The 576,716-nt window shown below is 41.7% G+C and overlaps 6 protein-coding genes and 2 long non-coding RNA genes across 22 annotated transcripts; 5 read left to right on the top strand and 3 right to left on the bottom strand.

The window, feature by feature from the left end:
- Nucleotides 1-239,406: 239,406 nt before the first annotated feature.
- Nucleotides 239,407-285,246, bottom strand: LRRIQ3 (leucine rich repeats and IQ motif containing 3). 9 transcript variants are annotated; one of them, XR_008331009.1, is made up of 10 exons: nt 277,102-277,400; nt 272,437-272,737; nt 270,449-270,772; nt 268,749-268,882; nt 261,382-261,535; nt 255,938-256,073; nt 248,961-249,681; nt 243,801-244,003; nt 243,610-243,714; nt 239,407-240,327 (listed from the first exon to the last, which is right to left on the bottom strand). XR_008331009.1 is itself a non-coding variant. In XM_053392057.1 (10 exons), the coding sequence occupies exons 3-9, from the start codon at nt 272,698-272,700 to the stop codon at nt 243,805-243,807; spliced, it is 1,932 nt and encodes a 643-aa protein (XP_053248032.1). In that variant the 5' UTR covers nt 272,701-272,737; nt 281,733-281,843; nt 285,120-285,246; the 3' UTR covers nt 239,407-240,327; nt 243,801-243,804. The 9 variants fall into 9 exon arrangements, 8 of the variants coding, with proteins under 8 accessions (XP_053248032.1, XP_053248027.1, XP_053248029.1 ...); XM_053392057.1 differs by lacking the exons at nt 243,610-243,714; nt 277,102-277,400 and adding exons at nt 281,733-281,843; nt 285,120-285,246; XM_053392052.1 differs by lacking the exons at nt 243,610-243,714; nt 277,102-277,400 and adding exons at nt 281,733-281,843; nt 282,597-282,710.
- On the top strand, nt 278,588-287,441 carry FPGT (fucose-1-phosphate guanylyltransferase). 3 transcript variants are annotated; one of them, XM_053392059.1, is made up of 4 exons: nt 278,588-278,860; nt 281,656-281,823; nt 283,585-283,677; nt 285,447-287,441. In XM_053392059.1, exons 1-4 carry the CDS (start codon nt 278,659-278,661, stop codon nt 286,895-286,897), a joined length of 1,914 nt encoding a protein of 637 aa, XP_053248034.1. In that variant the 5' UTR covers nt 278,588-278,658; the 3' UTR covers nt 286,898-287,441. The 3 variants fall into 3 exon arrangements, with proteins under 3 accessions (XP_053248034.1, XP_053248035.1, XP_053248036.1); XM_053392060.1 differs by lacking the exon at nt 281,656-281,823; XM_053392061.1 differs by lacking the exons at nt 281,656-281,823; nt 283,585-283,677.
- Nucleotides 287,442-302,993: 15,552 nt separating this feature from the next.
- On the top strand, nt 302,994-446,010 carry TNNI3K (TNNI3 interacting kinase). Its single transcript, XM_053392049.1, has 25 exons — nt 302,994-303,128; nt 303,649-303,757; nt 309,029-309,114; nt 309,835-309,932; nt 311,118-311,228; nt 333,513-333,611; nt 335,633-335,771; nt 343,986-344,130; nt 344,230-344,334; nt 347,788-347,882; nt 348,689-348,838; nt 350,138-350,224; nt 352,139-352,195; nt 354,115-354,207; nt 354,301-354,358; nt 354,469-354,663; nt 356,816-356,920; nt 398,853-398,905; nt 401,190-401,242; nt 402,612-402,744; nt 407,358-407,467; nt 429,185-429,244; nt 431,973-432,142; nt 442,226-442,305; nt 445,087-446,010. The coding sequence occupies exons 1-25, from the start codon at nt 303,089-303,091 to the stop codon at nt 445,161-445,163; spliced, it is 2,508 nt and encodes an 835-aa protein (XP_053248024.1). The 5' UTR covers nt 302,994-303,088; the 3' UTR covers nt 445,164-446,010.
- An 8,883-nt stretch (nt 446,011-454,893) lies between these two features.
- ERICH3 (glutamate rich 3) lies at nt 454,894-517,051 on the bottom strand. 4 transcript variants are annotated; one of them, XM_053392044.1, is made up of 15 exons: nt 516,802-517,051; nt 505,397-505,490; nt 499,655-499,780; nt 496,288-496,359; nt 495,484-495,606; nt 493,956-494,111; nt 491,863-492,048; nt 490,746-490,926; nt 487,768-487,954; nt 484,408-484,697; nt 480,240-480,479; nt 467,314-467,730; nt 463,774-463,923; nt 457,557-461,897; nt 454,894-455,391 (listed from the first exon to the last, which is right to left on the bottom strand). In XM_053392044.1, the coding sequence occupies exons 1-14, from the start codon at nt 516,819-516,821 to the stop codon at nt 457,579-457,581; spliced, it is 6,561 nt and encodes a 2,186-aa protein (XP_053248019.1). In that variant the 5' UTR covers nt 516,822-517,051; the 3' UTR covers nt 454,894-455,391; nt 457,557-457,578. The 4 variants fall into 4 exon arrangements, with proteins under 4 accessions (XP_053248019.1, XP_053248021.1, XP_053248023.1 ...); XM_053392046.1 differs by having other exon boundaries at nt 484,447-484,697; XM_053392048.1 differs by lacking the exons at nt 499,655-499,780; nt 505,397-505,490; nt 516,802-517,051 and adding an exon at nt 498,217-498,440.
- On the top strand, nt 497,901-499,383 carry LOC128415604 (uncharacterized). Its single transcript, XR_008331007.1, has 2 exons — nt 497,901-498,043; nt 499,128-499,383. It is a non-coding gene; the product is annotated as an uncharacterized LOC128415604 (long non-coding RNA).
- Nucleotides 504,185-515,886, top strand: LOC128415605 (uncharacterized). The gene is made up of 2 exons (XR_008331008.1): nt 504,185-504,520; nt 515,587-515,886. It is a non-coding gene; the product is annotated as an uncharacterized LOC128415605 (long non-coding RNA).
- A 6,117-nt stretch (nt 517,052-523,168) lies between the features above and the next one.
- CRYZ (crystallin zeta) lies at nt 523,169-534,947 on the bottom strand. The gene is made up of 9 exons (XM_053392041.1): nt 534,833-534,947; nt 530,822-530,938; nt 530,214-530,366; nt 529,144-529,307; nt 527,108-527,159; nt 526,187-526,336; nt 525,012-525,113; nt 524,830-524,925; nt 523,169-523,744 (listed from the first exon to the last, which is right to left on the bottom strand). Exons 2-9 carry the CDS (start codon nt 530,930-530,932, stop codon nt 523,580-523,582), a joined length of 993 nt encoding a protein of 330 aa, XP_053248016.1. The 5' UTR covers nt 530,933-530,938; nt 534,833-534,947; the 3' UTR covers nt 523,169-523,579.
- A 1,196-nt stretch (nt 534,948-536,143) lies between these two features.
- Nucleotides 536,144-545,667, top strand: TYW3 (tRNA-yW synthesizing protein 3 homolog). 2 transcript variants are annotated; one of them, XM_053392042.1, is made up of 6 exons: nt 536,145-536,412; nt 538,704-538,784; nt 542,345-542,443; nt 543,770-543,841; nt 544,620-544,753; nt 544,971-545,667. In XM_053392042.1, exons 1-6 carry the CDS (start codon nt 536,224-536,226, stop codon nt 545,182-545,184), a joined length of 789 nt encoding a protein of 262 aa, XP_053248017.1. In that variant the 5' UTR covers nt 536,145-536,223; the 3' UTR covers nt 545,185-545,667. The 2 variants fall into 2 exon arrangements, with proteins under 2 accessions (XP_053248018.1, XP_053248017.1); XM_053392043.1 differs by lacking the exon at nt 542,345-542,443 and having other exon boundaries at nt 536,144-536,412.
- Nucleotides 545,668-576,716: the final 31,049 nt, after the last annotated feature.

Below are 576,716 nucleotides of genomic sequence, written 5' to 3'. Positions count from 1 at the left end.
AACAGGTAGAAATGTAACTGAGGATATGAAAGTATCAGAAAGAGGCAAGCACCAAGGGCAGGTGGGGTTAACATGAGACTACTTACCTCACAAGGGCTGCCCCACAACAAAGGATTAATCCATCAATTAATGATCAGGCTTGAACCAAGCAATCAAGCTTTAAGGAAGGGAAGTTTTATTCTGCTTCCGAAAGTCCTAATTTTAGGTCTTCGTTTGTCTCTGTGGATGAGTTCAAAAATTTTGTGTCCTTTCTCTGCATTTGCACATGTGAGAAAGCAGGTGATCTCCCTTTAAAATGTGGCTTGGGAACCTCAAGCAATACACAAATTCTTCAGAGGGGTGCAGTACTGACCCTTGAGGGGTACAGTTTTATACAGATGAGTTTTGTTATATCTTATAAATTTCTGATCATATTTCACTTTTTATTTTATACTTTGAAGGGTTGTTTCATTTTTTTAAGTCATTCATACATTAGAATGGTTTTTTTTATGTAAACAGGTAGTCCCACCCCCACCCCCCGTTTACGTGGGGGTGACGTTCTGAGGCACTGCACACTCAGTGAAATCGCATATAATTGAAACCCATTGAGAAAGCCTACAGACACCCCTTTCCGCCCCTGCCCCACCCCCATTCCACCACCCAACCCTGTTCCATCCTTTTAGTGATGTTTCAGTGATGCCTTTATGATGCTTCTGGGTCACTTCCCATGGTCATGCATGTATTGAACATGCGTGAACAGGGGGTTGCCTGTATATGAAACAGATAGGTCCCAGTTGATTGGACGCTATGTTATACATATACACACACAAGTGAGAATGTGCTTAATTTTAAATCTTACAGAAACATCTTAATCTTTGTTTAGAAATCATATTCATTTTTCTAGTGAGCTATGGTTGATTAAAAAATTACCATCTGCAACTCAGAAGTGCAAACGTAAGGCAGAAAAAGCTAAGCAGCAAGCAAAGCAAGAGAGGGCCCCCCCCAATATCTTTGTACACAGAAAGCAAATGAAGAACAAGAATATGACTAGGCTCTTCTTGAAACTAGCACCGAGGGACCGGAATGTGGTGCTCCTCCTACAAATGTTATAAACTCCAAGCAGAAGATTCAACACGTTGTAGATAGTTCTGGGAAACACACAGAGGAACCAAAATAAAATATAATGAAATTGCTAACTTCACTTTTCAAAAACAGATGCCATGTAGTAAAATCACAATACTCGAAACTGCTAAATTTATTTTAAATTGCAAGAGGAAGTAATGCAACAAATCTTTGATTATCTTTCTCCAAAGCGAAAGAAAATGTTTTAGCACAAAAATCATTTAGAATAATCTCATGAATTACGGTGTTAAAATTTAAGTCTCGTAAAAGTTGCAATTTCAAGCACATCAAAACTTTGTTTTGTGTGTCTTTTCCTTTGCAGATTGTGTCACCAGTTCCTTCAGCAAAATGCTGGTGCTTGGGTGTGTTCAGTTGATATAGTTGCCAGGCCAACTAGTCTCTTTTTCAACATAGTTGAGCAAATGTATGTTGTTGTTTTTTATAAGTTTGAGCTTAGAGAAACTGTGTTCATCACTTGCCACTTAAACTGGAATAATAATAATAATAATAATAATAATAATAATAATAATAATATTTCCCCAGCCACTCTGGGGGGCTCCTAACATAATTTTAAAAAACACAATAAAACATCAAACATTACAAATGCTGCCTTCAGGTGTCATCTAAAAGTCTGATAGTTGTTTATTTCCTTGACATCGGATGGGAGAGCATTCCACAGGGTGGGTGTGACTACCGAAAAGGCCCTCTACCTGGTTCCCTGTAATCTCACTTCTCGCAGTGAGGGGACAGCCAGAAGGCCCTTGGAGCTGGACCTCAGTGTCTGAGCAGTGTCAGAGTGGAAGCGTGAGAAAGATCCTTAGAACAACAGAAACATCAGACACATTAACCAGGACAGCTGCACATGCAAATTGTTTCCCAATGTGCTTTGAGAGCACTTTGATAAGCTGGAAGAGAAGTCATATCAAGGTGTTTTTTTCAGGAAGCATTGGAGAAAATATCCCCTGATAAAGAGAATATCTTTAAATGCATTGGGAACCAATTAATGAGCATCTGTCTTTCCCTTTTTTATCCAAGCCAGGCTTGCCCTGGCTTAAGACAAGGGCGATTGAAAGTTCGCTCCTGCATTATTACAGCTTCCCCCCCAGTCACAGTAACCATTGTAGATCTCCTTTTTGTTTAATGCTAAGGATAAAGCCCTAAACAACTCAACAAGTGTCTAGTCTTTCTATTCCAGGTACAAACATTATAATGCATGTGTTGCTGGTTTCCTTCTTTAGAAATTTATAGCCTGCTTTCCCAGGCAGAAGGCCTCCACAAACGTGCCTTACAATCAATCCAATTAGTATAAAGACCACTTAACTTTTTAGGGAAGCAGCAGATGCAGGAGCCTGTCAGCCTTGGGACCAGTCCACTCTATTTTTAGCCTCAGCCAGCCCAAGGGGGACAAAAGGATAGCCCATCAAAATCTTAAATCCAAACTGGCCAATCATGGCCTTTGGAGGAGGAGCATTCAACTGCTGACCAGGTGAACTCAGTCTTCACTCCAGTCCGCCACTGCCGCATTTAAGCTGGCTGTGCTTTGAGCCAAGGTGCAGTTGGCAATAGATCTTTCCTCCCTCCCTCCCTGTACGTTTGGCTCTATTTGTGTACAGTGGTACCTCAGGTTAAGTACTTAATTCGTTCCGGAGGTCCGTACTTAACCTGAAACTGTTCTTAACCTGAAGCACCACTTTAGCTAATGGGGCCTCCTGCTGCTGCCGCCCGATTTCTGTTCTCATCCTGAAGCATAGTGCTTAACCTGAAGCACTATTTCTGGGTTAGCAGAGTCTGTAACCTGAAGCGTATGTAACCTGAAGCGTATGTAACCGAGGTACCACTGTATGTCCTTTCTGTGGAGTTCAATCAGTCGCTGTATCTGGGGCCAGGGAGAAATTTGCCTGCAGACAAATTGGGCCCATTTGGGAGTTTTGCTTTCCTCATAGCAATTGTCACAATTTTGGTGGGAAAATGGCCTTGGTCAACCCGAGGAGCGAGAGGGAGCCTCACCTCTTATACAGGTCAAAATCCCAGGGTGTCCCAATAAAAGGCTTCTATCTGAAGGTCCAGATGGTGGCTGGCAGGTCATAGGACTTCTATTTGGTGGTCTGCGGGGGGAGGGGGTTTACCTTAGTTGACCTGCATCTTGAGAGGATCCTTAACCCAGGACAGACCCATGTGTCAGGCTGGATGATGCAGGATACATACCCAGTGAGTATGCCAAAGCCTACTGTCATCTGTAATCAATGAAGTTGTGGCCAATTTAATTCCAAGATCTTGTCATGTCGTTTTATTGCTCCTAAGTTACTACCTCTTCCTGGCTCTTGGGGCAGACTGTGCAAATATAATTTAAGACATGCCAGCATGATAAAGGCAGTTTAAAATGCAAGCATGTATGATCTGCATTTAACTAAGACAGAAGCATAAAAGCATCCCAATCTAGATCAGCAGAAATTAAACACAGAACAATAAGAATTTTAAAACTCCAAACCAACACCAGCAATTAAAAGCAGAATAAAATGAAAAGGTCCTTAAGGCCCATTTAAAAACAACAAGTAGAGAGCAATGTCTATCCTGTGGGAGGGAGTTCCACAGTCGGCATTTTCATCTCACCAGGACAGTGTTTCTTCCAGGGTAATGCTACTTAACAATCTACAGAGTAATGTGCCAAATTTTATTTTGTACTTGAGCACAAATTTATAAACCAAGCTAGATTTTATCAAGATGCCATTTTTATATATAGACCTGATAACTAGCTTTGTGCAAAACCCGTCTGGAAAAAATGTCCTTGTACTGATCAGTTTTTGCTTTGAGACTGTCAGGGAACTGCCATCGGAGCCAGAGGGAGAGGGAGGGCTCCAGAGGGATTCCGGAGAGCGTCCCGGGAGGGAGAGAAGCAGCCCATCTTCTGGGGAAGGAAATCAGCGTAGCACCAGTGGAGAAGGGGGGCAGATGGGAGAATCGGCGAGGTGGCTCCATGACTCCTCGCCGGAGACCAGCGGGGAGAGCACGGGTCCTCCGCTGCCCACACCCTCCCTGCGCAGAAGGCTTCCGCGCAGGGAGAGTAGGCGGAGACTAGGCGTCAAAGAACTTCTTTGCTGGAAGAAGTTCAAGAAACGCCCACTGACGGATTCTGCCAGCGATTGAGACAGCCACGGGTGAGTGGCTGTCCGGACAGAAAGGGTTCACCCAGGTAACCCAGCCAAGTGTGGCGCCGATTTACGCACGAGCAACCCCTAGAACCATTACAGAGACTTCCAAGTGAGTCAATTTAGTATTTCTAAACAAAACATAGGGAATACAAATTATTTTACTCCTGAGAAGGAAAGGCGATGGATTTTATATATTCCCCTCTTACGGCTTTTATGCTGTGTAAAAATATCACCCATGGATTGGCACTGATGTCTTTCCTTCCTTGTGTTAAATGACATCGGGTTGTTGGGTGTGTTTTTTTAACCCTCTTTTAAGAAGGAAATGATTATGTACTAGCAGAAATGCACCAGATGTGCACAGTAGTTTATATACATGGTATATGTCGTTTTTCCTATTCCAGGTAGTATCCACTCACCTGATTCAAAATATTAGTCTAGTTTTTTTTAAAAAACGAAAACAAAACCTGAGTCCTCACTCTGGTGCAGGATAATAGATGATGATCAATAGTAGATAATCTTGTCAAGATTAAGGAATGAGATGGGTGTAAGAAAAACTTTGTGCTGACATGCAGGTATTCAGAAAATTCCATCCCTATCCCTAGCCCAGTTATCCTTGCTGAATGCGAGGGTCCTGGGGGTGGAACCAGGCAAGACATGTGGTATCCGGTCAGTGTGAAGCCAGAAATAACACCCAGATGCCCCTTTCAACATCTGGAGCACCTTCAAGTGCATGTGTGAAAGGGATTAAAAAACCACGGGAGAAATTCATGGAGAAGTGGAACCTCAATATAGGAGAAGTTTACTTCTGGTTAATACCAGATAGGCTTGTTGGTACGTTACACGGAATGCAGGTACAAGCTGTCTCTACACATGCATAAGTGTTCTTGAGAGAGAATGTACACATATACTCAACTGTATATGTCACTATAAAGTTTTCAGCAAATGCTGAAGACACACCTCTTTACCCTGACCTTTGCCACCTGAGATGTGTGTTTTCAGGAATCACCTTATTTTTGTGACTCCAATTTGTTTTAATCATTGTTAATTCTAAATTCTAAATTGTTGTAGCCCACCCTAGGACCTGCTGGTGAAAGGTGGATTAATAATAATAATAATAATAATAATAATAATTCACAGGTACACAGACTGTATACTCATTGAAGTTTAAGTGTTCATAATTAGGATTGTACACCTCAACTATTTATATACACAGGTATTTAGATTGTGCACTCACTGAATGTGAACACTGCTAAAGTTATTTAGATTGATATGGAGTGCTGGTTTTGGTACAAGGGGGCAACTGATTTATTGTGCTAACAGTAGGAAGTATAATCTGTATTACATGCAACAAATCACATAAGAAATAATAGGATACAATGAAATGGAGCCTAATATTGGAATCCTATTTTTTTTTTAGAGCAACAGCTTTTGAGATGATTACTGTTTGAGGTGATTGCATGTCTTACCTTAGACATACACAGATGCTTCGCCATCTTCATTTTGTTTTTTAAAGTGCCATCCACAAGGATGGTGCTGTATAGTAAAAAGTTATAATAATTGTATTATCTACCCTGTGCACTGAAGCCGTGGTTAATGAAAAAGGCACCTGAAGTGGTTTTAATTGGGAGGTTCTTGATTAACCCTGTAGTGGTAATGAATGCAAATTCCAGTGGTGTCTAAAAATTATGCCCTTCCTTTGTAGGTCTGCATCCTATAATCAACAGCTCATGAAGTGCTGATTTATGAAAAGTTAGAATAATTTAATTGGCAATTCAATCCAACCTCAATCTATTCCTTTCCAAAAGTTCATTTGGGGTTAAAAATGTGTATCACATACAAGATACTTGCCTAGTTCTCAAAAGGCAATTTCTGCAACACTGACAATTGCATATCAACAATAGAACATTTAACTGCTGCACAGAGAAGAAAGAAAGCAAGAATAAATTTTAGAATCAGTTCCTGACTCCTTAATCTCAAATTGCATTGATTTGAATCAATTGAAACTAAAATTTCTCATTAACCTTTTCTTTACCATTCCTTGTGGTCTCACCAAATGATCCACCATACGTTTGAAAATATGGCTACACCTGGTTGGTATGGTTGTGTAATACATTGAAAAGACACTGGAGTACCCAAATTATACATCACAGTCCTGCCACCTCAACCTGAGGATATGATAAGGGAGGAAGCAGTTTTCTGTGTGTTCCTACTTGACTGGCCAAGGAACCCTGCACCCAGACGGATGTTGCATGTGTCTGATTCCACCTCTTATTTACTTGCTGTGGCTGTGTATGCAGTAGCCTTTTAGTATATCAGTGATGCCTGTCAGTCAGTTATCCAAGAGGCAGAGCAGGGTGGTGATGGTGAACAGGCAATGGTCACACAAGTTTTTTTTCTTCAAACAGAGCAATTACTTTATTGCTGTCACATAAGAAAAATGAGAGGAAGGGCTGAACTGGATGTGACATCAACTGCATGAATACAATGTACATAACATATTTTTTTACATTTTTTTAAAACTGTACATGACAGCTCCTGGGGACTGGTTTTCATCAGTAAGATGGGGCAGGCAGGTTCAACTCTTCATCCCCATCCCCATATGCTGCTAGAACATGTGCAGAGGAGGGCAACCAAGATGATCAAGGATCTGGAAACCAAGCCTTATTGGGAATGGTTGAGGGAGTTGGGTATGCTTAGCCTGGAGAAGAAAAGACTGAGGGCTTGTAGTCATCCTCAAATATCTAAAGGGCTGTCACATGGAAGATGGAGCAAGCTTCTCCAGAGAGCAGGACCCAAACCAGTGGATTCAAATTACAAGAAAGGCGAGTCCGACTAAACATTAGGAAGAGCTTTCTGGTGGTATGAGCTGTTTAACAGTGGGATGGACTCAGCGGTGGAGCATATGCCTGCGCTGCCCGGGGTGGGCGCGCTCCCAAGGGGGGCCTGGCACAGAGGGTGCCCTCCCGGGTGCAGGATAGCCACTCTGGTGCCCGGAGAGGCATGTGCGCCCTGCAGGCAGGGGGTGGAGAAAGCCGCCCATGGGAGTAGAGCAAGCCGTCCATGGCGGACATTCGGCGTGCCGCCCACCCACAACTCCCAAGCCTCCCCCAAGCTGTCAAAATGAAGAGTTAAGGGGTGAATGCCACAGCTCCCCCCTTACCCCAACGGCTCAGGGTAGGCTTGGGAGTAGCGGGTGGGCGGTGCGCCAAATGCCACCCCCCCTGTGAGGGGACCCGGGGCAGTCCACCCCCACCGCCCCCTTCCTACACCCCTGGATGGACTACTTCAGAAGGTGGTGGACTCTCCTTCCTTGGAGGTTTTTAAACAGAAGTTGGATGGGAATCTGCCAGGGATTCTTTAGCTGTGATACCTACGCTGCAGGAGATTGGACCAGATGATCCTTTGGGTTTCTTTGAACTCTATAATTCTATGATTCTATTCAATTTTTAGAGGGACGCGGGTGGCGCTGTGGGTAAAACCTCAGTGCCTAGGACTTGCCGATTGCATGGTCGGCGGTTCGAATGCCCGTGGAGGGGTGCACTCCCGTCGTTCGGTCCCAGCGCCTGCCAACCTAGCAGTTCGAAAGCACCTCTGGGTGCAAGTAGATAAATAGGGACTGCTTAGCAGCGGGAAGGTAAATGGTGTTTCCGTGTGCTGCGCTGGCTCGTCAGATGCAGCTTGTCACTCTGGCCACGTGACCTGGAAGTGTCTGCGGACAGCGCTGGCTCCCGGCCTCTAGAGTGAGATGAGCGCACAACCCTAGAGTCGGACACGACTGGCCCGTACGGGCAGGGGTACCTTTACCTTTACCTTTATTCAATTTTTATTTTAAACAATTGCACATTGATTGCTGAAATGTTTTAATAGCTGCTTTTATTCTTTGTTGTTGTTCTGCTGTTTTCATTTTTTCTTCTGTCAAATTAGAATGGTTAACTCCTCAAGTTCCATTGAGGAAAGGCAGGATATATACATATTTTTCAAATAAATAAATGTTCTCTGCACTCCCCAGACCTGGCAGGATCAACACCACTTGTGGCAGTAGACAGGTCTAGAGTGGACAAGAGCGATCTCTGTAGGCAACCTGAGCCATAGAAATTTCAGCTGTGCTATGCCAGCTTTTCAAAGAGAACTTGGAACAATTGTGTGTGTGGAAGTTCTGAAACATTTACAACATAGCAACTTCCTTGTGCAAATAAAGGCAAGCTGTAGTTCTCCTGATCTGACCTTTAAACATTAATGTTTCCATAATGGTTATAATGGGGAAAGTTAAGCTGGCCTACCAGGCAAATAAAGGAAACTGTCAGACTCGGTGGGGTTTGTGCCTGAGTTTGCCAGAAGGCAGACAATGATGCAAAAATCTCAGTACTGAGACTCATTTATATACAACACAGAGCCCATCTCTTTAAGTGTAAGTCTGACCTGGAGTTTCAGAGCTTTGCATTCAAATGCTGTGCTGTCAGGACTTTGCAAAACCTTCCTGCTGCAGGGAGTGTGTGAGGATAATTCACCATGCAGGGAGTTCTTTGATATGCTTGTGCGGATGCCAGTTGAAAGAGCTTTTTTTTCTCCTCTGGTTTTCAGGCTTCCATTTAGCCTGAGTGCACCACTTTTCAGCCCTCGGAATCAACTTCCTGCCTCTGCCTTGTTTGAACCAAAGATGCAAGGGATTAGTTAAATAATGAATAAGTCAAACTCAGGCAGCAAGATTCCTAAAATAATAAATAAATTAAATACAAGACTTTGAGGCTGCCAACTGTCTATCAGGTAAGGAAATATCCAAACATCACTGGGGGGAAAGCAGCCAGGCATCTGAACATTATATTCCTTTGAGACCTGACACTAGAAGCTGGTTATTTATTTATTTTATTTCTTAGATTTATATCCTGCCCATCATTTTCTTGATCCCAGAACAAATAACTGTTGAAAAAGCATGATAAAATTAAAACAATTTACATGACCTGAAACCGCACGCACCAACAATAATCAATAATTATCAATGCAGCAACAGTTTTGGCTTGTGTTCTCACAGGTTTCAATTATATATATTTTTTACATTAAGGTATCACTATTCACTATTTCACTGGCCCTACTATGAGGCACTGTGATTTTTAAAGTTCAAATTACGTGAAGAATTCTAATGAAGAATTCTGTTTAATTTTGGGTGATGGTTTGGGGAGATGCGGGCAAATGTTGTTCCCTTCTTCAAAAAGGGAAAAAGAAGATGATTCAGATAACCACTGACTGGTGAGCTTGACATCCTTATCAGGAAAGGTCGAATAAAAAATAAGTAAACAGTCAGTCTGTGAGCACTTGAGAAAGGATGCTGGAATAACTAAGACCCAGCATGGGTTTGTCAAAAACAAATCATGCCAGATGAATCTCATTTGGGTTTTTTGATAGTTACAAGCTTGGTGGATCAGGGGAATTTTGTGGACGTAGTATATCTTAATTTCAGGAAGTCTTTTGAAAAATTCCCACATGATGTTCTTGTGAAGAAGCTGGTAAATGTGGGCTGGAAGAAGTAACCCTTAGGTGGATTTGTAGTTGGTTGACTGACTGAACCCAAAGGGTGTTCACTAATGGGATTCAATACGCATCAACAGAAGTATAGTGTATAGATCAGGGGTCAGCAACCTTTTTCAGCTGTGGGCTAGTCCACCGTCCCTCCGACCATGTGGTGGGTTGGACTATATTTGGGGACGGGGGGAATGAATGAATTCCTATACCCTACAAATAACCCAGAGATGCATTTTAAATAAAAGGACACATTCTACTCATGTAAAAACACGCTGATTCCGGGACCGTCGGCGGGCCGGATTGAGAAGGCAATTGGGCCGCATCCGGCCCACAGGCCTTAGGTTGCCTACCCCTGGTATAGATCAAGGGAAGTAATAGTACTGTTCTGTTCTGTCTTGGTCAGACCACACCTGGAATATTGTGCCCATTTCTGGGTGCCACAATTTAAGAAGGATATTGATAAGCTGGAACATGTGCAGAGGAGGGCGACCAAGATGATCAAGAGTCAGGAAATCAAGCCTTATGATGAATGATTGAGAGAGTTGGGTATGTTTAGCCTGCAAAAGAGGAGACCGAAAGGAGATATGATAGCCATCTTCAAATTTCTGAAAGGCTGTCACATGGAAGATGGAACGAGTTTCTTTTCCTCCTGCTCTGAAGGGTAGGACTCAAGCCAATGGATTCAAGTTACTTTCTTGTAAGTAGATTCTGACTAAACATAAGGAAGAACTTCCTGGCAGTGGAACGGACTCCCTCAAGAGGTTGTGGATTCTCCTTCATTGGAGGTTTTTTAAGCAGAGGATGAATGGCCATCTGTCATGGATGTTTTGGTTGAGATTCCTGCATTACAGTGGATTGGACTAGATTACCCTTCTGACTCTACAATTCTGTGATTCTATGATGTGGGGTTTTCATGCTTCCCTCCTTCCTCTGCAATCCCCTGCCCCTCATGTCCCCAAAACCTGCCCATGGGAGTTGCGGATGAAAAGGGAATTGGTAGGAATCATGTCCTCACCTGCACCTTACCTGAACAGAGAAACAACTTAGGATAAAATCCTGCACGTCTTTCCCCATTTCAAAAGCTAAATGTGAACACACTACAAACTGAAAGTGTGTGGAAAGGTTATAAACATTAACTGCAGAGTTAGAGATATTTTTCACTGTCACACTGTAAACCTGCCCACAGAGGTGATGGCAACTGAAAAAGTGACAAGTTGTATTGATGTCATTAAAAAGAGATATCTCCATTGATGTTTGTCTAAGTAAGATGCATTCACAAAACTTAAAAGTAGAGACATTATTTATTTAGTTATTTATTGCTTTCATATTAAAAGAAGAAGCAGGTCATGGCTTGATGAAAATAAAGAGTTCTCAAAGTTATTTTAACTATACCCAAAGGGGGGAGGGCTCTGCTCACCAGACTTCCCTCCACCTGCAATGCTACTGCATACTGAGTTAGACAGAGGGAGGGGTGAGTTGCTGGTGAGGTCAATGCAGTGCAAATGCTATTGGACACACCAAATTGATAACATCAAATTTAATCATTCCCCCCCTCCCTTCAGTGACATGGTGTGTGTGTATGGAAAACTATTGGACAATTGAGGACTGTTATTCTGCTCTAGTTGAAGTGCTACCTATTTCCTCCCCAATTGCCACAGAGATATTTCTCAGGCTATTATGTCAGCTTTAACGTTTGCCCTTTTTACATACTCCATATTGAAATAGCACTTGGCAGCACAAAGCACATTGTGAAATGAAAAAGTAGCCTTCAACTTTCTCTTGATCAATACTTAATACTGGAATAAATAAAAAAAATCTTTAAAGCATGCAATCAATTTAAAGAGTTAAATTCAGTCTCCTTTAATTTGATGGGAGAGACAAATTCTTTTCCTGCATTGCAAGTATTCATTCTCTCAGTTCCAATAAAAATAAATCAATCCCCGAGTTCCACTAACAACATATATGCTTTCCTTTTGAAACAAGAATACATTCAACATTTGAGTCTTGCTCTTTAGAAAGCTTTGGTGTGGGTGTGCTTTAATCCAAACTTTTGAGAGTGGGATATTAAGAGTCTTCAATTTGAATTCTTTAATATGGGGGGCCCCCTAAATTTAATGAGGACAGCATCATATAACTGCTTGGTTATCAGAGAAATGCTAGGAAATTTAAAGCTTAAAACCTAGGTAATGGAAATCCCCCATCATGCATGATTTATTTATGAATCAACATAAACATCTTAGGGATTTTATAGGCTTCATCAATTATTTGTACCTCATGTTAGATACACAAGAGTATTTATTAAAGATTTGCAATGAAACACATGGGGGGAATCTTGACTTCCGCCCAATACACTTGGGGCCCAATCCAGCTGCCCTTCTGCCTCACTGTCGCTGTCCTATCTATCAAAATAGCAACAGCTCCATTGAAGTGATAAATGATATACAAATTAGAAAGCACTCAGCACCTTGGTAGCAAGTCAGAGTTTTGATCCATTTAGCTCAGCATTGGTTACAGTGATGGGCAGGAGTGCTCCAGAGTTTTCAGCCCTACCTGGAGATTCCATAGATTGTTTATCATGGACTGGTTAAATGGAATTGTGCATTGTATTCACATGGGGAAAGTTGTGATGGGGTCTGTATGAGTGTGTTTAGGGAAGTGTGCATAGGTATCCACAGGACATTTCATTAGGATGTGTATCCAATGATTGTTTGTTTCAACAAAGGAAGGATGGGAATAACAAGACAAACAGTTAAAAATGAGGTATAGAGGTATAGGGCAAAAACGTAACAAAGCAACCACAATGATTGTGGTTCAGAAACCAAAACAGGAGATTTTTCATGCATAGAAAAAGACCCATACCATGCTGACCAGAAACAGGGCTGATCTGGAAGGCTGAGGGTGGGATGGTTCCTCCTCCCACAGACCACAAAAGGTGACAAGCGAATCTCAGGCGGAAAGCCAGCCATGAGACAGAAACAGATGCAGGCAGAAGAAAAAGGCTGAAATGGATCTGCAGCTTCTACATGCCCCTTTCCTTACTGCCACAGCCTGGAGCCAATCACCCACTTCTTGATTCTGCCTGAATCTCTATGTCTGCTTCCTTCAATCCCTGTTCTTCAAGGGGGGAAAAAAAGAGTATGCCTGGGCACACACACACACCCCAACACCTATGGTTGTGTATGTGTGAAAGGGAGATTTAACTCTGTGTAATGCGCTGCTCTGGTTTCGCTGGCCACATGACCCGTAAAAACTGTCTGCTGACAAACGTCAGATCCCTCAGCCAGTAAAGCGAGATGAGCACCACAACCCCAGAGTTGTTCGTGACTGGACTTAACTGTCGGGGTCCTTTACCTTTTTTAAATACTGCAATCAATGGGTGATATCCAACAACTGCCTCCTGCTAGATCAACAATTTCCATTTGTGCAATGAGACTCTCCCCACTCATCCCCTCATGCTCCAGAGGATTAGGGGAACCCCTAGGATGGATCTAGGAGGTGCATGGGAGATGGAGGACATTGGAGGACATTGGAGATGGAGGCCATTCAATAAGAAAGACTTGCAAGGAGGGACCAATCATGTAGCACTATCTGGGATACAAGCCAATATGTACCAACTTCTGCCTCGTAGTGCGGTCTTGGGCAACCTACTTGCGTCCAGCTGGTTGATGATGGCTCTGCTGAATTACTGCTGTCAAATTCCCAGCTCTAAGGTTTTTGGATATTCTGTGTCAGCTTCCAAATGTCACTAATGGCAATTCCAAGCACCAAACGTGTACACAAACACACAAAGGAAATGCACAGGTGTTTTTGGAGCTCTGCCCTCTATGAATCACAAGGTATGCTTCAGTGGTGATGATATGTTATGCATATGAATTATAATAAGTCCCGGAAGAATTTATTGGTCTTCCTCACCAAGTGAACATTTCTGGATACATGCCCCTTGGTGCCTCACAAAAATCCCCTTTTTTGTACCCTTGTGCCATCTAAAGCTCAGAAATAAATGCACAAGTACAGGTAGATTACAGACCCCACGATAGAACTAAAGAGCCCCGTGTGGCATCCCTATTAAAAGACACATTAAGAATTGCCTGCATCCAAGCCACTTCTCCTTATGTGAATTTGAGTCTTCTCATTACTTCAGCCTGTTTGTGTCCTATACGGAGTGATAAAACAGATTACCTCAGTAAGAATTCTTGCCAAGAAAAGGAAGTGAAAAAGCACTTTGGCTCCTGGCCTCTGGCAGCTGTTCTGGTTTCTTTTGCATGCACAGCTGGGGGATCCAGCCCTACCTGTTGAGCTTAATAAAAGAGCCCCAGGACACAATGGGACACATGCAGCTGTGAGAATGAAAGATCAGAATACAGCTAAATGTGTCAAAACAAGGAATTCTCCAAGCTGATGTCGACACTCATTTACATGCTTTCTCCTGACTCAATATTTGCATATGGGTTTTGCTAAAAAAAAAATAATTATTATTAAGTGATAGGCAAACTCTTCTCAGCACAATTTGGAATTGAGCTCAGCAAGTGAAGCTCTCCTCCCACCAGATTAGAAAAAAATACATTGCATCTGCAAGTTCAGCTCTTCATTTTGCTTCCACCACACTCCTTGTGATGTCATCAGGAGCAGAATGATGGCAAAACATCTCTCAAACAAAAGAGGAGATATTTGAACTAAAGAACTTTCAACGAACACACACATATAAGAACTGGTGTGGAAAATGGGGGGAAACTGGACTATTTTAAAGCAACAAACATTCAAAAATTATTCAAACCATAAATACAAGCCCAGCTTATTTATTATTTTATTATTTTAGAATCAGTGCACAAATATATTTCTAAACATCTTACTGGCATACATATATAACAACAACAATAAAGCCATCATTATGCCTTAGAACCTTAAAATGAAATGCTAAGATTTCAATATACCAATCTGAGAGTGAATATTTTATGAGGTGTTTTGTTGGCATACATACATAACACTCATAAAAGGAGCCAATGCAGTGCTCTAAGATATTGAATTGAGACATAGAGATGCTGAATTACGTCACCCTTTTGAGTCTAAGTCACAGAAGAAGACTTTTGTGGTCAGAAGGCATCTGGAAACTTGATGGTCTTCAACTAAGTTTTACTCCAGGTAGACCCACCAAGATTAATTAAATTAGTAAATTATGCCCATTAATTTCAATAGATCTACTCTGAGTAAAACTTAGTTGAAAATGACTTCTAGTTTGCAATTTCAGTATTCAATACAATTGCAACAGAGAGGCCTAAGATACATTGGGCACTGATGCTTCTTTTAAAGTAATTATAATTATTTGTTGAATACAATTTGTATGCTTTTAGCATTAAATTCATTTTCAACAATTTCAACCATTTATTTCCTCTCCTTTTTTCACTGATTGTTGCTTAGGTAAAATATGGTGTGGCATTTGCCCTCCTAGGTTTGTGACATGATACTGGGTTCATAAGGAAAGGGTTAACCAATTGTAAAATGACTAACCAATGCGAACCCAAGGGGAGGAGTTAGAGTTAGAGTGGTTGAGAAGATAGTCTGGAGTTAGAAGAGACAGAAAGGATAAGTCTGTGGGTTGGGCTAGTCTGATGTGAGAGAGTGAGAGAATTTGTTAAGAGGAGTCAGTCAAACAGTTGAGATAATCAGTCAGAAGGTATTAGGAAGGTATAGGCCGGTAAAGAAACTAAAGATACTGACAGGAATATTACCTGAGAAACCATAAACTTGTTAATGCTTATAAAATAAACTTGTTTATTTGGTTCACTTTTAACAACTGTCTGGACTCAGTGTTTTACCCAAGAGTAACGGGTTGGTGGCAGCGGGAAAGCGAGCACAGTGGTGGCACAGGGATCAACAGACCATTAAATGTCCGGGGACCCTGTGTGATCGCCACAGATGGGGCCTCCAGAATGCCTCTGGGAATAAAGTTATATGGTGATGTACCATCATTCCCAGAAGTCAACTGTACTGCTGCAAACAGCTGAACTACTATGTGAAGTTACAGCAAGGCCATGGAAGGAAGAGCTCGCAAAAGGATGGTGAATAAAATGCTGGGTGGATTTAGAGCCAAGTAGACTGTGTCTTTTGATAACTGATAGAGTATGGGGTGTGCTGAGAGGGAAATGACATGAGGGAGATATAAAGTTTGGTCCTCTTACTGCTGCCTTTGTGTTAGTAAATTTTCTATGTTACAAGTCTGGCTTGCCTGCAGTTCCTGGTGTGGATTGTCGTGGTGGAAAAAGGGAGTCAGGAGGAGGAGACTAGGTAGCCAGAGACAAGGAGAAAGGAGGCAGGGGAAGAGCTGTGGGAGGTTACAAAGTCTGGAGAGCCTGCAATGCTGCCAGAGTCAGTATTTTTGGATTCCCCTGGGCCCCCCCTTCATCCTCTCTCACTTAAGGGGGGACTTGAAGTGACAGAACAGTTAGAACTGCCATTGAGAAGTCATCTGGTGTTTGAACGCCAGACAAGGGGGTTTACAGGGCTACACTGTTTCTCCAGCTTTCTGAGATGGAGCAAAGCTCTGCAGTCATAGTTTCCCAGCCAGCAAGTTAGCAGAGAGTGTTGTTGTATATCACTTGCATTGGTGCTGAACCTGATCCCAAGCAAAAACTGCCATGGTTGATAAATGTTCCTGTCCTCATGTTGGACACTACGTACGTAGAAATAGCACACTTCAGGCTGACAGCAATCACAGGTGAGCTGGGGGTGCATGTGTTCGGTATACATAGATACTGAATGCCTGGATTGGGCTTTGAAGTTCTAGACATCTGGCATGCCTAGTGTGGACTTGGCCACTAGGGAGAACTATATTTCCAAGGCTGCCTGGAAGACTCAAATTACAGAAGCATCAAGCAAAGAGAAAGAACCACTGTGGTGCCTTTGAGGGCACTAAGAGATGAAATGAAACAGGATGGCTGACACATCTAATACAATAGACAGTTCTATGTTTTCGATATAGTATCTTCGGCATCTAGGATGCTGCCTATTGTAAGATCACATTCCACTGTTCAGCATGAACAGCAAACGGTCTCCCCAAACACACACAAAAGTGATGTTACAGAGGAGGTCAAGCCTCACTAACAAGCTAATACTTATGATGTCGTCTAGCTTAGCGCAGGAAAGGAGTCTCTGTCAGGCAAGCAACTTTCCATGACCAAAAGCAAGACAATTCCATCAGGGCAAGAGGTCAAGATAAAAGATGTTCCAGATTTGATTCTGCAGCACACTTATGATGTCTCTTGCTTGGAATGCTTGGGTGTAAAGTGTAATTGCAATAGTGGTGATATGTTCTCCCTGTGTCCTACTCTTGGTTAGGTTTTGGAGTGACATTTTAAACTTGAGAAACCTTATTGAGCCTTAAACTTATCATTACTAGATAGATAGATGATAGATAGATAGATAGATGATAGATAGATGATAGATAGATAGATATAGATACGTATTAGGAGCTCATTTAAGAAGAGATAACATCTCAGTGATTTAATTGCAAAATAATTGACTGAGACATTCACATATTGTCTGCCCCTTATGTCCTTCAGTTTCCACTTCAAAGAAGGAAAGACAGCATTCATGCTACTTATCTGAGGGAAAACAGGTTCAAGAGGTATGAGAGTCAGATAAGAGCAACATAATAATATTTTGTGTGTGTGCATGTCCTTGACCAGAGACCCATGCACTCACGCCTCTTTTGCCTGTTCAAGGGATTCCCATTCATAGGGCCAATCCATGCATGTAAATAAATGTGCATGCCAGGGAGCTTGCACTGTTCCAAAATCTTTCCTTACCAATCCTACACAAGTTGTTACCCACCAGACAGAGCGACTGTCACTTACTGCCTGTTTTTACTGCCTGTCTGAAACCATAAAAAAACAAAGATGTTGTTAAGTACTCAAGCTACGTTCAAGTTGGTGGTTGGCAAGTTGTACAGGCCTGCCCTATACCCAGGATCTGATGGGAGCCCAATTATGAACCAGAAAAATACATCACACACTCAATAGACTCTCCGTTTGTAGCACATCACACATGCAAGTGACTGGTGGTAATGCAAGTTACGAACAGGTCACACAGCATTTGTTTGTGGCCAGTGAGCCAATGGCATGATTTGATAGGTTTCCTGCTGAGCTAAATTCCACAGCTATCAGTTTGAAAAGTTCAGGTTGTCAATTAAGGTGTATATAGGTGGTGTATGAGTAATGAACCACCTGCTGGGGCCAGATTAGTTGTGCAGACATGGCTGAGTTGTGCATAAATATGTAAGTGGTTTCTCAGAGCAGATAAGACATTTATGGAGGTGAAAGACAACCTGAGGTAGTTCGGCACTATGCTGTGGCTTGACAACTCTCCTGCAGAAACAGACCCATGAAAAACAGTAATTAAATGGACAGGAACTGGCAAAAGGGAATGTGTAAATAGTAGAAATCAGCAACACTGACAGAAATTTTAAACTGTAAGAGGAAAAATTAATTCATCCTTGTAAACTATTTATCTACAAAGTCCTTACAATTTTCCTTCTAGTCTCACAATAGCCCAAGCCACTATTATTCCCATTTCACAGGTACACACTTAAGACTGATATATTTTGTCTAAGGCTATACAGTAATGTTCTTTCTGGCAGTGTGAACACCATCAATGAATATTTTTTGGTTACTGTTATTGGTTGTGCATAGCCATCATGACTCTATGTCCTCAGAAATGATGGCAAGCTTTTTTGAAGGCAAACTTTCAAAGTAAATTTGACATTTCCTGCTGAGGCCAAACATCTGGGAAATTTTAAAGGAAGCAAAAAGAATATGTGTAAGACTAGTGAAGATACTAACCACTCCTAGGTAATTTTCTACATTTCTCTCTCCACCCTGCCCAATATACTAGTCATGAGAAAGCTATATCTTTACATTTTTAATGTCTGCGTTTCATAGAAGTTAACTCTTCTCAGAAGTGAAACCTCAAAAGGATATGTAGATAATCGGCTACGTCTGGAAAAGCATCACATTCCCTATATATCGCATATACATAGCTGAATGATCTGAATGGAGAGAACTTTGTGTTGTTTTGACAGAAGGGTTTCTCAAACAGCTGTAACACCAAAAAGCCAGATGCACATTTTTTTCCCATGTAGCAATCTAAATTTCTGTTATGTTACAGTAAAATGGCCTTGGGTACCATCTAATTTAGTTGCAATCTATTTCACATGCTTTCAGAGTAATAAGTGGCTCACAGCAAGCCATCCCTTTTTATTGGATACGTCTGGCATGGTCAAGGACCTGCTGTAACATTCCTGGAATTCTTCCCTTTTATAATGCACACATTAACAATCACTTACGTGGAGCTTTTTCATTCATTCAGGCAACCAGGTGGTTGGAGAGAGAGATGCTTAATATGCAATCAGCAAAATCAAAAGCAATAATGAAGGCTAAGATTTTGTATTACATTGCCTGATGTTTGGGGAAAAGGCACCAAAAAATGCCTCTTTGGTGGTTAAATATCCAACATTCCTGGAAGCTGAATGACTTTGCTGATTCTGCATCTTTCTTTCTTTCTTTCTTTCTTTCTTTCTTTCTTTCTTCATTTGCCTCAGAGATTCTGTTTCTTGGTCCTCTCTACAGGAAACAGAGAGAGAGGGAGAGATCAGTTTGGGCCATGGGTAGGCAAACTAAGGCCCGGGGGCCGGATCTGGCCCAATCGCCTTCTAAACCCGGCCCAAGGACGGTCCGGGAATCAGCATGTTTTTACATGAATAGAATGTGTCCTTTTATTTAAAATGCATCTCTGGGTTATTTGTGGGGCATAGGAATTCGTTCATTCCCCCCCAAAAAAATATAGTCCAGCCCCCTACAAGGTCTGAGTGGACTGGCCCCCTGCTGAAAAAGTTTGCTGACCCCTGTCTTGGGTAACAGTTGGTAGGGAGAGATATTGTGGCAATATCTATTCAGAAACTGTGTAGCTATTTGGTTACAATAAGTGGCAAAAGTGGGCAACATAAAAATCTCCAGTGTCCCCCGTCTATCAGAACCAGCTCACTGGATAGGGTGGAGCTACTATAGTATCTTTCTAGGCCACTGTTGCTTACCAGGGGAAAGAGGGGCTAGCCAGCAGGGAAGTTGGTGTACTGCAACTATATAACTTTGAAAATTTGTGCCTGCATTTGTTTGTTTGTTCCTTCTCTCCCCGTTCTTCTTCCTCTAGTGTTGTACAGTGGCACCTCGGGTTACAGACGCTTCAGGTTACAGACGCTTCAGGTTACAGACTCCACTAACCCAGAAATAGTACCTCGGGTTAAGAACTTTGCTTCAGGATGAGAACAGAAATTGCGTGGCGGCGGTACAGAGGCAGCGGGAGGCCCCATTAGCTAAAGTGGTACCTCAGGTTAAGGACAGTTTCAGGTTAAGAATGGACTTCCAGAAGGAATTAAGTTCTTAACCAGAGGTACCACTGTATCTATTAAATTGCAAGCCTGTCAGGGATTGTATTTTTTATTATTATACAGTGCTTTAGAAAATTTTAGCTGCATTATAAATGAATATTAGCAATAATAATGATCATGCAATTTCTGCTCCTGGGGGCATTCACTGCAGTGAAATATAATCAGGATGGCAAATGCTTTGGAAGAACTGTTACATTTGGTCACCTTTGAATTCTTTGTGCTGGAGATCAGCCCACATGCTGGTGGGAAGCCCTGACAATTAAAAAAAAAAATCACAACATTTATAAGACATGTTTCAGAAGCATCATAAGATATTTTTTTATATATCTAAATGTCATCTCTATGTTTCCAAAAATGTCAGAAGTGTTTGTCTTATATGTGGGATTACAATGCACACTTTCTTTGTTTTCCATTGCTAATAGGTGTATTTAACTATAATATGAATTTCCAGCTATGAAATGTGGGCCTTCTCAGTGGCCATTATTTTCTTTTCTTTTAATGCTAGGAATTTGAATTGACACAAAATTATTATAGATCCAGAGGTTGTGCTTTTTTAAAAAAAGGATTTGAAGATTTACTGGTAAATAAAAGCAGTGTTTTATTGTTCTATTCTCTGCAGCTATTGAGCAGCTGTGGTCTGAAAAAGGAAAAGGAGGTTAACCTAATCTGGAGGTTCCAGATTTAGTTTAGGTTTCACCCAGCCACTGTGATTTATGCCCAGCCGGCACAATATGAAATCAAATAACAAAGCTGCCTCTTGGCCATGCCATAAAAAGAGTGGGAATTCTCGTTTCCCTGGGTCTTACAGCCCCCGCAAAGGGCAGCTCTTCTGTCCATGCTAGATCACAGCTATGCTCCACAAACATGCATTGGATTGGGAAGGTATAGTAAAAAATGAATAGGATAGATATCCTGGAGGAAGGAAAACATACCTAAGAAACATGTCTGGGGAACCTTTTTCAGCCTAAGGGCCACACTGCCTTCTGGACAACCCTTTGGGGGCCACATACCATTAAACTGCTTGTGGAATGGATTCCTCAACCACCCCCTCTGGAGCCCTCCTTACACCCCTCAGATCTGCTGCAGAAGCTTAGAGGATCTCTGGAGCAAATTGGAGGGAAGAGTACATGTGTGTGATGACTTCAGAGGAGAGGAAGTCTACTCATAGAATCACAGAGTTGGAAGGTGCCACGAGGGTCATCTAGTCCAACCCCCTGCAATGCAAGAATCTTTCACCCAGCATGGGACTCGAACCCATGACCCTGCAATTAAGTGTCTCATGTTCTCATGTGACAATGGATCTCGCTCTATATGCACAGGCCCTGCGAATGAGGTGCCCCATTTTTATCCCATTCCAGAGCACAACCATTAAATGAGATTTATGAAATCTCAGAATAAAAATTAATGAATCAATAATTTCATTATAAATAATAATAGTAATAATAATGGTAATAATAGTAATAATAATAAATTAAATTTGTTTACCACCCTTCATCCATAGAGCTCAGGGTGGTTCACAACATAAAATTACAGTATAATTGAAAAATATGGGAATTATTAATCCCTTGAAGATGATACAGCTTGTGCTTCCTGAAAATGTAGGTACAAGTAAACCACTCAAAAGTACAGGTTACCTGGTATTGAAAAGAGAAGGATGTCAGGGCTTAAAATGTAGGACTGTTGACCTCGAAATTCTTCCCTCAATCATCAGTAGTAAGCATTAGTACAATTGCTAGCAGCAACATTGTCCACAGCTAACAAGGTAATCATGCTCTGGTAATCCATTCATATAATAAATTTGTGAATTAATTCTTTCATCTTTCCCTCAATTTAGCACTGTTAATGTCAGTGTTCTGATCTCTACTAAATGAGCTAGACCAAAGAATATGTAAGAAACTCAATTCAGTTTATGGGGGGGGGGGATAACCTGCCTAGACATATTATGCTGACATCAAAAAAATAATCAAAGATGACTCAATCTAAGTAAATATTTCATGCTGGGTATTTAAAGAGATTTTAGTACTAGACATTTAATATGAGAAGTGGAATTTTGAAATAAAGTTTGCAGCAAAATAATGTTTCGATGAAAACAATGGCATGGAAACAATTTTATGTCAGATTTTTTAAGATATAAAATAATTCCCCTGGGGCAATACTGTCCCACTGCAGTTAAGAACAAATATGGGGGGGGGGGACGACCCAAAATGATTGGGCTGTTGGCCTTCTTCAGTAAGGCAGAAAAGCCAGGAAGGGAAAAGGGAAAAAGAAAAACATGAGTCATTGAATTGGTTGGGGGAAGACTGCCTCAGGCTTCTTTTAGTGTGCACATCTGTGTGTGAGAGAGAATGCAAGGGTTATATGAAGGGTACAAAGGGTACTATTAGTGCAATAATAGGTCCTAATATGCTGATGGAGGTGTGAGCGAGCGTGTGATTTGGTTGGTAGGGAATGTGAGCAGAAAAGGTGGGGGGGGGTCTCTCTGTGTGTGGGTTTGTTTGTGTGTGTGTGTGTGTGTGTGTGTGTGAGAGAGAGAGAGAGAGAGAGAGAGAGAGAGAGAGAGAGAAATATCAATATATACCATTATCCACACACACATACACACCATGATAGATAGATAGAAATATGATAGATGATAGATAGATAATGATGATGATAGATGATAGATGATAGATAGATAGATAGATAGATAGACAGACACATAGACACGTACACACATACCACCTACATGCACACACACTAGGGACTGCTGCCCCTGCTCACTCTGCCACCCCTGCCACCCTACCAACTCATTTGTCAACCTCCCTTCCTCCACACCTAGCCAACCTTCCTCCCTTTACACCTGTCCATACTCCCCTCTGTTTGCACCTCAGTTTCTCCCCTCCTAGCTCACCCCACCCCACTCCTTTCCCACTTCCCACCTTCCTGTCTAATCACAGCTTACCCCAAGCCTCTCACCTTCACAGACCATCGGTCCTTGTAGCTCAGGGGCAGCCCATGTGGGGGCCCTCGCTGTTGCAGGAATCCGTTCCCATCAACCCCAGCCAGCATAACCAAAGGACAGGGGTGATGAACGCAGCAGTCCAACAACTCCAACCAACATTTTAGCTATCCCTGCGCTACTTCAGTATTAACTGCACTGATGAGCAGCTTCTCTCCTTGGTTTTAGACAGGAATTTTTCCCTTTCTACCTACAGATGTCATTGATTTAACCTGGGACCTTTTTGTATGTGAAACATTTGCTCTATTGCTGAACTGTGGCCTTTCTCTAAGAAAAAGCCATTTATACCATCACAGAACGTTAAATTCTCGATTTTTGAGAAACAAGCAGAGGTTTATTGACAAAATAATTAGAGCTAAAAGAAGGCTTTATCTTTTGGCATGTCACAAAAAAGGACCCTGCACTGTGCTGTTAACTTGGTGCAGGGGGCTGGGGGAAGAGTCATGCTCCTTTCAACTAAAAAAATAATTCACACAAATGCCACCAATCAAAAGAAAATATTGATAGAGCAACAAGAATGCATAATTTAGTCTGATGCCTTCCACTCTGAATTCCTGGAGAGAGAGAAAACCCTTGTTGAATATAATCTGCCCAACCATCCCTTTCAGAAAAGAACACCTCCAAGATAGTGGGTGTCAACTGGTAGGGATCATTGTATAAATTCTTAAGCATACACACACACACACATATCCTGCAGCCTAGAAAAATATATCTGACCAACACAATCTCTAACTCACAGCTCATAAATTCTTAACTGCAGCAGACAGAGGGAAGTGTTCAGAGGCCTTGCCTATAATGACTGTTGCCTGAAAGAACAAAAGAAAGCAAAAGAGAATGGCTGTCATCACTCTCTTAGAAAGAAATGTCAGAAAGTTTCCTTTGTATTTTCACAGAGAAGAGAATTGTGTTTGGACAACAGCATTCAGAGCTCTGTTTAGGCTTTTTGGTTTAATACCTCACAAAAATAAGTTGGGAGGACAAGTACATCAAGAAATTCCACAGCAGTCCCATCTGAATACAGATCCACACTTGGCCGGTGCCGAGACTCCGCTAGGACACAGTGTGGCTTGGGATAAAATGAGGTCTAGTAGTCATGACGCCATTTCAGAATCCATTATTTCCCTTCAGAACATTGTACTCATTGTCCTTGCTAATAGCCACTAAGGCTTGAACACAAACATGTAGAAACTGGGTTAAGTGTCTCTACTATTTAAAACCTTCATTAGTAAACAGAAAATGTCTGAAAGGACATACTAGTTTCAGAGTATTGAGTGACACCCTTGCATATACACTCATCCACACAAGTTGAGGTGTTGACATAAAGAAAGACACATTTTCAGCACATACTGTATCTTCCTACATTTCATTATACAAAGAGGTATTGCTAATCTTCTTCTCCAAAACATCCATCCTGGAGAAGTGTTTTGGAGAGCTCAGAATCTTGCACTCATTTGTGTGACATTATGGTTGGTTGGTCCTAGTAAAGGTTTTCCCCAACTGTTGAGCTTTTCTTATAGACCAAAGCAGATTATTTTGCTTTCTTCTTTATCCTCTTCTAAGCTTCAGACATTTGGCTATTTTAGAGAGCAGTGTGGAATTTCTAAGAGGTCAAAAACACACATTTTGGAACAAAACTAATCACAATCTCTGTAGGTTCATATATGAGCTTATTACATAGCATATATGAACCCCTTCCACACAAATCATGTTTGACTATTAACTATTTGACTATTAACTATTAACTTCCTATGTACATGATCAGGAAAAAAAAGACAGAGCAGGCTTCACCATGAGCCCACCTGAGACAGGGCACTTCAGCAGGAGGTGGCAGATCTGTGTCCTAGCATTTACCTTCTTCCTCTCATCCTGACTGATGTACAAGGCACACAATGTCAGGCAGAGCTTGGAAGGAACAGCACCTGAGGAAAGGGAAGTAGTGGAAGGGAGAGAGTAGAGGGGGCACCCTGTTAAACCGAGAAGAGCATTACTAAGTAGGATTGGGGGTGAATCTTAGAGGAAAACTGAGAAGAGGTTAAAGTAAAGAGGAACACATAAAGGAGCAATATGGTTTTAAACAATGAGTAGAAAATATGAAATGGGCAGTAGCATTTAAGACAATATGGAGAGGCTTAAGAGAAGATGCCAGGTAAGGGTGGAGTGGTACCATGACTGTCGCATGCGAACTGACCCTGTACATATGACAAAGAAGGTGTACTGAATCACAGGAAAATGTTAATCTTTTTAGACAAGGTTTAGTAGAATGTTGACCAAAGAAAACAGAACGTAAAAATCAGAGGGAACCTGTTCCTGCACTTACGAAAATAATTATATTCAGTGCTTTTTCTTCTAGAAAAAAAAGGTGCTGGTACTGCATATCCTTCAGTATCCCCAGTAAAAGCACTGATTATATTCCCAGTCATCTTCAGCCAGACAGGTATGGCTATGGAGGTCATGAACACTGGATTTCTTTCTAAAGATGCACATCAGAGCTCTCAAAAATATATGAGCTCTCTCCACATGCTGTTTTTAAATCTAGGGTTTAGTTATAGCTATTCAGGAAGCCCAAATGCCTATTGGTCATGCTGGTGATGGTTTGATCACCCCTGACACTCCTCAAGGAAGAAATAAATAAAGCCCAAACACTTGGGGAACTATTATTGATTGAATAAATACCAATCTATCTTATTTTGTATTTTTCATTCTGTTTCACCAAAATGATAGTAACCTCTGTCAAACTTTGTAGAAAAGTGCTTCTCTTATTTTGTTAGCAACTGATGTACACTCATCATGGAAAGCAATAGTATTCAGTCACATCTCCCAAAGAGTGATATGACTGTGACACACCATGTGTTGGCTATCAACTCACATTTTACTAATTTTAGTGTGATATATAGTTTAAAGGAAGGGGTTATGGGATCACACTGTGTTGTGTAACAGGGGCAGCATCATTCAGATCATGCCAGTTTTCCTTGATGCAATTGATGCTTTGGTACAAGGAACTACTTTAGTGGAAACACTAGAAAAGAGCAACAACATTGTCATACATATGAGGAAGTGAAATTAAAAACAGCAGAGAAACAAGCAGAATTATTGCAGGTATCCACATCAAAGGATCTTGCTAACCTCAAAAGAATTCCTGTTCACACTTCAGCCAATTGTTCTGATAATAATTTTCCATAAGAGGGAAGGAGGTTCATGAACAAATTTGTTAGAAATCCAGCATCTCTGCTTCAAAGTTCAATGTGTGCTCTGATTTGCTTGCGTAACTTCCATAGAAGCAGGCTTTGTCATTGATTTTGATGTCAGAAATAGTTCTGCTATACAATAGGAAGGGACGTGGGTGGTGCTGTGGTCTAAAGCACTGAACCTCTTGGGCTTGCCCATCACAAGGTCGGTGGTTCGAACTCCCACGACGGAGTGAGCTCCCGTCACTCAGTCCCAGCTCCTGCCAACCTAGCAGTTCGAAAGCACGCCAGAAAGTGCAAGTAGATAAATAGGTACTGCTCTGGCGGGAAGGTAAACGGTGTTTCCATGCACTGCTCTGGTTTTGGTGTTCCATTGCGCCAGAAGCGGCTTAGTCATGCTGGCCACATCACCCGGAAAAACTGTCTACGAACAAACGCCCACTCCCTCAGCCTATAGAGCGAGATGAGCGCCGCAACCCCAGAGTCGTTCGCGACTGGAGTTCATTGTCAGGGGTCCTTTACCTTTACCTTTTTAATACAATAGGAAAGTGTACCTAGAGGCTGCACTTGAACACAGTTAGTGCAGGATTCCAGCATACAAAGAGGTGTCACATTTGCTTCAGAGGTCCCCTGAATTCTTCAGGTGTTACTCTTCTGAAATGGCCAACACAGAGATACTAAGGGATCAGGGTCATACTCCTGGTCCAATCATGTCTGGCACACTGCCTACCCTTGGCTTGAGACACTCACCTGTTAGCACTGACTGCAAAGAAAAAGACTGCATACAAAAATCAGGGCATCCAATCCGGCTGGTGTCCTAGTCACATACTGTAGCAGCCTATTTTGCTACCCACAGGGATGTTTTTCTTTGCAGATGATCATGCTAATATGCAGACATCTAGAAATGGGGCCCGGCAGCCTTCCCAACATGGGTAGGAGTGGTCCCTTCACACGATTAGTGTGTGGAGAGGGCTATGGAGTCTCTGGACTAAACGACAAACAGCAGTCCAATTTCTTTGATGTTGGTTCTTCAAATCCATCTGAGAAGAATGGAATGTAGGCAGGAGCAATGTCTGGTATACTTCATTCACTCGCCACAGTTCAGTAGGTAGTTGTACCTTGATTTCAATCATCCATAGACCACCTCAGTGTGTTTTGGACTGGGGCCACAAGGTGCAGTTGCTTTGGTTTTGGCATGCATGCAATGTCTGAGAGATATAAAGGCAAAATACAGAAGCACTTTGTTACAAATGTTTCCCAAGAACTACTTTTTCACCATACATACTTTCTAAATATGCTCCAGTTCTTTCGAGGTTTTGATGGATCTCTTTCAGGATGAGTCTATCAGACCCTAGATATTCTACTCCACCAGGAGAAAATGCAATGCTTTCCTCAGTATTTCAAATTCCCTGGCCTTACACTCTTTTCCCATTTGTTTCCAAACTTGTCACCCTCTCTCCCTGGGAGGACATCATCACTATCACAGCATTTCTCTTCTCTTTTCTCATTTCTAAGTCCTGCATTAAGGATGATTTGCTGTTTCTGTTAAGTCACCTAAACAATATGGTATGTATTATTCCTGAGGTAGATCATTCATTTCATCGGGGTGTGTGATTTAGTGTCTCCAGTCAAATAACTTTGCCATTATACCTTCACAATCCCTTTTTTTTTTTTAAGCAATTGGACTGCAGCTCCTTCTCTTGAAACATTGCAATGTTATTTTGGACTGTAATGATGAGCTCGTTTTTCTCTCCAAATGACAATATTTATTCTATCTATCAATGCCTTCCCTCCTCTGTTTTGCCATTTCCTACCAAAAGGGAATAATTTATCATTCAAAGGTCTCCTGGGTTCCTCTCAACCTGGTGCTCCATCCCCTCCTGTACATTCGACAAACTTATACCTGCTGTAAATGCAGTCAATATTTACAGTTCTGAAGACACACAAAAAAAGAACTTTTGCTGCAATTACAGAGGTTCAAAAGGGCTGTGTGTGTGTGTGTGTTGTTATATGTAGATATTTCTAACCACTATTAGCTAATGGTTAATTCATTTTTTTGCAGGTTTGTTCACCCTTTAAATGTCATGATGTCATTCCTGTGCTTGAAGACTGATGTCCACAACCTCTAAAGGAGAATAGAAAGTATGTTGTAGGGCCAGTACTGGGAGCCTTGCTCCTCACTCTAATATGTCTTTTTATAATACACACATCTAAAATTAGGATACATGCACCCAAAATGGATATAATTTATGGGAGAGGGCACAAATATAGAATAAAGATTTAAGCCAACAATGACTGTGCACCTGCAAACTGCAATGGCAGTGATGGAGAAAAATAAAAAGGGGGAAATGTGCTGATCATCAATTCTAGTAGCTTTACATTTAAATTTAAAATGAAACTGACAACATAGTTGTGTAGGGCAGCATTCCTATACATAGAGCTCATTGGTTTGCCTTGCTATTTTGCTCTTATTTGTTTATAAATTCCTTATGCTTTATTATAAATGCATATCAGGAGGAAATGCCCTGTTCAACTGTTTATATATGTGAATGCAGTACTGCACATATGTATAGGAAAGAAAGCCTCGCTGTGTTTAATAAGGCTTACTCCTAGCAAAGTGTGCAAGGGATTGCAGCCTCAGAGCACAAACAACAAGAGATTTCTGAGCAGACTTCATTGATTTCATCATCTGGAAGCATCATAAGAAGGCCCTCCTCTTGAGACAGACTTTGGGCAGTCAGGAATGAGTGGGTATGATTCGGTGATATTAGGATTAACATGATATTGCTACAAATTGATGATGATGCGTAACATCTCTTGGCACTCAAAATAAATATTATTATTTTTATTTATAAAATCTGTATAGCAGTCTTCATCCCAAGATCTCAGGGCTATTCAAATAAAAAACAAAAAATACATAACGAAAACAAAACTGACCCATAGCACATACACACACATTTAGAAGTACATAGAATGTCAATTAGCTAAAGGCCTGGTTGAAAAGAAACTTTTTGGCCAGGCACGTAAGATGTATAATGAAGGTGCCAGGAGAGCCTCCCTAGGGACAATATTTACAAAGGAGAAGCCACTGCAGAAAAGGCCCATTCTCGTGTTGCCACCCTCTAGACTTCTCCCCATTCATTTAATTGGAAAGGAAACACAACACAAATGGGAGAAAATTTAACCAATTACGTATCATTTGCAGACTGAAAGCAACAGCACCATCAAACACTGATCATATTTGCTGGATTGATTTCCATTCCAGACATTGGATGAATAAATAGACACCTGCCATTTAAACTCCCATTTCTGTTTTCGTTAGAATTGCATGACATTTCTACCTGTGACAAACTGCTGGTCCTTCCCCTCACTGACCGCACAAATGGGGGTGGAGGGCTTGAAGCGGAGAGCATGCTCTACAGTTAGAGGCTGTCCATGCAATTTAATGAAGAGCAACTGACTATGACTTACCACAGGGTTGTTCTTCTTATTGGACTCCCATCATCCCAAGCCATTGGCCATGTGGCTGGATCAACGATGGGAGTTGGAGTGCAATGAAAACTGGAAGGACACAGGTTATACATCCCTAGCTTATAAGAAACTGAAAACAAGAAGAAAGTGGAAACCAGTGAAGAGAACAGTACAATGGGGGGGGGGAATATGACACGGACAATGAGCAGAAATATCAAATGATTGCCAATATTTAAGACAAGATGAGCAGGCTTTAGAAGCATCCATTTGCATTGTTTATATTAATGTATACCATGAACTAGCAATAATAATACAGTTTGCTTGGAAATCTTATTGCCTGTTCTGAGCCATTAGATCACTAGATAGAATAAACAAAAAGAGAACGAGGCAAACAACTACCGCCCTGGGTTATTTTTTTCTTGCAATGCAAATTTTATTCCCAAATCATATCTGTACTACACGCTTTCCCACTCTGTGCTGAGGCAGATTTTTTTCTTTCCCAGTCGCTTCTTCGTATTTGGATAATTCAATCAGAGCTCCAAAATTTTGCCAGTTCAGTGCAACATTTATTACTTTGCTGTGTTATGAGCAGTGCATTAAACATCACACCGAAACATGGTTTGCAAGTAGGGCAAGCCTAACGCATACTCATCACCAATTTTCACAGATGTGTCCCGACAGCATTCAGGCAGAATCCCATGATTAAATGTGCATTGATAGAAAACAGGTTGCCTTCATTTAAATTCTTAATAGCTAATCAGCTGGTCCAAAATGCAATTTTGCTTTAAATGGTTCGAGCAATTGGAAAATCCTGAATTAGTAGCAAGATCCTCCTATTTCATAGAATTATAGAGTTGGAAGGGATCCTGAGGGTCATCTAGTCCAACTCCCTACAATGCAGGAATTTCTTCCTCTCAGTTCCAGAATTTGCTGGACACCCATTAGTTTTTTTAAATTATGTTCATAATTTATATTCCATTCTTTATTTGGGCAGCTGTCAGGTGTCCTCCAACCTGACACTTATCAAGCCCTGAAATGCTTAATGTTTTAGCAACGCCTTCAGAAACAGTCTTACAAGCCAGCATACTTTTCTCATAAATGAGGATGACATTTAGGGGCAAGTAGTGAAGTCGCCACCACATCTGCAGTCTAGTTACTCACAGATGCTGCAGAGAAAAGGGGGTGGCGACAGCTCTATGTTAGCACAATGATCTGGTCCAGACTGAGCTTGATGCCATCACACCATGACCATCAGACTGCCTTAGGATCCAATTGATATAAACAAGCCGAAATCACTAACTTATCCTGGAACGAGTTCCCATCAATAATAAATCATATTCAAGAAGTGAGCTGATTGAAAAGGTGGTGGAGAGTTTTATGTTGGGGAGGTGATATTTAACAGAAACGAACCAAGAATATATCTTACTATCTCACATCACAACTTTTTGGGAAGGTGTCGAATACATCATCTCAATACTCTAAAAGCCGGTCTATAATTTAGTATCAATAATTCATTTAATTCAGTATCATTATCTCCATATTACAGGTGCAGGCAAACATAAAGATGTAAGCCTTCTATCCACTTACATGGTAAACATGCCTGAACATCAACATCAGAATGCAATTGAGACTCACATATCAGTGGTGCGCCTCTATGCACGTCTATGCACAAGATTCCTTCCACAGATATAATGTTCCACAGAAACTATATATTAGGAACAAAGCTTCTAGCTGAGCGCTTAGCCCTGGCTAGGGTAGTCATGTGTCTTAGTTTGCAGAGGACAACAAAGGACACCATCTTCCTCCCTATAGTGAGATGTATTGTTTTTAAGTTATAGCGATTATTTCTCTGTATAAACAGTATGTGCAAATTTTATGGAAATCTATGCCCTCCTTGTATCTCCCCCTTTTTGTTTCCTGTGTGTAGGAAACAGTCTGATAGGTGCATTCCATGAAATAAGTCAATGCTTGCAGTGTTGCAACTGAAATGCAGGTTTCACAGCTTGGTGAGAACTAAGCCAGAGTCACCTAATTAGTTCATGGCTGAGCCACTGTTTCAATAAGCAACTGTCCAGCTCATAGCTAACCCTTTTATGTATTTCTATGCACCAGATTCTAAGGTAACAAGGAGGCAATTAAAGGTGCTACTAACAGAACCTGCATCCCTTGCTTGTCACACAGCCTAATTCCTGGACAGTTCTTCCCTTTTTTACATCTCTTGCTTCTGTGTTATACAATCCTTGCTAATGTTTATTCAGCAATGTTGCTCTCACCAACACATACAGAAGAATGTGTTAGCCTTACATACCTGATCCGAATTAAGCTGTGGGCTCTGCTGGGATTTCCTGGAAAGAAAATTGGCAAAACATGCAATGTGTCTTCCTATTTAATTAGGGTAGTTTTGCTTAAACGTGGCACAGTAAATGCCACTGAAAGATACACAAACATATATAAATGGCTGGGTTTCCATTTAGATATTTAGTCCTATCCAATGGCCATGTTTACAGAAGATAAACGAGCTCATCTTTGCTCACATCTTCAAATTAAAATTAGCTTTGTTATTTTACTGGTGATACCCAATTGCTCTGCTATTAAAACTAAGGGCTAGACAGCATTTCCATTTACCATCCCTGTTTTTAGGGTTTATTATCTTTTCGGTTCTGAATTTCATTAGGCTGCAAATTAGCTGTCAGCATGAATATGAATTATGACCCAAATTGCTATTTTCTGTGGAGAAAAACTGTAAAAAATATATATTAAAAACCTGCAAGAAGCAGCACTTGGGTACAGGAGCCCTTTCCTTAATTATTTTCTTTTGCCCTGAATTCTTCAATGGGTGGCAAAATTTGCCTTCCTTCGGGAAAAATAAATGGGCCTGATCTCAAAAGCTAAGAGATTCCTAAATAATTGCTGAAGGGACATGATATTTCAGCCTTGTGCAAGGGGAAAAAACCTTCACTACTAGGAAAAGAATGGGGGTAGCAGAGAATGGAAGGCTGTAGAAGAAACCCAGTGGGCTGCTTGTCCAGCAGCAAAGGATGTTCTGTATGTTTCCCCCCACTTGGGCTTGGGCTGCCATTGCAGTGCTTCTCACTCCTTCCAAAAGGCGTATAGAGTGTCATTTCCTGCTGGAGAACCTAGTCCCAAAAATGTGTGGCAGGAAAAAGGCATCCTGCTGGACAGCCTACATATCCAGCATTCCTGTCCTCAATGGAGCTCTCCATCTGTTAGCCCTCACCATTCTCATAGATGAGACCTTCTTAGGAGATGGGGAAGGAGGTAGCAGAGGGTGAGGGCCCAATCTGTGAGGGCTTCCTTGAGATAGCTGCACCCCCTCCCTGAGGGGGCGGTGTTTCAGGCAGGCCACAGGCTCTCCCTGTGTACAGCGGGGGGGGGCGGGGGTTGGCAGTGCCACCCACATCACAGGGAGTCCCAGCTGCATCACACCCCATGGCCGACCAATCCGGTCGGCCGGGGGGCGTGACTTGCGCTACTTAAGCAGCCATGCGGCCAGAGGGTGCTCCCTTCTCACCTTTGTCTTCATCAGATCTCCTGCCCTCCCGTCCTGTTTTCATGCATTCACCATTTTGGTTTTGCTATGGACAACAGTTGTTTGCCTGTTGAGGGGCCAGGTAGGAATTTTCCCACTTGGCAAATTGGCACCAGCCATGTGGTTTTTACCTGCCTCGTAAGGGTATTCTTTAAGGGTATTCCGTTAAAGGGGGGGCGGTGGATCTCGTCCAAAGCCCAGGTATGGGCTAGGGCCATGCCACAACCCCATCAGGGACGCTGGGGGAGCTCTCACTTGATGTACATCAACAGGGCTCCCCCTACTGGTGGTTGACCCTTATGGGACTACCTGCATGGTGGGCAGGAGTCAGATATAGTCAGTTCAATTCCTGTGCCTAAGCCAATACCACTTACATTCTGTAACCCAAAAAGTTGTGGCCTTAATTAGCCCATTAACCCAAAATACTGGTGTCTGTGTGTTCTATTATTCAACAAATAGGGCAGGGGGCTCGGGGCCTTGACATGCAAAGGACATCCTTGATCACTAATGCTTGGTAAAGGGCACTCACATGGTTAAGTACCCACTTCCAATTCTAATTCCATGCTTAATCCCAAAACACTGGAAGAGCAAGTTTTCCAGAGGTGTGCTTTCTTTAATAGTGTCATTCCTTTCTCAGATTCTTTTTGTGCTTGACTCCAGACCAGTTAGAGAACCAGCATTCTTCAGTGACTCAAGCTCTTCCTGTGCCCAGCTGCCTTGGTCTTTTTCTTTTTTTGACCTTGGCTGCTAGTAGGGTTGCCAGCAGGGTTTGCAGTAGGAGCTACTGATGACGGAGACATCACTGAAGTGTGTGTGAGGGAGGGAGATTTCCCACCCCCTCCTAGTTAAGAAAGAAATGAGCAAAGAGAAAGGAGGAAGTGGGGAAATTGGCTAGAGAGAAGGCACAGCACATTTCTTAAATGCATAAGCCACAAGCTTAGCTTTCTTGAAAATGAAGTCCGTATTGGGCATGCCGAAATGCTTACAGAGGCATTAGCATAATCGGTCTCCTGCTTGCATTACTTTATCTCCTTAGCATGGCCACCCTCTTTTCAGCATTACATTGATTCAATAATGCAGCTGCTTCCATAATAATCACACAATGCAGGACCCATATCTATACAGGCGGTGACAGTGTCAGGCTTGAGAAGTTTGCGATTTTGGTAGGTGACACAGGAGCAGGGCATTTCTCCTCCAGCTGCAAATGTGCAATTGCACTGGAATTGAAGGTGCAAGTGTCTGGAGAACAGCACTTTATATTAAGGCAGCACAAAGCAAGGAGGATTATTTAAATATATGTATATATCAGGTGTCTCAGCTGCCCCCCCCTTCGTTTCTTAGCACAGCATGCAGATTAGCAGTATATAACAAATATCTGATGTCTATCTCTCTCTCACACACATACACACATAGGTGGCCCTCGAATGGCACACAGTGAAGCACGTTGCTTTGGCAGTGGACCTGGACCCCCTGGGAGGGGCAGCAAGTCCACCCACTGCCTTCTCTGCCATTGCTCCTCCTCCATCCACTAGCTCTCCTCCTGCACTGCACACACCCTTTGCTCATTGCCTTCTCCCTGCACTTTGCTCAGGGGAGAGAGATGGCTGATGGCTCAAACCCCTCAGCTGCCACCACTGCACACCTGCTGCCCTGTCACTTTGTCTTGTATGTAAAAAGGTAAAGGTAAAGGACCCCTGATACTTAAGTCCAGTCGCAAATGACTCTGGGGTTGCGGCACTCATCTTGCTTTACTGGCCAAGGGAGCCAACGTTTGTCCGCAGACAGTTTTTCCGGGTCATGTGGCCAGCATGACTAAGCTGCTTCTGGTGAAACCAGAGCAGTGCATGGAAACGCCGTTTACCTTCCCACCGGAGCAGTACCTATTTATCTACCTGCACTTTGATGTGCTTTCGAACTGCTGGTTGGCAGGAGCTGGGACTGAGCAACGGGAGCTCACCCCGTCACGGGGATTCGAACCACCAACCTTCCAATTGGCAAGCCCTAGGCTCAGTGGTTTGTATGTACAGCAGCCCAAAAAGCAGCAAAGTAGTGGCATTGTAAATGACCAAGCCTTCCATGTGTTGGTGTGGGTGTTGGGACAAGCTTAAGAATATCCTCCTTCTTTTTTCCCTTTTTCCTCCTCCCCATGCCTCAGAGAAAACTAAAAGTAGTGGAGACATCATAGCCCCTGTTGTTGTTGTTTGGAAACAGGGGTGGACTAGCCTGGTATTTAAGGCTGTTGCCCTCCTCTCCCTCTGTTTTCCTTTTGCAGTGCCCTGCCTTCTCTATAGTACAGTGGTACCTCTGGTTAAGAACTTAATTCGTTCTGGAGGTCCATTCTTAACCTGAAACTGTTCTTAACCTGAGGTACCACTTTAGCTAATGGGGCCTCCCGCTGCCGCCGCGCCACTGCTGTGCAATTTCTGTTCTCATCCTGAAGCAAAGTTCTTAACCTGAGGTACTACTTCTGGGTTAGCGGAGTCTGTAACCTGAAGCATTTGTAATCCAAGGTACCACTGTATTTATCTTCTGCTTGCTGCCTTTTATAGGGCTGACTAGGAATTTACAGTGAGCCCCTGATTGGCACTTGAGGGACTCTGTTTTTACCTACTTCACACTGTAGAGCATCTCATGTTGATTTTGCATTACACTGAGTTGTTGCAAATCTTCTTTCTGGGTTTGGAGGCAAACGCATGGTGCAAGTAAAGTCTTCATAACCTGATCTGAGATCAGAATTATGCATTTTCATAAAAAAACAAGAAAAGCAATCTACATACACATCAAATACAAACTTCACATTTAATCGTTTAAAATCTTATTTGTTCTTATTTCTTGGGCTTGTACAGAAAAATTCTCCAGCGTTGACAAAGAAAGAATTATTTGTCAACATCCATATTGTTTTCCCTCTCATCATCTGGATGTCAAAGTTGTTCCCCAAGGATTTAACCATTTTTCTATTATATTAGTGCGCCAAAGAAAGGGCATAGCCATAAATAAGGGTCAAGGTCTTGTACAATTTTTCATATTTCTGCCTAATAAGATGTATGTTGCCAATCCAGTTTTATCAGACTACATCCTAATCATTCAAAAGCACAATTTGCAACAGAGAAATACTTGTGCTGCATGAGAATCAGGAGTATTGATGTTAACTCTCTTGGTTGTGGCAACGCCAATGTTGTAATGTTGGAAATGGAAAACAGAATGAACGCCAATGTTGTGCTGTTGGAAATGGAAAACAGGATGTACTAAGAAAGATTAGTGGTTACAGTTTGGGATACCATCAAAACAGGCAAAAATATCAGCATGGAAGAATTTATTTAATGATAAATGGCACTTTGTAGGGGTATACGGGGGATATAGAATGTAGAATAGGAGGGAGGCATGTGAGTCACAAAATGCAGACACACAGGAATCATTCGTGGATGCATTCTATCCAAAGGTTGAATGCAAATAATATTGAAATATTATCAAAATCAAAAATATACACCTGGGGTATCTGATTTTTACATCACAATGTTAGCTACTTTGAGAATATTTTGATTGAAAGTGATCTACACCATGTATGGGACAATGTCAGGGCCAGAACAGAGCTGTGCGCAATTTTATCCAGTTCTTCACTATTGATATGTAGGTCGAAGTCAGAAGGTGGAACCGAAACTGTAGAATGGTAGCAGGATGACACATTTCTCTGTTCACCAGGCAAGCAAAATAAACTAGGATCATGGTATACGCAGCCTGGCTGATCCAGGTATTCACTCACAATTTTTCCTTCTGAAGCCAGAGCCTGGAGACCCTGTTTTATGTGGCTCACAGACTAGATTCCTAGTTCATACTGTGGAATTCCAGACCCACAATACTTTCAATCTTTGCAGCTAGTCTTTCCACATGCGACACAAAAACTGGGAGGAGACCTACTTCTTCTATATAAAAATGTCCTGTGAAAATTCCACCACATTGATTTATTACCTGATGAACAGATCTTTGCAAACCAGTTCCATAATGAAACATTAAAGGTCCAAATGGAAGCAAAACAATCCTATCCGTAATGTTCCAAAAAGGGGGCGAAGGGGGAGGGGGAGAGAAAAAAATCAATTTCCTTACTTAAATCTCAAATCTAGGGGATACTTGGACATCCATCTTTCACAACAGAGCACCCATACTTCACCCTTTTTATAACTAAATATTGCAGTCTGATCCATATCTTGAAAGATTAGTGATCAATGGCAAAAAATGGTGAGAGTTTTTCCATAAGAGGATGAGTTTAGGGATGGCAGCCTCGAATTCCATTGATTTTCTGGTCTTAAATCATCCTCTTTACATTATTTTAATATACTTTAGAATTTAATTATCTAAAAGTAGAACCACATATTCTCATTCCAGGAGCTCTTTACTATAAATATTCATATAAGTACTGTATGTTTTCAAATTAGACTACTCTCCGCTAATCATGTTTTCATAATGAAATTTATTTAAGTCTAATATAGACGTAATGTAGAGTAATGTATCTTCTGCACCTCAAAATGAATGTTAAAGAGTGTAAATTCATTATATTTTAGCAGCAGATCTCCTTTTAATCTCTGCTCTATAGACATTAGAGTAATTTTTTCTTCAACATAGTGATGAGGAATCAAAACTAATTTTCAGGTGGTTTTTTTTTTTTTAAGAGCAGTCTTTATGAGTATACTCATCCTATTCTGTTATGCATTTAATGTCTTCCAGTGCTCTTTATTTTAAACCCAGCATTAATACATAGGTAGAATGTTATGGTCCTCCCTTATTAGTGATCAAAGTTATTTCAGTGATGCAGTAAATAGAGTTTCTACTCTTATGTCAACAGAGAAGCAAATCTCATTGAGTTCAGTGAGGATTTATGTAAGATAAGTAGCTGGGGAATGCACTTTTAGGCATGAGCCTGAACCAACAGCATTGCACAACCTATTTTCATGAATTTGGGTGGGGGGGGCAATCTGGATGATACTCTGTGCCCTTTCCAAACTTGTGGTCCTGTGTGTGTGTATTGGGGGTGTGTGTGTTAAAATGTATAAGAACAAGCTTTCTCAAACCAGTTTCTTTTCTAAGAAATGGCCTAGGCTGTCTAGTTAAGCACCACGATTAGCATAACCAAAGGAGTTGCTCATTCTTGTTTCTTCCTTATTGTGATGTGTTGTATTGTTTTTGTTTAAAATGGTGTTTTTTACTTTTTCTTTCTGTAACCTTTAAAACTTTAATAAATATTATTTTTAAAAAAACAAAACAAAGGAGCTGCTCTGTGCCCAACCTAGCTGCTAGGTAGGAGAACCAAAACCAGTGTCGTGTTGGAGACAGCTGTAACAAAAACCAGTTTGGAGATAGGGAGATTTTTATTTTTGTTACAGCTCTGTGCTGTCTTTGCTGAAATTTGGGACTTCCCCTGGCAACCAAATGGGGAAGTGAGCTCTACTGTGAGCCCCTCCATCCTATGGTCAGGTTGTAGATATGTGTAAATAAAACCATAGTCTCTGCTGACTTTCTTTCTAAGGAAACCAAACCTCAGAAGAATGCTTGGGACCCCCGAAGTTCAGGGATTCAGAGATTAAGGTGGCATGTAACACTATATTAGAATGCTCTATAAAGTCAATAGGATTCTTGGATAAATTATTTTGCTTTATATGATTAGGCAAATGCTTAAAATGATGTTCAAAAGTAGTGTGAGCGACAGGGAAATGCTTCTCTAGGCTGCTACCCCAACTTCAAGCAATGTTCCTGTTTATACTTGACATTTTCTCACCTTAGAAGTAGAGTTTCTGGAATTAGAGAGGGTTTCAAATTGATTAAGAACCTTAGGCAATGGTATCCAAAGGGTATGGTCATGTCTAGCAGTGAAAATTATGGAATTTAAGAGGTTTTAATCACTGCACAGTTTCTTTCCTATATATTTTTAAGTGAGAAATTTTGGCATTGCAAATTCTGCATCAACTGTACGATGCATACAAATGGTGTCACATCACCTCATTCCAGTTTGCTTGTACTTGCTAGACCTGAAATACAATAAAGTGGTGATGTAAAGTAAAGCAGAAGGCTAAGTGTGAATGGAATCTTTGAGTGATTGGTTTTTTTCCTCCTCAGCAGTTTTGAAACAAACAGGAAATGCCAAACTTTGAAAACATTGGTAATAATATTACTATTAATAATAATAATAATAATAATAATAATAATAATAATTTCTAAATCACTAGATCTCATGGTCCATGGCTCAGACCTCCCATGTAAGAGGGCTGTGTTTAATGCTACAGGGAATGAAAAATATTGAGAAAGAGCCACCTGAGAAAAAGCTTCTTAATCAGACACTGCCTCAAAAGTTGACACTGAAGGGACATCCTAGATGCAAGCAATACCTCTCAATGCTGTTCTGCCCCTCCTCTATCTTAACCCCCAGAACCAGCTTTAGCTCTGGAGGGTATCATCTGCAGTCACACATGTCCAAGGACATCAGGAGGGTTTCTAGCCTGACCAGAGAACAGCAGAACAGCCTCCTTAAGATCAAAGGGTTCCCCCCTTTGAATGTTTGACATCCCATACGGTTGCAGTTGGCTGCAGACTATTATTAGAGCAAAAATCCATGGCCTGTATTTGGGCTACATCCAGCTTGACAATATAAACCAGTTGCCACAGGACACTGTCCATGGTACTGACCTGTGGATGCCTGGCAGCATTAGAAATGGGAGGTTTTTGAATGCCTCTCATATCCCCATCCAGCAAAGGCACAACTAACAGTACATATAGGATGCCAATATGAGTAACATATTGGGATGATGTCTGCATAGATGTGGGAAGAAGGAATCGGAGTCTTTCTTAATGAATAGTATGAGAATCTTTCATTTGCAGGTTCTTTGCCTGAAATATACATGGATCATTCTCTAAGCACCCAAATGGAGTAACCCAAATGTGCTAAATGCTGTATTTTACATCAGCAAAGTTATGGATATGCCCCATTGGCAGTGCCCTCAACATCCTCAGAAAAGCTGGGTTTGACAGGCTCAGCAGATTTCATAGTGGCTCATATTCATGAACTATTGAAGAGCAATTTAACACTGTTTAAAAGGAATCTTCCTAATTTTCTGATAGTTGGTCTTACGGAGAAAATTCTACTGCAGTTGTGAAATGGATCGATATCATTGTATTCTTCTCTTTGTATTTCTAGCACAACCTTTTTCTTTTATATTGCTCTGTTGACAAATAAAAAACCCCACTGAAGTCAAATACACTAGAAGTTTTAGAAGCTATTATCATAAGATTGATTAACTTATGCTATTTTCTTTTAACAATAGCCTTTGGTGATAAGGAAAAAATGCATTTTCTCACTCCCAATCCATGAAACAGTTATTAGACACATATTACATTGTCTGTATGGTATAATCAATGCAAGTTTCTCTTAGATGTGTTCAGTTTATGTATGACTTTCAGGAAGTCAAATTCAGTCTGAAGATACTTAACAGAGTGTGTTTTTATCAAATCTAATAAAATGTGTATACTATACAATTTCTTAGAGGTATATTTAACTTTCTGCAAAGTTATTCCCAATGAATATCATCAGAAACCAAGTCCTGGTCTCAATAACTTTTGTATTAGAGAAGGGATATGAAAGTATCATCACATAATGATGAAGTTAATTCAACTGCAGCTGGAAGTGGAAGGCAGTTAACTAGGCACCTAATTTTAGATCCCTATCATTATTAATACAGGGACTCTCTTATTATGTACTCTTGCTGTCCTAGTATTTATTTCCCTTGTGGGATTCTATATAATGTCAACTATACAACTATGTTGTTTTTTATTTTTTTAAAAATAAGCATCAGTAATAAAATGCACTATGCTGGCAATTAGGATTGTAGCCTCAGGTAGAATTGTAGCCACCAGACCCAACAGAATTTGCTTGTTCATGTTGCTACCTTCCCATTACCAGCTATTGTGTGTTGAACCAATGAAAACAAGTGGGTGTGGTTTCATTTCATGGCATTCATGATTCTTCTCATCCACATTTTCCTCACAACCCTAAGACATAGGCTGACAGTGAAAAGTTCAAGGTCACCCTGGGAGCTTCATAAATGAGTAGCAATTTTCACCCTGGTCTCCTACACCCGAGGCCAAATTTTGGAAAGAAGGCATGAAAGTGAATAAGTTGAAGTATGGGGATAATTTTTTTTGGGGGGGGCATTGTTAACAGTTATGTGGGGCAGATTCAAGACTCCAATTTATGCTCCAGTCCTATCTGGGATTCTTCCCCATGGAATTTAGTGAGGCCTACTTCTGAGTAGCATATGCTTATTATGGCATTAACCCACACTAGAAATTGTGACAGTAGGAACGCCTTTTAAATCAAGGTTAGAGATGTTTCAGTTTAGTTAGGCACTAAATTAAACTGCCAGTGTGGTGTAGTGGTTAAGAGCGGTAGACTCGTAATCTGGTGAACCAGGTTTGCTTCCCCGCTCCTCCACATGCAGCTGCTAGGTGACCTTGGGCTAGTCACACTTCTCTGAAGTCTCTCAGTCTCATAGAGTGTTTGTTGTGGGGGAGGAAAGGAAAGGAAAGGAGAATGTTAGCCACTTTGAGACTCCTTAAAGGTAAAGGGACCCCTGACCATTAGGTCCATTCGTGACCGACTCTGGGGTTGCGGCGCTCATCTCGCTTTATTGGCCGAGGGAGCTGGTGTACAGCTTCCGGGTCATGTGGCCAGAATGACTAAGCGGCTTCTGGCAAACCAGAGCAGCACACGGAAACGCCATTTACCTTCCCGCCGGAGCAGTACCTATTTATCTACTTGCACTCTGATGTGCTTTCGAACTGCTAGGTTGGCAGGACTCCTTAGGGTAGTGATAAAGCGGGATATCAAAATCCAAACTCCTCTTCTTCTTCTTTGCAACTTTGCAAAGGAGGAGAATGGGAAGAAAACAATAACAACCTGGCACCACCACTCAGTGCTTATGCAGGCAGGGTTCACAATTTACTTCAATGGGAACAAGCAGAAGTTTCCAAGATGGAAGTTGCCTCAACTTTCATATCCATTCATAAAACTGGTTGCTTCCTGGGGTTTCATCTGAGGTTTCCAAAATTTCGCTTTACCAATGCTCTACTTGTGTAACTGCCGGCTGACCATCACTTTGGAATATTTTGCAGTCCATAAATTCCCACTGCAGATGAGCCAGTGCTGATTCACTATATTCAGGAACCACAGCTCAATTGTTGTTTTTGTTGTCAAAATTTGCATACTGCCATTCATCCAAAAGTTACAAGGTAGTTTGCCACATAAAAATACAAAATGAAAACACAAAATGCATAATAAAATAAAAAGAAAGATAAACCAGTAACTCCACCCCCAGCACATATAAGAGGTCATGGAATGGTTAATCAGTCCAAGGCTTGCTTATAGAGAAATGTTTTCACCTGGCACCTAACTATATGTAATGAAGGTGCCAGGTGAGCCTCCCTGAGGAGAACATCCCAGATACAGGAAGCTACCACAGAAAAGGCCCACCCCTCATGTTGCCACCTCTGGACCTCACGTGGAGGGTGCACACAAGAAGGGGCCTCAGATGATGATCACAGTGTCTGGGTCAGTTCATACAGGAAGAGGTGGTCCTTGAGGTATTGCAGTCCCAAGCCATTTAAGGCTTTATATAGGTCAAAATCAGCACTATTTGGTCCCAGGAACTAATTGGTAGCCAGTACAGTTGGGCCAAGGGACGCGGGTGGCGCTGTGGGTTAAACACCAGAGCGTAGGACTAGCCGATCAGAAGGCCGGTGGTTTGAATCCCCGTGATGGGGTGAGCTCCCATTGCTCGGTCCCTGCTCCTGCCAACCTAGCAGTTCGAAAGCAAGTCAAAATGCAAGTAGATAAATAGCTACCACTCCGGCGGGAAGGTAAACGGCGTTTCCGTGCGCTGCTCTGGTTCGCCAGAAGCGGCTTAGTCATGCTGACCACATGAGCCGGAAGCTGTACGCCAGCTTCCTTGGCCAATAAAGCAAGATGAGTGCTGCAACCCCAAAGTCGGTCACGACTGGACCTAATGATCAGGGGTTCCTTTACTTTTACCTTTACAGTTGGGCCAGGATTGGTGTAATATGCTCAAAGCCTCTTGCCCCAGTGAACAACTTGGCTACCAGATTCTGTGGAGCCAGCTGAAGTTTCCAAACCACCTTCAGAGGCAAGCCAATGTATAGTAAGGCAAACGCTCAGCATGCAGAAGATACCAGGTTTAATCCCAAGGACTTCCAGTTAAAATGGGTCATTGGCCATACCCCCTCCCTTTGCTTGAGACCAAAGGAGGCTATGCTGGGCATTGTGGACAATGGCCATACTCTCCTGGTATGAGGCAGCTTCTCCTTCTCCCCCCCAATAATGAAGCAAAATGTCTGATGTAAACATGCACATTCACCACCTTTGAGAAGTGAGAGTTGGGGGGGCATGGATAAACCCTGGTACTTTTGGAGGGGATCATTTCATTCCAAAAGGCACACACATGCAACCACTCATTTAAAAATATTCTTACATTCTCCCCTCCCCCTTGTGCTCTGAATTTGCAGCAGAACTCTTACCAACACATCAATAAAGAAGCTGCCGAATCTTCATATTTTATTCTAAAAACCTCTGCCTCTTATTAAGTCACCAGAGATAGCTCCCACATTGTTTCTAACAGAAGGTAATTTAGGCTTTCTCCGCCCCCTCCCCTGCTACCCCACACACTTTTTTATGTTTTGAAAATGTTGCCCACCATGCTGGGTAGAAGAGCCTTGTTAATTGCTTTGTTAAGGGGGGAAAAAATCAAAACCCCAACAAATTTATGTCTGTTTTAATGGGTTCAATTTTCTTTTAAGATTTCCTTATAAAAATGTTGCAGCGCTCCAAAATCAAATAAATTAGCCAAAGAGCTGATTCAATGCTCTGTTCCAGCAGCAGTAAAAGAAAAAAGAGGAAAAAGCTAAATCCCTCCAGACTTTGCCTCGGCAAGATGAAGTGTATAGAAAATATGTGTACATAAGAGAGAGTGCGAGGTGGCATTTAAATAAAAAGAAAAGAGGGAAAGACATTATTACCTGTATCTCAAAGCCATCCTCCTCCAACCGTCTCGTCTGATTCTACAGGTTTAGAATATCAAAGTACTGAAATTTTAAATCGGGAGAATAAAGCTTGAAACATTGGTAAAGACAGCTGAGATTATGCTGTAATCGCCTTCTGCTTTCTATCACTATCTTTAAAGGACCCATAATATTAGGTATGGGATTTGAATGTTTTAAAAACACATAAAGTCTTTCAGAAGCCTACAGTAATGGCTCTTTCTTCTCATTTTCTTTCGTTACCATGAAGCAGGGTACGGCAATTATTAAAAATATTGGCAGCTCCTAGCTGCAAAAAGCAGATAATAAGTATGGTATTCCCGACACAAAGGTACACACAGAAATATTGCTAAAATACAGTTATAGAAGCATGAAGTTAGAACAATATGCTTTCTCTCAGGCATAAAATTCTGCTTCCGAGTGCTTTCCTCCTTGCAGACGAAAGTGAAGGTGTTAGGTTTTTTTTAGTAACGATGAAGCCACGAGCCAAATGGTCTGTGGATCTGAGCATGCACACACTGTCCAGCTCCGTGGTAGGAAAAAGGGAAGGCACACATTGAAAAGCTCTTAAAGATAATGAAATGTCCCTTCTCATAGTCCCGCCCTTCTGTCAACAACTCTGGACCAAAACTGTAATGCTGCTCTCCTTCAGATTTTTATCATTTCACATTCTTTTCACATTCTTAATCCAGAAAGCTTGAGAGAAGGAAGCAACTCTTCACATGTTATGTTGAACACACGTAGAGGGAAAAGTGGAACATGTTCTAGTCCTAGACTTTCTTGTGTTTGGCATAACCTGAGAAAGCACTGCAGTGTCTACAACTGTGCACATAACAAGGGACTATGCTTTTTCAAGGGTCCACAGTGCTTGTAGGTCCTTTCAGAGGTTATGCAAAATGCAAAGTTCGGATCAGAAGGCCCTATCAAAATCTCTTTCCTACATATAAGTGGTCTCAAAATGTGAAGTGAAATGGCCTGGCTTAGGCAGAAGAATAAAGGGTGTTTACAGATCGTCACTAGGCAAATACGTTAAACAAGGGGACATAACCATGTTTTAAAATTTTATTTGGAAGCATTTCTAAACCCCTTAGTATTTATAAATATCTAAGTAGTAGACAAAGATGGCAAATAATAATAAACAGCATCATAAACACTGTAAAAAAGCATTATACAAACAAGAAGAGATAAAAAGAATTTCTGAAAGAACAGTATCCAATTGTATGGCTCAAAGAAAGGCTGGGCTAAAAGATATGTCTACAGAAGTTATCTGAAGCAACTAATAGATGGTTTTTTTATATGGCAGAGTGAAGGACATTCCACAGTCCATGAGCAATGGCAGAAATGGTCATTTTCAGGTCACTACCCTGCAGAGTGCAGTGCTACATGGGGGTAGGGGGAGTCCCCAGATGATCTAAGTGGTCTGTAGAGGGACAGAAGGTCTTTCAGGTAAGCTGGGTTGAAGTCATCCAGGGTTTTATCTATTAGTAAGTAACAAGACCTTGAACATGGCCTGGAATGAGACAATGGTTTCCCACAGATCAAGAGACTCATTATATTGGGCAAAACAGACAAGGATCCTGAATAACCTCCTTATAACATTCCGGGAAATGCATCCTCCTGCCTCCCCGCCTGGAGGTGTGGCATAAGTGACTGGTACAAACAGTAGTGTTTCATCTGCTAACAGGACAGACACAATGCAATGAATCTGTGTTACTATTCTTCCTCCAATGAAGTAGAAATATCAATTGTCAGCCCAGATAAAGGGAAACAAGCTGACTTCTGGCATGGAGGCATCAATCTGTCTCTTCCCAACATACCAATATTGTGACCAATGAAATTTGTTGTTGTTCCCAATAACATGCAACCTCTGTAAGATGACATTTCTCAGAACACTGTTGGCAGTGACAGCTAATTAGTGTTTTACGATTCAGCGACAATGTCATTTCTGAATGTATTGCTGTCCAAATTAATGAGTTAACATAGCGGCTCCTAGAGGAGGAATCTAAGCAATGACAGTTAGGTAGCCAAACAAGTATCAGATTGATGACACGCTTGTTGACATTGTATTTCGAAATACCTAGCATTTCTTATCAGCCCAGCTCATTCTTGGCACACCAAATAAACAAGGTTTCAAAAGCTCTGAAATTTGTCTGCCATGGTCATTGTAGGTATCGCACTAAGATCTGTCCCAGAGTAGTATCTGGGGGAGTAGGGTAATGACCAGGTTTGAAAAAGTTTCTTATATAGAAATTATTATAATTAGGAATTTAACATAGGCTAAGCTGATTGCCCTGTTAGTGCAAGCATTTCTGATGCATATATTCCAACATTTCTGCAATGAAAATAGGGACGTCCCATTCCATAATGATAATTTTACTATTTAGACACCCCCACCTTACTGGGTTGCCCCAGCCACTCTGAACAGCTTACAACATATAAAAGAACATAATAAAACATGAAACATTTTTAAAAAACCTTCCCTATACAGGATTGCCTTCAGACGGCTCAGGGTTGGATAACTCCATACCCTCCAGTATTTCTCCAATGAATATAGGGACATCCTAAGGAAAAGTGGGACATTCTGGGGTGGCTTCTCTAAATCAGGAACATCCTTGGAAAATAGGGACATGGAGGATCTGCTGATGGAACCATCAGCCTTCTCACCTCCCTTGTGCTGCTCTGGGGTTTCTCCTGACATGCAACCCCAGAACCAATTTGAGGTGTGTGAGGAAAAGGGAAAGCCCCACCATGCTAGCAGCAATCCTTGCATGGGATTCTGCTGTCAGGGTCCATTTCTTGAATCCCACCTATTATTATGATTATTACTGCTACTGTTTAAATGATTATATACCATAATTATTATTTCCTTTTTATTTATGCACCACCTTTCACATGTGATTTACAATTAACCATTTAGAAAGAGGACTTCATAATTAGTATACCGCTCACTGTTCTAGAGCATCATTATACAAAGACATGCTTTGAGGGATTCTACTCTTGATGGAACTCCTTTTCATCGCTGTCATTGAACCAGAATACCTTACCAAGCACATATTTGTTTGGTAAGTTCCTCCTTTCTTTAGTTCAATCAATTCTCTTGACGGTTTCTTGCAAATATTTTACATAGTTTTTTTATCCCTCATCCTGGTCTTTTTGTAAAAGTGTGCATGTGTTCCCAGTGTTTCCGTTTGAATGGATAGCTGAATTTCCCAATTGATCTTTATAACGGCTGGTACTGTGGGGAGAATGAAATGGAAGTGAAAGCAAAATACAATTCTCAGGGGGTTGGCAGTGTAGTAATCTGCATAAATATTGTACCATTAGCTCCGACATTATGAACTGGGATACAATTCTATTTAAAAAACAGAGCAGCATTCTTCAAATGCTCTACCAAGAAAGTTTACAAGGACCAAGCTGGTTCCAAAACAAACCCATCATCAGTGGTTCTGTTCCCCACCCCCACAATTTCTCAAAATAATTTCTCAGTTAAAAGTGTCTGCTTTAATTTATAAAGCTTTACATGGTTTAGGACCCTATTATCTTAGACAACACTTCCTCCCATAAAAGCCTATCTGGAACCTGGGATCATCTTCAATGGCTCTCCTCCAAGTACCACTTGCAACAGAAGCTCAGAGGATGGTGAGAAGAAAGAATGGTGACCTCCCTTGCATTGTAGGATGCTCTCCCCAAAGACATACTCCTGGTGTCCACACTAACATATTTTTAGCTCCAGGGGAAAACAATTCCCCAGGCTGTTAACATCCTATTGCCATTCCTGGGAATTATTTTTTAGCTAATGCATTCCAATATGATTCCTGCTTATGTAGTAGGGGGAGGCGAAGGCATGGGATTCTTGATTACTTTATTGACTCATTATATCATCACTTGCAATGTTTTAGAAGTTCATTGTGTTTTAATTTTACACAGACACACACACATACACACACATATAGTATGGGCATTGTATCTCACTTTTTTTTGTAAGTTGCCCTGTGGCTTTTTGTACATGGCACTGAACAAATAAAATAAAATAAAATAAAATAATAAAATAAAATAAATATATTGATCATAATGAATGCTTACTATGAACTTGCATTTTGCATCTCCTATATTGCATTAGTTTTCCGGCATTAAGGTTCTAATACTGTTTTTTCTATCTAGTGATATTTGCTAATGCTTTAAAATGGAGAGCTTGCTCTTTCTTTCCATTTTTTTTAAAATAAAAAATCTTGGTACCATCTCAATTAGCATCCATCCTGGTTAAAATTGCATAACTGTAGCAGCAGAGAAAATGTTTGTTGCACCTAGTTGGTACATCTAATACACCTTGTTTACACCTCATTAACAAGGTGTAACAAAGGTAAATTGATCAGGATTAGAATACATTAACCCTAAATTGCTGAGTTCACACTTCAACTGAAGCTGAGTTTAGTGAACAATTCTTTAGAATATGTCTGCGCCTTCCCTTCTAATGCTACAAGTACTTATAGAGAATTCACAGCATAATATTTTTAACAGGGAAATGTGACTGTAAGGTGAAAAGCTGCAGTAATTTCATAATTTCTCATTGCTTCCACATTATAGTTCTGTCAAAACTACCAGTTGCCTAAGGTAGTGGCTCTTTGGATTTCTGATGGGCAATGAAGACCATCAAAGTTGCTCTTTAACAAGCTGTATTTACAGGATGAGGAAAACACAGAACAAAGCAAAGGGAAACTGGCAACATCTTAAGGCCCCATCTGCTACCAGAGAATCCCTGGTAACACATTGAACGCCTCACAGGCAATGGGTGCAGCACCAGTGTAGACAGCAATTTCTGCTCTGAGATTCCCACTGGCTCTTAAGCTTTATATACTGTATGGGAGTGCTGATGACATTTGTTCAGCTTCCCATGACCTTGCCTAGGTTCATGTCTGGCAAGGTCAGGAGAGTAGTTCTAACAAATGACAAGCTACAAAGGCCCACGCTACTCTACTCAACACTTAAAGTGCTGAGGCAGTGTCTTATGAGTCACACTGGGACCCAAATAGCCCTATCTCTAAGTGACACATGGCTCTACCTCTTCCACTCCTTCAGTGAGGTGCCCTTTTATGTGGAAAGGGAAAAGGCCTACCTAAATAGTAGTTGTAACTTCCTGGGAGAAACCCAAGCCCTCTTTCCTACCTGACCCCTTCGCCTGCAGCATCACTGCATCTGCTCAGTAGCTATGGGATTTGGAGGCAGCTTTACATGCAGAAGGCAGATTAGACCCAATCTAACTCCTCACATTTATGGATTGGGCAGAGAAAAGTGACCTTGGGCCCCCACAGCTTTGTTAACTGCCAGTACTGCCTCAGAGTACTTTAAGTGTAAAGGCCAATTGTGTTGCTGAGTCAATCCTCGGAGCTAGCTTCAGGACACTTCTACAATGTGGATAACAAGAGAGGGTGTCTTCTAGCTATCTGTTGAGTAGCATGTACAGTGGTACCTCGGGTTACATACTCTTCAGGTTACATACGCTTCAGGTTACAGACTCCGCTAACCCAGAAATAGTACCTTGGGTTGAGAACTTTGGTTCAAGATGAGAACAGAATTCATGCTCCAGCGGCACGGCAGCAGCAGGAAGCCCCATTAGCTAAAGTGGTGCTTCAGGTTAAGAACAGTTTCAGGTTAAGCACGGACCTCCGGAACGAATTAAGTACTTAACCTGAGGTACCGCTATATGCCCCCAAGCTCTAAGGGCTTACATTGCAAAAGACACTAGCTTAAGACAATAGCTGAGAGCCAGTCAACAAAGGAATCCGTGACCAAGGAAAAGAGACGGTGGAAGAAGATTGGAAGAAATACAAAGTTTATCTTAAGAACTGTTGTAAAATTAATGAGTGCTAAAATGTCATGGGTAATGTAAAACAGAATTGCAGTGGTAAATGATTGGGTAAGAGAAGAAGGATTAAAGAAAGTGAATTATAAGTTAATCGAAATCAGGGGTTGCTGGAAAATTTTAAAACAGGGATGCAGAAAAGGGAGGCATGGGGAAGTCGGTGAAATAAGACTTAAGAAAAAGTGGTTATGAAATTATACGTGTTTATATGTTTTGTTTGTCTATGTATTGTGAGTTGTAATGTGTTTAATTCATGTTGGAAAACCAATAAAAAATTTATATATATATAAAAAATACATTGCGAAAGACACTAGCTTAAGACAATAGCTGAGAGCCAGTCAACAAAGGCTTGAACCCCCATTAAACCCATTTCTTGTGCCGCACATCTTTATTCTGAGGTTTGGAGAGCAAAGGGGCTTCCTGACTCTCATCTCTGCCGCCATTGGGTTGATTTGTTTTACAAGACAGCATGTACCTACAAACTTGCAATTGATATTCCACTGCTGGGAGTATTCTAGACATGGGTTCCGGATGCTGGGAGTACATGAATGACATCTGGGCAGCAGTGTGGCCCTATTCTGAAAACAGTTTTAATGCTAAGTCACACTCATATTCCTGGTTATTCATCTTTGAGAAAATGTGGACATGCATTCTCATTTTTCATGCTATGCATTAATGTAGTAATAGCAGCAGGGCTATGAGCCAGCCTGAGCTTTGGGGACCCTCGTGGTGCTCACAAGTTTTACTCATTGCTAAATTATGCATTGCTAGGATTTATTATCTTTGCAGCAATGGAAGCAAGCAGTATGCCTCTGAATGCCAGTTGCAGGAATCACAAATGTGGGGAGTCCTGGTGTATTCAGGTCCTGCTAGCAAGCTTCCTTGGGCATCTGCTTGACCACTTCAAGGATTGGATGCTGGTCTAGATGGGACTTTGCCCCGATCCACCAAGCCTATTCTTATGTTCTTATCGATCTCAAATGAATCACACTACACTACCTGTAAGTGAGTAAAACATTATCTTTTTCTTTTTTTTAATTTGAAAATTTTGATTGCTCCCACCAATCAATTATTTGTCATTGTGGAGGGAAAGAAAAGAAAAAGAACACGGCAAAACCATTATGTCAATCAATAGACTCTTCTTTCACTGACAGGTGTGCTGCACATTGCAGTGATGTCTCCTTTGAAAGCAATGCTAAATCCTTGTCAGAAGATGTGGAATTTATTCATCTCTTCCTTTGTGGACTAATAACTTTTTTTGTTGATTTGAAACATGTGCAGTTTCCACTTCTTCCTCAGTGTTTGAAATAAGTCGTGCCTAACCCAAGAGTCTGTGTTGCTTCATTTTTTCCTGATTTTTTATTTTATTTTTGCCCTCATCCTCCTACTTTCAAGATTTCAATTCTTCTGGCTCTGGCAAAGAAATCATTGCAGAAAAAAGTTCTTTCTTGAACTGATGACAGAAGCAAATTCTTATTCCTTTGTAGAAAACAGGAACATTTTGAAGACAGACTTCTTTGTTCTTTGTTGAAGGAAGTTGGAATTCTCTACTTCTTAAACCATTAATCCACCCCCATTTTTACCTCTCTGAAGATGACTATTTCAGATAATGAGGCAGTGTACTTTGAAATTCTTTTAAACAATACCTTTTTCTCTGGCACTACATCCTAGTCATGTGATCATTTGCAGGATAGCTTGGCAATTTGTGGGTTTTTCTTTGTGACTATTTAGTCTCAATAAAAAAATTCAATATAAATAAACCTCATAAATCTTGTCATAAAACCCATTCCCCCCAGTGTGTACAGATACTCTACATACATATATGCACAATGTGCCATTCATTTTTATTTGTACAGACGCATATCACTATAAAGAAGGAAGAATATGGCTTAGCCTCCTCCTGTGCCATTAACATCCTCTTGATTTGTAGATATCAGCAGGTCCTGACCTGCACAGAACAGTGGACCAAGCTGCTCTTCAAGGCAATTTTAAACTGTGGATTTATTGGGCAGTATCTGGCTAAGGAGACCCACATGCAGAAACCAATGAAAGGACTTCCATGAGAGCAATGGGGTTTCCCCCCACTCTCCACCCCCCGAGTACCCCACACGCCTCCCCAAACTGGGTCTTGGGACTGGAAGAGCCCCTGGAACAGCACATGGCACCATCAGGCAAGCAGACTTTTTTTTTAAAGAGATCTGTAAAGCACTACAGTACAATGAATTCCTTGGTGGGGAGCATTATTTAGATGGTAACATATACTTCATTTACTATGAAATGTGACAAGCCAACCTCTGTTGCCTTCGGAGGCCTTGCTGCTCATTTTCCTGAGAGATCCCAACTGTCTGCCCCAAAGTCTTGCACTGTTGCACCACTGTCTAAAGGCACATGAGTAGAAGGCCCTAATCACAATCCACCCTACACAATCCACCCTACAGAATTTCTTAAAGGCATTTCAGAAGTTGCAGTCCCGGTTGCAGGGGCCCCCACAGAAACACAACGTAGCTTAATTCAGATCTTGTGTAAACTAGTGGGCATGGGGGCAAAAATGAAATACCTTAAAGGCTGTGGTTTTACACTCATGGACATGGCCCTATTAAACTGAATGGGGTGGTTGCTGGGTATGAGAGGTCTGGGGAGAGAGTTAGTATAAAATGGCAGAGGTGTATAAATTATGACTGGTGGGAAGGAAGGCTGTACTAGGAGCTGGGGGTGTTCAATTAAGATGAATGTTCGGAACAACAAACGTCCCTCAAAGAGTACATATTTATGTAATTCACTGCCACACGATGTAGTGATGGCTCCCACTTTGGAAGGCTTTATAGGGGGATTAGACAAGTCCATGGGGCATAACGGAATAGCCGTGAAAACTGTGTTCATCCAGCATTGGAGGCAGAATGCTTCTGATTGTCAAGTTGTTGGGAAAGATGGGTGGAAACATGGTGTATGCTCGGGTCCTGTTGTGTGGGGGGGCATGCTATAGGCATTGATGGGTGTGTAAGTCGCTTTGGGTCACTCTGTGAGTAAAGCAGCTAACAAATATAAATCATCATCATTATCACCATAATCTGGTTGGCCACAACTAAAACAGAATGCTAGACTAGACTGGCCTTTGATCTGATCCAGTGGAACTCTTATGCTCTTACACAATTTTCATCATTAGTAGCTCTGCATCTTGATGAATTTGAACAAATCAAAGTTCTGTAATATAAGCCCAAAGGCATTATACAGACTTCCAGAGATGGCAACAGAGGTTCCTTCCATGTACTTTAAGACAATGCACATGCACTAAGTGCTTCAGGGTAAATCACATTCCCATAAAATAGACATTTGCTACACTATATTGATTACTAGAATTCCATTCAAATGAAATCTATTGAAATTTTATCTGGTAATCAGTCCACACAATCTACTTTGTACAAAAAAAGATTTTTGTTCCAGTTCAGACAGATTACTAAATCTATGCCTGACTGGATTTTTTGTTCCCTTTCAGCAGACACCAGAGACAGATGAAAACTGAAAACCTACATCAGTGTAAGCAATTCCAGATAGAAAGGCAAAGGCGTTTATAGCAGTTATAAGGAAACGTTGTCAGCTAATTACAAATAATAACAACCCAGCAAAGCTTGTAGACACTTTTGCTTTCCATACTGCTTTGCTTATAATTAATGTGGATATAATAAAATAGCAAAGTCCACTTTAAAATAATCACAACTTTTCCTGCCCAAGCCTATATGTTTCACATTATTGCCCAAAGAACTTTAACAGTCAACAGACTGTGACACATGAGGAAGTGTGAACTTGCAGACCATTCCAGACTGTGAATTTCCCCACTTTATCGGCTACAGAAATATCTCTATTTACTGTGTGCTGTGAAAATCCAGCGCTCAATAATCTTGCAGTTTCCTAGCTTTTAAATAGTGTGGCATGGTCTCAACGATGATTGCTCTCTGCTGCCAGGAGCATGCAGGTTCAGCGTATCACAAGGATGTCAAGTAAGAGCAAGAGGCAGGATGAAATTTGGGAGCGTGGATGAAGTTATGCCACAACACCTGTTTTCAATGCCTAGGTTCAGTCCTATGACAAAAGAAGAGGCAAAAGTCTTCCTGAGCAGATGCGGAGTGCATTTCCCTATAGAAGCCGAGACCTCCCATATGTGATGTCAGAAATAAAGCATCCACCGTATGACTTCCAGGCTCTAGTCTCTTTAGCATGATAGACATGCATTTCTGGATCAGTTTGAAGCCCTAGACATTTGACTGCCTGAAGCAAAGGTCAAAAGGTACAAAAGGCAAGAGGCACATCTATTGATCTGCTCACTTCAGCCATCACTGATATGTGCCCCCATCCCATAAAGTTTCCCATGATGCAGCATGGTAAACAAAAAAAGGTTCCTGACACTCCTGCACTAGAAGAGAGTGCAATGATTTTACCCTTCTGACAAATTGTTTGTATTGAAACAAGTTAGTTAAGAATGCCAAGGTATAACCTTATTCTGTTGACTAAGGTAACCACTGTATACTGTTGACAACCAGAGCTATTATCAGAAGAATTAAAAATGTTTGTGGGTCACATAGCTAAAATGAGTTTCTACTTCTTTATCTCTTCAGCTGCTACAATAGATTTCAGAAGATCATATCACATCTGCGCCAGCTGAGATTATGTACGTCTGTATGTATATGGATGTTTGCAAGCATTTTTTTATTTCAGAAAAGCACATTTGGGCATCTGTATTTATGCAGTCATTTCATCTTGGAGAAAGCTTGAATGTCTGTCAATCTGCATTTGCAAGTGTAATCTCTGGGCTGGATCAGTGCTATAACAGCGGGTGATCCAACTGTTTTTAAGTTGAATTTACATTTCTGGGACCATCTGATGGTGCAGACCAAGACTGTTTCCAATTACTTTTAAAACAGAAGCAGAAAAACAAGGTCCCAATATCCAGTTAATGGATTGTAAGTTTTTTAAAAATGAAGCCTGGAGCCTTCTGGAGAGTGTCAGCCACACTGCTATGTTCATAAACAAAGATGCCTTGCTTGCTTTTTAAAAAAATCACACATTTCTTGACTCATGGTAAAGACAGAACAGCAGAGAAGTCCACAGAAAGGCAAGCAACCACTGGTTGAGATAGCCTGAGATGATAATTTTAGAATAGCAGATGTCAGTCTAGCTGCAACATTCTGAGAGCTTTGGATATATACTTATCTGCTTTAAAAGGCCTGTGGTTCTAAACCCTTGGAAGTTCTCCTCACAGCTCATACAAACAAGTTGGGACTAATTTCTGTCCCAAGTAGGTAAGAAACAGCTCTTCCGGTCTTCAACCCACCAACCAATGAGCATGCTGTGAAACCCAAAAGTGGATTTTTACAACATGGGCATATTATTAGCTGTAGCAATATTAGGATCACTTGCCTGGATAAAAGCTTGATACAAAAGCACCTGTCAATCTGGCCACAAGTCAATCAATTTCCCATTGAGGAAGTTTGTTGCTGGACTCCACACAGAGGCGCCATCTTCCAAAGAACATTGACGGGGCCCAGCGTGACTTCCTGATGTCACATGCGTGATGTCGTGTGGTGTTCTGACTTCGTTCCATGTCCAGCTCTGCATTTAGCATCAACAATTGGGGACCTCAAAAAAGGAAGAAGATTGTGGGGCCCCAAAGAGCCTTGACCCCCTGGAGCCAGCACTTATGGTTCCACAGGTCCATCACAGGTGAGTCACAGAGTAGTGGTTTTTATACATTTATACTTTACAGCCCACATTTTCAGGCATGAATATGGAATCAACTCAAGCATCCTCCTCCCTGACGTTGTTTGCTTTATTCACTGCCTCTCAGCAAGAACCCTTTGGTGACATTAAGAAGGGACAAAGACAAAAGCCACACCCAAACTCAAATAGCATACACTATCTCCATTACTAAAAAGATGCAGTGCCACATTATTCATCCACTTAATTACGGGAAATAGTTTTACCCCTAGTGGACAGCAAGATGTATTTTCCCACACTTGGTTCCAGCAGTCGGCTCTCTTATGCCTTCAAGATCAGGTTGATGTGCAGAAGTCAGCCGATGAATCTTCTCAGAGCAAAGAGCTTAACATTATTGCCTGTTAGTGTCTGTGCTAAGCTGCTCTTAAAGGCACAGCAGCAGTGGCAACCTGAAAGCATGGCAAACCTGGACAAATAAAGGGTCCACATCTTGCCTTATTCTATTGATATCTTCAAAATAGTGCAGGGCTTGTCAGTCCATAAAGAAATACAGAACTGTACGTTCTCATTTCAACTCTTATCATCCCTGACTGTTGGCCAGGCTGGTTGGGACTGATAGGAGCTGTAGTCAAATGACACAGGTTTCCCACTCCCTGCTCTAAGGGATAATGCTGAAGTGAAATTATGAAAAAGGCAGTTCACAAGTTTCATTAGCCTCGTTCCTCCCCCTTCAGAGAAAACCCCTCCTGTTCATATGCATTTATTATTTACAAACTAATATAGTCAGAATTCTCTGAAAAGCTGGTGTTTTTGAGCTGCTTGCTTGAATCATTTGGAGCTGTTTCCTGTACTGGCATCTTTTTGCAGACCATCTGCTCTCGGACGGCGGCACTCTGCAATCTGAGCCATGTGGACTGATCTATGAAGTACTACAGAGTCAATGAGGGAATGGCTAGGCTAGGCAGCTTTTTTACTCCTTCTACCACCACAACAGCAGAGTATAGTGGCTAAAGCTCCATGCAGACAATCGTTCTGGGGATATCAATACCTGAACCGAGAGTGAGATCTTGCCTGCCGATTCCCTTCCTCAGCTTCTGTGTACTTTAGTGGGATCTTCTGCACAGAACCAGCACACCTACACTTTGTATGTGTGTGTCTTTATCTCTGTGCCATCTGCATCCTGCATTTTTTGGGAAGGTTCAGATGGCACTGGCAGATTCCCTCCATGCATACAGTCTGTACACATGCAGGCTCTTTGCAGAAAAGCTCACTCACACAGGGATGTCATCTAGCATCCAGCAGAGTCAGAAGACATGTTTTCACAGTGATAAATGTCACACGGAAGGGACTCCAACACTGAGTTTTGAACCCAGTCTCTTGGGTTTTTTCTTTTTCTTTGATTGATTTGTACATGCTATTGGCTTTTTACAGTTGTGTTCTCAAAAATCAACAAAGGTGGCAGCTCAATCTCTCTTGGCAGAGTACAGACATCCCCCACTTATACACGATCGACTTGCACGCGACCACATATACGTGCAATGCCAGGAAGTAATTAAATAACCCAGTTCAAACCTGGCAATGGCAGGAGAAAGCTAAAGAGTCCTTGTGGCTGATGAGGAGACCCTCGAGTCCAAAGAGGCCATCAGTGAGGGTGGAGGAAGCCCAGAAGAGAGTGAAGGCACAGCCACCATATTGCAGCCTCAGCTCACAGTCACTCAGTTGCACACCATTTGTGGAACGGACAATGATGTTGTAAAAGCTAATAGCAATAATAATTGACAAGACCCAAAGTGGTCAAAAGGGCATCTGTTTGTGCTGTGAAAACGTTTTCAGGGGTGCAGATTGTTAGAGTTGTTCAGTGGAATCCCTGATCTGGACCTTTGGTAGAAATAAATTCTCTCCACCACAGCAACGTGCTTCAAAGCTATGCTGCAGAACAGTCTTAAATACTAGTTACAATAAGAGAAGCATTGCAAAATAATGAAGTAACTCATAGCAAACAGTCAATGAAGTCCAGTCCCTTATGCAGTTCAGTAAACTGTCCTCTCTCTGTGGTCCCACATGCAGATCCCAAGCTTGTTCATCATTGCAGAACTTCTCTGCAACCAGTGCTGCTGCTGCTAGCCATCTCCAACAAGTGCACACACAGGCTTCTCAAGTTGGCAGTGAGAACTCTGTAGCTTGTGCTTCTAGAGGTAGCTTATCTCACTCTAATGGAAAAATACTAGCCTTTGCCAGAGTGGAACCTTTTTGCCTAAGGTAAACTTCCCATTACAGCATTTTAAGTGCAATGGAGGAACATTCAGTCATGTAACTCCAGCCTTGTCCGAAGTACTATAGCTCAGACACTGGTTTGCCACCTTGGTGAAAACTGGGCTATAACGGGGTCTATACCTGGCCTCATGAGTGTAATCCTCTGTACAGGCTACATTGGCAGCAATGACAAACAAAGAGTCAAGTATGCATAGGGTGCCAGTGAATGGATACATAATTTTTACTTAACCGACTCATAAAAAGTTAAAGCAATCTAATGCATGGTTGCGGCAGCTTTCCTCACAGAACAGCCCGTGGATCACCTTTTACTCCTTCTGACATTTGAGAAGGAGCAAGCTAAAACACTGCTTTCTGGATCATTTATTATTTACTACTGAACAAAGCTAGAAGCTAAATTATGTAGAAGTATTTTTAACGCAAACTTTAGGTATTATATTTTTAGCATCTTCTGTTCTTCAAAAAGAGGACTTGATGCAATCAAGTGCACTTCTCTTGGAAGGACCGCCAAGACAGGTTGGGTCGCATGCAGACAGGATGTGTGCAGTTGCATCGATTGTGAGACCGTTTCAGCGCTGTCTGAGTCTGTTGAAAGCTAAGGATCACCTAGCAATTCCATTAAAAAATGCAGGGTATTTAAAGTGAGGACTAGGCATTATAATTTGCCTGGGCGCAGCATGGCGAACCAAAATTGATTTTATCATCTCATCAATTTGGATATAAGATATATGTCTGCTAATGTGACATCTGTGAAAAGTATTGTTATTAAGCAGGGTGGAAGGTGGAACAACTCCTAAACCAACCAGGTGTTTTATTCAGAGTGTTGACACAATATACCAAGCTGAACTCCAGAAACTAGTAAAGTGTGCGGTGCCAAATGAAATTGCATGTCACTCAATAGAAAGAGGAAAGTGCTGCTCATATTATATCTATAAAACAGGTGCTGCACCATGACTGAAGTAGTACTGACAGCTGGAAGAATTTCTGTAAATAACATTTTTAAAAAATGAATATTGAGGGCCCGGTGGAGAGCAGATTTTCAGACATGGAGTTACTAATTACTATATTTTTTATTTCCAGAGTTTGCCTAAGTCTGCATTTAAACTGACAATATAGAATGTCAGTATTGAAATGAATTCATTCAGAGAGCTGAGGAAATGTGGCACATACTTACGGCAAGAACAATGAGATACTTCAACATTTCTGCTGTGGCAATGCGGCCTTTTCAGATATTGGATATGCATGATGCCAACCCATATGAAAATATCTTCCAGGAAATAGTTTGCAAAAGTTTTAAAAACCATTACTGACAAGTGTAGGGTACGGGTATAAGGAAATGAGACTCTTAATGTCAGGGTTGTGGGTTCGAGTTCCATGCCAGACAAAAAAAAATCCCTGCATTGGAGGTTGGACCAGATGTTCCTCATGGTTGCTTCCCACTCTACTGTTTCTAACATTAGCTTGCCACTTATTAATGCCTTTCCCATTTTGGCAAAGTTATTGAGAAAACCTATGTTAACCCCTTTGGAAAGTTAGGTGCTTAGACCCTGCAAGCTGATACAATTTTTCTTGCAACCCCAGTTAGATCTCTGAACTGAAACAACCACCCCGCTAAATACACGCAAGAGCCTTCTGCTTTCAAATCTAGTAGATGATGGCAGCCACAAATGTTTTATTTATATATTCTTTAAGAGGACATTCAGCCCCAGTAAAACTGGGAGCAACTAATCACCATCTAATCTAATTCACCAAGCAATTCCTCCTGTGGTTCAGGGTAAGGAAAGTATTCTCCAAAAGGACCCAAGAGCATACTGTAACTGTGTATTTTATCCTGGGATGACCACAGAGGTATTGCCTGCACTGTCAGTTCAGCAGTGCCAGTTAGCCATTTTGAGCCTAATGTTTCCAATCCACAACGTTATTTGCCTACAATGGGAAATGACAAGTCAATAAATAAAACCTTGTCGCTGGCAGAACATAAACATATTCAAATGAACAAAGGAAATGTTGAGAGCTACTTGTCAACGCAAGTGTCACAGCTCACAGGACAGCCTTCCAAAAAGCAATTGCCTCAGATACTGGCAGTGGTTTTCCAGATCAAACTGTACTTTGCCACTCTTGGCATCCACAAATGTTGAAGAGCGGCCAGCATGCTATCAAAGCTACAAACAAACCAAATCAATATGTCCCTTTCCCTTGCCCCACCTTCCTGAATTTATGTTATTACCAACAATAGGCCATACTTGTAAGACTACTGCCAATTCACGCATGTTCCATAGACTGGCTTGAGCATTCAGCAGCATGAGCTTTCCTCCTCCAAAGGGGAATGGTAGAGCTAAAAGGCTTCCTGGCAGGGTCTTGTGGAATCTGCATACATTTCATTTACTCAGTAATTCAAATCTTTAGAAACTGTGGGATGAAATTCAGCAAATCCCAGCCAAAATTACAATAAGAATGGTCAGCGTGATTTTTCTTCCCCAAAGGCCAAGCAGGAGAAGCCTGCAATGAATACAGAGCATGCCTAAATGGAGGATAGGGCCCTGTGGCTACTGCTAGAGATCTATTGTAATATATCTTTGGAACATGCCATTCTCACTTATGACTCAGAATCCATTTATGCCTTGATTGATTTAGAGTTATTCTGCATTATCCCAGCTGGTGGAGGTGGCCAAGAAAAATTGTGACGTTAAGTAGTAACCTCAGGCAGGGTTCAGATGTTTACCAAAGCTTAAGCTTCTATTTGCATAGTGGAAGAGTGAATGAAAACAACCAGCTTCCCCAAACCCATCACATGGCATGTGGCATGAATACTCCAGATGCTCATTTGCACAACGGCCTTGACACTATGGTTCTTCCACCACAAGAAGTATGGAAAAAACCTGCAATATGTTTTCTGGCTTTTTTTAGATGCTCATATTTAACATCTATATCATGGGAGCGAGTTTAAAGTGTCCATTCCTCTACCATCAAGACAGAATTTTTGACCCTACGAAGCATCTGAATTAGACCCATTAGACTATTTTCCTAGAAAAAGACGTGCCAGAATTCACCATGAATGCCTCCCTTGTTTTCTCATCATGGCAATGGTGCCTACCTGGAAGGTGCTGGAACTGAGTTCTGGTGAGTTCTGGCTGGGGGGGGGAGCCCAGATTAGACCACAGTTATCTAAATTAGTCGAGAATCTGAGACGGGCATCAGAAGTACAAGGTACTTTATTGTGGGTCCTTCCTGAACATATCCTAGTCCTCTTTGGTGACTATGGAATGACTACTATGGGTTGTGATTTTGTGTCAGTGGAAACAGAGCGTGCAATTTTGCCCACCTCTCAAACCTACTATGTCCCCAATGGCTGCTGCTGTGACACTGGGGACCCCCTGTAACACTATGTGGCATGATATGGAGGGATTCAATAGCTAGGGAAATCAGCCAAAATTGAGTGCAATGCCATGTAGTACCAGATACATTCTCCAATTCTGCAAAGCCACCATTGGATGCAACTCTATAAAAATAGGGACAAATGCTGATAACTAAACCTACAAGGTAGAGGAGGGAAACCGTGGCCTTCCAAACGTTGCTGGAGATTATTCCAATAGACCATAACACCCTTTTACAACCTGGAGCTTTCTAGGGGTTGCTGTTGTCCAAAATATTTGAAGGACACCAGGTTGAGGAAATCTGTTTTATACGGTAGGTTTAGCAGCAACACAATTAACCATTAGAGGTAGTAATGACCACATGAATAAAAGTGTATAATGGTAAACATTCTATAATCCATCACAGATTGTCTCCAAATGGGATAGGAAGAAAGTAATATATGCTTTTGATGGCATGACAGCACAATCCAACTGGCTGAATCAGGCAGTGGTATTTTTTCTATAAATCTACTGTCATGGATGAGAAAATGGATTTGAACATGTAAATCTTTCTATGGGTTTTCTCAGTGCTACATGGACTCATTGTGGATAGATGCAGTAGAAGCAGGTCACTTGGAAGAGCAGCTAAATAATTGCTCTGAGTACCAGAGATAAATATTAAAAGGATCCCAAAGAAAGCAAGAGATTTAGTTGCGGATGCTTTTACTTTATAGTAAGTAGCACACCGTAGGGTATCTGCTGTGGAAAAAATACATTTGTAGATGGAAAGTCTTCAGTGGCCATGTTATATTTTTCTAAACTGACATCAAGCTGCTTTAAAAGATTTTTTTCCCAGTGAATAGCAATGCAAAATGTATGCATTGCAAACCTTTGAAAGGTTTTGTCAGGTCTAATCATTTGTCTGCTGAAGACAATCTCATGCAAGGGAGGAGCCTTGTAATTAAGCAGGGATAAATAAGCAGCAGTCTGGGAAGCAGGGAATCATCATGGAGCAACACTGCCTGCCGTAATAATTGGAATACTCTGCTAATTGGAAAAGTCTGCTATTTATCTCCAACAGTAATAAAGTGTGTCCTCATGGCCCCAGTGCCATCTGGAAAGGCGCACTGCAGATCAGCAAACAGAGCATCTGCAGGTTAATGGGGGAAGTGTTGATTGTGCCATGACACGATCAACAGATGTCAATCCAGGGTTGTTAAGACTAGGGCTTCCTACTGTTTCCTTTACTCTTATATACCCTGTTGGAAACAAAATTAAGTAAATGAAAGCTCTCTTTCTGGCTGTGGACTTTTGGCTTGCTCCCCCTTCTCTTTCTTTTGTGGCTATTCCTCTATGATCTTGCTTAGCTACACACCACTCCCAGACGCCACTGAAACTGAATGTGTTATCACCTTTCTCTCAGTTCCCATGATCTTACCTGGAAATCAGTGATAGAGATATGGACTTCGAAACCCTGAAGGGCTGTTGATTTAAGTGGATTGGCAATAAAGCAAAAGAGCCACAACTAAAAGGGAGGCCTGCCTGATAAATCTGATAGGCAAATTGCATATGTGCCATCTTGCCTGCACACTGAGATCTTGGCCAGAAGCCCTTTTGGTGTGTTGGGCTTCTAGGTCTGTGAGGTGGGCCATCACAAGAGAGAGGGCCTTTTATGTGGTGGCGCCACACCTTTAGAACTGTTTCCCTGTAGAGCTACATTGGGGAACTACACGTTTCAGAAGGACTTAGGACTCATCTACACAGCTGCACATAAAACGCTTCAAATGTGTTGTTAAGTGCAATATACAAATGTGACACTAGATAGCAACAGTGAGCTATTCAAAATTCAATGTATTCTTCAAAACTTTTTAAAAGCATTCTCACAGCGTTTTTTATATGTCTGCAGATTCCACTTTAGAGACTCGTTTGATTTGACTATCCTGCCATTTTGTACCACTCACTGGATGAAGACTGGAATAGTATGATGTTATTGGAGGTGTGAGTCTGGCGAGTTTTGGGAAGAAGATTCTATTTTATTCTTGGCTTAGTCTTGTTTTTCATCTCTCTCTCTCTCTCTCTCTCTCTCTCTCTCACACACACACACACACACACGTTTACACTTTTTGTTGTAAGCCACTTTGGACAGCTTTGCACGCCCAAAAAATTGGCCTATACATATTTTAAAATAAAAATAAATACCCTTCTACTTTAGGTTGGAATCTTACACTTGAGATCTGCTGGTTCAGGAGCCATGGGATTAAAAAGATGTCCTGCTACAGTGGCAAAATAAAAAATATAGTGGCTCCATGTTATGGTTGGAAGGCAGACATGGCTGCCAACTTCTTGAAGCTAAACAGGATTGGGTCTGGTCAGTGTCTAGAAGGCAAACTACCAGGGAACCATATGTATACCACCTTGGTTTAAATGACAGAAGAATGGGTGGAATAAAATGTAAGAAAATAGATGACAACTAATATCGACTCAAAGCACCCTGTTCTGTGAGAAGCTATATCTTGCTTAGAGACTGCAGCAATGGTACATTCTGAGGGTCTGATGTGGGATTATATGAAAGAGTCAAACATGCTTTTTAACTGTCCACATTGTGTTAATATACTATGATATGTATGTGTATGCACATACTCATATTACCTCAGAGGCCATCAATACTGTGCCTTTGGTCAGCCTGCCTTTTCTAATCAGAATGGCTGATATAGTTTAAGCCCTTTGCTTGGCTCCACTCTGCTTAATCTCCTCTCAGTGTCTGTCCTATCTATAAATCCTCTCTCTTGACTGGAACACTTCTCCACAGGCCTCCTGTGTGTGATACATATTCTGGCTTGGATGCACTCGGTCTGTGCCACTCACCAACTCTCTTGGAACAAAGGCCTGCTCTGCATAACTGGCTTAATGAAATTGCCATCCTCGCTTACAGGTCTCTGTGCCAAACCATGTGCATGATCCCATTTGAAACAGCAGCCCTTATCTACTTGCATGCCATCATTTAGGCATTTACTTGACATTTACTGGGATGCTTGCAAGTCTGCCTTTTCACTGGACTGGCACCTTCCTCTGATTCCCCCACAAGGCAGCCTGTATGTACTCCGCAAAAGTTAAAGCAATGTTACTCACCTTTCATCAGGTACCTACTTACTGTAATTACAAAGACAACAAACTAGCTATCTGGCCATCAACTGAGAGTCCTTGGAACAGTCTGTTTTTCAGTGTTCAAGAGCAAAAGGAGAGAAGCCAAGGACTGCAGATCCTCCAGCAGTTCACAAACAGGACACAGTTGCATATTTTAAACGTGTATTTCTATACTAAAAGCTACTACCAGATCTCCTTCCTCCATCACAGATTGCTGAAGACCCTTCCACTCCCTGCAGGATGTGCACTGTATTACTTTATCGTGGGATAGCCAGCCACGTGCCAGCTTAAAAAAAAGAGTTGTTAGAATCATAGGCTACATTTGCACTATACATTTAAAGCACTATCGTACCATTTTTAATAGCCTTGGCTTCCCCAAATAATCCTGTGAGGTGTAGTTTGTTAAGGGACCTAAGAGTTGCTAGGAGACCCCTATTCCTCTTACAGAATTGCATTACCCAGAGTTCCACAGGAAAAGGGATTTGTTGTCAAACCATTTGGCATGAATCAGAATTTTAAGGAGTTTGTGCGCACCATTTGTAGCATCATGACAGAATGCAAAGTGTATTGGACCAATCCTACATGTCCAAAATGTTCTAAAGGCATCTCCTCCATCACACCCAACTGCAAAATAGGGACAAAGATACTGGTGGTGTTTTACAGGGGCCTATACCAGAAAACAAAATGAGAGTTGGAAATGTGTGGGATTTTGCCCATTCCATTGATGAAGCAACCCTTGTACCCCTGCCAGGCCTTTTTTTATCCTTGAAGCCTCGTCTCCTTTGGTTCCCATGACAACTGCCTGGAGAACAGAGAGAGGCAATTTCTTCACTGCCCACATCACTTGTATGAATACACAGTTGCCAGTCCCTTAAAAATCTGAGAGAATCAAAGAGATTGGGTGGATGAGGCCTTCTAGGGGCATGATAGCAACATACCACTCCCAGGGTAACACCTAAGGAAGTTGTCCCTTTGAAGAGATCTCCTTTGGTGGCACCATGGGTACTCTTCTGCAGTGCATGTTTTCTAGAAAAAAGGTGTCAGTACTCAGTGGAGGCTCCTGTGCCCACCCTGCCCATTGTGAGTGCTGCTAGTGAGGCAACCAGGGCGTACACGGACAGCAGCAGAGCACAGTGCACATGAGGAGAAGTACATCACATGCCACATTGCTCACTTTCGCTCCTCAAATATTTTATTGGGTGAGGCCAAAGGGACCTTGGTCCCTAGGAGTTGGCTCCTGTGCAGGCAGCCATCAACCTAGATGTTTGCCGCTTCTCATCAGCCTACCCATCAGCATGCAGCTGAATTAGCATATTCTACTCCACAGTCATAAGGACGTGGGTGGCGCTATGGGTTAAACCACAGAGCCTAGGACTTGCCGATCAGAAGGTCGGCGGTTTGAATCCCTGTGACAGGGTGAGCTCCCGTTGCTCGGTCCCTGCTCCTGCCAACCTAGCAGTTCGAAAGCACGTCAAAGTGCAAGTAGATAAATAGGTACCGCTCCGGCGGGTAGGTAAACGGCATTTCCATGTGCTGCTCTGGTTCGCCAGAAGTGGCTTAGTCATGCTGGCCACATGACCCAGAAACTGTACGCCGGCTCCCTCGGCCAATAAAGCGAGATGAGCACCGCAACCCCAGAGTCGGTCACGACTGGACCTAATGGTCAGGGGTCCCTTTACCTTTACCTTTTACTCTACAGTCACATTTTGAGAAGAGGTGCTTTTAAAGTTTGTGCATGCAATGCATGCATCAACTAACAGAAGTGACTCCATACAATTACATTAATGTGTACCTCTTATAGTATTTTAGCATCCGTCTTACCCCCATCAGATGCTTATTTTCACTAATTATGTACTTGATCTGTTTTCATCTTATTTGTTTATTTACTTGTTACAGGTGTATGTTCACCTGTTCTTCAAACTATCCTTCAGCAGAAGTAGAATTCCACATTTCATTCCCTGCATTATAATCAAGGAGGATTTCAAATTTTGTTCAGCCTTCTTCTGCGAATCTGTCAAAACATTGTTAGAAAGTGTACTTAAATTTTTTGAACTAACCATTTGATTTTCCCCCTTCCTTGCTCATTCGTGCATTAATATTCTTTTGAGGCATCCCTGCTCCTTCATTCCAAAAATTCATTTTCTATTAGAGGGGCTAAAAACTCCCAATAATTTGTTATGAGGTAAAAAACAGCTCTTTCACTCAAAACAGAACACCCATATACTTGGGGCAGTTGCACTGTGTGTCAAATGCCACACAGTTCATGTGCTACTCATCCTATGGCCTACTCTTTCCTCCTTGAAGCCATACCCAACTCCAAGTGTACCAAGAGCAACAAGAGTACACATGGCATACACCATTGTGTCTGGAGTGAGTGCATGTTTCTGCTTCACCACTTGTACATTCATCAGGGTGTGATGGCCACTTACAGTTCACCAAAACAGACACAGGTAGCTACTTCAGATACAACGGTGTATAACACATGCATTTATAATTCACGTATACATTTTCCCCAGCCAACAAAGAACATCACAACAAAAGCAGTTGATGTGGATGGAAAACTTGATGCTCCTGTGGTCCCATTGGCCTCGATTGATGATTGTGTCAGCACCAGACAATGTAGTGGATCAGAGGTATTTACCTCATCTCCCACCAGGTGAGCTGCAAATGCACCAGCAAAGTCAATCTGGCACTCCTGCTGGTGCAATTGCACCATGCTGCTCTTCCCATTGCCATGTCCCTCCTTATCTCCCTTCTGGTAAGCAGCAGCAAACAGCTAACAGTAAGACAGGTGAGCACCTCTGCCCCACCACCCCACCATCCCCTTTCTTTTGCACTGGGTTGCACTGCTGATGGAATGCATATATTCTCATTCAGCTCATCACATGCTTCAAAGCCTATCCAGAGATGAATCAAGGCATTGGTGTATATTTTAAGTCCACAGAATTTTTACCTTTTTTGGCAGGCAGTACACATTTACAGGGGGGAATGTGTAGGTTCCTATTTGATATGCACAAGTACCATTTAGTCCTCATCTGAAAGGAAGGGAGAGGTAGTTCAGAGTTAGGGTCTGCTTTGTGCAGATTGTTGCTGCTAGCAAGATGACAGTTTGCTGGTGTGTTTATTCATTGCACTAGGGTTATACTGTCCTAAGTACTTGTGTGCCACTGAATCAAGCCTTAACATTATGATTCGGTGGCAGAAGAGAGTTACCATGGGAATGATTAGCTTTTACTATATACGTTACTGAATGATAATAGGTTCCAGAAAAGAATCTGTGGTTTGTATCCTTGTGGCCCAAAAGTATGAGAAATGGAAGGAAGTACACAGCAGGTTTAGACAGATGTACTTTTAAGCTCAACATCAAAAAAACGAAGATCATGGCCACTGGTCCCATCACCTCCTGGCAAATAGAAGGGGAAGAAATGGAGGCAGTGAGAGATTTTACTTTCTTGGCTCCATGATCACTGCAGATGGTGACAGCAGCCACGAAATTAAAAGACGCCTGCTCCTTGGGAGGAAGGCGATGGCAAACCTAGACAGTGTCTTAAAAAGCAGAGACATCACCTTGCCAACAAAGGTCTGTATAGTAAAAGCTATGGTTTTCCCAGTAGTGATGTATGGAAGTGAAAGCTGGACCATAAAGAAGGCTGATCGCCGAAGAATTGATGCTTTTGAATTATGGTGCTGGAGGAGACTCTTGAGAGTCCCCTGGACTGCAAGAAGATCAAACCTATCCATTCTGAAGGAAATCAGCCCTGAGTGCTCACTGGAAGGACAAATCCTGAAGCTGAGACTCCAATACTTTGGCCACCTCATGAGAAGAGAAGACTCCCTGGAAAAGACCCTGATGTTGGGAAAGATGGAGGGCACAAGGAGAAGGGGACGACAGAGGACGAGATGGTTGGGTAGTGTGCTCGAAGCTACCAGCATGAGTTTGACTAAACTGCGGGAGGCAGTGGAGGACAGAAGTGCCTGGCGTGCTCTGGTCCATGGGGTCACGAAGAGTCGGACACGACTGAACGACTAAACAACAACAACAACAACAACAACAACTTTTAAAGGGGTGGCATTTGATGTTATGAGTACTAATTTGATGCAGAACTAGCACAGGAGCAGAACAGCAGCAGCAACAGGTAAAAATTATTTGTGTTTACTTTTGTATAAAATCTAAATTCCCCCTCATATACAGATGTTGCTGATGTTAGATAAGATTTCATTTTGACCCACTGTTAAGGGACAAATATTTCTCGATTAATGTCTAATTATATGAATGCTTGCTTAGTCTCCTCACCTTGCATATCTGATTTGCCCAGATCTAAATTTCAGAGATTTTTTTTTAAAAAAGAAGTATTCCACAATGTGCAAAGAACTGCAACATTACTGAATGCAAGATATAGTATTGGGCACAAATTTTAGGATTCTCGCAATTTCTGCTTTCATTTTCTTTTTCTTTTTCTTTCATTTTCATTTTCTTTTGTCTAGCAGCATCCTGTCGCCGTTAAATAAATGCTATGTTTAGTAGGTAAGAAGAGAAGATGTCAATCCCAAATTACCATCTGTATGAAGTTGCCACAGTTATGGACTTGCCTCACAGTTCATCCGAAGCTCTTCTTTGAGTTTCCTTAACTTCCAAGTACAGCAATCACTTGCAGAGAGAGGGCCTTTTCTTTGTGTCTTGAGTAGGGCTTTGAGTATTTCATTTGTAGTATTATTGCCTTGGGAGGGTGGTAACTGTCTGCCTACACCAGGGGTCAGCAAACTTTTTCAGCAGAGGGCCGGTCCACCGTCCCTCAGACCATGTGGTGGGCTGGACTATATTTATTGGGGGGGGGAGTGAACGAATTCCTATGCCCCACAAATAACCCAGAGATGCATTTTAAATAAAAGCACACAGTCTACTCATGTAAAAACACACTGATTCCCAGACCATCTGCGGGCCGGATTTAGAAAGTGATTGGGCTGGATCCGGCCCCTGGGCCTTAGTTTGTCTACCCATGGCCTACACTGATATACTGACTACCAAAACTACTTTAATTAGTGTTTTAAACTGCTTTTTTATCATATACTGCTACACACCACTATCTTCTGGTATTTTACAATAATGTTTTTGATGTTTTTCTGACTTTATTTTTGGGCAGTTTTGGATGCCAGTTTCCAATCTGAACAAGATTGCCCAGCATTTCATATTTTTGAAATGCAGGTAATATCTTTGTCTGATGACATGTTGTTTTTTAAAAGAAATATAAGATGTAAATAAGCATACCTGTCAGCTGCCCTGTTTTAAGCAGGACATCCTGGAATCACAGAAACCAATACAACACACACACACGGATATGGGTTGACTATAAATCGTCAATGGTGGGGGGGGAATAAGTAACTGACCCTTGGCCTGTGGTATAAATCTTTATGGAACATTGCTGTCCTGGAGAATTCAACTCATCAATTAAAGCCGATGTAAGGACAACAAACTCCAGACTCGTTTTATATGGTTTGGTGTTTATTAGTCAAACATCTATAACAAACTTTAAAAGGCATCCATCTGTGTGTTACCAACAAATCTGGGAGAACATTTGATTTGCCTAATTGCGTATCTTGTTTATGGCATCTGTCTTTATCCTCCTAATTTATGTTTTGATGTATGAATTGTAATTCCCTGGATAGGTAGACAGAGACTTTCTTTGGAACTTAAAAAGGAGAACATGGAAATCTTTGTTATGGCATATTCCTCAGATATATGTTCAGTTTCGACTAGTTTTATTCCCAGGCATATTATTGCTATTGATCTGGAGTTCCAATATGCATGCCGGTTTGTGTAAGAACTCTGCATTCATTCCCAGTTTCTGCCATCTTTTCAGTGCCACCCTCACATACATCAACACTGTGTGCAAAGAGATTTCCTCCTTTGTGCATTGATTGAAGTGAATGGGATAATCCTTGATCACAAAGAGCCTTGTTTCACAGCCTTTGAGGCTGAAGACAGCTGATAGTTTGAGTTGAATCATGCCATGATGGCAGCATCATTGCCCAAGATGTGAACTCTAATTTCCCTATTACCTCAGGGTTTGAAGGATTTTCCAGTGCTTTGAAAACTTGTTACAAATTTGTTTTGCTTTGGTTTCTTTGCAGAGGCAGGCAGACAAAAGTATTGAGTGTTCACACCACATCACACAGTAGGTCTGATTTATACCTTCTTGAAAAATAAAATCCATCTCCAGCCTGTAGGAATATGTGAAAATTGTTGGGTAAGGGCACACACAGAACCAGGAGTGGCATCAGCATCCTCAGGTGGCTACCAAGGCTCTATCACCATTGTGTGGTCTCCACGGACCAGCCCTGGGTCTTCCATGTGAAGTGGCAGTCTCTGTGAACTGCCTGCCATTTTACTTTCCTGCAGGGTCCATGATGTAGCATCACTCTTTGTGGGAAATTAAAATGGCGGTCTGCTCATTGCCACCAATCACAGATTAGATTTGGCTCTACCTTGTAGGATGAGGAATGACCCTGTGCTCTGAAGAGATGAAGCTATATGCAAGGATGATGCCAACTACATTTCTGACATGCACATCAAGAGGAACATAAACACAAAACTTTAAATGTGATTTACTCTCAAAGTTAACATCTCACATTCAAACAGCATTAGGAATTATTAGCTGTTTTGGGGTGAATAAATCCAGTGTTTTCCAAAACGAATAAAAGGAAACATTGTGGTGCATATACATATTGTATGACGTCTTTAGTATTCCAGAGTGAGTTAGCAACAAACATCTAGTATGCCATATGCCCTTTAAATCTGAAAGGCCACCTGCCAACTCATTCCCACTTTCCCCTCTTTGGGTTATCAGATGCATATAAATTAGTGTATTCCTGGGATAAGCCAGAAATAGGCATGCTATCTGCAGTGAAAAAATATACTTCTATTGTGAGGAGTCTCAGTGCAACTCCTGTATTTTGATATTGTTATTCAAATCTGAAAGGTCAGTCCTCAAAACTGCAATGTTATATAGACAGAAGTAAGAGAGAGTGTGTGTGTATGTGTGTGTGTACACACACACACACACACACAAATGGAAACTTGTTCGTGGTTGAGCATATATTTTTAGATGGCACGTAAATATATGTTTGACCATCTATTGATTTGATCAATAGCTAATTGCTGAGCTTAGTTCTAGTGACCTGCAAAAAAAGGTAGTAGTGAGAGCAAATTAATCAATGGTATGTCTATCTATCACATTTTAGCAAAGAGTAACTGCAACCTACCTCTAATGCAACTAAGACTGTGTTATACATGCGTACAGGGTTGACACACATGTTGATTGCTTTCATATAGCCAGAAAAGCTATCTAACAGTATAGTAGATGGATGGAGAAAGGGAGAGTTTATGGTTTATGTATCCCCCACCCACAGGTGGTTACGCCTTGGGCCTATTAATATAAATGAAATAATCCTGTCTGGTCCCTTGTGAAATTGTATTGTGGGGAAGGATGGGGTATTTATTGCTTCAGCACTTTAATAGAAAGTGCATAGGGTACAGTTGGAGTTATCCCATATACAATGGACTATTTAATTCCTTATTCTAACACTTCAGGTGATGTTTAATTGCATTGCATTTCCTGATCATTTACTTACGATCTTTCACCCCCCTTTTTTGTTCAGAGAATTGAACAATGTTTTCCATTCCTGTGCCAAATACGAAGCATAACATACTCAATTTGCAGTTTTATTAAGAGTATGTTCCTTTGTGTTTGTATCAGCTTTCTTCTTGAGCACTGGGTTTCATGAAGGTAAATACGTTGAGCTGAGTTATATAAGGGTCTATTATTGACCAAAATTCAACATCTGATATATGCCTCGCCATGAATTCGGTTCGTCCAGTTCTAACTAACTGCTCTAGCAGCAGCACATTCTTAGTCTAAACAATAATCCATTCTTACTGGTCCTTATGCCTGGAACAATCTCAAAGAACACTGGATTCTTCTTATTTAGGATCCTGGAGAATGATGTTTTGTTGACATTTTTCAGTGAACCAAACTGATTCACCCTTACCAAACTAACAGATAGATGAGAAGGCACTTACCCTTTGGGTTGTGCTCTTCTTTGATTCCCCCCCCCCCAGTACAGCTCATGGCTCAAAAAATGCTTGGCTATCTGCCTAAATCAGTGTAACGGAAAAATCCTAGATGTGCTTAATGTGACAGGAGAGTCCACCTTTACATTTTCTTAATCTTTTCAAAGGTTGCTTTGTCAACAGTAACATATAGAAGCATAGTTCTATGAATTTAGTGGTGCTGTCCTACTTGTCTTTCATTGATATGTCATAAAGTTCCCTGTAATTCCGCAGTCATTTCATCCAGTATTTTAGACTGTTTGACAAACATTAATAAATCAATAACAAAGTCCAGTCTCTCCTCAAAGATAGCAATTATCTCTGTAGTCCACAAACCAGTTGAACTTCGATGCTTCGATTCTGAATGTCTAAAGCCCATTAATTAAGCCTACTTCAAGTCCCAACTACTTAACTGGTTTGTGGCTGGCACAGAAATCTTAAATGACTTCATTTTATACAAGTTCTTAAATTGGTTGCAGAAGTGGAGGAGCAATCTCACAATGCAGCTGCATAGGCAACTTTCTAGTCAAAGTGTTATAGGCATGTTCCATAGCAAAACCTTTGTTTTCATTTGTGCTACAGCTACAATAATCAAAGAAAAACATACTGGAAAATGGCACCAACCACAAAACATTTGATGGATAATAAAACCTCTTTGATCCTAGGGAGGTACTCATTCACACAATTCAAATTTAGGACCTCTTTATGTTAGCATTTTTATGATTCAGTACTAATATGGGGTCAGATATGTGCATTGCAGAATGTATAGCCTTCCACAGTAATACATACCAATTTGTGCATTTTCCTTTCTTCTCAAAGTGTATGTCAAATGTCTGTCATATTTACAATGGTCATGCAATCTCTGGAATCCATACTAGGAAAGTGTTCTAACTGAACACCTGGCAGACTGACAACACAGCAGTTTGAACCAGCATCTATAATAATAGCTTCACAATTATTCATCCAAATGATCGCTTGTAACATTTTCATAACCGCATGGCTGTTTCACATATTTCTTGGAGCAAGCATTGAGCACCATCACATAATTCACTGAACTCTCAGGCCACCTAGTGTGAAACAATAAAGTGATGGCAACTGGTAAACGCCTACTTAAATATAATTCATCACCATGTAATAAGAAAAGTGCAATTGACTAGCAGAGATGTTCTGAAATGTACTAAAATAACTCTTGCATGCCAAAGCTCTGAATTGTTAGATTTCTAAAATGTCATGGCTCATGATCAACCTTTGTATTCAGAAAAGGCCATTGATGCTGCAGTGCTGTGGACACTTACCTGAGATAAACCTCATTGGCCTCAGTGGGATTCATTTCTGAGCAGACATTTGCAGGATTGTGCAATGAACAAGTCTTAGCCATGAAAGTGAAAAGCCAGTGATTTGAGCATTGGCTTTTGAAAGGGAAAACCAAGGTTCAAATCTCTGCTCAGGGATCCTCCGTCTTATCCACACTGTTGTGAAGATGAAAGTGAGGAACACCGGGCCGGGGTGGGGGGGAGCTAACCCATAAAGGACACACACCCTGCAGCTCCAAGCAGATCAGCTGAGGTTATTGCTCCTTCTCATTCATCAAGTGATTGAGCTGATAATAAAGGAAGGGTAGTTTGCAACCTCACCCAACCACTAAACTTCTCTGACACTCTCCACCAATATGGTCTGTGTCTATTTCAATTGTTTCCTTTCTGCTGCCATCTTGGGATGGCCAGACACTGGGGGCAAGCATCCCTGATTAGGGATGGCGTAGAAAATTGATTTAGTTTATGTTTAAAGCCAAATCTACATAATTCTCACTTTCTGAAACAATACAGGAGCTGAAACACAGCCATCCTTTGAAATTCACACTTTTCTGAATGTTGTGATGCAGTTATATTGGTGAAACTGCTTGCACAAATATGTACATTAGCCAAAACTGCACACAATAAAAGTGTTTATTAGGAGAAATTCACACTAGAATGCTTATGCATTTTAATGAAGATTAAAACAACAATGACAATTTGCTGCAGAAATGTGAAGAACTGAATTTAAGACTGGAAAAGTTAGGAATTGAGAGAACCAAATTTGAGGGTTCTCAACCCTTGATGTCCACTAATGCCTTGAGCTTCCTGAAGGAAGGGTGAGGATTATTGTTATATTTGGAGCTCTTCAAATATAACAATATCCTTACCCTACAATGATCAGTATCACGGTACTTTCAGATCGAAAAAGTCATAGTTTTTCACTCCTATGAGTTTAAAACACACAAAAATGCTTAGAACCCATAAATTGCTCAAACATCATCATTTTCTTCTTGAGAAAAAAAATCAGAAGGCAATAGTAGCAATCTGTATATTTTGGAAAACCTAATCCATTGGAGATGGTTGTAATTGCTACAAAATTGCATCTGAAACTAATTCGTACATGCTCAGATAAATGAAAGAGAATTACATTTCCCATTTCTCTTTTGTACAAAGGAGAGAGATGACATCCGCCTCCTTTAAATATTTGGTTTTTTTCCTTAGGTTTTGATCCTCCTTTGAAATTCGCTAATCAAGGGCCTTGTTAAAAGTAGCAGACTTCATGCTTGAAATCCTATGGAGCTTTAGTCGAGACATTAATTTTAAACAGACCCTCAGAGTACTCCTTTGCTTCGCCTGTTACAATATTGTCTGTAGAGAGGACCAGCAATCACACCTAAACTCTTTTTTTGAAAAATAAAAATGTTCAGCAGATAAGCTCCCAGAGCTGGTTAAAAGTACCATCCTTCTTTCACTCATGCAGGCAACACAGGTCACTGGCTTGGAACAATTAGCTATTAAAACAATTGAATGAACCATACCTGATCAGCCTCTTGTCAACGAAGAGTGTTGACACATGCTGTGCTCTAAGAATAACCAAAGGCTTTGTTCATCCTATTAGTTCCCACTCTGACTTTGGTGTGCTGATGCATTCATACTCAGCCATAGATTCTTAAGACTGTTTACCTCTACTGACTCAAGAGAGTCCTTCAAAATATCAATGGAAGAAAGGATTATTAGCTTTCTGTTCCTCTGTTATATTTTATTGCTTGCATAGCTTTGGAGTCTTGTGGGGATGGGGAAAGGGAAGAGACTAACAGAAGATTCATCTAATACACTTCTGCTTACTACAGTGGAGGTGGAGGAGACCTCTAGCAATTTCTTTTTGAAGTCATGTTGGCAAATATTCTTACATTGTTATGTAGTGACTATATAGCACCTTCATTCTTGCTGCGTTGCATTCCATTCTTATGCTAACTACACATGGACAAGCTCATTTATGTCATGCAGCACAAGTAGACCTTGCAGTCTATTGCAAATAATATCACATTTTCCCAGTATAAGCAACTGTCTGCAGCACAAGTGTGCAGACATTGTACTGATTAATGTTCTGCCTTTTAATAGAGATGGAGCTATGGAGCAGGAGTCTTTGTTTGTGAACTCTTCCGCGTACTGAGGGTCATGGTCCCTTTGATCCACTATCCACCTGCATTCATGATGTTCAACATGCATGGGTCTATAGTGGCCAGCAATCTGTGACTCATGTTGCCCTCCTTCTACATATGAAGAAGAGGCTTTCCTTGGACAGCAGAAAAGAATCTTTATGTCTTAAAAATATGCTGGAATACACATACACCCAAGGAGTGTTTTCCCAGTATAAACAACTGTCTGCTGTAAGTCCCCCAAATGGGACACCAAATCCAAAACTGCACTGTTTCCTAGTGAGGTGGCCACAAACCTGAGTAATGGAGCAGCAAAAAAGAACTAACTGGCTCCTCCATTTTTCCACTTGGGCCAGCAGAAGCTTACAGGGCTAAGATGCAATGCAGAATCCGCCAGTCCACTTTCTGCCCCAGTTAGGATTGCCCTTCCATTTGTGAAAGTTGATGGGCAGGCATTATTGTTGAGTTTGTAGAAGTAACATTTCTTCAATGTGCTAAGAGATTCTAACGGGTAGGGTTAACATTTTTTGCCATTATTAACATCATAGCTCATGTCATTCTCATCGTTTTACTGCTGTTGGCAGCTTTTGCAAGATTGATCAACAATGAGAAGGAGTTGTAGGCTGTGATTCACGATATTTAATTGTGTCACTCTTTCTTTCCACGCTAGGGGAAGCCCTTAATAATGAATGCATTTTCAAGGCCTTGTGGCCTACTTTTCTTTGTTCTAGTGTCAGTTGAGACACGCTTATCGTCAATGTATTGCTGATATGGCATGATGAAATCTTCAAAGCTCCCAAATAATCACTTAATTGTACTAGCTTTAATAACAAGAGATAACCTTATTTCTCCTATATTGATGCTGTTTTCATAGACTTCATTGAGATTACGAATACCACATTAATCTGCCAGGTGAGATTTCCAATCTGGATATTATAGACAATCATCCTGAATCTTGCTCATGAACAATTCTATCTGATTTACTTTTCATCAGGAAAAACATAATCAGCATCTGGATGAACATACTCTTGGAAAAGCTAGGTAAGTGGAAGGGAAAAAACAGAGATTCACAGTGCATAGGAATTCACATTTGATTGTGGATTAATTTAGTGTTGCATCATTCTCAATGAGATAGAGGCACATCCTTCTTCAGAAGCAGCCAAACCAGCGTTTTTTTTTCAGTTGGAACTTGCCAGAACTCACTTCCGGCACCTCTCAGGTGGGCGCCATTGCCGTTATAAGAGAACAAGGGAGGAATTCATGGTCAGTTCCAGCACCTATTTTTCTAGAAAAATAGCACTGAGCACAACTAACCATGTGTATATGTGGAACATAAGTAAGCAAAGCAACTATTGGTTGTGTTGGGGTAACAGGCAAGGAAACATAAAAAAGAAAGAAAAATCTTTAAAGAATTTTTTGCTGTACGTTCAGGTTTCCCCAGACATTCCAGCGATTTCTGAGGGCCGAATCCCAGCTATGTACAGGAAATTACAGACATATGGAAGCCCTAGCAAGGATCAAGCAGGCAGTTAAAACACAACAGTCCTTTATTGTTACAAATCTGGCTGAACTCCACTACAACCCACTGCAGCAAACAGCTACAGGAATTTGACCAAAGTCCCCAAAGTACTAACAATGAACCACAGCACCTCCTGGCATTTCCAGAATGTGCCCATGTGCTTTCAGATTGTTCTTCTTGCCTTCTCAAACTGTGCATAGGATAGTTGATCCAGATAAGGCAACAAAATAGAATGAAAATTGTGTAACAGCCAACAACATTGTGCAGGCCTTTGTACACCTGAAAGGTTGCTAAGCTTGTGCAGCCTGCCACTAGAATGTGATCAGTTCCACAACTACCTTTTATTTTTGGTGGTGGTTGAAAATTATTATTATTTATTAAATTTGCATACTGCCCTTCATCTGAAGATCACAGCAAAGTTCACAAAATAAAAAAAATGAAGAAGAGGAAGAAAAACAAAAACAAACATATAACCCCCACATAACAAGAATGGATTGAAGGGTTTATTTTATTTTTTTCTGAAAAGTAAAGTTATCCTGAAATATTCAGACTTCCTATCATTATCTGGAATAATGGACAAATTTAGACATCTCTTGACACTATAACTTAAATGCAGGAATGCATGGTAAATTTTTCTTTTGAAAGGTTGACAATAGAAAGCTACCATAAAATCATGGTCCATTCAGCCAAATTGATGGTTGCTATGTTTAAGCCATCCATGGTGGATATCTAAGTTGGGGGTTCATTTTGTCCAGCAACATTTGAAGATGAAGATCCTTCTTCCAGGTACCTAATCCTTAACAAGTCAGTCAGCAGGCCAGATAGTTCAAATTCTAGTCTGCCCCTTCCTATTGTTAGATGCAAATACAAGTACCTTGCTGAACTGCTGAGGAAGGACCACTGCTCAGTGATAGCCATACCTTTTCATGCAAATGAGCCCAGATTCAATCCAAGGCATCCCTAAGAGGTCTGGGGAAGACCTTTGCCAACTAAGATAGGTGGGGCAATAGTCTGATTCCCTATAAGGCACCTTCCTATTTTCCTTTAATTTCTAGAATGGACTTCAGTTTATTCCCATAGCAGCAAACATCTCTCTCTTACAGAAGATAGTTAGATCTCTTGGTCTTCATTGTTCCCTTTCTTCCCAATTGTTTGGGGATTTTTCTATCACATATAAAGACAGGATGTGTATTATGTGTGTATATACAGAGAGATGGAGAGGAACAGAGAGAGAAAGCAAGCGAAGAGTTTTTTGTGTAAAACATGTTGGATCTTGAATAGCATTCCCCACCCTACCCCAGAAATTTCAGAAACAATAGATGTAGCAAAATGGGAGAGAGAGAAATACATCTTTTCTCTAGCATAAACTGTATAGTTGTTTAATTATATTTACCAATGTAAAAAAGAAAGAAAAAAGATGTAATGAAAAGACAGAGAGGGTTCCAATGCCCATATTTAATAGATCTCTTCAGAAAAACAAGGTATAGTCTTGTATCCATGACAACCAAGTTCCTAAGAGCCATGAGTAAGTGAGGAAGTACTATTTAAAACTGACATGGAGTTGTAAGTGAAAAATTTATGAATGTATAAGCATCTTTTGTATTACTTCTACAATTGTTGCATTGGGCTTAAGTCCAACACTCATTGGGCTAATGTATTCTTCACTCTGTGTTGGATTGTTACCTAATTAAATACTAGTCATTTAGATCCAACATGTTTCAGATCTGCTAACAGTCAATCCATTTTTTAATTTTATTTATTTGGATTCCAAACATCACCTGACACTATCATATGTGCATAGAGTGATTTCTTAAGCATCAGACTGGGAAGGTCCAGCAGTCATCTTGCTCAGCCAATTGTATAACTGCAGGACAAGTCATATGTTCCAGTAACTGATGATCATAGAGTTGAAACCTGTAGTCTGACAGGCCATAACTCTGAGGGGAAAACACATGTTTGGCATGCATAACATCCCATTCAGTCTTTGGAATACACAGCTGAAGTGTGTTACCAAATGAGTTTTATGTCATAATCTTTTAAATACCAGTACTTGGGGGTGGGGGAGAAAGAGAAATCAATAAATAGATGTTTAAATCAAAAAACTAAGTGACACAGCAATATGCATAAAATAAAAAGGGCAGCTTAAACACACTTCAAAACTGAGCATTTTTCCTCTGGCCAAAGTAGCAGCTCAGTTCAAACATTTGGGTTTGAAGAAGGATCTTGTCTGTCAAGTGTCAAATCAGAGGGAGCTTTTATGGAAGAACTAATGTAATTATGTAATGCTGAAAAAATAGTTTGTAATGGAATTGCTGGCACGACCTTAACTGTAAGGGTGTGAACAAGAAGCTCTTATGTATTTCTTGAAATGAATGAAAGAATGCAAGATCCTTTTTAATACTTCAGGCTGTCAGACCCACTCAAGATTAGGACGGTTAATACCAGCGATCCATCAAAGCCATAGATAGCTCTGCTGGGTGTTCTTATCACTCTAGCAGCCTCGGAGCTCATAGGTAGTTTAAACGAGACTGCTATATGCATTGTGTCGTCAATAAGGGAGGCTAAACCTAGTGGTCCCTTTCTCAGAGGCAGAATATGATGCCGACTGAAATTCGCCCTCATCTTACTAGGCGCTGGCAGAAATTAAGGGAATTTCACTTGGTGCTTTTCCTTCAGCAAAGGAGGACAGCATTTGAAAGGAAACATGGTTTTCTTATACAAAGCCTTTGTCTGGCTTTCGCTGCTCTCAGTTCCTGCATCTCTCTTTAAAGGCTGTTACTTCCTCAAGCCTATAAGCAACTCTAAACAATACCTTCCACCACCACCCCATCCTTTTTATTCATGCTTTTTCTCTCTCTCTCTCTCTCTCTCTCTCTCTCCTGCCTAAATAGTGTTTTCCTCAGTAGTGATGTCTGCATTTTTAAAAAGCACTATTTCTTCACGTTCTGATTTGCAAATCTTTCTACAGTACCGTAGGAAAGAGGAAATATGCCCATTTCATGTCTTCATCAAGACATGTCCCATCCAACTATGACTGTTGGACATAACATTGACAACAATGTTGTCCTATTGACAACAATGGCACATGGAAGGTGACATTGTGAAGCACAACAAATAGCTACTTTGGTGTGATTTTTAGAGGGCTAGACTAGGGATAGGAGAACTAGGTCACTTTCAGGTACAGATGGGTGAATCTGTCAACTTTATTTCCTCTCAGTTTCTCATTTTTCCAGTCTGAAGTTTGCAGTCTTGATTTTTCCATTAATACATATTTTTCAAAGTGATTTTGGGTCCTTGCCAAAACACTTTCTTAGAAATTCTCACTCCAATAAGCATCCTGCAGAGAGTAGCTCCAGGGATTAAATGGGGTAACTCTCATGTGTGCTACCCCTTATTGAAGAAGCAACATATTTGGTCAAAAAAATTGGAACGTCTAATGATAAATATACTTTTCCTGGTTGATTTCTGGAGCACTCTTAAGTGGAACAAAGTAACATTGAGCCGAGATAAGACTGGAAGCTTCTGTGAATACATAACTGTTTAAAAACATGCACTTCTCCTCTCCCAATATAAGGCCCAAAGCTTAAGAAAGATATAGAAATTGCAACCTTCCACTATTGGATGTGTATGGGTCCTTTTAGAAGCCTTTGCCTAAAACTGGATGAAAAATCTCTTGGGGGGAAAAACCCGTTTGGTTGAAAACTGATTCCGGAATATAAATGCTGTAGGAAATGACTGTGCATTCTTGTCAATAGGAAGTATTGACTTCAGTGAGTCTCCTTTCATTGAAGTGATCCGTACAATAAGAAATGGATGGCCTGGCTCTTATCCAACGATACCACATAGATGAGATTACCGACAGATTCTTAGCCACTGACATTCAAAATAATTTACAGTTGCAACAACCTGAAAATCTATCTATCACGATGCTTCAGACTCAGACTCATCTGATTCTCTGCTGTTTCCGAAACCATCAATATTCTAGTCTTTAAAACCTATCTCAGGTGCAAGGAGTAAGGTAAATCAACTGGTTCATGGGTTGCTTCACTGCTGGGTCTAATGCTCCCTTTTGTTTTGTATCAAGCGAAGCTGAAAATTTGCAGAGGGGCATAAATTAATTTGATATGTAGCCTGCAGTAGCAAAGTGCATTATGGAGATGATTATACAATTCACACTTCCTGAACTAAAGCGTATGCACCTTAATAAAAACTGAGCCAAACGGCATAAGGGGGGGAGAGAGAGAACATTGCAGATTTATCTACTTCCCCCCCAATGTTCTTCTAGAGCTTTGCCTACCTTTTGTTCCCTTTCTCTACCCTTTTTTTGCTTTTATGTTTGGAAATGATAAATTTTCTCATGTTTTACATTTTATATTTAGTTTATCTCTTTATTTTGTATTCATTTCCCACTGAAAATGGAATGAGTCTTTAGAATAATACAGTAGATATTGAGTTTTTAAATTGCTATTGGGTATATACTGCATAAGAAGGTTATCTGATCTCTAACTTAATCATGTGAAAATATTGCTACAGGAAAGCAGGCTTGGTAACAATGAGACACCTTTGCTTTCATAAAATTTATTTAACTATACACCCATTATGAAGCATTAATACAGAATTCCCCCCACTTTCTGTCACATTTAGGAGAGATTTATTGTACACAGCAATTGAATTCACAGGCAACCCCCATATGTAAATACAAAAGGCTTTATACTGGGTGCTATTTAAGCTTATCAAGAAATATCACTGAATTAAGCATTTCCTAGATGTTGAAACAGATGAAATGAGCCAAGTTTGTGTTTACAGTTGAAAAGTTAGAAGAAAGAGGAAAATAATGGTTATCTAAAAACGTTTTAAACCACAGTCAATTTCTACCTTAAAACTTTACTATTGGAAAAGACTGCAGAATTTAAAATGGTGGCAATCATATCTTTCCAACGTCTGCCTGACCTGCAAAAACAGACACATTGTTTTTTCATGATAACTAGATATTGGCAGCACACAATTTGTATTGCCTTGTATAAATATTTGTCTGAAGTTGCTCAATGGAATCACCATAATGTAATGCTGGCTTAATATAGTGTTTTGCACTCTTGCTGCTGCTACTTAGCTAAACAAGAGGCAATACTGCTGATGAAAGTCCTCAGTTTAGTAACAGTCTGCATAGCAAAGTTGTCCCTCAGGAACAGCAGAAAAAGGTAAACTCACCCCTCAGCAAATTCCCATCTCCTAGCGACCTTCATTCTCACTACTCTTTACCCAACTATTCTAACTGATGAATTAATAGTGTAATCCTATACATGTCTTCTCAGGAATAATTGAGTTTGATAGGACTAACTTTCAGGTAAGTGAGTTGCAGTATACAGTGGTACCTCGGGTTATATACGCTTCAGGTTACATACGCTTCAGGTTACAGACTCCGCTAACGCAGAAATATGCTTCAGGTTAAGAACTTTGCTTCAGGATGAGAACAGAAATCATGCTCCGGCGGCGTGGCAGCAGCAGGAGGCCCCATTAGCTAAAGTGGTGCTTCAGGTTGAGAACAGTTTCAGGTTAAGTATGGACCTCCAGAACGAATTAAGTACTTAACCCGAGGTACCACTGTTAAGTCTTTAATGCCAGACACTGTTTATCCATGCAGATTATGGGGAGCTGAAATTATTTTCAGATTTATACCAAGGAAGTGAAAATGAAAGATACTCAAACTACAAATGTTTAACCATCAAGCATCACAACTTCAGAGAAGTATCATTTGATCCTTATCCATATAAAAACAAATTATTTTTTAGTGTTCCAGTGGTTTGGGATTCATGAAAGTTTAATTCTAACACATTCTATATCTTTGGATACACCATTTCTATACACATTTTGAGATACATATGCACTGTCAGGGACTGGCAAGCTGCCGATGAGTATGTGCCAGGGGCAGGGGGAAGGGAGAGGGGAGCAAAGTTTTGTGGGGACATATACGAGCCAGGAGAAAAGAATCAAGAGGCAGGGGGAGCTTCAGAGCTGGAGGGTGAAGCACAGTATGAGCCAGTATGGACCAGTGAAATGTGGGGAACAAGTTTCAAATATTTATGAATATTAGTTTCAGTTCTAGTTGTGATTAATGTAGATTCTATGGATTAAAGTAACATTAAAGTATTTGTCTTAAGAAAGAAAGCCCTTTCTTAGTACGAGGACTTCAAGGAATGGAGATTGTTCCACATTCCCAAGCATGTTCCAGTGGTTAAGTTTCTACATTGTAAAGGAGAAAGGCATTATTTTAGTAATAGTTGTGTTACAATGATTTACCTTTACAGAAAAGCTAGCCCATTTTTCAACCTTGAAAAGTCTTCAGGCAAGCTCCTCTGTGAGTACAAATTGAAATCAATGGAGCTGCACCTTTGAGACTTTTTGAAAATCTGACCCTTGAGGTGATAAGGTCTCCGTTTATAGCTCATAACGAAGGCCAGTATCTCTCCAAGTCTTTAGAGAGTAACCACAGCATAGCAGCAAAGGGAATGCAATGAGTATCAGGATGTTCCCATTTCAAATGTTGCCTCTCTGATCAACACACAAGATTCCCACATACAAGGCACAGTCTCTCAGCCTCAGTTCACCCCACCACCTTTGCAATAAGATTGTGAGGCGTGGTCAAGATTACAGCAAAAGTATGTACATTGAACATTCTACATCATGGTACCCAATGTGGTGCTTTCCAGATGCTGGACCCAAATTCATATCCTCCCTGTCTATAGTCTAAGCTGGCTGGGGTTGATGGGAGTTGTAGTAATGCTATCACATTGATTGAAACTGCCGTCAGATAGATTATGGTACCAGCTTGTCCACTCTCATCTGTCATAGTAGGTGACTTCATCATTTGCGTAAGTCAAAATTTGTGAAATGCTGAGTATGGGACCACACATTTTTCTTCTTCTGACAACTCCCTCAGTCCATCATTGATCCTGTAGAGCAAAGCTAGACCATGAAAGACATGGTGGGATGGCAAGAGAGGAATTGTTTCTAGAAAAGGTGTGTTTGTAATGTGACCTGCTTTGCTGTTAACTCAGTATCCGGGGTGTGGCTTCTGAGCATTCCTCAATCCTCCTCACGTTTTTGTTGAATGCATGGCAGGTCCATATGACTAGTTCTCAGTATGGATATCCATGTACAAAAGTAAAACAGGATTCTAGCAAATATTTTCCATTCACAAGTGGAACAGGTTTCCCCTAACACAGCAGGGCTTCACTGTCCTTTCCTTCCTGCCTGCAAACCTCTGTGTGCCCTCAAAATCTGCTCCAGAGCATCAGAAGATCCTCTGGAATAGGAGGTGCACTGCAGGACAGTTGGATTGAATGAGATTCGATGACTGAGATTGGATGATTGACTGATTGGATGATGATGGCCTTCTCAATGGCTGCTGCAAGACTTTGGAAATCCCTCTCTAGAGAAGCTAGACCGACTTCATCCTTGTTGCTTTTCTGCCAGCAGGTGAATACTTTCTTCTTCCAAAAAGCTTTAGGGTACAGACTGCTTTTATGAAAGGGCTTGTACCTTGCTTTTTTATTGTAATTATTTGTATGGATATAACAGATTTTATACATGTGTGTAAATTTTAATTTTATCAAAATTTAATTGTTTTTAATGATTTTTTTTAGCAGTTCTTATCTTTATTTGTAAGCCACTTTGGGTCCCGTCAGGCAAAAGGGAGGGGTATTATTATTACTTATTAAATTTGTATGTCACCATTCATCCAAAGGTCACAGGGCAGTTTACAGCATAAAAATACAACAACAACAACAACAACAACAACAACAACAGGTTGTGAAGTCCTGTCACCTGAGTAGAAGTTCATTCAGATAGTGCTGGGGTTTGCCTATAATATTAGCACTGCTAGACATATCGAAGACTGTTTATGCACAATGCCACAGTGCTTAGAAAATTGAAGAAGGGTTATCCTGGGTTTGTTGTATTATATGGAGACTATAAATACATTTTTTGAAGAAAATGTAGAGAGAGCCACAGAGTTAATATATGAAGTGTTCATCACTGTCTGTGTGCTGAAATGGTCAGTTTCAATCATAATTATCAGTCATTTCTAACCTGCAAAATAGTTTCCCTCACGATATCGTGTTGATTAGCTGATTCTCTTGCTCCAGGCTTTGGGATGTCAGTGTGTTATCTATTATTACATGCCTGAGACAAATGATAATACAATTCCTTTTACGACTTCTCTTCCATCTGTGTTTTGGTTTCAGGAAGAAATTTGCATATGGCCCTACTTGCTGTAGGAAAGAGCAAGAGAAAGAAAGATAGAAAGAAAACCAGACACCCTAAGTATGAACTCCAGAATCATATAAAGGTAAAGGTAAAGGTACCCCTGCCCGTACGGGCCAGTCTTGCCAGACTCTGGGGTTGTGCGCCCATCTCACTCAAGAGGCCGGGAGCCAGCGCTGTCTACAGACACTTCCGGGTCACATGGCCAGCGTGACATCGCTGCTCTGGCAAGCCAGAGCCTCACACGGAAACGCCGTTTACCTTCCCGCTAGAAAGCGGTCCCTATTTATCTACTTGCACCGGGGGGTGCTTTCGAACTGCTAGGTTGGCAGGCGCTGGGACCGAGCAACGGGAGCGCACCCCGCCGCGGGGATTCGAACCGCCGACCTTTCGATCGGCAAGCCCTAGGAGGCTTTTACCCACAGCGCCACCGCAATGACTTTCAAAACTCTATCTTTAAAAGTGAAGCAGGTATGCAGGTTAATATAGGAGCCTAGCATTAAAGTACAAATGAGAACACAAAATACATAATAAGAACAAGAACAAAAGCAAACCAATAACCACGCTACCAAAAACACAGTTAGAATGACATAGTATGTCAAAGAGGAATGGTTTTTCCTGGCTCCTAAAAATTAAGGCACCAGGGACTCAGTTAGATTGGTAAAGAAAAAGTGTTTTATATGTGTTGTATATGCAACATAACACTATGACACCAGATGGTGCTGTGGAGTCCTGTCTTTTCCTACTGGATTTTGCGGTATGCGTTTACAATGCGTTTAGCTGAATCGCTTCTTTGCCTTGCCTAGATCCAGCCCAGGTGAGCCTCCCTGGGAAAAGCATTCCAGAAATGGGGAGTCACCGTGGAAAAGGCCTGTTCTTGTGTTTCCACCTTCCAGACCTCTCATGGAGGAGACATACAAAGAAGGGCCTCAAATGTTGATTGCAAGGTCCAGGTTGGTTCATATAGAGAGACGCAGTGCTTGAGCCATTGTGGTTCTGAGCTGTTTAAGGCTTTATAGATCAAATCCAGTTCTGAGCCACCCCAGAGCCAGTTGCCTAAGTATGGGTGTTAGTCCCCCAAAATCAGCAATCTGGGAATCTTCAGCACTGCTTCTGAGATCAACTCTGTCAGCGCAGACAGGGAGGCAGATGAGCAGATGGTAAACCAACAGAATCCCTTAATCTATCCTGATTTCCCAGTGCCAGGAACACACACTCTAGATCCCTCTAGATCCCTCTCCCCATAACTGGACAGAGAGCTTGGAGAGAGAGGTACATTCTTTATAGACCACAGCAACTCTCCTTCCCTGATTCTCAAGTCAACCTTGATGTTGCACTGAGTACCCAGGTGGGCACAGCTCAGTGAAACCAACTCCATCTTGCTCATCCACCCAGGACTCAGTGATGCAGGCTAAATCAGCCTCCTCGTCCATAATCAGAGCATGGATGAAGGAAGTCTTACTCAGAGCCAACCTGGAATTCAGCAAGAGCAGCCACAGATGTAAGGGCTGGCTGCAATACCTCAGGTTGGATGGGGGGCTAGCACACCACACAGTCACTAACTGCCCACGTCATGTGTCCCTTACCCAGCCTGCCCAACCCCACATCCACACCTCCTCTTGCCCAAAACTACTATGACTGCTCTCCCCAGCTCCTCTCTTCCCAGGCACATCCTACTTCCAATTTAAAAAAAACAAACCAAAATTTTAAAACACACAAGTTAAATAAAATCATAAGGACAAAATACCCTTTAGAACTGCAAGAATGATGATGATCAATCATGTATGAATCCAAGTTGTTGAGGTTTTTGGGGTTGTTGTTTTTTTAAAAAAATAGTATGCAGTTAATTTTTCTCACTGTCTTTGATAGCCTTCTAATATGAGCTATAAAATTCTTTATGAGAACTCTGGGGAGAAAACCCATCAGACACAATTCCTCTTGATGAGGACTATCTGGACAATCTAGCAGAAGGATAATTAGGGCTGCACTCTGGCAAATTCCTGCAAAACACTTGCCATTCAGCGGCCACTCTGCCCTTGATAGTGACTGATTGCTCACCTCTGGTTACTTACACCCCTGTGAGGTCACTAGATAGTGACCTCAACCTTGCATTTTATACTCACAGTCCATCCCTTCTCCCCCCAGCTTCCTCAGAGTCACCTTAGGGAACAATCCCAGTCACTGATCAGCAGCAATACACCACTTCATTAGCTGTATTTGGCTCCCTCGACTGTGAATGTTTCTTGCTTCTTCTGCCAGTGCCAGTGATTTTCTGAAAGGCTGTGATAAAAAGACCATGGGGATCACATAGCAGTGAACACACAGTAGCTCGTGAAGACCAGTCACTGGCTACCACTGCAGGTTGAGAGAAGGGGACATGGAGGAATTGTGGATAGACAGAGCGGGGAGATCACAAATAAGGGAATGATCTGCAGTGATAAGAAAGTTCTTCCAGTGTTCTCTCTTTGGACTGGTAAAAAAAAGTGGCACAAAGAATTGCATTTTCTTTCACACTGTGCTGTTGTCATTGAATTAGAGATGGGTTTTAATCTCGTTCTTTTCTTCTACTTGTTCTTCTGTCTTCTTCTTGTAAAATTCATATTGCTATTCAGGAGGGGTGGGAGAAACACAATCCAAAATACTGCAGATTGGATGGAAGATAGGTAGGTAGGTAGGTAGGTAGTAATTTATACAGGAGCAAAGATGCTTTAGCAGGTTTGTACACAAGCTGTTCCTTGCCGGCATCTGCACCTTGATCTCTCCCTATCAGTTCAGTTGACAGCTTTGAATCAGAAAGCAAGAGCTGTCTGGTTCTCTTCGAGAGCTGCTAAGCTGAACAGAACACTGTCACGATAGGAGGAGCAGAGAGGAGCTCTCACATGGGTTCCTCCTTGTTCCTAGGGAAACCAGATTCTCTCCTCTCCTCTGCAGCTACCTTTGCTTCTGTAATGTGAAAAGCTTTAGCCTGAGGATTACTTCTGGCTTCAATAATCTTAACAGGCAACTATGATTATTGTGGGATATCTTTCCCCCATCCCCTTTCTTCGTTTTAACCTGTGTGTTTTGCAATCAGATTTAGAGGCGATAGGAAAGGGAATTTGCATCAGAATAAGCAAAGTGGCATTATTTCATGCACAAGCAACTTGCCCACCGACTTCCACTGGAAGCTCACTGAGGAACAATCCTTGGTCAGGAAAATGTTGCAGGCAACCATCTGTGTCACTACACAATATTGTGTTCTTTCCAAGGGGCATGAGGGGAGGACTGACCACAGCAAGCCCAAGCATGGATTTCGTATCTGCCTGGTGTGAATCTGTACCCTGTTTCCCCAGTGAGACTTTGCTTGCTTGGCTTGCACCACGGCAAGGTTCAACACAGGCCAACTCCTGTCGTACAGCTTTGGAGCAATCCAAACCCAGCGGAAATAATATGTGCTAGCATATTGGGTTTGCTTTGTGGTGTTTTGACCCATGATGCAACTGCATGTGCCCAACAAAAGAACCTGATGCGCTCATACACATAATCACAATAGAATGTCCTGTTTTTCTTTTCTTTTCATGCTTCTGCAAAACTTGTGAATGTTCATAGGTACAGCATATCTGAAATCGGGAATTCTCAATTCCAGCATGCTACTGATGAAGCCATTCTCCCAGCATATTAACAGTGCAATCCTATATCTGTCTACTCAGAAGTAAATCCCACTGAGTCAGTGGGGCATATTCTCAGGTAAACAGGATTGCAGCCTTAGTACCTCATTCTTCTAAATAAGAGTTAACAGCTTGAGAAGCAAACTCTGTGTGATTCATTTTTATGAGATATGCCTCTTCCATGCTTGATGACATTAGGGAAAGGGGGTGCACTCTGTCAAGCTTTCATTCTCTCCATACCTTATGGGATGACTATAATTACGGAGATTAAGGAATAAAGACTCAGATAGTGTTCTTTTAAAACTTCATGAGAGGATAGTGCCAGAAGCCCTGCCTTTAATATGTTTCCTGCAATTTATTTCATTTATCCATGCTTGTTATATCTCTGTTGTTACTTTTTAATCATCACTCCCACTAGGCATTGTTTTTTTTCTATTGAGGCAGTAACTAAATGAGCCGAGAATTAAATCTGCATTACATCAGCAGTGGGCATTGCAGATATTACTGACACATTAAAAACAAGATTCAAATAAAGCAAATAGGGAGCATGTTCTTTTCCCCTTTCTTTCTCTGGAATTGATCCCAATTCAACTGTTTAGTGACAGAACAGCATTCAGAAGACCAACAAGGCTTTCCACAAACAAGCCATTAATGTGTGATCATGGAAGAAAATAAGATTATCCACCACCCTGAAATTTTGCTTTTCTTTGTTCTTTGAAGATTGATTGCATGCGAAGAGGATTGATCTGACCACTGTCATAACAATGAAAGCATTTTTAGGCTTCCTCTTTCAGATTTAGAATACTTTACACTCAGGATAACTATCCAGCACATAAAAGAATTAGCATTTCTTACCTAGGTCAAGACAGTGGAGGTCCGGATGATTAAAGGCAGCTAATACCCTTTGCCATCCTTGGGGACCTCCTTGGGAAACTCACCATGCCAAACTTGCTGTGGACTGGAACTGCGTGTGTCCTGATGAAGTGTTGATTCAGACACACCTGTGAGAAGCCTAAGGAATTAAGACCTTGCTGCCTGTCAATAAACCATAGAGTGAGAGACTAGGGTGATGTCAAAAGGATCCATGATCCCTCCTTTCTTTGAAGATTTTTTAGAGTAGGTGGGGGCAATCTATTTATTTTCTTTGTTTTTGTTTGGGCCCTGGATGGCAGCCAAGAGACTGAGAGCTGTTGAGTGGAGAATTATGTGTCAGAAGAAGGAATTTTGATTATGTATTTATGTATTTATTATTAATTTGTATTAATGCTTTTATTTTGCATTTTTGTGTAGCATTTGTTGTTTAGGCTTGCTTTACACTGCTTAGAGACAAGTAGTATTAAAATCACCAAAATAAATAAGACATAAATGCTAATAAAGAACCCTTGTCCTGGGTGCTAGCTGCAACTGGGATTGCAATAGCCAAACAGTGGAAAACTTTGAAAAATCTACATTTGTCTTTGTGGTATATGAACTTCCAGGCTTTCGCTACTGCGGGAAAAATAACACATATAATGTGGGTCTACAGAGGGATGGAGGACCCAGAATTCTTCTACATCAGCTGGTAGGAATTTATTTCTTATATTTCAGATGTAGATGCCAAACATTCAACACCTATGCCAGCTTGCGAAATATGGTGTCTTGATTTATATTGATATGTTACTATTTTTTTTTCTTTTTAGTGTGGTACTGTATTTTGGGGTTTTCAGAAATAAATTTAAAAAGTATTTAAAAAACCAAAACACTAGGGGTGTTGGAAGAGTTCTATTGACCCTGGCACAGACCCAGATTCTAAAATACCCCTCAACCTAACTAATCTAACTGGCTCAGATTAATATCCAGACTGGAGAAGAGCCCCCATCCACAAAACACCCTTCCCTTTTATTGTTTTCAAAGTCAGTAAAGCACAGAATTAGATTGGCAGATTCATTTTTAATTAGGAACGTGAACATAGAAAAGTATATATCAGGTTCCCCAAAGAAGCAGTACAAATTTAAGTAAATAAGTATTGAAGCCTTTTGATTACATCTTACACATTAGTACACATAATTGCAGAATATTAATATGCATTATAAGTAATCAAGGTGTATATTCTCACACTTCTTCAGTAGGGATGTGAGAGAATCCTGCCAGAAATGGGAAGAGGAGTGCAAATTCCCACTGTTCCCATTAGAGCATAGCTGTCAAGTGTCCCTTATTTGAAGGGACAGTCCCTTATTCCAGCGCCATGTCCCGCTGCTGTCCCTTATTGATAAAAAGGTAAAGGTACCCCTGCCCATACGGGCCAGTCTTGCCAGACTCTGGGGTTGTGCGCCCATCTCACTCAAGAGGCCGGGGGCCAGCGCTGTCTGGAGACACTTCCGGGTCACGTGGCCAGCGTGACATCGCTGCTCTGGGGAGCCAGAGCCGCACACGGAAACGCCGTTTACCTTCCCGCTGGTAAGCGGTCCTTATTTATCTACTTGCACCCGGGGGTGCTTTCGAACTGCTAGGTTGGCAGGCGCTGGGACCGAACAACGGGAGCGCACCCCGCCGTGGGGATTCGAACCGCCGACCTTTCGATCGGCAAGCCCTAGGCGCTGAGGCTTTTACCCACAGCGCCACCCTTATTGATAGATGTCCCTTAAATGTCCCTTAAATTTCAAAGGAAGCAGCTCCTCTCCCTCCCTCCCTGCCGGCCAGGGAGGAAGGAGGCTCCAACTGTGTTGCTTGGCTGTGTTGCTCACCCAATAAGAAGTCTAAGAATGACTGGGGGGTGGAGCTTGCATGCCTTGTGTGTGGCTAATTAATGCAAGCTGAGGAGGGTTTTGAATGCTGGATGCCATTTTGTTGCACGTGCTGCTGCAAACTTTGCAGTGCAAAGCCAGCCTGGGGAGCCATCTTAAGTTGAGGCTGCATAGGCCTTGTGGTGCATGTGATTCAGATTCTATTCAGTTGAACCTCTGGTTACAAAGTTGGTTGGACAGTGTTCTCGAAGCTACCAGCATGAGTTTGACCAGACTGCAGGAGGACAGGAAGACTGGAGTGCCTGGAACAGGTGAGGCTGCAGGTCCCTTATTTTGGCTGCAGGTCCCTTATTTTCAAGGCTGCTGGTCCCTTATTTTCAAATCTGTAAGTTGACAGCTATGCATCAGAGGTCATTGAACACAAACAATATTCATGATTGTTATTTACTACATTGTTTTTTATGTTTTTCCTCCATTGAAATGCACTGAAATTAATTGTGTATTTAAATAGGTAAGCTTGGTCGCAGCGGACAGAGAGATGTGGAACTTAGGTATGAGTGGAAGCTGAACTGTAGCAGATCAGAAACAGTACCAATTGCAATGAACCCAGGATGGGAACCCTGTCTGTTAACTTTATTTGCAAATTCTGGGCATATAACTTTGAAGGGATATCTAGCAGGCTGATGGGATGGTAGTTTTGTAGCAGAGATCTGTCCCCTTTCTTGAAGATTGGAACAATGGTATTTGCCTTGCAGCCATTAGGAATTTGGGCTATGTTGTTTATATGTGTAAAAAGCCTGGCCAAAATAGGTAACCACAATTCTGAATGGTTTTTGATGTGCTCTGGAGGCATAATTTCTTCTCCTGGGGCTTTGTTGGGCTTTAAACTTTCAATGAGATGTTTTATTTCATTGGGGGACACCTCTCACCACTTGGGTAAAATTGATGGGTTGATGTTCATACCCGCCTTATTTGGGGGCCTTAAATAATCGCTAAAAAACTTGCTGTAATATTTGACCCATTTCCAGGCTGGGATTACGGTATCATGTGTTGATCTCACATCTTTCATTCCTCTGGACACCAATTCCCAAAATTTGTCCTCCCTTTGGTCAACCTCCATTTGAGCTAAGTGTTGCCACTGCTGCCTTTTGAAAACTTTGTTTGTTTGTTTGTTTGTTTCGCTTTTTAGCAGGTTCTTGTATGCTGTCCTCTCTTAACTGAGTGTCCCAAGACCTGGAAAGCCGGGGTAGAATGGGAAGGAAATCACTGCTTCCCTTCATCCCTACTCTTCATGCATTATGGGGCCACATGACTCCTATTGGTTCCCTGTGTGATTAAAATGAACTTCTGTGGTGGAAATATCCCATGTGAGATACCTTGATACTGAATTATGGGAGGAGCTTCAAGGAGTCATGCAACCTCAGGGGCGAGGCTAAACACATATCTCTTGGCACTGCTGTCACTTCACTGTAAGGTAAAGGTAAAGGTAAAGGTAGCCCTGCCCGTACGGGCCAGTCTTGACAGACTCTAGGGTTGTGCGCTCATCTCACTCTATAGGCCGGGAGCCAGCGCTGTCCGCAGACACTTCCGGGTCATGTGGCCAGCATGACAAGCTGCATCTGGCAAGCCAGCACAGCACACGGAGCACCGTTTACCTTCCCGCTGGTAAGCAGTCCCTATTTATCTACTTGCACCCGGGGGTGCTTTCGAACTGCTAGGTTGGCAGGCGCTGGGACCGAGCAACAGGAGCGCACCCCGCCGCGGGGATTCGAACTGCTGACCTGACGATCGGCAAGTCCTAGGCGCTGAGGTTTTACCCACAGCGCCACCTGTGTCCCGTCACTTCACTGTACTGATTGTTAAAGTGTGTAAATGGAATTGGTGCTTCTAGGGAGGAGGGATGGTGGGGTGGTGATTAGTCAATTTCTCTTCCATTTTTTTTCCATAGGGAAATTAACTCATTTGTTTGTCAACTGAAGTGTGGGAGACAGAAGAGATTCATACATACCTGTACAATGCCCAACCCGCAAAATGAAGTTTTGGGTGATATAAGCAAAACATATCCAGGAAGAAACTGAGAGTGATGGTAATAGAAGTTGCAAAGCTCAATATCTTATTTTAAAATGATGCATCATTTCATAAGCTTCAGAGAAGAGGAAACATCTCTCTAGCCTACTTAGAGTCCAGTCTCTTGTAATTCAGTCCTGATAAGATATTTCTTCTGAGAGGGAGTAGAACGCATTGTCATTATATTTTACAAGCATCTCTTCATATCTCTCAAATATCTTTCAATGCTAGGGGCAACTGAGATATATTACTTTTCTTTTTAAAAGACACCCTGCCTTCCATTATTCTCACTCTCAGTGTTTGGAGAGCAGATAGGGACTTTGCTAAATACAAGGATGTAAATTGCAATTAGTGTTACTAAAGAAGTAGTTCTTTTCTTCAACTACTGGAATTAGAACTCTACATTTTAAGACACAAAAATTATTGGTATAAAAAGCTAAGGACCAAAGTTGGCTCCAATCTTTTATTCCAGTTCTTCAGGGTAAAATATTTTTTTAAAAAAAATCATAATGAAACAGATTCTATTGGTGTTGTAGTGGTAGAGCAGCCTTTCTCAACTTTGGGTCCCAAATCTTGTTGGACTACAATTCCCATCATCCCTGGCCACCTTTGTATTGCTAGCCAGTGATGATGGGAGTTGTAGTCCAACAACATCTGGGACCCAAGGTTGAGAAAGGCTGAGTTAGAGTATTGAACAAGGAACTGCAAGGCCAGGGTTCACATCCCCACTTTGCCATGATGCTCCTTGGCTTACCTTGAGACAGTCATTGCATCTTAGCATAACCTACCTCACAGGAGAGAAAGAACCATGTAGCCACCTTGAGCTCCTTGGAGAAAAAGGTGGGATATAAATTCAACCACCCAATCAATTGACAAGGGTTTTTAAAAGGCATATTTCAAACCTGAAGTACCATCGTTTAGCTATAGCTTCCTGATTTGCATCTTAGCTGTTGTTGAACTGCAAGTCCCGTATTCTGTGGCTACTGACCATGCTGGCTATAGCTGGTGGAGTCTAACAACAACAGCAGATTGTAATAATAATAATAATAATAATAATAATAATAATAATAATACCCCACCCTTTTGTGCTTGCTTGTAACCACTGATCTCCTCTTCCTGCTGCTGCACCATTATTCTTTATTTGAAAAAAAATTCTTTGTTGTATGATCCCAATCCATCAGGGATCACCTAGTGAACATGATGATGTCACAGCACCAAATTACCAGCCAGCCGTGAGTATGTAAAGATTAAAAGGCAAACAGTTTGCCCAACTTTGCTTGTTTGCACAACTTCCAGAATTCAATTGGACCCACATGCTCAGCTCTAGTGGCCATTTTAAATACCTTGTTTACCTTCCCCCATCACACTCTTCTCGGTACCAAACAGGGAGGAGTCTGTTGGGGAATGACTGAAATGCCTAAAATTAAGGTAGCAACCAAGTAGCCCTGGGCAAGAATTTACATAAGAATGACATTGTTTGGCCTCAAGTGGGCAGGCACTTTGACATCTTTGCACAGGGCTTTCTTAGCAGGTCAAAAGAGTAAGCAGCAGCAGTAGGCTGTAAGGTTTTTTAAAAGACAACAATGAAAATAATATTGGGCAGATTATTATTTTTTTAAAAAGAAAACGAAAGGAAAAACATAAGGAAAGCAATGGTTGTCTTCAGGTGTCAACTAGTGATTGCAGGCAAGGCAATTATTAGTGTTTAATTATGTACTAAACAAGTGTTAATGGAAGTCTAGTTTCCTTTTAAAATGTTGATTTCTTCTGTTACTCCTTTCCCCCAGGTTTTTATTTTTTGTTTGTTTAGCAGTTCAGGTATTGTGAGCTCCCAGATAAAAGCAATGTAATTCAAAGATAAGCCTGGCACTCCATCTTTATCTGAGAAAGAATGCAGAAACAGTGCTAAGCTTAAGGAACCAATTGCCAGAATTTCATTCCATCCCCACCCCCAGCCAGCTTCTATCACAACATTTACATGAGTTTTGCATCTGGATGTTCAGAGTCTTCAGGGGTGGGAAGGCAGCAGGAACCAGCAGAAACTTGAAGGGATGGTGCCCAGCATGTCATAATCCTTGCCTAGAACTTGATGTTGAATTTACATGATCTGAGACTCTCCCACAGGCCAACATCTTGAACGGGTAGATACAAAGCTTCCCGTAAAAGATGTGCATATAATTCATGCAGCATTTTGTAGCCTGTCTGCTGTTTCCATATAAATTTATGATAAAGGCCATTGTTTGTGTGAAAACGGATCAGACCCAGACACAACTGAGAAGTCATCTTCTTCTCTTCCTCCCTGCAGCCCTTTGCCCACTCACCAAGTGCTCTTGAGGGTTACGGGGCAATCCAGAGCAGTTTTAGGAGGCCCTCTGGAGGCTATAGGGTGGAAAGGAGAAACCACTGCACAATCTGATTTATTTTGTGACAGTGGGCAAACATTATTGAACGTCACCCAGTATATATATATAATCCACTTGAAATTTAATCTAAGGGATAACAGATTCATAATTGATTCTTGAATTATACCTGTACCTTCTACAATTTTCACCTCCATATATATCACTTGTTTATTAGCAGCTAGTTAAACTATAAAGAAGTGTTATATGCTGTGGGTTTTTTTCTGGGGGGATGCAAGGGTACGCTTACGCTTAAACATTTTATGAATCTAAGTTTGGCCTCATTGAGGGTCAGTATTTCAATATACTGTGGGTGGCGCTGTGGGTAAAACCTCAGTGCCTAGGACTTGCCGATCGCATGGTCGGCGGTTCGAATCCCCGCCGCGGGGTGCGCTCCCGTCGTTTGGTCCCAGCGCCTGCCAACCTAGCAGTTCGAAAGCACCCCCGGGTGCAAGTAGATAAATAGGGACCGCTTACCAGTGGGAAGGTAAACGGCGTTTCCGTGTGCGGCTCTGGCTCGCCAGATGCAGCTTGTCACGCTGGCCACGTGACCCGGAAGTGTCTGCAGACAGCGCTGGCTCCCGGCCTCTAGAGTGAGATGAGCGCACAACCCTAGAGTCTGGCAAGACTGGCCCGTACGGGCAGGGGTACCTTTACCTTTACCTATTTCAATATGAGTAGGAAAATGAGAGTACCCCTAAACATTTTTTTAAGGAAAAAAAGCACTGGTTATATGCAACTTATGTGATATAGGAATATCAATTGTAATAATTACTAATTCATGCTTGTTTAATTTACTTTGTTGGGCTATTATCCTGAGAAGGTATAATAATAATAATAATAATAATAATAATAATAATAATAATAGTAATAATAAATTATTTATACCCCGCCCTTCTGGCTGGGCTTCCCCAGCCACTCTGGGTGGCTTCCAACAAAATATTAAAATGCAGTAATCCATGAAACATTAAAAGCTTCCCTAAACAGGGCTGCCTTCAGATGTCTTCTAAAAGTCTGGTAGTTGTTGTTCTCTTTGACATCTGGTGGGAGGGTGTTCCACAGGGTGTGTGCCACCACCAAGAAGCGCCTCTGCCTGGTTTCCTGTAATTTGGCTTCTCGCAGTGAGGGAACCGCCAGAAGGCCCTCTGCACTGGACCTCAGTGTCTGGGTAGAACGATGGGGTGAAGACACTCCTTCAGGTATACTGAGCCAAAGCCGTTTAGGGCTTTAAAGGTCAGCACCAACACTTTGAATTGTGCTCGGAAACATACTGGGAGCCAATGTAGGTCTTTCAGGACCCGTGTTATATGGTCTAGGCAGCCACTCCCAGTCACCAGTCTAGCTGCTGCATTCTGGATTAGTTGTAGTTGCCCGGTCACCTTCAAAGGTAGCCCCATGTAGAGTGTATTGCAGTAGTAATCTCCAAGTAAGAGATAACCAGAGCATGCACCACTCTAGTGAGACAGTCTGCGGGCAGATAGGGTCTCAGCCTGCGTACCAGGTGGAGCTGGTAGACAGCTGCCTTGGACACAAAATTGACCTGCACCTCCATGGACAGCTGTGAGTCCAAAATCACTCCCAGGGGCACAGTTACCCCATTCAGGACCAGGAAGTCCTCCACACCTGCCTGCTTCCTGTCCCCCAAAAACAGTACTTCCGTTTTGTCAGGATTCAACCCCAGTCTGTTAGCCACCATCCATCCTCCAACCGCTTCCAGACACTCACACAGATTGATTGTCCATTGATATGATTATGCAGTTGGCATTATAGAGCGTTATTTTAGTTTGATTCATTTGCTTTATTTCCTGTAATTTGAGGTACATCTCATACTGCAACGGTTAATTGTTCAATTGTTATTGCGAACGAAGAGAGAGAGAGTGGACAGCTCTCCACATGAGGCTTTTGGGGAGGCCTGCTATGACGTGTTGACATTCTGCTTTAACTCAGGAGGTGAAGAACCCAAAATCAATCTGATTTGCCTAATTATTGATTCTCACACATAGCCAATATATGCCTCTTGCACATACCAATGTTATTTTGAGGATATGATCAAAACCTTCTTTTATCATCATACATTTTTATCCCTTGTTGGAGTACTGACCTTGGAATTCCCACAATTTGTTCGTTATGATTATGATTGACAACATTATGTCTTATTGTGGACAGATGAATAACAGGCCTGCCCCTTTGCCAATCTACTCAAGAACTCAATGTCCCTTTGTAAGAGATGAATTTCCTGCAGGCATATGATGTCTGCCTAATGTCTCTTCAGACAGTTAGAGATCTTGTTATGGTTTACTATATGATTTAAGTCATTCACACCGTAGAAGGCACATTCAATCCTATCTACGTCTTCTGCTTTATTCTGCTTTTATTTATATATTTACTTATTATTCAATGCATTTATATGCCACCTTTCTAGCAAGGAATCCAAGGTGGTTTGCAATTCTGAAGTAAATGATATTACATGCAAAATAAGAAACTTGACATATTAGTTTCGGTATTTGATGTATTAGTGTGCTGCAAATGTATGGTTGTAATTCTTACCTTATTTTTATTGGGTTTATTCTTTTTTATTTTTAATTATTTAATCTTCAATTGTTTTCATTTTTTTTAAAAAAACAACAACATAAAATTGACAGGGATGAAGGGCAGGTAGTTCAAGTAGAATAGGCCCTGATGTTGTCTGTTCCTTCCTCCTGCCTTTTCCTCCTCATGGGGAGAAAGACTAGATAAATTCATGGAGGATAAGGTATTGATGGTTTAAACCTGCCCTGGGACCTTAGGGTGAAGGGCAGGCAATTAATTAAATTCTCAAATTCACAACTGCAAAATGTGGTGGTAATAATAATAGTAATTTATTTGTACCCCGCCCATCTGGATGGGTTTCCCCTGCCACTCTGGGTGGCTTCTAACAGATTAAAAATATATCAAAATGTAGTAGCCTCCACGAACCAAAAGGGGCTTACATTTGGTTTTTTTGTTCTGGTCTGTGTTGTTAATAAAACTTTTTCCTATTTTTATTAGTGTTTACTTAGATTTTATTAATTGTCTTTTCTGTGTTTTTAGCTTGTTCTGTTTTATCTTTGTAAGCCACATTGAGTCCTGGACTGGGAAAAAGGCAGATATAACAAAAGATAAAGATAATACAGAAATGCATGGTGGATAAGGCTAGCAATGTCTGCCATTGTCTGTATATCATCTTCAGGATCAGAGGCAATGTACTAGTTGTTGGGGAACACAAGCAAGAAAAGTCCTACTGCCCTCAGGTCCTGCTAACTGGCTTCCCATAGGCAGTGACTGTGAGAACAGAATGGTGGAGTAAGCTGAGCTTTTCTTCTGTTCTCTTTGTGAGGAGCTAAATATTTCCCTCACAAATGCATAAGAAGCACACGCCACTCAATAACCAAGTGCTTAATTGACAATTCCTTTTGTTCAACTTTCAGTTGTTAACCACCAATAATGTGTAACCTCAGAAGGAGTCTATAAGATCGTATGTTAATCCCAATCAAATTTGGGAACAACGCTGAGCATTTTTAAGTGCTTAATTTATAAGCAATTAATTCCTGCTCCTTTTTCTCTGCACTAAAACCTGTCAGCTTTGTGTGACATCTCAAATCATTTGTTACCTGGAAAATGTCTACCCTGTAATTACATTTCACATGGAGAGGCATTTGTTTGAACTCACCCTCATGTGAAAATTGCCCAGAGAGACTGTCAGAGAGACATAATAAATTGCTGAAGAGGAGCAGTTTTCATCTGGAAGAAATTTCAAAGGGAGACCTCCCTCTACGAAACCTAAGGTGTAACAGTCTGCATACGGGAGGACTGAACCACCTTATTAAGCACATTTGAATTGTCCAGGCAGCTTTCATTTCTGATCCCACCAGATGGGCAGTGAAGGCCATTCAATCCATGCCACTGGTTTTGAATGCTCAAACCTGGGGCGGGGAGGGGTGGGGTAGTATCTGCAATTCCCAAGGACATTTCCCTCTTTTTTCATTGTGCATTATATTACGGAACCAGCAGTACAGAAAACTAACACTTTGATGAATCCTCAAAAGCCAAGGTGTTGTGTAGTGCTTTGATATTTCTACTGGCTGCCTTTTTCAGTCAGCTGCAAAGTATATAGAACCTCAATAGTCTTCATAGCTCTCTTCAGTAGTCTTCATGGTTCTCTGGATATGCAGAAAAGGTAAAGTTACAGATTGAAATCTAAATAAATGCCCTGGTATGATTTGCTTTTTGACTGCAATTAGGTGCCTTACGTCCTACTGAAGCCTGGTTAGGAGGCCTGGCTCACTGGTCACTATAAATCAAGGATGACAAACCGCTCTCCAGATGTTGTTGGATTCCATCAGCTCTAGCCAGCATGGCCAATGGTCAGGGATGAATGGTAATGTTTATTGTGGGGACAGAGAACCTGCTTTATTCCAGTTGTTGATGGACTACAACTCCAATCTTAGAGCTTGCTCCTTTCTTAGAGTTCAGTGCTGTTAAGACTCATTGAAATCAATGGGCTTAAGTGTGCCATGTTGGATGTTGGATTATGGCCAATGTTATCTGAGTGTTTTGAATGACTTATTAAAATTTTATCTGCAGATTTTAATTTTCATAAAAAAAAGTTTTAATAACAACAATAGGGTCAGTCTATCTGTGACGCAAAACAGATGTTGCATTATTCACTATTTAATGCTTCTATACATTAATCAACATCTTCGTTTAATAAGAAATACATTATAATGACACTTTGTGGGTTTTGTCTCCTAGCAACAGGACTTTTTCCTCACTGACTCTTCATCTAAGGGATGTCACTAGGAGTATTTTAAAATATCTTTAATCTACTGAATTTTTTCCTCCTGACTTAATCAATCTTTTCCTTTATGTAAGCATAAGTCCTAATGAAAAAGATTTTATTAATTCCCCCCCCCTTATATGATTAATAAAAGGAAGAATAAATCCAATCTAACCCTGATCACAAATGAACTTCGTCTGCCACTCACAGAAAGAGCAAGATTTTAAAATAGCTCCTGATTGGCAGAGTTAGCAGGTTTTTAAGAGACCAGCCTGGAAAACCTTTCAAGGACTATTTTGCAATGCTTAATGCTTTCTGAAAAATCAGATATCCACAAGATGTCAGAAACATGACCTTTAATGTTTTTGTTTACTAATCTACTTCTACACAGTGGCTCTGTAATATATAGGATGCCTCAGTTTCAGCTCTGAGCTTACTTCCTGGTGAAGAATCTATGGGAGCAGACAAGCCACCACCAATCAGAGTTCATGAAACTAGGTTGTTATTGCTGTTTGTTATTGTAACATTGTGATTATTTGGATTCCTTGCCCAAATAGAATACACTTTAAAAATAGAATATTAAAATCAGTTTAAACAATCTACCTTGTTAGATAGATAGTGGTCTATATTTAGTATAGGACAAATATTTACTAGTCATAATTTGTAGTTATTCAGTTATTTTTTTTAAAAAAATGCATTAATTGGTTTATACTTATAACATTTCAAAGCCATATGCAAGAATCTGAAGCATATAATAAAACAGCATGAAGTTTAGTTCTTCAATTCACATGAATTACCTGTACAGTGGTACCTTCAGGTTACATACGCTTCAGGTTACAGACACCCCTAACCCAGAAATAGTACCTCGGGTTAAGAACTTTGCTTCAGGATGAGAACAGAAATTGAACGGCGGCGGTGCAGCAGCAGCAGGAGGCCCCATTAGCTTCAGGTTAAGTGGTGCTTCAGGTTAAGAACAGTTTCAGGTTAAGAACGGACCTCCGGAACGAATTAAGTATGTAACCAGAGGTACGACTGTACATGGAATTTGCAACTTTGGGGTGAGAAGCACTAAAATGGATTGACTTCCCAGGTAAAATAATTCCCTTGAATACAAGCTTGACCTGTTAGTCAGATTGAAGTTCTTATTTCATCACCTCCTTACTTTGTTGCTATTGTTAAAATTTATGTTCTCCAAAGGAGCCCAGGGTGACACAGAAATAGAAACATTTCACCTTACTTTTAGCAGCCATTTGTTTGCAGCATTTTATCTTTTTACAGCTGGATTGCTGAGGCACCACAAAGTACTTCAGGGTGTCCCCTCTTCCAACTCCTGCCCAAATCCTGGGTCACCTTCAACAAGTCCAAAATTGTTCCAATGCACCGGGGTTTGGTTCGGGATTCATTTGAATCCAATGTAAAACCCTGGTTGACAGTTCTTCTCCTCGTGAGCATAGGTCGTAGGTTGCAAGATGTTTCATCGAGAAATAAGTATTTGAAAATGTTAAATTATGCATTGCAACCCCTGTAGTTGGTGCCCAATTTGCATTTGTCACAACACGTAGCGGAGAGTTTTCAGCTTCCACTCTCAAGAAAACAGTTCATTATACTGTCATGGTAGCAACGCTTGGCTGGTTATGGTTGAGAAACTTCAAAGTTTGTAGTCATCATTTAAAATTTCTACCATCTGTGTAGAAATTTCTCATTCTGTTTCTTCAGCCTAAAGGTAATCTTTCGTTCTTTAATTAGCCAGTAAAATGCATTCTGACCATTTCTGAAAAGTTCTTGGGTGGCAGCAGCTGGAAATAGTTAGGAAAGTGTAAGCTTGCATTCCCCGCCCCCCTTAATATCTATACCTATATCTATAGTAATGCAGATGTATACAGAAATAGAATTTTGTTGTGTTGCCTTAGCACAGTCTAGAATAAGAACTTTAAGGAAAATGTTGTTTCTAAATAAATTATGCAACAACTTAACCTGCTTTCCCCCTTATCCAGAGCATCATTTAACAAGATATGATTGTTTTGTTTCATGTACTCATGAGAACATAAACAATCCAATATGGTCAAATAGTGTTCTGGGTGAGGGGAAACTCATCTAAGTTTCCTGGTACATTTTGTTGTAGCCTAGTTTTGAAACCACTGTTTCAGAAGCCTGTTTCTGAAACCACTCCAGTTCCTCTCATCCCGGACTATGGGATGAGGCTGGCTGGGGCTGATGGGAGTTTGAAAACATCTGGAGGGTCACCCTGCTATCTCAGCCCAATACTTCAAGAAGATACTTCAAGAAATTGAATTGGAGGTCAAGGTAAATCTCCTTTTCCCTATAAGTCAAAGTTCTGCAGTAGTTCACAAGATTATTCTTTGGATAAGAACATGCATCCCAAGGAAACTAAAATAAAAGCATGAAGGAATACAGAATGACAGCATAAAAGTAATGTTCTTTTTGACTGCATTCACCAGCTCTATTCAGTTTAATATATATTGGTTTCCAGAAAGTAGCCATTTCCCTCAACTGCATCATACATGATCAGGCAAATTTGCCTTACAGAGATTTGTCAGTCTCAGAGAAAAGAAAAGGTATTGAACAAATAAAAGACAAGTTACCCACCCACCAAAAAGGCATGTGGGGTGAGAGGGAAAAAAATGTCAAGCGCACATCACACTCTTTAGAAACTGAAATGACAAGGTATCACCCAAACTTTATATAGCAGTAATCAGCTTTTGAGCGTTCTGGGCTTTTCTACTTTTAATTCAACTAAAAGTCAGATTGTCAAAGGCTTCCAAACCTGTATAAAATTATCCATTTACAATCAATATTTTTAAAAAAGGAAAGTGACGACATATGTTTTGATTAAGAATGAGGGAGTGAATCCTTTTTATTTTATATTTTAAGTAAAGCATATCAAAATTTGGAATAATACTCTAGTTTAATACTCTGGTTTAACATGAACAAGATGTGTGTTAGTTCATGCTACTCAAAAGACTGCACTTTGCTCCTTCGCGGCTCTTTCCTTCAGCATGCTGGGGAGAAAAGGAACCAGAGACTGACTTACCATTCCAAGCTAGCCTGTGGTTGTGGTTTGTTTCTCTCCTAACAAACCATGATGGTAAGTGGTTTGTCATGGTGGTTTGCCAGGAGAAAAACAAACCAAAAGTGCTGATCTGCACTTGTAATGGCAAGCTATGGATCATTCAACTGTTATGATAAGAACAAGAAGAATTTTACATCATTGAGAAAGATGTGGCATTATAATATAAATTGATGATAGCTGTCAGATCAGGGGAGACTTATGAATCATCCACATAATTTCCAAACTGTATAGTGAAAACAATTGTAATGCCCGTTAAGCTTTTTACATGCTGTCATGTAACAGAAAGGTTAACACAGAAATTTGGGGTTCAAATTGAAATCAGATTGCATTGCTCCCACGTGCTGGTAAAATAGAAATAAACTATAGGAACACAATTTTCAATTTTGAAATAAACAACATGTTTATTTTTCACTGAGAGGTGAGTAATTCACTAATGGTAACTTTACCATGCTAATGGAATGCCCCAGCTTAAAAACAATACAACATCACCTGTAGGATTGTTCTGAATCCATTTAGAATAAAGATAATGTGTCCTGGCTCCACTCTAAGGGAAATAAAAGAATTTAAAATTGTGGTTCCCTAGTCACTCGAGTGCCAAGTGTTTGTACCATCAACATTTATTCAGCCCGTTTCTGTGTACTCAGGGTGGAAGGAGGGTCATTTTACCAGAAAGTCTTCTCCATATCTTTCTGTAACGCTCCTAAATACATGCAGAACCGGACTCTATTTACTACTCCTGATTTACCAAGTCTGCTGAAGGGTTTTACTCCCACTGTACTTATATTCCAAATATTTCTAATCACTGTCACCATATACCTGTATTATACTATTTGCCAAAGCTGTAATCTCATAACTCAGTAGCTGCAGTACAAAATGAGCCAGGCTTTTAAAGTATACATAAGAAGCAAAATGCTTTTTTTATTTATGATTATCTATAAAGATGCAATGAGGGAAACGCTTAAACCACTTTAAGAGGTTAGTGTTTCTTTACGACTTAATGCTTGCTCTTATAAGGTTACTGTTACTTTAAATGTCCATTAATTGAAAATACAGAAGCTGACACAGGACAGGCTTGTACAGCTTAGTTCTTCTTGTCAGACATATGCAAGTTGCCGTGAGTCAGTCAGTCACATCATCACTGGGTAGGTATAGAGGTATTCTGCTGGTTTTCTATGAGCCAGGCTTGCAGGAAGTTCTTTTTCTTGTCAGCTCCAGAGAATACTTTCTGAGCTCTTCTTAACTTTAATGGTATCTCTGCCAATCTTTGGCTTAAGCAAGTAATTCAGCTCTTCTATGTTTTGGGCATTTCCTTGCCTCTTCAATAGCTTTCTCCTCCTCCTCCTTCTATACCTGCTTAGCAGTCTCTCCAGTCTTCCTAATCTAAGACAGTGATGGAACTGCTCAATTTATGTTACAGCCAGTCAACCCTTCAACCAACCAGATTTGAATGGCATGGAACTCTTCCTGCTCAGATGCCCTCTTTCCCTGTCCATTGAGTGGTCGAGGATTTCTATGCAACTAACCAATCAGAAGCGAAATTTTACAGTCCTCTAGCAAAGCACAAAAGGAACCCAGCTTCTCAAGTTAGTCTGATGCAACTAAGTAATTGCCAGCCACCAATGGATACTTAGTATTTCAAAGGTAACCCTATATATAACCCCACAGATACAGTAACTGTTATACCGTTATACACGGCATGTAAAATTAACCCCATCTCAGGAAGCACAATTTAAAAGGTAATCTCTCCAAATGGACATATTAGCAGGATGCCCACCAAATATGTGTGTATGGAAATGTGTATTGAAATATGCCCTAGAAGTGGATGAGTCCTTGCACAACACAGTCTGCTGTGAGATTTTTATTTGCCCCAAATGTTGGAGAATGTGTGCTGTGCTGGCTGTCACTCAGCTTTGCAGATGCCAGTATTTATTTTGGACCATTTTTAGCCTGTAAGCATAGCAGTCTTTGCCCCTTCGTTTGTTTCCCAGGTCCGTTTGTTGTTAAGAATGCAAACAGAGTTGAGATGAGAATGGGATAAAAGTGTCATAGTGCTCTTTCCCCAATGCAGCGAGGAAGGAGAGCAATTGTGGGTGAGGAGGTCTCTCCCCTTAGTGAAAGACTGCTGATTGGCTATTATTTCCCTTGCAGCTTTCAGACAATGCTCCTTCCATCTGCTAAGAAGATTATGACGACAGACAGACCAGCAGAAGTGTGTGACCTTGCAGATTTAGAAGATCTGAAGATCACCTGGGTAGATTTCTGGAACAGGTATTTCTTGCAAAACTTCTCAGTGTGATTTCACACTTTCCCTTTTTCTTGAACATTTATGCCTGATCAAAAATGTTCACAGACTATATATTGGCATATATTTAAAATGATAATTGAAAAATGCCAGTCTGAAGACTTATAAACATACAAAGGTGTTTAATATGCTATTTATTGCTATGTAAGTCTGGCAATATTTCTTTCCTTTTAAAAAGCATGTTAGCTTATCCAGCAGGAATCAAATGTGAAGCGGGGCACTGTCCGGCATGCATTAGTAATTTACATGACAATGACAAGAGCAAGATTTTTCTTTGAGACTAAATTTGAAACAAAGGCTTAAACAGCGAAGAAACATTAGGAATAATTTATGATGGCAGATGGTGATGAAGCTGTACAATACTGTCTGACGGGAATGCAGAATTGATCCTACCATTTCCTGGACAGAGTAATGAAGCCATTCATCTCTGAGCAGTCTTAGGGAGAAGCTTCCTGTAAAGATATGAATGAAATCCAGACAAGGCCAGTATGCAAAATTCAGCTTGACCTGTAGGAATATGAGCATTTTCGAATGCTTTCAAGGCAATTTCATGTCCATGTTTGAATACAAGACACATAAACCTGAGTCTCCTTTTTGGTATCAGAAGACAGAAGAGAGACATAGCCCTACCCCTGCATAGAGATGTAAAATTTCTGGAAATTTTGAAGCCGTGAGAAAAAAATGTTTTTCCTCCAGGGGTTTTTCCGAGAAAAATTGAAATTTGGGGAAAATTGAAAAAAAGTTCAGCGTGGAGTAGTTTTGCAAATTGCATGTAACACAGTGTATATAAAAGTATGCTTGCAGCAAAACAGGTAACCACCCCCCTTTCCCTCAAAAGCAACAAAAAAAGCAAGAAACCATCAACATAAAAAATAATCAGATTTGCCCCTTAGCACCAACATCAAATAAAGTTCAGGGCCACCTCAATATTTAAGCTCCATAGAAGGTCTACCCTTTGAGTAGCGCTTAAAAACAACAACAGAAGACACAACATATACATGCAGCTTATTCTATCTCATTTTCTAAACTACTGATATCATTTTCCATTTCTTCTTCCTCTTTCTCTTTGTCATTTTTCTCATGGACTGCTAAAAAACGGCTTTGGGGAAAAATCTGTTTCCCCCCCCAATTTTTCCATTTTTTTTTCCAGGCCTTCCCATCTCTACTTGAGGACAACCGGGGCAAAGCGTAAGGCAAATATCTTGCATGCCAGGTCCAGAAGGAACCAACATCCAGTTACTGAATAGTATGTTGCACTAAGGCTCAAACTCTGTCTGAAAGGAATTTGTTATTATATATTATAAACCGCATAATGGGATGGTAAGAGAGCTTCTAAACAGTTTACAAAAATATACCACAGAACATTAAAATGATTGATAAAACACAGTTAAAAGCAGGTATTCAAAAGATGATTAAAGTAAGCAGTAGTTAAAAGAAAGTAAATCACATGCAACTTCTACGTGTTCAGATGGGCTGGCCCTAACAAAAATGTTTTGAGCAGTTGCCAGAAAGAGTACAGTGAGAGCACCTGCCTGGTGTCAGTCGGCAAGGAGCTTTAAAGTGTGGGTGCTGGAAGGCCTGGCGGGGAAATGGAAAAATTGGGGGTGGGGGACAGGTTTTTTCTGGTTTTTCCCCAAAGCCATTTTTTCAGGGAAAAGGTGTGTGTGTGTGTGTGTGTGTGTGTGTGTGTGTGTGTGTGTAGAATATTCAAACTATATCAAACTATTTTTTTCAATTTCCCCAGGGGGAAACGGCTTTGGGGGGGAAAGGAAAAAAACCTGATTCTTTTCCTATTTTTCCATTTTTTCCCCAGGCCTTCCCATCTCTTCCCCTGCAATCCCATCAGCGGCTAAGGGGTCTAAGGACCCCTTTCTCATTGCCTCACTTTTTTGTTATCTGCTTGGAATTCAAGATTTGTTGATCCTGAGGATAAGCAGACAGTATTCCAATGTTTGGATGAAAACAAAGCCCCCTTGTTTAATTGGATATCTAGAAAGGGATGAACGCATAGGTTAACATATCTGCAGTGAACTGCAAAGTTGAGAATCAAAATAGCACTTTCCTGAAGTAGGACCTATTAGCCAAAGAAACATTTTAGCAATTACAGATCAATGTGGGGAAAAGTCCTTTTGCTTGATCATATGGCCTTTGATGCTGCCACTTCTGATATCCTAAAATGCTCTTTGTACTCCACAGTAATAGGACAACTGTTTTCACAGTCAAAGATGAAGGAGAAAATTTGTAATGCCTCAAGAAACTACTTGTATGAAAGGCCATCAAACAGAACTATTTCCTCTGTGGATCTATAGCTTTGAAAATAAACCTTACTAAGAAAAAGAAATGGTTTTGAAACAAGATTATTGTATCACATTACTACTATGCATTAATCCTATTTTGTATCTGTTCCTTTAGTTTCTAATTTACATAATATTCTAGTAGGTATGAATAAAATGGCCTATGTAATTTTGCCCTTTGTTTTTATCATTCGCTGAGACAGAATGGGTTAGCAGCGATGTTTTAATTTATTTTATAGAAGCAAACTAGTATCGGCTTATATTTGGACACAAACATTCATTTGCCAGGGTCATCAACATTTGGTTCAGGACTTAACTGGAGCTGAAGAAAATGTGCAGAAAAATAAGAGGCTATAAAATGTGCTCACAGAGTCCTCAAAGGTCTGACTGACACTACATTTGCAGAACCTAGACATTTAAAAAAAGGGGGGGCAACAACAGAACTAGCACTATCATAGGCTATGTAAGTCAAATTCCTTTAGTTGTGATTGTGTTATTTGAGTAAAGCAGGATTTTTATGAACTGCTTCTGTAACAGCTTAAACTGAGTCTTCAAAGCGCTAGGCATAAAACAGCTTTTTATATATAGCTTTAATCATAAAGGCTAGTACCTATAAACAGAGAAATATATTCTTCTTCCCTTATATCTGAAAGGTCAGATATCCATCACATCTCCCCAACTGCCTCTGAGGCAGCATGAGATCACGCTACTCTAACTTCCCGCAATGCACTCTTGATTTATCACGCCTCTAGCTCTTGGCAGTACAACGTTTATGATACGCTGTTCACATAAGCTATGATATATATATGCAGAAAGATAAATTTTAAAGGTCCTGTTGTATCTCCTACAGTAAGCCAGGAGTTCTGAAATATTTGAGAAATGTTTCCATCACTCTGAAATGCAGTCAGGTGCTGTGAACGGCTTGCGCTCATTGGGTAAAGCATCAAGGTTGGCCTTCAGCGTTTAGGCTTCCTACTCCTGATACAACAGGTTACCTCCTCTTTATGATCAATGAGAGGTGGCCGGACATGGCTTGTTCTGCACACGCTCCCACACATTACATTGCCAGAGTTTTCCCCATAGAAAAGTGTTTATTCCCTGTTCCAAATGAAGTTCCCTCACCTAAATAGATGAACGTGAGTCCTCTCAAGTTGTCTTCAATTGTGATTTATTAATTTAAGCAGATGGAGAGAGGGAGAAAAAGAAAGAGATAACTATATACATATGTACATTACTGGGTACATGTTCACAAACATACCTTTGTTTTGCCTTGCACTTTTCATAATTATTTATATTTCTTTACTTCAGGGTATCTGGAAATTTGGGTACTCAGTGGAATCCAATGTCCTCCATCCCTCCAGAGCAAATATTTGGGGGGGGGCAGGCTGCAAGGGTAGGGGGGCGCGTCCTATTGTACAAGCAGAAATCTGTTCCACGTTTACACAGATAACTCAGATAAAACCCCATTGTTCTAAATCACATCCTGCACAAAAGCAATTATGTTATTTCCTTAGAATGTAACAAAATGTTTCTAAAATTAAGAGGTGTTTTTTCATTGGAAATATTTGAAGGGATGCCTTTGCTGGTGTGGTTGCTACATTCTAGAATCTTCTTGCTGGTTACATTATGACCACAAATAAAGGATAAAAACAAAACTATCCAGCATAGTACTAAGTGGTCCTCATGTCTTTCACAGTTCCTCTGCATCAGTGGTAGCCAGTCTCAAAGTTTACAGTTCTGCCATTCATTATTTCAGAAGGATCTTCAATGTGAAACCTCAAGTTCATGGGTCTGAATAGTCTTCCTCCCTTTCAAATTTTATCTGGGCCTTATTTATCCCTTGTTCTTTTTCATTCACACAACTTACCAGGCAACCAACATTTGCCGTATTTAACTTGTCCTGCATGCCTTTGACATTGGATTGCTGGTATTTATCAACCCAAACCTCACAATAAATCCTAAACTCATAGACACCTACTGGAATTTGATAGCCTTTGTAGAATCATAGAATCATAGAGTTGGAATAGACCACAAGGGCCATCGAGTCCAACCCCCTGCCAAGCAGGAAACACCATCAGAGCACTCCTGACATATGGTTGTCAAGCCTCTGCTTAAAGACCTCCAAAGAAGGAGACTCCACCACACTCCTTGGCAGCAAATTCCACTGTCGAACAGCTCTTACTGTCAGGAAGTTCTTTCTAATGTTTAGGACTTCCGGGTTGGCGCCATCGCCGAATGGCGGACTCCCTCCGAGCTCCGGAGGGAGCCTGCTCGGCAGGGGCTGGGTCCTACCGCATCGGCGACGCGGGGACCCTTAAAAACCACGGCCACGGAGGCCGTGGACATGGAGACTCGGCTGGCACTGCTAGCGCCCTCCCGACTCGTGAAGGAGCCTTTTTAAAGGCTACGGATCGGGTGCCGGGGAGAAGCGTGGTGCTTTGAGTCCTCTGCTATCCCTGCCGAGCGAAGCCGCATGCCATCCGGCGGAGAGCGCTGACTTCTTCCATTGAGAATTCGGATTTGTAACAACAACCCGTGAGTAATTTGGAAACCGGGTTTAAAAGGAGAAAAAAAGAATTTTTTTTTTTCGGATTTGATACGAGCGGGGGGGGGATCCAAAAAGGAAGTCAGTCCCCCTCCCTACTGTAAACCTTCCAAAACAAGGACTGGGAAACCAAGGTCCAAAAAGAATTGAATTGCTGATAAGAACTAAGAATTCCACGATGGGAAACTACAAGAACTGTGCTGGAGGAAGAATTGAGGGAGAAGGAAAACGTAACCCCCCCCCTGGGAACCGGGGTGATTGAGGAGAGAGCCTGGCGAAAAGCGAAGGAGATTTTGACAGCTGTCAAAGTAGCTGTCAAAGTCCGAAATTTAAAGAGGACTTGATTATGAGGACTTTGCTGGTTAATTTTGCTACAATTTGTTACAATTTGTCAAAACTTGGATATAAAATGGCGAAAACATGGATAACAATCGGACTTTTGGACTAGAGAAAACAAAGTTACAACAATCCCCCTAGAGGAGTTTCGGGACATTACAAAGAAGGTCGTAAGTGGAAAAATACTATTGGAATTCTACAGGACTGGTTATCTTCTGGGAAAGCTGCGAAACGGAAACAATATTGTGTCTACAGGGTGTTTAGCTAAACAATAGAATTTTCTATTGAAGAAAGGAAGGGACTGAACGTATGTTTTTGTTCCTGAATAACAATAATCCCTGCAGACCTACTAAACTTCTGAATTAGAACGTTTTGGCAGCGGAACAAGAGGAAACTGGACTACAACTTGGAAAGAACAATGGGGGGAGCTTTATTAAAGATTGGAAATTAAATGGTTTAAAAATAACTTTAAAAATAATTATAAAAAGAAAAAAGCCAGCAAGGAATCGGGGGGAAAATGTGATTTATGGACTTTAAGAATTCCAGGCAGATAATATGGATTAGTGGTCAGGGGGAAATTAAACCGGGGACGGGGGGGGGGGAGAACTAGAATCCAAAGGCTTGTCAACTATTTTTTGAATTGGCTTTTTTTCATTTACTATACTTTTTATTTCTTGTTTCTTATTTCTTTATTGTGTGAGGTGTCTTTATCACTAAAAAAAAGGGGAAATTGTGGAATGGAAAGGGGGTGGGCCCTGGGGAGAGAACTCTTGTCTTTTATTAAGGGTACTGGTGAGGACTGAATAATTTTAAATTTAAATTTGAATAATGGTTTAAACAAATTAAGTTTTAATTAGAACTGAGAACTTGTGGAGCCAACAATATGATAGGGGAATATGGTAGGGGTGGGGGAAGGAGGGAGTCCCGGAAAGAGGGTGTTTGAAAAGAAGGCTTTGAATGTATTCTATTCTTTTTCTTTCTGTATCTCTGAAAATCTTAATAAATATTATTTAAAAAAAAAAAGGAAGTTCTTTCTAATGTTTAGGGGGAATCTTCTTTCTTGTAGTTTGGATCCATTGCTCCGTGTCCGCTTCTCTGGAGCAGCAGAAAACAACCTTTCTCCCTCCTCTATATGACATCCTTTTATATATTTGAACATGGCTATCATATCACCCCTTAACCTCCTCTTCTCCAGGCTAAACATGCCCAGTTCCCTTAGCCGTTCCTCATAAGGCATCGTTTCCAGGCCTTTGACCATTTTGGTTGCCCTCCTCTGGACACGTTCCAGTTTGTCAGTGTCCTTCTTGAACTGTGGTGCCCAGAACTGGACACAGTACTCCAGGTGAGGTCTGACCAGAGCAGAATACAGTGGCACTATTACTTCTCTTGATCTAGATGCTATACTCCTATTGATGCAGCCCAGAATTGCATTGGCTTTTTGTAGTGTTTATCCCTTCAAAATCCACTTGGATTTTTCATTTCCTTTGTAAACTTCCCATGTAAATTTTATCTTAATTATTCAAAATTATTCCTATGATGGAAGCCATTACACTACGATCAGTCTTGAATTTAAGAAATAAGTAGATTTCTAAATCCAACAGTAATCACAAGAATGCTATTAAGGTGACACACTTAATTACTCTGGCCTTTGACACTCAGGAAATGTGCATTTTAGAGTACCCTATTTTTGTGATTGTAACCTGTTTTAACTGTTTTTAATTTTAGATTTGTAAATTTTCTAGCCTTCCCTGGGACCTGCTGGTGAAGGGTGAGTTAAAAAAAACTACTCATCATTGTAATCTTCATCTCACAAACTTTATTTTTTCTGCAATTAATGTTGCTGGCTACGTAGCTTCAAACTAAAGTAATACAGTACACAGGTTCATACCACATCAATGTAAATAAATATAGTAACATAGTAAGTCTGTGTTTAAGAATAACGTTTTTCTTACCAACCAGAGTAGTCTTCAACCTGATTTTCAAAGCATCAACTTGTTTGTACGAACCACAAGTCACTACATCAAAAAGAATCAAACCATTGTAGAATACAGCTCAATAATTAAACAGGAAAGACAATGTAAAAAAAAGAGAAAAACCACAGGGAAGTTATTTCAGTATCAGAATATCAATGTGGAAGCTTCCGTACAAAAAAATACACCCTTTAAAGTCTTACACCAGGATGCTGAATTCATATAGAAGAAACTCAAACTTTCTCCTTGAACTTTCTCATCACAAGGAAGAAGTTTTTTAAATTTTTAATGAAACTTCTAATACAAATTATTGTAATGAACTAGTTTTAGTTAGGACAATATTTTATTCCAGAGTAAATACATCCACTAGATCACGGCGGCCCAACTTTTCATACCAAGTGGGCCACAAGGGTATTTCAACACAGAACTCGTGGGTTACACGCTGCCTTGTCAGGTGCAAGGGAGGGAGCAAGGTTGAAATTTGACACACACTCCAGCCTTCATGCTGCCTTCCCAAAGCAGGCCAAGTGAGGTGATGGACTTTGGGAAGGAGGTGTGAGACTCTGGCAGGGTCCTAGAGCTCTCCCACCTTTTACAATTCTAAGCTGCTTAGAAAAGTGAAAAGGTGTAGTGCCTACTACATGGGATGAAAATGCTTTTGAAAATGCCCCAGTAAAAAGATTGTGAGCTGTCCCATCTGGTTGTAACTGTATGAGGGAGAAATGACTGCCTCCATCAGTGCATGGGGAGGGGGAGTATCTTTTTCTACATATAATTATCCAGAAAATGATGGCACACTACATCATGCAGCCACTTCCTGGATAATTTTCAAAAGCGTTTTTACCCAGCATAACAGGCTATACAATTTGTAACTGCTCCTAGTAGATTTAAATCTTTGTGGGGTGTTGTTGTTGTTTTAAAAGGATGGTTGTATTCTCTTGAAAGACTGCAATCATCAAAATGTAAATAAATGATTCAATTGCAGATCTATATTCCATTCCGTGACACAGGTGGTGCTGCGGATTAAACCACAGAGGCCAGGTCTTGCCAATCAGAAGGTCGGCAGTTCAAATCCCCGTGACAGGGTGAGCTCCTGTTGCTCGGTCCCTGCTCCTGCCAACCTAGCAGTTTGAAAGCACGTCAAAGTGCAAGTAGATAATTAGGTACCGCTACGGCGGGAAGGTAAACGGCGTTTCCGTGTGCTGCTCTGGTTTGCCAGAAGTGGCTTAGTCATGCTGGCCACATGACCCAGAAGCTGTATGTCGGCTCCCTTGGCCAATAAAGCGAGATGAGCGCCGCAACCCCAGAGTCAGTCACAACTGGACCTAATGGTCAGGGGTCCCTTTACCTTATATTCCATTCCACTTGTATGAAAGGTGAGAATGAGGAGCATTCGCTCTAAATGCAGAGCAAACTAAAGGATTCATCTACCTATGCATGGAGACCCTATATGAGAAAACCTTAACAAACTCTGATTCTTGGGAGGAAGCCATTTTCTGATTCACCTTAGGTGAGAAAATGCCCTGCACCCATGCCCTGCTTACAAGTAGAGTACAACCAAGCTACAGTAAGTTCTAGTGAAAACAAAGTAACTCTAGCCTGCCATGCCAGCCCTGACTGCAAACGTTTCCCACATTTGTGCCACCATACCCTGACCATGCAAAGTCATAGAATCATAGAATTGTGAAGTCGGAAGGTACCCTGAGGGCCATCTAATCCAACCCCCTGCAATACAGGAATCTCAGCTAATGCAACCATGACAGATGGCTATCCAACTGTGCTTAAAAACCTCCCGACACAAAAATATTTGTCGATCCAGAACTTCCGGTTAGCGCCAGCGCTTAATGGCGGATTTCTCCCGGAGCTCCGGGAGAGATCTGCTTCGTGGGTTCGGGTCCTGCAGCCACGGCGGAGCGAGGACCCCCAAAAATCACAGGCGCGTAGCCTGTGAACTGGAGACTCGGCGGGCACCTTTGCGCCCCCCCCCCGACGTTGTGAAATAGCCTTTTTAAAGGCTACGGATCAGCGGAGGGTGTATGGAGCGGTGCTGAGAGTCGCTTTCACCCAGCCTGCGAAGCGAAGCCGCGTCGCCATTAGCGGAGAGCGCTGACTTCTTCCGGTGAATTTGGACTAAAAAGAGCAACTTTCCGTGAGTAGGATTGAGCTTTAAAACATAATTGGACGTTAAAACTAAAGAAATTGGGCACCGAGACGGATAAGCATCAAAAAGGAAGTCTGCTTTCCGTTCTGTAGCAAGATCAAAGCGAAAGGCATTTAAGCTGTAACTTTTTGACAGGAGAGTTTTGCGAACTAAGAAATCCATCACCAAGCAAAGAACTCCCTCCCCCGAAGGCAGGAGGGGGGGGGGAGAAGACTTTAAAGTGATTTCCTGCCTGTTTTAAAAGAAATTGAACTGTTTACCGCTGCTCCTTTACCTGGGGGTCGGACTGCCGGAGAAAAGGAACCGGCTAAGGACTGTCGCTACAATAAGGTTAAAAAGTAACTGTAATATCGACTTTGGCTACTCTCAACTTGAAACATCTTATTTTGTTGCACAGTAAGTTATCTGCAGGATACTATTGATTTGGATCTTTTACAAAGAAAGGGACTAGGAGGGCTTTTGTTTTTTGGAAGGTATGGGAACAATTTGAAGTTAAAGAACTGACTTTACGCCCTCTAGAGGACTTGTGAATAGTTTCAGCAACAAGTGGAGCTTAAAACCTGAGAATTTGTTTTTTCTGACAGCTTAAGAGTGTGGGAATGACCTTGAGTGAAAGACTTTGTTATGGCAGATGGTAAACAGAAAGAGGACTCACAAGAAACAACTTTGAGATCCGGTAGACAATACAAAGTCGATCTTTCTATGCAAAGAAGGGCCTCTATATCAGGGGCTTCCGGAACTGCAGCTGTCACAAAGGCAAAAGTGAAAATAATGTCTTCAGAAGAAGCATTTGCAAAGGCATTGGGGAAAATAAATGACTCTTTGGAGGAACTAAAGAAGCAAGGCGCTGAAACAAATAAGAAAATTGAAGAAATCTCTGGGAAAATTGACTTAAATACTAAAAGTATAACTGACCTCGGGAATAAAGTGAACTCCAATGCAGAAGCAATTGGGAAATTACTGGAAGATTCATCCACAACACGAAAGATAGCTGAGGAAGCTAAGGAAATTGCAACTGCTGCCGAGGAAAAATTTCCACCGGTGTACAGGAAATTAGATGAGTATGAGCTGGCACTCTCTATGCAGGATATGCAACGCAAGGAGAAAAATTTAAGGATCAGACTTGTGCCGGAAAAGGAAGGAGACAACTTGGTGGATTACTTGACAAAAGAATTTTCTGACTTTTGGAAGCAGGAGCTGAATAAGGAAGAATTTAAGATAGAGAGTGCATTTAGGTTGGGAACAAGGCAGAGGAAGAATAGACCCAGAGATTGCTTGATAACTTTGAGATCAAAGGAGGAGAGAGACAAAATATTGAACCTGCACTATCAAACAACCCTTCGAATTGAAGATTTCCACATTGAGATTTTTAAAGATATTCCCAAAAGTATTTTGGATGCAAGAGGTCCTTACAAGGACTTGGTGACACTGCTGAAAAGGAACTACATACTATTCAGGTGGGAGTTTCCCCAAGGCTTGTCTTTTAAATACAAGGGGAAGAAAAGAAGAATAAAGACAGTGAGTGATAAAGACAAGTTCTTGGGAGAACACGAAGAAGACCTACAGAAAGAGACGTTTCCAGGACAAGGACACCCTTCAAGCAAGGGACCACTAGATACGGACACAGAACCACCGACAAAAGACGAACAACAACTGGGAGTTGCAAGGCCATCATGGCCTTGCAACTTCTAACCTGGAATTGTAACGGTTTAAATAATCCCAGAAAAAGAAAAAATATATTTCACGCTTTAAAGAAAGACCAATTGGACTTGATTTGCTTACAAGAGACTCATGTGACAAGAGCACATAGAAAATTATTAATAAATAAGAGATTGGGACAAGAATTTATATCTTCAGACAGAGTAAAAAAGAGAGGAGTGGTGATCTATGCAAAGGAAAATTTGCAACCGAAACAAATCTTTAAAGATGACCAAGGAAGATATTTGGCAATTGAAATTCAATTTCAAGGAGAAAAATTTTTGATAGTGGGAATATATGCACCAAATGAAGGGAAAGCAGAATTCTTTAAGAAGTTGCATGAGACGTTGATGGACTATATGGATTACAATTTAATCATGATGGGAGACATGAATGGAGTAGTTTCAACAAATATGGACAAAGCACAAAGACAGGTAGTCACAAAAGACGGAAGACTACCAAAAACTTTTTTTGAAATGACTGACAATATTGACTTGATTGACATTTGGAGAACAAAACACCCATTAGAAAGAGAGGGAACCTTCTTTTCTGAAGCCAAAATGACATGGACACGGATTGACCAAATTTGGGTGACTAGCAGTATGGCGTCGAACATAAAGAAAGTGGAAATCTGCCCAAAAACCTTCTCCGACCATAACGCAGTTAAGATGGTGATGAAGCAAACAACAACTGGTTCCTTCAGATGGAGAATGAATGACACCTTATTTAGAGACGAGGAGATTTGCAAGAAGGCCCAAAAAACTTTGAAAGATTATTTTGAAATCAACTTAAGGACTAAAGTAGAAAAAAGAATAGTATGGGACGCAAGTAAAGCCGTGATGAGAGGGTTTTTGATACAACAAAATTCATTAAAGAAAAGAAAGCAAAATGAGAGGAAAGAGAAAATCTTGGAAAAGATAAAAGAAGGGGAAAGGAAACTAAGACTGAAGCCAAAATCGCAAGAGATTTTAAGAGAAATTAAATTGTATCAAACACAATACATGGAACTGATGAATCAAGAAATAGAATGGAAAATTAAACAAATGAGACAAAAGACTTTTGAATCTGCAGATAAATGTGGCAAGTTATTGGCTTGGCAAATAAAGAAGAGACAAAAACTCAACACGGTAACAAACTTAGAAGTGGAAGGAAAGAACATATGTAACCCAGTGGAAATTAGGAACTGTTTTCAGAGCTACTTTAGACAACTGTATACACAAGGGCCGCAGAAAGAAATGGACATACAACAATTCCTCGAGAAAAATGGGCTGAAAAAGATTTCGCAGGAAAGTAAGACAATTTTGAACCAGGAGATATCAGCACAGGAAATAGAAGATGCCATTCAAAGCATGACATTGGGCAAATCACCTGGACCTGATGGACTGACTTCCAAATATTACAAGGTTTTGAAGGAAGGGTTGATACAACCTTTGAAGGAAGTCTGCAACGAGATCATGGAGGGGAGGAAGGCACCCGATACGTGGAGGGAGGCCTATATTACACTTATACCAAAGACAGAGACTGAAAAGACCCAACTTAAGAACTACCGACCCATCTCGTTACTAAATGTGGATTACAAAATCTTTGCTGATATTTTAGCAAAGAGATTGAAAAGAGTTTTGATGGAGGAGATTCATGGGGACCAAGCGGGCTTTCTCCCGAAAAGGCATTTGTCGGACAATGTAAGGAATATAATTGACATTTTGGAGAAGCTGGAAGTGAATATAAATACCAAGGCTGTTTTGATATTTGTGGACGCTGAGAAAGCCTTTGACAATATATCTTGGAGTTTCATGTTGAAGAACCTCCGGGGGATGGGGGTAGGCCAAGGGTTTGAAAATGGTATAGGTGCAATATACTCTGAACAGAAAGCAAAATTAATTGTAAATAATGTGGTTACAGAAGAGTTCAAGATTGAAAAAGGGACACGTCAGGGGTGTCCTATCTCCCCACTACTTTTTATATCGGTCCTGGAGGTTTTGCTTAATATGATCAGGAGGGACCAGCTGGTTAAAGGGATTCAGGTCGGAGCTAAACAATACAAATTGAGAGCATTTGCAGATGACCTAGTACTTACATTACAAGAGCCAGAAGCTAGTACGAAAAGAGTTTTGGAAATAATTCAAGAGTTTGGTCAAATGGCAGGATTTAAATTGAATAAGTTAAAGACTAAGGTATTGGAGAAAAATTTAACACAGATTGAAAAAGAAAGGTTTCAGAATGAGACGGGGTTGACCGTGGTTAAAAAAGTGAAATACCTGGGTATAAATATGACAGCTAAGAATGTGAACCTATTTAAAGACAATTATGAAAAAACCTGGACAGAAGTGAAAAAAGATTTGGAGATTTGGTCAAATTTGAAGCTTTCCTTGTTAGGTCGAATTGCAGTTATAAAAATGAATGTATTGCCAAGAATGTTGTTCTTGTTCCAAGCATTACAAATAATGGACAAAATGGATTGTTTCAAGAAGTGGCAGAAAGATATATCTAAATTTATCTGGCAGGGCAAGAAGCCCAGAATAAAATTTAAGATATTAACGGATTCAAAGGAAAGAGGGGGGTTTGCCCTGCCAGACTTTAAACTGTACTATGAAGCGGCAGCTTTCTGCTGGCTAAAAGATTGGCTGCTCCTTGAAAACACAGACATTTTGGATTTGGAAGGTTTTAACAATATTTTTGGGTGGCATGCATATTTGTGGTATGACAAGGTTAAAGCACATAAAAGTTTTAAAAACCATATTGTCAGAAAAGCACTATTAAATGTCTGGGTCAGATATAAAGATTTGCTGGAAAACAAAACCCCAAGGTGGTTGTCGCCAATGGAAGCTAAGGCAGTTAAAAAGTTAAATATGGAGTCGAAGTGGCCAAGATATTGGGAAATTCTAGAAAAGGAAGGGGATAAACTGAGATTGCAGAGTTTTGAGAAATTAAAAGAGAAGGTGAGAGATTGGTTGCACTATCATCAAATAAATGAAGTGTTTAAATTGGACAGTAAAATTGGCTTCCAGGTGGAAAAATCAAAATTGGAGACTGAATTGTTAGAATCCAGTACTAAGAATTTGTCAAAAATGTATAATTTGCTGCTGAAATGGAATACACAAGATGAAATGGTTAAGTCAACTATGATTAAATGGGCTCAGGACATTGGTCATAATATTTTGTTTGCTGACTGGGAAAAGTTGTGGACTACCGGGATGAAATTTACGGCATGTAATGCCTTAAGAGAAAATATTATGAAAATGATTTATAGGTGGTACATAACCCCAGTCAAGCTTGCAAAGATTTACCATTTGCCTGATAATAAATGTTGGAAATGTAAAGAAAAGGAAGGTACATTTTTTCACCTTTGGTGGACGTGCCTGAAGATTAAGGCATTCTGGGAAATGATCTATAATGAACTTAAAAAGGTATTTAAATATACCTTCACTAAGAAACCAGAGGCCTTTCTCTTGGGCATTGTCGGCCAAGGGGTGTTAAAGACGGATATAACTTTCTTTATGTACGCTACAACAGCAGCTAGAATACTCATTGCAAAGTACTGGAAGACACAGGATCTACCCACACTGGAAGAATGGCAGATGAAGGTGATGGACTACATGGGCCTGGCAGAAATGACGAGCAGAATCCGAAACCAGGGAAGAGAAGCGGCGGAAGAAGAATGGAAAAAGTTTAAGGACTATCTAAAGAAATATTATAAAATTAATGAAAGTTAGAATGATGTTGGACTGGAAAGTAAATGGTTATTATTAGCAATGGTTAAGACAAGGAGAATAAGGAGTTTAACTTAAATTCAAAGTAAAATAAGGGAAGATTTGCTGAGTAATTGATTAGAATTTGGAATACAGAAAAGGGAGGCATGAGGAAGTCGAGGAAGAAAGGTTTAAGAAATTAGGATATGAAATGGTACTTGTTTTTTGTTTTGTTTTGTTTTTGTTATTGTTTGTTTATGTATTTGTTGTTGTTATGTATTGTTTGTGTGATTATAAAAACTGTTTAATAAAAATATTATATATATATATAAAAAAAAAGAAACAAACCAAAAATAGCTAAAAGAAAAAAAAAAAATTTGTCGATCCAAAACTGAGGAAGAAAACTACTGCAGTGGGGTTAACACCTAGTCACTACCAGAAAGAGAGTACAATGTTATTGCCTTTCAAATTTTCTACAAGTATAGTGGATTCACAGAACTGCTTGTTTCAAGTTATTATAGCATCTAATGTATGGCATTTTGACCACTTATAATCCAAGTCAGATGTGACCTATCATGGATAGGGACTTTTCATAATTAGCAAGTCGTTCCCATCATGGAGAGGAAAAAAGTCACAAGACATTAATGACTCATTAAAGGGTAACAATTTGAACTCACTCTGTGTGTTTCATAGACTTGGAGAAAAGTTAAAACAGAGGATATCTGTGTGAAAATAAATGTGTGTGTGTGTGTGTGTGTGTTTAATGTGAATATCCAAATTCTAACCAAACATCTGTATCTAATAAAACAACAAGAAGTACACTCTTACTGCAAAAAACATTGAAGAAAAGAACAACGTATGTTAGCTGTCAAATCAAACATAGTATTCAAATATTTATACAAGAAATGCTAGAAAAAGGATAATGGCTTCTTAACATTTTGAAGTAAGGTTCTAGACTGGAGAATTGACAAAAATAAGTACGTGGTGACCAATTCACCATGTAACTATTCAATTCCTCCTGTTTTCTCCCCTACATAGTTAGACAATTTAGACTGCAAACCTATACATGCTTAGCCATTCATAAGATGGCACTCTTAGCCATTATGGCTATTACAGCCACCCACAGTGGCTGGGGCAACCCAGTCAGATGGGTGGGATAGAAATAAAATAATCATCATCACCACCCTTTGAGTGATTCTAAGGACAGATTTGGTGTTGTGAATTTGGGAAGAAAACATAAACCCTGCCAAGAAAAATGAGCTGAAGTGTGATCCGGCAATTTTATGTTGATTTAGGAGCAGAATGACATCAGTACAATTTCAATGACCTATGACAAAGCAACACAAGAATATTGTGGCCCCTTAAAAGACTAAGAAATAAATTCTGGCATAAGCTTTCATGAGCTCAAACTAGTGATGCTTGGGGAATTTTCAGATACTGAAGTGTGGTCCACAATTGCCAAATTAATGTGCAGGTTGTTATTTATCACCGATTTTCTAAACTTGCATCTATACATATAAATCAGTGTGTGTGTGTGTGTGTGTGTGTGTGTGTGTGTGTGTATGCAAATGTGTCTTTTGTCTTCTTTTTGAGTGATGCATTTCCTTTGGGGGAAGGATATGTAATGTGGCCATCCTAACTATATATGCCACTATTTCTTTGAAAATAGGTTACAACTCTCAAGGGCCTACTGGTCCAGGTAGCTAGTGCATGAAGTTTTATACAGGATAGACCTATCGAAATGAATTAAGTTAACGTGATCATGTTCATTAATTTTAATGGATCTACTCTGAGTAAAGCTTAGTTGAATACTGCGCCTGTATTATTCATCCAGTTGAGCTTTATTTTATATAGATATCTTACAATATAACGATAAGCTTTGCAGAGCAATTTATTAAATGCTCAAGTGTTCATCTTTGTAATAATTGATGGTCAGCTCATACAGGATGCAACTTGTTTAATAATTCTAGCTAAGGACCCTGCATGACACCAATAATGGGCAGCAATTATAAGCATTTTAAAAACTGACTTTGTGAAATGTGTGAAGATTTTCCAGATGAAATAATGTCATTTACAACAATCCATTCATTCTTCCCCAATTAACTGCATATTATGCGAACAAATTTCTTTGCCTCCTTAAACCTCAGTTCTCAATAAAAATGCAAATATGAGGTTCGTTCCCACCAGCTCCAGTGGAGGCCAGTTGAGCAAGCCAGGTATGGCAGTTCACACCTGTTTGCCAAACACTCATCTTCAGAAGCCTTTTCCAGATGAGTGTGGCTCCTGATGCTATTCAGGGGTGAGAAAAAAGGTGGCGGCATGATTTCTGTTATTATTGCACTTATTCCAGACCTGACACTTGGGGAGGTAAAGGGGTGGAATGGTTCTTGTCTAAGGCCTGATAACCCCTGACTAAAATTAAACCCTGTACTGAGACACTGTTCATTTTGCATTCCGCCACAAATGTAAAATATTAATCTTGCAAATGCTGAAGGTTAAATGTAAGCAAATAAAACAGTAGCAATAGCCATAGCAGCAACAGAAACCATAGACATAGGAATGGTGGCAAAAGCAGAAGTAGGAACTGAAGCAGTAGTTTTCAGGGTGAAGTTACGACAAGATAAAATCCACTGTGGTACGTACTTCTAAATAAATGTGCATGCGATTGTGCTGCACGCATATTCTAATTTGCTAAAATCTGCTCATTTTCTTTAAATATTTTTCCTAGATTTGCTTACATGGCAGTATTTTGTAAAGTGATGCCAAAATGGCTGGCCACACTGTGTATGTCAAAAAGTTCAGTTACTGTTCCAAACAGTCTCATCTCTTCTGGTTGAGTATCATTTGCGACCTCAATCTGAGTAGATGTCAAAACTTAATGTGATAGGGATAAATTTGCAGAAAATTGTCTTCTGTTTTTCATTTGTGTGGGCAGAATTTGCAGGTGCCATAGCTATATGCAAAAAAACCATGAATAAATCCTTTGATCGGAATGCTGCAAACTGTACTCAATCTACTCTTGCTTAGCTGCTTGAAAGGGGATTTTACTTAGGACATTTTTTCTCTCCCCGAATTAAAATGCACATTGAACAACAGCAACAACAAAATCCATGGGTCACATAATCAATTTTGGTTGCCAAGTGTCACTTCAGCAGAGGATAATATCATCTCGTATGATTTGACAATCACTTCTTTGAAACATGCTCAGGTACTGTAGGTGAAAGAAAGAACAATTCAAAAGAAGAAGATGAAGGTCATATATAATGAAAAGCAAACCCTGGTGTTTTATAGCTTATCTGATAAAACAAGGCTGATAATCCATATAGGATCATTCATAAGCCAAATGTCCATTTTCAATTTGACCCTTCGGGAAATAAATAAATAAGCACACATGGAGGCATAAGCTGCAAGGTTAAATTCAAGACTATGAAAGCAGGCTTTTCATAGGTCTGCAGATTTTTTGACTGGCTCCCAGGATTTGATTTTTGGAATCTGTAGTTTCTCAGATTATATTTTCCTCTAAGACACCCTCACATGCAATTCTCCCTTCCCACCTCTGCCATAAAATGCCAATGACATACATCCAAAATGAGCAATTGACTCTTCTACTAAACAAACAAGCACACAAACATGAAATGTATTCTTTTCCAGCATGTCTCTGCTCACCCTTCACTTTTTCCTCATGCTGCAAATGAATACCCTCAGCAAACAATGTAGATCTCTGAAAGCATCCAACAGGAGTGGGGAATCTCTGGCATGGGGCCTCTAGGCATTTAGACACTGCTGAGACCTCACATCCTTCCTAGGGCACCTCTTTCCTCTAGTCACACCTCTCATTGATCCTGTTCTAGACCCTCACTGAGCTGAATTGTGTCACTGAAGTGTGATAATGCTTCTCACTTGCCCACAGTAGATGAACATACCTTCCAACATTCCTCAGATGAAAATAGAGACATTTTTCACTCCCCACCATCTGACCGTCCTCGACCCCGCATGTTTTTGTCCCCTGCTGCCTTGCCAAGCATTTCCTGTCATAAGAAGGGCAAGTGCCATCACCGCTACACCAACGGGACTCAGCACACACACCCTCCACCATCCTGAGAAAAGCCTTTAGTCCCAATTTTATTTTATTCTTTGGTAGATATACAAGAAGAAAAACACACACCAATACATAAATTTTAGAAAATGGCAGAAATGCAGAGAGCAAAACCAACCCCTGTGTATGGTGTTGTAAATATCTAAATATCTTTGCAGAAGCTTGCGAAAAGCTTGGCCTATCACTCAACATCCAAAAAAACCAAAGTGCTGCACCAACAAGCACCAAACAACCCCTCTGCAGCACCACAAATCCAACACAATGGTGTAACACTGGAAAGTGTTGCTCACTTCTCCTACCTGGGAAGTTATCTATCCACAAGGGCCGACATTGATGCCGAAATCCAGCATCGTCTGAGTTGTGAGAGTGCAGCTTTCTCCCGATTGAAGTGCAGAGGGTTTGAGGACCAGAACATTCACAGGGAAACCAAAATGCTTGTTTACATAGCTACTACCAACTTTACTGTATGCCTGTGAAACACGGACCACTTATAAACGCCATCTCCAACTCCTTGAAAGATTCAATCAACAGTGTATCTGAAATTTTTTACATATCACTTGGGAAGACAGATGAACTAATGCCAGTGTACTGGAAGGAGCAAAGATCACCAGTGTCAAAGCAACAGTTCTTCAATGTCAACCTTGTTGGACTGGTCACATTGTTCGGATGCCTGATTATCACCTTCCAAAGCAACTACTCTGTTTCAAACTTATAAATGGAGAGCATAATGCTGGTGGTCAACAAAAGAGCTTTAAAGACTCTCTCAAGGCAAATCTAAAAAAATGTAGTATAAACACTGACAACTGGGAAACACTGGTCTGCGAGCGCTTCAGTTGGAGAACAGCCTTTACCAAAGGTGTCATGGGCTTTGAAGACACTTGAACTCAGGACACAAGGGAGAAACGTGCTAAGAGGAAGGCATGCTTGGCAAACCCTCACCACGATCAACTCTCGCCTGGAAACCTATGTCCCCACTGTGGAAGGACGTGTGGATCCAGAATTGGCCTCCACAGTAACTTACGGACTTACTGTTAAAACCGTGTTCATAGAAGACAATCTTACTAGGCTGCAAGTGATTGCCAAAGAAGATGAAGATTTGCAGAAGTCAGAGCAATTGTGTCTTTTTGATAACTTGCCTCCCTTGGTATTGCAGCAGGTAGTGTAGACTACTACAGCAGTGAGGCACTTTGACTGCGTTTCATAGGTCATCTTAAGGTAGAAGCAGCATTTGGGTAATGTCGTGTAGAAGCAGTGGAATGGCAAGAGTATCTTTAAAATAAAAATTTAAAAATGAGCACACCGGTCAGTAAATCACACAGTTCAAAGTTGAAATTATCTCTTTATTAGAGAAGCATGATTTTCACAGACTTGGCTGAGCTTCAGGCTGAATGAGCACAGCAGCTCATACCCTTTAGCTCCTGCTCCATGAAAACAGTTGCTGAGACTAAAAGTTCCAGCCTCTCCACAGTTGTCTATGTCACTTCCTCTCCAGAGCTTCTTGTAAGCAATAGGAGATTGTGCCCGCCACTGTTGCTTCTGGCTCTGCCCACCTCTGACATGTGACCTCTAGATGGTTGCACATGGGGGAATACAGCCCTCAGGCTGAAAAGAATCCCCCACCCATGTAATGAATCTATTATCTTTGTGGAGACTATAGTACAGAAGTTTTAACCTGACCCTAGAATTTACTGAAAGATTGCTTGACTGTGCCGTATCAGACATCAGTTGGGCATTCACCTGTATGAATCCACTTCCCTACCAAAGCCTTTCCTCCATGTAGAAGAGGTTCTGGCCTACTCTTCTCACTTGCTTGCTACTCTTCTGTGTACAGGGCTTTTTCTTTTTTCAGTCTCAAGGAACATTCCATCATGTGAGTGCCACCTGCAGCCTGAAGTGGTACAGACGAGGCACAGGTTTACGACTTCATTGAGAATTAGGCCATATGTCTGTCTTTCTCAGGTACTAGAGACAAAGACTTCAACTAGATATTATGATGCACACAGATGCCACCACTGCGGCATAAAGATAGAACAACTCCCTGAAGTTGATAGAATGAAATGTTAGTGGTTTTATGTGTACTGTGTCTCTAACTCTTGCAGCCCTCTTAAAAAGAGATTAAATTGACTGAAGTTCATTACAAACTCTTAATTACCCATTTCCCCAAAATAGATGTTTGTGTGCATGCTTTGGAATACGTGCCATTCATTATGATGGAGTCATAGCGCTGCACAGCTTTAAATAAACAATAGGGACTCCCTACTCTTTTCCCCCTTCCTTTTTTTTTTTTTACAAGTTTGCATAATTAGTATTGCAGGCACAATATTTTCAAACTTTAGTTGCTTGTTCTCCAGCTGCACTGTTTTTGTCAGTGGCATTTTAGATGTAGACAAACACAGAATATAGAAATGTAAAGGACTGTGTCCTCTCGCTGCCTTTCCCCCTTTAATCTAATCCTAAACATATTAAAAAATCCTCAAAATTGTGTTATGGTGCTTTGGCTTTTTACGCACATCTGTGTGGAGTAAAGAAGAAAAAGACAATTCAGTAAAATTCTACTGGAGTCATGAGTAAATTCTGTCACTCGCTGTGGGTTCCTAGACAATCCTCAATTTTTGTTGTTTGCAGAGTTTTCCAGTTCTTGAACCTGATGAGACTGACAGCACAAACCTAGGCAAGTCTGTTTGGGACAGGGCCAGATTTAGATGAAGAGAGGCCCTAGGCTACTCCACTTGTGAGGCCCCTCCCCATCCCCCAACCTCACAACTAGAAGAAAATGGAAGAGTGTTATAAACAAAATGGAGTGCAGCCAAGGATGATGATGGGTATTTAAAATTCTGCAATTCACAATTTCTCCTCTAAAGGACATAAGATATTATTGTTAAATACCGTGGTGATTTTTAAAAATGCATAAAATTAACACTGAAAAACTTTCCCAATAACAGAACTTTGTAAACCTTTTGTGGAATAAGCTTTATTTTTTAGGAAAATGAAGTTGTAATGTTATTCTTAAAAAAACCCGTGGGTGAAGGACTGGCCAGGGATAGGTTGTAAAAAATGTCAGAAACACAATGCAAGGTTTTAAGTTCCTTAGTTGAAGAAACCTTTGCAATCAATAAAAGACACTTCTACTATTCCAAAATATGAATGCAATAATTATTCTGTATTAAAGATATTTAAAGAGTGTATGTGTATTGTTTCTCTAAGCAATATAATATTTTGATTTATTTCCTAACTACCTTGTAAGACCTCTATGGCCCCTTGTCACTAGTAGATTTTGGAAGGAGTCATATATCCTATTCATTCATATTTTATATTTATATTTTATATTTATTTTACTTCCTCAAAATGTCAAGATTTAATATGGCTTCAACCTGAGTTCAACTGTTTCAGTTATAGCTGCTTACTGAAATCATAGCACATTCTGACAGCTAATACGTAATTTTTGGCCCGCTAACTGTTTCAGTCTGAAGATATAAAGAACTTCTATTGCATTGATAAGGGCATTCATCAATACTTTATTGTCTCCAGCAATTGAAAATAATTTCTCATGCTGAAAGCAGAGACACCATTCTGAGCATTGTGAACACAGTTATATTTTTTTAACAGATGCAATTTCATTTCAGTGGCACTTAGCTAAGTACTTTTCAGAACAATGAACAAACTTTAAATTGTAAATGATAAAACATCATTGCAAATAGCCTTTCAGTTAATGTGTAGAACGTTTCCCCCCCTAAGTTTCTGACATTGTGAATATAGCTCTCACCTTTATTTGTAGCTGGTTAACTTGTAGAGACAAAGTTCTTAAATGGTGTATTTAATTGTACATGCCATATTGCAGTGACAGAAAGAGAAGACTGAAAGGTGTAGGGATTAAATATAATATACTTCCAATGCAAATGGAAAATTCAAGTTTCAAATGTCTTGTTCTATTGAAGTGAGGGGTTCAACTTCCTTTCAGACTTATCCATATCATTTGTATAGTTACTGATTTGTTCAAACATTTGTTCTACAGCCATATCCCAGGGGCTTAGGTTGGATAACAGCGGCTGTACATCAACATAAATCTGTGTTCTTGAATCTAAAGTCTGGAAGGGGAGAGATTACTCCTCACTCAGCACAAATGGAATCAGGAACATCTTCCAGGCTCTGACAAAGCTTCATTAAAAACATGCACTGCTTTGAAGTAAAAAGGTTACCTTCCTGCCAGAGTGGTACCTATTTATCTACTTGCACTTTTACATGCTTTTGAACTGCTAGGTTGGCAGGAGCAGGGGCCAAGCAACGGGAGCTCACCCCGTCGTGGGGATTCGAAGTATGTTGTTGTAATCAAGAAAATTTTGTGCTGTTAAATCTATTGTTTTCTTGAACTATACCATATACAGTATATAAAGATAAATGCATAAGTGGAGTCATAGAATTGTGGGGGTAGAAGGGACCACTAGGATCACCTAGTCCAGGGTTTCCCAAACTTGAGTCTCCAGCTGTTTTTGGACTACAACTCCCATCATTCCTAGCTAGCAGGACCAGTGGTCAGGGATGATGCGAATTCTAGTCCAAAAACAGCTGGACACCCAAGTTTGGGAAACCTTGATCTAGTCCAACCCCCTGCAATGCAGGAATCTTTTGCTCAGTGTGGGGCTCGAAAACACAACCTTGAGATTAAGAGTCTCATGCGCTACCAACCGAGTAATATGAGAAGAAATTCTGGTAAAGGATACCAAAGTTTGATACCCTAAACAATTCAATTACAAAACATATTTGTCTTAAGACTTGAAACCCTTGTTTTCAGATTTTTCATTACAGGACCAGAGGTGGATTTAAGGGAACATGACCTGTTCAGTCGCACTGGCTGTAGAGCCTTAAGTGTGCCACAACTATGATACAGAATGGAAGGTGGGGGCACCACTGAAATATGTGACCCCAAGGTCTGCCACTGCCTCTGTTGACCTTAAATTTCCATAGTCCAGTAAATTAGGCACGTGGCTGCTCCTTAATGGGCTGAAAGCAGTGATTCGTTTAGAGACACCTGGTTTGCATGTGATTACATATGTGTGTATACCTGGTGGAGCGTCTCCACCCCCATCATTCTGCCCGGACACTGAGGTCCAGTGCCGAGGGCCTTCTGGCGGTTCCCTCACTGTGAGAAGCCAAGTTACAGGGAACCAGGCAGAGGGCCTTCTCGGTAGTGGCACCCGCCCTGTGGAATGCCCTCCCACCAGATGTCAAAGAGGAAGACAACTACCAGACTTTTAGAAGACATCTGAAGGCAGCCCTGTTTAGGGAAGCTTTTAATGTTTAATAGACTATTGTATTTTAATATTCTGTTGGAAGCCGCCCGGAGTGGCTGGGGTATAAATAATAAATTATTTTTATTATTATATTCTGTGTGGTTTCTAGTATGGAGATTGCAGTCACTGCATTCCTCCCCTGTTGCTGCCATGCTACCTGGGGTTAAGCCATGATTTGGTTTAGTGTGTCATTCAAACCTAGAGTCACAGTTTGTCTCACTCAGATAATCCACAAGCTGTAACCTAGGTTTGTTCTTGGTTTACAGTCAGATAAACTGAATCCCAGAAGCTGTAATGATCCAGTCAAATGCTCCCAGGCCTGCAAATGTACTTCTATTATTTGCTAGAAGATAATCAGCATTATAAAAATAATGAGGATTTTTAGATGAATTTTATAAATAGCAGGATATCAGATATTGATTAAAGAATATTAATATCTGATTTCAGTTTATAAATTGGTGATGGGTCATTTATATTGGTTTATCTATTTTTGAAAGTGCCTCATACTGTATAAAACAATACTAGAAAGAAGAGAAGCGGCTTGAGTGACAGAGTACCAGATGTGATGGCAAGATACGGAAGATAACATTCAGAATCCATTAGTTATTGGCGCCCAAGTGTCATTTAACTGCAGACATTGAGAACAATTCAATGGTAATTAAAATGGCAAGCAAATGGAAAGATCAAAACAAACAAATTGCCGTTAATATTCTGTCATTTGAGAAAAAATTCTTTAAAGGGATGACATGGTGATTATACACTGTAGACAGGCAATTGGATAAGTATTAAGCAATCTCTAGTTTAATATTTAATAGCCTACCTTTCACTATTATGAAAAACACTGCCAAAGTCTGAATGTGTTTTAACTTTTAACTTGTTAGCAATGTAGGAATGCATGCCTTGCTCTTCAGCTGGGTTCAGCTGGTCTTCTGTTCCCAAAACATAGAGAGGGTAGCAGATGGGTGATGGCTGAATCCCTGGGAATCTTTCAGCTTGGCACTATTTAAATCATGGTTCAGTGGAATGCCGCGATTCCAGCAGTGTTCTACACACCAAATGTTTGCTACATGTATTTTTGGACTGCATAGACAAGACCATTTATATTTAGAGTCACTCCCCTCTGGTCATCTTCTCTCCATGCTATATCCTCCTGGACCAGCTTTGTCAGTAGGGAGCAGGCTCCTCCAATCTCTCCCAAAATCAGGGGATGGAGAAGACCAAGCACAGAGTTGGGCGTGGCATGTCTCCAGTGGCCTGTGGAGGGGAAGGTGGGTGGAAGCAGCCTCCTGCCAGATATGTGGGCAGAAAGGAGGAGGAAGAACTGTTGGTCATTGAAGTCATGTTGTCGCCCCATTCGATTCCTCCCCAGCTCCTGTCGACATCCTGACGTCATGTGTGTGACATTGCCCCCCCATGCCCTCGCAAACTGGCACTTCTGTATGTAGGTAAAACAGCATTAGTGCCCGAATGCTGAAAAGAACTGGAAATTGTGGCTCTTCCTCATCTGAAAAAATAGCCACGTTTATTTTGGTCTCTAACTTTACTTTCAGTCCCAAATAAACTTCCCAAGATTGATCCCATTTGTAGGAAATAGTTTTTTAGCAATGTTCAAAGTTCAGCTAGGAAAAGTTGTTATCTTAATCTTACCAAACCGAATCAATCTGTAACAAGAAGTGCTCTGTCTTGATACAGAGCTGTCTGGTTTATTTGCTATCCTTCAGGTGAGTGGTATTAATTATGCTTGAAATCAATACAGTAACTAGACAGAATGCAGGGTACCATTTGTTCTGGAGCTGCCAATAGACACCAAAAGTGCTAGCATAGATCATCCAATTCCAAGCACTAAGAGTAGGTGTACACATAATAGCCATTACAGGTTATGGCTGAGGAACCAGCTACCTCTGTTATTACCAACAAAGCGAATCAATTTCAGCAATGTTCTTAATTGTTTTCCATGCTAAATGTCACACTTCTGCAGTACTTCACTATGTTCTGCTGGGCTCTCCATAGAAAATAAATTCACTGGGGAACTCTAGAGCAAGATTCTTTTTTCAGGTTTACTGACCAAAATCTGTACAGATTTGTTTTGAGTTCAATTAAATTGACGACTTTAAAAAAACAAAAAACAAAAAAACAAACATGCAGTGCGTTTGTGCAATTGAGTTCTGAACTCACCTGCTTTGGAAACTATAGGTGATACCATTTAAGTGTAAGTACTGAAGTTATGTACAGACGATGCAAGGCAAATAGATCAAGTTTTATTCCAGTTCCCCTCAGCCTGGCTTTCCCTGTGGAAAACCTCTTCTTCATTGGATTTTAACATAATCATTTGTTATACACCCCATATTTCCACTTACAGTGAGAGATTGCAGGAGAAGGCTACCCCAGTCTGGCTGTCTTTGGAGGTGAGAGAGAGACTGTGTTTCTGTGATACTTGGTTCATAGGTGGAAGCAAGCAGTATGTACATTTCTACAAGGCAGCAGATTCACTGCCTCAATGATCTGCAGGGAAAACCACAATGCACATCAAGATGCTCCCTGGCTTCATCACACAGGTCTCTGTGCTTCTGTACCTCTGTTCAAAAAGTGCATGTTTTTGTTCTTTTGCATAAACTGTATATTAAACCCCACTCCTTAGCTGGAGTTGGGCAAGGAACGGATGTGTCACCTTCAAGCACTATAGCAAAACATTGAGAGTGTTTTTCGTATAAAGAAGCCAGCTTTTAACACCTAGCTCCTTTAAAGTGACATCCACTCTGGGGTAATAGTCATCCTGGACCATTAACCAACAATCTACCTGGAACCAAAGGAATAAAACATTTATTTGGGAAGGCTGTATCTGAAAGCATGTTTCTACTTTCAGCTTAGGTGTCAAACAAGATTGTCTGGACATTTTAAGGCTTGGGTTGCACAGAATCATTGGGGTCCTTGAACCCTTCGACATCTCTCAAGGGATTTTATCCATCACATAAGGTTGTATTTCAAAGTGCCTCTCTGTTATTTCCACCTGGATGCTTCAACATTGTTCCCAGCTCAATGTGTTCATGACCAAACTTCTCCGCTTGCTTGCCAAACCCACTTCTCATACACTCACCCATTGAGGCCACAGGCAAACAGCTTTGGTTTTCTTTTTGACACTTCTTCCTTTTTGCCTCCCATATTCTGATTGGTACAAAATCATGTCACTCCAAATCAATACTTCCTTGCCCATGACCTTCATTCATGTATTTCCAGTGTCTAAAGATCTTCCACCCACTGAATTTTCCTCTTCCTTTTCTCCCTTGTTTTCCCTTATTCCTAGCACTAGCTCCCATAAGGCCATAGTTCTTCTTCAAAGCCCGACTGTAGTAAAGTTAGTGTTTGTTTAAAAGCTGTTCCTTGGTCAAGCAACGAAAGTGAGGCCTTGTGGGTGTGAAGGGTTTATTATGGGAAAGGAAACCCCTGATTTAATGAAAACTTTGACACCTGGGTCTGAAGTTATGTGCATTCCCTTAGTGATGTTATCTGGCCTTGATTGCCTGGGAATGTGCATCTGCATAAACTCCATGGAAGGGAGGAACCCCTTTGATTTAGGCTCTGGGTTCTTAATGGGTCCAGCTGCCAGAAGTTAGATTGATTAGTCCGCAAGCCAGTCATTGGAGAATTTAAAAATAATCAGGAGTTATGATTGGTTTCGGGGTTCCGACGCCACGTGCAAATCAGGGATAAAAGATCTTGGAAATGGCTGAGAAAGTGAGCTCTGCAATCCGCAAATCGCCCGGCTGCTGATGTTCCATCTAAGTAGCCGTCCTTTGTGATGGAGAATTGCGAAAGCCTCTGAATGCGGATCATTGAAAGGACTCTAACTATTCTATCTGTGTCTTAGTCGTGAGTATGTAAGTTAGTTAGACTTTACAATGTTCTTGTTTTTCTTGCTTGTAACTTACTAAAAGAAGTGCCTGCTATTTTAGCATGTTTTCTTATGTTCTTTTAAAATAAATTTTAAAGAAGAAACTGTTTGGTTTGTGTGCCTTTCTGGGGGAAAAGCTAATTCCTAGCCTTACGCTTGGTTGTGCTCTACCGTAGAATTTCTGTCTGCAAGGCTGTAGATACAACTTGTGGAGTGGGGATAACCAGCAATAACGGAGCACAGCCTTCTCCCTGGGTTGTGGCTCTGGGTTCCCCGGAACAGAGGGAGTGGTGGCAGCCTTACCGGTTTTATTTTGTCCTGTTTCTGTAAAACGTAAACGCGCCTGCCAGCCCTGCTCAAGAAACCTGATCTGGCCGGAGAGCAAAGACAGGTGAGGGAGGGGCGGCGGCTGGGGGCAACTTTACCACACCGACTCTTCTCTGAAGGCTTTTGCACAACACCTCACCCCCACCACCTCCAGTATTCTACTGTAACTATATCTAGATTCATGTAACTGAAATGATCACATAGGGTTGTAGTCAATGTAGCACTACGGTTAAGGTTCTATCAGTTAAAAAAATTATCCTTGCATGCTTGAATGTTTTTCCCCTCTCCTCATTCCGTGCACCCTGTAAATCTGTTCTGAGGGTTCTCCCAGCTCTCCAGAGCAGATTTTGGGTTGATTCAGGGGGCTCATGGGGGAAGAAAAGAAGGAAGTCTCATTGTACTCACAGCAGTTCTTCTGTGCATGCAACTATTTCATTTCCCTTTCCTGCATCTTCCTTTCCATGCCTCTTCACCCAACAATATGCATTAATAAAAGAGTTTCATTTAAAATTACCTGACCCAAATTCCTGAGGAAAAGCTGCTGAAGAGTTTCTATTTCTCCTTCCTCCACACCAGAATATTTGGTAAACCATTTTGGCACCTACAAATCACATGGAGAATTTAGGAGGGCATTTTTGTTATACCTTTCGATTGGTAGAATGCTGAGGGGGTCAAACTCTTCCTACAGAGCTTAGCAATCCAGATTTCCATTCCACTCTGCAAGGGCAAACCCTCAGCCTTCAAGCTGTTTTGTCCCTGTCCCATCTCTCCAAAATACAGTGTTGAAAACTGAAAAAGGTAAGTTGTGACTGGAAGCAGCTGATATCAGATCTACAAACAGGGGTTTCCAGCCCACATGGAGACAGACAGTGGAAGCAGACTGCTGTTTGTTTGTGTTGTGTGACTTTGGCCTTCACGAAACCTAATGAACCAATGCTCGGAGCCCAAGGTAGAATGATGACAAAAAAGGCTAGCACTGACCTGTAGAGTCAGCCCAGAAAAATCCCCTCCAGCTATCTAACTGTCCTTAGCAAATGTAACCTCACTGCAAACCAGTGCTGATTATCCAGGTTTTCTATATGTTAACACTTTCCTGGCTACTGAGAGCTGTGTGAGGCAGAAGGAAGCCCAGCCCTTCAGTTTTAATGAGTCTCTGCTGTCCAGTTTAGGTACAGTACCCTGAGGGTTCAGAGTGGGCTACACATCACCTTCTTTCAGTCAAGGTTGAGGAACAAAGGCCAGATTTACCAGGGACCGACTCCCTACAAGCTATTCCTGCCAAATTCTTAGTTAACATGCTTGAAGAAGGGCTGCAGCTCAGTGGTAGAGCACATGTTCTGCATGCTCAAAGTCTCAGGTTCAGTCATTGGCATCTCCAGGTGGAGCTCCTGCCTGAAAACATAGAGAACTGCTGCCTGTCACTATAGAAAATACTGAGTGAGATAGATCAGTGGTCTGACTTGGTATAAGGTGGTTTCCTATGTGCCTCAAGAGTGTTTCCTGAGGAAAACTGATAGAATTCTAATTGGTCTCTAGCCATGGGATCATGAAGACGGCTCTGGTTTCCCATGTTGGAAATTTTAGATTTAAACAAAACAAAACAAAAGTAGAAGAACCAGGATCTAGGGCACATTTTTTGAGGGGGTATGACCAGGTACCCCCACAACAGGCTCCTTAATCAGAGTCTGGTTCTGGCATGTGAGGGAGCTGTGGAGGCAACTTGCTTGTGTGACAGCCCAACGCTGCCAGCCAGTCACAGCTCCACTCCCAGGTCAGGCCTGGCCCTGGGGCAGAAAGGAGGAGAGTTGGCACCAGATTCACTGCTCCTCACCTCAACTGGGCTGCAGTGTGTGAGCCCCCTATGCCACTTTGCCAGGTGAGCCACAGCGGGCTCCCTCCACACCCTATCCCCCTTAGAGGCACACCTGGGCAGTGGTAGCATTGCTCCTCCACTATCCTGGTTTCCAATATCTCCTGCTCCCACCACCTCCCCAGCTGGTATCAAAGAAGACAACAAAAGCCACCTGTTATGAAACATCTGGAGTTCCAGGTACTGAATACACGGGCCAGTTACAGAAAGGTAGCCGTGTTGGTCTGCCATAGTCAAAACAAAACAAAATTGTTACTGGAAGGAAAAAAATTTTTTTTTTGTTTTGAATACACGGGGTTGAATTCAACATAATGAACCTTTGGTCTGCACAAGTATTTTCGCTTGCCCGATGGAATGATCCCATGGGCACTGTTCTGAGGGTTCTCCCAGTCCGCCAGAGTCTATTTCAGTGAGTACGAGGGCAGACAAGAGGGGGCAAAGGCCAGTTGTAGAAGCAGAAGTCCTTGCACAGCGCTTCTACTGGCAGGGCTCTTTAGGTTTATCCTGCCCTAGGTTCTTAATCCTTCATATTATTCTTTCCCCCCACATGAGACCTGATAGGAAAAGGATTTGTATGCAGATCATCCTTCTTGGATTAGGGTGAGTGATTTCTCTCCTTGTATAAGCCTTAGAGGAACTTTTAATCAGGGCAATAGCAAGCTCTTTATTTTAGCTATCTGTTTCTTTTATTTGTTTAGTTTGCCTAGAGGTGTAATGCTCCATTAGATGTTGCTACTGTATTTCAACAATGTATCAAATGATTTTTTTCTCTCCCTACCAGACTGCTAGATCATTTCTCACCAGTCTTACATTTTTAAATGGAAGAGCGGTGGATTCATTTTTGATGCCCCTTCTTATAATCAGTAGTGACAAACAGGTCATTAAAAAATTGCTTGCTGGACTGAATATCCTGTCATTTAGCACCATGCTTTGAAAAGAGAATATGAGGGTTCACAGAGATCATTAAAAGAACTACCACATATTTCACACCTCAGTAAGAAACCAGGGGGAATAAGAATCAAGACTCTTCAGTTTCATAAATGCATAAGAGGCTTAGAAGGAAAGGAAGGTATGAATAATGAAGAGTAGGGAAGGGGTTTTCAATAAAAAAAATCAAAAAAATCCTTCCATATTATACAATATAATTATTTTAATCCTCTATAAAAGGTTTAAGGATTCATGGGACTAATAAATACACCAGGAATAGGATTTGAAGCAAACTCCCCCATGTGATCCAAAATCCTTTCAACCACCATTAACTTCAATAGCCTGTGTGATTCAGATCCCCAGAAGCACACAGCATATCTGTGCATGTTAACATGAGTCAGTGTAGTCACTTGAGTAAAATTAAAGTTAAACACAGTTGCCACAATGAGCAAGAACAGCTGCAGCAATATGCCCACAGCCCATTCAAAATAACTAATATCCTGCCAATCAGCTGTGGAAGGAGGAGCAGGAAAGGCGAGGAATTCGAACCCACCTCTTGAGCCCAGCTGATCAGAGGCATTTGTTCCATTTTGAAAGAGCTCTGCATGTGTACCCCAAATTATCGATTGGGGGTGAGCTGTTTGTTTGACCACACAGAGGGCTCTTGTAGTTCCCCACCCAGCTAGAGATACACACACTGAATCCTGTTTTTGTGCATATAGTTGGGGTGGACAAAATATTGTTACAAAAGTTGGGCATCATCCCCACTCTCTGCCGAACATTTGCAAGATTCCACGGGGGTTCAAGACACTCCCTCAAGGTCTATATTCCCTTGAGAATCAAGATATGGCGGAGGCTGTCATAGCTTTAAGAAATATTGTTTATTAACATATTTACACCTGAGTTTGCATGGAGCAAGTCCAGCTCTTATAACATGCTCATCTCAAGAGGGGCTTGTTCCCCACAGCAGTGCATTACTGAAGTCTAAGGCACATCTCCCAGGCTGCCTTCAGCCAGTCTGCCCAAGATGGATCTGAGATTTCTGGTTTTTGTTCTGTTCTCCAAGTACACCTTCCTAAAGGCACTGTTTTCCTGTCACCTCACACCCAGTTACCCTGGCAACCTTCCAAATCCTCAGGATCTGTCCAGGGCAGGGAGAGGACAGTTCAGTTGCATTGCCAATGGCCCTCAATGGCCTTGTCTTGTTTCTTAATGCCCCAAGCTTGGCCAGGTCTTCTTGCATAGGCTAGCTCTGCAGCTTGTGTATTCCCTTCATATCCCAAATAATCAAAATATTACCATTTATTAATTTCTAGGAGCCCCTGCCCCCCCAACAAACAATTTTCAGCCTGTGATGCATTCCATGAAATATATGCTTTTTGTTGTGTTTCTATCCAGCTTTTTTGCTACCCGGTTTTATCCAGTGCATTGGATGAAAGCATGAAGTCTTTTATTGTTCAGCACATCTATTTTTCACAGGTTTCTGTTTAAGGCCACCTCTTAATTGCACACACAAGAGCACTATTGCATCTTAAAGCAGACTAAATCAAAGAAGGTCACCAAAACAAAAGAAGCATTTAAAATCCATATCTCCTGAAATACTTAAAAGTGAGTGAGTGAGAGAGAAAGAGAATACAAAGCAACAAAATTATTGTGGGCCATTGTCTATGAAACAAACTAATTGCCTTAGTTCACGAATAGCAGAATAGCAATCTGTGCAATGAATTGTTTTAAAATGACTGCTAGCTTTGCATGCCTGCTTTGCCAGAAAAATAACCTCCCATCCACCAACAGGCGAATACATCCATCGGAGGTTCGCTATACAATCTTTAAAGTAATGATGCTGGACCCTAGGCAGCCCATAGGGCTGGTAGAGTGAAAAGCATAAGGCATAAGTCTGTGGCAACAGACTTGACAGGTAAGTCCTGGCTCTTGCCCAGGCTAGGGAAGGGGATGAAAGATGAATCGGGTCACATTTAAAGGTGGACTTACTTGATTTGCACTGTCTGAAATAATATGTGAACCCAATCAACAATATCTCTGAATTTTGCACTACAGTTTCTATGCAATAATGTGTACAAAGGACAAAATGTTCATATAAATACAAATATTAGTGAAAATCACTTGTAAAAATGTGTCATATTAGGGGAAATTGTTTTGCAGGCAGTATTGGGTACAAAAATGTGTCCATTAGAAGAAATTCACCCAAAAATGCTCATGAAGACTCTTAAAAAGAAACCACAGTCTGATGTGGAAATGTGGATAACTGTTTGCCAATTTATTGTTTAGTAAGAGTTATCTGAATCAATCAAAAGAGCCCACATTCACAACCACCTCCTGAATTGGAGCTGTAACCTGCATTTTAGGCAACACCCCTACCTGTGATGAGAAGTAAATACAGTCATGAGAGATTCCTGTTCAGAGCTCCATGTGCACTGAGCTTTAACATGTGAATTTAGACACTTTGCCCTTGACCTGCAGCTACAAAATGGGGTGGAGGAGGATTCATTCACAGTGCTACCAAGCTTAGTAGTACTTACTCCAAACTAGGTGTATATGTTATACACATGGTATAGGACTGACCCCTACTACAACACAGGCAGGTAATTTATTTCATCTAGGATAAATTCAAAATAGTCCTCCTACATTTATTCTTCTTTCAGATATGTTTTGCACCACATATTTTCTGAAGTGTGGTTACCAGAACTACCGGTATATCCAACATCCAGTCTTGGACACTTGAAAACTAAGGTGTTAATATATGATAAACCAAAGCCTTCTCAGAAAATTTGGCTTGATAAGAAGTATTACGCAAACAGTTGTTGGAAAAAGCATATTTAGATGCTTAGGTCGATTTTAAAAGTTATGTCTAGGTTTAATTCATCATCTATTGTAACATAATATTTTTTTAACTCATATTGACTGGCCATGTAAATTATTAATTCATCACCATGGAACATAGCAGAAATGGAAATAGTTCATATTCAACCATATTTTCTGCAAAAAATTCTAATAGATATAATTAACACAATGTGTATATACCAATGACTTGAAAAGTTGTAAAAATGCAATTGTATGTCAACCCCTGTATGTTGAACCCCTACATTTCCCGCCCGGACCTGGCCACAGTGATCCATGCGACGGTCACCTCCAGGCTTGACTACTGTAATTTGCTCTACATGGGGCTGCCCTTGAAGCTGTCCCAGAAACTCCAGCGGGTGCAGAATGCAGCAGCAAGGCTCCTCACGGGGTCTCTGCCATGGGAGCATATTCACCCAGTGCTTTTCCAGCTGCACTGACTCCCAGTGGAGTACAGGGTCAGATTTAAGGTGCTGGTTTTGACCTTTAAAGCCCTTCACGGCCTAGGACCCTCGTACCTACGGCACAGCCTCTCCCGGTATGCCCCATGGAGAGCCTCAAGGTCCATAAATAGCAACACCCTAGTGCTCCCGGGCCCTAAGGAAGTTAGATCAGCTTCAACCAGAGCCAGGGCCTTTTCAACTCTGGCTCCAGCCTGGTGGAATGCTTTGCCTCATGAGACCAGGGCCCTGCAGGATCTGATTTCTTTCTACAGGGCCTGTAAGACAGAGTTGTTCCACCTGGCCTTTGGCTTGGAGCCAATTTGATTCCCTCCCCCTCTTTCTTTTTTCTTTTTCCTTTCTCCTCCTGTGATAAGGCTGCATTTTAATATTTTAATGTTTCAATATTTTAATTGTTGTATTTTAATCTTGTTTTTAAGTTGTATTCATTCAACTTGTTTTTATTATTGCTTGTTAGCCACCCTGAGCCCGGCCTTGGCTGGGGAGGGCGGGGTATAAATAAAAATTATTATTACTCCCCTGCAATTATTGTTTCCTATGATCAGAGTTCTATTTAAGTCAATGCACTATTATTCAAGAAAATGGGGTTATCTACTGGAACTGGCCTCTACAATTCTCGGATAAGAAAAAGAATATGGAGTGAACAATTGTAGACAAGCTTAACTGTAGACTTTTTGTTCTGCTAAAGATGCTTTTCTAGCTTTGATTGCTCCTAAACAAACAATTTAATTTAATGAATAAAAATGTGTGCAAAAGGAATAGTTTCTAAAGGGGGATGCTTCACATTCCTTTTAGATGATGTATGCTCTAGTATTCCCTAAGAGTGAATGGAATAATGAGCTTATACTCTGTTTAGACAGAATGCAGAAAGAACCTATTCCAGCCCATCCAGGTTCCAGAGTGGATTTCTGAAATCCAGTCAGGATGCTGGAATCTCCTCCAAGCATAACATGTTGCTTTGTCAACCATTCAGTGCATTGGAGGATCCAGAGCAGATGTGGGGATGTCTAGCCTATCACAGCTCCTCTGTGCCAAATTAGGCATACTGTATTCTCCACCCATGCCCCTAAAACACCAGGGGCTTCCAAACATGGGAAGTATGCAGTGAAGCCAAGCTGGTGCCCTCCAAATGTAATTGGACTCCAACTCCCATCAGCCCCAGTCAGCATGGCCAATGGTCAGGGATGGTGATGATTAACTGATTTACATGCCAGAATGGTCTCTAAGTGAGCTATTAGGAGTAATTGTACAATAAGCTATAGAGGGAGGACACAACACTGGCTACTGGTTGGGACATGGCTCAGAATGGCCTTGGTTGTTCTGTCCTCTGGCTAGGATGGCCCTGAAAAGATATTGGTGGTTTTCCCAATCCCCAGGGAAAGTAGCCTCATCCTTCTGAGAGTTTTCTTCCATGCATTCTGAGTTCTGAGTCATGACACCAAGCATCCATATCTCATACCAAACACAAAAACTATACTTTCCGACATACTTTGCTTGCTTCCCAGGGCTTCTGTTGACAGGGCTCATGAGGTGAATTCCACCCAGTGTGGTGTAGTGGTTAAGAGCGGTGGACTCATAATCTGGTGAACCAGGTTTGATTCCCCGCTCCTCCACATGCAGCTGCTCGGTGACCTTGGGCCAGTCACACTTCTCTGAAGTGTCTCAGTCTCACTCACCTGACAGAGTGTTTGTTGTGGAGGAAGAAGGGAAAAGGAGATTGTTAGTCGCTTTGAGACTCCTTCGGGTAGTGATAAAGTGGGTTATCAAATCCATACTCCTCCCCCTCCTCTTCTTCTCCTTCTCTGGGAAATAAAGTTCTGCCAGGGTTTCCTGATCGCGTGAATTCTCCTGATCGCATAACAGGTTGTGGCAGCGGTACTGGAGGGCTCCTCAGATGAACACTGGATAGGCTCCATTAAAATTGCCCACAATGTCCCACTGGAGGAGCACTGGAGAAGGGAGCCCAGGGCAGAACCATCAGCAGCGATGAGCCCCTCATTAGCTCCCTGGGGATGTCATTTGCCGATGTTGTGCCTGAACAGGAGGAAATTTATTCCAGAAGAAGGAAGATGCACCGGATGTTAATTCTACATGCTTCAAGAAAGAGAATATGCTGGATTCAGTACACTTTATATGCTGTTCCAGCTCTTACCCTTTCCCACTTCTTTGTCCCACATCCCCTGCTTTCTCTTAAATCAGTTTCAAGTACATATTCAGCAAGGTGTGGGCTGATCAGGAAGTCTGTTGATTTTGCTCCTTCAGAGTCAATCCATGCTGTCAGGCTGTCTCAGGATATAGGGTTTCTCAAAAGTAAAATCAATCTAATGGGTCTTTTAGGGTGAATCATAGAGTGGATGTCTTGAGCTTTCAGATTTTGAAAGAGCAGACTGTTGTTGAAAAGAAAAAGGGAACAAAAAATGCTGGCAATCTTTTTTATATTGCGTGGCCTGCTCAATCTGTATTCAGAGAGCTGTGAAATAAAGTGACTGCCAGCCCTAGCAGTCATTCCAACATAACCTGGCCTAGCCTAGCTCTTCAGGATGGTGCATTTAACCTAATCTAAGATTGCACTTGAGAGCAGTGCATTGCATAATGTAGAGCCAGACAGTCGACAGCAGATGTAGTCAAATCTAAGGCCTATCCAGGACTCTTCTATTTCCACAGCCCACTCACACTGGAGATGCAATCTTGTTCCCTCTATTCCTCTCCTGTTGTAAAGATAAGTGACAGGATCGAGATACAGGCATGTGTCTGTGTGGAAACAAGGAGGGAAGATTTATGTCTTCTCTATCAAATCTATCTCAACCAGAAAAAAAAACTTTCAGGTCTGTAATGCTAACCTCGATTTTGCAATGAGGATTATGAACCTCTAAATTCACCATTCAGGTTCAGGAAGTATTAATGTTGAGACCATCACTAATTCCAATGGGAGAACCTTTCTGGATTGAACCTGAAGGCCTTGCATTAGCTATGCTAGATCTATAATGTAACTTCTCAAGTGGAATTCCTTTTATGCAGTGGATGTTTCATGGCTGTATGAAAGTATCTGTCTGGAGATCTAAGATGTATATCCTAAATGTTCCCACTTCTGCTAGAATTTAAAGACACTTATAAATCTGGAAAATGTGTTAGGCCTCTTTTAATATTTATGTCTTCTGGTGGCTTATAAAATAAAAACCTCAGCTGCTAAAAGGGGTGGGGTGGGAGATATCCACACAACTCCTCTGGCAAGAAGTAGGGGCGGGGGGGGGGAGAGAGATAATGAGGTGGAGAAGATGATAACTTCTCTCACTGCTGATGTTCTATTATTGATTAAGGGAATGTTCTTTGAAGGCCACAGATAAAAGATATTGGCAAAAATATTGTGAATTTGCTACATTGCATTCTGTCAGTCTGCCGACTAGGACACACTGTTACTAGGTGACATTAGTAACAAGCCATCTCCAATTATATTGAAATCCCAGCCAGAGGGCTTAAAGATGGATGGTCTACCACCACAAACCAAGGTATTGTTCCTTTGCGAGGAGTCCCACTGAAAACACTGTGTTCTTGCACCTCCTTAAGAAACACAGTGTTCCGTAAATAAACATCTGGTCTGGGAGATAATAGAATGAAACAGAAATTCAGTGATTTTAACTGTCTTTTTGCCAGACCACCAGCAGATATTTGCAGCCTCAAACAACATTAGACAAATGTTTGAAGGGGGAGGGGTCATTCCCTTTTCTTAGATAATGACTATACGGTCATGTATGATCTTTATTTGGCTTTTGATTTGGAGGTTAGGCTTTGTCACTATCCAGTCAAGTTTGAAAGAGCTGAGTTGTTCGCCGTTTTCATCTGCATGATTTCTGGCATGGCAAATCTAAAGGAAACGTCAAAGCTTTCATTCTAACCCACGCAGACACAATTCAATGGCTACCTGATGAATCTGGAGACATGAATACGTATGCATGCCCCTTCTTTACAGCCTTGATACAGTCCCCCTTGAAATGAAAAGTCTCCTACTGATTTCAGTGGCCTTTGGAATCAAGTCCAAATATTAAGCTGGTATTATTATGCATAATGCTGTTGAGGGCTCAATTATGTCCCTTGTGTGGCGAGGCAATGCTGGCAGGGAATGGAGGAACCTCCCGAGGCCTTCTATTAAGAAGTATTGTGTCTTTTCAAAAGATAATTCCTCCATATTTGGAAAGTTAGCAAGATCACTGGAGTGAAATGCAAAGCCACCCCCCCAAAAAAAAACCCTTCTACCAAAAGAAGTACAACTATTATCACTGCAGAGTCTTGTTCAAGGGAAGTTGCAGGAGGGAGAGCATTACTACCCAGCTTCCAGATGCTTTAACAAAGCTGATAGCAAGTTCCCCTCCTCTGAAAAGAAAAGTTATGCACTGAGACTAGGCTGTGTGTGCAGGGCCAACCCAAGGCTGTCTGAGTCAAATAATAAGACTGTGTTTCCTTTCCCTCGCACCCATTCCATGTACCAAAGCCAACTGGCCTGGTAATTTACTTTTACTTCAGCTCAAGTAATGGGATAGCAGCCTCCACACCCAAGCACAGCAAGTTAGCTCAGGGACTTCAGGGCAAGCTGTACAGCATCCACAGCTCTGTTCTCCACCACTTTGTCACTGCTGCTGTTCTCTGCCACTACCCCCAGCATCTACTGCCTGAAGCAGCTACTTCACTCTGCCTAATGGTAGGGCCAGTCCTGTATCCATGTTAGGAATTCATTTCTATAGTGTGTGCATCTGAGTGCAAATATTTTCTATGATGCTTGTTCTCTCTGGCTATGAACTCCATACCCAACAGGACTTTCATATAGGTCATAATGATTATGCTGATGTCTCAGCCCCTGCAAACAAAATTGGGACCAGCATTTGGTCTTCCTTTTGGAGATTAACGCTTCTTTCCCATGCACATGTATTTGGTAGTATGCCCAGGTGAACACAGTGTGACTTGCTTCCAAATAATCATGCATAGGATCAGCCTCTAATCAGTCTATATGACTGCAATCCTGAGCACTCTTACTTGGATGTAAGCATCCCAATAGACTTGGATCTGAGATCAGATGACATAAGACCAAGCAATCAGACAGTGAAGGAAAAGTAGTTCTGAATAATGTTTATTCTCTCCTTTGCCAACACTGGTTACTAATAATTCTTCATTCTAAAATGTATTTTTGTGACCCCAAGGTAAGTCTGAATATAAAAGTTAGTGATTTGAATGTGAAAAATTTTGTTTATTTCCACTGATATTTGTTCATCAGTGGCTTGACTGTATTGATTATGATTTTGTATTCTAATGAAATGCTCACATATATTGAACACAAGAGTTGCTTTCCTGATGTATATATGATTTTTCACCCATTTCCACTCAACCTCCAAAAATAGTGTGTACCAGAGTTCCAGATCATATCTTATAGAGCGCATCTGTTGGTGGGGTATCTCTCTTCACATGTTATAATGAACACGTGTAGCTTAGGGAAGGATCCTGGTGCTGATATTTTCTCCTTTGCTTACATCCGTTTATTTTTACCTGGGTCAGCATCTAAAAAAGAAAAGAAAAAAGATTTATGGTATGTGTTGTCGTAAATGTGTGAGTATAGCATCTCAGGAGCATCAACGTCACTTTCTGAAAGTCCTTCTGGTTGATAGATAGCTTGGTCAGTAATGCCAGGAAAGAAAGCTGGCTTGTGTATGCTGGAAATATGAATCTCACTTCCCTTGACGATTTGAGAAGCTTGGGGCAACTCTTTAGGATATACGTCTCTCCTTGGCTAATGTGAAGAATAAATCTTGCAGTCAGTCCTTCCCCAACAAACAGACCTTGGAGACACTGTTAATTCAAACCTGGCCTTGTGACTACAGAGACAAAATAAAGCACCCCATGCTCCTTAAAGTCTGCTTTATGGAAAAGCTGAAAGGGGCCAGCAATTATTTTAAATTGCTCTTTTTTATTCTCCCTGTCTTGGAATCTTGCATTATTCTGATGCAGTATATCTGAGTTCTAAAGGCTAGTGGGATTTTAGTTTGATTTTAATTTTTTGCAGCTCATGAAGAGGAATCTATTTGCAAAGCCTGGTTTGTTCTGCTCTGGGGACACACAGCAGCTAGACTGCCTCAGTACTGTATCTGGTTCCTTAGAGCAGGGAAAGAAGACAGGTTGAGTAACCAGAGCTCTGCAGATTTTGCTCCCCATTGCAGGGCTGCTTCACCTGTCCTGTGGCTTGTTAGCAGTGCCTGGTACTCCTTTGCACTCAGAAATGAGCACCAGCAGCTCTGCTGATACCTCATTAGAACAAAAGAATTGAACGTATGCACCACCTCCTTTAGAAATCTACTCTTAGGGTGAAGACAGGCCCGGAACCTAAAGACCAGTCACAAAAGTGCTACTGTGCTCATCTGTTGCTTGTAGGCATCCCGTAGGCAGCTGGTTGGCCACTGTGGTAAACAGAATGATGGGTTAACTTGGCCTTTACTCTGAATCAGAACAGGCTCTTCATATGTTTATATGTTCTCCAAAGAGTCTTTATTTGTGGTGTAAGGCAGTTTTGCAATTTTGTTCTCCTGTTCTCCTTCTAGTGTTGTATCCATAGAACTGTTGCCTCTCTTCTCCAAACCTTTTTACGTAGAGTAAAAATGAATCTACCTTATCCTATATGAGCCTGTCAACATGGTCCTCAGGGAAGGCCTTCCACACATCCATTGTCATTTCATATGTGTGGCGTGGGAAGAATGGGGGCCTTCATGGTAGTGGCCCCCAAGCTGAGGAATTCTGTGTAATTCAAGCTGTCCCAGAATATTTCACTTTTCTCCCTGCTATTCAGTAACAGGTAAAAACTATGCTTTTCAAGTGTGTATTAGCTTAGGCTATTAATCTCAGTGACCTAAGCATTTGGTCTCGGTAGACTCTAAATTTATACTGTGTTGAGGGAGGTTGTTTCATCTGCTTGGTTTTAAATGTGTTTTATAGCATCTTTGAAGGTCTGTTTGGAGATGGAAATGTGAAGTATAATGATCTTAATACAGAAAGAAAACTTACATGCATGCACACCAGCAAGCTGAATTTCCAATAAGCCTTCAATTTTGTTTCATCCCTTCTGCATTTTTGGGTGGTTTGCCTCTTTTTCTCCCAGATTGGCACAAATAGACATACTCACAAAATCCACAAACCTTTTAGAAATAGATTCTAAAACTATTCCAGGGATTGAGGGGGCCGGAATAGGTGTGTTGTTGTCATGAGAAGCTAGACGGCATATACTTCAGCCAATAATTTCTCCCATCCAAGCTGCACCCACAGAGCCATTCTTATTTTTATTTTGCTAGTGCTTGCCTCAGAGTAGAACAATATAGGTGCTATCAAAAATAGAGGTGCTCCAATGGTGGTGCTATCAAACTGTCTCTGCCATTCTTTAAAATGTTATGTCTTCTTTTGCCCTTAAAGATACTGTAGCTCTTGATTGATTGAGAAATGGCAAACCTACTGACCCCTGGGAAGTCAAACATATCTCTAGTATCCTCACTTTAAAGAATCCCTACTTGGAGTGGCTCCCTCTTTTCAATGACTTATAAGATGCAGATAAAGAAAGCAGATCATAAACATTTGCATTAAGGGAATATATTAATATTGGTGAATCCATTTCTCTCTCCTACCCACCAAACATCCCATGCCTACTTCACTCCTCTATGCTTTGTGGTTCTGTTTTACGTCCTAGCTATGGATTACATTGCTTAGTGAGAAGATATTAGGACAGATCCAAAATGCCTCTATCCTGTAAGGCTGTAAGTTTAAGGAGGCATTTCAGTGGGGTTGGGGGGACAAACAGTTGCAATATTTCAGTCGGACTTCCTGCCCTCACTCTTATTGGTTCATGACAATGGGATCTGATGGCATGGTGTCACCATAAAGGCAAATCAGAGTGAGGGCAACACTTCCTGCCTTCACTCTCAAGTCTTGGTGCGCAATAGCACCTGCAATTATTCAGGGATACAATTTCTCACACTGTGTAACAGGTTTAGTTTAAAAAGCAAACCAATGAAATCTCCCACCAAGGCCACCAAAATCAATAAAAAAACATTCTGAAAAGAACTTTTGACTTGGCTTTTGACTTGCCATATCCATCTCAAAGAAAAACTGGCATTTGTGTACAGTTAATTTTTAAACACAGTTGTTGTTGTTGTTGTTGTTTAGTCGTTTAGTCGTGTCCGACTCTTCGTGAGCCCATGGACCAGAGCACACCAAGCACTCCTGTCTTCCACTGCCTCCCGCAGTTTGGTCAAACTCATGCTGGTAGCTTCGAGAACACTGTCTAACCATCTCGTCCTCTGTTGTCCCCTTCTCCTTGTGACCTCAGTATTTACTGAGGGTAAATACAGTATTTAAACACACTATTTACTGGTAAATACAGCAGGGGATAGCAGCACTTATTGCTTACATGCTTTTATTGATGCACATTAAAATATTCACAGATATCATCTTGTTAAGGTTTATAACATCTCTGAATAAGGTGATATTCTCACTTCATAAGTGAGAAACTGTGGCTGAGATTTATAGTGCAACCCTAATGTCGGGGGAGGGACCCAAAGATGGTTGAACCACCTCATACAATGTTCTGCTGGGTTCTCACCAGCAGGTATTTCATTGCCATTAATGCCGATGTTTGCGTTTACGGTGTGTGTGTCTGACAACTGAGGATCACACCCACACTGCATGCAGATCAAGAGTTGATAACTGTTTTGCATTATTTGATTTGATAACTAAACCAACAGCAAGAGGCAGCTTTTTACTGCATCTATTGATTTCAAGCAAAGCTTTGGGGTCGATAAACCGAAATCACACTTGGAATAAACTGACAAACACAAATATTGATATAAGACTTTTATTCTTAATTCGTGTGTTTTATACAGAAACATATCTGAGGGTCCACTATGTAGATCCCGTGCATATAAGAGCATTGGGCAAGGCTGCCCAATGAATTAAAATTAATTAATGACATAGGGTGACATCCAAAAATGCATCAGATTTCAACTTTCACCACGACACTGCTTCATTTCAAGACTATGAACCAATCTCAGTGGAGCCTATTTTACCCTATTACTACTGCAAGAGAATTGTCAGAATAGGCAGAAATATCCTGATTTTACTTGATTCATAGTAGGAAGAAACCAATACGGCACTATGATGTCCCACAGCTAGACATTGCAGGGCCTCACCTTCTTCATCTGATACAACCTTCTTGCAAAATATCGACATCAGCCAGCCAAGCCTCAGCACACTAAGAATAATAGAGCACCATAATCCAGAATCAGGCCATAAGTTTTTAGCATTACAGCTCTGATTTTTGTTTTACATCTGGAGGAGAGATACATGCAGAAGATGAAAAGGCTGAAAGGTTGACAATGTTAAAGGGATTTATTTTATTTTGCTAATTACTGACATTGTCTGTCCTGTGACAGTAATCATTTTGATTCTAATACCATCCCGAGGTGGAATATTAGGTTGGGTTTTTAAAAGACACCTGTTCAGGTGTGATACTGCTGGATGCTCACCGATCTTTCGCAGGTCAGTTATGTCACCTGTAGCCTTAGGTCTTGCTTTTCCATTGCAGCATATCTTACATTGAAGATAACATATCAATATGAGATAAGACAATGATGAAATATGTTCTGCCTGAAAAGATAATTGTTTTGCTTTGTTTCTCCTTATTAAGCTTTATATTCTAGCTTCAGATCATGAGCAATGAAATTGTTTGGTATAGACTATTTTATTAAAACAAATTCCCTGGCAGACATCAGACAAGATCTGTGTTGAAGCTTACATCTTCCTTTAGGTAGGGAGGCACAGGTTTGTACCAGTTATTTTGCACCTTGTACAGTGGTACCTCTGGTTACAAACTTAATTCATTCCGGAGGTCTGTTCTTAACCTGAAACCGATCTTAACCTGAGGTACCACTTTAGCTAATGGGGCCTTCCGCTGCCGCCGCACCACCGGCACACGATTTCTGTTCTCATCCTGAGGTAAAGTTCTTAACCCGAGGTACTACTTCCGGGTTAGCAGAGTCTGTGACCCAAAATGTTTGTAACCCGAGGTGTTTGTAACCCGAGGTACCACTGTAGTAAACACACGCACACACAGAGAGAGAGAAAGAGAGAGAGAGAATAATACTTATCAAGCTACAATTGTTCATGCTCTTTTAAAGCCAGAAGAAAGATTAATTGTCAAGCACTTTCAGAATCACCAAGGGAGGGGCAGGGGTGAGAAATAAGTAAAAAGAGAACAATTACCTTTTCAGGTAGAACATTTTTTTGCTTGTGCACACAATGCATGTAGGAAAGATCCAAATGTGGAAAAGAAAGAAAGGCAGCAATGCCCATCAACTTTGGGGGGGGACCCAGCCCCCTCAAGGGTTTTATTCAGGGAGTGAAGGGACCTGGGCTGCTAGGAGTTGGCACCTATGCTGAGAAGAATTTCTGCAGATGATCTAAGTGAGCTTGTTTCTGAGTAAACATGCATTAGAGTGAGCTGGATATCTGTAATGATTTCCATCTGAATGTTGCTACTGCAATATAGAAAGCAGAAGAGAGGCATTTATCAATCAAACGCAAGGTAAGTTTCATTTAACTTACAAATGAAGTCAACTGAAATGACACTGTATGAACACTGCTTATGAAAATACCTCTAGACACCACATATCAGCTGTTTACTTTCAAAGTTTCAGAGAGTGGTGCTCTAACAGATAGATGATAGATAGATAGATGATAGATAGATAGATAGATAGATAGATAGATGATAGATGATGATGATAGATAGATAGATAGATGATAGATAGATAGATAGATAGATAGATAGATAGATAGATAGATGATAGATGATAGATAGATATTTCATGCATGTTCTGGCGGATGTTCAATTGTGAATTTTGCTTTGATCCCTTTTACGATTGTTCCATGTTTCTCATTGTAGCTAAGATTTCTGTTTAATTTGCATGACACTGTAACCACCCAGGCATTTATATTTCAGCTACTGTTGAGGAAGAAATGAATGACTCTTTATACTGTGGGGAATGCCTTTTTAAATAGTGCAATTTCAGCTTGGGGGGGGGGGAATCTGCTAATTTGCTTTGTGTGATCTCATTACTACTCACTTTTTTTCTCCCCCCCTCTTTTTTCTTTGATCAAATCTTAAACACAGTTCAAGAGACCTCCCATGAAATGTTAAGCTCGGAAGCGTTACTCCCCTTATTTGGACTCATTGAATTTAGATGCCTTGATAGAGTGAAAGAATTAAACAGTTCCACAGCTGAAACATTTAGTGACATGAACTCCTTTTCACTTATATTACTGAATGATGAATGAGTCATCTTTACTGTAAGCTTGGTAATTATTTTCTTATACTCTTGAACTGAGTGTGAATGGGATACATCTCTTTCATTTCTGCAGGCCATATGCATAAATGCTATGGCAGATCTCCGGAGGCTCATCCCATTGGGCTCAGCTTACAGAAATGAAGCAAATAAAGAAAGAAGTGAATCCAATGGGGCTTTTTAACAAAGTTATCAGTTTTGCATTTACATCTCTCAACGTATGATACAGAGAAGTGCCTACATAAATCCAAAGGCTATTGCAGTAGCACTCTGGAAAACGTTATATTTGCATGGCAACCAGCTTATTACATTTACATGAACATCTGTTGCAGGTTCACTAAAACCCTAAAAGCAGATGGACGTGAAGCGGGGGGGGGGACCCTATTAATTAACAAAGCTATATGTTGATTAAATCAGCATGTGGTTAATTTTAATGATGGCTGATCTTCAGTGGGGTTTGCAAGCAAATGTCGGAGCTGACATGTTGATTGGTCACAAAAGCCAAAACAGAAAAAGTTTCTTGTTCTGGTAATGAATACGACACTTCTCTGTAAAGCGCAAAGTCCCGTTGAAGTTAATACTAGCAAGTAATTAACTGGTGAATGTTCCAGGGTCATGACCATCATTGCCTTACAACTTGTGGCCTTTAATATAGATATTCATTCCAATAGTTGTTCATTTCACTAGCAAGGAGCTGTGTCCCATGCTTGTGCCTGCAGACATTTGAATGCTTCAAGGGGTGAGGTGTCCCCATCCCCCCAGCTTTGAAAAACATGAGAGTAAAAAATCCTTTGTGTTCCTGATCTAGTAGTATCTACATCATTTTACAAGCAAAGGCTAAAAATGGTTTAAATGACAGACACAAATCTTTATGGCTGAATTAGAAATGGGCAAAGCATGATAAAACAATTAATTATCAATTATTAAGCTGAACAATTAATTATTCCAATTACATAAGAAGAAAAGAAGAAAACAGTAGTGTAACTAAGGGGTGAAAGTTGTCAAAACCTTAAACTGCCTCAGCCTTGTGACCATACTGGAGTCTGCTCACACTAAAACTTAGTGTCGATTGCCCACAAGCACATAGGTAGGGGTGCTTATGGAAGTCATTACATGGGTGGCTTAATTCAGATGCAGAAAGTTCCAGGTCATATTATTTTAAAAATTGGCTATAAGTCCCCAGGGAAGGACTAGCCAGATGTGGATGAGAGTCAGCTAGCTATAAACAAACAAACAAACAAACAAACAAATAAAATTGTGTCCCTGTAATATTTGCTTCATTTACAATCACAGAACACAACCAGAGGGAAAGGGAAAGCAGATTCACTACCCCACATATTTTCCACAGGTCACACTCACACTATGCATTTAAAGCACATTTAACACACACTGCACATGGCTTCCCCACCCCCCAGGTGCTGGGAATCATAGCTCTGTGGTGCATAAACTAAAGTTTCCAAGGTTATTTAGGGGGAGTCATATGTTTTAAATGTGCTTTAAATCTACAATGTGGGTTTAGAAGACTTTGCACTTCCTATAGCCAACTCTTGTTTTCTCAGCCTCTGTCATTTCCCAACTGCTTTTATATGTGCAAGCTATCTATCTCTATCATCTATCTATCTGTCATCTATCTATCTATCTATCTATCTATCTATCATCTATCTATCTATCTATCTATCTATCTATCATCTATCTATCTCTCTATCATCTACACATACACATATATTCATATACACACAAGCCACCTTCCTCAAGCTCTGTTATGCATCCCATTCAAATGCAAACAGGGCACCTCATGACCAATATCTCCCACTGAGGAAACATCAACCAGGCATTCTGGACTATGAAATCCAACGGGCAAAGGAATAATTAGCGACAATCAGTAGCTGGAGCAAACTACTTCCAACATCAGCCAGCTCTATATTTGGAGTGGTTTCTAAGAGATCACACTGTTTTGGGCTTGGAAATGGCTTGAAGTTATCTAGCCTAGCCATTGTTCCAACTGGAGGGTCCATCAAACTCAGATGCTCAAATGTCTGGCACTTGTATAAAAATATATATCGCCTGTGATCATCCGTTTTAGTGTGGAATCAAAAGAAAGCCAGGGGGGTTAAGCTGCATAATTGCCTGAGGTGTTTGTAGGAAAGGAGCAGGTTAATCAACAATGATGAACCAATGACTCATGGTCATTTCACCTGATTTGATTTTAATTCATTTATTTTAATTATCCCAAAGTTCCCAGTAGCTAAAAGACCTTGACAATGATATGACTAAAAAAACCCCACAATAGTAGCTTTATACATGCACAGTATAGTATATTTTTATATAACCTGTATAAAAGAAGCAAAAATAAAAAAATACAGCTGACCTAGTACAACTACACATTCATGCAAGAGCCAGAGAGAGAGAGAGAGAGAGAGAGAGAGAGAGCACAGCAGAAGAGCTATGCAAAACTAGTCTGAAGGAGCAGCACTAGGTACTGCTCACAGTTTTGCTGGAAAGACATTTTCTGTATATTGTTTTCCTGTTAAGAATGACCAGCAAACATGCTTTCAGCTCTGATTGTGGACAGGTTTTAAAATCGAGCTGTACTCCTCCCTGCCTCCTTTCCCAAGGCCAGGACTCTCTATAGTAGTATCCTTATAATTAATTAATTAATTAATTAAGGTATTTATACATTCTAAATTATTTGCATTTCTAAGAGGTGTACACAAATCCACAGAAAACGGAACACTTAAACAAAACAAAACAAAAATTATAGACTGAATATTGCCTCAAAATGCCTCCAGGAACAAGAAAGTCCCAGTGGCTGATGTTCCTCAAGGAGAGTGCCTGTCTAATCTCCGTTGAGAAGGTACTCCACAGGCTTCGGTCCGCAACACCGAATGCCCAGCTTCTAGTAGTGATGAACTGTACACCTGAGGCAAGCATGACTACCAACAGAAAATCCCCCCAATATCTCAGTGACAGGGCTGAGATATATATAAAGGACAAGGGAGTCCCAGTCCTTGAGATATCCTGGACCCATGTTGTTAAGGGCCTTGTAATTGAATACAATAATCTTGAACCTGGCCGGGTAACATAATGGGCAAACAATGAAAATTAGTCAGTCCTCATCAACAGTTTAGCCACAGCATTTTGGACCAGGTGGAGCTGCTGAACCAGGCGCAAGGGCAGCCCCCCCACAGAGCTCATTGCAGTCAACAAGTCTTGAGGTGACCAATGCAGGAATCGCCACAACCAAGAATGAGCGTAGTTGGTGCCCTAGCCAAAGTTGGTAAAATGGACTCCTAGCCACTGAGGCTGCCTGAGCCTCAAGTGACAAAGATGGATCCAGGAACACCACCAAACTGCACACCTGTTGTTGTTTTCGGAGGGAGGGTAACCCCATCCAGAACAGGCAGACGGCCAGTCTCCCAGACAGTGGGACTACACACCCACAGTTCTGCTGTCTTCTTGAGTTTTAGGCTCAGTTTATTAGCCCTCATCCATTCCACAACTGCATCCAGACAATGTTTCAGACTCTGCTTATCCTCTCCTGGAGAAACAGGGTTGGGTGTCACCAGCATACCAAGCACACTTTGCCCCCAAACTCCTCATGACCACTCCCTATGGCTTCATGTAGAAAAACATTGGCTACAGGATTGTGCCTTGCAGCACACTATAGCACAAGGAATGGGGGCTCAAGACAAAAGCCCCCAGTGATATTCTCTTCAGGTAAAACAGTGCCCAAAATACCCATCCCACAGAGTCCATCCAGGAGGTATTGAAAGCAGTCAACAGATCAAGGAGCAGGAGCAGAGACACATTCCCCCTGTCCCATTGTCAATACAGGACATCCATCAAGGTGACGAAGACTGAGTCAGTCCCCAAACTGCATCTGGACCCAGTTTGAAATGCAGCCATAGTGGGTGCATGGGGCCATTTTCATCCCCAAAGCCACATTCCCTTCTGGCCAACTTTCTAGTGGTGGGCAGGCCAGAGGCAAAAGTAGGTGGAGAAACTGATGCATTTTTTAACAGGAGGCTAGTTTCTACATATATCCACATATCCCCATCTCTTTATCCATCCACCCAGGCAAGCAAGTTTTTTTGAGAGGGTACAATACAGCCAAACAAAAACACTAAAGGAGGGTGTGGAGCAAAGCTGGTGAGGGATGAACCCTTAGGAGGGAGGGTGTGGCTGGAGAAAGGGTGTGGCCTGGGGAAAGTCCCAAGGGTCATTGAGAATGGCCTGGAGGGCCACATTTGGCCCTTGAGCCTGAGATTCCTTGTATCTCAGGGCGCATGGGGCTGATGTTTGTTTCTTCTTCTACTGAGCATTTTCTACTGTAGGAGGATTTTACAGTACCAAGCCCTACAATTTTGCTATAGTAATTTCCTCCACCCTCCGGGGATGTTACTATAAGAGAACAGTCTAGTGGCACATTTTTAAAAATGTAATCTTGTCAAAGGAGAAACATGTCACCGAGTGGCCTCATCCTTAGGCAGAAGTTCAATTCCAATTAAAATGAGTTGTATTTTTTTCTTCCAAAAATTCAAAATGCTAAATGTAATGCTCAGCGATAAGAAATCCTGCCATATGCTACAACAGCCCCTCTTTATACTCATTTGGTGATTACAAGGATCAACGAGACATTGTTAGAAATCATTTCAGTTCATATGGATGCTACTGCAGAGATTAGATTAATTAAAGTGATAAATCCCTAGCACAGATCAAAAACATTTGACAGCAAGAAAGAAAACCAAGGAAGAGGCAGGAACTGTTGCCAAGAAGCTCCCACCAGTCCAGGATGATTGGCAAACCTACAGCGTTAAAGAAAGCAGCAGCCGACAAAAATGCCAGGTAAGTGCAGGCGTAGAAGTCTGATTTGTATTGTGAAACTGGCACCAAAATACAAAAGGGACTTATCGCTGCAAAAGCAGGACTTCCGCATTTCACAGGAACAAGGAGCTATTTCTTTTCCCACTCAGGCAGTCGGCGCTTCCAAATGCCATTAAGCGAATTTCAGCAGATCCCTGGTTTACAAAAGTTAGGCAAGTTTTTTTTTAAAAAAAAAAAGCAGGAGAAATGCTCAATCTACACAACTTTTTTTCTCTCCAATCAGGACTTAAAATAAAATAAAATCTGGATTTATTTAAATATTTGTAAGCCACACTTTGATCACACGCATGCACATGCACACACTGTGGTGCATAACGTCAAAACGCAATTGTTGTTGTTTAGTCATTTAGTCGTGTCCGACTCTTCATGACCCCATGGACCAGAGCAAGCCAGGCACTCCTGTCTTCCACTGCCACCCGCAGTTTGGTCAGACTCATGTTTGTGGCTTCGAGAACACTGTCCAACCATCTCGTCCTCTGTTGTCCCCTTTTCCTTGTGCCCTCCATCTTTCCCAACAAAACGCAATACAATGTCTAATAATGGTTTGGTTAAAAAAAAAATAGTCACATTCCAAAGGCATGTCTAGAAAAAAAAATTACTCCTGCCAGACCTCTATTGGCAAGGAGTTCCGCAAGTTCCTTCCACACTAAAGGCTTGGTCTCTAGTAAAGGCTTTGAAGGAAATGTTGTTCTTGGTCTAAGGCAGAGCTGGGGAGCCTTTTTTTCTACAAAGAGCTATTATTATTATTTATTGAATTTATATACCCCCCTATACCCAGGGGTCTCAGGGCAGTTCACAGAATAAGCTACTGTCCCACAGAAGAGCTACTGTCCCGCAGAAAGGAGTCATTCATCATTATACAGCTATGGCAGTGCCTTTGTATACAAAGCGATTTTGTTAAAAAAATTCCTATAGTGAAGAACCAATCAGAAAGAAAAAAAACACAGTGAAAAGAGGAAGTATAAAGGGGAGGGGCACACATCTCAATGGCAGCTCCTTAAGTTCTTTTAAAATTGTCTCAAGATTTTTGATTCTGTTGATAGGGTCAAACAATAGCTCATATATCCAAAAACCTGGCTTCCAGAACGTGCTGCTATAACCTTTCTTGAAACATCTGGTGGTAGGGGTCAGAGATACAGAAATCAGACTACTGTAGCTGGGGCATTTAAAAAAAATGTTTCTGAGTAATAAGAAGCAATTTTGCTCAAAAACTGAAACATGAGGATAAATAAATATCCCAGGCCATAGCTGGTAGGCAGGAAGCAAACAGCCAAAAGAGAGAGAGAGAGAGAGAGAGAGAGAGAGAGAGAGAGAGAGAGAGAGAAGAGTGTAGCAAATGCTGAAGGGAACCCAAGACTGGAGAAGACAGCAAATTAGACATGAAATTGCAATGCAATTTGGCAGCATAAAAGGTCAATGCAATTTGAGACCGCATATGCCAAGAATTCCTGTCACAGACCAGGGAGGTTATGGCCTATTACCAATTTTGCATACTTAAAAGGCTTGGCCACTTGAATAAGCTTTGTCAAAATAAAACCCATTTCAAGTGTCAGGGTGTTTAACTAAGCCAAATCAAAAACCTTACTGATTCTTCCCTTTTAATCCTAAACAGCTTTATTAGGATGACTTATTTACCCATCAGCATTCAAATCTATTGTTGAACTGGGTCCTTCAAGATAACTTGAGGGTAAAAAGGTAAAGGTAAAGGGACCCCTGACTGTTAGGTCCAGTCACGGATGACTCTGGGGTTGCGGTGCTCATCTCGCTTTATTGGCCAAGGCAGCCGGCGTACAGCTTCCAGGAGTGTTGTGGAAATCCTAGAAGGCCGGTCACCTACTGGGACATCCATCCAAACATAGCCATAAAAAAAAAAATCATAACGGGGGTTCCTGGAAGGTGGAGAAATATTGCTTTCAGATTCTGTAGAGAAGAACCATTCAGAAAGGGGGCGGCATACGACCATTTTGAAGGATTTCTGATTGAGGTTTTCATGGTCTGAATATTATTCAATTAGAAGTGTTTATACAGTTTTATCCTATAGGCTTGCACCACTCAATAAGCATCATTTTATCCTATACCTTGCTTTCTCCTTTTATGCATACCTGTTTTCAAACAATATAATTTTTCACCCTCTTATCCATCCTATCTTGTTCCATTTCATACTCTTCCAACCCATACACACTAAAGCTAAAAAAGCAGAGCATGCTATTGTTTCTGGGAGAGATGACAAAATAATAAGCAAGGTTTTAGCAAGAACCACAGAAAGGAAAGCCGGGATCTTGAAAATGATGGAGAAGCAAATATTATGATTAGGATTAAGATTAGCTGCTTGTTTCCTAAAAGATCTCCAAGTGGCTTACATTTAAAAACATAAACATATTGTACCACAGACAAAAGCAAAATTCATATAAAACACTAACATTATCATAAAACATACCAAAAAAGAGACCTTCTCCCATAGAAGCCATAGCATGCCTTGACAGCCAATCAACAATAAAAAAGAATCAATCCATCAAAGACCTGTGGGGAAAAAGATGTCGATGAAGGTGTCAGGGGGGCCTCACTGTGGAGAACATTCTACAGGAGCCACATCTGAAAAGTCCCTCTCCTTTACCTCATCCTCTGAGCTTCCCTCAGAGAAGCGACTCAGAGAATTAGATATTGAAGTTTTTCAGGATTTCATGTTTCACAGACTTTTGCAAGCATGAAGATGTCAGTAATTTGGAATGGTCATTTGCAGTGTTTCTACACACACACACACACACACACCTAACATTAGTTCTTTATGTGTGTGATTCATCACAATAGCAAACACTCTTTGCTTCTGAAATCCGTGGATTCTACATTTGTTTTTACATCTAAAATTACATCTCTCAACTGTTCATTATTGCCTCACGTAACTAAATCTTCAGTGTCAAGGAAGTTAACATCACTTCAGCCCAAACATTCACTAGCAATTTTCTTTGAAGGAGGCCGGAATTTATTTGGCCTGACCTAATCATTGATCTAAATAGGTTTTCTTTAAACTGCCTGACAAAACAGACTTCTTCTTGTTTACTTTGCTCATGCACTGGAGTTACATTAATGGACCAGTCTTGTACTGCACTGGTGAGTGAAGGCCACATCACACAATACCTTTTTTGCTGCATAAAGGTTATCCTACATAAAGTCAAGTAACCATTGTGTGAAGAACCCAAAGTGTCTATGTTCTCAGGCCTTTCTCTAGAGGTAGTAAGGGCAAGCATTGGAACAAGTGCCCACCCAATGGACCACTGTCCAGCAGTGATACGCTCTTCAATTTGCATGGAGTATACAAGAAAGTATGGTGTATTTCTCAGTTCATTGCTCCAGAAGGCTACCTTCTCCAAGCCTCCCAAAGCCTGGAGTCTGCACTGTAAGTTTGCCACTCAGCATGTTGGTAACATGCTGTGTATATTGGCTTTTAAAGATCTGTGTCCTCTCCAGTTGCAACACAACAACACTTGCATGATAATGTACACAATTTTTAATACGCAGCAAAACGTTGTGGATGATATGGCAGTTGCCACAACTACTAACCCAATGTGGTCAAATTCCATCCCCCATCCCCCAACTTGCAGAATATTAAAAATGGGGAAGATGGGAGAAGTTATTTAAATGGTGCAATATGCAAAACAAAGCAAGTTGTGGTTTGAGGATATAGGTTTGTGCCTCTGTTTCAGTCTTGTATGTGTGCAAACAAGTAGCCGGGGTTGCTTGTGGACTGTAGGCTAAGACTGCCCATTCAGTATTACTGTATGTGTATGAGGAACTGTGAAATTAATGGTTTAAAATACCCTAAATGATATCTATAGATGGCACTAATACTTAATCTCATTTGAGGCTAAAGAGACATGTCTGCTCTTTCAAGGAAAAGTATGTTGATTTGAAGAATTCATGTTAAAATATGGACAGAATTATCTTAATTCAATTTTACTTGAGGGTTCTCTACCCTTAGCGAAGCAGTCATGTACTGAGCTCAAGACTCTATGGAGGAAATGAGATCCTCCTAAATTAAGGGTCCTGGTTGCGCTTGGACCCCTTAAGCCACCCCCACGGGGTGAGCTGTTACTAGGCATGGCCCAAGCCTTGCCAGTTGGGCTGTGGGATTGTGCCTGGCTGTTTGGGCCAATTGGTGCAGGTGGCATGATCCCAGGGTCCTATAAATGCAGCAGCATGACGTGGGTGGGGCACTTGCTTTGCGCTGCTGAACACACACCCCTAATTTGGTGCTGCTGCTTTGGCCTTGCTTTGGATTGGGTCGCCTGCTTTGGAGCAGGGGCTGGGTAGGAATTTTTCCATTTGGCAGATTGGCTTTGGCCACTTGGTTTTCACCTACCCCCTTAGCAATCATAACAACTTTGTAAAGTTTGGCAGTTAGGCATTGGTTTATAGAAATGTGCGGGAGGGGAGGTGTGGCCATCACCTGCCTCTCCAGAATTAGAGTATTCTGGTAAAGGAATCTGGGGGTCCTGGATCTCGTTCGAAGTCTGCTTGAGGGGCTAGGGCCATGCCAGGATCACAGGAACCCTGGGGTGAGCTTCAATCGATCTTCACTGATGTTGCTCCCTCGTTTGGTGTTTACCCTTTCAGACTGCCAGCCAGAGAGGCAGGAGTCAGTTATAGTGCCTGACCAATGCCTAGGCCAATACCGCTCAATTTGTTTTGTAATCAATAAAGTTGTGGCCAAAATTTTGCCCAAAAACTTAAACTAAAATTATGTGTCCATTTGAATTTATTTACTGGGTAAGGGCTTGGGGGCCTCAGGGCGCAAAAGTCTATATTCATGTCAAGGGGAAATAGCACACGACCAGCTGCTTGCTGATTTCAAATGAGAAAAAGGAGTTAGTGTAGATACTTCACATAGAGCTTTGCTCCTCCAGGTCGTATTGTGAAACAAAACACAAAGCAGGAATGGGAGGCATTTTTGCCTTTTTGCAAAGGACATTTTGCACAAATGCAATGCAGAAATAATATTGTTGTTTAATTTTTGGTGGGGGCAGGATTGCATCCCAACTTCTTCTTTAAAAAACAAAAACAAAACCTAAAACAAACAAATAAAACAGAAAGCAAACATTACAAACCCTGAGTTCTCCTGAATGGTTTTCAGTCCAAGCATCTGAAGTGCTCAGCTCTTTCCTGCATCCAATGGATATGATTTAACTCATATTGGCTCTAAACAAACAAACAAACCTATTTCTGCAAACTCAGGAAATAGCTTATTCTGAGCCAATTCAATGTGAGCTGGAGTGTGTGGGTGTGTTTGCAAATTAATAATTATTATTTAAATGTTGGAGGCAACCAGAAACATTGGAGCTATAGAATTAATTTTAAAGTAATCCATTTTATGGATTACAATTCAGCTCATCAAGAGACAACCTTTCTAGCAGATAAAGAGAATAAACAAGAAACCTTAAGTTAGCCACCTTTGATCTGCGTTCACCGCAGAGGTCCAGAACTGCTACATCCCATTGTGACACTGAATGCAGAAATACATACACAAAGATATCCTTTATTAACAGAATAGTACATTAAGGTCTGTCCAGAATGAGCTGAAGCACTTAAATGTACATTCCAAATGGTATTTTATTACTAGGGGAAAATCTTTTTTCCTGAAGATCACCCATTCAAATTCAGGTGACTACCTTTACAACATCACCGTCATAATTAGTACCCTCATTGTCAGTCTCCTGTTAAGAGGCCATGGATTAATGGGTACAGAGGACCAACTACACTGCCATTGCTAGATAATAAAATGCTGAAGGATATTCATAGGGCCGCATCAGAAAATTTGCCCCTTAAGCCAATGGTACTATACTTGCCTTTACCAATAGAGATGTTCATTTTTGTGGTGTGTCAATTTAATCTGGTGTATTTTAAGGAAGTTGAAAATCAGTTAAATTTAAATTCAACTGCCCTTATGCATCTGGCTCCCAGTGTTGTGTAGAGCAATATATGTTTTTATTTTATTCATGGTAAAAGCATCTTAGGAAAGGTTTTGCTGAAGACATTGTCCTTCTCATGGAAGGAGAAGTGGCTCAGCAAGGCAAATTTATATCCTGCTCTCCTAGTGCAAAAATACCACACAGGGTGGCTGGCAAGGTTTAAAATGAGAAATTCACAAAACATTATTAAACAGTCAGCCTAGGAGATATGGTCAGCAGGCACAACCAAGCATTAAAACTCATTGGGATAAAATGTGGATTATTCCAGTTCTGAGACACACATTTAGCATTTTTTCTTCCCCTTTGGATTGCTCTGCTCAGGTAGTATTTAAACACTTGAAATGTGACAGAACACACACACACACACACACACACACACACACCTACCTGGCCATGTTTTGCCAAGTTCTCCAAGCTATACTAGTTATACTTCACATGTTCTGTAGATAACAATACCAATAACCAGGGCTTTTTTTCAGCCAGAATTTACCGGAACTCAGTTCTGGTATCTCTCATGTGGTCACCATTGCCATTTTACAAGAATGAGGGACATGTTCATGGTGAGTTCCAATACCTCTTTTTCTAGAAATACCACCGACAATAACACTGAATTTCCTTCTTTCAAAGTCCCTTAAATAAGATGAAAAAGTTAACCTGAGAGAAGTCTATCCCACTATCCAGTATGAAACCAACAACAAATAATAAATATTGTTATTTGGCACCATCTTAATCAACAGAGAGAAAAAGTGCTAAAGGAAACTTTGCTTGAAGTTGCCATTATATTTTTCCTCCGGCACTCAAATAGCTGTGTCAACTAATGAGGATGCTAAAATGGTGCTGTGGTTATTTCAACAAGACAAGAAGGCTCTTAAAAGAGTCCCAGAAGACAATGGTCGTTCTTTGATGTGCAATAGGTCAGAATTGACAGAGCTTTTGTCTCTAAGCTTTTTATAATAATGAGGTGGAAATTCATGAATCCCCCCCCCTTGCTATTTAGCTGAGGAAAGAGACCTTTGCTTCATTTCCTGACTGTGCACCTTTGATTACCACCGAGATTTGTTTCTTACTTTGCACTCTAGTGAATTTAATTATCAGTTGTTGCCAAATTTATATTATGAATCTGACCATTAAAAATTCCTCTTAACATAGTGCTGAGCACTTAATGGCACTTAAAGAACCAAATGAAACTGCATTACATGGAGGCACTAATCAGAAGGCTAGAAAAGCCCCAATCAGCTGGAGTAGTTAGATTCATTTAATGGCATATATGATTTAATTTTAAAACAGCTAAATTGAAATATTGCTGAGGATGTTGCAACAAATCAAAGACAGACTAGGGAAATAAAAGTTGTGGTTTGCAGCTTAAATTTGTGGCTTCAGTTTAGTCACTGTGTTTCTGGAGGGAAACCCAAAAGAGTGGACTGGAGCCAGAGAATTCTGCTCACAAAATATTGCCAGGGGTGATTTTTACCAATCGATTGGTAAGAACCAATCCCTGCAGCCCCCTGGACTACTCGGAAATCTGCTCTGGGGGATTGCGGAACAGGTCTTGTGCAAAGAGTGGGCTACAGGGGCAATGGGGAACCTGTGAAAACTGCTGCTCTCTTCTACACCCTACCAGCATGAGCCTTCAACGCAGCTCAGTTCCTTCTCTGAGCAGAGGATCAAATCTAGAAATGAAATGGCAAGTCTAAATGTAAGCTACCTGTCTGTTGATTATACTTCAATATATGGATCTAAGAATATTCTTGATATAAGCTAATGAATACCCCAAATATATCTAGAGATGTTACAGTGGAAACTGATTATACATTTATAATCAGTGTAGACTGATTATCTATTTCAAGCAGCATCTTTAAAACATATATGAAGACTGAAAGTAAGTGATGATGTGGGTGAAATATTCAGTTGGCAGCTGGTTGGCCACTGTGAGAACAGGATACAGAACTGGACAGGCCACTTCCGGATCCAGAAAGTTCTTTAACAGTGGAGGATTTATACAATGGATACCTGTGTCATGAACATTACAATATATTGTCAGTTTGTAAACATATAATGGCATTTATATTTTACATGAAAAATGTGTTCCATCCACCTACCAGTTGAACCCAGATTTAAAAACTGTGGAAAGTGTTTAGGAGAAGGAGAAAGGGGGCACTGTCATCTTTTAATGCCGTCTTTGTCAATCTGGGCCCCTCCAGATCATCCCAAAATGGAAGTTACAGTCCAAAACATCTGGAAGATGCTAGGTTGCTGAAGGCTCCCTTTACTGGCTCTCAGCTGGGAGCTGTCTTCAAACTCTCTCCCTCAAAATTGTATTGTTCTTCCATCAGCAGCCTAGGTCAAACACCTTCCTTTTTAGCTCCAGAACTCTGTAGACCTGGTTCCAGTGGGCATGTTTAGATCTTTCATGTTTACTTCAGCACAACCAAGGAAGATTTGTAATGGTTGTTTACCCTAATAGATAATTTTTAAGCCTTAAGAGGACCATGAAGGATGCCTGTCAGCACACAGAGCTTAAATTAAGCCCTGAACACCCTGTGCAGTACTAGTAAATGTATTACTATCATGTCAACACAGAACCTGACAGTTTAGTATTCTTCTATAAATTTATGTAGCATAACTACATTTATAAATCTTGCTGTCAACCGCCTGCAATACCTCACTCCAGTTGTTGACTGAGCTGCTGCAGTGTCACAGAATTTACATAAATACTACTTGTGAGGGGGAATGTTCAGTCACAGACAGAGTGCTGGTGCATATGCTATGAAGGAAGTGGAAGGTCATTTTGGCTGGGGGAAGATTTTGCACAGGGCCTAGGATCAAAAGACTATAATGTTCTCAAGGGGCAAAATTTAGGTAGGGCTGCTGTACTTCCGGAATACTCTGGACATATCCAGAATACAATAGCAGGCAGCAGTGTCTGGGGAAAAATGTCTGGGAAAATTTGGATGTATGGCAGCCCATGGCAGCAGTGCTATATTTGACATTTTCCCATAAAAATAGGTTTTAAAAATGGCTGGTTTATTTTCAATTTTGCCCAAAAAGCTCAACAACTTTTCTGTCTGGAATAGGAGATAATAGATAAGGAGATAAGGAGATTTGGATAAGGAGATTTGCTGATTGCAAAGGGGCACCCATGACAGTTCAAGCTTCAGGGGCCCCCAAAATGTAAGTCCACCATTTTGTGTGGGTTGCTTCTTTGGTTTTTGGTTTGTTTGTTTGTTTGTTTGTTTGTTTTTTAAATGAGGTGTCACTACTCTTCACTTGATAAAAGTGTCATTGGTGCTTGTACAAAATGGCCGCCATGGGCAGAACAAAGATCTGATGGTATTCTTTACTAGTGAGTACCGTCACACAACAAAAAACTGCTATATAATTCATCAATATTTATTGTGTGTGGTGCTTTAGTGTGTATTGTGTTATGTACAGAAGTTCTCACCCTGGGCCAGCAGGGGGATACTGTAGATAGTTTACACTCAGGTCCATGTCAGTTATTTTAGGCGGGAAACCCTGGGTTGTTGTTGCTACAATGTTGACAGCTAACTGCCTATAAAAGCAGGCCGGCTGAGCTGTTTGCTGTTCAGTTTCTATTCCAGCTTACAAAATAAAGAGCTGCTTTGGAGAAATCGCTGTGTCGTCTGCCATGTCTACCCACTATTCAACATATTGTGTGACCAGGCGGCAGCAGCCCCAGCCCCCAGGGATCATAAGGAAGGAATAAAGACTCTGACAACGTTACATGGAATTAAAATTAGGCCACAACTTTATTAAACTTCTGAATGTAGGAAGACCTTGGCTTAGGCCTTGGGCGTGTATCCCTCCCAGCCCCCCAGCCGGGGGAAACTGGGGCTCATCAGGGTAAATGGGATATGGGGGTGCTCGGTGAGACGTAAGTGTAGCAGGCAGCCAAGCCCATATCCCCGCACACAGGGTAGTTCACTGATGACCTTTCAGTGTATGGCCAGTGACACCCATATATATAACCCCTTTAAGAGGGGATGCGGGAATTGCCACCACAGGGGGGGGAGTCACCACTTCACGCCCATCCCCCCCCCACCAAATAGGGAAGAAAAGACTCAAGGATTCCACCCAAGGCCATAACAGCCAAAGTTGAGACGAATTGCTACGGGGAAGACAAAACCTGCCAATGAAGGAAAATTTCTTCCCGGTCCTTCAACAGCAACCAGTCAAAAGATCACAGCTGCACCTGCTAAACAGGAAGAAAAAGTTAACCTGCAAGCAAGAAACATTAAACAAAGGGAGGGTAGGGGGGGTGAATCTCCAGAGCCGACTGCCTGGCTATTGTCGACTCCACCCCCTATGTATAAATGGGGCTGGCCCCACCTCCCAGCAAGAAACTTGATTACTGAGGCTGGGTGTGAACCTCCAAAAATTAGCACTGAGAGGCAAGCCAGCCCCTGTTTGCCAGTAAGCTCCATGGGAACTGTAGCACCACGCACAATCCCGCAAAGGGCACCCACAATGTAAAGTGTGAGTGCTCATTAATAAAAACAGACAAGTGCATGTTCCAATTCCAGAATTTTTTTTTATGTCCTGGTCATACTGGAATTTGGAAGGAATGCAGCCCCTTCCATTTGCATGTTGGTTAGTTGAAGTCTTGGTAAATGCAGAAGAGTGAAGAGGGCTAAAAGCCACATGTTGTTTCAAAATAACCTAGCAGATCTTTGGCTGCTGGTTGCAAGCATCCCCACAGCATTCTCTTTAAAATTCTTCTTGAACATACGATGTGTGTTTCAATTACAGTACCTCATTACAGCATCCAGCTTACATCTCAAAGCGTCCAATTTTTCAATTAAGCCCTTGCATGCAAAATGACCTTCATGCTACTCTCTCACAAAGTGTCTGGCCACAAACAGGCATGAGTGGCAAGCTGAAACTAGACCAACTCCAAGCCAACTCCCAGTCCAATTATAAAGGCAGACAGGCTGGGGGGAGGGGGGAGGGAAGCGAGAGGGGATATGGGGAAATATTGTAAGGAATAGCTGTTGCATGCAGAAATGATGACATGACCTCAGGAAACTAGATGGGGGCATTTGCCAGAAAGAAAGAAAGAAAGAAAGAAAGAAAGAAAGAAAGAAAGAGCGAGCAGCTGGGATGGGATGGCTGTCAGTATCAACAAGTTGCAAAGAGACTCAACACATCCTTCAAACGAGCAAGCCGTGGTGTGCCAAGTATTGCATCACACAAAACGACAGATTCCAATATAAATTAAGCTTGACTTTCTTTTAGGAAACCACGGCTATCTAAGGGACTGAGTCGTTCAGCAAGTGTAACTTCGGAGCACAGAGCTGCAAGCAGGGATGGCCATTTGGGGATGTATAAATTTCCGAAAACAGCAGCTTCACGAAATGTGGATTAGGTCTGTTCTCATTGAAAGGTGAAACTGAGAACGCCCCACCCCTGCCTCGCCATGCATTACTGGAGTTTGTTTGGAGCCTGTAGGCTGGAGACTGCTCTTTTACTAACATTTGAGAAAGGCTGATGCCCAATGAGACTGGTAGGGCCAACAGAAGGCAGAGCTAAAAACCATTGACTGGCAGGGGCAGAGCCACTAAATCTAGTTTTGTTCCCATCTTCCTTTCTGCTAACTTCTGCAAATGCAATATGAAACCTAAGGAGGAGAAAGCTGACAGCCAGTGCCACCCGCTGGATAGGTTGTAAGCAGGAAAGGTACCGTATTTTTCGCACTATAGGACGCACTTTTTCCCCTCCAAAAATGAAGGGGAAATGTGTGTGCTCCTATGGTGCGAATGCAGGCTTTCGCTGAAGCCTGGAGAGCGAGAGGGGTCGGTGCGCACCGACCCCTCTCGCTCTCCAGGCTTCAGGAGAGCCCCACCGCCAGCCCCACAAGCTGGGGGACAGCGGGGAGGCGGAACGCCGCCATCCCGCTGTCCCCCGACTTGGTTAGAAGGCTGGCGGGGGGAGAAGCCTGCTCCTCCCCGTCGCCAGCCCTGCAAACTCGGGAGACAGCGGGAGAGGCGCAGCGCGCCATCCCGCTGTCCCCCGACTTGGCTAGAAGGCTGGCGGGGGGGAGAAGCCTGCTCCTCCCCGTCGCCAGCCCCGCAAACTCGGGGGATAGCGGGAGAGGCGCAGCGCGCCATCCCGCTGTCTCCCGACTTGGCTAGAAGGCTGGCGGGGAGGGGGGGGAAGAAGCCTGCTCCTCCCCTCGCCAGCCCCGCAAACTCGGGGGACAGCGGGAGAGGCGCAGCGCGCCATCCCCCTGTCCCCCGACTTGGCTAGAAGGCTGGCGGGGGGGAGAAGCCTGCTCCTCCCCTCGCCAGCCCCGCAAACTCGGGAGACAGCGGGAGAGGCGCAGCGCGCCATCCCGCTGTCTCCCGACTTGGCTAGAAGGCTGGCGGGGAGGGGGGGGGGAAGAAGCCTGCTCCTCCCCTCGCCAGCCCTGCAAACTCGGGGGACAGCGGGAGAGGCGCAGCGCGCCATCCCACTGTCCCCCGACTTCGCTAGAAGGCTGGCGGGGGGGAGAAGCCTGCTCCTCCCCTCGCCAGCCCCGCAAACTCGGGAGACAGCGGGAGAGGCGCAGCGCGCCATCCCCCTGTCCCCCGACTTGGCTAGAAGGCTGGCGGGGGGGAGAAGCCTGCTCCTCCCCTCGCCAGCCCCGCAAACTCGGGAGACAGCGGGAGAGGCGCAGCGCGCCATCCCCCTGTCCCCCGACTTGGCTAGAAGGCTGGCGGGGGGGAGAAGCCTGCTCCTCCCCTCGCCAGCCCCGCAAACTCGGGAGACAGCGGGAGAGGCGCAGCGCGCCATCCCACTGTCCCCCGACTTGGCTAGAAGGCTGGCGGGGGGGAGAAGCCTGCTCCTCCCCTCGCCAGCCCCGCAAACTCGGGAGACAGCGGGAGAGGCGCAGCGCGCCATCCCACTGTCCCCCGACTTGGCTAGAAGGCTGGCGGGGGGGGGAGAAGCCTGCTCCTCCCCTCGCCAGCCCCGCAAACTCGGGGGAAAGCGGGAGAGGCGCAGCGCGCCATCCCACTGTCCCCCGACTTGGCTAGAAGGCTGGCGGGGGGGGGAGAAGCCTGCTCCTCCCCTCGCCAGCCCCGCAAACTCGGGGGACAGCGGGAGAGGCGCAGCGCGCCATCCCCCTGTCCCCCGACTTGGCTAGAAGGCTGGCGGGGGGGAGAAGCCTGCTCCTCCCCTCGCCAGCCCCGCAAACTCGGGAGACAGCGGGAGAGGCGCAGCGCGCCATCCCGCTGTCCCCCGACTTGGCTAGAAGGCTGGCGGGGGGGGGAGAAGCCTGCTCCTCCCCTCGCCTGCCCCGCAAACTCGGGGGACAGCGGGAGAGGCGCAGCGCGCCATCCCACTGTCTCCCGACTTGGCTAGAAGGCTGGCGGGGGGAGAAGCCTGCTCCTCCCCTCGCCAGCCCCGCAAACTCGGGGGATAGCGGGAGAGGCGCAGCGCGCCATCCCGCTGTCTCCCGACTTGGCTAGAAGGCTGGCGGGGAGGGGGGGGAAGAAGCCTGCTCCTCCCCTCGCCAGCCCCGCAAACTCGGGGGACAGCGGGAGAGGCGCAGCGCGCCATCCCCCTGTCCCCCGACTTGGCTAGAAGGCTGGCGGGGGGGAGAAGCCTGCTCCTCCCCTCGCCAGCCCCGCAAACTCGGGAGACAGCGGGAGAGGCGCAGCGCGCCATCCCGCTGTCTCCCGACTTGGCTAGAAGGCTGGCGGGGAGGGGGGGGGAAGAAGCCTGCTCCTCCCCTCGCCAGCCCTGCAAACTCGGGGGACAGCGGGAGAGGCGCAGCGCGCCATCCCACTGTCCCCCGACTTCGCTAGAAGGCTGGCGGGGGGGAGAAGCCTGCTCCTCCCCTCGCCAGCCCCGCAAACTCGGGAGACAGCGGGAGAGGCGCAGCGCGCCATCCCCCTGTCCCCCGACTTGGCTAGAAGGCTGGCGGGGGGGAGAAGCCTGCTCCTCCCCTCGCCAGCCCCGCAAACTCGGGAGACAGCGGGAGAGGCGCAGCGCGCCATCCCCCTGTCCCCCGACTTGGCTAGAAGGCTGGCGGGGGGGAGAAGCCTGCTCCTCCCCTCGCCAGCCCCGCAAACTCGGGAGACAGCGGGAGAGGCGCAGCGCGCCATCCCACTGTCCCCCGACTTGGCTAGAAGGCTGGCGGGGGGGAGAAGCCTGCTCCTCCCCTCGCCAGCCCCGCAAACTCGGGAGACAGCGGGAGAGGCGCAGCGCGCCATCCCACTGTCCCCCGACTTGGCTAGAAGGCTGGCGGGGGGGGAGAAGCCTGCTCCTCCCCTCGCCAGCCCCGCAAACTCGGGGGAAAGCGGGAGAGGCGCAGCGCGCCATCCCACTGTCCCCCGACTTGGCTAGAAGGCTGGCGGGGGGGGGGAGAAGCCTGCTCCTCCCCTCGCCAGCCCCGCAAACTCGGGGGACAGCGGGAGAGGCGCAGCGCGCCATCCCCCTGTCCCCCGACTTGGCTAGAAGGCTGGCGGGGGGGAGAAGCCTGCTCCTCCCCTCGCCAGCCCCGCAAACTCGGGAGACAGCGGGAGAGGCGCAGCGCGCCATCCCGCTGTCCCCCGACTTGGCTAGAAGGCTGGCGGGGGGGGGAGAAGCCTGCTCCTCCCCTCGCCTGCCCCGCAAACTCGGGGGACAGCGGGAGAGGCGCAGCGCGCCATCCCACTGTCTCCCGACTTGGCTAGAAGGCTGGCGGGGGGAGAAGCCTGCTCCTCCCCTCGCCAGCCCCGCAAACTCGGGAGACAGCGGGAGAGGCGCAGCGCGCCATCCCCCTGTCCCCCGACTTGGCTAGAAGGCTGGCGGGGGGGAGAAGCCTGCTCCTCCCCTCGCCAGCCCCGCAAACTCGGGAGACAGCGGGAGAGGCGCAGCGCGCCATCCCGCTGTCCCCCGACTTGGCTAGAAGGCTGGCGGGGGGGGGGAGAAGCCTGCTCCTCCCCTCGCCTGCCCCGCAAACTCGGGAGACAGCGGGAGAGGCGCAGCGCGCCATCCCACTGTCTCCCGACTTGGCTAGAAGGCTGGCGGGGGGGGGGGGAGAAGGCTGCTCCTCCCCTCGCCAGCCCCGCAAACTCGGGAGACAGCGGGAGAGGCGCAGCGCGCCATCCCACTGTCTCCCGACATGGTTTGGAGACTGGCGGAGGGCTTCCTCCTCCCCCAGCCCCGCAAGCTCCCAGAGCGATGCCAAAGCTGCGCGCAGCTTCGGCATGGCTCTGGGTCCCGTTCTGGGGGAGGGAGAAGCTCGGGCTTCCCCCGCCCCAGCCCCGCGCCTGGCGGGGGGGGGAATAAATTTTTTTCCCCTTTATTTCCCCCCCCCCAAATCTAGGTGCGTCCTATCGACCGGTGCGTCCAATAGTGCGAAAAATACGGTAGGTGGGAGGAGGGTTGACCAAAGGAAGGTAGAGGGGGTAGCAGTATCCCATTTGCCCTAATAGATCAGCCACCACTGTTAATATGTGCTGATGTCCCGTGATATCCAATGCTGATGACGATCATCTGCTGCTTATTTGTATGCCCCCTTCCCACAAAAGTGTGCCAAAAGTAGCTCACAACATATGAAATGATCAATGAGTATAACATTTTTTATAAAAAAGAAGATAGAAACAATTACAAATAATCATAATTCCAGTAAGTAATTTTAAAAAATATATCCGTACAACATTGCTTAAATCAATACAAATAAAGTAAACTAATTTAACAGCTTCAGTTCAATAGAAGGGAGAATACTATTAATAATAACATACCAGCAAACTGCTTTGCCTGTTACAGGGATGATTCACATACCAGGGCATCCCGCTTTGTGAAGGCATTCCTGCATAATAGACCAATGAAAGTGGAAAAAGCTGAAATCAGCCTTTGAGCAAGAGGGAAATCTCATTCAGCTGCAGCAACAGACCCAGCAAGAGATTTAAGCTCCCGGAAGGCAAACACAAGCCATTGCTTTCCATCTTTTGTGTTGGCGTTAAAGAATAAACATGCAACAGAGTTTGTACCGTTCTCCAAAACTACCACCCAGACAGTAAACAGCAGGCGCAGCTTCAGGGATCTTCCATCCAGTAGGTGGCAGTATAGACCTCCCTGACTCTGATCCTTTTTGCTGGCCCAATCGTTTTTGCAGGATTTCAAATCACAAACTGTGCACACTATTTCAAAAACACTGTTAGGACTTGCTATTGTATTTCTTAATAAAAAGAACTGCCAGAGAAATGGCAGTTCTACATTGGGAACGGGGCGCCAGGGTGGTGGGATGTTCACTCTTTTATCTGTACCATTTTGATGGACAAATGCTGCTATTTGGCCCTGAAGTGCTATAAGTATTAATAAACAGATCACACACACACTTAGTTTTTTAAATTATTGGCATTTACCATATTTTTTGCTCTATAAGACTCACCAGACCGTAAGACGCACCTAGTTTTTGGAGGAGGAAAACAAGAAAAAAAATATTCTGAATCTCAGAAGCCAGAACAGCAAGAGGGATTGCTGTGCAGTGAAAGCAGAGATCCCTCTTCCTGTTCTGGCTTCTGGGATAGCTGCACAGCCTGCATTCGCTCCATAAGATGCACACACATTTCCCCTTACTTTTTAGGAGAGAAAAAGTGAGTCTTACAGAGCAAAAAATACGGTATTTTACTTAAGCTATAAGATGCCTTGAAACGCTGTCAGGGGACAGGCAACAACAACCATTTGTTAGTAAGATCCAAAATGTATTTCTGTCCCCCCCCCCCGAAACTTTTTCTTTTTAACCTACGTTGCAGATGTTTATTTCATCACAGGTTGTCTGTGCCACTAGCATGCGCTCCCCTCAGCAAACCAGGCCTGCCAAGTTGCATTTCTAGTTTAAACAGTCCGATTTCCTGATCCCTCATTTTGAATACTGTCTGGCAGCCTCACAAATCAACTGACACTGAAGTCAGCTTCTCAGGTTGCTGCCAGATAGCCTGCTTACAGGTTGTTCATTCTGATTTGTTCACAGGGAGGTTAGATGGTACTGCATCAAAGCAAGTGCAATGGTACAGAATGTTTTCCCATCACTTTCCTTACCTCAAACAGTGGTTTGTTTTGTTTTTGTTTGTTTTTTAAAGATATTTATTGAGATTTTACAGAATGAAAAAAGAAAAAAGAAAAGTACAAAATAAAAATAGTTAAAAAAACAATTCCATCTTTCCATCACTTATTTTCCATTTGCTTGTTTCCCAGACCTCCTCACGCCTCCCTTTTTTGTATTCCAATTCAATTTATTAGTTCAGCAAATCCTTTCCCTCTTTGTTTATCCTAGTCTTTAATCTTAAAATATTATACCATTAAATTTTTACCTGTTAATAATCCATTTTTTCATATTCCTTATAGCGTTATAGCTAAAAACCACTTAACTTTTTATCCAACATCATTCTAACATTCATTAATTTTACAATATTTCTGTAGGTAGTCTTTAAATTTCTTCCAATCTTCTTCCACCGACTCTTCTCCCTGGTCTCAGATTCTGCTGGTCATTTCTGCCAGTTCCATATAGTCCATCACCTTCATCTGCCATTCTTCCAGGGTGGGTAGATCTTGTGTCTTCCAATACTTTGCAATAAGTATTCTTGCTGCTGTCGTGGCATACTCAAACAGTGGTCTGTTGTGCAAAGCCTCCCAATCAGCTATAATTGTTCAACTTGAATTTTCTGGTATGTGACTGAATCTCACCCCCAAAAAAGCACCCTCAGTCTAAGCAGTCTGAATAACCACAGTGGCTGCTCTTTATTGGCCCAAAAGCAAACTGCCAAGCAAAATGACTGGCTCAGAAAAGAAGGAATATGTGAATGCCTTAACAAATACAGTCCCTTCCACCGCTGAAGAAGGCATATCTATAATCGTAAGTACTACATAGAGAAGTCGGCAATTATGTTTCATAGATATGAAAGCAAGGCACTGAACTTTGTTCATGTACACACAAACACACACACACTGATGTAAACACTTCAAAAGCGTCGTTATACGTAGCTTCTCACTTCATTAAAATGTCCTTGGTTAAGAACACACACACCCAAAACCCCAGAACGTAATTCATTTGTGTCATCATGTTTTGCCAAATGGAATAATGACCTCCGCAATTCAGAAATGAACGGCACCAGAATCAAAGCCCATCTCCAGCGGTAGTATTAAATATGACAAGGCAAGTACAAGCCAGGTCTAATAGCAAAAGACTTTTGACTTTTTTTAAGATGTTCAATCGAACATTTAAAAGGTTTTGTCTGTATCAGGTCTAGAAAGCACCCCTGGGGCAGGCTTAAGTAACTATGCCATTAGGCACAGAGCTGCAAATTGCCTATTAAGCCTGACTGAAACTGTAAAATTGCTTTTCACAATGCAAATTAATGTAAATAAGAACAATTGGTTACACATATCAGAGACTATCAAACTGTCAAAGATGATGCAGTCTGCTTTTTCCCCTGGAATTAGCATTACTTTAAAGTTATATTTAGTTCATGTTGAGTCCCGGGTATTCCTGTGATGAATTCTTCAGAACTATTATAAACTGCCACATATACACAATAATATCTCCCCTCCTGCCTGCCAAAATCCTTATCAAAAGGGCAGGTGGGGGAGGTTGTAATGTTCTCATCCAGGTCCAACAGAAATAAAATCTATAAGAGACAATACATAAAGACATTTTGTACCAATGTTTTGTTTGTTTCAAATTGGCTGTAAGATTCTACAAATGGCCAAAGCTCTCTTCTCTACCCTCCGGGCAGCAGCTGTATGCCATTGCTAATACTGCAGTTTCTGAGACCTCCCTACTTTGTGCGGTGTGTGTTTTAAAAAGTCATTTCGCAAAGATGTATCACAATGGAAGGTTCATTCAATTTGTTGTATGCAAGCACTCAGACCTAGGAAGCTGGAACTGAGTCATTGCATGATATTGTTTCTGCTTTGCTGGCTACTGAACTGGCCGTCCATGAATTCTCATCTTCTGACAATAAGATAGAAGCACTAAGGTGGCCCTAGAAAAATGCTCATCCTTTCACTGTTTCGATGGAGCTGTGACATATGGAGGCCAATGTCCATGCAAGGCTGCTCAGACCCAAGAAAGGAGGTGCACTAACCGAGTCGGGGCAAATGAGGTGTGACAAGCTCTTTGTGCTGCCTGCTTAGCAAGAGTTTCGGCAGCCATGGAGTTTGGGAAAGAGAGCATGACAGTCAGACAACAAGTCTAGGCCGGGCAAGAATGAAACCATTTATCATCTACTCTATTATACATACTCTTATGGAATTGCTTAGCAGTCTCCAAAAGGGTCAAAAAAAGTCGTCTCCCGCAAGAGAATTTGGACAAGTCTGTCTGACATGTGTGAGGTGAGCAGCAGACCAACAGCAAAGGCAGCAATCCTATGTGAGACGGAAACCTAATTGTTAGGATAGGATTGCTCCTAAACTCTCCTTTACTTATAGAATGCAAGTTCAGCATCAGAAAAGCAAATAAACAGTGATATCTTTTCTTTCCTTTTTTAAATATTTCAATTTTCAATTTTCAAAATAACAACATCTTTCCTTTTGTGTATACATATCCAATCCAAATTTGCATTAAATAACTCCCCCCCCCCGGTTTCCATCCCCCCCTTTTATTCTCCTTGCACATAATTATATTTCTCCAATTAATTTCAACTTCTTTTCTCATCCTAATTCTATTATTAGTTCATATATGTTACATCAAACCTGCTAATGTTTTAATATTTTCACAGTGTTCTTTAAAGTAATGTATAAAGTTTTCCCATTCTTGATTGAATTTTTCCTCATCTTGGTGCCTGATCTTCACAGTAAGTTTACCCATTTCAGCATAGTCTATCATCTTAGTCATCCATTCTTCTTTCTTTGGGACATTTTCATCTTTCCACTTTTGGGCAAATAACATTCTAGCCGCTGTAGTCACATACATAAACAGTCTCTTTTGCTTCCTTGGCACTTCTCCTATTGCTCCTAGTAAAAAAGCCTCTGGGGTTTTTTTTAACAAACATACTCTTAAACATTTTTAAAATTTCATTATCTATCATTTCCCAGAAGCCCTTTACTTTCCACCACATATGAACAAATGTACCTTCTTTATCCTTACATTTCCAGCATAAATTAGAAGAAATTTTATACATTTTAGCAAGCTTTACTGGAGTCAAATACCACCGGTACATCATTTTCAGTGGGACTTAGCTTGAAGTCAATGCCGCATACATTTAAAACAAATCTAAAGCACCCACCCAAATAATCCTGCAAACTGTAGTTTTAAGGGTGCTGGGAACTGTTGATCTATGAGTTTCCAATATTCTTTGAAGTGTACAGTGGTACCTTGGGTTACGTTACCTTCGGGTAACGTAATTTCGAGTTGCGAACGCGACAAACCTGGAAGTGTATACTTCTGGGTTTCTCCACGCACGCATGTGCAGAAGCGCCCTATCGCTCCCCGCGCATGTGCAGAAGTGGCACCTCTGGATACAGACTTTGGGGGGTAAGTACGGACCCCCGGGACGAATTAAGTTCATATCCAGAGGGTCCACTGTATTTTAAATGTATGGCATGTATGCAGCCATGGACTGGACAAGACTACACAGTGTGTTAAAAAGATAAACCTTACCTCAGAATAATACATCAAGAAACAGTGTGTGTGTGTGACTGGCTGTATAGTCCTGCAGTCAAGACTATACCTGGAGCATGTTGTTTTTAAAGCAGTTGTGAGCAATTTGGGGACACAACTGCAATACCTTCTCTATGTGTTGATTTGCACTTAATGTGCCTGGAGAAATGTAAAAGAAGCTAGTGATGAGAAGCATGCTAAAAATAATGTACCCGAATGCATTTGGTGTACAAATGCTTAACAGATGGACAAGGCACCAGAAGGATTGCACCAGGAAATAAGCAGGTGGACAGAGAAGCCAGAAATGGCTGGCGCCCATCTGATTAACAAACACAAATACCTTGAACAGTGTACAAGCTGGCCACACCACTGACTGGCACAGGACAGACAACGAAGCAGAAATAGCTTGGAGGAGATGTCAAGTAAAACAGATATTTGCCAGTTTTAACAGCTGAATAACAAAATGGCTGTTTCTCCCTCCATTATGGGGATGAAGCCAGCCTGGAAATACATGTCTTGAAAGGTGGAGGTAGAGATGTACAAAATAAAGAAAGTAATCCTGTTTCTGTCTCACCTGGAGTGGCTGTGTGACCATTCAGGGATGGGAGGCAGGGTTCCTGGCTGGAGTCTGCACTGTAAATGGAACACTAATGGGGTGTGTATGTAATAGATGCAGGGACTGCTTACGCCTGCTCTGCTCTTCCTTCAATTTGTGTGTCCACCTTCCTCCTCTACATTCAATACAATCTGTTAATCTGTTCAATACAATCAGCAAATGTGACAAAAAAAAATAGAAAAGTTGCAGGCATTTCCATTTTTAAATAAACTTTCAAGGTTCACAAAGCCCCCTGGGCTTATTTCCATCATTTGGCATTAATGCAGAGGGGCTACTATCCTGGCAAATTTCATCCACTTCTGTCAAAAGGGAGGAAATAAAGCAATTTCTTTTTATTTCCCAAAAGTGAAGGAGTGGAAATAAAACCCCCTTTTTTTTTCTAAAACAGGCTTTGCCTCAAACCCAGCGCCAAACTGCAGCATATGAAGCATTTTTGGTCAAGGCAGGAAGTTTTCCAAATCATCATATTGGGGTCAAAACCAAAGCTTGTGCTTGGTGCATAACCCTAAAGCAGATACGCATGATATCCATACATTCAGACATTCAAAACCATGTAAAATTTAAAATACTAAAAAACAAAAGAAACATTTCAAAATACAACAGTAGAGTTTGATCGCTTCATTGATGGTTTCTTGATAATAGACGCACCCTTGCCTGTCATTTTCTTCTCTTCATAGCACTTTAATGTGTTTCTGGGACAACCTTCTCCAGCTAGAATTTCAGTCCTCTGTGGCTCCCTTCAGGAGGAAATGACATGATCTCTCTAGTCTGCTTCTTCTACTGCTTTTTTCATAGATGTCTCTGGTTATTAGGCTAGTGATAATCCTTGCAGAAACTGATGACTATACAACCCTAGTTTAAGCTTCTCTTCTGCCATATGCTATCATAAGATTGGCTCCAGAGATATACCAGTGGAGGAAACTTTGGTGGTGATGCTGGAAACCATAACACAGCACAGACTTAGTGGAAGGCTGCTGCTTGAGAAGTTGCAGAAGACTTTGTACATGAGATTGTGCTGTGCCTTCTGCTACCCGCTATCTTAAGATGTGCAAGAGATTGCATAATGCATTGTGCTAATTGAAAAACACCAATCTGGTCTCCTTTATGACACAAGGATTTTGTGCCAATCCCTCTGTCTTCCAGAAGAGGCAGCTTTGCATCCAATCTATATTCTAGTCCAGTCTAGTCTATTCTTAACTACATTTCTTATTACTATTCTATGTGGTTAAAATAAGAGGGAGGGATACAAAAAAAAACCTGTTCATAAAATTTCCCAATAATGACATTTTATAGCCGTGTGCTTTCTTCATCTCAGAAGAATCTGTGACTTCTGTTGACGAATGGAGATCAGGAGAGCCTAATGAATTAAAATCATACCAGATCAGCTTTCCTCCCTCTTCCTCTTAAAAAAACACGGATTAAATCTTGCCTGCCCCCTTGCTGATCTGAAAACAGTTTTACATGATTTAACAACATCTAGGCAGGATTACTGTAATTCGCAGTTCACAGTTCTGCCAATGTCATCATTACGGAAACTGTATTTGCTTCTGAATGCAGCAGCAGCAGCCTGAGTGATCTCTGGCACCTTTCAAAATGAGCACACATTACCGGGGTCGTTGAGTCTTTTTGCTGGGAAAAGACTATAAGCTTTCCTTTCAGAATTACAAGCCCATAATAGTTTGGGGATTGATTATCTCAGTCCACCTTTTTTAATACTATTTCCCCATTATAGGCCTAACCCAGCAATCCGATAGGTGACTTTATCAGGAGCTCAGGACCATTAACTCTGAATGATGTCCTATGGGGGAAGAGGGGGATTAGGGTGCTCAGTGCAAAGATCAATAGCTGTAATGCTAGCCTATTTGTTTTGTCTATATCTCTAAAAATTCTTCCATTGGAAGAACCATTCCAGATTGTTCATTCCTTTTACATTCAGTTGCATTTTCATTCTGAAAGCATTCCTAGATTTTTTAAAATTTTATTTCAGACTTCTCATTCACCTTATATTCACAACATGATCCTTTCACAGCAGAAATGCATGAGATTAAATACTGTGGTTCAAACTCTGACCACATCTATTCCTTGACATGCCTTAAACACATTCAGGACCCATTGATTTCAGTGGAAGAATGCGACTAGAATCCTATAGACACGTTGTTGTTGTTGTTGTTGTTGTTGTTGTTGTTGTTGTTGTTGTCGTTTAGTCATTTAGTCATGTCCAACTCTTTGTGACCCCATGGACCAGAGCACTCCAGGCACTCCTGTCTTCCACTGCCTCCCGCAGTTTGGTCAGACTCATGCTGGTAGCTTCAAGAACATTGTCCAACCATCTGGTCCTCTGTCGTCCTTGTGCCCTCCATCTTTCCCAACATCAGGGTCTTTTCCTGGGAGTCTTCTCTTCTCATGAGGTGGCCGAAGTATTGGAGCCTCAGCTTCAGGATCTGTCCTTCCAGTGAGCACTCAGGGCTGATTTCCTTAAGAATGGGATAGGTTTGATCTTCTTGCAGTCCATGGGACTCTCAAGAGTCTCCTTCAGCACCATAATTCAAAAGCATCAATTCTTTATGGTCCAGCTCTCACTTCCATACATCACTACTGGGAAAACCATAGCTTTAACTATATGGACCTTTGTCGGCAAGGTGAAGTCTCTGCTTTTAGGTTTTTCATCGCTTTTCTCCCAAGAAGCAGGCTTCTTTTAATTTCATGACTGCTGTCACCATCTTCAGTGTTCATGGAACCCAAGAAAGTAAAACCTCTCACTGCCTCCATTTCTTCCCCTTCTATTTGCCAGGAGGGGATGGGACCAGTGGCCATGATCTTGTCAATGGGGCTTACTTCTGAGTATACCTGTATGTATCTAAATAGAAAGCCACTATGGCTCAATGGTACAGCTTTTCTTGCACAATGTCCCACACAGATTTATTCTCTGGTTTCTCCAGCTGGAAAAAAAAAAGGATGAGTGAGCAGATGATGTAAAAGAGACCCTCAAAAGTGTCTGCTCTGCAAATCATAATAAAAAATACTGTTAAATTTCCCTGTCACACTTGCTGCAACCCTAATAATTATCAGCCCATGACAAACTGATACTATTTGTACCCAATAATGTGGAGTGGAACTGCTTACCTGAGCTCCTGGCAGGTGACTTACTGCCACTTACCAGGAGTGGGGAGTGACATTGGTGGTGACATTGGTATGGTACAAATGCACCAGCAGAACAAATTGGATGCTCCCACTGGTGTGATTACACTGCACTGCACTACCCTCCTTGCTGCCTTGCTCCTCTTCCTCCTGGTAAGCCGCAGCAACTCACCTGCCAGAAGATAAGCATCCCCATCACACCACCTGTTGCTGCCTGCACTTTAAGCATCTTGTGTGGCAGGAGGTGGGTGGAAGAGATTTTTTGGTGTTAAGAACACCAGCCAAACAAGGGCAGACTTTGGTCATGGGGAATTGTTGTAGGGCATCACTTTACTTGAGATTTGACTCATTCATTTGAAAAGAGTTACTTCGCTTTATTTCAACAACTACCGATCAGTGCATTCACCTTGGATAAAGCAAAAACGGAGGCAGGCCTCGAGATATATTTTTTCTTAACAGGTCAAATATTGGGGTAAGTGAAGTTTTTCAGAAATAGACAGTTTGGTTCAGATAGAGATCTGGAAGTGGGATTTTGCAGGAAGGAGAAAGTAACAAGGGCCTTTGACATTCTTGGCTAAACCTTTTACTGCAGCTGCACTCCCATTAAAAGGTAATTCTGCTTTTAATGAACTAGATTAAAGGCCCCATCTAATTTTAATGCCTAATAGTGTTTTTAAAAATACAGTTAACAGTAAAACTGTTAGTGCTGAAGGATGTTGCATGTTCTAATCTCCAGCAACACTGAGTATATATATGTAGATACAGAGTGAAAAGGGGAAAAAAATTTTAATTGTTACCATTATTATAACATACATGGTGGCATAATACTATGCTCCAAATATATTCTGCTCTCAAATATATTCATACAGGATTGTAATTTTATCCCAATTTGTAGTTGTCAGAGCTGCCCGAGGTCCCAGCTCACAAAGGACCAACGCTGGTTCGTTGTTATGTATGAAAGTCTTTATTGAAGTTCAGTTTCGCTTTCACAGCCGCAGCGTGCAGCTCTACGTCTCAAACTCTAGACCGCTGAAGCTCCGTCTGAATCTCCTCCCCCCAGACACCAGTTTAAGACCCTAGCCTTGCTCCACCTCTTCCTTTGCTCTTTCCTCCTCTGGTTCCGCCTGTCCGTCGGGGTCTCGCCCTTCCTAGACTCTTCTGACGCTGAGTCCCCTGAGTCTTCCCCCTGCCTCCAGCGGGCTTTAGGACCTGGTTCCCCATCCGGGTTTTCTGCTGTCCCACGCGCCTGTACATTCGAACTTGGCGCGCACGCCCAGCCGGCAACCTTCCTCCTGACCGTTACACTGCTCCTGTCACTGCTTCCCCCTTCAGGGAGGCTAGCTGGAACTGACCTCCCCTCCGTTCCCCCACTCTCCGATAGAGGCGTGGTCAGCCCTGACTCATCTTCTCTCCCCGCTGGAGGAGACGCTGGTCTTGACACATGGGACTCTTCCCCCCCCCACTACGCTCTGGTGGGGAAGCTGGTCCTGATCTCCCGCTGCTGCTTTGGGAGTCCCCGCTGGCCCCTTGTTTCTGGTGCGTCCCCCCTGGGACCCCCCTTGCCCTGACCATCGGTGCCCCCTTCTGGGAATCTTCTGATTCGCTGGAGAAGCTCATGGAATCTCTCGGGTCACTGTCATACTCCCCTACGCTGCCCTCAGATTCTTCCCCTTCGCTCTCCATTTCCTCTCTCCCCTGTGCTTCTGCTCCTGAGCCCCTGACAGTAGTCTTTCATACAATTGAAAACATTTACAGTTGAGCCTTGTAAATTACCAAAAGCAAGCCCCATTATCAGAGTCTACTTCCAGAGAAGTGGTCAAGGGATTGCAGTCTTATCGAATCAAAACAGTTGATCGTGGAAGACTCCAAAGAAGAACAATTCAGATGTTCAATACATCACATTATTTGATTTATAAATAAATTTATATTATTTATAATATTATTTATAATAACATAACATAACATAACAACATAACATAACATAAAACATAACATAACATAACATAATATAATATAATAACAAATGATTTTTATATATAAACAATACATATATTGTTAAAAGCACCTAGTTACCTTCACCCTGAAGGGTGATTCCACAAATTGTACCCACACCCACACCCTTGCATACATGGATACACACACCATGTTTTGCTCATGTTCCAAGTCAATAGTATTATACAAATTTCTAATTTTACTGTAGTCATGTTTGAATGAATCTTCGTTTTATTTCTTCACCTCCTAGGATATAAAAATCATTAATTCCAGTGAACCAGCATTAATCCAGCATACGATTTTTACTAGCAAAGTCATCATTTGAGTCATCACCAGCTGAGCCCACTGTGGATGTCCAACTGCTTGGAGATGTGTCCCTCCAAGACAATCTTTCCTTTCCCCTCATATCGTCTCCTTCCATTTGACTTTGGTGATGGACTTGAAGGGGGATGGGGAGGAACGACAATCTTGTACTGACAGAACCTATTAAAAAAACCCCACCTGTAAATATTGTCTAAGTTTCTGGTCAAAGCTAAATTTAGGCTAGCAATTTCCAGAGGGAAAACTTGCAGCACTTAAAAAAAAACCTAACACATTTATTATGACAGAAGCCTTCTGTGGACCATAGTCCACTTCTTCAGATGCATACTTGCAAAGGGCACCTAAAAACTGAATAAAAGGCAATTGCAGGCATTGGACAGGGCAACGATTCCAGGGGATTAATGAGGCATGCACTAAGGTGATTCATTCACCATGAGGGAAATTCGCTCTTCAGCAGTCCCTCTGAGGATGATCCTTGTCAGGAACTATTGAAGCTTTTCCCATATGAATGACAATAGACCTGAGCTTCCTTAGATGACATGCACTATCACCATGATCCTTCCTCGGAGTAAAACCAAATTACACACAAAGTCTTGGGGCATGTGCAGAGTCCCAGTTGAACCGAGCTTCTCAATAACAACACAGGGTGACCAGATGCAAAAGAGAAGGAGGAGAAGGAGTTTGAATTTGATATCCTGCTTTATCACTGCCCTAAGGAGTCTCAAAGCGGCTAACAGTCTCATTTCCCTTCCTCCCCCACAACAAACACTCTGTGAGGTGAGTAGGGCTGAGAGACTACAGAGAAGTGTGACTGGCCCAAGGTCACCCAGCAGCTGCATGTGGAGGAGCAGGGAATCAAACCCGGTTCACCAGATTACGAGGCCACTGCTCTTAACCACTACACCACACTGGCTCTCCTGCCCCCTGCCCTCTGGCCCCCTTTTTAGCTATGTAGAACAAAGTCCCCTTCCACATCTGGTCACGCTACCATCATACTGCATCAGTTCCACTATGTTGGTACCTCTCATTAAATGGAGATGCTCAGCTTGTACCAGAAACTGAAAGCAGAAAGTGGGTAATGTGGATGTGTAGCAGATGATGTACTTTCTGACCTTCACTGATCAGCAGCATTTGCAACTACTGGGATAGATATATAGTGTAACTCTGCAGTATTACTGGCAAACATTCAAGTTTGTGTGTCACTTGGGGAGAAATCAGAATTAATTTTGGAAAGCAAAGCAAATTCTATTTTTGAAGTGGGTTTATTTTTTAAGACCTCATAAATAAACCACTAATAGTAGAGTCAATATGCACATCATAGATGGATAATTAACTGCTAGGTAAATTTTAAAATACTAGTAGAGGGCTCCCAATGGCCTGTCCTGAGCTAGTATGGGATGGGAAGCCTTTTCTTCATCTTCAAATCACCACACTTGAGCAATCGGTATGGCCTGATTTGTGTCGGTACATATATCAAAGTAATCTCCCCAGCATAGTTGTGGGTGTAGGTGTGCTCAAAGTGACAAGCCCTCTTCAGTCAACTAAATTCTGTGGACAATGGACGTTGGACAATGAACATTTGCTGGGATAGCTCAGTCAGCAGAGCATGAGACTCTGGATCTCAGAGCCATGGATTCAAGCCCTACATTGGGCAAAGGAGTCCTGCATTGCAGAGGGTTGGACTACATGACCCTCATGATCCCTTCCAAATCTAAAATTCTAGGATTCTATGCATGGTTGGCAGCTGAGATGAGATCGTGCCTGACGACCCTGTCTGTGAACATCATCTGATATTTTGTACACAGCCTATGCAGTGCACACATACACCCCTAGTTTCAACAGTCTTGATAAGCAGTGTTCTCTTTCAGCGGGTGCCGCCTGAGATAGATTCAAGGTTTGTTTCCTACATGTAGCAATCTCAGTATCAAGAGCCATCTTTACATTCAGCACGTCTTGGTACTTGTGCAGTTGGCAAGTATATTGGTTCTATGCTTTGTATTTTAGCACGGTACATATTGCAAGAAAACATATACTTTTTGTATTTATAGATTGTGAGTAAGTATAGGCTGTCACAGATATTCAGAACAACATATGGAGGTAGGGCAAAGAACCAGCAGACAAGATGCTCACTCTCCCTCACATTTGTTATCTATGGAAGTGAGTTGAATGATAAAGGCTGCTGTTTTCTACTGGCACAGAAGAAATATAAACAATATGTAGTGTTTGGCGCAGTAGGCCTGTGGTTCTAGTAAGGTTTTTCCTGCAGATAATCAATTGACTACTTTCTTTTACAAGAGTTGCAAGATGTTCCTTTTCTTGCTCAGTCCTTTTCTAGCACATTAAATCCTGGATTATTAGCAAAGTGATAAAGTTGCCATCTGCAAAAAGTACATGGCATTTGATCTCTTTCTTTCTGGATCTTAAATGGTTTCTCCCCCCCCCCCTCAACAAAACACACCAAATTATAGATAGGAAAGAGGAAAAGCCACATGCTTCCTAACAACCATACTGTCAAGAGCAGCAATCAGCTTGTCTCCAACTACAAATGTTAAAAGAAATCTACCACATACTTTGCAAATGGTATCTGCCCTTTTTTCTATAGGCAGAGTGTGTGTAGCAACTCACATATAAAAAGAAACAAGAAGAAAGCGAAGCAAAATAGCCTTTATTTGCTGCAATAAAGGACTGAACTAAAAGGAAATGCTACAGCCTATGAGAGATGGAGGCAAAGCAAGGTGCACACTTCAGGGCTGTATGCATACTATTGGTCTCAGATAGATTGTACTGTTGGTATAGGCCCCATAATGTGAAGCAGGCTAGGGTTGTACAGGAGGGAAAAGTAGCAGCCTAGATAAATGTTGGGCCTATGCTAGACCTATGAAAGTTTAGGGTATTTCTAAGTGGCTAGCATATGCTCTTCTTTATGAATTCAGGTCACTATTAAATCACTGCAAGAACAATCTGTAAGGGGATATAAAGGCAGTGATTAAAGTTAGCATTCTCAATTGCATTTTCTGACAAATCCTAGTTTGATCCCTGCAGTGTATATATAGCCATACCTCCTAAAACAATGTCTCATGGGCTAAAAGACTCCCCTGGTCTCTGCTGCAACTCTGTGGCAAGAAATACATACAACTCATAACTATTCACTATCTATTCACTCTTATTAAATGTTACCTATGCCCTTTCTAGACATTAATGAGTTCCCTTTGCAAAGTCAGGATAACACCAGTTTATAAGCTCATTCCCTATAACTAGATTCCCTCTTGAATCCCAAATTTCCTCAGCTTATTGGGACACATCTAGAAGGCTGCTCCATGCTTATCCTTTCAGAGAATAACCCTATGAATTGTCATTGGAGCAGGATTCTCTCTTTTCTCTAGTTTTATCTTGTATCCCACCTTGACTCTGATCCCTGTCCCCTCTATCTGCTCTGTATTTGTTAATTTCTCTTGAGACTGGACAGAACACCTTGCAGAAAATACAACCTTGTGAACCTTATTGGAAGGTTCCATGGCATCCAGGTTGGAGTCAAACAGCTAGACAAGGCCTGAACCTTATAGACACATGGTGGAGATAACAGAGGCCCAATTGATCTTCAAAACACATGGACAGGTAGCACAGAAGTAAGGAAATGGTCTCTTTCTCTGTTCTACCAGAGTTTTTACATAGGAGAACATTAAAATATGTGAATGGCCATCTGCAGTTTACAACACCATTTCCATGCATGTATTGACCAGACCTTACTGTCAACCCTCCCCAAGTTACAGAAAGAAGAGACTGCTGGAGGAATCATAGACAAAAACATCAGGAAGCCAGAGCCACTGTCTACCTTTTCATTGTTTACATTTGCTAGCTATCATATATCTCTTAGTGGCTGTTCATCCCTGTTTCTTTGCTCTTTTGTGTACTTGCTTTTTTTAGTACATTTATATTCTGCCTTTCTTCCATCTTGGAACTCCTTTCCCTCCCAGTCTCTGTTGTTTTGTTTTCAGAGACTTCAAGGTGGTTTGAATAGGGGGTTGAAGCTAACGACATTTATACTCATTTTGATTTCACCTCCAAAAAACAGGTTTTTCAGGATTTTTGCATTGCTTCAAAAACCTTTGAGCTGATGGGATGGGGGGGGCAAAAGAAATGGGTGTGTGCCCTGTGGAAAGTGCTGTCCCTCTCACATTGCTTTCAGTTATCTTTAAAATATTTGTCTGTCTCTAGCCATGATGAACTCCATTATATGGAAGAAGCCCTCACATATAAAACTTCATGTGTTAAGGGGGGTATCTCATAATCACGGGTATCTTTTAGTTGTTTGAAATGTTGTGAGACAATGCAAGCACATGAGAGGAGAGGCAGAAATATTTCAAATAAGTAACTCAATCATTCCTGGTGGCTGGAAAAGGCGCTGTGATGACTCCAGGAATCATTGCACAGGGATTCACATGCAACAATAAACCCTTCCTGAATTGAGCAACTTATAAATGGTGGGGTGGATGAATCAAATGCTTTCTCAGATTATTATTATTTTTTTAAAAAAGCTTCTCCTTGGATAGGGAGTATTGAAATTGGGAAACATTGAAGCACACCATCTCCCACATGAATTCTGAAGGGATACTGTCCCCAAAGGAGTGTTCTCCATGGATTTTGAGAACCCTAAATGAGTATTATGGATTTGAATACAATGTGCTGTGCAGTCTTTTTTATTTTTCCCCATTCTCCAACAGAGCCAAAAGGTGGATGGCAAGTTGTACTTGAATCCCAGAGGCACTGGTTAAATTTCCCACTTGAGCCTCTGTTTGAGATGAACCTTCCTCTGCCTGTAAGTGTTGATCAGATGGACTCAGTCAACAGAATCCTATGCACACTTCCTTGGAATAAGTCACATTGAACACAGTGGCACTTGGTTCTAAACAAATATACTTAACATTGAGCTGCACAAATAATTCAGTCGCTGGTCATTCCTCCCAGAAGGCTGATTGTTATCATTTTTTAATTGCATAGTACTACTTCTAGTGGGAATGCATTCAATGAGACAAGGCATTTTTTTGATCTCCACTCTCTTGGTCTCCATGAAGACCTTGGAGCATGACACCTTGAGCTCAGAAGTATCAGCTGGAAACAGTTTTCAGCTTAGAGAGCTGTAAAGCTGAATGACCTAAGCAAACAACTAATTGGTCATTCTAGAGAAGCTGCCAAAAAGGAAAGGACCTACTGCTGACTCATATGCTGTATTGGCGCTGAAGTCCTCAACACTCAAAGCTGGGTAGGAACACATACATCTTTAAAATGATGACTTGTCATAAATGCTTGAACCCTGAGATATCTCACTGGGAATTTAGCCAGAGATTCCATTAATGGATTACAGTCCTGCATGTCATAACAGCCTCCATAGAGATTATTTATTTATTCATTTATTGCTTTTGGTGACAGGTGGTATTTTACACCCCTCCCCCAAATAAATAAAATAAAAGGGACCAAGTAATTTCCTTCCCCATCTATATACATTTGGTGCCAGCCTGGGGCACTGCCATGCATTTTGATGGCAAACAAACAAACAAACAAACATACCATCGAAGGTCAAACGAATGACTTTTCTCTCTTTGGCTATTAGGAAGTCAAATAACATCTAATGTGATAGGAAATATTCTGCCCTCTCAAAGTGGCTCTTGATTGCAGAGCAATTTACACAGCTGGGAAGGCCCACAGGTGGCCAGAAGTGTGATAGGCAGGTGGTTGCCTATTAGAGAGGAAAGTAATATGCAACAGATAGCAGATCTCGCAGGGATGTGATTTTGCCGGCTATTAGCACCGGTGACCATGGATAGCAGGTGGCCGTAGGCTCAGGTTTGGCTGTAATGCAGATGCCTCATTATTAAATATTAACTACCTAATTATCTCAAGCAACAGTGTGATAACTATCTTCTGGAAAAGGCAGAGATAGGCGACCTTTAGATTTTATACATGCAAGGAGCTTCTGAAGACACCTCCACGGGAAAACTTGAGGAGAAACTCCCATAGAACTCAAGATTCCTTGAGTCGAATGGAATTTGAAGGCCAGAAATGGTATCCTCAGGGATGGGGGCAGAAGAAGGAATGGGATAATATTTTGGCTCTCAGTTTTCCACTGAATCAGTTATCACTGGGATTAATTCCCAAAGAGGCATTTCCACTAGAAAGAAATAGATCTGAGAGGAAATGTGGGAAACTTTGTGCTTCAGCTGTAATATAGCAAGAGGGGCTCCTGGGTCTCTTCATTTCCCCTATTACTGTAGAACAGTGAGTTTCAGCCCCTCCCTGTCAACTGCTATAGGACACTTGCTCTTTCTTCTTTGGGGATGATTCTGCAGCATGTTTTAGCATGCACAGTTTTGTTGATAGGGATGGGGCAGAAATTTGATTCAGTTCTTATTTGGAGACAAACTTGCCTAATCTACACTTTCTGAAACAATACTCAAACCAAAACACAGGCGTCCTTCAAAAGTCACACTTCTCTGGGTTTTGCAATGTAGTTCTCCAGCCAAGTGATATATACAAAACAAAAAACACCCACATGTACTGAGGTAGTGTGTGCATCAAAATGCATACCTTAGTGAAAATAATGTACAAAAATATGTTGGGGAACAATGTAATGTGTGTATTCGGATAAATTCTCACTAACATGCTGATGAAGATTATGAGAGGTTTTCGTTAGGAAAGAAAGAAAGAAATGCAAAGTGATGTGGAAGTGCTGAAAACTGACATTCAGGTTGGAAAAATGAAAAACAGAGAAACCAAAATGGATAGATTTGCCCATCCTTATACAGGACCCTGCACAGCCCACATGAACTAGGTGCACAATTTAGAAGACACCCAACTCTCCTGTGGCTGCACATGGAGGGCAGATCATAGTGGTGGCAGGAGCTCATCTTTCATGGAGGCTTTTTTTGGTCATTTATTGATCTTCTCAGTGAGGTACACATGAAAAGCTTCTGAAGAATCCCAGTATTTCCCAGCACATTCACGGTTTGGAAATACAGCAATAGAAACAAAGAAAAAGGAAATGTACATCTCTTCTATTCCTTCTTTTGCCACTTTTCTGTCAGTTTGAATGGACTCTTATTATAGAGACAGGATTCTTTGGTACCTTGCGTTATGATGGGCCAAGGGTTTATTTGGAAGGATATAAGGGCCCAGATGGAATAACTGATGGAGAAACGAGTTTATGAAAATTGGATGCCACGAGAAAGCCGCCTTCCAGAAACCCCCTGCCTCACTTTGTTAAGCAAAGGAACATGGGGAGGGGCCTCCTATGAAGATCTTCCAATCAAGGTCTTCCTTGCTCCATAACATTTTGACAGATAAGGAATAGCAGATTGTATAAGAATGTGAACTTATTTAAAGATAACTATGAGAAATGTTGGACAGAAATTAAGAAAGATTTGGAAATATGGTCAAACTTGAGACTTTCCTTGTTAGGCCGAATTGCTGTTATTAAGATGAATGTTTTGCCAAGAATGTTGTTTTTGTTTCAAACACTGCAGATTGTGGACAGAATGGATTGTTTCAAGAAATGGCAGAAAGATATATCGAGATTTGTCTGGCAGGGCAAAAAGCCCAGAATAAAATTTAAGATACTAACTGATGCAAAAGAAAGAGGGGGGTTTGCCCTGCCGGATTTAAAATTGTACTATGAAGCAGCAGCTTTTTGCTGGCTGAAAGATTGGCTACTTCTTGAGAACACAGACATTTTGGACTTAGAAGGGTTCAATAATAGATTTGGTTGGCATGCATATATATGGTATGACAAGGTAAAAACTCATAAAAGTTTCAAAAACCATATTGTTAGGAAAGCATTATATAATGTTTGGATCTGTTATAAAGATTTGTTGGAAAATAAAACCCCTAGGTGGTTGTCACCAATGGAGGTTAAGGAGGTTAAAAAACTTAATATGGAATCTAAATGGCCAAAATATTGGGAAATTGTAGAACAAGAAGGTGAAAAGGTGAAATTACAGAGTTATGAAAAATTGAAGTTTAAAGTCAGAGACTGGCTTCATTATTACCAGATAAATGAAGTTTTCAAACAGGACAGGAAAATTGGCTTCCAGGTGGAGAAGTCAAAGTTAGAAACAGAATTGTTAGAACCCAATACTAAGAATCTGTCTAGAATGTACAATTTGCTGCTGAAATGGAATACACAAGATGAAACGGTTAAATCAGCTATGATTAAATGGGCACAGGACATTGGTCATGACATTATGTTTGCTGATTGGGAACAGTTATGGACCACCGGTATAAAATTTACGGCATGTAATGCCTTAAGAGAGAATATTATGAAAATGATTTATAGGTGGTACATGACCCCAGTCAAGCTTGCAAAAATTTATCATTTGCCCAATAACAAATGCTGGAAATGTAATGGAACTGAAGGTACTTTTTATCACCTTTGGTGGACGTGCCCAAGGATTAAGGCCTTCTGGGAAATGATATATAATGAAATTAAGAAGGTGCTTAAATGTACCTTTCATAAGAAACCAAAGGCTTTTCTCCTGGGCATGGTAGGCCAATTGGTGTCAAAGAAAGATAGGACGTTTTTTATGTATGCTACAACAGCAGCAAGAGTTCTACTAGCAAAGTATTGGAAGACACAAGAACTACCCACACTGGAAGAGTGGCAGACGAAGGTGATTGACTACATGGGACTAGCAGAGATGACGAGCAGAATCCGTGACCAAGGGAAAGAGACGGTGGAGGAAGACTGGAAGAAATTTAAACTTTATCTTAAAAATTCTTGTAAAATTATTGAATGTTAAAATGTCATGGGTAAAGCATAGCAGATTTGCAGCGATAAATGATTGGACAAGAGGAAAGAAAAGGGTTAAAGAAAGGAATTAATAAGTAATTCAGACCAGGGGTTGCTGAAAAAAGTTTAAAACAGGGATGCAGAAAAGGGAGGCATGGGGAAGTCGTTGAAATTGGGTATACGAAAAAAATTATGAAATTATACATGTTTATATGTTTGTTTGTCAGTGTTTGTTGTTTGTATTGTCTTATATTATATGTTGAAAAACCAATAAAAATTTTATTTAAAAAAAAAGGAATAGCAGATTGTATCGTTTAATGTAACAAACCAGAGGGGAAGCTGAAGGAAGTCAATGGGAAGGGTGGGGAATGTAGAATGTATGTTTGGAAATGATTTTGATATTTGTTGTTAGAAAAGAAAACTAATAAAATCATATACAAAAAAATAACAACACTCTTCCTTGCTCCTCTCATAGCCCTCCTTGTTGATGTTGCTTAGATCTTCCCTCCAACTGGCTGATTTTCTACTGTTCACTCTTCACACTGAACAACTGGCATATTTAACTCTCATTTCACTCAGCCACTCCTATTTCAATCTACCTCGCCTCTGAACAGAGAGCTTGGAGAGCTCACACTCCCATGGAATAAATAAGCACTTGTTCTGGATAGGCTTTCCAAGGATTGTACTGGCAGAACTAATTTCTGTTAACTGCTGCATTGTCAGTCTACTGTTTCAGCCCATTTCAGCCCATTCTACATTTTCCTCCTTGTCTTACCTGAGGGGTAGAAGACATGGGCAAGAAAAGCTAGCTTTACATGGTGTATTCGTTTAACTTTTTTTCCCCTGTAAACCATTATAAATAGAAGAAGAAGAAGAAGAGTTTGGATTTGATATCCCGCTTTATCACTACCCGAAGGAGTCTCAAAGCAGCTAACATTCTCCTTTCCCTTCCTCCCCCACAACAAACACTCTGTGAGGTGAGTGGGGCTGAGAGACTTCGAAGAAGTGTGACTAGCCCAAGGTCACCCAGCAGCTGCATGTGGAGGAGCGGAGACGCGAACCCGGTTCCCCAGATTACGAGACTACCGCTCTTAACCACTACACCACACTGGCTCTCCAGTAGAAAGGTTATTAAGTAAGCAATAAGACAGAGAAAACACTTCGATTTAAAATGTTGTAACATATGAATCAGCCCTTTATCACCTAATACAACCATTGTCAAATTCATTCCAAGTGGCACAGCTCGCAGGTTGGAGTATGAAGGTGGTAAAGGGCCATACATATACGAATACTACTTAGAGTCCTCTGAATTTCTCAACAGATCAGATACTCCCACTGAGTAGAAGGCTTCCATCTAATCTCAGAAAGTTTTGCCCACAACCATCAAGTATGTAGCTGATCTTCTTGGCTGCTTGGCTACGGACAGGTGGCTAAGATGTATTAATTATTGAAATGTTTATTTCCTTTTTTACAGATGCAATAAATGAATCATGTTTTCCAAATAAAGCAATAGGTTAAAAAATGAGAATTCAGATGCTCCAGCACTTGTGCATTTCTGGAAGTTCTGTTCACAGACATAGAGCTTCAAATAGGCCAAAATTTTATTCGTTTATTAGATTTGCATCCTACTTCATGATCAGAGAACCAAAGCAATCAATGAGTCACAAAAGGCAAGATGTTCTTACATGGTGTGATGGTGGTCGGAACTTCCCATACAAAGAAAAAGTTCTTCTGAACATGGTAGAGAACAATGGAAGAGACAACTCTGGGGTGATCCAGGTGTATTTGTCTGCTTGTCTTACTAAAGGTAAACTGCTAAAGGTTTAGCACAGCTACTGAGGTGGGAGAGACAACAGTTCACCTGATCCATCAACATGCATTTGAGGGATGCTTGTGAATGCTTGAAATGCCTCTATCCTCTTTAACATTAGGGGATTCTTTGGGTGTAAGTGGAATACACAGAACTTTCCCCACTTTCGAATAGGATGGACTATCACAGGGAAGGGCCATAGCTCAGAGATAGAGGATACTGGAAGTCTTAGGTTTACTCTCTAGAATCTCAAGGTAGGGTTGGGGAAGACTCCTGCCTGAAAGAGCTATTACCAGTCAGTTCCAAAAATACTGAGCTGGCTGGATCAATGGTCTGAATCAGCATGTCAGCTTCCTATGTTCCTGTATCCTGGTTGCAATGAGCCATGTGGGACTTTTGATTCCATCAGAGAGCAGTCACCTCTCACTGTTCCAGCCTTACAATTATTTTCCCCATCCCACTTTTTTATATCCTTTCATGCTATGGAATTTTTACATATTGTACCGACTAGACAAATCTCTCCGCTGCTCAGCCTTCAGAGGTGCTTTCTTATCTTAGAAGGCAGTATCATATAGCATCTTTGCATAATTCAGGAATGTATGACAAAGATATAACACAAGTGTGTGGACGAGACTACTAAATAAAGGCTAACAAGCCATCTGCTTCACGACACGTGCTTTCATAAATGTCATGAAACTTTATGCTTCCATAAAACAGTGCAATACTGGGAGGGGGGAAACTCCTCTTCCATTATTTCACTGCAAAGGGCAAATGCTCTTTTTTGCTTCTTGTCAAGGCTTAAATCCAGAGACACCAAGAAAAATAAACACAGAAAGAAAAAAATATTGCAAGGATGCAAAACCCACAGGAGTGACAGTGATCTGATCCTCATGACTAGGAGCATCATCATTTCAAACAATGCTTCTCATGTGGGAATTGCAGGGAAGAAGGCTCAGAGCCCAGGGAGTGGTGGTGGGGCAAGAAGCAGAGGGAGAAGACTGGGAAGAAGAGGTGTTGGAAGCTGAAGAGGTTAACAGGGCTTAGTGAGCTAGGAGAGTCTGTGGCAGAGAGAAGTCTAGAATCAGAGGCAGAAGCTAAAGCAGGAGGGTGGGAGGAGGGAGGCCAAGAGGCAGAGGTGAGCCAGGCTGGTGAAAAGTCACTAGTGTCTCCCCCTCCTGCTATGAAAAGCTCCCCTCCCCTCCTTGTCTCCCAGAAACAAAAAAGGCATGAAAAGGGTGGACACCATCTCTGATTGCTTGGGGAAAGCTCTGGAGAGGAGGGGACTTAGATGGCTGTGAGGAGGCAGGGACTTTCATGGAGTAAGACCACTGGGAATGAACTTCTCTGTCCATTAGGTCTGACTCAACCAAGTCTGTGTAGATTGTGGTTTTGCTAATAAAGAGTTAACTTTGAACTGTGTGATTACTGACCGGCATACTCCTGTGACACCTCCCCATCACTGCCATAAAGCCACCAGAAGGTTACCCAGAAGGGAATGTGTTGGAATATGAGCACTACGCAGCTGCAAACAAGCAGCTCGATGTTTACATCACATGATGTGTCTGAGCGTGGGACAGGATGTTCCCGAGGGGGCAAGTTTTCCAACAATGTGGTCCTCTGGAAAATGTTGCCCAGCCCTGATCTTCAGGCATTTGATCACATGGTTTGCAATGCTAATTAATTAAACTCATATTGTATATTATCTTACTGCTTGTTTTGCAAATCAGAAGGCAGAGCTCCTGAATAAGTGGAAGCGGTGGGTCTGATAGGCATGCCATACCTCATGGTGGGTATGATATGAGAAATCCTATGGCTTCACTGTTATCAAAATTTGATAGACTACAGTGAGGGTTGATGAGATCCTGAAGCATTTGTCTTTTAACTTTCTCATTTCTGTGGTCTTGAGCACTGTTAGTAGGCAACACTATTATTAAATGACAATGTTTGCAGAGATATCCAGTTTAATTCACAGAATGGTAGCACAGCCTGAACGCCTTACTCTTTTAAAGGCAAATCATATACAGAACCTTCCAATTTCACACTAAATGATGAGATAGTATTTGAACAGAGATTTAAGGTAGAGTAGAAGAGTACTTACACTCACAGATACACAAAGCACTTGCATCAATACCTTGCCTTGCATTCCTTTCCAAATGCCCATATGATCAATTCAATGGGCCTGTTTTCACGAACATATGAAGCAATGCTAAAAGAAAGTGCCTCTGGAAACAGGCAGGGTGCTTCCCCCCCTCTATTCTGTCTTGGTAAGACCCCACCTGGCATACTGTATCCAGTTCTGGGCACCACAGTTTAAGAAGGTTACAGACAAGCTGGAACATGTGCAGAGGAGAAGCAATGGTTGAGGCAGTTGGGTATGCTTAGCCTGGAGAAGAGAGGACTGAGAAGTGAGATGGTGGTCATCTTCAAATATCTAAAAGATTGTCACATGGAAGATGGAACAAGTTTGTTTTCATTGCTCTGGTGGATATGACCTGAATAAATGGATCCAAATTACAAGAAAGAAGATTCCAACAAAACATCAGGAAGAACTTTCTAACAGTAAGAGCTGTTGGACAGTAGAACAGACTACCTTGGAAGGTGGTGGTCTCTCCTTCCTTAGAGGTTTTTAAAAAGAGGTTAGATGGCCATCTGTCAGAGATTCTTTAACTCTCTTGACTGCACCACACTCACTCCCCTGAGACAGGATAAGGAAGCTGTGCTTAGTGGTGGAACGATGCACTTCTGTTTGCTTTTGATGAAAAGGTTGTTGAGGAGATATTATAGGAGGGCAAAACTCTAAAGCTTCTTTGGAATTGATAAGTAATGAATGGCTTCTCTTGGTAGCATTTTTATAGGGGCAAATGAGAGTGATTCTGTCTTCTGAAGTATTACCTCTCCCGGTTCTGTCTCATCTGCAGATTTGATGGGCAGCCCCTCTACTCGCCCAAGTCATTTTTTTGCCATGTTTTGGGACCTTCCACCAGGCTTCACTGCTAGGAATACCACCAATGAGCTTTGCCACTTCCCATTTGGTGGGCAGAAGGGGGTCTGCACTGGTGGAGTGATGCAACTGTCAGTTCATTGCTGATGGTTGTTGCAAGGCTAGTTGAACTGGCAGATACCATCTACATTCAATAAAATATCCCCACAGCCTGGCATAAGAAGGGGGTTGGATTGTAGCCTAAAGTAGCACAGGCAGAGGACCACAAATTGTGGCTCGCATAGCTATCAGCCATCCTTTTATACTAATACAGTTTGACCCCGATATTGCATAAATATATTTATTTTTCAACACAGTTATTGAAATGGGTGACATCAGGCTTTGTGTAAGTTCATTAACACATTTATAGAAAAATAAATGCCATATAGCTAGGTTTCTGGCTGGCTTTTAGTCATGTCTTCTGCTGCCCATTTGAACCATTAGGTCACCCAGATTAAACTACCATGGCCCTCAGTCATTGCATATGGTACAATTGGAAACACTATCTATCTGTCTATCTATCTCTAGGATGAGAGCAGTGATACTCAGCATATGTCATGTTGGGAAACGTCTCTTGGGTGTTAGGGTGTGCTGCTGTGCTCAGATCCCCAGCACCTAAGGCTCAGTGCACTGAATCAGCAATAATGAGTGAAACTATTGGAACTCATTAAGAACTTCCTAATCAGTCTGTTAATTGAGGCTATCAGCTTCCCATTATACCGAGACAAATTAAGCAGGTTAAAATGGTTCTCAAAAAACATCTGCTGAAGCAAGTCAAAATTAATGATAAATAAAATTGAGTTCCCTTTGTGGTTGGTTTCCCCACCCCACCCCATCTGCACCTATAAAAATGCTATCAAGAGAAGCCATTCGTTACCTGTCAGTTCCAAAAAGCCTTAGAGTTTTGCCCTCCTAAAATATCCCCTCAATAACCTATCTGTCAAAGGCAAACACAAGTGTGTTGTTCGACCACTAAGCACAGCTTCTTCTTCCTGCCTCAGGGGAACCAGTGTGGTGCAGTCAACAGAGATGGGTTTGAATTCCTGGTCACAGTCACAATGCCCTTTGCCCAGCCATTTTCTCTAAACCCCACCTGTCTCATAGGGAAAGCCCCAGCTCCACCCCATGTGCCATCCCAATCATACATTTGAAAGGGAACGGCAGGCATAGCTAATTCAGTCACAATTTTCTTTCCCAATAGTGGGAAAGTGAATTTATTATTTCCAATTATTATTTCCATGTATCAACAGCTTACTATCTGAAATATTTCAAAATGGTTTACAATAGATATATACATAAGGAGAAAGAGAATCAAAGAGCACTAAAGGGCAATATAATATAAATTTTTGATATACATTCAGTCACTCACTACCCATTTCACCCACCCACCATTCACTACCTGAAATATTATGTCTAACAACCACTCATACATAAGCCACTCAACAAAGGGCCACTGCATGAACATACATGAACATATATGATACTTTCCTAATCTCCGAAGGACTAATGGACTCATGCCCCACACCCACTGAATTACATAATGCTCCTCCCCCATTTCTCACCTGAAAGGAGACCATACCAAGCTGTCACCCTGGAGGGAATAGAACTACTTTCATCTGCTCACTCCCAACTATATAATCATAACATGCATAGTAAATGAACCATGAACAATTAGCACTGGTAGAAATGAACCCTAAGACTAATTAAGGGAGCCTATGAAGTGCCTCACACAGGTGCCCTGTTTTCTATAGTCCAAACTGAATCTAGTTGTCAGTGCACACCCTAAATCCAACCCATGTTGTCACTGATAAATGGAAATGGTATTTGGCTTGCTTTCTTTTTTATAGAAAAGGTGTGGCATTTTTCATCTGGGATGTGACTCCACAGAATTTCTGGAATATCACATGCTGTATTAGACAGAATAAAATCATAAACTGATATTTTGAAGAGAGCGAAGCTTCTTCATAAATGCCCAATTGTGACTGAGCTTCCTGTAAGTGGATTTCATTCTCAGTCAGCTTCGAACAGCAAAATGCCTGACAGAATTCTGCAGATGTTTCAACCATCTTGAGATAACCAGCATGGTCATTGCTGTTGAGATTGTATCAAGCAACCAGTACCTTGGGTTTTTCACCAGCTCACCAGTAGCAGGCAGATTTCTTCTCTGAAATAAATGTTTTGAAGGGAGGAATCCCACCCACCCCTTCCTCTCAGATTAGATGTACAGAGCAAACAGGAGCAATCTTCTTCTTCAACTGCTCTCATCCATGCCATAGCACTGATGTGGAAATTACAAGAACAAAATGTACTATATCAACTGGGAAGATTTCCAGATTCATTTTGAAGCGAGATAAGTTCAGCACAGCATAGCTGAACAACATACCTCTCTGTCACTTTGCCACCAGCCTCACCAGATGGAGCATGGAGGACACTTGGTTTGCTGGATGGTGTGCAGGTGAGATAATAATGATTTTCTGCCCACAGCCAACTATCATCAGCTTTCTAGGTAAATGAGAGAGTGTCGCTGACACTGATAGACATGTCATGGTGGAGCTGTTTCCCTCTTTAGAACTGCTGCAGATTGTTTTGCCTGCATTATCTCGTTGATGACAAATGGCCCAGAGAATTTGGCTGCTCCACAGAATGTATTTTTCCATTTAGGAATTTCTTTCAAGACTCTTTTAGTGCTGCTGCGGCAGTTGCCATTTGATAGCTTTTGGTAGTCTTAGGTCCAGCAACAGCCATGGGGCAATTGGTGGGAAATCTGAGCCCTTGGTGAATCGAGATTTATCACTGGTTATAGCATAAAGCTAATATATTGTGTTTTGAGTACAGTACTAGGAAAATGTGCTATCCATGAAATAGAAACACTTCCTTGAAGGCAGATTTGACACTTGTAGTATATGAAACATTTTTTCCAGATCATCAGCAAAGGCACTGGCATCAGTAATACCAAGTGCACAGACATCACTGACGTTGTTGATTATCTGGAAAGATTTGTCAAATACTACAAGTGAGTTCCATCTGCCAGCTCTGGGCTAAATTCCAGATGTTAAAATGCTACCATGTCAGCCGCACAGGGAGGATCAAGAGTGCCCCAGTCTCAATGGGCAAATGGTGGAAACTGAACGGGGGATCATTGATGTGTCTGTCTATGCGACTTTGGAAGACCTAATTATGAGTTCAGAAACAATGAAATATCCAATTTTTCAGCTCTGAAACATCTCGTGCTTTGGCTTGTCTCTAGAGGGTCATTTTCACAGTAAATTAATCTTTCTAATGTCAAGCTTAAATTATCAGTGGTGGCATGCATGGCCACTGTGTTAGCAGTAACACCGGCAGCAGTTCCACAGCAGTAAGGTGTGGTGGTGACACTGACGTTATCGAATCTGACACTGTATAAAATTGGTTTAAAATTAAAATAACTCTCATGACAAGCAAATTGGGAGGTAACTCCTCATCAGAGCATAAGACTGTCATTAAGTTGCAAGTTTGGTGGCTTGTTTATGGGCAGTGGAGAAGGAGAGAGTCTAATGAAAATTGGGGAGGGCATGCAAATTGGGACCTGGTTGCTTGTCGTGCAATTATAGTCAGGTTGTGTTGGATACTTAAAAGGCAAAGCAATAGTAGGGGGAGGACTATAGCTCAGTGGTAGAACATAAGTTTTGCATGCCGAATATTGCTGGTTCAATCCTTGGCATCTCCAGGCAGGGCTGGAATAGTCCTCTGCCAGATGCCTAGAGACCCACTGCTAGTTAGTAGAGACAGGACTGAGCATAACTCAGTATAAGAGAGCTTCTATGAGAACTTGAAGCAATGATTTTGCCTCCATACTCCACCCACTTACTGCTTTTCACGAACATAAATGCCAGTTCTATGGTTACTGTCCTTCAGTGAAAATGAAAGACTTCTGTGGTACATCATTCTGCTCCCCAGAGAGCACTGTTGCTTTCCTTTCTTCCATGAATGAGAGTGAATGAGAGCTGTTTCCATTATGAGAAAAATACAAGAGGGTACATGTGTGGTCATTCCTTGGGTGGCATTGAAACTGGCAACAATTACCCATGACACTGGGGAGACAGGCCCTTGGTGATAGGTGACCCCCTTGGCATATGAAACTCATCCCAATGCATGAAGAGACACAGGTGTCTTTGTCTCAGGTTAAAAAAAGAAAATACAAGTCGCATGTGATGTTTTCTTCCTGCATAGATGTCCATTCTGCATGGATACAGATTAATAGCACTATCCCATTTTGGGTTGAGTCAATCAAATAAAGGTGCAATAAACAAAAGCTGAGAAGGTGTTTTACTTGGCGCATGGAAAGCCTGAGCAGTAGCTTCTGTTTTGTGTTTTAATCCTGCAGACGTGGTTGGGTCAGTGAGAAAACTTCCAATATGAAAGCACCCACATAATCAGGAGCAGCCCATTGTCATGAAATTACAAGGCTCCATTCTGTTGTTGATTATGCTGTTTTGCAGCTGCTTAGGCACTGTACAGCTTTGTCCCATGAGTTCATAAAGGCATAACAGGCTGAGCGTGCAAACATAGACTGACAAGTCTTTCTGTAACTGAGCAGGCTGATTCACCTGTGAAGCCATGTCTTCGGAATTTAGCCCTGGTTATTCATGGCACATTAGCAAGCTTGTCACTGTGACGTTAGGGCTACAAGGGCACATGAAGACTGATGATTCATGAAAGTGATGGGGAAACCTTAGAGTAGTTCCACCTGACACGGTGGTGATATTCCCAGCCATCATCTCTTATGAATGAACTCTGTTTTGCAGGTGCTGCTAATGAACTGAATTCAGGTGTACACTGATATGTCCTTGTGCTGCACTTTTAAAACAGTTATTCCTGTTCAATGTTTACAAAGACAAGGGACAAAACATGGTTTGTATTTGGTTCGAAGATTCACTGCCCCACAGGGATACCTATATGCAAAGCAATAGACAAGAAATAGTTCGTTCTTTTGAAATTATTTCTCCCACAGGACTGCCAAAGTCAGAGACTCTAATGGTTATCTGTTCACAACTGCAGGACGGATATGTTTAAGCTGCTTAAGTAACTAATGTTGGTGAATACTAATTGGAGGCTAGGTTGTAACACAGGGTAATAGGGTCAGTGATCTGGCTGGTCCCCAAATCATAAGAACTGAGTGTTGTTGTGAATTTACTAGGTGCTGTGCAAATAAATGAAAAATAAATGAAAACAGGCCTCGTCTGTGTGGGCTTGCACTCAAAGATTCAGGGCAAGACATATGTAAAAGTAAAGGAAAATAATCAGGAAAAGTCAGTGTGAACATATTTGTCTTAAGGAAGTACTCAAATATAACAACCCAGTTGCAATATCTTTTGTTTTGTAGCTCTGTGATTTGTTCTCATACTGTATTGTGATGGTCATTGGCTATAAACAATAAAAATGGTTGGTTGGTTGGTTGGTTGGTTGGTTGGTTGGTTGGTTGAACAACCCAGTTAAAGCCAATGGTAAAGGAGTGATGATGGGGAGCTGAAGGGTTTAATCTCATGAATACACAAACCTAAGAAATAGCTGTATACCAAATCAATAGTCCATCTAGCTCAAGAGTAGGGAACATTCACCCCACAGGTATGTCCCTCTAGTCTCCTCCAACTGATCTGGAAGGGCACTTGGGGGAAGCCATACCATCTACCCTACATCTGATGCAGTGAGGGTAGGTAAAGGTAAAGGACCCCTGGATGGTTAAATCCAGTCAAAGGCGACTATGGAGTATGGTGCTCATCTCCCTTCAGGTCGAGGAAGCTGGCATTTGTCTGCAGACAGCTTTCCAGTGAGGGTAATGGCAGGGCTTTAATTGGGAAATTAATCAACTAAAGTGGGCTCCCAATTGTTTATTTGCTGGAGCAACACATGCTCCCACCATGCTCAAGGAATGGGAGGCAGCTTCCAATCCGTTTCTTCCTCCCAGTGCTTCTCTTTGATGCAATCCCATGCTTCCACCTCCAACACAGGAAAGCTGTTGGTAAGCCCTTCCGTGTTGTCCTTTGCATCGCCAATATAAGGGGTGGAAAAGAGAAGCTCTTGGAAAGTGGCAAATTCATGAAGTGAAGATGAACAAAAGGTAAGAGGGTTTAACAGCATTCCGGGAAATAAGAAGATTGTTGGGCAAAAATATCAGGCGAAGAGGAATCAAGCTGTAATTTAATTCTGAGAAAAATTAAAGTTGTTCAAAAGAATGACAGATAATGAAATAGGGGAGAGGAGGGGAAAGAAGAAGGAGGGAGGGAGGGAGGGATGGTGAGAAAAGAAAGTTTGGTATACAGTAATCTGAAAAAAGAGATTGTGTGACTATGTGGTGGTTTTTAAACACACAAGCCTATTTTTTGGGATTGTATCCAACAAAGTTGCCCCATTTGCACACACACCCAGATTGGTTCTGGGGCACCACCTAACTCTCTGGAGCGGAATTGAGGGGGCTCAATGGGGTACATGGGGAAGGGATTGGTGAGGGAAGTCCTTGTACAAATGAAACAATTCTCTGTATCAGATACTTAATTAGAAATGATGGAATATAAGGGTAGCATTGTTTAATTGGGAAATTAATCAACTAAAACTATAGTTGATTCATCAGTGGGGGCCTTTTTTAATTGTTATGAGTTGAGTCTTTTGAAAGGCTGCTTAGGTACTGTCATGTTACTGTGATAGGGAATAAAAATAAGACCTGTCATAGCATTTATTTATTAAAGTGTAAATGATCCTACACTCCCTTCAGCATCTCAAAACCTACTTATATTAAGATTCTTTGTGTATGCTTGTGTGTGATATACAAGTGTACAGCATTTAAATGATTACTTAACAGATTAATTGGTTAAAAGCCAGATGATTAATTGACTAATTTTTAAAAAATCAGTTGACAGGCCTATTAAATACACTTCTGCCATGTCACAAATTTTGAGTGAATGGTTGAAAATTAAATTGCGACATCCTAGCTTCTTCTACCAATCCCAATACTTTGAGAAACACATAAAGTAAATTCAAGAGCTAGTGTTTACACTGAGTAGCTACCATCATCCTATAATTACAAAACAAACTGTGCAACTAAATAAATGAGCTCAGTAATTTGTTACAGTTTTTATTGCTCCGTAAGTATGTAAGCGATTGTAAATTGGGCTCTGTATTAAAGATGACAGTAACACATTGGATCCTAAAACTAAGAGAGCAGTTTTACTGACTTGTTTTTGCTACTAAGCATATAAAAATGGCAAAACTATAAAGGGAAAACAGTAAAGACTCGGGAGGACCTAGAACTGTTTGCTTAAACGTCCTGAAAATTCTGCAGGCAGAAAAAAGGTGGAAATATGAGGAAATGTGTTAGGGAAATTGGCATGCATTTAATTATTTTGTTTCTCTTTGCAAAAGGCAGGGTAATTTTTCTAATGGAATGTTTGAAAATGAGATGGGAATGCACTGCAGAAAGCTGGAGGAAATGGGTATGCAGATGGTATAATCCAGACTCACTACACCTCTGTCAATAGTAGCATCCCCTAAGTGGAGTTCTGCTCAGGTTGTTCCCATCTGCAGAAAAAGAGGGTAGTTTGCATAGATTCCTCCTTCCCCGAGGATCACCCTACCATCTCTCATGCTGTTCTGTGGAGTTCTCCAAGGCAGTGCTTGAGGAAGGAGCTGCAGGAGGAAGGAGGAATTGCTGAAAATTATCTCCCACCCCGTCCCCCACCCCACATTCCATCAGCAGTATTCCTCTGATAGAGCAAAAGCCATCCATGGACAGAAGCAGCACTTCCTTTAGCAGAAGGCAAAGTCTAAATCCAAGCCATTATTTCTGAGGTGCTGGCACTATGTGAAGTGCCCAGTGTGTGGTTTTAATAATACAGACAGCTCTACTGTCCTCAATAATCTCACCAGTCATATTATGTTCCACTCACTGAGTCCCAGATGAGTTGCGTTGAGGGATATAATCAGCATATCTCCAACTCAGGCAGGGCAAGGGATTTATGCTAGCTGAGCCCCAGTTCAGCCAGGAGCAGCCAAGATCCACTGAATCTAAACTCTCTCATCTTGGCAAAACTTGGGTTTGGATTGTGCTATTAGACTTGGTGAGATTATAGGAGATTATGGATGCAGTCCCATGTATATAAATCTCATGGAGCTCTGAGCATTATTATTGTAAAATATATTGGACATTGCAAAGCTTTGTGCTACTAGTTTGGGTTTTTCAATCATATTTTGAGTTGTGTGCCATTTTTATTGTACCATTGTATGATTGGTACTGTTGTATGATTTGGCTACGCGATAAAGAAGCATAGATTTTTGAAGCTAGAGTAGGCGTACACAGAACTACACTGCGGTGGATTTTGTTCCAAGGGGGTTAAAATATTACACAAAGGCAGAGAGTTTTCCATGAAATGGCTGGAAATAAGATGAGCATGCTAAATTTGGAAATCTATGCATTATACCAATTAGTATTTTATAGATCAAGTGAACAATGTGCAGTAGATTTGCTGAAAAGTAGATTTTGGTATTGCTGTTTGAATTTTCAGAAGAGAATTGGAAATTGCCCAAACTACGATGTGGAACCCAAATCCCATTCTTTGTAAATTCCATAAATGCAACTGACGACTTTAACAGGTGCCATTTCTCAAATCCAGTATAGTTAGCATGGCTAAAGTTTTAAAAGAAGGTGTGGAAGTCTTCCTGCCACAGATCTCATTGGCTCACCAAGTCCTGGGCTGTTGACAGTGGAAAGTCTATTATCTTGTAATTCTGTGATAGTAGAGGGTAGTTTAGAGGAAAGAATTACATGAGCTCCATTACTCCTCTTATGGAGAGCTCTTCTGTGTCATGCGGAAGCTGATTTTATGCAGTCATGCGAAGCAACAAATTATTTCCCTGAATGCATAGTGACATTTTGGGCTGAGGAGGAGGGGAGGGGGCAGAAGCAGTAAATAAGTAAATAGATTTTCTTAGAGAAACAAAACCTGAGCCAGAGAACAATTTAGGGTTAAGGGAGTAGATATCAGTGCTCAGATAAAATAACAAAGAGGACATAGAACACAAATTAGGCCATGAAAGGGGTCAGGAGAAGCTAGGCATGAAGCGTAGTCAAGAAACTTTGACAATTAAATGAGTCTCAACTGAAATAACAGGGGAGCTATTGCTATTCTGCCTGAAATGCAGGGTTTGGTTGCTTCTCCAGCGTTGCTGTTTATTAAGCTTTTGCTCTTCCTAAAGGGATTTACTTCAGGCAGACAAGGAGCTCACAGAACATGGCAATATTATTCTCACCCTTTCTTGGCAAGAAAATGAAAGAGCAGGAGAGAGAGAGAGAGAGAGAGAGAGAGACCGTGGTGGAGTGTGAGGAGAGAGACTGTTGAACTTTCCATTTTCCATTCACCTTCTAGATAATAGCACCAAAATGTGAGTGGAGGAAGAACTGTTATGTATGGAATTTTCCCCGCCATGCTTTTTTTAAAATGATACATCAAGAATGGGCAAATCTAAACCCACCCAAATGGACTATTTGCTTTTGGAGAAACCAGGCAGACAATGTGTTGTACATTGAGCCATTTCCTGTAGAGTTGCTCTTAACTCCATCACTTAAAACTATGGTAGTTGTTGATCCCTTTTATTCTTTTCTTTTTCTCAGCACATGGAAACTATATTAAGAACACAGTAAAGAAGAAGAAGAAGAAAGAACTAGGGATTCAAACACCCAAACAGTTCTATTTTATGATGCCTAACCCCAGCACACAGCAGGAGTTAGCTAGCAGATGCTTGGCCTCATCCATGCCTGTTTTGGGAAAGTTGTCCAACATATTGGTACCACACAAACACACTCACACACATCTAACCACCCACTGGTTAATTAAATATGGAAGTAATAAATGGGTATGATCCTGTGCCAAAATGCAGTAGTGTCACAGCTTTTGAAATTCAGCAAAACCAGGCAAATAAATTACAGATATATTTTTAAAGGTGAGATGCAAGTCACTCCCACTACAGGACTGGTTTGCATGGAGATGCAAGCTTCTCCATGGCAGTCCAGTCTGTTCCCAAGGGTGGAGGTAGCACTGCATTCCTGGTGGTGAGACATAGATCAGATTCATAGGACTCTCCTCCTCCAGCTACCCAGTCTTTCTTCCAGCCTGGTTGATGTCCTTCTCCATTGTTAGGGTATCTCACCGCTCTGTAGATGGGGTAGGACAGGGAGCCAGTAGGATGGCCCTTCCCTCCTCAGCCTCTACAGGCAAAAGCGTTGGATCTCCATCACACATTCAGGCAGCTCCCCACTGGGAGCATCTCCATGTTCTCTTCCTCCTTCTCTGAAAGCTCATTTGACAGCAACTGCCACCCCATTCGCATGTCCATCAGGAGCACATAATAGTTACTCTGCAAAAGACACAGCTGCAATGCTGGGCTCACATAAGTACCAAGAAAATTGGGGGGGGGCGGGGATTAGGCAGCAAGATGAATTGGCAAAATGGGATCAGGTAGCAAGTGATGGACTCAGCCATTAGTAAAGTATTTTCTATAGAATTTTTTTCAGTGCCAAAGGGGAACTTCTTGGAGGTCCAAAACATTTTTCCAAATTTCACATTTTTCATGCTGACCTGCAGGGGTGTTGCTAGGCACTTAAAAAGATCTGGAGCACAGGCCTATATGACACAAATTTGCATATGCTGATTTTCTGTATGTATGCAAACTGAGAAATAACTACTAGATTTTATTTAAATCTTGCCCAAAGCCAGCAAACCTATTAATTTCCTATCCAAATCACTCCAAATGAAATTAATTCTTCAGATAATTTGTACCCTGTCCTGACCACACCAGATTAGTTAACTAAATTCCTCTTTGATTAACTTGTTCCCAATTAAATTCCTACACATATGGATCTAGTTCAGAATCAGTTGTTCCCTTCAATTAATATTTATCCCCATTCATCAATCATCATTCCCTTTCCAGAAATTAAATGCAAAATAACTAGTGTGCATATGTGATTCCATTTTGGCGGGTGGTTCTTGTGCTGATATTAGGTAAGCAGGCTGACAGGTGGTGATCTTTCGTCATCTTATTTTATTTATTTTTAACATAATAAATCAGCAATCCATCAGTTCTGCTCCAGGCCTGCCTGCTGCTGTGCTGCAAATTGAAACATTGAAACTCCCACTGCAGGGGAGAGAAAGGACGGGATGTTCTGACATTTCCATGAATGTTGTTGCACAGAAAAAGAAATGACCGCCCCTGTGAGCAGCCCACTAGGACAGCCATTTCTGTTCCCAAACAACATTTCTGGAAATAGAACTGATGATCTGCGTGACATGTTTGTCAGTGGCTTCCCAAAGCCTGTTTGGGGTAAGGAGCAGGAGGGAGGTCTACCTCGATAACTAGCTTATGTAAGGGTAGGGCTGCCCAAAGATAAGGTCCATGGGTTGGCTGGATGTAGCTGGATGTAGCTTGGTCAGTCACCAACAGCTTCATTGCCACAGTCATCAGAAGAAGTTGTACTCTTCCCTTGGAATTCATTATGTCATCATTCTGATGATTGACAAACCCAACAAAATATCTCATTCAGGTTCTTTAGTGCTTAGCTAAGCCTACAGCAGACCCAGAGAATGGCGATGTTGTCAGAATTTAAACAACGTAATTATCAGATTTGTAACCAAATCTGAAACATCCCATCATGTTTCCAATAGTGTGTGAAACATGACATATTGTATAGTGTATGGTAGTCCTGAAACAGGGATGAGAAACTGGTACCCTTCCTGGATTACATAATTTCTGAGCATTGGACATGCTCGCTGGACCCAGGGTGCCAAAATGTTGTGGGGGCCCAGGTACGTCCCACCCCGCATAATCGATCACATGGTGCAGTGTACACACACCACTTGAATGGGACTGCCCATCAACTTTGTGGGAGGCCAGCTCCCTCAAATATTTTATTGTGGGTGCCGAAGCCCCCACAACCCCTAGGAGTTGGCTCCTATGGCTGGACCTGTTGTTTTTGGAGTCAAACAGCATCAGAGAGTTACAGATTCTTCATCCCTGGTCTAAAGCATAAGTGGTAATTTTTTTAAAAAAAGAAGTTGTAAGCATTATGTCAATAATCTTAAAAGCCCCCACAAAATGACGAAATATAGAAGTTAATGGGAGGCTTGTTTCTAAAGGCAGAAATACATGTCCCCTGATATATGAAAATGCTCCTAGCATTTAATGGAATCATTGAGATAATGCTTAATTATTCCAGTTGCACATCCATTCATTCTTCCACAGTCTACATTTATTATTTTAATCATTGTGTAAACAGTCAGGAAGGATCTACTCTTGCTTGTTAACTGCTTAACTTTTTCTGAGTGTATAGCATAATTATAAGTGAATTGATAAGTAATGAAAGCATTAGCTGTTGTATACAGATTATAGCTCTGAAGCCTGGTACCACAATTAAATTTGATGTTTGTTTCTCTGTCTCACTGTGAATAATGATAAGGCTGCCTTTGTGAATATCCAAGTAGTATATTGATAACATTCTTCTAAATAAATAAACATGGTGCCAACAGTGCTGATAGCTGATACTATTCATTAATAAAGTATGCAATTAACAAATTCACTTAACTTAATGATTCCTAGCATTTGTACTAAGGCAGGGGTAGCCTTCCGATGTTAGACTACAACTCCCATGACCATTGGCTATGCTGGCTGGTGCTGATGGGAATTGTAGTCCAAAAAGATCTGCCCGACACCATGTTGACTATCATTTTTGCCTGAATGGCATTTGAAAATAATGACTGTCCTGGTGGAAGACTGACCATATAGCGTGATATGAGTAAGGAATGATTGGGAGAAAAGAGATACAAAGGTGAGGAGGGATTTTGTTTGTTTTTGGCAACACAGCACAGACATCTCAATATCAAGACATACTTCTATACCTGTTAGAAAGGAATCTAGAGTGAACCCACTGACAGAAATCAGGTCCCAAAAGACAGGAAGATGCACACCCTGAGCTCCATGGTTGCAGGGTTGTACTCTTAAGTGTATGTGTGTGAGAGCCGCTTGGGCTTGCCGATCAGAAGGCCAGCAGTTCAAATTCCCGTGCTGGGGTGAGCTCCCTTTGCTCTGTCCCAGCTCCTGCCAACCTAGCAGTTCAAAAGCACACCAGTGCAAGTAGACAAGTAGGTAGTGCTGCAGTGGGAATGTAAACGGCATTTCCATGCGCTTGAGAGCACTGTGTTCTGTTGATAAATGGTTGCCTTTTTAAATTGCAAGACCTTCACAATACATTTCATCCATTACATTGTTTTTAGATCCTTCTCAGAAATGGCTTGACCTGTGAGGCAGGGCCACAAGTCTAGAGCCCTGTCAGCAGTTATAACTGCTGCTGCCTAGCATGGGGAGGGAGGGGGGACTAGCCTCCCCACTACCTTGCCCCTCCCCTCCCTTCCCAGTAAGCAACAGCGACACCACTACCAGGAAGTTAATACTGCAGCTCCGTCCCATTGGGCAAGCTGCTTCTGAAAAGGATATGGAAATATTGGGCCTACTAGCAGAAGAAAACTGTAGCACAGCAGCACTTTTCCACCTATCATTCCCAACATGTGCCCTTTGCAAGACCACCCCAAATTGACATGTGGTGGCGGGGTCAAAAGAGTTTCCAAAACAGTGTACAGGAAGCAGAAGGAGCAGAGAGGGGCTCGTTGCATCTGACAAGCTGAAATGCTTCAGCTGACACAACAATTGCCATAGCGCAATGCCGAGTCGCTGCCATAGGATCCAAGCAATTAATTTTTTTTAAAGGTATTGCAAATGTCTTGCAACTTTAAAAGGCAATCATTTCTCAGCAGAATGTGGTGCTTTTAAAGCTATGCCAATGGTATATATGTGTGTTAAATGTAAATACAAAGAGTACACCCTAATCTTCCTCAGCAGGTCCTTCCCATGTGTTAGGAGAGCCATTCTCCAGGCACAGGCATAGGGAAACTCAGCCCTCCAGATGTTTTGGGACTACAATTCCCATCACCCCTGACCACTGGTCCTGTTAGCTAGGGATGATGGGAGTTGTAGTCCCAAAACATCTGGAGGGGCGAGTTTGCCTATGCCTGCAATAGCACCTGCTGCATCCTAATAGAGCCTCTTTCATAGGCGCCCTCACAGAGCTCTGGTCTGACAGGAGTGTACCCTGACTTGTAATATCTAGTCTCAAACTTCAAATACCACATTGGTTTTATCCCTGAAGGGAATTATTTAAAAAAGAAAAATTCAGTGTAATTCAATGGAATTGGTCCTTCCAGACAAAATAAAAGAAGATAGAATATGAAGGTTCCAGGACAGTAGAAGGCAACTGGATTATTCATTGCACATCATTTATTCAACATATTTTTAGTTTATGATATTCAATAAGGCATTCAGCATGTTTTCTTCATTTTCTGACCACATATCGTAACGCTACTGGTGCCTCTCTATGATGTTAGCTGTGGATAAGATGCTAACTCTGAAACGGTGATCATCATAGTTCTTCGGTTGATATGAAAACTTATCATTTAGCTTCTCTTTATCTCACACAAATAATGAATCAGCAGTAGGCAATGTAATGAGCTGGTTTTTTAATGAAAAATTAGTGACGCCATTCTCCTGAATGTAGGAAAGAGTTGAGCGATACGCCTTCCTGGAATTCAGCTGCAATTTTAAACAATCAACTGAAATCTCTTTCATCAAGCAAAATTCTAGTTTCAGTGTGTTTTGGGGTGACATACAAAAGCAGAGTTCAGTTGAATGTTCTCCAGCAGTATGACGAAGGTTTCACAGGAATAATAATTATAGTCATACCCCACCTTTTCCCTTGACCCGGATAAAATGGTTCCCAAATTCTTATACCACTGTCTAAGTGCCAGATGTTCAGTGGGACAAAGGTTGCCTAAATGTATGTTGGAGAGGTGAATGATCCAGACAAATCCAGTGAAGTGAAAATGGTGTCTCCCCCTTTTCAGTCTTTAAAAAGGGGAGTGTATTTTTCACAGAAGAGAAAGTATTTGCTGATTATATTCTCAGATCCATCAGGATCTGGTCATGCTTTCATATCCTTGTTTGAAGTCTGAAATTAAACCACAGTTTCATGGCTCTGGTGTAAAAGGAAAGTACAGTTTAATAAACCTCAATTACCTTGCATGAGAAAAAGGAGGAGGAAGGTGGAGCATATGAATAAAACTGACATTGCTGTATCTAAAATAGCCCATTATCTTCTTTTTAAGTCAATACCTTTGTTTACAGTGTCAAGAAATGTAGCTGTGGAGCTGCCTTTGGCACTCTAAATGAATGTGTAATAATTTAAAGCACAAAGAGAGTGAGAACATATTGTTTGACATACTTCTCTTTCTGATAATATTTACCCATTCCCATTTTTACATTAGAATTTGCATTTTACATTGGAAGTTGCCTTACGTCAGCAACATCAATGGGCACAATTTAGCAAAACTTTAAGGACTTTTGTCCCATGATATCAATGGAAGCAATTTAGCTGCAAGCCCCAAATTCCAGTCAAAATCAGTGCACCTTGAAAATACATTCTAAAAGGGAATACGTCTCCTTTGGGTTTTGTGTGCTTTTTAAAATAAGGTGGGCTTTAATGCCACCTTAAATAAAAAAGATATAATGTACCTACAAATATAACCTCGTTGAAATGTAAAAATGTTTTCACTGTCTAGATTAACTCATGACCAATGATCTCATTCTCGGAAAATTAAAATATTTCCAAAAAAACCAAAAACAAAATAAAGTACTAAATATAGAGAATTAATTCCAAAAAAATACTTCTGTTAGAGCAGAGGAAATAAAAATAATCACAACTGGTACATCTATTTTCATTCCTCAAACCTGTTAATTTGGTACCTCCCTACTCTCTCTCTCTCTCTCTCTCTCTCTCTCTCTCTCACACACACACACACACACACACACACAGACACACACACACAGACACACAAAGCTAAGCTATTTTACTTCATTTTACCAGATCCCAAGGTTTAATAAACCATTCCCTAAATTGAGGGATTTCCTTTTGCTACCATTATATGGCACGTATAATTTGTGCTGCTGTCATAATTTAAAAAACAAAAAAACCCTGGATTTATGGAACTGAACCTTTGAGACAGTATGATACATTGATGTTTAGTTCAAGGGACATTCTAACCTCCAAATTTTCATGTAACATTTCAGCAATTATATTATAATAATATATAGTTTTCAAATGATAAAAAATTGGCCCTTGCTTTATTACATTTCCAACAAGTATCCTTTATATTACTTTGTAGCTAGGTCAATACCACTGGTAATAAAATGCCATTGTTACTAATAATTTCAAATAATTCTCTATTAAATAATTGGAAGCAGTATATTTATGCAAATTCATCCAGAAATTTTAACAACCTTCTGGGACTTCAACTCCTACTATGTTTTCACACTTATATTATATTTATTTGTAACATGATACACTTTAGCTTATTATTATTGTTATTCCCTGTAATATTCTCAATGAAGAGATTTTTCTGATCCCTAAGTATATTGTATATCTGCATTGATTATTCCTAATATTTTTCAAATAAGGAATAATTGGAAATAGTTGGTTTTTAAAAATTTTTTTTTATTTTTTTTTACTCCTATTCTACTTCTTCTGTTTCCCTATGCTGAATTTGGGCTTCTAAGTCCTCAGGCAAGGGACCTGTTTTCTTGTACTCCATAAAGGCACATAGATTGCATAAACATAATCAGTGCAGGAAATGGTTCACAATTTATTTATTTAATGCTCAAATATAGGCTCCACTTGATATCACAGAGTGGCTCAGGAAACCCAGCCAGCTGGGTGGGTTATAAATAATAAATTATTATTAGTGGTATTACTTGATATCTCACCAAGTGACAGCTCAACATGCATATTGCCCATTCCAGCTGGAAAACATTGTGCTTGAGCTGATGTTGCGATTTTTTTCTTCCGGTGCTTAGTCTGAGGTGATCTGATTTGATCCGCTTGATGCTGATCACCCATCCAGTGATGAGTGTGCATGTTTAAACCAAACTTTATCATTTGATTTTGTGGTCACTTACCACGATTAGAGTCCATGTATTAAACAACTCGGTTAATGTACCACATAGACTTGTGGTTGTGAAAAGGTAAACTGTTTTAAGGGGACTCTTGTGTTTTTGAGATTTCAAACTCATTCATCTCCAAGGGCAAATCTGAGGACCGGTTTACAAACTTATTTGTTACTTCACTCTCTCTGCCATTGCCTCCCACCTTCAAATCTGCTAGTGACTGAGGGTTGCACCATGTTATAGAGAAGGTGATTGATGCTGAATTCAGCACAAGATAATTAGATGCTAATGTCACCATTGTGCCAGGATGAAATGAATGTCACTTCATAACACTTCAGTGTAATACTAATTTCAGAGTGACTATAATGTCACCTTGAAGCTTGTTTGAGGCATTATGATTGTGATAATGATTAACCAATTGCATTGTTATCCTATATGTGTAGGTGTTCAGTTTCGGGGTGGGAAAAGAATCAGATCACTGTTTTAGAAACACAGACTAGACAAATCCATCATTCCAGGCAGAATTCCATAAAGCAAACATTCTCAACCTCACAAGCAAAAACAAATGCGTAAAGTTCCTTGCCTTTGTCAATTGCTATGCTTCATTCAGAAATAAACTAATTTGGAAGGAATTACTACAAATTATAGGATCTCTGCTTTGGAGATTATCCAGCAACATTTAAGCTATTGAATTCAGTGAGGAAATATTTTCAATTAAAATAAGTGCAATTTGAAGGTGCTTAACTTGGGTTGGAATTTGCTAAATATATTTTCATTCAGGATTTTTAAAAACAAAACAAAACAAAAAACGTCATAATGAAGGAAGCCAATAATCCAATAATTTGGAAGGTCCCTGTTCTTCAGCAAAGGCAGCACTAAGTAGCTATTTATTAACGTTATTTTATTTGCATAATTCTGTGCAGGCCAATGCACAACATACAAATTCAGCAGAATGTATCTAAATGATGAGGACAACATTCAAAACATCTGTGTATTGAATGGACACAGGGAACTATGAGAGAGATTAGGAAGCTAGCAGTTTGCACAATACAAATGAATGGTCATATTATTTATAGCACTTGTAAGTGGAAGTCTGTACAAGTTGCTCTGCTAGATTATTGTGTTTGGATATGTTGTTTCTAATAGAAAGGAAGCTGTTTATGAACCTAACTTGGCATAGGAGCCTGAGTGAACACTCCATGTATTGAACTTAGGGATGCCCATTTCTGTTTCTTCCTTCTTTTTTTCCAATATTAAATCAAGCTGCTCACACATTTGCAATATTTTGTAAGTCCTTGTGAAAATTCACCAGCATTTCAGTGTGAATGTGTTTTGGTTTGCGAATTGCTTTGAAAAGGGCAGATGGGGGAGGTTCACCTTTAAATGCAAAACTCAATCAAATTTCTCCCCCATCCCTAGTTGAACCCATGGGTAAAGAAGGAATTTTTATGTTGGGCATCATGTGACACAATGGCTTCTCTTTGCCAGAGCATAGAAACTTCTAAGAATGCCTTCTTCTGTACTCACCTGCCAGTTCATTAAGATCTACAGATCAGACCTTCCTGGTTGTTCCATCACCTGTGAATGCATACTTATGGTCACTAGGAAAAGGACCTTTTCTGTTGTGCTGCTTCTGGGATTTTCTCCCTGTGAAAATACAGCAGATACTTAACCTAACTGTGATGGGATGGTGAGCTGCTTGTGCGTAAAATCCTAGTCCCTCAGAGTTTGGCTAAGTCCACAAACCTCTGTCTGTGACGGAGCTCCTTAAGCATGGCTCCATCAGTCGCTCGTTGAATCGGACAATGGGCGTTTACGGAACTTCTTCCAGCATAAAAGCTCCTTAACGGAAACGCGTCTTCTGGACTCTCGGCGTGACAGTTTCCGGCGAGGAGTGGGTGTCCCTACAGGAGGTCCTGAAACCTCCCCACTGTTCTCGCTTGAAGTGTCTCTGAGCCCTCCCTCCGACTCACTTTCCCTTGGAACTCCACTTCTCCCCCTGCTGGTCCCCTCCTCAGCTGAATGGTCTCTCTCACCCTCCGTGAGCCCCTTCACCTCCTGCGTCTCAGATGGCAGTTCCCTGACATCCACCTCCCCTCCAGGGCCCCCTTCACCCCCTTCCCTCCCCTCCTCTGCGGGAGGCGAGGGAGCAAAACCCCTGAAGGAACCTCCCTCATCTTCCGAAGTTTCGAACACTTCCCTCCACCTGTTGCTGTTTCCGGTTTCCAAGAACTCCTCCTCATCGGAGTCTGTTCCTTCTTCCAACTCCGATTCCCTGAATCCTTCCAGTTCCTCCTCATCGTCGGTGGTGCCAAAGTACTCCCTCCGGAACCTCGCTACTGGCTGAGGTTTCCTGGGGAACCTTTGGTGGAACGTTTCGATCAAGATCTCGTCACGGACCTCCTCTGCCGTCACCCAGGTGTTTTCCGACTCCGGCTCCCCTTCCCACGCGACCAAATACTCCACCTGATTACCCTTCCACCTGGAGTCGATGATTTCCGCCACATGGTTGCTGCTTTCCCTTTCTTCTATGGCTGGCCCCCGTGTGGATACCCCTTCACCTTCCCCCCTATATGGTGACAGTAATGACCTGTGGAAAACTGGGTGCAGTTTCATGTGGTTCGGTAACCGGAGTCTGAAAGCCACTGGGTTGACCTGTTGGATGACCTCAAATGGTCCCAATCTTTTGGGTCTCAATTTCTTGCAACCCCCCTTGAATGGCAACCCTTGGGTTGATAGCCAGACCTGACTCCCCACCCTAATGGTTTCACCTTCCCTTCTGCTCTTGTCTGCCTGCCTCTTATATTCTTCTTTGGCCCTTTCTAAGTTGAGTTGGAGTTGACGATGGATCGCTTCCATCTCTTCTACAAAATGTTCAGCGGCCGGGACACTCCATCTCTCCCCTCCTCCCCCTGGAAACGCCCTGGGGTGGCACCCATAATTAGCCAAAAAGGGGCTCATCCCGGTGGACACATTCTCTGCATTATTGTAAGCAAATTCCGCTAGCGCCAACTTTTCGACCCAATCGTTCTCTCTGTCATTGACATAACACCTCAGGTATTGTTGGAGGATACCGTTTGCCCTCTCCGCCTGCCCATTGGTCTCAGGGTGCCTGGCAGTCGAAAAGTTGACCTCTACGTGCAACAAGCTCATAAGTTTCCTCCAGAATCTGGACGTGAACTGTTTCCCTCTGTCGGAGACCACCCTCAAGGGGGCGCCATGCAGCCTAAAAATATGTTCTACAAACAATTTCGCTGTCTCTTCCGCCGTGACTGCATGTGAGCAAGCTACAAAGTGACCCATCTTAGTTAACAGGTCTACTACGACTAGTATGGCGGTTTTCCCCTGGGATTTGGGCAGATCAGTCATAAAATCTATCGATACCGCCTCCCACGGTCGTTCTGGTGTGGGTAACGGTTCTAATAACCCCGCTGGCGCCCGCCTTTCTCCTTTGGCTCTCTGGCATTGGTCACACCTTCTCACATACTCCCGTACATCCTCCCTCACCTTGGGCCACCAAAACTCCCTGGTCACCAACCACATGGTCTTGTGTTGCCCAAAATGCCCCGCTGTGGGGTTGTCGTGCAGCTGTTTGAGTACTCTCCCCCTCAATTCCCCTTCGGGTATATATAGTGCCCCTTTGTAATACAATGCCCCGTTTCTTTCTTCAAAACCTCCGGGGTCTTCTCCCTCTCTCCTTAAACCTCTGAGCTTATCCTGGGCGTATTCATCATTTACCGTTCCCTCTACCAGTTCTCTTTGCCCCACCCAGGCCGCCCCACACACCCAGTGGTCCTCTGGGATAATATGTCTCTCTTCAGGCGCTCCCTCCCCCTCCAAATATTCAGGTTTGCGTGAGAGAGCGTCCGCTCTAATGTTTTCTGGACCTGGCACATAGCAGATTTCAAAATGGAATTTGGAGAACTCCTGGGCCCACCTCACTTGTCGTTGGTTGAGCACTCGTGCCGTTCTCCAATACTCCAAATTCTTGTGGTCCGTACACACTTGCACCTTATGCTGTGCGCCAATTAGTAAATGTCTCCATCTCCGGAACGCTTCGTGAATGGCGAGTAGTTCTCGGTCATATACAGTGTAGTTCCTCTCGGATTTGTTCAGCTTACGCGAAAAGAAGGCACACGGTCTCCATTCCGACTTATTGCTCCCTGGCTGAAGCAGCACCGCCCCCACCGCCCGGTCTGAGGCATCAGTTTCCACTCTCATGGGTTTTTGTAAATCCACATGCAGGAGCTGTTCTTCCGAAGCGAATGCCCTTTTCAATTCCTCAAATGCTTGCTCCGCCTCCGCCGTCCAAACGAATTTCTTCTTGCTGCTTAGACAGTCCGTGATGGGAGCCGTTAAGTGGGCAAAGTTCTTGATGAATTTACGGTAAAAGTTCCCAAACCCTAAGAACCTTTGCACATCCTTTTTCATTTTCGGTGTCTTCCATTCCAGCACCGCCTGGACCTTGCCTGGATCCATGGCTAATCCCTTGTCTGATAAGCGGTACCCCAGGAATTCCACCTCCTTGGTGTGAAACTGACACTTCTCCAATTTCACCCACAGCTGGTTTGCTTGCAGCTGGCTCAGCACTTCCCTGACATCCTTTACATGCTGCTCCTCATTCTCTGAATATATCAGCACGTCATCGAGGAAGGCCACGCAATTCTTGTAGAGCAAAGGTCCCAGGACATGGTTCATGAGCGATTGAAAACAGGCGGAGCCTGATTGCAATCCGAATGGCATAACGAGATATTCAAAAGCCCCCAAAGGGGTGAACATGGTGGTTTTCCATTCATCCCCTTTCCTTATTCGTATCAGGTTGTATGCCCCTCTCAGGTCCAGTTTCGTGAATATCTTTCCCTTCCTCACCCTGGTCAAAATGTCATCAATCCTGGGCATGGGGAAAGTCACTGGTTCTGACACGGCATTTAGCCGCCGGTAGTCCACTACAAGCCTGGGTTTATCCGTGTTTTTTTTGTCCACAAAAAACACTGGGCTCCCCCCCACCGCTCTGGACTCTCTGATGAAGCCCCTCTTCAGGTTTTTATCAATAAACTCCCTTAACTCCTGCATTTCCCTGTCTGACATGGCGTACAGCTTGCCCACGGGGAGCTGGGCCCCAGGGACCAGGTTAATTTGGCAGTCAAAGTCTCTATGCGGTGGTAGTTTATCTGCTTCCCTTTCGCTGAAGACCTTGCTCAGGTCAGCGTATTGTTTGGGCACCTTCCCTTTATTTTTTTTTTAAATATATTTTTATTAAACAGTTTTTATAGTCACACAAACAAAACATAACAACGACAAATACATAAACAAACAATAACAGAAACAAAACAAAAAACAAGTACCATTTCATATCCTAATTTCTTAAACCTTTCTTCCTTGACTTCCTCATGCCTCCCTTTTCTGTATTCCAAATTCTAATCAATTACTCAGCAAATCTTCCCTTATTTTACTTTAAATTTAAGCTAATCTTCCTTATTCTCCTTGTCTTAACCATTGCTAATAGTAACCATTTACTTTCCAGTCCAACATCATTCTAACTTTCATTAATTTTGTAGTATTTCTTTAGATAGTCCTTAAACTTTTTCCATTCTTCCATTTTTCCTTCCCTTTATCCGCCACTTCCGTCCCTGCTAGAAAGGCTTTTGCCCCTTCTGGCACCTTTCCTTCTCTGCAGTGTTCCAGGCAATGTGCTGACCCAAAGGAGACCACTCTCTGATGCCAGCCCACTAGCGGGTCATGCAACACTAGCCAGCTCATTCCCAAAATGACGGGAGCCCCTCCCAGGGTGGCCACATTGAACACTATCCTTTCGGTGTGCCTGGCCACCCTCATAACCATTGGGACGGTCTGTAGGCTAACTTCTCCTCCCAACAGCTCCCTCCCATCGATCGTGGTCACCTGCAGGGGGTTGCTTAAAGGGAGTATCTGTATCTGGTGTTCAGCTGCAAACTCCTTACTCATAAAATTACAGGAGCTGCCTGAGTCCAACAGCGCCTTTGTCTTTAGTGGGTATCCGTTTGCCAGCTCTAGCAACACCTCTATTACTAGGGCTGGTCTTGGAGGTTCCGGAGTGGGCACTTTTACTGCTCCTTGGCCTGGCTGCAGTGCCCTGACGGTGGCAGCCAGGCGTTGGCTTTTACTGGCTCCTGGACTCCCTCCTCCTTCCCCCCAACAGCTCCCGCCATCCCTTGCCATTCCTTTCTTTGCGGGCAGACTCTGGCAAAGTGACCTGGCTGCTGGCACAGATAACATTTCTTGGCGCTCTTTTCCTCCTTCTTCCTCCCTTCACTGGGATTTGAAACTGCGCGCGCGCGCGCTGTTCCAACTTCCATCGGCTCTCCTGGCGGGAAACTCGGCTCTGGAATCTCTGGAATGCGGAAATCCCTCCAACGCTCTCCTTTCCCCTCCCGCTTCTCCAAGGCTCTTGCCTCCTGGCGCGCTCCAATGGTCAGCGCTGATTTGGTCAGCTGGTCCATAGACTCCGCCCTGGGCGCTCGGGAAAGTTCGTCTTTCACCGCCGAAGAAAGCCCCTCTTCAAAGAGCATTTGAATGGGTTCCGCCGATAGGTCCCACCCTAATTTATGTATCAACATTGTAAACTCAGTCCAGTACTCATGAACCGATCGGCTACCCTGTTTGCAAGCCATCAATTGTCTGCGCACCAGTCCCTGTTCAATCTCGCTGGAAAACATCAAATCCATGGCGCGAAAAAACTTCCTCGTGTCCTTCAGCATTTCACTATTCCCTGCCATCAGGGGTCTAACCCAGTCTCTCGCCCCCCCTTCGAGATGGCCAATCACAAACCCCACTCGCGATGCCTCGTCGGGAAAGTCGTTAAACTGCAGTTCGAGAGCATACTGCATCTCTGTCCTAAAGGCTTGGTAGTTCCTGGGGTCCCCCCCAAACTTCTGCACCAAACCTGGCATCTTTCTTGCTAGTGTAGCGCCTTTTGCCTTTTCTGCATCCTGCGCCCTCCTTTCCTCTAGCCTCGCCGTTTGCAGTGCTAGCTGGACTTCCAACACCCTGTACCTTTCTTCCAGGCTTGGACCCTCTCCAGCTCCTCCTGCTCCCCCGGCTCCGGCTGGGTTGCTCATGATGCCTCTCTGCACAAGCTGCTTTCAGGGACTGTCCGATTGCTGTGATGGGATGGTGAGCTGCTTGTGCGTAAAATCCTAGTCCCTCAGAGTTTGGCTAAGTCCACAAACCTCTGTCTGTGACGGAGCTCCTTAAGCATGGCTCCATCAGTCGCTCGTTGAATCGGACAATGGGCGTTTACGGAACTTCTTCCAGCATAAAAGCTCCTTAACGGAAACGCGTCTTCTGGACTCTCGGCGTGACAGTTTCCGGCGAGGAGTGGGTGTCCCTATAGGAGGTCCTGAAACCTCCCCACTGTTCTCGCTTGAAGTGTCTCTGAGCCCTCCCTCCGACTCACTTTCCCTTGGAACTCCACTTCTCCCCCTGCTGGTCCCCTCCTCAGCTGAATGGTCTCTCTCACCCTCCGTGAGCCCCTTCACCTCCTGCGTCTCAGATGGCAGTTCCCTGACACTAACCTATGTATTGGCAGCTCTTAAAGACTTGCCTTTTCATTGAGCATTTGCTAATTTTAATGCCTAGCTTTTAGTAATATGTTAAAGCATTATTATTTTTTACAGTGGTTGGTGTATTGACATTCCATATTTCAAGATGCCTTTTCATAACCCAGCTGATATCTATGCAGCAAAGGATTGTTGTAGCATGTTGTCTTCACTGCAATGGACACATCATTTTGACAAGTAATGCAGAAATCAAAATGTGATGCGAGGGCAGGGGGCGGGGCGGAGAACAGCCCCTCAGCCTGATCCTATGTGAGTTTGCATATCGGTAAATCCTGCAGTGTTAAATGGGACTCAGTCCCAAGTGCGTATAACATTGCAGCTTAGAAAACAGTTTGAGCAGATTGAAATTCACACCACATACTGTAAATTAGCACTCTTTTAATGGGCTAGGGAAACACTGTTCTGGTACATGCAGCAAGGTCACAAACACCTCTCTTTTCTCCCTGCCATTTCTAGATGTAGCTGTTACTAGAGTGATGCTTTTGTAATGGGCGGAGGGAGGAAGCTACATGTCTTCCTCCTTCTCTTGGTACTAGACTTTCTTCCCTTCATATTAACCACAGTGATGTGCAAAGGCTTATTAATGTATTATGATACTCAAGTATGAACTCTTCCATAATTTTTAGAGATGAGATTTAAAAAGAAATAATATGAGAATGGTTTATTACTAGAAGGTAGATGAATCTGCCAATACTGATTTCTCTCAGTTTCTTCTTTTTCTTCAAGCTAGAGCTCAGCTCTCCACATTTCCACACTACTCTGTGATTTTTAAAAGTTCTAAGCAGCATTTAAGCATGAATTCTGCCTGATAGGTACAATTGCATGCTGAAATATGCATAATGTATACATTTTGTCCCACCATGGCTTCAGCAGGAACATTGGAAATTGCCTTATATCAACTCAAACTTTTTATCCACCTAATTCAGTATTGTATGCTGGTTTGGACAGCAAGTGTGTTTGTATGGGGCAGGGGGATCCCATTTTTTCCAGACTCAAATCTTTTCCAGCCCCTACCAAGAGATGTCAGGATCTGAACTTGGGACCTTCTGCATTTAAAGCCTGTGCTCCACTTCTGAGACTTTTCCCTCTTGTGCTGAGCCTCAGAGACAGGAAGCAGTCTCTGCTCTCCAAGTGTCTCCGCAGCTCATCACAATGTCAGGCGAGAGAGTTTGCACACCTTTTCCAGGGTCCAGAAATGCAAATGCATTTCGCCTGACACTGTGCTCATCCAGCTTTTATTATTATTATTTTTAATGCACTTGAAAGTGGCAGGCACATCTGTGGACTCAAGCACAAGACTGAATCTTCCACACATCAAGCCAAAATGCAGAAAGAAGACATGGATGAGATGTGCCACACTACGCAGAGTAGATAGCTGATGAGTCTACTCATGACATCGCTTAAGCATATCTCACAAGACAAGCTGCCAGGAACTGCCATGAGGAAGGCTCTACTGGTGGAGCAGAGGACAGACTAAGAAGCGTAGACCCTGGTCCATGGTTACTAATCAAGAAGAATGATTTTAGAATTTAGTTGTTTTAACTACAAAAGTATCAACACTTTAACAGATCCACCGTTATGTTATATGGTAATAATATGATGGTACATGTATCAAACATACAGACCTTCCTGTTGAAGCCAGGTAACTAAGAGTTAAGCCACATCAAAAAATAAAATAGGCAACATTTACTGTTAAAACGTTAATGAGAGGCTGTTGTGCAAAATGCAATCATTTTATTTTTATTTTTTGCCTTTCATGAAAGATGATACACAAAATCTGGTCCTGTTTGCTGCTCCGAAACAAAAACACCTTTTCATCTCTGCTGGATTCTTTTCTAGTCACCTGCACCTACCCTCTCATTTGACACAGAAATCAAAGCAGGTACTCAAAATATAACGGAGATGAAAATGAGATGGAGAAAGAGAAATTTGGTAAACATGTGTAAAATGTATTCAAATATATACCTAAATCTTCCATATGCTTTGCTTTCAAGAGCCATTTCACAGGCAAATGATGCTTTATGTAAGTAGATAAACCATGCTTTCACCGTGGCCCTTGAAAACTGACAAATGCTTGCTCTCTCTCTCTCTCTCTCTCTCTCTCTCTCTCTCTCTCTCTCTCTCTCTCCATCTTCTCATTATGGGTGAGATGTAAAAGAAAGGAAAAGCACAAGATGAGCTGAACACTGACCTTGTTCTTTGGCAGCTCTTGACTCAGCACCATTTTGCAGAAGGCCACATATGGTGTGAGGCAAAGGAGCGATCCTGTTCTGATTGGTCAGTGGCATTTCCCCAGCTAGCACTGACCACAAGCACCAATCAGTGGCCTGGTCTGACCTCTAAGGGGTGGGTCTTGTGGAATGCCAAACTCTGGTGTGTTGTAATCAAGAAAGTTGTGGCCATGTATAACCCACAGTTTATCTGCGGAAATGCAATAGCTTGGTAGAACATCTGCTTTTCACACAGAAGGTCCCAGGTTCATCCAGGTATGAGAGTTTCCTGTATGAAACCCTGGAGAGCCACTGCCAATTAATACAAACAATACCAAGGTTGATGGACCATTGGTCTGACTCATCCTTTCTTTGTATCCTGGAATTTAACTTTAAAACTTCCATAGTTACTGAGCACTTTCAAGGGCAGGTAAATCAAGACGTCAGTAAACGGAGGTCCCAGCGGGTTGTGAAAACCAAGCCCATATGTTTGAAGCTCAACTGTTTTCTTTCGGGAACTCTGTAGAAAACCTATTCTTCAGAATTAGATGATTTCATGCCTCATAAGTTTAATACTAACTGGCAGAATTCAAAATGAATTAACTTTTCCCCCTCCTCACAAGTGTGTTGCAAGTTGCACTCCCCCCCTGGTGTGCCAAAATCTAATTTTAAACACACAAAGGAGTGAAGTGTGCAATCCTCGCTACTTCAGCTGAACTCCAAGCAAAGACACCATTGTGCACCTCAGTGAAGCTTTATGTACCATGCAAAGGGGGAAGGAAGGAATTCCACACTCCAAGGACAAAATTAAAAGCTTGGGAGCACCTGAAAGCCAGCTAATAGCAAGTTATAGCTACTTGTTCAGGGCTCTTTAAGATACACAACATCAGTCCTGCTCACAACAGCACTGTAAGGTAGTGGAGTCTGTAACTGAGTCTGAGAGAGAGGATGGTGTTATTCAGAGGATTCATGGTAGAGATAAAGTTTGGATCCAGGAGCTGTCAATTCACACCACTGCCAACTAAACAACTGCACCACTCTTGACGAGGATTAAACTGGGCATAACACTAAACGCATTGCTATTTTAATTGCTAACAGGCACAGACAGGAAGTGTGTTTTTCTGTAGCTTTCAGGGAAGGGAAATGTAACCCTCTCTTCCTTCACTGTAGTCCTGATGAAAATCACCCCTCCTATAGCTGTATTAGACTAGTGAAGGAAGTTTCCATATGTTCCAGAAGGAGCTTTCCTCACAGGACTAATACCAGGCAGTACAGTATTGGCATATGCACACACCTCCATGTTACATCAGGACTGCAATGGGGAACAACCTGACCCCCATGCATTCAAAGTCCGACACAGAGCAGGCACTTACAGTATGGGTGTTTTGCTGCATGTTAAAAGCACACCTGTTAACTAAGACATTCTCAGGCTGCTGAGTCTTAGTACTGGCTTTTAATGAACCTCTGGATATCTGTTTCTATATTTTAACTGTTGTTGTATGGCTTTCTTCTATAAGGTGGTTGTTGTTTTTTTAAAAAAATGGTAAACCGCCATTTTGGTGTAAGGCATTTAGAAATTATTTTAATTGGAGTAACAAAGAAAGCAAAAATGAAGCATTCCTTTCATGCCTGCTTAGGTGAGTATGTCAATTTTGCCCTCTCTCAGTTTTTCATAATTCCAAACTTATACTTAGTTACCCACATCAGTTTGCAATTTTTAAAGTTAAAAAAGTCATCATGAAAATTCACCAGCATTTTAATGCAAATTTATCCTAATATGCACCAATTTTGTATGTAATTGTGCCTAATATATACACATTTGCAACACAACTCTCCCCCAAATACAGTGCATTTTCATAGGTTATTTTCAGTGATGCATACATTTATATGTACTCATTACCCTAATAAATGTCCTTTGGTACTCATTGTTTGGCTAGAGAACTGCTTTGCACAATTCATAGAAGTGTGGATTTCAAAACATGGCTGTGTTTTGCTTCATATATAGTTTCTGAGAATGAGAATTAGGGAGGTTCACCTGTAAATGCAAACTGATTCAAATTTATCTACTTTCCTTACACCTTCTATGACCAATTAAAAAGAAAAAAAGATGCAGCAGAAAGTGACACTTTGCCATTACCCCTAGTTTGACTCTCAGTCTCAATCATATCCATCCTTAGATTCATCCAGAAGTCTTTGTATGATCGCTTAGTCCATCAGCATTTTATAATATACTTCAGGCTAAATTCCAACCCTGATGTTGGGAAAGATTGAGAGCACAAGGAGAAGGGGACGACAGAGGACAAGATGGTTGGACAGTGTTCTTGAAGCTACCAGCATGAGTTTGACCAAACTGTGGGAGGCAGTGGAAAACAGAGTGCCTGGCGTGCTCTGGTCCATGGGGTCATGAAGAGTGCCTGGCATGCTCTGGTCAATGGGGTCACGAAGAGTCGGACACGACTAAACGACTAAACAACAACAAATTCCAAATGCCCAGCTGTTTTAATGCACAGGAGCAAAAAAAAAAATGAGTTGGAACGCCCTCCCACCAGATGTCAAAGAGAAAAACAACTACCAGACTTTTAGAAGACATCTGAAGGCAGCCCTGTTTAGGGAAGCTTTTTTTGTTTAATAGGTTATTGTATTTTAATATTCTGTTGGAAGCCGCCCAGAGTGGCTGAAGAAACCCAGCCAGATGGGCGGGGTATAAATAATAAATTGTTGTTGTTGTTGTTGTTGTTGTTGTTGTTGTTGTTGTTGTTGTTGCATCTTAGAGATGACTTTACACATCTGTAGGCATTCAGTCAAAAACATTTTCCCCCACCAGACCTTTGGTTTTTAGTTATCTATGTCCTTCTATCCATGAGTGGGTGGGACATTTCAATCCAGCTTTTAAAAAATACAATTCAGAATTTTGTTTTGTTCTCTTCTTTGCTAGTATTCAATGTATCTGTGTTCCCCCCCACCCACCCCCGGTTTGTATATTGTAAATAACTTAGAGTTACTTCGTTGTTGTTTTTTTAATGTAGTTTTGGTTTCTATGGAAGCTGCCCAGAGTGGCTGGGGAGGCCCAGCCAGATGGGCGGGGTATAAATAATAAATTATTATTATTATTATTATTATTATTATTATTATTATTATTATTATTTTAAAAACTATTAAATTTAATGAAATAAATAAATACTTGGTTTATTGTGGCATGAGAATTTGTGGGTTAGAATTTGGTTCATCAGTCACATATATACATTCATAGAGATGACAAGTATTAGAATGCCATATATGGTGTGGCCACATTTGCATAAAATGTATATTTCTGATCATCTGGTCTAAAAAAAAACCCTTCCCTACAAAGTGGGGGGGGTAGCGGGGGGGGGCAAACAAACAAGGGGATGCAGTAGCTTAAGGTTTCCCTATGAGAAGAGCATAATTTTGGGAGTGGTTGTATTCTAGCTTAGTGATGACAACTATAGATGGAAAAGTTAGAGGTTTCTAAAATTATGAGTCGTCTGAGGGAAGTGGACAGAGGAATTTCCCACACCACACCCGATTCATAATACTAGAATTTGGGTCCACCCAATTCAACTGACTGGAAGTAAGTCGGGAGCAACTTACAACTGATAGAAACGACACCTCAATGCCTTCCACATGCGCTGCATCCGGAAGATTTTGGGCATCACATGGCAGGTCAGGATCTCAAACAGAGATTTTCCCTCCCAAGCCCACATTCACAGCACGTTATCATTCCTTAGTCTACACTGTGGCAGGCTATGAACCAAATGGGAATGAATGAGACCAACTTACACGCAGAGGAACTGCTCAGCAATTCACTGTGGATTTCAAACCATTTTCTTATTTAAATAATACAATGCTGCCTTAGCTTCTGAACCCTGCCACAAAGATAAAGGGCACTCTAATGCCCAGGAGATGCTTAAATTCAGAGCAGAATTCCCAGATGTGCACACAGGAATCCTTGTAAGTGTGAGAAAGAGATAAAAACCACACCACATACGCACACAGCACATTCTCCTGCACAAGTTGCCATAGCTCCTGTTGTATTTGTGCATGCGACTTCTGATATTGAAACAATCAAAGTCGCCATTTGCACGCCTTTGCCATGGGAATCCTCTGGGTGTTGTGGTAGGTAATTTGAAGTCCTCTTTGCTCTAAATCAAGAGAGCAAAGCACACCTGAGAATTGCTAGTGCTCTCGTCATAAATGAGACATTAAAAAAGGGTAGCCATAAAGTCATCACCACAGGTATTTGACCAGGTTTGCACTACAATAGCATCCCAGTACTTGAATGGGGAAGTATTCAGTTTTGCCATTTATATTGCCAAGTTTTTATTATATCCTAGTTTTTATCATTTTTCTTTTGGGTTTTTTTTAAGGGGGTAAACCATCATTGAACAATTCTGGTTTTATATTAAGCAATCTTTTACATTTTTATGCAATTTCCACTCAATTCTTTGAAATATTTATTTTATTTTTTTCTCTCTTTGTAATTGAAATGCCTCTTGGCTCTTTTGTATGAAGTGTAGAGGATGGTATTTAAAAGTCTTGTTGGATTTTCATTTTCTTTATCCTCACTGTGAAGGTGCCTGATGCCTATTTTCTTTTTACTTAAAGATGTCATAAAAGGGCAAACACAAACATCCAGTGTTTTCATAGGAAATGCCACTGATCACATGACTTACCCTTCATACTTTTTAAAAAATCATAAATCATTACTGGACCAGGTTTTTAGAAATAAGCTTGGAACTACCTCATAGGCTTTTAAAGTAAGAAAACATTTAAGAAATATAGCCTGCAGACAGCCAAAGATGGAACTTGTTGTCCCCAAAATAATTGATAATATTTCATTATTGATTTTCTCCACTTTCTCAGAATTAATGTTAGGTTGCTAAATGAGTTATAACTTTTTCTCATTTTTGAAAAATACATTTCTTTCCATTTTCATGGTCTAAGTATATTGACAGCTTTCAGCAGGGCAATATATCTGAAATATGAAAAGGAAATTTTAGATCATTCACCTGATCTCTCTGTGCCTTATATCACAAAGGTAAGTTTCATTACAGCCTTCTCTCCAATTCTGACTGTTTCATTAGGTTTTTCTATATTAACTTACATAATGTGAAAATGGGGAAATGTTTCATTTCCTGTACCTCTATAAATATATAACCTTCTGTAAATATATAACAAGACAACAGTAGAGGTTGAAACAAGTAATCCTAAACACAATGGCTTGGATCCAGACTTCACCTTCCATCGACAGAAACAGTCCTTCCATCCATGGCAGAGGAGGGAATGGTGATTTTTGCAAATCCCTCCCTCCCTCTGCAGATTTCAAGGGCCCCCTGTATACCTCAAGGTCTCCCACCCCTCTGCAACATTGTGGGAGGTAGTGCTGGACAGGGCCATCTTAAGCATATGCGGTGCAGTGGTGCAAAGCTCCCTCTGCCTCCCCCCATTTCCCAGAGTTTTTTTAGGGGGGGCAGCACTTCCGGCGGGGCTGGAGGAGGCGGGCAGCAGCTGGAGGGCGGCACCTCCCGCGTGGAAGACGCAGAGGCTGGACGCAGCTCATCCCGGCTCAGCTGACTGCTTCGTGCCGTGGTGGCCATGGCAGACGGAGGCTACAGGATCGGCGCTGCTTCAGCGCGGCATGGCAGAGGTGGGCAAGGGTGGCGAGATGGTGCCAGGAAGCCTCCGCCTCTTCCCCAGCGCCCTCCAGAACTTGGTGCCCTGGCATCCCGCACCACTAGCCTCTATGGGTAAGATGCCCCTGGTGCTGGAAACTACAGAGGAAGGAGGGAAGTGTAAACAAAATACCCACCTCCTTCTTTCTAATTATAGGAGCAAATGCTGCCTCTCATCCAACAACCTTGACCAGAAGAAGCCACCATTTTTAGAATTTTTTTACAGAGTTGTGGCAGATTGATTGTTTAAGCATGGGTGATGACGGGGAGCTTGTAGGAATTCATGTCAGATTCTGTTCTTCCCCCATAATAACTTTACTATCATAAGCTGAAATGAAACATGGTAAAAGAAAAAGGGAGTGCAATGAGCTTGATCTAGACTTACAGCACATTCCAAACCCCCAAACTGATGTGATTTGGGCTTTTCTCTGTGGATCAGTTAAAGCTATGCTGGCGTAAGACTCTCTGCCCAGCTAAGGCAGAGATGCACCAGTATAGGTCCCTCAGCCTGGCCAAGCTGAAGCTCTACTGCCTCAGCCAGAGCTAGCTATAAGTTCTTACACCAATGGACCAAAGGGGTGTTCAAGGGGCATGTCAGGGGCAGGAAAGGACGAGGAATGGTTTGCACCTATTCCAAAGTCTGTTCTGCTTGGCCATATGACATAGTGCCCAATCCTCTAAAATTTGTCCCACACTCACCTGTTGGCTTAACTGGCAGTAGCCCAAAGGCCCCTAAATGGTGTTTGGAATAGAGGTAATTTACACCAGCCTAAGTTATGCCAGCTTCCTATAGTTAGGGCTGCTCAGTTAATTGCACATAGTTTTCACTGAAGTCAACATGCCTTGTTAGTCATGCCTAACTGGTCGCATTGATTTTAATGGGACCTAAGTGCTAACTGGATCCAACCCAATGTGATTGCTGATGCTAGTCATATTGGAATAAGTTCATTTTGTCCAATGTGATACTTGGCATATAATTTACTTCAAATGTTAATTAATCCTCATTATCTCCAATGATCCTCATAGAGCCTTGTCCAATATGACCATGTCATTATCCCCATATTGCTGATGAGTGGATGAAAACTGATAAAAAAGTGTTTTGAGTGAGTCTACCTAATGAGCAAAGTTCCCTGGGAAGAGGGATCATTAAACCACTCTGAGAATTGTTGTTCTGTGAGAGGAATAGGAGTTTCCCAACAACTCTCAACACTCTACAGCTCTCAGGTTTCCTTGGGAGTAGCCAGATGAGGCCTCGGGGACTATTGGCCACTGACTGCTTCCAAGGGTTCTTGTGAGCATAACATTGTAGCAGGGAGAAGGGGTGGGAACTCCTTGAGGAGAGAAGTCAAGAGACAAATGAAATATACAATAAAACAAAAGAATTTCTTCATGGCAGAAATAAGAGTGACTTTGTTTTCAAGGCCAATTCACTCCTTGAGAGTTGAATTCTTCACACAAAGCATAGAAGAGGTCAACAAACACAAGTTTGACCACTGGTTGGGGAAACAGCCTTTTGTAAGTCATTTGTCCACAAACAGTTGAAAGTGCAAAATGGCTCCACCAGAAAGCATGGCGCCTTCAATGCAAGATGACATGAGGCAAGATGAAAGTTCTATTGAGGTTTTAGATCTGTGTCAGTCCAGAGACAGACAAGCCTGCAGCCTTAAGGCTAAGGCAACAACCTACAATCTAAGGTTGTAGATTAAACGACTGGAAAATATGAAAGGTTGTTTCTAACACATGTTATTTGGAGGGGTCACATATAAATACATTAACCAAGCTGAATTCAATCTGGACAAAGTGAGTTGGTATGGCAGTTCAGCCATCCTTTATCTGAAGGCTCTGTGGCAGTTCAGTAAAGCTAGAAGTCCATTTGTATTTTTAAAAAAATTTTTTGCAACTGCAGCAGTACATTTATTGTGTTGTTTCTGTCTTAAAATCAGTTTGTGAACATGGGGTAAGCTTACAGCTGCTTTTACAGCATTACAACAAGCTGTTCAGGATAACAAAGCCCTTGTCCTTGTCTGCAATGAGCTAACCAAGTTTTAAGCATAGCACAGTGGGAAATAATGGTCAAACCTGGTTTGGCAGCCTATTACATAGTTCCCTATAGGACAATGAATCGTGTTAAGGCAGTTTGGGCCAGAGAGTTAATGCACTCTCCATTTCTTCCATCACTGAAATGGCGTTGTGCAGAAATGAAACATAGAACTATGGAATGTGAGTAAAAATGGGATGGGCCAACATTTCCTCAGTTCCAGGTCTTTTGCTGTCTTGCTGCTAGGATTGCCAAGGGCCCGAGGAAGAAAAAAAAGGAAGAAAAGAGCACAGCAAGCTACTACTTCTTTGCATAATCCTTGTTGCTGCTGGGTTTGATACCTCAGCTACCCTTCACAATCCTGGCCATACATTAGGACTTGTCCAAAGACACAGGGGCCGTTAAAATGTTATTTCGTACCTGTGCACAAGTTGTATGCACATGTATTATGGTATTATGCTGCTCTTAATAAAGAAAATCACCACATGTAGCTCTTCTCTCTCTTTTTTTAAGTGTTTTGATCACTTGTGGCTTTGACCATGTGCAGGTTTCTAAAGCTAAAGAGGACTAATTTTTAGCTTCACTGTTAAAATGGCAGGCAAAGTAGCAATTCAAATGCAGTTTCAGCTATCAGTGCTGAAGGTTTGGTGAAAAGTAATAATAATAATAATAATTTTTATTTATACCCCACCCTCCCCAGCCAAGGCTGGGCTCAGGGCGGCTAACAAGCAATAATAAAAATAAGTTGAATGAATACAACTTAAAAACAAAATTAAAATACAACATTAAAATATTGAAGCATTAAAATATTAAAATGTAGCCTCATCGCAGGAGGAGAAAGGAAAAGAAAAAAGAAAGAGGGGGAGGGAATCAAATTGGCTCCAAGCCAGAGGCCAGGTGGAACAACTCTGTCCTACAGGCCCTGCGGAAAGAAATCAGATCCTGCAGGGCCCTGGTCTCATGAGGCAGAGCGTTCCACCAGGCCGGAGCCAGAGTTGAAAAGGCCCTGGCTCTGGTTGAAGCTAATCTAACTTCCTTAGGGCCCAGGACCACTAAGGTGTTGCTATTTATGGACCTTGAGGCTCTCCGTGGGGCATACCAGGAGAGGCGGTCCCGTAGGTATGAGGGTCCTAGGCCGTGAAGGGCTTTAAAGGTCAAAACCAGCACCTTAAATCTGACCCTGTACTCCACCGGGAGCCAGTGTAGCTGGAAAAGCACTGGGTGAATATGCTCCCATGGCAGAGATCCCGTGAGGAGCCTTGCTGCTGCATTCTGCACCCGCTGGAGTTTCTGGGACAGCTCCAAGGGCAGCCCCACATAGAGTGAATTACAGTAGTCAAGCCTGGAGGTGACCGTCACATGGATCACTGTGGCCAGGTCAGGGCAGGAAAAGTAAGGGACCAACTGCTTGATGCGTCGAAGGTGGGAAAATGTATATGGCCACCATGGATTGGTGATGGCTCAAGCATGGAGAGTTAACCCTGTTCCAGGCAGACAGAAAGGCAAGGCAAGGCATCATCAGCACCTTGGAGAGGGACCTAAGTGTGGTTTTCAGCACTATGGTTGGCAATCCTGCAGCTGAAGCAAAATATACATTTTACCTCATCAGTATACTGGAGCAACTGGGAGCTCTTTGTAGCCTGCATTAGTTATTCCTTAACTAGAGGCTGCACCCGCAACACTGCATCTGTCCAGTTAAAGGCCTTCCTCTGCAACTACTGGCTTCTTCTAGGCCCTGGGATTTTAATCTGAGGCAGTATTTCCTCAGGGCTCTGATTCTTGAGAAGTCTGTGGACGAATCTCTGGCCCTGGTGGCAAAGGGTTCAAGGAAAGAGATGTGGGCTCTGGGCAAACCAGGGAGTGGGCCCTTCTCCTCAGGAAATAGTTTTCCTCAGAACTGAGCCCTAGAAAGGAAATGCTTATTTGGATTAAGCACAATTAAGGTGCTTCCAGGTTGGCCGCCTTGCTGCACAAATGTCACATCTGTCTTCACTCCTTGTCTTGTGTTTTGTGGTGCTTCGTTAGGGTCATCTGTGGTAAAAGACACCCTTTCATCTAGGCTGAAGGAGGAGCTAATAGTTTGTATGTGACAGAGTAAAAGTACTATGCCATAGGAGGACCATAGCTCTGTGATGAGTGTGTGGTTTTAATGAAAAAAGGCATTAGGCCCAGTCCCAGGCAACCCTAGCTAAAAGATTGCCCAAGTCAGGCTAGCTAACAAGATAAGGCAGATCTTGTTTTTATCTTAAGACTAGAGTCACATATGTGTTTCTCGGGAACCAGGCCAAACCCAAGCTAGTATGTGTTTCATAGCCTAAGATGCATTTCTGAGTTGCTTGTGTTCCCACCTATCAGCTGTGAAATTCATGAGAGACTGCTCTTACCAGATCTCAGCTCTCCCCTATGTGCCTTCTTGTTTATACAGTCAACAATATAACATGACTATTAGTGCTGTTTTCAGAGGCGTGTTTCAAAAGGACAGGAAGCAGGACTGGAAGGTAAACAGCATTGTTGCTTTGGCTGAAATAAAACCTGGACATTTATCCTTACCCCTTTTCAGTAATTTTGCTACCCTGAGGTGTAAAGAGAGAAACTTTATAACATTTTTCAAGGACAAAACTGCAATAGATTCCTCCTCAGGAAGGACAATGAAAAGGAAACTATGGCTTGAACCACAACAGGTTGAGGGAGAGATATTGTTTACTTATTTAATCAGGAGCATTAAAAAACCACTTAATGATTTAGAGAGGCCTGAGTGGTGTACAGGGGACGCGGGTGGCACTGTGGGTTAAACCACAGAGCCTAGGACTTGCCGATCAGAAGGTCGGAGGTTTGAATCCCCACGACGGGGTGAGCTCCCATTGCTCGGTCCCTGTTCCTGCCAACCTAGCAGTTTGAAAGCACGTCAAAGTGCAAGTAGATAAATAGTTACCACTCCGGCGGGAAGGTAAACAGTGTTTCCATGCGCTGCTCTGGTTCACCAGCAGCAGCTTAGTCATGCTGGCCACATGACCCGGAAGCTGTACGCCGGCTCCCTCGGCCAATAAAGCGAGATGAGCGCCGCAACCCCAGAGTCGGTCACGACTGGACGTAAGGGTCAGGGGTCCCTTTACCTTTAAGTGGTGTACAACATAAAAACAATGAACAGTATCCTTGAAATAGAATTACAACATAAAACCAGTAAGATACATAAAACAGGGTCTGATCTTTGGGGTCCGGGAAGATTTGAACCAAAAGTTATGTCCTTGTAAGACATCTAAAGCAACTGATGGATGGTGCTTAATATATATTCCATAGCCATTCCATAACACACAGGCAATAGCAGAAAATTCCATTTTGGGGGTCATAGCCCTATGTTATTTTATTGGTGGCAGTACTGTGAGCAGAATTTTTCCTGGTGACTAAAGTGATCATACAGGGGTAAGGTGATCTTTCAGGTAGCCTGGTCCCAAGTTGTTCAGGGCTTCATATGTTAGGATAAAATATTCAAGCCCAGCAATAGGATGAAGGTTGGTCATTCCTTACACACCCTAAACAAAAGGTGGAATCTTGGCTCCTTTACTAAATCCATTATTGTTCCTTTGGCTCCTCAAGCTCAGTAAGTAGTGGGAACCAAAGAGAGGCTATGTGCCTGTTGGCAGAAATTAAATTACTTGAAATTCTAAATGACACCATAACAAAAAGTGAATCAGACATGCATGCTTCTGCTGCAGGGAAGAGGCCAGATCCTATTAAGTGCCTCCTGAACTTCCAGTTTGGTGTGGTGCTGCTGGTAAATGTGATCACTATCACACAGGTTACAGTCCAAGGTGATCAGGTTGACAAGATCATTACATTTGCTTAACACAATTTACTGTCACAGAACAGGAGTTTTTTGATATTGTTTTTGAGGTTCAGGTGGTCAGAAGCATTAGAGCTTCAATTTGCACAGCATGTACAGTGGTACCTTGGGTTACATACGCTTCATGTTACATACGCTTCAGGTTACTTATGCTTTAGGTTACAGACTCCGCTAACCCAGAAATAGTGCTTCAGGTTAAGAATTTTGCTTCAGGATGAGAACAGAAATCGTGCTCCGGCGGTGCAGCAGCAGCGGGAGGCCCCATTAGCTAAAGTGGTGCTTCAGGTTAAGAACAGTTTCAGGTTAAGTACAGACCTCCAGAACAAATTAAGTACTTAACCTGAGGTACCACTGTATTTCCTACTCTGTATCTGTGTAAGAAATTGGATCTAACGTGTGCATTGTCACATGTGAGGAACAGTTTTATTTTGCTTTATGTGCATTTAGAAGAAATGCCCCCACCGCCCCGTTGCTGTGGCTCCCTTTTCCATGCACACAGAAGGCAGAGTGTAGGAAGTCCACTGTCTTGATGGTATTAGCTCCCAGAATTAAGGTGTGGAATATTTTAATTATTTGAATAATCCTCCCCTTGTTAAAGCAAGAGGACTTTTCAAATTATATGCTGCTAATGGAATCTGAATTAAATACTTCCTGTAGGTAACGACAACGATTGATCATAGCTTGCTGGTCGATCTTTAAAGTAAATCTCATCTATTAAAAACAAAACAAAAAAAACAGCTACATTTCCCCTGTTGTGTTCATTCCTGCTACACAGTATCAAGCTTTTTGTAAAAAAAAAAAAAGGAGAAAAATGAAAATGAAAATCCAGGTCAGGCAAACAAAGATTCATTTTACAGGTAACTGCAAAATTCTATTATTGTAAAAGTACAGTTCTCTACAAATCTGCCCAATTGTTTATTAACACTAAAATCCAATATTTGGAGACTCCTTCAAACAAGGATACCTTTAGCAAACTGCATCTTAATGACTGTGTTTCTGGACATCTATTAACATTGCCTTCACAATTAAGGGACATTTTCTTTGCAATTTATCCAATGTAGTCTTTAGAAAGACTGAATTTATGCTGCCATCTACTGGAAAGCTCAATGAAAATTCAGATAAAAAGACTAAAGCTACATGCCTCTATTTTTACTGTGAACTGAAATAACAGCACCTGTAACATGGGTTCTAGAAAAAGAATTGGCACCAAAATGTCATCTAAAATGAAATTCAAAGCCGATGAAACATCTGAGGAATTATAAAAAGCCTGGAGTTTTATAATATTAGTGAAATTAGGGGGAGGGGGGCATGGTTTCTGAATACTGTTAGGTTGAAACCAGATATTGTCAAAGCAACTTGAAAGCAAATTTTCATTGGCCTGATTGGAAAGACAAAAAAGTTTAGATATAACTATTGGAAAAACCCAAATCACATTTGAATGGAATACAATAACATACATGTGCAAAATATATCCATTCTCATAAACTCATACTTTGTACAGTGTGTACGTTGAAGATGTTCTGTTTTGACTGAGCTTCTTTGACTCTGAATGAAAACCACATTTCCATGTCAATCAAGAACTGATCTAGAGCAAGATAAGGCAGACAACATATCTACTGTGCGCATAGTATTTGTATGTGTCCATGATGGCACTGGAATCTCCCTTGGGAATGGTAGCACAAAGGACACCCACTCCTTTGTATATGGATGGACTGCTCAGTTTCTGGTCTGTGTAAATTGTGTATGCACCAATAAGTCTGTTCCATCCCATGTTTTCAAAATCATATTTAAAATATCCATAAATACCCATTTTGTCACAAGATGTATGCATTTCTACATTTTTTTAACCCCAAAATATGTAGCTGTTTACACATTTTGGTGGTTTTTGAGCCAAAAAGCATACTGCAAAATTCAGAGAAGTGTGAATTCCAAAGTATTATTATGCTAGTTCATAAATATGTATGTGTGTCAGGAAGGTGTGAATTCAGTTAGTTTGCTTTAAAATGTAGACCAGATTATTTCCACGCCCCCGTGTGCTTTTAGGAGTAGAAAATGATAAAAGGGGAGAATAAGAATAGTTTGTGGAATTTACTCAGATGAAGCAAGGTTGGGAAGGATACCACTTCAAACTCTCCCTGCCCATGCGCCCATATTATTCAATGATTTCAAATCTTCCTTAAAGACAACAAAGAAGTTTTATGCCAAAGAGGTTCCCATGCCTTAGCACCAGCAACAATACAGGTCCAGCTGTTAAATTTTATTCTAAAACAATTGTTTTCTGATTCAAAAACTATTTGGATGAAAAATTGGGGGCACATTAATTGAAGATTCAAAAACTATTTGGATGAAAAATTGGGGGCACATTAATTGAAGATCTACAGGTCTGGGGGGATCTGGGTGTGTGGTGCAAATAATTTATTTGTGGTGATGTGGATATAAAATGATCTGACTTTCTTTCTGTGGCATTTAAATTTAATAATTATTTTCATATTTTAATATGCATGTGCCAGAAATGTTGTTAAAATCTGTCTTTTTCTATGGGACATATAATCTGTTTTTTGAAAAAAGGAAGTGTCCACCCTGTGCTGCATTTCCCATGCAACATCTAGCTTTATTTAAGCCATTAGTAGCTTGACCAGTTACAGAAATCCACATTCTGTTGAGCAAAACACAATGAAGACACCGAATAAACCACATATTGGAACACAGAAAAACCTGTATCCATTAATACCACCAGTTCCCGCACAGGTCCAGGACACTATTTGGGAAATGTTAACTTCCACAGTGGCTCTCAGTTTCCCTCAGATTGTTCTGTTATTTCTTAGCAAGGCAAAGATCCAACACAATCAAATTTCTTCTAGTCATTAATACTACTTCTTAGAGACACACACATTAGAAGCCATGGTATGGAGCCAGGGATTATGCAGACCACAATTTTATTGCTCATTATCCAGTATTGACAAAGAATGCTTGGAATGCAAGTGGGGATGTACAACAACCTTACCCAAAAAACAAAGTGTTGGGTAGAAGACACGTCAAGGGTTAGCTTATCAATGAAATCTATCACATTTAGAACATTGTCATATGAAAGATATACTTCTGATGGCCAAGGATGAATGGCTCAAAGAGCAAAGCACAACCTAAAGATCTAATGGGCACTAATAATATATGACAAAAATGTGAATATCTCCTTCTGAGAGGTCTGGCACTGTGGTAGCAGTAGGAATCCCAGATTTTGTTTGCAAAGTATGTCACAGACCATCTTCACCAAACTAAAGCAGGCCAGATTCACCATATCCATAACCACTATAAAGAAATTAACCAGGCCATGAAGGCATTCAAACAGCAGTCTGTTCCTTTTTCACTATGGGCACTCCTTATGTAGTTCATGACAACATATCTAATATCTTTTCTGTTCCACTATTTCATACACTTTCCTTTTTCCCAATTGTTACTTAAAATTACAGTGAATTGTGGAAATGGAACATTTGTACATTTAGATATAGCTGGTTACTGATTTTAAAAAATGAACAACATGTATCAAATTATTTATAAATATATCTAAATTTTGTTATTTCTTCATGCTGTCTGGTCTTTGACAGGAATAAAGATTGATTGATTATTTCTTCATGACACAAATAGCAGCTGGTATTTTTTGCAGAATGCTGTATCTGGTCAGTCTCTTGTAGATGGATTTTTAAAAATCTCCAATAATTCACATAAACAGTTCTCTTTGGTGTTATTAGGTATGACTTTGATTTTCTATACATTTCAGACACTTTTTCACCATGGACAGATCCCATATTCACATATCCATTTTTCATGTCCAGGTAAGATTCTCTTGAAACAAAGAGAGAGGGAAATTATTCATGAATACTGTCTTTGTATTATTTTAAAAACATGTTTAATAACAAGCTGTGGAGTAGACTATAAATAAACTGGTAGATTGGAATAGAAAACATTGAAAGACAGGTGTCAAAATGTAACAATTCATTATGGCTCTCTGTAACAGCAAACAATAACTCACAACAGTTGAAACTAAGCATGGCACAAACAATGAAATCTAGCTTCAGAATACATCAGTTTAGCTTCACCTTAGAGACAGAAAATGAGAAGGGCTGGGAATATATTCTGTTGCTGCTCTACAGGAAAAAAGCAACAATAATTAGTTCACAGAAGAAGTATGCTGGCTTATGTTTGAAAGAGGGGGGTTTATGAAGCACAGTCTCCACAAAAACAGTGGGAATTGGTTTGACCACTGCCATTTTATTCGGATACTGGATACATTTGATAGAAGTACCAAAAAAAAAAAAGAGAGAGAGAGAGAGAACTGGCCAGTCAGTAGGGGCTCCTTTAACAGAGATCTTGCAGGATTGCTTTAGATGCCTCTTAATGAAACTGATTCATTTGCCCCCAAATAATTATTTGACTCAAAATATTGTCAGCCTCAACAGCCTGTTCCCAGAATTTTTTGTGTGCTCTTCTCTTTTGCTCATACCCTGATAAAGACCTTTATAATATATGGGTCTGTCCCTTTCTTTAGATGCAGAGAAATGGATAAGAAGAAGTGGCAGTCACCAACTTCCAATAAGGTTGAACATGAAAAGTTCTTTATCAGGACTACAAGCCCAGGAATAAGAGAGGGGGAAATAATCTTCTGCGTAGATAAAATACTTGCAGAAATGGCACGGGTGCAAAATGTGTAGGAAATTCTGCAGAGATTGAGATACCCAGGAGACATATGCTTTTTAGAATTGTATTTCGTGACAATAATTAGAATTTGTGTAGCTGAGTGGCAGGGAGGTAAAGGACTAGTGTCTAAAAATCTGAAATGTAAGTAACAGTTTTATTCAATTAATAGCAAAAAAGAAAAGAAAGTGCTAATTATGAGCTGCCAACAAGACTAGTGGGGCAGCCATAGCAAAATAGCAATATGGATGTTATGGGGACAAATCTTTTTTAATATTAAATATTCAAATCATTATGACAGTACAAGGTGTGTTTAAGAATAGAAATTAGGGATGGAAGCATCTGTCAATTTTGGTTATCTTAAGTTACTAATTTTTCCAGTCCTAAATTTATTTCTCCACATTTCTGCAGCAATTTGCAATGAAATAAACCTCTCACAATAATTATCAGCATATTAGTGTGAATTTCTCATAATAAACACATTTTCATATGCAGTTTTGAGGAATGCAGACATTTTTTGCAAGAAATTTCCCCTAATATAATGCTTTATATATGTAATTTTCAACTTTTAAGGCACACTTTCCCCTACTTATGTGCATTTTTGCAAATGTTGGTTGGGGAACCAATTGCTAAATTTGGATAGGTGCAAATTCCAAAGGATAACAGTGTTTCTGTTTGCAATGTTTCAGAAAGTGTGTATTTGATAGATTATTAGGCTCTAGATATGCACTGAATAAAATTTCTCCTCCATCCCTAGTAGAAAATAATGCAAAAAGCTACTAGCAATTGTATGTGGAAAATGTTGGAAAACAAATCAGAAGAAAGGTTAAAGGAAAGCATTCATTTAACAAAGATATTTGATTGTAAATTTTATAAGAGACTAGAACAGTAAAAAGGTCTACGCTACACAACTTTCTCCAAAGGAGAGCAAGGCACTTATTGTGGGAGAGTGGATTTCTTTTTTTCCTTTTTTAAAGGAAGCAGTTTCCTTGATTTAAAAATACCCATAGCAATCAAAATATGTGTACTGGGGAGAACCATTAGGAGCATCAGCACAGTCTTTCAAATGCTTGTTGGAATAAATGGGCCAACGATTTCTGAAGAAAAATGGGCATGGATTTGTCTGAGGAAAGAGATTGTTCCAACTCTGCTCTATCTTGTAATCTTCTCCCTGTTAATAGGATAGGTGTCCCACAAGTTGAAGCAGATGGGCTATAAGAGAGCAAGTCCAGCCTGAGTCCATGTTGGTGGTGGGGACCCAGTGTAAATTAGCACAAGAGCTTTCAAATATAGGCAACTCCCCATTTACGCCCATTCAAGCACGTACGACCACGCTGGTGTGCATCCCCACGAACCCAGAAATGGCATGAAAAGGGGAAAAATGGCACAAAGACAGTGTCCAGAAATCTCACGAGCTTTTGCAAGAGTAATCCCACAAGCCCTTGCACCGACCTTTGAGGCCTGTGCAGTGTTGGGAGTCTGAGCAAGGAGGACTTGGGAGAGCGAATGTGGTGTTTGCAGGCTTTTTCAATGGTATTCCCAATAAACACGGTTTCACTTAAACACAAGGTGCCTCAGAATGTAACCCCCGCGTAATGGAGAGCTGCCTGTAAGAAGTTGCCATTTCCTTTGGAAATGTGAAACAACACATATAAAACTAACATTAAAGTCTACGTCTGTTTCTTCTGATGAGAGACAATGATAAGTAACAAGAAAGTGTCACTGTTTTTCTTACATCATAAATGTGCAATGCAAGAAACTGTTAGTTGCATGAATGGTGTCACATGTAGTTTGGCCCCAGTTCTCTTAAAAGCTACTGTGTGTCTCCAGTGTCAGACGTAACAGCTAAAGTAAAAGAAAACCTCATCCCAACTTCTGTAACTGAGCTGGGAGGAGCAAGTAAAGACTCCACACCTCTTCTAGCAACTGCCCAAGTCTGCTCTCCCTGGGCTCAATACACATGGAGAAATATATATACAAAGAATTAAAGTAGAATCAACTAGAAGCATAATTAATTACACATAGGAAAGCAGCTAATGAAACTAATCAAAGTACACAGCGTGTTAATGAAAGTTAGCAGCTGGGACCAAATTATTGCATTAAGGCATAGCCAGAGAGCAACTGAAAATACATTCTATCGAGAGCTAATGGCTTATGGCATTGTTGTATATACAGTTACGAAGGAATCACTGAGGCAAAGCTCCAGCAGTCCTGTCTGCAATAAGTGTAGTCAACATGTTTAATTGCACTCATGCTACTTGGCTACATTAACAACCAGTGAATTCTTCCCCAATTATTTTTATATGGCATTGAATAATTTAATTTTAAAGCTAAATACAGAGGTAATTGTATGTACGCTTGAAATGTTTGCCACTTAAAAGTCAACATTTGCAAACAATTAGCACAACAGGCTACAGCTGTTTTCTTTCTCACGTGGATATACTGAAATACTTCAAATGTTGTAGTCGATCTGCTCATCAAATTGTCTTTTTCTGGCTTGTGTTTCAAAATCATTACCAACAGAAACAGATTCCAAACCTGTAAGACAACGAAGCTTCATCTAGATCATTCAAAGAACCAGTTGCAATTGGTCTTCTTTCCACTTGCCATATTATACACCTTACCATCTTAGCCATCGTACTCTATGACGGGCACTGCAGTGCCAGAACTGCCAATCACGGGCAAGGAGTACAGCGCCATCTGTCTGGGTTGCTTGATGGCTTCAACCTTTGCCTTGGCTTGCCTGTATCTCTCTCTCGCCATTTCATGGGCCACACAGTTCCTAAACTGTTTTTCATCTGTGTTTTGTCTTTGCATCATATCTTGCCTGGAGGAGGGAAAAAGAAGCCTCATCACCACTTCTAAACTGCTCTTGTCTGTCCTTGAGTCAAAAACCCAAATCTTGACTCTGTTCCTCCCCCCCCCCCCATCTACACATTCTATAGAATAATATGGCACTTGGCAACATACCTAAGTTCAATGTGTGTTTGTTTTTTCACTTCTTCACTTAAAGAAACAGGCCACATTGAAACTATCACACCATCTTTATAAGTGTTGGGCAATAAATGTGAGACACAAGCAAGCACACAACAGAGCACACCACAGCTTTTCGCTCCCAGTCTCAAAAAGTCTTTTCTAAACTCTGGTAGTTTAGTGGATGCAATATGCCTTGGGTGCACTGTTACAATTTTCCAACGAGATTCCATTCCAACCAGTCTTTTCCTGTGCCTTTCAGTTGCCTTTTAAAGGCAATGGTCCCAAGGCACGATGCAGCCACCATGCTGAAGCAAAGCATATACAGTGGTACCTCGGGTTCAGTACTTAATTCGTTCCGGAGGTCCGTTCTTAACCTCAAACTGTTCTTAATCTGAAGCACCACTTTAGCTAATGGGGCCTCCTGCTGCCGCCGCGCTGCCAAAGCACGATTTCTGTTCTTATCCTGAAGCAAAGTTCTTAACCCGAGATATTATTTCTGAGTTAGCGGAGTCTGTAACCTGAAGCGTATGTAACCCGAGGTACCACTGTATGAATCTAGTCAATACTTGGATGGGAGGCTGCCTATGTAGGCCACCTTGAGTTCCTCGAAGGAAGAAAGGAGGGATAAAAATGCACTACATAAATTTAGGGGGTGGGAACTGGAGAAATGCTACTATGGATGAGCTGTGTCTCATTCTGTGTCATGTATGGTGCCATAAAATGAGACTTTTTAAATTTAAAAAAATGTGAAACATCCATAGGCATAACAATCTTTTGTAGAAAGATACATAAAAGTGAAATATATTGAATGAGAAACTATATCAATCAAGAGTGAAACTGATGCCTCAATCCACCCTTTGCTTCACTATTAAATTGTAATCAGCTATGCAAAGATATAACAATAGCATTCAGTTAATTAAATTCACCTTTATGGTCTTACGCTTGATTTTTAATTTGATACACGACATCAGCGTTCTATTAACTTTCTTTCCCCAAAGTAACAATAAATGCAGGCGAGGCTAGGTACTAACTTAATGCGTTCTCTACAAAATAACCAGCAAATAAAGAAATCTAACTATTGTGCATGTTTCCTATCACTAAGGAACAAGAAGATGCAGGGTGTGTGGAGAAAAAAGTGTGCCAGTTCGTATTGCATTTTAGCAAAAGATCACCTACCGACTTATTGCACAAGAACTCCAAAACAACTTTAATTGTGCAACCTGAATTTGCCAGTATGTGACTGAATCCTACTTGAAAACAGTGACAGTCTGGAAGCGCCCTGAGTCAGTTTGTTGGATAGAACTGCAAGTACTCTGACATTAGAAAGTGGCTGTGTCCAAACTGTGGCATTCATGTGTAAGTGGGTTGCTGTTTCTGTGTGTGTGTTTCAGAACCTTCATCCACGCTTGAGCGTTTTCAATTGTGTGCTTCTGAAATCGACCTCATTGTTTCCTGTCCATAACAGTGGTGGTGCTTCATGGGATACAACTGTGCTGTTAATTGATTCCTTCCATTGATAAGAACTTCTCTACTCACCATAAGATCTGGAAACCAGAGATCTCATGTGAGCTTGTGCACAGGTGCATGCACTGCTTAACGTACTTTATTTTTGGAATACAAGTTTTCCAACATGCCAGATTTGCACAAAAGTGCACACACACACACACAAGTGTATGTCTGTCTTGAGGGAATGACTGCAGGTATTTGTTTAGCTATGCAAGTACAGCTTAAAAAAGGAATAAAAACACAAATAGGCCAGATTTGTACAAAAAAAAGCAGTCAGAAAAATAAATAAATGTGCATTGCTCCAAGCCAGGCAAGGATTTAGAGTCACTCACATGAAAGGCTGCTCCTTCCTTTCATTCCCATTTCCTGCCTCCTCTACCTGCAGAGACAAATCTAATTTTCATTTTACTATAGCTGCTCTATACAGGAGCAGTTCTGCAAAAGAGCTTATTGTAAAATAAAAATACCGCAAATGCACCTTCAGGAACAGCCAATGCAACAGAGCTGCATCTTTCCTTTGGGCTGATGAAAACAAAATGGAAGCAAGGGGTATGGCAATAAGACCGCACCCAGCAATCTGTCAGCACACATGTAAAAGAAGCCGACCCATGAAATGTGCTTCAGTGGCTTCACAACTGAGTAACATACATTTTTATATTGCATTTTCTTCCCTTATCCAATTATCTGTGGATCAGAAATATCCCCATTCAGCATAGGGAAAGTATAGACCCCCCTTTGATGAGGAGAATGTTGTGCAGGTGCCATGAAAAATAAAATATAGAGACACTGAACTCTGGTGTGGATTAACTCAGAGGAAGGGTGAGTGGCTCATGCTTCTGTTTCCTTTGGCTCTATTGTTGTAATACATGACATGGTATTCTGACAGCTCTACCAGGGGAATATCTGAGGTTTCCAAATTCCATGTTAAAACAGAAGTAGGGAAACAGAAAACACAAGTCACTCAAATTTCCTCTTTCCAAACTACTTTTGAAAAACACACACTTGCTTTAGGTTTGTATTCCTTTCAAAATAAAGAAAAACAATGTTATATCACAGCTGCTAGTAAATGCAATTAGGTGATGTCAAGAATTCTTGCATACTACATATGGCTTTTTGATAAAATATATTATTTGCTACATCCAAGCCTTCATGTTCAAGGCTTCCTAAAGCTTATCTAAGGGGTACAACCATGACTTGATAAGATAGTATTCCTAGCTAGATATTCATTTTGTACAAAAGGGGGGGGGGAATCTAGGCCAAGAATATTATCAGTAGTACTATAAATTTCAGCAGAAACTTGGCATGTTGAAAAAAGTAGAGCAAGATTTAACTAAAATAAATAATTTCAAAATAAATTAATTTGGTATAGACCTGAACACATAGTGCATGTTGTAAAGATACCCACACTGCCTTGAACTGCTTTTGAAATGAATACTTTCGCCCTGTCAAAATCAATATTGAGGAACATTCCTTAGGATTTTTTTTTTTTTACTAGAATGCTCATCCTATATCCATGACATAGAGAATGCCAAATAAGGACCCATCAGATTCCCATGCGAATGCCACTTTATGAAACATATCAGTTGAGAACTCTGGGTTTCAACACTGTGACGCTGTTTTCTAATAATAATTTAATTTGTCACCAAAAGACACAGTGATAGTCATTTAAGACAGCTTTAAAAATAATTACAGAACAATCCAACCTCTCTTACAGGAGGCTGTGGGGAGGGCTGGAATGGGTGGAGTCCCTCTGCCTTGGTTTCTTAGCTAAGCCTCTGAGTGCATGGTCAGGCCATCAACAAGATGCCTGCTCATGTTGATAACCAATGGAAGATGCTGATAACCAATGGAAAGCCCTGAAGCGGGGCATTCTGGAGGAGTGGCTGGGCTGGCCCAGGTTCCATTGGATCCTAAGGAAGTTCCACTTCAACCATGGTTGGCGCAGAAATCTGCCTGCCTCTCCCACCTTCTGGCCTAGGAGCTGCATGTGTCAGGGATGCAGGGGAAGGTTTGAATTGCGACCTTAGACAAATCCACGCAGGATAAGGGTACCGATGGCTAGATATCACCTTTCAGGATCAGAAACAGCATGCTTCTGAATATGATTTGCTGGGGAACAACAGCAGGAGAAGGCTACTGCACTCATGTCCTGATTGCCAGCTTCCCATAGGCATCTTGCTGGACTAAATAGATCTTTGGTCTCACCTAGAAGGTCTCTTCTTGAGCACTTGTCAGAATAAGAATGAAGAGCTTTCCATTATCTTTTATGGAGAAACTTAAAGTGAGGTGATAACGTTAAGGTGGGAGAAAATATTCTCCTCAGTCATGGAGGGCAGTATCATGTGACTTGAAAGCTAGGCTTTTCTTCCACCTCAACACCTTTGCTTTCCTACATAAAACTAAAAAGCTTCCATTGATTTCTGTGAGAGAAAGTAAAGGTATTACAGCTAAGGGCTCAGTTTAGGTAAGGGTAAATCCTATCAGCTTATCCAGATGCTGTTGAGTGCAGTATCATGGGAGGGGGCAAGATCTGTTTTTATCTCAACTTCTAGAGATAAACTTCTCCATCTCTCTAGGGGAAAAGAACAGTTTGGGGTATGCGTGCTGTGAAGGTGTTTATATATGTATGTATTGCACACATACTTCCTAAATGTGACAGTTTCCAGAAGGTCTAGCTCATAAAAACTTATCCATAACAACAACACCTAATTTGTGGGTGCCTGGCCCATTCATGGGGAATTTTGTGGGTGCTCGGGCACCCAGGGCCCCAGGGAGTTGGCGCCTACGTAGTGGATGATTTACATAGGAGTTTGCCCTTCCACTCACATCAGTGAGAGGGGTCCTGGATCATGTCTCTTCATCATGTCCCATAGATGAAGCTGTGGGACTCCCTTATCCCTGGAGATTAATATGACCTCAATTGCATTTATTTGTTTTAAAAATAAAGACCAAGTGAAAATTCACTGGCTAGCTTGTGAATCACTACCCCCTTGGTTTTAAAAGTTTGACTATTGTCTGTGCTTCTCTCTTGTTAATATTGCAACTGGGATATATATATATATAGATATAGATATAGATATAGATATAGATATAGATATAGATATAGATATAGATATAGATATAGATATTATATATATTAGCCACTTTAGGCATCTTGGACAATGACACAGAAAATCAGGATATAAATATTTATTTATTGGGGGTTCCAGTTTTCCACAAGAACTATCCTTGAAGACTATCTATAAATTTGTGAAAACTTCAAAGCTTTATGTGCAGTGAATACTTAAGAAAAGCAAACTTACCTCTCCTCACGGAAATTTTCGAACATCTCTCTTCGCTGCTTCTGTTCTTCTATAATTCCTCTAACTACAACTTTTCGTTCTTTCACAAATTCTTCATTCTTCCTCCATCCATCCATTCTTAATAAGCCATTTGTCAAAGAAAGATGTTGAGTGCTGAAGCGCTGAACAAATGTATTTTCAAATGTCTTTTTCTTCTTGATGTTTACAAAATTGGTATAGTTTTGCCTCAGTTTATTAATTGACTTTGATCTTTTGTTCTTCTGCTCTTCCAGAGTATCTTTAGTCATGAGCTTTCCCTCTTCGTTTTCCATCTGAACTTTCTCCATTTTATTTTCCTGTAAACGATGGATGTAGTCTGTAACTTCACATTTAATAATCTGCATCCGCATGACATGCCGCTCCTTTTTAAGCTCAACATCCAACTTTTGACTTTCCAAGTATGCTTTATCAATAGCACACAAGGGGCGAAGTCTGACAGCTCCAAATGCTTTAGCAAAGGTCCTCTTATCTATGCTCACTGGCTCATGAATAGGCTTAGTTGGAGTTATAGGCTGCATGAAGTAACGCAAGTCATGTACAGCGTCAAAAATTTCTTTGTCTCTCTCTCGACACGATTGCAGCTCATCATGCAATGAATAAAAATGCATTCTACGTATGGAAAGCCTGAATTTCATTGCCATCTCATCAGATTTCACTTCAGGTTCCTTCCAGCCCAAGTGCTCTGAACATAAAACAGTTCAACAATTACATTAGTATTTCCCCAAATATTTTCAATGTATTAAAGTTTTCATTAACAAAGTTACAATATAGCATTTTAAAATAAAGAAGCAAATCCCATCCAAAGAACCAAATAATGGAAAGTCTATAAAATTCTTCCAACTGCTTCAGGGACATACTTATGAGGCTTGCAAAGATGGAACCCTGGATAAATGGCTATCCTTGCACTAGTTCCAGGTTTCTCAAACTTGGGTCTCCAGCTGGTTTTGGACTACGACTCCCATCATCCTTAGCAGCAGGACCATTGGTCAGAGATGATGGGAATTGTAGTCCCAAAACAGCTGGCGAACCAAGTTTGGAAAACCCTGCACTAGTTCTTTGCTTGCCCAAACCAGCTGTGCCCTTCAAGGCCTACCATATATCCCCACTAACCCTTGACAACAGCTTATCCTAGAATACGATGGTACTTTTTTCATCTTCTCCAACCTTGCCATAGAGTGAAATGTTTCTTCCACTCATTTTAGCCAGTAGCTACCCCACACCCCTCAATTGTTCATTTGCTAGGTTCAAATGTGCATGAGAAAGTTGCATGCTCAAGAGAGGGAGGAAGCAGTAACAGAAGAAGATATATTCTCCCGTCCCCCTATTAAATAAGACTTTCATTCAACATTAGGTACAATATACAGAGGTGACAGATTTACAGCCTAATAAAGACACGGGGTGAAAATGAAAAAGGAGGGGGCTGTTTCGGAATGGCAACAGCAAGAATGGATAAGGGAGGGATGACTGGGAGCAGATTGTGCTGAAAACACCCCTGCAAAGTTGCTAGTCTGGGAAACTGTTCCACTTGATGGTAAGCCAAATCTGATATTACATTGGTATACCACTGCCAAAGACCAAGCACGCAAATAAGGAAAACGAGCACGCTAAATTTCATTTCGCTTTTCTCAACTGTAACTTATTATTTCTGCTCATTCTGTTCTTTTTATATCTGCGGCAAGGGTACCTCCAGCCTGTGTGCTTTATTAGGCCCAGCAAGGTTCTAAAATTGGCTCACAAGGCGGTTTCCCCCGAGCCACATTCACCTGCCCCTCAAAATGTTGACATCAGGTGTGGGAAAGACAAAGATTTAGCCGAAAAGGAACAACTGAGAGCCTTAAAGTGTGCTCCCAGTTGTTACTTGGCAAGCAGGGTTTGTAATCAGCGGCTTTAAAATCTGGTGCAAGAGCTCCCAAATGGAGCCAATCCCTGCTGAAAGCAATCCTTGCAGGGTCTACCAATCAGCTGATTGGGCAGCTCTTGCAAACCCTGTTTCCTTTGCCTGTGGAGTTTGAAATCAAACCACATTGGGGGGGACGGGACAAAAAAACACTTTCGGTCTCACCCACCTGCTTTTTAAAATAGAAAACAAGGTATTTGTTTTAACAAAACGAGGTCTGTTCTGGTAAAACTGTGAACAGCATGCCAGGAAGAGACAGAAAGACCGCTTTTATCCAAGATGTGTGGTACAGTATAACCCACTGGCATACATCTCTACACTTCTTCCTGCCAGATTTGTTATAATAACCCTTTAAGGATTGTGCAATCTATTACATGACCTCCTTGCTGGGGGGAAAACTGAGGAAGGCTTCTTGAAATTATTTAAACAGACTGAAAAGCTAACACATACCTATTGGCCTCCCAGCATACTTACAGTGCTGGCAGAATTAATGATATTGATTCATTTGTGAACCGCTTTAGAAGAGCTCCAATTTAAGAATGTGCATAAGGCCAAGCCTCTTTGAGTTTAGGGAACTGGGTGGATAATTCTTTGGATCTTGGCCCTTATCAAAAGCAAGCAATTTATTATTTGGTTGGTCACATCTGGTTTCCTGTCGATTCACCTACCTATGACTTTGCACCTAATCATTCATAATCAAATTTAAAATGACTGGGGGAAACTGACATGCAAATGCTAACCAGCTTAAATATAATACATTAATAAACAAGTTTGTGAAGGGAGCGGGAGAGTTACAAATCTATTGTTTCCCCAGAAGTGTCTTGTAATTAATGAAGGTACTTTTCTATAAGCATATGCTATACTGAAATGGATAACCCATTAGGAAACAATCTAAATCAAGCATAGTGCAATATCAAGGAAGCCCATAGCATTATGCCATTTAACTGAAAGTACTCCAGAAGAAGTTTTAGATCCCATTTTCCCGTGTTCCCAAGATAAAAGGCTTCTGCAGGTTAGGCTAGCCTAATGATGAGTAGGAAGGTATAAGAAAGTGCAGGTCAGTGAATAATGTCATCTCTGTTGGTGAATAACAATGCTGAAGCACATGACATTAAGTCTATTGCGCATAGCACACTAGATATGAATCTTTTTACTGGTGACCTCTGAGATGGTTCTAGCTTCTGTGACACACAACTAGAAGGCAGTGTCTTCACCGATTTCCAAGCTAGTGGATACCAGCTGACAAGACAAATTTGAAATGCCAATGGCAAAGCATGCATTTTCTGGTGAGCGAAAAGCTGCTGCCACTTCTTCCCAGCTCAGGAAGCTGCAAAGTCATTGTGAGGAGCAGGCAAGAAACAACATCAGAGATGGAGAGGAAGCGGTTGGAATTTGGTGGTTCTGACCCAATCAAGCTTTCCCCACATCAGATCCCCTTTTGTGCTGAGCATCAAGTTGCTTGTGAATATATATATGCATGTGTGTGCACGTGCAAAATTATACACACAATATTTTTAACAAATAAAAGCATCAGTTCCCATGCTATACGACCGTACTGGCCAGAATATAAGCCACACTTTCCCCCCAAATTCCGATTGTAGAAAGTCAAAGTGGGGCTTATATTCACGACCTTACACCGCCGGCAGAGCGGTGTGGCTCCCCCCACTCCACCAGGAAGCAGCCCAGGAGTGCGTGGCAACGGCGCCTGTCTCATCCGCGGATTTCAATCCTCCCCCAAGCAGCCAAATTTTTAAGGTGTGGCTTATTTGCAGGTGTGGCTTATATTCAGGCCAATACGGTATATTTCCGCAGCATGATTTTATAAGTATTAATACATAAACATTTTATACAATTTCATGCATTGTATGTATCTGTCTATGTGTCTGTTAGTTTAAAAAAGTGGGACTGTATGTGCATGTAATACGCATATAATATTGTAAATGCAATACATATAAATATGTATATGCTATGTCTTAGAACTGTGAGGTTTTTAGCAGAATAATTTTAGCAAAATAATAATAATTTCTCATTGAAATCAAGGAATAAAATGGGAATTAGAATAAATCATTGTCAATAGGTCAGGGTTTTTAAAAATTAAATCCCAAGGTGAGAACAGCAACTACAGGCAAGAAAATTCACAAAACCTGGAAGCATGCAGTGCTTCTATTATTGGGCATATCACTCCAGATATCAATTCTCTCACTAGTGACCTGTGAGATGGGTCTGACTTGTGTAGAACACCAGAAGAAGAACCATGTTCACTTATTTCCCAGTCACAACTATCTGGCATTGCTGGCTCCAAGTCATTTTCTGCCACTCACACAATATCTTGCTGGTAATGTTTTTAACTTACACAACCTTCATCTTGTCTCTGTATCGAACAGTACCAATGTTTCCCCAATTCCCTCTTTTCACCTGAACTCATCTGCTATTGGCCTTTGTTAACGACCTGCTTCCATTTTTTGTTTCTGTGCCATTTCTGTGCCACTCTCTGCAACTGGAACGATTTATACCTCTGTCAAACTACACTCAGAATGGCTTCAAATCCTTCTTCAAAACATTCTTCCTGAACCGTACCTTTCCAGAAGCAACACAACTTTCCTTTTTTCATACCACCTCCTGTCAGCTACACTAGCCTGACTTTAGACTGCAAGCTCACTGATGTTCCATACCATGTTCTCTTAGGTTTAAATAAATTTAAGTCGAAACAGCTCACCAAGGTAACCGAATCAAACTGGAATATTTCTCACAAGAAAAGGATATGAGATGTTAAATTTAAACAGGCCATTATCTAAAACTTGCCAGTAGAAATGCAGTGTGGTAGATAACGAAAACACTGTTAAAGATAAGCCACTCCATTGGGGATCATCAAAGTTATTGAGGGAAGTAGAAAGAATTCTTATGCGAGTAGGAAAGGTGTCATAAACCAATCTATAAGAAAATAAAAAGCCCCCCTGAAATGTCACCAAAAATAACACAATTAGAAATACCAATGCCCTTGCTAGACAGTGTTGGCAACAGTTATGTTTTTAGCTACTTTATTGAGTGATTGTTGGAGGATTGTCACAATACAGTGTTTTGACATGCCACAATGAACCACACTTTCAGAAGGTGACTTGAGAAGGTGTCGTTAAAAATAATGAAAATCAGTGTCAATGAATCTGAAAATGTAACTATAACTTCTCCCCATGACCCAGAAATCCTTCAACCACCACAGTCAGACACTGCTAAGCAGAGTACTTAAGCACATTTGTATGCATAGAATTTCCTCTTCATTAACACAACATAAAAGATTAATAATGAAACCCACATTGCACATCAGTAAAAATCTTTATGCACTGAAATGTTAATAAAAATAAATGAAAACAGCTATGTAGGAATGGTTCTATATAATACTAATGACATTTTTGTCTACTCAAATTTGCTGAATCCATTAAATCTGAGATGGTCAGCACACGGTGGTCTGAAGGCCTCAAGAGGCCCCAGTATCCTGGCAAAAATGTTCTGAAATCTTGAGAATGACAACTTTCCATAGCTGGTTTTTAAAACAAAAACAAACATATTTCACTTTATTAAAACCCATGTTTTTCAATTTTAACCTACAGATCAGAGTAGATGGACTTGCATTTTACTCATGGCAAGGACCCCAAAGCTATTTTATTCTTGGTCCCTCCCTGTTTTCAGTAAAAGCTAACTAACAGCTTCAGTGGCCTCAACAATGCCACTTTCATGCCTACAAAATCTGAGTTTCCAGTAATCCACTCACTTTACCTGTGACTGTTTTTTAAAACAAGACTAAGAAAGCATTGCCAAACAAGCAGAGATCTTGGTCTCTGTTCACTACTGAAGAGGCATGACTTAACTGTGCACACACTCATGACAGCGAGCATAGGACCAAAGCTCTGTTCATTGCTACGTATAATAAAACTGCAATGCGTCAGTGTCCACAAACTCTTTGCAATGGAGGACGATGGGGAAAGAAGTTGTGTGGTAGAGATCACACAACTTTTCTTCCATCAGAGAAGAAACTGTGACCCATTCTGAATCAAAGTAAGGCACATTTCAGTTTAGTTGAGTGCTATTTGTAAAACTGCAATGCTTATATGTCCACAGTATGCTTGCAAGGGAGGAGGATGGGGAGAAAAAACATTTGAGGACCAGCATTACACTACCTGCCACAACACTGTCGATGGATGCTTTCAAAGAAACAAACAAATGCAGAAAAATGGCCGCCAATGAGTGTATTTATAGCTGTGATCAAGAGGGTAATGATAAGAGCTTAGAATCACTCTGAGATTACAAAGCACATTCACACCAGATATGAATGGTTCTAGACAATAGTCTTATCATGTTAGCTATGTGTGGAATACCATGTGCTCCCTAGTCAGTGCTGCAGATAATCACACGTTTCTGTGTACAGACTAGATGCCCAACACCTTGCAAACATTTCGTCAGAGGCCTGTAGTCTATAGAGTTGTGCAAAATATATTCCAAATGAGGAACTCTAAGACATACATAGTTAATAACCGGACACCACGTGGATGACACTGACGATGACGGATGAATAAACGTTTTCAGTCTCATACGTCAATGTCAAAGCCGACTTTCAAGAAATTAGCAGAGGTCCTTGTCATTTTATTAAGGAAATGCACCCATGTGTTAACAATCCCTCCCTGAATACTGCAGAGAGGGCTGACACAAACATTCAGATTCTGCAATTTTTGTAAATCAAATGGCACATTTCTAGTCATTGCATTGCAAACTTGCCCACAGACTTGCTTCCTGACTACAAAATGGGGGGAAAACATACTGTGTAAATATTTGTCCATAACATTGAAAGATGAAACACTAATAGCATGAACAGATCAGTGCTAAAATCAAGTAAGTACATTTTGAGATGAAAGTAGATAAATACTAAATATAATAGTCAGAAATCAAAGTGTAAGGATATCCATAGGTCTGTATGCAGTACAGAAATGTCATAACCATCTCCTAAAATATCCTTCCTTCACATGCTATAAAAAATACGTAAGTTACTAACCCTTCTTTGGTGACCTTTTGGATTTCTTTTCTTTCATTTTTTTCTTTTCTTCCAATCTGAGTAAGGTCGAGATAATGGGATATTTTAATCTTCTCAAATATAAATGAAGCTCCTTAAGATCTTTCACTTCTTTAATCTGTTAAAATCAACATTTCATCTGTCAGAGATATTGCTATAGCAATATTCCAAAAGTCTTCCCATCAGCAACACTCATTTGGCTATATATTTTTTACTAACTTTATTGCTATCCATTTAATGATGCGGTAAAAAAAATGCTAATTCTTCTTTTCTACCCTTCCTTCAGAAATTATTTGTCTCTCTAGGCAACATCACTGTTTGCATGGATGAGTGCATACTTGTTCCAACCTCACATCTCTATGCTCCTTGAATAAATTCCAGCTTTTAAACTAAACAACCCTTTCACTCATCATCTGTTACACCAAGATGCATTTCTCTGCAGCTTGTAGCTGGCAAGGGCACCTTAGCTTTATCTGTGCAAACAAACAAAGAAACTTCTCAGTTTGAGCAGAATCATATGCTATTCTTGGGGCATTTTTAAATGACTACAGTGGTGACTAAACTGAAGTCCTCTGCTTATGAGCACATAGGCGCAAGTGAGCTCGAGTTAAACCCAGATCTGTGTTCAGAAAGTGGGGGGGGGGGGAATGAGGTGCCTCAGGGTTCCATCCTCACCCCCATGCTTTTCAACATCTACATGAAGCTGCTGGGAGAGATCATCAGGGGGTTTGGGCTGGGTGTTCATCAGTATGCAGATGACACCCAGCTCTTCTCTTTCAAATCAGAAGTGAAGGCGGTGAAGGTCCTGTGTGAGTGTCTGGAGGCAGCTGGAGGATGGATGGCGGCTAACAGACTGGGGTTGAATCCTGACGAGACATATGTACTGTTTTTGGGGGACAAGAGGTGGGCAGGTGTGGAGGACTCCCTGGTTCTGAATGGGGTAACTTTCCCCCTGAAGGACCAGGTGCGCAACCTGGGAGTCATTTTGGACTCACAGCTGTCCATGGAGGTGCAGGTCAATTCTGTGTCCAGGGCAGCTGTTTACCAGCTCCATCTGGTACGCAGGCTGAGACCCTACCTGCCCACAGACTGTCACGCCAGAGTAGTGCATGTTCTAGTTATCTCTCGCTTGGACTACTGCAATGCGATCAACGTGGGGCTACCTTTGAAGGTGACCCGGCAACTACAACTAATCCAGAATGCGGCAGCTAGACTGTTGACAGGGAGCGGTGCCGAGACCACCGGTCTTCAAAGACCAACATTGGCTCCCGGTACGTTTCCAAGCACATTTCAAAGTGTTGGTGCTGACCTTTAAAGCCCTAAACGGCCTTGGTCCAGTATACCTGAAGGAGCGTCTCCACCCCCATCGTTCTGTCCGGACACTGAGGTCCAGCACTGAGGGCCTTCTGACGGTTCCCTCACTGTGAGAAGTGAAGTTACAGGGAACCAGGCAGAGGGCCTTCTTGGTAGTGGCGCCCGCCCTGTGGAACACCCTCCCACCAGATGTCAAAGGAAAAAACAACTATCAGACTTTTAGGAGACATCTGAAGGCAGCCCTGTTTAGGGAAGCCTTTAATATCTGAAGGACTATTGTATTTAATATTATTTGAGCTAATGCAGACTCTTGCAGCTATTATGTACTGCATGGATATTTACTGAAATTCAACTTGCATTCACCTACTATGAAATATGTAAAAGGGCTGTCAAATGTCAGTATTTCTACATTACTTGTATGACCAAATACAATGTGCCGGTCCTAGACCATTGAGAGGATTTGGTTATACCTATGAAAGTTAAATTCATAAGAAATGTTTTGTCTCAATCCAGTGAGACAAATCCATGAGCACAAGCAAGGTGGTTTAAAATCTACAAATACTCCACAGAATGGAAACTTCATGAAACATTAGAAAGGCAGACCCAGAATTTAACAAGGCATAGCTGCAAAAACAAAACACCTGTACCCTGGTGCCCACCATGTGTTGTGGACTACAAGTCCCATCAGCCCCAGCCAGTATAGCCAATAGTCAAGGATGATGTGAGTTGTAGTCCAAAGCATCTGTGGTCAAGCTAGGTAAGGTAAAGGTGCCCCTGCCCATCAGGGCCAGTCGTGTCCGACTCTAGGGTTGCATGCTCATCTCGCTCTAGAGGCCGTGAGCCGGCGCCGTCCGAAGACACTTCCGGGTCACGTGGCCAGCGTGACGAAGCTGCTCTGGTGAGCCAGCACCAGCGCAGCACACAGAAACGCCGTTTACCTTCCCGCTATACAGCGGTACCTATTTATCTACTTGCACTTAAGAGTGCTTTCGAACTGCTAGGTGGGCAGGAGCTGGGACCGAACGACGGGAGCTCACCCCGTCGGCATACGATCGGCAAGTCCTAGGCACTGAGGTTTTACCCATAGCGCCACCCGCGTCACCGTGGTCAAGCTAACCTGGTCCAATAATTTTGGCATTTGTCTTACCAGCTGAAGCCTGTAAAAGCAACTTCTAGCCCCCAAGGCTAGTGACAAATCTGGATAAAGGACCACCCTAAAGCTCTGAACTAGCTCCTTCGGAGGAAGTGAAAACCTATTCAGAACAGGCGACTGATCAATTTCTCTGACACAAGAATCACTCACCCAAAGATCCCAAGGATTCAAATCAGCTTATTTCTCCTCATCCAGCCCACCTCTGCATCCAGACCCAGTCCAGGGCCTGCACAGTCTCTCCTAATCCAGATGTTATACAGAAATAGAGATGAGTGTGGTGACACCTGGCCCCAAAATCCCCTAATGAATGACTTTATGTAGGTGTTAAACATTGGAAGATAGAATACCACCCTGCAGCACCCCATGACACAACTGTGCAAATTTGATTGTGAGATTTCTACTAGGGCAAGCTTTTAATAAGAGGAAACTGTCTTCCTCAGTAGCTTAGGGCTTAAGGAAAGACGGGGGCGGCGGCGTGGACAGCAAATTCCTAACAGAGTTATGGAGAGGCATGCTTCTGAATTGTATGCTCACGCAATGATGCCTGCATATTGGAGCCACAGGCCACCATCACACAAAGTGGAAGCAGATGTTGCCCACCCTATCAGAAACCATTTCATGTCAATTTAAAATATATCATTGCAATTCCTAGCGATGGAACAAGCCATTTTCTTTTGTTACATCCACTCTAACACAGATTGCAGCCACATTGCTTTAATAATATTTGCTCTTATTTTTCGGATGTAATTTAGACATATCAATGTTGAAATTCGTTCTGCTAGTTTCTCCAAACAGACTGCTAGTATTTGTTTTGAAAAAGCAAATAAAAGGAAAGAATTAAGACTTAAGAAAATAATATAAAATGCTTGTATATGCTTTTTTTTTAATCGACTTTGTATGATTGCATCTGGTAGTTCAAAACTCTCATTTTGTCTATTTTTCAAAAAATAAATAATTTAAATACAGTATATTTTTTCACTGAGTCCTAATGACTACTAAGCAAACTGCAGTTCACAGACCATCAAATTCTGCAGAAAACCCTTCGCAGAGTATTTAGATTCATTATGCAACATATTTAATCACATCTGAAAAACATGAAATGATCAAGTATATAGGATTAGATATAAATGTATATTTCCTTACACCTAAGAATTAATTAATTAATTAAAACTCTTTATTTTCAGATTGGTGAGCTGGCTTTAATGGTGACCTCAACAAGGTGATTCCAACTTCAAGGGATGCAAGACAGGGATATCTGCTAGCCTCCCTCACTTTCCCCCCTTCAATTTTCATATAAATAATATTACCCCAGATCTTCAAGGGCCTCAGCACTTTTCTCCTACAATTCTTAGCCACAAGCTTTATGAGACATTTCCTCAGAGACCTTGAATTATTTTGTGAAAAGGAATTCCTTAGCTTGAGTTATGCTGAAACTAAGATGGTTTGTCTGCTAAAAGTTCACACCTACATAAGTGGAAATAGACTGTATAAATATAGAACAGATTAAGAATTGTAAGTGTCTGAGAATTCAGTTCAATCAGAACTATACCTGGTCAGGGCATTTGGATTCCATAAGGCTCTCAACCCTACAAGTAATCATAGCCATATTTACCTTTACTCGCAACTGAGGTGGTAACTTGGTACCCACTGCACTTAAGATTTTGGGGGGAAAGGTAATCCCACAGGCGGTATATGGTGCAGAAGTGTGGGATTGTGAAGATGCTGTCAAACTGGTTACCCTTCAAAACTGCTTTCTGAGGTCATTATTGGGATCCCATTGTCATGGTGAAATTTGTACAGTAATACCTCATGTTACGTCCTCTTCATGTTACGTTCTTTAAGGTTACATCCCGCAGTGACCCGGAAATACCAGAAAGGGTTACTTCCGGTTTCGCCGCTCGCACACGCACAGACATGCAAAATGATGTCACGCACATGCACAGAAGCGGCGAATCGCAACCAGCGTGCGCAGATGTGCCGCTGTGGGTTGCGTTCTTTTCATGTTGCGAACCGGATTCCAGAACGGATCCCGTTCACAACCAGAGGTACCACTGTACTTAATTTGAATCTTCCAGGATTCCCACTGCCTTACTTCTGTACTGGTAAATATAACATCATATACCAGATACAATGTTGCCCAAAACGTGTCATTTGGAGCACATTTCTAATAGATCTGTACAAGGTGTACAGAATTTACAAGTGTAAATTCCTTATAATCAAATATGGACAAATTTCCCAGGGTTCTACTGATTTTCCTTGGATCCACAGAATGATTCTTGCTGCTAAATGTAAAATGCAGATTCTCTCCTATAGTTTTTGATAGAGCTGTATGCAACTCATGGCCCTGATGGAGAAGGAAAAGGGTGTCTGTCAGGCCAACCCACACCAGGCCAAGCTGGGTACCATCTACCCAGCCTGGATCTGGTTCCAAAATTAGTTCAGGGGGAGGGATAATGCTTAATTAATTGTTTAAAACCTCAATTAAACATACAGCAGGCAGGGAGCATGAGGGAAGGAGGCATTGCCTCTCCTTCTCCCCACTCACAACTAAGGGGGTGCAAGTCTGTGGGTTGCTGCATTGCAAGTGGCTTTCCTTCAGCAGCAAGATTGATGCCTCTACAATAATCCTGCAGGATGGTGCTTTAGGCAAGAGGCATCAGGTAAGCGGGAAAGTGGGGCATCATTGGGCTCCTACCATCTCCTGGGACGATGCAGTTTTTGGCCAAGTATGTCTCAGCCTTTCAATAGGGTTTTCCAACATGATGCCTGCCTCTCCTTTCTGCTTGATGCCTAACAGTCCTGGATCACTCTGGACCACCCAACCCGACCTGCAGCGATCCGTAACTATCTCAATCCAACTCAGGCGACACCTAAATCCTGCCGAATATGCCCAGTTTGCCTCGGGAAAATCTGATGCACAACCCTAGCTTCCAAATTAATATATAAATAGCACACTTACTGTGATTCCAGGGGCATGCGTTTTGATCTCCGCATGCTGTTCCATCTTAGTCAAAGCTGTCTGCTTCACATCCCTATCAGATCCTAAAGGTGGTAGCCTTAGTCCACCTCTCATGTAACGTTTATATCGCAGAACATCTTGCATAGGAACCAGGCTGTAAGAAACAAAGGTTTGGCAAATTTATTTTAAGGAGGTGAAAACTCAAAGCAAGGTAGTGATGATAAACACAGCTCTTATTGTGCCTTAATTATTTTTAAGTATTTTCCAAAGCATTATTCATGCTGTTGACAAATAAACCGTGTACGTTGCATCAAAATGTGACTGACAGAACACTGAGATCAAATTCCTTAATTTTAATTTCATCTTCCCAGTATTGGAAGTATGCCCCCACAATCTTTAATGGGGATTTCTCCCAGGTAGGTGTGGATAGGATTGCAATCTCTGTCACTATATGTATATTACTGAATTTGCTGAAACTTGTCACAGATACATGTGATATATGTGAACAAAATCTCTGATAAAGCCCTGTAGAGACGCTGAAAAAAAGAATAGGAAAAGTGTGGTTAGCTGTCTAAAATTAAAGAAAAGCTGAAAGGATCACTGTATTCAAGCTTAGCTTAAATTTAATGTGGGTTTTCTCCATCAGGAAACAGGCTATGAGAGTACACATGACTCACAAGAGCACAAAATACTGCTGTACCAAGTTATGATAGCTGAATGCTACTTGCTTGTGAAAGGAAAGGAGGTGGAGCCTGTCACCTTCTTCAAACATGCATTTAGTGGTATGAAGAAGGAGGAGACTACAATTAGGATTCTGCCTGAAGATCTATGGATTGGACTATGCAGTTTTAAAGAAGGAATGGGATGTATATTTTCAAACATATCTCAGCAAAGCACATTTTACTATGATCAGAGAGAATAAGAGTGCAGTCTTATGCATGTTTACTCTAAAGTCAGTCTCACTAAATTCAGTGGGTCTTATTCTCAAGAAAGTGTGCACTGAATTGCAGGCTGAATTTTAAAAATGCTGCTGTTCTCTCCTAAGCATACTATGTGACAATGAAAACATCAGTTCTAACTGTGATTGGAGTACCCTGGGAAAATAATTCGCTGTGATTAACGCTAGGTATGTCAATCAAAATGAAAGGTCCCTACATATCTCTACACACATCGCCTCTCAAGCTCAAAGCTGGACATTTTGCCAGTCAGATTGGTTTCACTTTATCAGAGAGAAAAAAGATGGCCATGCATTTTCGGGACAGAGAAGGCTACAGAGTGACTCAGAAACTTATGAAGTCTTGGTGCCTCTGGGGCAGCTCAATTGGTGGAGCATGAGACTCTTAAACTCAAGTAGGGTTGCCTGGTGGGGGTAGGAGCAAAGTTCTTGAGCTTTTTTCAGTTCTGCTCAAAGTTGATGAGCTTTCCTCCCGGACATTTAAGGGATTTCTGCCCGGGCACTATTTCCGACGGCCAAATCTCCTCTATGTCTGGGAAATTCTGAACACATGGTGACCCTAACTCAAGTTCATGGGTTCAAGCCCTGTGTTGGGCAAAAGATTCCTGCATTGCATGGGGTTGGACTAGAAGACCCTTATGGTCCCTTCCAACTCCATGGTTTTAAAACAAAAATGGGGGTAAATCTTAGGGGAAACAATTTGAAAATGATCTTCAAAGTTCATGGAGCTGGTCAAGGTATTTACTTAACAACTAGAAAGAGTTAAGCATATAATTTTTATAATGTAACATACAGTCCCTTTTAAAAAAGATTGACAAAACATTATCCACAGAGGGCTTCATATTAACATAATAATGAAATTATTTTGAAGACATTGGAGAGGCACTGACATTTTTAGTATTATATACTAGAGGCTATTAATAACCTGTAAAATGCATAAGCATGAAGGAGAAATATGTAAGGTGTATGCTCTGAACATCTATTAGCAGAATGCAACTATGCTATGATGTGTTTAGGCATTAAGAAGACTTAATCTCTTCCTGAAAAATTATTAAGTCTTTGTAGCCCCTTCTTAGCATTTTCTTTCTAGAATACTAAGAAGCTTGTGCATAAAATTCTGAAAAAGCAAGTACACATGCAAGTTCTTTTGCAAATGACTTTTATAAGTCCTTCATCCAATCCAAACTCTACATTTTTATGTTAGCCAGTTAAATCAATGTTCAAACCTTTGAGATTCACTTCTCCTCCAGCCTTCAATATGGGAACAATAATATATAGACAACAATTTACAGGGCTGCTGAAAAGTGTGTGAAGTGTTTTGAACACTCTAAATACTATGTATTGTTATTTATTATAGCTCTCAACTTCATTCTTAGCTAGTTAATATAGAATTGAGTAACTTGAGATGATGCCTGAACTTATTCTGATGGATATCACAGTGTACTGAGAGTCAATTTTCAAATGTCCTTTCCCATCACTTATTTATTTAACCTTAGCCCAAGGGCTAGCAAGTAGTATCAGCAACTTTTACTTAGAGAAGACCCCTGACAGGGTCATAATAATCTAACAGCTATACATCTTCTAAGGAGTCCTCTGCAGCCAAGCTCCAATGGACTCAAATGCAACTACTGCTATTCCTGAAAAGCTAGTTTTCACAAATTAGTAGAGTTTATATAAGTATTCCACTATCATATGTGCCAAAAAGATCCAGCTTATAAGAAATTGTTACTTGGATCTTAAAACACTTGTTTTGGTGTATATGCCTGCAAAGCCATTGAAATCTTCCTAACATCCCACTGTTGAAAGACATTCAAGTTTGTATTTCTATTAAACTTTTCAACAGCACACAGGTTTTCTGTGGATGCATACCATGGTGCCAATATGTAAAGGCATGCATTTTATGTTTCATATTCGGTGCACTCTCTCTTCAAAATACATTTGGCTCAGGGAAGACGCATTTTGTAGACTTTTCATTAGTTGAAAAAAAGGAAAATTGTCACTTCCCCAAAGAAAACTTGACCTGTCTGCCAAAATGATGCAGAGTCTGTCACTCTTCATCAGAGTAACAGCTTGACAAGATTATCTTTAAAGTAGCTTTCACTTTTCATGCCAAATGGTTGTGTGTATCAAAACAAAGATGGCTGTCAATATTCAGTGTTGCTTTAAGCAACAAGATATGTAGATAGATAGCACAAATACATAGACTTCAGGTGTGCTCTGAGTCTCCAAAGAAGAAAAACAAACAAAACTTTAGAACTACAGAGATGCTACAGTGCTAAGCAGTGCTGTCCCACAATAGGACATATTTCACTTTGTCCCCATCACAGCATTTCTCCCTTTGCTCTACTGTTTTTCTCTTCCAACCAATCAGTCCTCTTCCATAACTACCACTGCTTCTTCACTTCCTCCTACTGGCCAGTTTAAAGGCCCCTAGGGATTATCATAGTCCTACCATTACTTTCCCCTCCTCCTCTGGGGAGGAGTTCCAGCATGTGTCAGTCCTTGCATGTGACTGAAAGTGGGAGGAAAGGAGATTCAAGAGACTGCTCCTACAGAATAGCCTTACAGTGGACTTCATCATTCACTTCCTCGATCAGCCAAGAAACGGCTCTTGAACTGCTCAAATGAGCTACCTGCAGCTCCTGAGCTAGTTGGGCTTTTCAGTCCGTACAAATGACCAGTCAACCCAACATGGTATGAGAATCATTGATCTAAACTGACAACCTTTCAATTGCTACTCAGCACAAGATGCTGGAATTGATGGAGAGTGTTTTGACAGATGTGGTTTGCTTGCTTGCTGAATGCTTCACAGAACACCATCTGTGTACAAATAATACAAAGGCACAAGTCAGTGCTTTTCATCTTAGAAATTATGATGCTAAGCATGAATTTAACATCATCTGGTGTGGGGTGTAGTGCACCCACGACATGAATGCAGAATACCCTGGAGAATATACTTTCTTTCAGATATCACACTGAAAAGACCAAAGAAAACTTTTAACATCTGAAATATCTCCGTTAGTCATTCACAACACTTAGGCACGTGCATTTACAGCAACAAAGTCCGTGAACTTTTACTATGCATATTGTTCCCCATCATGTATACTAATGCACTTCTGCTGCAGCCACTCTAGGTAGCATAATACTTTTAAAAGTTTCACTTCCTGCAGAAGTTTGGGGTGTGTGTTTGCACATACAATGGAGAACACCAAGCATATTAAGAACCTAAGTCTTGTCATGGCAAGCACACGTACAAAGGTGTCCTCAGCTCCAGTTATGCTAGTATTTTGCTGCTCTCTTCCCTGGACATGTTTGTGCAATTTGGCAACTATGCTCACAGAAGCTGAATACTGGATTTAATAAGGTAGCATCAATTCTTAAATTCCTTGATTGAAACATTATGTGAAAAGATTGCAAGTGCACAGTAGTGTGTGTATCATAAAGAGATTAAGCACAGTCATATTTGAGGGGGGAAATCCCTCAGCCACCTTAAACAGTTAAGTTAGTTACAGTCCACACCATTTCAGATTTTAAAGAATATTCTTTGTCTCCCTAGAAATCAAGAGAATTTGCCACCCAGTGAAAAGTGTTCATTTCAAAGAAAATGTAGCCCTGATTGGTCCAACACTAGAACTCTGCTAGTTCACAGCGTCGGCACAACGTCTACAACAGCAACAGGGAAAACCAAACGGCAATTGTTTTCCAGCTGTTATTAAGGAGCAAAATTTGAGAATAAGAACAAATGCAACCTGTAACAAAAACTTGCAGTGTGGAGTGTTAACTTTTCCTATCCGTCACTATACACTAGCAGTACAGTGGTACCTTGGTTTAAGAACAGTCCTGTTTAACAACGATTTGGTTTACAATCTCCGCAAAACCGGAAGTAGTGTCCCAGTTTGAGAACTTTACTGAACAGAATCCGAATAGTGGAAGGGCACCAGCAGCGGGAGGCCTCATTAGGGAAAGCGCGCCTTGGTTTAAGAACAACTTCGGTTTAAGAATGGACTTCTGGAACGGATTAAGTTCGTAAGCCGAGGTACCACTGTATAAGCTTTTACATATGCATTGCTGCAGCTTGCACATGTTTAAAATGTGAAATTTTAAAGTGAAATCTATTGCTGTTATTCCACTAGCTGTTGACCCAGTGGAGGCATCAGTTGATGTAAGAGAAGGGGACACAAATTCTGCCCATTCTTCCTTCTACCTGTGACCCTAAAATCTTTTACAAAGTATTGGGGGACCCTGCAGAACAGCCTTTGTTGGGGGAGGGGAGCTGCAATGCACTCCATACTGCAATATTACAACATCTAATAGGTTCCTTAAAATTCTGTGTGTAGACTACATGAAAGGAAAAAAGTTAATGCCAGTGACACTTATTTCTGGAATATTATAGAGTGCAGCTATTCAGCTCTGACAAATTTGTCTAAATGATCAATTGTTTCTGTGCATATGTTAATCTACACTTTAGCTGTAGAATGCCACTGTTGATTAATTCTATATTTATTTGCCTTTGATGCCTTGCTATGTGTTTATAATCTGTTTTGCAATGTCCTATATATGTTTCCTCACACCGAATATCACTTTCATGCACACATCTGAATGACAGCGTATTTTTTTAATAATTAGAGGTTATAAAACTGGGAACCACTACAAGCTTGTGATAATTAGATGAAATAAACCCTCCATGATGGGAGAAACATTTTTTCAAAAGCTTTTCATATTCCAAAATTGTCACACAATCCAAGTGTTTGCAATAATGTACGATATTCTTACAACGTTCAGTGACATCGTTTAAGCTATTATGGAAGACTGTGAAGGCAATGGCGTGTTAAGTTATCAAATACTGTGCAAATATTTAAGGTTCAATACCATTTTTTTTCCATTCAAGGGGAATAAAGAGTCAGGAGTTTCTGCTGCTTTTGCAACACCACAAAGTTAAAAAATAGAAGGCACAAAATGTTTTAGATTACCTATAGCCTGCTTCTATCCACACAGTTCCAAATAATAATAATAATAATAATAATAATAATAATAATAATAATAATTAATTATTTATACCCCACCCATCTGGCTGAGTTTCCCCAGCCACTCTGGGCGGCTCCCAATCGAGTGTTAAAAACAGTACAGCGTTAAATATTAAAACTTCCCTGATGTCTTTTAAAGATAGGATAGCTGCTTATTTCCTTCACATCTGAAGGGAGGGTGTTCCACAGGGTGGGTGCCACTACCGAGTGGCCAAACAGAAACTAATGAAGTAGAAACTAATGAACAGAAACTTAAGTTTCTAGAATATCTACTTCTCACAGGCCCATATAAGAACAGCGTAAATAGTTGGGCCTGATGAACATTTACTGTTCCCAATCCTAATCCTGCGAAAGCCATCTAATTAGATTTTAATTTGATCCTGACTTGTTTTTAGGAGGTAATTTAATTATTGTTTGATTTTATACTAATGTTATATATTTGATGTTAGCCGCCCTGAGCCCAGTCTTGGCCGGGGAGGGCGGGATACTAAAAAAATTATTATTATTATTATTATTATTATTATTATTATTATTATTATTATTAAAATGACTTGAAAAATTACTAAAAATTATGTTGTGAGTTTCCATAGATTCCAGCTCCAGAGTCGGTATTACTATCACAACTAGGAGCCAGAATTTATAAGAACTTACAGAGTACCTGCTATGCTCAAGGCTCAGTATCACATAGGAAGCTCTGTATAAATATAAACTCATTTTTTATCCCTACATACACTTACAGCCAAGAATTCTGTACAATATGTCTTTCCCGTCTGCAAAACAAAGATCAGTTTATACAATGAAAGGTCCAGTGTTCAGACCAGAAGCCAAATATCTTAGTACAAAAGGGGGTTAGAATGCTGTCATATATACCAAACGCTTTCCCAGCTCAATGTCACAAACTATATCGGTGCACCAGCAAGAAGACATTACTTCCGTGTTGTAGCAAGAAGACTGCTGCAAATGTTTAGAATCAGAGTGGCAGTGGATTTTTTTTATGGATGCAATAGTCCAAAAACTATTAAAATTAGTGTATGCTTTGCCATGGGTCTTTTAATGAGAAGTGGATTGCACACTCTTGCTCCCCAAATTACTGAAATAATGCATGACTGAAAAACCACTTGACAGATCAAGGAAGCAGCAACTCTGCCCCTTTAGTTATGAGCCATCTGCTGAACAGTTTCCCTACGCACAACATTTTTAAAATTAAACTGTCTCAACATATAACTACACCCAAACATCCATTTCGAGAAAGCTTGTAATGTCTGCTATGTTGCATTGCAGACATATTTATTTGTGTACAGTAAGATGGCTGAAAAGTCAACTTAAATTAGCTACTCTGCCCTGCATGAAAACAGCTCCTGATTAAAAATAAGCAAAAATACACTTACCACAATACTTTTCTAATTAAATATCCTCTTATCCATTTCTGAATAATCAGGACTGGCGAATGAAAAGATAGGATGTAATTGATTTTGGAAATTATCTTTTTTACCATTTCCATTTCTTCCTGAAATGTAGTTTCCTACAAACAACAAATAATGAGGATTTTTTGTAAACATACATGAAAACATATTTTCCCCAAAAAAATAAACAAATCATGCACTTTTCTAATTTTATGTTATGGATCAGGCATACTGGCCAACACTTGCCCCCTTAGTTTTCACCAGTAAATATTATATTTCATACCTGATAAGGAACTGTCTTCATTTGAAGCTTGGTAATTGAGCTCACAAAAGATCATAAATCCCCCTATGATTGGATCGGACAGAAACAGCATTCATCCTTTCTGGAGAGTTCTCCACACCCCCGCTTTACATTTAGTAGTTAGCCAGTGAGGACAAGCATCACATTGCTGCCCCCACCAGCAGAAAAGCAGACCGGGGGCAAGGATAATCATGTGACGGGTGCTGTCAGGGCTAAAGCTTCTAAATGTTACAGTAGAATCATAGAATTGTGGAGTCATCTAGTCCAGGCATCCCCAAACTCGGCCCTCCAGATGTTTTGGGACTACAATTCCCATCATCCCTGACCACTGGTCCTGTTAGCTAGAGATGGTGGGAGTTGTAGTCCAAAACCATCTGGAGGGCCGAGTCTGGGGATGCCTGATCTAGTCCAATCCCCTGTAGGGATGCTATTCTGGGCCCCAGTTTAATACTCTCCATTTCTATCGGTTCTCTCACTCAGGTTTCTTACTGTGCCATGTGAACCGGGTCTGATTTACCAGGACCAAAGGACCCAGAAAGGGGTCCTAGAAGCAGATCTTACCATTCAAAGCACATCAGTCCAAGCATATTTCTTTTGTGAACTAAGTGGTTTCAGCCAGCCTTGCATTTAACAACTTGCCTGGTATCCACAGGTGAGCAGGAATTCCATACAGGTGAGTGAGCATCATTCCTCCTCCACCAGTTGGATTTGTTTCCATTCTGGCTACAGAGGAAGGGAAGACAATTCTCTTGTCTCTGTCCCTTCCCCGCCAGCCTGTTTTGCAGAAGGCATTTCATTTTTGCTAGTCTGAAACAAAGCTAACTTCATGTATTTCCATGCCAGATGTTAAAGAGGGGGCTCTTTTGAAGCCAGAACCAAGGCACATGCTACTAGCATCTTAACAGGCTAGTAAAAAGAAAAATGCAGCCTAGTCACATTTTGTAGGTATATTTTTAATGTTGGCTTCAATGAAGGAAGGCAATGTTTTTACATTTGGAACATTTCACTGAGCCAAGGAAAGAATCAAAATTGTATAACTAAACAAAGACATGAATTCTAGTCCTAGCACCTGTGAAACCATTGTTTCTCCCATCTCTAAATGTTTCTGTTAATTCAAAACAGATAAAAATTCAGATGCTTTAAATTTATGAAAACATTCATTATTTTTAGGATTATCTGATGAACAATAATTGTAACTGCAAGCCATGATGATTTGCCACAATAATGAATACTTGCACACAGGGTTCCTGGCAGGCAAAGAACTTGGAATGCTCCATTGTGCTTGCTGGATTTCAGCTAATGGCTACAGATTATGATGACATACTTGAAGCTTACTATTCCTATGAAGGCATGCCTTAAAACAAACAACAACTAGATAACTTACCTTTCCAGAAGTAGGGCAAAAATCAATATAAAAGCTAGGTGTAAAGGGTTTATATTTTTCAGGAAGCCTCCAGTCTTCTATTATTTCCTCATCAGAAATAACATAGTAGTCCAGTGCCTTGAGTGAAAAGATGCTGTTAACAACAATATGCCTATATGCGATTTTCAGGCACAGGGGAGTGTTGAACAAGGTGAGAGCGATCAGATTAGGGCAGAAAGATAACGAATGCACATCTTCCAGTGCTGAAATGCTGTTATTATGAAGATACAGAAGCTGAAGTCCTGCCATGTTTACCCAAAACATTGGGCCCGGAAGTTCTTCTATCTGAAACAGAATTGAAACACAATTTTGAAAGAAAGGAGAAAAAGGTACAGTGGTGCCTCGCAAGACGAAATTAATTCGATCCGCAAGTTTTTTCTTCTTGCGAGTTTTTCGTCTTGCGAAGCACCGTTTCCCATAGGAATGCATTGAAAATCAATCAATGCGTTCCTATGGAAACCGCCTTCAGACCAGGTCCAGGGACAGTCTGTCCCCCGACCTCTTCTGAAGGCTGGGGGGGGGGACAAGGGCTTTTCTTCCCACCGCCAGCCTTCAGAAGGCTGTCGCTGTCTCCGCTGTCGAAGTCTCCGCTGTCGAAGTCTCCGCTGTCCCGGGGCTTTTAAAATGCTGGGGGTCGGCAGCGAAGGCTTCACTGCCGCCCGCCAGCATTTTAAGATCGCCCCGGGACAGCAGAGAAGTCTCCGCTGTCCCGGGGCTTTTAAAATGCTGGGGGTCGGCAGCGAAGGCTTCTCTGCCGCCCACCAGCATTTTAAGATCGCCCCAGGACAGCGGAGAAGTCTCCGCTGTCCCGGGAAGGCAGGTGGGGGGGAGCAAAGACTTTTGCCCCCCGCCGGCCTTCAGAAGAGGTCCAGGACCTCTTCTGAAGGCCGGCGGTGGGCGAAAGTCTTTGCTCCCGATGGCCAGCATTTTAAAAGTGGTCCGGGATAGCGGGAAAGCCCTGCTATCCCGGACCACTTTTAAAATGCTGGCGGTGGGGAGCAAAGCCTTTCGGCCCCCGCCGGCCTTCCTGGACCTCTTCTGAAGGCCGGCGGGGGGCGAAAGGCTTTGCTCCCCACCGCCAGCATTTAAAAGAGGTCCCCGGAGATTTCCCTATGGGCTTTCTTCTTGCGAAGCAAGCCCATAGGGAAATTCGTCTTGCGGAACGACTCAAAAACGGAAAACTCTTTCGTCTTGCGAGTTTTTCGTTTTGCGAGGCGTTCGTCTTGCGAGGCACCACTGTAAATACGTTGTGTAGTGTAGTGTAAGTAACCTGTCAAACCAAAATTGCTTCCTCAGCCAAGGAAGTCAATGATCATCCGCATATTTTTATTTATATATCAAAGACAACACTCCCGGTCCCAAGATGCATGTGTGCTATGATGTGTGATTGAGATTCCCCCATTCACTTCAATAGGAGGGAGCAACACAGTATCCTTTGGAGCAAGAGAACATGAGAATCTCAACTGAGTGCTTCAAAAGTAAAAGGTAAAATTCCAGCCTTCAGGGGGGCGGGAATGTTGTGGAAAATAAGCAAACACTCCAAGTGGAAACTGGAATACTTTTCCCACCCGACTCCCACCATCATGAAAATGCTGACATCATTTTGGGTTCTTAATATCAACATTTCAGGATACAACTTATAGTTCTTCAGACAGCTAATTTCATACATTAGGTATTGTGAGAAATACAATTTTGGCAATGTTAAGAAGGCCACATTTCTATTGCAATAATGACCGGAAGAAACAGAGGATGTGGGGTTTAGCTCTCTCGCCAGCCCCACCTCTCACAGACAAACAAACACTCTCTATTGTTAGAATCAAAAATACTAAACGGTGGAAGCTCCTGCAGCATAAATTAAGCCTACACCAAGAACCTACAGGAACAAATACAAAAACTGGCTAGTTTCCCCAAACCATACTTTGTATGTTAATTTTTAAAAATTTGCTCACCTGGTTGTTATGAAGATCCAGTTTAATTAAATTAGTGCAAGACTCAAGTGCATCAATATTCACAATGAAATTTCCAGACAAATCACATATTTTAAGTGAAACGCAATACTGCATCTCTTTTAGATTGCATAAATACTGAGTGCGTATCCTGACCATAACAAGATTTCGCAGCTTCTTTGCATCTTTTTGATCGGCGGTTTGCCCATATTGGAGTAGCAGACTTTCAGAAGGAGAGACAAGGTACTTTGTAAATTCCTCCTCCATGGTTGTTGATCTCTTTTACAGTTTCTCCATGAGATATCTAGGGGGGGGAGAGAGATTACACAGTAGGTTCCATTTATTCAACTTTCAAAAGAAAAATTTCAAGTACCCTAAGGAAATATCCAGCTGGTAGTGACAACACCCCCTGCTCTATTAAAGGACTAACAGCGACAGGGAAGGCAGGCGGGAAGAAAGAAATCTAACAGACTATTTGAAAACATGTAAGCAAGTGCAAAATTCTGCTGTTTTTTCCATGTTATCACAATAAAAGAAAACACTAAGGAACTGTGTCAATAAAAATGGATAATGTAATGAAAACAAAAACAGTGTACCTATAAGCTGGAAAGCATACAGGCAAACACAATGAATTGTACTCTAGGTCAAAGTGTTTTCTAGAAACAGTGCAAGACCTTTATATTCAGGGTAAAAACAATTAGGGACTAGTCATCAACAAGATCTTTTGTTTGTTCAATGAAAGTGCCATTTAAACATTTATTGTTATGATGTTTAACTGAATCTCCAAGTATAGGATAAGTGTGTGTGTGTGTGTGTGTGTGTGTGTGTGTACAGAGATGTACACACACATAAACACATATGGAGAAAGAAAGACTAAAGTGGAATTGGAGTCAACATACAGGTATGCACTACTAATGCAATTTGCTTATGATGTGACTTATCAGTGAAAACTGCTTGATCAACTTGACATATCCCCTTGTCTCCAATGCTGCTCCCCATCACCTGACTGTAAAAGTACGTCCTTCCTCCAACTCGGCTGCTACTCAGGGATATCAGCCATTTCCTGCAGCATAACTTTGGCCAATGCTAGAAAATCTGCAATATCTACACTGAACTAGTAGCTTCTTAAAGCTCAAGATGGCGATTCCGTCTCCTTCAGAGAATACTCCCATCATGCATTAAAAGGTAAATGAGTATGTAACAGAACCGCAAGTTCAGTAGAAAGCAGCCTGAATTTTCTACTGGGGTTGGAGTTGATCAAATCCCTGATCAGGGGAAAGCTGGGGGAAATAAGCTACACTACAGATTGAAATTTAGCTGCTTTTAGTATGTATGTTGAAAATAGTAATAAAAAAACTTTTAAAAAACTATCTTGTACAATGAGCACCATTACTGAACTGGCTAAGGAATGAAAAACAGATACCTGTACCCTATAATCCAACCTATATTTGTGCCAGCAAAATTCCACTGAGGTCACTGGAGATCTGCCAGAAAACTAATTTATGATTTCTTCAGCCTTAACTGAGCAAGAGATAAATTAAATGAGGCTATATTTTAAATTAATTTTTGGAGACGCACCTCATATAAGTCTGCTTTGTCATGGTTTAAAGAGATGTCAAATTAATATTTACTGGATTAGTGAAGAAATTTCAGAAATATATTACTTTTATTTTTAAAGTAAGGAGACCATCAGCACATTTAATTTCTGCCCTTATTTTAAGGGATGGATAAAGTAGTCTTTTTGTTAGGACCAAAACCAGGGTTTCATGTACTTTTTGTGTGATTTCATACAGAGGCTTCTGCCTTATTTTTAAGACTTCTTTTATTGCAGGATTTGTGCATGGTGAGACCATATCAGAGGGCATGACTGCTTCATTTCCTTTCATTTGCACTTTGTACTTTTATAATCCACCAAAGACTAGATTTGATCCAACTCTTAAAATTAAAAAGAAAGAATAGAGCAAAAGTATCTGACAGGAGCCACAACATTATAAAACGAGCAATGATATAGAAAGAGATCTCCACACACATTTATACATCAAGAAGATCTCGGCGAATATCAAGATTGCCAACGCCTCCCTGCAAGGACATTTCACTTGCATCAAATCAAACGAACTCATACGCTCGCATAGCACTTAGTACTGAAAATGCTTGTGGAGACATGAAAATATATAAGCCAGTTTAGCAGAACAAGCAAGCCAGGTAGAACGTGGCTCGTGGCTCATTTTTCCTTTGGCCGTTTGTAAAAAATGAAAGAAAGAATATAACGGAGCCCATTTGCTAGAAAGGAGTCAAACCAACTGACCAATGGCAAATCTGTAAAGGAAGAAATGGTTTAAAAAGCATTTTCAAGAGCCAACCTAAGAAGAACCTGCTAGATCAGGCCTGTGGTCCATTTAGTACAGCATCTTGTTCTCTCAGTGGCGACCTAAGTACCTATGAGAAGCCTGTCCCCTCTTGTGGTTTCCAGCAAGGGGTGTTCAGAAGCACACTGCTTTCAACACGGAAGGCAGAACATAGCCATCATGGCTAGTAGCTGCTGAAAGCCTTACCCTCCATGAATTTGTTTAGACCTGTTTTAAAGCCACCTGTCACTATTCCTAGATGGACAGAGGAAGCAGTCGCCTCCAGGCAACTCAACATTGCTGCTGTTTACAGTGAGTGGCCTTCTTCACCACTGTGAACCCTGAAAAGACCTGATCCCTGTTTTCTGCCTGACCCATTTCCACTCAGCCTGGGACGGCATAGCTTCTGAAGACATAGGCTGCTCCTGCTGCTGAAGGGGCCTAGAATGCATTTCAAAGTTTAGAGAAATGTTAATATGGATGTTTTTGTTAACTTGCAAATGCGGATGTGAAATACTGCGTTTATGGAATGTAGTTTATATATTTATGACTGTGTTTGTTTTGATTTGTTGACTGCTTTTGTGAGCTGCTTTGAAATTATTTGGAAAAGGAGCGTGCAAGTAAATGTGATGATTTATCAGTAGCAATAGAGATGACTCCTGCGGACCTTTAAATTCTAGATTTAAACCACTTCTTCCTTTACAGACTTGCCACTGAACCATTAGTTTTTCCAGCCCATCAGGGCTTCCCTCATCACCAAGAGCCATATTCTGTGTGGCCTGTATACGAAGTCCCATACCTCCTAGAGGGGGCTATTTCTCCTGCGTTCAGCATCGTGTTTCCTCTTTGTTACCCCATCGCTAAGACAAGTATAATCTCGTTTGCCATTGTGTTGCATAATGATTGCTTAAAGCAAGAAGAGTATAAGTCTTTAAATAAGCAAACTATGTATTTCAGAGGTGCAAGAAAATAATAATAAAACCGTCACCCTTAGCTGCTACCCCTCACCTATGGAATCACTATTCCACTGTCACTGAACAGAACTTCACACACACACACATGGTGGTAAGTTGCGATTCCTGGCTTTTGGGGAGGGAGGGGTGTTGTTGCTGTTAAAATTAGAATATTATTACTAGTAATATTGTCATTATTAGTTAGAATTATTTTCTACCCTTCACCAGGCCATATTACCATATTTTTTTAAAATACAACATTAAAATAAATTAAAACAAATTACAGAATACGGTAGGTCCTAAAACATATATCTCGAGTGTCAAAGCCCAGGGTAAAGAGGTGAATGTGCTGAAAACTGCATAAGAAAATTGCAAGAAGCAATTGCAAGAGTCTATAAATAGCAGCTTGGCTTCCTAGCCAAGCCTCTGTCCCTCTTGGTACTAACTTCATCCCCATCTTTGATAAGCAGAGGGCTTGGGGAAGAGACATGCGCAAGAATGAGCATAAGGAACCATGGAAATGCTCACGGCTTTTCCCCTTCAGGAAGCTTATCAGGGCATGTTTTTTCCTTCCCTGTTTCTATTCCTGTTATGGGGGCGGCGGGGGGGGGGCGGGAATCCCACCTCTACCTTCTGTGATCTCAAAAGCACAAAGGGTTTGAGGAAGAAGCGCCAGGAGAATGCCACCTCTTTCTTTTCTTAGTCAAGCTAGTGGATGAGTGAGACCCTTTCTGAGTGTCCTGTGGGTCTCTCTTGCCAGAGAGCAATAGGCAGTTACCCATGGAAGGGAGGTAAGAAGCTGTGACATTGCATTAATATTACAATCATGTGCACAGTCGCACACAAGTACAGTTCTTAGCATAAGGAACAATCTTTTGGAAATTTGAATAAAGAAAAGCATTGATCTGGATCATGTACAACATCAAGCCAGGCTTGGGCATAGCAAGCCTCATGATTACATGCTCCCCTATTCTTCTCCCTCTCAGTTTTATTTATTTAGCACACAAATCCACACCTCACACTTTTTTCATTCAATTCCCAGGCCAGCTTACAAAATTTGAAAACACAACATTACAAACTAAAAACATACCCTAAACATAAAATACACCAGCCAACAGATCAAATCAAATTAAGAGGCCTGATAAAGTAAAATAAAGAAGTATTTGCCTGGCACCAAAATGACATCAAAATATGTGCCGGGAGAATCTCCCCACTGAAAGCATTCCAGAATCTCTTTTCTCCATCTGGCCAATTAGCGACTTCAACTTCCATGCAAACCATAGTTTGTTGTTAAATTAGAACTAGCAGACTATGGGTTGCACTTGGCTACAGACCAGAACGGTAATGAATCTTAAATGTGATTTCCACACCTAGCTTGGATGTAACGGCAGACTATGACACCAACTTGCATCAAACCATCGCACTGTATTACACCTGTACCAAGCCCGTATGGGGTTCCAGATGTGCTGTCCTGCCCTGTTCCTCAGACCAAGCCTCTTGCCTGGCTTCTTCTTCTCACCTGCCTGCTTCTCCCTTCAGCACCCAACTGTCACCTTCTCCCAGCATTCCAGGCCACCCTCTCTTCCCTTGAGATCACTGGGAAGGGCTGTTATCTCAGTGGCAGGGCACGTTCTTTGCCTGCAAAAGATATCCCCGATTCCTTGGTAGATTTGTTCTTCTTATCTTTCACATGCATTAATATTAGAACTATGTGCATGCCAATCTCTGTTCCAGAGGGAGAAAAAGCAGGTGGGCAAGTGTGGATGAGGTGGCTGCTTCTTCCACGACCGACCTTCTATACTGCACAGCCCGGAAAGAGAGAGAAGTTGTGTTCCGTAGGTCAGGGGTAGACAGATTGTGGTATTTATTTGAGGGGTGTTTGGGGTTTATTTAAACTAGAACCACAAGGTCCAACCAAAGCTGGTAGTAAAATAATGACCGATTGGGTGAGAGCACTAAGAAGAAGAAGAAGAAGAAGAAGAAGAAGAAGAAGAAGAAGAAGAAGTAGTAGTAGTAGTAGTAGTAGTAGTAGTAGAGTGGTACTTGATATAGAGACTAGACTTCTGTTGATGCAACCTAGAATAGCATTAGCTTCTTTTGCTGCAGCATCACATTGTTGACTCATATTGTGGTCTACTAAGACTCCTAGATCCTGTTAACATATACTGCTGGTGAACCAAGTGTCCCCCATCTTATATTGGTGCAGCTAGTTATTCCTACCTAAGTGTAATACTTAATAATAAATAAGTATTATTTATACCCCATCCATCTAGCTGGGTTTTCCCAGGTTGACTCTGGTTGGCTTCCAGCACATATCAAAGCATTTAATTAATTAATGTTTGGATTTCTAATTCATTTCAATGAGTCTACTCTGAGTAGGGCTAGCATCCGAGGCAACCGTGTGTCTCTCTGTGTGTGTGTCTTTCCCAAAGGTGTCTTTCCAGGATATAAAGAGAGGCAGGAAACAGTTAAGCGGGGAGATGTGGAAAGGTGGGAGGGGGCACAGAGAGAGAGAGAGAGGAGAGGAGGAGGAGGAGGAGGAGGAGGAAGAAGAAAGAGTCGCCTTGTTAGTTTGTTCACAACTTCAAAAACACAGCCCATTACTCAAGAAAAGAAACCTATGAATACCTGAGTGTCGGTGTGTAAGAGATACAGAGTGCGTGTCAGCAAAGAGAGAAGGGGCTCTGCGCAGCTCCCAAGTGCTGGTGGGACGGTTCGGCTGGCTTTTCCCTCTCGCCTGCCTCTGCCCTCTTGAAGGCAGAATGAAAGGCGCACCTACCGATCCCACTTCCTGCCTCTCCCCCTCCGTTGTTTGCTCGCCTGGCTCCTTCCCGTCCTCTCCCGTGCCTGCCTGCCTGCCTGCCTCCTCCAGCTGGGTGCGCGGGGCAAGGACACCGCGCGCATCCCGCTGGGCAGCCTTCGCGGGGATGTGCGCGCCTCCTGGTCGCCGAAGCAACGGGCTGCTTTGGCGAGGCCAGCCCAGTCGAGCAGGAGGCGGGTCTGCTGCCCAAGCCCGGAAGCAGCGAGACGGAGAAGAAGGCGCTGCCGCGATGCAGGCTGCAGGAGAGGCGGAAGTTTTGCTGCGAGCAGCCACTCGGGAGAGGCTGGAGAAGTTCGCGCAGCTGAGAGGTGGAAGGGCTGGGTTGGGGGACTCACTGCGCCCCGGAGGCGCTCAGGGCGCAGACCGTGGGGCCGGCTCCTCCCCTGGCGAGCAGTCTTCCCGCGAGTTACTGCGAAGGCCTCTCCTCCCTCTGTATCCCCAGCGTGCAAAGGAAGGACTGGCCCAGCCGGGAGGGCCAGGGCTGGGCCGCTCTCTGGTCTGCATGTGTAACGGTGCTGCCGGGCAGGTCCAAATGCGATGGAGCATGCTCGGCTGGAGCCCCCTGCCTTTTCATTGCCCGCCTTGGCAGAAAATGCGCTCCGCACCCAGGTCCCCATTCTGAGGAAAGAGGGTCCGGGACAACAGAGGGAGAGTATGTTGTTGTTGTTGTTTCCACCCAGGCTAGACTGAAACTTGCGCAGGAAAATAATGCCCTGCAGCTCTTGCTTCAAATCTGACACACCCGTAGAACCTGCTCAGTCTCTCCCATTGCAGACCCTGCCAGCCTGGCAAAAAGAGACCCATTGATACCGGAAGTTAGGTGATCCCGTTACAGGGAGAAACTATAAAAGTGAGAACGTGGATGGTTTTGATATCTGCATCTCGCTTTAAAGGCAGACAGCTCGTTACCCATCTCTTCCGCCTGACACTCATCTGATTGAGACTGCAGTTGTTTCATTCTCCAAAACAAGGCTTCAGTTCTTTAAAAAATAAAAATAAAAAAATACCTTGCACACAAAATCCTCTTACCAAAATATGTATTTTGTGCATGCAGTTTTTAGCGGCACAATGGAATGCATGTTTATACAGAAGTCCTAGCTCGTTCCATGAGCTTACTCCTGGGTAAATGTGCATAGGATTGCTGCCTAGTTGTGTCACTCTAGTTGCGTGCCATGCTACAGAGGAATGTGGAATGGCAGAGGTAATGCCTTATTCCTTTCCCAGTGAGACAAAGCACAGACTATTAGTGAGAGGTACAGTGACTTGATAATTGAGGTCTCCAGGATTTTCTTTGTATTTAGCACTGTGAGGCAGGGATGACATTGGAGTATGTTCTCATCCATGTCTTAATGGGGACATATTTTGACAATAATTCTACAAACTGTTTTATCTGAGCCACACACCATAGCTCTCTCTATTTTGATGCCTCATAAGTGAAAATGGTTTTTCTGAGAGTATTTTCCTATAACATTGTGTTGAGTAAGTGCATCAATCTGCAGAGACTATTCAGGAATGTGATGCTTTAATATTGGTAAAGCAAGCACGTCAACGTATGGCCAGTGGTTGGAGAGAGACTAGGGAACCCATGAAAATTGTTTTGAGCTTCCGAAAGAAAGTGTGTGGTATAGGTGCAATAATTGAACTAGCTAGAAAGCTCAGTTAGGGATTACTAAATAGCAGTAATCTGAAGGCAAGCACCAGATTTGATGGGGTACTGTTTTCGACAGGTTGGTCATCAAAGGAATAGAAATAGTTCCTTGCCAGAGAGAAGCAGTCCTGTATCTTAGCTGCCTCACTTGCTTATTCTTTGTTTTTAATCTTATGGCATTTACAGCACAAGGGAGGAGTCAACACTCAAACCACAAATTCTCCTTGCTTGTCCCCTGATAAATACCAAGTTGTTTTGAAAACAAAAAACAAAACAAAACAAAAATAGTTAGCTAGGAGAGGACAAACTAGCTCTTTCCCTCAGGCAAGGAGCTATACCTAGTCCTTTGAGTCACCAGGGCTCTTTCTTATTCTTGGGAAGACCAGGGAAGACAAAGGATGAAGTGTGTCAGAATTTTAAGTGACTCTAGTTTTCCTTGCCTTTGGGAATAGTTGTGGAAGGGAGCCCTTTAGGTTGTTTGCTTAAAATTGAGCCTGGTGTTTAGGTTTCCTTCTTTTCTCTTATATTGATAGATGCTGTTAGGTAGGCAACTGCCCCCATTCCCCTTCTTCAAATTTCTCTTCACAAATCCCTGATATGTTATTGTTTTCCAAAACTAATTAGTGAATGGTTGATTTTAATCACTCACATTTTCTTTGCAGAATAAACTTCAGCAATTGTATTTATCAGATCTGTGTAGACATTTAAAAATAAAAATAAAATATTTTTCCTCCCTGCCACACCCAGTTTAATGCACAAAGTAATAACTACTCTGACTAAACCACATACTGTACTTTCACAGAGCCAGGAGCATTGTAACAAAAGAGCTGCTCTTGTCCTGGAAATTGTAATATCACCTGATTCTGTATGCAGAGTTACTGACTTGTAGTACCAAAAAGCATAGATCATAGAATTGCAGAGTTGGAAGGGACCCTGAGGATCATCTAGTCCAACCCCCTGCAATACAGGAATATGTAAGCATCCCATATGGGGATTGAACCGGCAGTCTCAGCACCACACTCTAACCAACCGAGCTATCCAGATTACAGATGAAGCCATGTTGGTTCGTAAACCTTCAAAATCCACAGTCAGGTAATGCCCCCCGCTCCCATTTGTTTTGGGGCTATTCCAATTCCTCTGAGCCAATTTCTGTGGGTGGTGTTAGGAGAAGAGGCGGGAAAGCCCATTGTGCAAGAAGAAACCCTTGGGTAACTCCTAGCCCAATAGCTTTATTAGGACCTGGAGCGAGTCTCAAGAGCCAGGTAAAGAAGCCTGGGGGGAGAACATTTGTGCATGCACTCCAGCAGGTGTGAGATTCTCCATCCCTGGTTTAGCTAGAAAGATAAGGAATGGGAGCCAAGCCTCAGAGTCTATTAGGGAGAGGACCATTTTAAAGGGCTTCAGTGCTCTTGGCAATTGTATCTCCTGTAATAAAATGTTCTTATCCTCAAACAGGTAAAACGGTGCAGACTGGATCATTTTGGGATATTGTTGTAATAACAGCAGTTGACAAGAAACAAGAAATAGCTTACCAGCAACAATTATCCCAAAAGCTGAAAAGAAAGGAACTCCCGCTCGGTGTTCATTACCATGTTTTCGTGGATCCTCCTGGACCAAAAATTGGTGGGTTCTGATCGCATTTCCTGGGAATGTGACAACATGACAGATAAGTTCTTTGTAGCAAAGTTAAAAGCATAACCCTAGCTCAAATAAGCACTATCATTTTCTTCCATTAAAACTCATAGGACATAACCTTGCTTAAGTTTAATAACAATAATTTGATCTTGTACCTTGCCCTCACTGCCATAAGAGCCCAGCGTGGCTCAACAGTATATTTTGCTTAACTTTGGCAGGCTCGTGCCTCAAGTTTGGAAGGCTAACTTTCCAGTCATCTGGTGAGCAGAAACCGAGCCAGTTTGTGGTTTAAATATTCAGCATAATTTGATTAATTTTCAGACAGATAAAAAGGTTCTCCTTCGGGTGCATATTATGACAGCTGTATCTCTTTCACTGAAAGATTTCCAGAATGCCATTAGAAGCTGAATTATATTAATTAAACCTCCAAAAATATGTTCAAATACTATTATTAAGCTTCTTTTGATTCAAGTGTTCAGCTCCCATCTGTATTAATGAGACGGATGTTCTTTTGGACGACATGACAGTTGAATAGATTCATTAAGGTCTATCCTAGTTTAGGTATTATCATCTGTGCGTTCTCATCATGTATTATGGTGTCTAAGACGCGAAGGCTATTTCTACAGGTAGAAACTGGACAAAGGGTTGGAGTACTTAGCTAGCAACCCAGCTAGCAATCAGTGTTGCATTTAATTCCACCTTATGAAATAAGAACCCACATCTATCTTACTCTGGGCCAGAGGCAGTATGGTTCTCAATACCTGTTGCTAGGAACTTAAGGAGGAGACAGTGCTCTTGTGGTCAAGTCCTGCTTGCAGGCTTCTTATAGGCAGTTCTTTGGCCACCACAAGAACAAGGTGCTGGACTAAATATGCTATTGATGTGATCCAGCAGGCTTTTCTCCTGTATTAGCAAACGTGTCCTATATATGCTTTACACTATTCAACCAAGCCTGATTTTAGCATTAACATAGAGAGGTCACAGTCCACTGAGTCACTTTGCAGCCAACCAAGGTTTCATTATGGGTAACTCTAGAAGGTTAAAGAGCCCAGGCTTACAGGGAGTCCAGATTTTAGTCATAATAAAAGTTGTGTCTGTTTGAGAAGTATGTTAATGATCATTTTAGTCTTGGATAAATATTACAGCATCAGGTATACCTTCAAACTGATTCTGAAACCAATCTGTGAAGTTAAATATTCTATCCAGTCAGTCATCAACTTTTTTGTCCTATTCATTGGGCTTGACAACTTTGAAGTAAATTTTCAATATAAAATTTTCATTACCCAAATCACTATGAAGTAAAAAAAAAATCAACATAAATGTGTTGCATTTATGTCAGTGAGGTATAAATAAAAATAGACTAATTGTATATTGGTGAAAGCAGTCTTGAAGCAGAAACCTGTTGTTTGCTTCTTTATATGTACATATATTCATTTTATCACATTTATTGTATCCCACTCTTTCTTCAAATTGCTCAGGACAGTTCATGGGAACTCTTATTTTGTCTTTACTGTAACTCTGTGAGGTAAGTTAGACAGAGAGATGGTGAACTAGTCCAACATCACCCAGTGAGCTTTAAGGGGATTTGAACTGACATAAATTTCAAAAGAAAGATATTTCTCTCCATCCTATTATGTGAGCCCAGTTAAGTGATCTCATACTAGAAGTGAGCGAACTGAATACTCAAGGCATATTGATTGCCTCTTCTTGTTATTTCTAAATTGAAGTATGTGTTGAAATGTTTTGTAGGAAACGGTGGATCAACGCTTCATGTCCTTCAGTGCTTAGAAGAACGTTATGGTGATAAATGGGATTCTTTTACCGTCATATTAATTCATTCTGGTAATCTGTTCCTTTAAATTACACTTCTCTTGCATTATGTAGGGTGTTTTTCTTCCTTGAAGAAAAGATAGCAGTGAAGATGAATAGGGGTTTTCCCCACTACAAAATTAAACTCAAATTGGATTGGCTTATTTAGGTCAAATCATCTGAATCATCATCCAATGCAAATACCTTAAGCAGGAAAAGAGAAGGAATATATAAAAGCCAATGGCAGCATCCAATAAAATCTCACTCCCCTATCACTCCCCTAAAGTTGGAGAGGGCAGGGTGTAACTTCCTTATGGTACATAGCACTGGATTCAGAAATCCAGTGCAATCCTGTGTGTGGTGAGTTTTCAGTGCACCAGAAAGTAATAACCACATTGTTAGACTGTCCATTAACATGTTACGGGTTGTATGCTTAATAGTATGCACTTGGTTATGGTATTATCTTCTATCCGGGCATAGAGAGAAACATGCACGTTGACAATTATTTTCTCAATATACTGTTAGTTTGGATGTCATACTATAACTTGTTTTCAACCATGGGTTGATTGTGAATGTGCCTCCTGCCCTCCATGCAGCTTTGCCACCTCAATGGATGTAGCACACAGCACAAACACGCCGCTATATGGTTTGTGTTGTGTGAAACCAAATGGTGGCTTTTGTTTCAGTTTGTTTTAGCCAACCAATCAGAATTAAGTCAATGTTTGTGGAAGTCCTTATTTTAAAAGTGGCAAGCTTTAAAGTTCTCCAGAACTCTTCATCAGGCAAAATGTTCTGCAAAAAGTAGTTTGGGGGTAGTGTACGAAAATTAGGCTGAATGTTGTAGTAGTCATTAGGTCAGCTTGTAGACCCTGTCCCAAGATGGAGATTGCAAGCTAAAGAAGGCCCTCCTGGTTGCTATAGATACCAGGTCACACATATAAGAGCCTGCTATAAAGAAGCAATGGCTACTCCCCATTTTTGAGAAAAGAAAAGTCTAGTTCAGGCTTCCTCAACCTCGGCCCTCCAGATGTTTTGAGACTACAGTTCCCATCATCCCTGACCACTTTGTCCTGCTAGCTAGGGATCATGGGAGTTGTAGGCCAAAAACATCTGGAGGGTCGAGGTTAAGGAAGCTTGATCTAGTTCATACATCACATCTAAGATTGGAGAGCCAGTTGCTTTCATACAGTATAAGGTGAATATGTCTGTCATAATTTAAATAGCAATTTCAGCTTTCATTTCCCTGTTTAATAAAACATGTTTTGTAAATGTTGTAACCTGGTCTGAGCCTTTGGGGGAATATAAAATTATATATCTAAATAAATAAATTCCCCCTGCATTGCATGGCTTTCTGCTTCAGATTTAATGAATTCTGTAATGGTTGTTCTTAACAAGCAATGGTGTTTTTGTTGTGGAGGTGGATATGATTAACAAAATCAGTCCTCCTGGCAAACTGGGAATATCCCCTCACTCACACAGTTTAGTACATTCTGCAAGAAGAGGCAGTTGGTCCCTCTTAACTGACATTCTTAACTGAACATAATGGAGCACCCACTGAAGGGAGGGGCTGATTCCAGAGCAAAATACACAAGCCCTGCCCACCAGATACCCAGCACTCTACTATTCAAATTAGGCCCCAGTGTTTTTCTTAAAAGTTTTCACAGGACTACACCATCAATCACACATAAAAATGATTAGGTAAAATGTTATATAACTTATGAAATCCTTTAAATTCTGTGTATCTGCACGAACACCTGTGTGCATATTGTAAAAGTTACTCTTTTATTTATTTACTTTTTAAGGTGGCTACAGTCAACGTTTACCAAATGCGAGCGCTCTGGGGAAAATCTTCACAGCTTTGCCTTTTGGGGACCCGGTTTATCAAATGCTGGATTTAAAATTGGCTATGTACATTGATTTCCCCCTCCACATGAATCCAGGCATCCTGATTACTTGTGCCGACGATATTGAACTATATAGTACTGAAGCAACAGAATTCATAAGGTTTGATCAGCCCGGGTTTACTGCATTAGCCCATCCTTCCAGTTTGACCATTGGTACGACTCACGGTGTGTTTGTGTTGGAGCCAGCATCACTTTTGACAGAAAAGGGACAGCTCGAATACAGATCTTGCCACCGTTTCCTGCATAAGCCTAGCATTGCAAGGATGCGTCAGTCTGGAGCAGTGTGTGAAAGAGGTCATTGTCCGGCATCTTCTCCTGGAGGACAGGGAAACTCCAATGTCATTTCTGAGTGCGTGTACACAGATAGCTTATTTTACATTGATCACACCACTGCAAAACTACTTCTGGCCTTTTATAAACAGATGGGCATGTTGTGCTGTGAAATAGATGCCTATGGTGACTTTCTCCAGGCATTAGGGCCCGGAGCAACACCAAATTATGCAAAAAACTTAGAAAACGTTACAAAAGAAGAGTCGGGCCTAGTGGAAATAAGGGAGAAAATATTTGAACTTCTAAAAGGATTGCCACTCAATGTTGTACTCTTAAATAACTCCAAATTCTATCACATTGGGACGACTTGCGAATATTTGTTTCATTTCACGTCTGATAGGAAGTTGAAATCGGAAATGGGGTTGATGCCAAATGTTTTTAGCATCTGTCCAGACAGCGTGGAGGACACTGGGAAATCGGCATGTATCATTCACAGTATACTCGGTCCAAGGTGTTCTGTTGCACCTGGCTCAGTAGTTGAATATTCTTGGCTGGGACCAGAGGTTTCAGTGGGAACAAACAGCATCATCAGCGGCTGCTATATTGACACAAAAGCAGACATACCTCCAAACACTTTCATAGCTACACTAAGCGTGAGGATTGATGGAGAAGTAATGTATGTGAGCATGGCGTTTGGTACAGAAGACAACTTGAAAAAGAAAGTGACAGATTTGGCAGATACTCACTTAATCAATTTTTTTGGAATCAGCCTTGGACAGTGCTTAGAGCTCTGGGGCCTGAGAATTTCGGACGAGCTCTTTTCTGGTGATGAGACCTGTCGAGGGTTATGGACAGCTCGGCTTTTCCCTATTTGCTCCACTTTAAGCGATTCACTGAAAGTGTCTTTAGGGATTCTAAACTCTGCGCAGAACACGTTGCCTTTTAAATTGAATGGTTTTAAGCTCTTGTCTGTTGAGGAAATGCTTCGCCATAAAGATGTAGAAGACATGTTGAGGTTCAGGCATCAGCTCTATGAAGAAATCAGTCTACAGAAACTGAAAAGGGAATCTGATTTGTGAAAAGTGTATGGAAGTGTTAACATTTCCCCCCGTTCTTTAATTTGAAGAGGATTGATTGCTTTCAAGCTTGCGGAAACCCAGAAGCAAGCAGCACACACACTTTTCCTCCCGTCTGTCTTTCATTGAAGTAGAAATAATGAAACTGCATTAACAGTGTTATTGTAGCATAACATTAATAATGCAAAAAAAATGCAGATAAACTATTCTTTTGATGAAAAAATTAATGAAATATTTCACATCTATAAAAACACAAAGAGGCAAATAGCTGTCCATTATTATTATTATGTTTTCGGTTTTTATTAATTCAAGTGGGGAACAGAACTTATTAATTAGAAGTTTTAAGTGGTTTTCAATCAAACTTTTTCAAAGAAGGATATTACCTCTTGCAACACTTTACCTTTTCTCAGGCTGGTTTGTTTTAAGTGGAGAAAACAATTGTGCATTTGATCATGTCTGTATAATCTTCATCCCTTTTGCTTGCATTTATTTTTGATTCAGATTTGCCGTGGCCAATGACTAGCACAATAAAGTTATTTGGATAGGATTGGAGAATCTTCATTGAGCAAACACTGAGACATCAGAATGACAGCTGGTGTGCATGTTCACAGTACCATTCCACATTTTGTGTGCGAACTCTTAACACTACCATCCCTTCATTATTATCTTTTAGGCACAAGCTGTGCATTACAGTTCTAAGCAAGTTTACTTAGAAATAGGCTCCACTGAGTTCTGTAGGATTTACACATTTCCATTGTTCAGGATTACAGACTGATCCACTAAAGTATTTGGCTTTAATTACGGTTGGCTTTTAATATATTGTTATGTTTATATGCTGCCTTTTTATTTCTGTCTTTTATGTTCTTAGTTAGTTTTTTGTTTTTTTATGATTTTAAAACATCTTTGTAAACTGCCTTGAACATCTATCTGATGCGAAAGAAGGATATGAATAAAATAAAAAATGAAATTGCTCCATAGCCAAAGGAAAGTTTTGTGGGATTTGGTGTGGTTTTGTCTGTGCAGCTTTCTTCTATTGAACTTTCCTACAAGTGAATTCTGAAAAAAGTGCAGTCACAAAGGCTAAGCAGTGACTTGTTACATTGTGACCTTAGCCAACTAGTAGATTATTTACATACTCAAAATACTACAAGTGAGTATTCTTGGGTCGCAATCAAACATCTTTACATAGAAGTAAGTCCTGGATTTTATATCCAGGTGAGTGAGTTTAGAATGGGATGCTTTGTGTACCGATTTTGGGAACCACTGGCTTAGTTGATTGTCTGCAACCGTTTTTAAGGAAACTGTTGCCAGTACTTCTGCCTTTTTACTCTCATTCAGCTGCCTGAATGTAGTCCCCTGTGAATAATCAGGGATGCTGCCAATCAGCTGTTGAGGGAAAGGCTAAATCCAGCCTCCTTCTGGAAAAGCCAGTTGGCACTATTTGCCGGTTTTCTGGCTGGAGTTTTGCACAGCCAGTCCATACAACTGGATTAGGCTTAGAATCACACATGCAGCACCTGTCTGCATATGCAGTTCCTCATCAGGTACATATGCTTCCTAGCTGGATGGGGGTCATTTGCTTGTAAGACTTTCCTGTTGGCTTCTTTTTCAGGCTAAAAGAGAAGCAATTTAGTTATAGATGCGCACATATGCTTTACCTTGGTAGATCTAACAATGAGACTCATAAACCAAATCCCTTTTCCATTATTACAAAATTTCTGTTTCTTGTAATCATCCAAAGCTTTTTTCATTCCAGCCGTCTTTCATGCAAATACTCATTCAACAGCTTTAACTACAAGATTGACACATGCTTTATAGAACCGGAATATTAAATACAGCATTTGGATTCAAGGAATTCAAACTATTTCATCCTTTTTGTATTACTGTATCAGGAAAATAAGTGTTTACTATGCATAACAAGTAAATGTCTGATAGAAATAGTAGACGTATGAAACGAATGCAATTCAAGTAAAAATTTTAATGTAACCTTTTCATATATGTTTTTTGCAAGTACTATACCCCAATCTCCGCCCTGCACCTTTCAGTTTCGGAATTAATTGCATCAGAAAGCAATTTTTGCATCCTTCCAGGTATTGTGTGGGGCAGGGGCAGGGGCAGAGGGAAAGAGAGATCATTTCTTTCTGCTGGACCTTCAAAGCTTTTCACCTGCACGACTCCATTTGATTTGTGGAAAGCTGCAAATATGTGAATGTTGGAATAGGAATAGGCTGGCTCAGGTACTGGAAAACTGTAGGTCATATAAGCTTGTGTCCAGAATAATCTGGGGCCATTTTAGTGTAATTTGCAATATTTCATGTCCACTCTAGATTAACTCCATCCTGTCAGGAGCGCCCCTTTCCTGCTGGCTAACTGATTGGTACCAACACAAAAACACTTCATTCAGCTCAAGTGCACTGTGAAGCAAAATAGCAGTGTGAGTGGTATACAGTGGTACCTCGGGTTAAGAACTTAATTCGTTCTGGAGGTCTGTTCTTAACCTGAAGCACCACTTTAGCTAATGGTGCCTCCTGCTGCCGCTGTGCTGCCGCTGCACAATTTCTGTTCTCATCCTGAAGCAAAGTTCTTAACCCGAGGTACTATTTCTGGGTTAGCAGAGTCTGTAACCTGAAGCGTATGTAACCTGAGGTACCACTGTAATGGAGAAAGGCAATATGTCATCACCACGTGCTGTGGTTCTGGCACTTCAGGGTATGGCCATGGGCATTTACAGGCAATCTACAGTGCTGGGGTTACATTTTAAAAAAAATATGCTAGTCATCAGCTGGAAATCCCCAGTACTCCATCAGAGAGTATCTCGTCCCATGTCTCTGCTGCAAGATTTGTGGTCTCCCATCTGCCAGGAATGCCTGAACAATGAAGACCATTTCTATCCCACATAGCAAAACAAAAAGAAAAAAACCACCCTCCCTTCATTTTTCCTATGTATTATCAGCAAAGACAGGCTCACCCCCAACCAAAAAAACCCCTATGGATCGTATGGAACTCCTTTCTAACCTGCACGTTCATTCTTGTGATGAAAATCCGTTTTTTGTGCTTGCTCACATGTGCGTGAAGGGAGAGAGCCAGCTTTTCCTTTCTGCTATCAAATCTTCTAGACGACAAGTCCTGGAGGCCTGTTTTGCTGTCTGTTTAGCCCCACGCTGTGCATAGTAAAGTCTTGATGCCGAGAAACAGGGCGAGGAAGCAAAGCAATCTGTTCTTTTTGACCACCTGTATAAATGCTTGATCCAGAAGCTGCAGTGAGCACTTCTTGTTCAGAGATGGTATATAAATATAACGAGTAAATCAATAATGCAGGCCCAAGTTTGCACTCCTGTTGTCTCATTTAAAATACAGTGGTACCTCGGGTTACAGATGCTTCAGGTTACAGATGCTTCAGGTTACAGACTCCACTAACCCAGAAATAGTACCTCGGGTTAAGAACATTACTTCAGGATGAGAACAGAAATCGTGCAGCGGCAGCACAGTGGCAGCAGGAGGCCCCATTAGCTAAAGTGATACCTCAGGTTATGAACAGTTTCAGGTTAAGAACGGACATCCAGAACGAATTAAGTTCTTAACCTGAGGTACCACTGTAACCGTCTCTGTAAGGTGGCCACAGGAAAATTGAAAATAGAACTTTTAAATCGGCAAAGTGTTTCATAAGGTAAATATTGTGAAATATTGCCCATTTAACGTCAACTTGCTATTGTCTGTTATCATCCTTCTGGGATGATAACAGACAATAAACCAGCATGTTCGTTAATTTCAACAATACCTTGGAGTTGGTGATAAGGCATACTCAGAGTAGATTCATTGAAATAGATGGAGTTGCCCATAATTTCAGAGGGGCGACTCAGAATATGATTTTGTTGGATCATCATCCAGTAGTTTAAATCTTACCTTTAACCACCCAGAGGACTTTTGTTATTGGGTAGCATATATGGGAAACAAAACAAAATAAATTCCTCAGTGCGTGCTATGACAGGTTGACAAAATATTGGCCAACATTTTTCAGGCGTTTTTCTGCCTTTAGGTCGTCTAATTCTTTTAACTGGCCAAGAAAGCAGAATTCTTATTTGGGCCTGTAAAATTCTGGGCAATTGGTAACGTAGTTCAAACCAAGCTCAGTATGTGTAGTAAACAGTGCTGCCTCACTTCCTTTCTGCTTCTCGTACTGTGGGACTAATACAGCTGCTCTATCTTACAGCTTTATCACAATTTACTTAAAATCTCAAAGCAGATCTGTTGGTTTCTTTGTTTGAGCTTCGTTCCTTCTCTTTGTCAGGTTTAGTTACTGCTCTTTGATGCTGGTGTCTTCTCAGCTCCATTCTAACCTCTTCTTCAAGATTACATCCTTATGTTTCTGAGCATTGCAGCAGCAAGTACCAATTCAGTAAATCGCCTACAGTTTTTTCTCTTAACACACAACTTGAAATCTTCCAATAGCTTCTGGCAACTCTCCCTGCCCCTTTCTGACCTCACACAACTTCCAGAAGCTTCTCTGTTAAGTTGATTGATATGCCTGCTCTTCCCCCTTCTCCTTATCTCTAAGCAGGCTGCCACACTTATAATCCACGTCACTTTTTCCATCATGTATTTTTTTTTTATACCTCTGTTGATTGTGACGGATTTCATTTCCTCCCCTTTGCCTGTTTCCTCTGTAAACTCAGCGAATTAACAATTCAGATGGCAAGCCATAATTTTACTTTAAATACAATTCTTAATTAAATACTGGGGTGGGTTTTTTTGGTTTGTGTGTGTGTGTGTTTGCTACTTCTGAGTTAAAACCCTTTCCCTGGAATTATTTTCCCCATTTCGAGGGGAAACATTAGTTTCTTGTAATGTGTTAATGTAAAGTTTTTGTGTGTGTCATAGTAGAAAATGAATGTTGCAAACAAAAACTTTTCCAGGAAGACTGTAAAGAAATTATTATTTTTTTGCTCATCTGTCAAAGTTTATTACTTACTAATTAATTGTATCACAGCTTTAGAGCCTGGCTCTTACCATTGCTTTTTAATTCACACCATTAAAATGCAGAGATGTATTGATTTATTTTTAATTCCTGTCTGTCTTTAGCTCTGTTGACCATATGACTGGTAATGATGGACTTGATGCACTTAGAAACTCACCACTCACTCACTCACTCACTCACTCACAACAGTCATAGAGGGAGCCAGTCCTCACTAGCATCCAGCTAAATAGTAACACAAATGTGGCCATGGGAATGTGACATACAGCACAATATTTTCAGAAATAAGTCCCTTTGCGTTTCTTGGATAAGTGGGTAACTTGTAATTTCAGAGCCACAGAATCCCACATCATATTTTTATTTTTATTAATACATTGGTATAATATTCAGGGGGGGGGATAAGGTCTTGAACTTTAAAACTCTTTAGAGCTTGGGAATCAGACAATGGTGGTCTATCTCCACATGTCCCTGTTCGTACACAGAGAGAGGCCCTTTCCCCTGTTTTTCCTTGAGCAAGACATGATAGGGAAACAGGGAAACAGCCACCTTAGCTTTGGAATGGGCTTCCCAGTGAGGCATACCTGGCATCCATTTTAACCTGATTTTGGCCAGATTTCCTCCCAGCCTTTAAATCTAGTTTAGCCTGGCTTATCTTTGTTGGTTGCCGGCCCTGGTCCCATTTCAGGGATTGGACGAAATCGTGGCAAGCCCCAGGATTCCTTTAACAGAATTCCCTTCCAGCACTATTGGAGGGGCAGGCACAGCCTATCCTGACCCCTCCTCCACCAATTTTTATAACCAATGCCTAACCGCAACCTTACAAGTTGTGACTAATTGCTAAGTAGTAGGCAAAAACCAGATGGCACCAGCCAATCAGCCAAATGGCAAAATTCCTACTAGGCCCCTGCCCCAAGGCAGACGACCCTATGACAGGCAAAGCAAGGTCAACCGGAACACAGGGCAGGTGGGTGATCCGATGCACACTGCGAAAGAGAAAGCAGAAGCAGTGAGCCCCAATATTTAAAGCCTATGGTCCCACCCACCCAATTTGCTACATGCAATTTGCCCCAGCAACCCGGTCAGCCACTCGTTGTGCCAGGCCATAACCATTAATCTGCCTGGCAACAGAGGGCTGGCCTGGGAGCCCCCACCGCAACCCGTGCTCTCATTTTAGGGAGAACACGCTTTGTCATTTGTCTTATGTGGTTGAGGGAGAGAAATGTGGGATTTGTCTTATGTGGTTGAGGGAGAGAAATGTGGGATAGTTATCTTTCATTCTGTTGCATAGTGTTTGTGCGGGGGGGTTGTGTCAGCATCATGTGGGTTGTTCCTTTATTTATATATTTATTTTTTACGTTGGCATTGCAAGAGATTGCAACGTCCAGAGCTTGGTTGGCTGCATTCAGTTGGTTGAAGTGTGGTTTGTTTGTACTGGGGGAGGGGGTGCTGTTGAGTCAGATTAGCCATATTGATTTGTATGCTGTTGGAAAGGATATGTCATTGTCTTGTTGTGCTGTATATTTTGTGTGTGTGTGTGTGTGTGTGTGTGTGTGTGTGTAATGCAGTACACCATGGTTTTGCAGAGATGGTTGTATCTGCCCCCACAGTGAAGCTCGAGAAGTGGCGGTTTGGGTGAAATTGAACTAACCTACTTGTCTATCCTACGCGTCAAGGGTAACAGGGCAAGAAGTATTTGTGCAACTACAGAAAACAGGAGGGTTGCCAGGGAACTTACATGGTGATTCATTGTTGTGTGAGCTGCTTTTTTGCATCCCTCATGTTGCGAAGAGTCACAGTGGGGTAGGTTTTATGAATGGGTTCAACAATGTTCACCCACATTTATGCATGTGCGCACACATACACACAAAAGGTAAACAAATCAGAAGGAAAGAGGTATGTTAAGTGCATTTTTCAACACAGATGATCTTGCTGTAGGAAAACCAGTCTCACATCTGAGAAGTTGACAACAGCTCAGCAGCACTGATGGGTTAAATTCACATGGGATCTGAGCCTTTGGTCTATGGTACAAGGAAACATGAACTGGCAACTTAGCTGAATTTTAAGTACTAATGCTATGAACTTTACGTTTGCAATCCTATACAAGTCTTCTCAGACATAAGTCATATTTAGCTCAATGGCATTTGGATAAGCATGTACTATAGGATTTCTGCCTTAATCACAAAGATGACTTTAAGACCAGTAAGAGTTGCAGTTCTTATCTACTAATGTAATAAATGTGGCAAGCTGCACTTAAAGTTGATGTGGTGAACAAACATTGGTTCTCTGATTAAATCTGTGGCCACCTCTTTGACACGCCTCAGAAAATAAATGTCTGAGGTCAGTATTTCTAAATTCCCTCCTGACATTCCTTGGTGCCAACTGCAACATGATGTAATGTCTCGCAAACATTATTTAATACCAAAGTTGACCTTCTCCTTCAACATGTATCATCACCAGTCTTGTACTTTGGGTCTTCCTTCCTCTCCCTACTCACCCTCCTGTCCTGAAAGATGTTTCTGTTCTGTAAAAATTCAAAGGAGGGGTGGTGGCTAGAAGAGTAGGGAAAGATAAGAAAAGCCCCAGGGACATAAGAAATAAGAAAAGTAGGATATTATTTTATAGAGGACTAAAAATGGTTTCAAAATCAAGCACATAGCACAACACACACACTAAGAAAAAACTTGTAGCCATTGCTGTTGGTGGATAACCTCATTGTATCCACAAAGTTGGTTATTGGTGAAAGCTCACATTAAAGAATAATATTGCATCTTGCTCTCACTCTTCTAGCTAGTAATACCTTCCAGGGGCATGTGGTGTGTATAGCGAGCTTTGGTTACTAACTCTTCATGTTTGGATAAGCGAATTTCCATATAACAAGCATTTAGATAGCAGGACCTGCATGTATTATCAAAAATCAAGTGACATAATCAAAACAGAGACAATATTAGGAAAGTAGATGTCTTGCCACAGTGGCACCCTGTTGTGCTGACAATGTATATGACATGATATATGACATGACTTGGGCAAAAAAAATGAGAGGCACAAATACAAGATGGGTGACACCTGGCTTGAGAGCAGTACATGTGAAAAGGATCTAGGAGTCTTGGTTGACCACAAACTTGACATGAGCCAACAGTGTGACGTGGCAGCTAAAAAAGCCAATGCAATTCTGGGCTGCATCAATAGGAGTATAGCATCTAGATCAAGGGAAGTAATAGTGCCACTGTATTCTGCTCTGGTCAGACCTCACCTGGAGTACTGTGTCCAGTTCTGGGCACCACAGTTCAAGAAGGACACTGACAAACTGGAACGTGTCCAGAGGAGGGCAACCAAAATGGTCAAAGGCCTGGAAACGATGCATTATGAGGAACGGCTAAGGGAGCTGGGCATGTTTAGCCTGGAGAAGAGGAGGTTAAGGGGTGATATGATAGCCATGTTCAAATATATAAAAGGATGTCACATAGAGGAGGGAGAAAGGTTGTTTTCTGCTGCTCCAGAGAAGCGGACACGGAGCAATGGATCCAAACTACAAGAAAGAAGATTCCACCTAAACATTAGGAAGAACTTCCTGACAGTAAGAGCTGTTCGACAGTGGAATTTGCTGCCAAGGAGTGTGGTGGAGTCTCCTTCTTTGGAGGTCTTTAAGCAGAGGCTTGACAACCACATGTCAGGAGTGCTCTGATGGTGTTTCCTGCTTGGCAGGGGGTTGGACTCGATGGCCCTTGTGGTCTCTTCCAACTCTATGATTCTATGATTCTATGATGATTTGGTTCTTTTGGAATGCTCATGGCTTGTTAGGCAGATACTGCATTTATGTACAGTTCATATAAGACTACATGGGCTCCATTCATACTGAAGTGTTATTATGCAGCCGTGTACAGCTTCAAATAAAGCCAAGACGAGTGTTTTATTCATGTCAGCTTCCTTTATTTAATTAGCTCTGTTCTGTCGTGAAATAACAGTGCTCATAATGAACATCATCCTAGTGATTTCCCTGAATGGCTTTGAGAACATGCTCCAATAAACATAGATTTAGACATGCTAGAGTTTAATACAATGACCCTGGAGAGGGGAGGATTTTATTTCAGTAACCTCTTAGGCAGGAAATTGGAATATGAAAAACCGGCCACTTATGCAGACAACATCAGGAATTGTAGATGAGAAAAACAGGTTAAAGCTGGATAGACAAGTGCTAGCAGGACAGAGAAAACTGAGGGGGCTGGTTGTCGGAAAGTGCTGGAAATAATTTGGATATCAAAGGAAAATCTGTTGACTTGGAGAGGGAATATATGTGTCACAGAAAAGCTTGCTAGTTCCCTTCTCTCCTTGTTTCTCAGCCTCCAACTAACAGACACAGCACTAGTTTTTCTGCCAGCTTAGTGGATGGCATGTGGAAGATTAATCCCTGTGCAAATGCCATTCTCATGGAGCAGTAACAAAAATAGCAGGAAGGCCATTTTGTACACTTATTTTAATCAGTCAGCACCGTGGAGATGTTGTAGGCACCTGTTTAGTTATATGAGGTATTGATTCTGTGTATTTTAGTTCCATAATAATGTGTTTCATTTTAAAGGTCTTTGATGCACCAGATTATAATTGGGACAGTATCAAAATGAAGCTGTAATCACATCTTATCCATGCAAATGATGGATAGAGTATCTGAGTAGAAAGGATTTACATTAGGATAAAGGTAATGTTACAAGACCCCATTCTCTGTTGACGTTGTGTGAAGCATTGTTTTAACCAAAGTGAAAGTACAAAGGAAGAAATTCAGCATCTGGCTTGTTTATAAAATTTGGTCTGCCAGCTATATATTTTCAAAAACAAATGAAGCTTTTAAAACATTGATCAAACAACTATATATGGGTTTATAGTCCTTAAACTCCTTTTTGAAGATATTTTCAAGAACAAATATTGCTAATAAATATTTATTAAAAAATGGCCTAGTTTTTAATTGAAATGTGCATTAACTGTTTCCTGAAAAGCTCTTAAACAGTGGGGGAGCATGCTGCTTCGGGGCTGCCTGTGAGAATACCCAAGACAATTGTGATGACCTCATTTCCATTCTCCTTATCTTCTAATAATAATTGCCTTGATGACCAAAGTAGGCCAAAGACCTCTCTAGTTTAGCACTCATTATCCTACAGTGTCTAAGCAGATGTCACTAGGAAGAGGATGGCAGAGGAGGAAGAGTCTGATCCTGACATCCCTTTCTTTACAATTGCCTACAGGATCAAAAAGATGTACTCTTCCTGAATGTGGAGATTTATATTTTGGCTATCGAGGCTTATTTCTTTTTCTGAAAGTCATCTGGTTAAGTTAGTGATCCTCCTAAGAACTTATGGCAATTAGCTTCAACTGATTGGCATTGAGAGCAAACCCCTTTGAAGTGGTCACTTGCTGCCACCATGATGTCAAGTTATTAGCAAGTGGGCAGCACTGTGGGGGAGATGCAGCCCTTTGACCAGTTTCCCATTGCTCCTTTAGACTTTAATAAGTAGACCCAGAACATGGGTTTTAAGCTAAGAGGTAGCCAGTGCAATTCTTTTTACTACCAGTGTGATGTACACCTCTCAGCATTCAAACTGCTGTGTTCTGCACCACCTGCAGCTTCTGAATGAGCTACCAAACCATTTCAGTAACCCAAGATGCAAGCACAACAGTAGCTTCAGTTATGGTTGTCATCCATCTGTGATCTCCCTGGGGCACAAGCCTGGGCAGTATGTAGGGAGGTCATGGGCTGCCCAGACAATCAGACTCCTCTCTTGGCCTCACCGATCCATAGGAAAGCATAGCAACACGTTTGGCACCAGCTTGGCTGCAGGAGTTGCTGGAAGGAGGTGTACAAGAGGCCATCCAACTGTTTTAGGGACCCCACTCTGGATTGTGTAGGGTTTACTCCTTGGCCTTTTCTTCTCCCGAAGATATCCCACAAGGCAGCAGAGGTTTAGGATCAGGGTTTTCCTTCTGCTAGATGGGTACCTACCCAGGTTGATGAGACTCACCTGCCCCTTGCTTCCCTCTACAGTTTGGTCTCATCCACTCAATCCGCCACAGCCTGTCTTCGTTTGCAGGAGAAGTCCCTAACTCACAGCCAGTTTGATACCCATTGGCTACCAACACCTGGTTTAGCTGGTCGGTCAAAACCGTTCCCGGGGTGTGGCCTCTGTCGCATGCTGACAGCTTCTAGGAGCCACAGGTGAGAGCTGAGTGCAGGGTGGGGGCCAAAGGTGGACCAACCACCCCAGAAGGAGCACAAAGTGCCCCTCACCAGAGGTACTATTCCTCCCTAACACCCCATGCACCCCAACAAGACATAATTCCAGCTGGAAGCAAAAGTCTTCCAGCTGAAACAGTTTCTCCTGCAGAACAAACAACAGAACCATAACCATTTAAGGGGTGCCACTCCTCTGCCTAAAGCACATCATGTGACTTTCTCAGCTTCATGCCTTCAAAAAAATGTAAAGTTATACTCTGTCATATATATAATATAAACACAATCCTTATTGTATCTGGCTTTCCCAGGATAGTAGCAAGCATATTGGACAAGAGCCAGTGATATACCACTGGCGGGAATTCTTGCAGTGGGGCAATTCTGCAAACTCTTGTACAAGACCTAGTGAAAGACTCTGTGCAATACAGACAAGCTCACATCTTGCAATGTTTCGCAGGACCTTCAGACATGACCTTGTGCTTGTAGACTTTAACAATGGCTTGTGCTAAAAACAAAAACAGCAACAACTGGATTTCAGTTGTCTAGTCTCTTGTAAGGATCATGTGTAAAGTCTGGAACTGCCCTTCTCTTTATGGCTTCCTCCAGCACCTCTGAACCCAACCCACTGTCAGCAGTATCAGACTGGAAATGAGAGCAGATACTCCAAGCATATATTAATACACAGCAAATAACTAAAAGCTCAAACGTTGTTCTGGGCTGCTCAGCAAATTGACTACCAGTGAGGTTAGACAGCCCTGTTGTGGACCTAGCTAGAGAGACCAAGGTCAAGAGCAATGTTGAGCTAAGCCGAAAAATGCTTGTCTTGAGGTGATGCAAATGCATGGTGTAGAAAGCTTTGGATCAAAGGCTGGCAGCCTCTGGATAACAGAATACAGGCTGTGCATGTTAGACTTGTCAATAAATGTGCCAAGGTGAAAAGAACCTCCCGACTCCTGTGATCTTCTCTGGAGTCTGAGATGTGGAATGGAACAGTTGCCGGGGGCAACAGTCCTGGCCTTGGCAACAGTTGCATCAGTACAAATGCACTTTAATATGTTTATTAAGCTAATACAATCAGTGAAAATAGACAGGCATTATGGTGCTAAATTCATAACTCTTCAAGTTGCCTAGCAACAAGGTGTTGGGTATGCGTTCCATATCCTCTCTCTCGCTCTCCCTTTCAAATGTTTCAAAAAGCAACTAAAAGGATTTCCCCCCCTTTAAAAAAAAATGTTACCCTTGGTTTATGAGCAATAAAGTACTAAAATACTGGTGCACTTGTTTTGTGAATCACATGCTGTTAAAGAAGCAAGGGCCTGTTTACCTTTAGAAGCGGTATAATATTGAAAGCACATATTTATCTTGGTTGGAAACTTTGAGGTGAAAGCTTTCCTTGCAAGCTACTCTCAAGGTCAATACCTTCTAACCTTGACCGTTGTCGTTTTAAATATTTAATTATGTATGCCAGCATAAAATAGTAAAGAGACAAACAAAAGATTCATGAATGAAAATGTGTGAATGAATAAAATATTGTGAAAAGAAAATGGTTGAGAATGTCGGTCTCCGAACCTGCAAGAGAAAGCTGGTAGAATTCCGAACCCAACAAACAAATGGGGGGAAATGCTTGCTTTTAATTCATTGCCCCACCCACTTCATGAGATAGCTAAGTTACTTTCCTCCTCTTATTAAAGTGGAACATGTAACATGCAGAATCTTCGCTGAATATCTGCTAGCAGAACCAAATTTACAAGATATTGGCCTGATTCCAAACCATGTCTATGCAGGGCCACAGAGAATACACTCTGCATGTACAGGGTATATGGATTCACAGAACGTTTCTCCTGCTAGATTTGCGGTAGGCAGAAGGTATTTTGAGATCTCCTGGAAGACCTCCAGTGGCTGAGGTACATTTGTCATTTGACATTTGTCAGAAATTTCTGAACGCATTGGCAATGGGAACACTGCTGCTTCCAATAGGCTACTTGTGGGGAAAACTAGGAGAGGATTTAAAATATAAAAAATAAAAAGAAAGGACTGTATTTTCATTTCTGGTACTGAAAACAAATTCTTGTATAGAGCTGAGTAAATGTTCAGAGGCAACTTACGTCTTATGTCTATTTCCCTAAGATGCAATTGTGTACCTCATTCCACCTGTTGGTGGAGTTCAGGATCCAAGTAAAAAAAGCAAAAAGTAAACACCACAGTCCTGACAACTTCCTACCCCTATACTAGATGGCATCGAGAAACATCAAGAACTGGCAGGATGACAGAGAGAAAGAAGAGGATCCTGACAAGCGGTGTAGCTGGGGCTGGGACACATCGGGACAAGCAGGGGATGGGGAAGATAGTACTCACAGGGTGACAGATAATGGTGAGGGGATGGGGGTCAGTACACAGGAAACAGAGCAGCAGGACCCATCACCAGAGCCAGAGGAGCCCCTAGCTCTGAGGTGTAGGAAGCAGCAGGAGGGTGCTGTAGGAGGCTGAGACAGGCAAGGGCCCGCAGCCCAGCTCCCTAACTGGCCAGGTGGGTCTCACTAGCTCTGGGAGAAGTGTGATTCATCAGCTGGAGTAGGCCTGGAATAGGTGAAGGTTGCATGCCACATCAAGCCCAGATGCTGCAATCAGCATGCAAAGTACAAAAGGGAAGCAAAGCTGAGGTGCTGTGTCCGTTCAACTGCCCATGGTGGTGGACCTTAGTTGTGATGCTCCTGGACCTCTATGGGGCTGTGCTTCAGGTTTGATACTGGATTGTATTCTGACTGCTGGACTTCAGACTTGGCCTACCTGGACTATGTTTCCTGTCCTTTGGACCTTGGAATTTGGACTTTAGACTTTGGATTTTGCTTGCATGGATTGGCTCTTGGGCTTTGAACTTTGGACCTGACACGCTGACTTGCTGCCAGGTAAGCCAGGGGTTCAGGACACTTGTTCATCTTTACTGACCTCTGGCAAGGTACAGATGCAGGTGTTGAGTACATTCCAAATCCATTCTCTGTTTGCTTGTGTTGTTCGCCAAGCCCATCAGTTTTGATCAATGCATCTCATGAACTGAGGGTCAAACTACACAAGAAGTGGAGGATCTCTGGTAATATCTGCCAGAGTTTTCTTTAAAATTAAAAATCAACCACAATGGCCAAGTTTCAGTGTTATGCCGAGCAATGGTCTAGCATGGTGTCGAATGGAAGCATTTCCTGGATTTTGCTTCCATTTCCCCACAAACCTGGCTTTGTAATTTCATTCAAAATGACAAAGTGTGTTTCATATCAATGATAGTTTGTTTGAAATAAGCCAACTTGAAAATAGAAGACAAAGAAGCATGTAAGCCTGAGGCTTGTTTAAGTCATGCTAAACTATAATTTAGTGTGGACATGGCTTGCCTATGTGTATGCTTTTTATATGGACTGTGGTCTCTGTACTAAAGGAGAAGGATTAGCCACACATGCCAATTTCCAGATCCAATTTGCTTATGTCTCTGAAGCTGTCATGTGACCCACTGGAGAAAATACCCAATATGTCAAATAGCTACTTTGCTTAAAGGAATAAAAGTGGGTGCCAATCTGTGTAACTTCCATTGCAATAAGTGATTTGATCATTTGTGAACAGGATTCTGACTGTGTCAGCTGGATGTCTACTGAGACAATTTTACTAGATACAAAGTAATTTGTACCTACAAAGTAATTACTATGGTTTACTAGCTTCCATTTAAAAACAATGCAGCAATCTTTGAGAACAACCAGAGCTCAAAGTGGGAGAGGATGCCATTCTACTGTTTTTTTCAGGTGGCCACAACTAAGTCCTAATATCCCACTTGCTTTTTTTAAGTCATTTGAAACCATCCTACTTCAGGCACTTCAGGGTAGAGCATCACATGGGAGCTCAAGATCCTTTTGGCTAACGTGTTTTTAATAGAAGAGAAAGGGGGAAAGAAGAAAGGGTGGTCAAAGGGTGTTTTACATTAGTATGGTGCGCAAAGGGCAGTTCTTTGAAGGGAAGATGAAAGCTAGCAACTAGGTTATTCATTATGAAATAATCAACTGGGAATAATAGGCTTTGCCTGCTGATCAGTGGACTACCTAAATTACTCCAGGCATGCAAAGCTATAGAATCTATGGCATGGGTGTAATGATGGTGGTTACATTGGGCTGTTAATCTGGGGGCTGGGGAGGGAATCTACCTGTGCCTTAAAATTGTATGCTTTTTGTCACATTTCCATTTAAACCTATATTTTTAACTCAAAGCTCCCACTTACTACTTATCCTTTTGGGTGGATGTAGCTCTGATCCAAGTCTCTTGTGTGTGGATGTGGTGTGGCTGTAGCTCTTTTTAAAAAAAATAAAAATGAAATGTCAAGAAATTGAATCACACCTCTCCACATCTTGCCTAGTTTGGATCTATCACTGCTTGTGGTTCCTGCAACACACCACCGCAACATACAATAATTCTGCCAGACACATGCAGACATCCTCATCAGCAGGCAAAATAAAGCAGAAAGGAAAGGACTCTCTTGGGAAGTTTGATACCCACTGGACTGGACGACCACTCCAATGGTTTGCAGCTCAGTGATTCTGTGAAGAAAGCCATACTCTCTGAGGTTACTGTCAATATAAGGTTGTTTACATGGGGTGCTGTGGGTTTGAACCCCTGAAGCAATGTGTTCTTATACTTGCATTTCCGAACAGGAAGCCAGTTGGTAATGCATTTCTAAATATGCATTTAATAGAGGGGTAAGCAAATATTTCTATAAAAATATTTGCAATCCCCGCCCCCCAGGGAGTGTATTTCAACAGTATGATTAGTTACCTTTTTTGTTCTACACTTGAGAGAGTGCACACTGTTTTGCTCTGTGCCATTGTTGCATGACATTCCATTTGGCACACAGTTTATTTTTAGGTACAAGACTATCAAAGTGTTCTTTTTTTTCCCTTTGTGGGTCTGTCAGTGCTCTTGAACAAGGAGTAATATTACCACAAGAACTTTGCTGAAACAAAGAAGTCATCTTGAACAAATGGGGAACTATAAATCTAGACCAACTCAAACTTGCACTGGTAATTAATCTTGCTTCTTTTTAAAGGAAATATATTGTAAATGATTCATGAAGAAATCTTCTCTAATTTACTGTGAAGTTCAAGTGAAAGGTGTTTTGTTGTCAGTAATCTAGCTGAAAAATATTATGACTGAAATCAGACTTCCTTTTAGATTTAAATCAAGGCTACAGAAAAATAAGCAAACTTCTTCAAATATTGTTGTGTGTTGTGTACATATATATTTGTGGGTTTCCTGAAAAGAACCTATTCCTTCATTCCACTCTCTCAAGACAAGATATCAAATAATATTAAGGACTACCGGTAAATACCAACAATTAACCTTGTCTACTTTTGTGCTTTTATATTAAAATGTTTTTCTTAATGTTCTAAACAATGTGTAAAAAGAAAATCCGTCGACCCAGCTCAGGTTATTATGTAATAGCACAGAATGACCTGGAGAAGGAAATAAAGTTGAAATTCTATTTTAAATGTATTTAAAGCCAAGATTCCTTCTAAACCTTGTTGTTGTTTTTCCTTTTAGATGAATGGAAGAAAAAAGTGAGTGAATCGTATGCTATAATCATTGAAAGATTAGAAGATGACCTCTTAATCAAAGAAAAGGAGTTTGCAGAACTAAAGCATGTCTTCAGGTAAATTATCTACCAGCATTGTTTATCCATCTATTTAAGAACAACAACAAAGCAAATCTGTCTAGTGCTATGTTTGGTGATACATACTTGGCATCCTGATAACTGTTGTGTGTTTGAGACTGCCATATTAGTTTCACAAATCTGTATGGCCTGTTTTGCATATTATGCAAATTTTTGATGGTTTAGGCACATGTTCAAGTTTGTGTGGAAAATATACGTGTGTGTGTGTGTGTGTGTGTGTGTGTGTGTGAAATTGCATCTTCATGACAGTAAATAGAGCACAAGGGTTCAGTATGCAGTTGAACACTGAGTTTGGATTAGGGAGGGGCTTGCTGAAGCAGTTTAGCTAGGTTGACCTTTTGCTATGCCCCGAGGTGTGGTTTTCTTTGGGTGCGTGGGGAGAATCCATGTCAGTCACTGACAGTAAGTGACTAGATGAGACAGGGAGTGGTGATAATTAATTTCTGTATCAGCGTTTTTATGCACTATTCAACAACTCTGGAGCTTAAGACACACTCTTGTCTGTGGTTTAAAAGAGTGGGAAGGGGGAGGGGTGACTGTACTTGCAGAGAGACCAGGTGTCATGGTGCATCTGCAGCAGCACAACCAGATGCCTTCATCTGCCCCAGCTGCAAAAAAACAAGCCTCTCCCTTATTGGTGTCTATAGCCACAGCAGGTACTGCAACCTTCTAACAGCTTGACTTCACCCCCCAATGGTGCACTCCTTTATTGCCTCCCGGATGCCAACAAGCACTTAGAGTCTTCAATGGAAAGGGTGCAGAACATTACAACCAGTGCTGGGGGGACGCAGGGTGAATCGTTTGGCCTCATTGAGGGGCAGTATTTCAATAATAGGAAAATGAGAGTACCCATAAACATTTTTTAAGGAATAAAGCACTGATCACAACCCTGGAGTTTCTCTTGCTGCTCCCTTCCTAGTTTCAGGAGCTTTGGTCCAGAGCAGAAGCCAACTATGTTCCCCGGTCTCTCAGTACAGCTTCTCCCAAAAAAGAAGGCAAAGCTAAACAGTTTGGAGCAGTCACATTTCATAAAATCAGAACTGTAGCGCTGCAAGGGTCCCCAAAAGTCATCTAGTCCAACCCTCTGCAATGCAGGAATCTCAGCTAAAGCATCCATGAGAGATGGTCATCTAACCTCTGCTTAAAAGCCTCCAAGGAAGAAGAGTCCACCACTTCTCATGGGAGTCCACTGTCCACTGTCTAACAGCTCTTACTGTCAGAAAGTTCCTCCTGATGTTTAGTTGAAATCTTTCTTGTAACCTGTAGCCATTGGTTTGAGTCCTACCCTCCAGAGCAGGAGAAAACAAGCTTGCTCCATCTTTCATGTGACAGCCCTTGAGATATTTGAAGATGGCTATCATATCTCCTCTCAGTCTCCTCTTTTCCAGGCTAAACATTCCCAGCTCCTTCAACCGTTCCTCATAAGGCTTGACTTCCAGACCCTTTATCATTTGTTGCTCTCTTCTGCACACGTTCTAACTTGTCAATATCCTTCCTAAATTGTGGTACCCAAAATTGAACATAGTGTTCCAGGTGTGGTCTGACCAAGGCAGAATGGAGTGGTATTATTACTTCCCTTGATATGGATGCTATACTTCTGTTTGCTCTCTTGTCCATTGCATCCATTCTCAACGTAAAAAGTGGCAACCATACTTTCAGACCTTTTAAAAGTATTCCAGCATGCAGAAAAAAGTTTTCTCCTCTGCCAAGATTAAAAATGAGATGTGCTGTAGCCCAGAAACTGATAGGTAAGTAATAAGAGCAGACAGAAGTAGTAGTAGTATTTTTGAGCTGAGAATTTTATGGCATTCCAGGATAAAAATATCACAAAATATGCAAACTTGCCCACAAGCTGTAGGTTGACATCAACCATATTCGCTCAACTGATTTTCTGTGTTGGTTACATGAATGTAATTATGCAGATTGGCTGTTCCACCCAGCTTTCCTCCTTGCTTCATCTGGCCATTGATGCTGAACAATTGCCCTCACCCACTCTGACAGCAATAGCGGGGAAAAATTCCCGAGCCTCAGTGGGATGAAAATCACTCACTGCAAATCTTGTTACTATCTTTTCTTAATTACAGTGCAGCTTTTCAGATTACACTGCAGAATACTCAGAGGAATAGTAAGAGGCTCATTGAAGACAAAAGGAGACAGGTTTTTAGAAACATACCTGACCTATTGCCAAAGAGGTAATGTTCAAAAAACTATGTGCAAGTAAAAAAAGAAGGGGGAAAAAAGATTATTCTAAATTCTTTTTTTAAAAAAAATTCTCCTTCATTCTAAAGTATTTCCAGCACACTGCAAGCAGCAGCAATTTTCTAAGTCAACTTTACAATGCATTTTCAAGCCTGCTGATAAAAGCTTGCTAATTATAGCTCCTTTCCCATAACATTATAGGCCTACAACTTGAGAGAAAGAGGTCTGGGGAAAGCATCTGGTCAAATTACCTGTAATATAATAATGTGCATTTTGTATTTATTTTTAGTTGTTGAGGAAGTTGGCAAAGCTCAGTTTACATATCTACTGCCAGTTTTTCTAACTATTTTTATTAATGAATTTTCTTTTGCTTCTCTGACATACAGTGGTAGAAAGGAGGTCAGCAAGCATAGTTAATGAATCATAAAACTGCAGATTCTGTAACTTTTATTTTTTAGTATACCCTGCATTTTCCCCAAAAGATGTTTGCATCAGGTGCAAATGCCACATATCATTTTTTTAATGAGGCAGTATGGCTATTTATCCTGTTTAAGGGACATAGTATTAGAAATACATTGGCAACAATGGCTTCATTTTAATTATTCACTTCATCCACATATGTCTTTATGAAATCATCAGGTTGTATTAAAATCTACCATGGCATACCAAAAAGTGTAGGAGAAAATGAAAAATATACATTGCGTTTTGCAGTAAGTGGTATTCAGTGGCTGGAGAGTTTGACATGCTAACGTTTGCAATGCAATTAGTACAGAAAGTGTAAAAAAAAGTGGGAGAAAATTGCATTTCTCTCTAAGGATTGCTGTGGCTTAAAATGAAACTCTTTTTAATTGCATGTATGAAAAACGGAAATGCTGTACTTCAGGTTAATGGCAACTCATAATGGAAAGCCTGCAAATGATTCTAAATGTGGATTAACAAAATTCAAATCCTACCATTTCAGAAATGAAGCTCAGAAATAATGGTTTGAAATTCCATTCATTTTTAAAAAGCATTTTTATGTTTGTATTGCTCTGCAATAACTCAGGAGACCAGGTTACTTGAAAGACCGCCTGCCCCTCTATAGACCACGTATGTGATTTCTCTCTCTCAAGGAGAGCATTCAAACACATGTTTCCCCTCACCAGTGGTTTGTGCACAGTTTGGCACTGTGTACTAGTGGTACAATCCAGGAGAATCATAATGTGTGCGTATATGTGTGCAGTATTGTAGGTGTTGAATCGTTTCTGTTGAACTATACATGGCAGGGGTAGGTAATCCCAGGCCATACTGTGTGTGTGTGTGTGTGTGTGTGTGTGTGTGTGAGAGAGAGAGAGAGAGAGAGAGAGAGAGAGAGAGAGAGAGAGAGAATGTGGCCCTCTTGGCTTTTCCATCTGGTCATTTGGACTCAAGCCATTTAAATGGCCAGGGAGTGGACCCAAGGGAAGCCTTCCTGTACTGTCAGCTCCACCCAACCCGTGTTCAAGTCTGCACCCCAATTTGCAAATCCCAGGTGCAGGCTAGGATACAGTTCCTGATAGGCAGCCCAGGTTTACGCCCACGTCTCCTATTCAAAGAGGAGGCCGGATCTGAGAGTCCCACTTTGGGGCCTTAGAAGGGCCTCCACCATCCTGAAACGCCACCACACCAGAAGGGTGAGCGGACTTCCTGTCCATGATGGAGGGCAAGAACTTGGACATGGTGCATGTGGTTATGGGAGCAGGGAGCCAGTGTGGTGTAGTGGTTAAGAGTGGTAGTCTTGTACTCTGGTGAACTGGGTTCGATTCCCCACTCCTCCACATGCAGCTGCTGGGTGACCTTGGGCCAGTCACACTTCTTTGAAGTCTCTCAGCCCCACTCACCTCACAGAGTGTTTGTTGTGGGGGAGGAAGGGAAAGGAGAATGTTAGCCGCTTTGAGACTCCTTCGGGTAGTGATAAGGCAGGATATCAAATCCAAACTCTTCTCTTCTTCTTCTTCTTCTTCTCTGCTCACTCACTCTCGGACATTTCCTATGTTTAGTGGAGGAGCTTGTATTCATGTTTGCTTGGACATGAGTAGGACCCTCCACACAATCTGGGATGATCGCATGAAGCATTCCACTCGCATTCAAATGAACATGAGTAAATGCCCAAGGCATGTCTTTTCTGCTCAACACAAGGAAGGTCAGGGACTGTATACCGATGGGATAGTTCAGTCAATTGACCATGACACTCAGGGTCACGGCTTCAAGCCTCATGTTGGGCAAAAAGATTCCTGCGGTCCCTTTCAACTCTACAGTTCTACGACTCTGAGTCTATGAACAGTGGGATGCACCAGGACTTTGCAGGTGGAGGTTACAACGGTGATCTTGCAACCCTACCCCACCCACCCATGATGGCTTAGTCTTTGAATATTCAGATCTTTACAAGAAAGTGATGGGGGCAGGGATGGAAAAAGCTTTATCTGAAAGACCCATGAGTGGAAGTGCATGGGAAAGTAGCCAGAGAATGCACCATTTGAGTGATCTATTGTTCAGAAAGGTGGTGAGGCGAAGGGATAGTTGGGAGAGATGGAACAGGAGTGAAAGGAGAGGATCCCTCTCCTTCATGGAGTGAAAGGAGTGAAAGGAGAGGATCCCTTCATGGAGTGAAAGGAGAGGATCCCTCAAAAAACAGGAACAAACCAAATTATTTCACCTGGGCTGTTTTGACAGGACGACCCTCATATAGATTATGAACCATTCAAGCACAGGCACCCCCTTCGCTTGCAAACAGTGTGCAATGAAACCCTATACATGTCTAGGGTTGTACTGAGCTCAATGAAGCCTACTGCCAGGTCAGTGGGCATAGGATTGCAGCCTAACCTGATATATAAAACTTGGTCTTGCCCTTTGCAACCGGATCTCTGATTTTGAAAGTGGTACAGATTAGGTTAGAATCCTGCCCCTTTATAATATCATAATTATGAAGTTTCTTCTTTTCCTTTAGAAATTTCTCCAATAAAAAGGGGGGGGGAGAGAGAGAGATGCTAAAAGATAAAAACTCTGATAAACTCCAAAATCTTTTTTCCCCAGCTCCGAAGAAGCCTTCAGCAAAGTTAATTTAAATTACCGTACAGAAAATGGGCTGTCTCTTCTGCATTTGTGTTGTATTTGTGATGGTAAGTGTTTCAGCTAAGATGCTTTAGAACCCTCTTATTGGTGCATTTAATGATTTTACTTTTTAATAAACCACAGGAACATTATTACTTTTTAATCTGTTTGCCGCCTTAGTACTTTTCTTGTTGAATCTCATGTAGGCATCAGGTGGAATGTTATAAACAATAACAACAAAGTGGTTTAAATTTTGATTGGATTTAATCTCAGGCTTAGGATATTGCATAATTGTCACTATTTCACCCTAAAGTAGGGAGGGCACTTTTTTAATCTAAGGAAGAATTTCTTTTTATTTTTGTAAATTCCTCATTATTCAGTTCATCAGGAATTGATCATGGTTATAACTAAATGTGCTGGAAGTGAAAAATCAGTTGTTTGGAGCATGCTGCTGCTCAGATAATATAAAAAAATGGGTCCTTAGAAATTGTAATCAGCAAATAATGAGATGGTAGATATTACAAAATAAACATGCATGATGAGTATCATCCTGAAAAAGCCATTTTTTATGTTTATGGTACATTGCATTTTTGGTATGGTATATGGTGTGATAAATAGGAGTGTCCAACTGACTTCTGAGTGGGACTTCTGAGAAAAGATGCATAGAGTTGTGATGTAACTATCCCACAGCAGGCATTAATACCTGTTGAAGTGTTTTGTTTTTGCAAACTAATTCACCATCTATTTTTATTTTATAATTGCCTCCATTTCCAATATTTATTATGCAGGTAACAAATCACATATTAGGACTCTTATGCTGAAAGGCCTGCGCCCATCCAGGTTGACAAGAAATGGGTTTACTGCTCTGCATTTAGCAGCTTACAAGGTAAATTGAATTTTAAGTAAGTAATTGCATTAGCGGTCTTGCTCTTTTTCTCCCTTTCAGCCGCCCCCTCTCCAGCAGTTGGGCTTTGGCAGCAAGGCAGGTGCCAAGAGCACTAGAAATAAAGTTGTCTCAGTTCCTTGAGTGCTTGGCTTACTGCCATAGCAGCGCTGGGGAGTGGGCAGAAGGGGGTCTTTCTTCTCTTTCTCCCTCCTGATGTTTTTGAAACTGCAGTGGCTGAGTGGGATAGGGTTGAAGGGAAGGGAGAAGGAATTGATTTCTTCTATGTATTGGATTAAAATCTGAACTGAGAAAGAACTTTGGGGTAGAGGGTAACACTTACTTCATACTGGAAGCCAGCATTATCAGCTGCCAGAATTTGTAACCTGAGTTTGGAACTTAAAAAATGTTGTCACCTCTCTTCATAACTGACACAATTGAAACACATGCATTTTGCATCTGAGTATTTGAATCTAAAATGTATTGTAAAAAGTGGCCTTGAATGAGACTTGTCCTCTGGTTTAATTTTTCTTCATTGGAAATTGTCTGATATGTCTGATAACTGAGAGATATACAACATGAGTATCTGTTGGCAATCACTTTCAATAGGGCAGCTATTTTATTCATTTATTTGTATTTTGACCCCATGATATGAAAACTCATGGCAAGTTATATATTACAGATTAAGCAATAGGTTTCATTTACAGAACCCAGCATTCTTAAGGGAGATATTTGATACTGATTACCGTATTTTTCACTCTATAAGATGCACCAGACCGTAAGACGCACCTAGTTTTTGGAGGAGGAAAACAAGAAAAAAAATATTCTGAATCTCAGAAGCCAGAACAGCAAGAGGGATCGTTGCACAGTGAAATCAGCAATCCCTCTTGCTGTTCTGGCTTCTGGGATAACTGTGCAGCCTGCATTCGCTCCATAAGACGCACACACATTTCCCCTTACTTTTTAGGAGGGAAAAAGTGAGCAAAAAATATGGTAGTTCTTTCTTGCTGTATTTCATTGAGACTCTTTTGCTCCTACACTCAGAAGGATTTTGTTCATAAAGTACAGCTGGGGGGGGGGTGGGAATGTGAACAGAACTGTATTCTGCAAAGCACTATCTTTGCCCCTGAGCTGCAACCCCTTTTAATTATGTTTCTCTAAATAATAACTTTGCTTTCTACATTTCAGGACAATGCAGAACTTTTAACTGCCTTGTTGCACAGTGGAGCTGACATCCAGCAAGTTGGCTATGGAGCACTTACAGCTCTCCATATTGCTACAATTGCTGGTCACCATGAGGTATGTCTTCTCACTTACATGTGTAACTGCAAAGGGGTTGCGAACTGAGTGCCTAAAGAGGCATTAAAAGTAGGTTTGAAAGAAACATTCTGTTGCAGCCGGTAAGAGTAGATTGTGGTGTTTTCTTGGTTGCCGTGTGTATGTGTGGTGACCACAACAGTTTCTCCAGGTCCCCAAAGTTTGGCAAGCTCTGTACTACGATAGTTAGGTAGTAGTCAAAGGTAAAACAGGCATGAAAGTTATTTCTGGAGAGGCTGAAAGAAGAAAACCTGCCAGTAACTAAGGTTTATCTTTCAATTAGAGGTATTATGCGGCACTTCCAAAATGTTGTAGAGGTGTGTTTAAAAAAGCAAAAAGCAAATCTGAACATTTGGAAATGACAGCTTAAAATCAGTACTACATTCTGATTTCATGCACTGTATAAAAATGTCTTAGAAGTGTTGGGACAAATACTATTATGTGCCTGCTTTTCAGGTCTTTGTATAATGGTCTGCAGTAAGATGAATACAGTTACTGTATAAAAGGTACTGTATATTGAAACACATTCTGTGCAGGTTTTTACCATAAGAATCCAAATATTTAATAACATTACAATGTCCTTCAGAATCATATACTGAAAATTAGGGTTCCAAAAATTCGCACCTGATCCAGCTGTCTGAAAACTTATTCAACCATTATTTTCCTCACTGCTCATAAAAAAGAAGTTAAATGTTATTAATTCCATAGTTTTCCAAACTCCTGTTAACCAATCATTCATCCTTTGTATTCCGAAACACCTCCTTCAACAGTCAGCTAACACTATTATTTCTGAAGCAACTGAAAGGATTTCAACATTTGCGATGGCAAATAATTTCAGATTGCAGTATACATTATGTTTGCACTGCAGGAAATTGTGATCGGGCTTTATGTGGATTTCCTTTACATCGTTTGACAGTGCATTTCCTTTTGACAATGAACTCCTTCCCATGCCTCAAAGTCTGGTAAAAAAAACCTTTAAAAACAAACAAAATGTAACAGGATTATCAGAGTCGCTGATTAGCCTCCTATGTGAATTCCTCCATTCTCCACTTTCCTTAAACTTTGATAAGAGGAGTACTATTGTGCACTTACATAACTGAGGAATTCCAGTATCCTGGATGAAGCAGATTATGTGGTAGACACCCATCTTGACCTACCATAATGATCACCTTCCTTAGCATGGCCTGCAAGGTCCTGGCAGTATCCAGAGTCTGGCTGCCATAGCACTTGCCATTGAGTCCAATGTTGGAATGGGCATGGTCAGGCTCACTGTGGTCAATGACAGCCTGCTCCCTCTCCATCACTCCTTAGAAGAAGAATCTTTCAACAGCAGAGTGCTGAAAAGAGAAGAGCTTTCCCCAGGTCACTGTCCACATTATCTCCAGTGACTCTGGGCCCCTTGATGTACATGTCAAGGCCAAGGCCCAAAGGCATTGCTATAAGGAAGAGAATGGAGAGCTGCCTCAGCCAGTGCTCCTATTTACAGTGCTGTGCTGAGCTAGTATGGACATTAGGAGCTGCTCTGCTTCAGCTTCAGCTACCCCGTCTCCCACTGCCTGCTGCTCCAGACTGTCAATCCCCTGGTATGCTTCAAGGGAGGACCAACCTTACCCAGGGCTCCCGTCAAACCAGTAGCCAGCCTTGCACACTGTGAATTGTTCCTACTGCTGTCTCAGATTCCAAGACTTAGAAAACAAGGGGAAAGGATTCAATAAGGAGAACTATGGGCCAAAACTGTGGGGGTGGGCAGATCAAATTGGGGTTGTGTCTGGATTGTGGATGTGTCTGGATCTAATCCTACTTTGGGGTTGGGGAACCAGAGCTCCTCTCAATTAGGCGTTCCATCATCATCAACAACAATGGAATTTGTATACTGCCCTATACTCGCAGTTCTCAGGGCGGTTAGCACATTGTGCCTGCTGGTCAGCAGTTAAAAAACAAATAAGTACAAATATTATCTTATACTCAGGAATTGGGAAAGGACAGCTGGGTGAGCAAGAAAGTGGCTAGACCTGTGTAAGAATCGCCTGAGTCCTGGGATTACTATGCGAATTCAAGGCACACTCCACCCTGCAGCCTTATATATATATGCATTACATTCTTCTGCAAACCTGAGCAGTGAAATTTAAGTCTTTAATCATAGACTCTGCTGTGGTAACGAAATGCCTAATTTGTTCCTAGGCCAGGCACAGTGCAGGTGCAGCAGAAAAGAGGCATGCTAAATAGAAATTGCACTGTCAGTGCCTGCAGGGCCCTGAATATCTTGAGCGAAATGTCCTCACAGCCCCACATTGTAGCACAGATGGTAACAAAACAATTGGGTTCATTTCAGAACACCCATTTCTTCACTCCTTTTCAACTAGATCTAAAAACCTGGTCATAGCGAGAGAGGATAATGGTTTCTAGCAAAAGAACATTTTGCCTCAGCTGCACACACCATATTCCTGGTGTACAGCTGTCTCTTCAAGCGCTGCTGTGAAATTGCCACACTCCCTTTCTTGTCGTTCCAAGAACCTCTGCCCTTCATGTGAGGATACTGAATCTAGATGGATTCTTCTGGAAGGGGAAATCGGAAGCAGCTATAAAACTGCATGGCTGCATCATTATAAGATGGAGGCAGCAAATAATTATGCTGTAGGCAAAAGAAAAGAAAAGCCTCACAACACTGAATGCCTACTAGAATGTTCCGAAAGACCTTTGTGACCTGAGATCTCCTTTAGGAATCCTACCCTTCTCTTAAGGTTTCCTAAGTGGATTTCCTGTAAAGCCCTCAGGCTCAACATCTTTTAACTAAAATTTGCTTTTAGTCATGAACCTTTTATCCCCCCACATACCACTTAGACCTCGTTTCAGTCACTTCACACCCCAGCTCATTTCTTGTTGCCTTGGAAATGCTTTGTTTCAATCTATTTCATTAAAAAAAAAAATCCAGAAGTGTTTAATGCCATGAACAGAATTACTTTTATAATGAAGGGTTCACAGTTGTGCGTTTCTGATTATATTTACATCTACTTGTGTTCATAAATCTTTTGGCTAAATTGTTCAGAAAGAACTCAAAATTACTTGCATATACAAAAGTAATAAAACTTAAATAAATGGAACATGAAACCTGTTGAATGTGAATAAACCAAGTTTTTAAGATGATTAGCAGAATAAAAATGGCGCATTGGAAATTTTAGTCAGTCGGCTAGGAAAGAAAAATCGACCAGGATTCTGGAGCTGGTGCAGATCTTGGGTCTAAATTGGGTCTGCTGGTCAGCAGCAGTGCTAGGTATGTGAATATCCTCAAAGACCTACTGGCAGGAGGAAGGAAGTTTGGATTGCATCTTTAATATGTTAACCAGGCTGTTGGGGAGAGAAGAGGGAAATGAGAAAGTGGAGGAAAATAGTGGCTTCAGGATTCTGAAGAGAAGCAGTCCACTCTGAGACATGATATTGCAGGTTCATAGATGAAGTTGTTCATAGATGAAGTTGAATTAAAAACTGCAGTGTAAATACTTGAGCAAAAGTTTAACTTGACTGTGGGCAGGCAAAAAAAAATATTATGCTGTATGTAATTTCACCTTTGGGTTATGGATCAGAAAATGCTAGAATTGAATGTGTCTGACCTTTGCACAGCTAATGCGTCAAATACGAATAAACCCTTCCAAAATGAAGGGAACTAGCAATCATTATTTTTAAGTCCATTGCTAAAGGCAAAAATAATGAAGACCTGAAATAGTAAAACTAAAAATTGTGAAGTGATGTCAATTTGAGAAAATAGAATAAAAGGTACGAGAGTTAGACATACACACCCAAAACTCAAATAAGTGGATGGTGTTTTTCTGTGGTCTTCCAGTAAGCAACTCCTAATCAAGGGACAAATAAATTTGTGGCACCTGAAGATCATTGCTCAGGTCTATGATTGGGAGAATATTTTAACAGGCTAGATAGCTTTCAAAGGTTCATTTTTTTCATGGAAGTTTATTGTCACATGAAGTTTTTCTTAGGGTGTTGGTTTTCATTTTTGAATGTTGCATTCCAAACCTCAGGAGGTACAATGGCCTTTGTTTTGCTTATTAAAAATATACATAATTTCCCATTTTAAAAAATTTATTTCATATGTTCTGACTCTTAATATGTTTTAACAAATATAAGTGGCAATGCAACCAACTACCCTGGTATATTTCTTAATGTGTACAATGCCATTGTTACACATGGTATCTTAGAGAGTTTTATGGGCAATATATGTAGAGTAGATATTTTCTCAGCAGCACAATATGGTCTATTTGTGTTACTTAGTTTGCAAGGTCACATGGCCTCTCCAATTATAAACCCTAGACTTGCTTCAAAATCTTTAACAGTAACCCATCAACCTCTCTAGCCAGCCAACCAACAAGAATCGGGTATTTTATAAGCAGGACAATATTTGCTTTGGGTTTTGTTTTTAAAAGCATGGAAATACAGTGGAAGAAAGAAAATCTGTGCATATATCTGAAGAGCTGCCTTTGCCAGTCTCACACAAGCAAGTACCTTGTCCCTGGCTTTTAAGGTTCTGCTGTTACATATATATATCCTCTTGCTGTATCACAATCTACAATAAATGTGATCTCTGGGAATTGGGGAATGAAGAACTTTATAGTTGGCTGTAAATCATTTTTATTGATGATGTGCAATATGCTATCTGTGTAGTATCTAGATGGAACTGGGTGAGTGTTAGCTATGTCAGGACCTGGATCTAAATTGCTGTCCAAGGCCACTCCAGATTGATCTGTTCCCTGATAATGATTAGAGCTGTGTCTAAGGAAGGAGCTGGACCTTTAAAGGGAAAAGTTATCATCACGGCTTTTATCTTCTTGTTAGGCCTATTGTTGCTATATTCGCAAATTCACTAGTCAAATTCACCACTGTTCAACTTAGTCTTGTTTGAGTTAGAGTTGCATTAGAGATGGTGTAGCCCATGTATTGTGTATTAATAAGGTTTGTTGCATATTGTCATCCCCTCCCCCTATTTTGAAAAAATACAGAGTCATGATATTGGGGGTGGGGATATTCTGGACAGAGAAATTATAACATCCAAAGCCCTGTCATTGAGGATAAGGCTATATAAGTGACTACTAGCCACAATAATTATGTTCTACCTCCACTGTTAGGGATGCGGGTGGCACTGTGGGTTAAACCACAGAGCCTAGGACTTGCCGATCAGAAGGTCTGCAATTCGAATCCCCGCGACGGGGTGAGCTCCCGTTGCTCGGCCCCTGCTCCTGCCAACCTAGCAGTTCGAAAGCACATCAAAGTACAAGTAGATAAATAGGTCCCGCTCTGGCGGGAAGGTAAACGGCGTTTCCATGCACTGCTCTGGTTCGCCAGAAGTGGCTTAGTCATGCTGGCCACATGACCCGGAAGCAGTACGCTGGCCCCCTCGGCCAATAAAGCAAGATGAGCGCCGCAACCCCAGAGTCGGTCACGACTGGACCTAATGGTCAGGGGTCCCTTTACCTTTACCTTACCTCCACTGTTGGATGTAATTTGCCTTGGAATACCAATGGTTAGAAACCACAAGTGGGGAGAATACACAGGTTCTTCTTGCAGAGCTCATAGGCATGTGGTTGGCCACTGTGAGAACAGGATGCTGGACTAGACGGGCCATTTGCTTTACCCATCGGGCCCTTCTTATGTCAGCAAGGTATGGCCTGACAGATGGCTTTTTCTTTTTCTTTATTTCATTCTCCCCCTTCCTTTCCCCCTATTTTTGCTGCTCATGGTGGAAGTTGGCCAGCTCCAGAGCCCTCTTAGTTATAGGTTAGTGGTACATAGTTTGAGGGCACATTGGGGTAAATAAGAGGATTAGAATCCCACAGATCCACTGTCTCCCCAAACATGCCCCAGAATGCACCATTTTAGCTTCCATTACTGGCAGAACAGCAAATAGCTGCAGAGCTTTCCATGGCCTCCCAGCAGGACCTCGGTCTAGTCCCTCAGTTGCATTCCTGACTAGTGCAGGATTTATCCCTGTCGTATTTTATTACAAGGAAGAAACAAATTCATGCCAGCATCACCAACAAACAAGGTTACACCATTACACGAATGTCCCTTATTGTTTTAGGTATTGTTCCATTGTTAACTTTTAAACCCTGATTGATGTTTACTTAGTGAAATTATCTTTGTGGAGGTAAAATGCCTTTGGAATCACAGTAGTCCCTTGAACTTCTGTTGGTAAAGTATTGTTGGGGTATCCCATTCATTTAAAATATTTGTTTTACCGTGACCCTCACACAATCCCAAATCCTGGCCTATTGTATTTTCATTTAACTTCAGTTAATTTCATAGGATTGCTTCATCCTCTTCATCATCGTGTATTCAGTGATGTGGTACCAGGGGATAAAATCATTCACTGTGTAAGAACCTTATGCTATCATAAATTCAGCAACAGCTGCAGCAGTGACATGTTGGCAGGCTTGGATGAAATAATGAGATGAAACCCATCCAGTTGCATAATTAATATGCTTAGTATTTATTCTTATATTTTATACTAAAACCCTGGCCCTACCAAACAGAATAACAACCTAGAACTAATTATTCTTTCCACATGCACTTCTTATTACAATGAGAAATCATGTCTGCATATCATTAAATATGTGTGTGTTGGTTGGAGTTTACATAATTCTTATCTGAAATTTATGCAATGACTCAGGATTAGGGTGAAGACAGACACAACATTTTAAGTGTGAGGGAGGTTCTTTGTGCATATATTTGTTATCCCGCAAATAATTGCCTCAAAATTCACAGCATTTGTTTTCAGGGCTACTAATGTATGTTCAAGGCTCATCCACCACTCCTATGTTATGGCTGTCTTTGGCCTTGGAACCTAGGAGGGGTGTGTCCTCATGATCACCACTATTAAGAGGTCTACGTAATATGGTATTTTTGATGTCCCAGGTTTACCTTGGTTCTGTTTTCAGCAGAACCAACGTAGTTCAGCAGGGTCTTTTCAGCAGACCCTGAAAAGTCATTGCAAGACAGTACTTGACTATACCGCAAGGGATAAATCTTCATTGGGTTAGATGAACTATGTTGGGTTAGATTAGCATTTTCTCCCCTTACATACCATAGGAATGTTTTTTGCTTTGTTTATTTTTGTGTGTGTTGTATGATAACAGAAAACCTAATAGAGACATTATATAAAAAAGAAGAGACCATTAATAAATGACATCCCACATAAAACAACCCTTTTTGGGGGGGGGGACACACACCCAGAATTACTATTTGGATAATGTGGCACAGTGGATTAACTTTGCATTGTCCCTTTTAAGGACAGTCCAGGATCCAGACTGCCTCTCCCCATTTCCCTTTGCAGTATAAGAATTACTGTTGCAGAGTTGTGTTTGGAAGCACTGCATAATAAACCCATTATGTTACCAAAACTGTATGAAGCCTGAATCAGTAAGTCAGCAATGTTCAACAGATGCCCAGTGCCAGTACTCAGGCAGGTTGGGCATTGGTTGAGGGGCTCAGAAGGACCTCTCACTTGCTCAGCCTAGGTGAACTGCCACTTACCATCTCCCTGCGGGGCACCTAGGCAGCTGTTTTAGTGGTGGGCAGGTAGTGGTATCACTTTTGAATGGGTGTGGAGCTTGGCTCCCATACATGACAGTCATCTGCCATCTCATTATACCCAAAATTCAGTGGCCTTAGAATAAATCTTTGGTGCCACCCCACCGTTCAACAGATTGTATTTTCTCACTGTAAAATGTGCAGAATTTGAGAATGCAGACAAGAGTATATATGTGGAAATGGAGGAAGTAGTGCTGTAAAAACCAAATAAGGAAGCAAAACTGGAACATTTCCCAAGGTTTAGTTTCCACTAGGAAAATGCCTGGTGGAATACAACGTGAAAATCTTTAGCCTTTTTAGGATCTCGTAAGCTGTACAAAGTAGAGGTGATTTGTAGTTAAAACTTTTACAATGTTCTGTAAAAATGCTGCCACATAATAATGCATCCTTTTTTTTGCAGCGATAAAATCATTACTGTTATAGGCATTTAGAGAGTACAGCAGTGAATATCATGAAGCGTATACAAATACATGAACGATACATGCAGCATATAAAAGATATTGTGACCTCCAGGGAAAAGTGCCTGGCTTTACTGACTTATTCAATCACTGTCATGACTGTATCACCTCTAGCTGACTAAAAAACACCAAGGCCATCCAACTCACTTCAAGCAAAAGATCCTCTAGTTCTGTTGAGATTTCCCAGTAGTCATGATCCAGGCTGGTTAGATCTGGGTCAAAAGGCCTACAATGTGAAATCACCTCTACAGCTGCTGGATAGCTCAGCTGTTTTGAGCATGGTGCTGATAATGCCAAGGTTGCAGGTTTGATCCAGCTGCATATTCCTGCATTGTAGCAGGTTGCACTAGCTTATCCTCAGGGTCCCTTCCAACTCTAATTCTGTGTATATCCAGCTTCAGCCTAAGGGCCAAGCAAGGCATTCTTCTAATATTTTTGGAACTGAAAGCCCACTGATGCTTTGCGCTCCCTACCATCAAATCCTGAAGCTGCCTTTGGACAAACATCACCGTAGAAGAGTTAAGAATCTCTCCATCTCTCAGCGACTGCTTATAGAGTATAGCTTCTTCCAAATTTCTGCCAATGACATGCCACGATTGTAAATCAATAAGTGTGATGTGTTTATTCACTGACTTGTGGCTATGATGAGTACTTTGCCATTTGAGAAAGCTCACATTCATTTCTACATAAAACAAGACCAGTAATTGTTTTCCCCTCAACCTTAAGCATTTAACTACTCTTCAGAATATTCCAGCATAACAATTGCCTCTTAGTACAGACTGGATTTTGTTTGACAGTATGGGGATGCCTGCCCAAATATATCTAATTTCAAAAACAGAGTTAAGTGCAGCCTTTCATTGTCAACATCGTGGCAAATAATGAGTTGCCAACTGGAATTCAAGTAGGACAATAAGCATTATGGAACCTATGTGAAGAATCTACATCTGTCAGGCAGAAATATGAATTGCCTGAGCCAACTTTTTCCACCCCTTCCCCCTTCCAATTTGGATGCCTTGGATGCATACAAAGCAATTTGACAAAGCGTTTGAAAAGATGCACCAAGGCAACTAAAATGGAAGGCAATATAAAAGAATTATGAAGCTTCAGGGAATGTATTGCTAACATTTGTGTATTTTAAAGCTTTTATATTTACATATTTGTGTATGCAGCTATGCAGAGGCGGAGCTAGCTGCTCTGGCACTCAGAGTGGCACACATGCTGTGCACCCGGGGCTAGCCGCCCACAGGGGCGCCACCCACAGCGAGCAGTGAGCGTCCCGGGGGACACACACACACGCGCGCGCATATTTATGGATCTTTATATTTATGGATCTTTAAGAATAAGCATGCTCTGCTGTGTTCTATACCACTGAGTAGAAACGCATCCACAAAAACATCCATGTATTTAACTCTACTGGGCACTTGACAATACTGAAGGTATGGCAGCAGAACCGGCTGAATTTTGAAGGCCTCAAGTATATAAGTAGTTCATATTCTTGTTTCTCCATGCCAGTGGACGTAATTGCAATTCTGAGGAAACTTACATGCAGGAAAAAACACCACTGAATTTGTGAACTGTCCATAAAACTGCAAGCTTTACTTGCAGGCTTCTCTCTTTTGACATTTACTGCCAATCCTATGTTTTGCAATGAGATCCATTCAGAATCTTTACAACTCATCACCATGATTTCACCTTTGCTAAAGCATAATTAGTGAAGAGGTGTGGGTTCTGCTAATAAATTTTGATTTCTGGATAACTAGACAGATTAATTTGCAACTCCCAGGTTCTGAATAGAACTTTCGATGTACAAGTTTGAGTTCTTTAATTTTTAATTGCAGATAGATTGCTTGAAGGGGGGAAAATTGACCCAATTATACATGATGTTTCATTAAAACTATAGCAAGATGAGCTCTAATTTACCTTTTCTGCTTTCAGGGCTTTTAATAAAAGCAATTAACTTGCATTATGTTCATTACATCCTACAGAGAGAAGACGTTATAGACTACAGACCTTATTTTGAAATTCTGGCCCTCTGGCCTTCCTACTGCCCTGCTTCAGTTTTGTTTTCCAAATCCCATTTAAGCTGTCCTCCCAAAGAACAGAATCTGAAGCCTACAACTTAGTCAAGTTCAAAGAGTCCTTACTCATATATTTTTTTAAAAATCACCACCATTTATGATCAGTACCTCGCTGTTGTGTAGTGGCCAAGAGGCTGATCTGTGAATCTAGGAGTCCCTGGTTTGAATCCTGCCGGTGCCCTGCCCTCAATAGCTGGCAAGTTGCTCTCTCTCAACCTCAGTCTCCACATCTGCAATACAGTGGTGCCCCGCAAGACGAAATTAATCCGTTCTGCGGGTGTCTTCGTCTTGCAGGGATTTTCGTCTTGCGGAGCACCGCTATCAGCGGATCAGCTGATAAGCGGTAATTGACAGATAAGCGGCTTAGCGGCTTAGCGGCTTAGCGGATAAGCGGCAATTTGCAGATAAACGGCTTAGCGGCTTTCAGCAAAGGGGGAAAAAACGGAAGACCCCGAAAATTTTTTCGTTTCGCAAGACAACCCCATAGAAAATTTCGTCTTGCTAAGCGGAAAAAATATCGGAAAGCCCTTTCGTCTTGCGCGTTTTTCGTTTAGTGGGGCATTCGTCTAGCGGGGTACCACTGTATTAGAAAACACAAAAAGCATGGCCAGATTATTATGCTGCAGCTGGAGCAATTGCACCACTATCCATGCCTACAAGAGGCCCAAATCCTGAGCTTTCTTTCCTGAAATAAATGTTTTAAAGAAAATGTGTCATCAGATTTCTACGATATTTCTGTGAGATGAGCCAGTCTCGCTGCCCCTACCTTTCCCATACCCTCCAGGTGTCTCGATTTTCCAGAGACCGTCCCAAAATTACAGAAGCCATCCTGGTTTTTTATTTGATCCCTCAGTATCCCAGTTTTCCGTTTTCCTGCCCTCCATTTCTTTGCTCTTTGTATGTGTGTGTAAAAAATGGAGTCCTGCTTATACTGAAAATGTGTGCACCAAATGAAAAAAAGATAGTGAGGCTGGTATATAGTTTTGAAGGAAAATGTAACCACTCCACTTTAAATTCTGTAATCGCAAGGCTTCACTAGCCAGCCATTTTAAGTAAACATGTGGATTGTTTATTCCTATATTGTAAATGGAGTCTTACACTGCAATCCTTTACATGTCTACTCAGAAGTAAGTCTGTATTCCATGGAGCTTACTCCCAGGTAACATGGTAAAGAATGTGCAGTCTTACACTGCAATCCTAACAATTTTTTTCTCTCAGAACTAAGTCATACTGAGTTCAATAGGATTTATTCTCTGGTATGTTCCTGGTCATTCTCAGTTTCCATTATTATTATTATTATTATTATTATTATTATTATTATTATTATTATTATATCCCACCTTTTCCCCCAACAGAGACTCAATGCAGCTTACATTAGAGCTAAATTTTTATTTCATTCCATTTATCTGTTGAAGGTGTTGTACATGATCCCTTCCCTCACACATTTTTTTCTTTACAAAAGCCCTGTGAAAGAGGTGAGGCTGAGCGGATGTAATTGGCTCAAGGTGACCAATGTTGATGTGCATATGACATATATGGACAAAGGAGATCAAACACAGGAGAAGCTTCCTATGTAGAATAGAATGTCCCTATTTTCATCTAAGAACTGTTGGGAGGGTATGCTTTCATTGTTTTTAGCCAATGAGTGAAGTCAGCATGGACAAATGAGTCCATGTCATGGATGAATGAGTTGTTTGGACGCCAAGCTATAGGAATCCCTGGGTTCATAAATAGCTAGTGTTTCTCCCTCACCTTTAGTGTACTTTTGTTTCCTACTTCTGCCTAATTTTCTAGCCTATGGACTCTCTTTCTAGCCTATTGTGTCTGACATCAGGTACTCCATATAAGTTTTTTTGGTTGTTGTTGTTGTTGTTTTTTGTAAATGCTACTGCTCTGTGTAAGGGTGGATGTTGGAGAAGCCATGGCAAATGTAAAATGTGCCACGGGGCATATCTCTTGCTGTGCAGAAGCTGCAGTCCAGTAACTTATTTCCAATTTGAAAAAGGACAAAAAGCCTGAAAAAGATTATGGGATATAATTCCCAGTGAGCATATGTAACTCTTTTCATCATTGCACTAAATGTGCTCCATTTGTGCAAGGATTATTTTAATTCCAGTTTGTAAAATACATGTTATTCCTTTTGGTGATAGACAAATTACTACAAAGCCCATTTTTGATGGAAGGACGCATTTTGTCTGTCTCATTTGATTTAGTTGATAAGTTTGATTCGAATACTTACACATTCAAAATGTGAGCTTTGCCATTACTTCCCCCTCCCCCTTATAAATTTGAAACTGCTGGTCTTTCGAGAATTATTCTGACTACGTTAAACAGCTTATTTTGCAGAAGATCACATTAATATATATGGGACTGCTAACATTTTCCCTCCCATGAGAAGGATCTAAATGGTTTTGGTAATGCCTGCCTTAATTGAAATAAAGAGATATTAAATAAGAAGTTCCTATGCTAGTTTGTTAGAAATGTAGTTGAGTTCTCCAGCAGTGCAGTCTTTGTGGTTGTTTGTGATGGGAGCACTTTACATGGAATGTGTATTACTTGTACATGTAGTTCAAAATGTGAGCCATGCCTGCTGCTTTTGAGAAGTGTGATGAGCCCTTGCACAATCTGCTTAGTGTGGTCCTGAACTTCCACCCTCATATCTGACCCTGACCACCACTGGATACCTCCATGTCAGGTATACAGATCTCTAGGTATTCTAGCTGCAGAACCAGGTGTGTTCATTTCTTCTCCATCAAAACAGAACTTCTGCCCTGTTGCTTGCTAAGCTTCAGCACTATTCATTGTTATGTACTACTGCAGTAGCCGTCTCAAAAGGGGCCAGATGACTGAAGGGCCCAATAGGATTTCTAGTATTATAAAGCTTTTGGCTGTTCGTTTCTTAGCCTGATCAAATCATTCTCCTGACTGCTTCCCAGCGTAACGGCCTAGCTGGTTGGTCTCCATGTTGTTAACCCTGGCAATTGCTTTAGAAAGCATCAACCAGGCAAAAAACAACAACAATGAATCAATGTAATTTCTGAATAGGCAAACCAGCTTTGCACTATTCATTCCCCCTTGCACTCCAAGTCCAGGAGGTGGTCTTGGCACAGTTCTTTAAATCACTTTAGCAATCAGTGCTATGAAGTTATGCTTTTCAATCTCTCTGGCATTCTGATTCAGTTGCACTAGTCTTGGGCATAAATATTTCATCTTCCCTGCAATTTGACGTTAGATGTGCTTACATTAGAGAATGTGGTTTGTTGGTTCATCTGTTAATGCACAGACCTAAGCCTGGATTTCACCAGAAGAAAAGTGCAAATTTGCAGAATGTAAGTGGGAATAGGAAACAGGCGACAGGCACAACTCTACCAGCTGTCTTCTTAAAAATACATGTTCACAAGACATCTGTGCCTGAATATTATTTTTCAGCCCATAGATGGCAATACATGGGAAGCTGGCACTGCAGTATTTGTCTGTAGGTTTAGTATAATGGGCTTGTAGAGGCAGCGGCATAGCTAGCCGCTCGGGTGCCTGGTGCGGGGGCGTGTCCTGCAGCCTGGGGGCTGGGTGATCCGTGTCCATGGGGGCAGGGCGAGCTGCCCATGGGGGCGGGGTGAATAGGGCAGCTGAGGGAGAGGCAGTAGGCAGACGCAAGTCCCACGCTGCCATTTCAGGCAATGCAGAAACTGCAGGTGCCTAAGCCACGACGTCACTCCCAAAAAGTTTCATGAGACCATTTTTTAAATAAAACCCCCCTCATTTTGTCACACCCCCCAGTGATGACACTTGGGGCACACTGCACCCCCCCCCCGCACCCCTTCCTCCACCACTGTGTAGAGGCTGTTGAATGGTTTAGTGCATGGGTAGGCAAACTAAGGCCAGGGGGCCGGATCTGGCCCAATCGCCTTCTAAATCCGGCATGCAGATGGTCCGGAAATCAGCGTGTTTCTACATGAGTAGAATGTGTCCTTTTACTTAAAATGCATCTCTGGGTTATTTGTGGGGCATAGGAATTTGTTCATTCCCTTCCCCCAAAATATAGTCCGGCCCCCTACAAGGCCTGAGGGACAGTGGACCAGCCCCCTGTTGGCTGTTTGCAGTTTAGTAGCGCAGAGAGCTTGCTGGGGAGACCATGCATTAAAAATAAAGGACTCGAAAAATAACTTAAACTAGGTTTTAATAAGAAAAACAAAAACTCCTTTTACACTAAATACATTAACAACCAAACCAGACCCAACCACCAACCCATCCCCCAGGGTAATGGGAGAGCTAGGTGCTGCTCCTTATATACTACACCCAAATGCTGACACACCTTAATCAAATACAACTCAGCAGCACCTGCTACGTTTCACAGCTGTAAAGCTGGGTCTCGTTATCTTACTCTGGCCCTTGCTCTGGCCCCTTAAAGACATACACATCAGGTGGAACAATGATGAACCTTTACATTTAAAGAAACCATTCAACATTTCCCCTGCGGTTCATCATTGTGGAACAAAAACATAAAGCATACTTTGTACATGTCTTTCATGTGTAACCTTTGGAAGTGCTTTAGTAAAAATGTCCGCAATTTGATTGTCACCTGGAACATATTCAAATACAATCATTTCGTCAGCAATTAGTTTCTTTACAAACTGTAAACGTAACCTTAAGACTCTAGTGCGCTGCGTATTGGTCTCTGAACACAGGATAGCAAGTCCACTCTGGGAATCAAGGTAAACTTTTACTGGTAGTGTTACTTGCATCTGTAGGACTGCAAATACTTGCAGATACCATTCTACTTCACGAGTGGCCTGAATGCATGCACATAATTCACTCTCTGTTGTGGAGAGACAAATAATGGTTTGTGTCTGGGACTTCCATTCAAATGGACAACCGTTATAGCAAAACACCATACCAGACACACCCCTGCAATTATTTTGTTCCACTGCATGAGATGCATCGCAGAAAATTTCAAAACCTTTGTCAATACTTGATGTAAACTGCAACCTATAATGTTTGGTATGTTTAAGATACATTACCACTCTCTTAAGAGCAGAGAAACATTGCTTAGTGGACTCTTCCACATTGTGATGCATCTTTTAACAAAAGCTTAACTGTTTCGTATTTTACACTTGGTGAATAACACAGATCATAATCTTCGCCTGGAATTTGTTGAAAACCCCTAGCAACTAGTCTTGCTTTGTACCTTACAACTTCATTTTTGTCATTCATTTTAACTCTATAAACCCATTTTGAATCAATAAGTCTCATATCTGGGGTTTGTGGTACAAGAGACCAAGTGTTGTGCTCTTTTAAAGAAGCTATCTCAGAGTTCATAGCTTTATACCAATTTGCAGCTTGTTGCTTAGGTAATTTCTGAACATCATTGTAGCTTTTTGGCTCAAAAACTGCCTTATTGGCATACACAGTATTAAAATGTTCATCTGCAAAACGTTGTGGCTTCTGTCTCTTTCTATCTGAACGTCTCAGTCCGGAAGGAGAGTCAGACTCCTCAGACTTAATGGAACTAAGTGAACCACTAGTTTCAGGTTGTAAACCATCATTGTCAGATTGAAGAGATGCCTGTAAGCTAAGCTCACGGTCAGAAAACTCAAGAGAATCTAACCTCCCCTCGGGTGCCTGTGACTTTAAATCATCAAACAAATTATCAGATTCAACAGGCTTTTTGTCTTTTTCCATTAATTTAGAAGCACCATTTCCTGCTGCTGCTTCTTCTTCCTCTTCTTCCTCAGTATTATCTATACCATCAGTATCTTGGAAGACAGCAACTCCATTCCAATTTACAGTTTGTATCATGCTTTTGGTAATATGAAATTTGCCAGTTGCTGGTATGTAAATTCTGTACGCCCCCTGCTGGTAGCCCATTAATTTTCCCTGGACACTACGTTCACCCAATTTCTGCTTAGCGGGATAATGCATAATTACATCTGAACCCCAAATGCGTAGGTATTTCAGATTAGGGCGTTTTTTAAACAGCTTCTCATAGGGGGTGACATCTAAACCAGAATGATGACTGCGATTTCTAACATAACAAAACGCATTAAGCGCTTCAGCCCAAAAGTCTTTGGGCAGATTAGCATCATGCAGATACGTTTTAACCCCTGCCTGTAGGTCATGCTGCACAACTTCAACAAGCCCATTTTGCCAGGGACTTCGGGGGCAAGATAACTCATGAGTAGTCCCCTGCGCTTCCAGGAATTTCTCAAAATCCTCAGAAACAAATTCCCCGCCCCGGTCAGAAAATAGGTTCTTAATTGGTTTGTTAAAGTGCGTTTTTACCCAGTTGCAAAAAACTTTGTACTTCTCAAATGCTTGGGACTTCTCAGCTATTGCATAAGTCCAACAATATCTACTATACTGGTCTATCAGAGTAAGCCAGTACTTAGAACCTCCTAATGATGGTGGGAGTGGCCCAACTAAATCACAGTGTACACGCTCAAATGGCTCAGTTACTTTCCTATCTGAGCACCTATCCTTGCGTGCAACCTTAATCTTATTCTTGCAACAGGATAGACATTGCATAAAGAATTTACATGGTTTTAAGTTGAGGCCATTAACAATATTCTTTGTCTTAATTACATCAGCAAAATTCAGGTGTCCCAGAATTCTGTGTGCCTCATGGACACACCCGGAATGTGGCCTTACATTCCTCAACCCCTGGCTTGACTGTGCTGCTCTGCAATTTATAGGCGATTGGGAGTAGGTGCGAAAATACAGTCTATATAAACCATCAGATTCCCGGGCATATAATAGACGTTTGTTCCCATCGAAAAACTCACACATTGACTTTAAGAAACGCACAGTTATGCCTTGATGAGCAAAGCACCTTACTGACAATAAATTGTCCACTGACGGGCAGTAAATGCAGTTCGCTATCGTAATGTTTAAAGAGTCAAGTTTAACAGTACCCCTGCCAAGCGACTGCAAGACTTGTGAATTGGCTAAATGTACATTACCAATTTCCTCTTCGAAAGAAATAAACAAGCTTCGATCGTTGCAAATATGCTGAGATGCTCCTGAGTCCACAACAAAAGACTTCCACTTGGCACGTTTAAGTCTTTTACGATCTGTTGTCCTAGCATGGAAAACTCGCGGCTCGTTTCTGTCTCTACTATACGATGTCGGCTGCTGGGCTGACGACCGTGACTGACGAACAGAAACAGGCTTGGGAGTACTTTGCTTTCTTTTGGATCTGCAGTCCTTTGCAAAATGTCCTTGCTTATTGCAGAACCAACAACGCTTGGCAGCTTTAAATGCAGTTGTATCACCACAAGTTTGCATATGGCGTTCCTCATTACTTCTGGAAATAGGAGTGCTTATGGCACAAGCCTCCCTTCTGTCCAACTCGCCCATTAATCTTGCCGTCACCCCTTCCACAGTTAATTGTGCTGGTGGAACGGCAGATATCTGGCTAGCTATACCATCGAAGTCCTCATTAAGGGAACAAAGAATGATAAAAACATACTGAATATCAGGTATGTCCATGTCCCTTCGAATTAATTCGCCGCGTATTGCCTCCAGACGTCTCAAGTGTGCTGCCAAATCACCACCAGGCTGCAACTTCGTCTGGTACAACTGCTTGAAAAACGTCAATGCAGATGCTGACTCTTTTCTAACATGCACTGCTGCAAGACTGTCCCACATTTCTTTGGCAGTTTTCTTATTTCTTATATAGACTACTTGCTGGTCACTGACTGCCAAATTAATTATCGCCCTGGCTTTTGCATCTCCTTTTGACCAAGCATTAGTCACAGGGTCAGGAGGGTCATCAGTTACATAGGTCCATACTTCTCTAGAGGTCAAAAGCGCCTCCACCCGAAAAGACCATAAACTATAGTTCTCATCTGTTAGCTGTGGGAAGACCAGAGCCTTCTCAGCTTCAGGAACCCGGTCAACCATTCTGGAACTCTTCCAGACCCACAGAACTACGCTAACAGGAGAAGGAGTTTTCAAACCTTTCTCAGAGTCCAAAAATATGCAGTCATCCACTCAGCAGCTGGGCCCATAACCAAAGATGTTGGCTGTTTGCAGTTTAGTAGCGCAGAGAGCTTGCTGGGGAGACCATGCATTAAAAATAAAGGACTCGAAAAATAACTTAAACTAGGTTTTAATAAGAAAAACAAAAACTCCTTTTACACTAAATACATTAACAACCAAACCAGACCCAACCACCAACCCATCCCCCAGGGTAATGGGAGAGCTAGGTGCTGCTCCTTATATACTACACCCAAATGCTGACACACCTTAATCAAATACAACTCAGCTGCACCTGCTACGTTTCACAGCTGTAAAGCTGGGTCTCGTTATCTTACTCTGGCCCTTGCTCTGGCCCCTTAAAGACATACACATCAGGTGGAACAATGATGAACCTTTACATTTAAAGAAACCATTCAACACCCCCTGCTGAAAAAGTTTGCTGACCCCTGGTGGACTATCAATAATAACTTCCACATGCAACTCAGTTATTCATGAGAATGATGTGAAATGTTTATAATAATGTTGAAATCAAGGTATCTGAAAGATATGCAGTTCAACTATGTGCTGATATTTGCTCAAAAAAAATATATCTTGTGGTAAAGGCAAATTCCATAACAAAATTGCTTCAGATGCCAATGATAATGGATCGGAAGAGCATTCTTCAATATATTTTTCAGTATTTAGCACACCCTCCAACATTACTCTTATGAAAATAGAGTCCCATTCCACCACCATCACCATTTTATTATTTATACCCCATCCATATGACTGGGTTGCCCCAGCCAATCTGGGTGGCTTCCAATTTATATAAAAACATAAAGCATTAAACATTAAGAAACTTCCCTGTACAGGGCTGCCTTCATATGTCTTCTAAAAGTTGTATAGTTACTTATCTCCTTTGCTCAGGGGTCGCATAACTCCATACCCTCCAACATTTCTGATGAAAAGGACATCCTAAGGAAAAGTGGGACATTCCGGGATCAAATCAGAAACAGGAAGGGTTCTGTAAATTCGGGACTGTATAGTGGTACCTCAAGTTACAAACGCCTCAGGTTACAAACGCTTCAGGTTACAAACTCTGCTAACCTGGAAGAGTTACCTCGAGTTGAGAACTTTGCCCCAGGATGAGAACAGAAATCGTGTGCCAGCAACTCAGCGGCAGCAAGAGGCCCCATTAGCGAAAGCACGCCTCTAGTTAAGAATAGTTTCGGGTTAAGAACGGACCTCCAGAACAAATTAAGTTTGTAACTAGAGGTACCACTGTACCTGGAAAATAGGGACACGTCAAGGGTCTGGATCTTTCGGTAGTGAAATTATCCTTAGCATAATTGTATTTATTTAAAGCACTTCCCTTGAGATCTGCTAATCACAGATACACAGACCATTTCTTAATTGCATGTCTATGCCTTCCTCTACCCAAGAAGACAGATTACATGTAACATTTCATCAGACTTTGTTCTGCGGAAAATAATTCCATTCACTATATCTCTTATTTGTGAGGTGGCCAGTTTCACAACAGTTTAATCGTCCCTTTGTCTTATTTGATGGCTATCTCAGTATGAAATTCTTCTAGAGCTTCAAGGAGTTAACAAATCTTGCCAGTTTTTGAGCAAATCATATCTAGAGGACATGACTGATTGTATCAGTATCTAGTAAATTGGAAAGAATTAGGCCAGTGCTCAGACTTCATTGTGTTTGGGGTTGAATGACTTAATTAAAAAAAAAAAGTTCAGAAAAGCATCTAAGAGATTCCTGAGATGTGTTAACCCAGCAATATAGAGTGGCTTTTGCTCATATGTATGGCTTAATTGTCGAAGCTGTCTTTCTCATTTTAATTTCACCTGCTAGAAAGTCAATAATAATTGATTAAATTTTGTTAGACGAATTCTTATCTGTTACCCTTGCCTGTGAGAGAAAATCCTTAGTTTATCTTAGGCGGCATTTGTTGACACACACTGTAACCCTTAAATAAGCCTTAACTGATGATCTCTTGTGGAAGTGGACATAATTTGCTTCAAAGGCTTTTGATCTCGCCCTCCACGAAGAAGTATTAACAAAACCACCAATGAGGAAGGAGCAAAGGCCATATTTATAATAAGAGAAATTTGTTAGGTGAAAGGAAACTGGATTGTATTGAAAGCCTGGTTTCCGGGGACCCAATTAACATGGAAACTGCATTCTGGGCTCTTTTTGAGAACGGCTGTTTGTGTATGTTAAACTGGATAGCAGGGAAACTGGCTTGAAGCACCTGTCTGGTAAAATAGAAACAAGTAATTGGAATGGTAACATGAGGGAACCAGGTCTTATGGTGGGGATGCCATAGCCGAAGGTTAGCATTTTAAAGTCTCATTGGTTACAGCGGGATGAATAAAAGTGCCTGTAAAATGCTTAACTTTGGCTAGATCAGGGCGGTCCAACCACTCGGACCAAGTGGGCTGCAGGAGTACTTTGACACAGAACCCAGGAGCCACACACTGAATTAAATGTCCATATCATAAATTAAATGTTTGCAATATAGTTAATATTATACACACACACACACCCCACACACGTACGTAATATATTTATTTATCAAACAGATCAGAGCCATTCTTTCTTTTATATATATAAAAAGTGACCCAAAAGATCCGAAAACAAGGAAGCTGCCGAGTGTGAGGGGAATTGCTGGGTGCAGGCAGGACTTTGGGCAGGAAAGCAAGGGAATTATTAGTGGCACTTGGTGGGGTGGGAGAGAGGGAAGAGACAGGAAAAGGGTGTGCTAACAAACAGCCTGCTGCTGCTGGACAGATTAGAGAAGTCCCACTCTGCTTTTTTTCCTCCCCCCCCCCCGCTTTCTCTCCTCCTTTGGCACTTCCAGCACCGCCATTGCCACCAATAGATGCAACACACACACACCCCTGTGCATGCACACTCACTCTCCCTAGGCTGTTAGGAATCCTCTCCTAATGCCGACCTGGCTGGAGAAACTGCCTATTTCTTCTCTTCTTTTTTTCCTCCCCCACCCATCTTTCTCTCTCCTCATCCCACTCTGAGGAGGATTCTCAGCCACAGTTGGGATGGGCAGCCTTCAGTGGTTGCAAGCAAACCAGGGCAAGGTTTTCATGGTGTTAGTTCCCTGCAGCTTTGGTACTCAGCAAGGGCCGCCCAGAAAAAGGCCTTGAGGGCTGCATACAGCCCACAATCTGCGCCTTGGACCACCCTGAGCTAGGTCATGCCATCTATCACTATTCTTTAGAGTTATTTAAATTTATTTTAAGATTGGAAGAGCAGTCTAAGGTAGGAGCTGATAACCTCTGAAGATGGTGAATTAGAGAAATATAGTTTTTTGGAAAAATCTTTGCTAATGGGGGGGGTAGCATTTAATAAAGCACCTTGAGATGATCGAATATAATGAATTAGTGCCATTGGATCAGCCACCTGCTTTGGCTGTAGAATTTCATAAGTTTCTGCAGCCCAAGCTTTCAATGTTCTATATACAATCCACTGAACACTCCCAGTTGATTTGACAATTGTATAGGAGTACTGCTTTTGGCATTAGCACTTGGTGGATATAAAAAGCTCTTCGGCTTTCAAAGAAAGTAGTACATTCATTTTTTTAATAAATATTTCAGAGCAGTCTCATTGACACTTCAATTTTGATCATTGTTTAGCAAGCAAATGATGCATAGTTTAGAGCTGTTTTGATTGAACAATCGACCTTCTCACTGAATATGAGTGTTATGTTGGAAAGAAACGTCCTTGTATGATTTATTTAAATGGAAGGCTCCTCATCTTCCAAAACATAGAGAAGCTTTTGTGTTTGGAAGGAATTGTGTTTTGCAAATTAGCTGTGTGCACTTTTAATTAAAATATATATTATGAACTTTTTATAAGAATGTGTTTGCTCCTGTTTGTGCTTGAACTTTGAAGTGGGGGGGGGAGGTTTGTACCTATCCTTTGTCAATCAATTCAGAAATCCTGCTTTCACAATTTAGTTCTTTTGTCAGGAAATATACTTCCAGATGCATTTCTGGGGCAACGCAGTTGACATGCAACATTCACTCAACGTCCCATTGCAATGTATTTGAAATGTAGCTGTAACACGGCAGAGCAAGTTTGTACAAAGTGACTTTGTTGCCACACTTCTAATAGGGATATTTCATTTCCCTCCTCCCTTCTAGGCTGTTGATATTCTTCTGCAACATGGGGCATACGTCAACGTGCAAGATGCAGTTTTTTTCTCCCCTTTACATATTGCAGCACACTATGGTCATGAACAGGTATGGAAAAGCTGGCAATGTGTGGTCTCAGATGGAGAACTTTATGTGTAATGTATAAGACGCCCTGCTACATGGTGAGGAGAGACAGAAGCAAGCTCAGGCTTTGTCCACACATGCATAAAAGCTATAGAAATAGGGAAGTAGTTCACACATTCACACATGGTGATGGCCTATGCGAATGAAGCAATTCAAAGGAATGATCAAATACAGAGCCTTTGCCTCACGCAATGTCAGCTTTTTAAAAAAGCTCTTTTCAATGGAGACTGTTCACTGATTCAACTGCAAGTCATCAGGTTTTGAGTAATCAAACAATGGGGGAGAGAGAGAGAGAGAGAGGACAAGGGATATATATGAATGTGTGAACAGGCTACATATCAGTTGCCAATAGTCTCAAGCCAGGTTTAGATTACCCATGAGTGTGCAGAATTTGATAACACACCATTCAACTCACAACTGATACTTGAAAGCTGTCACAGGAAACATTGTGTTTGGGATGCTATAAAATGAAACAAGCAGTCTGTCCATAGAATTTAATCTGTAATGGCTGCTTCATCCACCATCATTCATGTTATGTTCATCAAATGGTGAACATGTATGAACTCACCCTCACTTTGCTATTCTCACATCTTCCAGAGAGAGATCCCCCCCCCAGCTCATTATCAGCATACCAGTGATCGGAACAACATATGCTGAAGTGATAAAGCTCATTTTCCACACAGCTGCAACACTGGTTTGCATCAAATACATATCACTTGTGCAAAGGAGAGTTATATGAATCCGTTTATGTTTTGAAAAAGACATGCTAAACCATTGCAGAATGTTACCAGGTTTAACAGTACCTTTGGTTGACATCAAACTAAGTTGTACTCAGAGAAAACCCGTTGTAATTGATCAACCTAAGTCAGTCATATCTATTGATTTCAGTGAGTCTGCTGAGTAGAATTAATACTGGAGGCAACACATTATATCAGTGCTGGTTTGGGTTTATGTATGCATGTACTAAAGACTTCCTCAGAGTTGTTGTTTTTTTTGTTTTTTTGCAGTGTTATTAGGGGATCCTGGGGCCCAACTCTTGGATATTGTCCTAAGTGCTCCAGACAAGCAAGGGTTCATGACCCCCAAATCTTTTGAGGCAAAGCAATGAATTTTGAGGTGCTCCCCTGAAATTGCATTCTGTTCCTTTTGTGGTTCTTAAAGTACTGTTGCCTCAGTGGACTGTTTAGATTATCTCATCCGAAGACAGCATGTGGCCCTTGGCTTAATTTCCTGGGATGGCTGCTTGACTGCCTGTGCTCCCCTTTGTACCAAAATAAGGGTTAGGTGGAGACAGATTCCTGTTGAGGTCTGAGTTTTAGTCTAAGCCGGAAGATGCTGACCCCAGGTGGGATATATTTGCCATTTCATTACACTACTTAGATGAAGGTGGAGAATGGTTTCCAAAAATGATTTGGAGAGTGTGTCCAATGAAACAGATAGGTGAAAATATTATAATAATGCATTCAGTAATGGTATGTACAAGTGTGTGTGTGTGTATTCATCCTTTTATCCCTCCATGTGAAAGGCTGAAAAGCTGGTTTATTTCGGTATGTTGCTTTTCAGCAAATAGTCACAGTTTTGTAAAAATTATGCTAAAATGCATATGGTGCTTTTGTGATAAGGGTTTCAGCTTTTGGGGGGGGGAGGAGGCCTATAGCCTGGACGTATCTAATTCATGGGCATTTTACTTTATTTTGTTACTTGGGTCAGTTAAATTAATAGGCTTGTAGCTGTTTCCATCCTCTTACCATCTGCAGCATTTCTGAAACAGAACTGCAATTGATGCTGCAAAGCAAGTATTCTATCAACATACAATTTAATTATAAATACAGGCCTTATTCTCATGATGATGGATAAATATAACATGTTCTGGATGTTACACAGATCACAATTCTCAAAAGTTCAGGTATACAGCCTATATATATTGTCCTGTGATTTCATGAAAAACACTAACATTGCTTACAATTTTAATTGCATGTTGATAGGTAACCCGACTCCTGCTGAAATTTGGTGCTGATGTGAACGTCAGTGGAGAAGTTGGAGACAGGCCCCTTCATTTGGCTTCAGCGAAAGGATTTCTCAACATTGCAAAACTTCTGTTAGAGGAGGGCACCAAGGCTGATGGTAAGTTGTCAGAAACATAACATTGAGGTTCTGTTTTAGAGTCCTGCAACCAGCAGGAGCCAGTGAGTGGGGGTATCATGGCACACCTGGTCTTTTGGCAAAGCATCATTGCTGCTTACTGGACAGGAAAGGAAGAGAGCTGGGGAGTCAGCACTTCACAGGTGCATTGGTAGAACCAATCTGGTCCTTCTGCTGGTTCACCCCTGTAGACTTCTCTACTACCTCACCCATCTCTCTGTTGGTCAGTGGCATGACCCCTTCCTCTCCCACCTTACCTGCCAGCCCATAATTTAAATTGTTATTTCAAACCAGTTTGTGAACTTCAGGGTTTCTGCCCTCTCAAACCTCTTGGTTTATATTCGTATTCTCTCTTCCTTTCTCCCTCATTTCCTGAAGGGTATCAACAGTCAGTGGAATGTCCAATGACATATTTTCCATACCAAATGTTCTTGATCTTATTAACAATTCAGTCTCATCATATCTCCCATCTCCACCTTTAGACATTCATAGCATTAGCTCTTCTCAAAACACATTCCGTTCCCATGGAGGAAGTATGACGTGGGGAAATTACTTTTGATTTGAAGGCAACACTTTCACCAAGAAAACAGATAATTAAAAATAAAGAAAATGAAAATTCTTAGCACTCTGAACTCTCTTGATCATTTAAAACTTCCTTGGCTCAAACAACTAGAGCATGCTTATTGTTCTGCCTTCAGCCTTTTAACGATTGACTCTTCTTAAAGCCAGAAAGTAGCTTGCACACCAGATGTGAATTTCTGCCAGCAGACAGAGAAACCTCTCAGTCACAAATTACAACTGTCTCGGAGAATTAAGAGACAGAGGCTTTTGCAGACTTCATGCCCGCCAGCTCTCTTACTTGGCTTTTTGGCAAGATGTTGATTCCTCCGCTCATAATTCAGTTCCCCCCCCCACCCGAGTTCCCAGGAGCTGAAAACTTCTCAGTCTCCTGGCGCTTTTTCAGAGCACTGGAGGTTAATCCCCTGTTCACTCTTATCACCAGAGTGAATTCAGTAAGCAAGATTTATGCTTGGCTACCATCAATCACCACACAATTATCTCCATCGGCAACCTGCCAACAAAAAGTGTTCAGTCCGCCATGTTCCTCCCTTGGAAGTCCCACTTTTGATGAAAGATTTGAAGCAAGAAACACAGGTGCCACTCAACAGGTGGTCTGGGAGGTAATTCCAGGCAACACGAAATAACTAGTAGAATGATTTAAGGCAACAGAATACTTTGGGGCAGAGTCCTATGTCTACTGTTCTCCTATCAGAAGGGGTGTTGTGCCATTAACAGCCGTATACCTGGTCAACATTCATCCAATGTAACGTTCCCTAGAAAGGGGGTGTAGTGATGGTAAACTTTGACTTATCGATTGCCTGCCTGTCACTGAAGCAGTTTGAAGGCATAGGGATTGTGCTGGGGGGGGGGAGGCAACTCTGCTGTCAACCACCTTGCCCACTAAGGATTTTGGCCACTCCTGAGATGACCAGCCTGCAGCTCCATCCCCCCTCTTGCTTAGTAAATTCTGGACCAATACAAAATGCATTGGTCCATATGACACTTACTTTTTTGGGAGGGGACGGACATTTTATCTGTTTTTTCATACATAGCCTAGAAGCATTGGCCTCACTCCTCACATTGGTTGTTTCCACAGGTAATCACCCTGCTAGTGTCAGAGTGCAATGGAAATTGGTCTACACAAACACACAACACACTCTACTCAACAGTGCCTGCCAGTGTAAATTTAACATATTCTCTGTGAGTCACGACAGTGTTACATACCTCCTACTCCCTCATAAAAAAGTGTAGAAGCAGCATGACTCAGATTTGTAAGTAATTCTCTCTCTTTTTCCCCACCGAGAGCCCTTGATATTTACAGCTTGATGTGTGCGCACCGAACCAATCTAATTATAATACTGGGGGCTGGGGAAAAGAAGTGGAATGTGCACCTACCATACAAAGCAGAAAAGGACTTGTTATCAGCAAGTTAATTTATTCTTAAAGAAGAGGAAATCAGGACACCGCTACAGATGATTTATTTTAAAATCTGTATCTTCTTGGGAAAGGGAGAGAGCAGCAGAGAACCTGGAAGCCGAAAATGTCTTAGCCTCAAAGTGGCACATTTTGAAACTTCAAATCTCCATGGCAACTGAGGATAGAGTTGCAGGCATTAAAGAAGGAAAAAATAATTCATTATTTACAATTAGCTCAAGCTGTTTTGAAAGCGTCCTCTGAAATGCAACCACATGTTGCCTCTCTGTACTTTTGACCTATCCGGTATAGCATGTTTTGACTGGTCAGCCATTTAGAGCCAGACTTCAGGTCACGGAAGCCAAGGGAGAGGACTGGTGGCTGTTGAGGCAGAACAAAAAGGTCAAAATGCTGTCAAATGTGGCTAAACATTTGCACAATGAAAGGTAGTGTCAAGGTTTTCCCTTCTTTCTTCCACTTGAAATGGAGTCAAGAAGGAGACTGTCACAAGCTTCTTTGTCACTGCAAGGTCTTGCAAGTTATGAAGAGGGGGGGAAACCTGCTTCTCTCAACAGTGGCTCAAAGGTTTATTTCTGCCATGGATGGATTCTGTCCCCCAATGTGGAGGGTGTTCTTTGGAGGAACATTGCTCTGTGATAAGGGCAGGTCTGCAACCTCTACTCTATGGCTGTGTATACATACCATACATTCAAAACACATGACTTTCCCCAAAGTATTCTGGGAAATGTATTTTACTCCCCACAGAGTGACAATACAGAGTAACAAACAAAAGTTCTTGTGTGCTAGAAATGTAGGCCTAGTCAACTACCTCTGCACACTGAATCATTTATAGCATCCATTCCTTTGCATGTCAACGTCAATGCAAAGCATCTGGGTGTGTGAAGTCACTATTCAACTGCATTTTCCAAACCCATCTGCAGCAGTTAGACCAAGTACAGTTGTGTTTATTAGTAAACCACAGACATATAGACGTCAGGTGGTTCTTCACTTGCAGAGGCTCTGTGGGTAAGATTTGGATGCTCAGATATGGATATTAAATGGCCAGACTAATTCTCCAGATGGGGAATGACTGAACCCCGCTCCCTGGGGCTAAAAAATTCTCTTTTCAAAAATAATACCGCATATGGGCAGAGATCAGTTTATTTCCAGCATGTGTCATTTGCACAATATGTTCACTTATAAATCCATTCAATCTCATTAATTTATGGGTGGAGGGTTATAAAAGAAATCAGAACAAAAATCCAGAAGTCTTAATTATTTTAAAAATATGTGCAGCAAACGTCTCATATCTGACGTGGTGGTGCAAATTTAGTTTTCCTGTGATGGTCAGAAGGAACAGTCACCTTATTCATTTCCATCTATGACACATTTGACTGCTCTTATTTGCCAAAACCAGCTGTCTCTTGTAACCCCACATGTTGTAAGTGGAGTGCACTATAATGTCACTGTTTAGCTCAATATTGGATTTTGTAAAATCCATTATACAACAGCAGGCTGTCTTATTCATACACAATAGGAACTCTCTCAAGTTAAGGTCAGATGCTGCCAGCACTGTTTCATGTTTAAAATCTTTACTGTGTGGGGAGTCCAATAGTAAATTGGAATATTTCTTGAAAGATTCTTATCCTCTTTTTTCTTTCTTTCTTTCTGTGTTTCCTTGAGCATGTCACAGACTTCAATTCGGACATTGCTTGCCCGAAGTAGTTCCATGCTCAGGGTCATATTAGGTCTCATATCAGTGTCAGAGACAAAGAGCAAGTGAGTCAAACAGTCTTTACCTGCTACATTCTCCCTCTCACCCTGGGGCTATCCACAAGAACTGGTGTGAGTTACAGAGCAGGAGAAGAGGGTCTTTGGGAATGCTTCCAATGTTTTTATAAGCCGTCTCACATTTTACTGAGAAAATGTGTGTTTCAGAATGAGCCTTGAGCTCATTTGAGGCCCCCCTCCCAACCCACCTTCTCTGTAAACCCTGTATGGCATATATCAGATATGCCCCCCACTCCTCCAATCCCTTATCCACCCATTTTTAGGGCTGGCAGATTGTGCATACGGATCACTTGTGATCTACAGGTAATGGGTGTGGTAATATCAATGTATGGCCCCAAGGTTTGTTCCTGTACATCATTAGGTCTAGTGTGCATCTGCTTCAAACACAGTGACAGTATGGTGGTTAGGCATTGGGTAAGCCTTTGTATGGAGGGGAGGTTGTAGTCTTCGCCTGCCCCTCCTCAGTAAGGGTATCCTGTTAAAGGGATCCAAGGTGTGAATCCTGTCTGAAGCCTGGCCATTGGCTAGGACCATGTCACAGCCCCTATGGAGACCCCCCTCAGGGTGCCCCTATTTGATGTAAGTCATAGGGCACCCCCTATTGGTGGTTTACCCAAGAAGATGCCTGCTTCTTGGGAGAGAAGCTATGATAAATCTAGACAGCATCTCAAAAAGCAGAGACATTACCTTGTCGACAAAGATATGTATAGCTGAAGCTATGGTTTTCCCAGTAGTGATGTATAGAAGTGAGAGCTGGACCACAAAGAAGGATGATCACTGGAGAATTGATGATTTTGAATTGTGGTGCTGGAGGAGACTCTTGAGAGTCCCATGGACTGCAAAAAGATCAAACCTATCAATTCTGAAGCTGAAGCTGAGGCACCAATACTTTGGCCACCTCATGAGAAGAGAAGACTCTGGAAAAAACTCTGATGTTGGGTAAGATTGAGGGCACAAGGAGAAGGGGACAACAGAGGACGAGATGGTTGGACAGTGTTACAGAAGCGACCAACATTAATTTGACCAAACTCCAGGAGGCAGTGGAAGACAGGAGTGCCTGGCGTGCTCTGGTCCATGGGGTCACGAAGATTCGGACACGACTAATTGACTAAACAACAACAACAATGAGCAACATCCATTACCACTTCCTATTGCCTCCCAGTATAAGATCGTATTATACCCATCAGAGCTATTCTCACCAAGTCTTTTTTAACCTGATTGCCATCCAGGCTATATGCATTCATTTATTATGCCATTCACATCCAGCCCATCATTTGCTTTTCCTCACCCATACAAACGGCTCTCAGCTAAGATTTTCCTTATGCAAACAGGTAGGCACAGCAGCAAGAAATATTATGCACCCTGTCCCATGTCCCTTGCCTGATTTCCTCCTGATGACTTTTACACTAGGAATATTATGCAGAATATGCTGCTAAAATGGAAATCCGTTATGAATTGCATATTTTTTTTGCTCTCCTGCTTCATCTTTCATATAAGCAAATATGTCAAAGACCGGAGGTTTTCAAAAGTGCACCTGGGACATTGGCTGCCAACTGAAATAATGCGTGAATCCAGCAAAGAACTGTGGGCAGCACTCCAAATCCTTTGATGCACACTTATTGCCAGATTATTGGCATAGATGGATTTTTTATTTTTAAAAAAATACTTGGAAGTAACACTTCTTTGAGGCCTTGTTATTTGAACTGAACCTTTGGTAGGATTAGCTGTTTTTAAGAAGCATTTTAACTATATTCATTCCCTCGCCCCTTACTCTTTCTGTTCCTTTTGCCTTCTACACTTTTTACTCCTGGTAACTAAGGCAACTGGTTTTATGGGTATCAAGATGCAAGAGCTATGCCAATGCACTGCTTTAAAATTCTCTCTAAAACATTTTTGAAGTATCTCCTTCTATAAATGATGGAGTACATGCAGGATATATGCTGTGATGAGCTCACATTGATGCTAATAAGTAATGCATCCATATTATTACTGGTTAGACCGTTCCATCACATGTCAATATGCCTTTCATGGAGAATTGTACGCAAGAGAGAAAGATAGACAGTTCTGGGATTGTATTCTACTGAGAGCTAGACACCTTTTTGCCTTCAGTCAAAAAGGGATTCATGGGCAGTTTTCATTGGGACTGAAGCAAAGAGTTGTGACTATTTGAAATTCCCAGTTTCATAACGTTTTGAATGTGACATTTGATCACGAAATTAGACTTCTCACTTGTTTTTATTTGGGGGAGTTGCCTCGTGAGCTGTCAACTGCTGAAGGCTAGGGTAAAGTGGGGGAGCCTCGGTCCTCTGAGCCCCTCTAGCCAGCCCTTGGGACTCTGCTCAGGCCACATCCCTCACAATCTCTGCTCCACACCCTCCTTGAGTTCTTTTGCATGGCTGGAAGGTGTCATTTGAACTGGGATAATGTCTCTGGCTTGCCTGGATGCAAGTGTGTGCTTGTGTTTGTGTGTGTAGAACTATATAACTTTTCTGAGGTTGAAATTTCACCTATTGTAGAAAGGTAAGTATCACGCGGGTGACACTGTGGGTTAAACCACAGAGCCTAGGACTTGCTGATCAGAAGGTCGGCGGTTCGAATCCCCGCAACGGAGTGAGCTCCCATTGCTCAGTCCCAGCTCCTGCTCACCTAGCAGTTCGAAAGCACGTCAAAGTGCAAGTAGATAAATAGGTACCGCTCTGGCGGGAAGGTAAACGGCATTTCCGTGCACTGCTCTGGTTCGCCAGAAGCGGCTTAGTCATGCTGGCCACATGACCCGGAAGCTGTACGCTGGCTCCCTCGGCCAATAAAGCGAGATGAGCGCCACAACCCCAGAGTCGGTCACGACTGGACCTAATGGTCAGGGGTCTCTTTACCTTTAAGTATCACGTCTATTGATCTTCCCACCTTTTTTCTCTGCCCCCTCCCCGCCCACTATTGGAATGTGGGCTGCATACATTTGTCCATGAGAGAATGTAGCCCCTGGGCTGAATACAGTAGCCAGTGAGGTTAATCTGTGCAGCAATTACAGCTTCTGACTGAGATCTCGAGTACCAAGAGCACAAGGCCTTGCATAACTCTGCTCACACAAGATGCCTCTGCCTGATTTTGTCAATTCACCCCTCATCCAGCAGTCACCTGGGTCCCACACAGGGGGCCACTCTCCTGAAAGGCTTTCAGGAGCTGTGGGATAGAATGCAGTGGAGAAGAATGTTTCCCAATGAAGATTCCCCACCAACATCTACAGAGATGGTGAATCTTTTTCACTTCTTGTTTTTATATGCTTCCTTCCGTCCTCATGTTCATCCCTCCCCCACACCACGCCCCATGATTCAAATAAGTATTTGAAATTGCTCTTGGTACTTTTGTTTTACTGTTGATCTGCAGTAACAGCATTAATGTATTTCAAAGTAGGTCTGGATTTTCCATGCCACAGAACATTGCTCCTTAATATCGAATAGCTTTGCTTTCTCATTCATTTTGTAATAACCCAGGTGCTTGTTTCCTTTTAATTCCTGCCTTTTGGATCATCATTTTTGCTCCGCACTGTTAATATGCAGGCAGCAAGGTTTCTTTGAAAAGGTTGTTAATTCAACAATGCTTTCTTATTTTCCTTGACTGAAAAACCTCACCATGATATTCAATAAATATTGCTGCAGCAATAACTGATTACAATCTAAGCAATTACAAGAAAATGGCATCAAGGAGCAGCTTCAGAGTACAAATCCTTTATCAGTCAGTCAAAATATTTGAGGGTCAGGGTGCTGCAGTGGCTAGAGTGTTTGCCTTGGCCAAACTAGATGTTGTGGCAGGTTTCTTGATTATTATTTTAAAGAACAAATGTAGCAATCGATAACTGCCTCAATTTGGATAAGGAGCAAAGCATTGAGTAACTGCCTGTTCCAGTTTCCCAATTTCATTTTCCCCTGCCACAACTGTGATATGTCCATGTGTACAACATGGAGGCCTCTGAGTCAACCAATAATGTTTTCATTTTACTGAGGAAATAGAGAGTGTGTGTAACTCTTTCCTCTGCTCCAGTTTCATGATCCTCCAAAGAGGATTGTGTTGCTTAAAGTTCTCAGAGTATGCTCTTTTTTGGGGTTGAAGGAAATGTCCCTCCACATTAGATTCACAAGCTGATCCTAATCTTGATTTGAGTATGTTTACATTGTGGGCATTTTGCCTTCCTCTGTAGAGTTCACTTTTGGTTCACTTTTCTGGGCCGACTTAGAACTCTTTGCTATGGAGGCATCTTCTGCTGCTGGAATTATGTGGTGTAGATTGAGCAGGTTCATTCTCACGGGGGTCCAATTGGTAGTTCAAGAGCCATCTGCCACATCTGTGCTCTGTGAGGAAAGCTTTCTTGAAGATGACCTGCTAACTTCTCTCTCTCTCTCTCTCTCTCTCTCTCTCTTTCTGATTCAATGACAGTGAATGCTCAAGACAATGAAGACCACGCTCCCCTACATTTCTGCTCTCGATTTGGGCACCATGATATCGTCAAGTTCTTGCTCCAAAGTAATTTTGAAGTCCAGCCCCATGTGGTTAATATTTATGGAGACACACCTTTGCACCTGTGAGTAATGAGCACTGCAGGGCTGTTCTGCTCGGCCTCCATTGTGGTTCATCTTCCCATACTATTTAAAAACACTAAGCTGACACTTTTTCTCCTTAGTGCTTGCTACAATGGAAAGTTCGAAGTTGTAAAGGAATTAATTCAACTCTCAGGGACAGAAAGTCTCACCAAGGAGAATATATTCAGTGAAACTGCCTTTCACAGGTAGGCCATTTTATATGCCTGTGCCCGCTTTACCCCCTCACCTGAAAAGGTTACAGCACAGGAAGTCTGCCTCAGAAAGTGTTGGGCCCTCTGCTGGATCACCCAATGACCCAACTAGTCAACAAACCGCCTCTCACAGTGGCTAACCCAGGCATCCCCGAACTTGCCCCCCCAGCTGTTTTGTGACTACAATTCCCATGATCCCTGACCACTGGTCCTGTTAGCTAGGGGTGATGGGAGTTGTAGTCACAAAACATCTGGAGGGCCAAGTTTGGGGATGCCTGGGCTAACCAGATGCCTGTAGGAAGAAGAAATACTTGAGTCCCCAAAGCTGCTCTATAACTTTCTTTTCAGAGGTAAAAAAAAGCAGTATAGAGAGGCAAATTTTTATCTGGAAAAGGAGCCATTCCCTTTCCAGTCTTTTCGCGCAGATACAGTCTACTTACGGTAGGCTGCTTTGAGTTACAGAAAACCACAGAGGAAAGAATCTCCGCATGACATACAGTGGGAGCCTCAAAGTCATTTCCTCAGCTGTAAAGGGTGTGAGGATGTGAACAATGCAACCTGTAAAGCATTTTGAATACTAACTGTGCTGTGGAAATAGTAATTAATATGGTAACATGTATTTTGATATTTCAAACATCTGGGAAGTATTTCTTATTGAAGTGTGCTGGCAATAAAATCTGTAATTGAGTTTTCTGGCTTCCTCCTTAAAATGATCAAGCTTCCACAAGAATTCTTTGCATTTTCACAAAAAAACATTGTTACCACCATCTGCTACGTAGACATAATATAAGAAGGATAACAGCGCGTCATGAAATCAAATATTTATTATAATTGTCTGTTTCTTGCGTAGGAGCTTAAAGTTGGAAACTTACAAAAGTCCCTGCAAAATAGTAAGGTGGCAAGACGTAGTAAATATGGAATACCTTTATGTCTCCATTTAAGAAATATTGATATTCAGCCCTTCCATAGTATTTGCCGAGCTCATGTTCAAAAACACAATAATAGAATCCAACATGGATTAATCAAACAATGAACACCCAAAATAAATAGCAAGAAAAGTGCAGCGTATAAGACTTTTCTGCAAAACAAAGAGCTTCAGAGACCCCCCCCCCAATTTGGCAGATCAAATGCTCTGTGGACAGGTAATAAAACAGAATGAAAAAGGGTGATCAAACAGTCCTCCCAAGGTAGTTTTTTCACTCAGGTCATGGCCAACACAGAAGGCTTTCTCCTATGTCTCAGCCAGTTTCTTGTCCTCCTAATCTAAGACAGCTAGTAATGTTGCCATAAGTCCAGGATTTCCCTGGGCTTTTCTGTCCTGATTTTCACTGTTTGAAATAATGACAACTCCTAGAACAAAACTGTAACATGAACAGTTTAAAAAACGTGTGTACATTCAAGGATCAGGTGAACAGCTCCAAGATAGTTTGTATATCACTACAGTGGTACCTCGGGTTACAGACGCTTCAGGTTACAGACTTCGCTAACCCAGAAATAGTACCTCGGGTTAAGAACTTTGCTTCAGGATGAGAACAGAAATTGCACAGTGGCAGCGGGAGGCCCCATTAGCTAAAGTGGTGCTTCAGGTTAAGAACAGTTTCAGGTTAAGAACGGACCTCCAGAACGAATTAAGTACTTAACCTGAGGTGCCACTGGATCTGTTTCGAAGTGGGCACATGCATAAATCTTTGCTGTGTTATGCTGACTTCCAGGTAGGTCTTGCAGGAGTGTTTGCCTCCAGAGTTTTGATCTTCTGTACTGGAGGAGGTTGAGTGGGGTGAATGGAGATCTAGAACTGTAGAGCTCTTGGTTCTGCCCACCCAAAGTGCATTGGTGACCTAAGGAAAGCCCCCAAATTGGTTGCTCAAGGATAGGCATTAAGCTGGCCCATAATCTACTAGATTGCTCCAGGCTAGTGTAGCTGCAAGGAGGCATTTGACTGCACCCCACCCTGAGAACCCCAGACAGGATGAGCAACAGGGCTGCGGATGCAGTAGTGACTATGCTACTCCACTACACCCTGCTGAGGTTTTGATTACTCTGTTAGACAGCAATATTAACAACAAAATACAGACTATATTAAAACAATGCAGAAATCAATGAACACCACCTGAAAAAGTTTAGAGATGTTGCGAGTTGCCATATTTCAAGAAGTAAAAATCCGGACAGAAAAAGTTGTTGAGGGTTTGTTTGTTTGTTTTTTGCAAAACGCTTCCTGGTTCTGTTTGCAAAAACTCAGACATTTTGCTGATTTTACCCGTGTGGTAATTTCGCCATTGTAATTCTGGATGTGTCCAGAAAAAACAGACATATGTCAGAAAGGGAAGAGAAAGGCCAGGGTAACCATGAACCTGGCCAGGGACCGCATGCAAGACCCTCAGGTCAAGCCTTATAAAAGCCTTGGTCTTTTCAGCTGAGGTTCTTATTTTCCTCACAAAGGCCCTTGGAGCAGGGCATGGTCTGCTCATTGTAAATCACAGGTTTCAGAATAATAGAACCACAAATTTGTAGAGTTGAAAAGGACTATCCAAGAATCATCTAGTCCTATCCCAAGGGTAATCTGGACCAATCCCCTGCAATGCAGGAATTTCTTGCCCGAAGTGGGTCTCAAACCCACAATCCTAAGATTTAGAGTCTAGTACAGGGTGTAATTTTGGGACTACAACTCCCATGATCCCTAGCTAACAGGACCAGTGGTCAGGGTTGATGGGATTGTAGTCCCAAAACATCGAGTTTGCCTATGCCTGGTCTGGTGCTCTAGCGACTGAGCTGTCCCCAACCTGTCACATGAAGGCTCTTGGAAGGAAGACAAGAAGAAGAGAAGAGTTTGGATTTGACAGCCCGCTTTATCACTACCTGAAGGAGTCTCAAAATGGCTAACATTCTCTTTTCCCTTCCTCCCCCACAACAAACACTCTGTGAGGTGAATGAGGCTGAGAGACTTCAAAGAAGTGTGACTGGCCCAAGGTCACCCAGCAGCTGCATGTGGAGCAGCGGAGATGCGAACCTGGTTCACCAGATTAACCACTACACCACACTGGAGAGTCACGTACACTGAGGGCCCACCTACACATTTGTTTGTTATTTCAAGTCATGGGTCCCAGAGGGTTTTTATCCTGTTGCATTTCCTGGGGAAACCCGCTGTTTACAACTCGATCAGAACAAACGTCCTTCAGGTTTTCTGCAGATTGACGTTTGTTCAGATTCTGTAATAAATAACATGTTTTCACTGGAGAAAGTGGCGGGACAAAAGAAAAACTTCTCAGACCCATGCCTTGGAATCATTGGACAAACAAAAGAGTAGATGGGGCCTGAGACACACAAAGTTTTCTGTGGTGCTTTTATATGGTTTACAATGTTTATAATTTATTGACTATCTATATTATATTCAGTTTTATTAACTGGGATTTTTTGATTTAAACAGGATGTGTTTTTTTTCTATTGTAGTGCATGTACCTATGGCAAGAACATAGAACTAGTCAAGTTTCTCCTTGATCAAAATGTGTTGAGTCTCAACCACCAAGGAAGAGATGGACATACAGGTAAGACTGTGAAGGTCTGTGTGTGAGAAGGTAGGGTTGGCATTTGGAGAAGCCATGCACAATGGAGCTTCTTTGCTCAGCTCTGCAAGCCGTTGTACAAACCAAGCAAAACAATTGTGATTGTCACTTGTTGCCATTGGGCCACTAGATGGCCATTCCAAGCCCACTTCTATTGTGGGAACTTATGGGTGATTTCTCATGTTAGTGCAAGACCCAAAGAGGACATCCGTTAGCTTCTCTAGCACCTTTCCCCCATGGTTCTGATGGAACTGCTAAAGCAGAAGATGCTCATCTTCCCCTAAATAGAACTGTACCATCCAGGGTGCATCTGGAACTTATGCAACTCCTGTTGGTACCTGATGCCAAGAGCCTATTATATCAGGAGCAAAGGAAGCATGCTTTGTAAGCAGCCTGTTTGAGGGAGTTTTTGAAGACAAAAAGACTGGCAAAAATTAGTTACTACAAAAAGCATAAGGATGGGTTACCCCTCAGATAGTTACAGTAATTAATTTCATAACAATTTCTTTTGACATAGCTCAATGGTAGAGCAACTGCTTTGCATGCACAAGGTCACAGGTTTCATCCCTGACATTCTCAGGTAGCACTGAGAATAGAATCCTGCCTGGAATTTTGGAGAGCTTCTGCCAGTTAGTGTAGACAATATTGAGCTAGTCTGACTCAGTATAAGCCAGCTTCCTATATTCCTAATCCATAGATGAGTTTTGTTGGTCTTCTACAAGTGCTTTTACAGTTTCGTGGAAATTTGGATGACAGCCAATCTCTCTTTCCCACCTTCAATTTTCTAGGGTTGCATTCTGCTTGCTATCATGGCCATATCCGTCTCGTCCAATTTTTACTAGACAATGGAGCTGATATGAATCTGGTTGCCTGTGATCCCAGCAGGTCTAGTGGTGAGAAAGATGAGCAGACCTGCTTGATGTGGGCCTATGAGAAAGGTACAGCAATTGTGGTGCGGGGGGGGGGACACTTTTACATTACAAACATAGCATTGCAGCTTGGAAAGCACAGCAGAGCGTAAGTCCAGGCACACGGACAAAGCCTGTCTTTATGTGTCAGCATCTAAAGCTGAGAGAATGAGGCATTCCAAGTATAGGATTTATGCTTTCAGAAATACTAACCAAAGCCTTAATTCCCAGCAAATTAAATTCAAACCATCCTCCGTTCCAATAAAATAAGAAATCCATCATTGTATATCCTAGTTCAGAAAAGGCATCTTCTGCCTTCAAGTATAGACAAGGATTTAGGGTTAAATTCCCCCCAAGCCCTTATCACCGAACAAGGTATCGCAGACATCATTAGAATGCAGTTATCCATGAAGTCCATTAGGAAGTCAGGGACTACTATTGATTTTATGTGGAAGCAAACTCTGGTTCTACTGTGATGGGCAGCAAGTGGCATAAACCTCCTTTAAAGATAGATAGCTCTCCTTGATTTCCTGCAGAAATTCTTCAAAGAAACTGCATATCTCTGTGGTTTCTGCTCTGCTGTACCGTGCGTTACACATTTCACAGATCTGCCCTGGCAACAGCTCAGATTCATGTTCTGCTTCTCTTTGTCCTCCAAACTCAACTAGAAAACTGTCGATTCTCAGAAGCTCTTTCCTTTGTGCTCATCTGTTGCTGAGCCAGGGTATGTTTCTACATTAAAATGTGCATGAACCTGCTTAAACCTCGGTCCATTCTGGAGTCATAAACAACCCTACTTCAGAGAGCAATTTCTATAATACATCTATAGAAATATGATATATATATATATAAATATAAAATATTTTATATTTTCTATAAATATAAAATCCATATAATAATATGATGCCATTTGCTAGAAGAGAGGTTTTTATGGGTGGATGTAGATTCAGCATCCTTTAACCTACCCTAAGACTTTAGGGTGAAGTGGGGGAATAAAATAGTAATTATAATTTTAACTATTATCATGTTTCATTTATTAGACATCAGTGTTTTCAGGTTTGAATTGTTAGTTGGCATCGTCTGTTTTTTTCAAGAAGATAGCATTTCAAGATTGCTGTGATTCATATTTTATTCTTTTATTTGTTTACATTAAAGTAAATTGAATACCGACAAAAGCTGAGGACAGATTATATTGTGTTGGTGGGTATGTGTTTTTTAGAGTTTAAATTGTTATGACTAAGTTATTACTGTCATGGTGCACACACTCATCCAGTTATGTTTATTGGTTTTGGTTTTTATTTGCTTATTATTTCAAATGGTGTCTTCCAGGACATGATGCTATTGTCACACTGCTGAAACACTACAAAAGACCTCAGGATGAATCCCCTTGTAATGAATACTCCCAACCTGGGGGAGGTATAGTATTCACAAGTTTTTTTCATTTTGCACTGCTAAGAATGCAATCTAATATATTTCTTTTCAATGAAGTAGATAGGCAAGAGACTAGTTTGCATGAAGAACCCCATAAGAGTACAAAGAATTAACAGGTTATAGTTTAGGCAGAATAGCACATTTGATTGCATTGACCCATGTCTTTATTTTTTTTATATGCTTTCCATTTTTATTTCTTTTTAGAATTCCTCTTTATCTTAAAAAAAGCTGTCATTCCATGTTGCATGCAATAAAGTGAGAAAGAAAGATCCCTTCCTACATGTTTGATTTGTTGTTCAAGCATTCTCTTTGTGTTGTTTGCTTTCCTTTGATGTCACTTTGATTACTTGTGCATTATGACTCCCGTCCTAAAACTTTTATTTGAAGTTAGCTGTATTGAAATCAATATTTATACCTCAAATAAAAATAAATGCATATATTCATCCGAAAACTTCACTTCTTCCCACCCCTGGGTCAAATGCCTTTAGTTCATAATTCCAAGGATTAATAATTATTTTCTGACCAACTATTCAGCTTGTGCTCAGGAAACACCCTAGTATAAGCAAAAAGAAACCCCACTGTTTTACTGAAGGCAGAAGATGGATTTTGCAAAGTTAATGTATAATAGTCACAGAATTGGATGACAGCCTAGTTCTGGAGAAATCAGTGGACATTTTATTTTTATTTTTACTGATTTCCAAGATAGCCAAGTAATTTGAGGAGAGTGGATGGACTTCCCTTCCACCTGTGCTTCCAATCACATGTGATTTCCCCCTCAGGCTTTATCTCTGGTTATTCTGATTTTAAAAATAGCCACCACAAAAAGTCTTAAAATGCTCCTTTCCCTTGTTTAATATTGTGTATATCTAAAGGAAGAGCTATGAATCTTGCTCCCCTGCATCTCCCAAATCTCTTTGAATACTACATCCCTTCTCTCCTAGAATGGAAATGGTACAACCATATCCAAGATTTTTCATTCCATTGATGGCTGAATCCCCGCATGTTTGTTTGTTTATTATTTTAATTCATATTCTGCCCTTCATTACAGTGTCCCAGGGCAGGGTACATGCAATCCCACAATACAGCTCTAAAATATTACTGAGAACTTCTGTTAAAAGCAGAGCTGAAACAATAACCAGCACTACCACAAAACAGGAGGGGATGCAACAAAATCTTTCTGTCTCTCAGGTCCATGCTATTGCACCATGGACCACAGTTCTAAGATTTTCAAAGTACAGACTGAAATATACAGTAAGCCCTTACTTTTTAAACTTCTCCACCCCCATTGTTCTACCCGGACACTGAGGTCCAGCACCGGGGGCCTTCTGGAGGTTCCCTCACTGCGAGAAGCAAAGTTACAGGGAACCAGGCAGAGGGCCTTCTCAGTAGTGGCACCCTCCCACCAGATGTCAAAGAGAAGAACAATTACCAGACTTTTAGAAAACATCTGAAGACAGCCCTGTTTAGAGAAGCTTTTAATATTTGATGCATTACTGTATTTTAATATTCTGTTGGAAGCCGCCCAGAGTGGCTGGGGAAGCCCAGCCAGATGGGCAGGGAATAAATAAATTAATAATAATAATAATAATAATAATAATAATAATAATAATAATTCCAGTGTATACATTTAAACCAGCTTAGAAAATATTCATGCAGTCTAAAGCTTAGGTATGAATGAGTCTATGACATTTCCTTAGCCTTGATGGAACAACATGCCCATGTTAATAAAGCTAGATCAAAACTACTGTATATCACCTACAACACCAGCCCTGCTTTTCAAAAGACAGGTTTATAATAACCTAGAATGAGACTTCTTAGGTGCTTCACATACAGAGAGAGTATGTTAAGTGATACATTATTTTTGAAAATCTGTAAGCCTACATTTTCTTTTTATTTCAGATGGATCCTATGTGTCAGTTCCGTCTCCTCTAGGGAAGATTAAAAGCATGACGAAAGGTATTTTTAATGTCAAATTGAATCTTTTATAGCAAAGGTGTTTTCCTAGATTTGTCTATTCTGGGCATCCATGAGAACAGTTCCGCTGGTGGCACAACTGCTGGGCATGCCTATCTTACCTGTGTCTGTGTCTCCACTCAGTTTGCCTCCCATACTTTTGATAGCTGGCCTGACATGGGAAAAAAATGACAGGCAATGCTGTTTCTATCACTTTATCTCCATACCTGGAAAAGTTATACCTGCCAGATTTCTGCCTGCCAGGAAACTGTTACATCACAGGTGTAAAAGCTGGCAACTCCAAACAATACACACATGGCAATGTTCAGAATTGGCTGCACTTTCCCTCCTTCATTTAGGCCAGTGGTGGCCAAAGTTGGCCCTCCAGCTGTTTTTGGACTACAACTCCCATCATCCCTAGCTAACAGGACCAGTGGTCAGGGATGATGGGAATTGCAGTCCCCAAACAGCTGGAGGGCCAAGTTTGGCCACCACTGATTTAGGCAGTGGCATACCTTGGCTTCTCAGTGGTGCCCTGTGTGATGTCAAAATCTGATGCCCCTCCCCGCCTCTCACCTTCCATTAGATGTTGTAGTTGTGGTGCCCACTGCAGGGGCCCCAGAAGTTCCACACCCAGTTGTGCTCCCTAGATCCATCTTTGGTTTAGGTCCTGACCTAGTCTCAACAATAGACAGGGAAGTATAAACAAGGCACATCAGCATTTGGAACAGTGCAAGTGGGCATGTACAGTGGTCAAAGCCAGTAGCAATTCTTACCTTCATGTTAAAAGATCTTGCTTGGCATCTTTTGTCCAAAAGGGGGGTATATTAAACTTTGACTTTACTAGGGTCTTTTGTTTAGAAATTTCAGTATGTGTGAGTTGGGAACTGTCACTTAAAACATATGCTGGATAATTGTCAAGGCTGTCCAGTCTTATGGAAGCCTACTCAGATGTAAGTCCTACTGTGTTTAATGGGCTTGCTTCAAAGATAAGTGTACATAGGATTGCAGCCTTAGTTTAATTTGGTAAGTGTCATAATTATGGAACTGGCTCTTTTTACACCAGTCAGAAATATATTTCTGTAATTAAAATTATTGTAGTATTTCATATGTTCTACACAAATTGAATTGTGATGTTCTAAGAAATGGCATCTAAGGTACTACAAGGATAGCTTGTTTTGTTTTTTCTTACTAAACCTTAAAAGTGATGATAAGAATATAAATGTGAGCGCTATCAGATTTCACTACCTGCATTTGAAATAAAATCTTTTACAAAAAATTAATCATATGTTTGAGGCATAAGTCAGTTGCTTCTTGATGGTTCTTTTGACACACTACCTTTAGAATTTCCTTCCCGCATTATCAGCTTTGGGTGCATCAAAAAGTTTATATCCTACTCATGTAATCAAAAGGCATATTCAAATGTTCTGTTGAGAAATGTTTTGATAAACCTGTTACAGCGAAGCACGTGGATCAACAAGTTAGTCTGAAAATTCAGTTGTGTATCAAATCCAATTCGCAGAGTCATTGAACAGTGTATTGGAATGGCAGTAAAAACACAGCCTCGCTAGCTACTGTTAGAGAGACAGAGAGACAGGAGAAGGAACTAATTCCTTGTATAAAGGATTTTCTGCAACCATTACATGATCCAGATAGAATATGCATATGGAACAGTGTTCTTTAGTGATAAGCTTCTAAAGCCAAAAAAAAGCTCTAAGGCAGTCAGAATGTTGCAAATCTGTATTTATTATTGGGGGCTTATTGTAGGATATTGAAACAAAAAGGAACCGAAATACCAGTCAAGCCATTCATAGTGGGAAACTATGCTATCGATGTGTTGCTTATTTTTATTTTTTGTTAAATTCGGTACTTAAAATATATATTCACTGCATTTTTACAAATGGACTGTTTTCCTTTGGCAGAAAAAGCAGATGTTCTTCTTCTCCGCGCTGGTTTGCCATCCCATTTTCACCTCCAGCTCTCAGAAATCGAGTTCCATGAAATTATTGGTTCAGGTAAAAGGAAGTAGAAAATAAGGTTCCATTTTAGAGAATGAATTCTGCCCTCCCCCATGTTGCTGTGTTCTTATTTAATCCCATTCCTTGTAGGATCGTTTGGAAAAGTATATAAGGGAAGATGCAGAAATAAAATAGTGGCAATCAAACGGTAAGCTTTAGTGGAGTTTTTCTTGGTTACTTTATTTAGTTGAGAATGTTTTTTAAATGGCATTCTTTTAATCTATATATATCTGTATATTTTCTGATGCTGCTAACCAGATACCGAGCCAACACCTACTGCTCCAAATCAGATGTTGACATGTTTTGCCGAGAAGTTTCCATCCTGTGCCGACTCAATCACCCCTGTGTCATCCAGTTTGTTGGTGCTTGCCTGGATGATCCAAGCCAGTTTGCAATAGTTACACAATACATATCTGGAGGATCCCTCTTCTCCCTGCTGCACGAACAAAAAAGGTAAAACTGGTTTACATTGGTCAGTTTCCATTTCTTTCAATTCCTCATCTTTCACAACTTCTATTCAGTTCTCCAGATTTCAACAGCAATGTACCATTTCTTTTTTTTTTAATTCTGCAGCAAAATTCACCAGCATTTTAGTGTGGTTTTTTCCCCCAAATTAAAAAAAAAAGGTTGTATGCAATTTTGACTAACAGTGCACATTTTTGCAAGCAATGTTCCATAACTTCCTCCATTTTTTTGGCATGTTTTCACAAATGTATGCATTTTTATTCACCTTGTCCCACAAAACATGCATTTTTGTAGACATGGTTTGTGATTTAGGCAGTTTTTCCATGAAATATGGGCAAGCTAATTAGCACATAAGGACTGTTGAGTTTGTAGTGGAAGACGAAGAAGAGTTTTCAGAAAGGGGGCACATGTAAATAATCAGCTCCTCTCATGGTTTGATTGTTTCTCTTTCCCCACAATTTGAATAATGGTTGAGCAACATCTGGGTTTTTTGATCCTTGCCAGAAAGAGCAACAGGACTAATATTATTTGGGATTCCTCAGTTGTAGCAGTTGTAGTGCTACAATAAACTAGATGATGATAAATCTGCCTTTCTCCCTAAGGCCCCAGAGTGAATTAGAACACAATGTTAAAAACAATTTTAGGCTTACAATCACAGAAATGCAGTGGGCCCTAACAATATATAGGCAGTGACCATTTTGTGCGTGTCCAACTGACGTGCAACTGCCATAGCTGTCAACGTTTTCCCTTTTTTTAAGGGAAATTCCCTTATTCCGAATAGGATTCTTCACAAGAAAAGGGAAAAGTTGACAGCTATGGCAAATGCTGGCACATACGGTGCTTTTGGCCCTGGAAGGGGGCATGGGCGGAATGAGCTTTTGCATGACCACTGACACACACAGTGACCCAGAATGCAACCCTCCATGTAAACAGGGAGTTGCCTGTACAACTCAGCTGTCAAATGCCAGGTTCAAGGGGCGCCTTAAGAGAATGTTCAGTGAGAGAACCTAAGCTGATGCATTTTGCCCTCTCAAAACCAAAACAAAAAACAAAAACACCAACCTTTTCATGTAGACCATGGCATGCACGAGTCTATTGATTATGCAGACACCTTTGATTTTTCCCTCTTCATTTATACTTATGGTTTGGATTATAAGGGTGAACATACAGGAAGAGGATTTGGCAACTCAGGGGGGAATTCAACATAGCACTAAGAAGCACTAACAAAGCACTAAGAAGAGCACAAGCATTTCTGCTCTCTCCTTCCCCTGTGTGCTGATCTGGGAGTTCTTCTGACGCCCTCTCCCCCCCCCCACCCGCCAGTTTGGGGTGTGTGTGGAGGAAGAGATGGGATGAAAGCCCCATTGTACTAGTGGAAGGCTTCTGCTGGCAGAGCTCATTAAATCTTGCCTCTGGTGCATAGGGGATGGGCATGCTTCACAGTATTGCCCCTCTCAGTTTTATTAGCAGCAAATCTGCCAATTTATGCTTCCACAAAGATTAGTAAGGCATATGTTCCTCTAATGCCTGTTTTCCCTGGCTTTAGTGTCTCAGCAAGATCTTTAGCCAAAGTGGCTGCTTGGTTTTCCTCAGTCATATGGTTGTGTGCTTAGTTTCTTTTTGCTGCTGTACTGGGTTTTTGATAGGTTGGTTTATATGTTGGGTCTTAATTGTAGTTGTCTCCTTGGTGGTTTTTAAAATTTGTTTTTCAGTGTTATATTGTGCAAACTGCTCTAGGATTTATTTTTATTGTTTATGAACTACAGTACAGTACATACCTTAAATAAACAAACAGAGACATAATCCTATCAATGAGGGCATAGGGAGTTACCCCAGTGCATACTGTATATAAGGGTGTAGGCCAAGGTCAGCTCCACTCCCTCTTTCTCTAAGTGAAAGATCTTCTCTTCAGAAGTAGAGGAAGTGGGAAACAGCAGGCCAATTAATGACTAATCAAGTTTTAATTCAGCAATTTCCAAATTACATCTTGAGATAAGTTCTTAATTTAAACTACTTTGAGAGAACTTGATTTCAACAATCAGGATTATGTAAATAATCAGGAAGTTTGGAAAATTCTTCTCACCTCTCTCTATTTTGACTAATGCTACGATATTATTATTTTTTTACCCTTGCATCACAGGAATCTTGACTTGCAGTCAAAATTAATCATCGCAGTAGATGTGGCCAAAGGTATGGAGTACCTTCACAATCTCACCCAACCAATTATACATCGTGACTTGAACAGGTACAGTTCTTACTTTCTTTTGCCTCTCGATATATTGCTCTTCATATTGTTCCAAAATAAATGCAGGAAGGCACCTGCTCTACAATTGCGAATGGCTGAAATGAGATCGCTGAACTGAAGATTGAAGTATTTTCAGAACTGAACCCATATTGCCTCTTCAGAGCATCTGTCTAGTCCATTTTCAAACAACTGGGTAGTGGATTAATCAGATTTGAAGCTGAAATGAAACTGCACATTCTGTAAATGTCCAGAAAAATAACAGTCACAATTTGCCATCCACAATGCAAAGCTTCACCTTAAGGGAAAATGAGGACCATGACACTGGCTTCAAGCAATGAGCACATTTCACTTCTGAGGATGCCTTCTTGAAGCAATAGTTCCAAAATGAGAGACTCTGCATCTGGCTGTTAGGAGTGTCAATTCTCACAGCCAGGACCTCTGAATAAGAAAGCTCATGGGGAAGTCCTGAGGCAGGAGAAGCACCCTTCCTTCAGTGAAATTACCAGTGGGGCAGAAAGTAATTTAATAGTACATTACCCAATCTCTCAATGCATGTGACTAAAAAAGAAGAGAGAGAAAAGATGTACATGGGAATAGAGGCAGGCCAGAACAAGCTCAGCCTTGAATGGCAGTGTCAATGCTAACCTGTTAGAAGGTGAGAAGCAGAGAGGCTGGAAGTTTGGTTTCAAACCATGCAGGAAAAAATGGGTCAGCTGATGCCATTGTGGTTGACAGGCAGGTTTCCATTTGCCATCTGTGATTGACAGGAGGGCAGCCTGTCAAAATGGGCACATGGGGTGATGGGGAAGATAAGAACTTGACATGCCAGCCAGACCCAGTTCTCTACCCTCACTGTAGAGCAAAGGAAAGTCCCAACTTTCTATAAATCATATACAGTGGTACCTCGGGTTACATATGCTTCAGGTTACATACGCTTCAGGTTACAGACTCCGCTAACCCAGAAATAGTACCTCGGGTTAAGAACTTTGCTTCAGGATGAGAACAGAAATCGTGCTCCGGCAGCACGGCAGCAGCAGGAGGCCCCATTAGCTAAAGTGGTGCTTCAGGTTAAGAACAGTTTCAGCTTAAGAATGGACCTCCGGAACGAATTAAGTACTTAACCTGAGGTACCACTGTAATCATCTATAATCATCAGCTGTCCTTTAAAGCTTCCTAAAGCCTGCCCAAACTCCTTATTGTTTTGGGGAGAGGTGTGGAGGGGGAGGCAGTCTGTTTGCTGCTAAGCAACTTTACAGATTCCTGTAAGTGTCAACCATCCTAAGCTATTGGAAGAGTCTTGAGCTGGCTCTGACCATTGTAATGGGGAGATATGGTAGCCCACTGACTGTAAGTACGTTACCTAGTCTTCACAGATCTTAAAGCCACTTACGGGTGTTTATTATTTTTTTTTCCATGAGTTTCATTGTAATAATTAATACCTAATTTGAAAGACATCAACTGTCTGTCATGCTTGAGATAATTTTGGAAGTAATTAATTCATCCTGATTTATTAACTCAGTGGGAGTGCAGGTGATCATCATTAGAACAGCCCTCAACCTGCTTGGGTTATTTGATTTCATTATAGACATTTACTGAAATAAAACCAAAAGGTATTGTTTTCAAGGAAACTTTGGTTTTGTTTCTTGTATTCTGAGGATATGATTTCTACAGGCTTCCTTAAAAACAAATCCAAACTTTTTTTTTTTTTTGCTTTAAGAAATACCGCTGCTCTGAAATACTGTTCTTGCAGTAATTTCTTTAGAATCAGCTGAACAAATGGAATAAAAAGGGTAGCACGCTTTGCACAGTTAGTACTCATAAGAAAATATGCTTTTCTTGAAATGTAAGCCATTGAACATAGCAAGAATTACTTCTCGCTATGTAGTGAGAATTCATAGCGAGAATACATGCATGTGCTGCACAAGTGTTAAATATATGCTGATGATAATAATATAAGTAATCCTTTGCTGACAAAATTAAAGTCAGGGTGGTATAGTGGTTAAAGTGCCAGACTAGGACCTGGGAGACCTGGGCAGTACAAATCCACACTTGACCATGAATCTCACAGGGTGACCTTGGGCCAGTCACTGCCTCTCAGCCTAATCTCACAGGATTATTGTGAGAATTAAATGAAGGGAGAGAAGAACCATGTACATCACCTGGGGCTCCTTAGAGGAAAAGGTGAGGCAACAAACAAACAAACAAACAAACGTTTTAAGGGACAGTGATTTTACAATTCAGCCGAATATTGTTTTTAGGCAGGTTCAGAATTTCTAGTTCCCAAACATGGTTCCTGCATTGGTTCCTACATTTGCAAGGGTTCTCTGATCTAAGCGTATGAATGTCAAGATTTGCACACATAGATGCATAACATAAGCACACGGTGCTTACAGGGATGCTAACGTAAGCCTTCTGAAAACGTGAGCTTCAGCTTCAAACTTGACTAATGGCTGGTACAGCTGGAGCAGGATCAGTGTCAGGAGACCCAAATCTGCTTTCCCAACTACTGCCTTTTGTACTAATTACAGTTCATTAATCAAATGAGGTGGAAAGCCTGTCATTAAGCTTTTGAATAACCATTTCTGAACAATTCAGGACTAGGATTCCTGCACCTGACAAGCAGTGGAAGTAGGAATTGCGTTAAGTGTGTGTTGCTTGTGTAAAATGCTGGGAGATGCTGTCCACATAAGACTGAACATAGCCGCATTTATATTTGATTGCTATATTTGTACATTTTGTTAAATGTAAAAACTGGAAGCTTTCAACTCTTGTGCAGAAAAATGGCAAACTGCAAAATGCACCACTAGCCTGATGTTCCCAACTCCATTTCTCTTGTCTAGAAGGAAATTATGAGTAAACATGTTGCAAATCAAACTTCTACGTGTCCTGCTAATCAGTTCTCACCTCACACACTAATTTTAAAAGGTGGCATTGGAAAGAAGGAACATGTGTTACAAAAACAAGAATATCTGATGCCTATCTTTCTACATACTTCTCTCCCCAAGAAGCACCCTCTCTGGTTTCCCAGAAGTCTTGGAGGCCTGATGGTGTTCAACATTTCTGGCAATGGCATCCACCTGAAAGGTGCTGGATCTGACTTCCAGCAAGTTCTGGCTGGAAAAAAGCCCTGCCTAAAACTGTTTAAAATGTTTTTTCTCCAACTAGATGCAAAATACATTCTAATTTCCCACTGCACTCATTTCCTGTCTTTAGGTATTTATATCCTGATTAGCGGGCTAATTCATACTTTACCTTTTGAGTCCAGATGCAAAAAAGTAGATTCATTATGAACTGGTGCCAACAGTTTTGAATGGCACATGAACATTTAAAATGACAGGCATCATGCAGTAAACATGGCACCAGAAACACAGTCCTTTTGCAGCCCCGCCCCCCCATTTTGTGTTCAAACCTACTTCTTTAAGCATCCGAGTTACATTCACAACCCACAGCACCATCCGTGTATTCTTATATTTAGTACCCATGTTCAAAAATCATTGTGTGCATGTCTTTCTTTCAGTCTTTGGGGTGTGGGAATCAGGGATCTTTTACATCATTTACTATCAGCCAAAAAATTTTCACCTCTGCATATTTTGCCTATAGAAGCAGTTTGCCTGACCTATGTCTCCTTTCTCCAGCACCTGTTCTTCACTCTCCAATCCTGTAGCCTCTCTGACTTTCACCTCCTGGCTTTTAAAGGCTCCCCCAGACCATTCTTCTAAGTCAATTTATAGCCTCTCCCTTTCCAAGTGCCCACTCATCAGTATTCAGCCCCCCTCCCTCAGTGTCCAGCCAGTCCCTGATAGTGCTCTATATACTTACACCCAAGGTAAGAACCAATTCCAGTGTAATTTGTCATTCTGCTGTTAAAACATGAAAGCTAATGAATACTTCTCATCACTACAGTGGTACCTCGGGTTACATACGCTTCAGGTTACATGCGCTTCAGGTTACAGACTCCACTAACCTCTGGTTAAGAACTTTGCTTCAGGATGAGAACAGAAATCGTGCGGCGGCGGCACAGCAGCAGCAGGAGGCCCCATTAGCTAAAGTGGTGCTTCAGGTTAAGAACAGTTTCAGGTTAAGAACAGACCTCCGGAACGAATTAAGTTCTTAACCCGAGGTACCACTGTATCAACTACAGTATTGAGAAAACTGTATGCTAGTCAAAAGAATTTGGGATAATTAAAACACCTTAACTAAAAGACAGACATTGTAGCGTATCACTCTTATTTTAACTCATAAACACTGAGAGTGTCAGGACCTAGCCTTCTCAGCGACTAAGCCTCATTTATAGGTCTAACAATCAGTGAAAGTTTGTAGGGGCTGGCTTGGTGATATAGATAAAAGAGTCAATGGAAGCTCTGTGATAATGGGGATGGGTGTCCGCAACTCGTCTTTGTGTTATATATATATATATATATATATATATATATATATATATATATATATAATCCCCTCATGAAACCTTAAAATAGCAGTTGCCTTTCATTAAATCCATAGCATAGTAAGGTTAGAAGAATCTTTCCCTGACCCCATTTCTTTGGAGAAGAAAAACACATTTAATAGGCATTGCCTGTCTGTTGCCCTGAAAGGCAGAGTATCTGGCAGGCCTGAAGAACTACTGGATTTTCTAAAGGACAAGATTGATTACATGCGTCTCCTAATTCTTTTTTCTTTTTCTATCCCCCCCCCCTTCTTTCTACTGTTTTCATAGAAATAATGGAAAAGGGTATTCTTGGCCACAGTCTTGAGATGGAGATGGCCTTAAGAGCAGGCAATTTAGTACTGAATCTGATGAACTCTTTATTAACCTTGTCTGGATTCTGCTGATTTTTCCCCCTCTTGTATTTCCTGAATGTGAGGCTTAAAGGGCTACATTTCTCCCACACTTACCCACACAAGCTTTAAGTGTCATTGAAACAACAATGGTCCAGGAGAGTTTTCTTATTTGTTATGCTTCTATTGGCTATGGTAGATTCTTTTGTCCCTTGATATCTGTGTACGTAAATATAGACAGATAGATGGACAGATCGATAGACAGACAGATATAGACAAATCATGCAGTGCAGGTGAAATATCTTGGATTGACAGGAATATCTTTAAAGAGCAAACTCTTCTGTTTCTTTGGGGAAATTGACAAGGCAGGTTTCCAAACGTTCTCTCATCAAAGTAGGTTCAGGAAGGCTGACCATGTTTAGGAGTTGAGAAGGAAGTTCTGTTTCTGGGCCTGATGGAGCCTTGGCCTCTGCAAAATCCAGCAAAGTATTGCTTGGGCCATCCAATTATAATACCTTTGCTCACTGTGTATCTGACCAGAAAGAGTGCTTTGAGATACACCATGCCATATGATTTTAGAACGAAAGAAGGAAACAATCATTGAGTTTACCCTGCTGTTATTCCCAAAGGAGAAATCTATATCAAGCAAAGGCTATGTAAGACATGCTTTTAAAAAACCCTCTCACAATGAATAAGCTGTCTTCCTCTCCTCTACCCCTTTCTTTCTGGAGCAGGAACCTGCCAGAAATTTACCACATGGGGACACCAGCTAAAAGCTCTAATGATCTGAAGATATGGCTTCACAGACCTTACGTTGCTGACCCTGGATTATTTTTAGTCTTTAATATTCTGGAGGACCTATGGGTACCTCTATTTGATTAACATTTCCACTTGACAAATGAGTGCAGGTATCTCAAAATAATTCTGCTTGTCATACTCAAACCATTTAAACATTTTGATGAAAAATAGATGGGAGAGCTGAAATCAGATTCACTGGGAATGGAAAGTATCATGGCAACATCTCATGTGCCCATTAAACTTTTACGATTTAATTTATCATTCTCTGGGTTTGCTTTTATGTGAAGTTGAAAATCTTGAAGGCACTGATTTGTGGAAGTCCTGATTCGGAGAGTTTAAATTTTATCTGTCTGCAAAAATAAAATATATTAAAAAATGGTGTTCCCCACTTGACTGTTCTTTCTTGTAGCCTCAGTTGTAATATGTGTAATGTTATGCTGTTTTGTAGAGACCATCAATATTCCTTTCACTTTCCCTTTATCATGTATCCTGTTGCCAACTCGTTCATTTCTTTCTTTTCAAATACTTTTTTTCCCCCTCTAAATCTACTTGGCTCAGACAACATTCTTGATAAATTCCATATGAGAATTGATGTGTCTACATTCATACTCTTTTATGTTATAATTTGCTGCGCCTTTCACACTCCATATGCTTGGAACACACTATATAGTAAGGTGATGAATAAACCTCTTCAAGTACCTTGATCTCCACAGTGTCATGATGTGGCTGAAAAGTGTAGCATCACTTTCACAGTCTCTCACTGCAATCCCAGCTTTGCTTCCCAGAATCCTCTTAGCTTTAAGAAAATATTTCTGAAATATTTGGCTTTTAAAAATGTTTTAAACATATTTGGAACACAGAATATCAACAAGTGAAGCTTTTCCCTTAGTTATATTTCCCTACCAGAAAAAAACTTAAACTGTTTAATTTGTGCCAGCCCCACAAGGTGTCATTTGCTTTGCTGCAAGCTGCTCCTGTTGAGAGAGCAAATTACTTCAGCAAGGAAGATGCAGGAAATACCTTGCTTTCCTTCTTTCTGATTGTTTATAAGCCATGAATAAGTGACTAATCATTCATAGCAACAGCAGCACTTCTGTATCTGCCCAATAAGCCTTAGAATATTGTGTCTGTGTTTTGTTTTCTAACTTTCTTCATAGATGTCTGATTGACTTACTTTTTAAAGAAAAAGAGAGAGAACTACAGTAAGAGTCTGGGCTTCCTGTTGTGGGGTGGAAAGAGGGAATGAATATGAAGACGAGCTAGAAATCATTCAAAGTTTTATCTCTGTATGAAGTTCATTCACGCAGCAATCATGGAATCTGATTTCAGGTGTAGTTCACAGATTTTTGCACTACTTAATGAACTTTGTTCAATTGAACTAGTTCATCCTAAGCCCTGGAGCACTATGTATATTTTTTATCCTGGATCTGTTATCACCACTGCAGGAATTGATTTCAAAAGTACTTTCCAGGATTACTTATCATGGGTGAATTTATTTCTAAACATTTGTGCACTTCATTTAAATGAAAGTTGTTAAAACAGTAGCAAAAGATTGGATTTATACCGCTTTTTTATATAGGTCATTTTAAAACCAGAGAAGCAAGTCTACCTATTAACTGCAAGAATACTTCCGAATACATCTCTGGGTATATTATTCTAGGTCTGTAAAGCCAGGTCTATATCTTATGAGCCAATACAGGGCTATCATTGAAAAAACAGCCCTGTGGCTCCTCCTTTAGTAATACAAAACACGTGATAGGATGTCCTCAGACTGTTTTCCTGCTGCTCATAAACAGAACCTAGTGCAAGGTACAGGGAAACCGGCAGCCTAACATCATATCACTCATTTTGCATTTCCAAATTTTATTGGATGATAGAGAAGTGACTCAGGGCTACTGATTTTGATAATGGCCACATGGCAGCTACAATATACTGTTCTGGCTGCCTGCTTTCTCTTTCTGAGTTCCTTCATTGATCCAGTTGGTAGATGAACCATAACAAAGCTTAGAGAAAGGAAATGGAAGTACATAGCATTGTCTGGCTGTAAGAAATTCCCCAGTCCCCCACAGGAACTACAAAGCCAAAACCCAGAGCAAGGAAAAGAATAACATGTTTTTGCAAAGTGGTGGTATTGCAGAGTCTAGACCTTCACTTTTATTCCCTGAAATCTGCAGTCATTAAAAAAAAATGATTCTTGCAGTGACAATAACAGATTTAGAGAAACAATTATATTTATTCTAACTTGCTTAAACCACAGGAGTGTGATTGCATGACTACCTACCTTGAAACAACAGTTGGTGAACCAAGCTTTATAGAGTGCTGGGAGGAGATTTGTGATGAAATCTGAGAAATACTTCAGTGAGGTATGGTGCTCCTTATGCATCGAGTAATATACAATAAAGGGGTGACACATGAGGATTGGTGGGGGGAACAGGAGCACAAAATCCCCAGTCAACAAAGCTGACAGGTTCCTTACAACAGTAAGCAGTGGGGCTTACTGCAGCAGTGATGCTGTCATTGGGGTCAAGAAGTTCATTCCAAATCCCACTTCCAGTCACTCATTCCTTTCTCCAGAAGTACTCAGTGTTTATGCTGAAATTTGTCCAACCTCTTCTTTCCCTTCCAAGTCTTTATTTTTGAAGAAAGTTGTATATTGCTCCACTCAACCATGGTTTCATTTGTGTTATCCGAACGTTAAGGAAAGCATTATTCACAGTGTGGGCATTTCTCAAATCCCCCCCCCCTTATTTTCTCTGTCTTATAGTAGTTTAAAATGGGCCTGCCTCTAACTCTGAATAGATGACAAATAATGGTTCACAAGAACACTCACAGTGCAATTGCATTTCACAGACGCTCACATTGACACACTACCCTGGGCAAGTTAAAATACGTCGCTGTTTGACTTTCATTCCATCCCTCCAAACTCAGCTTTAAATCACTGCCAATAACAAAGATCTTTCAGGGCAAACTGGACCTTGGGATTATATTTTCATAGGCAGTAAATAGCATTTAGACTCCTATCTTTCATAAATAGCCAATGAAACAAGGTGCCCAAGATTCAGCTAAAAATGCATTTATTTCCCAGACATGGGTGGCGCTATGGGTTAAACCACAGAGCCTAGGACTTGCCGATCAGAAGGTTGGCGGTTCGAATCCCCATGATGGGGTGAGCTCCCATTGCTCATTCCCTGCTCCTGCCAACCTAGCAGTTCGAAAGCACGTGCAAATAATAAAGCACATGCAAATAAATTAATTAGGAAGGGAGGCTGAATAAGAGGGACTGAGTGCTATACCAGAGTGGCAACCATGTTGGTCAATAAGCCTAATCTGCATGTTAATTGAATGATGTAATGGTTGTGCTGAACCTGTGCCTGGTATTGGTGACAGTATGAGGGTCAATAAGCTGAAACTCAGTTCAGATAAGGTGGAAGTACTGTTAATAAATGCTGTCTGGAGAGGTGGAGCTTAACCGGTCTGAATGTGGTGCTTTTGGGTCCAGCTTTCTCCCTGGAGGCCTAGATGGCATGGGAGGCTTGAAGAGCCTTCTTCCAGCTGTGGCTGATACATCAACTGCAGCCCTTTCTGGATAGAGAGCACCTGATCACAGTTATTCATGCACTGGTAACCTTTCGACTTGACTAATGCAATGTATTACATGTGTGGCTGCCCTTGAAGATTGTTTTGAAGCTCCAGCTAGTGTATAGTGGTACCTCTGGATAGAAACTGCCCCCTTTGTGAATGCTTCGGGCTACGCACACGGCAAACCCAGAAGTAAAGGAAAGGTTTCCGCTGCCCACGCCTGCGCAGAACATTGCACCTCTGGGTATGAATGTTTCAGGGTAAAAACAGACCCCAAGAACGAATTAAGTTCATATCCAGAGGTACCACTGTACAAACAACTGGCTGCAAGACTTTTGACTGCTTATGTCCCTGAGGTAGAACACCTGTTACTTACTCTGCCAGGTGAAGTCTTTCCATGGGGCAATATTCAATGAAATATTTGCATTAGCGTAAGGATTTGCTCCAGTGGAATGAGATTCCACCCGCACCCCGCATGTGTTCCCTCCACTGTCCCCAAATCTCTGCTGGAGGGTTGGAACCCAGAAATGATTTAGGGGCACACGGAGGGAGAAGAGGGGGATAATATTCTATTTGGCACAGAGAAATTCTGGTGCTGAAACAACTTAGCATCAAGCTGAATGTAACCCATTAGCCATTAACAACATGTTGGTCTTATTGCTGCCAGTTTTCTTCACTGAACTCTTAAATTGTTATTGTTTTTACTCTTCAGCACATGTGCAGCAATGTGATGGATTGCTTGGGAGAATGAGGTCTGTGCATGCCTCTATTTATCACTCAAGGCCTTCCAAACTGTGCCTTGTAAGCTAATTGTATTCCAAGCTTTATATTGTAATATTCTATATTGATTTTCCACTTGAGCAATAGAAAGTCCCTGGAGAGCTTTTTAAGTTTAGTTTCCTTTAGAGGGGATAGTAACCACCCCTGACTGTAGAAAGTTCTCCCCCAGAGACTCATCTGATACCTGTTTCGTCAACCCCAGATAACTCCCTTTTTTATTTTCCCAGGTCCAAATTTGTTTTGATGCTGCTTTGAGATGTGTTATCATTGAACTGTTATACTGATAGATACATATTTTGAACACAGGAGAAGCAAGTACGAACATAGACAGATGCTGCCAGTTCCTTGCGGCTGATGTAGCAAAATAATTCATAAATTTACAGAACTTTGCTGAATTATCATATGTGTGTAGCTGTGTTTAAACTGTGTGTGAGAAATTCATGCACTGAATTTTAAAATAATTGTGTGGGGTGAGGGGTAGGGAACGATAGCAACACAGACAAGCTCATTCAAACGAAAGTTGCATTTTGTATATTACTTGGATAAGATGCCCTCTCCTCAAGTAAGCAGAAATAGTTGGTGTTTTGAATTTGAAAGCATCTGTGAGGTGCATGCTGATCACACATAGGAGTGTTCTTGTGTCCAAGTTCTGACCGCTGCATCGAAAAGATGCTGCTGTGGAACAGCGAAAATATGATTGTTGTCAACAGCTTGGTGCTAAAAACTGCTGCGCCCTGATGTTGACTTCCCTCAAAGCTACAAGCAAATTCACCACTTCCTAAGCTGACATTCTTAATGGGAAAGGAAAGGCGGGCTCTTGAGATGTCTAACATATCCCGTGAGACTGCAAATCTTGCTTGTGGCTGGTGCAGTTCAGCCTTTCCTTGCAATTATAATCCTCTTTGACTTATTAAGCACCAGCAGAGAGCTCATAGCTCATCCTCTGTCAGATGCACATGGGAAGTCTAGGATGGTAATTCAGCAGAAAGCTCAAAAGGGTTTCCAAGGTAGTTACAGAGGCTGGGATCCAAACAGCAGAAAGTGCTTCTACTTGCCGAAGGGAAGAGCTTGCCGATTTTGATTTTTAACTGCAACTCTCTGAGGCACGTGGAATTCCCATTTTGCAAGGGGGTCCCCTTGTTCAGAAGTGAATGGAGTTAGGAAGCACAAGAGCTTTCAGAGAGAACAGGAAACGTCTTGGTGCATGCACAGAACACAATGTGTAACCCTTTGGATCCTGCATAGGGGCCAGCAACATGAGAAAGATGATTTCCCTAATCTGGGTGCAGATAAGTGGTGGTCTGTAATGTTTATGGTTCTGCTGGCCAGTGCCAGAAAGAACAAAGAAATGTTTTTCAAAGAGAGCTCGCTTATCATCTGGTTATGAACAGTGAAGTTGCTGAAGTCCGTAACTACCTGATTCACTATGTGGATTTGTCCATCTTGTAAAGTTTGGTTTTGTTACAAACAGGAATAGCTGAATCCATCCATTTCAGTTACTTGGTGTGTCCCCCCCCCCCCGCACTGTTCATTTCTTCACATTTCTACATCAATTTGTGTTGGGGGGGATTTAAATGTATCCATGAATATTCAGCAGCATTTCTTTTCTTTTTTTTTTTTGCTTATTTATTTATTTATTTTTTAAAGGAATATTTATTGAATTTTCCAATTTTTTAAACAAACAAACAAACAAAACAAACAGAAACACTAAACACAGGCATAAAATTCATAAACCATACTTTTAAATAACAAATTTCTCAGACCTCCTCATACTTCTCCTTCTTGTATCCCAATTAAGATTATTTGTTCAGCAAATCCTTCATTTAAAGCATTACAGCTTATAACATTACCTTATTTTTCAGACCCTTTCTTTTCCCCATCTATGTTCTTATATATTATTGCAGCTAGAAACCTCTCAGTTTCAATCCAACACCATCTAACTTTCTTAAATTTTACAATGTTTCTGTAAATAGTCCTTAAATTTTTTCCAATCTTCTTCAGCCGACTCTTCTCCCTGGTCACGGATTCTGCTCGTCAATTCTGCCAGTCCCATACAATCGATCATTTTCATCTGCCATTCTTCCAGAGTGGGTAGATCTTGCGTCTTCCAATACTTTGCGATGAGTATCCTTGCTGCTGTTGTAGTGTACATAAAAAAAGTTCTGTCCTTCTTTGGCACCACTTGGCCGACCATGCCCAAGAGAAAGGCCTCTGGTTTCTTCAAGAAGGTATATTTAAATACCTTTTTCAATTCATTATATATCATTTCCCAGAAAGCCTTAATCTTTGGGCACGTCCACCAAAGGTGAAAGAATGTACCTTCAGTCTCTTTACATTTCCAACATTTATTATCGGGCAAATGATAGATTTTTGCAAGCTTGACTGGGGTCATGTACCACCTGTATATCATTTTCATAATATTCTCTCTTAAGGCATTGCATGCCGTGAATTTAATCCTGGTGGTCCACAACTGTTCCCAGTCAGCAAACATAATATTATGTCCAACGTCTTGTGCCCATTTAATCATTACAGATTTAACCGTCTCATCCTGAGTATTCCATTTCAGCAGCAAGTTATACATTTTTGACAAGGTCTTAGTTTTGGATTCTAGCAATTCTGTTTCCAATTTTGATTTTTCCACCTGGAAACCAACTTTCTTGTCCAAATTATAAACCTCCATTATTTGGTAATAATGAAGCCAATCTCGCACTTTATCTTTCAATTTCTCAAAACTCTGCAATTTCAATCTGTCCCCTTCTAGTTCCAAGATTTCCCAATATTTTGGCCATTTAGCCTCCATGTTAAGTTTTCTCTGAGCCTTAGCCTCCATTGGTGACAACCACAATATTCAGCAGCATTTCAGTGTGACTTTCTCCTATTATAAACATTTTTTGCAAAGAATTTTTCCCTAATGCATTTTTGTATCTTATTTTTAGCAATATATGCATTTTTGTGCATAGTTATTCTAGTATATACATTCCTTTACACAATACTTGGCTGAAAAACTACATCTAAAATTAGGAGAACATATATATATATATATATATATATATATATATATATATATATATATATATATATAAAACTTTCCATTACAATATTTCAGATTTCATTAAATAACCTTACACTCAGTCATTGACTTCCCTTCCCCCCTTCCATGGTTCCATTTATTTATCCATTAAGACTGCATATTCTACTTTCCCCATATATTCATATTTATCCTTCCCCCCTAGATCTTCAATGCTTTAAACTGCTGAATTTACATGAACCCTGCGAATGTTTTAGCCTGTTTAACATACCGTAGTTCTTCAGATATTCTGCAAATATATTCCACTATGAATCTAGACCTTCCAAGTGCCCCTATTTTCCAGGGATGTACCTGATTTAGAGAAGCCATCCTGGTTTCTGATTTGATCCCAGAATGTCCCACTTTTCCTTAGGATGTCCCTATTTTCAGTGGACAAACGTTAGAGGCTGTGGAGTTATCTGACCCCAAGCCGTCAAGGCCATCCTGTATAGGGAAGTTTTTTAAATGTTTAATTATGTTTTCACATATGTTGGAAGCCACCCAGAGTGGCTAGGGCAACCCAGCAAGATGTGTGGGGTATTCATAGTAAAATTATCATTATGGAATGGGATGCCCCTATTTTCATCGGATAAATGTTGGAGGGTATGTGAATGTTGTTGGTCAGAAAGTGAGGATTTAGTAGGTTTACCTTTAAATGTGAGCTGAATCAAATTTATCCCCTAACCCTCATTACAAATCAGGTGCTATCTACTCTTTAGGTAAAGGTAAAGGGACCCCGACCATTAGGTCCAGTCGTGGCCGACTCTGGGGTTGCGGCGCTCATCCCGCTTTATTGGCCGAGGGAGCCGGCGTACAGCTTCCGGGTCATGTGGCCAGCATGACTAAGCCGCTTCTGGCAAACCAGAGCAGCGCATGGAAATGCCGTTTACCTTCCCACTGGAGTGGTACCTATTTATCTACTTGCACTTTGACGTGCTTGCACTTTGACGTTTGCAGGAGCAGGGACCGAGCAACGGGAGCTCACCCCGTCGCGGGGATTCAAACTGCCGACCTTCTAATCAGCAAGTCCTAGGCTCTGTGGTTTAACGCACAGCGCCACCCGGGTCCCTATATCTACTCTTTAAGAACATATTAAAATAACAGGAAAAGACATCCAAATAAACTTATTCTAAACTGCTTCCCTATCCAAGGCAATAATTAGCTATAAAGTTGTTTCCGGGCCTAGGCTTCTGGAGTTCTGGTGCACTGCAACCCAGTGGCGGAGCTTCATGCAACCAGGTGGCGGAGACCAGGCGGGGGTGGGGGTGGTGCGCGTCCCAGGGGTGGGGCTCACCGCCCGAAGGGGCGCGGCATTTGTCCTGGGGGCGGGGCACCCAGCATGGGTGGGGGGCAGCCACAATGGCACCCCACTTGCATCACGCTGCCGGGGCAGTGCGCTCCCCCCACACTCCTCTTCCTCCACCAGTGCTGCAACCCTTTCCATACAGGTTTTTTTCCTTGTGATTTCAGCTCATCCTACTTTTTCCAATTCCCCTCTAACTCACTAGCCAATTCTATTTACCCACTTTACTTTACTCCTTCGGGTAATGATAAAGCGGGATATCAAATCCAAACTCCTCCTCTTCTTCTAATCATTCTCTACCTCTCGGCAATTGAGATGGGCAGCAGAGCTCAGTTTAAGTTTCTCTTTTCCATAATTTCTTTAGTACACACACACACACACACACACACACACAAACCCTCTTAGTCTTTAGGTCTTATTTCCTCCTAAGGTGTCACATTCCAGGGCTAAATTTCAAGCCTTCTTTGAAGTACAAAAAACAAACAAACACAAAACCCAACTATTTCACAACAAGAAACATACCATAAATTGAATGGGACAATTTTGTGTCTTCATGCCCGGCAAGCAAAACACAGCTTTCCATTCATATGTTCCAGCTCACCAGGGGCTTAGTAAATCTCAAATTTCTGCTTCCTGTTTGGGTCTTTAAAAAACGAGGATGTCAAGCACCTTGCAGGCAACAATACAGGGCTGGTTTGTGGTATTCATTTTGATGGATCTCAAGCTATGAAGGCCTATTGCAGTGCCGAACAAGAAATGGCAGACAACTCAGAAGCTGATGGCTGGTTTCAGTGGGTCTTCTTTAATTTCATGGTGCAGGTTTTGAAATGTTATCTTCCAGTTAAATTTTCAACCCTCCTATGGAGTACAGCCTCTTAACAAAAAAAGTTTAGTGTGGCTGCCCCTGTACTGTGGAATAGCGTTCCTGTCAAGATATGACAGGCCCCCACTATCTGCACTTTCTAGAAACAATTGAAGACACTCTTGTTGTGACAGGCTTTCCCAGCTGGATAAATGTGTCTCTTCTACTATGAATGTCTCCTTTCTTGGGGTTTTAGACTTCTTTTAAATGTCTCTTCTGCTATTGTGTTTTTTACTGTTGTTAATAATCTTACGTGTAATAATCTTCCCTTGAGGAAACCAGGAATGGAGAAAGGTTGCATGTAGGTAGTTGAACGACCTTGCAAAAGCCAGAAGTGGACATAATACTGGAATTAAGAAAATAATAATAATGGGGGGAGGATAGAGAGAGAAGTAAGAACATGTACATGCCCCTCAGTAGATAGAAACTGGGGAGGGAGGTGGGATCTTCGTGGTAACCTTGATGAATGAAGAAAAAGGGGTGTCACTGAAGTGCAACTACCGGTATATTTCAGAATTCCTTTTCACATGCTTTGAAATTCCTGCCACCTTTCTCTCCCTGTTAAGACTCAGGCAGTGATAGGGTCACCTGGAACCACACGCATTCTATCAAGGGGTGGGGGGAATGTGTCATTTAATGTATTTTTAATCTTTGTTGGAAACCGCCCAGAGTAGCTGGGGAAACCCAGCCAGATGGGCGGGGTACAAATAATAAATTATTATTATTATTATTATTAGGCACATAATTGCATGTGGCTGTCCACATGGCGACCAAATTAACAATAATATGGGAAGTTCTATATTTTTTATATATACACACATCACTTTAAGTGGCTAAAATAGCCATACTAAGGCTTGCTTTAGGCAGATGGCAGAAATAGTTGGCTACCCTATGCAGACAGACATTTAGCTCACCTGCCTGAATACCGCCATCGGAAAAGCAGTGCAAAGAAACGTTCAAGGGATCAAAGACAGCTACACAGAAATGATTTTAAACAGTTTTGAAAGCTGGATTCTTTAAACACAAAAGACTATTCTGCCCACACTTTGTGTAGCTATGTGGGAAAGTCAATATTACATGGAAAGTAATTCAAACATTGATGAAGTCAATAGGCACTTTGCTCACATAAGGCATTTGTATAGTGTAACAAGCTATTAAATCCAAGCTATTTGAGGAATGTAACTATTTGTCATCTTGCCCATCAGCCACGACGATCTGCTGCATTATTAAGTGTAAGGTATATTCTAAAGGCAGCCAAGCTGTAAATACAATGGGGGGGGGGTGTTGTTTGTTTTTCTTTATTTAAAGGGAGCCACTCATTAACCCTTCACAAATGGACAGTTGCTTGTCCTCTGTGGAATCAAACAAGGCGAGATGCCATTCATGCTGTGAATATTTCCATTTAAAAGATGGCATCTCATCCAGATTAAGCCCCCAGTGTTAGAACTGGGGCAAAATGAGGCAAATGACTGTCCAGGGACCTTGGGTGCATGCCTTGCTGTGCTCGACTTCCTCTACCTTTATTGTTAATGTTTCAAGGGAGGAACTGCAGTAGCAGGGCTCCTCCCACTCTGCATTCCCTTCTCCCTGTCTTGGTCTCCAGGAGGGATGGGGGATCCTTCCACAGAGCTGGCACTCTGGGATAGCTTTTCCAGGACAGCTAGACAATCTCTTTTGACATTATTTAAACGCTTACAGAGATGGGGCAACAGTTCTTTTCCCCCGCCCCCAGGATTTCTGAAAGGAATAATGAAAAAGCTATGTTTTCTTCCAATCCATGATTAGAATGTTTGCTTTATCCGGAAATTATTTAAAACTTTTCTCTTTCTTTCTATTTCTTCTTTTTTGGAAATGAAATTCTATTGTTTTTTTCCACAATTAATTTCCACAATTAACTACAAAAAACAAATCCCCCTAATCCCCGTTCACAAAAACATTTCAAAACCTTATCTTTGAGGTTCTTTAGACCTCATGACTTCCCTCCATTTCCTCTTCTGGTTCCTTGTATTAATAAAATTCTTCTGCATTTCTGTACACATATTTCATCAATTCTTCTTCAGATTTTAACAAAATTCTTATGCATTTCCATACACATACTTCATCAATTCTTCTTCAGATTTTAACAAAATTCTTCTGCATTTCCATACACATACTTCATCAATTCTTCTTCAGATTTTAACAAAATTCTTCTGCATTTCCTTACACATACTTCATCAATTCTTCTTCTAATTTTATCCAAATTTTGCTGATTGCAAGTGTGTAGTCTGAGCCTGCCAATGTATCAATTTATCTCTTTCTTGAACTCTTAGCTTGATCATTTTTGGCAGTGCCACATCTTTTAAGACCCCCTCATTAAATTCTGGGATCTTTTCCTCTTCCATGATTACACAGTAGCAATATTGTCTTGTAGCAAGACATTTGCCATGATTTTCTATTGCTCCTTAAGAATAGAATCCTTCAGGTAAACACTAGGTCAGTTTCCTGGTAAATTAAGAGGGTGATTCTAACCCTGCTTACCTGGGAGTGATCCTCTCTGAATTCAACAGGACTAGCTTCTAAGTAGACAAGGTTAGGCTTGTGCTGCAATTCCTTTTAAGCTAAAAACATGCTTTCATTTTACATCCTTTGCAACAATGAAAGTTTGGTCTTTTGTGGATTTTATAGCAGTCCCATTCAAGGGATAAGATGGATACTGATGAAAGTGTATTCTAAAGGAGGCCTCTCCGCATGGTGAGAAAGAAGCTCTCTGATGTCCAAGTGGTAGATCACAGACAAGTACATATCTAAATCCCCCTCCCATTTCCCCCCACATAAACCTTCTTGCTATATTTATCGGGTGTCTGTAATAAGAGTAGATAAAGTTCCGAGATAAGACCTTTCTCTTTGCTATCCAAAAGGAGCACACAGTCATTTGTAACGGGCTTTGCTGCCAACTAGAGATCTGCTATCAGTTGTGATGAAGTGAAACAAGAAGCTAGTTATGGCAAAGAGGGGAATGGCTGTAACGTAGCCTTTCTGCACATGCACGTTCAAAGGAGATAAAGAAGATGTGAGATAGGATGCATCTTATGAATAAAAATGGAACAAGCATATGATAACCTTCCTGCCCATGATGCAAGTATGTTTGGCAAATGTAATGCTAAGAAAAGAGGGAGAAAGCCTGGATAAGTTACAGTGGATGTCTGAAAACTGGTGGGTGTTGGCATTCATATGTGAATAATTTTGCCAATATCGAAAACATCAGAGATAAAACAGTATATTCTGACAGTCATTAAATTTGGATACGATGGCCAGTATTAATTTACATAGCTGGAGAAGTGTGGAAATACCTAATTTGGGGCGCACACAATGTTAATCTGGAATGGTTCTAATTTATTAAGGAGGAATTTGAGGTAGCACTAAACAGATTCCTCCATCAGCACAAGCATTTCTGCTTCCTAATGGAACAATCTGACTTTTCTTGCCCCTGTGCACTGTTCTGTGGGTTCTCGTGACCCCTGCAAGCCAACTTGAAGGGGGTAGGTGAGAGAAGAGAAAAAATCTAAGAGGAAATAATAGAATCATAGTTGGAAGGTACACTGAGGATCATCTAGTCCAACAACCTGCAATGCAGGAATATTGAGCTATCCCTTATGGGGATCAAACCTGCAACCTTGGCATTATCAGCACCACACTCTAACAAACTGAGCTACCCCCATACCACTAGTGGAAAACTGTGCACAGGCTTCCACTAGAGAGAATCACTTTGCGGTTTACAACGCATGTTCCTAAAACGCTTTTTTGATGTGTCTATTTTTAAATATAAAATTTGTTTAATTTTCAGATTTTGAAATTTACAAACAATTATCAAACAACCAAAAGAAAAAGAGAATTCCATAAATTCCCATGGACCCCCCCCCCTTTGTGGGTCCTTATGTTAACTTTTTTTCTTTCTGCATCTTCTCTATTAATCCAATTCTATTAAAATCCCATTAGAAACACAGTCTAATGTTAAACTGCAAGTGTCATTCCAGTCCTACTAATGATTTTAATTGTTTGAAATGATTTTTAAGGTAAATTATATGATTTCCCCATTCCTTATTGAGATTCTTCCTGGTTTCTGATTTTTCCAGTCATTTTTGCCATCTCAGGATAATCCATCAGTTTTTTCTGCCATTCTTCTCTGGGACGGGACTATGTCTTCTTTCCATCTCTGGGCTACTAACATCTGGGCAGCAGTGGTTGCATATATAAATAGTCTCTTCTTGTCCATTGGTATTTCCGCAACTAGAATTCATAGACGGAAAGCTTCGGGTTTTTTAAGAAAAGGTTATTTTAAACTTTTTTTTCCCAGTTCATTATATATCATCTCCCAGAATTCTTTCACAACTTTACAAGTCCACCACATATGATAAAAGGTGTCTTCTTTTCCTTACATTTCCAGCATGTATTTTACCTAAGTATTTCTAAGTATAACATGCTCTAAACTTTGAATCCCGGTTCCATAGCCTCTCCCACGCTTCAAGTTGCATATTATATCCAAAGTCCCTCGCCCAGTATATCATAACTGATTTGACTTGTTCATGCTATTCTAATATTAATTTATACATTTTAGAAAGCAATTTAGTCTTATTTTCTAACAGATGTGTCTAGATTCAGCCTAGATCTTTTTTGTGATAAGGCTCATAAGAAGAGCTGGTTGGATCAGATCTGTGGCTCATCAAGTTTGGCATCCTATTCTTATAGTGGCCACCAGTGCCGGATTTACGTAAAAGCTAAACAAGCTGTAGCTTAGGGCCCCACTCTCTTGGGGGCCCCAATAAAATTTAAAGGAAAAAAAACCCTGGATGTACATTTTCAAAATATAACATAAAAAAATTAAAATAAAACCTACATACAGCAACTGTGTTTTGTGTTGTGTAGGTGCCTATGATGTAAGTAATGGGCCCCGTCTGCTAGCCTGCTCCCTAAAATATCACTGTTTTGCTCATTTCTGTATACAGTGGTACCTTGGTTCTCAAACTTAATCCATTCCAGAAGTCTGTTCCAAAACCAAAGTGTTCCAAAACCAAAGGCACGCTTTCCCATAGAAAGTAATGCAAAACGGATTAATCCGTTCCAGACTTTTAAAAACAACCCCTAAAACAGCAATTGAACATGAATTTTACTATCTAACGAGACCATTGATCCATAAAATGAAAGCCATAATCATATAAAAAATCATTTTAAGTTAGAGCTTAATAATTATTTCACTGTTAATATACTTCTTCTTAATTGTATTTCACTATTAATACAGTGGTACCTCGAGTTACAAACGCATCAGATTACAAATGCTTCAGGTTACAAACTCCGCTAACCTGGAAGAGTTATCTCAAGTTGAGAACTTTGCCCCAGGATGAGAACGGAAATCATGTGCTGGCGGCACAGCAGCAGCAAGAGGCCCCATTAGCGAAAGCACGCCTCTAGTTAAGAACAATTTCTGGTTAAGAACGGACCTCCGGAACAAATTCAGTTCGTAACTAGAGGTACCACTGTATACTTCTTCTTAATTGTATTTCAGTTCAACAATGACTTTGATAAAATACATATTTTGTTATGTGCAAATGGCTTTAGGCACCTATTAGGTCCATAAATTACCATGTAGCATATATTCAACACAAAAAAAACAGTGACAAAGGACAGCTGGACATATAAAGGCCCCCATTACCTTCAGGAGCTTAGGGCCTCATCAAGCCTAAATCCGGCCCTGGTGGCCACACAGATGCCCATGAGAAACCCCCTCATAGGACCTGAGCATAAGAGCACTCTCCCCTCCTGTGTTTTTCAGCAACTAACATTCGGAAGCATTCCTGCCTCTGGAAGTGATGGGGAAATGCCCTGGAAAGTATGGGATAACTCTTGCTTTGAGGCAATATCATCCAATCTCCCTGCAAACAAATCAGAACAAATGCCCAAGAGCAGGTCAACTGCAAACACCCACAACCTTCAGCTTAGCTGTCAACTTACAGATTTGAAAATAAGGGACCAGCAGCCTTGAAAATAAGGGACCAGCAGCCAAAATAAGGGACCTGCAGCCTCACCTGTTCCAGGCACTCCAGTCTTCCTGTCCTCCTGCAGTCTGGTCAAACTCATGCTCGTAGCTTCGAGAACACTGTCCAACCAACTTTGTAACCAGAGGTTCAACTGAATAGAATCTGAATCACATGCACCACAAGGCCTATGCAGCCTCAGCTTAAGATGGCTCCCTGGCCTGGCTTTGCACTGCAAAGTTTGCAGCAGCACGTGCAACAAAATGGCATCCAGCATTCAAAAAACCCCTCAGCTTGCATTAACTAGCCACACACAAGGCATGCAAGCTCCACCCCCCAGTCGTTCTTAGACTTCTTATTGAGTGAGCAACACAGCCAAGCAACACAATTGGAGCCTCCCTCCTCCCTGGCCGGCAGGGAGGGAGGGAGAGGAGCTGCTTCCTTTGAAATTTAAGGGACATCATTTAAGGGACATTTAAGGGACATCCATCAATAAGGGACAGCAGCGGGACATGGCGCTGGAATAAGGGACTGTCCCTTCAAATAAGGGACACTTGACAGCTATGCTTCAGTAAGCTGAGAACCCGAAGCTTCATTGTATAATAAGTGTGGGATGTTGCTGCAGAATAGATTCCTCTTAGCCCTTGGGTCCTCCTCTACAAAAACTCCTAAATTTCGGGGCCATTTATCCTTACTCCTGGAGAGAATTAACCTCCCCCCTCCCACTTTAAGGTTTGTGATATGCTGAGTAGCAGAGTAATTTAAGTAGCTATATAAAAATGAAATGACTACTCTATGTCAGCTTCTAACCTTTATTCCCGACAAGGTGTCAGCTCATTTGACAGAAAATTGAATCTACTGCTGTGTCTTCTGTTATTAATCTGCAAGATCTAGGAACCGCAGAATGAGTTCAAGACAGAGTAAGAACACCCTTGTGCTGTGGCCATTTTCTCTTCTCTATTTTCTGCCCTGCAGTGAAAAAGCATTATATTAAAGACAACCAACAGCACAAGTGTTAGGTTTCCCAGTACATTTAAAAGACAAGAGCACGGTTACTGATGTATGGGGCAAAGCCAGATCTTCTAAAGAGATTAATTTTTCCCCCTAGGTTCTCTAACCCCACTTACAGTATTGCTGTGCTCTTGAAATCTGCGGTGTCTTGTAAGTGATCACAGATTGTGTCTTTCTTTTGAGGGATGTAGCCAAGAGTGTCAAATAGACCGATTTCATTCAGGGCTCACTGGTATCCTGTAGGGATTAAGAGACTGTCAAACAGAAAGAGTCTTCGCTGTTTTTTCTCTCCCCCTTTTGAAAATTAAATAATAGGGTTTTATTTTATTTTTATTTTAAAAGAAACTGCAACGGCATTCCCGAGCACCTATTGTTAGAGGTAAGCTTTCGTTTCATGAATGTGCTGATGCGCGAGAAGCGTGCGTCAGAAAATAACAAAGCTGCGGTGCTCGTGATAAAATAAAATGGTTAAAAGCATAGTATCATTATCTACCTTGGCAGTTCTCAGACCTGCTACTGTTTGCTCTGCTTCTTTACCCAGCACTTCTTAGTATTGGTAAAGTAAATATAATTTGAATTATCTCTCCAGGATGAACATGTTCAATTAAGCTCATAAAATGTAACTGAAGGATATAGCTAATCTATAGCCTTAAAAGCACAACAGAGTGCAGATGAAAAAGAAAGACAGAGATAATGTTTCAGGAGTCCAAAATGTGTCTCGCATCCCCCTCTAGTGGTCGGTCCACATCAGCAATGAGCCATCGTGCAGGGATTTCCTTTTCCTCTTTTCTCTTTTCGTTTTCCCAATTTGTTTTGCAAAATTAATGGCCTTTATCTGGACAGGCAGCAGAAACCTCCTTGAGAAATTTCACTTGCCTTCTAGAAAACACTTTGACCTTGCCTCAGAATACCTTTCAGTGCAGGAAGGTGTGGCATTTCCCTGAAAATTCCATTTTAGATAAGTCTGGAGGCAGAAGCTGAGCACAACAGCCTTCTGCCCACCTACAATTTCAGAGACATGTTGTTGTTGAGTCATTTAGTTCATGACCCCATGGACCAGAGCACGCCAGGCACTCCTGTCTTCCACTGCCTCCCGCAGTTTGGTCAAACTCATGCTGGTAGCTTCGAGAACACTATCCAACCATCTCGTCCTCTGTCATCCCCTTCTCCTTGTGCCCTCCATCTTTCCCAACATCAGGGTCTTTTCTAGGGAGTCTTCTCTTCTCATGAGGTGGCCAAAGTACTGGAGTCTCAGCTTCAGGATCTGTCCTTCCAGTGAGCACTCAGGGCTGATTTCCTTAAGAATGGATAGGTTTGATCTTCTTGCAGTCCATGGGACTCTCAAGAGTCTCCTCCAGCACCATAATTCAAAAGCATTGATTCTTCGGCAATCAGCCTTCTTTATGGTTCAGCTCTCACTTCCATACATCACTACTGGGAACTCACTCCAAAAGTACAAGTAGTGCTTGAAGTCTTTGTCTGTCTGTCTGTCTGACTGACTGACTGTCTTGCCACAACACACACAAGCACACAAGCCTGGCCCAGCGTTGCCTGGGCCAACATGATGCCCTTCACATTTCTCCAGATGTTTGACTCCAGATGTGTTGGGCTCCAGCTCCCATCAGCCCCAGCCAGCGTAGCCAGCAGTGAGGGATGATGAATGAATGAATGAATCTTTATTTGCGTCAGCCATCGGCCATAGCAATAAGTGAGGGATGATGGGAATAGCAGTCCAATGATACTTGGAGGCCACCCAATTGCCTACCCTCCTATAGGAGCTTGATGATGCAGTCAAAATTCACGGGTTGTTATCTTTGGGCTGTTGTCCTGGGGAAAACAATCCCTGTCAACAATTCCAAGGTAGTTTCATCCATACAGCCTTCTGCCCATCGTTTACTCAGCCTTAGAAAGAAGTCGCTAGAGCCCAACCGTATTATGTTTCTCATTTTGTAGCCAAGTTCCAAATGAGTCAATGGATGAATTAACACGGGTACATGTCAGGGAGTAAAGCTCTCGTCGTCGCTTTGCTACCAAGGTGTTTCCGTGCTCATGCGAGTGTTGTCAAAGTCAACGGGGGTCGCCTGAGCACGGTAGCATCCCTCAAATAAATCCAAATGACGGTACAATACGAGGCCAAGCTGATCCTGAAACGTGCCCCTGAACATGAGTGATGTGAGGGCTGTTTTTAAGACACTGCTTTGAAGCTGTCTTTAAAAGAATCGCTAGATGAAGCAGATGGGCAAGACACCTGTCCTACCAGTCTATGATCTTTCACTGAATAGACTGCAGCACTGCACCATCAAGACAATATGATGAAAGGTGCCTTATAATTATAACCAGTTTTAGTTACTGGTGCGAATATGCTCCTTTCCAAGCTGTGCATGCTAATTCTTCTGGAGCTCTTACAGCCGAGCGCACCTTGTCCAAATAGGTGTTTATGTATGTGAAAGTCCGTAAGTGCTCTAAAAGGGCTTTTAGTCTTTCTGATCAAAGTCTGTTGCAGGAATTTTTATTTCATGGATCGTTGAGTCAATAGACAGTAACAGATCGGTTATGGAGCTGTTATGGTTTATTAGCTCAGCGCATGTGCTGGGCCTGTGTGATTGGAATGCATTCAAAGACATGGAGGGGGGAGGGAGAGAGATTTCTCACTTAATGCAGGTGGGGGAGATTCCTCTCCATGGAGCATCAGTGGGGGGGTCATATCTCTCCCCCCCCTCCATTTTAGTATTTAGAGCCTGCAAGAGAGAAAGGAGAATATTCTGAGCAGGGACTGTCCTTCCAAGTTTCATGTTATACCCAGTACTGGAAGTCCCTTAGGGTGCTGCTGTTAGCCTGCTTCTGAGAGATAATTCAAATGATCTTTAGGTGTGTGGTCAAATGTATGTTATTTATCCAGGCTAAGGCACTTTGAGGAGAAGTCGTTGTCTGATTGATCCATTCAGGTTGCCTTCAGATAGGCATTGGTGGGAGCCCAGGTGAGTGGGGAAGCAAGGTTGAGTTCAATAGCCTTGATCCAGCAGATTTGGCAAATGTAATGGAGCAAGCTCCTCGCTATGTGTGTGTGGTTGAGGCTATTCATAACTTTTCCCAGTTCCTAACATCATTTATATTTTATGTAAAACTGACTAGGCCAGAACACAAGCACTTTCCGGTTTAGTAATGTCACTCTAAAGGAAGAATTATTCATTTCCTCCACTCCCTTAGCATGCACCTGTGCTTTCACACACTGGGAGGAGTGAGCCTTAAGGCACAGGTCAAATAGTGTTGCTGCTTGCTGTGGTAATCGCATGATAATCACAGCAAAATGTGTGCATATGCATCATATCGGTGCATTTGTTTTCAACGTACACCATGAAGCAGTTAAAAATTTACAAACAGCAATTCAAACTAGACACACATGGGGAATACAGTTTTCAAATATATTCTTCAATGTTCCTGCCCATGATGTCTTAATCATGTATTAATCATACAATAAGGAAATTGAGGTAGCACCAGCAATTTCCTTTCCCAAAGCTCTGCCAAGGAGAAAGAAAGCATCCCATTACAGCCAGTGAGTTCTGGTTCTCAGCACCATTAACACAAAACCACCATACTGACCATTTTGGAACTGCTTCGCTTCTCTTCTGCCCTAGCTTTCACATTTACTTGCTTTTGCTCATTGTACATTCTTAGAATCATAGAATCATAGAGTTGGAAGAGACCACAAGGGCCATCGAGTCCAACCCCCTGCCAAGCAGGAAACACCATCAGAGCACTCCTGACATATGGTTGTCAAGCCTCTGCTTAAAGACCTCCAAAGAAGGAGACTCCACCACACTCCTTGGCAACAAATTCCACTGTCGAACAGCTCTTACTGTCAGGAAGTTCTTCCTAATGTTTAGGTGGAATCTTCTTTCTTGTAGTTTGGATCCATTGCTCCGTGTCCGCTTCTCTGGAGCAGCAGAAAACAACCTTTCTCCTTCCTCTATGTGACATCCTTTTATATATTTGAACATGGCTATCATATCACCCCTTAACCTCCTCTTCTCCAGGCTAAACATGCCCAGCTCCCTTAGCCGTTCCTCATAAGGCATCGTTTCCAGGCCTTTGACCATTTTGGTTGCCCCCCTCTGGACACGTTCCTGTTTGTAGTGTCCTTCTTGAACTGTGGTGCCCAGAACTGGACACTGTACTCCAGGTGAGGTCTGACCAGAGCAGAATACAGTGGCACTATTACTTCCCTTGATCTAGATGCTATACTCCTATTGATGCAGTCCAGAATTGCATTGGCTTTTTTAGCTGCCGCGTCACACTGTTGGCTCATGTCAAGTTTGTGGTCAACCAAGACTCCTAGATCCTTTTCACATGTACTGCTCTCAAGCCAGGTGTCACCCATCTTGTATTTGTGCCTCTCTTTTTTTTTTGCCCAGTGCAATACTTGACATTTCTCCCTGTTAAAATTCATCTTGTTTGTTTTGGCCCAGTTCTCTTATCTGTCAAGGTCGTTTTGAAGTGTGATCCTGTCCTCTGGGGTGTTAGCCACCCCTCCCAGTTTGGTGTCATCTGCAAATTTGATCAGGATGCCCTTGAGTCCATCATCCAAGTCGTCGATAAAGATGTTGAATAAGACCGGGCCCAAGACAGAACCCTGTGGCACCCCACTAGTCACTCTTCTCCAGGATGAAGAGGAACCATTGATGAGCACCCTTTGGGTTTGGTCAGTCAGCCAGTTACAAATCCACTGAGTGGTAGCATAGTCAAGACCGCATTTTACCAGCTTCTTTACAAGAATATCATGGGGCACCTTGTCAAATGCCTTGCTGAGATCAAGGTAGGCTACATCCACTGTGTTCCCTTCATCTACAAGGGTTGTAATTCTGTCAAAAAACGAGATCAGGTTAGTCTGACATGACTTATTTTTCAAAAATCCATGCTGACTATTGGTGATCACAGACTGTTTGCTTAATGATCTGCTCCAGAATCTTCCCTGGTATTGATGTCAGACTGACTGGGCGGTAATTATTTGGGTCCTCTCTTTTCCCCTTTTTGAAAATAGGGACAACATTTGCCCTCCTCCAGTCTGCCGGGACTTCGCCTGTTCTCCAGGAATTCTCAAAGATGACTGCCAGTGGTTCTGAAATCACATCTGCCAGTTCTCTTAATACTCTTGGATGCAGTTCATCTGGCCCTGGAGACTTGAATACATCTAGACTAGCCAAGTATTCTTGTACTATCTCCTTAGTTATTCTGGGCTGTGTTTCCTCTGCTGAATCATTTGCTCCAAATTCTTCAGGTCAGGCATTGTTTTCTTTATCGGAGAAGACTGAGGCAAAGAAGGCATTGAGGAGTTCAGCCCTTTCTGTGTCCCCTGTTTGCATTTCACCATCTTCTCCTCTGAGTGACCCCACTGTTTCTTTGTTCTTCCTTTTGCTACGAACATACCCATAAAAGCCTTTTTTTGTTGCTTTTAACCTCTCTAGCAAGCCTGAGTTCATTCTGTGCTTTAGCTTTTCTGACTTTGTGTCTACACGTGCTGGCTATTTGTTTGAATTCCTCTTTGGTGGTTTCCCCCCTTTTCCATTTTTTGTACACATCCTTTTTTAATCCTAACTCAGTTAAAAGTTCTTTAGATAGCCACCCTGGCTTCTTTAGGCACCTTCCATGTTTCCGTCTCATTGGTATTGCCTGAAGTTGTGCTTTTACTATCTCCCTCTTAACAAACTCACAACCATCATGAACTCCCTTTCCTTTTAGTATTACTGTCCATGGGATCTCACCCAGCACTTCCCTAGTTTTATGAAGTCGGCTTTCTTAAAGTCAAGAAATTGAGTCCTAGTATGCTTGGCTGCTCCTTTCCGCTGCATAGTAAACTTCAGAAGAGCATGATCACTCGCGCCTAATGATCCTTCTTGTTGTTCTTGTTGGAAACCTGCACCGCAAAATTTGGAGAGGCAAATGTTGAAAGGTTTTGGCCTGTATGTTGTCTCAGGAAGAGAACATTAGGTAGGTTTGCATTAAAATGCAAATCAAATCAAATCCTACCCCACCCCCAGCATGTATTCCCAGCCACTTCCATAATTTCTGGAGTACATGGGACTGCTGCATTGCTTTTCTTTACTTGTACCTTAGAGATTATTAGCATTCGGAGTTGTGTCTGGTAGCACAGGGCCGTAGGAAGCTGTCCTATTGAGTCAAACTATTGGAAAATCTAACTTAATATTGTCTACACAGGCTGGCAGAAGCTCTCCAGAGTTTTAGACCAGGACATTCTCTGTCGTACCTGGAGCTTTCTGAATGCAAAGCAGATGTTCCCCAACTGAGCGATGATCCTTCCTAAACCAGCCACTTTACAATGACTTCTCTTTTTGAGATATTTTTCTGCAGCAGGCTTCGCTTCACTTGTGTGTACGTGGGCTAAGTCTTCCAACCTCAAGCACTGCTGCCTCGTAGGAACAGAAGCATCTGGGCTTATAAGAAAAAGTTTGGCCTTGATGGAAAATAAGCAACCAGCTAAACTCTTAAGATCAAGTTTGACTGTTCTCTGCCTTATACTGACACCTCCCACACTCTGTGAAGACACTTACGACACTCCTGGTTTGGAGGTATCAGTGAGGGCATGACTGGTGTGAACAAACTGCAGACAGACCTCACAGGAATCCATACTATTGGGAAAATGTGGTAGTTGATGGCCCCAAGAGGGTTAGCCAAGGGCTCAAAATTTCTCCTGCCCCTGGATTAGTGTGTATGAACACTTAAAACAATATATTTGTGCAAGGATTTTCCAAGACAGCTGCCAGAGCTGGTCTTCTGAAGTCAGAATAAAGTTTTATGTAAATTTGTGTCTGTAAGTACAAACAGACAATAATTCTGAGCTATAGCTCCATGGAATAACATGCTGCCTTTGGTACGCTAATGAACAGTGCTGTTTCTCTAGAAAAAAGAGGTGCTGGAACTCACCTTGTTTTCTTATAATGGCAATGGTGCCCACCTGAGAGGTGCCGGAACTGAGTTCTGGCTTTATAAAAAGAGCCTTCCCTGTCACCTATCAGAAGTTTGGGCATCACCAGGTAAAGCAATCAGATGCATTTATAGCTCCTTTCACTATTGGGGAAATTTCTTTTGCTCTTGTTTTCTTGTTAACGCTTGCAAAATAATTTATTTCCTGCAATGCAGTCAAGCTCAATTGACACTCACCCACGTTGAACTAGAAGTTAAACAAAGCAAAACAAAAGGTTAGACTGCAACAGCCCAAAAAGAAAGAAAAAAGAAAAGAGGAAAGTAAAGCTGAATATCTTATTTAGCGTCTAGATATTTCATGTGCTATAAACCACAGAAATGTAGGGGCATAAGCAATAAAGGGAATATTAGCCAAACTCTTGAAAAACAAATATCTCTGATCCACTCAAATAAAGTTATATGCTATTTATTAAAAGCTGCTGTTTGCTAGAAACGTAAACTCTGGTGAACAAGCCCCTCTAGACTCATTTGCAAAAGCTTGCGAGCTCAGCCGACTGCTGTGTATCTATTAGGTCTGAGCTCAGAAACAAGCAGAAACGCTGCCAAGATTTACCCTGACCTACTCCTGACCTTCCGAATTCAAATTGCTCCCTGAACTAATACCCTTGCTACCAAAACAAGATGAGGGTATACTTGACATGCGGCTCCAGTATTGTAATCACATTCCCAAGCAGGCGTCTTCCGGAGTTGAGATAAAGAACAGAGTGTGAACATGCGGCCATTGAACTCTTGCCAAGTTCATATCCTGGTCTAAAGGATACAACTGCCATGTTTTCGATTCATTTAATGGCATTTTAAAAATCAATCCTGCCTTTGTGTTCACCTTCCATGAATGTTTGAGGCTGCAAGATTTTCAAACATTCTTTGCTGAATATAAATTGCATCACCTTTACATATGCATGGAAGGATCAGCCAATTTCTGGTCTGCCAGTTTCACACACATTAATTCGTAAGTCTATTCCGCTTTCACATTTAACTGGATTTTTTATTTTTTTTTAATCTGAATGAAAATTTGTATTTAAAAACACATATTTTAACACAAAATGCATATTTACAAATGTATTTTTATATCAGCATACATATTTCTACATGTGTTTTCCCCTAATATATGCATTTGATCAAATGTTTCATTGCATTTTTGAGCCGAAAAGCGTATTTGGAAAAGTGCAAAATCTGAAGGTTAAGTTGCATTCCAATCCACACATTGGTCTGGGAGTTATGGAGCAGAGCAGGTCCATTTTCATCAAAACCTGAATTCCTTTCAGCATCCCTTCTTGTAGATTAGAAAAAGTAAATCTGGTAATAACACCATGAGTAGCACTTAGTAACATATAAAGGTAAAGGTAAAGGTACCCCTGCCCGTACGGGCCAGTCATGTCCGACTCTAGGGTTGTGCACTCATCTCACTCTATAGGCCGGGAGCCAGCGCTGTCCGCAGACACTTCCGGGTCACGTGGCCAGCGTGACAAGCTGCATCTGGCGAGCCAGCGCAGCACACGGAACGCTGTTTACCTTCCCGCTGGTAAGCGGTCCCTATTTATCTACTTGCACCCGAGGGTGCTTTCGAACTGCTAGGTTGGCAGGCGCTGGGACCGAGCAACGGGAGCGCACCCCGCCGCGGGGATTCAAACCGCCGACCTTTCGATCGGCAAGTCCTAGGTGCTGAGGCTTTAACCCACAGCGCCACCCGCATCCCTAGTAACATAGTTTTCCACTAAGGTTCACTCCTCCCAGAAAACTATTTTCCTTTTTAGAGCATAACTGGAGCATAAAGGACCCATTTAAATAGAACTGGGAATAATCCAATCTGGTATGTGAAGCAATTTATCCGTCTCCTGGCATCCCTTGCCCAGTGTGACTCAAGTGTGATAAAAAGTTTGCATGGTTGCACTCACAAGGAGAAGGACATTCTTTTTGTTAAGTTGTGGGTGAACATATCAGACGACACAGCGATTCTTCAAACACCTCTTGTTTATTCACAGGCCAGAACAGAACTGAACTGAAGGGTTCAGCCAGCCTGCTTATATAGAGCTCCACTAGAACGCAACAGTAACCATTTTCTGTAACTATCCAATCACTGAACGTCACTTTCAATCCCTTATTTGCATATGTGGACCTGAGTGAAAACTATCTACAGTATCCCCCTGCTGGCCCAGGGTGAGAACTTCAGTACATAACACTTTTCAAAGACTGAAGCACAGACATCTGCTTTAAATATGACAACATAGATTTTAAAATAAAGATTTAAAAGAGCCTAGACACTATATGTGAAGAATCAGAATGAGCAAAATTTTCAAACTCCCAAACCATTATCTGGAGAGCAAGGTATACCTTTTCAATTGGTCTCTGTGATTGGAAGTAGCACTCACCAGGAGAAAATATCTGATATTTGGTTTCGGAGAGAAAAGTGCAGACAAAAAAAAGGACTGAGCTCTTACCTGTCCATTCTGTGCTTTTGAATCTTCCTTCATTCTGTGGGGGTTTGGTGCAACCAAAGTTGGATTGCCCCACATCATGACTGGTTTCAGAATTCATGAAAGCATATTACCTAGCATATGGTGAGAATAGATGAATGTGTGAACTGACTCTATTGAAAATTATGAGGTTCAGCTGTTGTTGTATTTGATTCAGTCTCTCAGTTGTATTTGATTTGTGATGAGTCAGTCGTGCAAGCAAGAAATATACCATTTGATGTTGTAGTCACTGAGTGATGAAAATGCATGTGTGAATCATCTCTATTATTATGGTAGGAGATGTATAGAATGGTGCTGGGTTCGAGGCATTATGGATGGTGCAAACTGGCATTCAGAGTGACTGCCACTGCTAATAGTGAGTCCCACTTCCTAGAAACTAATGGAGATTTTTTTCACCCCATTGGAGAAATTGAGTGAAATCAGCCCCAAATTTCTCTGTCCACAATTTCAATAGCCACACAACTGTGTTTTATTCCACTTTCTGAGCATCATCTTCCCAGAGTTTAAATTGTCACATTATTATTATTATTATTATTATTATTATTATTATTATTATTATTATTAATTTATTTACCACATATCAAAATAGAGCCAGTGATGAACAATGAACTCCAAAGATTCTCAACAAAATTCAGGAATACTAGCTATGATCTGAAAACAAAGCCCTTACTTTTTTGGCTCTAAGTAACTTCAGTTCTGGTAACTCAACATGCATTGCGGGAGGTAGGTGGTGTGTTTGTGTGTGTGTTGCTCACTTCGTCTTCTATGGTCATGAAACAGGAAAAAAACAGGTAAAATATAATTGTGCGCTTTCTGTTTTCTCATTATAAAATAATATCAACTTACACTCCAGAATGTGCATTTTGGTATAGTTCACTTGGTTATTTTGGGCTGTCATTTGCTTCTGGCTGTGATAATACTCATGAGATTTTCTATTGTGAAGTTCAAAGTCAAATTCTTTAAAATCCATACTTAGTTTATTTAAATCAGCATAATCATAACCAGCTATATTTGCATAAAAAGGTAAAGGGACCCCTGACCATTAGGTCCAGTCGAGGCCGACTCTGGGGTTGCGGCGCTCATCTCGCTTTATTGGCCGAGGGAGCCAGCGTACAGCTTCCGGGTCATGTGGCCAGCATGACTAAGCCGCTTCTGGTGAACCAGAGCAGCGCACGGAAACGCCGTTTACCTTCCCGCCAGAGTGGTACCTATTTATCTACTTGCACTTTGATGTGCTTTTGAACTGCTAGGTTGGCAGGAGCAGGGACCGAGCAACGGGAGCTCACCCCCTCGCGGGGATTCGAACCGCCGACCTTCTGATCGGCAAGTCCTAGGCTCTGTGGTTTAACCCACAGCACCACCTGTGTCCCATATATCTGCATAGCTTCATATATTTTGGGAACTGTAATGCTCACCATCTTGATGTTTATAGAAAACTCTAGATACAACTAAAGAAAAAAGTTTCATATTGGAACCATGTTTGTTTAAGTGTAGTATTCTGGGAGGAAAAAATACCAAGTGTCGCTTTTACCTTTATAGATAAATTCCCCACCACCACCACCACATCTGTAAACCTTTATAGCACAAATAGAGAACTCCCATCAGCTTCTGCCAGCACAGAAAATGGTCAAGGTTGATGGGCGCTGTAGTCCAATAGCATCTTGCAGGGCTCCAGTTTCCTCATCCTGGCTTTATAACTCATCTAGATGTTTCAAAGACATCCCAGAAGCCTTTGCTGACCACAGCTAAGAGTTTAAACTGCTGCACTATGCAAACTATTGTATCTGAGTTTACTTAGCTATAAATGGGCTATCTTACTTTTGGTTTATTAATGGATCTTCTGTGCAGTGAAGAATGAAAAATGTCTGAGGCATATTAGCAGCAGCATAGGTTGATCCCATCATTCAGCACACTTGTCTCCAAAGAAGTGAGTTAAAGGGTCTGCTGCTGCTCTCTGTCATCATAGCAGGTAGGGTATTAATGGTGCCCAAGACTACACTGACCAAATGCTGTTCTAGGCCATGCTTGGGACCACCCAATTTCTCTCTCTGTGTTAAGAGAGGACACATCCAAGTTGAGGATAGGGCAACATATTATTTCATGTTCCAAACTTCACCAAGTGGTGAATTTCACTGTGTGGTGCTGTCCAGTTTTGGTGAATTTTACTGTGTGGTGCTTTCCCGTTTTGGCTTCCTTTGAAGGAGAGAACACTTAAGACATTCCTTTTTTAATTCTCTAGAGTTAAGCAGATGTTGTTGGGCTACATCAGTCACCATCCCAGGCCATTGGTGTCTGGATCTGATGGGAGTTAAGAGTCTAACATTTGGATGGCCACAGGTTAGCCACCCTGCTCTCCAAAAAGTATGTTTAGGATTGTATTCCAAAATTACAATATTTCCAGTGATGATAAAAAACTGTAATTATTGTTTCTTCATTTAAGAAAATCCAAGATAGCATTAATGTATGGAACACAGGGAAGAGAAATACCATCAAAATGAATATATTCCCTAAATTGATTTTACAAAGCAGGCACATTCATATTTCTAATGACTTGCACTGGAGTGCCAACTATTTTTAAACAAATTTATTTGAATGGAGAAGAAATCTACATAAGGAAATTATATATGATTAGAAAAAAATGAGGCTTAAGCACATTGAATGTTAGCTGGTATTACTATCCTAACTGATTAGTGTGGGTCATGCAGTGGCTGAAAGATGTAAATTGTTTTTGCCTGTCTTCATGTCAGCACCATAGGGACACTATTTTGCATGTCTGGGGTAAATATAGGAAAACTTCAGCACCTGCCAAATGCTCAGTTGCCACCATCATTAAAAAAAAAAAAAATCTGGAGGAACATTTGGTAATTTTAAGCTTTGGCAGAAGTGTGGACAAATACAAAAAATATGTTTGAAAACACTGTGATATGCTCCTATCTAGTCATGAAAGAAATAAAAACACTCCTTTTTCTTTACTGACAAATGTCTTTTTTCCTATTAACTCAAACCTGGCTATATAATATATATCATACTAAAATGGGCTTATTTTAGAAGAAGATTCTTTTTAAATTTATTCTGTCCTTAGGAATATTTCTTAACCACCAACTCATTTTTTAAAAAATGCTATGGCGATGTACAATATAAGCATTAAGCATCATAAAATTATGAAGTCATAACATATAAAACAGACGACCAGGACTGAATCAAATTAATTCTCTAAAAATGTTTGGTGAAACAGAACTGTTTTCAGCAGAGCTAATGCAAATTAGTTCTGGGTCTACTTAGAATTAATTTTCATGAAAAGAAATTGCAAATGGACATATGGGATATGGATAAAGGAGGAATGTATACAGATAAAGGGTCATCTTTATCCAGATGCCTTTAAAGACCCTACAATATGGGGAGCAGGCAGCTATGTTATGAAACAAAAGTCCATGTGTACAACAGGACTTCTGGTTTCTCTTTCTTCCTTTGATGACTGCCTCCCCACAACAGTTCCAGACCTTCTGGAGCAGATTTTGGGGGCATGCAAGAAGAAGAAGCCCCATTGCAAGAGCAGATGCCCACTCACCCTAAATTGCACCACACCCTTTTTGTTTGTTTGTTTATACATTATAAACATGCTTATACCAAATATACGTATGAATATATGTAATACATTTCTCAGTGTCTTTACAATTTTAAAATGATTCTTGATGAAGTCCTAAAGTTCTAGGGTGAGATGCTAAATAGGTCCAGGTCCAGGGAAGAAACAGGAAGAATATGGAGACAGTGGTGTAAACAGTGGTTAAGGGGCTGTTGTTCTATTGAGCAAAGGTGCATAACACCCTCCTTTTAGTTGCACCACTTTTCAGTCGGATAAAAATGGAACCCCGAGGCATAGCCTCAGATTCTTCAATCACATGAAAATGTACAGAAGAAGCCAGCACAAAGGTGTGTGGGTAGCAACACAGCTCCAGGAGTTTATTTTCCTGCAGTTCTTTATGTATATTTGAAGTGGTTACACATTTTCATTCCATATGCATGTGAGAGACAAATATGTCCCCGCCATTGTGCTTTTTATTTTCCCCTGACCCTTTCATATATATATATATATGAGTCACTTTTTGCACATCCTCAGATGCAAGCAGGTTTAAACTATTGGAAGCTCATCAGGCAAAATGGGAAACTGTGGTTCTGGATAAATAACAGCTTCTCAACTGCTCTTCAGGAGAAGCAATCTTCCATTTGATGCTGAAGCTTACCCTCTCCCTTGCTTCTTCCCAACAACAAAAAAACGTGCCTGTGTCTGAATGCCCTGATATCTATACATTTAACCTCCCTAGACCTTTCGCCTCTGCTTTGCTTACTCTCATTTCCCCCTTTCTGCCCAAACTCACTGTGCCTCTTCAGTAACTTCACATATGAGTGATTGTTACTGCATTCAGAATGCTGACCTTGGAAGTTTAAGTGGTATAAAAGAACACACAAAAAGATGAGCTGGATAAATAACAGACTGGAAATATACAGTTAAGGGATTGTTTTGGGAGGGAGGGTGTCTTCAATTTTGAAGGCAATGCTTGTGTTCTTAAAACTGAGGAACTGACTGGTACTAACCAGATACTGTGACAAGTAAGAATCGGCTTGGAGTTGATAGTCATTACAGGTTCAATCCTGAGCTGTTGTGATGCAGTGTTAGTCATCAAATAAAATCCCGAGGTCTCTCAGGGCATCCATTATGCTACATCAAATTTATGTCGTTTGATCAGAACCTCACACATACCTGGAAGCGAATCGCAAAAATAGCAAACAGTGAGGTGATTGCAATCAAAACAAAAAAGGCAGTTTATTTCAAAATGAATGGTATTCGTTTACTGACCCTTAAGGGCCAAGCTAGTCACTTAGAGCAGAACATGGGCTACTGCTGAACAGATCTAAGTGGTAGCAGTGTGTGCGTGTGATTTCAAGAGCAGGATTTGTGGGTAGGGGGGATACTGAATATCTCAGGTATAGGGATATTGTAAGATAAGAAGAGGCTGTCATGCTTAGGCTGTTTCAGAACTCAGTGGAAAAGTAGCTCTGGCACTGAGTAATGGCTACATAAAGTGACTAGCAATAAAGGTGGCTTTGAAGATGATTGTTTTTTAAGGCATCACATTTCATCCAGGTATCCCTTCACCTTTATAAGCCAAAACACAAACTGAAATGCGTATTTTGGTTCTTCTCTAATTACAACACCGCCTCTGTAATATTTCAGTAAAGAGCCCTTGTGGTCTGCTTGACCTAAACTGGATTAACAACCATTCCTTCTCCTCAGGGGACAAAGGAAACTGTAGTTCTATGAAGGAAATGTACTGTATATCTTTAACAGGATTCTTGGCACTCTCACCAAACTATGATTCCCAGGGTTCTTGGAAGGAAGCTATAAAAGTTGAAATGATACAAAACAGGTGCCCTTGTGTATTGTTGATATATTCTTCTCCAGTTCCCTCACCTCTCAGTGCCAGGAAGAGACAAATCCATTATGAAAAGGCACATACATTTTTAGACATTCAATCGGTATGGAGACTTGTGAGCCTCTTGGGAGGAATACTATTATCAGTGGCAGAGTTAAATTTATTCCCTAGTATTATTAACCCCCCCTACATGCACCCATATCTCTTGTTACATTCCCTAGTGTTGTGCAAACTGAACGTAAAGAGGATAGCGTTTTGTTCACATTACCCTCAATAAATGGGTTTAACCACAATACAAATCTCATAATTCACCTCTTCGGTCCCAGTGGTTACAGGACAAATCCACTAGATTTAGCAGTAAGCCTTAAATACACCTCGACTGACAGATGTAGGAAAAGTTATGGTTCTGCAATCCTTTACCTTTATTGGAGTTTTCTGTTGCTATGGTTTCAAAGATTTAATTGAAATCATTTTTTATTTTATTTTATTTTTTACTTCCTCTGTAATACTAATGAGTTTTATAAATGGTTCCTCTCAGACTATTTATGACTGGTCTGCAGTCCTGAATTGAGATTCTGTCAGGGAAAAAGCAAATAGAAGAAAGGACAGAAGATCATGTATGTTGATGTACATACTTAAAAACAAACAAACAGGGGTAGTGGTATTCCCCCAACTCTAGTTACAACATGGATGGCTTGATATTCTCCAGTACACACACCTTATAACACAGATTCAGGTAGGTAACCACGCTGGTCTGACGCAGTCGAAATAAATTAAAAAATTGTCCAGTAGTACATTAGAGACCAACTAAGTTTATTTTGGGTATAAGCTACTACCCTTCTGAGAAAAACCCCACTCCACCCTCCCATTATATATAAGGGTCTGGTGACTTCTGTTTCAGTGTATCTGAAGAAGTGTGCATGCACACGAAAGCTAAGAACAAACTTAGTAGGTCTCTAAGGTGCTACTGGACAATCTTAGAATACAGTCTACAATTCTGATCGAATTCCCATTTTGGAAGGATCATAGTTCTGCTTTGAATGCAGAAGGTCCCAAGTTCAATTCCCAGCATCTCCATGTTGGGCTGCGAAAGAGACTCCTGCCTATAAGTACGGTAACTGCCAGAGAGTAACTGCCAGTCAGTGTAAACAATGCTAAGCTAGATGGACCAATGGTCTGACTTAGTATAAGGGAGCTCCTTATGTTCCTACTTAGCCATAACTTTCACTAGTGACCTTGGGCAAACATCCACAAATCCTCACTCTTAAGCTCTTAACCAACTTGGAAAGTTGTTGTGAAGATAGGATAGAATAGAATAGGAAAGAGATTCACAGTCTTGAGATCCTTGGAGGAAATATTAATATTAATATTAATAGTAATAGTAATAGTAGTAGTAATTTATTACTTGTACCTCTCTCATCTGACTTGGTTGCCCTGACAAGAAATAATGCAGTAATTAATTAATTAATTAATTAAACCTAAGAAATTGGGACTTTGTAGAGAAAGGATGGGATGTTAGAGGTTTATTTTTGTAAAAAAAAAATTAACAGTGAAAATATAGTAGAAAAAGTGAGATGGTCCTCTCTCTTTCTCTCTCTTGTGAGCATCATGAATAAAATTAATTATTTTTCACGAAATACATTTAGAACTTACATAATTTTTGACACAAAACATGGTGAGACAGCTACTAGCTGGTTTAGTTGCTACTATCCCTTGAGAGTGTCACCAAAAAGTCTTTTCCATAGGGCAGCTTCATAATGCTATGAAAGCAGAAACTTAGGAATATCGGTACTTTTGCTTGGATGAACGGGTTCCCCATGATGGAGTGATATTCAAAGCAGCAAAGGAGCGTTTAAATATTACTTCTTTCCTGTGGAACAACGTCAGATATCTAAAGTGGTCCTCATATAAGAGTGGTGCATTTATAATAGCAGTCTTTCTAGTTAGGAAAGAACATGGTGCCAAGCTGTTGAAATGCCTTCTGCACTTTCCCTGGTTTTCAGTTACTTTTGAGTGATTACACGTTGGGGAGATGTGTTTGTAAACTAATGGCTTTAATAATGTGATGAGATTGAAAATGAAGCCTAATTACCACAGCACAGCTGACCCTTGGAATGCTTCCAGATGTGCCAGGGGCTAGGCCTCTCCAATCATGCAGGTTAATAAATTTCAGCAGTGCATCAAGAAGTGATCCCACTTCACCGGACACCTAATTTTCTCAGTGTGGCAGGCAGGTACTGTGTGCCTTTTGGGGACAGCCCTTTTACAAAGATGAAGTACACAGCAAGATATTGTAGCTAAGAGTGGCTGTAGGCATGGTCAATAGCAAAACTTTCCAATTTTTTAGAAATATCTCCATTTGAGAAGGCGTTCTTAGAGAAAAATGTTCAATGGAGAACACAGGGATAACATGACCAGTACAGGCAAACACCCTGCCCAGCTCCCCGTCTCAACTGCTCTCGGAAATCTTCCTTCTCAAATACAGAAACCTGACTCTCAGCTCAGCTTAAGAGTCTGTGCTATATCGAGCTGGCTATCCAATTAACAGAAAAGGAAGTAAACAGAATGTGTGATCAAGGACAAGGTGAGATCTAAGGTCAGAAAGTCTCGAGGAACCACATTTTCTCGTGTGTGTGCATGCAGCTGTAGAGAGAGAGAAGGGGGGGAGTAAAAAAGTTTAGAGTATTGAGTAAGACAAGGATGGTCAACCTCTGACCCTCCAGATGTTGGGCTGTAGCCTAGAAGCATCTCAAGGGAGGTGGACAAGTTCTCCATCCCTGAAGTAAGAGATACACCTTCAACAACAGTAACAAGCTGGATAAATATCAGAAACATCAAACAGATTCCAGGTGGCCAAGGTAGCATCTCAGATTTTCAGTAGTGGGCAAGGTTCACAGGGTTGTATCCAATTATATCTCTTTAGGCATGGTTGAGAGAAGGTTCTTTAATTCAGTGGATATTTTCTTTAGGAGGGAGGCAATTTTCACAGATTCCACCCATGTGGCCCTTCTCCCAAATCTATTAATGGGAACCCTCTAGAACAGCATGGGAGGTTCACGCTGGACTCCAGGCGAAAGGGGGGATTTGTGAAAATCACCTCTCCTCCCTTCAGCCAATGGAACCCTCCCCTAGATTAAAGAGCCCCCTGTTAGTGGAAGGAAACAGCCCATGGCAAAGTGTCAAAAGGTCTGCTTTTTTATATATTCGAGATTAAATTGCAGCACAAAACTTTTAAGAGAATTTGATGCAGCAGCTTTGTTTTTGACTTCAACATATAAAGAGAAATAATCATGTGGGCTGAAATAAGATGTCCCCTTATGTTCACTAAACAGCGCCTTGTATTGTTTTCATGCTCTTATGTGTGGTTTTAAGTATTTCAGAAAACACTTCATACTTTATACAGCAGTTGGGTTATATCAGTTATGGACCGCTGTGTTGTGTAAGAAGGAAAAGCGAAGGAGAAGTGGAAGCATTCATTGATAGGGGCAAAAAGGCTATGAACAGCTTAGTTGCATGTAATATACTTAAATGCGTCTCTCACATAAAATCAAAATCCTGTTCACGCTTGTTTTGGGGTCTGTTCTTGTTTTTAAAAAATGTCCATGCCAATGATTTGCACTATTGTTCACCTAAAATAACTGTTCAATAAACTAACAGAAAACTATCATCAGGAATAAATGCAGAGTGAGTGGAAGGACTGGAAAACCAAGTTGCGTTAATACTAGGCCAGTCTGGTTGTGTTAAAACTAGGGTTGGATTTTCAGAACCTATCCAACCTGTGAATCACCTATGTTGAGACCTGGGTGAGGCAAATGGGAAAGTGAAAAGTGTCTTCTGGCCTCCTTGCCCTTTCCTCCAACATCCGGATGTCATGGTAGCCCACAAGGCCCGACATTCCCCAGGTGATATCGTGACTTTTGTCATGGGCGTTTTCTCCTCTCATGGTGGTATCAACACTGACGGAAGCCTGACAGAAGGTGCATAATGTTTGTTAGGTCCTGTTGCCACCATCTACCAAGCCATTGCGAATCTTCCTTGAATAGGTTGGTGGAGATTTCCACCATTACATGCCAAATATGCTCCCAAGGCCATGCTCGATGGGGGTCTAATGAGGAGATGATTGTGAAGATTACCTCATCATAAAGAGATAAGATTCATGTAAATCCTTTACGAGGCTACAAGCTTTCTTATGCAAAGTAGAAAGGGAAATGAACAAAATCAAAGGACAATGATTGTCTGTCAAATTAAATAGGGAGGAAAAAATGGAAATTAGCCTTTTGAGATCGGTCCAAAATATCCTCCTTATGAGCATCTTACAGTTGCTGGCAGTAGCCTGCTAACAGCTGGATTCCATGGGCTTTTTCCCGGGCTCATTTATGCCATTGTAAATTAGGAGTAGTCCACTTTATCTGAGTGGAGCTGAACTGAGAGGATAATCAGGCCTTCTGATTTTATTGAAAGGTTATCACTGGGTTCAGTCCAAAATGTCATCATCTTCATTCCTTCTAGGTAATGCTGTCACATAATTAATAAACCTGTTACAGATGATCTTCCACTAATTAGGAGATGTACTTGTTCTACTACTAATTAGAGAATGACTCTGACATTTGGACTTACTAAACTGTCAGGATTTTTTTCACCCTCCATTTTTTTGATATTGGACAATTTTTGAATCATGTTAATAACTGTAGGATGTAGCTAAAAACTAAACCTAAGACTCTGTTTCGGTATAATATAAGAGAGAGCAGAAAACAGCCTAAAATTCCTGATCATGTTGCAGACATCCATTTTGAAGACAATACCATTCAGGTGCCCAATCTAACAATTTTATTCTTCTCCACAGTCACAATATCCTCCTGTACGAAGATGGTCATGCTGTTGTTGCTGATTTTGGAGGTAAGAGATTGGAAACTAAAAGAAAACCCCAGTATGTTTTGTAACCTCTCTAGCAAGGATGAGCAGACTTTGGACTGTAAGATCTGCTCTACTGTTGATAAACAATTGGGAATCACTAATCCTTGTCAATCTATTGGAAATTATGTCATCTACCAGTAGACCCTGATCTACCTCTTGCCCATCCCTGCTCTAGGGCAGAATTGGTAGCCATTATGTGGAAGATAATAATAATAATAATAATAATAATAATAATAATAATAATAATAATAATAAAAAATTTTAATTTATATCCCGCCCTCCCCAGCCGAAGCCGGGCTCAGGGCGGCTAACAACAAACAAATAATCAAACAATCAAATAATCCACCATTCTAAAAACATTTCATTATAAAAATTAATTAATGGTTGGATATCATAAGCCACAGACTGATGAGGAAGCCACAATGATGTTTAATGTATTGTATCTCTTGCGTTATTAGAGTTCAGTTGTTTTTATGTGGTAGGCTAACAAGTGAAGCCTTTGATATAGTTTGCTTTCTTTTCTTTGTTAAGTTTAAATTATTTACTTACACTCAGTTTAATAAACAGAAGGGGGAAAACCAAAACAGATAAATCTGTAAAAGGGGTTGGGGACGTGGGAATCAGATATCCAGATCTAAAAACAAAGAACAAATTTCCATACCAGAATCAAGTAGAACAAATGGAAGTCATAAATTTCCAAGTAATATAAATGGGTTTACGTTGTCGTGAACCTTGTTGCCACAATAAATTACAAAGACACTCTATTTTTCCACCAAAAAATGTTATCTGGCTGGCTTCCTTTTCCACTTCTCCCCATATTTGTGAACTTAACCATATAGACAATATTCCAAACCTTAATTAACTATTAAAAGTTAGTTTCTTCATTATCTTTCAGTTATAACAGTTGATCATTTTGGCACCCATCAATGAACTGTCAAAAACTTTCTCAGCACCCAGAAATAATATTTCACAAGGTTGTTTTGTTTACTTGATAATATGATTGATATGTAACACTTCATGAATGTTTGAAGATAATTTGCATTCTTTAATAAATCTGGTCTGATCATCTCCAGTGCATTTGTTGTATTTAATCTATTTGCAAGGATGGTGCTCCACAATTTAAAATCCTGATTCAATAATGCTATAGGACAATATGGCTGGACTTTAGCTGGCTGTTTTTATGTATAACCACCATTCTTGCCATTTCCCATGTTCTGAGGGGTATATAACTCGAAATAATTTCATTCAGTATCTCCCATAAGAGATGTTCAAGTTTATTCAGGAATATCTATAATCCTCAACTGTAAAGGCACCTGGATCAGGGGCATTATTATTTTGTAACTCACTGATTTCCCCAGTTCAGAGATAGTTAAAGAGGCTTTTCAATATCGGGTCAAGTTTGGCATGGTACAAAGGCCTGAATAACATATTTCTCAGGATGATCAGATATATAAAGTTTCTGAAAAGAAAGAGAGAGATTCATTTGCAATGTCATTAGATCTTGTTACACTTTCATTCCTGTTGTTCTTGAGTCACAAAAGCAGGTTATTATATTGCTTCTGCAGTTGCCCTGCTCATCTTATTCCCAATCCTGTTATCTGCTACCTTCCCACATATGTTTTAGATGTACTATATATGGGGTCAAAGCCAGAAAAACTAGCTTGTAGGCAAATAGAGCAAGGACTCATGTTATATAGGATCTTGATATACTGTGATTACAAGCTGGGTAATTACTGTTGGTCACATATCCTGTGGGGAACAAATGGAATTTGGGGGTGGGGTGGGCAAAAGCTATTGATTACTGATCTCCTATTCCGATCATAATTTTAAACAGGCAATGCAAATCTATGTTTTGTAATCCAATGATCTTCCTTATCTGCACTGATGCAGAAAAATCCATTGGTTCAAAAATAAAACCAGCTTCTTAAAAGCCTATATATAGTCTGGCTTGAGTTTTTGAGAGATGCTAGTATGACATCACACTGATGGCTTCTGGCAGGGCATCCATTTTTTTGGTGGTGGATGTAAATCTGATTTTGAATAACTGAAGTATTCAAATACAAATATTAATTATTTAATGCAAGCCTTTTAATTAATGCTGTCCTTGACAAACAATGCCATGATGTCATTGTATTTCCACTTGAACTTTATAAAACTTACAAATATATATGCATTTTTGTTCTTTTTTAAATACTTTGGTTATCCTGTACTCGGTGATACTTATTTAACTGCTCTCCCTCCCTTTTGTTTTACTTTTACATCCCAGAATCCAGATTTCTGCAGTCTCTGGATGAAGACAATATGACAAAACAACCTGGGGTTTGCCTATTCTTTCTCTCTCGTTACAAATAAGTACTATCAAATGTATATGAAAATCTAGCCAAGGAGCAAGAAATAAGATTAGGATTTTCTTCTTCCAGTATACATGCTATTGTATAATGACAGTGTATGCCATTTGTTTGCCATGTCAATTGAGATCAATGATGATTAGTGGGTACAAAATGTTCTCTCTGCTTTGCACTCAGAAATGAATTTCTAGTCTGCAACAGTAATTGGCATTAGAATTTGCTACTTATATTAGTAGTTCTTATATTAGTAGTTCTGAATCATCTTCAGACTGTTGATGGGCAAGTTCCCCCGGCCCCCAGCACTGTAATTGTTTTTCTGAGCTTTCATGAAGAACTCTAAGAGGGAGGGATTGTTGTTTTGTACTGAGAATTCTTTGAAAAGGTTTGGGATGTTGGCTTACCGACGAGAAGCCTCCATTCTGAACATAGCCTCCGACATAGTATCACCTCAGGACATTTCAGGAAATGTAAATGGAAGCTCCTGATCAATGCAGAGCATTGCTGTTGCCCACCACTTGTTGTGCCACCACTGAAACTTTACTTCCTTCTCTCAGACTAGGAGCTGCGAAGAGCAGACCCTCCAAGTCTCCTTATTTTCCAGGGACAGTCCTGGATTTACAGAAGCCATCTCGGTTTCTGATTTGATCCTGGAATATCCTATTTTTCTTAGGACATCTCTATTTTCATTGGAGAAATGTTGGAGCTATGCAACCCCCAAGCAAAGGACATAGCTATACAGCAGGCTTCCTCAACCTCAGCCCTCCACATGTTCTGGGACTGTAATTCCCATCCTCCCTGACCACTGGTCCTGCTAGCTAGGGATCATGGGAGTTGTAGGCCAAAAACATCGGGAGGGCCGAGGTTGAGGAACCCTGCTATACAGCCTTTAGAAGACATCTGAAGGCAGCCCTGTATAGGGAGGCTTTTTTTACTGTTTAGTGTTTTATTATGTTTTTATATGTTGGGAGCTGTCCAGAGTGGCTGGGGAACCCTGCCAGATGGGTAGGGTATTATTATTATTATTATTATTATTATTATTATTATTATTATTATTATTAAATAGGACACCCATATCTTTACTGGAGAAATGTTGTAGGGTATGGAAGAGCATCCTGGTTTTATTCATGAAGTGAAGCCCACAGTGCAGTTTGAAACTCAATAAAAGACTTGGGAATCTGTTGCGCAGGAACAATCTGATCACCATTCTCCCTTCCTATTAAGAGAATTGTTTTGTGAACATATTGCCAGGAAGCAAAGAGAAATGAAGCTGGAGAATCGGTGCCCCTGTGAAGAAACAAAACATACCATTAATGCATTATTGATGTTGTCTTGATGTACAGAACCTGCGCTGGATGGCCCCTGAAGTATTCACACAGTGTACTCGCTACACTATAAAGGCCGATGTTTTCAGCTATGCTTTGTGTCTCTGGGAACTGTTAACAGGGGAAATTCCATTTGCTCACCTCAAACCAGGTAAGATGCACAGCAAGCTAGCATCAAGATTGCTTCTTTCTGGTGCACAACAAAGAAGCTACTTTGTATAACACTAACTCAGCTTTTAGTCAAATGTGTATTTGTTTTAATTTTGCATCGTGGGCTTTTAGTTTCCACATAGAACTGTAAAGCCGGTGTTTTGCAGTCAGCCACAGTACGCTTGTTTCGCCAAGGAAAAAGAATTATGCAGGCAACTTAAGAGTCTGTACCAGCTTTTACCCTAAGGTGCTTTCTCCAAACTAAGCTTATCAGATGCCTGAGGTGTTTCAGGCTTACTAGAATGTTAATATATTTTTTTCATGCATGCATCGCTGAAAATGTACTGCGAAACAAGATCAACGCTTTGCCATCAAAGCAACAAAGCCGTTGTGAGCAAAGGTGCCCTGATTGTCTTGACCCAGTGTGACATCATAGCCAGATTGTCTTGACCCAGTGTGACATCACAGCCATTCACTCTCCACTGGAAAACCTTTAGAGCCAAAACTGTGCATTGAATGAGCTACCAAATGCAGCAGAAAACTGCTCCAGTTTCTAATGAATGCTGGTTCAGAATGTACTTGAACTTCATTTTTTAAATGGCCCTTAAATCTACATATAAATGGGGCTGTTTGCTGGGGGTTGAGAGTTCTTTTGCTGTTTCAGTTATAGCTGGATGCTGTCAGGTTCAGGTGTTTGACTTGGCCAACTGCACTTCATCACAGAGACTAGATGCTCCACACACCCACTGAACCTGGGAGGAAAACATGGGGAAAGTAGTCTTACAGGCAAGGGAAATGCTGCAAGTAGGCTCCCTGGAGCTGACTTGCAGAGGGACATAGCAGAAAAGGCGTGGGAAGGAGAGTTCCAGAGGAATCCAAAAGTGCCTCCTTCCCTCTGCCCAGCAGCCTCCTCCTATTGAAAGTTTTATCAGGTTCGTGCTTGTTGTTATTTACAGTCAAGTACTTTAACAGGGCCAGGCACTTTCTAAACACCGAGAAGCTTGCAGTCTGGAGAATTCCCCTGAACTTTCCTGTTCTAAGCATGACTCCATTGATTCTCACTAATTAGCTTCACTTGTCTTGTGCAACAGCCATTCATTCCATTTTCCCATTTGAGACAGCCAGGGTGCTTAGCTTTTCAAAGTCATTATTCCTCTGATGCATTTAAAGTTATATATTTATTGACCCTATTTGCTCGTTCTTGGTTGGTGGAAAGCTGGAGAAAATTCTCCTCTTCCCAAATACTCCGGAGATCTTATTAAAACAAGATTCACATCTCTTCTGCCACTTATGGAATTATGATCATTTTACTAGTTCAATGCTTTTTGCTTTCTCTCCCTACACCTTTTAAAAAAACCACATACTATTTTCTTTTATTGGTGTCTTTACTGGGTATTGTATCATTAATACATTTTTGTTTGCAGGAATTTCTGCATCCTTAAGCTTTTTCTTTTTCTTATTCTAGTTTCTATCATTTCTTTTACTGATTTGTTGAAGATAAAATGTTGTCACAATCTGATTTCAGAATTTGATTTCCCACATTTTTATAAGCATTTGCCCTTCATGAAATAAATGTCAAGCTTTTAGATTACCGTACTTTTCTGTGTATAAGACTTTTTTTTCTTTAAAAATCATGCTAAAAAGTGGGGGTCTTCTTATACAGGGGTAGTGCATGGTTGCTGTCATGGCTGTCAGCAGCTATTGTGCATGTTATTGTTTGGTGCGTCAATGGCTGCTGCTCCAGTAGTTGGGCGGGTGATTGGCAGCTTCTGGCAGCGATGGGACAGACGGGAGGCAGATTTTGTGACTTGTGCGGGTTTTTGGCAATCCCCCTTCCCAGCTGAACAACTCTGGGTAATCTTCCAAAAAGAAGCTCAACAACTCTGTTCCATCTCCCCCCATTTTCTTAAATTTGAGTCCCACAAAATAGGGGGCGTCTTATAGGTGGGGACGTCTTATAGACAGAAAAGTACGGTAGTCTTCATGGTTTTTTTATTTTGTTTCTACAGTTTACAATAACATTTCCCACCCCACCCCTAAAAATTCAAGTATCTGCTCTAGAGTGATACATTTGCCAGAACATTTTTCTTGTAGTTCCATAGCTCGGCTTTCCACAAGCTAAGCACAGACATTTTCTCTGAAGGTGTTCTGACCTAGCCTTCCCATCTGGGGCAAAATGTGCTGATCCTAAAAATCCAGTGGAGAAGGCTTTATATTTGACTTTTCTCTCTTCCCACCTCTACATGCTTCTCAAAATATTTTTATCCACCTCCTATGATTTCTTCTCACATTTTCCTTTCATACTCAGGTTGAACTTTATCTCTGCCTTCCTGCTAGTTTCTTCCATCCCTCCCCCCTAATCTTTTTGCATTCGTTTCTTCCTCCTTGTCCTCTTCTTTTCTATTCCTAGTTTGTATAATCATTGCAATGTAATAACATTTTATCTCACTTTCTAATTTACTTGAATACCTCTTCAGGCCTTTTAGAGGAGGGAGACATTCCTTCCCTCTTCCCCTGCTGAACATCTGTTTCCCGGCCTCATTTAGTCAACTTAGAAAGAGTTGCTGGTGCTGGCATTAGCAGGGCTAGTGGGCATGGCGAGCAAGCAAGGAGGCACTGGGCAGACTGTAGCACTAAGGCCCACCTGAAAGTGCCTCAAGGCCCATCAGTGGGGCCCATGTAATTGTTTGTGAATCACAGGAATAGGCATTCAACTTAAGAGACAATCCCAGGCACCTTTGCATGATACCAGGATGTTCTAAGGCTCCCTTTATGTGAAGCTCTGCAAGATCTGTGTGTACCCTGCCCCAGACTCAAGCTAGGTTCTGTGTCCAGGTGAGAACCAAGAGTGGCCCCCTCAGAGGGTAGGTCATTACCTGGTCTGGACCCTGTCTCATATCCTTCCCTGTGAATTTCTCTTGTCTGCCAGCTGTCAAATCCAGAACAGATACATACCCCTCACCCTTCCCAAGTTGACCAGGATATCCCATAATTTCAGAAGCTATCCTGGCTTCTGATTGGATCATTGGATGTCCCAATTTTTGGTCCAGTGTTCTGGCATGAATCAGCTGAGTTGTGCCAGAGCACTGGACCAAAAGACACTCGTATTTTGGTCTCATGCTCTTGCGAGAGTCAGCTGGATCCTACAGGAGCTTGGGATCGAAAAATGAGCATCCCAGTTCTGATCAGTAGGATGTTGGAGGGTATATAGATGCAGGATTCCAATTATTAAACATTTCATGACTCTTCTGAAAGCTTCCAGAAGCAAAGGGAAACTGTACTTTCGCTTCTTACAGATATAAATGCATAAGATTTGCAGAAAGCTAAGATTAACCACAAAGCACCTTTTGACCCCAGATGTTAACATAACAATCTTTTAAAAAGAAATGCAGCTTGGCTGGAGTGCTGAACCGTGATGAATTTTTCAACTTTTAAAAATAATACAGGGAGCCAGATGGGAAGGTGGAAAACAAGCACATTAGAAAGAATAGAAGAGTGAATAGGCCATGTAGCTGAGAAACTGTTTAGGTTTTATAATGCAGGCATAATTGAAATAAAAAGGTAACAACCCATTACTTAAGCACTAAGTGCCAACCAATTAGACTACAGCAATGGTGTTTATCAATCAGAGGCAGCCCACGTTGGGTAGTTAAAGATCTGCCATGAAGATGAATTACACATAATGACTAGTCTAAATCTGAGAGATTAAACCATTTGGGAACGTCGGAGTAGCTTCCTTTTAAAATGGGCATTACTATGTGGCTGTAAAAAGGTCATTTGGTTCTTGGAGAGACCACAGGGGCATAGACTATGGCCATGCAACTGTCCAGAAGCCTCTTTAGATTTCTTACATTATCTGTAATAGTTGCATGGCAAAACCCACTTGAGTAGTTGTATGATGAATAGAAATACTGAAACTAACAGAAAAGTTTAGATTCCAGTTAAACCAGGCACCTCAAATGTGGATCAATGATTTGCAGCTCAGGACTTGTTCATAAGTTAATGTTTAGGTCCTTTGCTACTGTACCAGACGGTAAGTATATATTTATCACTGGATAGCTGCAGCCGTACCTATTAAGACCTACTAGATATAATTCACTATGATTAATTGGTCATCTACCAGGGACTAACTGCAGCCTACCCATCTCATGACATGGTAACAGATGGCAAGAATACCAAGTTAAACATAGCGTACATACAAAATTTAAATGTGTACCAGCCTGAGTTTGATGCTGTCATTCCGAAATCTCATGCTGATTGAAGAAATTACTGCGGCATAGTTTCATCAATGAGTGAATAACTGAGAGAAGCAGAGGAAAGGGGAGTCTCTACAAACATCACTCATTTGAAGGAATATTCACTAAATCAGATAATATATACCTGAATTAAACTCTTCATCCATTTGTTCCTCTTGTTAAGAGATGTTGACTTCCTACCAGGTTCATAAGTGATCCTACAGAGTGCAAATAAAAGGCCACTGCAGGAGTAACGCCCATAAAAATTGGTTGAAAACAGTGCTACTGACTGAGGACTGACTTTAATTGTTGGCTTCTTTTCCTTCACCTGCATTTTTGGAGGGACAATAATTCCTCCTCGTCATTTTCTTATTTACAGCGGCTGCAGCAGCAGACATGGCCTACCATCACATCAGGCCTCCAATAGGCTATTCAATTCCCAAGCCCATCTCATCATTGTTAATGAGGGGCTGGAATGCATGTCCTGAGGTAAGTGGCCCCATTTCTTAATTTTCCAAGCAATATATGCCACTGTTCCTTGATGAAGAATAGAAAGCAGAATTGCCTGCTCATTTAAACATCGGACACCTGAGGCCTAGATCCATCGCTTTGATTTTCAGTTTCTTTCACGAAAGGATATAGAAACTGTAGTGTTAATCTGTTTTCTGCTGATATTTCCTTGCAGGCGTACATACAAAAAGAAAACACGGGGGTGGGATCACAGATGGTTTTGTTAATGTTGTGCCCGAATGAAGATTTGACTGTTGGACCTACTAAATATGATTCCTAGTCACTGGTTTTGTCCAGAGAGAGTAGTGCTTTTATGCATGACCAGCAAATTATTGACATGCTAGTTACCCAAAGCTGGACATCCGCCATGCTGTGATGATCACTACTCATGACAATTGTCACAACTGGGTTTGGGCATTGGGGCAATCTTAGTCTTTGATGGAAGGGAAGTTGTTGTCTCTGTCTCTCCTCACAATGCTGAGGTATCCTGTTAAAGGAATCTGGTGTTTCCTATGCCCTTATGCCCAGTCAGGGGCCAGGGCAAATGGAACACCCTCAGATGGCAATTCCTGCAGGGGTCACCCTATTTGATGTAAGTCTTAGGAAGCCCTGCTCTGGGATTGACCTGTGGCATCACTTCCGGCAGGCGGGCCAGAAGTAATTAATTGCCCCATGCGCAAGCCAAACCTCTTTCATCTATATTCAATAAAGTTGTGGCCTGTTTCGATCCAAAATCAGTCTACATTGTCCTTCGATTGTCTTGGGAGTTGGGGACAGAGGAGCCCAGTGCCTTGGCCTGCAGTGCTTCCTGTCTATAATCTGATACTATAGTACAGAGCTGTCATTTGCACTGGCTTGTACACTTCAGTTTCAACCAGCAGGGCTGGTTTGGTTTAGGCATTCTTCAATAGGATGGCACAAAGCTACTGCTACGGTTGTCACTTTTTTTCTGGCCCTCCTCCTGTGTCTTTTAACAGCTGTTCCATACCCAGAATTTTAGCAGGTGAAGATTTTTCTGCAACTGATCTCCATGCCAGGAAAACTCATCTGCTAAATTTCTGTCCATCAGGCTATGAAGTCAAAGGAGGAAGTCCAGCAAAGAAAAAGAAAAAGGTTAGTAACCTAGATATGGAGTGACCTGTCATACAACGCACTGATTTAGCCAGAAGTGAGAAAGTAGCCCAGATTAGCCCAGCTGTCAGTCGGATTCTCTTCTTTCTGTACAGTCTGTGAAATACCACTGCCATTTCCCTTCTGGCTTCTCCGTGACTTCATCTCTGTGCAGACTACTCCTCCTTCCCTTGGAAAACAGAAATGCTAAACCCAGATGATAATATATCAGTTTCTGCAAGAGATCAGTCGTAGATTGTTGATATGGTAATAAGATATTTATTTTCCAAAACCTTAATAATAATCAAGAGCCTTTCAGATATGTTTAAAGCCTTTTGTTACTGCTGGATATCTGGGTACTCTTTAGCTGATTATTTTCATATTTATTTTATTTCTTGGTGGGGCAACTTAGAAGAGATAGCTCCACCTATTGTTTAAAAACCACTAAAACTATCTCTGCATAAAAGAGCAAATCTGGCATGCCACGTCAAGAGACATACGTTGTTTTTCTACTTTCTCTGGTTTTTCACTTTCGATTATTTTAAAAACTCCATATTTTAATTAACAGATATTAGAAATTAAAACAACTTTCACGATGGCAGGGTGCCATGGTTAGAACAGTTGTGCCGTCTTGGCAACAGGCAATCTAGATGACAAGGGAGATAATAAAGGAAGAGACTATCTTCCTTCCCAGACTGGCCCAGCCTAGCTGACAAATATCAGGTAAAAGGGAGGGGACCGGAGCTTGCCGAAAGAAAAGAAAAAAACACAAGCAAACTTTTAAAATAAATATTTAAATTAAGTAGATTAGATGCATGTTCCATACCCTTCCATTGCCCTTTCCTTAATTCCAGCAGGCTTGCAGAAGAGAGAGAAAAACTACTCATAGCTCAGTAAGGCTCACTCCCCACGTTCAGATCAAGTGCCAAAGAACCAGTTTCCCCCATAGTTAGAGTGGTGTGATGGTTGTAGTGTTGGGTTAGAATCTGGGAGACTGTGGTTCACATCCCTGCTTAGCCACAAAGCCTACTGGGTGGGTGACCTTGGCCCCGTCACCAGCTCTCAGCCTAACTTATGTCACAGAGATTAATGTGGAGAGGGGGAGAACCATGCATGCCGCCTTGAGCTCCTTGAAGGAAAATTGGGATACAAATGTAATACAGATATAAAGAGTTCATGCTGGTAAACAAGCCAGTCAGTTGTTCCCAATATTTCTCCCCCATCACCGCCACCATTTTGTGACTGGATATGGCATGTTGCTGGTGCACAAGCCATAAGCACCAAAAATGCTTCTTCCGTGGTGGAAACTAGCCAGTCCCAGTTCAAAGTGTGAGACAGGCCTCCTTTCCTGCTCCTGTTCTGGCCACAGAAGGAGCAGACTAAGGAGCCAGCTGTTTGCTCAGCTTCCACATCATCATATACTCTCTCTCTCTCTCTCTCTCTCTCACACACACACACACACACACGCGCACACACGCACACACACACACACAGAGAGAGAGAGAGAGAGAGAGAGAGAGAGAGAGCGCCAGGAACAGAAGCTCATCTTTGAAGATGCTGTAAGCAATTCCCCAGAAGGGTTCTTACAGGATATTGTTGCTTTCTGCCTTCTTAAAAGGCTCAGTGGTGCTTCACTTGACCACACTGGGTCCTGCAACTGTGTCTTTTTTTTATTTTAAAAAAACAGCTCTAAAAAATACGGAAGGATAATATAAAAAAACACTGGTCTGCAGTGGCACGGTAATGTTATCTGGATGTTATCTAGGTTCTTCATAAAAAGTGAGTGAACAGAAGGCAGCCATTCCAGAGAACCTAGGGGCATGTGTGGAAGCAACCTTAGTAATATACTATCAAAATATTTCACTATTTCTTATAGTCACACATATTATAAAGACCAACAATCCTGCTTGGTTGGTAGAGGAGAATTTTAATGGAGAAATATCCCTAAGCTGAGGATGCACAGATGTCTTATTGCAGATTCATATTCATCTAGGCAGTGGGGTGAAGAATTAACATATTGAGCAACAGTCTCTCCAAATTTGGGTTTGCCCCTCAAGTTTTGATCTATAACAGTATTTAGCAGGGGAATAGGCTTTTGAAAACCCTTTGTCCGTTTCTACATATAGCAAAACGATACCTCTATCAAATTCTACCCTCCTAAAAGGTATATATAGTGACTCTATATCTAATCCATTTTATTAAAAATGCATACATAAAAAGTAACACTGTCATTGTGCAGCCCCCATTGGAGGATCTGTCGTGCTGCATCACAATCTTGATTTGCATGAAGTCAGAGCTTGCACCCTCCATTGGATAATTTGTACTGTCTTATCGCAAGCCTGGATTTGCTGGAAGTCAGGGCAGGAGAGGGAAGCAAATGGGAAGGCAGTCTTTAAAAGGGCATTTTCAAACAACAACAGATGTTTGAATAAAGCAGGAATGGAGGGACACAGAAGCTGTGAGAATGTTGTGGGGGCATGTTGAGGGAGCTGTGACGACATGGAGGACTTGAAGAAGCTCTGAGAATATGAACACTTGAAGGAGCTGTTATGGGATTTGGGAATTGGGGTGAGGGGGAAAGGGATGGGTCAGGTTGGCAAGGGGGCTGAGGGTTTGGTGGAGGGGGTTGATGAGTAATGTGAGCAGGAGTGGCAGTTCCTAGTTGTTGTTTTATTTAAAAAAGCAGTTATTCTATTGTAAGAAAACTTTATACAAAATATGCAATGCCTTCTTAACTGTAATTTATAAGCACAATTCTGTTCAGTAATTGCATGCTCTTTTTTATTCTGCATTCTGCTTTGGCTTTCACAGCTCAAGAGCTCCTTGTTTTTCCCCATCCTATATTGGTCTGAAAGTTTCAGTCCTGGGTTAGAAAGTCTAGCTTTTCATATTGAAAAGGGTTTTTTGTCTTTGAAGAGAACTAAGGAAGGATAAATGTTTTTTGAAATATTTGCTTTGCTTTGTTCTGCCTGTGAAGGCAATTCTTTATCACAATCAGCAGATGTGGGAGACAATGTAGGTTTGGAGACAGAGATTTCGGCTTTATGTGTCTTGTAAGGAAGTGAAGGCATCTCAGTTTGTTCCTCATAACTGACGTCTTTAAGCTTTGATAACAAAGGATGCTCTTGACGTGTTGCTGGTGGCATTTTACCTTCTTTATGATCACTGCTACCTTCATCAAGTTGATTGTTTGGCGCTTCTTGCAAATCACTCTCATTATCCATATGCCCCTTATTGTTCATTTCAAGATTGATGTTGCTCTCCAGATGTGTGTTTCCAGTTTCAGGGGAAGTGAGGACGTTTGATGTGTTAGAGATAATGGTCACTTTGACAACATTTTTATGAAACGTTTTGCATTTGTTATTCTCCCACTCATTCCCAGTTTGCACTCCTTCCTCTTTTAGGCCCGCTGAGACCATGAGTGTATCTGGGATAAACATTTTCGTTGACTCACTGTTGCTTTCTGCTTTGAAATCTGCTCTCTGGTGCTGTGATTTTGTTCCATATACTTCCATGTCATTAGTTCTAGCTGGCATTTGAAGTTGTTTGGTGGTTATACACCCAGCGGCCTGAGATTTAGAAAGTGTGCTGCTGAACTGAACTGGAGTTTTGAATCTATTTATGTCCTTTTCTGTCGGAATTTGGTGTCTACTTGATGGTGGAATTTCACCAAAGCTATGGGATTCCACAGCAACTAGATTTCTTTGTGCAGATTCAGTCTCTATAGCCCTTTTGTGCCCTTCCAGTCCATCTTCCACTGTTAAGCTTTTATCTTGTTGTTTTTGGAACTGCTTCGGATTCCTGCCTTGCATTATATTCTCAGCAATTTGCTGAAACTGCATATTATCGTCTTTGGTGGCATCTTGCAAATTGAGCCCTTCTCTTTCAATAAAGAGAGCTTGAGAAAGACTGTGGTCTTTTTCCTGTGCTGCCATCATCAAAGAACTCTGGTGAAAGGCCAGGACTGCAGTTTCTGTAATATCTTCACTAAGCTCTTTAGAATTCACTGGTGCTGGAATGTTATTTGCTTCATTCTGCAAAACACTCAGTGAATGGTTGGGTGAAACAGCAATAGCTGAAACAGTCATCCTTGAAGTTCCATTTGGTGAGAATAGAGATGAGCTCCTGGTGCAACTTTGAGCTTGTAAAAGCTTGGCGGGTGAAGTACCCTCAGCAATTGTCATGTGAGAAACACTCTTAGAAGGACAAGAGATGACTGTAACAGCATCTGTACCATTTTCTTCAGGCAGTTTCCCAACAGATTCTCTAGAATAAATAATATCTTTGCTGCACTCTGCGATCTTTTGGGCAGCCACAGAATATTCTGATTCTGATTTTGTTTTTGTTCTCCTTCTTCTGTCTTCCCTCGTGGAAGCATGTGGCAATTTTGCCTGTCGACAACTTGGGCACTGTTCTTTGTTTTCTTTGGGGAGAAGGTCTTCAGGCTGGATTCTTGCTTTTCTAAAAGGATGTAAATTTAACTTCACAGTTAGAGAATCCCGGCTTTTAGTTTTCATTTTATGCTTCTGGATGAATCCAATCAGTTTTTCCCCAGGTCCTGCAGAGGTGGGAGATGGTTTCCTTTCTTCATTTTTTGCTCTTGAATCACAGTGCAATCTCCTTCCCAGAGCAGGGGTGAGGTTTCCTTGAATACTCTTGCCTTGTCCTTTGTTCTCTGGGGATCTCACCCCACTTAAGCCACTTGTCACATCCACCCTCTTTATTGTTGTCAGGTCAGGTACATAAAAGCTAACACTCTTGGGCTGATACATTCTCTTGATTGCTGGCGATAACGACATCTCTTCATCAGTCATACAGGAACTGCCTGCTCTTTTGCTCTTAACTTCACTCTGTCCTTCATCCAACTTCACATTTTTGCCATGGTTCTGTTTCTTTTCTGTCGGGTAGTTGCGATATTTATCACAGCCTATGTATTTACAGATAAGGAAGTTGTCTAGCTGCGGAGAAATATTTTTGCTCCTTTCTAACGATCCACATGGATCATCCTGTCGCCATCCATGGCTTCCTAATGTTGCTTCCTTCACGCAGTGGTCCTTGCATTCCTCTGGTGTATCAGGTGCTGATGACGAGGCTGTAATAAAATGCCTTTGCCTCAGCCTGTAAGGCTTTAAGCAGTCCTCATCCTCCTCGGTTTTGGATACAGACAGACACGACTCGTTTGCTAAATGTTTTCCAAGCCCTTCTTTTGCCAAAACACATGCAGCTCTTGAATGTCTTCCACAGAATGTGTCACTTCTGATTCCTGTGAAACAGCAAACGTTGAAACTTAGCACATGCAGAGGAGTTCTCTTACACTGGCTAAACAGATGTTTGGAACACCTACATCGGGGGTGCCAAAAAGAAGAGGGCTTCCCTGCTTATGGGAAAATGCAAAACAGCTAGCTAATGTCTTAGGCTCAGCAAAACATTTTTACGTTGCAAAGCAATGGCTAATGTATTCTTTTGGAGTGGCCATTTTTTTAAAAATGAACTGAATAATGACTGATATGAAGACAACTTTGTTCTTGTTCTCTGTATAGAACTATACAGTCAATCAGTCATGTATGCTTCTGCAAGATAATTCTGTCAACACCATAATGTCTAAATAGCCGAATTGAAGCTCCTGTATTGACTGTGCAATTATTTATTTAGCACTTTAATACTAACATTGAAACCATATTCTCTGATCTTCTCTGCTTCCCTTCCCCTCATTTCCCAGCCTTCCTCCTGCACAACTCTTTCTTTTGTTGCATTTCACTTGATGAAAGCCACTCTGCTATCCTTATATGCCCCCTCTTGCTCCCCTCGCTTCCCCGTTTCTGGTTACTATCTACCCTGCCCTTATCCCGCCTCTAGATTTTTTTCCCTCCCCCCTCCTTTCTGGTTCTTTTGCTGGTACAGTCAAACAAAACACTTTCTCTCAAACTATTCGCCAATTTCCTTTCTGAACTCTTGGCTCATGCTGCTGACCCTCACGGTTCCCACTTTTCCCCCTATTCCTTTTGAACATTCCCGCACCCACCACTTCCAGGCAGGCTTCAACCCTCTTCATTCCACTGAGCATGCCATCTTCACAATCACCATATTCTTGCTTCTCCCAAATGATCTCAGCTCACTCTTCTTCCTCTTTGACTTTACTGCTGCTTTTGATACAGCTGATCATTCTGCTTGGCTTGGCTTCTTTTTTTTTGCCATAGGTAAAGGTAAAGGGACCCCTGACCATTAGGTCCAGTTGTGACCGACTCTTGGGTTGCGGTGCTCATCTCGCTTTATTGGCCGAGGGAGCCGGCGTACAGCATCCAGGTCATGTGGCCAGCATGACTAAGCTGCTTCCAGCGAACCAGAGCAGCACACGGAAACAATGTTTACCGTATTTTTCGTCCTATAGGGCACACCGGCCCATAGGATGCACCTCGTTTTTTGGGGGGGGGAATGAATAAAAAATATTATTCCCCCCCCCCCGCAGCCGCGGCTGCTGCCCCAAGCCTTCTGCACACCTGCCCGAAGCACGGGGCGCCCTCCGGAGGGCGCCCCGTGCTTCGGGCTGCAGGCTGCCGCCCCAAGCCTTGCGCGCCCGGTGGGACCTCCCGCCGGGCGTGCGAGGCTTGCGGACACCAGCCGGAAGGACGGGGAGCCTTCCGGAGGGCTCCCCATGCTTTGGGCTGCAGGCTGCTACCCACAAGCCTCGTGATCCCGCGGGAACTCCCGCCGGGCTTGCAAGACTTGCGGATAGCTTCCTGAAGCCTGGAGAGCAAGAGGGGTCGGTGCGCACCGATGCCTCTCGCTCTCCAGGCTTCAGCGAAAGCCTGCATTTGCCCCATAGGACACACACACATTTCCCCTTCATTTTTGGAGGGGAAAAAGTGCGTCCTATGGGGCGAAAAATACGGTACCTTCCTGCCGGAGCGGTTCCTATTTATCTACTTGCACTTTGACGTGCTTTCAAACTGCTAGGTTGGCAGGAGCAGGGACTGAGCAATGGGAGCTCACCCCGTCACGGGGATTCGAACCGCCGATCTTCTGATCGGCAAGTCCTAGGCTCTGTGGTTTAACCCACAGTGCCACCCGCGTCCCTTTTTGCCATAGTTCTGTGCAATTCTGACCTCAGTTGATTCTCTTCTAATCTCTCTTTCAGTGTTTCCCTCCCTAGCTAGGGGCTCTAACCTTAACCCTCTGCTAACACCTTTCTACATGCTCTTCCTGAGTGACTTCATCCTATCTCATACTTCAATGGCACCCTTCTCTACCCATCTGGGAATGACTGTAGTTTATTGAAAGAGCATTTGCCAGCAGGTTTGATCCCTGGCATCTCCAGGTAGGGCTGAGAAGGATTCCTTGCCTGAAACCTTGGAGAGTCACTGCCAGTCATTGTAGACAGTACTGAACTAGATAGACCAATGGTCTACAGGCCCTTCAAGTGTCCCTATTTTCCAGGGACAGACCTGGATTTACAGAAGCCATCCCGGTTTCTGATTTGATCCTGGAATGTCCCACTTTTCCTTAGGACATCCCTATTTTCATCAGAGAAATGTTGGAGGGTATGGTAGGACATCCCTATTTTCATCGGAGAAATGTTGGAGTTATGCAACCCCCAAGCCAAGGAGATGAGTAACTATACAACCTTTAGAAGACACCTGAGAGCAGCACTGTATAGGGAGGTTTCTTAATGTTTAATGCTTTATTATGTTTTTATATGTGTTGGAAGCCACCCAGAGTGGCTGGGGCAACCCAATCAGATGAAATAGGGTGTCCCTATTTTCACCAGAGAAATGGAGGGTATGGACTCCCTTTAAGGCAGTTTCCTATTTTCCTACTCATATACTCCAGAATTTTCCACCTCCTTCTGATACTTCATCTCCAAGTGCCTTCCTAAGATGTACATTGGATGCCAACAGGAAGGCAGGATCGAAGAAGATCCTTGCACTGCCCCATGAGTTTGTTCTTCTTTCTCAGCAGGTACAATATCATTGCCACAGCCCCATAGCTCTCCCCCTCACTGCTATAGTAACCTTAGAACAGGAAGGCTATAATGTATCAGGAGCTAACAGTGGGCTTAGTTCTCATTCCCCAAACCTCAGACAGGGCACATTGGCATGAGAAATCATCACACCTGTGGCCTTTCTTGTTCTAATATTATGGAAGCAGTGAGGCGTGCTTCTATTGATCTGTGATAACTCTTCATGAGAGGGAGTGACTGGGGAATCATCAGTCAAAACAGAAGCAATGTCCAGTTCCCAGGAAAAAGAGCTCACCTTGATTCAGTTTGTGATGGTCCTCAGATCTTGTCGCCTGTGTGTCTTCCTCCCACTGCCCAAAGTTGTCTGGGCTTCTAACTCTCCTTTGGAATTGTTTTTGGCACAGTCCATCTGCTTCATTAGGCACAGCTGCATTCCCAGAAGACTCTGGAGGATAAGACTGTAGCAGTCTACAGTTAAGGCACAAGAAATGGTCATTTTTCATCTGTTCATTCTCCTTTTGAATGCTTCTGAGTGGCATTTTTAGGCCTGTGCACTTAGACTCTGCCTTTACTGTTGCTTGATGGCTATTTTCCTTTAAAAGTGGCGTTTCCCTGCCAGACCCCAACATGGACATGACCTTTATTTCATTTTCCCGAGTTAAGTGGCAGTTACAGTATCCCTTAGTGAGGTAATTTCTTGGCTCATGACCACACTGGGATTCATCTAGGGTTCTGCAACAGCAGTTTCCTGATGAGTGTTCATTTGCTTTGCCGTGTTGAAACTTCCTGTTAAAGAGGGCTAAAACTAGGCAGGTGAGACCAACACCTCCTGTGACAAATACAAGGTTTATCAAAGATGAAATCAGGTAAATTAAGGTAGAGCTCATTAGACATTAAACATACACATCAGAACATAATAAAACAAAACCACTAAAGGGATAATCCTGCTATATGAGATTATTAAAATGTAGCAGAGGAGGGGGTAGAACAGGAATCCAATTAAATCCCCACACATTTTTATCTATATAATTCTATCATTCTGTGTCATCCGCAGCAATTATTCAAGGAGCAAATGCATTTGTAATGATTGGAGATACATCTGAGATCTCCTTAAAAGATAAAAAGTACCTCTTGAAGACCTTTTAATTCCAACAGGCATTTGCAGATGTTTAAAATTGATTAGCCAGATGCTTTAATGATTATTTGTCTTTTTTTTTTAGTGGTATTATATTGTTGTACACCGGCCTGACATTTTATGATATGGTGATATAGAAATACTTTCATTGAATGAAAGTAAATAGTTGTAGATGGAAGCTTTATCTTTGAAATGACAGTAACTGCATTGCAGAAAAGTCTGATAGGACTCGGGTCATTTTTAGTTCATGAACTATTGTCTGCCACCATCCAATGAAAGGAGGTTAAGTCTCCAGAAGGGAAGTTAAAGGAAGTTTGTTCATTTAAGAACTATACCTATATGTTTTGCTTCATGAAACTAATAGTAATTGCGTGGAAGGCAATTTAGATCAGAAAACTTGTTCAGGTGGACAGCACAGAACACAGTGGCCCTGATCTGATTACGATCTCCCATTTATATTTTTGTCTTATCGCCCTGTGTGCATAAGAGCGATCCAGTCACATTTCTCTTGCCTTCTCAAGTAGTTGCAAATTATAGCAGAAAAAAAATTACTCCCCAATATTCTCAGAATTCTTTCTTTCAGATATTGACATTGAATGCTCGTTAGGTAGCAGAATAATTAGCAAAAAAATTATTGATTATATGATAATGGCGTTTTGGATGTCAGTTTTTGACATTTGGGTTTGAAATTTGACTTCAGTATCTGATATTTGACTTAGCAGTTGACAGCTTATGACATTTCATATTTGACATCTGCAAAACAAAAACAAAAACATTGAGAGATGCTGATTAGTTTGAAGAATATGGCTTTTGAAGTAAATTTTAAATTTTTTTAATATTTTGTAATTTTTGTGAAATTTTGTTTCTATGGGAATGCTAATTAACATGCTTGGCTGCAGTCTAATGGAGGGCATATTTAGATCGCAAAGGAAAATGGCTTTTTTAAAATGTCTGGGAAAATCTGGATGTAAGTCATGTCAGCAGACTAAAGAAAGCTCAACAACTTTTTTGTCCAGATTTGTCCAATTATGACTTTGTTTACAGTGGTCCTGGGAAGTCTAAATTCCTCCTCAATGTCATCCCATCCCAGCAGTTCTGCAGACCGCAAAATAAACCCTAGACTTGGGCTTTGTCTATGAGGCTCTGCACAAATACAAAATAAAATTCATTTAGAATAAAGACTATTATTGAATGAGGATAAATTGTTGGTTTGTGTTTTTTTAAAAAAAAAAAACCAAACAGACTGAATTTTGGAGAGTATTCTTCAGATCCTGAGAATTAAAAATCATAAACTGAGGTGGGATTGGAATCCAGATTCCTGGGAGCCAGACATAACGTTCTGTCCTCTGTACCACAATGCCATGGCAGTTGCCACCCACATGGGAAAATCAGGCATTCCTATACAATAGGGCTCATTGACAGCACTAGTCAGCTGATTGGCACTGTCATTAAGCCTCACTTGCAGAGGAATAACGAAAGCTTAAAAGTTAGCTCCCAGTTGTTTATTTGTAGCCACATTTTTGTAGTCGCATCACGTGGGGCAGGTTGACATGGTTTGAGGAACATGGTCTTGTGGGCCAAGTTGGGGCCTGTGCAGGACCTTAGGCCTGTGGGGCAGAGTATCCTCACACCTGCTATATACATTAAGCCGTGTCACGAGGTTATGTGAACCTTTTGAAACCCATTAGACACAGTATATGTTTTTCAGTAATGTAGGCTGTGAAGGAAGCAGCCCAAGCAGTGAGAAGGAAAATTTGAGGGCATTTTAACTGTCTAGGGAAATTCAGGCTGGTTGTATCTCGAACTGCTTTGGCATTCCAAATAAGAAGCTAGTAGAGTAACTGGTTCTCTTTGGCACCAGAGGAGAAATATCACTTATCAATTCATCCAGCAGCCTCCCTGTCTTGTTTTCATCTTGGCAGTCTCCCTTCCACTTACAACCTGTGCCTAACATTTCTTCGCTTGTGAAATGAAATGAGATCACAGCCTGAGGTGGTATAGCTTCAGGCAGTGGTATAGCTCCGGGCGAGACTTTCAACTCCAAGATATATTTTTATATGTTTCTGTCAGAAGGACAATGAATTGTTGGTTGAAGAGAACTCAGGGTCATCGCAAAAGTGCAATGGAGCCACCATTCCAAGATAAATAAATAATTTCTGGGACTAACAGTAAGCAGAATAGGTGTAAGGCATATTCTGGAAGGAAGAACAGTAGTTTGCATGTTGCTGCAGGCAAGGAAGAAACTAATTGCCCTCTGAGTCCAGGTTCTCATTTCTAAGAGTCCCAGGCCTTGGAACACAAGAAGAAGCACTCCTTTTTAAAAAGACAAAAGGAGGCACACGACTGAGCAATATGAACGGTGCCATCCTTGAAGCTGTGTCTTGAGGCTCAGGAGGCCTTAATGGTGTGCAGTGCCTTCCATCAGCTTCAGCTGGTGGCCCAGCTGTGCCCCTATCTGGACAAGAATAGCCTAACTTCTGTCGTCTATTCTCTAGTAACCTCTAGTTCAGATTACTGCAATGCATTTTACATAGGAGCTGCATCTGAAGACGGTTTGGAAACTTCAGCTGGTGAAGCATTTGGCAGCCAAGTTGCTCACTGGAGCAAGACGGTTTGAGCATATTACACCGGTCCTGGCCTGACTGGCTGCCAATTAGCTTGTGAGCCCAATTCAAAGTGCTGGTTTTGACCAGTGGTGTAGCGTGGGTTGCCAGCATGCAGGGCAAGGAAAGTATTGTGCCCCTTAACTGGTGCCTCCATGCAGTGCTACTGCTGCTGCCAGAAAGAGCAGTGGAGCAGTGGTGGGACATGGGTGTGTGCCTTCACCACTGCCACCGCTGTGAGTCTCACCATCTGCCCATCTCTGCCGGCAGGGGATGCTATATGGCCAAGGGATGCAAGAGCCTGTCCTCTCCCAGCTCCTGTTCAGCATGCTGCTCACATGAGACAGAATGGGGAGCACCTCCAGTTGCGGCACCAGCTGCAGAGGCTTGTCCCTAAAAATGTGCCTCGGGCAATTGCTCTGGTAGCCCCCCGCCCATGTTACACTTTGATTTCGACCTATAAAGCCTTAAATGGCCCAGGACCACAATACTTCAAGGACCACCAGCTAGGTCTCCAGCTGTTTTGGGACTACAGCTCCTATCATCCCTAGCTAGCAGGACCAGTGGTCAAAGAAGAGGGGAATTGTAGTTCAAAAACAGCTAGAGACCCAAGTTTGGGAAACCCTGGACTCTAGATGATAGCTAATACACAGGAGATCTTACTTAGGACAAGGTGTGGGATTGGCTGGTTATCAGGTTCACCATGACTATGATTTCATGATTATTTTTTCATAAAATGGTTTAAAAGAAGGAGGATCTCGGAATAGATCAGGTGACAAATATGCTGGCAAGGGGTGGGGGTGCCATTACCTAGAAAGGAAAAAACAGCAACCAGTGCAACATCTCGTCCGTAGTTCCTCCTCCTGTTTTCTAAAATACCAGGAGGGTGTTTAAGTGCAGACTTACAGTTGACCTCCGTGAGCTCAAGCAGATTGGTCACTGATGGGTTTTCAGAAGCTCTGCAACTCACATTATCAGCGTTTCTGAGCATCCTTGATGAAGAATTGACGTATTTCCTTAGAAAGGAGGCTAGGTCGTGAAGTTTGCATGTGCAGTTCCACGAGTTCTGGTCTAAGCTTAGAAGACTTAATTGAGCGAGAGAGGAAAAGGTGTCAGGAATAATGGCTAGCCTGTTCCTTGAAAGGTCAATTTCCATCAGTTGGGCGAGGCCATGGAAGGCTCTCTTTTCAATGGAGCTAATGAAATTGTTTGACAAATCTAGGATCCTGAGTTTGCCAAGCTTTGCCATCTCAAAGCTTTCCCCTGTGATGCTCATTAGTTGATTCCCATTTAAGTGGAGTCTAATAAGATCCTTTGTGCTCATAAACCAAATTCCACGAATGCGGCTCAAAATGTTGTTGCTTAACACTAGCACTTGCAGCTTTTGAAGTTCATGAAATGTGCTGTACGTGATAGAAGAGCTTGATATTTGGTTCTGGTCCAGAAGTAAAGTCTTCAGGGTTCTAAGTCCAAGAAAAGCATCATCTCTAATGGTTGTAATCCCATTAGCGCTGAGTCTTAGTAAAGTTGCATTGAACAGGAAGGACAGGTTAAACCCTTCTACTGAAGTGATACTTCCATCAGTAACAATCAAAGCTTTTGTGGATGCAGGAACAGCTATACGAAAGGAATAGAAATATAGTTAAGTTTCTATAGAGGTGCAGGCTTGCTCCTCGTAATCTTTGCTTGGATTTTAAGCAACTCATATTAATGGGGTTATGAATCAAAAGTTATTTTTCATTTGTTAAAAGAGAAAACTTCCCATTCTAATTTACAAAATACCTACTAGCGTTCTTGATATACAATTTATTGATACAAAGTATTGCTTTGATAAATTTTATTTATTTGTTTTGACAGTTTATGTGCTGCTTAATTACAATCATTATCTAGGGGCATGCAATGAAAATAAAAAACCAGTTAAAAATATAAATTCAGAATTGAGTTAAAATTCTTGCTGGAATAAACGTGTCTTTAGTAGGCACTGGAAATTCAAGTTGCCTGACCTCAACTGGAAGGGAATTCCATGAAATGGGGCCCACAATATTGAATGCATCCATACATCTGAGTCATGGGGGACCACTTGGAGTAACTCCCCTGAAGACCTCAGTGGTTGGACAGGGATATCAAGAATCTTGCATTCCTCGAGCTATCTTAGACTCAAGTTGTTAAGGACTTTGCAAATGAATACAAGTGCCTTGAACCTGGCCTTGTAACATATGGGCAACCAGTGCAAGCTTTTGAACACTGGAGTCATGTAGAGGGAATAATTTGTCCCCATCAACAGTCTGGTTGCTGATATATCTATATCATCTATATCTATGGATATAGTGTGTGTGTGTGTGTGTGTGTGTGTGTGTGTATGAGTCAGAGAGAGCATTAGAAGACAACTTAGGTCAGTGATGAAATACAGTGTGATAGGTCATTTGCGCAACCTGCTTTTACAATCAAATATCACTTTTTAAAGCAATATTTTATCATTTCAAAAGGGGGGAAAGGAAAAGGAGCATGTAGTTAATTACCTCTATCCTGTTGAAAGAGAAACTTACCGTATTTTTCGCACTATAGGATGCACCAGACGATAAGACACACCTAGTTTTGGGGGGAGGAAAACAAGAAAAAAATTATTCTGAATCCCAGAAGCCAGAAAAGCAAGAGGGATCTGGCTTCTGGGATAGCCTCTTGCTGTTCTGGCTTCTGGGATAGCTGCTGAAGCCTCTCCTGGGCAGTGGGATGAAGGCTCCCCCTGCCCGGAAGAGGCTGCCCTCTGTCCCTTCCCCCATCTCCTGCAAGATCCGCGCGCTCTTAAAAGGGAGCGCGGCTCTTGGGGGCTTTTCTGGGAAATGTGGGAAGGGACAGAGCCACGCGCGAAGCCTCCGCAGGGCAGCAGGGAGCCTTCATCCCGCTGCCCTATGGAGGCTTTGGGGGCCTATCCAAAAGCCAGCATAGCTAGAGGGAGTGCTGCGCAGCACTCCCTCTACCTGGTCTAGCTTCGGGCGAAGCCTCTGCAGGACACGGGGAGCCTTCATCCCGCTGCCCTGCGGAGGCTTTGCACAGCTAAGCCAGAAGCTAGAACAGCGAGAGGGAGCGCTGCGAAACACTCCCTCTCCCTATTCTAGCTTCTGGCTTAGCCGCGCAGCCTGCATTCGCTCCATAAAACGCACACACATTTCCCCTTATTTTTTAGAAGGGAAAAAGTGTGTCTTATAGAGAGAAAAATACGGTACTTGGGGGCAGGTCATAAAGGCTATCCAAGGCTGTTCATCCCTAAGGCAAAAGTGCACTAACCCCTGGAACAGATCCCAAGTGGATCTGCATCACAGGGCCCCAAATTCAACATTAAGTAGGAAGATGTTTTTATGCGTTGTCCTTATTTCATGCTTCAGAATGGAAAGGCAGGACTCCACTCCTTTTCTGTTTCATTATTTTGCCGCATTGTATCTAGTGAATGCAATAAGCATGCTATACATGTAATATCTGGCATTCCGTGTGATCTTTCACTCCGGCTGTGGAGGGTAGAGCTTTAATGGCTTCATAAACTGACAGCACAATTCTGCACCAAGTGGCTGGAAGGTATACATCGCTGCAGAGGTGCATTGCCATCAAAACCCCATCTGGAGCATGCTGCTTGCATCCTGGATGCAGCCTATGACTGGAAAGCACCAATGAAAAAACTCTTAGCAAAACAGCCCAGAATCTAATAATAATATATCCAGGTCAGACAAAGATGATGGAAAGAGTGGACTGCTTCCCTTAACTGGAGCGGCATGGATATGTGTTATGCCAGCACTCCAAGCTGCCTCTCTCAGCTGACTGCCATCATCAATCTCCCTGTCCTGCCTGGATTAAGTCACTGCCAGCTTGCCCTCTCCCAGCACCATGCTCACTCAGACAGTAGCTTAAATTCATTAAAAGCTTCATACAACACTCTTGTCATTACCAGTATATTAATATTTTTGGGGGGTGGGGGGTTTACTGTGCTCCTGTGTGACAGATTTGTTCAAGAAACAGAAAACCATCTGTTCCACTAGATGTCAAAGCTAATGCATTGCTTATCACAATGATTTTTATGCTGCAATATGCAAAAAGATTTTCCCCGCCTCTCCACCTTTCTAATGGAAGTGAGAAACGAACAGCACTTTAGCATAAGCACGCCGAGCAGGCAAGCTTCCCACATGCTGCTCAGCCACCGTGCCTCAGTCCTGACCTGATGCACTCCTGCTATTACCAGCAAGGGCGTCCCCTGAGTAGCGACTGTCATTTGAGCTACCTCACCAATTTACTGATGCTAATGTTTATCTGTGCTGGGAAGTCATTTGTTGTTTTCCCTTTACAATATGGATTATTTTGCCTCGGGCGGTTGTAATAAACTTGACAGGGGGTCTGTTTTCTTATTGATGCCTTGGAGGATTTCCCATAGGGCTCTCATTAAGGCATCTGAATGCAGTCCCCCTGCTGTGGTATGTATTGCTTTTAATCAGGTCCCTCTATATGATAGAGATTAGCCCAGTCTTAGCTTACGTATCGTACAGTTGCTAAAATGACTGACGGGAGTCTACAGAGCCGCCATTAAACGCGTAGCACTTTTCACAAGATAAAAGTTGATGTTATTCTGGGTTATCATGACAACGCCAGTTACTGCGCCACCACTTCAGCATATTAGCATGCATGTACTAATTGAATGAGGCAGAATGGTTGCGAAAGTGTGCTTATGTTGCATCTGCCAATGTTAAAACAGATATGGCGATACATTTGTCACCGAGCAAAGTAACGCAGGCTTTAAAATAGCAAAGGCACAAGGGTAGTTAAGTACTGCTGGATTACTTGCAAATGAAATAGTTTAACTGCCGGATTCTATAACTTGCAATACCAGCACAGGTATGCTTGTGACAGCTGTTAACAATGTTACCTGATCTTAACATTCAATCCAGCACAAAGGTTTAAAGTGACGATTTGAGGCAATTGGCTAGAGGGCTAATCAGTATCCCCCCCCCCCCATGCAGCAGTACACTACAAGTTGTTGCCTGCAGGCCATCAATTATTTAAAAACACCAAAAGCTCTAATTTATTGTTTTTAACACTTTGTGAGATTTGCAATTTTAATTTCTTGCTGAAATGAAAAACCAAAAAATGGAAAGCTTCTCAGTTTTTGCACGTATTGAGCAGAGTCCATAAGTTTGGCAGCACCCAGCTGTGCCAAAACTCTTCAGGCACCAGCCTTTCAGCTGCCTTCTAGGAATTTTAACAGGAAGCAGCTACCAATAGGTTCATTAGCCTTTTGCTATGGACTCTTCCTTGGGCTACATAGGATTAGATTCCCCTTCATGCTTTGGTTCTATTCCCTTCTCTCCAGAAATTTCATCTCATTTCACTAGTCCCCATCCAAGTCTTCCATAACTTAATCCTAGGCTAGTGCAGTGGTATAGCTAGCTGCTTGAGCAGCCGGGGCAGCATGCACACCCTGTGCCCAGGGTTGGGGCTAGCCACCCTTGGGAGCAGGGCAAGTTAACCATTGGGTGGGGTGAGCCAGGGTAGGCCACTCTGCATGGAGCCTTGCCGCAGCCTCCCCATCAGCTGTAGGGCGACAGAGCCTGCAAATGCCTAAACCACTGTGTCACTCCCAGGAGAGACACATGGCTCGGGTGCTCTACAGGCCCTGTGGTAAGTGCCTCCCCCTTCCATGTGGTGCCCAGTGCCTCCCGCCCCCTAAGTACGCCTCTGCGTAGTGTGAGTCGTTTTTTGCGTATTCACCTCATTTGAGTTACTCCTTTCCTTGATGTACCTGCCTGTCATCCCGACCTTGCCTGACCCTTCCTCTGACCCATGGACTGAACTGTAAACTTGATTTTGAAATAGTTGTACTCAGCAAATCCCACTATTGTAGATCTATCCTTTCTTATTTCAGCTTGGTTCCTACAAGGCTCTGTCCAATCTTTCTTCTGCAAAGGCCGAATGCACTTGCTCTTGAAAGCCTAATATCAATGGCCTAATATCAATATTGGTTATGAAATGTAGCCCAGAAGTTTAACATTACCCTTTTAAATGACTTCTGTGACTATTCAGAGATTCTTCCTAAAATAACTATGGCCTATGTGACACAATCTTGATCCTCATTAATTGAAACAATTATATATGACTTTATATGTATCATAGCATTCCCACTTGAAATGGAATGGAATTCTTTTGACATTGCTTTTGACTACCTTCAAAGCACAATTTTGAATGAGAACACATGGGCATTGAGCAGCAAGCAAAGAAACACTCCCATTGTTCCCTGGAAACCACCGACTTTCACACAGCTTTCAATTACAATGTGGTTTAATTAAATTGGCATCAATTCTTCCACGTAGAACAGCCTTCAAAGTCAGGGAATTCATCTTGCAAAGTGGGAGCTTAATTTGTATTGATTTTGATTAGAGTTTAAAATCATTGGGCCTCTACTATCCTCACAGCCAAATTAGCCTCTCATTAAAAGCCAAAGTAGACTCGATGGCGACTGTGGGCAAAGCACTTGCCTGTGTAAGTGTCCCATGAATCACCATCAGGTATAAATGCATTTAACACTTGAGTCGGTTTGTGTTTAGAGGAGTTAGCGTGCCACTGCTAGCTGCCTTGTACAGGCGATCAGCTCTGCACACAGATAAGCTGACTCATGCGTTAAGTACATTTACACATGGTAAGGCATTTGAGGAATGTTTAACATAGGCATGCACCATCCTCCCTGTTTTCGGCCCAATATGACTTTGAAAACGGTTGTTCTGACCGTGTCCTGCCTTGGTTTCATAGCCTTCCATGCTCCCCTAAGACATGGCTGAGGGAGACATACAGCGGAGGGAGGGGGGTCTGTAACCTTCCAAATGAATTTTGGTTGCAGTTCTTGCCACCCCTGATCTTGGGCCATGCTAGCTGGAGCTGAAGGTAGTGTGAGTCCAACAACATCAGGAGGTCCCCATCCCTGACAGAGAGGTTGCTTGACTCAGGGACGAACCTTCAGCATCTCCTCACATGCCTTCCCAGCTTGAGGACAAAGCCTAAATACCACCTGTACCTTGAATCTCCCATTAAACACCTAATGAGTATTTATCTACGAGCTTAATGTGGAGCCAATGCTTCAAAGCTTTTCTAGGAAGAGAGACTTTTACTGGCATATTTGTTATGGGAGTAGGATGGCAGCAAAGGAGATCATCACAAAACCCAGGAAGTTACTGCATTTATTTACATTTGGCGTCACATTTGGGTCCCTTAATTTTTTCTTCCTCATATGCCAAATGGGAACAGTATAGCCAGGGAAAAGGATTATTGATTTTGTGGGTCATTTTATATTATTTTAATAACTATTAGGTTAGGATTTTTTTTTCTGCTGATGGCAATAAGCAAATTTTCCTTTCCTAAGAATCAGCAGCACTTTGCTTTAAATTTGTTAATCAGGTGTCTTATTAAATTGTTGACTTAAACAAGCAATACATAATGAACACAGGCATTGTATCTTGTTAGCATTTCCACAGCTCATTTAACACCAAGAGAAGAAAACGCATACTTTCTTTCAGAATTATAATGCACTTTATGATGCTAATCTGTATCATTGGTACATCACTTAATCTTGCTAATGCTGAAGGGTTCCTTGGCAGGGTTAGAAGGCAATTGATAGCTCATTCAGCCAGTGGACAGCTTGAACTTTGCACAAAATGTGGATAAAACTTATTAAAATGATCTATTTTGTTTTTCTTAAAGCATTTGGCTGAGTGAAATGACTCTGTTCTCGGTAACAAAGGTTTTCAATTACCTCTGAAGGGCTTGGAATAGTTTGGATAAGGCCTCTAGGCAAAGAGAAATGAAACAATGCTATCACTCTCCAGTCAAAATGTGAAAGGCTAGCTCTCTGAAAGTTTACCTCGCAGCAGCAGGCACAAGAAGCAGTCAATACAATTACAGCTGTGCTGTGTGAGCTTACAGTATAGAATAAATATCAGTTCTCTGTAAGTGTCTTACTTAGTTACCTAGTATATATGTTAATCCTTGACACAGAGTAATATCTTCAGAGCATACCACGCATGAAGGAGGGCATGATGCAGTTAACTGAATCATCATAGCAAGCAGACTGAGCAATGCACCTAAAAGGGGCGAAAAAAGGGTACATGTACATATATCTGTATACACACACACACATATCTTGGCCCTGACTTTTTAATACTGTTATTCATGACTTAATTGTAATTAAGCAGTGAACCCATCACTTTTCAAAGAATTACACTTGTTTAAAAGTCAGGTGTTGATGCAGTCTACAGGGTTGGAAAACCATTGTGATTCTTCCATTTTTGTTTTCATTTATAAGAAACACATTTAGCACCATGTCTAATTTGGCCCTTAAATTAGTCTGTGTTTGGGACTCTTTATAGGCATCAGACATGCTGCTTAAGTTGTTACAAGTGATAGCTTCACTTTAGGGGGGTGGGTTGAGGTGCTGCATCCCTAAACCTTGAAGCTGTAATTTCATCCATCTGAGAAGGTCATCTTTTCAAAGAGTTGTGGGAAGCAAGGAAAATACACAGAATGGTAAAAAATGGAATGGTAAGAAAGCATTCAGTATGGCTCATCGGTTACCTACAGTTCAGCTTAGATCCCAAGTTAAGGAAGTACATGGAGGCAAAGCTTTTTATCACAGCCCTCAGCACCTTTGTACTATGACCCTGCCCCATATTCTTTAGAGAGACTCACCAACCCTCCAGCATGGCTGTAGATATGAACTTCCTTAAGTTAACTTGCCTTAGGATCCAAGCCAGTACCTTTTAGAAATTGGAAGTGTATGGCTGGAAGTGCTTTTTTTTCTCTCTTCACCAAAACAGACTCAATTTTCTTTGTACTTATATTGTTGTTCTGTCCTTATATATTTGCAGGGAAGGCCTGAATTTTCTGAAGTGGTCTCCAAGTTAGAAGAGTGCCTGTGCAATATTGAGGTAATGACAGAACGTGTCACAGTTGGTAAGCAACATGAATGCATAGTTATGAGCGAGCGTGATGATGGCTGGGCTGGTTGTTCACAGAAGGAACTCCAGAAATATTGCAAGATATGGTGCCTGACATTCTCAAGCTGATGTGCTCCGCTGCAATCATTGGTCCCAGGGTATGAACTGAAGGCACACAAGATGCCCACCTTGCAGGTGAGGGTCTGGACAGTGCCTGGATGAAGGGCAGCTGGAGAACCACATGAACTCAGGCTAGGGTTCCATGATGGAAGAAAAGTGGGCTATATATGTATAAATAAATACAATTCCCATACTGTGCACAATCATATATATCTTTGTTCCCACATCTGCTATTTAACTTCCCCTCCCCCAGCCCCTCCCCTGCCACCCACCCACCACTGAAATTTCATGTAATGTCTAATTCAGCCCTTGGCATTAGGCAGCTTTGCATGTGAAATTTTGAGTGTGCACTTCATAAGCTACAATGTCTACCTTTGGCTCCCTGGAGAAAACGGTTGCTTGTCTGTTTCCCATTTTGCCATAAAGAGAAACAATGCAGAAAACAGGTATCTGGAACCATGTTTCACTTGTCCTGCAGCATCTCTAAACCAGAGCAACCAGCTCCTATCCATGATGTCACAAAATGGGTCAAACTACCACCCTTGCACTACTTACTTTAGTTTTGCGTTTTCTTCTTCTAAACTTTACAAACTGAAATGGTGCAAAGGGTAAATGTCTGCATTGATGTTATAGGGTTATTGGCAATTAGGACATGCAAGAAAAGTTTTGCAAGAGCTGAGCCTCCAGATCATACCAAAGGTCCTTGCTAAATGAGCTTACTCAACATAATGTGATTAGCAGAAGTTAATTAGCACAAGCAAGATCAACTTTGCCTGCTTACAAGGGCTTACAGTCTAGCATTTGGGTTTAGCATACAACATCCTAATGCCTTTGCTTTCAGCATATTTTTTCAGATCAGAATGTGAATGAATCTGAATATTACTGAACTAGTTTTATTAGCTTTCATGAGGAGCCTCAGACCATGTGGCTGATGGCTAGACAATGGCCACAGGTCATCCTATGTGATCTAGGGCTTCTCACTTCACCTTAGTGGCACAGGGGTGATATTGCAGCAACCTCCATGCCACTCACCATTAAGAAACAAGCTCTGAGGCATCCTTGAAATCCTGTCCTGGTGCTGTCTAATGCCAAATGCAAGGAATTACATTCTGAACTTGAGAGGGTCCCCTTCCCATAAGAACATTAATGTGGCATTGTGTAGTATTTCAAAATGGGGTAAGCCAACCCTGCTCATTTTGCATAACGGATCCTTTGACTTTTACACCAAAGTCCTGCCCCAAGTGCACCACTGGTTTGGGCAAGGACTATGCTTAAAGAAAAATCATGCCCAAAGGTTCACTGCTCTCCAATGCTCTAAGAGCTGTACCCTGCAGTTTAAAAACAAATTCTGGGGCTTCTTCCTGCCAATCCTTTCCTTGCTTTGAGTCCTGTGGCTTCATCCCTCAGAAAAGGTAAATTTCACAGTGTTGAAGGGAGAAAATACCAGATCAAGTATTTTCTAAAGCAATAAGCTGAGTCAGTGGAACTTAACTTCAGTCTATGGTTAAAAAAAATATCCCAGTCCTTTTGGCTTTCAACCGAGAGGATAGCTGATGAAATAGACGACATGCTTGATCTTGGCAACCAGGGCTGCACATGTGGGGAAAGTTCCCCAATTCCTTTCCCCTCCTATCAAAGTATATCACCACTCTTGAGCCAAAGGGTCAGAGCAGTGACTCCCATCATCTATTTCATTTTTCAAGCTCCAGCTGCAGCATGATACATTGTGTGTAGGTGGAAGTGCCTCTAAGAAAGTGTGTGTGTACATGTGTGTTTTGTTTTGTTGACAGCCTGAAGCAGTATATCACAAGTAACTGTGCTGTCTCAGAGGAGACCTAGCTGGCTCCTGTGATACATAGTCAGCAGTTTATATGAGATTAAATCTGGGGTGTGAGCCCATGTAAGCTTCAGAAAGAAGAGCAATACTTAGCTGGCTAAAACACATCGCGTCCATCATCAGAGCAACAGAGTGGTGAAGTTTGAAGGAGCAAGTGCTGTCATAAAGGGAGACTAACATTTTAGGATCTTTGTTGGCCACATGAAATAAGATGTGAAGATACTCTCTGGGCTTGTTCAAACCAGAACAAATTGTTGATTTGCACCTGCCTGTTTCCTCATTAATGTAAGAAAACCTTCTAGAAGTTGTTGAACTAAAACTCCCGCCATCCCTGAACATTGCCTATACTAGCTGGGGCTGATGGGAGCTGGAATAACTCCTTAGGGTCCAAGGAGCAACGTTTGCCACATGGCACAGCTGTGGTGGGTCCAGGGAGGCTGCCATCTTCCAGTGGGGTTGGAGGATAGTTGAAGGGTCTCTCTTTGGCCAACCCTTGGAACAGCATATACATGCGAGAGTACATGTTCAGTCCCCTGAACAGAAAACATAACAGAATGCTTTGTACAGGCGACAATGATTAGCATCCTCTTGGCAACAATTTCTGAAACCTAACATGTTGAGAGCAGTAGAAATAGCTGGGGACTGGAGCAAAGTTACTTGTGAGATACTGCATATGGTGAGTTCTGCTGCTGTCAGCTTTTCTGGCAAGATTTCACAGTTCTCATAAGTGGGTATTGACAGTGTTCTCTCTGTTAATTCCAGCTGATGTCACCAGCCTCTAGCAACAGCAGTGGTTCTCTTTCTCCTTCCTCTTCCTCGGATTGCCTGGTTGCTCGAGGATGCCCTGGGCGCAGCCATGTTGCTGCTTTACGAAGCCGCTTTGAGCTGGAATATGCCTTGAATGCAAGAACTTATGCTGTCTGGTCACAAAGGTAAGAATGCAAATGGACGGAAGGAAGGAAGGAAGGAAGGAAGGAAGGAAGGATCCTTCCTTGGCCCATGGGGTTCTAAGAGTTGCCTGGTGCTTAAATAATCGGCTGTTTGGACAACTGCTAGCACCTCGAAGAAATGTCACCTGAAAGCAACACAGAAAGAAAACTAGTCTCTTTATTTCTTGGAGGAGACAAAACACAATCTGTGTGCTTCAGCATCTTAAGTGTCACTCTGGCAACACAATCTACAACAGCACTAGAAAAATGTGTAGTTGATTATTTCCCGAACTTAGTTCTAAAAGTCCTGGTAAAATGGTTTGTAATGTTTTCAGAAGTATAACGGATCTTTGGGGTTGGGGAGCCCCAAAGGGTTGGACCCGAAAAACAGCTTAGTGAAGAATGAGCATGTTCAGTAGGCACCAAATGCTGGCTAAGTATTAGAGGGAAGGGAAAAGAAAACCAGGGGGAATGGAATGGAGTGGCAGGAAACCCAAATAGCAGTACTCCATACAAATAGCAATACTCCACACTCCTTTGGTTAAATGTTCCACTTGCACCCTTCCAATGCTCACCAGTTAAAAGAAAGATCAACAAGAGTGAGCTGGAAACAAGCAGGTTATGGAAATGTTAGAAGGATCTTATACCACATTCCTCCTTTGTGCTGCAGCATATAATAGATTTGCATGAAAAGAATGAGCGAGTGACACATTTAGGTTACACTATAGATACCCAAGAGGGCGAGAAAAGTAGTTATCACAGCAGCCTCCCTGCTACTGTAATTTAATGTTCATCTCAGTGCGCCACCCAAGCTCATTAGCTTGCTGAAATGGGTTCCTGTATAACCCAAAGGGTTACAGAACAGTTTCCCCCCTCAAATTCTGTGCAATACAAATTAACTAACTCCAGTCCTATAAATAGAACATTAAAAGAGTCGCCCAGAGGCAAAATGTAAAGTAAAATGAAGATGGTTTCTGCAGATTCAGTGTTTTTTTTCAATTATACAACACACTGGGATGATTAATGACCTAGCTTTCTAATGACAATAGTTTCTTGAGGCTTTAATTTTTTAAAACATACAAATTGAGAGAGGGATTCTGCGCTATGTGCTAACATCCATTGCAGTGCATTTTTTCCACACGCTCCACCCCCATTTTAGCTACCCAAAGTAGCAAGGTACACACACATCTACTTTTGCCTTCTCACCCACAAACAAAGTTAAGGAGGCATGAAATTACCTGCTCAATGCTCGCCTTGTAAATGCAGTCCTTTCTGTTCATAACGCTACAGTGTTCCAAAGAATGCTGTGGGAACTTAAGCTGGGGATGAAAGCTTAGGTCAGAATCTAGCGAGAGAGCAGTTTTGGTGTGTGCAAGACCTTTCGGCATGTACATAATGGCAGCTAGTGACCATTGGAAAGGCAGAGAGGCCAGGAGCCGATGACAGGTAGAGCCAATGTATTTCAAGATTTGCACACCCAGGTTTTTCAACCTACAACAATTCTTCATGCAGTCATAGGCTGCTTTTGGTCTAAATGTCCCCTCTTCACACTAGTCTCCTTTGTAAGGAAACTCAGAATGACTGGGCCTAACAAGTTGTAGCATTCCCTCCCCAGAGAGGTGTGCCTGGCATCTTCATTATGCAGTTTCTGCTGTAGGCAGAAGAAACACCTCTGACACATGAGATATACAGGCAATTCCCCATTTGCACAGGCTGTGTGTGTGTTCTGAGTCATTGTGCGCGTCAGCAGTCAAACGTCAGCCCATTCCACCCCCTTCCAGGACCGAAAACTATGTGTGCGTCGGCAGTCATGTGTCAATCAGGCACATTCAGAATGGTCCCACTCTGTTCTTGCAACTGTCAATTGTTTTAAACTGTATTTTAATACTGTATAAAAAAATTAGGACCTTATGCGGAAAGGTGGGTAATAATTTAAACAGCAACAACAATAATTAGGAGGAGCAGTTGCTCATGGAGCAACAGGATAATTCACTGAGCTGATTCGGTTTTGCTCAAGCAGGAAATTTCAGAACCGGTCTTTTATATCCTCTTGCTGATGACTAAAGTGGGAAGGAATTGGGGGGGCATGTTTGGAGACCTAAACAGGGGTTAAACAAGGCTTCATTTCACCTGAGTCAGAAACCCAGTTTGGCACCTCCTCCACATGCATTTGTGTGTGTGCGCGCACCCCATAGCTAGCTGCCCCATAGCTATTGCTCTGCCTAAAACGTTTTGTCTTTTTTAACATATCTAGAAGAATGAAATTTGCATCATAAGAACACAGGATCAGCCCTGCTGGATCAGGCCCATCTAGTCCAGCACCCAGTTCTCATTGTTGCTCACCAGATGCCCCTGGGGACAAGCAGAACCTGAGCATCATAGAAGCAACTAGTATCCTAGGCCGAATGCCTCTGGCAGTGGAGGGAGAACAAAGCCATTCTGGCTAGTAGCTACTGATAGCCTTGTCCTCCATGAATCTGCCTACTCCTCTCTTAAAGCCATCCAAACTGGGGGCCATTATCCCTACCTCTTGTGAGAGCGAATTCCATAAGCTTCACACTGTGTGAATAAGTGCTTTCCTTTGTCCTGAATCTTGTAGCCTTTTTCTGCTTCATTACATGGCATGGCCCTAATATTATGAGTGAGGGAGGGCAAACTTTTCTCTCTCTACTTTCTCCACACCTTCCATGGTTGTATACACCTCTTATTCACCTTTTCTCTAAGCTAAAAAGTTGTAATCTCTTAGGGGATCTGCACTCTGCATCCAAAGGTGGAAAGACAGGCTTTCCGCAGGCTGTCTGCCCTTTGCTGACAGTGGCCAGTCATAGTATGCAGTCATGCTAAATGTTTAACTTCCTGTCACTTGGATAACTGATTGAGTTGCCCTTTTGGTTTCATGGTTTTATGTGCGAGCAGGGATAGATTAATGAGCTCCACCACAGAAAAATATTTGAGAAGTAAGTGAAGCTGATGACACGTTACTTTACAGTTTAGCGGAATTCAACAAATCTGATTCTATTATCCTGTCAAGTTCCGCAAAAGAGACCTTGAAAGCATAAAAAAGAAGAAAAGAGAGAGAATCTTTAATCGAACCCAGAAGCTATGAATGCAGCTATGGAGTTCAGCTGTGTTAGCTGGTGACAGACCTTTGTTTTCTTCCCCATCTTGTGAAGTAAATAATATCCCCAAAGACTAATTAAGTTTCTGCAAAGTCCTGTCTTAGTAACACAGCTCCTTTCTGCTCTTTGAGAAAAGAGTGTCAGTGTCCTGGAATCATGGCTAATGATTTTTAAAAAAATAAATAAAATACATATATATTTTCAAAAGACTCTTCAAGGTTTATGCAAGCAAATTCACTGAAGGCAGACCAAGTGGAGGGAGGGGGGGATCTGTTTTCAAAAGCACAGAACTCAAGTCAGGTTATTATTTTTTCCCTAGGACATTTAAAAACCAACAGCCACTTTTTAACCCAACTGAGTATCAGCTTTGTTCTGATAGATGTAGCCTTGCATGAATGCCTTGAAGTGTTTGGGCACAGTCACGGATCTCTTGTGTATCTGAACACTGAACTCAACCAACTCTTTGTGTAATTGGGAAGAGAAAAGTAACTTGAGATAGTGTCACTTAATATCACACACACACACACACACACACAATTCAAAGGTTTCATTCCCCCACCCTCCATGGCTGCCACCACTGACCCAGCTCTGGAATGGTAAGTGAGAGAGCTCCAAATTCAACTACTGTCTGTGGTGGCATGACCTTAACCTTATTGTTACTCCATGAATCAGGGGGTGGGGAACCTGTGGTCCGCTGGATGTTCCTGGACCACACAAATCCCATCATCCTTGAACACTGGCCATGCTTAGTGGGGCTGCTGGGAGCAACATCTAGAAAACCACAGGTTCCCTATCCCTGCCATGAATGAATGAGTGGGCCTCCTTACCTTAAGGCACACCCTTTCCATATAACCCCCTAACCAGTTAGATCAGTACTAGGGAACCCTGCTCTTTGTTTCTTCCACCACCACCTGAGGTGAGCACTTGAGATGCCTAGAGGCAGGTGAACAGTTGAGCTTCCAGGATTGTGGAATGCTTTCCTGAGGGAAGGCTTGCATCACCTCCATTAGTGGTCCACCATTCCATATCCCACACTATCCCTCAAGGTCCCATCGGTTTTGAGGAGCAGATGTTCAGTGGGTGCAGGGAGCTGTGGAGGGAAGGGTGAGGCTGGAGAAACTCCATTCTGCAAACATGCATGGTAGTGTTTGGCCTCTCTGGCTTGCCATACCAGGATTTGTCTGTGTCAGCTCTTGGGCACGGTGAGTTGCTTAGTCTGCTGTGAGCAGCGTGGGCTTGCAGCGTGGCTTTTCCCTCCATAACCTTTCATATTTAAGTTGTGTTTGCTACATGTATCCCCCGTGTGGCCTTCTGTTCCACTCACAGAGTTAAAATTAGGATTCAAGTAATGGATTGTATAGTAATTGCTTTCAGAGGAGCTTGCAAGCAAGGATTATGACTTAAGTCACTACTGAAACTTGGCATAGTGGTTAATCAAAGGCACCCAATTGCTAGAAAGGTCTGAAAAGGGCCTGTTCTACATCTTTCCCTCAAAAATAAGTGCATGAAACCTTTTCCCAGGGCCATGGTTCCGTGACTTGCTTTCTCTACAGTTTTTATAGCCTTGCTGTGCTCCTTCTTACACAACTTTTTAACCTGGCAAAAGAATCTCGAGCTCATAATTCTTTGATTAGCTCTCAGCTATCATGCTGCACATGCGCAGGAACATCAGCCTCTTTCACAGAGTATCCATGTTGCACAGCCTGTCTGATAAAACCTTTGCAGTCTGCTGTTATGCTCCTAAGTGCTCAGCAAGACTTTTTTTTCTGGGTAGCCCAGTTTCCTCTTAATTTTAATTATTGCAAAAGTACCAAGCATTGTTAATCTAAAAAAAGAACAACCCTGCCATCTTTCAGACCTTAAGCAAATGTGAGGGGGACGGGGGGGGGGGAATCGAGAAGGCCACAGCAGAGAAGTTGTCCCAGATTTGCACTGATGCTCTCTTTGAAATTGCACGGCACATACACCTCTCCGCCGGCAGCCTCATGCAATAATACAGCAGGCTCGCTAATCATCTTGCTGCTGTTTTTTTTTTTTTCAAGCCTTGGAGCCATGGCCAGTGGCTCAGTGCTAATGAGAGGAATCTGGGTATGATCTTTGCATCCTCCACAGGTGTGTCTCTGAGACAGAGCGCAACAGGCACACAGGTGAAGGGAGCTGCACTCCCTCCCCCCAGCCCAACACACAGATTATCCTATGGCTTTACAAGGACAGGAGATGGGAGGGATGTTTCTGAGCACAAGATTGAGAGAGAGAGAGACTTAAAAATGCTGCATGAAGGTCTTTAATGAACCATGAGAAGCCGATAACCACTGAAAGGCAGTGGGGCTTGAGAGCACCAAGAAGCTTGTCTAGCAGCGGGGAGACTAGTCTGTAGCCGCTCAGCTTTAGGGGCTGCCGCCTGCACTTTCAACAAGCCAGACTCCAAATGAGGCAGCTGTTCCAAGCAGGTATAAATAAAAGATGTGGTGTTCCTATGGGAACCTTTGGCATATTGGATTACCTATTCCCCAGCTAGAGTTTCCTTTCAGTTAAGTTTCTGTGCAAAAATCCTACACTTCAGGGTGTGCTTTTAAGAGACGGATTGTGGAGTTGTTTATTTCTGACTGTATATCCGTGGCCCTGATAATCTTTCTGCCCTTGGAAGTACCCATTTGGTTATGGGGCCCAGAGCTGCAAAGCTGACCATTCCCCAGGCCTCCTAAGCAAGCTGTGTAAAGTCAGGAAGGCAATATTTATCCCACACCGAAAGATGAAAATAAAAACAAATTGCTGCCACAGGGAATCTGGAGTGCCTGCCACCTGGTCCTCACCTTTAATAAGGAGGGAAACGTCAAAAGTCAGCCATCTACATGGTTATACCTCTTTGTCCATCTATCTCAGTACAGTGGTACCTCGGGTTACATACGCTTCAGGTTACATACGCTTCAGGTTACAGACTCTGCTAACCCAGAAATAGTGCTTCAGGTTAAGAACTTTGCTTCAGGATGAGAACAGAAATCGTGCTCCGGTGGCGTGGCAGCAGCAGGAGGCCCCATTAGCTAAAGTGGTGCTTCAGGTTAAGAATAGTTTCAGGTTAAGTATGGACCTCCGGAACGAATTAAGTACTTAACCTCAGGTACCACTGTACTGCCTACTTGGACTTGCTGCAGCTCTCCAGAATCTCTGGCAAATGCCTTCCACATCACAGGTACCTAATCTTCCCATAAGTGGGCTTCCTACATGTGGTTTCTTGGTCACACTACAGGAAGACAAAGTGATGGCATACAGGAAGCAGTACACCTATAAACACACATGTTCATATTCCTTAAATCTTCGTGATAACTGCCAGAATGTCTTCCTGGCAAGCCACTCATTTCAGGATTCCCATTGCATGTTTACTGGGTTGGATCCAGACATTGCTTTCCAGGGCTAGAATGGACGCATCCACAGGAGGCTTCTGATCCAGTGGTGGGTGGAGATCTCGCCAATAGCGGAGGAAGTGATTTTTGAGGATTCCCCCTCAGCTCTCTGGAACAGTGTGAGAGGGGGCGGGGGAAGCATTAAAAGTTGCTTCTACACTTCCACTAGCAGGAAAGTCCTGAGTGGAGCTCTTAATACAGGATGCTCCCACCAGTAGTAGCCAAGCCTGAGCCCAACCATTTTTAAGGCAACTTGGGCTGTGGAAATGTGTCAGCTGTGGGTGAAACCACAGAGCCTAGGACTTGCCGATCAGAAGATCGGTGGTTCGAATCCCCACAACGGGGTGAGCTCCCGTTGCTCGGTCCCTGCTCCTGCCAACCTAGCAGTTCAAAAGCACGTCAAAGTGCAAGTAGATAAATAGGTACTGCTCCAGTGGGAAGGTAAACGGCGTTTCCGTGCGCTGCTCTGGTTCGCCAGAAGCGGCTTAGTCATGCTGGCCACATGAACCGGAAGCTGTACGCCGGCTCCCTCGGCCAGTAAAGCAAGATGAGTGCTGCAACCCCAGAGTCGGTCACGACTGGACCTAATGGTCAGGGGTCCCTTTACCTTTACCTATATTTTACACACACACACACACACACACACACACGTAAGTGAGGTAGAAGCACCAAGCAGCTGCTGATGTTTCTTCTTTCCCCCATATCTCACTGGCTCTTGGACAACACTGTGAATAAGTTAGCAGAATCCCAAACCAATCAGGTCAGTCTGGAGTTCTCAAACATCCATATTAAGATTACAAGAGAAGCCAGCATGGCTTGATGCTCTGAGTTCTGAGCACATACCAGTTTCCCACCTTCTGATGTAGCAGAATTTGTTGAACAAATTATTTGCATGCATTTCCTTGGATGGCACTCCTGTAGGAAAAAATCCAGTATATTTGCCCTAACAAAAATGAAGATTTTTTTTTTTAAAGTATCACAGACATGTTTGTCTTCTACGTGTTATGGTTGAATGTGTGAATGCTTCTTTCTGTCCTTTTACCTGGCATTTGCCCGCCTTTGCCTGCCTTGATATAATAGATGCATCTGGAAGCTGTACACCTTAGTCATTTTCTCCATTCTTCCCAGTTTATCAGCAATCTAAGCTGGCAGTTCAAACAGTGTTGCTAAATGGTGCCCCTGCAAAGCAATAGCCTGACCCAGAAATCATGAAGTGTTTGTGTGTATAGAGTTTGAGGCAATGTCTTATATCTGACAGCCACGTTGACTAATATTAATGCTGGGTTGATGGTGAGCTCTGCGTTTGACCTTGGCCCCCATTAGATTTTGTTGCTTGAGCACAGTTTAGGAACCATACATTAGTTTTCATTTAGGTAAATGTGGAGCTGGATTAGTGACAGAGACACTCCACATAGCATGAATGAATAAATGGATTGAATTAGGCTAATAAATGAAGAAGCCATTTCAATTCAGCAGGGACCCTGCAGCTCTAACAATGTGGATTTCCTCTTCCACTAGCCACAGAGTAGAGTTGCAGGTTACACATTACACGGACAGGGAGCAACTTGTGTCTCACATTGCATTGCATTGTATGGGCATTTGGTTTCAGGGTTATAAATAGGACTGGGATTAAAGCAGAATGCCTTCTCTGAACAATCATAGTATTAAGAATCATGGGGTGGAATTCAACGTTGCAGTGTGATGAATGTTCCATCTGTGCAAACATATCAGCTTGCCAGATGAAAGAATCCCCCTCTCCCTGCATGCTGTTCTGGGGCTCTCCCAACCCTCCAAATGAGGGGGGGCATGTGGCAAGGAGAGGAGAAAGTTCCATTGCGCAAGTGGAAATCCTTGCACGGGGCTTTCCCTGACAGGGTTCAGTAGATGAATCCCACTCATACTGTATAGGAAGCCCACAATTTATGCGCATTTAACATGTGCACATTCAGCTTTACCACTTGGGGGAGGGGTTAGAAAGAGGCGGTGGAAAGCAGCTAGTGTCCAGGAAAAAAGACTTTGGCAATCCCACCCACCATTGCACCCAATGTGTTTTGGTTTTAGGCATGATCCCAGGAACGTAACCTCCATGTAAGTTGAGGGCTTACTATACTTCGGAACACTCTGCTTTGAAATAGCAGTCCATTTGTTGGTGAATGTTGCTAGCTAGTTAAATGGCTTTTGTGGCCAGAATTTAAAGAAGAGTGTCTTTGAGTTTCTCCTGCTCAAAACCGCAGTCTGCCACGCAGTGTAGCAAGTAGATTTTTGCTGTTTTAAACAGGTTTCAATCCATCTATCTATCAATCAATACTACTGAGTGCACACAAAACATCAGACTTGCCTGAACTAGCTCCTTGGATCCAATTAATTACCCTTACTTTAATTCTCAGCATTGTCACCACTCTCCAGATATCTAGATGGACAGACAGACAGACAGACAGACACAGACAGACAGTATTGCAAACTGTAATTCGAGTATAATATTCTAACCAAGCTAAGTATAGGGATGGGTGAAAGTGTTGAGACATTTATGAAGGCAACATGGTCAGTTTTCCATAGCAACTGCTTTGATGAGACTTGGAGGGGAGTATTATGAAGGAGGAAATGTCATTGTATTTGGGCAATGATACCACGTAAAGGGGGGGAAAGGCACATTTTAGCAAGACTATATAGGTGCTATTAGAGTCTGCTAAAATGAGAGGGAAAGGGGAAAATATCAACACTGCAAATCCATACAGGCTCCACAGTTACAGGTATATTTACTGGCAGCAAGTCCTATGTGTACTTCCAGGAAGGTACATTTAGGAACAAAGCTTCAGTTTTTTCACCAGGGAAAAGGAAAAAAATCTGCCAAACCAATATATAAATTTCTTACCTGCCATCAGTTAGAAATTGCCCTTATCAAAATCACCAAGGAAGGTACATTGCTGGGAATAATCCTTTCAGCTTGTCCTTTCAGCCACAACTTGACAACAAATTCTTTGAAGCTCTTGTTTTTTGAAAGAACCTCAGATAACTGCATACTTTACCATGAACAAGTAGAGACATATTGTTATGAATCCTCTGGATATTAAGGTACAGTTTGAGGTGCTATTTCACACTCTCTGGGCGTACTCAGTATCTGTTAGCCCATCATTTGAGAACAGCTGGTACAGGCAGTCTTTACCTGATTGCTTCCAAGGATAAAGGAACATATTTTCAGTGAGCAACATTTGGATTTGCGTCTGAAGGGTGATGTTCTCTTTCACAAAGGAATTAGCATGCACGAACCTGATAGTACTGGGGTAGATACATTATTTATGGTATATTGGAATTGTCACCTAGAATTGTTCTTCAGGTCGAAAGCATTGTAGAACAAAACTCAAAATTCTGAGAAGAAGTTGTTCTGGAAATGTATTCCTTCTCCATCCATGTTATTTTTCTTCCTGTGCAATTGCTTCTTCTAAAAAGCCGGTTGTGTTTTCCGCTGGTGTTTTTTTTAAAGGATGTTGTTTCTGTAGAAAAGCTCTAATATTACAAAGATAACATATTCAGTCATCTATAATGAAGACATCCTGTCAATTTTACAGCACTGGACAGCACCCTTCTCAAGGTCTTTCTCTGGAAGAAATGAGGAGAAATTTCCAGTACCCGCCTATTGACCGAAATGGTAAGAGGTCCCTCAGATGTAACAAAGATAAGTTCTATTTATGGGCTAATCCATTTTCTTTGGGATGAAACTGGCACACACACACAAATTGGAAGTACACTGAAAATAGCAAACCGTCAGCTTCGGTAATAAGATCTGGAAATGTTTCTATTACAGATTGTAGAAACGAGGCATGTGACAAGTTTCCCCAAGACTCGGGGAAAACTTTAACCACACCTTAGACCCTCCAGGGAGATTGTTGTGATTCCTGCCACCACTGGAGAGCCATTTTGCACCGAAAAAGTTTTAACTGTGCCTCTAAACTGTGAAATGTGAACACAATGAGCATGTCTACAAACATAGGTGTCATTTAGGTACACTTGTGGGAAGCTCTGATTGGTTGCAATTCTTTGTCACGTGTTCACTGTAAGACCGGTTTGAGAGAGCCTTTGGCAAAGTGTCCTTGGCAGGCTCCCTTCTCATTTGGGTGTCCCCTTCATGGTTCAGCGGCAAACTTGCCTTGTAGCCCACAGAGTATCAGGTTTTTCCTCTTAACTAAGGAGTGGAAGCCTCCCACGATCTGTCATTTTATTTTTCCTATGATACCTGGGCATAGCAAAGCATTGTGGGGCAAGCAGAATAATGGTCAGAACAAAAATGTGATTCTTTTTTAAAATAAATAAATAAATAAATCCATTTATCACGAGTCTTCAACGCTAGTTTTCATTCCTTTGTGCTGTTGTGCTCTTTTGTTATACCCTAGTGCTAAATGTTGCAGCCTTTTAGGGCAGGTGCCAAATTATAGTACTATAGGGACTGTCCTGATGTTAGAATTGAGTCCCGCTTCCCTCCACAAACTTTTAAAAGTATACTTTATTTCTCCTAACCTTTTGGCCTTTGTACATAATATCTCCATATAATATGGGGGACCACTAGGGGTGCATCAGAAGATGGCTGACAATAACATCTCTCCGACCCGCACGTGGTAACTTGGAGGCTGTGATGGGAGTAAATAGCCTCCCTACCCCCCCCCCAGGATTGTGGTGGGGGACTGCCCTTGCCTGCTGTGCCCTATACCACCCCCGAATTTGTGGGGATGGGGGCACTAGGCACAATGCCCTCCTGTGGGATTTCGGCGCTCCTGGACGCCGTCTCTGATCCGCGCCACTAGCTGCAAGAACTTCAAAAGAAACAATTTGGATGAAGCGAATGCACATATTTCAAGGAAGGAGGGGGAGTAAAGACTGCTAACAGAAGAGATCTCTGATAAAACAAGACGAGTCGGAGGAACAAGTATAAATCATGAGAAGATACGCCAAGACTCGGTATGGCAAAGGGACTGATGGGGGAGGGGGAAAAACTTTCCTTTCTTTCCCTTATGTGATTAAACAAGAATCCCCCCCCCCTCACAAGTCAGAAATGTCGTTTTAAGGACTTAAGCTGTGGATTTAAGGCTGTGTGGAGATAAACTTTCGAACCAAAGCATGTTTTAAGAAGAGCGTGGAATGTATAAGGGCTTTGGAATGACACAGTTAAAAACTCCATCGCCATATTGGGAAGTTCTGTCGGAGGACTTAAGTCTGAGAGGAGAAATAGAGAAATAGAGCTGTTTTTATATTGTGGGTGAAACTCCTCAGTGGGACTTAAGAACGACAGTTCTGTAATTAATGATGGAAAGAGCGCTGTTATCTATGAAGGCGATGGTATATGGAAACCATCTCGATTTGAGGATTGGAAGAACGGAAAAATTCACACAGTATTATTATTGGTGTTTATCGGCTTAAGGAGACTATCAGAAGAGATCATAAAGGAAAAAGAGAAAATATATGAACAAGATGTGATGTGGAAACAGCAAGATAAGACTGGATAGAATTATGAACTTTGTTTGGACTGATTTGGACATTAACGCAGTGGCAAGATGATGATCAGAATCCCCCTTCGGATCTTGAAATATGGGTTCCCTCAACAAAATTTAAAATTCGGCTTTGTAATTCGGAATTTATGTGATGTGATTTGCTTTGATTTGATTTGATTGGCCGGTTAATAAAAAATTTTTTTAAAAAAATATATATATCCATATAATATTACCCTGATGTTTAGAAAGACAGGCTGCAACCCTGTACACTCTTTCCAGGGGGTGGGGTGGATAGACCCGTTAAACCCAAATGGGTTTACTTCTAAGCAGGCATGCATAGGATTGCACTGTTAATGACTAGGCAAGGATGACAAATATTATAGCAGAAGAATAATAGTAGCAATCACATTTGACCAGTGGCCCAGATGGTAAAGGAATAATAATAGTCCTTAATAGACAACCTGGTACTTGCAATAGCAGCTATTGTCATGATAATTGCCCAGGATTAAGGGCATAATTATTTCTGGCAGGCTGCTTATTGTTGACTGTTGGATCTCCCATTCAAGGTCAAAATAGGTATATTTAAAAATCAAATAGAAATGTGACAGTGTATTTAAATATCTTGGCTCCCATTTTGTGTCGGCCACCAGTTTAAATGGCTATTGTGACTACACTGCATTTGAATGGCCTGCGTATCTGTATTTCATATTTCGCCTCCTAGAATTGTCTTCAGAGAAAGGCATTAAACTTGGGCATTTCAGGTAGCAAAGAGATTTGCCCGAAACACATTTTCCTGGGAGCAATTGCTTATTTAGTTAGCGAAAACATCCTTTTATACCTTCATAAATACAGAGGCCTGTTGGAAGCGGAGAGGGGAGGGAGAAGGGTTTGCTGGGCTGAATGGCGTTTGTGACTCGCTCACCTGAGCTACTCTTCACCTTCCACAGGTTACGTGTCGGATCCCATGAGTACGATGCGATTTCATTCCTGCAGCAACAGCGGCAGCTTTGAAGACAGTGCCTGACAGCAGGAACCATCTACTTGCCTAGAGTTTCTCCACGAAGCAGCAGCAACAATTCTTCCTGGTGTCAACACAGCTCCCAGTCATCATATGTTACATCAAAGAGCCCCACGTTGGCTTGCTTATTTACTGATAGCTAATGCTTCCATCATAAATTGTTCTTCAACCATTCTCTTTCTGTGCCAGCAATTTATAGGTGGTGTGGGGGGGAAATAAATCTGTCAAAGTTTGGGGTTGTACCAAGCTTGCCCTTGGGATATACTGCATCCATGCCAGGGAACAAAATCAGAGACTGGAATGTTTTTTATTCATTACCCATGAGTTGGGAAGGAAAGTTAATTGTTACACTGTGGGAGGTCCCAATTTGGGGGCTTCCCACGGTGTGACAATTACCTTGCCTTTCTCACCTCAAGCTTAATGGAGAAAATAGATTGCTCAGCATCATGTCCCGTGGGATAACCTCCTCTCCTTCTCTTTCAGCTGCAAGTCCTTGGGTCTCATTTTTGTTGAAGCCTAGGCTAGTGGTTCCAGCATGCTGTATGGTCCTACTCTATCTAATGTTGTCTATATCTTCCAGGGCTTCTTGGCTTGATGCACCTCAAAGCACCCAACTAACTCAGTGAGAAGTTCATTTACAGATATGTTGTGGATGTCTTGGAGTCATACTGGAATGCAGTGTAGTTTAAAGTTGTGTTATTCAATTTAATCAGCTGATTGGTGCCAAGAGGCCGGGCTTGTCTTTCTGTGGCCGTTCTGTTTAAAGTTGCCAGTTTAACACATTATGTTAATCCTCTCTTGAATGTTCATTTGAGTTTTGCATAGCTCAACAATAAAACAATTGTGTAAATGAGGACAGAGTTCTTTATTCCCTTGCCCACCTCAGGGGACTAGAGAGAGCAAAAGTTGCGATTGTATAGATTTAATCAGACAGATGATTAATTCTCTTTGGATTGAGCCACACATTGAGCCTCTTCATAAAGTTCAAAATGTACAGAGCCTACCTTGCATGTGCAGCCTTCAGAAGAAGTGAGGAGGCAGTCAGACCAAAGCTGGTAAAGAGCTTCCCATCTTTTAGTGTGATTTTATTTACTTCCTGTTTCCAAGCTCCCACGAGCTGCTTCCTCTGACACTATGCTGCTCATGTGAGTAGGCCACTCAAGTAAATGTGCAATAAAGCTGCAAAGAAGGTAGCATACAAATGGGATCTACAGTGGTACCTCGGGTTACATATGTGTCAGGTTACATATGCTTCAGGTTACAGACTCCGCTAACCCAGAAATTGTACCTTGTGTTAAGAACTTTGTTTCAGGATGAGAACAGAAATCGTGTGGCGGTGGCATGGCAGCAGCAGGAAGCCCCATTAGCTAAAGTGGTGCTTCAGGTTAAGAACAGTTTCAGGTTAAGAATGGACCTCTGGAACGAATTAAGTACGTAACCAGAGGTATTCATTTTTAGGAAGCAATAGAAGACCCTTTTTATTATTTAGTTAGACACTTTGCTGCATCCCAGTGGTGGGCATCACTAGACACTTGCTGTCAGTGTCTGTGCCCTGGCAAGGAGCCCATTGCTGAACAGAGCACTAAAGCCTAACTGCTGGTATTAAGGTTGTAACCTGCAGAATGACGAGGTGGTTTTAGGGTAGCATGACCAGGGCAGTAACACTGGGTGCCCTGCTGCAGGGGATGCCACAACAAGACTGTAGAACAGAGCATGAGAGGGGGCAGGGGGGCTGAATTGTAGCGTCACATGGGGTGCTGCTGAAGTTTAGGAGCCCAAAGTCTGGCACCTACTAGATGGACTAATGGACTGACTCAGCCATCAGCCTGTGCAGGAGCATTTGGTGCTGTGTGTGTGTGTGTGTGTGTGTGTGTGTGTGTGTGTGTGTGTCACAGCAGGCAAGAGAAGCAAGCAGGAAGTCTAAATGGTATATTGCTCCCATTGGCTCTAGATAAGGGATTTGGGCTAGGAAGCTCTGTTGTGTAGCAGGAAGGAGATTGCAGTGCTCCTCTTTTTCCAGGGACCAAAACCCCTCCTCAAACCTTGGATCCAGCCTTTCTTTCTTTCTTTCTTTCTTTCTTTCTTTCTTTCTTTCTAAAAGTATTTTTCTCAGCAATTCACAGCCACCATCAAACCCGCACAGAAGAATGCTGCTCTGTAGCTCATTTGTGTTCGTGATACAAACGCTTTTGCAAGACAGAGGGACAAGGAACGAAAGAGGGCAGCTAGCTATGCATGTCACTATCACTGTTGTATCCTGCATAAATCTTTGAAATGCTGGAAGAGAACCACAGCTCTTCATCTCACATGAATGCTGCTCCACAGTGTCATCTAGTGCCCTTAAAACAAAAATACCGCATGAAATGTAGCCTGAGGAATCCTTCCTCTCAGCCGTGTTTTTGTGTTTCTGGGGGACATGTTTCAACACAAACACCTTGTGCACGCATAGAGAAAGGCAGTGTTACTAGTGTCTGTCAGGTCTGCCCCAAAAACCCAAATCCTGGGCTGAAATAAACTAAATGGAGAGACCATTTGACTCATACAAGGTTAATACATTATTAGGGGGTGGTTGTTGGCATCTGTCTCAAGAGACAAAGAAGTGCACCTCTGTGGATGAAGTCCACTCTCAAAGTCCTTTCCTTTGGGCTCCCCTGCCACAGCCACTCCTGTTACTCAATCTGACTTCTGTTTTATTCCTCTACCCAACCCTAATTTCATGCAAATCTGGGCTTGTGATGCGGCACTGCAGATCCTCCAAAGGGGCCTAGGAGATGACAACCTTACATTTTTTCATACATAGGAAGATACTTAATGCATAATACAGCTACATCCTTTTGAAGTGTGAATTATTCAATGAATGGGTAGAGGGAGGGGAAGCATTTTTAAACATTAAGTGGTTCTTGAAAAGTTTGCCAGCCTTTCCCCTTCTCATATCCTCTCTTTCTGCAGGTTTCTCTTTGCCTGGCTGAGCATCACTGAGCACAAGAGGCACAATTAAGACACAGCCCACACATGTGATACAAAAAGCCGAATGTGAACTTTGATCTGTTCTTTCTACAGTAATGAGCAATTTCTGCTCTGTGTGTGTGTGTAGGGGGTCGGGGAATGAAGCCAAGAGTGTGTGTGCATTTGAAAGCAACGATTGTGGGAAGAACACCTGAGATGCCAAGATGACTGCGAGGGATGATACATCAGTGGGAAATGGAGAGAATGGGTGGGGGTGGCCATAGAAATTCTCCAGAAAGCTGGAGAGAAACATCCTCTGAAATTTCACAGCAGAAAGAACAGGAGCGTTTGCTGAAGCAAGAGGCCTTACACATTCGTTTCAGGCAGATTCATCTGGGTAAAACAATGAGCAGAGGTTTGTGGCCATAGGAAGCTGCTTCATACTGAGTCAGGCCACTGGTCCATCTAGTTTGGTATTGTCTACACTGACCGGCAGCAGATCTCCAGCACTTCCTATGGGGGGGGGTATTTCCCAGCCCTACCAGGAGATTCCAGGGGTTGAACCTGGAACCTTCTCCAAAGTCGAAGAATGCACAGATAATAGATGGACCTTTTCCATGTGTGACTGTACAGTGGTACCTCAAGTTACATACGCTTCAGGTTACATACGCTTCAGGTTACAGACTCTGCTAACCCAGAAATAGTGCTTCAGGTTAAGAACTTTGCTTCAGGTTGAGAACAGAAATCGTGCTCCAGCGGCGTGGCAGCGGTGGGAGGCCCCATTAGCTAAAGTGGTGCTTCAGGTTAAGAACAGTTTCAGGTTAAGTACGGACCTCTGGAACAAATTAAGTACTTAACCCGAGGTACCACTGTATACCTGAAAAGCACACCATTTCCTCAGTTCCATTAGTGCCTTTTGAAATGAACAGTCCAGGTGGGAGGGAGCATGGGGTTAATCAGAGTTACAGTTCCCCATGGCAGAATTTGCCTGGGTAAGTTCAGACTTCTCTGAGGCCATTCTATATGCTTAAGGAGCAGGTAACATGTTGATTTGCTGAGTTAGAGGAAGCCAATGTTTTGTGGCAGGAAAGGACTCCCATGCATTTTAAGAGCTGCACTGGGAATGCAACTGGGGCAGCATTTCAGGATAGGGCAATGTTCCTTCGGGAAGCATTCCTCCTGTCGAACCCCTGACACTCAGCTGGTAAAGGCACAGGAGCCCTGCCAGTGAAAAGTGCCAACTCTTTCTGTACAATGAATCTCCATTAGCAGCACCATCCAAGTGTAAGAAATTAATGAGGACTAGAAATAGAACAAGGGGATCAGCCGGGGGAAGAGCTATGCCTCCTTTAATTGCCCAGTCCCATTGCTAGCACCTGACCTTCCACATTCATGGGGAATTTGCATTTCGTTTGCTGATTCCTAGATAGTGCTTGCCCGTAGACTTGAGCAGTTTGAAATGCAAAGCGTTTGACAAAGCCATACTGGTTGGATTCTAGCAAAGCAAACACGTTGTTTTACTGGTAATTAATATAATTGGCTATTAGAAGAAAGCACTGCCTCAATTAATTGGTCTCTGTAGAAGGAATATCAAGTCTTTGGGGGAAAGCATGCTTCTCAGAAGGAAAGAATTATTAATTCAAATGATCTTTTTTTTTCTTGGGTACCAAAATTTCAGCCCAATACAGTCTTCAAGTTATTTACTAAGGCCAAATTAATCTTGTCCCTTTCCCAGAAATGAAGTCCCTTTGAAATACATATAAAAGAAAATATCCCACTGAGATGTTTTTGGGACCATCCAGTTACCAGCTGTTGCTGCTGCAGCATCGCTAATTGTTGGGAACCTGATTGAAACTCAGATTGCTAATTTATTATCTACATGGTTTTTAAAAAACAAAAATGTGGCAAAGAAGCCAAGAACTCAGTATGTCCACCCAAGAGTGCACTGTGGACACGTCATAGATCTGCACAAAAGGCTTTGAACTTTGGCAGCTGGTTGGACTACCTTGGGGATGACTAACTGGCAGCCAGTAGACCATATGTAAGCCCCTTGAGCAATTTAACCTGATCTCTTGTAAACCTTCCAAAACTATTGCCGGGTTGAAAGAAACGGAGGCTGCATGCCTTAATGCTACACTGCTTGGATTTTGCATGCAGTATGCAAATGTCAATATTGCCTGTGCATATGAGCTCCGTAATTGTGAAACCCATTGCTGTTATATAGTTTCAGCTTTAAAAGGGAGTGGATCACAGTCTGGAAAACAGAGTGGGCTGGGGGAATCCAGGAGATGTGTACCACTGCTGCTGTCCGCTTCTGTGTGATTCACAGGGTGAAAGCTGCAGCAATGATGCAATTCATGATGGCTTGGGTTGCTTGCACACCAGACATTTAAGGCATATTTTCCCATCCCAATAATTCCAGGAACCATGGTTTGTTGAGACTGCTGGGCATTTTAGCTCGGCAAGCTACAGTTTCCAGCAGGGGTGCCAACTTGAATAAAATACGAGGGCCGGATAAGCCCCCAGCCCGCATAATCTATCACATGATGTTGCGTATGCACACCATTTGAATGGCAATGCCCATCAGCTTGGGGGGTAGCCCCCTCAAATATTTTTTTAGAGGGGCCGAAGGGACCTCAGCCCCAAGGAGTTTCCAGGATTCATTGGGGGGGTGGAATGTGTTCTAAATATATGTTGTGCATGCAGAAGTGACACTATTCATGATGTTAAGAATGTGAGGCAGCCCTCTAGAAGTATGGTAATGAAAAATCACACAAAAAGCATGTTGATATGTTCATGCTGCTATACTTTCATATACACATCATAGAAAAAAATCTGAAACCATGGCAATTAATAAACAAATTTATTCACCCATAAAATTCATAAATATCATAGATTGCTTTGGATGGGGAGGAGGGTAGAGAACACTGACCACAGAACTTGACATACCTCAGAGACATTCTGGATGTTTCAATGGCCACAAAGAGTTCACACCTTGAAAGCAGAAGTATTGCACATCATTCACATAAGAACAAGCAAAGGAGTGCCTGGAAAAGAGTCAGCCCAAGCCATCTTGCCGCTTGAGGCAAATAACAAGATATCATCCATGAATTTTACTTCATCACAGGCAACATTATCCGCTGTGCCTGGAGGCAGCAGGCTAGCTTAGGAGGTGCGGGGCAGGCCAAGTGACAAACTCAGCCTGTCTGCCAACACCTCACCACCACTTCCTGCCCATCAGCATTTGATGCCTGGGGTAGCTGGCTCCCTCTGCCAAATGGTAGCACTGGCCCCAATCAGAAGTACAACAATTTAAATCTCTCAATAGAAAAATAATTTGCATTTTTTGTTTTAATCACACTGAAAATCTATTTATATACACAGGCTTAAGCAAGAGAAGCTGAGATGCTTTATGTGGCTACTTCATGTGCCTTTTACGATGCATTAGCAATCCCAGAATAGAAATGGAAATACAGGTGGGAATGAATGCAGATGCAGAAAGTATATTTCAGACATGGGACAGCTTGTCATGCTCTGGTGCTGCAGAGGAAAATGGCCTCTACTGAAATTCTCTGATCTGCACAACTATTAAGGATACGGGGGGTTTCATTTTCTATGGCATCTCTGGTCACCACTGCAGGAAATCTGGGACTAGATTCCATAAGGACAGATAACTGCAAAGTGAAAAATGGCTCTTGCACAGTCCGTTAGAATTCCCTGAAGTCCAAGATCCTTGATCAAACACTGCTTTTATATCTCTAAGTCTAAGCAAACATCCAGAGTTGTGAAGGCTAAATATATTGAAGGGGCGGGAGAGTCCGCCATTTGGGACTCGCGGGGATGTGCTAACTATTGCATCTGACACCCAGGCTCAAAGAGTGGAGGCATTCGGCCAACCTTAAGAAAAACCATCCAAGTGGTTGGTGGCCAACTGGCCAAATATGGGTGTGACTCCTCCTGTACTTTTAACTGCTGTTTCATTTGCAGAAATAGGAGATGAACCTCTTAGCAACATGGAAATAAATGCTATCACCTGCTAGCACCTGCAGACCAAATTGCTGTTTAAGCATGGGTGCCATGGTTGTGTTACAGCAAAACTTGTGCTTTAGAACTTCCTGTCTATTATTAGGAAGGTTCCTCCACCACATTGTTTTAAACATCTGCAGAAACCTTTTTAAAAAATTCAGGAAGCCTACCCAGTTCTCTATATGTGATTTTTTAAAATTCGGGTGTCCCGTCCCCAATGTTTAATTATAGTTGTTTTATGTATGCTTCTTAAGGGCTTTGTGAATTCTAACCATTCTTCATCTACAGCTGTACAATGTACACTGCTCAGAGAGCTCTTTGGTTACACAGCTTAAAACTCTTTCTGAATAAAATTAATGAGACTACCAAACATTTATTTTAATTGCAAGCCAATGGACAGTGTTATTGTTCTGCATTGGTTGCATGCTGCAAGTAATTGAGGCCCTTAATAAATAAGAGGGAGGCGTGGAATGAGAGAATAATGTCTCCTGCATCAACACACACTTCCATGTACATGTGCACTACTACCCACCGTCATGCACACAGACATACGCATGCACACTGCACCATGTGGTAAGATGCAAGGAAGCGCAACAGGAGTCCATTTGCCCCCCCCAATCCAATAGATGCTCACACACATATTATGTCCTTTTAGTGGAGGGGATGGAGCAGAGGAAACGCTTCCCTTTGCCTCCTCTCCCACCCTGACACAAGCAGAGACACAGAGAAATCATTCCACCTACTGGTTTCCTCCTACTCCCTCTCTCTCCTTCCTTCTGCAACTTCCGAGCAGCTGGGATTGAGCTGGGACCTGTTGAGCATGCCAAGTGCACATCTGGACAAGTGATGCTAAGGCATTCATTTGGGGGGGTTGACCCCACACTATTTCCCCAACTCTCTTCCTGCCCACCCTATGTCTATTCCCAGTTGCCCTTACGCAGCCCGATCATGTTCAAAAATGGAACCTAATTGTTTCTTGTTTTTATTCTCATCAATGGCATGTAATTTAAAACGTGATCATTTTCCATTTGAGGGGAAAGCATTAAATTGCATGGGGGAGGAACTCTCTTCTTTCATATAATGCCAATCCATTATTGCTGAAATTAGTGGCCCATATTTACACATGTAGGGGATTCTAATGTGTCTGTTAAATTAGTGATGGAAATGAGGAAAAACAACACCTTCCCAGTCACCCTTTAAGCAGGAATCCCACCCACAGAATTCAATGGGGCTTAGTAAAGGTAAAGGGACCCCTGACCATTAGGTCCAGTCATGGCCGACTCTGGGGTTGCAGCGTTCATCTTGCTTTATTCGCTGAGGGAGCCGGCATACAGCTTCCAGGTCATGTGGCCAGTATAACTAAGCCACTTCTGGTGAACCAGAGCAGCGCACAGAAACACTGTTTACCTTCCCGCTGGAGCGGTACATATTTATCTACTTGCACTTTGAGGTGCTTTCGAACTGCTAGGTTGGCAGGAGCAGGGACTGAGTAACGGGAGCTCACCTCGTCGCAGGGATTCGAACTGCCAACCTTCTGATCAGCAAGTCCTAGGCTCTGTGGTTTAACCCATAGCACCACCCATGTCCCACACATCAATGGGGCTTACTTCTGGGTAAACATGGATAGGATTGTGCTGCTAGTCTTCACTATTCTGTTCATTTTCAGCATGGGTGGCTCACATCCAGTAGATGACACGCCTATCACTCCTGGCCATTGACCATGCTGGGTGGGGCAAGACAGCACTGCACCCCTGCAGGCCACACAGCACTGATGCATGGCCCATGATGGCTGAATTACTGAGAAACTACAAGGTCAACATGTGAAGAAAACCAACACTATGTGGCATCTACCTTTTGTAGGTACATCACCATGTAGATGGTGGCATGGGGATGTTTTGTACTCTGGTGCTACACCCCCACACACAAACACAAAAATGCAGTCTTCACCCAAGAATCTCATCATTTTTAGATAAAATAATCTTCAACTGACCTAACACTGCTGATGTTTTAGACTACAATTCCCATAAGCCCCAGTCAGCATAGCCAGCGGTAAGAAATGATGGGATTTGTAGTTCAAAGCTTCGGGACAGGGGGCTTCATATTGGCTACCCCTGCCATTCATGTTAAGGCATGTGCATGTGCTCTGATACTGGTGAGGTCTCTTTCTGTACAACAGCACAAAGCCCTGTGTACATGTTAAGACATTCAAATGGAGCTGCATCGTGCATAAGTGCTATTTTTGAGGCAGCTAGCCACACCACTGAAATAACGCATGTAGCATGCATGCCTGAGGAATTGTGATGACGTCTTCAAATGGCTTAGCTCCCTGTGGAAAGTTCCACTTGTACAGGGGAGACTGCCTGCCCCCTTCCCTTGAAAGAGCAAGGAGCCAAGTCCACGGAAAAGGCAATGGAATCGATGCTGCAGCATGTCCTTACATACAGCAACAACAAATAACACTTTGCCCTTAGACATGTTGCAGCTCCTCTAAACAGGAGCTCAGTTCACATGAAAAGCAAAGTCGGCTGCGCCCTCTGTGCCTGGGTGCAGAACTAATCCCAGTGTAAATGAACATTTGATATTTATATTTTGAAAGGATGTAGAAAAGACCCGGTCAAAACATATGCACCTTTCTATTGGAACACATGTGTCTAGCCTTGCTTAAACACCAAAAACACCCCCAAAACCCCACACAAATGACACATCAAAGGCAGCCGGGGGGTGGGGGGTTGAATGGATATAATCACAATATGTACAGTTCTCATCTGTTTTTTCAGGTGTTTTATTATTCTACATAAAGCCCTCATTGTGGCTCTCACTATCACCACAGTTAACCGGCTGATTTTTGTGAAGTTCCCAGCAACATAATAATTTTCTGCTTTTTTAAAAGAAATGTGTGGCAGCTGTTGGACAGGCCTCATGATTATTACTTTCATAATTATAAAGGAGTGCTATTTCTGAAATGGGCTAGATAGGCTTATTTCTCTAGTCTGGAGCTGTTCTGGTTAAAAAGCAGCAGATGTTTATGCTACTCATGAAGGAAAAGAAAGAAAAAGGAGGGAAGACACCCCAGCCAGCACCAGCCTAGAGTGATTTGTGGAAAAGTTGCTAAATAATCATAATTGTAATATGACTAATGGAAAAGGGAAAATGGAAGCTGTGGAATAATTGGAGAGAATGCTTGGTTGGGTGAGTCATTGTTTCCACCTTGCCTTGGGACTTCTAGTGATGACACAGTGGGACTGTCAAACCCCAGAGTACTCTAAGGAAGCAAAAAAGGAAAAGAAAGTTAGCTGTATAGGGTGCAGATTACAAGTTTGACGTAACAAGGACTAGCAATTCTAATCTGCTACTTTGGAAAGTTGTTTGTTTGCTGTGCATTAGGACATCTCTTAAGATATTGTAAAGAAATTTTGGTTCCTGGGGTCAAAGAGAAGGTTTTCCACTGTTTGTGCGCCATTTTCCTCTGTTTGCATACCATTTTGAATCAAAATGTCAAAATGAACCTTTCAAAACTGGCCTGGCCTTTTGGTTGCAGTTGATCCTCGGAGCTATTAAAGCAGTGCTTTACTTTACCAAGGACCTTTCAAAGATGTTTGCATATTCTTTCTCAACTTCCTTATCCCCCAAACACTAGCCCACTAGCTGGGGATGACTCCGGAAGATGAGAGCCATTTTGGAATAAGTGCAACCCCACCCACACAGCTAAGAATGATGAAATGGTGCAAGCAAGATCTACGTGTGAGATAGAAAAAAACCAAAGCTGTCAGTTTGAAAAACAGGCAGAGAGAGCTGAGCTGAGTTTTTTACTCTGCAAGTCAAAAGCATCTGGGATGCAGGAATGCCTTGCTCTGATGGGACTGCAGTGGGCATTCTCTGTTCAAATGTTTACATTATCTTCCTCCACTAGTATATCTGTAACACAACAAAACAAAACAAAATACCAAAGAAAGGCCTCTCCAGCAATCTCATCTGCTAAAGAAAACCAAACTTGGCTATCTACTACTGCCACCACCAGCCTCTGCTTAGAAGAGTGGTATACAGTAGTACCTCTGGTTGTAGGCGGAATCTGTTCCAGATCCCGAGGTTTTTGCTACTGGAGGTGTCTGTTCTGCGCATGCACGCAGTGCGGTAAAGCGCTTCTGCGCATAAGCGCGCAGCGAAACCCAAAAAAATACTTCCGGGTTTGCCACATGTGTATCCCATGTTAGAATTCTGCTCCATGATTGCAGTCATGGGATTGTTGTCTATCACATGATGGTGTATGTTTTGACTCCACAGAGTGGGAAGTGAAGGAGACAGGATGTTTGTGTTACTGTGTTTCATGAAGTGGGACTATTTTCCTTTGTTCTTTCTCTTTGCTGTCTGATGGTAGAGAGAAAGGGAGCCATGTTGCAGTGCTCCGTGTGTGTTTATATGTAAATAAAGTAGATTAGCCAAAATGCTGAGTTGCTGAGGTCTGTTACGCAAGCTGCGAAGACTCTGTGGATCCCTAAGTGTGCTGATGTCTGTTGGCATTGGTCGCTGTGATGTTTGGGCAGACGAAAGCTTTTGAAGCTCCTGAACAAACAACCAGGAGGGAGAGAACATGCCAGTCGGGCATGTGTCTCTGCCAGGGTCCTACTCGAGTGTAGGACAAGCTCCTGACATCCCAAAGGATACGTAACCAGAGGTGTGCGTAAGTAGGGGTACCACTGTACGAACAATAGCTCCTATCAGGTCTACCATTCAGTATTTTCATGATCTAAAGGAACTGGGTTGAATCGTTTAGAAAACTGTGTAAAAAAATATATATATTTCCCAACTTGTCATTTTAGCCTGCTACACATAGGCTCATAAAATGGTCTGAAGGAAAACTGAGCAGTTCTACCGCAGCCATTAAGCAGTCTGGCCCCATAAACTGTCCTGAAGGGAGCCCCCAGCCCAAACAATATGCAAACAGCTCCAAATTCCTCCAAGGAGACGGAGGTCTGTGTGATATTTTATTATTATTTTTAAAAACCAGCCATGTAAAGTCAAATCAAGCACCCTTCAACTCCTATTGATTTGTAACAAGTAAATGAGTAAGTGCATGTTCAACTCTCCCCAGTGAAATTAGTGTCAAGAAAGGTGGAACTTTAGCTGGCTCATGCACTCTGCTCCAGAGTTATAGCTATGGAGGCAACGAAGTAAGGTGAGTTTCAAAGACAGGTTGTTGTTGTTGTTGTTGTTGTTGTTGTTGTTGTTGTTGTTGTTATTATTATTATTATTTCCTGTGGATGAGTGTTTGCCATTCAAAGGAAAAAAGTCACACAAACACACACATGTATGGCTAACTGGCTAATGCAAACACTTAGGCAGGCCTAAAGCAACTCTTTGGATTGGGGCCATCTCTCTCTCTCTCTCTCTCTCTCTCTCTCTCTCTCTCTCTCTCTCTCTCTCTCTTACCTTCATTCCTAGTCCCTTCTTCTTAGTCAGATGTTCGAGAAGATTCTAGGCTGATCATTTGCAAAGTGAAGTTTACTGGCGGCTGTCCTTCAGGCTGTTGTGCATTGCTGGGAACAATTTCTTTCACCGGCAGATTTTCTTCTGGAGACTCTTCCTCTCCTGTTCTCCTCTGTTTGTTTCTATATTTTTCCTCCACAGGCTCTTCAGTACCTGCTTCCATGGCTTTGTCGCTCTGAGCACCCCATGTTTTTCTTTTTACTACAGCTGCAAAAACTTCTTTCCTCCCAGCCTCCTCCTTGTGAGACAGCATTTGAGCCTCTTCTACTGAAACTTCCCCCTCAAGTTCTTTAGGCTCTTCTTCCTCTTCCTCCTCCACTTCTTCACTCATAAACGATACTTGTTCTATCAACTTCTGCATCCCTGCCAACAGAGCTTCCTCCACATCTCGCAGCGTTATCGTTGGTTCTCCTGTGTAATATGCCTCCTCTTCCTTCTCTACTTCATCGCTTGCATCTTCTACCTGCACCTCCAGGTCAGGTGACATTTTCCCGGCCACAGACTCTTTTAGTGTTTTTTCCACTTCATCTTGGAAGCTGACTTTACTGCCCATTCCTCCTTCTGCTAATGCTGCTTTTTGTGTGAATGGCTCGGATAGGTGTGATGCCTCTGTCACACCGGCTACCCTTGGGCTTCCTGTGATGGTCATCCCATGGGCTATTTCCTTCTCATGTGCCATGGACAGAGACCCCCTTTCTCTCTCTTGCCCTGAAACTTCAGCCTCTGTCCTCCTTCTAATTGCCACCTTCCTCCCTGCCTTTGTCTCTTCAAAATCCACTTCTCCTTCTCCTTCTGCCTCTGTCTTCCTTCTTCCTACTCTTTGTTTCTGTTTAGGTGCTACCACTCCAGATCCCAGAATCACTTCTGTCCCTCCCTCTTCAACTTCCTCACCCTCCTCTTCAATTAGATCCTCTTCCTCCACTGCACCTTCTGCACTGGCCACCACGCCTTCAAGTCTTGCTCTTCTTCCAGCCCTTCTTTCTGAACTTGTCTTGACACCTGACCTCTCTGCCTTTCGTATTACTCTTGCTTCCTGGGGTGTCGTGTCTTCATCTTCTGCTTCTGCTCCTGAAATGACCCCCTCAGCCTCACTCTCTGACAAGGGTTCACCTTCCCAAGGTTCTAGTTCCTCTTGAGCTGAACCTTCATCTCTAGATATTCTTTTCTTCTTTCTCACTTCTACATGTGTTTTCCTTCCAGCCCTTTTTTCTGAACTTGGCTTGACTGCTGACCTCTCTGCCTTTCGTATTACTCTTGCTTCCTGGGGTGTCGTGTCTTCATCTTCTGCTGCTGAAACAACCCCCTCAATCTCAGTGTCCGACAAGGGTTCACCTTCCCAAGGTTCTAGTTCCTCTTGAGCTGAACCTTCATCTCTAGATATTCTTTTCTTCTTTCTCACTTCTACATGTGTTTTCCTTCCAGCCCTTTTTTCTGAACTTGGCTTGACTGCTGACCTCTCTGCCTTTCGTATTACTCTTGCTTCCTGGGGTGTCATGTCTTCATCTTCTGCTGCTGAAACAACCCCCTCAATCTCAGTGTCCGACAAGGGTTCACCTTCCAAAGGTTCTGGTTCCTCTTGAGCTGAACCTTCATCTCTAGATATTCTTTTCTTCTTTCTCACTTCTACGTGTGTTTTCCTTCCAGCCCTTCTTTCTGAACTTGGCTTGACTGCTGACCTCTCTGCCTTTCGTATTACTCTTGCTTCCTGGGGTGTCGTGTCTTCATCTTCTGCTTCTGCTTCAGAAATGGCCCCCTCAGCCTCACTCTCTGTCAAGGGTTCACCTTCCCAAGGTTCTAGTTTCTCTTGAGCTGAACCTTCATCTCTAGATATTCTTTTCTTCTTTCTCACTTCTACGTGTGTTTTCCTTCCAGCCCTTCTTTCTGAACTTGGCTTGACTGCTGACCTCTCTGCCTTTCGTCTTACTCTTGCTTCCTGGGGTGTCATGTCTTCATCTTCTGCTCCTGAAATGACCCCCTCATCCTCACTCTCTGTCAAGGGTTCACCTTCCCAAGGTTCTAGTTCCTCTTGAGCTGAACCTTCGTCTCTAGATATTCTTTCCTTCTTTCTCACTTCTATGTGTGTTTTCCTTCCAGCCCTTCTTTCTGAACTTGGCTTGACTCCTGACCTCTCTGCCTTTCGTATTACTCTTGCTTCCTGGGCTGTCGTGTCTTCATCTTCTGCTCCTGAAATGACCCCCTCAGCCTCACTCTCTGTCAAGGGTTCACCTTCCCAAGGTTCTAGTTCCTCTTGAGCTGAACCTTCGTCTCTAGATATTCTTTCCTTCTTTCTCACTTCTACGTGTGTTTTCCTTCCAGCCCTTCTTTCTGAACTTGGCTTGACTCTTGACCTCTCTGCCTTTCGTATTACTCTTGCTTCCTGGGCTTCTTCTTCTGCTCCAGAAATGACCCCCTCAGCCTCACTCTCTGACAAGGGTTCGTCCACCTCAGATTCCAGTTTCTGTCCAGCTGCACCTTCGTCTCTAGATATTCTTTTCTTCTCTTGTTGATGCGTTCTCCTTCCAGCCCTTCTTTCTGAACTTGGCTTGACCGCCGACCTCTCTGCCTTTCCTATTACTCTTGCTTCCCGGACTGTCGTATCCTCATCGTCTGCTGCTGAAACAACCCCCTCAATCTCAGTGTCTGACAAGGGTTCACCTTCCAAAGGTTCTGGTTCCTCTTGAGCTGAACCTTCATCTCTAGATATTCTTTTCTTCTTTCTCACTTCTACGTGTGTTTTCCTTCCAGCCCTTCTTTCTGAACTTGGCTTGACTGCTGACCTCTCTGTCTTTCGTATTACTCTTGCTTCCTGGGGTGTCGTGTCTTCATCTTCTGCTTCAGAAATGGCCCCCTCAGCCTCAATGTCCGACAAGGGTTCATCCACCTCAGATTCCAGTTTCTGTCCAGCTGAATCTTCGTCTCTAGATATTCTTTTCTTCTCTTGTTGATACGTTTTCCTTCCAGCCCTTCTTTCTGAACTTGGCTTGACCGCCGACCTATCTGCCTTTCGTATTGTTCTTGCTTCCTGGGCTGTCATATCCTCATCTTCTGCTGCTGAAACAACCGCCTCAATCTCAGTGTCCGACAAGGGTTCACCTTCCAAAGGTTCTGGTTCCTCTTGAGCTGAACCTTCATCTCTAGATATTCTTTTCTTCTTTCTCACTTCTACGTGTGTTTTCCTTCCAGCCCTTCTTTCTGAACTTGGCTTGACTCCTGACCTCTCTGCCTTTCGTATTACTCTTGCTTCCTGGGCTGTAGTGTCTTCATTTTCTGCTCCTGAAATGACTCCCTCAGCCTCACTCTCTGATAAGGATTCACCTTCCCAAGGTTCTAGTTCCTCTTGAGCTGAACCTTCATCTCTAGATATTCTTTTCTTCTCTCTCACTTCTAAGTGTGGTTTTCTTCCAGCCCTTCTTTCTGAACTCGGCTTGCCTGCTGACCTCTCTGCCTTTCGTATTACTCTTGCTCCCTGGTCTCTCATTTCTTCATCTTCTGCTGCTGAAACGACCCCCTCAGCCTCACTTTCCGAAAAGCGTTCACCCACCCGAGGTGCTACTTTCTGTTGAGCTGAACCTTCATCTCTAGAGATTTTTTTCTTCTGTTTCACTTCTGGAGATGTTTTTTGGCTCTCACCCCCCCACAGGCCTGAAATGTCTTGGACTATTTCCTCCATTTCAGATGAAACTCCTTGTCTGACACCTTTGCCGCCATATACTAGGGCTCCAGAAACAGCTGCTTTTTCCTCATCTGTGGAGACAACCCCTTCAAGGTTTGACCCCGGAGCCATGTCTTCTCCTTCCACAAAAGAACCATCCTCCAGTTGGATTTTCATTTTGTCCTTCACACCTCCCTTCAATAATTTGCCTTCCTTACTTTCCATATCATCTCCCAAAGCCTCTTCTTCATCTTGTGTTTTCTCTCCCTTCCCCAGAGAACTCTTTGGTTTTTTGAGCTTTTTCTCTGCTTTTGCCTTTCCCCCAGCTGCCTTTCCTTCCTGATGCATGACTTCTTTTTCAGCATTGTCCAAATCTGATTCTGCTTCTGCTTCTTCCTCCAGTTCTTCTGCAAGCTCCTTATTTCCTGCTCGTTTTGCTTTACGAGCTGTTACATCTTTGCCTCGCAATTCTTCTCCCAAAGCTGTTTCTTCGGGGCCTTCCTCATCGGCAAGCTCCTCTTCGTCAAGTGCTCTTTCCTTGCCCACCATCTGTCTTGCATGTTCCACTTGCCCCGCAACCTTCTGTGATTCAAGCGCTCTCGATTCTTTTGCCAAGGAAGCTCCATCTGGCACTATTAAAATAAGCACAGCATGAGTTGTAATTGTGATAACTCTATCAGTGTTGGGTTGGGCTTTTTCTTAAAAAAAAATACATTGCAATGAAAGGTGTCATATTTTTCAACCTTCCTTGCAGAGAATGGCTTGGCTCAGCCATTGTGAATCATCTGATGAGATCCTGCACTGACAACTTGTGGGCTAGATTGTGTGGATAAACCCATGAGGGACTGATGTGTGAAGGAAGCTACCTCGTGGGAATACACTGGACATGTTAATTTTCTGGACCCACATGGTTCTATAGAGGTCAAGGCACAATAATGCAGGAGGGAGCCTTCTCCTGCTTTGACCCATTTTGTCCTGCTTAAGAAACTGCCACATGTTTCTGCCCCCTCCCACATTTTTTAGAAGCAGCAATTTCTATATAAGCAGAAAGTTGTCAGTCAACCCTTCTTTTCCCAATAGCCTTGCCCATGAACAGATATTGAAAGAAATTAGCCATGTCACTGAAACTGGAATATAAATACTCAGACAGCAAGTTCATCTTGCAGAATAGCTCCATACCAAGTGAAGAGTTGCTGAAGATGAAAGGCATCTGGCAGCCATTAAATCAAGCATATAAATATTGATACGTACACACACACACACACACACACACACATGAGTGGGAATGGAGTACTCAAAAAACAACTGGGACCCCAGTATCAAAAGAAAGGGGAGCACTACTCCACACCCTGATCAAAAAAAGACTCGTTGTACAAAGTGCATTTGATACTAATGAAATTTATGCAGGTTGGGATTAACTGTTCTCATTGATTTCAGTAGTGGAACTGGCTGTCCAATCCTATGCATGTCCAATTTTCCACCCAGCAAAGGGTATATAGGCTGTAGCCTAACTTTATTTTTCCTATTGGAGCTGTTGTCATTAAGTTGGGAGATACTTCACAAGCCTACATGTTATTAATTATGCTTGATAAACTACGTTTGATAAATTATGTTCTAAAATGTTAAAGGATATAAAGGAGTGGAAATAATCATATTGACATCTATACAGAGAAATGGTTTCTTCCTGACTTGTATGCTTGTATAATCTAAACACTTTGCAGGAAAAATTGTAGGAGCTGAAGTGCTGATGGCATCCATCTATGCCCTTATGTGTGATGTTCAATGAACAATGCAATCATACCAGACAAATCCTGGAATCAAAAAGCTGCATCTGAGGGGAATAGAGCTGGAAAGAGTGGTTATAATTCAGCCAGAAGGTCAAGGGAGGTAGTGAGGGGAGTGAAGCAGTATTATTAGGAAAAACCACCATTTCCCTAGTGACAAAATTGTTTATGGAAATTGTAAAATTTGTACAGTATAGTGTGAAGTAGGAGGAAACATCAAAAGCTTTCTTCTTTATCCTCCTCCATTAGTCTAATCAAGCACATGCCTATCTATCACGTAGGCCAAGACTTTCAAGTAGACTTTGGGTAATTAAGGCTCAAACCGGACTTGCAGGACATACGTTGTTGATTCTGCTCCACATCTCCTCATACCATCTAGCAAAAGGCAGCATTTTTTGGTGCTTGCTTGCTCTTCCTTAATGGGAATACTAGTTAAAAGGTGGATTCATTCTAACCTGGTGGTTCAAGTCTGATCAGTGCAGCTTTAAGAATTTAAGAAATCTGCTGTATCAGACATGGCAAAGCACACAAAAACACTCAAACACACAAGCCAGCCTCCAAACAGCCTAAACAAGCAACCTTCTTGTTGCTAGTTATTCAGGCACAATCAAACCTACAAAATGAAGGAAATTAAAAGAAGGATGAGATGAGAGTTTAAAATAAAAAGAACAATTCCAGTATTGGAATGGGTTGTGGCACTTAAGGCTTTATCATTTGATTTTACCTTTATGTTTATCTCCTTTATGTTTATCTTTCTTATCTATGCTCTCCTCCTCCTCATCCTCCGTACTGGAGTCACTTGGTTCAGGTTCAGAACTCAAAAGTCGATCATGTTCCATGGCCTCAGCTATTTTCTCTTTGACGGATTTGCCATCTTCAAAAAATAGCACAACAATCACAAAACAGGGAGCAAAAGAGAGAAATTGGGGAAATGCTGATCACACATCGGCTTACAGGTTACTCTACTAGCAATTAAGGATGCCAATTAAAATCCATGTCACCCACATGGATGCATTAAACACATACATAAAGCAAATAGCATCCCATCTATCAGATATTAAAATTGCATGCAGTGGAATTTCCACAATACAAAACAACAACTGCCACTACTACTACCACTACTACTACTACTACTACACACAAGTTACAAAAAATACCATCAGATCATAAGGTGATCTTTTTGTTCAGAAATATTTTTAATTTGCACTCAAACCAAAATAACAAGACAATAGAAAACCTGCAGATAAACTCAGGACATTTTTCAATACTAAGTTTCCAGATGCAATTCCAATGATTCCATCAATTCTCTAAACAGGTTAAATAGCTTGTGAGCTTCATCTCATTTTGATGCCTGGGCAGATCCGAATGCAAATCCCCATGCTTCAACAAACATTTGATATTCCTAAACGCATGAGAAGCAACATGTCCTATTCTGCTACATTTCCAGCACATTCTTATTAGGCCATGACACAGTTTAAAGTTGTGCTAATATTTTCATTGTAACCTCAGTGCTTATGCAATAAAGTTTATTTACATTTCACTTGTTCTTAACAGAGTATGCATTATTAATATTGCATTCCTATTAGCTTAGCAACCACTATTCCCGAAACAGAAACAGAAGATTTTTTCTTCTTCTTGTCTCCAAAACGACATGTATATAAAAAGAAATCACTGCTGAAAGTTGCAAAGCTCTCTGGCATTAGTGTAGATTTCTTTAAAATTGGAAGCCTGATGAGTTCTGCCTAGGTGTACACACTAGCCCCATTGGGATCTGAACCCTCCCCAGTATTGCTTTGTGAACAAGTCTTGTACACAAGGAGTTTAAACCACTTGGTGTGTAAGGATGATTTTCTTCCAGTTCTGCAGTGTGGGTGAAACAGGTAGGTCATTGCAGTGAGAGGCTTGATGCTGCAATAAATTATGCACACACTGGCACCTATCCCACTCTAGTCATGCTGCCTACAACCAGTGGCGGAAGGGTCTGGATGTGTCTAGGAGACAAATAATTAGACAACTTTTAGAAGACATCGGAAGGCAGCCCTGTACTGGGAGCTTTTTGATATCTGATGTCTTATTATGTTTTTATAAGTGCTGGAAGCCACCCAGAGTAGCTGGGGCAACCCAGATAGATGGGTGGAGTATAAAGAATAAAATTAGTAATATTATTGTTATTACTGAGATGTACTTATTTTATTTCAGTCCTGCCTTTCTACCAGTATAGGACCCAAGGCAGCTCACAATATGTAGATGTAGATCCAAATGCTCATCCAGAATGGACACCCGCACCCTCAACATACATGGAAGCCTGCTTCTGTAGGGGGGTTTCTCTTTCTTGCTACAAAATAAAGTCCACTGAACATGTTTTATTTTTGTTTTTCCTTTTCTTTTGTCTCCCCCTATATCTGCCATGATCAACCCTATTCAAGCAGACATTCAGCAGACTGCAAAAAAAAAAAATCCAAAAAAAGAAAGAAAGAAAGGGAGTGGCAGAAGATAATTTCAGTAGCCAGGCAAAAATCTCAACACCTCCAGCTACCACAGCAGCAGAGTCTGGAGACATCCTCTGCTAAATGCTATGTTAATTCAGATCCAGGACTATCAAACAACTGTTTAATTACCATGTTCAGAAATCTGAGCTAAACAGAAATGATGATACCCTTCTGCACTAAAATCTGTGGCAGGCCATTAACTCAACCCACATGATTACTCCATGCTTCCATTTTGTATTAGAGCACTTAATCCTATGTGTGTACTTGTTAAGTGGTTAATAACTTCATTCTTCAACAGTACTTAAATATTCATCTCATCTAACAGTCTAATTGGGAAGTTGCTCACATTGAGAATCCAGCATATGGATGAAGGGAAAGATTTCAAACAACTAAAACACCCATAAATAATTCAGCATAATCATCCAGAACTGTACTTTTCACTCTCTTTTTTTCAATTTTCCTCCATGTGAGATACATAACAAATTGCAAGGCAATGAAAAGCAACCCAGCCCAAAGATGTCTGCAAACCATTCCAATTTTCATAACATTCTGCACATGCCAAACTATTCCATTGAACAGCACAAAGCAATAAGAAATAAACCATCAATGTCTATTAATAGGAAGCAAGATCACTGTATAATTCACCACCAGATGATTGCAGATAAAAATACAAATCAGAAGAATTAGCATGACTTATGGCTTTCTTTCGTGTCTGCATCACTATGGGTTGATATTAAGTGACTAGAATGATTTACTACAGTTAAAAATAATAATACTACACACCTTAATTGTTTCTTTCCCTCCAAGGGGTTTAGACCCAGAAAAAATAGGAATTGATTGTGCAAACAGTATGCATTTTATGAACCAAAATAATAATAATTATATATATGGTTTTAGGGGAGGGGCTATACCATAGCTTGTTGATAGAGCACGTGCTTTGTGTGCAGAAGGCCCCAAATTCATTTCATGGCATCTCCAGTTTAAAAGGTCAGATAGCAGGTGATATGAATGACCTCTGCTTAAGGCTTTGGAGAGTCGCTGGCAGTCAGAGTTGGCAATACTGGATAGGATGAATAGTCTGATTGGATATAAGGCAGACTCCTATACTCCTATCTTTAATTTGCTAAGTTTAAAGCTATGAAACTTGTCCATAATCTCACAATAAAAAAGGTGGAACAGAAACTTTTATCTCGTGTCTCACACATTCATCACTCCAAACAATAAAAGCACACAAAGATGTGGTTTAGATGTCATTATGTCTCTGAACCTACAAGAAGTATACACTGATTAACTTCGTTTGATGCAATTGTTTTTCCCTATGTTGATAAATAGCCTTTCCAGCTGTGCTTTCAGACGGGATGGCAATCAAGTTTGGGCACTGCTTGATCTCAGATCCATTTCACCTGCTTGTCTCCGTTTCCCATCGAGAAAAGTAATAAATTCAGCTGTCACAAAATGCCACGCAAACGATAGTGATGGAGACAAGAGGAAAGCTCGCCAAAGCCTTACATGTTAAATCACACAGACCACAATTATAGCACCCAAAACAACAGCATGGCATGGACGTTTCAGAGCATGACACTGCCAGCAATTTGGCACACACAGTAAACTGAGGGTGGGAGGGGGGAATCACATCGTTCTAACATACAATGTTGTGTTTCACATGCCATTATCAAAGCTTAGAATGCAAAATGATGCAGTCAGTCAGGAACAAGCAAAGCCACACACTTGTATGCAACGGACCCATCAGAGTTCTGACTGCAGACCATACTTACCACCTTCATCCTCATCTTCAGAAGGTCCTCTGCTTCTGGTCTCTGCTCGATGGCTGTGTTCAGAATGCCCTAACACATCCTTTTCCCTGTCGTCCCTCACACTCCTGTGCACCGAACCTACAACCTTGCCTTCCTCACTGCCTGGACTTGAGTCTTGACTTCTTGCCTTCCTGACTTTGTGAGAGGTGCGTGGCACGTCTCTGGCTGCTTTGCTGGGGGCGTCCCCCATGTCTGGCTCTTCCTCCACATCGGTTCCTTGGCCTTTCTCTCTTTGGGTCTTTGTGGTTTCACTTTCATACCCTGAATGTCTGTCGGTCTTCTCTCGCTTGCGGCCTTGCTTTCCTGTCTCGCGGTCAGAGTCGTTTTCACTGCTGTATGGCATGCTGCTGGAGGAGAGGGAGCGTGCAACCTTCCTGTCTACAAAGAGTAAAACACAATTTCATTTCAGTGGCACCTTACCTCTTCTCAGCGCTTGAAATCATTGCTTGGAGGGTCTTGTGGAGAAACCTAGGGCTGTGTGTGAAACAGGCCTCCCTTCACAGCAGCGCAAAGTGTTGTTAGGGGGATGTGAGAGCCCTTCAGGTTAGTGCTAAAGCACCAGGTTTTATAAGAATGAGTTCAATCTAGGCATCTACTCTTTAAAATATTTCTGGGGGATTGAGTGGTTAAGAACTTCCTGCCTATGCTCTTATGGGTACATTAAAGATCAGCATAAAGCTGTCTCCAATATTCCCTAGTTACTTTTATGCCAGGCAAGAGAGGCTTGCTTTCACTGCAGTGATCTATCTGCTTCCTTTTCTTGTTGTATTTAAGGTGGGGGGGGTGTAACTCGTTTTAAAAGGAGTTGTCTGTCTGAGGTGTGTTTGCCTGGGTCTTTCACTTAAGGATCTTCAACATCAGCGCCTGTGCCTAAGATGAAAATGCATGGTTTTGCTGAAATCCTTATTCACTTTGCTTTTGCTCAATGATTCCTGTGTTCTAAAACACAGTATCAGAAAAAAATCAGTAACCATATTTATTTTTTCTGAAATATATCTGTAACACCTTTCATGCACAAGGTGGTGTAAAAAGGAGGGGGGAATAAAATTACAATTCAGAATAAAATGGCAGCTGCTAGGTCAGTGGCAAAATGCTCAAGGAGACCTTGAGATGATGAATGAAACCAAGGTAGCGTCTAAAAGTGGAAACATTGTAGTAAGAGGTGACTTCAACTACCCTCACACAGACTGGCTACATATGTGTTCTAGTCATGACAAAGAGATAAAAATTCTAGGTATCCTAAATGACGATGCTCCAGAACAGTTGGTGTTGGAACTGACCAGAAGGACAGTGACCCTAGACTTAATCTTGAGTGGCATACAGGACTTGGTGCAAGATTTAAGCATTGTTGAGCCAATGGGGAACTGTGACCATTAAGCTGTAAAATTAAATATACATGTAAATGGCTAGGTCACCAAGGAAATCCAACAAGGTCACATTTGATTTCAAAAGCGGAAATGTCCCCAAAATGAGGAGGTTGGTAAAAAAGAAATTGAAAAGCCAAATCACTCCAAATGCTTGGGAGTTGTTTAAGACCACAATGTTAGAAACTCAACTTGAGTGTATACGGCAAATCAGGAAAGATATCACAGGACCAAGATGATCCTGTGGGATCTCAGAAAGTATTTCATTTACTGCAAGGCACTGAGGAAAGGAGGTCTTGAACCAGGCAGATGAAGCGCTTCTCCACACTTATCTTTCCTCCACTTTTCCCAGGAAATCAGCAAAAAAACCTGAATTGACATTTGCTCCAATGGAGCACTAAAGAGCAGTTTTATGTGGGGAAAGCTCTCAGGCATTTTTTTTAAAAAAAGGTTGGACATGGAGCTTTTAAGCACGAACCAGTGCCTGGAAAGAGTGGGGCAAAGGGTAAGTGAGGCTAAGCCCTAACTGTAGGACGTGAGCCCCAACTAGACTGAATTAGCTGTCAGCTGAATTGACAGGTCAATCAATGCCTGCACACCTGGGCCTATAATGGTCTGGCCTGAGAGCTGCCCCATCAGTCCAAACAACTTTTTTGTGATGAATACCTTGTCCTAGCCCTAGTTTATCCATGTCCCTTGCACTGATTATGCCCCTACCTTTGGCCCCTCAGACCTGACTTGCTCTAGCCTTATCCTTTTCTGTTTGCTCTACAACCTTGTCACTGTACCCAAGATCTGAGAGCAGACACCTTGCTCAGACTGGACACTTATGTAGTCTTTTCTGATAATGCCACCCAGTTAAGGGAAAGCTCAAGCACGGATTCAGACTAAGGACTACTCAGTATCACTTTATAAAATGCTGCAGCTTCTAATTTCATTTGCAATAAATCCTCGACAAACAAAGTTCATTCATTTGCAAATACCTAACATTTCAACTGAATAATAGAATCCATTGGAAATCCGTTATAGACAAAACTAAAATCAATACTGTAACATATTATATTCTTGTGTTTTCTATCAAATGCAGTTCTGAGTTCTGAGCTCCTTTCATGTCCTGCCTGCTTCCGATAATTACTTGTAAATTTTGCTAATATTTTAAATTATTCTTTCCATCTGTGCTACTCTGAATATTCTGCAGGGCTTGTGATTCTTTTGTAAAGGGGAGCGGGGAGGAAAACGTGTTTACTTGAGCAAAAATGCAGGGTTTTCTTTATTCTTTCATTGCACTTCTGTAATGTAAAGCATTTTCCAATGAATATTATAAGAATGAATGAAACACTACTGTGAGGTGGTCATTAAAATCTCTCTTTTCCATATGGGAAGCAAGGCTGTAGAACATATAGCTAATCAATGTACATAGTCAATCAGTAAACCAATTGGAGCTAGAACTCAATAAAACTGGTCCAGATTCAGCACTCTAACAAATGGACAGCGTCACTTAATGGATTTGATAAATATTAACATGCATAAGATACTGAATGGATGTTTTATTTTGGGGGGATGGGTGTTACTGGAGGATACTGGATCAACACTCCTGGTGACTTAAGGAGATATGCAACAAAGCAGATAGAGACCCAGAGGTAATGTGAGCATCTCACTCCTCCAACTAGCCTATCTTCATCAATCAGGACTTTCAAGGCAAGTCTTCACATTAATCCACATGGTAATGTAATAATACAAGAGAAGAAACGTGTTAGGGCTGGTGCAAACAAGCGCAAAAAATGAAGGTCATTTAAAGAATGTTTCCTGTGGCAGCCCAATGGCACACACATAGAAATTTGCTGCATACTTCAGGGTGGGGTAGCATGTTTCTTTAAAATGTCACCATAGCCTTAAAAAGAAAAGGGGAAACCTTCAACATGCTACACAGAGACAGCTTCTTTAAAAGGCACCCATGCCTGTCTTATTTTGTGTGGACCAGTTGTAGGTTAACACAAATCGCTCCCTCAGAAAATTGCAGCAAATTAAAAACCAGGCTGGAAAGTGATAAGATTTAATTATCTATGGCAGCTTGTCATTGGTCAAAACACAGACATAGGGAACGTTATCACATCTTGTGCTTTAAGCTTGTCATTGGTGCCAGCTAATAGTATCAAATGTATGAAAGGAGGCCTTGAGTGCCATCTATTGGATTGGAAAGATAAGCAGAAACACTTTTAATAATTTAATAATAAATATACCTTCAGCTTCAGTGTCTCTTTGAATGTTCTTTAGAAATGGTGAAAGGAGAAGAAAGACTGACTCATACTTCCACTCCCATCTCCCAAGGGAGGTTCTCATCTGATGGGACAATGTGTACAACGCACACACAGAGAAGATGCATAATTCTACCTATCCATCTGGAAAATGCGTATCATACCTGGAAGGATCTTTCTGTTTTCCTCCCTGAACACAAGAATATGGATGTGGTTAAACAGAGCGCTTGAGTGATTCACGCTTCTTCTGCTGCCATTTGCCTCTGAGACATGTGCAAAAGCCACCTTAAAGCAGCATTAGATTTCAGCCTCGAAGTGTGTAAAAGGCCATGAGACATTTCAGCAACCCAGGTCATTAAAAATATTATCAGGCTTTTTGAAAACATAAACAGCCTGATACAGAAATAGCTGTTTGCCTCAGCAAAAACAGCCTGCACTGCTTTCCAGCTAATGAGTCATCCTGATTTATTCACAGGATTATGGTCTACGAGGATTTGAAAACCATACGTTCAGTCTTCTCTGACCTGTTCTCTGCCTGCGCTCAACAAAAATATTGCATGGAAAAATAAGGATTACCGTTTCTCATTTATCTAGAGACACTATTAAAATCTTCCACATTTGGAGAAATTTCGCCTTCATTTGGACCTGCACCAGCTGCTAAAATTCAAAGCTGTCAAGAAAGTGCACAGATTGGAGCGGACCATCGTTTTATTATTATTTATGAAGGATAGGCTCCTATCGTCATTTCAATTTTATTTTGATTTTTTAGTAAAAACAGAGTCAAGGAAATCTGTGCATTGCAGTCCCTCAAAATCCTCTGTAACTATATACTGAAAACCCTAAGGGTGGAACTCAACTGATGAGTTCTGTTAGTGGAAGCCCACCTAAGGACTTCCACTTGTGCAACTGGGCATTCCCACCTCCTCTCCTTGTGTGCCCCGCCCCTTCCCCTACAATTAGTTCACGGGGCAGGGACAGGAGAAACCCCAGAACAGCATGCAGAGGAGACTGTTCCATTTGGCAAGCTACAATGCTGGTCTGGACAGAATAACATAGTGAGACACTGAATTCTTCCCTATGGGTGGTACCCAATGTACCACTACGCGAATCTTCAGTCAGTGCAAGGATTTCTGCTTGAGCAATGGAATCTTCTCTCCTCCCCACAACACTTCCCCCAAATCTGTTCCCCCAACCCACTGCAGCAGGTTTGGGGGCTGGGGTATTAGGGGAGAGGGAGGCAAGCCCCACTGCGCAAGCAGAAATCCATGCACTGACAGGATGTGCTAGTTTAATACCACTCTAGATGGACCTAGCAAATGTTAATTTCAAAGAATGCCTCCAAGGTAGCATCATTGTAAGGGAAACTGAGAAAAGAAAAGGAAGATAGATAGACCCAGCTATCTTGTGCTGCTTTGAGTATCCTGCCAGAATCTGTTTGAAGATGAGGGGACTAGGAGAGGCATCATTGATGGGCCTTGCTGGGCATCAAAGGCCCAAGGATGCTGGGTTCTGATGCCAGCCCAGAAGCCCCATTTCCCTCCTTTCATTTGTTTATGGTATTTAAGGGAAACGTAGGGGAAAGCAACATTCTAACAAAATCTGAAAACTGCACACAATCGTTTATTTTGGTCACCATCATGTCATGACTAAGGCAAAGGCCTCTTTCAGCCATCTTGAGGTTTCAGGAAAATAGCTACATCTCAATGTTCAAAGCTTTCACTCTGCTTTTTGATTGCATGCCATGTATATCCTTCATACTGAAAAGAGAATATTGGAGCTCACTCATACTTCCTTCAAAAAGAGAGCATGCAGGAGAAAGCTATTGCTCCTGACCTAGCCAAGTCTTCTTCTAGAGCGAGTCTTGGAGTAACTTTGTTACATCCTAGCACAGAAGGAATCTCACAGTAGCTCTGGAACAGTTTTGTACAGTAAACTTCAGTTGTTTATAGAATCAACTAAGTTAGTTTTCGAAACTGTGATTCTCCACAATTGCAAAGTGTGCCAATGGCAAGGATGCTGACAGTGAGAGGTGAAATCACTTTCAGCCATCTTGAGGTGTGAATAAAACAGCTACTTTCGTGTATTTCAGGGCACTGCTATACTGTATCTGAGCTTCCTTTGACTGGCTGGAACTTACAGACAATAAAGTCTGGATATTGGGGGATGGTGGAAAGAAGGGAGAAATGGGCTTCTAGTAAATGTTTTCAGAAGGTGTCTCTAATTTACATTTTTCCTGGTGATTGAAGCAAGGAAGGAAATCTGCTTAGGAATGAATGTCCGAAGCACATCCTCCAGCGTGGAACAACACACTAGAGACAGAAACTTATTTTGTTTCTTGCTGAAAACTGCTCCAAGAAGTAAGAGAATCCAATTCTCACCAACAGCAGTTGGGCTACATTACACAAATCAAGCCAACGGATATATTAAAACTTCTAAAGTAATGGCTTTAGACTGTGTCAATAAAAATGACCCGAATGGGTGCTTTATTGTCATTCTGTAAAGAGCACTGTTACACCAACAGAAAGAATTACTTGACCTATTTTCTCATTTTTTCATGTGCAGAGTACTATGTTTACAATTGGGATACAGGGTTGTTAAATGAGATTAATCTATTAGCACATCAGAACCAAGAGCAGGGCTTCATATAGGTAGTCTTCAATTGCATGGAACTAGAACACTGATGGGACATTTACTCTTTTTGCTACTCATGAACAGCTGCAGAGGCCTGCCATATCATTGTCACATTCTCAGCGATTCCTGCTTAAACTGGCCACAAACCACCAGTTTCTGGTAGTTCAAAGGATTGCAAGAAGGATAACAAATATGCAACATGTGACTCAGAGACAAAATACATGAAGTACGCATTCCTAGACCATACCACTTCAGAATGCACATGGGGGGGAGGCAAGAATGTTTACTGGCCCCCAAACAGGAGGAGGGGGATCACAATACTTGCAAAATGAATGTTGGGGAGAAAGCAAAGTCTAAAGGCCAACCCAGACAAATGCAAACGGATTGATGACAATGAATGTGTCTAGTTTTAAATGTTGAATTACATCTGCAGGGGGCATCCCTCAGGATCAAGACCACGCACATGGGAAAGGGAGATGTGACTTCCTGCCCATGCCACAGTTCTGATTAAAACCCCTGTATTCACACTGCTATTTATCCTCCAATCTTGCAATGGCACTGCTTATGATTTCTTCTCACCTCATCGTCACCAGTCATTGAGGCTTTGTGATTGTGGGTTTACCCACAGAAGGGAAATTCCAGTTAGTGGAGGAAGAAATAAAATGCCCTAATATTGATTTGGTTTGCATATATACTTGAGGGTGACACAAGTGCAGCCCCCAATCTCCAGCTCCCATCTCAGAACCTACAGCTCCTTCCCCACCAGATAAGATTTCAAGAATCAACTCCTTCAGTCCCCAGGGGCATTTCTAATTAATTATTTGCGGTTAATTGTTCACATAACTCCAACACTGCAAAGTGGACTGCTATTGTTTGCATTTGTCAAGCGACAAACTTACAACCAAGCTTTCGTCCATGGCACAACATTGGGTCTGTCGTATCCAATTTTACTCTGACAGTCTCTTTTGAATGATAAGCAGTCTCCTCTGAAACCGCAGACAATCCTATATGGCTTCGCTGTAGTTACTGAACTACTTCTGGATGGGAAAACAAAGAAAGCTATGGCTGTTGCCCATGATGATGAAAACTGTAATCACTGAAGTGATAGCGAGTGCTAACCCAAAATGGTTGGTCATCTCATTTCTACAGCCTCTAGCTACAAAACATACACATTTCCTAACCAGTCTTGCATGCTATTAATAAAACACTTCAATAAAGACTGTCACGCCTATCCAATTAGCATGATCATTCCACTTAAGTTATATCTCGTTGGGATTTCTGCTCTGAATGGATCAATTACTATCACACAAAATGGGTCAGGATTTTTTGTTAAATGCTACTTATCTGAAATTTGTTCATCTGTAAAACTCAGAGTGCATTATTTAACTCCCTGCTGGGAGTGAGTATAGGGGCCAAGATCTACTCGGCTTCCAGTTAAATCCACAATTAAAACAAAACTATTTTTTTAAACTGCTTAATGAATGGCATGCTGAATTAATGTTAAATAGCGGCAGCAGCAGAACACGCATGAGCAGCCAAGCATATTTTTGTACAAAGCATACGGTTGAGGAAACAATAGTCAAAAGAAATTTACTACTGGCTTCATCAGTTACTTATCCAGAAGTGCAGCTTGTTATGTGTCTTAATATAATTAATTGAGTGCATGTAGCGGATTAATAATGAAAACCCCAAGTCAGCCCCATGAACACTTGTGCTACAGGCACTGTAGCGGTGACAGGTGTCACAAACAAAGCCTTCCTTCATGCACGCCACTTCAGACCACTATAGCTACAGGCCGATTTAATCCTATGTTCATTTCCTTATACCTATATCAATGTTCAAACCTATTATTTCTTTGTATACCTTGTAGACCCTTCATAATTAAAAGAGAATATTGGAGCTCACTCACATTTCCTTCAAAAAAAAGTACGCAGGAGAAAAATATCATTCCTGACTTAGCTAAGTCTTCTAGAGGGAGTATGGGAGTAGCTACATTCCATCCTATAGCACAGAAGGAATTGCAAAGTAGCTTTGGATCAGGTTTGCACAGTAAATGTGAGTTGCTTACAGAATCAAGCAAATCAGTATTCGAAACCGTAACCTTCCAATAACTAGAAAGTGTGCCACAGCAAATGCACTGATGGTGAGGGCAAAATCACTCAGAATGCAAATGCAAATGCAAATGAAATGCATCAAAAACACACGAAGATGTTATGGTTTAAAAGAAACCATTCACATGAGCCAAGGATGAGATAACAACATAAACACGGTTTCCATAATTTGCTTTACTCATAACCATGAGTACGAATCCTGTATCCAGCTAGAAATTTAGTACGCCACCTTCCTTGTCCTCAACTCTAAAAGGTAGTCCATGCATTTTACTGAGTTTCACATCAATGGAGATTCAAGGGTCTTCCAGGAAGCATGTGGCTGTGGTTGCTATAAGAAACAGAAGGCTGGACTACACGGACCTTTGGTCTGATCATACATATCTGATGTTGTGCCACATATCTGATGTTGTTCCAAGGGAACCTCAGCCTCTACTGTAAGAAGCAGGTCCACCTAATTGTGATGTCAAACAACCAAGGCAAATCTAGAATCAGTTTCTACTTACGGTTATGTACCTCCAGAGTGAAATGAAAAAGAAAATCAATAAATACATACCTTTCTTTATTTTATTATTATAGCCTCAGCACTGTTTTCCAGCTGCAAGCACATTTACAGGAATGGCTCTTCTTCTAATCCCAATACTTCAAACTGAAAGTTATCAGTCAACATTATTTAACTTTAGGTAAATTGTGAGGAGCCTATATCAGTCCTGGCTACCTGGGTCTCCTCCATACAGAAGCAAGTGGAAAAACATATAGCAGCTTCATGCAGTGGGGGAACTTGCCTGCAGCATAATCCAGAGTTTACCTGCTCAAAAGAACTCAATGGGACTTCCTTCCAAATATGTGTTGTAAGATTAAAGTCTTACTTTTTAACATATGCCTGCTTCTAATGGCCAAAGCACCCTGGTCCTAAACAAGAAAGAAACAATAATGTTCCTTTTTATGTTAAACCTCTCCATTCTGAAGTTGAATTCCGATTCACACTCCAATGCAAGGAAACGTTTCCAAATAGCTGTATTTACTGTGCAGCTACATTATTAATGTAAGGCTATGTAAAGGAGATTCTTCTTCATCTCCTAATGACTTGGGTGGACCATTTGTGCAAATGAGGAAGCGTTTTTGCAATATTCATTGGGTGGAACAAAAATACATAAATGAATTCCAAACAAGAGAATTTAATCAGAAGCAAGTGAATTATGCATCCGAAAATGAAAGAGCAGGAAGAAAGCTGTTTAGATAGGACTCTGCCACAAAGCAAGACTTTCTACCTAGCACCAAACACAATCTACACCAGGGATGGGGGAACCTGTAGTCTTCAGATATTATCAGCAAACCTGACCATTGGCCATGCTAGCTGGGGCTCATGGAAGTTGTAGTGCAACAACTCTGAAAGGCCACAGATTCCCAATCTCTGATGTACATCATCCACGATGAGATGTGCCCTAAGCAGAGGGCAGATGCCCTGATAGATGCCTGCATAAAAGAAAGCTATCCATGACCCAAGCACGACCCAAGCCATTTCCAAGAGGAAGAGCACCCTCAGAGTTATTAGCAATTTCAGCAAAAGGAAAATTCATTCCCCAAATAAGATGATTTGCCAAGACTTAAATCATACCAGTTATCAGATCAGTCCAGCTATTAACAAAGGCTGCCACAATATATATTTTTAGGCAATGCAACTACACACCACCCAGTACCATGTGACCACAAGCCTGAGAAGCAACACCAGCTTTTTAAAAAAGAAAGAGCATGTAATTATTTCTTAAATGATTAGCAAAGCTGCAAGCTGATTATCCTTCATGGTCACTGGCTGCTTAGAGAAATCAAAGTCTCTTTGATCAGAACAAAGATTCGTCCATGCAGACCAACTGCAAACCTGGTTTGACACCCTGAGTTTGCCGTCGACTTTTGTGCTTCCTATAGAAACACTGGATCTTTCTCGCAGCAGTGTCCATTTCCCAGTCAGCTGCTTTACCTTTCCCTATTTCACACAGAAAATACAAATACAAAAGCTACATTAACGTTTGGCTTGGGAAAAGAGCTCTCCGATAAAGCCTGTCAAAATGGAAGGCATTTCAATGGAGAGATTTCAGGGGAGCAGTAAACACAGAATGCCTGGTCCACTTTGACAAGCAACTGTTGTGTAAGTTATGGCAGTATCAAAAAGAAACAGCAGGATAAGAAACAAACAGGAAGAAATCAGGTCTGTGCCGACGGAAAGCCAAAACGCTTGCAATTTCCATTGTTTTGCAAGCATGCCTAGCTTTTGGACCCGTTTCGCTGTTTGTATTAATGAATGGGAAATGAGATACATGCTTCCCATTAGATTATTTATGAAGGTGTGCGGCTCAGAATACATAAAGGAAATAATTATCTCCATCAGTTATGCTGACTGGGGAGGACAGAGGTTACCAAAAATGTTATTTATGCTACTGAAAACTAATTCCGCAGCATTTTAATTTCCTTGTGGTAACAATTATCTAGGGTTCATCATTCTGAGTGTTTGTCCCCTGCACAGAACTCAGAAGGCACAGGACTGCATATTTATCGCCCTGAGGTTGTGGGCATGTCATTCTTGGATCAAAATGGAGTCACGCTGCAACCACTGACCAGAATTTGGCTTGCAGAAAGCCCTGCTTACTATGGAGCCCAGAGGGATGGCAGGAGAGAGCCCTTAGAATTGTTGTTATGGGTTCTCACTTTCATATACAGTGGTACTTTTTTTGGTGCCTGGTACTTTACAATGCAAAAGTGACATCTACAGGCTGCCATGCAAGATGTTTCTTTTCATATGATGAAAACTATACACAGTTTCATACATTATGCCAGTTCATACATTACAAATTAATAGGCTCTTTCTCTTTTAGCTCTATTTTTTTTTAATGGAAAAAGCGAGCCAGGAACCCACAGAATACCATGAATGTGCTCATGTCAAAAAGACACAAGTGATTCATTGCAACATGTGAATTGGAACACAGGAACACAGAAGGAGCATTGACAAACATTGACAAACAACTGCTGTCAGCTCCCCAAGTAGCCTCTTCTACAGGTGTCTGGATGTTTATAAATATAGGATCTTGCAGGGGGGAGTTTGTGCAGGGTTCTACACTGCAGGACAGGGTGATATGATATCACATTAGCAGTGCGAGCACACTACACGCGAGGCCTGTTCCTGATAGGAATCTGCCTTATACCATACCCTCCATTTCTCTGATGAAAATAGGGACGTCCCATTCCATACTGATAATCTTCCTATTTATACCCCACACATCTTACTGGGTTGCCCCAGCCACTCTGGGTGGCTTCCAACATACATAAAAACGTAATAAAACATTAAACATTGAAAATAACTTCTCTATACAGGATTGTCTTTAGACGGCTTGGGGGTCAGATAACTCCATCCCCTCCAACATTTCTCCAATGAAAATAGGGACGCCCTAGGGAAAAGCGGGACATTCTAGGATCAAATCAGGGATGTCCCTGGAAAATAGGGACGCTTGGAAGGGTTTCCAGAGTTTCATACAGGGGACATTCCCAGTATCAAGTTGAATCTGGGAGCTTTTGCACTGAAGGAGATGTTCCACCACTCAGGAATGGCCCCTTCCCTAAGGTCCTGGTCTCGCAGTAGTGCACAGAAGTGTCTGAGGAGGCCCATAATCTACGGATCACAGTAATCAAACATTGTCTGAAATTAGCAGTACATGAGATGTATTTACTGTGTAAGTGGGAGGTCTTAAGGATGAGAGGGGAAGGCAAGGTAAAAAAAGGAAACCTGTACTCCCAGGGGCAGCCCACCCACGAGGCAAGGTGAGGGGACTGCTTCAGGAGGCAGGGTCCAGGGTCCACCCAGGGCAACAAAACCCAATGTTGATCTTACTCCACTGCATTGTCCCTGGCCTCCTTCACCCCTGGCAGGGAGGGGGAGGAGTCATCCTGGGGTCCACCTCAGGTGCCAACATGTCTTGGGCCAGCCCTGTGTGCTCCTCCCCTCTCCCCCCCTGCCCCCACCCGCTATATTTGGGAGCTTGAGAAGGCCAGAGGTCTATTCCACTCTACACAACGTTGGGCACCCACAATTCAAGGTATGTGAGCATGGGCACACTTTAAATAGAAATTATAACACTGCGCTCCTCAACGGGCATCATAAATTCCTGTCCAAGTTAATGGGTTCTGGAGTGAAACTGAAACCTTTCCAGAGGAACAAAGGGAGTGGTCTGAAAGAGAGAGCTTAATTTCTGTCTTCACACACACTGGAGAAGAGAGACCCAAATTTCCTCTTCTAGCTGCCGCCTATCTATGGCCATTCTCATATAGTACCTGAGAGATAAAAGAGGTTTAAAGAAGCAGCTTGGGAGACTTTGCTTATTTTGTGCTGACTGGCACATTCTGTATCAATTTAGCAATCGTAATTCAAATGGGTACTTAAATGTGAACCACAAAATAGATAACCCATTACAGGGCATATGTAACAAGTTAAACATGCATCAGGCCATTCATTCTATGCCACTCTAAGGAAAACAACTAACCTTGTTTTCTCTCCTCCTCCAAGTCACTCCCGGTGTATCCATCACTTTCATCTCGTTCACTGTCAGAGGCCCGCAAAGCTTTCAGTGATGACTTTTTATTCTCCTTTTCATGGTCTAAATTATCTTTTTCATCATCTGAGGGTGACTTTGACATTCTTTTCATTTGATCACCAGCCTGTCCTTCTTCATTAACTTTCCCATCTGATTTCTCTTCATCTGCTTCAAAATCTTCATCGTATGCTGAAATATAAGGACAAGCATACCGTGAGATAGAAAATGGACCACAAACTACTTGAATATCTCATTAACCCCAAATAGGTTAAGCCCATTAGTCTTTGTTCTCCTTTGCATTTGACCCTTTTCTGCCTATATATATATATATATATATATATATATATATACAAACACACACACAAACAAAAAGTTAACATGCTGAGCCATGGATTTAAACTGTACAATGATACAGTAATGTTAAAAACTTTTCTTGCTACTCCATACACAAGAGAGGCAGGGCAAATTGTGGCATAATCTCCACACTAAGTACACTGGAATTATTTCAGTGGAGGAGAGGATGATTGGGACTTGTAGTTGTTATACATTCCAAATCCTCACAGACTTTGCAAGGTGAGTGGGAACCAACAGAAATCTTATTTTCTGTTCACTATGCACCACCTCTCACATTGTGGTTTTTAAGTATACAAGCAAAAAATATAAAACACACAAACGCATATACTTGGAGACACATACTTCATAAATATATGCCTTTAAGAAAGCCAGGACTGCCCACAGTAAACCTGCCTAACTATATATTTTGTGGAAAACTTGTTTGCTACCTTGCAGTGTTTCAAATGGCCTGAAATCAACCCCACAAAATCAAATGCATTCTATTATTTCTCTTTGTGGGTCTCATTCAGACATAATCACATTGAAGCAAATAATTACACTGGCAAACAGTCCTGAAATATGTTTTTGGAAAATGTGTGTTTGCGAAGAATACATGCAATTCCATCCCAAAATATCTGATAGGTGCTCAGATGTAAACAGAGGCATCATGGAAGCAGTAGAACCCTCACTTGCTTATTGCAAAAGACTCCATCCCTGATCTGACCAAACTATGTAACACCTACCCAAATCTTCACTGATGTAGGGATCGTGCTAGGATAATTGCAAGAAGTGATGATGTTAAACAAATGAAGTAGCTATCAGTGGTCTTAGCTGAGTTGGAAGTCTGGGCTGGCAAGAAGAATTCTTAACATAATTGGGGGTGCTTTTTTTTACAAGGAAAATGCTGCATACTGTAAAGTGTGACTACATGGCATCACATAAGGAAAGGATTGAATCCGAAGGCGAAAATGGCAGCTGAAAAAGTAACTCTGGTTCTCAATCCATTTTGGAGAAAATCTCCAACAATTAATATTGTGTAACTGCTTGGTACAGTTACTGTTGCTGCGGCACACCTAAGACAACATTTTGTCTCTTTTGTTTCTTTGTGTTTTTTTTATCTCTGTAATTGATTCCCCACCCCCTTTTTGGTGTTGGATCCAAAGGTGTCCTTTTGTGAATGGAAAGATTCTTCCTATGAGTGGAAGAGCAGCTTCAGTTCCAGTCCTTTTCCCTGCACCCAACCCAAGATACCTCAATCCAGTCTGGCATTCATGCTGTAATAAATGCAAACCATTGTTCTAGTTTGACAAATAATGCACAGGTTATGCAATTTGCCTGTAGTGCTCTAGTTCCTACCCATAGCTGAGGGTACTACCCTATGCCAAGGAAGAGATCAGCATTGGAGATCATCATCAGTGAATGGATTAATTGTATGCTGATACACTGAGATGCATGTGGACCTTTCACAAATAAAGTATTTTGGCAGCATCCATTTGTTTCACTACCACCTTGCAGAGAAGCAACAAACTGTTATCACGTAAAAGAAGCTGTCATGTTAACCAGATATATTCCCTGGGGACCACATTTTTTCACCTCTTTCCTTTCCCTATCAACTTTCCTCTATGTTCAAATGACAGAATGCCAGGAAGAACAAGAAATAGAGGGGGGAGCATCTCATGCGGAACCAATTAGGCAAATAAACAATAACCTGTAGAGTGGGGCTTAAGGAGTAAGTAAATTTAATTGCATCGATTGAGGGTACCAGCTGCATCTGGGACAGCCAGAGTCTCCTCCACAGGTAATTGTCTGAAAGGTATTCACCTCCTGAAGGGGGAAGAGGGGAGATGAAACAAAACTGCACAGCTGGTAACTAATGAGAAACTTGCAATAAACTCACAAAGGAAGTTTCAAGAGTTGGAAGTGAGAATATATTTATGGCGGGAAAATAGATAGAGCATGCGAAGGACTCACATGTGGAAACAAACAAAAGTCAGTGGTGGGGCTTCAATTCCTGTACGGAGGGGCAACTTTGCTAACAGTCTGCTAGGACCTGCCAGGACATCCCAGCTCTGCTCAAATGCATGATTTTAGTCCTATTAGCAGAAGTAGAGGACTCTACCCGACTCCTGCTAATAGGACTAAATGCATGCATTTGAGGTGAATCCGTTAACTGAACTCTAAATCTGAAAATAATGAATTAATTCCAAATTTTTCATTTAGAGATGATAAATGTGTGTGTATGTGTGCAGAACTGAAGTCATCCCTTACTACTTGCTGCATTCTCCTTGGAGCAGAAACCGTCAGCCATTTTTGCTCACAAAGAGGTCAAAACACAATGTACCTAGTTACATCTGCTTCATGGCAAGGGGAGAAAACCTGTGGCCATCCAAATGTTGTCACACTATAGCTCCCGTCATCCTCAACCACTAGCCATGCTAGCTGGGGCTCATGGGAGTTGCAATTCAACAGCTTCTGGAGAACCAACATTTCTCACCCACGCTTCACAGATTACAAGCTTTGCCATATCATGTGTACAGTGGTACCTCGGTTTTCGAACATAATCCATTCTGGAAGACTGTTTGATTTCTGAAACATTCGAAAACTGAGGCGCAAAGGGCAGTCTGCCAATTTAATTGAGTAAATTGAGAAACACTCAGTGGAAGCCATTCAGCTTCCAAGACGCGTTCAAAAATGGAAGCATTTAGTTCCAGGTTTTTGGCGTTCAAAAACCAAAACGTTCGACTTCTGAGATATTTGAAAACCGAGATACCACTGTACCAGGAAATGTCATCATGCCTCTTTAGCAGTTTTTTAGGCATCGTTTCAAAGTGTATTTGTTGATTTACTTACTTTGACTTTGTTGTTCTTTGTGCTATATAAAGAATGAAGGATAAATTGGTGATATACTGAATTATTTTTAAGCAGCATTGTAAGCCACTATATTTGAAAAAGTTAGAACAGGCTTCCTCAACCTTGGCCCTCCAGATGTTTTAGGACTACAATTCCCATCCCCCTGACCACTGGTCCTGCTAGCTAGGGATCATGGGAGTTGTAGGCCAAAAACATCTGGAAGGCTGAGGCTGGTGCTGTGGTCTAAACCAGTGAGCCTTTTGGGCTTGCCGATTGTAAGGACGGCAGTTCAAATTCATGCGATGGGGTGAGTTCCCATTGCCTTGTCCCAGCTCCTGCCAACCTAGCAGTTCGAAAGCATACCAGCATGAGTAGATAAATAGGTACCACTGCAGAAGGTAAACAGCATTTCCATGCGCCAGAAGTGGTTTAGTCATGCTGGCCGCATGACCTGGAAAAGCTGTCTACGGATAAACACCAGCTCCCTTGGTCTGAAAAGCAGAAATGAGTGCCACACCCCACAGCCAAATTTGACTGGAATTAACCGTCCAGAGGGTCTTTACATTTTAGAATGTTGTATTATTTTATTGTTGTTAGCCGCCCTGAGCCCGGCTTCAGCTGGGGAGGGTGGGATATAAATAAAAAATTATTATTATTATTATTATTATTATTATTATTATTATTATTACCTTTTACCTTACCATAAATCAGTGACCCAGTATTGAGTCCTGACACACCAGTTGAAAACCAATGATCTAGCCCATGTTTGCTTAATTATAATTGGCAGATGCTCTCCAGGGTCTCAAGCAGAGAGCAGTCTCCTCTGTCATCTACCACCTGAGATTCCTTAACTGAAGATGCCAGAGACTGGCGCTAGAACTTTCTGCCCACAGGGCATATACTGTGCAACAATTTCTCCCCATTCATACTGTACCATCAATTGCTGCAATTCTTGGGCTCTTTTCATAATCACCAGGGGCTCTTTCTATCCCTCTTTTTCTTGCCTGCACTTGCATTTCTTGAGCATCTCCCACAAATTCTTTCTGTTGTCTGGGAGCTGGAGTAAACCTTAAATATTTGCTTTCCTCTCCACTGCTGCTACTTCCTGGTAGCTTATTGCTATATTCTTCCTTCGCAGAATCTTCTTTCTTTTCTTCATCGGCAACAGCGATCTTTTTCTTGGGAGGCAAAGGCTTTTTGTCCAGACCCATTGCGATGATACACCTGGCAAAGGCAGAGTGGGAGATTATGAAAGCAGACCATTGATAATGGAAAGGACACAAACCATGGGCTCTCCTTCAAGGCTCCTTAAGAGCCTTGAAGAAACAACATCAGATTTACAGCTGCATCTTAGGTTCCTGTGCTTATATTAAAAAATGAGAAGAAGTGGGTTATATCCAATATTAATCAAGCTCAAAGGAGACACATCTACTGAAATTAACAGGCATGCCCGACTTAGGCCCATTAATTTCAGTGGGTCTACCCTGAGTAGGACTATCTGTGGATTCATAAGGAATGGTTGCAAAATGGCAATGCCATAAAACTTAGCTTGTTATGGATGGGGGAAAATAGCATGGTTAACAGGTTGCCTAGAAGCACATTTTTTCCAGCAATGACCATTGCAAATTGTATTGGAGAAATACGAGGCAGTAATATTGATCTGGGAAAAGAAGAAGAGCCTCTTTTAAGAGGAGTAGCCACAATTCTGTTGGCAGAGGATGAGAAAGGATGCAAACACATGTTTTTCATCCCACAGCGAATCATACTTTGTAAAGATTTCTATAAAAAGGAGAATTATTTGTCTTATTTGTTCCACGGTGCACCACTTACCGTATATACTCAAGTATAAGCCAACTTTTTCAGCACATTTTTTATGCTGAAAAAGTCCCCCTCGGCTTATACTTGAGTGAGGGTCCTTTCGGGCTGCTCCTTCCTGCTTCTCCACCTTTGCCGCTGTCGGTGGTGGCAGTGGAGGAAGAATGAGCAGCCTGAAAGCAGACCTTTCGGGCTGCTTGTTCTTCCTCCGCCGCTGCCGCCACCAGCCTCTGGTGTGGTGAACCGGCTTATACTCGAGTCAATAAGTTTTCCCAGTTTTTTGTGGTAAAATTTGGTGCCTCAGCTTATATTCAGGTCGGCTTATACTCGAGTATATACGGTTCAAAATTATGTTTTCAAAGACTTGTAGAGAGTCAGTATTCCTACAAACTATGATTGTTTGGGTGTGATTTGTTCTTCTGCACTATCCTCTCCATATATTTTTTTCTTTTGCTCTATCAGGAGCCCCTGCAGGGACTTAGCAATCACAAGACAGGAAGATAAACCCTATTATGGCTTATGACTTAGGAACACATCATCAAAAGAATTGGGGGGGGGGAGGAAATGGACATTCATCACAATGCAATTGGGGGAGGGAAGGACTGGTGCTGTTTACTCTCTTCATAAGTGATCTGGAATCTGAGGTAAGCAGTGAAGTCATCAAGGTTGTAGAAGATATTGTAGATGATTAAAAACCTAAGCAGACTGCTAAAAGCTCTAAAACAGTATTTTTAAACTGGGTGCATGGGCAACAAAATAGCAAATGAGGTTCATAGCCATAATAATTAAAATGGTTAAAAGTGCAATCCTATGCATATCTACTAAGAAGAAAGCCCCGCTGAATTCAATGGGGCTTATTCCCAGGTATGTGTCTATACCAGGATTGCATATTTAAGACTTACATGTTGATATGTCAGAAGTAAACATTCTTCCCTTATAAAAGATATTGTTTGAAGCATTTTGCTATTTTCCCAAGTTTTTGGGAGCAAATTGGCACAGAAACACACGCATGTAGCTAGTTGGGACATTTACTGAAAAATACAACCACCTCTAATTTGCATGCTTTCCACTCCTCCGAACAGCCTTATCACACCAGTGATAGCATAACATTTACATACATTATGCAAATCTTACTCTGAAGAAGGGGAAAGTGTTTCTGGATAGTGGAATATGCTTATCTGAAAAGTAATTTGGCTCTATGGGGGTTCCCATTTCTTTCTTTTTCTTCTGCTTTTCGTTGTTATTTATAAAATATCCTATAACAGGGAAAGATGAGACTAGAAAATTTGCATGCATTCTCTTGCCTGGTACTTCTTTGCAAATCAAAAGAAATGTTGTAGAAAGGAATGCTTCCAAGGAGAAATTGCTGCGTTGCCACTGATTTCAGCGAAAGACAAAAATGAGGGTCCTGGTGTGCCCATATTAATTTAATTGCAACATCAGAATAAAACAGGAAGTACATTGGAGACTCCATCCTTTAAAAGATGGCTGTGATCTATTATGTAATTTTTGAGCATTATTTTTATCTTAAACGTTATTTCCTAAACAGACCTTGAATATTTAGGAAAAGATACAGCAATACCTGCAAGCACTTAGTGACTACATTACTGGGACGCAGAATTGAACAGGATTAGAAGACTATCTTGTTCGGTCTACTGCTACAAAGCAGGACTGTTACCTTGAAAGCGCCCCTCAAATCAACCCCTACCAAGCAAAGCCACAAAATGAGAGGAAAGCCATGCAAAAATGGTGTCAGATGGTGAAACAGTTTCAAACAAATCAAGCAATCAAATGAAGCCATGCAGTGCCTTCATACTCGCGTCAATGGTTTATTGGTGTCTCGTTCTTAAGGTTTTTCATTTTGTTTTTGTTTTTTGAATTCCTAGAATCTGAAAGTGCACCCTTGTTTAAAAGGTTTATTCTCTACTCTCCTTCAACTCATACATGCATATGCACCTCCTGTGCCTCCTCAGCATCCGTTATGCATTTGATGCCGCACGCTGCCACATACTCAAGTTCAAGAAACAATAGAATAGCTGGTCTCTTTTTTATGGCTATAGATGACTATCGAGGGCTGCCTGTTTCAGCAAAACCAACCGAGAGTGGCATAACCCATAAATACTAACCAGCATATTGTGGCAGAAGCTTTCTTGGGTCAGCGCCAACTTTGTCAGATGCACCATGCCACCATGTACATTGGATGATGTGCGCTCAGGATCATGAAAGCTTCTGCAACAATTTAACTGCAAGTATTAAAATGGTGCTAATGGTGGGGGGTTTTGGCTGCATGAGGCTTCTCTTTTGGAGCTTGGAATCAGCAGGATCCAAGATGGCAGCCAGTTCCTGAACCTATAGCTGAACAGGTGCAGGTCCCTAAAAGAAGAGCCTGGCAGCAAATTCAAGAGTCGAGTTTCCTTCATGCCCATTTTATCTGCTACAGACTCCAGGTCCCAACAGACAACCAACCCATTGTCCATACCTGTAGCAAGGAGCTGATCGTTCCACATTGACAAGACCAAAGTATCCATGTTTGCCTCCCAGCCGAGTCCCCTTCCGATGTTTATATTCACAGCAGGTACTTAAGCGGTCCACTTGCATTCCATTGAGGTAAAAAGTGAGACTGAAGGGGAAGCCGTAATGCCGCTTGGAGACAAACTGAAAAGTTTCTGCAATTGAAAAGAGCAGCAACAACACAAGACTGTATTGAGCCTTTCCCACAGCATTTAAGGTGAGTTAAGAGCCGATTCAAGTGTACAGGGACAGCATGTGGTACCTTATCGCTGGGAGGAGGTGGCACATATGAAAGATTTCCTGCATCAAGGGGAATGTGTGTGTGTGTGTGTGTGTGTGTGTGTGTGTGTGTAAAGGTGTGCCTGAGAGAAAGCTGGGCTCAAACCTTCTCAGGTGAGCTTTTTGGCATTGGAGTATTTTTTTTTTCTACACTCAACCCTAACCCTGTAGATAGAAATGGCACTGTCCAAGAATGCCTCATCTGGCTTTTTCTGCTTGCTTCAGTTGGATTTAAAACATGACAAGTAAGAAGCCCAATCATCTACTGTATTGACCAAGACCTTCTGCCACAAAAGGCCTGCAGAGCAAATAGTAGTTCAGAGAAGTGAAACCTGTGACCCTCCAGAGGCTGCTGGACTCCCTGACAACCTATTGTCAGCCACTGGTTCACCATTACTATGAGACAGCCTTTCTCAACCTTGGGTCCCCAGAAGCTGCTGGACTACCATCATCCCTATCTAGCAAGACTAGCGGTCAGGAATCATGGGAATAGTAGTCCAAAAACAGCTAGTTACCCAGGCTTGAGAAATACTGCTGTAAGAATTATTATAAAACATTTGTGAGAGTAAGCCTATAGAGCCTGGGGCTCAGGTACCTGTTGAGGCTGTGTTTGCTGTATATTGAATTATCACTCTGATCTGAAACTCTCCCTTGGGTGAGAGACCACCTGCTGATGTAAAGTGGGTGGTGACTGGTGAGAGATTCTTAGTTTATGGCACCATGCTTTGGAAATCTCTCCTTGAGAAGATTCACCTGGGCTTATGTTGTTATCATTTCGGTGCCAAGGAAATACTTTTGTTTTCTTTCCCGACTATATAAAAGATGTTTATTTTCTTTCCTTATTCTCATTATAATGTTTCATCTCTTGTTCATTTTGTTATTTTAGTGATGGATTGTGATGTGTATGTGCATGAATTTTATTATACATCATCCTGGGAGCACTGCGTACTAAAAGTGGCAGGAGAGAAATTTAACAAAAGAAATAAGTTTAGGAAGAGGAAGCCAAAGCTCTAATCAAACTATAAGCGTAAGGCATCTAATGTTGCCCAGTGGAGAGAATCTTGGATTCACCAGAGGCAACTATCTTCTTGTCAGATAAATTAATACTAAACAAGTAACTTGCCTCATTTGTGTGAGAATGAAAGAAGTTGCAACTCCAAAAAACTAGAAAGAACTTGCTTGCAACACTGCCATGGATTGGAGCTGCAACAAAATGTTGCAGTGCAACATTCTGCTGTTCATGATGCCAGCCTCTCCATCCCATTCCTGTTACCCATTTTCCATCCTCCCGATCACCCACTCCCAGAAGCACTCTATAGCTATGTTCACATGCTCAGTCTTCATGAAGCTGTTTTTGAGGGATTCCCCCTTACCCTTTAGGGTTTTTTGTTTTCCTTTAAAAAAATGCCTTTGGTCATGCATGCTCTCCTTAGGTCACAGGCCTCACTGGTCCTGCTTCACACCTGTGTTTTTCCCCCCCTGGCTCTTTTTTGTCTTGATGGAAGATACAGAATGTGTGCAGATACTAGCCTACTGTACTAGTATTTAAGCAGAGGTGGGATGGCCATTTGTCATTGATGCTTTAGCTGAGATCCCTGCTTTGCAAGGGATGACCCCCGTGACCCTTCCAACTCTACAATTCTATGGTTCTATGTACAAAGGTAGCATTCACACTCATTGCCCCACGTGGCTTTATCTCTGGCCCCACCCACCACTTATATTTGACCTTCCAAAGGTTGCCCAGAAGGGAATTCATTCATTCATTCCTTTTATTTGTATCTCGCCCACCCTCAGAGCTCAAGGTGGCCTATGTAGTTCTCCCCTTCCCTATTTTATCTTCACAAAAACCCTGCAAGGTAAGAGAGAGGCAAGAGAGGCAGTGAGTGACCCAAGGTCACCCAGCAAGCTTCATGACTGAGTGGGGATTTGAACCTTGGTCTCCCAGGTCCTAGTCTGACACTCTAACCACTACACCATGCTGGCTCGCATGCCGAAAAGGGTTCCCCACCCGTGGTGTGTCCCGTCGAAGACCTCTGGCAATGGGCTATATTTACTTCTACATTCTATTCATTGCTTAGCACTACTGCAAATTAAATAATGTAAATTATATTTACTTAATTTATTATTTAATTCAAATAAGTAAGTAAAATAGAGACTACATCTTTCCACAGCAATCGCCCTCTATCGTGCCATGAGATTAATTCTACCCAGCGTGCAAGCCTTCCCTCAGATCAACATCGTCACCATTGATTCACGTTCAGAATCAAAGCTCAAGCATGTATTCATTTCCCTCCTGGAGTCATAAACAGCTCACCCTGATATATTATAGCTTCTTGTAAGCAGATAATTTGGTATTCATTTTACCCCTGCAAGCATTTTATTAACCATACATCTCCATCCAAAAATTAATCTAACCCGCTGTATTTTGCTAAATCACCGCTGTACATCCCCTTCTTCCATAATTTGCAAAAGTAATTGCAGCCTCGTTTTCAATCATGAAACAGTAAATCTAGACTTAGTTTGAGGCAGCTGGTATATACGTCCCTGGACACGCATAACGACACACAGCTTCGTGGAAATAATTTCGCTTCCACTTCCACAGTTTATCCACATAAAATAAAGAGTTTTCCAGAACTGAAATGAACTCTTGGGCTTTCTCATGCTTACCTCCCTCCAGTACTTTGGCTCTGAACACACACAGGTTTTCACCTCCACAGTGCTGTTGATATATTTTGATTTCCTCTCGGTTGTCTAAAAGGTCATAGGACAGGTGCACTGTTTTCCCCAAATAGATCATGGTAACATACGCATTGCTCTGTATTTGAGGCCTGTAGAACTTCACTGTCTCCTACATCAAAGAGCACAAAAGTCCACTGAGATACCTGCAGTTTTCCATGGCTGATATTTGCCCTGCCAAGATCCATTTTCTGCTGTCAGTGTTCAGCAATCGCACTCGGAGCATGTGGCAAGGCGATGAGCAACTGGCAACTTGGTATGCACAATCCCTCTGCTAGAATCCAAAGCAATCACATACGGCCTTCCCACTACCTTGACACATATTCCATATGCACCACATGGAAAGAGTCTAATATACTAACCTAAGCTGATGTGGGTGGCGCTGTGGTCTAAACCACAGAGCCTAGGGCTTGCCGATCAGAAGGTCAGCAGTTTGAATCCCCACGACAGGGTGAGCTCCCGTTGTTCGGTCCCAGCTCCTGCCCACCTAACAGTTCGAAAGCACATCAAAGTGCAAGTAGATCAATAGGTACAGCTATTGCCTTCATGCCCTCCTTGTGGGCATCCCATAGGTATTGGACAGGAAAGAGAACACTGAACCAGATGGGACTTTGGCCTGATCCAAGAGGTCACTTTAAAAAACAATCAATTTTATTGAAGGTTTTCAACATATAATACTATAAAAACCAGACAAAGATAATACCTAAAAAGTGCAAAATTATATATATATATATATATATATATATATATATATATACACACACACACACACACACACACACATATATATATATATATATATATATATATATATATATATATATTCTATCAACCTTCTATCTTAATCTTCCATTCACAAACAGAGATCCATTTTTATCTTAGTGCAATCCAAAGGTGAGGAGCCACTACAGAAAACAGATCGGTTACATTCTGCAAACAGATAGAGTTTCAATTTGCAGGCGTATCAGTCTACAACCTCAAAGGTTTTAGGAGGAAATGTGATATCGAGGAAACATGAAAGCCAAAAATTATGGCAAAATCATATTACCTTCATCATTTGCTCCAAGCCATTGGGTGCGGTTGTTGGGCGAAAACGGCGGCCTCTCGGTGCCCCACTTTTCTTCTCACTTCTGGGAGGTGGTGGAATAGGTACCATAAAATTGTTAACGATAGGAAGTCGGTATGGGGATATTCCAGCTGAATAATCCAGAGATTTTAGCAGCCCTTTCTCTCCCTGAAATATTTAACAGCAGTTAGCACCCACCCATGCCTAACTTAAAATTATGCATTAAGTATTTGATAAACTTTTTTGCTTAGAATTTCTCAGTACTTTAGGTTCAATGGATTTTAAAAATCAAAAATAAATTTCTTTTTTTAAGGGGGGGAATACAGACCCACTTGTTCATTTCTGGTCTGCGATACAGATTCTCAATACATCCCACCCCTTTTACTGCTCCCCTTGGGTTTGGATTTCCCTTTGTCCTCTGCTTTTATGAGATAATATTTATGGGAGGTTTTCATGTGCATGTACTGTATCTCAGGGTTTGCCACAATGAACTCTGTGTGAAAGGAAAGAACTGTGAGAAGGGCAAACCTGTGCTTGTAAACATGGAGTGGGCACGTGCCAAGGTACACCACATCTCTCCCATTCACAGTTGACAGGGTTTCCTCCAGGGAACATGGGGCACACGCACCAAGAACATTTGCTGCCTCGTGTGTGAGGTTTGCACTTGCCAGAACATCCCCAGTGACTGTGGGTGTGCTGGAGAGCGTCCCGTTGGCCATGTATCTGCATTCCAGTCATGAATCTGAATAATCACATGCCAGATCATGGCAGCTTACTAACTGAGGCAATTACAAAGAAAGTACACAATCAATGAAAGTGATTGGCAGTAGATTCAGAAATTACTTCTCCGCACAACGTGTAAGTGATGAATAGAGTTCACTGCCAAAAGATGTGGCGAGGGCTACTGGCTTAGATGTTTTTAAAAAAGAGGATCAGACACACTTGTGGATCAATAGCTGTTAGCCATGACAGCTACATTAAACCTCCATGTTCAGAGGTAGTGACAGTACCAACGGCTGTGTTTCCGTGAAGAATCTGGCTGTTCACTGTTGGTGATAGAATGATGCTGACCTATATGGACCTTTGGTCTAACCCAGGGTTTCCTAAACTTTGGTCTCCAGCTGTTTTTGGACTACAACTCCCATCATCCCTAGCTAGCAGGGAACCAGTGGTCAGGGATTTTAGTGCAAAAACAGCTGGAGACCCAACTATCTCAAAGGTCCATGCCCCTCCCAATGAACAGCAAATGCAGAATGAATGATGCAAAATAACACAAAAAATGGAATGATAGATATCAGAAAAGAACAATATAATTTTGCTTAAGTTGGTACTAAGAGAAGTTACAAAACCAACTGTTTTGGGGGGGGGCAGAATTTGAGTTACGCACTTCCTGGCACATGGAACTGGATAACTGACATCCTAGCACAGGTGTCCTCAAACTTGTCCCTTCAGATATTTTTTGGCCTACAACTCCCATGATCCCTAGCTAGCAGGACCAGTGGTCAGGGATGATGGGAATTGTAGTCTCAAAACATTTGGAGGGCCGAGTTTGAGGAAGCCTGTCCTAGCAGATGAGGTTTTTTGTGTTAGGGAAGAGAAGAACAGGGTAGCAGCTAGAGAGAGTTTGGGGTACGAGTAGAATCAAAGCAGCACACCTGCTCAGCCTTGATTCTGCTTGCAACTTGTGCTTCAAATTCTCACACCACATCCCTAATTATTCGCCTCTATCAGCCCAATTGAAAAGGGGAGAAAGGGAGCTTTAAAACTACATGTACCGGCACAGTCTAATAATTTCACTTCGATTTCCAAAGAGTAAAAGAAACATAAATTTCTCCTAGAACACTAGCCAACATAAGAGTTAACATCTTAACCCTCAAAGAACTTGCTGTTGGACTACAGCTCCTATCATCCTTAGCTACGATATCTGGGGCAGGTGGGAGCTGGAATCCAATAATCTCTGGAGGGCACTGTGTTAGCTAACCTTGTGCTGGGCCATCAGTTAATTATGAATACAATGAGTGAGCTTATAATCATGCTTTCTACAACAGCACTTGTATAAAAGAGCAAAGTCTAACCCCGCTGGCATATTGATGTTCTTTCTCATAGACGAGGTGCTTTGGTCTAGAAGCAGCCTTTGGTGCAGATTCATCTGTGGCACAGCTGAGAAGTGGCTGCAGTCGGACTGGTTGCTGTATGCTCCCTGGCGCGGTGCTTGGTCGAGGATAGGTAGCCTGGGCAAATTAAATAAATGGGAAAGTAGGAGACGCTTAGGAGCAGCTCACTCTATGTGACCTGGTGCTTTTGTTTCAAAGTACATAGGCTGAGGTCCAACACAGCTACTACTATCATATCCCATACTGCATAAATGGTCACAGGATCAGACCAGATGCTTTGCTCACTGTTCTGTCAGTAATAATTATGGTATTCAGATATATATTCTATTGGGAAGTCATGTAGACAAAATAAAGAATGATGTTTTTATAAGAGATTGAAGAGTAATCCACTCTGGAGTTTAATGAGTATCTGAAGATGCTTGACTCCCTATTGTTTTATATTTGCAGCAACCGCACAACATCCTCCTCATCCAAGTTGGTTGGCTGTACTTTCCGTGTGTTAAATTTTGATTTCCCCAATCCACAGATAATCCAGCAAGGAAAGAAAATCCAAAATTAAAATGCATGTTAACAGACTGTGGAGACAATGAAGTGTGTTGTGTGGGTGGGCTTCTTCTTCTTCTTTTTTACATGTGTGGTAACATTTTCTGGGTGCAGTTTATACACCCCATCCCCTACTTCCATGCGGTTTCCATGAGCCCAAAGGAAAGGATGCAGCCTGCCCTTTTCCAGTGGTTGTTGCTCAAGGCAGGTGTGCAGTATTTTTATTTTTAAAGTAGCTATTTTGTGCAGAACCGCTCTTGCACAAAACAACTGTATTTGATATGAAAAAGAACATTTGCCCTTGCAGACATAGGAGGCAAGAAAGGAAAAAGGGAAGAAAGGCAGTGGAAACCTTTCTTGCAATTGACTCCGTATTCTTGCTGGTCTCTGAGGGACACACTTTTTAAAACTGTTGCTTTGTGTAAATCTTGCATTTTAAACAAATAAAATGAAGGTGTGGATGTAGGTTCACAAACCGGGACACTACTTCCAGAGTAGTGCGGAGTTCGTAAACTGAATCGTTCTTAAACAGGGCTGTTCTTAAACTGAGGTACCACTGTAACAGTATTTAAGGACACATTTGAACCAGCCAAAAATACTCGGGGAGGCAGCAAAGCGGGCCAGTGAGGGGCATGGTCTGTGAAGAGAGGGTGTTTGTTGATGGTGCGGCAATGTAGTATGGGAAGAGTCCCAACGGTCAGATAAAGAGAATTGGGGGGTTGAAGTAGGTCATCAGGCCTAGAGTTAGGTGTTGTTTTTAGACAAAAGCAAAGAAAAAAAATGTTACTGGTAAAAATAGATAAATCCCAATGTCGCAAATTCAGGAGTCTTAATACTTTGATTCCAGTTGGATCAAGGCTGTGGCCTGTGATGGCATAGCTAAAAGTTAAATGTAGGACAGGGTTGTAACAAACAAAACATGGCCTATGGGCCCTCTTCAACTCACCAGTTGACCTAACTGCCCCCTGTTGCCAAATCTGCGGCGCCCCAAGCGATTTCTTGGCCCAGTGGGTGGGTGTGGGGAAAGCAGGCGAGGTCCATCTTCCGCTGCCCTTCTTGATCGTTCCACCTAGAAAATTTAGATGCCTGAGAAAGTGGTATAGTTAAGAAACGGAGGATGCTCCCTGTTTGCCCTGCTGTTTGGAGAAATCTGTGAAAAGCAGTTTCTCAATTACTTTGAGACCTCATAAGAGAGCCAAGACCAGCAAATGAGTCTTGAGGTATTAGTAAATGGGTTTTTACCAAAAAAGGGAGGTGTGAGGAGGTCAGGAAACAAGTAAATGAAATATAAGACATGAAAATATTGATTTGTTTTTAATTGTTTTTTAATTTTTATGTATTTTGTATTTTTCCTTTGTATTTTTGTACCTTCTTTTTTATTTTATTTTTATTTTCTCTTTTTTAATTCTGTAACTTTTTTCTGTCTATAAAACTTCAATAGTAAATGGGTTTTTATTTTCGTATAAATGTGATTGTTGCTAGTCAAAAGCAAATCATGTCTAAAAAGCTGTGAGAGAACACAGCCAATTATGCATTAAGAACAGAGAGAGAGAATTAGAGAGATGAAATAAATATCAATGCCATGGCTATATACATAGAAGTAACTGCTTACAGAATCTGACAAAGTTTCTTCACAGAATTCTTATCTCTCACACCAGTGATCCCATTCCTTGCACAGACAAAGAGATGTACAGCATTCACAAAACAAGTTTTTGAGGTTTCCTGTAAGATGGAAGTGAAAAATATTTACCTTAACTCTCTGAATACGGTCTTTTCTGGCAGAAGTTTCAAATTTTCTTTTTATCTCACCCTGGTGATGACGCTAGTTAGGTGTTTTTTTAAAAAGAAAAGAAAAGGGAAATAGCTTATTCACATGCACTGGAAGAAATAAAGCTTGAGGCTAATCTTCACCACTGCTCTGTGACGTGTTTTCCACCCATATTCACAAAACATGAGGGGGATGTATGTGTGTGCAGGAATGGGGTTCCTGTGTGTGACTTGCATAAAGCACATTACCAGGTGCATGTTGCAAGCTCCACAGAGCAACTCAAAACCAGTACGTCATTTCAACATTCTGGTTTGATCATATGCATTCAGCCTCACTGTGACATAATCAGCGCTCTGCTCGACATCTACAATAAATAAGTACTTTTCTAATTTTGATGTAGTTTTAAACCACATGTCATGTGACACTTCAGATGTTGCTGGGCTAAAACTACCACCTTTCCTATTAGCTGCACTGTTTGGGGCCACCTTGATATAAATGTTTTCAGAGGTGGCAATGGTTGGCATAGAAGAGGAGTGACCATTTTATTTTGCCCTAAACATACTGCCATGCATGCAATTATAAGTGTGAGGCCCTGATTTGCACCGGGACCCTGTTGAGAGGGGTAGGGGACTTTAAGTGTCTGCATCACTTCAGTCTTCACACGGACCAGGGGCTCTGCACCTGCCCTGTGCATTGGAATTAGAACTCTTATTTGAGCCAATAGAATCTCCCAGCCCCCAATTCTAAAAACAGGCATAAGAGGACCAACCAAATTGGGAACAAATGATTAACACACACACACCCCTACAACTCTGTAGATGTTCTGATCTGAATCAAAGACCCTGTGCTCTTAGAAGCCATTTTTGATATGATTTTAAGTAACAACCACTGAGCATGATTATTCAGAAGTGAAGCCCCATTGTGGCCAACAGGGCTACACCTAGGTAAATCTTCCCAAAACATCAAGGCACATCATGCCTCTGCTATTGTCACTTCTCTCTTTGCTGAGCTTCTCTTCCCACTCCCCAGACAAGGCCCATGGCACTTTTCCGTCCTTTGGGGTGTTGTTACACACAATGGGGCAGCTAATGTAGTCCCCACCCCCGGTGCTGTTGAACTGCAACTCTCATCAGACCTCTGTTCCACCCTTTGTGTTTCACACCCCTTGTTTAGAGACCACTGATATTTCCCTTCCAGTCCTAGGCATTGCCCGTAACTATCCCTGGCCACACAGAGCCTTTTCCTACACTTGGCCTCTCACAGAAAAGGGAACAGGGAGAAGGGAACAGCGAAATTTCTAATGTACTCCAAACCAAGTAAAACGATTCCTTTCTTAGCCCGCTTCCACTGATGGGGATTCCAGTCTTGACAAGCAGCGGAGTTGGAGAGAAGGTAATGCAAGTCCACAGCAAAACTCTCTTTGTGAATTCCACCGGCAAACTGTTCAAAACCATTGTGTTGGATGATCCATAAGGTCCCTTCAAAGGTCCTTGGGTGAGCAAGGTGTTTCTGCTGGTGTTATTTGGCTGACCGGGGGGGGGAGGGAAGGCGGTAGGCGACTGCTAAATTATCTCCATGTTTGTATGTGACGGCGGGGCCTCCCTTAGAATTCCATGATTCCAAGGCAGTTGGTCTCAACTGCTGCTTTATGCTCTACACAAGAGAAAGCAGCCGTGCCAAAAGGAAGCATAGCATGAAAGCTGGCATCTTAGGAGGACTCAAAAGACCTGAAGTCCAGGTAGAATAACCTGCATTATGGGTTGGGCTCCTGCATCATAGATATATAGATACACAGTGATTCGTGCACCTTAACATTGCACAGGCTCAACCATGGAAGGGCATCAGCATCACAAAGGGAAAACAGAAGGCAGGAACAATCCATGAGTGGAACCAAGGCAGAATGGGGCCTACCTGCAGCCACATTTCCACCTTCTGTGTGAATGAGATAGCGTCTGCTCCTCCCTGCCCTGGCTCGCTCCTTACATCCATGCCCCTCTTTGTTATTGCTGGCTGTCCTTGACCTTGGGTGTTCGTATTGGTAGATGTGAGCATGTATCTGATGGGCTGTAATAGGTTCTTGAGTACACAGGTGGAACATGACCTCCTGCTGCCTTGCCCTCAGGAGATGACTGCGTGGAACCCAGCGGCTGAAGGGAACTCTTGCATTCTGAGATGCTCACGCCACTTTACTGGTTCTGACCAATTGCAGGCTATTCGTGTATCTTTCCTCCCTCCCTTAACTTCCTCTTCCCTGCCAATATGAAATTATTGGAGAACGTGTTTTTGCTATGATTTAATATTTCTCAGGCCACTTGCAAATTAGTGGAGGAAAAATTTACCTGCTCATGCAGGCATTTTATTGGAATTTACTCCAGATAAATAGATCGAGTCCTCTGAGTCTATCCTCACAGTCGCTAACACACTGCTTAGCTTGCTTGCATGTGCATTTAATTCAGAAAAAAATGTATAAACCAATTAAACAAAAGCAAACAAGCAAATCTACGGGGCACACATAAAAACAATTTGCCAGTAAATACCCAGGTAAAAGCTTGACTCTGCACTGGGATGTGATTATCATTGGTGGTAGTATTCTTGTTGGTATTATACTTGTGTTTTGTATAAAAATAAAACAATATGAATTATAATACCCAGATAATATCAGCAACATTTAAAGACAAATACTAAATTATGTACCTAGGTTGGCTTGTTGAAACAAAGCAAGTTTTCAGCAGGAATCTAGAACAACATAGCAAGGATGCCTGCCTAATGTCAGTAGGCAGGGAGTTCAAAGGTTGTGACTCTAAATGGTTTACTCCAAACAGATGCAGTACAAGCATTATGTGGCACGCGCAACAGTGTATGTTCCACAAACTGAAGCAGTCAAATAGGCACATGTAGGATGAGATGATCCTTCAATCAAACTGGTCCCAATCTGTTAAGGACTTTATGTACTAATAGCAAAACCTTGAAGGCATGGTTTAGAGAGTCAAAAAAAATCAGATTGCTTCTTAACAGAATTTCACAGACTCTTCGCAGCTTGTTCAGAGTCAGAATGAGTAAAGGGGTGGATATACCTTGTGTTCTTGCATACATTTCATCATTACTAAACCATAATAACTCTCAAATGTTCCTTAATCGCTCTACGGTCATAAGAAATGGGTGTTCAGAATTTGCTGGTCGCTAAGTCCTAAAGTGTTGCAGACTCCTCAAGCTACCATGTTCTCTACCAAAGGTTAAATTTGCATGCTATTGCCACACCAGGAAGTTTTCTCAGTAATCCTTTTGGAATAACACTATGAATATTTCTTTTTAACAGCCTTTAGGAGAAGTAGCCATAATGTAAACCTACTTCCATGTCAAGCACCTTGTGGAATATGGCCTGGGCCAAACATTCCCGTATATACTTATGGTGATCCTTCCTCATAGCATTTAGCTGATATTCCTTCTCTGATATTATTCTTCCACTTCTTGAGATCTGCCAAGAAAAAGTAAAATATAAGTACAGAGGGTGGTAGAAGATGCAAGATTCAGGCAACTTTGCCAAATATGTGTGTATTAGCCACAATCTAGTATGTCTTGAGGTCCAATGTATCCAAGGAGATCAATATGAACCAAGCCTTCCTCATTTCCTTTCATGGTCAGTGAAAGCTCTGTTAAAAACCTAGCAGAATGATATGCTCACCCCTGGAGATGGCTTATTACTATTATATGATGATGGTGGTGATGATTTAATTTATTTTCCAACCTTTGCCAGCAGGTGGTCCCAAGCAGGTTACATTATAAAATTCAGAATTAAAAACAGTGAAAACATATCACAGTCACACAGGCTGCTAAAAATTTGGCAGAGGAAACTAGAGGAGTTTTTTTTAAAAAAAATCACAACACAGTAAAGGAAGAGCCACTGGTTGTCTACCCTGTCTCTTGTTGTTCTTTACTTATTATCAATCTCTTTAGTGGCTAATGTCCTGTTCTTCTACTCCTTCTTAACTCCTGGAGAAAATCTTCCATTAAGAAGAGAGGAAGTCAGATAAACAAGGGGTGGAGAAGGGGTAGCCAATGTGGTGTTCTCCAGATGTTGTTGGACTACAGTTCCCATCAGCCCTAGTCAATATGGGCAATGGTGAGGGATTATAGGAGTTGTAGGCCAACAACATTCTCAGGGCATCATGTTGACCATCCCTGGAGCAGAGGATAAGCCAGCAGCTCTCGTGTCCACTCTGTGTTCGTGCAATTCCTATTCCTCCCACCTTTCTCTGCCTGTTGATCAGGAAGCCTTCAAAATGGTCAGCAGAGGACGTTCCCACACTGTGTGGTTGTTCTCATGTTGTGAGTGTAATGTGTAGCCAGGCTCTAAGGCCAGAACACAACAATGTGCCTTCACTCCATACATGCTATGCCAATTTGTGCTATGTGGTTGAATGAGGTAGGAGACCTTGTAAAGTATCCAATGTAGCACAAAGACATTTAGGACCCCAGCCTGAAAGTCCATTTCGGCATCCTCTTTAGAAGACTCTTCTTTCATTTTTAAGCTTTTAAGAGCAGTCTTCCAATTCACTGGAAGCATGCACTAATGTACTACGTTCATTGAACAACTTAAGAACAAATAATACCTGAAAAGCTATGTAACAGAAGCACGGGAAGAAACGGCTTAAAAGCAAGCTTACTCTTCGGTGCCATTTGTGGGCAGGAATGACTTGATGCAACTACGCTCAGAAGCCCAAGCCCTATGCCAAGATAGCAAGTATATGCAGACCTAATCCATCTATGTCACCAAAAGGTCTCCAGTAGCATTAAAATGGGTTGCTGCTGTATTACTGATAGTAAGTCATGTTTATTAAGATGGAACAAAGCTCCAGTTTCCATTAATACTTCTTCATCAGTCATTCCCAGTGTTAGACGTCTTGAGCACGGAACGGTCTTATTTTGCTTCAAATGTCACTTGAAAATGCTAAGTGCCTCATTAGGTGGCATGATTCTCCTCTAAATAGCTTTTATTCAAATGCCTTGTGACCAAGGAGTCCACTCTTCTACATTACCAAGATTACCCAATGGGTTCTCATTTATCTGTATTCCATGAACGGACAAAGTCTACAGCTCAAAAGCAATTCATTGGAACACTGCCTTTCCCACCTGGAAGCGGTATACTGCCCCCTAATGGCGAGGAGGATGTACTAGAGAGCCAGTGTGGTGTGGTGGTTAAGAGCGGTAGTCTCGTAATCTGGGGAACCGGGTTCGCGTCTCCGCTCCTCCACATGCAGCTGCTGGGTGACCTTGGGCCAGTCACACTTCTTTGAAGTATCTCAGCCTCACTCACCTCACAGAGTGTTTGTTGTGGGGGAGGAAGGGAAAGGAGAATGTTAGCCGCTTTGAGACTCCTTGAAAGGGAGTGAAAGGCGGGATATCAAATCCAAACTCTTGGATTTGAGTGGGGCTGAGAGACTTCAAAGAAGTGTGACTGGCCCAAGGTCACCCAGCAGCTGCATGTGGAGGAGCGGAGACGCGGACCCGGTTCCCCAGATTACGAGTCTATCGCTCTTAACCACTACACCACACTGGCTTATTTGTATGCTGCCCATCTGACTGGGTTGGCCCAGCCACTCTGGACGGCTCCCAACAGAGTAGTAAAATCACGATAAAACATCAGACTAAAAATACGATAAAACATCAGATAGTTTAGTCTGAATGGTTACACTGGAAAATACCCTATTAAGGCTGTGGTCCTATACCTGGTTCCCTCAGAGCAAGTCCCACTGACCTTAATACAGTGGTACCTCTGGTTGCGGACAAGATCCGTTACGGGGTGCCGTTCGCACACCGAAAAGTCAGTAACCAGAGCAGCACTTCTGAGCATGTGCGAAGTGTGATAGAGAACTTCTGTGCATGCGCGAACCGCGCAAAACGCTTCTGCACATGTGCAAACCTAGCAGAACGCTTCTGCGCATGTGCACGCAGTGAAACCCGGAAGTAAACACTTCTGAATGTGCCGTGTTCTTAACCCGAAAAAACGCAACATGAAGCGTTGGCAAGAAGAGGTATGACTGTAGGGCTTACTTCTGAGTAGACATGCTTAGGCTTGTACTGTAAATCAGGCTGCAGTCCTTCACACTACTGAAGGGCAAATGCTGTTCAGATCAGCGGAACTTAGTTCGAGTTAACATGCATATAAATGTATGCCTAGATGGAGTTATGTTCCCCATTGCGTTGTTAAGCTTTCTTTGAGAAAAGAGGAAGGGAGGAAGTAAATAAAATTAGAGGGATTATTTTTACAATAAATGTTAATACTGGAAAATGTCCACAAAGAATGAAAGCAGGGGAGGTCTGCAGTATTTAGTGGGCAGGTGCAAAAATGTTTACGGAAACTTTAACTTTTGTGAATGTTGCATTGCCAGAAGGCATGATCACATTAAAAATCTATAACTACAATTCTGATCTCATTTAACCTTAAGTTTCAGATTTTGTTAATAGGGATTCGTATTGTCACCTATATTTAGAACCAGAAGGAAGAGGTATGAATATTTCGAACAAAACTACATTAAAGGGGGGAACCCCACAGAACTCTTCCATTAATTGCAGTGTTAAGTCATAAGAGCAAGACACTTTAAAAGCACCAGTATGCCAGATTGACCTATCACTGCCTTACTCATATATAACATTAGATATTTAAAGAGAGTGGGGGCTTCTAGCAAATGGGGCAAGACTTTCATTAACTGGTGACCAAGTTTAGGTTCTTCTATTATTCAAGAAAACCATAGGCTAAAAGTACACTGTTTCAATTTCAGTTCATCCACCCTCCCAGTATTCACTGCATTTTATCTCAGCAATTCTACTTTATTTTCATGATGCCTGATTTTGTAGCAGTCATTATTCTTTTTAGCCCTTCATGGTTGATGTTACATAACAACTAGCTGCTGTAAGCAGCAGTTTCTCAATTTTTCATCTCTTTGTTTTTCAGGTTTAATTCACCACACACACCCATCCCTCAGCTCCTCACAAAAAAGAGCATTTGTCACTGAGTTTCTCTGTGTTTTAAAAATATTAGGTGCTAATCAGGCAATTGCCTCCAGTCAGACCTCATCTGCACTATATATTTAAACAGTACTATACCACATTAAACAGACATGGCTCTCCCTAAAGAATCTGGGAACTATGGTTTGTAAAGGAAGCTAAGAGTTATTGGGATACCCCTATTCTCCTCAGAAATCTACATTTCCCTGAGTCGTTTAACAATCAACCCCACTTGCTAGGAAACTCTGAACCCTGTAGCTCTATGCATGGAATAGGGGTTTCCTCAGCACCCTTAACAAACTACAGTTCCCTGAATCCTTTGGGGGCAGCCACAACCATTTCAATTGGTATGATGCGGCTTTCAATGTATAGTATAGATGCGATTTCCAGGCAATGTGGGTTGTTCAGTGAGGAAAAGGCAGTTAAGGAACCACAAATGGAACATTCCATCATGGGAGCCATTATTTTGTGTCACTCTCACCTACTGCTCTAGGGACGCGGGTGGCGCTGTGGGTTAAACCACAGAGCCTAGGACTTGCCGATCAGAAGGTCGGCGGTTCGAATCCCCGTGACGGGGTGAGCTCCCGTTGCTCGGTCCCTGCTCCTGCCAACCTAGCAGTTCAAAAGCACATCAAAGTGCAAGTAGATCAATAGGTACCGCTCCGCCGGGAAGGTAAACGGCGTTTCCGTGCGCTGCTGTGGTTCGCCAGAAGTGGCTTAGTCATGCTGGCCACATGACCCGGAAGCTGTACGCTGGCTCCCTCGGCCAATAAAGCGAGATGAGCGCCGCAACTCCAGAGTCGGCCAGAACTGGACCTAATGGTCAGGGGTCCCTTTACCTTTACACCTACTGCTCTATCAATAGGTAAAGTCCAGCACAAGCAACCCTTCAGATTAGAATTAGAATATCCCACTGATGTAAATAAAATGAAACGTCTTCTGTTTTCCAGCACTTCAACAGTCAGAAGCAACTTGTTTTTGATCCATAAAAATTAACGTTGCACAAAATTATTCCAAATGGTGGTTGCCCACCTGGTCCACTCTCACCTGGGCTGCTTGATTTCCACTTCTGTACAGTGGACTCAAGTCACTGTAAATGTGAGTGACAGGTCAAGTGGCTAATAATGACAACCCTGGAATAGAAGACACCCCTTCCACATCACCTGTGAGAGGGTCCATTCAGCTCAATCCTACAAATGTTTACTCAGAAGTAAGTCCCACAAAATTCAATTGGATGCTCCCAAGGAAGTGTGCAGCCTTTGTGCAAACTGCATGCCATGTAATGCTGCCACATTAATTGGTCAACTCTGGATGCTGTCACAATGATTTGTGACAGGTGTGGTCAAAGTAATAACAGGTGCACTGCCATACATTATTAGGAATGCCACGGCACCCAGGCTTGGTAGTAAATGAAATACAGTGGTACCTTCATTAACAAACAGCTTAGTTTATGAACAACTTGGATTAGGAGTGCTGCAAACCTGGAAGTAGGTGTTTTGTTTTGTGAACTTTGCCTTGGAATAGGAACGTTTCACTTCCTGTTGAGAGTGTGTTCCATTTGTAAAATTGAGTCCCCCGCTGCTATGGGAAAGCTTGCTTTGGTTTAAGAATGGACTTCCAGAACGGATTAAGTTCATAAACCAAGGTACCACTGTATGCCCCAAATGCTTTTTCTCGGGTGGCGACAAGGGCAAGAGGCTACGGTATGAAACAGAATGCTAAAAGTGTCACCACTTAGCCACTGTATGTGGATCAAATTCCCACTCAGCTGGCTCCCTGGGTGATCGCGGGCCACTCACTTTCTCTCAGCCAAACCAATTTCTCAGGGTTGTCACCAAGATAAAGGGTAAGGGAGAAACATGCATGCCATCCTGAGATCCTAAAAGGAAGGGTTGGATAACATGCATTTCAATAAACAGATGTGTTTTATTTGAGAGTGAGAAACTACTACTCCCATCAGTCCCAGTGGCGTCGCCAATGGTCATGGACGATGGGGGTTGTAGTTCCAACAATAAGTGAAGGGCCTTGGGTTCCTCACACCAGGGCTCAACGCAGGGAAACTGACAAGAAATATTTGCATACTTACCAGCCCTGATCTCCGCAGGTGACGTCTAATCCGGGTGTTGCTGAAGTAGCCTGCCAGGTGCTTGTCTGTTAGACTGTTGTAATTTGCAAGTAATCTGAAACCAAAATAGTCACTTGTAAACAGTCGTAAAAAACAACAACCCAGAGAACTGTTTACCTTACAATGCAAGGAACGCACACACATATACACAACACCCTGGCAAAACAACCCACATAGTTACCTAGGTAACTTTTTTCAGGGCTAAGAGAGGTTCTATGCCACCTTCCCCAAGCTGGTGCCCTCCAGAAGTTTTGGAGTACAACTCCCATCAGCTCCAGCCAGTACAGGTTGGGGAAGGCTGGAAGTTGTATCTGCTGCAGTTACACCAGCACTTCCCACAGCTGGTGTGTTTAATTAAGGTGCTCACAGAGCTACGATGTGTGTCCTTAAAGACCTGCCCTGGCCCAACAAGGGTGATATCAACACATGAGCATTTAAAGAGGTGCATCTGGTTTAGATTCTTTGCGCACCTCCTGAGATAAAGGCATAGTGGGAATAAGCCTAAGTAACCCCTCTTTTGTGGGACACGGGTGGCGCTGTGGATTAAACCACAGAGCCTAGGACTTGCCGATCAGAAGGTCGGTGGTTCGAATCCCCATTGCTCCCGTTGCTCGGTCCCTGCTCCTAGCAGTTCGAAAGCAGTTTGAAAGCACGTCAAAGTGCAAGTAGATAAATAGGTACCGCTCTGGCGGGAAGGTAAACGGCGTTTCCGTGTGCTGCTCTGGTCTGCCAGAAGCAACTTAGTCATGCTGGCCACATGACCCACAAGCTGTACGCCAGCTCCCTCGGCCAATAAAGCGAGATGAGCACCGCAACCCCAGAGTCGGCCACAACTGGACCTAATGGTCAGGGGTCCCTTTACCTTTAACCCCTCTTTTAAATGCCAAGCAAGCCAAGGAAACTTATGCCATCTCAGCTTAAATGAAATGGTGAATACAATTATTATTAGCTCACCTTTCCTTTCCCTCATTTCCCTGTGGCTTTTAGCAGGTGGATATGCTATCAGGATGTTGTGTGATGGTAAACAAAAGGCCTCTTGGTGAGAAGAAAGGGTGGCATAAAAATATTCTCTTCAGAAAAGAACATTGACAAAAGCCAAAGACTAACAGGAAGTTTATTTTTGGTTTCACAATGATCCCACAGCCTACACCAGATAAATTGAACTTTAAGCAGACAATTTAGTTTGACGTGTTATGCCTGGTGATTAAACACTGGCGCTATAGCAACTGTTTTATGTTACTTTCCTTATCGCAGTAGTTGCATTTGCATCTGAAACTGCCAGATTACAGCAATTATGCCACGCATTGATTTATAATGTCTCCTGGCACTAGTGTGCTGCATGAATAGAGGTGTAGGGGGGAATTAACCTACCCCAATATTCTTTCATTTACTTCCTTCTCAGTATTTCACGGGCGAGATACAAGTTAAAACACAGATATCTCAAATATCACAGATATCACAGGGATGGAGCAACGCTAACTGCTGAACTACTGTGTTACATTTCAGTTGTGGATAGTCTCATTTTAGCAAAACGTCCAAATTCATTATAGGCTCAAAGAGCACTTTGTTCAAAAGCCAGGTTTAAGGTTGCAGTGCTCAACAGAATAAATGTCAAGCTCTTTTTCTCTGACGAGCAATTATTATTACTAATCCCAAGAGAGATGTTAGCTAGCTATGGGAGTCCTCACTTCTGACCTTTTGCCACGCACCTGCTCATGAATACCCGTAGATCAAAGGTGGATAATCTTTGGCCTTCCAGATATTGCAGAACTGCAACTCTCATCAGCCCCACCAAGCATCGCCAATGACCAACATTCCCCACACTTGCCATAGATCATGACCTGGACAGTTTGGGTTCAACCTGGAGTTCTCCATGAAGATCCCTGGGCTACTGTCTGGATCAGATAACTCAACACTGGCCAGTCTATCAGCTACAGTATAAGTGAATGCTTAGCATTCACAGCGTATGATTGTAAGGAAGCAGCATTACTCCCCACGGGCAAGAATGGGGCAGATTCAGATCCAGTGAAACCCTGAGTTTCTTTTGATTAAGGAAATTATGTGTGTCTGGTTGGAAGATATGTAATTTGTTGGTCTTCTTACAATATTTGGCTTTACTTCTATTTGCTGCTAAAAACGCTGTTTAGCATCTGAGCATCATGTGCTAGAAGAAGCCCATTACTGGTCCCCATTCTTTCTCATCCCCATGCATCATCACGTCCCTCCCCTTTCCCCTCACTGGTAAATATGCACAGGGATATACATCAGGGACTTAAGCATACAAAGAGACACTTCTATATCCAACTGAGCCAGGCCAGTTCCCCAAACCCTGTTTCCACAGGTGTTTTGGATCACAGAGAAAGACTTCCAGCTTTGATGATCTAGCTTCTAGGCAGACTCGGACCCCAGCCTTTTGCTTTTGAAGCACATCTCATGAGAGTCTATAGTTCGTGAGAAAGAAATGGGCTCCTTTCCCACCCAGCAGATCCAATACGATAAAATTTAGTATGACATCACTGGTTACGTGTGGGCATGGTTTCCACCCTGTTAAAGAAATGTATGCCTTTCAGTCAAACAAACAATGCATGCGTGTGCACACACTATGTACTGAAAGCCTAGACCAGGTTTCTGTTTCCAAGTGTTAACAGCAAACCATAGTACACATATTATGTTTTCAACGCTGGAAAGACCACAAGCGAACAACATTCTTCTTATGTTACCTGTTCCTGGCAATGCATGAAGCACTGTTTGTTTACCACAAGCTTACTAACCATACCTGAGACAAAAGAGAATAAAGCATCTTCATTGGGGTGGTGATAGAAGAGGGTGGAAACATGTAGGAGTGAAGTGTACAGCCACAGGCAGCAATGAGAAGAGCTTCCTCCTAGCACTGGAATAATTCCCCCAATCACTCGTTAGTTCCTGAAGGGCTTTTTCCCCAAACACAGTCGTAGGTCCTGCAAGTCCTGAGCCTTATTTGTCCCAACCATTCCTCTGCTTAAACTCACTGCCTCCTGTTAGGGTGTGCTATGCACAGCTCCAACCAGCACACAACTCCCGTCAGAAAGGGGCACGATGAGGCCACCAGCCATCAAGGCCTAATCATGCAGAAACGCAGAACCGTAACCCTTACAGCTTTATCAAACCAAAGACTTGCCCCCTTGGCAGGTTATGATGCAAGATCCAAATACATTATCTGCCCTTTACTACTGTCACGGTACTTTATGTCCTGTAAACAGCGTTGCCTTTCAGAGCAAATTTTTGTGACTCTTTTTATTGATTTGAAAGTAGATTTGAACATAAGACTCCGTAAGTCTCTAACATTATTTTTTAGAAAACAAATCTTCACGGTTAATTGTCCATGGTGCAATTAAGTTAGCAAAGGTACACCAAAGAAACAATCTGGAAAGATCCTAGTTATTGATCCGTAGAGCCAGTTGCAATCTCTGCCTTATAGTTTACAATTGCACTTTATTGCCAATTCTACACTTAAGCTGAAATGAGACCCAACCGCAACCGAGATATTTTCCCAGGTTTAATAGCTTTAATACAGTGACCAATGTGGCTTTATTTCCAGTTGTGATAAAGAAAACTGACACCTTTGCAAACAGAATAGCAGCATTATCCTACATACGTCTGTTCAGAAATAAACTTCATTAAGGTAAATGGGTCTTACTCCTGGGTAAATATATAATAGTGTACACACATTCCTGTTTACTCTGCATCCAGCACACTCCCACTGGAAAGTGGTGTACACTCAACATCAGTCACAATCCATATATATCCTGTATATATCCTGTTGTTTCTTATGAAATACTCAGTTTTCCAAAAACCTGCTTTGATCTGAATTGAGAAAAGAGCAATGTAGCTGCATTTAAGCTGGTGTTGTGTACAGAGCCTTCATTTAACAGGAAACTGAATGTTTCGTGTAATATGGAAGTCCCAGCAGATTATATACAACCGATTAAGATACATGAAGTCTCGTGGCAAGGCTAGTTGACCAATCACTCTTGAGATCTTAGTTAATTTTTGAATGTTTGCTTTTGTTCCTTTAAGAGTCACCTCTGAATCTGAAAATGGTCACAGTACACATGCTGCCAGGAGAAATTATGAAAGAATTTACCCAGGCTTTAACTGGTCAAATGGCAGGTGTGTTACGAAAAAGCAGCAATGCAGAAGCGAGCTCCAGGTGGCTGGAATGGTAAACAGGAAACTGAAGTTATTGGATTGTACCGTGGGAACCAGGGACAGTCTGTTCAGAGCTCTGAGCACCGGATGTTAGCTCAGAGTGACACATGACCCTGTACTGGAAGTACATGGGTGGAGTTTATTCTCTCTCTGCAGTTGGAATCAGAGTGTACAGACATGTTTTCTCTGTACTGGTGAAAGACAGGAATAAAGACATGTAAATATATTTCTGTCTGTCTCTTTCCCCCTCCCTGGGAGAGGAGGGGGAGGAATGGTGTGTTCTTCTTTCACGTTGGGAAGAATCGCCGAGGGAGACCTCCCTTGATCCTGCCGGGAGTCGCTGGCAGGGGAGGTCAATAAGGATTCAAGCCGGGCACCTGGAGGGTGGCCAAATTCCTCTGGACTAAGAGCTGGGACTGGCTCTGGTGGCTTGCAATCCGACATCTGGTAGCAGAGGATGGTTACGATCTATGAGAATCTGCATGAGAGGTGAGAGGTCGATGAATCGTTGCCATCCTCTGCACCTAAGGAGATGAAAGAGAGCGTCTGCCTGCAGCCAGAAAGCTGAACAGACAGCTGGACACCGAGAGGAGTGTGTTTCAAGGCAATGGAGCCCCAAAAAGGTATGCTGCATTTCGGGCTGGAGAGAGTGAACACAGAAAGGATTATTCTCTGTTCACGAAAGAGCTGCATTTTAAGAAAAACAGCTCTGAAAGAAAGGCTGGCATACCAGGAATTCCTGTGGTTAGATTAGGAATCCCGTCCTGAGCAGGTTGCTAGGCAACGTCCGCCAGCACTTGTAAAGTTACTGAGTGGCTCAAAAAGAGCCTGGGAAGTTGAAAGTATTTTGATATCTGCGCAGAATGTGCAAGGATTTTGAAAACAGCCCAAAGGTTTGCCTGCCAGTGAAACAGTAAACACCCAGAAGAGAACTTTTGGTTTTTACTGACCAGAGAGTGAAAGCAGGCTTGAGAGAGAAAGCACAGACTTGAATTCAAAATGGATTCCAAGAAGGCGGGAGGGTTGCCCTATCCCCCTCCCCTGACAAATGACAATTATTCATCTTGGTCTATAAAGATGAAGGCCCTGCTGCAGAATCAGAGGGTCTTTGACGTGATTGAGAACCCCATCCCAGCAGCACCAACCCGAGGTTGGGAGTCACAGAATCTGAAAGCCAGAACGGCTATAATTCTGTGTGTGTCAGATGACCAATTGGTGCATATTCAGGGTTTGGAATATGCACGGGAAATTTGGGAAATGCTGCGTAGAACACATCAGAGGGATGCTGGTTCTTCAGCGTTGCTGTATTTTGAGAAGCTGACCAATCTGAGGCTTGCGCCTGATGGAGATGTTCAAGCGCACCTGACGGAGATGAAATATCTGTGCCAGCAGATGGTGGAACGCAATTTCCGTCTGCAGGAGGAAGTGTTTTGCTTCATGATGATCAACAGCCTAAATCGGACTTACAAAATGGTTGCCAGTCAGCTTGGTTCCCTCCCGGCTCAAGATTTGACCGCGGAAAGGGTGACTGCCGTCGTGTTGAATGAACATGACAGACTTGCTGCACTGGAAGAAAAGGACAGGGGGAGGGAGGAACGGAGTTCTAATTCCCCCACAGATGAAGCTACTGGAGAGAAAGCTCTAGCTTTGAACGCTGTCCGATGTTACAATTGTGGACAGGCTGGGCATCTTCAGCGGAACTGCAAGAAGCCACGTCAGCCAAAAGGAGCGAAGGGCCGCTCAGCAAAGCCTGAGGCGTCAGGCAAAGGTCACACCAAGACTTCGGTGAAACCTGGAAAAGCTTTGATGGCGAAAGGAACCACGCCAGATGTTGGGAACTCGTTTGTTATTGACACGGGAGCGACAGTTCATATGTCTCCACACAAAGAACTCTTTTCATCGTTTAAGAAGCAAAGCTTCGCTGTGAAACAGGCCAACGGTCAGGAGCTGGAAGCGGCCGGCGTGGGGACTGTCTATCTTAAGAGTCTGAACTTGACAATAAACAATGTTTACTTGGTTCCTGAATTGAAGTTCAATCTGCTGAGTGTTTCGCAGATTGCAAAGAGAGGACTGAGACTGTCCTACGATGCTGAGAGCTGCAAGATCTACAAAGATGGAGAGTTATTTCTTTCGGCCAGAGAGAAGGATGGACTATATTTGTTGACTTTTGCACAAAGTGATTACATGGAATGTAATTCATCTGTGTCTAACCTAGTTTCTCTTGCAGGTGTGAGCAAGAAGAAGACCGGAGTCAACAGAGCATTTCAGCGGGTGTATGCTGATGTGATTGGTCCTCTAGAACCATCTAGAGGCAATGCAAGATATTATCTTGTGTGTGTGGATCATTTCTCTAACTATGTCTGGGTTTATGTGTTGAGAAAGCCACAGGAAGCCTTGGAGAGGTTTCAGGAGTTTTGTGACAAAGTTAAGAGTATGCATGATGCTAACATTGATTGTCTATTCACAGATGAGAAGCAGATTTTTCTTTTACAGGATTTCCAAAGGTTCCTGCAGAAGAAGGGGATCAGACACAAGGTTGCTGTTTCAGCGGAAGCGTGGAACAGGGGTGTCTGTGTACGGGTGAACAGAGAATTGCAAAAGGGGATGGAAGCGCAATTGCTTAGTTCACATCTGCCACATGAGTACTGGGCCGAGTCTCTAATGTCGTTCTGTTATACGAAGATGAGAAAGGTTTCAAAAGAGTTGGGAAGTTCTCCTTTTGAGAAACTGTTCCACAGAAAACCTTCTGTTGCCCATTTCAAGGTTTTTGGGTCTCATGTGAGAACAGAAGCTCCAGGTGGAGTAAAGAATGCCAGAGGCATTTTTGTGGGGTATGAAAAGGGTCTCTACAGAGTAATTTTGTCTGAATCTGGTCAGGTGATTCTCACAAAATTTCTAGAGAATGCTCCTGAACAGGAGAGAGTGATAGTACACACATTTCCCACTGAGGACGATTCAGATGATGATGATTTTACTGATTACAGCTGTACTGAAAGTGATGACACTGATAGCTCGGAGAGCTCAGTTGTCACAGTCATTGAGAGGAAGTCTCACACAATGGATAGGCCTTCACAACTGAAGGATGAACCACTGTTTACCATTGGAACCGGTTCTCCAAAGAGTCCTGAGACTGGACCAGTGAGCAGAGAGGATCAGCACCTCATACGTAGGTCTGAGAGAGTTACAAAGGGTCAACCACCCAAGAGGTACTCAAAAGAGTTTGCTAACTTAGCTGTTGCATGTGTTGCTGTTGTAAACAACCGAGGACAGGTTGGAGCTGTGTCTAAGTCAGAGACAAAGACACAACAGAGAGTTGCTAGCCAAGGTAATGCAGATGCACTCATTCCTTGGAAACCAGACAACCAGAGAGGTACACTGGGGAAACCAGTGGCGGGGAGTTCCAAGGGTGGAACTGAAACAACAGGGGAGTGTTATGTGTATAACAACTGTTTGTTTTCTTCTCTGGATCACGCTTTGTTTGCCGCAACACGCATTGATTCTTTTGGGGGAGGATGTTACGAAAAAGCAGCAATGCAGAAGCGAGCTCCAGGTGGCTGGAATGGTAAACAGGAAACTGAAGTTATTGGATTGTACCGTGGGAACCAGGGACAGTCTGTTCAGAGCTCTGAGCACCGGATGTTAGCTCAGAGTGACACATGACCCTGTACTGGAAGTACATGGGTGGAGTTTATTCTCTCTCTGCAGTTGGAATCAGAGTGTACAGACATGTTTTCTCTGTACTGGTGAAAGACAGGAATAAAGACATGTAAATATATTTCTGTCTGTCTCTTTCCCCCTCCCTGGGAGAGGAGGGGGAGGAATGGTGTGTTCTTCTTTCACGTTGGGAAGAATCGCCGAGGGAGACCTCCCTTGATCCTGCCAGGAGTCGCTGGCAGGGGAGGTCAATAAGGATTCAAGCCGGGCACCTGGAGGGTGGCCAAATTCCTCTGGACTAAGAGCTGGGACTGGCTCTGGTGGCTTGCAATCCGACAAGGTGAATGTTAGGACTCAGCTACATTAGCAAAGGGAAAGCATTTTATATGTGTTATAACACTGTGACACCAGGTGGTGCTGTCGAGTTCTGTCTTTCGCCAACATTATTTCCCTCTTTGAGGTTTACAACGTGTTTCCCTTAAGCGCTTTTTTTTTTTAATGTGTCTAGATCCAGCCTCACAGTAAGGCATGGAGCATGATGCATGATGCAAAGGCATAGGAAGTGGAACAAAGATTTGGCTGACTTTGCAAAGTTATATATATTTCACAAGTTCCAATAATCACTATTAAATTATGATGTTTGGTTTTACATTGAGTTCTATTTAAAGGAAATGTTGTTTTAGTGTATTTTAAAGTTTTCCCTCATGCTAGGGTTGTGTGAACAATGAAAAGGTAAAGGTAAAGGGATCGACTCTGGGGTTGCACCGTTCATCTCGCTTTATTGGCCAAGGGAGCCGGCGTACAGCTTCCGGGTCATGTGGCCAGCAGGACTAAGCCACTTCTGGCGAACAGAGCAGCGCATGGAAATGCCGTTTACCTTCCCACCGGAGCGATACCTATTTATCTACTTGCACTTTGACATGCTTTTGAACTCCTAGGTTGGCAGGAGCAGGGACCGAGCAACGGGAGCTCACCCCGTTGCAGGGATTCAAACCTCCAACCTTCTGATCAGCAAGTCCTAGGCTTTGTGGTTTAACCCACAGCGCCACCCGCGTCCCGTGAACAATGAAAAGTGAGTTGTAAATAATTTAAATAGACGTTGTATTGTGTTGATGGCTGTAAAGCCTGTGGCCCTGATTGGCAGAGAAAAGACTAATAGTATGGAATGTTTCTAAACATTTAACTTCCAGAAGCAAAACTCTGAGGAAGTTTGCAATGTGCCTTCTGTAATAAAATGGAGCTGCCAGTCTGGCTGGGATTAAAAATCAACTCAACATGGGACCTGGAGCCAGAATCAGAACTATTTTTCAAAGGCAGAATGAGTACTGGAAAAAAGTTCTAGAAGATAGGGAACCCAGAATAGATGGAGGAGAGGAGGCTTGAGGAAAGGGTAAGGAAGGCCAGGGTCTCTCAAGCAAGAAGGGGTTAATAAGAGAGGGGTGCTGAATAAATGTTAATGCTGAAGTCTGGAGAGCCTTGTAAGGAAGAGAAAGAGGCTTTGGTGATTGAGTAGCAAGCTAATAAAACAATGCATGGGAATGGTCAAGGGATAGAGTTGAAGGATTGAAGAACCAAGGTGAAGATGGGTCTCTGACACAACCACCTTTATATGGCCAAGGATCACAGGAGGCAGCAGTATTGATAGGCAGTGACGGAGAAAAGTAGGGCTGGAGCTGAAGGCCAGTGATCCAGCATTGGCCACAGGTGGGGAACCTGCTGCCCTCCCAATGTTTGAATCTTCGAACTACAGGGTTGGAAGGGACCCAAAGAGTCATCTCATGCAGCGCCCTCTGCAATATTGAGCCTCAGTACCCAACAGCCACAGATAGGATGGCATGGCCAACAGTCAGGGATGATGGGAGTTCCAGCAACATCTGCAAGACCGTATGTTCCTCACCCCCAGTATATACCCTGATAAGTCTATAGCAGCTTTAAGAGTTACACAGAAGGAGAATTTTGTCCACTGTGGCTTCTAGTTGTCACTACTACCTTGTCAAAAAGGTATGCCTGAACTATGTGGAGAGGCTTTGTAGAAGATCATAGAAGATTAGCCTGGTTTCCTGTTCCTATCCCTGCACATTCTATTTATGATCACTATGTAAAGCTGCATTGCATATTTTTGCTATGTCCTGGATATCACCCACTGAGTTCAATGGGACTTAGCAGGTAAGTGGGTATAGGATTGTAGCCTCAGTTAAGTTTAAGTCACATTGAAATCAACGGAGTAAGTTAATCATTATGTAAATGCCATTGGTTTTAATAAGAACCAAGCGCAACTAACTTAATCTGGATCCCTTAATTCATAATAGGTCCATCATTAATTGAACATTGGAGCACTCCGTGGATCAGATTTGTGTAATAGTCCTCCCAGAACGACGGCAGATACAGCATTTCAGTTGGCATGGCTTAGAATGGATATTTTTTTGCCAAAAACAAGATATATGGATTTGTCTTCATTAAGTTAATCTATACACACAGCTTCAGGGGTTATCTTCATTAAAGCTCATGTGTTTAAAACACTCAAAGTTCACTTAAAAATAATCATCTGTCCAAGTTCAAAACAAGTGTGAATATTACCCAATAAAAAGCTGGATGTTTTAGCAAGTTAAGCAATGTATGATCAGCTGTGAATTTATTACTGTTGCTTTCCTTACAGATGATTTCACAATTCTCAAATAATTAATTAGAAAAACAAAACAAAAAACAGTGTTGACAACGGGAATTGAAAGTTATTGTTGCATCTCTAATGCAAGAAACTTGTAATGATTTAAATCTGGATCCCCTCCATTTTCTTCTTGTTGTTCTTCTTCTTTGAAAAGGTGATAGATACAAGGGAAAGCGAAAAGAAAACCTTAAATTAAATGCAAGACAAGCTCAGAGATACTTTGCCTCCAAGCCTTTATTTCTGATGGCTCATTACAAGAAAGCAACTCATCACAGTTGCTTTAAAATATCAGTTAAGTTGCATAAAAGATTTCTCTGGTTGAATAGCAAGAGCTGCCAAATCTGTATTTAGGGAGGTAACCCAAAAGGAGGAAGATAACAGTAACTTTAGTTTGGAGACGGGTTTTTAATATTAAATTATGCCTCCATGCTCCTTGCCACCGCATTGCTCTTGGAGAATATGAATGAGTTCAGCTGTGGCGCTTCCCTGTTCGTATTCCTCTGCTGTCTAACAAACTTCGCAATAAACATATCTTTCTGCTCCATTAATTGAGGTTTAGCACCTGACGCTTGCAACTCTGGCGGCGAGAGTGACGCATGTCATCATTATACATAAAAGCCTCTCTTTCATTTTGAAAAGAAAATGACATTTTGGTAATGGGAGAGAAAAGGCACATATATGTAATTTTCAAACAGGAGATGAACCCTGAAACAATACCAAAAAGCCCCCCCCCCCCGCCAAGCTGGTGAATAGGTAGGTTTTTAAGACACACAAAATATATACAGCTGCTGTCTGCCCCATCCCATTTTATCCCATCCCCCCTGACCTCCCCCTGAAGATCTGGAACCTTCTCACTTACCCAGGGTGAGGATGGTTCATTTTTGCAGAATGGCTTTTTAAACAAAAACAAAACAAAAAACCTGATGCTTAAAGGCCGTGTGCTTTTAAAAGACAGCAGTCGCCTCATAAACTGACTGCTGATCCTCCTCGCCTCTTCCAGATGCCCGCGACCCTGTGGATTCCCCTCGGGGATCCTAACCTGGCCCCCAGCTGACTGTGCCAAAACATCTCTTCCCGTTGCTAAGGGAGGGCCACGTGGTGATGCTTTGGAGGAGGCGGGCGCACAGACCGAAAGAAAGGGGGGGGGGGAGAGAGAGAAACCTCCTTTAGCCCAATGTATTGGGAGAACTGGGGAGGCTCTCTCAGCTGATAGGAGGAGCGGCGCTGCCACTTGCGCTGCCACTTGCGCTGTGTTGCAAGCAGGTTCCCCAGGCGCCTGTAACCCGACACACACAAATACACACACACAACACACCGTCGGTGGAGCTTCTGGTCTGATCTGCAGACAGGGACCTCGGAAGAGCTGGAGAGAGACGATGAATGGTTTTATATACATATACATATACATATACATATACATGTACATGTACATGTACATGTACATGTACATGTACATGTACATATATGTATGTATATCTCCCCACCTCATACAAAGAACTGTTACAGAGTTTGCAAAGTGGTTAGACCAGTGATTCATTCAGACATGGAGGCTAATTTATGATCCAGTCCCGTTTTAAGAACATAGAATAAATAGAGTTGGAAGGGACCACGAGGGTCATCTAGTCCAACCTCCTGCAATGCCGAAATCTTTTGCCCGATCATGTGGGGCTCGAACCCACGATCCTGAGATTAAGAGTCTCACACGCATTTTAAAGGTTCGGAAGCTGGTATGCCCTGGCCAGACCACCCAATGCTTGTTCACCTACGTCCTAGGGGAACTGCTTGGTTTGATCCCACTGCGCTCCCGCGCAGCTGCCTCTGTTAGGCGAGGATCTGAAGCATTTGCAGCAGTTGTTGGGCTCTTCCTGAAATCGCTACCCAGTCAATGCTGTGTAGAGGGGAGGAGGCGTATACAGGAATAGGAGGAAAGGCAGGAAGCAAGTGATCCGTCACGGCAGGATGCCATACCCTCCAACATTTCTCCGATGAAAATAGGGACCTCCCATTCCATAATGATAATTTTATTATTTATACCCCACACATCTTAACTGGGTTGCCCCAGCACTCTGGGCAGCTTCCAACATATATAAAAACATAATTAAACATTTAAAAAAACCACTTCCCTATACAGGATTGCCTACAAGTGGCTTGAAGGTTGGATAACTCCATACCCTCCAACATTTCTCCAATATTCCTTAGGGACATCCTAAGGAAAACCAGCCATCCCGGTCAGAAACCAGGATGGCTTCTTTAGATTAGGGATGTCCCTGGAAAACAGGGACGCTTGGAGGGTCTGGGATGCCATCAGCACGGATGTAAACCTAACAAGAGTTACCGGGGCAGAACCCTGACTCCAAGGTGCTTACAATCTGCAATAGGCAGTAGCAAAAAGGGGAAGACCCGCCCCCCCAAAAAAACCATTTAAAGTACATTTAGTCACTTCACCCAAAGAACTTTGGGAACTGTAGATTGTTAAGGGTACTGGAAACTGTAGCTCTGAGCAAGTGAAACTACAGTTCCCACAATTCTCTGAGGAAAGTCACGTGCATTGAATGTGCTTTGGAAAGAGGGTAAGGATAAGGAAAGTGACATAGTGGTAGACAACTGCACACACTTAAAGCAATGTTACAGATGGGGACCCGTATTAAAGGGACAAGCAATGGTGTCTGGTGTGCCACTAAGAAGTATGCATATTTTACTCTGAATTGGGGGGCGAATCAAGAATAATATTTATTTCAGTGTATGATTCTAGTTGCCTCTTGTCAAAAATACTTGTCACAGAGCTGCAAAAGGTGCAGAAAGTGTCTCCCAAATCTCTTGGGCTTGAACATGTTTCTAGAAATTATTCAGACAATGCACAACTTATTAAGGTTTTTACTGCCATAAGATGCAGTGATGGCCACAGGCTTTGAAGGCTTAAAAAAAAAGTGTATTGAGAAAGAACACAGCCTTGATGGCCCTATTAATAGTAACTACAATGTCTGTTCTGGCTTAAAAACAGTGGGAAGGAAACTTTAAAAAAGCAGCCGGTAGTATCCAACTAAGTCATATACCAATTAGACCCATTGAAATCCATGGACTTAAGTTAGCCATGTCTAAAGTCCATTTATGGTCTGCTCTGAGCATGACAATTAAATACCACCCAGTGCGTTTTGGTGGCATCTCCTACTCCTAACGAAAATGTCCTCTTCTTGTCTGTTCCTTTGAATGGCTTTTTCTGTATTCCTTTTTCGAGCCATATGAACCTCTGGACCTTCATTTCAAGGAAGACAAGGCAGTAGATGTTATAGTGCTCCACTCCTATCTTCATATCTGTCCACAAGGGTCCCAAGGCTTACCTGTTATAGAAACCTCCATCTTTGTGGAATCAAGAACATGCCACCCAGAACTGAGTGCTAAGCAAAACTAAGCTGGAATCTAAGAATTTGATTCTGGCAACCTGTCTTAATTTCACAGCAAAAGGCAATGTAGTCAGCCAAATAAATATTCAGCACTTTATACATAGTAGTGGGATGGGTTATGCTTAGCTGTGTGTATGGCAGAGAAGTCCCTTCAGATGTTTTGGAACTACAGTTTACCAAGTGAACATACATGGACCCTTCATTCGTGATCGGAGGCTCCTCTGCAGGTCCTCTGTCTGAGAGAAGTTTGAAGAATTACGCCAAGGGAGGGGGCCTTTTTGGTTGTGGCCTCACTCTTTGGAATTCTCTTCCCAGCATGGCTTGCCTGGTGCTGACATTCTCCCCCTTTTGGCACCATGCAAAAATGTACTTCATTCTCAAGGCTTTTGAGGCCTTATGATAAGCATGCTTATTGCTGTTTCTCTCTGTGTGGAGTTTTTGTGACGGGGGCATTGTTTGTCTTAGGCAAATCAAAGTACAGTGGTCTGTACTTAACCTGAAACTGTTCTTAACCTGAAGCACAACTTTAGCTAATGGGGTCTCCTGCTGCTGCCGTGCCACCGAAGCACGATTTCTGTTCTCCTCCTGAAGCAAAGTTCTTAACCTGAAGCACTATTTCTGGGTTAGCGGAATCTGTAACCTGAAGCGTATGTAACCTGAGGTACCACTGTAAGAAGTAACTTCCCATCAGCCCTAACTAGCACAGCCAGCAGTCAGGAATGATGGGACTCCACTGTGGGGTCCCTGCCCCATGCCTGAGGTACACTTTCCTAACACATTTAAAACATTGGCATAAGCTTATTGCCTTCACATAGTTCCGAGACCCCACCAGCATTTCAAAGATTAGTTCTCCCATTCTTTGCAAAGCAGGGATTTTGTATTATTACTGCAGCCCTGGTAAAGGAAACATATTGAAACAGAAGTGCTAATAACTTATCGAAGAGAAGGAAAGGTCTCCCATTTCCACCTTTCTTGAGGTAATATCCCATGCGTCTCCCAGGTAGAAAGTGTGAAATTGTGTTTTGGCAAATGCCTTGAGGAATATCTCCCCATTCCTTCACTGGTATAAAGTGTAACGCATCTCATCACTGCAGTTAAGAAATGTGTTAGGAACAGGAGTAGCACGACCCCTTCTGGTGGGAAGTCAAGCAGCTCTCTTCATGGTCACCTTCAACAGTACTCAAAACTTCATCAACAGGAAATAGTGGAACATCACTGCTAGGGCTGTGCTATATTTATGCACGCAATTGTTTATTTTGAATAGAGGATATAATTCAACATTGTGCTCTTCCAAGCATTCCAGCTTGTCAGAGGGAATGATCCTGTGTTCCGCACCTCCCCACCCTCAGCCAATTTTGTGGAGCATGCGGGCAGAGGGAGGGGTAATCCCATCAGGCAAGTGGAATTCCTCATGCAGGGTTTCTGCCAGTTAAGTGAATCCTGCCCAAAATTTCTTGGCAACTTTTATTTCTTAAAAGCCTAGCCACACCTCCTTCTTCTACTTGCATTCCCTATTGCATTCTGAATGGCACTGAAGTTCTGTGAAAAGGCTACATGACACAGACCTGTTTGCATTCACTAAACTACCTTACACATGTCTCTATTCAGAAGCAAGTCCTACTGAGTTCAGTGGGGCTTAAACCCAGGTAAATGGGCGCAGGATTGCTGGCAATGAATTAGTTATCCTTGAGTGCTTCACCTCATTTGATGTAGATCAGTAACTGCCAGCTTGGTATCCTCCACATACTGCTGATGCCAAGAACTCCCATCATCCTTAACTATTTGCTGGGCTGGCTGGGAGTGATGGGAGCTCTAGTCCATAACAACTAGTGGACACCTTGTTAGCTCTTTCACTAATACTGCACTGTTTCTTGTACACTGCCTTGGGAGGACCTGTATCCTGAAAGGCAAGATATAAAGAACTGGGATAGACAGATGTAGGCAGGCACAGGGAACACTGTTGAAAAAACGCGTAGCATTAAGCTTCTCATTTCTATGCATCTGACCTTACATTTCCACTATTAGTTACTGCCATCACAAGCCCAAACAGCTGCTACCAGGCCTTCATAAGTAATATTTCATCTTCCCTGGTGCTTTGTCCTGACAGCCATAATCTCTATACTTCCATCTTTCAAGAAAGGCAGCAGTGCCAGATTTGAGGTACTTCATGTGCTCAGGTGAACCAAATAATCCAGCAGCATTAGGTCACATTTAGCAGAAGGCTCAGATCAATGAACGAGCACCTTTAATATATTTCTAGAGCTAATTTTGGGGAAAGGTGGTCTGAAGATGCAGCAGACATTTATCCAGATTGGAAACCTTTGCTAATTAGCCATGCAACAGCTTGAATCAGAGTGGTACCAAAGCCATTTTCAAACGCTCCTTTTGAGCCGTAAATGTAATAAAGTGACCTATATGTTTTGAAATAACTCCACTGCAACTGTTCCTGCTCTCTATCACAGAACACCACTTGAAAAGGGATGCTCCATCTGTCACAAGCAGCCCCAGTACAAATTACACATGTAGTGGTTCAGAAGGACAACCATACTCTTTAACTTGAGTTCTAAAGCCCAAATTAGCTACTTCTGTCCAATTATCTTGGCTATGTGCGGCAAGCAGTAAGCCAAAATGCAGTTCTTGGATAAACAGGGGTGATAATGAAAAAATCAATAGGGGTTTTGTGTTGTAGCTTTTTGGTACCTGTAACACCGCATTGTGGGGCTATTCTTTGAAGAAACCCATTTTAAATTAAGATTTGTAAAGTGTAGTTCCTGCAGTATTAGCTCTCACAGCAAAGATATGACAATTCAAGCCTGGATGTGTCTTGCATCTCAACACGAACATCCTACAAGAGTGCTGAAATGTTTACACTCACTGCTGGAGGCCATTTGCATAGTAATACAGGATGGCTAGTCTGAGTGGCAAGATTCTATTGCATTCTTCTTTCTCTTCCTGCTCCCTTAGTAACATTTGGCACGCTTGCATAAGTGCAAATGAAATTCATGACGGATTATGGTAAGCTTATTAACCTTACTTTGGAACCAGCTTTAGTGGCCCAATCTCACATACCTGAAAACAAAATATACCTGTATTCTATCAAACGCATGAAAATGAGCACATAACAACAACCCAGAAGAGCCATGAGGAACGTATTCCAATATTTGTACGCCTACATTGTCAGTTCTTTTGAAAAACTGCGAGGGAAAAGAACATAGGGGGCAGGGAACTGTGGTTAACCTTAACTAGCTTTAGTTGAAAACAAACCAGTTTCATAAACTATGGTTTGAAGTTTTGTCTGTTTCAACAAACCATGGTTGGCATTCACAACAGTTTGCCCAGGTTTGTATGACATGGCAATATGTGGTTCATCTAAAATGAAACTGAAAGGCTCGGGTCTCTACTACACACACCTGCAGTGAAGAGGTGAACTATTCAAGCCTGAGGCTCACTATGCTTCATTCACTAAGGCATGGCTTAGCCTTACCTCAGAATGAAGCCACTAAATCTATACATTACCATTACTTCTGTTGCATGGAGAACAACAGTGGCTGGTTTGTGCATACTCTCATATGTGTGGGAAACCCTATTTGCACAGTCTTTCCCTCTTCTCCAAGGAGCAAAGACAACACAGGCTGGGTATGACCGCATACGGATGTACACAGGTACTGATCAAATCACACCTTTCCCCCAATATCAGCAGTTGAAATGACCTGGGCATTTTGTCCAAAGAATGGCACTCCTTCTGGATATGTGGCTTACTAAACGGTAACATAGCTTAAGTATGGGCTTTGTTACCCAAAGACGAAAAGCAAAGGAACCGCTAGGTCTGTCTTCCTCGTATTCTTTATTTTGAAAGAGGAGGGATTCTGAAACGTAATTCTGTAGTTGGCAAATTAAAGCCAAAACAGTGGGTTTCTAATACTCCCTTATGTAGGCCCAAAAGCACGTTTAGCACATTCATGTGTGGAAATGGTAGTCCGCAACATAGCAATACCGTTCGGGTGCAAAACAAACATCTTTTACAAAGACCTGCAAGAAAAAAACCCAGCCCCAAACAGCAGAGTGTCTAAGTCAGAAATACAAAGCATGCCATCTTTTTTAAACTTGATATTCAAATATTCCCCCCAAATTAGTGCTTATTGCATCTTATACCTGAACCACATTTTGAGGAGTATTCGTAACGTGCTACTTTAACAACTGTGTGCAGAGATCATACAATTGGTGTGGAGGCACAACTTAACACATGAGAAGCACCATCTTCCCCAAGGCGCCTGGGCTGTGTATTATGTCTTTATGAGCCTCTGCCACCTTCTCCAATGCATATTCAGGGCCTACTGCTGGTTTCAGCCAGCCAGCTTCTACACCAGCCAGAACTGATGCGGCACATTCACGCATCTCATCCTAAATGGAAAAGAAAACACTTTTTAAAATTGAGAACGAAAGGAAAATACTTCTATGCCCTCCAGCAGTCAAATTCATTATTCTACTTTGTACCGTGTGCGTGTGTGTGTGTGTGTGTGTGTTGTGTGGAAAGAATGTAGGCTTGGCTCCAGAGCACTGCAGCCACAATTTAGTTTTCGCAGCAGAGATTTCCCAACCCCTACCTGTAAGCCCTGTGGAAAGCTGTCCCTAAGGGCTGGGGAAAGGCTTGGATGTGGCGGTGGCGGTTATGACACGTGTGTAGCGAGAGCTGGGAAATCAATGGATGCCTATGGTCAATCACACACCCCACACACACCCCTGCCCCAATACCACGCTGCCAACAGTGACTTTCCATGGGACACAGCAGGCTACAGTGGAGAGGGAGGAGGCAGGAATTATCCACTGTACAAGAATATTTTTGCTTGTACCTTGGAAGTCAAACGGAATCCATTCCAGAAGTCCGTTCGACTTCCAAACCGTTCGGAAACCAAAGCACGGCTTCTGATTGGCTGCAGGAAGCTCCTACAGCCAATTGGAAGCCCCATTGGACATTTGGGTTCCAAAGAATGTTCGCAAACTGGAACACTCACTTCCGGATTTGCAGCATTCAGAAACCAAAACGTCCGAGTACCAAGGCGTTCGGGATCCAAGGTACGACTCTACTACTCTCAACCCAAGCAACAGAGGTTTTTAAGAACATTGTTTCTCTCTAAATGCATGGAGGAAAAAAGTTGCAGGACATATGAAGCCTGAAGAGGCAAGACCAGCTCCTGAAAGATTAATGCTATTGCAGAATATAGTTTCACTGGCCAGTCCAAAGCTTCTCAACAGATAGCAACTGACTCCCGAGAGCTTATGTAAAGTTCCCCAGACTGTGAAATGATTAAAGGAGTGTGTGAGCCTGCAGGAAACGAATAAAAGTATAGGGAGAGATTAAAGGAGCTTTCCAGAACTTCCCATGTTTTTAAGCCAAGCATCCGATCCAGGCTGGTGTTACAGAAAAGGCATGCTGGCTCCTCTAAGTGAATTATGTACATATACTGCATTATGATAATGATTTTTACCTTAGATGCAGAGAATAAAGAAATTCCTCTGATGCTTGATTCTTTCAACATAGTGTCTCTGGGGTTTATCTCAATGGGACCACGGCTGCCCACAATCTGTCACACAAAGTGGTGGAGAGAATGAGATGCTGACAGCTTAATTCTAAGACTTAAGATTCTCATTCATGGGGGTGCATCCTTACCATCACTCGGCCTCCATTTGACAGCAGTTGCAAGTCATGGGCAAGGTTGACATTTGCCAGCATCTCTATTACCACATCTATGCCGTGCGCACCAGCAGCTTCCTGCATAAGAAATCAGCTGTTCAGTATCAAAGATACATGGAAGCCTGGCTGCTTTTGTGGTTCACAAGTTATTATTCATATCCTGCTTTTTTGTGAAAGAAAGAAAGAAAGAAAGAAAGAAAGAAAGAAAGAAAGAAAGAAAGATGCACGCAAAGCAGCCCACAGGCGCTATACAACAAGACAAAGACACACATTATAGACCATAAACGGCAAACCAAACTAAGAGCAGAGAACAGCAAATGAAGGACTACAGTCAAATATTAAAAGCAGACTGAAATAAACAAAGGTTTTCAGGAACTGTTGGGAGACTTTAAAAAGAATGGGCCACCACTGAAAAGGCACTGTCTCCTCTGCTGCATTTCACATGATGGCACAACTGAGAGCAGAGATTATGATTTTTAACTGGCAGGCAGGTAATATGGCAGGTAATGTGGCAATACTGATAGAATACCATCATTCTAAAAAGCAAGAGTCCAGAGCAGAACAACCTGGCTACATCTATCAGCTAGAGAAGGAGCAGCTGAAAGGAGCTCATTTCCCTCCTCCATACCAGGAACAATGCTTGGTTCCAATTGCCAGTTGCCCTGGAACCACACAAGCGAAGAGAAAAACACTCTGGACTCCTGCCATTGGTCAGACTAACAAAGGCTGCTGATTCAGTTGCAGCCACACCTGACTATAAAACCCTCACAATTTCTCTGTTAAATAACGTTGAGAAATTGCAGGAAGCCAGGTGTATGGATACCCATTTGTATACCCAGTAAAGGGTGCATGTGGTGTTAAAATGCTCATTAGGAACATAATGGGTTGGAACCTATGGAGCTCTAAGCGGAACTCAACGTATCACTAAGGCGAACATTCCAACAGAATGTTCTCCTCTTCCTCTCACACCCCTAAATCTGTCCTAGCCATTTCCCCAACCTTCTGGAGCAGATCTGGGGAGAGGATGTGGTTGGGGGAAGGCAGATTATGCAAGCAGAAATCCTTGCACTAACAGGACTCATTAGTAGAATACTGCCCTCTATCTTAACTAGTATTCCAATTACCACTTTGCAGTCTGTGTTCTAAATTACCTTAATCTGAGTGAGATAATCCTTCTTCTTGTGATTAAATGCCTCATGGGCTCCGTTTTGCAAAACTAGTTTTATCCCTTCCTCAGTTCCAGCTGTGCCAAAGACCTTCAGGCCATAAGCTCTTGCAATCTGACATGCTGCTATTCCAACCTAGGTTTTTAAAAGAGTGGGGGGGGGGAGTGTTGTAAGTTTAACATAGTACTTTCCTTATACAATTATTAACAACAATCGTTTTGAAGGAGGAAATTTCAATAGCAACAGAGCCGCAGGTGACCCTTAATAACTTGTAGTAACAGTCTACTATGGCATGACTTGATCTCCTACACAAAAACAGTATGTGGCTTCTCTAAGCACGACTTCCCTGAAATAAAATCAGGGAAATTAATAATTAAGCCAACCAGCAGTACACACTTCTGTTTCTCTTTTATAGAGACAGTAAAATATATCAGCTCAATTACCACTATAACACAACTACCCAGTCTTCGCATTTCAAAGGCAGCAACTGCAAGGGACTTCTCACTAACATCATTTCAAGCCATACTTTGGAAGCAACAGCGTCAAACTTTGAACAGGAAGTACTTTTCTAAGGGTTATTGCTTTAAAAAGAAAACAATAAAAGGCACTTCATAAAATAGAAAGAACAGCAGTCTTGGCCAGTACGGTCGTACCTGCAGCCAACCAGAAGCTGCGCTTTGGTTTGCGAACGTTTTTGGAAGTAGAACGGACTTCTGGAACGGATTCCGTTCAACTTCCAAGGTACAACTGTACTGGATTCTGCCATGTCTCTCATGACCAAAAGAGGCAATGTACAGAGCCTTGACACTTATGGATGAAAGATCCAACCCACTGGGGTGACACACCACTGTACTTTACCATGCTAAAGCCCCTTTTAAGCATAAGGTGAGTTTTCATGATACTTACCCCTCCACTTGCTCCATGGACTAGTACGGTTTCTGCTGCTTTAGCAGATCCTCTGGGGGGAAAACCACACAAGACATTTTCAATACAACTGTCTGGATTGTAGTTATACAATAAATTACCGTATTTTTTGCTCTATAACACGCACCCGACCATAACACGCACACAGTTTTTAGAGGAGGAAAACAAGAAAAAAATATTCTAAATGAAACAGTGGACGTATTATTTTTGTGGTTCATGCTGTGGCCACAGACATGTGATCTGACGGTGAGTTTGGGGTAGCCCAGTGCAAAAATCCTGAGGATCCATGTGGATCCATGCTTTGCAACCACATTTTTGCACCACTGCGGCCCCAGGCAACAGTGGGTGTGTGATTTTTTTGGTGCAAGCTGTAGCCATGGACATGCTATGTGATCTGATGGTGAATTTGGGGTGACCCAGTGCAAAAATCCTGAGGATCCATGTGGATCCGTGCTTTGTAACCACGTTTTAAGTGGGGAGGGAAGGAAAAGCACTCAAGGGACAAGGAACACGCGTGGGATAGGTGGAGAAGGATGCTGTTAATAACGCAGAAGAGGGGTATAAGAGGCTCTCCTCTCCCGCTTTGCTCCTTTAAAGCAAGCAGGCTCTCTGTCCCTCTCTCCTCCCCACTCAGCGGCTCTTCTCTCGCTTTGCTGTTTCAAAGCGAGCCACGGAGGAGGGAAGGAAGGGGAACCGTGGATCCTCTGCTCACGACTGCAGCAGATCCCCCCGCCATCCATAGGCATTCGCTCCATAACACGCACAGACATTTCCCCTTACTTTCTAGGAGGAAAAAAGTGAGTGTTATGGTGCAAAAAATACGGTATATCCAACAAGGAGTTGCTCGAAGTGGCTAACGAAGGATGAAAAATAAGTGTGTACCTTGCTGTGCAGCCAACAGCGTAGCTGTAGTGAGGAGTTAAAAAACTAAAATAGCCAATATTCAATGAATTTTGAATTGGGAAGAGCCCCAGAATGCACTTCTTCTTAGGAAACAACAGTGTTTATGTTGACTGTCAACGTACCCTAATATTAAATAGTTACAGTGCAGCTACTTTGATAACCACAAAATAATCCTGTCAGTGATGAGCAGGAAATACAGTGGTACATTAAAAAACAACCCAACACAGGCTCTGGAGTTCCACTGTATTCTGCAAAACTTCATAACTCCCTGTTAGAAAACACTGCCATCAGAACAAGCTTGCACTTAAGCTACAAGGAAGCCACAAGCAGACTTTGCCTAGGCACTGATTAATCAATCAATGCATTTGTATCCCACCTTTGTCTCCATGGAGCACAAGGTGATTTAAATGGTTCTCCCCCTCCTCATGTAATTCCCCACAACAAAGCTATGAGGTAGCTTAGACTGAGAGGCAGTGAGTGGCCCAAGGTTATTCAGTAAGCTTCATGGCAGCATAGGGGCTTGATCCCTGGTCTCCAAGATCAGGCATAGGCAAACTCTGATCCTCCAGATGTTTGGGACTACAATTCCCATAATCCCTAGTTAACAGGACCAGTGGTCAGGGATGATGGGAACTGTAGTCCCAAACATCTGGAGGGCCGGAGTTTGCCTATGCCTGTCCTAGATCAACACTCTAACCCAGGCATCACCAAATTTAGCCCTCCAGATGTTTTGGGACTAAAATTCCCATCATCCCTGACCACTGATCCTGTTAGCTAGGGATGATGGGAGTTGCAGTCCCAAAACATCTGGTGGGCCAAGTTTGTGGGAGCCTGCTCTAACCACTACGCCACACTGGCTTTTAAATACTGTCACTCTGTTGCATAAGAACTCCCTTTTTCTTAGGCTCAAAACAAAAGTGTGTGTGTGTGTGTGTGTGTGTGTGTGTGTGTGTGTGTGTGAGTGAAAGTGCCAACCAATTTGCTGCATTAAAGAACATGGAAAAATTAGTCTGACTTAACGTGTGACACAGAAAAGCCTCAAGGAAAAGGCAGAAAGGCCCAAAGTTACTGCATTTTTATTGCTCAAAAGCAATTTTAGGATGTCATTGCCTTACTTTTGAAAGAGAGCACGGTAAGCCGTAAAATATGGAATTCCAATTGCGGCACCTTGCTTGAAGTCCAGTTTATCAGACAAGGAAAAGACTGTGTCAACTGATGAAATGGTATATTCGGCATAACCGCCAGAAATGGTACCAAGGGTAAAAACCCTGTCTCCTTTCTGGTAGGAGAAGACAAATGCACAAGGTGAAGCGTTGTGCCAAAGTGTTTTCTGTATCCTTTGTAAAAATGAAGGCATTTCCAGAAGAGTTAAATAAAACCCAATTATATAGGTGAAATACCCTTGTCAAGAAGATAGCATTACAACAGATCTAAACTGTACTGTTTCCAACCATTTTTGGACTACAATTCCCATCATCCCTCACATCATCGTCCTGCTAGCTAGGGATAATGGGAGTTGTAGTCCAAAAGCAGATGGAGACCCAAGTTTGGGAAACTCTGCATTAGAGGAAGCAGAATTAACAACTAGCTTAAAATCTAACACTTTGAAAGCAGGGTGTACTTGAGTCTGGAGTAACTGAAGTACCAAAGAATATTTGGCAAAGAATGTAGGCCAAAGTGTGTTAACAAACAAAGGTTTACATTTAAATCTGTAGACAGGAAGGCAGAAATTCAGATGTATAGGGATGACATGAATCATATCCAAGACACAAGAACTATGAAGAGACCCAGTTTAGTAACCAAGACCGGAATGATATTGCATAAGGTAAAGGGACCCCTGACCATTAGGTCCAGTTGTGGCTGACTCTGGGGTTGTGGTGCTCATCTCATTTTATTGGCCGAGAGAGCTTCCAGGTCATGTGGCTTCCAGGTCATGTGGCCAGCATGACTAAGCTGCTTCTGGCGAACCAGAGCAGCGCATGGAAATGCCCTTTACCTTCCCGCCGGAGCGGTCCCTATTTATCTACTTGCACTTTTGATGTGCTTTTGAACTGCTAGGTTGGCAGGAGCTGGGACCAAGCACACCCCGTAGTGGGGATTCAAACCGCCGACCCACAGCGCCACCCGCATCCCATGATATTCTATAAAAGATAGCAAATGAGCAACATATTTAAAAATGGGATACCTTGAAAGTAGTTACATGTTCCCCAACACCTTGTACTACCCCAGCCACATCTGAACCAGGTGTGCAAGGTAAAGCTGGTTTTTTAGCATAAGTCCCAGAACGAATATAAGTCTCCACTGGATTAATGCCACATGCATGAACTTTAATGAGAACCTGCAGAAGAAAAGGATATTTGTTGAACAACTGAAAGAAATCTGGTACCTTCATTTTCATGCCAAGTTGTTTGTTATTGAATGTCAAATATATTCAAAATACAAGCAGCATAAATACTTATTAAGCATTAAGAACACAAATCCCCCCCCCCTTTTTGTAACAGGCAAACCAATGTTCATTCCCTATAGAACTTTTGCAGGATCTTTTATAAAACAGAGCCAAAGGTAAGAACAAAAGTTATAGCAGTACTTATGCAGTTGGTCTGGCAAGCAATGGCATGTACAGATGTCAGGATTGGCCTCCAGGGCTGTGTTCTATGGGATTTTTACTCTGTTCGCAAATTCATTCTGCATGCTGACTGAAGCAGAAAAGTTTCCAATAACTGTTAAATAACAATAATGCTAATTTCAGTGTGTACAGTATTTATATATCCAGTTCAAGGTCTTCATTTTTACCTGGTTCTCTCCTGGAACTGGCAAGGGAATATCTGCTTGCAGCTTAAGCACTTCAGGTCCACCAAATTCAAACACTTTGACAGCTCTCATCACATTTCTCCCAGCTGCCATGGCAACCTGAAAAATCACAGAGATAAAATACTGTACTATCTTAACCTCCACCGCCTTTTCCACTTCAAAGAGAAAGGATCAAATTACTTGCTCCTCAGGTGAAATTTAAATCGGAAGGTTCACCATGCATTTCACTCTGTTCTAACAATGTGCTGCCAATTTGAGGCTTTTCGACTTATAAAATTAGCCTGCAAAGGAGAACTAATAGTTTCACTTTGGGTAACAAATGAATCTGATCGCAATCCTGTATCCTCATACCTGGGAGTAAGCCCCATTTATTTACATCTTAGTGGACAAATACAGGACTGCACTGTCAAATATGCAGAGGTTTGCACAAACACACAGAAACCAGCTTGGAAAGTACATCTTTTGTCACATCTTCAGAAGACTTTACAACTGGAGTTACACTAGCTTTAATTTTTTTTTTAACCTAATCCTCATTTTTAAAAAGTCTTTATGCCTGGAGAAGAGTTTGAAATCCAAATAATGGGAATCACAGTAGTTAGGAATCATAGGTGGGGAAAGTCCTATACAGTCATACCTCAGGTTGAAGTAGCTTCAGGTTAAGTATTTTCGGGCGCATTACTTCCCGGTTTCGCTGCTGGTGCATGCGCAGACGCTCAAAATGATGTCACACGCATGCGCGGAAGCGGTGAAACAAGACCCGCGCAGTCACATGTTACGTTCTACTCAAGATGCAAATGGGTCTCCAGAACGGATCCCGTTCGCATCCAGAGGTACCACTGTATCATTTGGGTCCTGCTTGCGGGCTTCACATGGACATCTTATGAGAACAGAGCATCTCCTTCCATTAGGTTTTTACACATGGGATGTTTTGGCAGGGAGCTCCTGCACTGGCAAGGGGTTAAGCTGGATGACCTTTGAGATTCCTTCCAACTTTTAGGATTCTATAGAAGTGGCTCATTCTCTCTCACAGCCATTTTAACCAGTATTAGAAACTCAGATATAGAAGCTAATTGCCAAATGGTACATTAAACCTAAGTTAGTCGCCACAACGGAATGTCTAAACATTATTTTTTTTTGCAATGGGGTTTATTAATTTTTATCATTATCATCATCACCATCATTTCATTTCTATACCACTTTATATTTTAAAGGAAAAATATCAAAACTGTTTACAACACATTAAAACATCAAAAAAACCAATCGGAACTAAAACAAAATTCAAGTTTCAATGAAAATATTTCAAGTGACATTTTGCTATCCCTATATTTATTTACCTACTTGATTTATATAGCTGCCCAATAGAAGTACTCTAGGAAGCCAGTGTGGTATAGCGGTTAGAGTGTCAAACTAGGGCCTCGGAAATCAGGGTTCAAATCCCAACTCAAGTCATGAAACTCACTGGGTGACATTGGGCCAATTACAGCCTCTAACCTACCTCAAAGGGTCATTGTAGGGATTAACTGAAGTAGGGTTGAACCATGTACGCCTTGCAGAAAAAAGTGGGATGTAAATGCCCTTCTGCTTACCTGCTTAAGAAAGCTGGAGGGGCCAGCCAGCCAGATGTCAGTTGCCAACGTGGCACTCAAAGATTTCCAAATGGACACAACTGGACCTGCACCAGTTGTAAAACATACCTGGCTCCTGGGGAATTTTGAGCACTGGTTTTAACACCTGTGCTGGCTTGCTTTCTTCTGCCTAACCTGCTTCTGCTTTGAAAACGCTTGGCGTCAGCCTCAAACAACTGATCGATAAGCATGAAATCAGAACCCTAAGAGCAAGTTCACTTGCGTTTAGGAAGCAGCCATACAGATCTTAAATTGTGGCCCTTGGAACCATCTTTGGGGGGGAAATGAAGGGCTCCCAAACTATTTAAAGTTATCCCTGGCATTCCAAGATTGAGTAACTACTGACATTAATGCAAACTCTGCTCTCTGGCCTAAATCAACAATATCTTGTTTAGGCTGTAAATTGTAAAGTCACCCATGGAAAAAAAGAGTGGGGAAAGACAGAAGGTTCTAGAAACTTGATCAAAAATCTCTGGGCACAGAAAATGCCTTATGAAAGCTAATAAGCTGCCTTCTATTGCCATCCTTGCTAGTATCCCTGTTTTAGAATCTGCTGCAAGAGGTCTCAAGGACACCTGAGCACCCTTTCAAGTACACAGCCCAACTACATATGAACTGAAACGCCAGTAAAAGGGGCTTGGGTGAGGATCAAATTATTTTTATAAGGTTAACTGTGCCCTGTCAACATTGCGAGCCAGCAACCCATGAAATGTAATTTCACTGCCACTGATAGTAACAACCAGGTACTGTACTTAAGGAATCCAAAACTGTAGAGAAGTATCTAAAGATGCAGGTATCTGCTTAAAATTCAGTGTCAATATTTGGCTTTTAAATGGCTACAATGAAATGCAATACTGTAATGGTCGTCCAAACACTCCAGATGGTGGGTCTTCATATAAAAATAGGTGTTTTACTTCCTTACACACACACACACACACACACACACACACACACACACAGTTTTCACTTGTAAGATGTTAAGGTATACCCCTTTGCTACCATAGGTGCATCTATCCATGTTAATATCTGCATTTCAACTGCAACCAGCATTAACCTTTGTATCCTTCTAAGCCAGTAGAATTTAGATGAGAATAATGTTTAACTTTGACTGCTGTAGACATAACAAAGGTCATCGTAGTGGTGGGGGAAAACAAGCCAAAAAGGGAGAAAAACAAATCAGCTTGAAATGATGGCAATGAGAAAAGAAATATATTCCCAACTGCCCCTACCACATACCAAAAATGTCTCACATTTCTACTCAGCAACTATGGTACACTACTTCAGATGTACAGAAGTCACCAGTTTTCTCTCTTCCCCATACATGAGAGCAGTCTTTAAGACCTCTTCTTTTAAACATCACTTTCTGGACTTGTTGTCATCAAATTGGCACTTTCAAGCAACTATTCTGAAGCTGTTTGTAAATGCCAAACAATACTAAATATGTGTCTTTTCTAAAATAAATTCAATAGCTTCAACAAGTTGTAGCTAAGTTAGAAACATTGTAACTCTCAATTATCAGGAGAATGAACAGATTCAAGTTTCTCCTGAACCTGTGTGAATGGGTAACTTTGCCAGATTCTTATTTTAGAAAACACAACTGGTCACATGCTTCAGAATAAAAATAACTTGTAACTTTTCTTTCAAGGTTGCTCTACATTTGTTGTTTTTTTAAAAAAAGTAAGAGATGAAGAGATAATAAAGAGCCCAAATTAGCAGGACTGGATGCCAGCTAAGATCTATGTGTCTGGTGGAAAGTGTATACACTAAGCATGCACCCCCCCCCTGCAAACACATGTGGCTAACCAACGCCACAAGGTCTGTGCTATCAAAACACCTTGCTTTTTTGTGAGCAGCCGCCCTAAATAACACACTAATCTGTACTTTTGTGCATTTCCTTTGCTTTTACATTATTAAGGGTGGCTTTAGACACCCCCCTCCCAAAAAAAACCAGTTGCGGTGATCACACTGACATCCTAGCATTGGTCAGCTAGTTAAGACACATTGTTTGCAGAGAGGAGCGTTTAGTATATGCAATGCAACCTCCAATCCTGTTCTAGGTTACGAGATGTCCCTGTTTCCCGGGGACAGTCCCCGGATTTACAAATCAGTCCCCTGACAAAATCAATCTTTCAACTACACACACACATATGCAATGAAATGCAATGCAATATATATATATGTGTGTGCTAGTTAAACTTTAAGGTGCTGCAAGGGGCTGTCAAGTCACCCAGCCTGGAAACCACTGCAAGCAGAAAGCCCAGCAGGGAAGACAGACCTAGATCCTATCTCCGGAACGCGTCCCGCTACGCCCTAAAGCCCTCCTTGCCAACTGTGGGGGGGGAGGGGAACCCAATTTTACATCACTCACCCTCTTGCTGTAGAACGACGTGATTGCGCGCCTAGCTAAACGAGCCTAGCTTAAATCACCTCGGTTCGCCTACTTATCTTCGACACGCCTGCGCAATGAGCTCCTTCCGGGTTCACGCTAGAGAAGCCATCTTTTCGGAGTCCCGTAAGTTCTAGTGCGCAAGCGCCGCCGTGGCGGAACCTTCGCAAACTTTGCTCCGGCGAAGGTTCTGCCAGGGCGGCGCGCGCAGTGGAAGATGTGTCTCTCCTCAGCGTCGCCTGCTCGCTTAGCAACTCTCTTAATAGAGAGAATTAAAACTTATAGGTGCGGTTTTAATAATATAACAATATAAAAATCATTTAAAAAGCCGTAATTGGTACAATTAAAACTATATCTTAAAACTATGCTCAATTGTTTCCCCACCCCCGTGTTTTCAGCAGTTCTTATTTTTATCTGTGAGCCGTCTTGAGTTCCAGCAGGAAAAAAGGCGCGGTATGAAGAATTACGCAGTAACAATAATAAGGACCCTAAGTAAGTATGCATAGCGTTTTGCAGCCCTGGTCCTGTGCTGTTTACTCAGAGGTAGGCGCCACTACGACCAATGGAGATTTTAAATCCTCGTTAAGTTTCAATCCGGTGCCTTCTTGCCTGTGAGTGAGCCCAACTGGGGACTTGCTTGCGAGTACAGTACATATGCATGTGCTTGCACTGCCTTGCTTCTTTCCTTCGGGTTCTGGATCCCCTGGCACCTGCCTATTTCCCGGAATGTCGCCCAGCAAGGGGGAGGGGGACAAAACTCCTCCGGCTCCGCACATAAACACTGGCGCCCTTATTAGATCCAATGAAAGGTTTATTCTGTCTCCCAACACCACCAGACTAGATGCCTCTAGGCAGCTAAGGCACAAACACGTACATAGACTACATCTCCTCCTCCTTACTCTCGATCCACAGCCTTCCTAACAACTCTGCTAATCCGAGAGGCTAATAATGCAATAGTGCAGCAACCCTTCGCAGACGCTTGGGAGCCAGTACTGTTGGAACTCCGTGGGGTGGATGGGGTTGCACCGCTGCAGTCTCGAGTCCTGCACGCTTCCAGGGGTGCAAAAAAGCCGGCTGAAATGCAGCGAGCCTGCCGAGGAAAACGCGCAGGATCAAAGCGCGCGGCTGCAATCCTATGTAGACTTGGAGCGGGATCCTAACCGTTCTTTCTCACAGCAACAAGCCCAATGGGTGCGCTTGGACTGCAGTCTCAAGTTAACCCGCTGGAACTCAAGTTACAGACTCGCTTTGGCCGCGCCGGGAACATGCGCACGGGCCGCAAGTTTGTCCCAAGCGGGCCGCCGTCGGACTAAGATGGCGACGCCCATAGAGCGGTAAAGTGGGCGGGCGGGGATGGGGGAGAGCCGGCGCCGATGGCTGATTTCAAGCGCTGGAAGGAGCAGCGGCTGTCGCGCGCGGACGGGAGCCGGAAGGGCAGCGTGGACGAGCCCATTGCGGGGATCGTGCGGCTTCTCAATGGGCGCGACAGCTTCTGCACCACCAGCTCGTGCTCGGGGCGCGTGGTTGTGCTGGAGCAGCCGCCCCTTCCTCCCCGCGCCGAGGTGAGCGCGGCTAAGGATCCCTTGGAGAAAGGCACCGGGCTGGGGCGATACTGCTACCGCCACCAATGCGGGGGACCCGGAAACCCAACAGCTTTTTCCTCCAGCCCAAATGGCTCAGGGTGCCTCTTGCCTCCGCTGGAGTTTTGTGCAGATTTCGGAACACCCCCCGGGTTTTATTCATAAGGAAAACCTTAGTTCCGTACGCTCCTGTGCGAATCTTAATTTTTAGGATTTAAAATAACGCAGAGATCCTGACGGGCTTCTTAAAGCCTAATGCATTTCATAAAATTTGTACACCGCTTTATTTAGGGGGAAAAAACCACTACACTCAAAGCGCTGTATGAAAAGATAAAACCGTAAAATCGTGGCGTGGCGTGGGGTGGGGTGGAATTTGACATACTAAAACATACGAGAGGTTAAAATACTAAAACAGATTAAAACCATTGTGTCGTTAAATCGACTTCCTCAGACTGCAGGTTCTCGAAAACATAATAAGACATTTATTAGTCCGCTTAAGGCGCCGCAAAATTCTGGGATGCTTTTGTTGTCGGAGACGGAGGTGGCTGCTCCTCTGGGTAGCCTTCAGAAATAGGAATCCAGGGGTGCAGCCATTTCTACCGATCCCCGCCCCACTCACAGCCGCTAGACGTTGAGATTCAGCATTTCCTCTCCTCAAATTGCATCATCTCCCTATGGAAAAAAATCTGCTTTTTCCAAACTTATTCAGCATTTTCAGTTCAGCTCACAGAAGTTTAAATGGGGATTGAACACACACACACCTCGTGCCTTAGTCAAGACCCAAGGTGACTCACATCATTAAAAGAAAAACAGTTTAACAACCCACAGTCAGCATAAATGGGGTTTTTTGGGGGGAGGGGGGTAATTTTGTTGAAACAGCACTGAAAACCATTTAAAAGAAAAAAGCAGGGGATGGAAATAAATGTGTGTAAACCCACCCTCAGAAGTCTTTTCCACAACAGCCCCTTAGTGGCCAAAGGCTTTGCCTTCTGCAGAAAGGAAAAGAGAGAGGGTGCCAGGCTAGCCTCCCATGGAAGGGTGTTCCACAATCTGAAAGGAGCCACCAAAAAGGCTCTTTCTTGTGACCTCCCCCAATGTGCCTGTCATGGTGGTGGGACCAAAACAGAAGTTCTCCTAGAAGATCTCAAAGCCCAGGCAGGCTCATATAGAGAGATCTGATCCTTCAGTTATCCTAGACACAAGCCATAGGTCATAACTAGTGCTTTGAGGTGTTTCTGGAAACAAACATAACCAGTTATGCTCCCTGTAACTGGCTCCAGTTAGCAAGCTGGCTGCAGCATCTTAAGACACTTTCCGCAGACATCCCCACATAGAGCATGTTGCAATAATCCAAATGGGGTATAATTAAGACATGTACCACCACGGCCAGATCAGGCGTCTCCTGGAGCTGGCACAGTTGGTGCACAAGTGTAACCCTACCCAGCCCCAGTAGAATCCCTATTTCCTGATCTGCCTTTTTACTGACTAGGTTCCTTGTCTGTTTTTTTGTTCACCCCTATTTGGTCCATTACTGACACCAGACAATGGTTTAGCACTGAAACACCTTCCTCAGATTTAAGATGGAGAGAGAGAGTTGGATGTCATCTGCATACTGGTGACACTGAAACCCAAAATACTGGACAAGGTTATCGATGGAGGTCCATTCTTAACCTGAAACTATCCTTAACCTGAGGTACCACTTTAGATAATGGGGCCTCCTGTTGCCGCTGCGCCGCCACCACATGATTTCTGTTCTCCTCCTGAAGCAAAGTTCTTAACCCGAGGTACTATTTCTGGGTTAGCGGAGCCTATAACCTGAAGTGTATGTAACCTGAAGCGTATGTAACTTGAAGCGTGCCCAAGGTACCACTGTACCAGTAGCAGAAATCACAGGTGGGAGAAAGAGTGCTTTGGAACTCAGGTGCAGCTTCCTATGGGCATTTGATTGGGCATTGTGAGAACAGGATATTTTATCAGGCCTTTGGCCTGATCCAGCACAGTCATCTTCTGTTCATAAGATTTCTTTTACCTAAGCCCAATGTGGCAGGTTCCAAAAAAAATTGTTTTTTGGTTATTTCTCTTGTCTCCTTCCCTCTCCTTCTGCTGAAACATCTCATACTCTCACTTTGACACATTTCTTCCACCACGCTGTGCTTTTCTGTCTGGCCTTTCTTTCTCCCACTCACCTGCGGTGTGAAATTTGTTGTGGGAAGTGTTCTGCATTGGTTTCTATATATCCAGAGATTTGTGAAACGATTTCGCCTTCCCGCTAGGCTACCACCGGCTTTGAGATACAGAAGCAGAATTGCACCTGGCTCATGGTGACCCATCAAATATGTACAATCGAAAATGTGGTAAGAGAACTGTTCCAGGGTGAATTCTTTATGCATGCTTAGAAAACCCTTGTTTGTGCTATTTGCATACAGTCAATAATTTTGAGATTTATTTTGAGATCTGGAAATTGTAGCAGTTTCCAATATCTACCAGGTGAGGGCAGACTTAGGGTAGCAGATGCAAGATGTTAGCACAGAAATAAAATGCCATTGTTGTAGAATGATATGTTAGATTTTTCATATTTGGCTAATAGAACTGTTACAGTGAAAGTATGAGAGATCTTTAACATCTATGAATATTAGTTGCATGTAATATAGGCTGTATTTCACTTGTTTAAAAAAGTGGACTACCAAGTTTTTAAAGAAGGCAAGACATTTGATTCCATCATTGCTGTATTTCTGCTTGTAACAGTTATAATCTTTGTGTGATAGCCTTAATGCTATCACAAAAATATCATAATTGCTACCTGTCTGATGCAGGATTTCCAGGAGCCTAGTTCTTCTACATCGGAAGATACAGCATTCCACGCTTGTAGATCTGATTGAATCTCTGGAGGGAAGACTGTAGTTCCAGTAACTAAATACGTGAAAATATTTCCCTAACGCCCCTTTCTCAAAACACCACATGGCAAAACTCTGTATTATTATTATAGTTTAATGAAAAATGGGTATTTCTGAGATCTGAAAAAGGACTTGTTTCAACCTCAGCAGTATATAATTACAGTTCCAGAAGTTATGCTTTCATATTTATTGATTGAGAGCCTGATCCTACACCCACTGGGAATTTGGCAGTTGGCTTTTGTGGAAGAAAGGCGGGAGTGTACATAGGAAATTACTTTCAGTATTTTAATATTAAAGTTGAGCCTTTTGCAGGAAATTAGTGATCTAGAAGCTATACAGTAACAATATCCTTCAATCACAATGCATATTTCAGAACCATATTTTGAAGAAACATGATTTGTAAGTCTCCATAGATTTAGCCAAAGAAACTATAAGCATGTGTAGAGGAAAAACAGCCAGTGCTTTCTTTGAAGTATTCACCATAGCACCTCTGATACCCAAAAGCTGTGTTTTAAAATGAATTTGTCTGTTGAAGCTGGTTTCTTTATCTAGTGATGCTACTACTGTGGCAAATTCCTTTTTCTTTTATCTCAAGGTACACCCAGGGTGTCCTCCTTCCATACCTGCCTATATCTTTTTTTGGATTTATGGTTTAGGATGATGATTAAATTGTATTTTATATGCTTCCTTTTCCTAGGATAGAGGATAAATCATTTTAACTGTAACTGCTCTGCTAGACTTACCTGTGAAAACTGGGAGGTGGGAGGAGAGGGAATATAGAAAAGTATGTTTGGGAGTCTGTAATTAAAGTAAACTTTCAAATACACTGGCACCTTCATAATTAGGGTATTTTGAATGGAGTATGTATTTAAGAGCATAGGCCAGCTGATCTTACTTAAGCTTATCATTTCCAATGATTGGTTGAGTGGAGGAAGTTCAAACAACTGATCTTTATTCTATCCCCTGTGGCTCCCTGGAAACTCTTGCTAGAGTTCGGGAGGAAGTTCTGAACACTAGGGGCTGTATCACATACAACTGCAGTGCGAGGAGGGCAAAAGAATCTTGATCCAGAAGTCTCCCCCAAGCCTCTGACGAGGATTTCCCAGCAACCTTTCTCTTCTGATAGAATTGGATGGTTTGCCTTCCACTTGCACAACCATAGTATACAACCCCTTGTTTTTACCTCAAGAGGTTAGTATAGAATTTCAGGGGCTAGTAGTTAAAGAACCCGGCTCTTATTTTTAGATCTCTAGCCCATAGTCGAAAGAGCATGGAGAAGAAGTGCTGAATCCATATGCCATGCACTATGGTCAAAGAGCCCAGGCGAGCTTAAGGTGTTAAAGAAAATGAAGTTGTGTGTCCTAGCAACCGTGTGGTCTCCTAGCAGCAGACATTCCATCAGGTAGCAGAAGGGAGGGGGAGAAAAGAAGAAGGGTTGTCATCAATCATCACTGCTGAGAGACAAGCTGCCTTTGGCTCTTCCTCAGAGCTGTCACTTAGTGACAGCCATTCTATCCCAGCTGATTGTTGTATGAACGGGTTTCTTCCCCGCCCCACACTAAGGACCTCCTTAGCAAGCCGCTCAGGGAACCTTTTCAGCTAATGAGTGGGCAAAAGCAATTTTAATTAATTATTGAATAATTGGTATTAGAGGTGTAACCTTTCTATGTAGAGAAATTTGATGGGCCTAACTTGAATCTATAACTTCATTAGAGACCTGCAAACCTGTAGAAAGTTTGGGAAAAAATCAGATGTTATATGAAGATTTCTAATGATATTTTAAAGAAAAAACCAATACAGTGGTACCTCGGGTTAAGTACTTAATTCGTTCCGGAGGTCCGTACTTAACCTGAAACTGTTCTTAACCTGAAGCACCACTTTAGCTAATGGGGCCTCCTGCTGCTGCCACGCTGCCGGAGCACGATTTCTGTTCTCATCCTGAAGCAAAGTTCTTAACCTGAAGCACCATTTCTTGGTTAGCAGAGTCTGTAACCTGAAGTGTATGTAACCTAAAGCGTATGTAACCTGAGGTACCACTGTACATACATCCTACCAACAATAGTTGGATTTGTTTTGATTTGTAGTTATTTTAATTGATGCATTCTTTCCTTTCACTTTGCAATATCGTTTGAATTAGTGTGGCCTACTACAGATTAATCACTACTCTTGGCTCATAACTATAGCTAAAAGCATTACTTAAATTCAGGCCAGATTATTTATTTTGGATGGGCAGAAAAATAGAGAAACTTTGATCTGCGCAGGCAAGAACTTCTATAGAGTACAAACTTTCACATGGTTGGCACCAGCCATGATCCGACAATGGTAATTTAGCAACTGTACAAATTCTGCTATGGTAAAAATTCCTCACTGAAGGGAAATTATACTCTAGCTGGAGCTGCTGCTTTTATCTAGCATAGAATAGTGACATTTACTAGACTAGATTTCAGTCTGCTTCTGTGCTGGTCAATCTCTTTCCAAAGTGGAGAGATAATATTCCTGAATGAAGGCACTGCTGAGAGGAAAAAGTAGTCATATACTGGTCTCTCCTCCCGCCCTTTAAAAGTCTTCCTTAAAAAAAAAAGTTTCACAATTTGATTGTCGAATATGTGCCCCCTCCCAAAATTTACACATCTCTCGAAGCAGTGCTTTACCCTTGCTGCTAGATTGAGTATTTTTAAAAAACAGATTGTTTGGAGGCTTTTGGTGAGACTTTACGAATGAGTGTGTACGTTGTGGACAGTCACAGCTACACAACGCTGCTTCCAGAGCTCTAAAATGATATCACCTGTATCTTTGGGAAGTCAAATCCCAGTAGAATGTGTAGCTGAATCCATTATGCTGAAGGGAATAAACCAAGCAGAGTATGTAAAGTAGTACGAGTTGTAGAAATTTATTTTTAATTAGCAGGCTGAATCAGCTTCTGCTGTGCAGTGTTTTTGAGATGCTAAATAGGCTAGCTATTTTTTTATGGCTCACAGATGTAGCACTGATAGTAACATACTGTACTGTGGATCTTCCAGCTTACAGCCTTACAGAAAGCGACAGATGATGCCATATTCAAATTTGAACCATTTGTGCTTCATGTGCAGTGTCAAGACCTTCAAGATGCACAACTCCTGGTAAAGTGAAGTATTGCTGTTGTACTTAAATTCCATACTTGCTACATAAGAAACAGTTGGCTCTTAACTAAGTTCTCACACCTACAAGCATTCCCCAAAGCATTCTGCGTTTAATAACTAGGACTATGAAAATACGATGATGGGAGCGAAATGGGATTTTTATTATTTCTGCAGATGTGATGCTCACAAGTGAAGTTATGGTTTGGTTAAAATCAACGGCAAAGATCCCACTGATGTTGGAATGAGAATTTCAGAAACATTGCCTGTGCTGTTTGGCTGGCAGCTTTCATTGCAGACATGGTTTCGTGTGGTAGCCAGCACCCTATTGGGGCTAAACTTGTGATAATTAAGACTGTGACCATGCATCTTCCAGGAGCTATTGGAAGCTTCTTTCTACTTCTTTGGTTCACATCAGCAAAAAAAAAAAATGCTATCTTTGGCTTTTCCTAACTTTTTGGCCATGCTGAGTATTATGTAATATGGCCACAATTTGGAGAAGTGCCTACTAGAGAAGACTTGGTGTTGCTGTTTTTTTCCTAAATGGCAACTCTTCGTCCGTCCAGCGTTTCTCAAACTTGGGTCCCCAGCTGTTGTTGGACTATAACTCCCATCATCCCTGACCACTAATCCTCTAAGCTAAGGATCGTGGGAGTTGTAGTCCAACAACAGCTGGAGACCCACGTTTGAGAAACATTGGTCTGTGCCATATTACTAGCTGTATTTAAAGCTGGATGTTTTTTCCCAAAAGTAGCCATTGGAAATTGTTTGGCAGCTCTGCTGCTCGAGAGATGCAAGCTCTCTCATGCACTGAGAGCAGAAGTGGGGCCATATTCCTTTGTGAGCAACCTTCTGGGGGCTGCAGGCAAATGGAGGGCAAGCCAGAAAGAAAAGTGGGTGGAGCAACAAATGTGAATGAGGTGTAGCCTCAGAAGGCTCCAGGGGGCTGGATTTGGCCTCTGGGTCTGAGCTTCCTCACCCCCAAATTGCCTGTAACATACTGCTTTTAAGCTTTCCGATTCACAACATATTTCCTCACTGCCATCAAGCACGCCCCTATTGAATTCAAATCATGAACATTTTGGAGTTGCAATACAATTTACAGCACGGTGTTTTATCTAAAGCTCAGGGGTATTTCAAAGCAAAAACAACCGTTTATAATTCAGGTTTTAATATAACAAGTCATTTGAAATAACCATCCCTATTTCTGAAAGTATTTAGACTGGAAACAAATACTTGACAGTGCACTTAGTTTCATTGTTGCCCATCTCCGAGGCCATAGCTGAAGGATGTGGTTGATGATGGCAGTTTCCCTCTTGCCTTTTACAGCACAAAGTGGCTATAGAAGCTGGGTTCCGGAACTCTGGCATAACTGTTGGCCGAAAAGGAAAAATTATGATGGTATGTTATGTGTTCCTACATTGCCGGGGGTGGGGGGGTGGCAGGCACAGCCAGAGTACTGCTTCCATGTGGGTACTATTCACCGTATTTTTCGCTCTATAAGATGCACCAGACCATAAGACGCACCTAGTTTTTGGAGGATTGCGCAGAAATCCCTCTTGCTGTTCTAGCTTCAGCGATAGCTGCGCAGGCTGCACTCGCTCCATAAGACGCACACACATTTCCCCTTACTTTTTAGGAGGGAAAAAGCGTGTCTTATAGAGCGAAAAATACGGTATGTGGCCTTCTCAGGTTCTGCGATGGCAGGGATGTATGTTTGAGGCACTGATATGAAAGGCATGAATATAGCTTTGAGTCCAGTACCCAGTAGAATACTGTGGTCCTAACAATATTGCTGAAGAGAATAAACCAAGCAGAACCAGAGTGGTAGGGAAGGTTTCAGATATATATGTATTTTAAAATACGTGGAATCAGCTTCAACCCATCTCAAGGTGCCCCCAAATGCTCTTCGTCAGACCTTGAGAGCAGCCACAGCCCTAAAAGTCATTACATCATGGTCGCCGCATATAGGACCATATGCTGCTTTTCATCAAGCTATGTGAACGTACTTTGTGGTGGAAATATGCAGTGCCTCCCTTTTGCCAACTTGTTCCCAAAATGCAATGATAAAATTATTACTTTTCTTTAATGAATTTGCCTCCCTGGTGGGGGTAGCTGCTGCCTCCAGTTCAGTAAATGATGGTGAAATCTAGGTTTTCTGTTTTCATCTCACTTGCAGGCTGTCCGAAGCACTCACTGCTTAGAAGTTCCCCTAAGCAGGAAAGGAAAACTGATGGTCAGTGAAGAATACGTTGACTTTGTGGTTCAAGTTGCTAATCAGAAGATGGAAGAGAATTGGAAGAGAATTGACAGGTTTGTTAACAATAAGTCTCTAGTTTATACCAATCCTAGCAGTTAAAATATTGGTAGCAGGAAAAGGAAGAAGATGTAGATAAGATGCAAGTGGTAAGCTAGCAGATTGAAAGCTAAAATTAACTTATTTGGACTCAGCAAGTTAAATACATAAATGTCTAGCAGACCTTGAAGAAACCCAAGTCCATATGCCTTTATTTTATTTTATTTTTTAAAGGTTTTACAGCTCTCTCCAGCTTGCTTTGGAAAGCAGAGACCATTCCATTAGCTCACCTCTCGAGGAGAAAGAAGAGAACAATACCATGGACTCCTACAGAAGAAAAATAAAGTCTAAAGGAACTGAAAAGGATGGTGAATGTACTTCTCCTGGGAAAAACAGAGGCTTAGAAAGTGAAGATGAGACAGAAAACAGTCTTGGTGTTTTTCACTAAAATATGCTACAGATAATTGTGTGAAGTAGATATATACCCACATTATGTTTGTATAATGTTTAGTTTGTTTTGCTCTTTGTGAGAGCTTAGCCGATAGATTACTGTGCTCTATAAAGTAGCATTTTCTTAACATAGATTACTATGGATATTAAGTTACCAGCAAAGTAATAGAATGCCACAAAATGTCAATGAACATGGGGAAATGGCATTTTTAATACCGGAGGTAAAACTTGTTCTTCAAGCAATATTGTTTTACACAAAATATGCAATATTCCAAACTACCTAATTCCAAACTACCACCATAGCTGTGCTCTGTATTTGCTATTCCAGTTTTGAAAACCCAATCTAAAAGTTCTGTTGTTAAATATATTTATCTTCTTCACTTAGTAGAGATAATTTCAAATGTTTGTGAGACGAAAATAAGTGTGAAACAAATTCATCCTTGATTACGCTACTGAAATAAATGATTGTCACAAGCATTAATCTTTGCCATGTCAGTCATTTGTAAACTTTTCACTCCTTCCTACTCCAGACGAGTAAACAAAATCAGATTATAAAAGAATTACGCAGTGATATTTCTATTCGGAAACCACATTTTTCTTCATCTTTTAGTGGGGTTCACATAATAGAGACTCATTTGTACAAAGAGTTTTGCTTGTGCAATGGAACTTCTCCTCCAACATGACCCTTGATCTTTTCTGAAGCATCTGGGTGGGAGGCAAGGAGAATAAATATTTAATTTATTTATGTTCAAGGCTGCTTACAGCATTTAAAAACAGCAATTATAAAATAATGGATAATAAAAACAAACTAGTTTAAAACAATGACTAGAATACACCACAACATATCTAAAACCAGCAGTTAAAGTATACGGTAATTTGCCAGAACAACAGTTCCAGCCCGTAAGTGGAAATCTTTGCACCAGTGGGACAACTTAGTTGAATACAAATCTTTTATGTTCCTGAGCACCATTACGTTTATTGCTTTAAAGATTTTAGATGGGTGTCTCTGACTGGAAATACTGTTTAAATAAACAGGCAACGTTGGCTTTTAGCCTAATAATAGTCATTGCTTTTTAGAAGTAGCCAGAAAACTCTTCCACATGAGAACAGCCAGGAGCCAAAGGGACAAGAGAAAGGAAACTTGATGGGCCTGAGGAAAAGTGAAAGTTCCTTTGATTAGTTCCTTAGTTTTTTCAGCACTTTAGTAATAGGATTTCAGAATTCACTCATAGCAGGCACTAAGCTTTTAGTCCAGACCTTGCTTTTGACTCTCTTGTGAAATGAACTCACTTAAACATTCTTCAAACTCTGGAGTTCATTATGTTCTTCCCAAGCCACATTTTGCAAACCTGCTACTATATCACGGTTTGTTCCAAACTGTAATGTGGGATTAACTATGGTTAGCACTAACACCAGTGCACTCCACCATAGCTTATTTCCGTTTAAGTCATTGAATAGGCAACGCTACATCTGCACAACCCAAAGAAATGTTGACATTGCCCAAGGCGATGCTAATGATGCTCTAAAGGGGACGATATACTTGCATACCCCTGAACTGATTATTCAGCACTTAAATCACCCACAAGTGAATTTTTTGTATATGTGTGTGTGTTGATAGACAAGCCATCACTTGATGCTGCAGTCATTAGGAAGACCAGGCATTTGTGAATTCACTTTTTAGGCTTCAAAAAGTAGAACTTCAGGGCTGTCAGATCCTGCAGCTTTTAAACAAGCAAAGGGTAAGAAGCAGAATTCAGTCACTGAATATTACAGACATAATGTGTGTTGTTGGTCCTGCTGATCCAGGGATGACCTCTTCAGCCATCAAAGAATATGTAATTCAAATCATCCCAGAAATGCCCAAATAGATCCTATTACTTGCTGAACAGCACATAGAAACAATAATTTGTGACCCCTGTGTGTTTTAAAAAGCAGCATTTTTTATCGCTGCGGACTACATAATAAATGCAAAAAGTACAATATTTGACAGATTGCATATTAATAAAAAATAATGTTTGCTGGGAGGAAAGGACAAGGATATCAATTTTTAATATTGTATCCCTCAGCACAATTGCATTTTTAAATGAGGTTGAAACGAGTTTAGGAATTGAAGCAGCTATCGGAAACATCTGTCGGAACAGAAGACAAGCAGTGGGGATAAGCGAAGACTGCAGTCCTGTCCATCAGGCAAATAATCTATTGTAATGTAGAACATATTTTCCTTTTTTTAAAAAAAGGTTTTACAGCAGGCCACCAGGTGGCAGTATGCAACATAGAGTCAGCAAAGAGACTTACATCCCAGATTTTATACATGAAGGGGTGGAGGTGGGGAGTTTGGTAATTTTTAGAATAATGGAAAGCTTCTTAGTTTTGGGGGGGGGTTGTGGGAAAGCATTTTCTCAAACAACTTGCTCAGAATGGCCTGGAATTAAACTGACAGCATTTGGGGAGAGTGATAAATGAAATGCGTGAGGAAAATGGAAAGGCTTAAATGGCACCTTGTCATTAGGAATGTGAAAGTTAAATAAGAATATGTCTGCACTGATTTAGACACAACATAACCCAGGTTAAACCTTTCTCACAGAGCCAGCCTATTGAAACTGTGTTAGAGATCCATGGACCTTTTTGCTGACTAAATAGATACTTGTGCGGTACAATCCTATACACATCAACACAGATGTAAGCTCCAATGAGTTCCATGGAACTTACTCCCACGTATGTGTGCATAGAATTGGTGTGTTTAAAATCATCTTTGTTTAAAGGAAGGTCCACTGGAAAATACATGTTTTTGTGGGGGCCACTGATATTTTATATAACCGATCACCCTGGTTGTCACGACGCATGCAGAAAGAGTTTGCCCACAGAGAACAGCGCACAAAATTGCACTGAATGCCCTCACATCCAGGGGTGGGGGAGACCCCATAACAGTGCAGGATGCCGCTGGGCAAGGTCAAATGAAGACAAGAACTGGCGAGGCCAGCAAACCAGTATTATTACTACTACTAGTAGTGGTGGTAGCTGTTTTTTGCATGGTAAGCTTTAGTATACTTAATCTAAGAGAGCAGGTTCCTGGCTGGGCAAAACCTCCAATCTGAAATTCGGCATAGGGTGGGTGGGGGGGACATTCAGAAAGAGAAGCAGATGCAAGGCTAAGCAGGGAGGCAGTAATCTGGTTCTTAAGAGTTACACGTGCTTAAATTTACAGTTTAAACTTACAGAAGGCTGATCGCCGAAGAATTGATGCTTTCGAATTGTGGTGCTGGAGGAGACTCTTGAGAGTCCCATGGACTGCAAGAAGATCAAACCTATCCATTCTTAAGGAAATCAGCCCTGAGTGCTCACTGGAAGGACGGATCCTGAAGCTGAGGCTCCAATACTTTGGCCACCTCATGAGAAGAGAAGACTCCCTGGAAAAGACCCTGATGTTGGGAAAGATGGAGGGCACAAGGAAAAGGGGACGGCAGAGGACGAGATGGTTGGACAGTGTTCTTGAAGCTACCAGTATGAGTTTGACCAAACTGCGGGAGGCAGGGGAAGACAGGAGTGCCTGGCGTGCTCTGGTCCATGGGGTCACGAAGAGTCAGACACGACTAAATGACTAAACAGCAACAACAAACTTACAGTTCGGCATGGAAGCTAAGGGGCTGTGCCAAACACCTCGTGGGAAAGATGGCTTATGAGAAGGGATGGGAGGAAGGAAGAGAGCTACCACAACCACCCACTTCCGTATTTGGAGGCACATCCCCATCCAACGAGGTTGTGCGATGCAAATCATACGCAGCTATCCCTGCATCAAGCCTCCAGATCTTTCCCACTGCCATGCCATCGGAGATCATTGCAACTGGAGGCACCAGAGATTAAACCTAGAACCAGTGTTATTTTTCTAGGAAAAAAATAGGTGCTGGAACTCACCATGAACTCACCCTTGTTCTCTTATGATGGCAACCGCACCCACCTGAGAGGTGCCAGAACTCAGTTCCGGTGAGCTGGAGGGGAAAAGCCCTTTGTGTTGTATCTTTCTCTCCATATATCCCCCCCCCCTTGTGTGAAAAAAGAGTGTGATATGTAATGGCACACACTGGAGCTGTTTTGATCCACCTTCCTACTCCACCCCCCCCTGAAAAACTGCTGCTGAAGATGGCATGTGATGCACCCTAGAGAATTCAGCTGGATGGAAAAACCTGCACCTTCCCTAGGATCTGTGGGGCTGCTTTGCACTCAGGCCATGGGCTCTTTGGATCTCAGCCAGTTGCTATACAAGTTAGGGTACACCTGCCTTATTTCTAATATACTATAACTTATCACTCCTATGCACACGAAAGCTCATACCAATAACAAACTTAGTTGGTCTCTAAGGTGCTACTGGAAGGAATTTTTTAATTTTGTTTCGACTATGGCAGACCAACACAGCTAGCAACCTGTAACTAACCACTCCTAATAGGTTTAACAAAAAAACAGTTATTAAGAGCAATAGGTTATAGCTTCTTAGAAGTAAGGTGGGTGTTACCACAATACACACAGTAATAATAATATTTATCAAGATAGCACACGGCAGCTAAATGCTCTGTGTAGGCCAAGGAAATAGACACATTCTTGCCCATATTCTAAAGCAGAAAAAAAAGCACAAGATGGGAAGGGAGTAGAGGGAGTTGAAAATGGAAAACTGAGCCAAGACATTTGGGGAGGAGTTGGCAGGGAGAGAAGATAGGAGAGAAACAAGAGATGCATTTTTTAAAAGGTGGATACCGATGTTATTAACGTGCTACATAATATTGTATGATCAGGACAGCATACTTTTGAACTAATGCACTATTTTCAATACTGTACTGGCATTCTCTTAATTCTTTAATCCATACAGTTCATGTACCTCACTGGATTATATCCTACTAATGCATAATGACTGGAAAACACTTTTCCTTTGCTTCTCGGGTTAGTCGAAACTATGTGTTCAAAACAGTGCAGGACTGTTAATTTCTGGTATTTGTGTCTTCGTGTTTCTCTTGTGGCAAATATTGGAACATGGTTTTCGAAGGTCTGTGATAGCCTTTAAATCCTTTGCCTCTGTAGCCAGCATGAAAGACGAGTCACAAAGGCAGTTGCAATATGATTAAGATAAAATAAAAGGAGTGGTAATGGCCTACAGCTCTAAATCAAATATATATTAATTTAATAAGTAAATCAGTAAAAATAGCACTACCAGTCATCAGCTAGAGGGACTGTCAATTGATTGATACCTGAGAACAGAACAATTGTTTTTAGTTTCCAGTAATATTCAGACTTCAGCTTTTTGAGTTGTTGAATGAACAACTTAAATTATCGGTTTTCACTTCTGAATGTTTTAGAAGCCACAGCACAGGGAATGAAATTTCAAGGAAGCTGCACTAATTTTCTGGGATTTGCAAAAGAAATTTAGAAAATACTGACATATTCACCCTTAAAACATTACATCTTTTTTTTAAAAAAATCTCTTAATATTTTGCTTTACATTTGTACCTAGAGGAAGGGTGTATGAGGCTGTTGTATTTGAGCTGGACCTGCTGAATATTATTGAAGCTTGGGGGGGCATAAAACTGAAAGTATGTTTTCTTTATGATTACACAGCTTGGAGGGAGCTGGCACAAGAGCTGAAGCAAACTGAAAATAAATATGAGGTTTTTGCAAGTAAAATATACCGTATATCAAGTTTTCATATGTCAAAGTTTTTAAACTTAACCTGATTTTAAAATCATGTTTACTGAGAAAGTACTTGAGGGTTGTGTTTAAAATTCAAGTTTTGTACAGTATTGTCTACTGTCTATAGTCAGATTTGCCTGGTACATATATTATATGGGTTGGTGCTTTCATATTATTTCAGCACTATCTACCACACAGGTTCCCCCTCTGATTTTCTTCTTCTTCTCTTTTCAATGTTTCATACATATTGTAAGGATCCATAAGGTATCCAAAAGTTCTGAGGGGTAAACTGAGCCATTCTTGTTTCAATCTATACATCTTTAGAACTATATAAGTAACCGGAGTAGAACTTGGCATTATTGAAACACCTTCATTTACATTTGCCTCAAATCCTTAAAAAATCAGTTCCTCCCAATCCCTTGCTGTTCTGTTGTTTTCCAGATATTATCCACACCCAACATAACACTCTGTGTGTGCCTATAGCTTTGCATTAAAAAAAAACCAAATAGACATTTATTTATCAAATTTTTATTATCTTTACAAAATGAGTAATTTCCCAATATTTGCACTGTAATTCAATTGGCTAAAAGGAAGAATTCAAACAAGCCCTCAGATGTCTAGTATTTCAACATCTTCTTGGTGTGTTTAATATGTGGCAGTCACTATTGATGGAGAAGTACCATTTAGGAAAGAGGAGAAGAGCATTTCACCTTGGGATTTCAGAAGACATGCAGTTATCTGCCAGTTTCAGCCCTTCCTCCAGCCAGCTTACATATTTTGTGCGTGCAGGGCAATACAAAATGTTTTAACTGTTGCAGTGGTTTTATGTCAAAAGGGATCGGGGTCATTTTTCCAGATTTGTTTACACAGATGTTTCAAGATGCATGCATTCAAGTGTATTGCTTCCAGATTTGACATATTTGCTGTGGGAGACACTAGAGTAACACCATTGTTTGCTGCAATTGTAATGCTTTGCACTGACCCTGCCTGGCTATTGTCATCCATGAAATGGCCCTGTGGTTCTAGGCAGGCCTGTCAAATACATTAAAAAATGTCTTTGTTTCCGAAGGTGCTGGTTTCTCCTCTGTTAGCAATATTTATTTCACATTATCCTATCTTTTCACTGCAAGGGCAACAAAAGGGCTTACAAAATAAAAATTTAAAAATTTAAAAATAATTGGCAAAGATCTTTAAGAGCGATATTTTAAAATGGAGAAGAATTCTAAAATGATTAAAGGTCCAGAGGGAAAGCAAGGTTTTCACATAGAATCTAGAGGCTAACTGTGTTGGTGTTTAACCAGCTTGTTCTGAGGAGATTTCCACAAGCAGGGAACCTCCACAAAACCCTTCCCAGCTAAGATTGTGAATTCTGTCCAGCATTAAACCAACAGGAAACAATTGCAGCAGGTATTCTTAAAAGACTTTTAAGTTTTCACAGTTCAGCTTTGAAGCTCTATCCAAAAGTGGGTCTTTGGATCTTGTTGAAAATAACCCCTACAGTTAAACCGAAGCATCTTCTCCATTTTGCACTCTTTCAATCTGGAAGGGCACCTCTGCATTCTCATCAATTTGCTGCTGATAAACACTATATGTATTGTAATGAGTTTAGGTCATTCAAATTTCTAATCACAGCCACGTTTTTAATGCAGTTTGATTTATTTACCTTATGGCCATAAGAGCATCATCATAATCGTTTGGTTCCAGTCAATGAAACGAATCCTAATGTAGCAAGGAAAATGCACTGTGGGTTGCAAGACTGAGGAGGTTGGCGGTGTCCTTGTCCATTTTTGTCTGATTTCCCAATTGCAATGCTAAGCGCGCGGGGGGGGGGAGGGGGGTAATCCCTCCCTGAGCCCCCAGATCATTTTACATAAAAGACCAAAACTCCTAAGCATCTTGATTCTTCAGTTGTAGCGGGAGAACAAATTATGCACCGCTCTGTATTTTCTTTTCTGTCTGCAGCAAAACAACACTGAGCAAACCCCAACATATAGTATAAAATTATATGCTTACTTTCATTGTAAGTGCTGTTTACCTGCCTTAATTGTGGGTGGCATAGCAAAGGGAGAGTTGTTATGTGCTACTTCTAATATTTCATTTGGTAGCTGCTATTTTGTAATTGCATTATACATTTAAAAAATAAAAATAAAAATCTATCGGTCATGAAAATGATCTTTCCCCCTGAAAACCGATACTTCTGCTGACATGCAAGTAGATGTTCACTTAATCAGACAAGACAGCAGGGGTAATTTTGAAACTTAAAACTCTACAGCCCCAACAGTTTAATAAGAATCCCAAGGACTAAACAACTAGGAGCTTCAACTGCTGTGCTGGAAGTTACTGGCTGATAATCCAAAACAAACTAGCATTTCAGGAACACATACATTGCACTAATGGACAATTCCAAGTTGGTACATCTGCTTCAGCTGGATTTCTCCTACGTGAAGTAGATATTACATGTCTGGCCTGTAACAAAATGTTGCCATGTGAAGTGCTTCCATTCCTTTCCCCTCTCTCACCCAGATTTCTATACATACACAAACACACCTAGACAAGCAGCATTCTGTGGTCACTGAGGACACTCAACTCTCACTGGGCTGTTTTTTGGGGGGATTCCCCTTGGGGTCCCCCACCACCATTTTTTTTAAAATTTTGCAAACATCAGGGTTCCCTTGCTCCTGCTACTCTTGCACATGAATGGTACCTTTTGGCTACATAAAGCAAAGGCACTCACAACTGAGCATCAGAAATAGGGAGAATGAAGCCACATCGATGTAACCCCAACATAAATCACACTTTATTTTAAATGAATGCAAACCTCTGTCTGGATATCCAAGAGCAGATTTAAAAACTGCAAATAGGGTTACTGAGAAAAGGGAAAGTGCGGCTTGGTCATTTGAAGCAGATTTCATGATTACTTTTCAGGCAAAATATCAAGAGGGATTCTGAAGGCAGCTGAAAGAGTTTTAGTTGGTGAAATTTCTCTAAGCAGTTCTGCATATCCTGATTATATCATATGTGGCATGTTGTCTTGTTTGGTAAAAAGAGTGCTCAGTGTATCGGGTTTTTGCATGTGCTTTGCACAAATGTAGTCCTACCCTGAAGAATCTCAGTGAGCAGGGCCAGCATGGAAGAGGCCTCTTTCAGAGAGTTTTCAACAATGCCATAAGGATTTTGCCTGCAACACAGGGGACAATATTAGGTAGGGCAACCCAACACCCCCGCCTGTGTTTCAGACTAGATTTAGTGTCTATCTTTCTGGCCAGCTTCACTGAATTAACACATCAAATCGCATATGCAGGCACACAGAGTATATGCAAGCATGCCAAATCCATAAACCCTTTGTTTCATAAATTAAAGGGTGACTCTTTGACCTGTGTTGATAACATTGCTATGGCTGTAGTATCTATATATAGAGATAAAAACAAAACCGCAACAAATGCTCTTGAAGCATACTGCTTTTTGCAATCTAATTTTGAATATTTCCAAATGTAAGCCTTGATAGCTTGCCGAGAATCTTGTCTCTGCCTCCGCACTCTCAGCAATGAAATCTGAAATGGCACTCCTGGGATATTCTCCTTCCTTGATTGGTGATTTAGCACCAGATCAGAAGGTTGGGAGAAGTTCAGCCATACAGTATGTCATGTAAACCCTGGATAAGCAATTCTGATCACCCCCAAAAAGCCCACTAGATACATCCTTAATCTAATCTACTGGAGTTCTGTTTATATCCAGCTGTTATGATACTATCCTACATATTTATAAATACACCTCTTCCATTCCAGAGGAACACGTAGTTTCTTTTTGGCAGAAACATTCTAGGGTCGCTGTCTTTTATTGTCAGGCAAATCATCTTTTAAGAAAAATTGCCTTCCTCCCAAGTTTTTATTTAAGCATTTAAATGATCTTAACTGTTCATCGATTCCATCTGTATGTGGCTACATAAACTGGTATCTCTTCCTGTGGCATGGAGTCTAACACATGGACAACAAAAAGTGGATTCTGTGAGACCTTATGTGGCTAAGAGACTTCTATTGCAAGGCTGGAAGGGCAAACATCCACTGTTTTTTACTCATTGGCCCTGTCCTTTCTACATTCGAATGCATAACTTGTAAGCACCAGACTGGTTTAGATACCACTTTCTGTTATATTTGCAAAGTATTATTTAAGAAACAAACTGGTGTCTCAGAAGCCTTTTATGAGTCTTTCCCTTAATCTTTCCCTTGGCGTTTGCAATCAACCAATCTACTGAAATTACTGGAAATGTATTTTTCTTCGTTATAATGACTGATGCTGACTAGGTAAGAATATTTACCAATAACGCAAACAGAGATTTAAGAAAATGTCCCAGCTACTACTAAATATTTAATGTGAGAAATTAGTTGCCATAGAAGAGCTAATATGGTGTGGAATAGCATGCCTAATTGAATTACAAAAATATCATGCAACCTTTGAAACCAGCTTCCAAAATTAGAAAAAACAAACAAGCATGTTTTTCTCATTTATTGAAATGAACAGGTGGCTTTTTTGTTTGTTTGATACATTTGTACCAAAATTACTCCGAAGAAGGTTATGATCAAACGTCTAGCTTCCTCTTAGTTCTGCTGCCATTGGGAGAGGAAATTCTTTTCATAGCACACTATCACTTTGTATTCACATTATATACATTTACTAAATAGTTATGTTTAAATGAACTGAATGAGAAGAAAAAGAACAAATGGCCAGCTTTTCTTTAATTCATTCATTTTGTGCGTGTTTTAAAATATTTCTTATTATGGGATGAGTGACTGCCACTATATTTTTAGATCAGACTATTCATGTAGGTTAGATTATTTTTTCTCTCTTGCTCAATGTGCATCCTTCAAGGGAAAAATCAGCTCATGTAATTATCTTAAGCATGCTGCTTTCTGACACTAGGGGTCATTTAAGCCTACACTCCTGCTGTGCAATACTAAACATTCAGAGAATACAAAATTTCCTAGAATACAGCTGTACTAGGAAAACCATTTTCCTGGGTCTTGACCGCCAATTTTCTATTAATATGTCTGTAAATTGATCCCATTGCACTATAGAGAGTTTCTGCCTACGAAGCATTTGTGAAAGTATTGGCAAAGCTGTCATATGTTACCTAAATCTGCTGGCAAAAATCAGAATCTCTTTGTAAATGAAATTCATTCTTCTTCTTCTTTTCTTCTTGTTTTCTTTCCCTTTGAATTAAGTTAGATGATCATATATTGATCATATATTGAAACAGTCACCCATTACACATTTGGATACCTCTAAATGGTGAGGGTTGTCCCCAATGTTGGTCCTACTCCAAGTAGACCAGTTGAAATAAATGTGCAGGATGCACTTAGGTACATTAATTTCAATGTGTCTGTTCTGAGTAAGGCTTAGCTGGAGACAGCCCTCACATTCCAGTTCAGTGGTGAGTGATAAAAGGGAAATTTATTTCAAAGAAGGGCATGTATTTTATAACCATAGTTAGCTTTTCAAATTATGTCAGGCTTCAGCTGAGACTTTTGCTTAGAACTGCCATTTCCATTCTCATAATTTTCCTTCTCTTATGCAGCAAGACAGTCCCACTGAGCACAAGATTTGAAGATTTGATTAGTGTTTTTTGTTTTTTTTTAATTTTCAGCTTATTATGAATAGTCTGTCCTTTAAAATAAAACCCCACCATGTGTTTCTCACACTTCTTCCCTCTACAGTAATAACAGATAAACTGTTATTATCTCAGTTGTCAGCTTGGTTTGAATATTATTGAGTGAACACATACCTATGCATATCATTGCATACAATTATTGGAATGGGAGGCTAAATTTCTACTTGTAGTTTACAGATAATATCTGATTATATATACTTTCACTTGTGTTATAAGTACACATATGCACACACATACATACCTACATGCGCGCGCGCACACACACACACACACACACACACTATTTACCTTGGCACTCATAGAGCCATAACTCTCCAACAAAAGATCTATACAAGCAGCTGTATAAGACACTGAACACAGATCTGCAGTTAAATGACAAGAAATAGCACCATCCTCAAATCATTTGTATAGGAATTATCAAATTACAGCAGATTTTTGGTTTTTTGAATCTATGCAAACCATAGATTAAGAAGGTTATAGCTAGCTAAATTCTACTCTGAGTAAACCCACTGAAAGTAATGAACTTAAATTAGCCGTGTTCATTGATTTCAGTGAAGCTACTCTGAACAATTAGCATTGGGTACCGCCTAGAATTTTAAAAGGCAAATGGCATTCAGAGCATGAAGCCATTCATCACCCTATGATCCCAACATTTTGTTATCTGCATGTAAAGTTATATTTGAAGCTTTGTCATCTGTAGAATTATCCTTCAAAAAGCATTTCTACAAAATTTTGAAGTGAGTTGCGCGGCTGGGATATATTTAGGGCACAAATATTATCTTACAAGAATTATAAAATTTCAAATTTGCTTTCATGTCAGGTCTTCAGAAAATTGATATGTATGCATTACGATTTTCCTATTGAGCTAGAGTCCACAGCATCGTTTCAGGAAACAAAGGAACACCAAGGAATGATCTTCAGCTGTGCAGGACAGGAAGTCTTCAGGACAGGAAGTCCATGTCCGCCTCCAGACTGGTGGCTTTTCGTGATTGTATTCTGCAGCATGCTACTGATGCAATAGCAGTATGTTAGGGGTGGATTCAACCTAGACATAACACACATCATTCCAGTTGATTGCTTGTTCTGTGATGGCTCCCTCAACGTCGTTGCAATATTGCTGTTTGGAAGGGCCCTCTTACACTATTCTGCAACAAATTAATCAGGACATATGTACTACAAAAAGTTACAAGATTTTGGCAGGCGTTAGGTGGCCTGCACTTAGTAGAAACAAAGCAATAATACCCACCCAAAAGACGTTGCAGGAGCAGCATTAAAAGCAAGACTGTGTACAATCTCCCCAATACCACCCCGAGCACAAATAATCATGGATGCAGAAAAGAAATTAAAGGACTTTATAATGCAGTCCTGGTTTAAGACACTGTGTTTAATCCCTACCTTACTAAGTAAGGTAACAGAAGCATGAAAATGATTGATCTTGTTTCTGATTTTGTTTAACTTAAGGCTCAGTTCTAAACACATTTGCTTGGAAGTAGGTTCCTTTGAAGCAACTTAAATTCCCCATTAAGAATATTTGGGTGAAGGTGGAAGACTCCATCCTCTTAATTCTATGAGAGCCTCCAAGTCAACTTCAGGTAAGTAAAACAGGGCAGTTCTTTGGAATGGAAGCGCCAGATGGTGCATGGGAGTGTATCGGGGCTACCGAAATAAAATGGAAACATGGGTTCCGACATGCTTATCAAATAAATGCCAGAAATTTATGAAACCTCTGATTCATATATTAATTTGTGCACTTATTTTCTGAAATGTATTTTCCGGAGAAGCTACTCGCAGTACTAGTCTTTCAGGCTTATATGCAGACCTGACACGCATCCCAGTTTTGCCATTCAACTTGTGCAGGTCTCACCTGTCTATACCCTATATTTTTATGAAAACAGAACCTACAGCTGGTAGCCTGGCCTGGGCATAGTGCCTTCCTCACAAGTAAACTGATGATTTACAGAACTATAATAAAATCATGATATTATGAAGAATGAAACTGGTCACATGCATTATGTTTAGACAATGTTGTCACAGTTGGTCAGAAACACAATACAGAATGTTTAGGGAAGTTTTTAATGATTGATCTTTTATCGTGTTTTTAATATTCCATTGGGAGCTGCCCAGAGTGGCTGGGGAAACCCAGCCAGATGGGAGGGGTATAAATTATTATTATTATTATTATTATTATTATTATTATTATTATTATTACGGAATGACAGCTGGGTTGGACAGGACAGGATCTTGAAATATATGCAATTGGCAGTGGAAATTAAAACATATACAGATTCATCCCAGTGGTAATATGGATTGGTATTCAGAATTATGAACATCTTATGAAAACAAATATGAAACTATAGAAACCGTCCAACTTGCACAATGAAAACCATCCAACTTGCATAGATTCATCCTACCCATTTTACACTCTGGTTTATTGGTGTACAAGTTGAAGTTGTGTTTAAGGCAGTTATGGATGAATTGCATCACTCTGTCCACCACTTTGTTGAACTAATAATACTAAGCATTATAGCAGATGTATATATGATCAGCCAAAGTCAAGCACTTGTAAATCCTAACGCTTAACTTGGGCAGTGCCACACCTGCTTTATTGAATGTTAATAGTTAAATATTAAGATAATGGTTTCTCTTTTATTAACTCAGATTAATAAATTATTGCTTGGAAATTATTTATTCCGAATCAGCAGAATCCAGAGGTGTACACCAGTTGTCAAAACTGGACATCAGTATATAACGCCCTTTTGAGAAGTGACATTTTAAAGTAGAAACAGATTTAGCACCCATATTTTAATGTACCCTTAATCAGCTTATGCATGTTGCAGAAACCATGACAATATAATGAACTGCAATAAAACTTCAGCGGTACACAATGTCAAGGTGGGTGCTGCAACTTTCTGCAACCATCTAATTTATGCTTCACTTTCTACCCACCTTCTATTCCCAACAGCAATATTTGCATAATTATGAGTGCAAAATTCGTGGTAGCCAAGGCTTTGCAGCAAGCCTCTCCCTCCCTCCCCTAATCCCCATTTTGATGTAATATTTAAAAGATTCAATATCATAGGGTATTCTTTTTCAGTATATTTTTTTTTTTGGGGGGGGAGGTAAATCTCCATACAACATGTCTGGGATGAAACTAAAAAGAATCAGAGTGGAAGATATAGGAGTATACCATATTGGGGGGGGGGGCGTTTGAAATAACTTACAAACAGCAATAGCTTCACAACAACCTCTCCTCCCCCCACCCTCTCCAAATAATAACAATTTACCAAATTGTTGGGAAGTTGTTATAATTCCTTTCTCAAATTATTACTCGCCCTTTAGATTAGAAATGAGGCCAGGCTTAGCAATCAGCCATAAATGGTAGGATTTCTAAAGTAGGAGCACTTGTCTGATTGTGAAGTGGAGGCCATTATTGCCTTGATTGGGTCTTTTTTTTTCCCCCTCGAAGCTTGCTTGATTTGTAGTTGAGAGACACTACTCGCTACTGCTCTAGAAGCAATCAAAGCTTTCTCCGCTCATTTCTGCTCAGCGATTTGGGGTCCACTACTTTGGCACAGCTGCCACCTTTTAGCCTCCATCAGGGGATATGTGTATATATATATATATATATATATATATATAATCTGTAAGTGTAAAGTTTAAATGCCAAGCATTGGAACTGTAGCAGATTTCCTCCAAATTATCCGATATTACGTTGCTGAATTTGCATCACCGAGAAGTTTTTAGACCATCATCTAGGGATGCTTTTTTTTTTTTTTTTTTACATATCACGAAACACAGAAGTCTTGGGATCAGTTTAGGGGTATGTGAATCCATTGAATGTGGTGACTCCATACCGCAAGCAGGTGGGTGGGTCGGTGGCCATGCACATGCTTTTTGGCAGGTTAGTGAGTGGGTTGTTGGGTTTTAATCACATGTTCCTAGTGAATAGTTTTCTAGGTGCATCACTGGACAAAAGTTGGGATATTTTTACTCAGTTCCCTTGTAAAAGGCTTGCAGTGACCATCTGTTCTCTTGCTGGAGCAGAGTACTGCTATGCCATGAGCAACTGAGATAGTGCCAACTCCCTCCCTGAGATGCCATACTGTTGTGTGTATTCACTCCAGCTATACTCTTCAGTTGGATGATATGGGACAGATTCTTCATATGTCTTTAAAACACACACACACCACAGACCAACACTCAATAGTTTAACCAGTAGCAATAAAAGCCAAAAAAGTTTTTGGAACACTTCTCTTTAAGTTCCTCCTCATGTGTTTCAGTGAGAATTTTGGATTTTTATATATATTTTTTTAACTTTCCTGATTCTTTTCTAGTGAGGCAACATAAATCTAGTAGATTTTAAGATGAAAATGTATACACCTAAAGGACTTTACAGACAATTCTTACCATAGCTTGCAAAGGCTCTTGAATCCACAGACCACTTTTGAGATGGAAAACCATTTAAATTGCAGCTGCAGTCATGGAAATGTCTACATTGTTCTGTATTCTCATTGCTTTGAAAGTAGCTGGCAATTTATTTTTTTATTTCAAATTTGGCACAAAGTGGATCTACAATCTGGGTCTCTGAATGCTAAGCAGTTTGAAACAAGCTTCCTTGGTTTCATCAGAGACCTTAAAGATTATCAGTTCAGAGTTGAATTGCTATCAAAACTGATTATAATGGTGTAACTTGAAACAAACTAATAATACTGAATCTTAATCACGCGATACTCTTATTATACTAGTAATAACACTGCAGTTGTTCAAAATATAAGAACTAGTATTAATATTTATCGATAAAACGATGAGTACTGGAACCTAACCTTTGGATAAATATATCTAATGCAACTTTAAATATTACAATTGTGTTTCCCCCTTTCCTGTTACACAGATAGTTATCACATCAAGAGATCCAATAAATTAATCCAGATTTGTCAACATGGGGTCTGAATGACAAACCATTTTCAGGACTTTCCACACCTTTTCTTTGCCAGATGCCATGTGTAGATACAGGCACAAACCCACACCTGTCCAAGGACAAACACTGGCTTTTCCCTCAGCATCCAACAGCTGAGAACAAGATGAGCACACTTACTTACTTCAATGGTACCTCGGGTTAAGAACTTAATTCATTCCGGAGGTCCGTTCTTAACCTGAAACCGTTCTTAACCTGAGGTACCACTTTAGCTAATGGGGCCTCCCGCTGCCGCCGCACCGCCACAGTGCAATTTTTGTTCTCATCCTGAAGCAAAGTTTTTAACCCGAGGTACTATTTCTGGGTTAGCAGAGTCTGTAACCTGAAGCGTCTTGTAACCTGAAGCGTCTGTAACCCAAGGTACCACTTTATAATGCTTTGCTCAGAATTATTGCTCAGCAGAGCCAAAGTCCCCAGTTGTACTGTGGCCTCCATGTTATAAGATATATTGCTTGACGTTGAATCTAACTTTTGTACTTGTAGAAGAATGCTATTTCCATTCAGCCGATTTCCATATGGTGAAACAAGTTTTATGTAAAAGAGGTGGCCTAAACATATTCTGTCTCTGTATTATCTAGTCTGGGAATGAACTTGCAAACATTATTCCAAGTCCTCCGTTTAAAATGTCTGAGAAGGGCCTCTACCATAGTGGTGCCTTCAGTTTCTAGATTCATGAACTGGAAGCTTGCTTTCTTCTACATATGCAGATGAACACCCAAAAAGTTTCTTCCAGCTAAGAGGCTTATAGTTAACTCACCACTGCAAAGCAGCCATGGGGCTAATGGTAAGTTCTGGGGCTAGAGGTAAGTTTTTTGGGTTTTGGGTGGGTGGGTGGGTGGGTGGGTGGGTTTGCATGATTTGTAGCTCATTTGTTTCTCAGGTCATTTATTATCTAAACAGACATTTCTTTTGTTTTCTCTTTTTGCTGGGTAATAGTCTAATAAAATACTCTCTTCTGAACTTTGTTTGATTCACCACAGAAATATTATACTGCAAAGAAACGAAATGAGATATAAAAGGTCACATCCTCCATTTGTCCTGTAAACATTGGCCTGATTCAAGCAATCATCTAAACAACAGTTTCACTTGGGAAAATGAAACTTTCTGCTTTCACTTTATTACAAACCACAATTCTGGATTATGGTATAAACTTGGGGAACAGTGGTTTATTCTTACCAAAGTTAGTTAAACTAAAGCAGGATTAAAACTTTTTTTTTTGCTTACATTGTTTTTTTTAGCTAACTGTGGTTAGTACAAACCACGGTTTCCCAAATTAGCATGTTAACTTATAACAAACTGTGGTTTGTTCTAAGAGTAAGAGCAGAAACTTCCACTCCTGTGAAACAGGAGGAGAGGAGATTGGGAATGAACCATAGCAAGTCCTGGGCCCTAGGAGTCACCTAAACCAGGGACAGGGAACATTTGGATGTCTAGTTGTTGCTGGACTACAAATTCCATTATCAGTGGCCATAGGCTATGCTGGCTGAGGCTGATGGAGCCCACAATATCTGGAGAACCATAGATCACCCATAGACCATGTTTTTTTGTAATTGTCTTAATTAGGGCATTGTCTTTTGTACCATATTATATTTGCATTATTTGGCAATATATATATAATATTAAGGATTCTCTTAAATTCACACTGTTTTTTGTCATCCGTCTGTCTTGAGAGACAATGGATAAAGTCAACCACTGGAGAATCACAGTGCCTGCAGTTGCTGCAGAGACCAGTAACTCCTAACTGCTGTCTTCCACATTGTTTTGGCTGCATTAGCAGTACCATAGTGACTTCTCAGGGGTGCAAGCCTAAGGCATTGTGTATGGAGGTCCTGGGTTGCCCAGATGACAATACCCCCACATCTCAGCCTTGCTGATGTGGTCCAAAGGAAAGCAGAGCAGTACATTCAGCACCAGCTTGGCTGCAGAAGTTACCAGAAGGAGGCATACAAGATGCCATCCAATTGTCTTAAGAACTCTACTCTGGATTTGTGTAGGTTTTACTCAGCCTTTTCTTCTCCAAAGATGTCCTATAAGGCAGCGGGTATGGATTTTTCCTCAAGATTTACTCTGAAGCCTTTTTCACGAGTATAGCAGCTGGGCTCAGTTTTCCTTCTGCTAGATAGGCTACCTTTCAAGGTTGAGAAGCCCCATCTACCTCTCACTTCCCTCTACAGCACGTGCAGAAACCGCCTTCTTGACCTGTGGACCCACTATTGGTCTTGTCCGCTCAATAAAGTAAAACCCAAACAAGTAGCCCCACTCTGAAGCCTACATTTGAAATAAGGACCTGATTAGAGAAAACATTCTGTTATTTGATTTCTCATGAAGAGAAGTTTAGTTCAAAGTAGCTATGCAATATCCTAATTGGATCAAGGGAGCAGTGCTGGGCAAGGATGGTGTCTAACCCCGTTCTGCATACAATATCCTTGTTCTAATCTAAATAATCCTCCATGCTACTATTTGGATCAGGAGAATAGTTGTGGATAGAAGGGTTAAAAAATCTCTTGCACATCACAGCTTCCTGATCTGACTCAGAGAGACCATTTGCTTTTTTTTTTTATATAAATTTTTTATTGGCTTTTCAACATATATTATAAGACATTACAAACAACAAAACACAAACAAACGAACATATAAACATGTATAGTTTCATAAATTTTTTTCTTGTACCCAATTTCACCGACTTCCCCATGCCTCCCTTTTCTGCATCCCTGTTTTAAACTTTTTCAGCAACCCCTGATCTGAATTGCTTATAAATTCCTTTCTTTAACCCTTTTCTTTCCTCTTGTCCAATGATTTATCTCTGCAAATCTGCTATGCTTTACCCATGACATTTTAACACTCACTAATTTTACAACAATTTTTAAGATAAAATTTAAATTTCTTCCAATCTTCTTCCACCGTCTCTTTCCCTTGGTCACGGATTCTGCCCGTCATCTCTGCCAGTCCCATGTAGTCAATCACCTTCGTCTGCCACTCTTCCAGCGTGGGTAGTTCTTGTGTCTTCCAATACTTTGCTAGTAGAACTCTTGCTGCTGTTGTAGCATACATAAAAAACGTCCTATCTTTCTTTGACACCAATTGGCCTACCATGCCCAGGAGAAAAGCCTCTGGTTTCTTATGAAAGGTACACTTAAGCACCTTCTTAATTTCATTATAGATCATTTCCCAGAAGGCCTTAATCCTTGGGCACGTCCACCAAAGGTGATAGAAAGTACCTTCAGTTTCATTACATTTCCAACATTTATTATTGGGCAAATGGTAGATTTTTGCTAGCTTGACTGGGGTCATGTACCACCTATAAATCATTTTCATAATATTCTCTTTTAGGGCATTACATGCCGTAAACTTCATTCCGGTGGTCCATAACTGTTCCCAGTCAGCAAACATAATATCATGTCCAATGTCCTGTGCCCATTTAATCATAGCTGATTTAACCGTTTCATCCTGTGTGTTCCATTTCAACAGCAGGTTGTACATTCTTGACAAATTCTTAGTATTGGGTTCTAACAATTCTGTTTCTAACTTTGACTTTTCCACCTGGAAGCCGCAGAGAGACCATTTGCATGCTTGTACCTAAAAAAAAAAAATACATTGTAGGAGGAGGTCCAGTTATGCATCTAATCTAGTTTGGTTCTAAGAGGAGGGGGGAAGGGCAGAGATGAAAAATCAGTTTTAAAAAGACAGAGGTGAGAGGTAAGGATCTGATCCACTGAAAATCCTTTCATTGTAAGGTGCAGGTAGGGGGATAGTTGTTGAACTTGACGACCTTGAAACCAATTTCAAGCACGCAGATTCAAAAGTTAAGAATGAGTGGTGTGATATTATTATACTGTGTGCTCACTGGGAATGCAAATTCCTCAACTGCAGGCCTCACTGTGTGCCCTTCTATACAACCTCTCAGAAGCTTGCTGACTCTAAACACATTTCTGAATTCCAAGTGAAATGTGTCAAAAGAAATCATAAAGACTGGTAGAAACTTTCAGAGCACCTTTGCTCCTAAAACTAAAATGTCAAGCTGTAGTGTGTGCATAGAAATATGAAATGGATCCCCAGCATCTCATGTTGAATGGGGGCATACCATTGTACCTGCTCTACAAGCATTACTAGGTTGAGAGGGCAAAGTGGAGTGGTTTAATATTATAGTGGTATAATATAATATTAAGCCTCCTCCCAGTGTGGTAAACTTATATGATTATACTTTTTCTCCAAGAGCTCTTGACGCATGAGGTGAAGCGGATGGTAACTGGGGAAAGAGTACTTTCAGACAGTATAACTTTCCAGGGAGACTCACCTGGCACCTACAATGTTGAGCTCTTCCAGATGACGTATTCATCGAGCATTCATCCCGATTTGCTTGCACAAAGCTCATGAGAAGTTTGGATAGCATCCAGTCTTTATTGAGCATTCATCATTTGTTTTAGGGGAGGTTATTTGACAATGAACATTCATCTTCCATTTATTCAGATTTGCTTGTGGGTTGTTTATATGTCTTCCCATTAATGATTTGTTCATTCCACACTTTTACAATGCGTTTCCCCTTCACTTTCCTAACTGCAAGTTGTGTGTTTCTTTTTTAAAGTGTATTTGTGATGCTAAGGTGACAAGGGCTTTAATCCACTGGCGGAGGAAGAGGAGTACGGGGGGAGCGCACCACCCCCGGCAGCGCAATCCCAGTAGGGTGCCATCGCGGCTGCTCCCACGCCCCTGCAGGTGGTGTGCCCCACCCCTCGGACACGCGCTAGCCACGCCTCCACCTGCTCTCCACACCCCCACCCCCGGTGCCGGAGCATGAAGCTCCGCCACTGCTTTAATCCACTTTCATTGTGCACACCTAAATTTCCTAGCAGGCGCTGGAGTCTCGCTCTCTCTCTCTCTCCACTCCCCCCCCCCCGAATACTGAACTTGACATTTTAGCACTAGGTGTAGACTTTTAAAAACATATCTTCAGGCTCTTTACACAGCTTTATCTGCTCTATGCAGCTGTTTTCCTTTTCGATGTTATATTTCATTATGATTTTATTATTATTTCTGGAGAAGTTCCCCAGAAGCTTTAGTTGAAGCCTAATACAGTGGTATCTCGGGTTACAGATGCTTCAGGTTACAGACTCTGCTAACCCAGAAATAGTACCTCGGGTTAAGAACTTTGCTTTAGGATGAGAACAGAAATCGCATGGTGGCGGCGTGGCGGCAGCAGGAGGCCCCATTAGCAAAAGTGGTACCTCAGGTTAAGAACAGTTTCAGGTTAAGAACGGACCTCCAGAACGAATTAAGTTCTTAACCCGAGATACCACTGTATAAAAAAGACAAGCATACAAACAGGCAGAATTTTATCAAAGCCAATAGATTTAGCAAAGTTTTAGCTTTGAGGGGGAAAATAAAATTCCTTCAAACAATAGCAAAGGACACTGTGAAAGAAAGAAATAGTGGACACTCAGGTGCTTTTTTATTTCCTTATGATTTGCAGTCATGAATATAACTAATGGCATGACCCAGTACATGTCTACTTTGAAGTAGGCCCTATTTGAATAGCGTTTGCTCTCAGGTGAGCAGCTAAAGGATTGCAGCCTAAAATTTCTGTTAAAACGAATGAACTGGGTTTAACTCTTCATTTATTTATGTATTTTTCATTTTTATATATATATATAAAAGTTCCAGTTCAGAATGTCAAAGGAAGGAAAGATCGTAGCTAACTTTAAATGTGCTGACAAGAAACTAATTTTAAGACACTGTTTTGAAAACCTTCTCTGCATTTTAGGCCTTTGCCAAGGGAGTGTGGCAGTGCCTCAAATCTTACTCACTGAGGAACATATTAAGTTGTGTCAGCCTCCTTCAGTTCCAAAGTTGGACGGCCTAGGCTAAAGCAATGTTTAGCTGTCATTTAATATTATCAACTACATCTACTGTATTTCCAAGCAACCTGAAAGACGGAGGAGGGGGTGAATAGCCCAAGCGAAGGGTATGTTTCCTAGTGCTGCAGGGTGGTAGCATGTCTCATGTCTGGTAACAGAAAAGGATAAGCATCTTTGCGCAAACTTGACATCTATAAATTGATTACATAAGTGAGCAATGGTGGCCCTTTCATGTACGCTCCTTTTGTTTCAGCCTTACAGTAAAATTACCAGCAGCAGTTTACCATTAAAGGGGAATAATAATAACTGAATATGCTTTCATCTGTACATACAATTACAATGCACGGCATGCTTTAATAGGATTGTGAAAAATCTGTGTTTGACCCATACAAAAAAAGTAAACATTCTTGTTCTGGATACTATATCATTATCACAACAAAGAGAAACTCCTGAAATCTGAGGATTTAAACATCTGGAGAATGTTAATCACTTCAAAATGACGGATGTTTTTTATTTTAGCTTTTGACAGACACACTCCTTTCATAGATAGATGATTATTTACATAAATTACATCATCAATGTGAAAAAAAATCAGAAAACTTCAAAGGATAAGAAGCTTAATTAAAAAGAGCCTTTTTATAATTCCCTCCCCCTTCCCCCAACTCTGCTCTTTCAGTAAGATGGCAGGAGAAAATGTATTTTATTTTTTTTACTTTTTCCCTTTCCTTTTGCAAATCTTTCTAATCCCTTCATGATTTTATAAATATGGAGTGGTTGCTCTTGAAAGCTAGTGTTTCTTAATGTTTGAATGGAGTGCTTTGCATGCTTTCCCCCCTGAACTTTCAGGGTCAATAGTCTTGATATATCACTAATAAAATTCATTAACTCTGCATATTTCTGCATAATACATAGCACTGTTTTAAGTTAATCACACTTCTTCTTCTTTCCTGAGGCAAATATGTATAGTCCAGAAAAGCGAACAAAACCCACAGGACTCATCCTCAGCTGGGTGGAATTACTCAGTACCTAGGCAAACATATGTTTCTCACCCCCCCCCCCATTTGCTGAGGTAATAGGAAGTGAGGTGTGGGAGGCAGGCATTTGTACAGTGAGATGAGCAGGTAGGAGAAAGAAGTGATTAACTTCTTTTTTCTTGCATGCACAGCTTTCCTGAAGTTGGTCTCAAGGCCACTTCCCTCAAAGCCAGACTTGTGTCTCATCATGGAACAAGGGTGGAGAGTTAGTGAAGGGTAAAAAGGTCAAGCATGCCCTCACATCCACTAATTCTTCCACACAAACAGCAGCCACCATAACAGACGCCTTATGAGCAATATGAGCATCTACCCTATGTTTCTTTTAGGAGTATAGGAACATCCAACATTCTCCGATGAAAACAGGGGCGTCCTATTCCATAATAAGAATAATTTTACTATGTATACCCTGCCTATCTGACTGGGTTGCCCCAGCCACTCTGGGCAGCTTCCAACATATATAATAACATAATAATACGTTAAATGTTTTTTTAAAACAAACAAACAAACAAACCACTTCCCTATACAATGTTGCCTTCAGATGACTCGGGGGTCAGATAATTCCCTACCCTCCAACATTTCTCCAATGAAAAGAGGAACGTTCTAAGGAAAAGTGGGGCATTCTGGGATCAAATCAGAAACTGGGATGACTTCTGTAAATCAGGGACTGTGCCTTGAAAATAGACACACTTGAAGGATCTGTAGGAAATTGCTTTATACTGAGTCAGACCATTGGTCTATCTAACTCGGTATTATACGGACTGGCAATGACTCTCCAGAGTTTTCGGACAGATGGCACAGCTACCCCAGCCAGCTGATGCTGAGAACTGAACCTGCAAAACAGATGCTCTACCATTGAACTATGGCCCTTTCCCCCTGTCTCATGATTTGTACTTCTCCCCTTCTACTTCTGAAAACTGCCCACATCCTGGAGCAGTTTCTCTTGTTACTGTGCCAGTGGGATCCTTGCCTGCAGTTTTGCAGATACGCTGTTATCATCAGATGAGAAAGCACAATCTTGGCATATGTTTTTGTTGAGTCTTCATTGCCAGCACCTTGCTATCTTGTCTTTGTGAAAATAGCTCTGCTGTAAACATATGGTTGTTCTCCCTAGAATGTACTTCTTCCTTTATTTTTCTTTCTTTCTTATGTGCACGCGCATGCACACACACACATCTGGAAATCAAACCTTATGAGGAAAAGTTAAAGGAGCTGGGTATGTCTAGCCTGGAACAGAGGAGATATCATAGCCATCTTCAAATACCTGAAGGGGATGCCACATGGAAGGTGGAGCAAGCTTGTTTTCTCCTTCTCTGGAGGGCAGGACTCAAACCAATGGCTTCAAGTTACAAGAAAGGAGATTCAGACTAAACACCAGGAAGAACTTTCTGACAGGGCTGTTCGTTAGTGGAATAGTCTCCATCAGGAGGTTTTTGACTCTCCTTCCTTGGAGCTTATCAAGCAGAGGTTGGATGGCCATCTGTCATGGATGCTTTAGCTGAGATTCTTGCATTGCAGGGAGCTGAACTACTTGGGTCCCTTCCAACTCTACAATTCTATGATTCTATATCCTGCAGGTCTTCAGGTGACTATTTCACAAACCCCTTAGCTTTCTTAGCTTAGGTGGATATGCGGCAAGGAGTGAGTATGGGAGAAATATTTTACCAGAACCCCAACTTTATTTTCACCACTGCTGTGCATGTCCTCATTCTTCATAGGAAACAAGAGCCCTATTCCGGCATTCTTCTAATCTGGAAATTCAGAACATGGTAGGGAAAGCCATGAGCAACTGCATGAAACTGGGGACCTTCAGTAGGCTGCCCCATGCATCATTCCAGAACCCTGGAAAATTAGTGTTATGCAGCACACGGGATGCCTCCATGGAATGGGCTCTCTGCTGGAGAGAGTCATTCTTCATCTCATGGAGGATGATGGAGACAGGGATAAGGGGTGGAGCTAGTTGCTCATCCCCACTGCCCCCCTCCAGTATTAGAAGGGTGCCTGAATAGGGTTAAAGGGCCCCTGCAGGGAGGTGTTTTATTGCAAGCATATTAGTTGTTCTGTGATGTTCCCTCAGCATTTTTGCTGTCTGGAAGGGCTATAGTGCAACCAAAGCAGGACAAAAAAAAAAACATCCCCATGCCCAGACAATTGTAGTATGAAAAATTATGGCATTTCTGCAGGAAGTTACAGGAGAGGCACCAATATGGAAATGAAGCAATGTGGCTACCGCCAAACTTTTGCAGAGCCAAAGAGAAATGAAAGTGAGATCATGTTTGTCTGCCACAGTAGCATCATGAGCACGGATCATCATGAATGCACAATAAGTAAGTGGGGCCCTTGGTGTAGAGCGCTCTTTTGGGACATCCCCTGAAGCTTGGTTTGTGTCAACTGTGCTGCCATTTTCAGTGAGGGCTATGTGTATTGTAGGTTTGAATATGCCCATACAGGTTGAAGTAGGTTTATTCTTCCCATAATCACCTGTTTGTTTCTCGAATGAAGAAACTGTAGTCTCTCCGTAAAGGAAGCCATCAAACGTGTGTGGAGGGTTTTGCTACTGTGGTTGCTCTGATCTGGGGTGCTTCCAGACAGGGCTTTTATATTGTAAATGTGTTGTTGATGAAGTATCACAAACAGTTAATTGGTAACAGATTTTTTTTTTGTTTATTGGGATTTCCAATAACGTAAATAAATTCAAACTAAATGCAGAGAAAGTATGGATTGGTTTTGATGCCGACAATGTTGTGTGGGTGCTGGGGGGGGAATGCATGAAGACCACTGATCACACGATAAGCAGCCATGTGGAAGCAGGCTTGGTGCTGGTGACATTCCAGCTGCTTACCTTCTGGCTCAGCCCACATTTCAAAGGAATCCCAGGAGGTGATGTTGCCTGCGACATGCCTATACTTTCATAACAATCACCATGCTAAAATAAATAATCATCTACAATATTTTCATCACTTTCAATGACTCATCTGAATCACCTCCAAAAATGCCATAAGGAAGAAAGGGGGGGAAACATACCAACTACAAACACCAACTCGCAACAGTGCTCGTATCACATTTAGCCAATGCCTGCATTACAGCAGATGAGGGAGCTGTATTCCTCCTTCCCTTAACTACTGTATGGTGATGGTGCACAATATTTGGTTAAAACTGGCAGGAGTCAGGAGGTAGATATTGCAGATTTCATTAAGGGTCCCAGTACTTTCCAACTCATAATTTGAACAATGACCCTACCGTATTTCCACAAAAGTTTACTTAATTTCTGTTGACATCAATACAACTTGTATGAGCCATGACTAATTTTTCACACTGATTTCAGTGGGACCTAAATTCAACTAATTCAGATTGCATCCAGCCCAGAGAAATAACTTCTCTCAAGGTATGTGGTTTGTAGATGCTTTTGTAAATCTAGCCTTGCAACTGGAAAATCACATGCAACCACTTTATTGGCATGAAGTACAAAAGGAAAAAAGGGGGGAAAGGAAAAAAAGGAAAAAAAGAATGAGCATGCTTTGTAAATCTCCCGTGATTTACAACAGAAATGTTGTCATCAATTATGATAAATTCTTATCCATTGCAGTCTTACAGAGCCTCTGCCCATCATAAGATTCCCACATTCTGCACCTCCAGCAAAGAGAAATTGGGAAGAGAGGAAAGGAAATAAGGGCAATTCAATTTATAGTGTATTTTGAGTGATTTCATTCCTTTAAGCAAAAGCATTAATTGTTGGGCTTTCCCCTCTTCTTCTCTTTAAATGGAGGGAAATGTATGAAATGATAATGAAACATTTGATGATCTAATTTTACTGTAACTTACTGTGCCTGGTTAGATTCAAGATGAGCCTAAATCAGAAAACATTCAAGCACTAGAATATTTTACTGCTGATTTCAAAAGCCTTTCTTACACATTTGGCTTCAGTTTTAGTCTACCCAGTAAGGCAAGGTTGTAGTTTTTCTCCTTGCTTTGCGACTGGCGGCGTGCTGCCAAAGGCTGGTTGGTAGACCTGGTGCAATTTAGCTGATCCCATACAATTTCCTCCTACACTTTGAGCTGATCTGCAGGTTGACCTTAGACAATTTGTCTTCTTTCTGGGAGAAATGTCACCCAAAAGGAAGCTATTAAGTCAAGAAGGCAATTCTGCAAGAACAGTCCACTGTATAAACAGAACTTGACCTCTGGTAATTTATTTCTGGTCCTTTACAAAGAGACTTAAGAGATAGGACTGATATATGTCAGGGTCTCAATCTGTCAATTAAAAAAGTGGGGGAGAGAACAACCCTTAACATGTAATTTTCGACTGGCTGAATGAAATGTGTTAGGAGCTAACAAGCCAAACAGGAGGGTTTAAGAAGGGTAGAGGAGATTGTTCAAGATTCATTCTGTATTCCATGTCAGTGGTATATTCTGAAAATGTTTGTATATGGATAGATTCAGATTAGGGCTGTAATCCTTAACATACTCTAAAATAATGGGAATAATATGAGGGACAAGGATATAATAAAGAAAAGAAATGAGGGAAGGAAACTATAGATATTCTATAACTGATATTCAAAATCAATTGATATATTAGTTTAAAGGAACATTGATTTGCCTTTATTGTCACAACATTTTTATCTCCAAGAGAACGCCATCACTAGGTTCCTATACAATATGGTAAGTCTTTGATCAGATCTCTGTTACTTATTGGTGTTTTCACTGGTGTGCATAGGCTATGTTTCCACAAGCCCCAAGTTTGTGTGTTCTCCTTTCCTCCTTTAGTGCAACCATGAGAAGAAGATCTGAAGCTTCCATTTTCAACTAACTATGGATACTCATTGGCCTGATTCATGCAACTGAATCCTGAATATACCTACGCATGAAGCTTTTGCTCCTGTTTTGCTCCTCCCAGGGCCATCTTTAGCATATGCACCTCTGGGGTGCAAAGATCTGCCCAGCACCCCCAAATTTAGTTTAGCCGCCCCCGAATTTTTTTAGGGGGGGCAAACTCAAGGTTGTTGGGTTTTTTGGGGGAGGGGGTAAGCCAAAGTTGTTGACCTTTTCGGGGAGAGGAAAATTGCTCACCTGTAACAATGATGCAGCAGAAATAACTGCTTTTGTTTCCTGACTAACAGAGCGATGGAGGGGGGTGGACTTTCGTTCCATTGCTTTTCACTGCCACCAATCGAGAGGGACAGGTATACAGTAGGTATACATTTGGTGCCCCCCAGAATACATTTTGCCCCACACCCCTTACACCGCCGGGGAAAGATGGCCCTGGCTCCTCCCTTCCTGCAAGCAGGGAAAACAAAGCAGGAAGCAATTCTTTAAGATTGGCTTAGGAATCCAGGTTCATTTGGAAACCATTAAGAATAGTTCCAGCTTTGCACATATTGGGAAGTTATGGTTAAATGTGGCTTCCTGGTTTGCTCCCCTGATCACACAAAGAGAGGCACAAACCGCATGTAAAGGAGCTACACATGGACAAATGAAGCTTGTGCATTGCTTGACTTTTTAAGCCAGGATTTGATCATGTAAAGCTGGCTATTATGTCCAAGCAAACTGTGGCTTGTGCTCACTATGCTACTGAATCAAACCATGATTTATGGGCCTGTCTTTTTCAATACACCATAGTTAGCATTAACCACAGTTCCCAGTTCTGGCATAATGAGCTAAAAATGTCACACAAAACTAGTTTGAGACAGGCTAGGGTCACTCACCACTCATTACTACCTCACCCAGCAATTACATCTGCACCATGACCAAGTTTCAGTAAGATAATACAGCAAACCTTGGACCATACTTTGATGGATGAGGCAAGCCGAATTCACTCATTTAGAAGTGTGCTCCACTGAAATCAATAGAGTGGCTTCTAAATTATTGCTTGGTGAGGAACCGCAGCCACACATCCTAAAGTGATGAACTAACTAGGGCCAATTCTGCAATGTCTATTGTCATAATGGACTAGTTCTATATCCACTTTACTGAAAGAACACCTCACAGGGTCTGCTTCTGGGGCAGGAGGACACACTTCACAGGAGCTGCCAACATGCTTCTCAAATGGCTATTCCTGTCCATTACAGTCCCAGAGGGCAGGCAATAAGGTCCGTTTGCATAGAGAAACCTGCACCCCTCCAGCGGTTGTTAGACGACAACTCTCATCAACCCAAGGCAGCATAATCTAATGATCAGGGATTATAGGGGTTGTAGACCAACATGTGCAGGGACATAGCTTCTCCACTTCTGCCAGAGGCCAACCATGTCATCTGAAATGACAAGGGGTTGACGGAGGTAGAGCAGAACGAGCTACATCATCTCTCCACTTGTTTGAGTGGCGCACAGCAGGTGCCCAGGTGTTAACTTTAGCAACGCATGCCTCTCCTATCATGTCTGCACCAAGAGCAAAGAAGTTTGAAAACCTGTCAGTCAAAATAGATGAGGGTTAGAATTAATATACTTAACAGTCTTCCAAATTGGTTCAGGTGTGCATTTAGCAGGGGAATATGAATAAAGATAAGGGCTTGCTGTTAGTGAGAGAGGTTTTTGGTGCTTCTTCTTCTTCTTCACTGTGCAACCAGGTACATTTAACACTATAAAAAGCAATATTCATTATAATACTTCAAGTTGGGAAAACTAATTCATTCTGCTAAAATGAACACACACACACACATCTATACAGTGGTACGTCGAGTTACATACACTTCAGGTTACAGACTCCTCTAAGCCGGAAATAGTACCTCGGGTTAAGAACTTTGCTTCAGGATGAGAACAGAAATCGTGTTCCAGCGGCACAACAGCAGCAAGAGGCCCCATTAGCTAAAGTGGTGCTTCAGGTTAAGAACAGTTTCAGGTTAAGAACGGACCCCTGGAACGAATTAAGTACTTAACCCGAGGTACCACTGTATCTATATCTATATCTATATCTAATTCTAACTCTGGTAGAGCATCGCCATTGCGTGCTGAAGGTTCAGTCCCTGGCATCTCCAGGTAGGGCTGGGAAAGATTCCCTGTGTGAAACCCTGGAGAGCAGCTGCCAGTTAGTGCAAACATGCTTGAGCTAGATGGACTGATGGTCTGATTCAGTATAAAGCAGCTTCCTAAGACATAATAAACGAATCACTACAAAGTCTCTTAAAATACACCAGGCTTGTGTTTTTCTTTGTTTTGGCAGTAGGGGTTGTTTTGCTTTTGAAGTTTAATTTTGGGTTTATCCAAGAGTGGGCCGTTGAGTTCTGTTGTGAAGGCTTCTTGAACTTTGTCCAAAAACTGCTTACTACCCTCCGTGAAACGCATGAATAGTGCCCCTGGTTATCATGTTGAGAAATTGAATTGTTTTATGAGCACTGCATAACATGCTAGGAAGGCATGAGAATCAACAAGACAAGGAGCATTTCCCTTCCAGTGTTCCTTCATTTTTATGCCCTGAATTGGTTAATAGTCTGAGGGAAAGTTGCTTTGAAGAAAACTTGAATATTTCCTGAATGGTTGCACCTGGGCCCACATGATCTCATTGTATACACCTACACGCAGCTTCAAAAAGAGAACATAGCTGTCCTGTTTGTTTTCATCAGGGCTCATGGAATCTATGGAGGCTGACAGATACTCTAAATCTGCTTTCTGTTTTAGGTCTAGGCATGCAAAAGGGTGTTTTTTTAAAAAATAAAACAACAACAACAACATAACACAGGCTCATTGCAATCCTACAGGGAAAGAAAGACAGTGGGAATTGTATTTTGTGTGTGTGAGCTTTGAATTGTTCCTGATTCTCTTGAGATAAACAGTAAATGCATCCTTACACTGTGTGTGTTTTGTGGTGTTATTTGTCAACTAACTGCCCACTTGAAATTGTAAATTCTTGTTAAGTTGCATATAATCATAACTAAACCAACAACAGTGCTTCCTGGTCAACTGTATACACACACAGCGCATAATGAGCCATGCAACTCAAGCATAAGGACATTTGTTGGGAACAAGTTCCACTGAAAGCAGTAGGACTTTCTTCTGAAGTCTCTTCCAGATGACCTGTTTATCGAACAAAACACAGAGTGGGTCAAGTGGTCAAGAAGGCGGTTTCTACACATGCTGTAGAGGGAAGTGCAGGGCAGATGGGCTACCTTGCCAAGTTGGCAAACCCCATCTAGGAGAAGGAAAACTCTGATCCTAAACCTCTGCTGCCTTGTGGGATATCTTTAGGAGAAGAAAAGGCTAAGGAGTAAACCCTACACAAATCCAGAACAGAGTTCCTAAGATGGTTTGACGGTGCCTTGTACACCTTCTAGCAACTCCTGCAGCCAAGTTGGTGCCAAGGGTATTGCTCTGCTTTCCTTTGGACCACATCAGCAAGGCCAGGAG

This window comes from Podarcis raffonei, chromosome 6, assembly GCF_027172205.1.
Source record: "Podarcis raffonei isolate rPodRaf1 chromosome 6, rPodRaf1.pri, whole genome shotgun sequence".
NCBI classification, from domain to species: domain Eukaryota; kingdom Metazoa; phylum Chordata; class Lepidosauria; order Squamata; family Lacertidae; genus Podarcis; species Podarcis raffonei.
Note: the sequence above shows the minus strand (reverse complement) of the source record. Positions and strands in the feature narration are given on the sequence as shown.

Bases quoted from the DNA above. Each gene is read 5' to 3' on its own strand.
- FPGT (XM_053392059.1), top strand. From the start codon at position 278,659: ATGTGCGCGCCTCCTGGTCGCCGAAGCAACGGGCTGCTTTGGCGAGGC. The intron at 281,824-283,584 runs GTGGGTTCTGAT...AATGTTTTGTAG, and splicing joins TCCTCCTGGACCAAAAATTG to GAAACGGTGGATCAACGCTT. The intron at 283,678-285,446 runs GTAATCTGTTCC...TTACTTTTTAAG, and splicing joins CGTCATATTAATTCATTCTG to GTGGCTACAGTCAACGTTTA.
- ERICH3 (XM_053392044.1), bottom strand. From the start codon at position 516,821: ATGAACCATCCTCACCCTGG. The intron at 505,491-516,801 runs GTAAGTGAGAAG...TTTTGGTTTCAG, and splicing joins ATGAACCATCCTCACCCTGG to ATTACTTGCAAATTACAACA. The intron at 494,112-495,483 runs GTGAGTTGAAGA...TAATTTGCCCAG, and splicing joins GGGGGCAGTTAGGTCAACTG to GCTACCTATCCTCGACCAAG.
- LRRIQ3 (XM_053392057.1), bottom strand. From the start codon at position 272,700: ATGGAGGAGGAATTTACAAAGTACCTTGTCTCTCCTTCTGAAAGTCTG. The intron at 256,074-261,381 runs GTAAGTGTGCTA...TGATTTTAACAG, and splicing joins CGCATGCCCCTGGAATCACA to ATTAAAGAAGTGAAAGATCT. The intron at 249,682-255,937 runs GTTAGTAACTTA...TTTTATGTTCAG, and splicing joins CAAAAGGTCACCAAAGAAGG to AGCACTTGGGCTGGAAGGAA.
- TNNI3K (XM_053392049.1), top strand. From the start codon at position 303,089: ATGGGGAACTATAAATCTAGACCAACTCAAACTTGCACTG. The intron at 309,933-311,117 runs GTAAATTGAATT...TCTACATTTCAG, and splicing joins TGCATTTAGCAGCTTACAAG to GACAATGCAGAACTTTTAAC. The intron at 354,208-354,300 runs GTAAAAGGAAGT...CATTCCTTGTAG, and splicing joins CCATGAAATTATTGGTTCAG to GATCGTTTGGAAAAGTATAT.
- TYW3 (XM_053392042.1), top strand. From the start codon at position 536,224: ATGGCTGATTTCAAGCGCTGGAAGGAGCAGCGGCTGTCGCGCGCGGAC. The intron at 536,413-538,703 runs GTGAGCGCGGCT...CCTTCCCGCTAG, and splicing joins CCCTTCCTCCCCGCGCCGAG to GCTACCACCGGCTTTGAGAT. The intron at 542,444-543,769 runs GTAAAGTGAAGT...TGCCTTTTACAG, and splicing joins TTCAAGATGCACAACTCCTG to CACAAAGTGGCTATAGAAGC.
- CRYZ (XM_053392041.1), bottom strand. From the start codon at position 530,932: ATGGCAGCTGGGAGAAATGTGATGAGAGCTGTCAAAGTGTTTGAATTT. The intron at 529,308-530,213 runs GTATCCCATTTT...TTCTCCTACCAG, and splicing joins AACATGTAACTACTTTCAAG to AAAGGAGACAGGGTTTTTAC. The intron at 523,745-524,829 runs GTAAAAATCATT...TTTTCCATTTAG, and splicing joins CTTTATTCTCTGCATCTAAG to GATGAGATGCGTGAATGTGC.